Here is a 576,716-nt window from a genome sequence, read left to right as displayed (position 1 = left end):
ATGGGCCTTAGAGTAATGTGCTCTTTCTGTTCAGGCAATCTTGTGGGTCACAGTAGGTGAGAAGGGGCTCAAATATCATAACCTCTTCTACCACTCACTGCATATTTAAATTCTCTCTTAGCTTAAACTTTTGTGTCTATAGTTGAGAGATGTGCAATAAGGGCTATGTTAATATTAGTATTTTGATTGTCATGTTTCTCTGTAAGTATTTAATGCACTATGCTTTACTCAAAAATATAATTGGTTCCAAGACATTACTAATTCATTTGGCTCAATAGTGACATTTAGCTACTGCCAGTAGTACCACACCTTCTGTTTTTGATTCTAGAGGGACATCTAGGGCCAGATGTAGCATTTTCCGATTTTGCGAATCGGAAATTGCGAGTCGGTGCGACTCGCAATTTCCGATTCGCAAAATCGGATGCAGAACGGTGTCTCAGACACCGTCTGGGGTCGCAAAGACCCACCTCATTAATATTAATGAGGTGGGTCGCAAGTCCCTGCACTCACAGGGATGGTGGCCTGCTGAAGACAGCAGACCTCCATGTCTGTGACTGGTTTTTAAATAAAGCATTTTTTTTTTTTTTTGCAGCCCGTTTTCCTTAAAGGAAAACGAGTTGCAAAATAAAAAAAATAACGCAACCATTTGGTTTCGGTTTTTCAGAGTAGGCAGTGGTCCATTGGACCACTGCCTGCTCTGAAAACCCCTTTTTGGCAACATTCACAAAGGGGAAGGGATCCCATGGGACCCCTTCCCTTTTGCGGATGGGTTACCACCAGTGTGACACTGGTGGTAACTGTGAATTGCTTTGCGACCGCATTCACGGTCACAAAGCAGTTTGGCATATCGATGCGAGTCGCAAATAGGAAGGGGATACCCCTTCCTATTTGCGAGTCGCATTCACAATTTGCGAGTCGGTACTGACTCGCAAATTGTGAATGAGCATCGCAATCGGCATTTTGCATGGCGCAAACTGCGATTTTTCGCAGTTTGCACCATGCAAAATGCTTGCTACATCTGGCCGCAAGTCACTGCCAGTAGTACTGCACCATCTGCTATTGACTCTACAGGGACATCTAGTAATGATCTGCGGCACTGCACCCTTGCGCCACTGACTGCACAGTTAAATGATATTTAAAAGGCCTGCTATGCCTGAAAATGTGTAAAACACTATGCACTCAAGGGGCTTATTATATGATCACACTGCAATAATCTTTATTATTATTTTTTATGTGATTATGCCCTCTAGGGGCTGAATATATGTTTATATGACCATGTTTCCTCAAAATGCTATTTTTACTGTGGTGCTCTGTAGGGGTTGTTCAGACCATTACAGTCTAATGACAATTCTATGAAGGAATACACAAGTGCAGTTATTTCTGTGCTGCATGGCTAAATATTTATAAATATTTATAAGGTCCCAAATGCGAGGTTGTAATTGTCATTTACAATGCCAACAGCTCTAACTCTCGCAAATGAGAGACCTTTTGCATTGCAAATGTTTCTTTTTATTCCCCATCAAACAGGGAAAAGGAGAAACTGTTGGTGATACCCATTGTCATGAAAAATGGGCACGGACCTTGTTATGTGCCTAACTGGGCTCTAATGCCACTTCCATACAGTCATTGCCAGTGCCAGTGTGCGCAGCGCAGAGCCCCTAGAAAGAGAAAGACCTCCTGTCTCGTGATGTATGCAGGCATCCCAGCCACATGGACCGAACTCCCTAATATTTCCCCAGAGCGGCAGCAAAAACAGAGTGAAAAACAGATTATGCATTGTCCATGCCACTCTCTCCTAAATGGACAGGATTCCAAATTACAACATGTGAAGTATAAATTGTGGCCATACCACTCACCCCAAACAAGGAACACGGGGAATTATAATCACATGAAGCGAGGTGAGGGGGACATTTCACATTTGCTAGCACTACAACTTGTTGGCAAATGGGGGACAGGGGAGTAAACTCAATCACACATGTACGGTGTACAAGGCAGTGAGCTGCCCTAAACGCTCAGGCAGTGCAAGCCGATGTTGTACATTTAAATAAATATTTGCCCCCTTTATTTTCACGGTTTAAAATACTTTTTATACAACTTACTTTAATGTCAGTACGCCTGAGGCCTTTGCAGAGTGCTGCTGCCTGATGCAGCGCGTGACACGCTGCTTCTCGTTCTCCTGTCAGTCTCTGCTGTACACTAAGGTGGGGCGGACGAACACGTGGAGGTGAGACCCAGATTTGTCTGACTCAGGACACGTGAGGCTTCTGGATGGCTAAGGAGGGCCTTGCATGCATTTACTTGCACTGTCGTTGGTAGCGCTTAGCTGCCACCTTTACGCTGAGGCGGGGACCCACCCGGACTGTTTTTGGTGCCAAGTAATGTTTTGCACTTTCTAAATCCACCAACCACTGACCCCGCAGCTGCCAGTGTTGCTTTTTCTGCACAACTGAGAAAATTGTAGCTCATTTGTGCAGTAAATCTCCCAATCTGAATACACCGTGTGATATCAGCTCTTCATAGGGAGACCATGTGAACTAAATCGATATACTGTGACACACGGTGCCACTACATGAGTTAACAGGTCTGACTGTACCCAAAAAGTTGAGGCACTCGAAGATGTACTTCAATCAGATCTCCCACATTTCACTGGATTAGAAACAATATTGACCCTCACTTTCATGAGGCAATGCACCCCCCACTTTAAGGCACCTCCCAAAACATCAAAACCAATAAAATATAATGTAATCAAATAATTACGATTTAGGCATTATTTGGGCCCACTCGATAACTGAGTTCTAGAACATGGAAGAGTTGAAGGGTTTGTTTAAAATATTCAAAATTAAGCAATACAGGAAAAGGGCCTGGTTTATGAAAATTTATCACCACCTTTGCTTAATTGTTTTGACGCAAAAGGGGGCAAACTTACAAAATCTATATTTTGTAAGTTTGCCCCGCTTTTTCATCAGAAAATGACGCAAAAGCGCTAATTTTTCATAAATCAGGCCCTAAGGGCCATATTTATACTCTGTTTGCGCTGGATTTGCGTCGTTTTTTTACGCAAATTTGACGCAAAACGAACTCCATATTTATACTTTGGCGTTAGACTCATCTAGTGCCAAAGTTCATGGAGTTTGCGTCATTTTTTAGCGTGGACACCTTCCTTGCGTTAATGATATGCAAGGTAGGCGTTCCCGTCTAAAAAATGACTCCGAGGCATGTGCGCCGTATTTATACTCCCGGGCAAAAATGACGCCCGGGAGTGGGCAAGTCCAAAAAAATGACGTCCAGCCGCTTTTGCGTCATTTTTTATCGCCTGGTCAGGGCAGGCGTTAAGGGACCTGTTGGCTCGGAAGGAGCCCAGAGGTGCCCTCCCATGCCCCCAGGGACACCCCCTGCCACCCTTGCCCACCCCAGGAGGACGCCCAAAGATGGAGGGACCCACCCCAGGGACATTAAGGTAAGTGCTGGTAAGAATTATTTTTTTTTTTTGTGGCATAGGGGGGCCTGATTTGTGCCCCCCTACATGCCACTATGCCCAATGACCATGCCCAGGAGACATAAGTCCCCTGGGCATGGCCATTGGGCTTGGGGGCATGACTCCTGTCTTTGCTAAGACAGGAGTCATTTCAATGGGGGTTGGGAGTAAAAAAAAATGGCGCAAATCGGGTTGAGGTGAAAATTTTGCCTCAGCCTGACTTGCCCCATTTTTTGATGCCCAAGCTCCATTTTCCCCTACGCCGGCGCTGCCTGGTGTAAGTCATTTTTTTTTACGCACACCAGGCAGCTCCGCCGGCTAACGTCATTGAATAAATACGGCGCCCGCATGGCGCTTCAGAATGGCGTTAGCCGGCGTTACATTTTTTGAGGCACAACTGCGTTGGCGCAGTTGTGCGTCGAAAAGCATAAATATGGGCCTAAATGTCTTGAAGGCTTTTAAATGCAGAGTTATACAGAGTATATACAAATCAGAACATTTTTCTAAGTCTCAAAGGGCAGCAAAATCAGAAAAGAATCAGACAGCATCTGTAGTAGAATAGAAAAGTCTTCTGGCTCACCCCCAAAATCGAGGGGTTTTAAACACAATGTACAATTTCTTCAGCTAATCAGAGCACAAGAAAAATAAAAGTCACAATACCTTAAAACCCAATCACTTGTCCACTACCTGAATACATATTTAGGAACCCTCTATGTTAATCGCATGGTTAGTTGCTCGAACAAACAAGTTACAGTGTCACACTGTTTGAATGAATAGTTCTCAGTGAAGGAACGGAAACATAAAAATATGCTGCCACTCACATCAAAGCTACAGTAAATTCACCATGAGCAGATCAACAAACAAAGGAACTTTCCTAATATCTTTCAGCTTGGCTGTGTCGCAGAGCTGGTGGGGCGTGGATGAGCGCAGGGGGGAGCAGAGAGTGTGTGACAAAAATTAATTCTATTTTGGTTAAAATGTATTTTTACACACAAATGTGGCCTAGTTAACATATACTGATACACAATTCTATACATCATATGAAACCTGTTTCAAAAGTAATCACGTTCAATCAGTCTGTACATGTGAAATCATGTGTATAACTGCATAGCACACATTGTAAATCGTGCATAAAAATATAAAGCCTCAAAATTCTTCACCAGGGCAAGGGTGCCTAAGACAATCCAAAGGTGACTACTCCTTCCACAGATCGTAGTAATGGTTTTTCACAGTCTCGTGTTTTCAGAATTGAAAAAGTCTTATTAGTCACAGCAGAATAATTGTTGGCATTCGTTTACCTGATACAGCTATCAAGTATTGACAGCAAATCCAATATTTCCATCTTTTTTTGGTACCATGAAGAGGCACACGTACTGGTCTGGTGGCACTCCATATGAAGCACAGTATTGTACTGTACATCTTTTAGGCTACGCAATGAATTACATCGTCTCCGGCACTTTGAAAGGATTCCCAGTTATGCATCTTTGGCCACACCCCTTTTAGAGATCTCCACCTTTTTCATCCCCCTTACAGAGCTGCCTACATGTTAATTTAAAGGACCCTTTTTCAACTGCACTGCTTTGCCGAATCAATCAGGGTTAGCAATCCCATAGTGAAGGAATATTGAATTCTTCATTGAATAGAAGGCAAGGAACCCTTGGGGTTTAAGAACTGCTGCTGTAGTCACCTGCATCCCTCCTGGGGCAGCACATACTGCACTTGCTCAAGGCTGAGCACATCACGTTGGTGTTACAGGCATTCAGCCTCGAGATGTAGGATGAGGATGAGCCGAGATGAGGGCTGCCAGGACATTGATTTTCTTTTCTCATTGTTGCTTAGGACAAGTTCAGCTGCTGCTGCACGGATTGTTCTGATAAATAACATCTAATTTGCATGTGTTTGTTTTTCCAAGAGGTGTTATTGTGATCCTGTTAGCATTGAGATTTTTTTTTACATAGAGAAGGTTACCCCTGCTCACCCACTGTGCTCTTTAATGATTGATTGTCTATTGTGGGAGCAGAAAGGCAGGAACTACATTTAATTTTGCATATCACAAGTATGCCAAGTGGCTGATGATACCATCAGCCATCGAAGGCTTTAATTTCAACAGCATGTTGCATTGTGGGGCGTGTAGTTTTGCTTTTGACATTATCATGCCGTGTTCAGAACCTAGAATGCAAAATGATTGTGGCTAAAATGCGAGAATGGGCTGAAGGTGTTATACATGACATGGAAACATGTGGCAGATATTTTGCAAACATTTATTTAGTTATGTAATCAATTTCAAAAACGTATTCTTTCACATTTAATCTCTCTCTGTTCACATACTTTGTGAGTGTTCACTTTTTCATTCAAACCATGCTTTAAAAAAAGCATTGGCAAGACAAATAGCTTTATCTTTCTTGTACTGGAAGGCTTTACACAGAGTTTCACAAAATGACATAGACAGAAGCAGTGCAACCTTCCGTAAAACAAAGAATAAGTAAAGGACAGGTGGCAGTAGTTGGAGGAACGTGATTGTCTCATGCATGCAGGTCAGGTACAACACAGGTAACTAACACACTAAAGAGAGAATGAGAGGATCTAAAGGATTGTTGCATGCTCACCATATACTGACGTAAACATACAGCACAAACGGGAAAAGCCATTGATCTGTCTGAGTGTCTTTTACATTCAGCTTTTATCCATGACAGCTTACTGCAAATGGCAATGGTTCAGTCCACATCAGTCAGGCCTCTCTTGCCTCCTGGTGAATGACATTTTCTGATCATCTATGTACATCCACCTGAAAATTAGTGTACTTCAGTTCCATGGCTTCTTGGGCAGTCCTTTAGTTTTCAATTTTCTCTTTTTAAAATTCCCCTTTATTGCTTAGATTCTCCTCTATCTATTTTAAAGTTTTTAAGAGGATAACACAGTTCTACAGGCAATGCTAATGGGTTGCTTGCTTGGCACTCATTTCACCTGCAGTATGCCGTGTCCCACGTGGTCACTTGCTCTAAACCCAGAACATAGTGTATCATTATTTTACTACTAGAGAATGGCAAACACATTGGTTTTAAATATGGCGGCCATGGAGGAACCTTCAAAAGAACAATGAACTATTTACAATACGTCTGCAAGATGGACACCTGCTGCTATGTTTAGTTTCATTACTGCAAGCATATGCCTATGATGTTTAGATGGCAGCATGTTTTCTTTTTCTCTACTTGTATTCTTTGATTGATCTTGCATATGTTGAGTTTGTGTGTGTTTTACTGTGATTGGGTCAGAGGGTGAATGCAAAAATGAGTCAAATGTTGATTGAGAGATTGCATGAGTGCAAAGATGAGTGACAGAGTACGTGTATGATGACTTACTGAGTGCCCAAACTCATCAATGACACAAAAGGCATTTTTATTCAGCTAGTCCTATTGGTATTGTCAATGCCTCTTTTAAATTGTGTGGGGGAGCTAAACATGTTTTTAACTTCTGTCTCCCTACCACAAGATTAAAAACAATAGGATTGAGATGTAGACCCTGCTTAAATAGGCTGTCAACATGTTTCAGCTCTCAAATATTGCTTCTACAGGGTCAGGCGCCCTCCTCAAGACTCTAAGTATCTTTCATCAAATATTGTCTTTGCAAGGGCATTCAATATTGCTTTGCTTTTTGTCATTATATGTAGTAACAGCAGTTGAAACCCTTCTTCTTTATAGAGCATAAAACCCCAACTTCCCCTCATTCAGAGGACATGAACACTTAAAAGAACGGCAGTGCAAGCTTTACCCATAACAAGACACATACAAATTGGGCAGCAGCAGTGCAAGCTTTGCGTCTACACAGACCAGGCACAGCATGGCAGCAGCAAGTCATGTTTTCCTTTCCCACTGAAAGCAGAAAGTGCAATCTTCCATTTCTTGCAGAACAAATTCAGCAGGACATATCAGTGTTGGCTTTCAGAACATATACAGCTAAGGCATGAGTGACATGTGAGGTTTAGACAGATCTATGGAGCAGGTGTGTACCTCATTGAGAGGAATAAATAGGTGAATGAGTGAGCCAATATGCAAGTCTTTACACCATTCTTACTCAGGTTGTTTTCCATGTAAGCATCCTGGCAATCCTGCTGATGTCAGTCGGAGACATGCTGTTTGTGGTAATTCGTTGATTTGCATTAAGAAGTAACCATTATAGCCCTATAGCCAGCTGTAGCGGGTTATACCTCGCTTTAAAGGCCTGCTTCATTGTTAAAGGTCCGAGCTGAATGCCTTTAAAAAGGGAGATGGACTTTAATTTCGGTATAGCCCAGCTATGGGGGGCTAAAAGGCTATTAGAACATTCTGCTACTAGAGGACAGAATGTTCTAATAATTAAAACAAAGGCCTCACAGAGCCCGAGGGGATTTAAATCCCCTCGGGCTTCGTGAGGCCTTTGTTCACTGCAACAGCTGTGACCGACAACATTGGCCTGTTGGAGCTCCAGGCCTCCTCTAGTCATTAGAAGCCTGGATCATTCCATTGTTTTCAATAACGCTCCCAACATTCCAATGTTCTAATGCTTATTAGAACATTGGAACGTTGGCAGCTCCATTGAAAACAATGAAGTGCTCCGGTATTTTACTGGCCGGTAAAAGCCCGCAGCACCAACATTCCAATGTTCTCTTTGTTCACAGCAAGAGCTGTGAACAAAGCCTCACAGAGCCAGAGGGGATTTTAATCCCCTCAGGCTTCGTGAGGAATTTGTTTTATTTAATAGAACATTCTGCCCTGAGTGTGCAGAATGTTCTAATAGCCTTAGAACCTGCCGTAGCGGCCTCTACCGGCTATTAAAGGCCCTCTCCCTTGTTAAAGACCCTCGCCTGCGGCTCGGGCCTTTAACACAGGAGCGGGCCTTTAACAGTGGTAGAGCCCGCTACGGCGGGTTCTAAGGCTATAGTATGTCATTGCTTTTTGGAGCAGTTCAGACTTAGCCTAAGTAACAATGCTCTAGATAGGCATATAGGTGCCAACCTCTTTGAAAAGTTAATAAATGCACATATGCCAGGCGCTACGCAAACCCAGGGTCAGTGCACCTGTTTAAAATCTTGCGGGATGCTACTGGTGTAGTCACTGTAGAAGTAATAAATATATTAGAATGATTGTTGTGGCCACAATGTGCTTCAGATTATTAGGACGGAGAGAAGCAAAGTGCTATCAGGTTGCATTCTGCAGCACCATCCTATACAGTAATTACCACTGAAAATACTTTGCTTTTTTTAAACAACAGATTTTCTGCGCAGTCTTAATGTTTAAATATACAGTTTATTCAAAAACCTCTAAAACACGAAATGAAAGGAGAGATGCATTTCTTTCTAGGCAAATATGAGCAGGATCAGGCAAAATGTTGTGCAAGAGAGCCCGTAGTAGAAGTGTGCTGACCCATTGCCCCATGTTATATGATGTGAAGGGTTGAAGCAAAATGTGAATATCAGTTTAGAAGACAAATGGAAGAAGAGGGCTGATGAAAAGGCCCTCCCCCATGCGTGTATAAGAATGTGTTTTTCAATTCATGATTTTTTTATAGATTAAGCTGGTGAGGCACATTAAGATCTCTCTATGCCAGACCTATGAAGATTTTTATGCTATCGATATGTATTGATCAGAAGGAAGAAACAAGCCTACTTTGTAAATAGTATTACTCTTGCCATGCCACCAAAAAAAGAAATTTGGGATGCAGTTTTGGAACTGAGTTAAGAAGTCTGTGGAAACAAGAGATTGTCAGTGCGGTGAGATTGCTGGGCATTTCATCAATAACATACACTATTTGTAGGGAGATACAGAGCTAGGATGGAAATAAATTAAACTATAAGGTAGGGTCTACCGGCCTTCATGAGCAAGAACCTAAAAGTAAACAGACTCATTTTGTAGCATTTGAACATCTGTCAGACAAGCGGTTTGTTGAAATTTCTTCATCAAATAGGATCTCTAGGGCTCACTCCAACTTTCTGATGCAAGAGGATGGCACAAATGAGGGGCCTTTTGAATAGGCCTGAGTGATGAACTCCGCTCCGCCGGAGGAGCTGGCGGAGCTTTAGCGACTCCGCGTTATGCACGCAACACGGAGTTCTGCCCAAATTCTGCCGACCACTGGCTGATTTTTTTCTCATGCATGGCTTGTCAATGATAAGTTGTCAGGCGAGACCGAGAAATGGTGTCCTAAAGCGTGATTTTGGGGTGCTAGGAGCACACCTGGCAGGATTTTCCCAATACGGGTATCTGTGGACGGTTGCAGCCGTTCACATTGTATAAAATGCCACTCGAGCAGCAAAACCAGCTTAATTGGCAGAGCCCTCTGGCATGCCACATGGTGCCATTTGCCCTGATTTCCTGGTCCAGAACGAACTCTTGGCTCCAAAAATCAGTGCAGCCACATCAACGTGCCGATTTCCTCCTGCTGGCAGAACTCTGCGGGATCTTGCAGAGTTTTTATGTAACTCTGCGTAATTCCACAGAGTAAAACTCCACGAGCTACACCCAGGGCTACTTTTGAAGTTACGCCTAAATAAGTACATCATTTTAAGATACCAGAAGACAGAATACATTATTCACTTACTTAAAAAAGAATCCTGACAGATGATAGGGGCCTATTACATTTTTACCCAGTCTCTGTTTTACCTTACACAACGTAAATTGCACAAGAGGCACTGGCCCAGTTTATCCTCTCATACATGATCCTGGTGTAATAGATAAGGTGGTGGCATTGTTTAGGCCAGATCACACCACAGAGATAGACATCACCTCTTTCACGGATTAGGTGAGAATGGAGTTAAATGGTGGCGGGGCTCGGTCCTTGCTGGGGCTCCCAGGCCATTGAAGCTAGCACTTGACTGTTTTAGGTCATTACTTGCTGAAAAATCTAACAGCCTCCTTACTAGTGAGTCCCTGTATTCCGAACTGTGTGTAAATCCCTGTTTGCGCATGGGTCAGAATTACGAGTTGGGAGTAGTTTTTCACATCTGATAATTACCAGATGCTTTAAATAACTCAACCTTCGTGAAATTTCAGCAGGTCAAGCATACTGAAATGTAACGGGGAAAATATGTAAAGCATTTACCAGACCATATGGATTTTGATGAATTAAACACCAAAATTTATGAGGTGCAAAATATAGAACCGCCACCAGGGATGGTTCCTTTTTAAGGGCATTGGGGCATTGCCCTCCTTTATTTGTGCCACTCTGACCTCTATTTGTGCCCCCCCATTCCCAGTATTAAAAATTAAAGGGCAGTTAAATTCTTTTTTTTTCCTGGGCGCGGCGGTCTGCTTGTTTGAGTAAGGTGGGAAGGGGTTTAAAATAATGGACAGCCCTTGAGTGGACTCCACATTCACCTACCTTCTACCTTGGGTAGTCACTCACTGGCTTTTGAAAGTGTCAGTCAGTGCGCATGTTGGGTTGGACTGAAGCGTTTCTGTGGCCTGCGCAACATGCACACTAGAAGCCTTTCTCACATGCTCAATTAGTGACGGGGGAATCACAGTTGCAAATCACTAGTCTTCTAATGAGAACTAAATTTGTCTGCCCAAGACAATCCTCGCACTGCTCTCATGCTGTGTTGATAACATAAAAGCAAGACAGCAGTGTCTGGATTGGCCCGGAGAGGAGCAGTTACAAGGCCCATAGTGTGCACTGAGGCAGTACACGGTTTGAGGTTCTGTTCAGGTCTACAGAGCTATTGTCCAATCACTGCATGGCTTTATTATAAAGCCATGCAGTGATTGGCCCGTAGTTTCTGCCACTGGGACGTGATTTAGCCTCTTCGCCCAGTTTGTCAGAGAAAAGACTCTTGGCCCCATATTTATACTTTTTGACGCAAACCTGCGTTAGTGCAGGATTGCGTCAAAAACTATAGCGCCGGATTGCGCCATTCCAATACACCAGCCGGGTGCCATATTTATGGAATGGAGCTAGCCGGCGCTAAGGCCCTGTTAGCGTCCTTGGAAAGGACGCTAACAGGGCTGGGGAGGCTTAGGGGAACCGGGGCATGTACGCCAAATTATGAAGCTACACTGATTTGAGGTAAAAAAATTGCCTCTGAGCAGTGTAGCGCCGTTTTCTGGCACACAACCCCCATAGACATGGCTCCTGTCTTCGTAAAGACAGGAGCCATGCCCACCACCCCAATGCGCCGTGCAGAGGGCCCCAAGTCAGGGCCCGAGAGCGGTGTTGTGTAAAAAAATTTAAATACTCACCCGCACTTACCTGGGATGGGTCCCACATCCTTAGGTATCCTCCTGGTGGGGGTGGGTGGGGATGTCCCTGGGGCCAGGGAAGAGCACCTGTGGGCAATTTCCATGGTCTCCGACCATGGAAATCTGCCTACAGGTCCCCTTACACCTGCCCAGGCCTGAGTGTCAAATAATGGCGCTGAGCAAGCTTAGCGCCATTATTTAAGGCCCCCATCCCCCCGTGCTTGGGGGATAAATATGGTGCAAAGGCCATATCGTCGTTATCTGGACGGGAATGCCTACCTTGCATCTCATTGATGCAAGGTAGGTTTTCCCCTCCAGAAAACGACATCAACTCCATAACTTTAGCGCCAAGGTATAAATATGGATTTAGGTTAGCACTGAATTAGCGTTAAAAAAAAAAAGATCCAAATTCAGCGCAAACTGAGTATAAATATGGGCCTTAGTGACCTGTGCACATTTGCCAGTACCAGCACCACTACGGCAATCATTGCTGTAGCTTGCTGCACGGCACACAGCGAGGTAGCGATTCGCAAAGGGAGAGGGTGGAGTTGCAGAGGTATTTATTTTTCTGACCTGATTCCTCGACCTCACCGCTCGAGGGAGTGTCTCGCTCAGTCTCGCAAGTCCGGGGCCAGTCCGGGCCTCAAGTAATGCAGCAGCACTTGGAGGCAAGAGTCTCAGTCCTTGACACAGTGTAAGAAAGTAATATAATCGCAAATAATGTAAATTACGATCATTGATTGACACCAGTTGAGTTTACTGTACTATTATCAGTACTATTTTACTGTTTTTCGTTCTGTGGTCACTCACTCGTTGAGTGCAGTTGGTATTGCCAAGCAATCTCTTTATGGCTTTGTGTAACTACCTATATTATAAAGCAAAGCCAGGCAGTGTGATTGGCTCTTAAGCACTAGTGATGACTGTTGGTCTTTAGTATCAGTTAATTCTGAGACTACTTCGGGAGCTTTCGTTCTGCCGACATCACGCAGACTGCTGAAGGGGCCCCTGGGTCACTGGCCGTGCTCTTTAGTCTCTTAGAAGTTTGCCGAAGTCTCGAAGAGAGATACCGAAGTGACTGGGCGTCACATGAGTCAGTGTGCTGTTGTCCGGGCCTGGCCTCAGTCAAGGAAGTCATTCCTTATTCCTAGCAATAACGGTGTACGTCGTTTGACAGCACTAGATCACAATATTTTTTTTTTAATTGGGAGCTATTTTAATTTTCTGTTTGCAACTTACATCTTTATTGTTAATTAACAAGCAGCTTAAATCATGGCCCCTGCTGAACTGTCTCTGTTTTCTTATTTTGAGCGCGGCAAAACCGTTTTCAAAAGGTTAGCCACTAGTTGTGCACGTATAGCTCACACATGACCGTTTCATGTGAGGTTTGTTTGGTGGTGAGCTTCAAGGGCTTGAGCTGTATTTATTTTGTTATACAGTGGCAAAGTATACATACGACTTTTCATGTCACGTAGGCTGTTGTGCCATACATTTAATCTATGCATGCTAGCAGGACTTGAACTACGTTGCTTAGCTGCATGCCATGTCATTAGCTACTTTTAACAATGTGCACAATGGGCACAGTCTTGTACATAAAAGTGTGTGTGCTTAGTAAGAAAAAATAATTTCATTTTATTTTCAACCATGGGCAACAGAAATCCTTAACTTGCATAGTGCCTCTCAAGTTGCGAACTGTTGACCAACAGAACTTGTGTGACGTAGTATTACGGGTTTTCTGGTCAGACGTGTGGTACTACATTGATATATGGAGGTTTGTGGGGAGGGGAACAGTGCTTAAAATGGGCCGGTACTGCACGGTACTGAGTACCGGCACTTTATTTTTAGAAGGAGAGTACCTGCACTTCCCCAGAAAAACGTACTACTTTCACTTGGAGAGTACCGGCACTTACCAGAAACAAGCAGGTACTCTGGTACAGAGTATCTGCACTTTTATTTTTCCATTTCAGGCACTGGAGGGGAACACAGATTACTGCAACACTAGGCACCGCACAAGAACTCAGTTCACATAGAACAGAGACTTAACCAGCAAGTGTTTTATTCATGAACAATGCAAGTACATGGCTGTCCAGATCCATAGACCCGGCGCAATCTCCACAACACCCTCAGACCCAGAATGGAAGAGCAGCTGCACATCAAAGGCAAGGCTGGGGTTTCTTCCTCTAAGTTTACAGCCCTGCGCCGTATGTCATGACATTTTACAGTCCAGGTCCACGTGTCTTGATTCGCGCGCAGAAAAACGGACATTACAGAACTACGTTTTGCGACCACCTTTAACCCAGTTAGAAGTGTTTAGGGGACATAATGCAGACAAAGCGAACTAGGTATTTGCGCCTTGCATGACAAATTAGGAAACACTGCTGCGAGGTGACATTACAGAATACAAAATGTGGCTGCACAACACCATGCAGGCGGCTCGCAGGCTCTCCTCACGGCTGCAGGCTTCAGCCCATTTCCTGGCTGTTTACGGATTACCATTCCAGTCATGAAACTGTCACCAAATTCCACCCATCACCCAGTTTTAATCTCTTTAAATGTTTCAAAAATACACATTCATAATTGTTTTATAACCCTTCTTGCTTTCTCAAATGTGCTTTAGACTGTACCATTTGCAACAAATAATGTGCAATTGTTTCCCTTTTTCTCTGGTGGAGAACGCCCCGAGCTCATTTATGCTTCTAGATGCAGGAGGTTGCTTGCTGAATTATTTAGCCGTGACGCGCGCTTACGAGCCCCGACCTGTGAGGAAAAAGGGTGTCTTTACGGCATGGCTTTGGCAAGTATTATTTAAAAGCACGCCCGCCGGTTGTTGTTGGGAATTCATGAACTGAATGAACTATTAGGCAAGGTCTCCATGTGGAAATGAGTTTGGTGCCTGTCAATAGATTGTTTTGCAAGACTTTTCAATACAGCCAGGGTTTGCAGGGGTATTTACCACGTTACCAAGGGATAAAGTTGAATTATGACGCAGGTGGTCCTTTAGGTAGAGGAACATTTAGCTATGGCAGTGTTGATACCTAGGATTTTCGTAATTCATTTCCCTGCCGAACATGAAATTGACTTCTTTAAGGCGAGACAAGGGAATAGATGTTTACGTAATGACTGTGAAGTATGAAAGCTTTGTGGAGAATCAAAGTGGAACAAAGAATACACGCACTTCCAACACAACGTGGTCTTATAAATATATTGAAAAATAGAAATTTTGTGCAGTTGAACCACTTGTGAAATGCCATTTGTGCAATACGATTGGATCTACTTAGATCAAAGTAATGAGCTTGAATGTTGCAAATGCAATCGAGTTATATGTTTAACTGTTTCACTAGTTGAGTGGCATGATTATCACGTTGGTCAGTCATGTGTTTAATGTAAAGTCTTTCTTCACTGCTTTTGAGAGTTTGAAGAAAGAGCAACTGACCATTCTGTATTTTCATATGATTAAGACCCGGATGGTGGTCGAATCGAGTCATTATGGAAGGAATTTCTGCTGCTGTCATCTGATGAATAGGCTCTGTGGCACTAAAAGCAATTGTTATCTGCAAATTGGATGTACGGGTCGTTTATGGTTCTGAATGCAGGAGCACATTGTTGAAAATATATATATATATATTCTCACTGAAAAAATCAAAGGTTAAAAGGACATTATAGTTAGGTTCAGATATTACACACACAAATCCATAGAAATTCAGCAGTTAGAGTTACCTGAGCTAACTGTAACTTACGCCTCCACAATACACTGCTTATGACCTCATATATTACATTACTCATGACTTGGCCAGTGACATCAATGATGGCATAACTGATGGCATATTACCTGACATAACTGATGACATCACTGATGACATTAGCCAGTGATTGTGAGTGTTTTATTAAGGTTTCTGAGTGTTAAACATATATAGTAAGCTACTGCATAAGATAACTTTGTATACTTTGTCCACTACTAATCAGTAATGCTATTTCTAAAATATCTTATATGAGTAGCTGTGTGAATGTCTGTATTTGTGGGTGAATGACTGTATAGGTGCGTGAGTGGATGAGTGAGTTGCTATATGGGTTAATATGTGGATGTGTGAGTAGTTGTATGGGTGATTTTGTGCCTGTGTGAGTGACTGTATTGGTAAAAAGTGGGTGTGTGATTGGCTATATGGGTGAGTGAGTGGCTGAGTGAATGGATGAATGGGTGGGTGGGTGAGAGAGTGGGTGTGCAAGTGGTTGTTTAGGTGACTGAGTGGCTGTATGGGTGAATACCTGGGAGTGTAAGTGTCTGTATAGGTGGGTGAGTGGCTGTTTGAGTGGGTGTATGGGCATGTGAGTGGGTGTGTGAGTGAGTAGGTGCATTGGAGAGTGTCCGGCTGTGTAAGTGGGTGTATAGGTGAATTAGTAGGTGTGTGAGTGGTTGTATGGGTGAGTGGGTGGCTGTGTGAGTAGGTGTGAGCATAAATGAGTAGCTGTGTGGGTGGCTGTATGGGTGAGTGTGTTGGTGTGTGAGTGGCTACATGGGTGAGTGAGTGGGTGTGTGAGTGGTTGTATGAGTGTGAGTGGGTGTATAAATGGCTGTGTGTGTGAGTGGGTGTCTGAGTGGCTCTATGGATAATGTCCTCAGTTACGTCATTTAAGATGTCATTAGTGATGTCATCAATGATGTCCGTGACTATGTCATGAGTGATGTAATATGTGAGGTCACACGCAGTGCTTTGCAGGGGCGTGCGTTAAATTAGTTCAGGTAACTAACTGCTGAATATCTATGGTTTTGTGTGTGTAAAACCTGAACCTAACTATAATGTCCTTTTAACCTTTGTTTTTTCAGTGAATTTCAAAGGTTTTTTAAATGCTATTTCCTAACTACAATGTCCCTGTAACCTTTGTTTTTTTAGTAAATTGCTAAAGGTTTTCAAAATTTTAACATTTGACAGTGGATGTGTGAGTGGCTGAATGGGTCAGTGAGTGGCTCAATGGGTTTGGTGTGTCAGTGACTGTATGGGTCTATGAGTGCATGTGTGAGTGGTAGGTCTGTAAGTGGGTTTGTGAGTGGCTGTGTGTGTGTGGTTGTGTGGGACAGTGAGTGAGTGTGTGAGTGGTTGTGTAGGTCTGTGAGTGGGTGTGAGTGGTTATGTGGGTCTGTCAGTGGGTGTGTGAGTGGTTGCATGGGTCTGTCAGTGGGTGTGTGAGTGGTTGCATGGGTCTGTCAGTGGGTGTATGAGTGGCTGTAAGGGTCTCAGAGTTGGTATGGGCATGTGAGTGGGTTTGTGAGTGGCTGTATGGGTCTGTGAGTGGGCATGTGAGTGGCTCTATGGGTCTGTGAGTGAATGTGTGAGCAGCTGAATGAGCGTATGAAAGGGTTGTGAGTGACTGTATGAGTCTGTGAGTGACTGAGAGTGGCTGTATGAGTGTGTGGGTGTGTGAGCAGTTGAATGGGCTGTGTGAGTGGGTTTGGGAGTGGATCTGTGAGTGGCTGTGTGAGAGGCTGTATGAGTCTATGAGTGGGTGTGTGAGAAGCTGAATAGGTGTGAGAGTGGGTTTGGGAGAGGCTGTTTGGGTCTGTGAGTGGCTGTATGGGTCTGTGAGTGGGTATGTGAGAAGCTGAATAGGTGTAAGAGTGGGTTTGTGAGAGGCTGTGTCGGTCTGTGCGTGGATGTGTGGGTCTGTGAGTGGGTGTGCGAGTTGCTTATGGACCTGTGAGTGGGTGTGTGAATAGCTGTACGGGTCGCTGACTGGGTGTGCAAATGGATGTATGGGTCTGTGAGTGGCTGTATGAGTGGCTGCATGGGTCTGTAAGAGGGTGTGTGAGTGGCTGTATGGATCGGTGGGTAGGTGAGTGGTTTCATGGGTGTGTGAGTGGGCATGTGAGTCATCAGTGCAATTTTCAAACACATTGCCTAAATAACTTCTTTCTACAGCATCCAACGGATGAGATCTGTAGGCTACATAATGGTCCTCTTCTCAGTACATAACCAAAAAAGGGCCAGATATACGCAGCTCTTCAACTAACCCAACCTCATGTTGGTGATTTTTGGTCAGTCCCAGTTTTTCATTAAACACCACTATTAGTAATCCTAATTTAAATTTATCTTTTATCAGTATGTACTGCAAGTCCCATTATCCTTGCCATTCTTAGTTGAAAAATAGCACTAGCTGAAACTCTGTTACAGCTTGGAGTCAGATGACTGCCGTGGTTATAAATGGCAGGGCACTATAGAACTACTTTGTGCAAGCCTACAGTACATAAAACAAATACCAGAACAGCACTAACACCAAAATGCGTCAGAAGTGTGTTTCCAGATTCCAGGCTGGATTTTACAATGGCATGAATACTAAAAGAATTCTGAGCGGTTTGCAAACGTTTGCAAGGATCCTCGCATAAGAAAGACATTTGAGTTCTCTCTGACCAGAGCATGCAGAGTTCGTCCCTCTCTTGCTGATGGGAAGCCTGGGAGGACCTGATGTATGCCAGTTCCGCCCTGGAGACTGCCTAGACAAAGGCGCGTGCACAGCATATAATTACACAATTACAGGCACATACATTTGTGCACTTGAATTTAATTTCGCGCATAAGACATCAGTGGCTCAGTGGCCCTTGCACCCTTCCGCTCCTTCGCATTCTGGGACTTGTAGTCAGGAAAAACAACAAATGCCTGTATGAAAAGATAAACATAGGCATAGATAAACCGCGTGCTTGATTGCCGAGAAAAAGGCCTCAGTTTGTGAATCTACTTTCTGCATTACCTGATTTTTGAAACACTACTTAGCAGAAGGAATTGATACACACTGCACTGTTAGGTGGCAGTCCAGTCAGTGTAAATACTTTCAGGAAAACGTTAAATTGTGGTTGCAATACGTTTTGTGGGTAGAGCTAAATTACTACTATGTGTATTAAATTAAAACGGTTATGCCCGTGAACTAGTATATCAGGTGTTATTTCTGGGAAGTATACAGGGAGTGCAGAATTATTAGGCAAATGAGTATTTTGACCACATCATCCTCTTTATGCATGTTGTCTTACTCCAAGCTGTATAGGCTCGAAAGCCTACTACCAATTAAGCATATTAGGTGATGTGCATCTCTATAATGAGAAGGGGTGTGGTCTAATGACATCAACACCCTATATCAGGTGTGCATAATTATTAGGCAACTTCCTTTCCTTTGGCAAAATGGGTCAAAAGAAGGACTTGACAGGCTCAGAAAAGTCAAAAATAGTGAGATATCTTGCAGAGGGATGCAGCACTCTTAAAATTGCAAAGCTTCTGAAGCGTGATCATCGAACAATCAAGCGTTTCATTCAAAATAGTCAACAGGGTCGCAAGAAGCATGTGGAAAAACCAAGGCGCAAAATAACTGCCCATGAACTGAGAAAAGTAAAGCGTGCAGCTGCCACGATGCCACTTGCCACCAGTTTGGCCATATTTCAGAGCTGCAACATCACTGGAGTGCCCAAAAGCACAAGGTGTGCAATACTCAGAGACATGGCCAAGGTAAGAAAGGCTGAAAGACGACCACCACTGAACAAGACACACAAGCTGAAACGTCAAGACTGGGCCAAGAAATATCTCAAGACTGATTTTTCTAAGGTTTTATGGACTGATGAAATGAGAGTGATTCTTGATGGGCCAGATGGATGGGCCCGTGGCTGGATTGGTAAAGGGCAGAGAGCTCCAGTCCGACTCAGACGCCAGCAAGGTGGAGGTGGAGTACTGGTTTGGGCTGGTATCATCAAAGATGAGCTTGTGGGGCCTTTTCGGGTTGAGGATGGAGTCAAGCTCAACTCCCAGTCCTACTGCCAGTTCCTGGAAGACACCTTCTTCAAGCAGTGGTACAGGAAGAAGTCTGCATCCTTCAAGAAAAACATGGTTTTCATGCAGGACAATGCTCCATCACACGCATCCAAGTACTCCACAGCGTGGCTGGCAAGAAAGGGTATAAAAGAAGGAAATCTAATGAAATGGCCTCCTTGTTCACCTGATCTGAACCCCATTGAGAACCTGTGGTCCATCATCAAATGTGAGATTTACAAGGAGGGAAAACAGTACACCTCTCTGAACAGTGTCTGGGAGGCTGTGGTTGCTGCTGCACGCAATGTTGATGGTGAACAGATCAAAACACTGACAGAATCCATGGATGGCAGGCTTTTGAGTGTCCTTGCAAAGAAAGGTGGCTATATTGGTCACTGATTTGTTTTTGTTTTGTTTTTGAATGTCAGAAATGTATATTTGTGAATGTTGAGATGTTATATTGGTTTCACTGGTAATAATAAATAATTGAAATGGGTATATATTTGTTTTTTGTTAAGTTGCCTAATAATTATGCACAGTAATAGTCACCTGCACACACAGATATCCCCTTAACATAGCTAAAACTAAAAACAAACTAAAAACTACTTCCAAAAATATTCAGCTTTGATATTAATGAGTTTTTTGGGTTCATTGATAACATGGTTGTTGTTCAATAATAAAATTAATCCTCAAAAATACAACTTGCCTAATAATTCTGCACTCCCTGTATGTAATACGGTTAGGTTACCTGACCCCTCGATGTAGCGGAGGTAACTTGACTAGGACCTTGTTGGGTTCCATTCTAGTGCTCACACTTGCCGTCCACGGTGCGACACCCTGCCTCTGTACGTGAGTGGAAAGAGAGCGAATATAAATCACGAAAAGAGCTCTGTACTTTGAATGCGTATGGGAAGTCTGATTTCTTTCATATTTCAAGGCCATGTTTCTTTAAGGGATACTAAAGTACTGTTTGAACCGCTTCAAACGTACATTTCATAGGGGCCACGACTGGTCTTTTTATAGTCAGAACAGAAGAGTAAGTTCTTCCTAGGCAATGTTTGCTTTCCCTGAGGTAAGATGCTCTACACATGTTTATCTTCCCAATGGTTGTAGGAAGCACTTACACATTTTAAGAGCGCTTTTCCTGGTTGTTACATCGCCTGATCATAGCTCAGCTAAACCACCGAGTTTATCACAGTACAGAAATAACCTATTTGAGAATAGGTTGATCGCCATCTTTTTAAACTTATATTCAGATCCTCCTACAGAAAAAGCCTCCCTCAGTTAGCAATCTTCCACAGAATAGTATCAATTATTTTTCCATTTTTCTTGACAGTCCCATTCTAACATAACATTTCTCCCATAGTGCAGTATTTGTTTTCCCTGCTTTTCGCTCCTTTCCACCAGCTCTACTTATTGCACTGAACAGACGTCACTTGTCTATCACTAAAGTCTTCTGACGCCATCAGTTGGTGGTTGTAATTTACGAAAGCTCCAAATAAATAAATTACTGAACGCAGCCTGTGGTCTTTACATTTTTTAGGCCTCGGCTAGATAGCGCATGCTGTTTCTTCGAGACGTTTTATTTTCTAAAGCGAGCTTAGAGAACGTCCGTTGATTACCATTGGTTGACTTAATTTTCATTATCACTTTCTTGCTTCTTATTGGTCAGCTGCTGTAGGCCCTCTTCTTCTTTGTGTCTATGCCACTTCCCTAGACCATAGATACATTACTTGTGTCTTTCCGCTGTTTTTTGTGCTCTACTTTCTCTTCACGTTTAAGCACTGTACAGGAATACGTCTTTTTCTGCTGACTCCCTCTTGTACTTCTTCCCCATCTGTGACACCTCCACCCACCTTCCTTCCTTCTGTTGTCTGTTGTGCCTTGCCCCTACCCTCCCACCTGTTGTCTGTGTTGCCCTGCAAATTGTCTGTGTTCCCTTGCCCCCTCACTCCCATTGTTAGTGTTGCCCTTGCCCCATACCTTCCTTATACTATTGTAGGAGGCTGGCCTGGCTTATAGTGGGTACCTTGTGGTACTTACACCCTGTGCCAGGTCCATTTATCCCTTATTAGTGTAGAAGAGGTGTTTCTAGCAGCTTAGACTGATAGAAGGTAGCTATGGCAAAGCAGCTTAGGCTGAACTAGGAGACATGCAAAGCTCCTACCATACCACTTATATCATATTGCACAATATCATAAGAAAACACAATACTCAGAGTTACTAAAAATAAAGGTACTTTATTTTAGTGACAATATGCCAAAAGTATCTCAGAGGATACCCTCACTTAGGAGGTAAGTAATATACACAAATTATATGTACACAAACCCAAAACAGGTAAGTAACAGTAAGAAAAGTAGTGCAAACAATGTAGGATCACAATAGGATACAATAGGTAAACATAGCGCTAGGGGCAACACACACCATATACTCCAAAAGTGGAATGCGAATCACGAATGGACCCCAGACCTATGGGAGATTGTGCCCATCAAAGCATTTCCAGAGGCTGGGGGAGGCTACTCCTCCCCAGCCCTTCACGCCTATTTCCAAAGGGAGAGGGTGTAACACCCTCTCTCAGAGGTAATCCTTTGTTCTGCCTTCCTGGGACTGGGCTGCCCAGACCCCAGGAGGGCAGAATCCTGTCTGAGGGGTTGGCAGCAGCAGCAGCTGCAGTGGAAACCCCGGAAAGGCAGTTTGGCAGTACCTGGGTTCTGTGCCAGAGACCCGGGGGATCATGGAATTGTCACCCCCAATACCAGAATGATATTGGGGTGACAATTCCATGATCTTAGACATGTTACATGGCCATGTTCGGAGTTACCATTGTGATGCTACACATAGGTAGTGACCTATGTGCAGTGCACGCATGTAATGGTGTCCCCGCACTCACAAAGTTCGGGGCATTTGCCCTGAACAATGTGGGGGCACCTTGGCTAGTGCCAGGGTGCCCACACACTAAGTAACTTGGCACCTAACCTTCACCAAGTGAGGTTTAGACATATAGGTGACTTATAAGTTACTTATGTGCAGTGAAAAATGGCTGTGAAATAACGTGGACGTTATTTCACTCAGGCTGAAGTGGCAGTCCTGTGTCAGAATTGTCTGAGCTCCCTATGGGTGGCAAAATAAATGCTGTAGCCCATAGGTATCTCCTGGAACCCCAATACCCTGCTACCTAAGTACCATATACAAAGGAATTATATGGGTGTACCAGTGTGCCAATGAGAATTGGTAAAATTAGTCACTAGCCTGCAGTGACAATTTTAGAAAGCAGAGAGAGCATAAACACTGAGGTTCTGGTTAGCAGAGTGTAGCCGGGAGTTGGACTCCCCGGCTACATCGCATATCAAACCGGGAGCGGAATGCCGCTCCACCGACCCCTGCGGACACGACAATAAGGATATCGGGAATTCGGATGGCCGGATTCCCGAACACATACCTGAGGGACGTAGAGACGGGGAAACGATCGCCATAACTGGGAACCCGGATATCCGGGTTCCCGACATTGTAGAAAGAGATGATGGACTACGCCCGCGGTGCGCGTTTACAACAAAGGACGCCGAGGAAGGAGACGCGGAAGAAGGCGGAAGAAAGGATATATCCGCCGAACGAATGCCGGTCCAGGAGATACTATTACGGGACAGGACGGTCCCGAAGAGCTCGAATGCCGCCACGTCCCCGGAGGGACGTGGCTCAGTCAGGTACGGTCCTGTTTAAAAGGACAGCCTTCGCTTTATGGTGGGGAGAGAGGGGGCTGCGGGAGACGAGAGGAGGAGAGGAGGTGGCGGAGGAAGGGGACAAAATGGGGGAAGAGGGAAGGGGTTGAGAAGGGCACTTGAACTCCCTCAATGAGCACAGAAATAAAGAAAATTATTAAACAAATTACCACTCACAGAGGGGACTTCACTGGACTCCTGAGCTTACTGTCACCACGATATTCTATCTGTGGGGAGGGGACCCTTACATACCACAATCTCTCTCTCTCTCTCTCTCTCCCTCTCTCTCTCTCTCTCTCTCTTTCTCTTTTTTTCTTCTTCATGAAAGCACACAACAGTACCAAAGCCCCTAGACTTACCGATCTTTCAGTTCCTCTTGTTTTCCCGGTCCCCCTGGAAACACCGTCAGGGAAGATCCTCTCCAGTCACAAAGAACCCTGAGGGAGAAGAGGACAACAGAGAATTACTAACCAACAGACCTCAAAACATTGGACATTGCAAAGTTAAAACTTTATACAATAAAACCACATTTATTCACCCTTCCGATTGAGTACCTTCGTCCTTCTTATCGCTACACCCACTGCCACACAGAGCCTCAGTGATACAGTTAGGCACCACACAGGGAACACATACAGGGCATACACTATGAGCACTGGGGTCCTGCCTAGCAGGATCCCAGTGACACAAGGGCAAAAACAAACATACATACAGTGAAAATGGTGGTAACATGCCAGGCAAGATGGTACTTTCCTACACCCCCCCCCCCAAATGAAGGACAATAAGGCTAATCTTGTCCAGATGAGTCTTCATTGTCTAAGTGGAAATATCTGGAGAGTCCACCTGCATTGGAGTGGGAACTCCCAGGCCTATGTTCCACTGTATAGTCCATTCCCTGTAGGGATATGGACCACCTCAACAATTTAGGGTTTTCACCTTTCATTTGTTTTAGCCAAAGTAGAGGTTTGTGGTCTGTCTGAACAATAAATTGAGTACCAAACAGGTATGGTCTCAACTTTTTCAGTGCCAAGACCACAGCAAAGGCCTCCCTCTCTATGGCAGACATACGCTTTTCTCTAGGGGTAAACCTTCTGCTGATAAATGCAACTGGTTGATCCTGGCCCTCAGAATTCAGTTGTGATAGTACTGCCCCTACCCCTAATTCAGATGCATCAGTTTGAACAATGAATTTTTTGGAGTAACAAGGGCTTTTTAGGACAGGTGCAGAGCACATGGCCTGTTTGAGCTCCTCAAAAGCTTTCTGACAGCTGGCTGTCTACAATACCATCTTAGGCATTTTCTTGCTAGTGAGATCATTAAGAGGGGCTGCTATGGGGTCATAATTCTTTATGAATCTCCTATAGTACCCTGTGAGGCCTAAAAAGGCTCTCACCTGGGTTTGAGTTGTAGGGGGAACCCAATCCATGATAGTTTGGATTTTCTCCTGTAGTGGTGCAATCTGTTCTCCACCAACCAGGTGGCCCAGATAAACCACTTTCCCCTGCTCTACCTTGCACTTTGAGGCCTTGATAGTGAGGCCTGCCTTTTGCAGGGCCTCCAAAACTTTCCATAGGTGGACCAGGTGATCATCCCAGGTTGAGCTAAAGACAGCAATATCATCTAGATATGCTGCACTGAAAGCCTCCAACCCATGCAGGACGGTGTTCACCAACCTTTGAAAAGGGGCAGGTGCATTTTTCAAACCAAAGGGCATTACTGTGAATTGGTAGTGCCCTCCAATAGTAGAAAATGCAGTCTTGGGTTTAGCATCTTCTGATAATCTAATCTGCCAATACCCTGCAGTTAGATCAAAAGTGCTAAAATACTTGGCAGAAGCCGGTGTATCAATGAGCTCATCTGCCCTGGGTATAGGGTGAGCATCAGTTTTGGTTACTTGATTGAGCCCTCTGTAATCTACACAAAACCTCATCTCCCTCTTTCCATCTTTGGTGTGAGGTTTTGGTACAAGCACAACTGGGCTAGCCCAGGGGCTTTCAGAAGGTTCAATCACCCCTAAGTCCAACATTTTCTGCACCTCTTGTTTAATGCAGTCCCTGACATGGTCAGGCTGCCTATACATTTTGCTTTTGACAGGCAGGCTGTCTCCAGTGTCAATTGTATGTTCACAACAGGATGTTGTACCTTGTACAAGTGAAAAGAGGTCTGAAAACTGACTTAGGAGATTGATGCAGTTGTCTTTCTGTTCTGCAGTCAGCCAATCTGCTAAGACTACTCCCTCCACTAAGGCATCTGCTTCAGTGGTGGAGAAGAGGTCAGGGAGAGGGTCACTCTCTTCCTCCTGTCCCTCATCTGTTGCCATGAGCAGGGTGAGATTAGCCCTGTCATAGTAGGGTTTTAGGCGGTTGACATGAATCACCCTAAGGGGACTCCTGGCAGTGCCAAGGTCTACCAAATAGGTAACCTCACCCTTCTTTTCAACAATGAGATGGGGTCTACTCCATTTGTCCTGGAGTGCTCTTGGGGCCATAGGCTCCAATACCCACACCTTCTGTCCTGGGTGGTACTGGGTCAGGACAGCCTTCTGATCATGCCATTGCTTTTGCAGCCCCTGGCTGGCCTGAAGGTTTTTACTGGCCTTTTTCATATACTCACCCATTCTGGATCTTAGGCCAAGTACATAGTCCACTATGTCATGTTTAGGAGCTTTTAAAGGTTGTTCCCAACCCTCCTTTACAAGAGCAAGTGGACCTCTCACAGGGTGCCCAAAGAGGAGTTCAAATGGCATGAAGCCCACTCCTTTCTGGGGTACCTCCCTGTAAGCAAAAAGGAGGCAAGGTAACAGGACATCCCATCTCCTTCTGAGTTTTTCAGGGAGTCCCATTATCATACCTTTGAGAGTTTTATTAAGCCTCTCAACCAGACCATTTGTTTGTGGATGATAAGGGGTGGTGAACTTGTAGGTTACACCACACTCCTTCCACATTGCTTTTAGGTATGCAGACATAAAGTTGCTACCTCTGTCTGACACCACTTCCTTAGGAGAACCCACCCTGAAAAAGATTCCCAGGAAGGCCTTTGTCTCTGCAGGAGCTGTGGTGGTCCTTAAGGGGATGGCTTCAGGATATCTTGTGGCATGGTCCACTACCACCAAGATAAATCTATTGCCTGAAGCTGTTGGAGAGTAAAGGGGGGCAAGGTGGGTCAAGAGGGTCAAGGGGGTGCCCTTTTCAAAGGGCACCCCAACCACTGGAAGTGGAATTAGAGGGGCCTTTGGAGTGCCACCAGTCTTGCCACTGGCTTGACAGGTCACACAAGATTTACAAAAGTCTTTTGTGTCCTCTGACATATGAGGCCAGTGAAACAAGGGGACAAGTCTTTCCCAAGTTTTCATCTGGCCCAAATGCCCAGCCAAAGGAATGTCATGAGCCAGGGTGAGAAGAAACTCTCTGTACTGGAAGGGAATGACCAATCTCCTGGCAGCTTCAGATTTAGGGTCCCTTGACTCTGTGTACAAGACGTTGTCTTCCCAGTACACCCTATGGCTATCACTGACATCCCCATTCTGCTGTTTGACAGCTTGCTGTCTTAAACCCTCTAATGTGGGACAGATTTGCTGTGCCACACTCAGCTCTTCCCTGGCAGGCCCCTCTGCACCCAAAAGCTCAGTAGTGTCTGCTGCCAGCTCCTCTGGTGTAGGTTATGCACAGGGAGAGGATTCCTCTTCCTCAAAAGGGGAATCATCTGTAGAGGGAGGGAAAGTGGGCAGGGATTTACCCTTTCTACCCCTAGTTTTTGGAAGCACTTGGTCCATTGTTCCAGGATCCAAGATTCCCTGTCCTTTTTGCGTCTTGGCCTGAGCCCTTGTGAAAGATAAAATATGCCCAGGAATGCCCAGCATTGCTGCATGGGCCACCAACTCCACTTCTGCCCAAGCTGATGTTTCCAACTCGTTCCCTAGTAGGCAATCTACAGGTAATTCAGTGGCTACCACAACTTTCTTTGGACCAGTAACCCCCCCCCCAGTTGAGATTCACAACAACCATGGGGTGGCTAAGAGTGTTGTTATGAGCATCAGTCACTTGGTACTGCTGACCAAATAGGTTTTGATCAGGGTGGACCAGTTTTTCTATCACCATAGTTACACTGGCTCCTGTGTCCCTGCAGGCCTCAACCTCAACATCATTAATTAGGGGTAGTTGCTTGTACTTACCCATATTAAGGGGACAAGCAACCAAGGTGGCAAAGTCAATGCCACAGTCAGAGACTAAAACAGCCTCTGTGGTCTCCCTAACAAGACCAACCCCAACTACATTGCGAATAGTGAGCCCAGCTACACCCTTGGATTGGCTATTTGTAGTAGATTTCCCACCACCACTGCTATTACTAGGGGCACTAAAGGTTTCAGCAAGGGTTGTGGTGGTGGGAGGTTTGATGTTTTTCTTTGGACAAGTGGAATCACTTGCCCAATGGCCTCTGACTTTACACAAATAACACCAAGGCTTTTTCTGATTGTTTGAAGAGGATTTGGACCCACCACCCCCAGAGGATTTTTGTGGGCCTGATGAAGACTCAGAATGTTTACTTTTGTCCCCACCCTTCTCAGAAGACTTACCATCCTTCTTCTTGCCATCCTTGTCACCCCCTGTATGAACTTTTCTGTTCACCCTTGTTCTGACCCATTTGTCTGCCTTCTTTCCCAATTCTTGGGGAGAGGTCAGATCAGAGTCTACTAGGTATTGGTACAACAAGTCAGACACACAATTGTTAAGAATATGCTGTCTCAGAATAAGATTATACATGCTTTCATAGTCAGAAACTTTACTGCCATGCAACCAACCTTCCAAGGCCTTCACTGAACAGTCCACAAAATCTGTCCAGTCTTGAGAAGACTATTTTCTGGTGTCTCTGATCTTAATCCTGTATTGTTCAGTGGTGAAGCCAAATCTATCCAAGAGTGCATCTTTCAAAACTTTGTAATTATTGGCATCTCTTTCTCTGACAGTAAGGAGCCTATCCCTCCCCTTTCCAGTGAAAGATAGCCACAAGATAGCAGCCCACTGCCTTTGAGGGGCCAACTGTACCGTACAGGCCCTGTCAAGTGCAGCAAACCACTTGTTAATGTCCTCCCCCTCCTTGTAAGGGGGGACTATCTTATGCAGGTTTCTGGAATCTTGCTCCCTAACAGGATTACTATCTGAAACACTGCTGAAGCCACCGTGGGGAACTAACCCCAATCTCTGTCTTTCCCTCTCTATGTCTAGGGATTCCCTGTCTATGGCCAGCTGTTGCTGTTTAAGCTTCAGTCTGGTCTCTTCCATCCTCAGCTTTCTGAGTTCCCTTTCTATTAAGTTATCCTCAGGATGGGAGGCTTGGGAATGTTTGGTCACAGAGATAATGTGGGAATTTTCAGAGAGAGACGTGTCCCTAACTGGCGGGACCCTAGTAACCTGGCCTCTAGGAGTGAAAGATGTCCTACTAATGTGTGACCCTCTACCATTACCAGTGTCACTAGGTGGCCTGCGAACGGGCAGGACTTTGTAAGAACCCTCCCCAGCATCTTCAGGGAACTCCTCTGAGTCTGACTGGGAAGCCTCCCCTTTTTCTACCCTCTCCTGAGATGGGCCAGACTGGTTCTGGGCATCCTGTAAGAGCATATTAAAGAGAAACTCTTTTGTTGGATTCTTACCTATACTCAAACCTCTATCCAGGCAGAGACCCCTCAAACTCTTGTAGTTTAAACTTTCATAAGTTGCCTGAACAACCTTTGAAGTAGCCTCTACTGCAGACATGATAGAAAAAGGTTTAAGGATAGTGAGAGAAAAAGTTTTAGAACTTTAGAAAGCACAGAGAAAAAAACGTATTCAAACTTTGGGAAAACTTTTAGAAGTTTTCAAAACTTTTCAGAAACTTTGTTTAAAGTTTTAGAGTAGAAAAGTAAACTGTTTTGGTTAAGTGTACATATACTGAACTATTTGGTAGAAGATTTACTCATGAAAAGCACCAAATGACAAAGTGGTAAAGCAGTTAAAAGTACGTATCCCACTGCTGCACCACCAATATAGGAGGCCTGGCTTATAATGGGTACCTTGTGGTACTTACACCCTGTGCCAGGTCCAGTTATCCCTTATTAGTAGAATAGAGGTATTTCTAGCAGCTTAGACTGATAGAAGGTAGCTATGGCAAAGCAGCTTAGGCTGAACTAGGAGACATGCAAAGCTCCTACTACACCACTTATATCATATACCACAATTTCATAAGAAAACACAATACTCAAAGTTACTAAAAATAAAGGTACTTTATTTTTGTGACAATATGCCAAAAGTATCTCAGAGGAGACCCTCACTTAGGAGGTAAGTAATATACACAAATTATATGTACACAAACCCAAAACAGGTAAGTAACAGTAAGAAAAGTAGTGCAAACAATGTAGGATCACAATAGGATACAATAGGTAAACATAGCGCTAGGGGCAACACACACCATATACTCCAAAAGTGGAATGCGAATCACGAATGGACCCCAGACCTATGGGAGATTGTGACCATCAAAGCATTTCCAGAGGCTGGGGGAGGCTACTCCTCCCCAGCCCTTCACGCCTATTTCCAAAGGGAGAGGGTGTAACACCCTCTCTCAGAGGAAATCCTTTGTTCTGCCTTCCTGGGACTGGGCTGCCCAGAACCCAGGAGGGCAGAATCCTGTCTGAGGGGTTGGCAGCAGCAGCAGCTGCAGTGGAAACCCTGGAAAGGCAGTTTGGCAGTACCTGGGTTCTGTGCTAGAGACCCGGGGGATCATGGAATTGTCACCCCCAATACCAGAATGGTATTGGGGGTGACAATTCCATGATCTTAGACATGTTACATGGCCATGTTTGGAGTTACCATTGTGACGCTACACATAGGTAGTGACCTATGTGCAGTGCACAAGTGTAATGGTGTCCCTGCACTCACAAAGTTCGGGGAATTTGCCCTGAACAATGTGGGGGCACCTTGGCTAGTGCCAGGGTGCCCACACACAAAGTAACTTGGCACCTAACCTTCACCAAGTGAGGGTTAGACATATAGGTGACTTATAAGTTACTTATGTGCAGTGAAAAATGGCTGAGAAATAACATGAACGTTATTTCATTCAGGCTGCAGTGGCAGTCCTGTGTCAGAATTGTCTGAGCTTCCTATGGGTGGCAAAAGAAATGCTGCAGCCCATAGGGATCTCCTGGAACCCCAATACCCTGGGTACCAAAGTACCATATACAAGGGAATTATATGGGTGTACTAGTGTGCCAATGAGAATTGGTAAAATTAGTCACTAGCCTGCAGTGACAATTTTAGAAAGCAGAGGGAGCATAAACACTGAGTTTCTGGTTAGCAGAGCCTCAGTGATACAGTTAGGCACCACTCAGGGAACACATACAGGGCATACACTATGAGCGCTGGGGTCCTGCCTAGCAGGATTCCAGTGACACAAGGGCCAAAACAAACATACATACAGTGAAAATGGGGGTAACATGCCAGACAAGATGGTACTTTCCTACAACTATCCATGCTGACCTCATAATAGTGCTTTTTTTCAACTTTCAGCTTTTTTGCACAAGGTTGGGCAGTTTAGAAACGACATCCTGCAGCACCCTTCAGCAACCATGGAATGCTTTAATGCATATTAAAAGCACATCCATATCACAGCAGTGGTCTAATGCACAAAGTGTATTTGCAATCTGGCCACAAATTTCCTTTTTCCACCCCCATTTAGTTTAGTAAGGGCATACTTAATTAAAAAATACAATGAGATGATCATATTCACCTAGCCAAACAGGGGCAAATCTTGAGCCTTGCAGGGTGTAGGGTTATATAAAGCTTCTCTTGTGGTGAATCTGGGGTTCAAGAAAGGGGTAAGTAGGTAGCAGAGTTTGCCTAGCAGTCTTTTTGTTCTTAATTAATTTTACTGTTTTATATTGGAATGGGCACAAAGGTAGAAAATGTATATTTAATGTAAAATTCACATGACTCATGTCAGTGGAAAGTGCAAGAGGATCTGTGCCCTTCGGTGATGTGACAGTTGGCAGCTCTAAGACTGCCTTGGGTGTGAGTTTTGAGCTAATTATGAGACTGAAAAATTGCAAAAGTGGATATTGCTCAAGTGTGAGTCACTTCTCTGTGATGTTTGAAGTTACTGGCAGTACACTGTCAGCATGTTGAGGAGTTTCAGCAGCTCTCATTACCTCCTTTGGACTCGTCAAAGGTGGGCGTATTCACCTACCACTGTTTGTGAAGTGGTTGGCGCCAGCATAGAAATTACACCCTTAAGGCCCGATTACAACTTTGGCGGTCGGCTGGCTTATTACACATCACACAACACAATGCTTATTTGAAATGCGCAGAGTACAGGACTCTACAATCCACAACCTGTGCATCCTATGTGTGGACCACAGATTTTTACAACAGGCACCCAAATGACTCACTGGGATTCAGAGGCACATTGTAGCCTCTGAGGAAGGAAAGGATGGTTTGAACATATTCAGAAATGCCAATGAGGTAGTTATCTTCTCTTCTGGTGAGCCCATATAGGTCCTCTTCCACAAGCCTCTCCAGCTCCTCTGGAGAGAAGGCAGCATCTCTTTCACCTGCTTGATCTGGCATGTTTGCTCACAGAGGCAGCACACAGCAGCTGAAGTGATGGAGGTGTTGATGGCAGCAGTGTTGAGAGGCAAATGAGTTATTTTCCAAACCGCTGTGTACGCGGTCATCATCATTGATGGGAACAGCGATTGGACCGCGACCATCACAGTGAACAACATCAGCCTATTGCTGTGTCTGCTGTGGTTGAAACAGCCCACTGAGCAGTCGATTTCCACCTGCGGAGGGAGGATCCTAAAGTCCAATGAACGAGGTCAGGCATCCACCATTTTGGCAGTTGACCTACAGTTCTGGTGACTGTTAAATGCGTCACAACATCTATAAATGTGAAGTAACGTATCAACATAAGTGGAGCTCTCTTGATATGTAGATTCTCCTACACAATCATCTTTGTAGTGCATTGCTAGTCACAGATGCCATATAACTGCGGTGCACTGTACCCCACCGGTGACGGTAACTTTGGCAGTCGGAAAATATTTTACAATATCAAGGGACACCAGAGGAGTTGATATGTGTGTTATGTGCACATATATGTTGTAGACACATGTCTAGACAACCATGGGGATCATAGCTAGATCTTGAGTAGTAGACAGTTCAGATGTGTAATGGGTGTATGTATTTCCAGGCAGTAATGTTTTGTCACATGATTTTGTTCTTAATCACACAATATGTTGGTTTGGACACAGTGACTAATGCTCCAACTCATTTCACTCCACAAATAGGTACCCTGGGATAGACAGGATGTAACAACCTCCAGTCTACTGTCCATTTCCAGACCTCCAGACCATGGAAGAACATAATGTAATAAAGCAGTTCTGTATGAAAATGCAAACAATCTAAGATCAATGTCGTCAGTTGGAGCCAGATCTCATGCCTCAAAACAATAATTTGACATGCGTACTACCCATTGTGAGACTCGTGGCAGTATTTCACTTCTTGGCCACAGGGTCATTTCAATATACAAAGGCTAAATCTGGTGGTACGTCACAACCTATGTTCAGTGGTGTTTTAAAAGACATGCTATCAGCAATGATGAAACACATTGGCAGCTCTATCAGGTTCTCCAGGTGTGAGGATTTAGCCAATGCGAAAGTTGAGTTCTATGGATTTGGTCGCCTCCCACATGTTGTGGTAGCCATAGATGGCACACATATTGCATTGGTGCCACTGCATGGGTCTATCGCAACAGTAAACACTTCAATGCTATACATGTGCAAGTTGTCTGCTTGTCATAGCCATACATTTCAAACGTCTGTGCTTAGTTCCCAGGTTCAGCCCATGATTCATTTTTCATGCAGAACAGCACCATACCCCATCTGATGTCACAAATGCAACCAGAGAAGGCCTGGCTTGTTGGTAAGTTACATCTGTTGTGATTTTGTGTGCGCAATGTCAGGTGCTACAATCAGGAAGTGTGTGACTCATTGTGGCGCTTATGTCCCATTATAAACAGGAGGCTAAGCATATCCCAGATTGAGCGGGCTTTTGGGCTCCTGAAGGCCAGTTTTCGCTGTCAGGACAAGACTGTATATGCCCTCCTCTACTCGCCTGGGAAGCTGTGTCAAATCGCCGTGGCGTGCTGCATGCTCTATAACATCGCCCTGCAAAAGAACATCCCTTACATCCCAGAGGAGGGAGAGCCTGTGGTGCCACTGGGTGAGAATCCAGAAATGCCAAATGAAGATGATAGTGGTGAAGAGGAAGGAGCTGACTTGTGACAAGATCTCATCATCAGCTTCTTCTCATGAGTGTAAGTATGCCATGAGATGTCATGACTTTGACTGTACAATGAACTCTTGTTGTGATGATGTGAGGTGTATATTTGTTGGGAAAGTTTGTAAGCTGAACTGCTGGCAAATACTGGCAAAGTGTGTCTGATGAGGAACCTCTAGACACAATCACATTTTGGAGATGTTGCTTTGTGAGACTTATAACAAGAACTGCATTCTCCAGATGCAATGTGAATTGTGTCATATGTATAGTTATGTGACTATACTAATTGTTTTTGCATTTGTTCAGGCGCCTTCACCATGACATCTTCATTGGGACATTCCCGAGTTGTAACATTGGCAGGTATATGATGCTGTTCGGACATACGAAGTGGACATGGATTGTTCCTCTGAACGTATGTCACAGACTTTGAATGTACAAAACCTGTGCCAAGACAGCTTGCAGTATTAGGATGGAAGTTTGGACTTGTTCCTTGTCATTTGGTGGCCCTGATGCATCATGTGTGTCATCATGTAATGAAAAAATATGTAGACCTAGGCTGATTTTAACTTAGTTTCCTTTCACACTGGCTGAACATTCTTTTTATAAGAACTATATGTAGCTGTTGATGTATTTCATCATTGTAGCCAAAGTGCCCATGACACATCACTGAAATTTGTTTGTGTCAATTCACCAGATGCAGAACCACGGGATTGTAATGATCCTGTGATCAGAAAGTGTTGCACTGCCATCTGTCTGAGCCTTGCATTATATGATATTGGATTCCTTTTGCGAGGTAGGCAATATGGCTCGAGCTGATGACAATCAATTTCATGTTTGCCTATTTTACAGGACAGTGTCTGATATGTCCCTTCCTTCCATGCTCTATAGGTCTGTACCTGTAAATTTGATAATTTACCCAGTACGATTCAATCTGGCATGATTTGCTATGTTTCAGACATATTGACAGCCTATGAGCTGAACAATGTAATAACATTTCTTCCTTGACAAGATACTTGTATGTATGTGCTTGTGCAGAATGGTTGTAATCCTGAACTGGACACTGTGTACATTGCAATGTATCTGTGCTTCCACAAGTAGCTTGTTTTTTCATTTTATGGATCAAATGTTCTTACATATCTACATTGCTAAATGTGAAATTTAAGACACCAGAAAATGAGTTTTTGACTGGTGAATGTATTGCAGTGCTTGGGATGGAAACAAACTTGTGGCAAAAAGTAACATAAATGAAAAGTGAAGGGGTCAGTCATCATGAATGAAATCATAGTAGATGCTATACCAGCTGAAGTCCAAAGTCCAGAGTACTCCCCTCAATGGGGTTCAGGATCAGTCCACAGAGTGAATGTGTGACACACAAAGAAGGACATTAAGGATAAGGTTTTTTGCTGGCAGTAGTGGGTGTCTTGCCATCCGCACCTCCTGGATTTTTACACAGACATCCTCGCCTGCAAGTGTGGGGGGGTAGGGTGTTCAGCTGCTACAGAGGTAGGGGTGGTGGGGATGACTGGTACTTTGGCAGGGCCTCCCTTCCTGTGTTTGCTGTAGATGTACTTGGCATTGATGTAGTTGGCCTACAAGAATGGGTAGATGTTGGGGAAAAAGCCTTGCTAAGGGTTGTATGGATGTCCCTCAGCACCCCTGTTAAGGTGGCCATGTTAATATTATGGTCCTCCATTTGTTGGGTCATGTCCCTTTGAAGCTTTTTGATTTTCTGGAGTTCAGTTAGCACACGGCCCATCACCCCTTGGGACTCCTGATAGACCCCTAAGATTTGGCAGATGGTATCCTGGTCATGAGTGGCCCAAGTGGCCTCATTTGCCCACAGCATCCCTCCCACTGGCCCTAACCCGACGAGCCTGTGCCCTTGGCAAAGGGTGCTCTAATTGGGTCCTGGACCCTCAGTGTCAGGATTGTTGATTTGCACCTCAGGATCCAGGATGGGGGGCACAAGATGGTAGCAACTATGCTAGGTACACAGGTTTGGGAGCACGTTGTAGCCTGTGATATATAAGCAACTGGGGTGGGAGGTAGTGTTGAGACTCACTGTTGCTGCCTGACCAGGCTGCCCAGATGATCCAGGATCGTCATCTACATCCACATGTCCAGAACTGTCGTCATCACTGAGGGCTTCATCCAGAGGTGGGTTGGGAGTCTGGTCGGGGAATAATGTCTGGCCAGGTTGACCTGTTGAGAAATAGAGTACATTGTTATTGGTTGAAGTGTGGAATCTACATCCAAAGGTTTTGTATGACGGTAAGTAGAGACCTTGGGCAATCATAAGTGGTACATTTGCTGATTGTGCCATGTTACCATGGTATTGAAGTTGTTGACATGACATGTGTGAAGCTTCGCAGAAATTATTAGACTCAAGCAGCTCATTAGGTGTGGTGATCTTTTGCGCTTTAGATGAGGGAATGTACATGACATCTTCAAACAGGTAAGCCAACACAGTGGTGAGGAAGCATGTTTATTTGACCAATCCAAGCCTAGTTTTGTGAAATACAGGCAGACACACAACCTTTTGGTGTATGTAGCTGTAGCCATCATATGATCAGCGCTGAGTCAATGTGCTAGCTGCCACTACCTATCTGATGAAGCTGCTTAAAGCTTTAGGAATACTTGATGTACACACTTGGCAATGTGTCATTCCTGTCCTCAATGGTTCATTTTGGGATACCTGGATAAGAGCAAGCTAGTTAGACAGGCATGCCTCTGAGTTGAGCATGTTATGTAGATTGCTCACTCCCACATGAGTAAACATCAGTTGTGAGTTGACAAACAGGTGTATTTGGGCAAGAGCAAAAAGGTCTGTTGGTTTGAGTTACAGAAACAGGTCCTCCTGATAGCTGTAGTCCTGTCACTTACCGACTCCCCACACTACACAAATGCTAAACTCCCAGGGAAGGTACCATCATTTGATAGATGGCACACTTGTGTATTTGGGCAAGTGGAGAGTGGCCTGTTGGTTTGAGTTACAGACACAGGGCCTCCTGGTAGTTGTAGCAATGTCACTTGCAGACCCCCCACACTTCACAAATGCTAAGCTCCTAGGTGCATGAACACTAGTTAGTAGATGGCAAACATGTGCATTTGGGCAAGAACACAAAGGCTTGGTGGTATGAGTTTCAGAAACAGGACCTCCTGGTAGTTGTAGTCATGTAACTTGCTGAATCCCAACCCGACACAAATGCTAAACTCCCAGTAGAGGGTATATCATTTGAGAGATGGCACACTGGTGTATTTGGACAAATGCAGAATGGCCTGTTGGTTTGAGTTACAGAAACAGTGCCTCCTGGTAGTTGTAGGCATGTTACTTGCTGACTCCCCACACTAAAGTCCTAGGTGCATGAACATCAGTTTTGAGTTAGCAAACAGGTGTATTTGTGCAGGAGAACAAAGGCCTGTTGGTTTGAGTTACAGAAACAGGGCCTCCTGGTAGCTGTAGTCATGTCACTCTCTCTACATCCCAACTCTTGACAAATGTTTAGTCTTTCAGATCTGTTGCTAAACTGCAGTTAGGCTGGCCCATACATTTACATTTTGACACATATTATGGGCCCTGGGATGATATTGATACACATACAGACCCCATTCCAACATGACGTGTAATGGGGATTGATACATGTGATGTTATGTATTACAGTACACATTGACAAGCTTACATCTCTGCTACTCTGGGTATTGCATGTTGGGAAAGTAGATGAACAACATAGTGGCAAAAGGTGAGATGTGAGCATGCAGGACATTGAAGAATTGTGACGGTTTTTGTGTTGTGACTTACCAGACTCTACTCCTCCAGGCCTTCCTGTCTGGCCCTCTGGATGCAGGATGGCCACGACCTTCTCCTCCCAGGGAAAGATTTGTAATGGGGAACTGGGAGGACCACCACCAGTCTTCAGGGACTCCATGTGTTGCCTGGAGGCGAAGGAATCCACCTTTCCCCTACAGGTCGTTCCACCTCTTCCTAACGTCCTCATTTGTGCGCAGAGTGGTGCCTCCAGCATTCACTCTGTCAATTATCCTTTGCCACATTTCCATTTTCTTACTGAGAGGAGTATGCTCGGCTTGGGCTCCAAACAATTGTGCTCTACTATTGTGACTTCATCCACCATGATTTTCAACACATCTTCAGAAAAACGTGGATTTGGGGCCAAGATGGATCTTAAATAAAAGTGGGTGACAGGGACTTACTTAACAAGAGAAGTAATATAGGAAGTAATAGACAAAAGTGTACAAAAGGTATTAATTAAATGGTATGGTGACAAAAAGGGGTGCTTTATCTATCAATAAAAAACAGTGGTCTCTGGTCTCTTTCTTTCAGTGCTGTAGTGGAGAGGCAAAGGATCATGGTCTGAGAATGGGTGTGTTTTATTGTGTGATTTGCAGGTATGTCAGCTGGGCCAATTGATGCCTGCTGTGTTGTTTTTTAATCTATCCAATGGGCACTTGTTTGTTGCTTTGCTGAATGCGTACCACTGTGGCCGATCGCCATCAGCTAACCGCTGTAAGAAGACCACCATGTCAATGTGTTTTTGTAAATGGCTTGGCCTTAGTGATCAATGGTTCCACCCACTTGCTCTTGGTATTTCTCCATCTTTACCAGTTTGACGCTGTTAACTTTCCTTGTTTGCCAGGGTCTTTCATGTTGGACCCTAGTTTAATAGGCTTGTGTTGGTAATTTGCTGTTCAGTACTTATTACTCCAAGTTGAATATATGTTCTAGTTTTTGATGTAAATAGAATGTTCAAACTAAGTTACACATTTTCAAATTTTCAAACGCGACAAACTAGTAACCACTTACATTTTTAGTACGACTTTCTACTTCTGACACTTGCCAGCTCTGTTAATAACAAACATATGTTTCTTTTGCCCAGCACACTGTATATTATTGACATTTAAAACAACAAACGCTGAGACATCCCTACTAGATTCAATCCAGTGACCTGCTGTTTTTGCTCTTATTTCTGCAGAAAATGCTGAACTACTTCAGCTCCGATCTTCCCTTTTTGTGTCACGAGTTAAGATTTCACAACACTTATGTATTCAAACAACCAAACAACACAATAGACATTAATGGGTTCAGTCTCCAGCTTTGCTTTAGCCAGATATATTTAACTTTAGAGCTATTGATTTAATAGATAGATGTTCTCTTTGCTTTCCGCGGATTCATAACTGTACTTAGCAGCAGTCTTCATCTCACATGTCCCCTCTGGCAGCATAAGACTGCTGGGAACACTGAATAGTTACGGAATATTTTGCTGTTTTTCCTGCTGCACCTCCTGGTAATGTTTGAGAAGATAATGGCGCAAAATTGAAAAGATGTCCTCCGATCCGATTGCTAGCATTGTTTGTGTGCCTATACCCAGTGCTTAATCTGTCAAAGAACGAGTGCCGGTAGCCTAAGTTCTGGTCGGGGCCCATGGCCGGTGCAATTAAACATCGGAGCGCCAAATACCACCTCATGTCTCTTTAATCTAATACCAGACATTACCGCTCCTTTGTCTCACTTGCAGGTTCATGGTTTCTTCTTTAGAGACGGTTATTCCATCTCTCTCTTCTTCAGTCTTAGGAAAATATGTGAAGGTCCCCAAAAGTAAGCTTTGGTGGCCCCCACTCCTACTCCAAGTGCACATTTAGGGCCATATTTATACTTTTCGACGCACAACTGCGCCAACGCAGTTGTGCGTCAAAAAATCTAACGCCGGCTAACGCCATTCTGAAGCGCCATGCGGGCGCCGTATTTATTCAATGACGTTAGCCGGCGTTAGCCGGTGGCGCTGCCTGGTGTGTGTAAAAAAAAATGACGTACACCAGGCAGCGCCGGCGTAGGGGAATATGGAGCTTGGGCGCCAAAAAATGGGGCAAGTCAGGCTGAGGCAAAATTATCGCCTCAACCCGATTTGCGCCATTTTTTTCGACTCCCAACCCCCATTGAAATGACTCCTGTCTCAGCAAAGACAGGAGTCATGCCCCCTTGCCCAATGGCCATGCCCAGGGGACTTCTGTCCCCTGGGCATGGTCATTGGGCATAGTGGCATGAAGGGGGGCACAAATCAGGCCCCCCTGTGCCACAAAAAAAAATAAAAAAATACTTACCTGAACTTACCTTATGTTCCCTGGGATGGGTCCCTCCATCCTTAGGCGTCCTCCTGGGGTGGGCAAGGGTGACAGGGGGGGGTCCCTGGGGGCCTGGGAGGGCACCTCCCGGCTCCTTCCGAGCCCACAGGTCCCTTAACGCCTGCCCTGACCAGGCGCTAAAAAACGACGCAAAAGCGGCTGGACGTCATTTTTTTTGACCCACCCACTCCCGGGCGTCATTTTTGCCCGGGAGTGTAAATACGGCGCACATGCCTCGGAGTCACTTTTTTAGACGGGAACGCCTATCTTGCATATCATTAACGCAAAGTAGGTGTCCACGCTAAAAAATGACGCAAACTCCATGGACTTTAGCGCTAGACGCGTCTAACGCCAAAGTATAAATATGGAGTTAGTTTTGCGTCGGAATTGCGTAAAAAAAAACGACGCAATTCCGGCACAAACAGAGTATAAATATGCCCCTTACTGTTTGCTGACCGCTGCTTGCACTCACTATTCATGTTGTGTTCCATTTAACACACTCTCTCTCTGTCTCTCTCTCTCTCTCTCTCTCTCTCTCTATATATATATATATATATATATATATATATGCATAATTGTAGAATTTTGGGGTAGTTCCACATGATTACGGTACACAGAATTGCGCCTCATGCACAACTCTAAATATAATAAGCTACCTCAATAGCCTTTCTTTTTCCTGTTTTCAGACATGCACAGTGCCAGGGATGCTGTGCATCATGGCTAAAACTATTGGCAAAGCCAATAGGTTCAAAAGGTGAGACCTATTGGCTTTGCTACTCCTTGCTTTGTTATGATTTGGTAATTCGGCATTCTGCTAATGTCCCTTGAAAGAGCCTGTTGCATCCAATTTATTTTATATCTCAGCCAATGAGTTATCTATATCCAAATTTAGTAAAGGAGCTCTATAGATATTTAGGCCCTCAATACAAGTTTTGCAGCCCGAGGACCACCACAGTGGTGGTCGCGCTGCTGCTGCGGGGAAGGCCACCATATTATGACCATGGTGATGTTCCCAACGGAACATAGCCAATACACCGCTAGTACCACCAGTCCCGATGGACCGCCGCGGCCAGCAGCAGGCATCTCCAGTCCGGGGGGGAACATGTTACTGCTGAGTATATTATGAGGAGGTTGCACACTGCCAGGATTTCTGGGGCGGTCGTACCGCCACCAAAACCGTGGCGGAAACAAACATTATAAAAGGAGACACTCACCTTCAGGAACACAGACACGTCCGGAGTCGCCATGGAACCTGAACCTGAAGTCATCCCACTGCTCCTGATGGCACTACAACTGTAGAACCAGTGAAACGACAAAGACAACAACCGTAAGTACAACCACCTAGCACACACTGGAAGGAAAGGCATTAGCACACACCTACACACAAAATACACATTCGGGATGGCTAGTGACAACCACACAAACACAAACAAACACCTATACCAACACACTCATACACACACCAACATACATACACACACACACAAACTACACACACCATGGTCAACATACATGTGCCATCCACCCACCACCCTGCACACACACATCACTGCCGTTGTCTAACACAAACATACACAACACCACAGATTCACACAACAACCTCACTACCGCAAACACACAAAGGCATTGGCAAGGAAGAACACTGCACACCTCCACATGAAAACACATACTGACAGCAACACGTAACAACCCCACACAACTAATCAATACCAAAACACTGCCATACAATGTGTCAGATGTCATACCATGTCACACAACATGCAACACACATGACAAATCCATCACCACACACACACGCACACACAACAACCACACAATGTCACACAACACCATCACACCACATCACATCAAGTATGATGCACAAGTAAACCACACAACACATGCTGCAACCCAATCACATCACATACATGTAACACACACAAACCAAATCGCACAAATACAACACATCACTCACAAAGGAAAGGCAGGACAAGTATGTCTCCATAAAGCCAAACAGGTGGTTGGCCCATATATATTAGGCATTAATAGATAATATAAAAACATATGTACAAAATGGGCCAACTGGCCAGTCCAAAAAGTCCAAGTGCCCCAGGCACACATGGCACTTGCAATTGCCCCAACTTGACTCCTGACTGCAAAGTGGCCTAGGCATGGGAGGGACATCAAGGGGGTAGGCAGGAACCTCAGGAGTGACGGGGTGCTTGTCGGGGAGGGGTCTGGAAGGGGGTCCTTTGGTTTGCATTTGGGTTGGGATGGCTCGGGGTTTGGGTTTGGGTTTTGGTGAAGGGTCTTTAGCTTTGTCCTTGGGAGGAGGGAGATTGAGTTTGAGGCAGGGGTTCATTTTTTGAGTGGGGGGCATGGGCAACACCAGGGGGGAAGGGAGGACTGGAAGGTGGAAGGGCTGGGCTCGGGGACGAACACAGTGTGCTTTGGGGAATCACGGGGTGGGAGAGTGGTAGGGAACAGGGAAAACTCATAAAGGAATCTTTTCATAGGGACACACTGCAGTCATAGGAAAAGCATTTGAGAGTGGAGGGAGAGGGAGTGGTTGTGCGGTGTGTTCATTTAGGTGTCGGGTGCAGGTGCGTGGGTGGAAGGCTTGTGTGTGCTGGGTGTCTGTTGGGTGTGTGAGTGTAGGCGTGTAAGTGTTTTGGGAGGAGGGGGGAAGGAGGCGCAGGAAGATGCCATGGTGGATGGGTGACTGTCTGTTGGGGTGGTGCCTGCAGGTAAGGTGGATGTGCTGCACGTGGGGGTGTTGGTAGTTGTACTGAGTGCGCATGTGGTGAATGGGGTGGAGGTATGCGGGTCTGGAATTGTGGTGACTGTGGGTATGATGAGACTTGTGGCTGGATCTGGGAGTGTTGGTGTCATGCCAGAATGTGTGAGTGGTGTAGTGTCTGTGAAGGAGAGGGTTGTGTGGGTGTCAGTGTAGGTAGTGGATGTTGTAGTGTGTGCAGGCGGGTGTTGTCTGTGTGCATGCCGGTGGTGGGTGTTGTGGTGGCTGTGTTTGTCACTGCCAACCGTGTCTGTTGAGGTGGATGACTGTTGCTCTGGATGGGTGTGAGAGAAGGGGTATGGGATTGGGCAGAGGTAGCTGAAGGGGGGATTGAAGACAAAGGGACACTGGCTGCCATCAGCGAGGATACCAGAGCCTGAAAGGATCTCTGCAGGCCAGGCATGGCACTGTGAATACCTTCCAGGAATGCATTGCTCTGCCGTACCTGAGCTGCCAGGCCCTCGATGGCATTCACGATGGTTGACTGTCCCACAGAGATGGACCTCAGGAGGTCAATAGTCTCCTCACTGAGGGTAGCAAGGCTAACTGGGGCAGGAGCAGAGATGCCTGTGGTGAAGGAGACGCCCACCCTCCTGGGTGAGTGGGCACGGGCAACTGGGTGGGGAGCTACAGGGAGGGCGGTGCTGGTAAGGGGGTGGCAGAGAAGGATGGTGCTGGGCTGGTCCCAGATGGGTCCGCCACCGCAAGGGAGCGTCTACCAGAGGAGGAATCCAAAGATGATGCAGATGACCCAGTCTCCCCTGTGACACTCCCCTTATCCTCCGTCCCACTGGTCCCCTCGGCTCCGTTGGTGTAAGCCTCCTGGGTCCTGTGGACGGCTGCTTTCCCACTCGCTGGTGCCCCTTCTCCTTTGCCTGATGATGCTGATGCACACAAAGACAGGGGAGGAGAGGGAGGTAAGGAGAGAGAGAAAGATAGGGTGGAAAAGGATCAATACCTACCTACCATTAACACAGATCAACATGTACATCTCTCCAATTATATTATGGCATACCATGACATTCAATGACACTGCATTTCAGAAATTCACATTGTTAAATGCAAGATGCAATGCTCAAAAATCTGCTATTGTGGGAACATTTTGACTTAGTGAATTGGTCAAGGGGTAAACACTGCATAGCAGCATTGTGATTGCCAGGGCGATGTCATGCATGACAATAGAGTTAGACTCCAGGGACCTCCCAGGGGACTTCCCACATCTACCACCATACCATAGTTGGAAAGGCTAGACCAAGAATATGATAGCTTCTACAACAGATTTTGCTGTGCTGATTGCCCACATAGAGTAACATGTAGCAAAATGCCATGATTGTTTCACTACACATATCCTACACTCTTAAGTCAACATGTGTCAGCATGGTAAGGTATCATGTCCAAAATACTGTCCTAAAGAGGCCATCCATGTAGAGGACCCCTGATGTCACCCCCACAATAAGTCCATGGCAGCTACTGTGCAAGATAAAGATAGCCTCGGTCATAGTGGGAGACACATACTGATGGGATAGCACTTACACCTCAGGTACATTGATGCAGATGGAAGAAGCTGGTTGAACACAATGCGTAGGGTGTCCACACTCACCCAACCATTGAATATGTCTATTGGATATACACTGACAGCATTGTATTGCCACGCATAATCGATTCAGAGCCTGCCAGGGAATCACTACAAACTACATTTGCAGGAGTTTTCCTTCCAATGTTCCCAGGACTCTGCTTCCCATTGGAAAATCTAGTGTCATATTGGAAGGAGACTAGAACATGGTTCTCAACCCACCAATAAAAGGATCTGAATTACAACATGATATAAATAGATGCTTGCTACAAGACATTATCACTGAATAGAGTCTCTAGATGAGCCATGGCACTTGTTAAACAGAGTAAGTGTAACTTTACATGTACCTCAAGTTCCTACAGGACATGTTCCTTATTGACTGCTTTGTGTTGACAGGGTGACTACTAAATAGAGACATAGACATGACAATCATTCTGAAAGGCATGCTGGGTCATGACTTATGAGCTGATTTATATTTTGGCATTCAGCCCGTCCTCCACCAGGGAGACATGGTAAATTACTCCATCACCATGATGGAGGTGCCAAAGGCCCAGCGGACATTTCTAGCAATGGTAGGAATCACCATCACAACGGTTCCTGTCAATGCATTCTAATTTTTCCGTACAGCTCCGTCAACATGATAGATCTACATGTCTACGTTTTTACTTTTGAAAAGATAATCCCAAAGCAGGATTTTCTTTTTGAAAATAAAAAAAAAGACTGCTCCCCTGGTGAGGAGGGCATTGAGTACTTTTCAGTATTTACTGCCAGGTTTTTCCTGGTTGAGGTGGGCATTGAAAAACAGCTATATATCTTTCCATCTATGTTAGGGGGTTGGACATAAAGCCAAACTTCAGAAGGCCCTTACTCCATTGGGCTTTGGAAAACTTTGATCACGGTGGAGACAAAGTAGCTTTTGCCATCATTAAACTATGGTCGGCCCACATTTAAATCGAGTGGGCAGACCATAGTCTTGGCATTGAGAGAACTCCGTCACCGTTGTGACGGAGTTCCCTATCTGCCAAAATATAAATTGGTCCCTAATCTACGATTAGATAGTGGTCTCATACCCCTACTGCGAGCTCCTGGCAGTTGAATATGCACAGATGTAAACCGATCCATGCGGAAATTCATGATCAAATTTCTAACAGTTTTAAAACATCTTTCTCCCTATCTATTCATGCTAGGCCCACATGTTTTGAATCCTCCTTTGGAGATATCCAATAACATATGAATTTGGTAGATCTTCTTTTGGCAGTAGCAGTCAGAGGTATTCTGCTGGAATGGAGAGTGTTGAATAATGTTTCATTTCATACGTGGTGGTCATGGGTTATCTAACTTAGCAGCATGCATAAAAGTGTGCCATTCTCCTCAAGAACACCTGTCCCGTCACAATCGTTCTGGCACACACTATGGCCCTCATTCCGACCCTGGCGGTTTCAAACCGCCAGGGTGGAGGGCAGAGGAAGCACCGCCAACAGGCTGGCGATGCTTCCCGGGCCATTCTCGCGGTCAGAAAAGGGGAACCGCCGGTTTTCCCCTGGCCCAGGGAATCCTCCATGGCGGCGCTGCTTGCTTGGGGATTCCGACCCCCTTACACCGCCAGGAAGAGGCTGGCGGGAATGGGTGTCGTGGGGCCCCTGGGGGCCCCTGCACTGCCCATGCCACTGGCATGGGCAGTGCAGGGGCCCCCTAACAGGGCCCCACAAAGATTTTCACTGTCTGCTTAGCAGACAGTGAAAATCGCGACGGGTGCCACTGCACCCGTCGCACCCCTGCAAATCCGCCGGCTCCATTCGGAGCCGGCTTCCTCTTTGCAGGGGCTTTCCCACTGGGCCGGCGGGCGATCATTTGACCGTGGTGCGGTCTTTGGGCGGTTTCCGCCCGGCGGGCGGCGCCCGCCGCCCGCCGGGGTCGGAATGACCCCCTATATGCCTTTATGGCCGCAAGATAAGAAATTCCTTACTAATATTATCTCGTATTTTGTAGGAGTATTTTATTTTATTCTGTGTAAAATAAACCTATGATGCTTCCCTTCTTCATTTTTTTCTTCTTTTTTTTTTCGTCTCCCTTCCTTTTCTTTTACTTTCTTTTCACCCCTTTCTATAGAATATACTCTAGAGACCCATGAAAATTGTATTCATTTATCACACTGTTGCTTTACTGGACTCGATGACAGTATTTCTAGATCTGATTAGTATTTTTATAGCCATTTGTATACTTGGTTAATTTTGTCCAGTTATTATATATTGTCGATCTTACGTGTTCATTTGGTGCTTATGACACTAAGATATATACTGTGTACCTCTTTATATATATTTGACTGTGTTTTTTTTGTTTTGATGTCTTTTATTTTGTTCAACATGTGTACATGTTTGGGTCTCGTGTCATCTATTCTATATGTTATTTTTAATTGCTTCTGTGATTTCTTCTGTTTTCTTAAACTTAATAAAATATTTAGAACAAAAAAACGAAACAACAGATTCTTCCTTGTGGCATTCCTGAATGTTAATAAGGATATGGTGGTTTCTGCCTAGATATTATGGGCAGTGGGTAAGCCTATGCGGGGGTGAGGGGGGGGGGGGGGGGAAGAGAAATAATGAAGGACTTAACCACAATCAGATAGCGAGAGAAACTTGAGCAAGGCTAGAAAAAGACATTCTCAAATTTATGTCCGATTATATCACACCGAATGAAAGGAAATTAAACCACATTACGATAACTGATCAGAGGAAAATATGACGTCAACACAGTATGCACACCCAGGCGTAATATGCACTTGTGCACATAAAACAAAACCAATAGGAACACAATGAGAAGTGTGCCGGCTGTTAGCTCTACGATATAAAACCATCGATTTCAAATATTAGAATTCTGGCCATACAAGACACATGTGTTTCCCTAATAGCCAACCTAGTTGAATAACTAGTTCCTTCACCACATCCTATTGCACCATGACTACACAGACACCGATGGCTTTAAGGAGGGATTTCTATCAAATCTGAAGCTTCCGGTACTCGCAATGGAACATAAGCTAACCTTAGAGAGTGTCTTATCCAACTATACGATAGTAAAAGCAATACATTAGATGTCAGCCAGGAAAGTTCAGGGAGAACACAGTCTTCCAATCGAATTTTATAAAATCAACAAGGACTAAATAATGCCTCTACTATGTAAGATTTTCAAAGAGATGTGTGAGAAAGGTGGAATAGCAACAGAATAAAATAGGCAACATTTCTCTAATACTCCGGGGTGCAACTATAGACCTATATATATAACTAGAAAGGCAATGGTCAAAGTACTGCCACAAGTGGGGTTTGTCGTAACTCTTCCTCTACTATACATCTTTGGATGGTGTCACACATACTGTGAAAAGTAAGAAATAATGGGCACGACAATGTAGTTATCTCCCTTGATACAGAGAAAGCTAGGAAGTTGTTCCATATACTGGTGAAAATGTGCCTGAGGAGGACTTCATGCAGAAAGTAAACGTTTATATTTAACAATCGCAGTGGTGAGCTGTGTATTATTTACTTTACAACTCAGTAAAGCATTGGTTCCCAACCTTTTGACTTCTGTGGACCCCCACTTCATCATTACTGAAACCCGGGGACCCCCACTGAATCACTGGAATCCGGGGTCCCCGAGCTGAGTCATTATTGAAAGCTGGGGACCTAATCTGTTTATATTTTTAAATTTTCAAAGCAGGTGCCGACCCCCTGAGAAGGCTTTGCAGACCCCAAGGGGTCCCCGGACGACAGGTTGGGAATCAGAGTATTGAGGGATACCAGAAAGGGCTGCGCGTTCTTATCCATTATTATTTTACATGCCTTGGAGCCACTGGGAGCCTAAATCAGATAATCCAAGGCTATCAAGGGGATTAACACTGTAACATTTGATGCCTTATATGGATATTATGGTGTACTATTAACCCAGCAACTTCGATACCAACATTCGTTGCACAATTGCGTCCTTCTCAAGATTCTCAAGCTATGCTAAAGAAAAAACAGGTGAAAATGTGCGTCGTTGCCATTAGCTAAATTCACTTTGAATGAGTCATTCGGGAATGCCAACTTTTGATGGAAAAAAATCCATTTTGAGAAATCTGGGCACATTAATTGGTAGAGGTTTAGAAAACATGGGAATAAACAACTTATAGCCCCTACTAGACGCACTCCTGCAGACCCTGGTGTATGGTAAAGGATGCCCATACTCAAATGTGGGGAGAAGGGCAGATAGTGAAAATGAATGGTACATCCATGTTTGATCACATCTTTGCAGTTGCCACTGAGACAACTGGTGAATCTGTCACAAACTTTACAAAGAATGAAAATATCCTCCGTGTGGAGGGATTCAACCCCCAGAATAAAAGCGTCCATGCTTCCCCTGAATCAGGAGGGCTCCAAGTACCTTAGTGGAATGCTATTGGCCCGTGCACCCGTTGTTGCAGAAAAAATACATGTTGCCTACTTGTAGGGAGGTGCAGGCATGGCTATACATGGAAAACCCACTCTTCATTCGAAATGAGAATTAAATCAGTTGTGCAAGAACGTTATGCATGAAATGATTAGTGAACATGTAAACCCTATTATACATGCTTTATTGTATGCCTGGCACAGAATACACAAGGGCTTGGGGGTCAGTGTAGGTCTGCATGGCAATGCATCTGTATGGCAGCATGGATACATTGTTATTATTAAATCTTCGCTATTGTGGAATCTGTGGAAGTATAGAGGGATAACAATTAATCAAGATTTGTTGAAATTCTTTACTGTACTGTTTTGTGTAAAGAATTCAGTTTGCCATAGACCCAATGGTGGAAGCATAGACAACTGATCTCCTGTCTCACACATTCATAAGGGCCACCTTTGATAGAACTACCAAACTTGGCCATACGTAAATGCTTCCAAATAAGGGACATACATAGTTGTGGTGTAGGGCCTGTGGGGAACCATTAGTAATCACCAATTCTCACACCACACATCCAGGTGTCTAAGACATTAGTGCAAGCAGCAACTATCCATTAAGCAGTTAGACGAAACGTGGGGCGATTTAATCAAGCTTCATGATAAAGGCTGAAGGGAAAGCAGGTTAAAACTGAGTTACTTTAAGGTACTATACAGATACTTTTCACTTATACTATAGGGCTCTCACCTTTCTTTCCCGGACTTACATATATTCGGCACAATAAGCTATACCCTTCCCTTCTACTCCCCTTTTTGCTCATCATTCCATTTAATAACCTTCTTTCCGCATTACCTTCCTTATGGCCGCCTCCTAAATATTTCTCCATATGTTCTCCTTCCACCCCTCACTTTCTCATCCCTGAAAGTTTTCTCACCCTTCCTTACTGGTTCATTCATGTTCCTTCTTCCCTCTAACCATTGTACGTCTTTCCTTCCCCCACCTTTGTTTGGCCAGCAACCAGGAGGACCAACATATAGGGCCTGATTTATACAATGTTCAATTATATTTTGTAAGTTTGTGCCACTTTTGCATCAAAAAATGACACAAATGCAGCACTAAAAAAGTATAAATCAGGCCCATAGTGTCTACAGCTTTGGAATTGGTGGATGCTACCTCCATTTTTCAGTTTTGGGTTAGATTGCATATTAACATACACAACATGTATCTGTATATAAAGTGTGATTTTTACGTTAACTTTGACCAGAGTTAGTGATTCTCACATTCTAGATGGTCATAGTTAAAGTGCGTGCATAGTTAGCCATAGTTAATGTATGCCTCAAATTAAATGGCTCACAGAAACATTCTGAATGCATTTTGGCTGCTGTGATTCTGTCTCCTTTTCTTGTTTCAGAAGCCAAACTACAATAGTAAGATATATTTAAACAGTTTAAAATGTTTTGGTTTTCATGAGAAATGTTATCACTACGTTTTCTGTAGAAAGTGAGTGGTGAATTTCCACAACATGTGCCTGGGACAAGCTGACTGCAATCCTAGTATCAGATATCTTTTGAAGGCCACAGTGCTGAAATCTTCCATTGTGCAATACATGGGAAGAAGAGTATGAATACATTTGCATGCAATTTTAGTTTCTGATTGGTTCTCTTTATGGGAATTGTGAAGAGCTGTCCTTCACTCTAGGGAATTGTATGTTTCAATTGCGTATTTTTGAGTTAGTTAGATTCAAAGCTGTTTTCCCACTTTCTGGAGAGCAGATGCCTCTTCCTACTCTCCTGAAACCACATGCCTTGTTCTGCTTCTGCTCATGGAATTAAACTCTTGAGCAAATCATTTCTCATTTACCTGACTACTTCTCCATTTGATTCTGCATTTAGAGGCTTTACTTGCGGACACCTGCTACTTAAATTCCCTAACCTCATTTGAATCCTCAGTTTAGCATTAGGGGATTTTTATTCAGCGGAAACTGACTCTTAAACAATTTTCATATGACAATATTTAACCAGAATGCATTTTTGCTATATTTGACCCTCTTGGAATAGTAATGAACTATGCTTTTATAAGATGATTATTGATTTATGAATAATTTGAATGATTGAGTTTGTAACTTTGCTAATCTGCTAATACACCTTGATGGTTTGCAGTTCTACTACTCTTTGTTGTCTTTGCAGGCTAAAACATGCTTCACTGTTAATGATAAATTGCTGATTTGTTGCTGTTAGACCTCAAATCGAGACAAAGGTCCATCTACTCCAGTGCAGCTTCTACTTGAGTTTGTAAGAAGGACTTGCACAATGTAAACCCCATGCCATGCTGCTTCAATTCCAAGAGCATGATATAGGTGAAGGTCAGGCAATTCTACCTTCTGTTGTGTCATCAGAGTCAAAATGAATGGAACAGCTACTGTAAAAGGTTGAGAGGTATGCCTATGTCTCAGTCTCCAAACTTTGCTCTCTGTAAAAGTACTCATATACCATGGTGGTAAATCAGTGCTTAAACTTAAAACAAAATAAATAAAATGCATCCCTAGGTATATCCGAGGATGCATTTTATTGCCTGGTGTATTGAGACACTGTAAGGAAATGCTTCCTTGGCATGGTTACCCCCTGACATTTTGCCTTTTGCTGATGCCAAGTTATGATTGAAAGTGTACTGGGACCCTGCTAACCAGGCCCCAGGACCAGTGTTCTTTCCCTAAACTGTGCCTTTGCTTCCACAATTGGCACAGACCTGGCACTCAGATAAGTCCCTTGTATATGGTAACCCTGGTACCAAGGGCCCTGATGCCAGGGAAGGTCTCTAAGGGCTGCAGCATGTCTTCTGCCACCCTGGGGACCCCTCACTCAGCACATGCACACTGCCTCATAGCTTGTGTGTGCTGGTGGGGAGAAAAATGACTAAGTCGACATGGCACTCCCCTCAGAGTGCCATGCCAACCTCACACTGCCTGTGGCATAGGTAAGTCACCCCTCTAGTAGGCCTCACAGCCCTAAGGCAGGGTGCAATATACCACAGGTGAGGGCATAAGTGCATGAGCACTATGCCCCTACAGTGTCTAAGCAAAATCTTAGACATTGTAAGTGCAGGGTAGCTATAAGATTATATGGTCTGGGAGTCTGTCAAACACAAACTCCACAGTTCCATAATGGCTACACTGAAATCTAGGAAGTTTGATATCAAACTTCTCAGCACAATAAATGCACACTGATGCCAGTATGGAATTTATTGTAAAATGCACCCAGAGGGCATCTTAGAGATGCCCCCTGAATACCAACCCGACTTCTAGTGTGGGGCCGACCAGTTTTTGCCAGCCTGCCACAACCAGACGAGTTGCTGGCCACATGGGGAGAGTGCCTTTGTCACTCTGTGGCCAGGAACAAAGCCTGTTCTGGGTGGAGGTGCTTCTCACCTCCCCCTGCAGGAACTGTAACACCTGGCGCTGATCCTCAAAGTCTCACCACCTTTGTTACAGCGCCACAGGGCATCCCAGCTAGTGGAGATGCCTCCCCTCGGGCCACTGCCCCCACTTTTGGCGGCAAGGCTGGAGGAGATAATTAGAAAAACAAGGAGGATTCACCCACCAGTCAGGACAGCCTCTAAGGTGTCCTGAGCTGAGGTGACCTCTGCCTTTAGAAATCCTCCATCTTAAGTTTGGAGGATTCCCCCAATAGGATTAGAGAAGTGCCCCCCTCCCCTCAGGGAGGAGGCACAAAGAGGGTGTAGCCACCGTCCAGGACTGTAGCCATTGGTTACTGCCCTCCTGACCTAAACACCCCCCTAAATCTAGTATTTAGGGGCACCCCAGAACCTAGGAAATCAGATTCCTGCAACCTGAACCAAGAAGAAGGACTGCTGACCTACAAGCCTGCAGAGACAACGGAAGACGACAACTGCTTTGGCCCCAGCCCTACCGGCCTGTCTCCTGACTCGAAAAACTGCAATCAGCGACGCATCCAACAGGGACCAGCGACCTCTGAAGCCTCAGAGGACTGCCCTGCACCTAAGGACCAAGAAACTCCAGTGAGCAGCGGCTCTTCTCAACAACCAGCAACATTATTGCAACTTTAAAGACTTCACTCTTCCTTCCGGAAGCGTGAGACTTCACCCTCTGCACCCAACGCCCCCGTCTCGAGATCCAGAGAACCAACACCACAGAGAGGACTCCCCAGCGACTTTGACCCCGTGAGTAGCCCGAGGCGACCCCCCTGGACTCCCACAGCGATGACTGCAGAGAGAATCCAGAGGATCACCCTGACCGCGACTGCCTGTAACAAGGGACCCGACGCCTGGACCAAGCACTGCACCCGCAGACCCCAGGACCAGAAGGAACCGAACTTCAGTGCAGGAGTGATCCTCAGGTGACCCTCTGCCTAGCCCAGGTGGTGGCTGACCCGAGTAGCCCCCCTGTGTCCTGCCTGCACCGCTAGAGTGACCCCTGGGTCCATCCATTGAAGCCAATACAAAACCCAACGCCTGCTTTTCACACTGCACTCGGCCGCCCCTGTGCCGCTGAGGGTGTGTTTTGTGTGCCTACTTGTGTCCCCCCCAGTGCTCTACAAAACCCCCCTGGTCTGCCCTCCGAGGACACAGGTACTTACCTGCTGGCAGACTGGAACCGGATCACCCCTGTTCTCCATAGGCGCCTATGCTTTGGGCACCTCTTAACCCCTCTGCACCTGACCGGCCCTGAGCTGCTGGTGTGGTAACTTTGGGGTTGCCTTGAACCCCCAAAGGTGGGCTGCCTATGCCCAGGAACTGAGACTTGTAAGTGTCTTACTTACCTCACAATCTAACCAATACTTACCTGCCCCAGTAACTGTTGATTTTTGCACTGTCTACTTTTAAAATAGCTTATTGCACTTTAAACAAAAACTGTATATGTTATTGCTCTAATTCAAAGTTCCTAACTTACCTGTGTGGAGTCCCTTGCATTTTATGTATTTACTTCAAATCTTGAACTTGTGGTTCTAAAAATAAATTAAGAAAATATATTTTTCTATATAAAAACTATTGGCCTGGAGTTAAGTCTTTGAGTGTGTGTTCCTCATTTATTGCCTGTGTTTGTACAACAAATGCTTAACACTACCCTCTGATAAACCTACTGCTCGACCACACTACCACAAAATAGAGCATTAGAATTATCTAATTTTGCCACTATCTTACCTCTAAGGGAAACCCTTGGACTCTGTGCACACTATCTCTTACTTTGATATGGTATACACAGAGCCAACGTCCTACAGACTCTGAGCGTGGAGGAGGGAGCATTGCCTTTGCCAGAACTGGAGTCAAGCACAGCACACTGCAAACGGTATGCTGCAGCCGAAGAGCTGGGGGATCCAGGAAGGCGTCCTCTACTGCAGCTGCTGCCATCTGCCCCACCAGCTCCTGGCAGGCTCATCCGTGGCTGCTCACTGTCTGCCGACGGGCCCCGCAGGCTCCTGCTCAGCCCTTTCCAGCTCCTGGTCAGCACAGTCAGCTGCAGCTGGAGCAGCTGGGCAAGTTGAACTCTGAGCGATGCAACGCAAACTAGGAGCAGCCACGCACAACATGCATGATGAGCTCACAAAATCACAATCAGCGGTTAGGTGGATGTGGTTAGGTGAGGGAAGCAGCTGGAGGAGTAGGCAGGTAAGGTTCATGCTGCTGTACCTCTTCGCAGATGCCGCAGACACCGAGGGCTGACAGTGGCTAAATTTGACTAACCTGGGGTAAAACTTGCCTAAACTCAGGTTCTCTCGCTTGCCCCACCCACCAGCCTATCAACGGTTTATGACCTCCCTCACCGACAGCCAGACTTGATGCTGATTGCACAGAGCATCAGGCCCCGGGCCAGAAGAATGGTCTGCAGGAATCCAAAATTCTCTAGCTTACGCAACAAATATTTTCAATTCTATTAAGGACACAGAGGCAAGGATTATGCTTCTCTTTCTGTACTGACAAAAAATAGCAGCCAATGAAAATTAAAACTACAATACCCATGAGGTCACAGCCCCGACATCACCCCCAATCAGGGTCTACCCCTTCCTATATATAACATATCCATCAAAGTCTGTCCTCTTTATTTGCTCTATAACAACCTCAATAAAGAATAAAGTCCAACCAAGAACTTCTTCAACTTTAGGAACAACACAACCGGTGCGGAACGTCCAACTTCAAGGCCTAGTCCATGCAGATCTTTCAGGAAGTCTTCTCATCTGAAAACAGAAATATTGTGCAATAATCTCTATCATGAAGAACAATATAATCATACATAACAAGTCTGGGAGGGATAGTCAACAATAATACAATATCTTATAATAACCCTAATCAATGAAAAAACACGGGTGGGATAATCCTTGCCTCCGTGTCCTTAATAGAATTGAAAATTCTTGTCACGTAAGCTAGAAAATTTTGGATTCTATATCAGGACCGGGGGCTTCTGATTATGCTTGTTTAAAGCTGAGCTACGATTACCAAAGCCACATCCACAATAGGTTTATGATAGAAAAGCTTAAATGTGGAATCGGACGACCAGTCTGTGGCCTTCTAACATCTTCCAACCTAAAACTCACATTAAAAGATTTGGAAGCCATAGCCCCTCTAACAGAATAGGCTCCAAAGACTGTAGTGTCAATGCCCGCTTCTTGAAGCAACCATCTGATCCACCTGGCCAGTGTCGCAGTCAAAACAGGCCCAAAGGGTTTTGAAGCGAAATCAACAATCGTCCACTCGAATCTCTGCGAAATTCAGGAGTGACTTCTTCATATACTTTTAAACATTTAACTACACAGAGCTTAGCATTATCTCTAAAACTAGGATAAGAAATGCACGTAGAATGAGATTTGGTAAGTTTAGAGATTCTAAAAGCGTCCCCCGAAGGGGTAAATACTCTACCTGCAATATCCAGTGCTTTAACATATGATACCCTCCTGCAGGAAATAAGACAGAGCAACATAGCTAGTTTCTCCGACAATTGTTTTCTGGTTAAACCTTCATTGGCTGGCCAAGCCACTAGAAATTTCAAGACAATATTAACATCCCATAAAACCGAATACTTAGGCTGAGGGGGCCGAACTAATCTGATGCCACGCAAAAGTTTACAAATCAGAGGATGTTCCCCAATTGGTTTACCATCTATTCTGGGATGTTTAGCTGAGATGGCTGATCTGAAATTATTAGTAGTCCTATAAGCCAGGCCTTGAGAGGCTAGATGAGATAAAAAATCTGCTCTCAAATGCCCAGGAGCCCCCATGGGATCCACGTTCCCTTGTCTGCCCCATTCCAACCATCGCTTCCAGGCCGAAGCGTATCTTTTGTGTGTACTAGGTGCCAAGGATTGGGAGAGAAAGAATTTAGGCCCTCATTACAACCCTAGCGGTCGGTGTTAAAGCGGGGGTAATACCGCCAACAGGCCAGCTGTAACAAAAATGGAATCACGACCACGGCGGAAACCGCCAACACATACAGCCACTTTAACACTCTGAACGCCACAGCGGTAGCAACAAACACCGCAGAGATAACCGTCAACAGCCAGGCGGAAGACAATGTACCGCCCACCCGATTACAACACGCACATCCGCCAGCTTTTCCGGGGCGGTACCAACACCATCAAAAGCACGGCAGAAACAGAACAAAGAAGGGAAACCACTCACCTCTCGACACTCAAGGAAGAACCAGGACGCCATGGAGGCCGAGATGCACGTCCTGCCCATGCTGGTGTATCTTCTCATATATCAGGAGTACCAACGGCGGCGACGACGACCACAGTGAGTACAGCACCTAGTAGACAGGGGAGGGGGGAGGAAAAAGAGAGTGACACACACACGCAACATGCAACACCCCCCCCCCCCCCCCCCTCACCCCCAACATCATACACACAAACACATGCAACAACATTACATATACACCCCGTAACCCTCTGGAATAACGCAAGGACAAAAGGAATGGAGTGAAATTAGTGTTATATTAGAAATACTCAGAAATAAGTTAATATGTCAAAAACTGAATTTACAAAATATACAATATGTACAAAAGGCGGGACAATGTCCACCCAAAATGTCCATGGCCCACTGGGCCAAAACACATAGGCCAAGCCCACACTTGACTCCTGCCTCAATACGAAGAGAACACTGCAGGGGCATCAGGTCGAAAACGCACAGGCACCTAGGGGGACAGGGAAGGGGGGGCACCTCAGCCAGAAGATAGGACAACGCCACTGCTCCTGGAGGGGGCTCCATGCCCACACCGATGTCCTGGGGAGTGCAAAGCCACAGTCTCTCAAGTGGGTGGTTTGCCCACTGCTTGGTCCTGGGGAATGCAAGGCCACAGTCTTTCAAGTGGGTGGTTTGCCCACTGCTTGGTCCTGGGGAGTGCAAAGCCAGAGTCTCTCAAGTGGGTGGTTTTCCCACTGCTTGGTCCTGGGGAGTGCAAGGCCACAGTCTCTCAAGTGGTTGGTTTGCCCACTGCTTGGTCCTGAGGAGTGAAAAGCCACAGTCTCTCAAGTGGGTGGTTTGCCCACTGCTTGCTCCTGGGGAGTGCAAAGCCACAGTCTCTCAAGTGGTTGGCTTCTCCACTGCTTGGTCCTGGGGAGTGCAAAGCCACAGTCTTTCAAGTGGGTGGCTTCTCCACTGCTTGGTCCTGGGGAGTGCAAAGCCACAGTCTCTCTAGTGGATGGCTTCTCCACTGCTTGGTCCCTGGGAGTGCAAAGCCACTGTCTCTCAAGTGGGTGGTTTGCTCACTGCTTGGTCCTGGGAAGTGCAAAGCCACAGTCTCTCTAGTGGATGACTTCTCCACTAGTTCTGGAGGGGGCATAGTGCCCAGTGCACTTCTTCCTGTGAAGGATGGGGTGAGTGGATGCCTTGCTCCACTGGTTATGGAGGGGGCTTTGTGCCCAGTCTGCTTCATCCTGCCAAGGATAGGGTGAGTGGATGCCTTACTCAACTGGTTCTGGAGGGGGCTTTGTGCCCAGTGATGAAGCACTTGGGTGGTGCCAGGTCACAGTCCCTCACCTGGGTATCTGAGCCACGAGATTTGCAGTGGGCAGGATGCATGATAGTCCATGGAGGCAGGGCTACAGTCCAACCGCCGGCGGCTACGGCTGCAAATTGGTGGTAGTGCCGGTGGTGGTAGGGGTGCTGCCAGTGGTGGGGGTGGCTTCAGCCCTTCTCCTGCAGGTCGGGCACCTGCCCACTGGGCTGCTTCTGCTGGCAGTGGTGCTAGTGTCAGCGGTGCAGGTGGCGGTCCAGGTGGCAGTGGTTGCAGCGGTGCTTGCGGCGGTGCAGGTGGCAGTGCTGGCGGTTGTGCTGGTAGCCACCAGGCCTTCACCTGCAGGCTCGGACGGCTGAAGTGCCTTGGCTGGCGTTTTGTGCCCCTTCCTGCCCTTGGCAGATGGTGGTGTCACCTTGGGTCTGGCAGCTGGAGTCTTTGAGGTGGCCTTGCTGGGTGGTTGTGGCTCCTTCCCCTTGCTGGATGCTGGCCTCCTCTTCACCTTGGCAGGTGGCAGAATGTTCTTTGCCTTGACAGAGGTTGGTGGCACACTGGCTGAGCTGACGGGTGCCCCATTTGAGCCTCTGACAGCCGCAGGAACCACAGCGGACGTGGTCTTGGTGGCTGAGGTGCTGGGCTGGATTTTGGCCACCCTGGCCCGAGGGGACGGACGGGGGGAGGGTTAGAGAACAGGTCAATGTGGGCTAACAAAAGCTTCTAAGGGACATTGGGGTGGGTAGAGGGTGAAGGTTTGGGAGTGGAGGAAGAGGGAGTGCTTGTAGGAGGTGTCAGTCTTTTGTGTTTGGGTGCAGGTGCATGTATGCTTGTGTATACATATGTATACATGTTGGGTGGGTGTATGCTTGCGTTTGTGTACTTTGGGAGGAGGGGTCACAGACACAGTGGGAGAGGACACAAGGGATGTATGCATAGATGTGGGGGTGGTGACTGCCAGTGAGGGGCGTGTAGTGATAGGCGTGCTGGTGATGGAGGTAGTGGATGAGGATGTAGTGCATGCAGGTGTGAGTGGAGACGCTACTCGGAGGGAGGTGGACGAGGAGGAGGAGGGGGACGCAGTGGAGGCAGTGGATGTTAGTGTGTCTGCATGGGGATGGTGCTTGTGTGAGTGCCTGTGAGATGAAGTGTGGTGCTTGTGTTTGCCTGCGCCACTTCTGTGTATTGATTTGGATGAATGCTGGTCTGAAGGTGTGCTTGGGATAGGCTGGAGTTGAGGGGATTGGGACTGGGTAGAGGAAGTTGGAGGGGGGAGGCTAGAGACAGGGACAATAGCTGCCATCAATGTGGAGGCCAGAGCCTGAAATGCTCTCTGTTGGGCCGCCACGACAGAGTGAATGCCCTCCAGGTATGCATTTGTTTGTTTCAAATGCCTCTCGACACCCTGGATGGCATTCAGCGTGAGTGACTGCCCAACAGAGAGGGATCTCAGGAGGTCAATAGCCTCCTCACTGAGGGAAGCAGGGCTGACTGGGGCAGGGCCTGAGGTGCCTGGGGCAAAGGAGATGCCCACCCTCCTAGGTGAGCGGGCACGGGAAACACACTGAGGGGCTGCTGGGAGGGCGGTGCTGGTAGGCGGGGTAGCGGCTGTACCTGTTGTTGGGGCGGGCACAGAGGTGTCCGCCAGGGAGCTTTAATCGGAGGAGGAGTCGCTGTCTATAGTGTCCCCTCCTGTCTCTGTCATGGTGCTCCCCTCGCCCTCCGTCTCACTGGTGCTCTCACTGTCAGTGGATTCGGCCTCCAGGCCCATGTGGGATGCAGCTCCCTCCGTTGCCAGTGTCTCTGCCCCTCCGCCAGATGATGCTAATGCACACAAGGACAGGGTGACAAAAAAAGGGGGGGAGAGACAGAAGATACACTTGGTCAATGCCAGCAACAACACTACCGTTGGCGTACCCAACACACAGGGAGCTGCCCTATGCACTAGGCCATGCACTACTAGTTATAATGCTAGTCACCAGCCCATGGGGGACATGGCATAACGCCATCAGCTGCACACCTGAAACCCACAGGACCATGCCCAGTAGTAGATGTCCACTAACACCATTGGGTTTGGAGTGCTTCAGAGCCTGCCCAACAAGGGACCTACCCTGCCATGTTCGCCCTGGCCTAGGGGCACCCACAGCCCACATCCCCCACCCAGGTAAAACCTTAACGCGACTCAACTCATGAATCTGAATTTGTACTCACCCCCCTTGTGGCTACTGTGATGCCCTCAAGCGCCCATCCAACTCCGGATAGGCCACCGCCAAGATGCGGAACATCGGGGGGGTCAGGGTATGAAGGGCACCCCTTCCTCATTGGGAGGCCAGCCCCAGCTGGGCCTCCGCCGTCTTCCTTGCCCCGCGGCGCAGGTCCTTCCACAGTTTGCGGCAGTAGGTGCTCAGCCTGTCAAAGACCCCCAGGGTCTACACCTCCTTGGCGATGGCACGCCAAATACCCTTTTTCTGATGGGCGTTGACCTGCAGGAAAAATAACAGCAGAAAAGGGATTAGTAATACTGTCCGGACCATCACACTCATGACTCACCATATCCCTCCCATCCACTAACGCATATACATTGACCACCATCCATGCAGCACTCTGCCCAGGACACCTCAGCCGGGGGGCCATGATGTAGGGGGCTACATGTGGCTTACACACACAGCACTCCATACATTCATGGCCCACACATCATGCTCACAGTGTACTCACCTGTTTGTCTGGAGGACCATAGAGTAAAGTGTACTGGGTTAGGACCCCATCCACCAGTCTCTCCAACTCCTCCGCAGTGAAGGCAGGGGCCCTTTCATCAGACACATGAGCCATTGTCGCTTCAAGACACAGGTCACAGCAGCACTTGTAGTGTAGGTCCACTCCTGTTTAAGGTCAGGTAGCAAGTGAGTGAACAGATAGAAAATGACGCTCACGTCCACAGCGTTGCGTACCATCACCGCCAGCGTACATCGCCATTGGCTCCTGGAACCCATAGGGCCCAATGATAACCAATGCAAAGTTGTGCGGCGGTCATCAACTGCCTACCGCCAGCGGAATTACCTAATTTCCACCTGTCCCTCCTCACAGGTCAGGCAGCCGCCATGTCAGGGGGGCACAGGCCATGGCACCTAACTGCGTCACAGCATACATTGGCACATCAACTGACACTCGGATTCACATACTGGTTCTGTAAATAAAGAGATGCATCATTAAAGCTTTAGATGTGTGAATATGACCTTCTGCTCCCCGTTTTCCTCCCTAGGCTTCAACTGCTGAGGATGATTATGAGATGGAGACATCCTCCAGTTTACAGACCCCTGGTGGACCTTGCGACAATGGAGTACAGACACATTATCCTAACATACAGACTTGATCGGGCTACAATCCAAGAACTGTGTGCCCAATTGGAGCCAGACCTAATGTCAGCTATCCGCCAGCCCACAGGTATCCCCCCTCTAGTGCAGGTCCTGTCAGTGCTCCATTTCCTGGCAAGTGATTCCTTCCAAACAACAGCGGCCATGGCAACAATGTTCTCCAACGTGCTGACCAGAGTATTGTCTGCCCTGCTGAAACACATGCGCAGCTACATCGTATTCCCCCAGGTGGAGGACTTGGCCACAGTGAAAGCTGACTTTTATGCCCTGGGACATATCCCCAACATCATTGGTGCCATTGATGGCACACATGTAGCATTTGTCCCTCCCCCCCCCCCCCGGAGAAATGAAAAAGTGTTCAGGAATAGGAAAAGCTATCACTCTATGAATGTGCAGATGGTGTGTTTGGCTGACCAGTACATCTCCCATGTGAATGCCAAGTATCCTGGCTCTGTGCATGATGCCTTTATCTTGAGGAATAGCAGCATCTCATATGTGATGGCTCAACTCCAGAGGCACCGGGTGTGCCTAATAGGTGAGCCCAAGATCCCCACCCAGTATATGTTGGTGTCTGGGTATGGGGTTGTCCCTAAGGGTTAGTGCGTGTCTAACAGCTGTCCCTCGATATTTGCAGGTGACTCTGGTTACCCATACCTCTCATGGCTACTGACCCCAGTAAGGAATGCCAGGACAAGGGCAGAGGAACGTTACAATGAGGCACATGGGCGAACAAGGAGGATAATTGAAAGAACCTATGGCCTCCTGAAGGCCAGGTTCCGGTGCCTCCATCTGACAGGTGGATCCCTGTACTACTCACTAAAGAAGGTGTGCTAGATCATCGTTGCACGTTGCATGTTGCCCAACCTAGCCTTGAGACGCCAGGTGCCTTTTCTACAGGAGGATGAGCCTGGGGATGGTCTTGTGGCAGCGGTGGAGCCTGTGGACAGTGAGGAAGAGGAGGCAGAGGAAGAAGATGTGGACAACAGAAGTAATATATTATATCAGTATTTCCAGTGACACACTGTAACTTCACTTTACTTTTCAGTTTTGAGTTGGACATTGAACATGGCAGCATGATTTCCCTATGTCTATGGCCACTTACTGTACCCTTTGGCATCTCTATTTTCAGATCTCTGTGCCCCACTCTGGCTCCTGGTGTGTTCCCTGCAGCCCACTACAGGTCATACCTACGTATACATGACTGTACATTTGAATTGCAATGTTTACAGCTTGTTAAACAAATACATATTTGAATAAATTGACAGACCCCATACTTGTATTAGTTCCAAGGGTGTTTATTTATGTGCAAATAAGTGGATGGGGTATTGCAATGGGCTGGGTTGATGATGGAGGAAAGTCCAGGGTAGAGTCCAGTCTCTTGGTATCACAGGTGCATTGTCCAAAGTGGCATAGGAAGGGGAGCAATAGTAGTTCATGGTGGACAGGGTAACAGAGTGGGACACAAGGGTGCAATCAGGAGAGTCTTATTTCCTGACGGAGGGCTTGGCAATGTTCTCTGGCTTGTGCTTGGATCGCAGGGCCAGTTTGTGGGGTGGTTCTCCTTCTGCAGGGGGTGGGGTGCTGGTGGCCAGTGGCGGGCCTCCTGTCCACTAGCGCCGGCTGAGGTGGAGGGCTGTTCTTCGGTGTGGCTAGTGTCAGGGGCCCGTTGGTGTGCCACTGCCTTCCTCGTGGAGTTGGCCATGTCAGCCAGCACCCCTGCAATGGTGACCAGTATGATGTAGATGTGTTTGAGGTCCTCCCTGATCCCCAGGTGCTGTCCCTTCTGCAGCCACTGGGTCTCCTGCAACTTGGCCAGTATCTGGCCCATGGTCTCCTGGGAATGGTGGTATGCTCCCAGGATCCCTGCAAGTGCCTCGTGGAGAGTGGGTTCCCAGGGCCTGTCCTCCCCCTGTTGCACAGCAGTCCTCTCAGCTTCCCTGTTGTCCTGTGCCTCTGTCCCCTGAACCGTGTGCCCACTGCCACTGACCCCAGGTCCCTGGTTGTCTTGGGTTTGTGGGGTTGCCTTGGGGCCCTGTAGTGGTGGACACACTGCTGATTGATGTGTCCTGGGGACAGAGGGATTGGCCCGCTTGGTGGGTGCTGTGCTGGTGTTTCCTGAGGGGGGCGGCTCTGTGGTGGTTTGGGACTGTGGCAGGGTAACCGACTGTCCGGAGGTCCCTGATGGGCAAGGTTGGTCTTCGTGATCCAGGCGTGCAGAGCTGCTGTCATCACTGTGGGCCTCTTCTGTGGGGGGACTGGATGTTGGTGGCACCTCCTCTCCGGTGACGTTGAATGGGGGTCCTGTGGGGATGAAAATGCAGTGTTATTGTATCTGCGTGTGCCATCTTGTGTATGGGTGTGTTTCCCTGTATGGTTGTGATTGCCCTGTCAGCTTTGCCTTATATGCGTGGTGATTTTGTGGGCTAGGTGATTATCTCTAATGGGCTTGCTGTGGTGATGGGTGTCCATGCAGGTCTGTGATGGGGGTCCATGGATTGGTGTGGCATGCAGGGCTTGGTATTGGGATGGGTGGGTTGTGTTAGTGCGGTATGTGTGAAGTGGTGGAGTGATGGGGGTGAGGGTAGGGGTAGGAGTTTGTGATGGCATGCAGGTAGGGTGGGGGATATAGTAGTAAAGATTTGACTTACCAGAGTTCAGTCCTCCTGCTACTCCTGCGAGGCCCTCAGGATGCATGATCACCAAGACTCTCTCCTCCCATGTTGTTAGTTGTGGGGGAGGAGGTGGGGGTCCACCGCCAGTCCTTTGTACAGCTATCTGGTGTCTGGATACCACAGAATGCACCTTACCCCGTAGGTCATTCCACCTCTTTCTGATGTCATCCCTTGTTCTTGGGTGCTTTCCCACGGCGTTGACCCTGTCCACGACTCTCCGCCATAGCTCCATCTTCTTAGTGATGGAAGTCTGCTGCACCTGTGATCCGAATAGCTGCGGCTCTACCCGGATGATTTCCTCCACCATGATCCTTAGCTCCTCCTCTAAAAACCTGGGGTGTCTTTGGGGTGCCACGGATGGGGTGTGAGTGGTATTTGTGAGGATGTGTGGGGTGATGTGTTGTGGTGTGTGCTGTGAGGTGCGTGAATGGTGTATGGGTGATGGTGTTCTGTGGCTCAGATTGTGTGGCTGCTCCTGGCTTGTCTCTCTCTCTTCGCAATCTTTTTTTTCGTTGAAAGGGTTGTGGGTAATGTGGGTGTGTGTTTTATATTTGATTGGGGGTAGTTTTTTTAGTGTGTGTGTGTATCTTGAGTGCGGCGGTGTGTACCTCCAATGGTTTACCCCGGTTGAAAGACTGTGGCGGTGATTCGTGGGTCCTGATACTGTGGGCGTATTTCTGTTGGCGTAACCGTGTGGGTTTTGGTACTGCCAGTTTATCACTGACCTTTGGTCTGGTGGACTTGTGTGGGTGTCCGTATAGTGGCAGATTTCTTTGTGTGGGTCATATTACCCGTAGCGTTATACAGCCGCGGTCACGGTATGTTGGCGGCCGTCAGCACGGCGGTAGGTGGCATTTTACCGCCAGGGGTGTAATGAGGGCCTTAGTGTTTTCCAAAATTTGAGAGACTTGTTGCGATCCCCTGAAATCCTCCAAGCCATGAGGGATAATTGTCCCTCCAGAATGAGAGGATGTGGAGGCCCATCGGGTCCAGCAATAGATCCTCTGATGTCTGGATCTGCACAGGGGATTAGCAACAAAGATCTAGAACCACTGGGAACCAAGATTGAGCTTTCCAACAAGGTGTCACCAGAACCATCTCTACCTTCCGACGAAGGACCTGGGAAAGGACTCGATGAATCATCGAGAATGGAGTAAAGGCATAAGTCAGATCCTCCGACCATATCTGAAGAAAGGCGTCTGAGTTGAGAGCTTGAGGATTTGGTCTCCAGCTGTAAAATCTCGGCAGATGTGCGTTCAATCGAGACGCAAACAGATCTATTGAAAGAGGACCCCACAGCTGCTTAAGGAAGCGAAATATTCTGGGATGCAACCTCCAGTCACTGACATCCCGAAGATACCGGGAATTCCAATCTGCCACTACATTCACTGAGCCCAGAATATATTCCGCTGTGACAGATATCTGACGGGCTAGACAAAAGTGCCAGAAATCCTTCGCAATCTCCGCTAGCATTCTGGATCGTGTTCCCCCAAGTTTGTTTATATACTTGACAGCGGAAATGTTGTCCATCTTCAAGAGAATACAACATTGAGTCTTGACAGGGGGCAACGTCTTCACTGCAAAAGAGCCCGCCAGAAGCTCTAGACAATTGATGTGCATTTGGAGTTCTTCCGGGGACCAACGTCCTCCTGTCTCCATTTGTCAACATCTGGCTCCCCAGCCCCATCTGCTGGCGTCTGACTCTATAATTATCTCCGGAATCAATGCAAAGATTGCTCTGCCATTCCAGGCATCCATATGAGTCAACCACCATTGGATTTCCATTCAGGCTTCCTGGGACAGTCTCACTTGCTCCGAGTAAGAAAGACCCTTTTGAAGATGTAAGATCTTCATTCTCTGCAGGGCTCGATAATGTAGAGGGCCCGGAAAAATAGCTTGAATATACGACACTAGGTGGCCCACCAATCGGGCAAGAACCCTCAAGGAAATCGAAGGAGCAGATAATGATCTCCTCAACTACTTCTTGATGGCCAGTCTCTTTGTCAAAGGAAGCTTCAATTGGGCTGAAATTGAATCCATCTTGAATCCCAAAAAGTCTATCTGCTGGGCTGGAATCAGTTGGGATTTCTCTACGTTTATAATAAACCCCAGGTCTTGGAGCATCTGGATGGTCCAGGAGAGATGGATAAGTACTAGGCTCTTTTGTTGAGCCATGATTAGAATGCCATCCAGATAAATGATAAGTCAAACGCCTTTTTCTCAAAGCCATTGAACCACTGGGCGCATTACTTTGGTGAAACACCAGGGAGCTGAAGACAGCCCGAAGGGAAGAGCTGCAAACTCATAACAATTTGTTCGCCAAAAGAACTGAAGGAAGTGTTGATGAGGAGGAAATATGGGGATGGTTAGATAAGCATCCTTGAGGTTCAGCCGGACCATCCAGTCCCCTTGTAACAAGAGATCTCGAAGGAGATGAATACCCTCCATCTTGAAATGTCGATAGACAATCTAAGAATTGAAGTGTCGAAGATTGAGAACTAACCGAGAACCCCCCTTTCTTTTGGACCAAAAAGAATGTGCTGACAAAGCCTCTGGGATGGGGAAGAGAAAGAACATCCGCCCCTTTCTGAAGTAAGGTTTCGACCTCAATATCTATGAAAGAACTCTATTGTTGGGAAAAAAGGAGAGGAGGAGGGATGGAACTTTGTTCTGGCCTTGAGTAAAACTCTAGGTGATAACCTTGAATGGTTTCCAATACCCAAGCATCTTGAGTGATGCAAGACCAATTGTGTACAAATAGACCCACTCTGCACACCAGAACCACTTCCCGATAAGGAAGAAGAATTACCTCTTTGGGAAGAATTCTGACCATATTGTCCTCTATGTGGTCCTCTGGGGTTACATCCTCTGTAACCACGACTTCTCGCGGGGTAGAAGTTGGTGTTGGTCTGGTAACCTGAGGAACCTCTGCCTCTGTAGTAGGGTCTGGAAGTCTGTGGACTGAAAAGGCCTGACGTTCGACCTCCAAAACGCCAGGCCCTGCGAAAAAGGCCACTATTGAAGACCTTCTTGATTGAGGTCTGGTCTTTATCTAGTGCTGAGAAGGTAGCCACACATTTGGCCTTGACAAACCTGTCACCAAATAGGAGTCCATTAGCTGAAGGACCTGCATCAGCCGGAGCCAATTTGGTCAGTTTGGGATCAATGCGCAAAAGGAGGGAGTTCCTGCGCTCCGTAGAAATGGCGCAGTTGGCCTTCCCTAATAGGCACATGGCTCATTGGGCCCATTCCAGTAGCACTTCCAGATCAATGGTCTCCTGTGACTCTTTGACGTGGACCACCAAATCCAAGATTTTTGTAAGAGGGCCAGAGATATCTAACAGTTTGTCTTGGCACCCTCGCCAGGCCCTGTCAATACCCTTCTTGGGGTCTTTTGCGTACTTTTTTAGGAAAGTCACCATGTGTGGATCTAGTTCAGGCGTCTCTACGACCTTCCCTTATAGTGTCGGACGGGGACATTCAGAGCGGAGGGTGTTCCTGGCATCCTTCTCAAAACTCTTTTGCAATCTAGCTTGCACATACTCCGCCACCTCTTGACATGGAACCCATTCAGTGGAACGAGGATAAATGATGGAATCAGGATCAAATTGTAAGTTCTTTCCCATAACTGGTGTCTCGGGGTCATCGGCATGATGTGCTTTGCATTTGCCCTGAATTTTTTCTTGAACAGGGGATTTGTCTGGAGTGGAAGAATCTGAGTCAGAATGCTGGCTAGGTTGGCCAGAGGGTGTAGAGAGACACTGAAAAGCCCCATATTCATGATTATTTAAGATCGAATTAACGGTCTGGTCAAGTAGGTCATCAGATGACTGGCCAGGCTCAGTAATATCGACCTCGACAGGGTGCGGTTCCCCGCGCCAAAGCGCCTGAATCCAAAGTTAAAAATAGGTTGCGCAAAAGCACGTAAGGCTTTGACCAACGCCCTGTTAACAGAGTCCTGCACATGGAAGTGAAGCGCCACAACAAGGCGCTCTTCCATGTGCTGATCATGATGACCAGCATCATATTCCCCAGGTTGGTCATCATTAAACGGTGCCATATTTCTGTGCTATAATAATATATGTTGAGGTCGCAATGCACAGAAGTAGAGTGGGGGGAAAAAAAACAAGTGCCTTGTAATTGGAGTGTGCCGGTTAACTGAGGAGGAAAGCACTGTTGTAGGCAAAGCTTTTCCCTAGAGCCAGGCTCTCTAGTATTATTTCAGCCCCTCCGGGCGTAGCTGAAGCGATACAGGCAATAAACTTATTCCGTTGGGAGAAGACGCGTTCTCTCGCTGGGAAACACCAGCTCTCACAGAGGATCTTGAGCGCATGCGTGCGTTCCCGCGAGAGAAGGCGATTAAAGGAAAGGCCCTAAACGCTTCAGGCCTCCTCTCCGGAAAGTTTATGGAAAGAAACGTGCGCGCAAGCGCGTGTGAGATGAATAAAAACAGCAATAAAAACAGAAATAAACTGCCGGTAACAGTGCAAAGATAACGTGCGTGCGGACGCTCAAGCCCGACACACACTTTGCCGACTGTGAAACTGTCGGAAGTTTTTTAGCAAATAACGCGCGTGCAGGCGTGAAAGCCAGACACACACTATACAGATCGTAGTGAAAATGTCACATTGAAAGTGTAATTAAATAAAGAAATAAGGCGCTTGCAGGCACTAGGCTGCGCTCAAGTCAATTATACACATTAACAGAAAGAAAGGTTGAAATTACTTAACTTTATGCTGCAGCAGCAAAGAAAGAGGACGGACTTTGATGGATATGTTATATATGGGGAGGGGTAGACCCTGATTGGTGGAGATGTTGGGGCTGTGACCTCATGGGTATTGTAGTTTTAATTTTCATTGGCTGCTATTTTTTGTCAGTAAAGAAAGAGAACATAATCAGAAGCCTCCGTACCTGACATCGAATTTTGAGATGAGCATGTGGCTCTGACACCAGGCGGGAGTCCCCCATTTTCGGGAGCCTCACCAGGGGGAAGAGTGCAAAACAGCTGAAGCAGCAGAGTTGGGGACACAGTGCGCTTCCTACCTCTCACTCCACTTGTCCGGCTCTCTTTCCTCCTATGTCTAGCAGTTTTTAGCTAACAAATCCAAAGCAAAAGCAAGGACAGCATCCTATTCGGCATTCCTCATCAAGTCACAACCATGTGGGGGTACTTATCCATAAAGCTTGAACTGGTTTTCGACTATCCCCCCTATTTGGAATCTCATAGAGGCTGGGCAAATATTTTTTATATATTATAAGAAGAGTGACTCTAATGGTATTCGTGGTACCAGTGGAGTAAAACTATAATGACTGCAAGAAAATTGAGATCTAGACGCCTGATCATGGGGAGGGAGTGTACTAAAATGAAATCAAATCCGCTGCAAAATAGAGCTCCTCTAATCAACGCACTAAAAGGCAAGAATTAAATCTTTTCTCTCTGGGGTAAAGAGAAGACGATCCAAGAAGAACTGAAGCATAGTAAGAATCTCCCTCTGGAGCAAAACGAGGCCACCCCACCTGAAAGTTCCTGTGCGGTAAGCCCATATGTGGTTGTGCCTTGAGTAATGCCTTGTGCAAAGGATAAGTTAACCGCAACACCCCATGAAGATCCATCTCAAAGAGAAGTACCCCGCCCATCAAGCATGGACTTCACTCTCTCCCCTCAGCATTCTTCCTCATTGTGCTTAGTCTTGGAAACACCAATTATAAATCCACATGCAGAGGATAAGTCAAAAGCAATGGCTCATGAGGGCCCATCTCAAAGAGAAGCATCTTGTATATTGAATGAAGATTTTACACTCCCAGATATAGACCTGGATCTATGCGGGAAGTGTTGGCCACAAGATAAGACATGTAAATCATAGCCTCTGGACTCTCCTCCTCCGATATAGCCCACTAGCCTGCAACGTTTTAGCAATATGCCATTGAACCATCCTTCATTACTATCTCATCTATCAGCAATGCCAGCTTTGGAAGTATGAAAATAATCAGTTATGTTATTTCCTGGATCAGGAGGAAAAGGTCTCAACACCATTGCTCTGCCTAGAGACCCTAATCTTCACATTTATCTCTTCTAGAAACATTTACTAGGAGGGATCAGATGCTATCAATGATACAGTGACTACCATATTGAAGGAATTGATCAATGGAAAAAGATAAGGGAGAGGCAATACAGAATGGCCTACACAGGTTTGGTGAATTGGCTGCGACTGAGGTGATTTCAGTGACAAATTTAGAGGGTGTCCACAAAGAGGCAAGCCAAAATCTGATTTTAGTTTACAATTAGGGACATCACAGTGTAAAGCTATCCCCAAAGAAACCCTCATTGTTGAAAGCCCTGCACGTTCTATAAGATATATCTTTGACTCTGACCAGGTTGATCCTGCAGTAATGAGAACCTCAGAGAACATTTTGCAGATAGAACAGGAAGTGTTCCACATTTTTAAATCTAACCCTAGGTAGGCTCCAAGTGTGAGTGCATCATGTCCCCTCCCAGTCTAGATCTAAAAGTGAGACAAAAAAACAGAGAGGGAAGAAAAGACCTAATCATCGTATTGCAAAAAGGGGCCAAAGAAAAGTTCCCTTCAGAGCTTCAGAGGTGGGACAGAGCCACCTCAAAGGTCAAAAGGGTTGACGCAAAATCTTCATTCAGACCCTCGGGTGGTGGGCCATCCACATGCAACTTCAAGCTTGTTGAGTGAGAGGAATGCAGTGGAGCCAGTGGAAGTGTTCTCCGCTGGTCAGCCATGTCCTATTCCTTCCTCTCTAAATTCAGCAGTCGCTCCATTTGTGGACTCAAGCAAGAAGAAGGGTTGCCCTGTATCGCATAATCCAGAAGATAAACATTTCCCTTTTGTGATGTTGATGTCCGTATATTAGATTTTATTCCCCTTTTTGATGCTGATTTAATTTTGAACCAGTCCTCTCTACTTGCTTGTTTTACGGACATCAAGACTTGGAATCTAATCCAAAGTAGGAATATTTCTCTGGTTACTTTATTATACACAGGGTTAGAGACCAAATCAAGGTTAATCTTTCACCCAACTCTAATTGTGAACATGATATTACAAAATTGCGAAAGCTTGCAACGTAGAGATATTGATGTTTTCCCTATATCTGAAGAAGGGGGTGGGCAGGATGTTGGACCGGTTTCATACCAGAGTAGTGAGAGGAGTGGGAGGTTAATCTCATCCTTTTTTCCTAACCGTGTACAGCTGGTAGAGCCCCACTTTGGAAAGAATGGTCAAAGTGTGTCACTTAGAGAACCAAACAAAGTTGATAATGAATGAATAAATGATGTAGTTCAAAAGTAGGATTGGTTGTCTGGTGTTCTAAACAGCGCATGCATGTCTAGTCGTCCTCTGCTGCACCGGTATTAGCAATGAGCTAAAAGTCGTCTGCTTGAATGCAGCAGGAATAAAGAATAGCAGCGAGAAGCTGCAGTTCTTAGGCTCACTAAAGGTGGATGTGATTTGTCTCCAGGGGGCTTGACTTGTCAAGGAGTTTCAGTGTGATGACTACTTTGTTTTGGATTGTAAAGCTAGGCCGTCTAGGAGGGGACACACAAAAGAGATGGGGTAGTGTTTTTCTGTCCAACAACCTTAAGTGGGAGTATGTATGTCATAGAGACCCCTCTATTCTCTTTATGGCGGTAACTGTGCTATTTCGATGGGGACCTTGGCGCTCCCCCCTCCTATTGGTAAATGCTTACATTCCACCTGATGCCTCCTATTATAAAATCTTGCATAGGGTTTTTCCTTTTATCAAAAACTCTCTGGATAAGGAACAGGCCCTACACGTAACACTGGCTGGTGATTTAAATAGCAAAATATCCAATCATGCTTCGAATCAATTATGTGAATATGGAAAAGAGGAGGCCCTGCGCATACCCTCTCTTTTCTTTCTGGGGAAAATAAGATCAGACAAGCGAGAGATGCTTTTGTTTGATCACTTGAGAAGCAATGATTGTATAATTGCAAATGGGAGATTACCGTCAGATTCCCCTGCATGATACATGCAGAAATCTTTGAGGGTAAGGGTGATCTTGGAATATGTGGTGGTTGCTCCTCATTTCAGTTGCAGTACAACCTAAATGTAGCTGATACTTCCCTCAGTGATGATTGCTTGTTTGTCTTTTTTCCCTGGCATTTAATATATCTCCCATTTGCTCGTACAGGTTTGATGGGGCCTCCTCTAAATTTTATAAGAAAATAGGGAGGACCCAGTGGGACTGCAGGATGATTACTGGCCTAAAGAGTAAATTAGAAAGTGTATTCAAGAATCCAGATGCCTGGGTGGGTGATGTGCTGGATGGTTTCAGTATATTTATAAGGCAGAATATTGTAAGGACCAATCGAAAAATCTCACAAGGGCAACTTCAAGCCTATCCCCTCCTCGATCGGCCCACTCAATAGAGAAGTAAATGCTCCAGTCAGGAAACAATATGTGCTGTTCTTCTGAGAGGAATTCCAGGGGATCATTGTTAAAGGGGAGTAGAAGCTGGATAAAGGCTTGCCTAAAAAATGAGGCGAGTGACCGGTTATGGGTTGTTTTAAGAGAGGCAGCTGCTAAGGGCCAGGTGAGGTATTTTGGGGCCTTCATAGCAGAGGGTTGTTGGTCAAGAGTTAGAAGTCTCTCCTCAGTAATGGAGAAAGGTTGTTAGGTTGGCTTCATTTCCAACCTTTATGTGGCAAATGGAGAAGTGGTGAGTTTTGCCAAGCTTGAAGTGAGCATACTTACTCATAACTGTCCATCACTGAAGGTAAATTAGCACTCTATGTGAGGAATGCGTGCCTCAGCTGTGATAGGTCGTAATTAAATCCCTATCTCAGTTATAAAACAGGAAGCAACCCTTTGGAGCAAAATATTGTTCCCGGTCTTAAAAGCTGCTACAAAAATAGGGGAGTTCCCCCCTCTTGGACTGGATGCATCATAGTGCCGCTATTTAAAAAGGAAGATCGTAAACTGTCAGGGAATTACTGCAAGGTTGCCCTCCTGGATGCGGTGGGCAAAGTTTTCTCAAAATGTTTATTGTCCCAGATTAGTGAGTGGGCTGAAGTTAATAAAATTATCCCACCTGAACAAACAGGGTATAGGAGAAATCATGGAACTATCTATAATATAAATGCTCTGCAGTTGCTCAATGAGAAATACGTAGTGGTTAGAGGGGGAGTGAATTATGCAGCCTGTATAGGCTTCTCCACAGCATTTAACAAAGTAGATCAACCTCTGCTGTGGAGAAAGCTCTTCTAGATCTAGTAATTGCACTCCATTCCTCTACCTGGTGTAGAGTATTATTAGGCGGTGATCAGGGACTCTCTAAGGAGATAGCAACCCAAAATGGTTTAAAACAAGGATGCCTATCAGCCCTGTTACACTTCTCTTCATACATATTGGACCTTCCTGCCCACTTATTACAGAGTAAGGGTATTGCCCTGTAACAGGGTCGTGGGGATCCTGTTTCAAGATACCGGCCCAGACCATCGGACCGGTACCCCGGGAGCATCAGTGAGAGCCAAGGATCGGAAACGGCTCCATCGAATCCGGATATCCGGATAAAGTCCAAAGCCGAAAGGGGCCTGGGGAAGTTGTTACTGGTGCGGTCAGAGGAGAGAGAAGACGCGGAAGTCGAGTTGGGAGAGAAACGACAGAGAAGAGAGCCAGATCCACTAACTGAGCGAAGGATTCAGCGAAACGGATAGCCGACAACCACACGGGACGCGGATACACCTGCAGCTGGCCGGATTGTGGACGAGAGTTCCCGCCATGTCCATGGAGGGACGTGGCTAGTGCAGGTAAGTGCCTGCTTTCTGAATCCAGGAGAATATTTTAGCTGCAGGAGGGGAAGGCCGTGGTTTGGGGCCAACACCGGGAGGGAGTACGTAAATAAGGTCACTACCATAGACGTGTTACTATTCAATTTTTTTTTATTTTTAGAAATTATTTTATTTATTTTTCTTCTTCCCCATCCCATGTTACTAAACCCCACAAAACGGACATTTAGTAAAACGGGCACTGTGGAGATAACAGGCTCGTGAAAGATACTGCATCAAATCTTTTCTGTTTTCCTCACGAACACCAGAACACAGTGGGGAGAATCTAGGCACAAATATATTTTTTTTCTTGTGTTGTCACCCACCATTCCGCACCCTCACTACCTAACCTATCCCTATAGGAGCCAGAATAAGCCACTTACCATTTTCTTCATCTTTTATTTTCCCGCTGGCTGACAGGTTTCTGCTGACATCCTGACGTCGACGAGGTATTCCCCGGGAAACAAAGCCACACTAAGGCGGTCATTCTGACCCTGGCGGTCAAAGACCGCCAGGGCGGAGGACCGCGGGAGCACCGCCGACAGGCCGGCGGTGCTCCAATGGGGATTCCGACCGCGGCGGTAAAGCTGCGGTCGGACCGGCAACACTGGCGGTCTCCCGCCAGTGTCCCGCCGCCCCATTGAATCCTCCAAGGCGGCGCAGCTTGCTGCGCCGCCGAGGGGATTCCGACCCCCCCTACCGCCATCCAGATCCCGGCGGTCCGACCGCCGGGAACCGGATGGCGGTACGGGGGGTCGCGGGGCCCCTGGGGGCCCCTGCAGTGCCCATGCCACTGGCATGGGCACTGCAGGGGCCCCCGTAAGAGGGCCCCTACAAGTATTTCACTGTCTGCTGCGCAGACAGTGAAATACGCGACGGGTGCAACTGCACCCGTCGCACAGCTTTCACTCCGCCGGCTCGATTCCGAGCCGGCTTCATCATGGAAGCCTCTTTCCCGCTGGGCTGGCGGGCGGCCTGAAGGCGGCCGCCCGCCAGCCCAGCGGGAATGTCAGAATTACCGCCGCGGTCTTTCGACCGCGGAACGGTAACCTGACGGCGGGACTTTGGCGGGCGGCCTCCGCCGCCCGCCAAGGTCAGAATGAGGGCCTAAAAGAAGAAAAAGAAAAGAGTAAAACACGGAAGGACTAACAAAGAACAGTAAAAAGAAGAGAAGGAACAAAAAGAATAAGAAGAAGGAAATAAAAAGGGAAGAGAATAAGGATTGATAAGGACATCTAAGACAGTCAAACAATCCCACACTCTAATAAAAGCACGTTACTGCAAAGTATTGTGACTCCGACATAGTTCTTTACATCTCCCTTCTGGTAGCGCTATCCCACAGCCTCTACAGTGGTGTCAGAAGTGGGATCCGTATAACGGGAGACGATAGACATAGGAGAGATTGTACCCTATTTCACGAGAATGGAAACTAAACCCACGATTGAAGATATGATCCAACACTTGGCTGAAAGCCAACGCCACCTTCAGGTCGTGTGGGAGGAACAGCAAAAGGAAGCCTGCACGGATAGAGAAACCCTCCAAATCCCTTTGAAGAGCCAGGCTACAATTATAGCTAAGAACCAGCTTGTTCATGAGACTGCCTTGCAGAAACTAACGGATACAATCGCTACAACACGGGTCGACCCCAACGTGCCTAGCTCTGTCCTCCAGAAATATCAAGAAGGTGAAGACCCAGACGCATTCTTTACCAACTGTGAGAGGGTAGCAATGTTGGCCGAATGACCCGAGGATAGGTGGGGACAGTACGTGACCCCTCTGCTGACAGGAAACCTGCAAGCCGCGTATCAGGCGGTTAACCCTGGGGGTACCACGCCTTATGTGGATATAAAGAAAAGTATATTGGAACGGGTTGGCTTTGACACCGAGCATTACAGATTGAAATTCCCAAAAACAAAGTGGTCCCCAACGGAGCACCCCCGGGCTCTTTATTTCAGAGTAAAAGACTTGGGATTGAAATGGTTGGGACCTATCAGCACCGACAGAGAAGACGTTATTCAGGCCATCTTACTGCAGCAATACCTAGTGGCCTTACCTTCTACCAAACGAAACTGGATAACGCAGCACCCCAATGTTGATACCACCGCAGCAATAGATCTGGCGTGCGCATATCATCGGTCTTCCGATTTTAAAGCCGGTCCGTCAAAAGGGCTCAAACCGGTCAATCGACCCCTAGGACCGTCCTCTCGTCCTAACTTTCGGAAGGGTCACGTGGAAGTATATATTCCCAGATTTATCGAGAAAAGCCCTAACCAACAACCCCAGTGCTATGGTTGTGGTGAGAGAGCCATATTACCCGGAACTGTCCCCACAAAGAGGAAAAGCCAGAACCAATGGAGATTGGGGTTACCCGAGGAAGAGTATTCTATACTGGGAAGGAGAATTCCACATATATGAAAGAGATGACAATTAACGGACGAATCACTACCGTCCTGATTGACTCAGGTTGCAGTCAATCTGTTATTAGGGCCAGTCTGGTAGACCTCAAAGCCCGAACGCCCAGAACTATGGTATCTATTTGTTGCATCCATGGAGACATGAAAGAGTATCCCTTGGTTTCTTTCTCCATTAAATGGGAAGACCGGAGGGATATGATGGAGATTGGGGTTATGGAGCATTTAGTGGAGGGAGTGATTATAGGCACTGATTACGTACATTTTTTTGGACCTACTAAACCATGTGCAAACCAAGACCCAGATGGACCTATGGTGGGAGGATGCTCCCTTTTCCAAAATGAAAATCAGTCCTGGGGAGGATCGGTATAAGCCTAGCAGAAAGGAGAAACGGGAGGGGAAAAGACTATGGGGGTCATTACAACATTGGCGGTAAAAGGCGCTTACCGCCGTGCAGAAGACCGCCAATACACCGCCGCTGCGGCGGTATTCCGCCACAGCTATTATGACACACATCCCGGAATCCGCCGAAATTCAGACACCCACACAACACCGCCACACCAAAGGTCAGTGATAAACTGGCAGAAACAAATCCTCCACCTCCACGCCAACAGAAACACGCCCATGCTATTACGACCCACAAATCCACGCGGCGGTCTTTCAACCGCGGTATTCCATTGGCGGTACACACCGCCGCGCTCAAAATACACACACATCTCCAAAACACCGCCACATTGGACAATTACAAATACACACACCTGATACACATACACACACCACTCCCACACACCCAACACAATATAAAACACACACACCCACATCACCCACAAACCCCTACGACCAAAAAATCACGAACGAAGGCCAGAGAGAGAGCACAGAATAGACAACCCCATCACACAGAGGCACACAACACCATCACCCACACAACATCCACGCACAAAACACCACACACCACTACACCCACTACACTCATCACCACATACACCACCCCACACATCACACACACCACCCCATGTCACGCCAAAGACACCCCCGCTTCTCCGAGGAGGAGCTCAGGATCATGGTGGAGGAAATCGTCCGGGTAGAGCCACAGCTATTTGGCTCACAGGTACAGCACACATCAATAGCCAGGAAGATGGAGTTATGGCGCAGAATAGTGGACAGGGTGAATGCCGTGGGACAGCACCCAAGAAATAGGGAGGACATCAGGAAGAGGTGGAACGACCTACGGGGGAAGGTGCGTTCAACGGTCTCCAGGCACAACATCGCAGTTCAGCGGACTGGCGGCGGACCCCCACCTCCTCCCCAACAACTAACAACATGGGAGGAGCAAGTCTTGACCATCATGCATCCAGAGGGCTTCGGAGGAGTCGGTGGAGGATGGGACACTGGTAAGTCAAATCTTAACTATCATATCCCCCACCCTACTGCATGATATCACACACCCCCACCCTCACACCCTCTCCTATCACTCCAAATCCTCACTAATCTACCCATAACACAAACCACCCATCCCAACACCAAGCCCTGCAAGACACAACTAAGTATGGACACCCCTCACTAAAGCATGCCCACTGCACATACCCAGAACACACCTTCAACCATCATCACACAAACCCACACACAGGAATGCTTGCACTGGGGTACACGCTCACCCACCCATTGCACACCATTACACACACACATGCAATAATCATGCTTTTACGCCCCTGCAGGAACTCGAAGGACCGTTACCACACCAGAGGGTCCAGACAACACCACTCCACCCCCAGAAGAGTCCCACAGTGACGAGAGCAGCTCTGCCCTACTGGATCCTGATGACCAGCCCGGACCATCGTGGGCCTCGGGACAGTCGGTTCCCCTTGCACAGGCACAGCCCAACACCGACCTTCCACCCTCTGGTAACACCAGCACAGCACCCACCCAGCGGGCCCAAACCTCCCTACCCAGGACAGGTCAATCAGCGGTGTGTCCACCACTACAGGGAACCCAGGATAACCCGCCACCCCAACAACAACAGGGACCTGGGGGCAGTGGTAGTGGGCACACGGTCCAGGGGACGGAGGCACTGGAACACAGGGGAACTGGGAGGGCTGCTGTGCGACAGGGGGTGGACAGGCCAAGGGAACCCACTCTCCTCGAGGCCCTATCCTCCATCATGGGAGCATACCACCACTCCCGGGAGACGATGGCCATGGTCCTGGACAAGTTGCAGGAGACCCTGCGCCTGCAGGACGAACTGTATTTGGGGTTCAGGGAGGAGCTCAGGACCATCAGCTCTGCCTTGGGCACCATCGTAGGGGTGCTGAAGGACATACAGCAGACCTTGAGGGACACCGTGGCACTCCAAGGGGCCCCTGACACTAGCCAGGACGATGAACTGCCCACCACCTCCGCCGGCGCTAGTGGACAGGACGCCCCGCCACAGGACCAACACACCAGCACCCCACCCCCTGCAGACGGACAACCACCACGCAAGCGGGCCCTGAGATCCAGGAACAGGACAGAGCAAGATGGCAAGACCCCACCAGGAAATGAGACCACCCTGATTGTCACACCACTGTCCCACTTTGTTACCCTGTCCATACTTAAACTGCACCAGCTCCACTTCCTATGCCCAGATGGGCAGTGCACCTGTGAGACTAATAGACTGGACTCTGCCATGGACATTCCTCCGCCATCACCCATCCTCATTTTACAAACCCCTCACATTTCAGAGCACTTCAATAAACACCCTTGAAACACAAAACAATCTGGAGTCAGTCTGTGATTTACTAAATATGTATTATCAATGACAGTGTCATAATGGGTTTACCATTGTAAGGCTAACATACCTATGTCACACATCACAAGCACTTGAAGGATGCAAGCAGTTGACACGTAGGTAACCACACCTGTGAAACCGTAATGGAAAGGTACAACTCAGTTTCCAAATAGTGATTGAAATCGAGAAACAGGATAGAGGTAGACGTGTGAAAGTTAATGTAATGGTAAAAATTAATATGTTCTCACCTGTGTCTCACTGGAAATATTGCTGTATGACTGACTCCCTGTTATCGTTGTCTTCTTCCTCAGCATCATCCTCATCACTGTCCACAGGCTCCACAGACTCCACAGCTGCTACAACACCGTCATCTGGATCATCCTCCTGCAGAAAAGGCACCTGGCGTCGCAATGCCAAATTATGGAGCATGGAGCAGGCGATGATGATGTCGCACACCTTCTTCGGTGAGTAGAATAGGGAACCACCTGTCATATGGAGGCACCTGAACCTGGCCTTCAGGAGGCCGAAGGTGCGTTCGATCACCCTCCTAGTCCGCCCATGGGCCTCATTGTACTGTTCCTCTGCCCTGGTCCTGGGATTCCTCACTGGGGTCAATAGCCAGGACAGGTTGGGGTAACCAGAGTCCCCCAATAGCCATACACGGTGCCTGTGGAGTTGACCCATCATATCAGGGATGCTGCTATTCCGCAGGATGTAGGCGTCATGCACTGAGCCAGGGAACATAGCATTTACCTGCGAGATGTACTGGTCTGCCAAACAGACCATCTGGACATTCATTGAATGATAACTCTTCCTGTTCCTGTACACCTGTTCACTCCTGTGGGGGGGGACCAGAGCTACATGGGTCCCATCAATGGCACCGATGACGTTGGGGATATGTCCAAGGGCATAGAAGTCACCTTTCACTGTAGGCAAATCCTCCACCTGAGGGAAAATGATGTATCTCCTTACGTGTTTCAGCAGGGCAGACAACACTCTGGACAACACGTTGGAAAACATAGGCTGGGACATCCCTGATGCCATGGCCACTGTTGTCTGAAAAGAGCCACTTGCAAGGAAATGGAGCACTGACAGCACCTGCACGTCAGGGGGGATTCCAGTCGGATGGCGGATTGGTGACATCAGGTCCGGCTCCAACTGGGTACATAGGGGGTCATTCCGACCCTGGCTGTCATAGACCGCGCCGGGGACCACGGATGCACGGCCAACAGGCTGGCGGTGCATCCAGGCCAATTCTGACCGCGGCGGTAAAGCCGTGGTCAGAAAAGGGAAACCGGCGGTTTCCCACCGGTTTTCCCCTGGCCTGAGGAATCCTCCATGGCGGCGCTGCAGGCAGGGCCGCCATGGGGATTCCGACCCCCTTCCCGCCAGCCTGGTTCTGGCGGTTTTGACCGCCAGAACCTTGCTGGCGGGAACGGGTGTCGTGGGGCCCCTGGGGGCCCCTGCAGTGCCCATGCCAATGGCATGGGCACTGCAGGGGCCCCCTAACAGGGCCCCACAAAGATTTTCAGTGTCTGCATAGCAGACACTGAAAATCGCGACGGGTGCAACTGCACCCGTCGCACCCTTTCCACTCCGCCGGCTCCATTCGGAGCCGGCATCCTCGTGGAAGGGGGTTTCCCGCTGGGCGGGCGGGCGGCCTTCTGGCGGTCGCCCGCCAGCCCAGCAGGAAACTCAGAATGACCGCCGCGGTCATTTGACCGCGGTGCGGTCATTCGGCGGCTCCCGCCAGGCGTGCGGTTACTGCCTCCGGCGGGAGTCAGAATGACCCCCATAGTTCCTGGATTGTGGCACGGTCAAACCGGTAGGTGACGATGACATGTCTCTCTTCCATTTTCAACAGGTCCACTAGCGGTCGGTACACCAGAGGATTCCACCATCTTCTCATATGTCCCAGCTGACGGTGCCTATGAAGGACAACAGCGACGAACCAGTCATTATTCCTCCAGGTGTGTATCCACAGTTACACACAAGACTACACCACTCACAAAACCCTTCCTGTATGTGTGTTGAGTGTAGGCCTAGCTATGTGTGACGCACAGGTAAATGAAGCCATGTGGGCCCCTGAAATGGCGGCTGCCTGACCTCTAAACTGGGACAATTGGATTGTGGGGTAACAGCGCTGGCGTTGCACACCGTCACGGTAGGCGGTCGTAGACCGCGGCACAATGCTGCATTGGTTAACATTGGACCCTATGGGTCCCAGGAGCCAATGAACAGGTGCGCCGGCGGTGATGATGCGCCCCGCCGCGGACGTCACCGCCATTTTCTATCTGTTCAATCACTAGATACCTGACCTTCGACAGGAGAGGACCTACACTGCAAGTGCTGCTGTCACCTCGGTCTGGAAGCGACGATGACTGCTGCGTCTGGGGAAAGGGCCCCTGCCTTCACTGCACAGGAGTTGGAGAAACTGGTAGACGGGGTCCTCCCCCAGTACACGCTACTCTACGGTCCTCCAGACCCACAGGTTAGTACACAGGGAGCACGTTGTATGGGCTAGGCCTGGGTGGAGATGGCTGGTTGGAAGAGGGAAGGGGGCAGAGTTCAGGGAACATTAATGCATGTGCCAAATGGCAAGGGTAGGGAGGGGGGACACTTACATCTACGGTGCAGTTGGTAATGACTTCTCTTCTTCCCTTGTGCATGTCATGTAGGTCAGCACCCACCAGAAGAGGGACATTTGGCGTGCCATCTCCAAGGAGGTCCGGACCCTGGGGGCCCACCAGAGACGGGGCACCCACTGCCGTAAGAGATGGGAGGACATTCGCCGCTGCAGCAAGAAGACGGCAGAGGCTCAGCTGGGGATGGCCTCCCAACGTGGGAGGGGTGCCCGTCGCACCATGACCCCCATGATGTTCTGGATCCTGGCGGTGGCCTACCCGGAGTTGGATGGGCACTTGAGGGCATCACAGCAGACACAAGGGGGTGAGTACAACCTCATTCTGCTGACTTTGCGCGTAGTGGAGGGGTCTGGATGGGGGAGGTGGGCTGTGGGTGTCCCTAGGCCAGGGCGAGTTAGGTAGGCAAGGCCCCTCCGTAATGTAGGCCATGTGGCACTCTACCCCACCTCAGCAGAGTGCCAAGTCGAGGTACAGTTGTCCCTGTGGCATACGTGTGCGCAGATGTCCACCATTGCCATGTAGGCCATATCCCAGAAATTGCATGTGCAGAGGGCAGGAGCACGGCGTAATGCAGGGGGCTGCTGCGTCTGTCTTGTCCGCCAACGGTAGCGGTAATCCATGCACTAAAACTCTCTTTCTTCTGTCTCCCCCTCTTTTTCTGCTCTCCCTGTCCTTTTGTAAATCAGCATCAACAGGCGGAGGTACAGTGGCACTGGAGCACGAGGGTAGCTGCATCCCACATGGCCATGGAGGGCCACACCACAAACTCTGAATGCACCAGTGGGATGGAGGGCGAGGGGAGCTTCACATCGGCCACCGGATCACCAAGCAGCAACACGGACTCGTCTGCCGATGGGGGCTCCCTTGTGGTGGCGGCACCATCTGTGCCCCACACCTCTACAGGTACAGCCGCCACCTCCCCTACCAGCCCCGCCCTCCCAGCAGCCCCTCAGCGTTCGCCCCGTGCCCGCTCACCCAGGAGGGTGGGCATCACCTTCGCCCCAGGCACCTCAGGCCCTGCCCCAGTCACCCCTGCTGCCCTCAGTGAGGAGGCCATTGACCTCCTCAGGTCACTCACTGTTGGGCAGTCTACCATTGTGAATGCCATCCAGGGTGTAGAACGAGAGTTGCAACATGGTAATGCATTCCTGGAGGGCATTCATTCTGGTCAGGCTGTCCTTCAGCGAACCCTGCAATCTCTGGCCTCAGCACTGATGGCAGCCATTGTCCCTGTCTCTAGCCTCCCCCCTCCAACTTCCTCCACCCAGACCCAATCTCCTGTACCCCAGCCCATCCCAAGCACACCTACAGACCATGCACACAAGTCAACACACCCAAGTAGGTCAAGCAAACATAGGCACCACACACACCACAGGCACTCACGCAAGCCTCACCCACGTACAGACACAGCAACATCCACTGCCTCCACTGTGTCCCCCTCCTCCTCTTCTCCCTCCTCCCTCCCAGTCTCGTCTACACACACACCTGCATGCACCACATCTACAGGCACCATGAATCGCACAAGGACACCCAGCACCACAAGCCGCTCACCTGCACTCACCACCTCCACTGCCATTTACACGTCCCCTGTGTCCTCTCCCAGTGTGTCTGTGACGCCCCCTCCCAAAGTACACAAACGCCAGCAATCACTCACCCAACATCCATCCACCTTACGACAGCCTCCAGTACCTGCACCCAAAACACCTAAAGTGACACCTCTGACAACCACCTCCTCTTCCTCCACTCCCAGACCCCCTCCAACTACCCATCCCACTGTTCGTCAGAAACTGTCCCTCTGTAAAGTTGACCTTTTTGCCCCCACCCCACCCCCTCCAATTCATCAGTCCCGTCGTAGCGCCTCAGCCAAAATGCCTCCAATACCAGTGGTGCCTGTTCAAGGTTTGTGGAGTGCACCGGCCACCAGGGCAGGCAGTAGGACCCGGAGCCAAGGCACTGGCAGCCCACCCCCTGTAAAGGCTCTAAAATTGGAGAGTGGACGACGGGACAGTGTTAAGACTCCTGGTGGGAAAACAACTGACATGGGTTCCAAGGGGATTGGAGAGTCAGCTGTGACTCCACCAAAGGTGGGGAAGGGCCAGAGGAAGTCTGCCGAGCCTGTTGTGAGTGTCACGGCGGAGAAGTGCGCCATCATTTCCGGCGGTCGACACACAACCGCCAGCACCGTCGTCACTGGTCAGGAGACCACCACCAGAGTCCCAGCCCAGGAGGGCCCAAGTATCGTCACTGGTCAGGAGACCACCGCCGGAGTCACAGCCCAGGAGGGCACAAGTATCGTCACTGGTCCAGAGACCACCCCAGAGTCACAGCCCAGGAGGGCCCAAGTATCGTCACTGGTCAGGAGACCACCGCCGGAGTCACAGCCCAGGAGGGCCCAAGTATCGTCACGGGTCAGGAGACCACCGCCGGAGTCACAGCCCAGGAGGGTACAAGTATCATCACTGGTCCAGAGACCACCGCCAGAGTCACAGCCCAGGAGGGCACAAGTATCGTCACTGGTCAGGAGACCACCGCCGGAGTCACAGCCCAGGGCACAAGTATCGTCACTGGTCGTCGGACCAGGAGGGCCCAAGTATTTTCACTGGTCAGGAGACCACCGCCGGAGTCACAGCCCAGGAGGGCCCAAGTATCGTCACTGGTCAGGAGACCACAGCCGGAGTCACAGCCCAGGAGGGTACAAGTATCATCACTGGTCCAGAGACCACCGCCAGAGTCACAGCCCAGGAGGGCACAAGTATCGTCACTGGTCAGGAGACCACCGCCGGAGTCACAGCCCAGGGCACAAGTATCGTCACTGGTCCAGAGACCACCGCCGGAGTCAGTGCCCAGGAGGGCACAAGTATCGTCACTGGTCAGGAGACCACCGCCAGAGTCACAGCCCAGGAGGGCACAAGTATCGTCACTGGTCAGGAGACCACCGCCGGAGTCAGTGCTCAGGAGGGCCCAAGTATCGTCACTGGTCAGGAGACCACTGCCACAGTCCCGCTGGGCAATGATGGAACGTCATGCCACACACCAATGCCCAGTGTAGAGAACGTCATGCCACACACCAATGTCCGTAGCAGAACCGCCATGTCAAAGCACCGCTGAACAGGGCAAAGACCGCCATGGCAAAGCACCGCTGAACAGGGCAAAGACCGCCATGTCAAAGCACCGCTGAACAGGGATAAGACCGCCATGTCAAAGCACCGCTGAACAGGGCAAAGACCACCATGTCAAAGCACCGCTGAACAGGGTAAAGACCGCCATGTCAAAGCACCGCTGAACAGGGCAAAGACCGCCATGGCAAAGCACCGCTGAACAGGGCAAAGACCGCCATGTCAAAGCACCGCTGAACAGGGCAAAGACCGCCATGTCAAAGCACCGCTGAACAGGGCAAAGACCGCCATGGCAAAGCACCGCTGAACAGGGCAAAGACCGCCATGTCAAAGCACCGCTGAACAGGGCAAAGACCGCCATGTCAAAGCACCGCTGAACAGGGCAAAGACCACCATGTCAAAGCACCGCTGAACAGGGCAAAGACCGCCATGTCAAAGCACCGTTGGACAGGGCAAGCAGCGGGTAGGAATGAATGGGCCGCCACATCAGGCATCCTTATCCCATGTGCAGCTGGGACAGTGACAGCACAGGAACTTTCACGGGGAGACTCATCCAGTCTGGGCACCAGTCCCCCCCAGTACCACTAGAGACCTGCATCTACTTGAGTGACTGTGGCTTTGCACTCCCCAGGATGGCACAGTGGGCACCCCACCCACTGTAGAGACTTGAGAGACTGTGGCTTTGCACTCCCCAGGATGGCACAGTGGGCACCCCACCCACTGTAGAGACTTGAGAGACTGTGGCTTTGTACTCCCCAGGATGGCTCAGTGGGCACCCCACTCACTGTAGAGACTTGAGTGACTGTGGCTTTGCACTCCCCAGGATGGCATAGTGGGCACCCCACCCACTTGTGAGACTTGAGAGACTGTGGCTTGGCACTCCCCAGGATACATCAATGGGCATGGAGCCCCGTCGTGGATCTGGCTTTGCAGTCATCCGGCTGAGGTGCCCCCCTTCCCTTCCCCGTGAGGTTCCTGTAGTATTTCTATCTGATGCCCCGGCAGTGTTCTCTCCGATTGTGGTCAGGTATCCTTTGTGGGCCTCGCCCATGCATTTTTGGACTGTTGGTGCACGGACATTGTTGTGTACATCTCTGCACTACTTCTCGTATTGTATATAATTATGACTGATTTTCAAATACATATCTGTATATTTTTGTATGACATGTATATTGCCACATTACAATGTTTTACCGAATTTTGCATTGTCTTTTCATTCTTCCGGGGGGATTGTGGGTTGTTACTGTGATTTTTGTGAATGCATTGGTGTGCATGTTTTAATATGCGAGGGTGGGGGTGTTTGGTGGGTGTCCCCCTAACTTTTGCCTCCCCCCTCCCCTATGTCGTAGGTGCAGTACTCACCGTTGTCTTCGGCGCCTATGCAGCTGTTGGTCGTAGAGGAGCAGAAACACAGGGGCAGGTAGTATTTGTAGTTCCGGCTCCATGGAGTCCTCGTTCCTCGTGGGATGTGTTCAGGTGAGCGTTTTCCCATAGCAAAAGTTGTTTCCGCCGTGTTTTTATCCACGGAGAATCCGCCCCGGAAAAGGTGGCGGATTGGCGGGTTGTAATACTGTGGGCGGTACATTGTCTCCCGCCTGTCTGTTGGCGGTGACCGCCGCGCTGCTTGTTTGCACCGCCGTGGCGGGCGGCGTGTTAAAGTGGCTGTCTTTGTTGCCGGTTTCCGCCAGGGTCATAATTCCCTTTTTTGGTCCGCCGGCCTGTTTGCGGTATTTCCGCAGCTTTAACACCGTCCGCCATGGTTGTAATGACCACCTATATCAGTTAAAAGAAGAAGTCACCAAGAGTGGGCACACTAGAAGGATAGCATTGACATCCCTTCCTCCTTTTCGCAGAAGCCAAAGAGACGATCCTACCCTACAACATGCATGGAAGTCAGCTTCTTCAAAGATAACAGGAGAGGTGGGTCCCTACTTCCTTATTATTCAGAAAGGACTACTGTATAGGATAACAAAACATAATAACAGGGAAAAGAGGCAATTAGTGATTCCTGAACCCTACCTCACCCAAGCCTTACATCTAGCCCATAGTCACATCGGGGCAGACATTTTGGGAGGGAAAAGACAGAGGAATATCTTTTACGACGTTTTTACTGGCCTGGGGTGTTTTCACAGATTCAACGGTTCTGTCAGCAGTGCCCGAAGTGCCAACTGGTAAACCCCGGTCCACAAAAGAAGCCACCCTTGTTTCCATTACCTATTATTGACATCCCATTCTCAAGGGTAGGGACGGACTTAGTAGGCCCTCTCATCCCATCCTCAAAAGGGTATCCATATATCCTCATTTTAGTTGACAATGCAACACCGTACCCGGAAGCTATACCTCTATCTAGTATGACCACCAAAAGTGTGGCCTATGCAATGGTAGGGTTCTTCTCACGGGTAGGGTTTCCGCAGGAGATTTTAACAGATCAGGGTACCCTGTTTATGCCTCAACTGATGATGCAAAGATGTCAGATATTAGGTGTAAAACAAATACGGACCTCCGTGTATCACCCACAGACGGATGGTCTCGTGGAGAGGTATAATCGTACTCTAAAAACCCTCTTGAAGAAGACTATTTTTGAATAGGGAAAAGACTGGCATAAAAAATTGCCACTAGTCCTTTATGCTATAAGGATCCATGTACAATCCTCTACGGGTCATAGTCCTTTTGAACTGGTCTTTGGCCGTCAGCCCCAAACCCTCTTAGATATGGCCGCTGAAATGTGGGAAGAGGAAGAGGGCGGCAACAAAGCCCTCCTTGAATACACTCAACAGCAAACAACCCAAATCCAGACAGCATGGGAAGATGTACGTGTACATCTCGAAAGAGCTCAAGAGAAGCAAAAACAATACTATGACAAAAACACCAATCTCAGGCGACTACAATCCGGGGACAAGGTCCTCATTCTACTACCTAGTTCCAACAACAAACAATTGGTGAAATGGCAGGGCCCCTACAAAGTTCTAAATGCTGTGACCCCTGTAACATACACCATTGAATTATCGGAAAACCCCAAGAAAACACAGATATACCATATAAATCTCCTAAAGAAATGGGAGGAACCCGAGGACACTCCGAATCCTTTACAAACCGGGTTTCTTGTCAACAAGGTAAAAGAGTTCGAAATTAGGTTATATCCAACAGACAATGACCCAATTTCCAAAAGGCCCACTATAAATACCTCTTTTCATCAGACCAACAACAACAGTTGAGTTCTCTCCTCTATAAACATAAACCTTTGTTTTCCTCAATACCAGGTAAAACAGCTCTTATTTAGCACCATGTTAAAACACAACCTGGGAAGGTCGTTCATCTCCGACCAAATAGAATACCAGAAGCTCGAAAGGTATTGGTAGAACAGGAAGTGGAAAAAATGTTACAGATGGGCATTATAGAACAGTCTGTGAGATCGTAGTGCTCCCCAGTCGTCCTCCTACCTAAACCGGATGGGTCAATTCGGTTTTGTATCGACTTCAGACAACTGAACAATATATCACAGTTTGACACATACCCTATTCCACATGTTGACGAACTCCTAGAACGACTAGGCAAAGCCCAATATATGTCCACTTTGGATCTTACTAAGGGGTACTGGAGGAGTCCCCTATTTACCTTGGACAGAGAAAAAACAGCTCTCTGTACCTCGTTAGGCCTCTACCAGTTCACTGCCCTCCCTTTTGGATTACAAGGGGCCCCAGCAACATTCCAAAGACTCATGGATAGGTTGTTACGCCATCACAGTGCATACGCGGCCGCCTATCTTGATGATATAGTGATCTATAGCGAGTCATGGGACGAACACATAAATCATTTACATAGAGTATTCCACCTATTGCAAAAAGCAGGGCTCACGGCCAATCCAGCCAAATGTAAACTAGCCTGTAATGAGATCGCTTACCTTGGCTATTACATAGGGAATGTCGAGATGAAACCTCAATTGAATAAAGTTGAAGCCATTCTCAGGGTACCACCTCCATCTACAAAGAAGGAAGTACGTTCCTTCCTAGGCTTAGTAGGATACTATAGAAGGTTTATTCCACACTATTCCACCATGGCGACCCCTTTAAATGATCTCTTAAAAAAAGGACAACCCAAGAAGACTCCCACCCAACAAAGTAGTTATTCACCTCTGCAAGGAAGCCTGACCACAGAACCAATATTGCGTTGCCCAGACTTTACCAATGAGTTCTATTTACAGACGGATGCTTCCGATGTGGGAATAGGGGCTGTATTATTTCAAAAAGATGAAAATGACAATAACCATCCTATCATCTTTATAAGTAGGAAGCTCCTGCCCAGGGAACAGCGTTATCCCATTATCAAAAGAGAATGCTTATCAATCAAGTGGCCCATCGAGACCCTACAATATTACCTTCTGGGGCTTTCATTTATACTACATACCAATCATACACTCCTCACATGGTTGTCCCCGAAATAAGGATACTAACACATGAATAATACGTTGGTTTATGGAACTGCAACCATTTACCTTTCAGGTACAACACATACCGGGAAATCAATTATGTACTGCAGATTATTTGTCAAGATATCCCATCAGTGAGGATCTCAAGCAGTCCTCTTCTAGGGGAGGGTTGTGTAACAGGGTCGCGGGGACTCTGTTTCAAAATACCAGCCCCAGACCGTTGGACCGGTACCCCGGGGGCATCAGTGAGAGCCAAGGATCGGAAACGGCTTCATCGAATCCGGATGTCCGGATAAAGTCCAAAGCCAAAAGGGGACTAGGGAAGTTGTTGCTGGAGTGGTCGGAGGAGAGAGAAGACGAGGAAGTCAAGCCGGGAGAGAAACGACAGAGAAGAGAGCCAGATCCACTAACTGAGCGAAGGACTCCGCGAAACGGAGAGCCGACAACCACACGGGACGCGGATACACCTGCAGCCGGCCGGATTGTGGACGAGAGTTCCCGCCACGTCCCTGAAGTTACGTGGCTAGCGCAGGTACATGCCTGCTTTCTGAATCCAGCAGAATATTTTAGCAGCAGGAGGGGAAGGCGGGTGGTTTGGGACCAACACCGGGAGGGAGGACGTAAATAAGGTCACTACCATAGAAGTGTTACTATTCAATTTTTTTTAATTTTTAGAATTATTATTTTTTTTTCTTCTTCCCTATCCCATATTACTAACCCCCACGAAATGGACATTTAGTAAAATGGGGACTGTGGAGACAACAGGCTCGTGAAAGATACTGCATAAAGTCTTTTCTGTTTTCCTCACGAACACCAGAACACAGTGGTGAGAATCTGGGCACAAATAATTTTTTTTCTTGTGTTGTCACTGTAGGAGGCTGGACTGGCTTGTAGTGAGTACCAAGGGGTACTTGCACCTTGCACCAGGCCCAGTTATCCCTTATTAGTGTATAGGGTGTCTAGCAGCTTAGGCTGATAGATAATGGTAGCTTAGCAGAGCAGCTTAGGCTGAACTAGGAGACGTGTGAAGCTACTACAGTACCACTTAGTGTCATATGCACAATATCATTAGAAAACACAATACACAGTTATACTAAAAATAAAGGTACTTTATTTTTATGACAATATGCCAAAGTATCTTAGAGTGTACCCTCAGTGAGAGGATAGGAAATATACACAAGATATATATACACAATAGCAAAAATATGCAGTATAGTCTTAGAAAACAGTGCAAACAATGTATAGTTACAATAGGATGCAATGGGGAAACATAGGGATAGGGGCAACACAAACCATATACTCCAAAAGTGGAATGCGAACCACGAATGGACCCCAAACCTATGTGACCTTGTAGAGGGTCGCTGGGACTATTAGAAAATAGTGAGAGTTAGAAAAATAACCCTCCCCAAGACCCTGAAAAGTGAGTGCAAAGTGCACTAAAGTTCCCCTAAGGACAAAGTAGTCGTGTTAGAGGAATAATGCAGGAAAGACACAAACCAGCAATGCAACAACTGTGGATTTCCAATCTAGGGTACCTGTGGAACAAGGGGACCAAGTCCAAAAGTCACAAGCAAGTCGGAGATGGGCAGATGCCCAGGAAATGCCAGCTGCGGGTGCAAAGAAGCTTCAACTGGACAGAAGAAGCTGAGGTTTCTGCAGGAACGAAAAGGGCTAGAGACTTCCCCTTTGGTGGACGGATCCCTCTCGCCTTGGAGAGTCGTGCAGAAGTGTTTTCCCGCCGGAAGGACGCCAACAAGCCTTGCTAGGTGCAAATCGTGCGTTTGGCGTTTTTGGACGCTGCTGGGGCCCAGGAGGGACCAGGAGGTCGCAAATTGGACCTGAAGAGAGAGGGGACGTCGAGCAAGACAAAGAGCCCTCACTGAAGCAGGTAGCACCCGGAGAAGTGCCAGAAACAGGCACTACAAGGATGCGTGAAACGGTGCTCGCCGAAGTTGCACAAAGGAGTCCCACGTCGCCGGAGACCAACTTAGAAAGTCGTGCAATGCAGGTTAGAGTGCCGTGGACCCAGGCTTGGCTGTGCACAAAGGATTTCCGCCGGAAGTGCACAGGGGCCGGAGTAGCTGCAAAGTCGCGGTTCCCAGCAATGCAGCCCAGCGAGGTGAGGCAAGGACTTACCTCCACCAAACTTGGGCTGAAGAGTCACTGGACTGTGGGGGTCACTTGGACAGAGTCGCTGGATTCGAGGGACCTCGCTCGTCGTGCTGAGAGGAGACCCAAGGGACCGGTGATGCAGCTTTTTGGTGCCTGCGGTTGCAGGGGGAAGATTCCGTCGACCCACGGGAGATTTCTTCGGAGCTTCTGGTGCAGAGAGGAGGCAGGCTACCCCCACAGCATGCACAAGCAGGAAAACAGTCGAGAAGGCGGCAGGATCAGCGTTACAGAGTTGCAGTAGTCGTCTTTGCTACTATGTTGCAGGTTTGCAGGCTTCCAGCACGGTCAGCAGTCGATTCCTTATCAGAAGGTGAAGAGGGAGATGCAGAGGAACTCGGATGAGCTCTTGCATTCGTTATCTGAAGTTTCCCCAGAGACAGAGACCCTAAATAGCCAGAAAAGAGGGTTTGGCTACCTAGGAGAGAGGATAGGCTACTAACACCTGAAGGAGCCTATCAGCAGGAGTCTCTGACGTCACCTGGTGGCACTGGCCACTCAGAGCAGTCCAGTGTGCCAGCAGCACCTCTGTTTCCAAGATGGCAGAGGTCTGGAGCACACTGGAGGAGCTCTGGACACCTCCCAGGGGAGGTGCAGGTCAGGGGAGTGGTCACTCCCCTTTCCTTTGTCCAGTTTCGCGCCAGAGCAGGGGCTAAGGGGTCCCTGAACCGGTGTAGACTGGCTTATGCAGAATTGGGCACATCTGTGCCCAAGAAAGCATTTCCAGAGGCTGGGGGAGGCTACTCCTCCCCTGCCTTCACACCATTTTCCAAAGGGAGAGGGTGTCACACCCTCTCTCAGAGGAAGTTCTTTGTTCTGCCATCCTGGGCCAGGCCTGGCTGGACCCCAGGAGGGCAGATGCCTGTCTGAGGGGTTGGCAGCAGCAGCAGCTGCAGTGAAACCCCAGGAAGGGCAGTTTGGCAGTACCAGGGTCTGTGCTACAGACCACTGGGATCATGGGATTGTGCCAACTATGCCAGGATGGCATAGTGGGGGCAATTCCATGATCATAGACATGTTACATGGCCATATTCGGAGTTACCATTGTGAAGCTACATATAGGTAGTGACCTATATGTAGTGCACGCGTGTAATGGTGTCCCCGCACTCACAAAGTTCAGGGAATTGGCTCTGAACAATGTGGGGGCACCTTGGCTAGTGCCAGGGTGCCCTCACACTAAGTAACTTTGCACCTAACCTTTACCAGGTAAAGGTTAGACATATAGGTGACTTATAAGTTACTTAAGTGCAGTGTAAAATGGCTGTGAAATAACGTGGACGTTATTTCACTCAGGCTGCAGTGGCAGGCCTGTGTAAGAATTGTCAGAGCTCCCTATGGGTGGCAAAAGAAATGCTGCAGCCCATAGGGATCTCCTGGAACCCCAATACCCTGGGTACCTCAGTACCATATACTAGGGAATTATAAGGGTGTTCCAGTAAGCCAATGTAAATTGGTAAAATTGGTCACTAGCCTGTTAGTGACAATTTGAAAGTAATGAGAGAGCATAACCACTGAGGTTCTGGTTAGCAGAGCCTCAGTGAGACAGTTAGGCACCACACAGGGAACATATACATGCACACCTATGAGCACTGGGGCCCTGTGTGACAGGGTCCCAGTGACACATACATATAGGCCACAAACCTATGAGCACTGGGGTCCTGACCAGCAGGATCCCAGTGACACATAACAACCATACTGAAAACATAGTGTTTTCACTATGAGCACTGAGGCCTGGCTATCAGGATCCCAGTGAGACAGTGAAAACAGTGACAAACACCCTGACATACACTCACAAACAGGCCAAAAGTGGGGGTAACAAGGCTAGAAAGAGGCTACCTTCTCACACAACCCCCCCCCAAACGAAGGACAATAAGGCTAACCTTGGCCAGTTGAGACTTTATTGTCTAAGTGGTGATAAGTAGAGAGTAGCTCTGCAATAGACTGGTTACTCCCTTTATCATCCACTATATGGTTACTTCCCTGTGGGGATGTAAACCACCCTGTTTGAAGTTTTTTAGCTAAGCAACAATGTGAAGATGTATTTTCAGAGTTTCTATCAGTAAGTTTTAGTTTAGAGCAGTGGGAATTGTCCACTGAACCTATTTGTAGTGATGGAAATGCCAGACAGGGATGCTGTCTCAGAAAAGCCATAGCTGGGCAAAAACTTTGTCCATCTGGCTGGAAGAGAGAACAGGGATGCTGTTTCTCTTGAGTTGGAGCAGGGCAGGGATGCTGTCCTATGAGCTCCACACTAGGGCAGGGATGCTGTCCTAAGTGTTGTGAGGTAGTGCAGGGTTTCTGCACTAAAGTTTCTCTGGGAGGGTTGGAGGGATGCTCCATGTTAACTAAAATGGTGCTGTTTTTCTCACCAATGTTAGTTATCCCACAGAGAGGTACTTCCACCTCAGGGAGTCCAGCTTTGCCAGCTGATGATTCCCTTGGAACAGGTGCCACCCCAGGAGAGGTTTCTCCCACCACAGGAATAGTATCCTGAATGGTAGGGTGGTTAGGGGATACTGTGATACCCTTTTTACCTGTTGATGGAGAGGGATTCTGAGTTTTCAGGCCTTCTCTCCTTTGCTTTTTCATTTCACTTGAAATGATAGGGAACAATTCCTCAGGGATGCCCAGCATGGCTGCATGGGCATAAAACTCTACATCAGCCCAACCTGAGGCCTCTAGGTCATTACTGACTAAGAGACAGTCTACAGGTAAGCTAGGTGATACCACCACCTGCTTAGGGCCAGTAACTCCACCCCAACTAAACTGAATTATAGCTAAGGGAAGAAACTTAGTGGAGTTATGGACATCAATAATCTTATACTGTTGTCCAATGATGTGTTGTTCAGGAGGCACTAGGTTTTCAGTCACCAAAGTGAAACTGGCCCCTGTGTCCCTGTAGGCCAAGGCCTCAACACCATTTATTGAAACTGTCTGCCTGTACTTATCCATTGTAAGGGGACAAGCAGCCAGTGTGGCAAGGCCAATGCCACTAGGTGTGACAGAAACTGTCTTGGGACTGATTACATCAGTTTCCACTATGGACCCATAAGTGAACCCAACTACACCCTTTGCTTGACTGTTGCCAGCAGTCCCACCACTAGTACCACTACTGCTAGGGGCACTAGAGCTTGATGTATTAGTGGTGGTAGGCTCAGGGGGTTTACCTGGACAGGACTTATCCCCTGGCCTATGGCCTCTGTTTTTACACACAAAGCACCAAGGCTTTTTAATGTGTGCAGGTTGAGAAGAAGAGGAAGAATTAGTTTTATCCCCACCCTCTGAAGAGTGTTTAAGATTTGAAGTGGGATCTTTGGTTTTACCCTTATCCCCATGCTTATCTTGAGATTTTTCACCATCTTTCTTCTTATTGCCATCTTTGTCACCCCCTGTATGAACTTTTCTGTTCACCCTTGTTCTGACCCATTTGTCTGCCTTCTTTCCCAATTCTTGGGGAGAGGTCAGATCAGAGTCTACCAGGTACTGGTGCAACAAATCAGACACACAATTATTAAGTATATGCTCTCTCAGGATTAAGTTATACAGGCTGTCATAATCAGTAACTTTACTGCCATGTAACCACCCCTCCAAGGCCTTCACTGCCTGGTCAATGAAATCAACCCAGTCTTGTGAAGACTCCTTTTTGGTCTCTCTGAACTTTATCCTGTACTGTTCAGTGGTTAAGCCATAACCATCCAGGAGTGCATTCTTAAGAACTTGGAAATTATTAGCATCATTTTCTTTCACAGTAAGGAGCCTATCCCTACCTTTTCCACTAAATGATAGCCATAGGATAGCAGCCCACTGCCTTTGAGGGACATCCTGTACAACACAGGCCATCTCAAGTGCAGCAAACCACTTGTTAATGTCATCCCCCTCCTTATAAGGGGGAACTATCTTGTGCAGATTCCTGGAATCATGCTCTTTTGCAGGATGACTATGGGGAATACTGCTGCTGCCACCATGGGTATCTAAACCCAACTTCTGTCTTTCCTTCTCTAATTCAAAAGACTGTCTATCCAAATCCAGCTGTTGCTTTTTAAGCTTCAGTCTGGTTTGTTCCACCCTCAACTTATTGAATTCCCTCTCTAACATTCTGTCATCAGGGTTGGTGGGAGGGACATTTCTAGAAACAGAGCTATGATGGGAATGAACAGAAGGAGACCTGTCCCTTACAGAAGGAACCCTAACAGCTTGGTTTACAGAAACATTACTACCAGTATGGTGAGAATAAATGCTTTTGCTATGATGTGAGACAACACTATTTATTTGGTGTGGCTCATCATCATTACCATCTATGCTAGATTGTCTAGTAATGGGCAGGCTAGGAAGTTTCTTTCCTGAATCTTTTCCTGGGGGAGTCCCTGAATCAGATTGAGAACTATTAGGTACTTTTTCAACAGATGGGGCACCTATGGCCTTATCCTGTTCTCTAAGCATGTTAAGTAACAGTTCCAAGGAAGGATTCTTCCCTACACTCAAACCTCTCTCTATACAGAGACTCCTTGCTCTTTTCCAGCTAAGGTTGTCATATGCAAGTTTGGACAGATCAACACTTTGGCCTGTGCCAGACATTTTTAGAGAGAGTTAAAGTGATAGAAAAAGAAAAAAAGTTTTCAGAACTTTTTGGAAAGACAGAAAAAAAACTTTTTACACTTTTAAGAACTTTTTGAAAGTTTAGAAGTACTTTTCAGCACTTAGAAAAGAGTGAAAAGAGGAAATGCAAAACTTTTTGGCTATGTGTATATACACTGACCTTGTTTTGTATATTTTTCTCTTATGAAAAGTACAATGACAAGAGTGGTAAGTAGTCTCAAGCACTTATCCCACCACTGCACAACCAATGTAGGAGGCTGGACTGGCTTGTAGTGAGTACCAAGGGGTACTTGCACCTTGCACCAGGCCCAGTTATCCCTTATTAGTGTATAGGGTGTCTAGCAGCTTAGGCTGATAGATAATGGTAGCTTAGCAGAGCAGCTTAGGCTGAACTAGGAGACGTGTGAAGCTACTACAGTACCACTTAGTGTCATATGCACAATATCATAAGAAAACACAATACACAGTTATACTAAAAATAAAGGTACTTTATTTTTATGACAATATGCCAAAGTATCTTAGAGTGTACCCTCAGTGAGAGGATAGGAAATATACACAAGATATATATACACAATAGCAAAAATATGCAGTATAGTCTTAGAAAACAGTGCAAACAATGTATAGTTACAATAGGATGCAATGGGGAAACATAGGGATAGGGGCAACACAAACCATATACTCCAAAAGTGGAATGCGAACCACGAATGGACCCCAAACCTATGTGACCTTGTAGAGGGTCGCTGGGACTATTAGAAAATAGTGAGAGTTAGAAAAATAACCCTCCCCAAGACCCTGAAAAGTGAGTGCAAAGTGCACTAAAGTTCCCCTAAGGACAAAGTAGTCGTGTTAGAGGAATAATGCAGGAAAGACACAAACCAGCAATGCAACAACTGTGGATTTCCAATCTAGGGTACCTGTGGAACAAGGGGACCAAGTCCAAAAGTCACAAGCAAGTCGGAGATGGGCAGATGCCCAGGAAATGCCAGCTGCGGGTGCAAAGAAGCTTCGACTGGACAGAAGAAGCTGAGGTTTCTGCAGGAACGAAAAGGGCTAGAGACTTCCCCTTTGGCGGACGGATCCCTCTTGCCTTGGAGAGTTGTGCAGAAGTGTTTTCCCGCTGGAAGGACGCCAACAAGCCTTGCTAGGCGCAAATCGTGCGTTTGGCGTTTTTGGACGCTGCTGGGGCCCAGGAGGGACCAGGAGGTCGCAAATTGGACCTGAAGAGAGAGGGGACATCGAGCAAGACAAAGAGCCCTCACTGAAGCAGGTAGCACCCGGAGAAGTGCCAGAAACAGGCACTACGAGGATGCGTGAAACGGTGCTTGCCGAAGTTGCACAAAGGAGTCCCACGTCGCCGGAGACCAACTTAGAAAGTCGTGCAATGCAGGTTAGAGTGCCGTGGACCCAGGCTTGGCTGTGCACAAAGGATTTCCGCCGGAAGTGCACAGGGGCCGGAGTAGCTGCAAAGTCGCGGTTCCCAGCAATGCAGCCCAGCGAGGTGAGGCAAGGACTTACCTCCACCAAACTTGGGCTGAAGAGTCACTGGACTGTGGGGGTCACTTGGACAGAGTCGCTGGATTCGAGGGACCTCGCTCGTCGTGCTGAGAGGAGACCCAAGGGACCGGTGATGCAGCTTTTTGGTGCCTGCGGTTGCAGGGGGAAGATTCCGTCGACCCACGGGAGATTTCTTCGGAGCTTCTGGTGCAGAGAGGAGGCAGGCTACCCCCACAGCATGCACAAGCAGGAAAACAGTCGAGAAGGCGGCAGGATCAGCGTTACAGAGTTGCAGTAGTCGTCTTTGCTACTATGTTGCAGGTTTGCAGGCTTCCAGCACGGTCAGCAGTCGATTCCTTATCAGAAGGTGAAGAGGGAGATGCAGAGGAACTCGGATGAGCTCTTGCATTCGTTATCTGAAGTTTCCCCAGAGACAGAGACCCTAAATAGCCAGAAAAGAGGGTTTGGCTACCTAGGAGAGAGGATAGGCTACTAACACCTGAAGGAGCCTATCAGCAGGAGTCTCTGACGTCACCTGGTGGCACTGGCCACTCAGAGCAGTCCAGTGTGCCAGCAGCACCTCTGTTTCCAAGATGGCAGAGGTCTGGAGCACACTGGAGGAGCTCTGGACACCTCCCAGGGGAGGTGCAGGTCAGGGGAGTGGTCACTCCCCTTTCCTTTGTCCAGTTTCGCACCAGAGCAGGGGCTAAGGGGTCCCTGAACCGGTGTAGACTGGCTTATGCAGAATTGGGCACATCTGTGCCCAAGAAAGCATTTCCAGAGGCTGGGGGAGGCTACTCCTCCCCTGCCTTCACACCATTTTCCAAAGGGAGAGGGTGTCACACCCTCTCTCAGAGGAAGTTCTTTGTTCTGCCATCCTGGGCCAGGCCTGGCTGGACCCCAGGAGGGCAGATGCCTGTCTGAGGGGTTGGCAGCAGCAGCAGCTGCAGTGAAACCCCAGGAAGGGCAGTTTGGCAGTACCAGGGTCTGTGCTACAGACCACTGGGATCATGGGATTGTGCCAACTATGCCAGGATGGCATAGAGGGGGCAATTCCATGATCATAGACATGTTACATGGCCATATTCGGAGTTACCATTGTGAAGCTACATATAGGTAGTGACCTATATGTAGTGGACGCGTGTAATGGTGTCCCCGCACTCACAAAGTTCAGGGAATTGGCTCTGAACAATGTGGGGGCACCTTGGCTAGTGCCAGGGTGCCCTCACACTAAGTAACTTTGCACCTAACCTTTACCAGGTAAAGGTTAGACATATAGGTGACTTATAAGTTACTTAAGTGCAGTGTAAAATGGCTGTGAAATAACGTGGACGTTATTTCACTCAGGCTGCAGTGGCAGGCCTGTGTAAGAATTGTCAGAGCTCCCTATGGGTGGCAAAAGAAATGCTGCAGCCCATAGGGATCTCCTGGTACCCCAATACCCTGGGTACCTCAGTACCATATACTAGGGAATTATAAGGGTGTTCCAGTAAGCCAATGTAAATTGGTAAAATTGGTCACTAGCCTGTTAGTGACAATTTGAAAGTAATGAGAGAGCATAACCACTGAGGTTCTGGTTAGCAGAGCCTCAGTGAGACAGTTAGGCACCACACAGGGAACATATACATGCACACCTATGAGCACTGGGGCCCTGTGTGACAGGGTCCCAGTGACACATACATATAGGCCACAAACCTATGAGCACTGGGGTCCTGACCAGCAGGATCCCAGTGACACATAACAACCATACTGAAAACATAGTGTTTTCACTATGAGCACTGAGGCCTGGCTATCAGGATCCCAGTGAGACAGTGAAAACAGTGACAAACACCCTGACATACACTCACAAACAGGCCAAAAGTGGGGGTAACAAGGCTAGAAAGAGGCTACCTTCTCACAGTCACCCACCATTCCGCACCCTCACTACCTAACCTACTGTTTTCTTCATCTTTTATTTTCCAGCTGGCTGACTTTCCGCTTTCATCCTGACGTCGACGAGGTATTCCCTGGGAAATGAAGCCACACTAAAAGAAGAAAAAGAAAAGAGTAAAACAAGGAAGGACTAACAAAGAACAGTAAAAAGAAGAGAAGGAACAGAAAGAAGTAGGAAATAAAAAGGGAAGAGAATAAGGATTGATAAGGACATCTAAGACAGTCAAACAATCTCACACTCTAATAAATGCACATTACTGCAAAGTATTGTGACTCCGACATAGTTCTTTACATCTCCCTTCTGGTAACCCTATCCCACAGCCTCTACATGCCCGACTGTTGGCGGAAAAGCAATAGCTTGTCTATTAATATGCGGATGATATGATCATTGTGGACCTTACTCCTAAAGGCCTAAATATCCGTCTGCAGGCATTGAACCAATTCACTAAGGCACATCATTTGAAGATCAACATTTCTAAAAGTAAAATTATTTGCTTTCATGGTAAGAAGAAACCCAAACACACTAAATTCTCTTGGTTTCTGGGTTCCCAGAAGTTAGAAGTTGTAAAGTCCCAATCGTTTTTGTGAAAGATAATGTGTGAAAACGTAGTGATAAGGCCCACATCGAGAATAATATGAGCAAAGCACTGTCTCAGGCCAAAGGTTTCAGTGCTCTTTACAGGGCGACTGCCAGAAGACATTTCTCCTATCAGGAGAGGCCTGTCGAGCGAAAATACCCGTCTTGTTGCGTTATGCTTTGGAGTCTATTGTCAAAGCTAAATGAGGCCGCATAAATACAATAGGAGGGTGAGTGTTAAACAATATTGCATCTGTTTACTCCATGATTTCAGTGGCAGCTCTAAGGTTGGAAATGGGCTTAAGAAGTGCATTTGCCCAGGGTTTGGCAGGGGTGGCCTGTTGGGTGACTTGTCTAGAGGGGAGAGAAGAAGACACTTTTAGATTTCTTATGAGGAATGAAATTCTGGTAGACAAAAAAGAAAAGTCATTAGTTTTCAGAAATTTCTTATATGCTGTTGATCAGCTTCCATTAGATTCCAATTTGGTTCTTACATTCCCAATCCATAATTAAAGGCCCGCTTGAAACAAGCAATGTGGGCTTTAAGGTCCTACCTAGATAGGGAGGTGTGCCTCAAAAAAATGGAATTCCAAAACATAATAGATTCAATTTTAGTGAACAGACTACAGCCTTATATAAATTGGAATTTATCTCATGGAGTGAGACGATTTTGGATTCTGCTGTGGTTGGGTATGCTTCCTTTAAACCCCCTCATAGCTAATTGGTATTAAACATCTGCAGAACGCAATTTCTGCCAGAATGGGACTCAAGATATGAATCATTTCCTCTTTGTCTGTCTGGTGCGCTCATTATGGGGGTTATTACAACTTTGGAGGAGGTGTTAATCTGTCCTAAAAGTGACGGTAAAGTGACGGATATACCACCAGCCGTATTACGAGTCCATTATATCCTATGGAACTCGTAATACGGCTGGTGGTATATCCGTCACATTTGGGAAGGATTAACACCTCCTCCAAAGTTGTAATAACCCCCTATATCATTGAAAATGGCTGAGGCCTCTATGGCCCTGATTCTGACCTTGGCGGGCGGCGGAGGCCGCCCGCCAAAGTCCCGCCGTCAGGTTACCGTTCCGCGGTCGAAAGACCGCGGCGGTAATTCTGACTTTCCCGCTGGGCTGGCGGGCGGTCGCCTTCAGACCGCCCGCCAGCCCAGCGGGAAAGAGGCTTCCACGATGAAGCCGGCTCGGAATCGAGCCGGCGGAGTGGAAGCTGTGCGACGGGTGCAGTTGCACCCGTCGCGTATTTCACTGTCTGCGCAGCAGACAGTGAAATACATGTAGGGGCCCTCTTACGGGGGCCCCTGCAATGCCCATGCCAGTGGCATGGGCACTGCAGGGGCCCCCAGGGGCCCCGCGACCCCCCCTACCGCCATCCGGATCCCGGCGGTCGGACCGCCGGGATCTGGATGGCGGTAGGGGGGGGTCGGAATCCCCTCGGCGGCGCAGCAAGCTGCGCCGCCTTGGAGGATTCAATGGGGCGGCGGTACACTGGCGGGAGCCCGCCAGTGGTGCCGGTCCGACCGCGGCTTTACCGCTGCGGTCGGAATCCCCATTGGAGCACCGCCGGCCTGTCGGCGGTGCTCCCGCGGTCCTCCGCCCTGGCGGTCTTTGACCGCCAGGGTCAGAATGACCGCCTATGTGTCTTGGATGCACTGCAATCACTTTATGACCCTCCCCGCAATTAACTGTTTTGCATTAGAATTTTTCACTTTTTTAAGTGTTTTTAAATGTATATTGATTTTATTGTATATGCAGGATTAATGTTTTAACATTGTATTATAAGGAATTTATTAGAAATTGAATTTTTAGAGAATTTGTGTTTCATTTGATTAATAGTAAGATTGTGTGTGTTTTATGTGGATCTCTTCAGAGTTCTGTAACATAAATGAATAAAACTTGCAAAGCAGGAATGCGGCAAGCAGCACGGAGAGGATGCTGGAAATAAACAGGTAAGACAGGCAGGACGAAGCTGCAGCCGATAGACTAGAATGGCAAGCAGCTTCCGGGGGTGGGGCATGTTCCTTTATACCCAGCACAATCCAAGCCCCACGCATAGCTAGGACCCATTGATTGCATGCATGCCCAACACTATTATTGTATTGCATTGTATTGTATTGTAATAGTATTTATATATAGCGCTTACTACCCCTTATGAGGCATCAAAGCGCTTTTCGGCGAGTAGCACGCTACTCCGGAACCCTTTAGTTAACACTTTTTTACCACTATGAGGTCGTCTAAAAAGGTCTCTCTTTGGTATAATCCTAAATTAAAAATTAACAAACATATTTATGTTTGGAATTCATGGATTACTGAAGGCATTTTACATCAGCAATATTTGCCAACAAAATATGTTTTACTCCTTTAGAAAGTTGCACGGTAAATTCCATCAACCCCAATCTGAATACTGTAAATATGAACTTCTACGAAACTCTATTTTTAATGCTAATTGTAAATCAATACCTTCAGCTAAAGTGTCTGGTATGTAATTATGCGTAAACATTTTAGTCCTTCAGACACATGGGGGAATATTTGCAAACTTTTGACACAGGGCAGTGCCCAAAGCCTTCTTGTGGTGCTGTCTTGCATCAAAAGAAAAGGGAAGGAATGCGCTGTATCTAAAAGATACGGCACATTCCTGTTCTTTTGCCCTGCGTTGGTGCACAATGGGCACACAGGGACACCTTCCTGCACAAAAACAATCAGGACAGGTGTTTCCTCTTTCTGCAGCACACATAGAAAAATTGAAAAACAAGGAGAAATAAAGGTGTTTCTCTTCGTTGGACCTCCCGTACACCTTCTTGTAAATCTGGGAATGTGACAAAATCCATGGGTGTTGCATGGAAACACCAATGGGTGGTTAAAAGCCCAGATACATACCAACACGTCGGAAAAGCAGCGCTTGTGTGCTGCTATGCTGAACCTAAAAACGCTAAAAGGATCTAATCTTTTATGACTCAAATGGTCAAATGGAATGGATTTAGAGGCTATTCTCTCATCACATCAATGGAAGTCAGTTTGGCTGCGAAACACTGCTAGATTTCTCCCAGCTTCTGTTTTACAAATGAATGTCTTTCTTTTATACAATTGTTTCTGGTCTCCGGCAAAAAAATCTTTCAAGCCAAATTACTTGAAACACCAAATTGTTGGTACTGCAAACACTCACTGGGCTCTATGAAACACATTACCCATTTCTAGATGGAAGTTTGGCTAATCATTCAAAAGATTTTTTATTTTTAACTCAACTTCTCATTCACTACCATTATTATTCACTACCATTATTTGTAAATCTTCCATATCCACTTTCATCTGATAATTGTAAATTATGTGGCTTTCTTTTTTCTGCAGCTTTTAAAGCAGTCACTTACAGGATCAAAGCAAAGACAACACACTTCCAACCACACAACCTGCAAAGCGTAGCGTGCTACCCATCTAGGTAAGTGCTTCAGTGGGCTACATAGGGGCAGTAAGTGATATATAAATATTGCAATACAATACAATACTAAAAGCATTCCCATATCACAACAGCGATTTGTAATTTGGCCCAAGTGTATTTGCAATCCGGCCCAAATCTGCCTTTTTCCACCTCCAATTAGGACAGTAGGAGCATACTCCAATGAAAATACTAATGAACCATGTTTAGTAGAAAAAGTATTTTTAATTTTAATGTAATTTTCACGTGCCTCATATAAGTATAGTGGGTGGAAAATGCAAGGCTCAAAAAAAAGGGAAAAAAAAGAAAATGGTGCTTTAAGGCACAGACACTGCTGGCCTCATCGTAGTCCTTTTTCCTCTCTTTCCTCCCTCCTTCTGATGCCTGTGTTGCCCCTCTCACCGGTCCACCTTCCCACCATGATCAGTGTTGCTCCCCACGCCATAACAAAAACAGCAGAATGACGTGGACAATGCTTACTGCGTCAATTCGCTTGTTGGATCTTGACCAGCCCTGCGTATTGTCTTGACTCTCTGTGTTGACTTCCCTTTTATTCTGTTATCCTTCCCATCACGCCTCACCTCCCACAAGCAATTTAATAAAGAATGATATGACGTGGCCAGCACTGATCCCTTCAGGTGCTTTGTTTTCTTTTTTTAGGTTGAGCTCACAAGCGCTTTGACCTGTTATAAGTATTGTGGGCTTTTAACCATGCCCACCACTTTAATTCGTTCATGGGCTTGCCTTTCAAAAATCACTTGATGTCATTGGTAACTGCTTTACGTTTGTCCCATCTTGAGGCTGTTTTTGTCACGCCTTGCAGACTGCCCCTCTCACATGGATTATTGCACGACTGCCAATATACTTCAGTGTGGGAGAACTTGCCGCATTCCTGGAAGCCGTAATCCAGTTGCGTTTCTGAGGATATTTCTTTTGCTGCAGACCAGCTTAAAAAAATTTAAAAGAAAGAAGAAAAAGCAGAACTGAATCTGATGGAGGTGATACGCTCACGCGCTAACCTGTGGGAAAAAAATACGCTATATACTTTATGTTCTTTATCTTGCTGTTACTTAATATTTCCAGAGGAGTGGTCGAAAAGACATCTTGCAAAACGCCTAATGACATTATGAAAACAGAATTGCCCCATTGTGTATGATGTAATGGATACAGTTTATTTGTGTTATGCGTTGTTTCTTTGCCCCTGTTGTTGTTTTTTATAGTTTTGTTTCACCTCTGCAAACCTGTCATGAATTTCCATGAGAAGCACCCTCTGCAGCAAGGACAACCTAGACGTCTTTTGTTTTCTCTTCCCTTCCCCTCTTCCCTGTCTGTCGGGATTGGCTTTGACCTTGTTGGGCCTTCCAGGCAGATTTGGAAGTTTGGATCTGTTATTGTGACCTTGTCTCGCTCCCGCAGGAAGCTTTAGGTGAGAGCCATTACAAACAGAGCAAGCTCATTTGCATTAAGGATGGGGGAAATTTGCCAATTTTGGTGTTAGCCATAGTTAAAAAGCAGGTAGAGGGAAGGGATATAGTTGAGAATGTTCTATCAATAACCATGTAGGAAACTGAATAGGATAATTAGGTTGAAACCATTACGAACTTTGAGCAATGGTAAATGACCTATGGTATTTCTTAAACTCAAGCAAGCCAATATCCCCATTTCTTTTTTGGGAACTAGCAAGGTGTTAAGGCTAATAGGTGCAGGCTTATTGCTCCAAAGAAATTGATTGATTAACTTACATACATTTTTGTGAAAAACTGGTTGGGAAGCAGATCGATAACAAAGATAAAGCATATTGTGTTGGGGGGGGTGGTATAATCCACAACTAAAATGTGTTTTTAGATAAAGGTGTAGTCCCATAGATAAAATTGTATATAGTTGGTTCAAGTACAATGTTAAAATAAAAGTTTTAGAAATAGACAATTCAATACAGTAGGAATAGGAATTGGTATCTTACGTGGTTCCTTAGAATGTGAAAGAATTGGTATACCCGGGAGCTTACCATAGAATGTTGGATTGTGTGTTGACAGATGAGAGAAGGACGGAATTCGGGGAGCGTTACAATAAACTGCTGAGCCAGTCAATTCATGATCTGCGTATTATTTCAACTATATTATAACAGAAAATTGTGGCAACGAGTCAAGAACTGCGCAGGGGACAGAAAGCGCTCCCTGCCCCTGATGGTGTTACTCCTCCTTCGAAAGACCGGAAAATAGAAAGTGTCTACCAAAAGTGCACCCAGAAGCGGGTGTTGGCAGAGACAAGTTCGGTGAACTGTTATTGTCATTTTCAAGCATGTGCATCAAGTTGAAAGCTGACACGATCAGAGAGAAGATTTCCTGGAAAACTAAAGTGCACGCAGTGAAACGAAGGCGGCAACGAATGAGGATAACAGGAACGGTGGTAAGAACTCAGCACTCGTTCCTGAAGATCCCGTTCACTCTAAAACACTTACGGCAGCAATTGCGGCGGTACACAGCAGCTGAGGAGGTGTGGAGCGCGAGCGCATTCCTGGAGGAAGAGCTCTTGAACATCGTGAGGCGGCAGTAGGCAGCTACTGACGAGGGAAATAAGGAAGTAAGCGCTCCTGAGGTACGCGCTCCTTTTACATTAAACAGACAAGGAAACGACGAGGGAAATAAGGAAGTAAGCGCTCCTGAGGTACGCGCTCTTTTTACATTAAACAGACAAGGAAATAAAATAAAATCTCTTCACGTAATGTAATTGTGGCACAGGTTCTCATCTGTTGGTGGGTTTCTTTTGAGGCGGCTGATCAATCGGGGAGCACGACAGAAAGACTGTAATCCAGGAACAACTGCATGCAATACACGTGACAAACAAGGCGGAGTCACGTTCAATTAACTGAATTTTAAACAACTAGACAGCAAAACTACATTGAACTGAGGGCAGTATTCAGAACCATTTTATTTGCAATACAGAATCTGATATGAGGGCATAGTATAGTGAAGGTCTTCTACTAAGAAAAAAAAAAGAAAAAAAGTTAATTTATCATAAAAAGGATTTAAGTTACAAACAAAATAGACATCCACGCGGCACACAATGGCAGCAGCAAGTATGTTACAGCCACCTCCTTTCCTGAGTGAGTTGGATGAACCGAATCTTCCATGGAAAGAATGGATACAATTATTTGATTCATATTTAATAGCTATAGGAGTGGAAAGATTCACAGCATTGAGAAGACAACACATATTGCTTCATAATTTAGGTATTTAAGGACGGAAAGTGTATGAGAGCCTCACAGATCAGGATGAAGAGGAGGATAATGGGGGAGAAGTGTTATATGACTATGAAAAAACGATAAGGAAATTAGAAAAACATTTTGGGCATAAAGTTAATGTAGTGTTGGAGAGACACAAGTTTTTCAGTAGAATCCAAGGCAAAGATGAAAAAGTTGCTAGTTACGTTGCATGTCTTAGAGGTCTGGCCAACACATGTGAATTTGGTAATTTAGAAGACTCTTTAATAAGAGATCAGTTAGTGAGGTGTACTAACAACCTTAAAATTCAGGAGAAGTTACTAGTTCACAATCCAGCTTTAAAAGAAGCAATTGATATAGCCAAGGGCATAGAACACACTGTTGAATGCATGAAAATAATTAAGCAAACTCCAATTATGGAAGAAGTAAAAGAGGTCAAGACATGTTCTAAACTAGAAGACAAAGAATCAGATCCAGAAAAGGGGAGTAGAATACATGCAATCGCAGTAAAAAGGAATATCACTAATAATATAGAGGTAGGGAAAGGTAAATGTTTCAGATGCGGCAATAATAGACACCTAGCTAACAACCCTATGTGCCCTGCTAGAAATTGTGTATGTAGAAAATGTGGTGTAAGAGGACATTTTGCACGAGTTTGTAAAAATAAAAAAAAAGTGAATTTAATGAAAAAAAAATAATACACAAAATCGAAGATCCCCAAGAAGTTAAAAACAAGTATGTACTGCAATTAAAAGAAACAGGTGATGGAAAACAGTGTGACAACTCATATCCTACTTGTGATATTGACCTTGAAGGGGTAAAAGTAAAGGCATATGCTGATTCATGTTCCCCGTTTACATTCATTGAGTATAGAATATACGAGAAATATTTCCAAGGAAAAGGGTACAAGTTACAGCCAGCTGACATCTCTCTGGGAGGGTACAATGATGATCCTATACCCTTAAAGGGTAAGCTAGAGCTACAAATAACATTAAAAGATCGACAGACTAAGGGTAATGTATACTTTACTAACAGAGGATCAAACTTATTGGGATGGAAACATCAAAAAGAATTGGGTATTAAATTGGATCCAAATAGTGAAGCGCAAGTTTTAGCGGTGATCAAATCCAAGGAAGAGAAAAAGGTGTGTGAAGAGTTTCCCATATTGTTTAGTGACAAATTGGGATTGCTAAAGGATTACCAACATTTGATAAAGGTTAAAGAGGGTGCCATACCAGTTGTTCACAAAGTTAGACCTATTCCATATCTAATGAGAGAACCTTTGAAAATGGAGTTGGAGAAACTGGAAAAATTAGGAGTCATAGAACCCATAGAAAGTTCATTATGGTTGGCTCCCATAGTCATTACTAAGAAACCGGAGGGCAGAGGAATTAGGGTTTATGTGGATTTGAGAGATCTTAACTCCAATATATGGGTGGACAGGTTTCCCCTGCCCAGAATAAGCAAAATGTTGAGCACCATGGGACCAGCCAAGTTCTTTAGTGTGATAGACCTATCATCAGCGTATCATCAAGTAGAGCTCCATCCCTCATCTCGGTCACTTACTTCTTTCATCACTCCGTATGGAGCCTTTAGATACTGCAGAATGCCATTCGGTTTGGTTTCTGCAGCTGCAGTTTTTCAGCGTATTATGCAAAGAGTATTACAGGGCGTAGACCGAGCGTTGTGTTTCCAGGATGATATTCTGATATATGGGGTTACAAGAGAAGAACACAACTCCACTTTGAGAGAAGTTTTTAAAGTGCTAGAGTGTTCAGGAATGACCATTCGAAGGGATAAATGCCAGATAGGAGTGCAATCAGTCGAATACCTGGGGCACAAAATAACAAAAGATGGAGTAGAACCAAAATATGATCTAGTTGTGGCAGTGACAGAAGCCCAAGCTCCTACTAACAAGCAAGAACTCAAGTCGTTTTTAGGATTGGCTGAGTACATGGCTAAATTTGTACACAACTTTGCTGAGGTGACAACCCCCATGAGAACACTACTAAAAAAAAATGTTATCTTTGAGTGGGATCGGAATTGTCAGGAAGCATTTGAAAAAATAAAAGAAGCTATAGCCAAATCTCCCAATTTAAAAAAATTTGATTTCAGGAAAAAAACCATAGTGACCACAGATGCTAGTGGAAAAGGGTTAGGAGCTACCTTATCTCAGAGCGCAAATGGACAAGAGGATATCATAGCTTTTGCCTCAAGGTCCCTTTCAGTTGCGGAAGCAAATTATTCTACCATAGAAAGAGAAACATTAGCATGTTATTGGGCTGTTAAACACTTTAAGTTTTTCCTATGGGGTTTGCCCTTCATTATCAGAACGGATCATAAACCCCTTACAGGAATGTTCACTACCAAAGGAAGAGAGCGAGCTACTCCTCGTATTGCGAAATGGATCCAAGCTTTAGAAAATTTCAATTTTAAAGTAGAATATGTTCAAGGGAAAAGGAACATAATTGCAGATTTCTTGTCCAGATCACCTAGGAAGGTAGAAAGTGAGGAAGATATTCACATATTGGAGCCAGTATTGTATGTAGATCTGGCTGGTTTAACAAAGAGTGAATGGAATGAAGGAGTCAGGAATGATCCCGTGTTGACAAAATTGAAAAAAAAGATTGTCAATGGTTGGCCAGAAAGATCAAAAGAATTAGAGGAAGAGCTGAAGGGGTATTGGGAAGTAAGAACAGAACTTAACATTCAAGATGACATGGTGATGAGGGATGAGAGAATAGTACCTCCCTGAGGATTGTGGGACAAGCTGGTTACATTGGCACATGAGGGGCCTCTAGGAAGAAGCCTCACTAAAAATAAATTAAGAGCCACCTACTGGTTCCCAACAATGGATAAACTGGTAGAAATCAATGTAAAAGAATGTATTAAATGTGCCACCAGTGACAAGATCAATGTCATAAGAAAATCCCCACTGTCACCAATAGAAGTCCCAAGTAAACCATGGGACAAATTAGGCTTGGATATCTTAGGCCCCTTAGATCAGGTGGGAGTAGGTGGTAAATTTTTACTAGTGTTAGTAGACTACCATTCACACTGGATAATGACTAAACCTGTAAACCAAGTAATCACAAAAGAAGTAATAGTTTTTCTGACAGAGGCATTCATGGTTGAGGGAATTCCCAGTACTTTGATAACCGACAATGGGGTACAGTTCACTTCGGATGCCATGAAAGAATTTCTAAAGAAAGTTGGGGTCAGTCATTTTAGAACGGCCTTGTATCATCCTCAAGCAAATGGTTTAGTCGAGAGAACCAACAGAATGATCAAAGAATGCCTACAAATGGCAAGGGTGGCTTGAGAGCCAGGTGAGATAGCTCTAAAACAACTGTTGTGGTCATATCACACCACACCCAATTTAGTAACAGGTATCTCACCTTTTACGTCACTCAGAGGTAGGTTGCCAAGCACTAAGTTAAACCCCAACTGGTTGGATGGAGGAAAACCCCGAAGTGTGCAACAAGAAGAAGCCAAGGCCCTTATCCAGCAAAACCAAAGCAAATATAAAAAATGGTATGACAATAAATTTGGTACCAAATATAGGCATTGGAAAGTGGGGCAGTGGGTAAAGGTCAAACTACAGGAGAACACCAAGAGAGAAGGTAGTAAATTTTCAAGCCCCAAAAGAATTATTGAAGTACAAAGGAATGTGGTCAAGCTGGAGGATGGCAGAGTGTGGAGTATGGGCAAAATATCCTGCAGTGGAAAACCAAGAATTGGTCATGAAAACTCACAAGAGGAAGTGCAAGAAAAAGAAACCGATGATCAAACAAAACAAGGTGGAGAGATGAGGAGCAGAAGACACCCATTGTGGCACAAGGACTACATGTTCAAATATTAAGGAAGGGAGATATGTTATAATCCACAACTAAAATGTGTTTGTAGATAAAGGTGTAGTCCCATTGATAAAATTGTATATAGTTGGTTCAAGTACAATGTTAAAATAAAAGTTTTAGAAATAGACAATTCAATACAGTAGGAATAGGAATTGGTATCTTCTGTGGTTCCTTAGAATGTGAAATAATTGGTATACCCGGGAGCTGACCATAGAATGTTGGGGTTGTGTGTTGACAGATGAGAGAAGGACGGAGTTCGGGAGCGTTACAATAAACTGCTGAGCCAGTCAATTCATGATCTGCATATTATTTCAACTATATTATAAGAGGGGGCTATAACCATTTCAAGGGCATCCAGTAGGCCCCACCATTTCAAGTGAAGGGCTGACCATTTATTAAGTTTGTCTTTAGTTTTACTGGTTACATCAGTACAATTCATTTCAACCGTAGTTTTAATGGAGTTTGAAAAAATAAGACCTAAGTCACAAGAATTCGAGTTCCATAAAATGTGTGTCTGCTAACATATTTTATATATTATTATATATATATATATATGAAGTCATTGTTCTGTCCAGGCGGTCTGTATATAAGGTGGAAGATGATGGTCTGAGTTGCAGAGTCTGAAAAGTGGAACGTGAGGAGCTCTTTAGAGTGAAGTGATGCCACCATGCAAATGGTGCAGGACCAGGAGGACGTGGCGTTATGGCCAGAGCTGCCAACTTGGGAACTGGTAAACTAATTTCGAATTTCTGCCTTGGCTCAACATCCTGTTATTCTGGGAACATCACTTAATCTCCCAGGGCCTAACAAAATTGAACGTGACCTTGTGTAATGTAACTGGTGCTCATGTAAAGCACTTCAATACCTTTGGGTTGAGTTTGCGTTGTATAAAACTGCAAAAAAAGAAGGTCTTATGAATAATGGCAAGGCCTCCTCCCTTTTTATGAACATGGGCCACATGCTGGATATTGTGACATGGGCGAAGAACATCTAGGATGAGTGAGGATGCAGTGATGGGCCATGTGACAGTGATCAAGAATGCATCACAGTTGTGATAGATGACAAGTAATGATATCTGGAGCACAAGGAACTGCAGAGTGTGCAATGATGAGCATAATATATGTTTGGTAGTGTGATGGTCTGTGGTGGCTAATGGCAAGATTATAAGATTGACTGTATGTGTTTTAAGGATAATGTATGAGTGTTTTTGGAGTCAGGTGAGACTGTGACGATAGACAGTGTGTGGGTGCTGGGTGAGGCACATAATGAGATTTTTTTTTTATAAGACATTTTATTAGATTTTGGCAAATAATCAAGGTCACATTAGACAAGAATCATACACCGGATATTGAAATCAGTATACCCAGTAACATAAACAGGTAACCTGCACAGTCTATCCCACCCATCCCACCCCAGCCCTACACTGCAATCCACAATTCTCACAATACATTTGACATCAATCCAGTGAACCATTGCCCTGCCTTTCGGTTCCACATCCCTAGATTTCCTCATCCAGACTATGGATGATGGGGCGGACAGGTTTCAGCACAATATCCCTATATTCTGCCCACCTTTACCAAATTGTAGTGTGTTTTTGGGGACACCCTCTGGCTAGAAATACCGCTACTTCCATCCCCATGCAATGATCAATGCCCCTCTTCCACACTGCTAAGGAAGGAGGGGCTTCCACCTTCCATGCCCTGGCAATGTCTCTTAGCAAGCATTAGGCCCAAAAGAGTAATTGTTTGTATCTATTCCCACCAATACCTTCCTTTCAGTGAAGGAGGACTAGCTTTGGGTCCATTGGCATTGTCCATGAGAGGACCTCCCTCAGGCAGGAAGTCATGCCGCGCCAGAACCAATCCAGTGTTGTGCAACCCCATATAGTATGCATGAATGTAATCTCTCCTTCCTTGCAACGGAGCCATGTCAGGGAGGCGATAGTGCCTATACGCCACAGTTGGTGTCTCGTGTATAAAGCCCTGTGTAAATATTTAAGTTTTATCAAATGGAGGCGGGCTGAAATGGCTGCCTCACGGGGTGCACCCAAGGCCTCCGCCCAGTCATCTTTGTCAAGTGATCCGAGGTCTGCCTCCCATGCCGCTTGAAGAGCAGGTAGCGTAGTAGAGCTGTTAGTGACCCGTGTCTGGTAGATGTTCATTATTTTAGGGCACCCAGGTCCCCCAAAGGAGTTTGCCATCCAGGGGGCTAAATTCTGGGAGATCCGTGAAGTTCCTAATGTATAGGGTGAAGGCGTGGCAAAGTTGAAGATTGCGATGGAATTGGTTATGATACAGCACATACTCTGTTTGCACCTCCTGGAATGATTTTAATACTGTTCCCTGCATCATGTCCCCCAGGGCAAAGATCCCAATGGTGTCCCATGCCCGAAATCCCTCCAGTTGTGCCACCCGATGTAGCACCCTGCCCTGCCATAATGGCGTCTGCTCCGTCAGCCTCCCCCACCATCCCATCCACCTCAAGGAGCACGACCTCCATCTGTGAAGCTCCTAACCTTAATTTGCTCACAAATGCATCCCAGTTGGCAGACAGTTCCACCATGGCCAACAAAGTGATGTGGCCCATTTCACTCCTTGGGTCTGACTTCTGTCCCAAACCCAGGGAAAACTCTGTCCACAAGGACAGCAACCAACAGAGGCCACTGACGGTTGTCAATGTCAAGAGCCAGGCCCCAGGCCATACACTGCTAACTGGAGGCCCTAAGCGGGGCCATTGGGTAAGCTTCTCCTACAGTCTTGGGGCTGGCAGGGAGTTCCCTATGGGCTCCTGAGCTTTCCCTGGCCTCTGAGGTGTCTCAGAGTGGGGGGCAGTACCCCCAGGTGTTTAGCACCCTACTTCCAATCTACCTCCCTCCACTTCTGGGGTGGTATCCTGACACTGGTCAATCCACCCAGAGTCTGTACCATGAGGCTGAACAGGGTACAGGGTGAGTCCTTCCTCACCTTGCCCCTACACCTGGGCTCCTGTACCCTTGTCTGGGGAGTGGTACTTCCAGATAACTGAACTGTCAGGGTGCCCTGAGGGGCCACCCTTCCCATTTCTCCAGCCACCAGGCATAACTCATTCCCCAGAATGCAGTCTATGGGCATCTGGGGAATAACAATGACCCTTCTCTGGGTCATCTCCCTAGTCCAGGGATACCAGGGTCATAGGGTGGAGAAAATCCTCCCCATGGGCTGGAGTCACCCTACACACCTGTCCGGTGTACTGCTCTGGGGCAACTAGTCTCTCCATCATCATGGTATAACTAGCCCCAGTGTTTTTCAGATCAATGACTGAGACCTCATTCACTACCACCTGGTAAAAGTGACGGCTCCTGCCCTCAGGGATCACCACCTCACCCTCTGAGTCTATCTCCCAACTGAGCGAGAATATGGCATGGTCTTTAACCTGCATCTGGGTGCTACTTCCCCTAACCCTGCTTCTATCCTAGCTCAGAGCACTCAAAGCAGCAGGGTTGGAAATAGGGTGCCCTGGGCCGCCGCCCACCAGAACCACCACCCTGTTTCTCAGATGGAAAATGGCAATCGTTTCTTCCCCCCTTCTCTGGGACTTGTTTGGTTCATCTTTAACCTCCCCCTCACTCTGCTAGGGGGAACCTGAACCACCCTTCTTGGGATCACCTTCAGGTTCCTTTTTAGACACTGGTGCTGGCCCAGAGGTCTGCCTCCTCAGTAAACTTCCTGGGATCAGTCAGCTTACTGTCAACTAGGTGCTGGCATAACTCTGTAAAACAGATACTGAGCAGGTGCTCTCCTATGATTAAATTGTGTAACCCACCATAATCATTAACTTTGCTGCCCCGCACCCAGCCATTCAGTGCCTTACTGGAGTAATCAATTAAGTCTACCCAGGATTGGATGGGGAGCTTGTGAATGCCCCTGAATCTTTGGCGATATTTCTCAGGGGTCAGTCCAAATTTGGCAGTCAAAATGGCTTTCATGGGAATGTACTTGGTCTGGTCCCCAACCTCTAATGTCAGAAGTGTCCCTCCCAAGTGTTGCCATGTTTTTTCCACAGACCCACCTCCCTGTGATCTTCAGGAACCCCATGTGTGTTCAGTACAACTTCATAACCAGAAAACCACTTGTAAGTGTCATCTCCCACTACATGACTGGGCACCAAATCCTTGGGTATAACATCCTTCTTATCTCCAGCAGACCCTGCATGTATGCTGCCACTGCTGGACTCAGATCGCCTAGCCTTACCATCCAGCTCTTTTAGTCTCAGTTCATGAGCCAGAAGTAACTTCTTTTCTGCCAAGGCTCTCTCAGCTTTTCTCTCAACATTTCTTCTCCTCTGCCTCCATTTTTATTCTTGCCAACTGCAGCTTGAATTCTCTCTATCCCTCTGTGTTCAGGCCGTGACGGGAGACACTGCTCCCTGGTCTCGCAGAGGGCACAAACCCAGGGGGGTCATCCCCCACTGCTTTTTTGCAGCTCCTCTGGAGAGTCATTCTCTTGCTCCCCCAACTCATCATTCTCTTGGGTGTGGGACTCTTCCCAGGCCCTCAGCGCCTTTAGAAACTTCCCCCCCCCCCTTAGAAGCTTCACTGGCAGGTGCACCCATATCTTTGCAAAAGCCTTTCAGCTGGGAGACTGTGTAATCCTCCAGTTTAGCCAGGTCAAACTCCTCAGCTCCACTTTTGGTCCCAGCCAAAGACATGATGTATAGTATTGATTAAAAATGTAAAGCAGGGAAAGCTTGCAGAAGAAACAAATCAAAATTACCTTTAACCGTGGATAGGTAGTGTACACATAGCTATTGTATGGCACTGCACAAACACAAGCCCTATCCTCACCGCTGATCACCAATGTTAGAAATTGGGTCTCTTGTTGGCAGAGGTGTACACCCTTATCCAAGTAGGGACCACAATCCTAGTCAGGATAAGTACCAACACAATCCAATTTATCCTGTGCTCACACTCTGGTAGCTTGGCGGCTTGCCGGCAGGCTTAACTCAGAAGGCAATCTGTAAAGTATTTGTGCAATAACTCATACACTAACACAGTGAAAAGATCACAAAAAGTACTCTGCACCACAGTATAAAAATGGATAATATTTATCTGAATAAATTAAGATCAAAACAACAAAAATCCAATATGCACAAGTCGAGATTTCACTTTTTAAAGGTTCAAATGAGTCTCAATCCTTAGGAATCAGTGGTTATGTCCTTGTAACACACAGTACCTGGGATGTGTCTAAAATAACGATGCACGGGGGCTGCAGAAGAGGAGATTGGCTGAAAAATAAGGCACTGTGTCGGATTTTCCGGAGCAGCACAGACAATGCGCTGTTTCATTCCACGCTGTAAGGTGATTCGTTAATTTCCAGGAGCACAGCTTTGGTTCCTATAGGAAAGTACCATCTTGCCTGGCATGTTACCCCCATATTTCACTGTATATATGTTGTTTTAGTGTATGTGTCACTGGGACCCTGCCAGCCAGGGCCCCAGTGCTCATAAGTGTGCCCTGAATGTGTTCCTTGTGTGATGACTAACTGTCTCACTGAGGCTCTGCTAACCAGAACCTCAGTGGTTATGCTCTCTCTGCTTTCCAAATTGTCACTAACAGGCTAGTGACCAATTTCACCAATTCACATTGGCATACTGGAACACCCTTATAATTCCCTAGTATATGGTACTAAGGTACCCAGGGTATTGGGGTTACAGGAGATCCCTATGGGCTGCAGCATTTCTTTTGCCACCCATAGGGAGATCTGACAATTCTTACACAGGCCTGCCAGTGCAGCCTGAGTGAAATAACGTCCACGTTATTTCACAGCCATTTACCACTGCACTTAAGTAACTTATAAGTCACCTATATGTCTAACCTTCACCTGGTGAAGGTTGGGTGCTAAGTTACTTAGTGTGTGGGCACCCTGGCACTAGCCAAGGTGCCCCCACATTGTTCAGGGCAAATTCCCCGGACTTTGTGAGTGCTGGGGACACCATTTCACGTGTGCTCTATACATAGGTCACTACCTATGTATAGCGTCACAATGGTAACTCCGAACATGGCCATGTAACATGTCTAAGATCATGGAATTGTCACCCCAATGCCATTCTGGCATTGGGGAGACAATTCCATGATCCCCCTGGTCTCTAGCACAGAACCCGGGTACTGCCAAACTGCCTTTCCGGGGGTTTCACTGTAGCTGCTGCTGCTGCCAACCCCTCAGACAGGTTTCTGCCCTCCTGGGGTCCAGTCAGGCCTGGTCCAGGAAGGCAGAACAAAGGACTTCCTCAGAGAGAGGGTGTTACACCCTCTCCCTTTGGAAATAGGTGTCAGGGCTGGGGAGGAGTAGCCTCCCCCAGCCTCTGGAAATGCTTTGATGGGCAGAGATGGTGCCCATCTCTGCATAAGCCAGTCTACACCGGTTCAGGGATCCCCCAGCCCTGCTCTGGCGCGAAACTGGACAAAGGAAAGGGGAGTGACCACTCTTCTGACCTGCACCTCCCAGGGGAGGTGCCCAGAGCTCCTCCAGCGTGCCCCAGACCTCTGCCATCTTGGATTCAGAGGTGTGCTGGCACTCTGGACTGCTCTGAGTGGCCAGGGCCAGCAGGTGACGTCAGAGACTCCTTCTGATAGGCTCTCACCTTTCTTACTAGCCTATCCTCCTTCCTAGGTAGCCAAACCTCCTTTTCTGGCTATTTAGGTCTCTGCTTTGGGGAATTCTTCAGATACCGAATGCAAGAGCTCACCAGAGTTCCTCTGCCTCTCCCTCTTCACCTTCTGCCAAAGGATCGACTGCTGACTGCTCAGGACGCCTGCAAAACCGCAACAAAGTAGCAAAGACGACTACTGCAACCTTGTATCGCTTCATCCTGCCGGCTTTCTCACCTGTTTCCTGGTGGTGCATGCTCTGGGGGTAGCCTGCCTCCTTCTTGCACCAGGAGCTCTGAAGAAATCTCCTGTGGGTCGAGGGAATCTTCCCCCTGCAACCGCAGGCAACAAAAGACTGCATCACCAGTCCTCTGGGTCCCCTCTCAGCACGATGAGCGTGGTCCCTGGAACTCAGCAACTCTGTCCAAGTGACTCCCACAGTCCAGTGACTCTTCAGTCCAAGTTTGGTGGAGGTAAGTCCTTGCCTCCCCACGCTAGACTGCATTGCTTGGTACTGTGTGATTTGCAGCTGCTCCGGCTCCTGTGCACTCTTCCAGGATTTCCTTTGTGCACAGCCAAGCCTGGGTCCCCGGCACTCTAACCTGCAGTGCACAACCTTCTGAGTTGTCCTCCGGCGTAGTGGGACTCCCTTTTCTGACTTCGGGTGGACTCCGGTAACTCCTCTCCTAAGTGCCTGTTCCGGTACTTCTGCGGGTGCTGCCTGCTTCTGTGAGGGCTCCCTGACTTGCTGGGCACCCCCTCTGTCTCCTCATCCAAGTGGCGACATCCTGGTTCATCCTGGGCCACAGCAGCATCCAAAAACCCTAACCGCGACCCTTGCAGCTAGCAAGGCTTGTTTGCGGTCTTTCTGCGTGGGAACACCTCTGCAAGATTCTTCACAAGGTGGGACATCTATCCTCCAAAGGGGAAGTTCCTAGTCCTCTTTTTTCTTGCAAAACGCCAAGCTTCTTCCAACCGGTGGCAGCTCCTTTGCACCCTCAGCTGGCATTTCCTGGGCATCTGCCCACTCTCGACACTGTCGCGACTCTTGGACTTGGTCCCCTTGTTTCACAGGTACTCAGGTCCGGAAATCCACTGTTGTTGCTTTGCTGGTGTTGGATTTCCTTGCAGAATCCCCCTATCACGACTTCTGTGCTCTCTGGGGGTTGTAGGTGCACTTTACACCTACCTTTCAGGGTCTTGGGGTGGGCTATTTTTCTAACCCTCACTGTTTTCTTACAGTCCCAGCGACCCTCTACAAGCTCACATAGGTTTGGGGTCCATGCGTGGTTCGCATTCCACTTTTGGAGTATATGGTTTGTGTTGCCCCTATACCTATGTGCTCCTATTGCAATCTATTGTAACTTTACACTGCTTGCATTACTTCCTTCTGCTATTACTGCATATTTTTGGTATTGTGTACATATATCTTGTGTATATATCTTATCCTCATACTGAGGGTACTCACTGAGATACTTTTGGCATATTGTCATAAAAATAAAGTACCTTTATTTTTAGTATATCTGTGTATTGTGTTTTCTTATGATATTGTGCATATGACACCAGTGGTATAGTAGGAGCTTTGCATGTCTCCTAGTTCAGCCTAAGCTTCTCTGCTATAGCTACCTTCTATCAGCCTAAGCTGCTAGAAACACCTCTTCTACACTGATAAGAGATAACTGGACCTGGTACAGAGTGTAAGTACCCCTTGGTACCCACTACAAGCCAGGCCAGCCTCCTACAGTTCCTCACTGTGATGCTGAGATGTTTTGACGCCCAGGGATGATGCATTGAAAATCTTTGACCCCCTGGTAAGAAGGAGCAGATGCTGTGTCGATCTGGTATGCAATGCAGGGAATTTTCAGCTGCGAGGCAGGCACAGCGTCGATTTCTGCAGGCGTTGCACCGATTTTCTGACGCATGGGGATTTTTTTCTTTTTGGTGAAGTCTTTGTGGCCCTGAGACTTCAGAACACGAGGCAAGCTCAATCCAGGCCCCAGGAGAGCACTTGTGGGGAAGGCAGAGTCCTTCTAGCAGAGTCAGAGGCCAGTAGCCAGCAGGGCAGCAGTCCTTCTCAGCAAAGAAGTTCAGGTGAGTCCTTTAGGCAGCCAAGCAGTCCCTTCTGACAGAGTCTAGGTGTAGATCCAGAAGTGTCTGATTTGGTGGGGCTAGTGAACCAGTATATACACCCAAAAGTCCCTTTGAAGTGGGGGAAACTTCAAAGAGTGGCTTTGAAGTGCACAAGTTTCCCTTTCAGCCCAGTCCTGTCTGCCAGGATTCATGTGTGGGGGGGTGTTATTTGTTCTTTGTGTGAGGGCAGAACCCCTCCACCTATCCTGCCCAGGGACACCCATTCAGTATGCTGATGAATGCAGATGTGTCTGAGTGTCCTGTGTTTATGGCTGTTTGGGTGGAATGCACAAGGGAAGCTGTCAACTAGCAGAGCCCAGACGTGGTTTGGAGACAGGGTGTAAGGCACAGATGGCAGTAAGTATAGAGAAATGCCTACTTTCTAAAAGTGGGGTTTCTAAAATAGTAATATTAAATCCAACTTCACCAGTAAGTAGAATTTTCTGTTACCATTCTGGCCATACTAAACAGGACAGGGCTACTCCTTTGAGATCAGAATCCACCACTTAAAAGTATATGAGGGCAGTTCTAATGATGGCCTATGAGAGGAACAGGCCTCACAATAGTGGGAACCGAATTTTAGTTTTTGGCTACCAGGACATGTAAAACACATGAGTACATGTCCTGCCTTTTACTTACATAGCACCCTGCCCTCTGGGCTACCTAGGGCCTACATTAGGAGATTTTAAGGCCTGGCAAGTAGTTCTAAATGCCAAGTCGAAGTAGCAGTGACAAGTCGAAGTGGCAGTGAAACTGCACACCCGGGCCTTGCAATGACAGGCCTGAGACATGGTTAAGGGGCTACTTATCTGGATGACACAACCAGTGCTGCAGGCCCACTAGTAACATTTAATTTACGGTCCTGGGCACAGGTAGTGCACTTTACTAGGGGCTTACAGGTAAATTAAATATGCCAATTGGGTACGAGCCAATGTTACCATGTTTTTAGGGAAAGAGCATGTGCACTTTAGCACTGGTTAGCAGTGGTAAAGTGCCCAGAGTCCTGAAGCCAACAGACACAAGGTCAGAAAGAGAGGAGGAAGAAGGCAAAAGGTTTGGGGTGACCCTTCAGAGAGGGCCATTTTCCAACACTCAACTTAGGAATAGATACCAGAGCAATACACACCAAAGTGATGGGACTGTGGGATGGTTCAGATCAAAAAGTCCTGCAAGACCGAAAGGGTAAAATGCCCCTCCCATTGAACCTGTATGTCAAGGTAGTAGTCCTTTGTGAACATGTGCACTGATACCCATGTCGCAGCCTAGCAGGTATCAAGAATACATGCTCCATGTGCCAACCAAGTGGTTGCGGTCTTGGCCCTGATAAAATGGACCGTCAGCCTTTCTGGAAGCTGTTTCATGACCAATACATAGCAGATATTAAGGCAGAGAACTACCCACCTTGGGAGGGATTTTGTCTGCACTGCCTTGCCTTTCTTCGCCCATAGAGAACCTCACAATCAATTCACTGTCTACCTCATGGTCTTTGTTGTGATCGTTGTAAAAGGCTCTCTTGGGGTCCAGCTGATCGAGTCTGTCCTCTGCTTTTTGAGCAGTGAGGCAGAGCAAAGACCCATGGAAGACTGATGGATTACCCAATGTGAAAAGCAGTCATTATATTTGACAAGAAGGGTGCCCTGGTCCTCCACATCATTTAATCTAGGAAAAGGTGCTGTAAGGTGGCTGCACCAAGAGAGCTTGGAGTTCACTTACTAGACAAGCCGCAGTTATCACAACCAGGAATACACTTTTCAGAGTCAGGTTACGTAGTGAACAGCTGTGCATTGGTTCAAATTGCTGAAGGTACTGTCTTGCAGGAGTAGAATGGCCTAAGGAATGCATTGTGGCCTACTCTCTTTGAAGCGCTGCAGGGCCGAATCAACCTTCTCACCAAACAGGTGAGATCTGTGGAATTGCATATTCGTCAGTGAGGCCTGCACACCACCAGAACAGACAGTAGATCTCATCCAAGGGTCATGCCGAAGCACCACACTAGTCCCGACTGCACTGCCCAAGTCAGTAGTGTCCAGTCTAGAGAGTATAATGTATTTGACTGCATCCTAAACATCCTGGATGGTTTAATCCAGATTGGCCAGAAATTTGTTGGGGACTGCTTGCATGATCTCGCTAATCATGTCCCAAAAAGCATGTTAATATTTTATGAGCAAACAGTTGGCACTTGCTGACCAGAAGGATAGGCTGGACGATAAAAACTTTTGTTTCCCAAAAGCTTCAGTTCCTTTGACTCTGTGTTTGAAGAATTCTTATGGAATGGATTGAGGTTCACCCTTCTGGAGGAAGCTTGAACCCCCAGACTTTCAGAAGTTGGATTCTGTGTCAAGAAGTCGGGGTCACCCAGCGCCAGCCTGTGGCACCAGGATACCTGCCTGTTCACCAGTTTATAGGAACATGGCTTAGAATGGGGGACCTGTAAGGTGTCAGTCAGGGCTTCATTGCATGGCAAAAAGACTCAGAGGAACACTGTCTTGGTTGCAAAACTTCCATTAACATGTTAGTCTTAACTTCCATACAAGTCAGCTGCAAGTCTAATATATCCGCTGTGCAACTTATCACCACAGCAAAGGAAACACTTGTCCAGGCCTCACTCACCTGAAAAGCAGGCATCACTGCACTCTATGTTGCTGAATGTAAAATTTCCTAGCTAACGTGAAGGAAAGTTTCAATTCTATTAAGGACACGGAGGCGAGGATTATGCAGATCTTTCTTCACTTTTTACTATACAGCAAGTTCAAAGTACAGTACCAAAAAACATTAAACTACAAGTACCATTAATCCGTAGTCATGGCAACCATAAGCCAATGAACAACCATAGTGTCGACAGTATAAATGCCTCCAAGTAACGTCATCCTCCCTCGACTTCACTGCGAAGGGACATCAGAACATCAAGTAGCTGCTGTCTCAGAACCTAAGGGGGAATGTAAAACAGCGTCAGCCAACCCGATAGTTACTTACAATAATACAGCTAAAACCGGAAGAAGCATCAGGTATACGATGTAACAAAGCATAGAAAAAAACGTCCAACTGATATTCATACCCAAGTTACACATCTCCCTTAAGCAATGACCAACATGTAAACAGAATCCATTAGAACGGAGACAGCCCTCCGAATTAAAACAAATATACCACCTTGCACTTGATCCAACTGTCCATTCCGGGCGGGAAGGAACTTAACATGTGACGGGTGGGATAATCCTCGCCTCCGTGTCCTTAATAGAATTGAAACTTTCCTTCACGTTAGATAGGAAATTTTACATTCTATAGCAGGACCGGAGGCGAGGATTATGCAAGTTCAAAGCTTACTCACCACTAACATGGCCGCCTCATGGATCGGTTTAAAATAAAATCTCTTGAAAACCGACTCCGAGGACCAATCAGCCGCATTCATGTTGTCCTCCAGCCTACCGCCAACTTGGACTGCTTTAGAGGCCATGGCACATCTAGTCGAGTGAGCGCCGAAAACCTGAATGTTCACCCCCGCTTCGGATAAGATCCACCTGATCCACCCAGCAATAGTAGGTGAAGGAATCTCCTTGAACGGTTTCTTCAAGGAAATCAATAGCTGGTTCTCCCCGGGAGGGCGAAGGGTGGCAGTTACTTCTTCGTACGCTTTCAGACAGCGAACCACACATAATTTCGGGGCAAAAGGAAACACCAGATAAGACACTGATCTAGTATGACATTTCGTCCTACGGGTGATCAAGCAGGTAACCCCCTCGGGGGAAAAAACCCGAGACAACACGTCAAGAGCTCGCACATCCGAGACTCTCTTGCAAGATATAAGGCACAGCAACATCGTCAATTTTGCCGATAACTCTTTCCTCGTGAGGGAAGTATTATCCTGCCAAGAGGATAGTAAACGCAAAACCAGGTTAACATCCCACAGCTCAGTGTATCTGGGCTGATGAGGGCGAGACAGGCGAACCCGCTTGAGAAGCCTACACACCCACGGATGGTTCCTCACTGGGTAGCCCTCCAGAGGAGGATGTCCGGCCGAAATAGCAGACCGAAAGGAATTTATCGTGCAATAAGATAAACCTGACAAAGCCAATTCCGCCAGGAAATTTAGCACATCTGTAATGTGGGCCCCCAAGGGATCTGTATGTCTGTCCAGACACCAGCGAGACCATCGAGACCAAGCTGACGTGTATCTTTTGCCAGTCCCTGGAGCCCAGGCGTGAGAAATGAAGGTTTGAGCCTCTTGTGAAAGTCGGCAATCGTGCCAGCGGCTCCGGAAATCCTCCAGGTTACCAGTTGCAGGTGACCCTGGAGCACTAACGGATGGCACTGGCCCGAGGAGTCCCGAAGGATTGATGGGTAAGATGGGAGGAGGAGAGGGAAGTCGCACAACAGTTCCAAGAGGGTTGGAAACCACGCCTGAGAGCGCCACAGAGGAGTCACCAGGATAATCGTGGCTTGTTGACGACGGACTAGAGACAGAACCCTCGGAATCATCAAAAATGGGGGGAAGGCATATCCCAGAAATGGACTCCAGGTCTGTTGGAACGCATCCACCGCCTCCGCTCTCGGGTCGGGACGCCAACTGAAATAGCGGGGAAGATGCGCATTCCACCGTGAGGCAAACAGGTCCACAGAGCAAGGTCCCCAATGGGCCATGATCGCCCGAAAAATCGCCGGATCCAGCTGCCAATCGCAGGAATCCGTCAGAAACCTGGAGTTCCAATCCGTGGCGTTCTGGCTGCCCGGTAGATATTCCGCTGTGACCGATATCCGGTGCGCCAGACAGAAATGCCAAAAATCCTTCGCCAATTCGGCTAAAGTTCTGGACCGGGTGCCCCCCAGGCGGTTGATATACTGAACCGCCGATATATTGTCCATCCGAAGAAGGAACACACAAGAGACCCTGTCCCGGGTTATAGACTTGATCGCGAACGAACCCGCCAGGAGTTCTAGACAATTGATATGAAGGTCGAGCTCCTGGGTCATCCAACGACCCCCGAAGGAGAGGTCCCCGCAATGGGCTCCCCAACCGTGTCGGCTGGCATCCGACTCTATGATCAGATCGGGAGAGGAACCGAAAATGGCCCTCCCGTTCCATGCCTCCATGTGGTTCAACCACCACAACAACTCCATCCTGGCCTCCGAATTGAGAGAAATCCGTTCGGAGTAAGTTAGCCCCCGGCGTAAGTGATGTGCCTTGAGGCGCTGGAGAGCCCTGTAATGAAGAGGGCCTGGAAAAATAGCCTGAATCGATGAGGATAGTAAGCCCACCACTCTGGCTAACTGGCGAAGCGAGATCTTGTCCCGTCTCAGTACGATCCTCAGCTCCTGATTTTCGCAATCTTCTGGAGCGGAAGACTCAGAGAAGCCGATTGTGAGTCTATCAGGAAACCCAAAAAAGTCATCGATTGCGATGGGGTCAGATCGGACTTCTGGAAGTTGATCACAAACCCCAGGTCCTGCAACAGCACAATAGTCGTGGTCACATGGGAAAGAAGAAGGGTTCTGGACTGATCCATCAAGAGAATATCGTCCAGGTAAATAATGAGACAAATTCCCCTCGAACGGAGCAATTCCACTACCGGTTTGAGGAGCTTGGTGAAGCACCAAGGGGCTGACGAAAGGCCGAAGGGGAGAGAGGTGAACTCGAACACCTGTTGCCGCCACCGAAATTGCAGAAACCTGCGATGTGGAGGGAAAATGGGGACCGTGAGGTACGCGTCTTTGAGGTCTAGACAGACCATCCAATCCCCTTGGAGTAAGATGTCCCTCAGGAGGTGGATCCCCTCCATCTTGAAGTGTCGATAAACCACCCAATTGTTGAAGGTCCGCAAGTTGATTACCGGACGAAAACCCTTGTCCTTCTTCTCGACAAGGAAAAGGTTGCTGACAAAACCTCTTGGATGAAGCGACGTGGGGCAAATAGCGCCTTTGCGCAGTAACTCCTGCACCTCCGCATCTATGAGGCGGGAGTCCGCGTCCGAAAAAATCATGGGTTTGGGGATCGAATCCTGAAATGGGGTCCCCCAGAACTCTATATGAAAGCCTGACACTGTCTGCAGAACCCATGCGTCTGAAGTGAGGAGTTCCCAGTTGTGTCTGAACAAACGGAGTCGCCCTACCAAATTTTGAGGGAAAGAAGGGGTAATCCTTACCCGAGGGTCCTCCTGGGGCATTGGCTGCACCACGGGCTCCTCTACCCACCCTTCTTTGTCCTTTCCCCCTGTTGGGGAAGAACGTTCCCTGGCGACCGTCTTGCCAGCCGAACTGTCGGGAAACACCAGGGCCTTGCTGGAATTGGCGGCCGGAAGAGCGACTCCTTCCTTGTCCGGCCCCTCCAAAAACCTTCCCAGGAAAAATCTTCTTTATGGAAGACTGTGCCTTATCCAAGGCCAAAAAAGTGGCCACGAACTTCCCAAGTTCTTTGACGAAGGGGTCACCAAACAGGTTCCCCTGCGCCACCGCCCCTGCTTCCGAAGCTCACAATTCTCCCAGCTTGGGATCAATCTTGATTAGCAAGGAACGGCGCCTCTCCGCTGAAATAGCGAAGTTGGCCTTCCCAAGAAGGCATAAAGCCCTCTGGGCCCAACCCGCAACGACTTCAGTCTGAAGCGGTGTACCTGACAATTTGGCCGGTTCGGCCAATTGGATAATTTGCGTGAGGGGTCCAACCACATCCAGGAGCTTATCCTGGCACGCTCGCCAAGACCTATCGATCCCCTTTTTTGGATCCTTAGCATACTTCCCGAAGAAAGTACAAAGTTTCGGGTCCAGCTCTGGGGTGGCGGCCACTCTATCCGGGAGAGTGGGACGGGGGCAATCGGCCCTGAGCCACGCTCGCACGTCCTTATCTAAAGGCTGGTGAAGTTTACCCGCCACGTAGTCCGCCACCTTAGGATCCGGGTGCCACTCAGAGGAGCGGGGGTGGTATATGCCCTCCGGCTCAAACATGTTGGAATCCGACTCCCCCGGATCCTGGGCTTCCGGGAGAGAGGCTCCCGGACGCCACGGGCGACCCGTTTCCACCTCCTCCACCGAGGAGGAATCCCCCTCAGAGTCGCCAACCATGCCCAATGAAGATCCCAAGAAGAGATCTGATTTGGGGTGACCCTTGTCACCAATAACCCCGGGCGCAGAACCCTCCCGGGAGGGTAAACGCTGTTGCGTGTGCGCACTCTTATCGGAGAGAGAAGGAAAAACCTCTGTCTCCCCGAGGTGCCCCGCATCACGCTTGCGTGGTTTCCTGGGAGAAGCCCCATGGGCAACCCCGTCACCCCCGTCACGCCTGGTCCCCTAGATACCTGCGCGGCCAATTGCACCATACTCTCCTTAAAGGGAGCGAGAGCCTGCGCAATGGCCGGCGACAAAACCACCTCCACCCCAGAGGGAAGGGCGCGGAGGGAAGGGGCCTCAGGGGACGTGAGGGGAAAAGAATCCTGATCCTGGGCAGGTTGCATAGCGCTCAAGGGGAAAACAAGACAGGAGATAAAGTAAAATTGCGCCCCAAAACTTTGTGGGTAACCCCCTCCTACTCCTGTCCAACCAAAAAAATTTGCTGGAAAAACAATTAGCAGCCGAGCACCACGCTCGAGGAACAGCCAAATGGTGTCACAGGAGGGGGTACAGCACAGGGCTGAAAACCAGCCCTAACGCGTTAATAAAAGCAACACTGAGCGTTAAGAAAGGTGCGTGTTGCAACGCGAGTACTGAAATCGTGACACGTGCCCTCTAGAGGGCCCGATGCATCACCACAGTAAGAACGCGCTCGGGCTCAAACGCCTACCGCGCGGGTGTAGCAACAGCGTTGCTACAACAAAGAAAACCTGAAAAGGAAAGGGAAAAATGCTCTGCTTGACGCGCGCGAGCCAAATTTATCAATACACGCCTAGACCAGTCAAAAAAACTAGCATAGAGGCAGAAAAGGCATTTATCTGTCACCGCGAGCAGTGAAGAAAGAGGGAGGATGACGTTACTTGGAGGCATTTATACTGGCGACACTATGGCTGTTCATTGGCTTATGGTTGCCATGACTACGGATTCATGGGACTTGTAGTTTAATGTTTTTTGTTACTGTACTTTGAACTTGCTGTATAATAAAAAGTGAAGGAAGATCTGCATAATCCTCGCCTCCGGTCCTGCTATAGAATTATGTTGCAGGGTATCATTTCTAAACCTCATACAAAAAAAGCTGAAAGTAAACAAAAAAAGGACTATGATGCAGTCAGCGCTGGCTGAAGCATAGCACTTTTTTATGGCCCGTAAGGAGACAGCATGGAGGGCGGGGGGGCACTATGACATGGCGAGCAGTGTCCGAGTCATAGTGCTTTTTTTGTTAAGGCTGGTGGGAAGGCAACACCTACAATGGAGGGAGGCAACACAGACAACGAAGTGGGTAGTAGGGTGATTGGGAAGGGCTAACCGAACAACGGGGAGGGTAAAAGCAATGACAACACAGACTATTTGCAATGTAACACGGACGACAAAAGGGAGTGTAGGGGGAAGGCAACATGGATAATGGAAGGAGAGAGGGTAAGTGGGGGCAACATGTAGGGGGGAGCACATAGCTGCCAACAGCCCTGACAAGTGTCACGCATCTTGTGTTAGAATGATGCATTTCAGGTCATTTTCCCGCTTTATCGCAATGCCCAAGATTGTCACGCAATTCCTGAAGTGCAGTAAAAACCTTCTTGTGCCAGTTTCTCACTTTGCTAGGTACGCTCCGAGTCGTGTTTATCAAAGGGCACAAGGAGGCACTGGTGTACAACGGGAGGTATAGGATTCTCAATGTAGTACGATATTTATGGTTCCCTCGTCTTCATCGCTTGATTTTGTGCAAGAAAGTGTCACTCAGAGTTGTTGAAATGTCACTCATAATTGCACTGAAATTTTGAAAATGTCACACATAGCAATATGAAACCTTGGCAACTATGTGCCAAGAGTCTCATGCATGGGTAATCCAGATTTTTTTCGTAGAATTCTGGGAGTTGTAGTCCTGTTTTATAATGGAATAAACAAGACTACAAGACCCAGAATTCTAAGTAAAAAACGGGGTGCACCTAATTGCACATGGACCTTCCTGGGAAACTTGACAGGACTAGGGGAAGTGTCTGGGAGAGTGAACAGAAAACTACGAACTCGGGAGAGTGCTTAAACATGAAAATTGTAATGCCTAGGAACAAACACATTTTAAAAAAAGTAGAGGAAGGACGCAAGAAATGCACCGATGCTCCAGGGGAGGGACAATCATAGAAGAAGCAATCCTACATCAACTTATACATCAAGTTATAATAATAAGCAAACAAACGAGAGTGACAATAAAGTCAACCAGTGGTAATTATTCGTTTTCTACGCCCAATAATAGTAAACAAAACGTCTCAAAGAGAGAGCGCTGCCCAGCAGATGCTCATAAAGGACTGTGTTACGCGTACCTTATTACTAAAGAGGCAACTTGTGCTGTCATTACAGCATGGCTGCCAAATTAGCCTTTACGTCTTGAGAGTAAAAATATTCTTCCGTCGTCTGTGTCGATGGGTGCGCTTGGCTGCACCAGTCCTTTCTCTGTGTTGGTGGCGCGCGGGAAGCTCAGTCTAGTGGCTGTGTTCGGAGAGGGGTAGCTGTCACCATGTCCGCGAGCGCTGTCAGTAGGAAAAGCTTGGAGCTGGAACTTGAGACTTTCGGGGTGGAATATAACGAAGATGATGCTGTTCCCGAAAGGAGTGAGTTATGGTCGGGAGTTGGCGGGTTAAGAGCTTGGATAGACATTCATGAAAATGGAGATCGAGAGTATTGAAGCTCCTCATCTTCAACGAATTAAAAGCTGTGAGGGTAGATTGTGCGTCAATGCATCTGATAATTAGATAGCAGCAATATTTTGCAGTTTAGAAACACCCACGTTATAAAAAAAATGCCCAGTGTCTAAAAATATAAATGCTTTGTGACTGATGAATTGTGGGGAGAGAGCGTATTGCTGATGTTGGGATCCATTCGTGACTTGCGAAGGAAAAGTTTACTTGAAAGGAGAAAGCTAATGAGTGAGGGAATTGCTGATGAGAGCTAGTGATATGCCTGGGGAAGAGAGACGGGAATAAATAACGAAAAGTTGAGAAAGTGTTCATTATGTTAGAGTGGCGGAAGAGGTAGTGAATTAGAGACGGACTAGGGAATTGCGGTTAGGTCTGGAGAGTGAGGGACGGTAGTTACGGACCGTGAGGTGAGTGAATAGTGGTTTATGGAGGGAGCTGTAAGCAAGCTATGTTTAATGGATCATATACGAGGTCTGACGGCATAACTATTGGCAGTAAGTCAAAAGATGCTCAACTTGCTAGAAACCTTCTACTCGGAATCATGCTTTAACAGACTCGTGAAACCACCACTACGGGTAAAGTTGCCTTTGCGCAGAAATAATGAAAGCTGGCAACTGAAGCGATTAGTTCAATAAGTAGTAGGAAGGAATTCTGAGCTTTGGTTACCAGAGTTCTTAATAACTTAAACACTGCACTTGACTGAGTAATTTCGAAATATCTATGTGGAAAGCTTATCAATACTTTTTATACTGTGGATATCTGTTCTCGTATTGACAATTCTGTGTATTTTAAGTTACCTTTACTGTGCTAGCGCGCCTGGTCCTTAGTAAGTAAACTTACAAGGGGACGCGTATAGGTCGATGAACCTTTTGATTCGCGTGGAGTATCCTAGCTATGTAATAATCGATGACCATCAATAATCAAATACACAGATCAATAGCCATTAAGCAAAACATTAATCAGCAGTTAATAGCATCAACAATTCATGAATAAACACAGCTCAATATACGTTTTAGCAATTTTATTTCCCTATTAGTTACAATACTAATTCATGAGGTTAATTCAACTTTATCCAATCAACTCAAGATTAATTCATTAGTGACCACCAATAACCTAATCTAATCAGAACTTGAGAAAACATGCATTCTAATGCTTCGGCATAAGCCAACAAAGATGAATATGTCAACATAGGTAGCAGGGTTCAGCAAATCAGTCCGTCAATCAATTGTCTCTGTATATGTCAACGTCTTTAGCATAGGACCCTCACCTAACCAAGATTAGCATGTGGGACTTCATGTGAAAACAGTTTAGAACATGAATTTGGAAAAAAAAACATCTAGCTAAGAGAAAACTATTTAGACAGTGCAGTTGGTACCTAGAAAGAAAAGGCATAAAAGTTATTCAGTCACATTGTCATAGCTACCTATCCATGGAATGGATCAGCAACAAAGTCAGTCTTCGGCTTCAGGTCATCAATCGATCAGCGACGGATCAGGCTCTCAAGAGCATGAGCCCAATGACAGAATCTCGAATCTCTTCTCCCCCGATATTGCATTGATTTCCGAATAAAGTCTCTCCCCTGACATCTGCCCCTAACATCTCTCCATCTGCATCAGTTCTGAAGTTTTCTCCTTTGTCATGACATTATATCAAAGTCGCTCAGGCCATCCCCAAATTCCTAATTGGTCAGTTAATCACCAGTTATTACCCTAGCCAATAACTTTAATTTTCCAAATCTATGAATTCTAATATTATGCGGTTCTCAGAGTGCTGATTGGTTCACTGTACGATGTTCTCATCATCTGGCTCATCAGGTATCGAAAATGTTGCATCTTCTCCAGTCAGTGTCTTTATTGTTCGAGTTCTGGGAAAGTACATCTTGTCTGCTTTACACTGATTTTGATAATACTCTAGTTCCATCATCTCCTTTCCGTCGGTTCATCGCAGAAAATTCTAGCTAAGCAGACTTTATTAACAACGAGCAGTTCAGGGTCAGTTCAGCACATTAGCTTCTCTACATTGCATGATTATTCAGCTTCTGCATGAGGCCTGGCAAAACTAGGCCACAACTTCGGCTAAGTTAGCTCTACAATATAATGTAAAACATACGTTATATTGCTCAATATGACATATTACTACATCATTATTACTAATTTTCAACATTTCACATAGTTTTTTAGTCATTTTTTAATATAATTCATGAATTTTGGTGACCACACTCCATGGGCACATTTTCAAAGATGCACATTAATTTTCTATGGTATGTATTTCTATCATTTTCTTATCATTCAAAATGCATAAACACTCATTAATATTTCTAATTAAGATATCTGCTTCAGCAACTGTATTGTATAAGAGGGCAAAGGCTAATACTTTAGCATATCACCTAAATGTTGACTTTAGTATTTAGAGAGGCAGCTCATGGGGGCTGAGTGCCCCCGCCATTAATGTGACAGTTGCAATTTAACATGTCCATTTTGATGGCTAACAATTCTATGTCGCTGTGCAGCAAAAATATATTTATAGAAGATAATGTACATAGGATTTGATTTGAAAAGGACACCCTTAACCTTTTCCTCCTTGCCTTCTTGTAGCTGATTCTGCTTAACTGACTTTTGAAAAGTATTTTGAGACCTACATTACAGAAACATAATGTTGACAGCATACAGCGAGGCTATGGTTTTTTCTGCGTAGGTCTATTGAGTAAATGCTCGGTCACCTTGGCAGTCTTTCGTAAGCTGGCTGTGTGAAGCTTAGATCATATTGATGAGTAACAATTTTAAACAAAGTTAACTTCTATTTCATGTATCTCATGTGAATGAGATCTGGTTGATTAACAATCGTTTTCTTTTTCGAGTACAATCTTGAACTATTACTTTTAAATTTAAGCAACAGATAACTTACTGTCGAATTATATTTGTCACAGTGTTATATTTTGGGTTAATGTCATTCATTTATATGTGCCGAAATAAAATGATTTTTGTTTTAATGTATATATTCATTTTACGTGAAATATAATTTTTACATAAACATTGTATTGATAGTATTACTGTCACTCCTGTGTGTGCTATAAAATAGGCAAATTTCTACAAAGCATATAGGCTGAGGGATGGGAACTTTAAGGACGAGAGTCGTGTCGTGGGCTTTGGGAAAGCATGTATCAATGTCTGTTTCTAAAGTGCCTACCAGTATGTGAGGCAACAAGGGCTGAACTGAGGGTGAGAGCATGGGAGTACAGTTGAGAATTGTTTACCGTGAAGTAAGTTACTGCTCGAGTTTCTAACTTGATGGGCGGTAAAGTTTTTTTAAATTTAATGTGTGTGTGTGTGTGTATATATAAATAAATATGTATGTATATATCACACACAAAAAAGAACAAGTTAAAGGGACGTTATTGTCAGGTGAAAACATTAGTTAAAACATTACATTTTAAATTAACAAAACCACTGAAATTCACTAGTTATAGTTATCCCAAGTTACTGTAACTCAAACTACCACCAGCCATGCGTTGGGCATAAGGACTGGGCTGTAACTAAGCCCTGTGCTAGGCCGGGACCTGCTGCCAACCCCGCCGCAGGCACCCCGCTGTCTGCTTTTTTTTTTTTTTTTGGGTAGTGCTGTGTATGCACAGATACACCGCTATTCTGTAAGGGCCACAGTGGTCGTTGCCGTGGTTCTGCAGATTCCTGAAATCACCCAAAAATGTATTTTTAATTTTGACCCCATGAGAGGTCCCTCCCACCAAGAGGCCCGGGGGGTCAGGGTTCCCCTACCTTGCACCCTTATTTTATATTTGATTTTATTTCCTAGGGCTCAGGACCAAGTCCCAGAGCCCTAGGATGGCAGCCGCACTTTTCCTTCAGGTTTCAGCCAGCCAGTCACTATGCACGGTTGACCTAATGGATTCATTGCTGTTAGCCATGGCCAACCAATCACGGCGCGACAGGATCCGCGGATCCTCTGCGTCTCTATACGTATATACATTTTGAACCTTAAAGTCTCAAACTACTTAAAGGATTTCCACCATATCACAAAAAGTATGATTTCTTTACCGAGATCTAGCTTTTTGCCAAATTTGGTGTAATTTCACTCAGATATTATTTCTTTTCAATGTTCCTATGGAAAATTTGAACTGGAAAACGTTTTTTGAGACATCCCTTTTCTCTGCCCCCGCTTGACAGATCACCCTGAAACTTTCCAGGAAGCAACTGAGATGGATGAGACTTAACTTTGTAGTTGTTTTATCAGCAAAATAAAAAAATGCTTTTACTATGGTACAGAGTCCTAAGTATAACTACCCAGTGGCAACTGCCTCTGGGAGATATATATCTGAAACACTAAGCATGGTTTCTTGGAAGATGTAACACGAGGCTTCAGTCTGTTTTGGAATTGTCAAAGGGCACATCAGTTCTGATGTCCATGGGGATGAAGTTCCAGATTCTGGGTACATAGATGAAAGGTCTGCCATCCTTTTTCTGATTAATGCATATCTTTATCGTTAGTCTGGGGATATTCCTGCTTCTAGTGTATTGCTGTCCACCCAAAATGGATAGTTTTGTTTGCAGTTATGTAGGTATTGTGTTTTTAGAGCTCTCTAGGTGATAAAGCTGGAAGATATGGGCATTGGCGGGGAAAGGTGGCAGACTTGTTCCTTAAGTGCTTTAGTGATGTTGTTGAACTTCTTCAGGTGATTAATGTCGTCAGGAATACCTTTGAGTAGAGCATTTCCCTGGTCCTGCCCTGTGGGAGAATACAAATGATTACAATGGTGTTCTGAAGTCAGCTTCTGGGAGAATGGGTTTCACCTTATTTAGGAGGGAGAGCTGAAGCCATGCTGTCTTGGTATTTTTTTTGGTGTTGTGTGCTGTGTAGAAGTGAAGCAGTCCAGAGGACGTATCATTGTGGGCTTCTCTGGTGCTGTGCAGTGCTGAAAACCTGTTTTATGTGCCTGTAGGCCATAAAGTGAGTACATGTAACCCAGTATTTCTCTTAGTTATTTTCAGAGAGCACAGTTCGGAGACAGAAAGAGACAAACCTTGCTTACTGTCTAATTCAGTGGTTCCCAACCTTTTGACTTATGTGGACCTCCACTTTATCTTAACTGGAACCTGGGGACCCCCACTAAATCGTTATTGGAATCTAGGGACCCCCCCACTGAGTCATTAATGGAAGCCAGGGACCCTGGCCTAAACATTGTTTATGATTTGAAACGCAAACCAATACAGAAAAAATACAGAAACAAGCACTTATCAAGCACATACATAAATGATAACACATTTTAATTAATTTGCAACAAAATACAAATGAAAAAAAAATAATAGGAAGGTTGGAACGTTTCTAAATTCAATTGAAGGCACACATCTTCCATACTATATTCTGTTTGCACCTGTACTGCTCCCACAAAGCAATCTGAGGATACTAATTTGATTTTTAGCCTCCAATTTCAAATTCCTTGGCATTTTCAGTTTGTTTTAAAATGTTCACTTGTACATTTAGCCACTTTATTTATATACACTTTACTAATCTTTTACTAATTCCTGGACCACAGGTTGGGAACCACTGGTCTAATTGTTAATAATGAAAATCAAGTGGGAAAATAATGAATGACCCAATTACGCAGAAGTGGGAGGTGTAGAGTATAAATGATGGGCATCGCTGGTGGATTATTAAAGTGATGGAGAAAATAGGAGCAAGAGATGTACTAGGCAATATATTATACATTGATAAAAGTAAAATGGTTATTCTAATGCATGTCTAGTTTTGTGCTGCAGTTAAGGATTAGTCTGTGTTTGGGAATCCAGGAGAACTTGAATATTTCGCTGGAACGGAATATTAACCTGGATGTAAAGCCTCTATAACTCTTCATGGCATCCTGATTGAATTGTGGTAGCTTCTTAATACAAAACCATAGGGGATCGAAATGCATTGAGAATGAAGTTAAAAAAGTACATTTGATGCTGATAATTCAGTTTAATTTTTAAAGAACATTTGCAACTTCTTGGAAAAAATATTGATAACATGATGAGTGACTTCTAAGCATTTGAAATTAAGTTTAACAAGGTGATGAATTTTGCTTAACTAAATCTGAAATATAAGCGAGAAAGGAATATTGGGCTGTGCACTACGTCATTTTATGTGGATGGCTGAGTGCAAAGTGTTTTGGATTTTCTAGCCCTCACTGACCAAATGGCTCTCAACTGAGGCAAATGTTTGAAATGATGAACTACAAGAACATTCAAAGTAGAAGCTGGCGTGTGCTTTAACAGAAATGGATCATGTTACCTATCAAACACCCTTCAAGCCATTTCATTGTTGCAGTCATGGGTATTGTGTTTTTATTTAGTCAGATTTTGTTTTATCGAGCACAAAATGGTGTGTTTACTTTAGAGCAGGGTTCCCATGTTTATTGTCTTGTTACGTTATCAGTTTGTACTTTGTGTTCCAATTTACCTTTTGTTCATCTCATGTGCATATCTGTTTTTAAGATGATTATTATTATTAAAGGTCTGTGCATCTACAAAAACGCACATCTATTTTGGACATTGCCCTAGAGAGTCAAGGATATTTATAATAATAATGTGAACCTTTGGAAGTGATTAAAGAAAATCCCTAAACCAGGCTAGGTGCTTGCATAGTTGTGACCCTCTCCACTAAAACATATTTGAATCAATAACAGCATTGAAACTTCTGTGCTATTTCAAACCTACACAGTCTGGTCAAGTTCTATAAGAGAACTGAAACAATTGCTGGGGAAAGCAAATACCCCCACATTAGTGCCAAATAGTATTTAGGCTGGGACATGCAACTAAACTTGTGGTCCACATCCAGTTTGTATAACCTGTACAGCAGAGTCTTACTGTCATCTTGTAGGTCCTCTTGGTGGAACTCAACACTGTTTGCTATATGATTGTGCTTTGTCTGACTTGATGACTGCAGGCCTGTCCTGGAATAAATGATCTCCTGCCTGGCATAACACAACTGCCTGTACCCTTATTTTTCAAATGGTAATATGAAGTTCCTGATGCCTTTTCACTTAACCACACACTATTCAGTGTTTGCCGACGTTTGCCAGCTCTGGGCTACAATTCTTCAATTGATCTTACAATAAACAGATATTCCCGTAGTTAGCTATCACCTTTACTGCTGCCCAAGCCATGCCTACATCTTGCCTCAAAGCAGAATTGTGTTGAATGCATCAAAACCTTTTGGTGTTTATAGTGGACTAGGTGAAATTTCAAATTTATGATGAAAAGAAACTTTGGATCAGGATTTCGGTCTCCCGCTTCCAACTATGCATGGAGGGATCTGCCCTCTTAGGAATTAAATGGATTTCACCCTAGCAGATTCATTTTGGCAATTTTCCTCAGCACTCTTAGATATTATGGGAAGTCTTTAGAGAGGTTCCCAAATGCTTTGGTCCTGCAAGTCCTTCTTCAACAACTATGAGCAATTCCCCAGAATTGAAGCCTAATTTCATCTCCAGTTCTGTTTGAGGCCGCCACCAAAGGATATCTGTGGTCCACTGCTCAGCATTCGCCTTCCTGCAGTTAAACTAGATATCCATCTCCCTATCACTTCATAGTTTTGTGAAAGGGCTACCACACTCTTCAGTGCTTCTATCCTGGACTCGCAGTTCTTTACTGTTACAATGTAGAACTACTACAAAACGGTCTCTATCACTTAAGGCATTCAAATTTGGTGAATCATCAAGGACAGTCACAGGCTCCATCAATAAATCAGTGAGATTTCTGCACCTTACCATCCCCTTTCTTCATGCAGTTGCATACGTCTTCAGGTTCGTCCTTCTGCTTTTCTGTACATGCCCTACTTCTCACGAACTAGACAGAACATAGTCATTTGCCCCTGAAGTAGTGTAGAAATTGTATTCTATATACCAATAGCAAAAATAATTAACTATTCCATTATCCTCTAATTATTTAATTTCTTCCTGTCCTCGCTTAAAGCATGACTGCATCACTGGTATGATTTAATCTTCATCAACATCACATCTTGCCCCAAGCCTTGGCAAGTAGTGCCAAATTCATTTGTTCAACACTGCGCGTAGAAAGCTTCACTCCATGGCTTGTTTCTGTTCAGGATTATTTGCTGATTATTTTTGTTTTACTTATTAATTGCCGGTGCAAGATCCCCCAAGCTTAAATAGGAAAAGGTAAGATCTCCAAAGTTAAACTTAACTTATTAAATACATTTCTCAAAAATCTTGTTTACTTTTTTTCATCAATTCACAATGACATATTTACAGATAGATACAAATATATTTTACTGAACCAACTTTAACATATATTTATAAATAAAGAATATTTAGGTAGGGAAGCATAGCCCCACTCTTTGTTTTTGCAAACATTGGGGGCACATTCTTTTCTTCTAACTAGGAAATTGATAGCCTGAGTGATTTCTAAAACCTTCTGCCACCTTTCTCCTGTTTGAGATGCTATGCTGGTGATTCATAATTTTATTATGTTGTGTCAGACAGCAATTGTTACATTTGATCCTAAGGCAGGAAAACTACAGTTGACCGTGGTTTGATCTGGTTCTATTCTGGGCACTTTGCCCACAGGCACAACTGGGGCAACGCTTTTATCAGCACAAGTGGGATAACGCTGGGTGACACTCCTGGTTGTCTGTTTTTTCTAAAATGTGTGAGTTTGCGAGGTTTCCCTAGGTGCCGGCTGAGCTAGGACCCTACCACCTGCAACTACCCACTTTGCAAAAAAGGGTCCCTTTTCTGTGCAAAAAATTTGATGTCTGTTTCATTTGGCGCCTTTTCCTGTTGCAGGCACTAGGCCTACCCGCATGAGTGAGATTGCCATTTTATCGGGAGACTTGGGGGAATACTGGTTGGCAGGAATTTGTGGCTCTCCAAAGATTCCAGAACTTTCTGTCACAAATGTGATAAAATGTTGTGTTTTAGACAAACTTTGTAGTTTGCAACGGCTTCTCTTCCTGGTGAGAACCATACAGGTCACACACCCCTGGACTCATCTGGGTGTATAGTTTTAGGAAATGTGCAGATTTGGTAGGTTTCCCTAGGTGGTGGCACAGACAAGGCCCAAAATCTATGTCTACCCAGATTGCGAAAACAGCGTGGATTCAGTGGAAAAATATGATGTGTCCATGTTGTGTTTTTAGCGTTTTCCACTCATGGATACTAGGGCCACCCACCTCATTTTTTGCGGACAGAGAAGTCTCCATCAGCCTGGTGGGGGACTTAATGTCCGCCATGATGAGACTACCCGCCCGTTAAAAGTTAGAAATGACTGTCAAGCTGGCAGTCATTTAAAAAACATTGGCAGGAGCCAACTTCACAGTGGTTCCAGTCAATGCTTTCTTACTCTCGAAGCATGGCTCCATCAACATGACAGAGCCGTCCATCAATTTTTGTTTTAATTGTGAAAAACAAAATCCCAAAGCTGGATTTTTTTTTTTGTTGAAAAAAATAAATGAATAAAAAGCCTCTCTCGCCAAACGTCCGTTCGTTTATAAATCGAGGAGGCAGACCAAAGGATACTCTGTCACTGTTGAGATGGAGTATCCTTACCACTATAGTTATAAACCTGGCACTAATTTTTAAAAGTTAATCCACCACTTACACTGGCTGGTTTTGGCACCTCAAGAAATGCTAGCTTCCGAGATCAAATACTTATCACGGTATCTGAATATTGAACTCAAGACTCCTGGAGGTGAGCCATAATAAAGCCACGTAAAGTCACTAACCGCTTTATGGTCCCGTCACACAGCAGTCACTCGCCACACGCAAAACTTTCATCCCGCCGGGAGACTTGGGGGCAATGCTGGTTGATAGGACTTTTGTGGCATTCCACAGATTCCAGAACTCTCTGTCACAAATATGAGAAAAAATTGTGTTTTAGACAAACTTAGTAGTTTGCAAGGGCTTCTCTTCCAAGTGAGAACCATGCAGATCACGCACCCCTGGACTCACCTGGGTGTCTAGTTTTAGGAAATGTGCCGATTTGGTAGGTTTCCCTAGGTGGCGGCACAAACAAGCCCCAAACTCCTGGATACCCAGATTGCGAAAACTGAGTGGATTAAGTGGAAATATTTGATGGGTCCATGTTGTGTTTTTAGCATTTTCCACTTGTGGATACTAGGGCCACCCACCTACATTTTTGCGGACAGAGAAGTCTCCATCAGCCTGGTGGAGGACTTAGGGGGTCATTCAGACCCCGGCGGGCACCGCCCGCCGGGCGGAGACCGCCATAAGACCGTACCGCGGTCAAATGACCGCGGCGGTCATTTTGACTTTCCCGCTGGGCAGGCGGGCGACCGCCAAAAGGCCGCCCGCCCGCCCAGCGGGAAAGCCCCAGCAACGATGAAGCCGGCTCCGAATGGAGCCGGCGGAGTTGCTGGTGTGCGACGGGTGCAGTGGCACCCGTCGCGATTTTCAGTGTCTGCTTTGCAGACACTGAAAATCTTAATGGGGCCCTGTAAGGGGGCCCCCGCAGTGCCCATGCCAGCGGCATGGGCACTGCAGGGGCCCCCAGGGGCCCCACGACACCCGTTCCCACCAGCCTGTTCCTGGCGGTGTAAACCGCCAGGAACAGGCTGGCGGGAAGGGGGTCAAGCAGCGCCGCCATGGAGGATTCCCTGGGGCAGGGGAAAACCGGCGGGAAACCGCCGGTTTCCCTTTTCTGGCCGCGGCTTTACCGCCGCAGTCAGAATTGCCCCTGAAGCACCGCCAGCCTGTTGGCGGTGCTTCCTCCGTCCCCGGCCCTGGCGGTCCATGACCGTCAGGGTCGGAATGACCCCCTTAATGTCTGCCATGCTGAGACTAATTCGCCCGTTAAAATTTAGGAATGACCCCCAAGTTGGCAGTCATTTAAAAAACATTGGCTGGAGCCAACATCACAGTGGGTGCGGTCAATGCTTTCTTACCTTCGATGCACAGCTCCATCAACAAGACAGAACCGTCCATCAATTTTTGTTTCAATTTTGAAAAACGAAATCCCAAAGCTGGATTTTCTTTGAAATACTTTTTATTTATTTATCTCTTGCTAATGGTCAGTTTGTTTATAAATCAAGCAGGCAGACCATTATCTTCACCGTAAGGATACTCTTTCGCTGTTGAGATGGTGTATCCTTACCACCATAGATACAAACCTGGCACTCATTTTAAAAGTTAATCCACCACTTACACTGGTTTTTTTTGGCTCCTCAAGAAATGCTAGCTTCTAAGATCAAATACTTATCACAATATCTGAATATTGAACTCCAGACTCCTGGAGGTGGGCCACAAATCCACATAAAGACACCAACTGCTTTATGGTCCAGTCACACGCCAGTCACTCAACACACACAAGACTTTCATTCCTCCAGCCACAGGCCCAATCCAACAGATCAGCACTCGCATCAACATACTGCTGCCATTCAAGGGCCCATCACCTTCATACACCACATAATGGAATCTCCATGCAAAATGACCACTCAACCAGACATCAGCCAACCTGCATACGAACACACCACATTCAAACCTCAAAAACACATAATTCTATACATATTGACAGTTAGTGCCACCTCACCTTCATTAATGAATGAAAAGTTTGACTGTTTTTACTCCTTTTCAAGTATCTGCCTCCATCAACATTCTGAACATTACAGAGTGCGTACCGAGTGACCCTTTACTAACGGCTTGCAAAAGAGCCACATGAGGCTCAGGAAGACATGTCTTTCATGCTCCTTCAGCACACTCACTTTGCTGAATTCACTCCTTCCGTTTTGTGGATGCGAGTTGGTAGTGTCCAAGACTGCTTTGCAAGGCACACAGTGCTCAAACTGAGTGAGTATATCTACCTATGAAACCAAGGCAAATGTGCTGGGGAAGACTGCCTAAGTTCCCTAAAGAGAATTTCAAAAACTAGTCAAGACTTAACCTTTTTGCCACCCAGGGTATGCCGTGACAACGTAGCTTATATTCCGTCCACCACTAAGTGCAGTGTGGTGACTGTAATGCACTTGTCATCCTGCAAACAGAACACCTACCATGTTATGATGGTGGACAAAGGTGTTGCGCAGGCCATAATCAAGTCCATGATTTCCTCAAGTAAAGGAAAACGTTTTCTATGGCTGCTTGTCTAGTAAACTACTGGCCCATGGATTGTAGTTATCCATGCACAGTCATTGAAAGGAAAATGTTTCGGCAGTTGCACCTCAGTCAATTTCGCAAGATTTCACTTTTGTATGCCACAACATAAAGAGAGTTGGAAAACACAGGGCTGGTTGAGATGGGAACAGTAACAACTCTCTTGCCTCTTTCCTTGTTTAGAGCAGATTCTGCAGCCACAACATTGTCGAGTCGTATTTGCTCTTTTAGGAATGCTGTTGTCAAAGTGTCAATCCTGCAGCCTTGCTACATCCTCCAGAGCATATGAAGTGCAGGCTTCAGCTTTTATATTAGTAATATGAACAACTGAAAGTAAAGGAAAGGCACGAGTCTTCCCGTAGTGGTCTGACCATTTACAACTTACACACTGTATATTGCATCTGGATCGGGAGGGTAAACAACTTCTTATACAAAGTGCAAGTTTTACAACTCGCATTGTATGGCTGAAGTACCTGTTCGTTCTTATCCACTCCACCCATATAACTGTTCTAATCAAGTATACAGTTGGGCTTGTGAATTTATAGCCATCTAACACCAAACCATGACTGTGGAAGGGCTCTCATCTTGAATTGTAGTGAGCATGTACACATCCCAGAAATGGACCGTGAGCAATTAGTTGAAATGCAGCGCAGTGCTCTGAGGTTTTTGGAGCTTCTACAAACAAACTCCTGCAGGAATCCTTTGTGACAACAACGAATTGTACCGCATGCAACTGTGCTAGCTTTATACAGCTCACTTGAATAGCTCTACTCCCATATAGAAGTTGTCCACATAAAGGTTATTACTTTGTGAAGGAGTGTATGGACAAGCTCCCATACAATCTTTCCTGTAACTTCTAGATTGGGAGGGCAACCTATAAGGTTTAGAGTGGAGTACTTCCCTTTATGCACTCTGGATGGTTGCAGGGAAATGCAGCAGAATTATCATTGAAATGCAGCATACGCTGCAATAGCAAAAGCTGACCTCTGCTGAAGTACGCTGCAAATATGGCTACCCAAACCGTGTGCGTAGACAGAGGGATTGCAAGCTTGGTTTGTGCACTATCCCCGTTTTGAGTAAGGCACAGAAATGTCTTCAACTCCTAAAGTGAAGCTGGAGTCCATCGGTGTGACCTACACTGCCTTCATGCTCCCCTCAGAAATTGTTCTGGACTCAAATTTGTTTGCTGCACAATATCCTCGAAGAAGCCAATATTCAAAAAGAGATAGACATAGCCAATTGTCAAAAAGATTGCTGTATCGACTTTACATCTAGCGTCACCAGTGACTGCACTAAATTGGGGGGCTACCAAGGAAAAGTTTATGCTTGCCGCTATCCCTGCCTGCTCTCTGGGTTGGTCAACCCTGTTAGAACGCTCCACTTCGCAGACAGTGCTTGCGAAGGCACATCACAAATGCCATCATCATGTCAAATCAATGGAAGACAATTCGTCAGATGGAACTCTTGTTGACAGAAAAATCACTTCCAGATTCTGCTCCATGTTCTTCTCCCTTGGGTGCTATCTTAGTATCTGATCCTGCCTCAGAGCTGTCCTCCATAGCTCTACTTAGTGCCTGGGCTTCAGTCATCCACTGAGACACCATCTCTGCTGGCTGGCTAAAACAGTCTATCAAAAACACTGTCCTACATAAAAGGCAGAAATATTTTTTTAAATCAGCTGTTGGGTATGTGTGTCTGTGCGATGTGTGTGACAGTAAATTAACTAAAAAGATAGTATTTTTGTGTTTAAGTTTCAGGTTCTCCAAAGACACTAGAAAAAAGACAAAAGAGCCACATTGTTATTTCACCTTGCCACAAACCCAAAACCACAGCAAACTATTGTCATAGCTTATGCAAAACTTTATTGTTGGGGGAGCTGTTGTGCCTTTGCTAGTATAATACTAATATCGTAAAACCAAAATCTGTCTTTGATCTCGAGAAGCACACGTTCACATAATCCAAATTTGTGTGCAGGCGTACTCCTAATGAAATCTAATAGTTCTATCACCAGGGTTACTGGAATTATGCAGCAGGAGAGCGCTAATTTATGCGACAGAGTTGACTAAATTAAGCTGCAAGTAAAGACAAGTTATGGGGCACAGTGTGGTACTTTTTTGACAATATTACTACATTATTTTGTGATTTGAAAACATAATAATGCCTGGGCAAAGATGTCACGTGATTAGCATCAGTATAGCAACCAAATAGAGAAATGAGCAACTGAAAGATGACCAGTCAACCTTTGCGCAGGACTTTCAAGCAGGAGCCAACATATATGTTGTTACATTTTTAGTCACTTTTGATCCGTTTGAGATACAAATATTTTTATATAAATCCGCAGATTATTCAGGGACCAAAGATTATGAGGATTTTTTTTATGAATTGCACCCCTAGGGGGAAAAACACATTAAAAGAAAAAGCCATATATAATCTATAATTGATGCATAGTCTGTGTGGGTGTGTGATATATATATAAAATATATATTATTATATATATATATATATATATATATATATATATATATATATAGCTCAAATGGGTCTAAAGTTACTAATTGGGGTTGACCCATGTCGGGATGGCTGACTCCCCCCCCCCCCCCCCGCCCCCCCCATTCTCCCCCCCTTTCTCAATACCCCCCTTTACATTTATTTTATTTTTGTTTTTGGAATTGTATTTTCCCCTAGGAGCCGCGATTGCACCTCCCCCAGGATAAACAAACCTTTCCAAATAATATATTGGGGTCCATAGGGGATTGGCCAGTATGCCAGGAGGGCAGACCCCCCTGACAATTTGCAAATTTTTTATTTGCACATTTTTTACTTTCAACCTCCTCTGGGGGCACAACTGCTCCCCCATGGGGAAAAAATACTTTAAGAAAAAAATGTTCCCCATGGGCAAGGGGGTCAGCCCATTACCACAAGAGCTGATGCCCTAAAAACAGGTCTTTAATTGCCTAGTGCGTTTCCAGACTAAGGATTGTGGCAAGACCGCTATCCACAGCCAGGAAACAATTTCAGGAGGACCTCATTGGAAATGGGAGATTCTCCCCTTTCCATCAAGGCCCTCCCAAAAACCTGGGGAGACAGTTTTTGAAAACTTATTCTCCACTGGAGTGGGAGAGAGCACTCACCTGCTTGCTGCTCTGGTGGGGACTTGGTGACATCAGTGAGCCAGATCAGTGAAAGGGGGAGCAGAGGCTGATGCGAAAGCGATTCCACATCTTGCCTGCCCTTTGTACTGGCACTGGGGCCTTGTTGGCAGGTCCCATTACACTTCCAGAATTTAAAAATCTCCACCATTAGTCTAAAGGTTTGGGGGTGATATTGGAAAAAAGGCATTTCCTTAACATGGGAGATATTTGGATTACAATGAAACTTCTTAAGTAAGAAATTCTCATATCGTTAACGTGCAACTGTACTTTTTTGATGGCGAGAAGATGGCAGACAGAAGAGTTTGGAATTTGCATAGATTAATACTGGTGAATAATAAAGTGAAGGAAGCGTAGGAAATGAGGAAGATGGTAGCAACAGAGAAAGGATGTTTTAGTTGCAAATATAGAATCTTGAAAAGTTAAAGGGGATTTGGTTGTTTTGTTAACTGTTAAACTGTGGATTTTCTTGGCTTTTGCTGGTTTATTGTGCTGCCAATGCTCAATAGTTGGGCATTGCGCATGTCAATGGGTGATTTTGTATCAACGCGTGAACATGTGTGACTGCGAGGGAATGCAGTTGAAGGTGTGTAATATCTTGCAAGTTATTCAGTGGTGACGTGGATGGTAGAAAGTGAGTATGGGGCAGATAAAAGTGACTTAAGAGGGCATGGTGCTGTTTGCTCTTGTGCCTTGAAGGTCTGTACAGCTTTTCAAATATATCCATGCTAGTTGCATGTAACAAGTTTCTCTAAAGTATAGTGTGTGTTTTATCCAGTATGGTAGTTTTACAAAAAGGTTCAGCAGCCTTTCTGACATGTCTACCAACATAGGCTTTTCATTTTGCTCATGTAGTCTCCGAAAGTCTGTTTTTTGCACCCTTTGGTTGAGGTCAAACTGGTGTAGTCCAGTCATTCCCATAATTGATGTTGCACGCTCATTCTGAGACTTGGTGTAAGTGATTACTGCTGGCAATATATTGAATTCAGAAATAGGCAAGTTACTTCAAAGTGTTACTTCAAAGTGTTCAGCTGAAAAGAATTTCTCATCTAGGTGCCTCATGCAGGATGTAAAATCAACTGAAGACCATTATATAAATGTAATGGAGTGTACTTATGTTTCATACAATTTTGTGTTTATATTTGAGATACCTTATAGACCAGGACAGAAACCAGGCCATATTAGCAGGACATTCTTGTGAGATGAATTCGTATACATTTATTCCAAACGGGAATTTTTTTCGACAGCTTTCCATCAAATGTAGTGCTGAATCGGACCTCTCTGACTAATATTTGACACTCCTGCCAGAGTGTTTGCATTTAAAATAAATCTTAGAGAGAGGCTGACGTGTTCTGTTTTCTCCAAATGAATGTTGTATTGTAGAGACCGTACTGACCCGGTTACATTCAACAACAATTCTTGTCGTACATTCTCGGGAAACTGTTTGACTTTACTCCTCGATGCTTCCAATGCTGAATAATCTTGCAGTTTGCTTGTGTGACTGTCCCCCAAAAACCAACAGTTGCTTAATCCAACTTTGGCTCCCATCTTCAAAAAGCTACAGCTGTCTGTAAGATTTCAAGTGATTTAAGCAAAACCCATAGATTCACATCTGTGAGCCCTTTCCCCTTAACCAGTAGAGGCACTTAAGGCCAATATTGTCTGCAAATTTGAGAAACTTGTGAAGGAGGATTGTCATGTCCTAGGCAAGGGCACATTTGAGCAATAATCATATTTGCCAGAGTATAAAATGTAACATTGAAGTTTCCAGCGCTCAACATATGTCATGTCCCAAAGTTTGAGTGCTGATACTGTGTAAACTGGGGCAACCTAATCTGTTTGCAAAAGGCATTGAGAGCAGAAAGTTATGAACTCTTCAAACCTAAATCTGACCTTTTGCAGTACATTTTAATGGATGAGAAGTACACGCATGATATTCATGCACCTCTTTCTTGCATGATGCTTCAGTGGCTTTTGGAGAGAATCTTGGTATTTGTGTAGGGATGTCCTTGATTGCAGCAGTAAGCACTAAACCTTGAATGGAAAGATATTCAACACTAATATTTTGGACTCTGCACTAATGTTGGAATGTTCAATGCCATTTGATCCAACATCTCTGTCTAATGGAGAGCGCCTTTAATTCATTTGGGCAGATCATGATTGCTTTTGCCATTAACTCATCCGTTAAAGAAATGTTATCTAGGGGTCAGCAGGAGTAGATCTCGTTTGCCTTTGTGACGTCAGTCGTACAGTTAAATGCTTATCGTGAAAACTTACAGAGCTTTGAGAAACTATGGGGTTCAAGGTTAAATTTATTTCTTAAGTGATTTGACATTGTTCTTTCAGCAAGGATAGCTATAATAGATTTAGTAGTTAAAACGGATGGATAGATTTGTTTTTTAAAGTTCAGAAAGCAAAGCCATGCATGCAAAAGTCAGTTGGTAGCTAGATATGTCAAAGAAAGAATCGCTTGATTTTGCTGTGCACCCAAACATTACAAAAAATTGAGCAACTATGAAATATGTTTGGCAGTGTGGGAAGCAAAATTTGTAGCTTCAGTTTTACTCCTAGACATTGAGTCAAAGGACGTAAAAGTTTCCACAAAAGCCAAATGCTATTAATCTGAATGCAAGCACCTGTTGGTAAATTTGTATCACAGGCATCCAATGAAGGAGCAAGAGGGCTGGAAACATCCCAAATTTTCAGGATAGCCACAAAAGATATAATACATGCAATGACATGTAGTCCAGCATTTTTATGTAGTCACTGACTAGCATGGTAATCTAAGATGATGATAACAGGGTGATCTAGTGTAAAGAGGGACCTAGATAGGTCAATAAAATTGCAAGACAGTGGTTCCACACAATTAATCATTTTTATTATCTTGTTTCTATATCCCAAACTACCTTTGTATATCTGCATAATAGATGACAACTTAATTGAATAAACTGAACTCAGAGCACAGATGTATTATTTTAAAATATAGTTATAATAATTTAAAATATGAATGTCTTGTAGTCCATGAGGCTGTGGTGCTAACAATGCAGTATTCTGTGCAAAAGTTGTGAAATAATAGTTGTGCAAAGAAAAGTCTTTGAAGAGTGTCCCATTATACCCAATGGAATGAGTAAATGGCAAAATCCGTTTTATTGGAGGAAGGCCAAAATCTCAAATGATATTATTGTTTATGAGAAAAAATGCACCTGTGGCATTTAAATACAGTCAACATTTTGACCCATCAAGATTAATCAAGGGTCATCACCAGACCAGGATATTATCTGGAAGGCATCTGACAAGGGTATATGGGCTTTCAGGGACAATCCTACAGTGCCATTACGCCTAGATTGGGCAATGTGGTTGCCAAAAAATATCTGCTGAACAATAATTTGCATGGGAGTCAACCAGTAAATCAAAGTTGGACTATTTATCTACTGACTAGATGCATAAATGGTGCGCACGCCTGATGTAATATTGCTGCCTGTGTTTGCAGTGCAGCGATACTGAACTTCTGGCCTGAATCTGCTCCTGCTGATCCTATTTTTAACATTGTTTGCTTAAATGGTCATTTAAAACTGATTACCCACTTCACACATTAGGTTCACTACAGTTGACTATTATTTAACTCAGATGTGTTGTTAAATATTTTGAGTTCTTTCCTACCTGTTGTCAAATGCACATATTTGCAGATACTTACAAATGCATTTACAAAGGAGTTTTTGACACGGAGAGCCGGAGTGAAAAATCAATGACCAAAGGTCTGTTTATTTTTGCTGCAGCAAAGAAAACATGTTTACCACTGGCATCCCAGGCCCGAAGTAAAGTGTGCTAGCATAAAGCGTTTAACAGTGATATTTATACTCATACATCAAAGGATACATAAAATGTGTAAATAATGATATACGTCATACAGATATTTTAAGGAGTTAATCAGTTTCCACACACCTGGTTCCATTCCCAGCTTTGTCCTCGCCTCCCTTCTGCAGCTGCCTGACTCCCCACATTCTTGAGACCCTTCAAAGGATTACGTGGTTCAAAGGTATAGATATCAGCCTTTCCCTCCCCAAAATACCACAGCCGAGGTCAGTTAGTTATTTGAACACACAATTATAATGAGTACAGTGCCCCAGTTAGGGAAAGAAACCAGCTGCAAGCCTATGGCGTGGAACCAGGCTTATTTTACTTAAACAAATATACATAAGATAACATATGTGATAGACAGTGCGTTCAGAGACAACAAAAGCTCAAACTTACACGTGTAAAAGAAACGAAGCAATTCAAAATGGATTCTAACAATCGACCCTTTTTGAGTTTTTTTTCTTCTGAACATAATCAACGTTTGAATAATTCTAAATTTCCTCATATATGTTGAATTTTACTCCTACTTCCTTGAAATTTGCATTCATGGGGACATAAACAACCGATGGGTATGAGCAACCAGTATCTGTAGTGAGGATAGTGGGGTCAATAGCCATTAGGGAATTTATCTCTTCTCTCTGCATCATAGCTCGATTTGTTTCTAGTATTTTCACTGGCGGAAGTTTACACAATTTTAAACAGGAACAGAGAGCAGGTAAACACTGTACTAATAAACAACTTAATACAATAGCTATTATTATAAAAAGTATGTCTTTAAACAACCAGCCCCACCCCCCAAACCAAGACCATAACCATGATAAACTCAAATCGCCTCCTTCATATTGGCCCCCCTTTTCAAATACCTGTACTGCTTCTTTTATTTTCCCAATATCCAATTCTATCTCTGATGACTTGTTGACAAAATAACAGCACTTTTGCTGGTACTGATGTTGGATTAAAACACATACTCCTCCTTGTTGTACTGTAATCAAGTCTAGGGCAAGCCGATTTTGTATCGCCAATTGGGCTGCAGAGTTTATCTCTATCTGTATACTTCCTATGGCCTCCCTGGTGGCATTAAATGCAATGGCTAATTCAGCTGACATATTCATCATTGCCAGTTGTAAATCGAAAATTCCAAATCCTGGAATAAGAACATGTAATACTTGAAATACCCAGTTCTTTCGCTCCTCCAGTATGGGTGTCCCTCGTTTGTACCTATGTGCAAAACTCCCCATGTTAAGGGGCTGGGAAGATGATATATTTGATATCACAGTAATGTTGGGTGCCAAATATGCCAGTGAACATATCCCTTCCCAGTTTAGAGGTAGTACTTTATATGCAGTTCTTCCACATACGAAGTACATGCCTCCCTGGATTTGTGAATTTATAATGCTGTATTTTATTCGGGGCAATCCTACACCCTCTGGGGTGTCATGCTCAGAATTATTGCAATACTTGTAATCCTCCCAGATTGTATTTAGCAATGATACATTTGCCCAGGGTGCAACATATGAACATCTAGCCGTCCAGAGGGGGCCAAGGAAAACCCGGGATAATATTACAGGTGAATTTTTCCCATTTCTATCTTGTTCTCTGGAGGGATCATATAACAATCCTTCTGGATCTACCAGAATCTCATTTTCTCCCACAGTCAGGTTCCAATAATTTACAGTGTAATTTTGATGAGTCCCATTAATTAACGCTGTCCAATTTCTGCCTATTTTCTCCTCTCCTTCAAGATCCCAATTCCCTGTTTTTATATCAAATAACAAAGTGTAAACACACTGTTCAGGAGGGATCTTTCCCATGTATTTTGCCTCTGGGTTTTGCCCATAAAAATAGGTACCAAAACATATGGGAAACATTTTAAGTGTGGCATTCTCTCCAGGCATCGGGGAGAGCTTGTATTCTGCCTGAGTATTAGGGAGCACCGCACACCTAGGGTACCATTGATATTCTTGTTGGTCACATCTCCAAGTGGTATTTGGTACAAGACACACTTCCCCTCTTTCATATTCGCTTGATGATACTGGTACTTCATAAAGGCCTATAGGATCCTCAGGGTGTCTAGACAAGTGCCGGCAAATCCAGCAGTCAGTGAGACTTAATGTCTCCGCTAATTTTCCATGAACCTTTATCAATGGATGTAAGGTAGGATTTTGCAACAATGATGCAACACCACTGGACATTATACATATTAACATAAGGGTCACTAGGTACTTCATTGTTGTTTTGTAGAAATAGTTATAAGGCCACTCTTCCCTATTCTCTAGAGGGATATTTGTCCTGCCAAATGGATATATTTTCATAATTTTATTGTGCTCTCCTCCTTGGTCCTACAACCTTTCTATGATACCGTTTTACTCGTCTCAACCGCCTACGCGTGTTTAAAAATATACCCACACAATTACCAAATATGTAAATGCAAAATATTGATATCACTATACTAATAATCATATACGTATAGATACAGATAAGTAAATTTTCCTTCAATGTTCACACCCACTAGGGTTCAGCACCGCCGTGCTTTCCACTCTAGCAGTTAGGCTGCACTGGTTGGTCCATGAACAAGTTTTTTTTTCAAATACAGGACAATAGATGTTGGCTTGATCCTAGGTCCCTTATCTTCTCCTTTTCGAGTTTTAACTCCTGGTGAGTCTCAACTCCCAGTGAGTAAGTCGCGATACTTCAAAGTTCGTCTTCAGTATAGTTTGTCAGTTTCGTTCAGTGTCTCAGCAAAAATGAGGGCGGAGGCCAGCAATTTTCAACCAGATCAGTGATGTGCTTGGGTATTAAACAGAAAAGGGCACCTTTTTTTTTTTTACCGCTGGGACTACAAACCGCACCAACCCTAATGGCTGGCCGCTTCCGTAGAACTGGTACTTGGTTTTTCTCGCCAGTCACAGAACTGTTAACTCCATTTACCCACTGCTTTTAACACAGATAATAGCGTTGCACAAGGTGCATCCCACTATGCTTGTTTTCTCGTTGAGACAATTGTTCTAACCAATATTCTGGTGTTGTTGCACAGGCTAGTCACCCGTGTTCCTGTTCATGCTGAAAATTTAGTCATCACAGTCATTTACAACCTCGTCGCCCAAAGTGTGCGTAACAACAGTGAGGATAGCTCGTTTTAATGCTGGTACATCAATGGCATCGGAAATGCCGGTGGCGGTGAAAGCGGGGAACTGTATTTCATGAAGGCAGGCGTGCCGTATTCTGCTGAGCAAAGGATTCCTTGGCCATTCAGAAGAGACCTCAGTTTGCAATTCCAAGCTAGGAGCTATCAGGGTGATGTAAATGCAGCTTTTCGTAGGGGTCACCACCTTACGCACCTTCAAAATTCTGTTCATTTAGATGGGCGAGGACGCAGGTTGTATCGATGAGTTTGTTGATCTTCAAACAGTAACTCTTCGTCACTGGGCTGCTGTGTCACCTCAGGAGCAGAAGTAGCACTTGAAACCTGTGGAGGTGTTTCCTGTCTCCCTACTTTTCTGTAATCAGGAGACAATGGTAATTCTGCTGTTAGAGTACTTTGTAGTGGAATTGGTGCACGCTTACAGTGGCTAGCATGTATCCAGTTTTTCCTTCCTTCCACTTTCACCGCTGTCTGTGTTGCAAGCAGTACCTGGGCTGGCCCCCGCCACCTGGGCTGAAGACTGTTGGTTCTTTGAAAATTCTTTGTCATAAGCCAATCCCCGGGCTTAAAAGGGTGACCAGGGCCTTCAAGAGGAGTCGGTAGGCTGGCCTTGACCTGTTGGTGGATCAAACGCAAATCTTTAGTCAATTGTTTACAGTAATCTACAAACAAAGGATATTGCACTTCAGAAAGCTTCTTTGGTCGTGGTACCCCCCAGATATTGGCTGGCCTCCCCATGACAACTTCATATGGGGATAATCGTGACTTGCTACTGGCAGACATCCTGATGGACATTAATGCTAGGGGCAAAGCATCTGGCCATTTTAAGTTGGTCTCAGCACAAATCTTAGCTATTTTGCTCTTCAAGGTGTAATTATACCTTTCTACAAGGCCCGCTGATTGTGGGTGATTTGCAGCATGAAATCGATGTTTGATGTTAAGGGCGGTACAGACCTTCTCCATTACCTCATTAGAAAAATGACTGCCATTGTCACTCCAGACTAATCGTGGCAATGCGTATCTAGGAAAATATTCTTTTAGTAATATTTTGGCGGTAGAGAGGGCACCATTGTCTTTTAATGGGTAGGCCTCTATCCATTTTGAAAACATGCATACTACCACTAACACGTATTTCAGTTTGTTACACGGTTCCATGTGGATAAAATCCATCTGTATAGCTTCAAAGGGGAGATCAGGAGGGGCAAAGTGGCCAGGGGGCGTAGGGGTCCCTTTTCCTGCATTGTGCACTGCACACACCATACAACTTTTAACCAGGTTATTAGCAGCTTTGGATATCAGAGGATTACTCCAAACATGGTCCAAAGTTGTCTTGATGCCTTGGGCACTGATGTGTGCAGGACTGTGGGCCATAGTAACCATAGCGTGTACATAACAATTAGGTAACATCCATCTTCTTCTGTCTGTGTCATCTGTGTAACAACCCTCACTGTCTAGTCTACCGTTCTTCTCCCACTGTTCCCTTTCCTCTGCTGTTGCTTCTGCTTGAATATCTCTCACACACTGCATGGTATTTTCTAGTACTTCGTTCTGGGGCTCTCCCTTGATGCTACTCTCAACATATGCATTGTCAACTGGTGCTCGTGCTGTTGCTTTCGCTGTAGCATCTGCAAAAGCATTTCCTCGTCCTATATCATCAGTAATTTTTTTGTGGGCACTACACTTAATGATTGCGACCTGACGGGGCAGGCTGAGAGCATTCAAAAGTGTCACAATCAAGTTGCCATGCTGAATGGTAGTGCCATGTGACGTGATAAAGCCTCTATTCGCCCAGAGTCGCCCAAAATTATGAGCTACTCCAAACGCATATTGGCTATCAGTGTAGATGTTAACACTAAGATGTTCACTTATTTCACAAGCTCTGGTGAGGGCAATTAATTCTGCAGCCTGTGCCGAATTTTGCGGGATTCTATGAGATTCAACCACTGTTTTGACTGTGGTGACGGCATAGGCTGCAGTGGTCGTACCATCTGGTAACTTGAAGCAAGACCCATCTACAAACAGCTCTCCCTGTGGGTCAGATAGGGGAGTGTCTGTTAAGTCTACCCGTCCCTTGGTTTCTTCCTCAGTGGCAAAAATGCAATTATGATCAAATTCCACATTGTCCTGAGGGAGGGGTAGTAACGTAGCTGGGTTCAAGACATTGCACCGCTTTAAAGTAATATTTGGACTGAACAATGTTAATTCGTAACCCGTTAGACGAGCACTGGTGAGGTGCTGCGTCTGTGTCTTGTTTAACAAAATATCAACGGCATGAGGAACCATCACAGTGAGCGGATTGCCACCAACAAACCCTTCACTTTGTTTCACCGCAGCTGCTGCAGAAGCCACTCCTCTAAGACAAGTAGGCAAAGCTTGCGCCACAGTGTCCAAGGTGGAAGAGAAGTATGCACAAGGGCGTTGTCTCCCACCTTGATCCTGTGTCAAAACAGACAATGTACAGCCATGCTTTTCATGCACAAATAAAACAAATGGTTTGCTGTAATCCGGATTACCCAATACAGGAGCAGAGCACATCGCCTTTTTTAAATCTTGAAAAGCCTCCTCACATTTGTCAGTCCAAGGTACAGGAGAGGGCACATCTGAAAGTGTCAGAGCAGTCAATGGTTTTGCTATAAGTGAAAAATTTGGAATCCACTGTCTGCAAAAGGATGTAAATCCCAAAAATGCTCGGACTTCAGAAGGGGTGCGTGGTGCAGTCATTGTATGAACCAGTTTAATTCTGTCTGGATGTAATCTCCTTCCCTCCTTAGAGAGGAGGTGTCCTAGATAGGTGACCTCCTCTCTACAATACTGCAATTTTGGAAGGGACACCTTATGGCCCAGAGGTGCTAAATGATGTAATAATGCAACAGTATCAGTCTTACATTGTGTCATGGAATCTGAGGCAATTAAAATATCATCAATGTACTGCAACAATGCAGAGCCTGAAGGTGGATTGAATTGGTCTAATTGACGTTTAAGACATTGACTATATATGCTCGGGGACTCAACAAATCCCTGAGGAATTCTTGTCATCGCGAATGATCTACCAAAAATCGCGAAGCTAAACAAATATTGAGATTCTTCGGCAATTGGAATGCTGAAGAACGCATTCTTCAAATCGATTACGGTGAAAAAACACGCAGAGGGTGGAATCATGGTGAAAAGACTATTCATGTCTGGGACCACGGGAAACTGGGGAATTACTATTTTATTAATTTCTCGGAGATCAATAACTAATCGATATACTGTGTTATCAGTACATGATTGCTCACCATCTAATCTATTAGCATCATTTCGTTTCTTTACAACAGGAAGGATTGGACTGTTACATGGGCTGCTCACTATTTCCTTTATGACACCTGCATGCACAAGATCAGATATGACTGCCTTGAGCCCTTTTTCGCTTGATTTAGGTAATTTGTATTGAGGAACACGAGGTAACCGGGCACCTGGTTTGATTTTTATTACAATAGGGTCGATATCCATAATGCCTACATCATTCTTGCCTTTGGCCCATAAACGAAGGTCTATTTCCTTTAGCTCTGGGGGTAAGTCGTATTCCTGTGAGAACATGCACCGAGTTGGGGAAACACTATCCATAGTTACATAGACACCATCCATTGAACAGTGAATAACTGCATTTAATTTCTTTAACAAATCTAATGCAAACAAGTTTTCATTGCAACCTGATGTTAAAGAGAGTGGCGTGTGTACTGTAAATGGGCCTACAGTTACTCTCATAGGTGTTGAGATGGGGCTCACCACGGGGATTCCAGAAATCCCAATTGATGTGGTATGAAGCCCAGACAGGGGAGCCCCGGGGACTGCAGAATGTGCAATAGATGTTCTGGTGGCACCAGTATCTAGAAGAAACTTATGGCCCTCTCCTTCGATTTTTACATCAATGTAGGGACCATTCTGATCTACAGGAATACTTACTCGCCCCTGGCCCTGTCTGTGGCTGTCCTAATAATTGTAGGATTCAGAAAAGAAATCATCAGCATAATATTGTCGTTCAAATGCATTGTCAAAAATATTAGTGTTACGCGGGACCTGATGCTCATTCTGCGAATTCTGATCAGTTCTACCTCTTCCTCGTCCTCGTGCATTACCTGCCGCGTTCCCTCTATGAAGTGACATACTTTGTCTTCCTTCCAGTAATGGGCAAGTATCACGCCAATGTCCATCCTGCTTACAGTAGGCACATTGGTTGATATTTAATCGGCGGTCTTGGGGTGGTGCAGATGCACCTCGGCCTCGACCCCTTCCCCGTCCCCTTGGTGGGCCACCCCTTTGCTGAGGGGTTGTATCCCGCTGGGGGTATGCCTGCTGTAATAATACCTTTTTCTTCAATTCTTTTACTGACTTCTCATTCTTTTCTAATTCTTCCTTGTACCTGCTCTCATAGTATTGTGCCATCTGTAAAATCTCTGCCTGTCCCTTCGTCATCCACGAACTCTCTGTTGCTTTTAATTTTTGTGATATTTCAGGTAGAAGACCATTAACAAAGCGTTCTACAAATAGTGTGACACCTGTTACGGTGGCAAGGTCTTGACCGCTAAAATCTATGAAAGCTTGTTCAAATCTAGTAAAATAATCTGGGACATCTTCACCTATTTTCTGTTTATAAGTGGCAAGTTTTCCCCAATCCACAGTCTGAAGAGGTATAACAGTTTTTAACTTAGTCAATATCCGGTTAGGTAAACCTAAAATATCCTGATGCGGCAGGGTTCCTGGTGCCCTTTGTGCTTCCCGTGCTTCTAAACCCCCCCATGTATTTCCCAAAGTAGGTGCATCATCTACTCTTCTAATTTTATGCCAAACTTCAGGACCCAATAAAACACCAAAAAAATAGTCAATGTCTTTGAGTGTCATAGTTGTGGTGGAAATGGCAGTTCTAAGGTCCCGATAGAATCCAGCTGGATTCTTTCGAGGATCTGGCAAGTCTTTCTTTATAGCCATTACCTCCTCCCTTTTCCATGGTATATGAACAAATTGGGCCACCGGCACGGGAGCTGGTCGTCCGGCGGCAGCTGCTGCTGCAACTGCAGCTGCAGTGGGCATATCAGGGTGCACTTCCCTCATTGGGTACCCCTTGTCATATCTATTTAGAACATCTTCCCTGGCTATGACACAAATGCGTACTCCCTCATTTATGCTGTTACTATCAAGAATACAAGCCACACTGTCCCGCCATAATTGGTATAATTCTTGTTCATAAGGGAGAGGGGTAGAATCTGTAATACAAGACTTCCAATCCCTCTCCAATTTTTCAATCATATACAGTAGTGCTAATTGCTGTCCAAAATGTGACATCTGTTGTATTGTGTCCATAATATCGGTGTGGGTGTAAATAGGATGTGACATCCAGTTCTCTGACTGATTCTTGATAACCCGTTTTTCCCCATCCCCAATAGTGGAGCGAGTACTAGGGGGCGAAATCGCCTTAATAGGTGTGCTCCATATGGGTGAAAGTGAGTGTGTGTGTCTGCACTGTCGGCGTTGTCCATTTGGGGTGTTAGGGGCAGGGGACATTATTGGTAACCTTGCAGTGCTGGCTGGTAGTGGTGGGGCAGGTGGCGGAGGGATTAGGACTTGGGCTATTGGGGTAGCTTGGGCTAGAGGCTGTGGTGGTTGTGGCACATGCTGCTGTAGTGGTGCGCCTGGATTTCCCAAATTGTGCCCTTGCCCTTGCTGCTGTTGCTGTGCCCCCATGATAGGTTGGGCTACTGCAGGGGGTGTGTAAGGTGGAGGTGCAGTAGGGCTATTATCTAATAGCTGTAGCATTACCTCATCTTCCTCTAATGCATGTTTGGTTTCTGTTGGCTTTGATACATAACTTCCCTCCACCTGAGCCCTATGGACTCTATCTTCAGATTCAATCCCTTTCTGGGTTTGGGACTGGTGATAAAGGGCGGCCTTCTGCATGATGGTTCTCCTATTTTCCCTCTCTATCAGTTTATCTGATTTAATTTTTCTTTTATTGGCCTCCATTTCCCATTTTCTGTATACCTCAAACATATGTTGTCTAGCCTTTTTATGAAACAAACATTCCTGTAGGTAGGTTAGTTTCTTTAAATCAAAAGACCCATCCTCTGGCCACTGGAGGTCAGGACAATGTCTAGTATACCTGCGCCATATACTATTATACAAATTATTCTCTAAACCATAATCCTTTAACATGTCCCACCCTGGTGTTCCCTCTTTTGGGATCGGTTGCTTTTTATCTAAACGTGGCACATGATTTCGGCGAAAACAAAGACATAACCCTTGCCAACATTTCTTATTTCCCATATCTAACCTTTTACATTTTCAAAAGACAACACACACCAAATTTCAAAATGTAACATGCACCAAAGAAACCCTTTTTCAAATGTGCACCAAAGAAAACCTTTTTCAAATGTGCACCAAAGAAGAAAAAAAACCCTTTTTTCAAATATTTACCAACTTACAAATTGCTCCAGGCCTGGGCAAATTACTCGAACAAGAAAAACACGTGTAATACAAATTGTCAAATGGTACCTTGTACAAATGCAAATTTACCAAGAACTAATCATTCCCAAAAATGATAAGTTATCCAAAAACAATTATTCTCTCAAATGCAAGTTAAAGCAGACAAGTAGCCAGCGAGGAACAGTCTTACCTGACTATCTGCTTTTTCCTGGATTTCTCTCCGGCCGCCCGTGTCAGACTAATCAGTCAAGATAAAAACCGATGTTTTCAGGGACTTCGCTGGGACATCATGAGAAAGCGGGGAGAGGCCTGCCCGGTGGATAAGATGCAGCTGCTTTTGAAACTAAGTCTTTGTGCAGGGGCCCCTGAAATCTACACCTCCGGAACGGCGTCCCCCCACTGGCAGCACGTCTCTTGACAGAGCTACTGAAGATATCCACTGGAAGGTCCCTGTTCGGGCGCCAAATTGTCAAATGCACATATTTGCAGATACTTACAAATGCATTTACAAAGGAGTTTTTGACACGGAGAGCCGGAGTGAAAAATCAATGACCAAAGGTCTGTTTATTTTTGCTGCAGCAAAGAGGACAGGTTTACCACTGGCATCCCAGGCCCGAAGTAAAGTGTGCTAGCATAAAGCGTTTAACAGTGATATTTATACTCATACATCAAAGGATACATAAAATGTGTAAATAATGATATACGTCATACAGATATTTTAAGGAGTTAATCAGTTTCCACACACCGGTTCCATTCCCAGCTTTGTCCTCGCCTCCCTTCTGCAGCTGCCTGACTCCCCACATTCTTGAGACCCTTCAAAGGATTACGTGGCTCAAAGGTATAGATATCAGCCTTTCCCTCCCCAAAATACCACAGCCGAGGTCAGTTAGTTATTTGAACACACAATTATAATGAGTACAGTGCCCCAGTTAGGGAAAGAAACCAGCTGCAAGCCTATGGCGTGGAACCAGGCTTATTTTACTTAAACAAATATACATAAGATAACATATGTGATAGACAGTGCGTTCAGAGACAACAAAAGCTCAAACTTACACGTGTAAAAGAAACGAAGCAATTCAAAATGGATTCTAACACTGTTAATAGTGATTACTATGTACGGCTGACCACTGAGCTGGCCTACAAGTGTAACATAACCCTGAGTGGGTTCAGCAATTCTGAGTTGCCTTGAGCACTCATGGTGGCAGCAACAATGCTTGTGTTTATCAATGAGCGCCTGAGTGATCAGGCAGGTTTTTTTTTTTAATCATTTCTGCAACTTTAGTAAAAATCACAACATAGATATCGTAGCATCAAATCTCACACTATTGTATCTCTATTGATTTATCATGTTATCATATGTTTATAATTCATATCTTTCAGTTATGATTATATAATTACAAACTCAGATGCATGTTTCCACATAATGATACACAGGCCACATTATTTGATTCATTTATTCCAAACGGTGCATCTATTTATTAGACCAAAGATTCCATGATGATTCGGTCGCTGCTGTCCCCCAGTATCCCATTTAAGTGATCATTTAGCTACATTTTCCACTACTTTCTTGTTCTTTCTGACAGTTCTCGTACATGTTTCTTCAGTCATGGCTTATTCTAGCATATCTTTATCAAAGGCATTCAGTCGACCCTATAGGATAAAGCAAGTAAATGGCTGTCTGACGTTTCACCAGTAACAGTCCTGGTTTCTCTGACGTATGGATTGTACTTAATAGATATTGTTTGTGTGAGAGCTCGAGATGTGTGGCTGCTACAGGTCACAACTTCGCCACAACTTTCTCCCAACATTTAATCAACGTTCTGTATGACCATGTCTTATATACAACTGAAGCTTCTGTCTCTCCACATGTAGGGCAGGAGGAGGACCTCTGTATTTTTTTTCCTGATCTTTAAGGGGGTTAGATATGGAAAGTACAGGAAATTGAAGTGTACTAATTAAAATATTACATTGCTCAATGCCTCGCTTACCTGCAGATGTGCCCTTTTCGTTTCTCATAGTGCCTCTGTTAGGGGTTCCCAAAACTAATACTCCCATTGATGTCTCACTTTAGGGTTCCCTTTATCTTTTTCCTGTTAACTTCTAAGACTCGCGAGGGCGTGGCCACGGGCGTCAAGATGGCGGTCGCACTCTAAGAGTGCTCCGGACCCCTCCGTCATCCGCCCAAATCCACTGCCACATTCGATCCTGCTTCTGTCCCAACTGGGTCTCGAGGGGTGCCTCGGTGCCCCCTGACTCCGGGAGCTTGAAATCCAGAGCTCGGGAGTGTCTGCAGCCGACGAGGGGTGGCGCCGATCCGAGAACCGGACCGCGCCCGGGGCGGGGGCCGTCCTGCGGCCGATGCCATCGAACGAACAAAATAGAAATCCCGGAGCCATCCAGCGCGCCCAGGAGGAGGCCCGGCAAGCGACCGCACGCTTGGTCGGCGGCGCTGTGAGTGAGCGGCTCCTGAGCTGACGCGCTCCAGAATTGATCGGGGACCCGGGATTCGGCGGACCGGACACCGGGTGCACGGATGCCTGTGCCCTGACAGGAAGCAGCGCGACCTCGGAGGGTAAGAGGCACAGAGGGACGCGCATTGGTGATCCTCGCCCTCTAAAACCCCTGGAGACAGCGCAGCGCACCGCTGTGTGGTGGGCGAGCGGGCCTGAAGCCCGGACCCTGGGGCCTGCTGGACCTTAACCGCGAACCGGGGGCGGCCCCCGGCTCGGAAGACCATCCACCGGCTCCGCCCTCGGACTGTGAGGCGCCGAACTTGCACCGGCTCCTACGCAGGGAACGAGAGCAGAGGAACGACTAGAAGAAGCGGGGGTGGCAAACAAGTACGACGAGGGCCCTGGCCCACGTGGACCCACATACCGAAGTCCCGAAACCTGCACCTGTAGGGGGAAATCAGCCCACTGAGGGGGACACTGAATTGGCACAACATCTCCGTTGGGATGACCGTAGGGGCCAGAGACTCCCCCTCGCCCAGGGACCGCAGAGACTCAGGCCCCTAGAAGAGATTGGCCTTGGAGCGGCCCCGGTCGCCGCTGTCCCGCGCCAGGGGGGCAGCGAATACCATGGGCACGCCATGGGGACGCCAAGACAACAATTGATTTGCCGATGGAGGATCGCCGCCCCGGAGGATTCCAGCAGTTAGACGCTTCCATGGCTCCGGACCTATAGAGGGGTGAGTCCCTTTCCCTCTTGACCTAATCCTAAGGCGCACCGCGAAGGAGACAGGTGATCCCACTCCCCCCTAAGGATCCAATGAAAGACCTGGTGCCCTCGCCTCTGGGCGTTGCCCATCCTCCGGTTGGGCCCTGGCTGGAGCCCCCTCCCTGAGGTGGCTACCCCGAATCGGACCCACCCGGACAGGAGACACAGGACCCTTGTCATAGATATGCACTGTTTCCACTAGACCATATCTGCGCCTACTTGACCCATCGGACAACATGGGTAAAGACAGAGCCGCCAGACAGGCGCAGCCATCCCAGCAGAGGATTGACCAATTTACCATGCCAACGGCCCCCCGAACCGGAGGTGACGCTCCGCCTAACGAACAGAATGCAGACAGGGTCAGTACTATCCTTCTCGCAATTCAAACCTCGCAACAGGCAGTCGAAACCAAGATTGGAGAGGTGAGAGAGGAGATGGGCCTCGTAAGACAAGATCTCAGAAATGCAGTGGGCCGTATTACGGAGGTGGAGAACCGTGTCTTGCAGACAGAGGACGACTTGGCCGACCTTAGAACCAAGATGGCTCAGCTACAAACTTGGACCAGCGAACTCCACCGCAGGGCGGAAGACGCAGAGAACCGCTCCAGACGCAACAACCTACGCTTCGTGGGCGTCCCGGAGGGAGCAGAAGATGGCAAAGCTACCGAGTTTCTAGAGAACTGGATTCAATCCTGGATGCCGGAGAACTCTCTTTCACCATGGTTCGCGATAGAAAGAGCGCATAGAGCCCTGGCCCCACGCCCCCCCCCCCCCCCGGGCGGGGCCCGAAGACCCATGATAGCACGCTTTTTCAACTTTAAAGACCGTGATGTGATCCTCAGAGAAGCCAGGCGCTCCCCTGACCTCCTCTGGGACAATCCGAAAACGTTGGTGTTCCCAGACTACACTCGAGAAGTCCAAACCAAGCGCCGATCGTATGAACAGGTGAAACAAAAACTGAGTGTGATGCAACTTTCCTACATGCTCCTCTTCCCAGCTCGCCTGAAAGTAATCCTCGCCGGCAATGCGCACTTCTTTGAATCACCCGAAGAGGCGTGGGACTGGCTGACGGAGGAAGGTATCGGAAACTGAAGTGGTCCAGCTGACTCGTCTGGGGGACCCCGGGACACCCACCCAGGCACGCAAGCAGCCATGCGGAGAGATCGAAAACGCACCAGATCCAGGAAAAGAGGGCTGAAGAACTCCAATGCCCGAACAGACGAGGATGCCCATCCGATCCTGGTCCCCCCGCTGGGGGAGGTGTAGGAGGCTGGACTGGCTTGTAGTGAGTACCAAGGGGTACTTACACCTTGCACCAGGCCCAGGTATCCCTTATTAGTGTATAGGGTGTCTAGCAGCTTAGGCTGATAGATAATGGTAGCTTAGCAGAGCAGCTTAGACTGAACTAGGAGACGAGTGAAGCTCCTACAGTACCACTAGTGTCATATGCACAATATCATAAGAAAACACAATACACAGATATACTAAAAATAAAGGTACTTTATTTTTATGACAAGATGCCAAAAGTATCTCAGTGAGTTCCCTCAGTATGAGGATAGCAAATATACCCATGATATATGTACACAATACCAAAATATGCAGTAATAGCAATAGAAAACAGTGCAAACAATGTATAGTCACAATAGAATGCAATGGGGGCACATAGGGATAGGGGCAACACAAACCATATACTCCAAAAGTGGAATGCGAACCACGAATGGACCCCAAACCTATGTGACCTTGTAGAGGGTCACTGGGACTGTAAGAAAACAGTTAGGGTTAGAAAAATAGCCCACCCCAAGACCCTGAAAAGTGAGTGCAAAGTGCACTAAAGTTCCCCAAAGGACATAGAAGTCGTGATAGGGGAATTCTGCAGGAAAGACACAAACCAGCAATGCAACAACAATGGATTTCCAGTCGAGGGTACCTGTGGAACAAGGGGACCAAGTCCAAAAGTCACAAGCAAGTCGGAGAGGGGCAGATGCCCAGGAAATGCCAGCTGTGGGTGCAAAGAAGCTGCTACTGGACAGTAGAAGCTGAGGATTCTGCAGGAACGACAAGGGCTAGAGACTACCCCTTTGGAGGATGGATCCCCCACGCTGTGGAGAGTCGTGCAGAAGTGTTTTCCTGAAGAAAGACCGCCAACAAGCCTTGCTAGATGCAAGTCGTGCGGTTAGTGTTTTTGGATGCTACTGTGGCCCAGGAGGGACCAGGATGTCTCCAATTGCGTCAAGGGACAGAGGGGGCGCCCAGCAGGACGAGGAGCCCTCTCAGAAGCAGGCAGCACCCGCAGAAGTGCCGGAACAGGCACTACGAAGAGGAGTGAAACGGTGCTCACCCGAAGTTGCACAAAGGAGTCCCACGCAGCCAGAGGACAACTTAGAAAGTCGTGCAATGCAGGTTAGAGTGCCGTGGACCCAGGCTTGGCTGTGCACAAAGGATTTCCGCCGGAAGTGCACAGAGGCCAGAGTAGCTGCAAAAGTCGGGGTTCCCAGCAATGCAGTCTGGCGTGGGGAGGCAGGGACTTACCTCCACCAAACTTGGACTGAAGAGTCACTGGACTGTGGGAGTCACTTGGACAGAGTTGCTGGATTCAAGGGACCTCTCTCGTCGTGCTGAGTGGAGACCCAGGGTACCGGTGATGCAGTTCTTTGGTGCCTGCGGTAGCAGGGGGAAGATTCCGTCGACCCACGGGAGATTTCTTCGGAGCTTCTAGTGCAGAGAGGAGGCAGACTACCCCCACAGCATGCACCACCAGGAAAACAGTCGAGAAGGCGGCAGGATCAGCGTTCCAGAGTTGCAGTAGTCGTCTTCGCTACTTTGTTGCAGTTTTGCAGGCTTCCAGCGCGGTCAGCAGTCGATTCCTTGGCAGAAGGTGACGAGAGAGATGCAGAGGAACTCTGATGAGCTCTTGCATTCGTTATCTAAGGAAATCCCCAAAGCAGAGACCCTAAATAGCCAGAAAAGAGGGTTTGGCTACTTAGGAGAGAAGATAGGCTAGCAACACCTGAAGGAGCCTATCAGAAGGAGTCTCTGACGTCACCTGCTGGCCCTGGCCACTCAGAGCAGTCCAGTGTGCCAGCAGCACCTCTGTTTCCAAGATGGCAGAGGTCTGGAGCACACTGGAGGATCTCTGGGCACCTCCCAGGGGAGGTGCAGGTCAGGGGAGTGGTCACTCCCCTTTCCTTTGTCCAGTTTCGCGCCAGAGCAGGGCTGAGGGGTCCCTGAACCGGTGTAGACTGGCTTATGCAGAAATGGGCACCATCTGTGCCCATGAAAGCATTTCCAGAGGCTGGGGGAGGCTACTCCTCCCCAGCCCTGACACCTTTTTCCAAAGGGAGAGGGTGTAACACCCTCTCTCTGAGGAAGTCCTTTGTTCTGCCATCCTGGGCCAAGCCAGGAGGGGTTGGCAGCAGCAGCAGCTGCAGTGAAACCCCGGGAAAGGTAGTTTGGCAGTACTCAGGTCTGAGCTACAGACCTGTGGGATCATGGGATTGTGCCAACAATGCCAGGATGGCATAGAGGGGGCAATTCCATGATCATAGACATGTTACATGGCCATATTCGGAGTTACCATTGTGAAGCTACACATAGGTATTGACCTATGTGTAGTGCACGCGTGTAATGGTGTCCCCGCACTCACAAAGTCCGGGGAATTTGCCCTGAACAATGTGGGGGCACCTTGCCTAGTGCCAGGGTGCCCACACACTAAGTAACTTTGCACCTAACCTTTACCAGGTAAAGGTTAGACATATAGGTGACTTATAAGTTACTTAAGTGCAGTGGTAAATGGCTGTGAAATAACGTGGACGTTATTTCACTCAGGCTGCAGTGGCAGGCCTGTGTAAGAATTGTCAGAGCTCCGTATGGGTGGCAAAATAAATGCTGCAGCCCATAGGGATCTCCTGGAACCCCAATACCCTGGGTACCTCAGTACCATATACTAGGGAATTATAAGGGTGTTCCAGTATGCCAATGTAAATTGGTGAAATTGGTCACTAGCCTGTTAGTGACAATTTGAAAGAAATGAGAGAGCATAACCACTGAGGTTCTGGATAGCAGAGCCTCAGTGAGACAGTTAGTCATAACACAGGTAACACATTCAGGGCACACTTATGAGCACTGGGGCCCTGGCTGGCAGGGTCTCAGTGACACATACAACTAAAACAACATATATACAGTGAAAAATGGGGGTAACATGCCAGGCAAGATGGTACTTTCCTACACAACCCGACCCCCCCAAACGAAGGACAATAAGACTAGTCATTACCTGATGGGTCTTCATTGTCTAAGTGGAAATATCTGGAGAGTCCATCTGCATTGGAGTGGGTACTCCCAGGTCTATGTTCCACTGTATAGTCCATTCCCTGTAGGGATATGGACCACCTCACCAATTTAGGATTTTCACCTTTCATTTGTTTTAGCCAAAGTAGAGGTTTGTGGTCTGTCTGAACAATGAAGTGAGTGCCAAACAGGTATGGCCTCCACTTCTTCAGTGCCCAGACCACAGCAAAGGCCTCCCTCTCTATGGCAGACCAACGCTTTTCTCTAGGGGTCAACCTCCTGCTGATAAAAGCAACAGGTTGATCCTGGCCCTCAGAATTAAGTTGTGATAGGACTGCCCCTACTCCTAATTCAGATGCATCAGTTTGGACATAGAATTTTTTAGAGTAACAAGGGCTTTTCAGGACAGGTGCAGAGCACATGGCCTGCTTCAGCTCCTTAAAAGCTTTCTGACAGTTTGCTGTCCATAAAACCTTCTTAGGCATTTTCTTTGAAGTGAGGTCATTAAGAGGGGCTGCAATGGAGCCATAATTCTTTATGAACCTCCTATAGTACCCAGTGAGGCCTAAAAAGGCTCTCACCTGAGTCTGAGTAGTAGGGGGAACCCAATCTAAAATAGTTTGGATTTTCCCCTGCAGTGGTGCAATCTGTTCTCCACCAACCAGGTGTCCCAGATAAACCACCTTCCCCTGCCCTATCTGGCACTTTGAAGCCTTGATAGTGAGGCCTGCCTTTTGCAGGGCCTCTAAAACTTTCCATAGGTAGACCAGGTGATCATCCCAGCTGGAGCTAAAGAAAGCTATATCGTCAAGATATGCTGCCCTAAAAGCTTCCAGCCCTTGTAGGACTGTGTTCCCCAACCTTTGAAAAGTGGCAGGTGCATTTTTCAATCCAAAAGGCATTACTGTGAATTGGTAATGGCCTCCAATGGTTGAAAATGCAGTTTTTGCTTTTGCATCTTCTGATAATTTGATCTGCCAATACCCTGCAGTCAAGTCAAAAGTGCTTAGATACTTGGCAGATGCCAGTGTATCTATGAGCTCATCTGCCCTGGGTATAGGGTGAGCATCAGTTTTGGTTACCTAGTTGAGACCTCTGTAGTCTACACAAAACCGCATTTCCTTCTTTCCATCTTTGGAATGAGGTTTTGGTACAAGTACCACAGGAGAAGCCCATGGACTTTCAGAGTGCTCAACCACTCCTAGTTCAAGCATTTTCTGCACCCCTTGCTTTATGCAGTCTCTGACATGGTCAGGCTGCCTATAGATCTTACTTTTGACAGGCAAGCTGTCTCCAGTATCTATAGTGTGCTCACACCAAGAAGTGGTACCTGGCACAGTAGAGAAGAGTTCAGAAAACTGACCCAGGAGATTTATGCAGTGGTCTTTCTGCTCAGCAGTAAGACAATCTGCCAGTACAACACCTTCCACTAGAGCATCTTGTTCTGTGGAAGAGAAGAGATCAGGGAGAGGGTCACTCTCTTCTTCCTGTCCCTCATCAGTTGCCATGAGCAGGATGAGATCAGCCCTGTCATAGTAGGGTTTCAGGCGATTGACATGGAGCACCCTAAGGGGACTCCTGGCAGTGCCTAAGTCAACTAAGTAGGTGACTTCACCCTTCTTTTCAACTATTGTGTGGGGTCCACTCCATTTATCTTGGAGTGCTCTTGGGGCCACAGGCTCCAAGACCCACACTTTCTGCCCTGGTTGGTACTGAACCAAAACAGCCTTCTGGTCATGCCATTGCTTTTGGAGCTCTTGGCTGGCCTGAAGGTTTTTACTGGCCTTTTTAATGTACTCAGCCATCCTTGATCTGAGGCCAAGTACATAGTCCACTATGTCTTGCTTTGGAGCTTTTAAAGGTTGTTCCCAACCCTCCTTAACAAGTGTTAGAGGACCTCTCACAGGGTGACCAAATAGGAGTTCAAAGGGGCTGAAGCCCACTCCTTTCTGGGGTACCTCCCTGTAAGCAAAAAGGAGGCATGGTAAAAGGATATCCCATCTCCTGCGGAGTTTTTCAGGGAGTCCCATAATCATGCCTTTGAGAGTTTTGTTAAATCTCTCCACCAGTCCATTTGTTTGTGGATGATAGGGTGTGGTGAACTTGTATGTCACCCCACACTCCTTCCACATGGCCTTTAAGTAAGCAGACATGAAATTGCTTCCCCTGTCTGATACCACCTCTTTTGGGAAGCCCACTCTGGAAAAGATTCCCAGGAGGGCCTTTGCCACTGCAGGAGCTGTAGTGGTCCTTAGAGGAATTGCTTCAGGATATCTGGTGGCATGGTCCACTACCACCAAGATAAACCTATTGCCTGAAGCAGTAGGAGGGTCAAGGGGACCAACTATGGCAACCCCTACCCTTTCAAAGGGAACCCCAACCACAGGCAGTGGAATAAGGGGTGCCTTTGGAGTGCCACCTGTCTTGCCACTGGCTTGACAAGTTTCACAGGACTTACAAAATTCCTTTGTGTCCTCTGACATTCTAGGCCAATGAAACAGGGGAACAAGCCTGTCCCAAGTTTTCATTTGCCCCAAATATCCAGCTAAGGGAATGTCGTGAGCAAGAGTTAGGAGGAACTTTCTGTACTCCTGAGGAATCACCAATCTCCTGGCAGCTCCAGGTTTTGGATCCCTTGCTTCAGTGTACAAGAGGTTGTCCTCCCAGTAAACTCTGTGAGAGTCACTGACATCCCCATTTGCTTGTTTGACAGCTTGCTGCCTTAGACCCTCTAGTGTGGGACAGTTATGCTGTGCCACACTCAGCTCCTCCCTGGCAGGCCCCCCTTCACCCAAAAGCTCAGCAGTGTCTGCTTCCAGCTCCTCTGGTGTAGGTTCTGCACAGGGTGGAAATTCTTCTTCCTCAGAAGTAGAATCCACTGTAGAGGGAGGGATAGTAGGTAGTGCTTTACTTCTACTAGCCCTAGCTTTAGGGAGCACTTGGTCCATTCTTCCAGGATCCAAGTCACCCTGTCCTTTTTGCTTTTTGGCCTGAGCCCTGGTCAAAGCAAAAATATGCCCTGGAATGCCCAGCATTGCTGCATGAGCCTCCAACTCCACTTCTGCCCAAGCTGATGTCTCTAAATCATTCCCTAATAGACAGTCTACAGGTAAATCTGAGGCAACCACAACTTTCTTTGGGCCAGTAACCCCCCCCCCAGTTGAGATTCACAACAGCCATGGGGTGGCTAAGGGTGTTGTTATGAGCATTGGTTACTTGGTACTGGTGACCAAGTAGGTGTTGTTCAGGGTGTACTAGTTTCTCTATTACCATTGTAACACTGGCACCAGTGTCCCTGTAGGCCTGAACCTCAACACCATTTATTAGGGGTAGTTGCTTGTACTTATCCATGTTAAGGGGACAAGCAACTAAGGTGGCTAAATCAATAGCCCCTCAGAGACTAACACAGCCTCTGTGGTCTCCCTAACAAGACCAACCCCAACTAAGTTACCAAAAGTGAGCCCAGCTACTCCCTTGGATTGGCTATATTAGTAGGTTTGCTCCCACCACCACTGCTATTACTAGGGGCACTAGGTGTAGCAGCAGGGGTTGAAGTGGTAGGAGGCTTGGTGCTTTTCTTTGGACAACTGGGATCTGTTGTCCAATGGCCTTTTATTTTACATAAATAGCACCATGGTTTCTTTTCTTTGTTTTGATTTGAAGAGGATTTGGACCCACCACCCCCACCAGAGTGTTTTTGTGGTCCTGATGAAGACTCATTTTTAGATTTGTCCCCACCCTTGTCAGAAGACTTACCATCCTTCTTCTTATTGCCATCTTTGTCACCCCCCTGTATGAACTTTTCTGTTCACCCTTGTTCTGACCCATTTGTCTGCCTTCTTTCCCAATTCTTGGGGAGTGAAGTACTGGGTTTTTCAGAACCCAGTGGTGCCAGGGAACACACCCTAAGACTTCGAGTCCTTCCTGTTTCAGACTACAGAAACACAGAGTCTTCTTGGTGAAGTCAAAGATCTTGTTTATTGGCTGCAGCCAGTAACAGGTATCCTAGAAGTACAACACGGTGTATATTCTCAGGAGACTGCTGCTCTTGCAAAGCTAACCTTCTCTTTTATACAAAATATTATGCTTTGGGCAAACATTCCTTATTTTACAGTTGACCATTCACATATTTTCACTACAAAGAAATAGCAGGGTTATGATGACAAGCCCATATTTCAGTTTGTCCAGACCTCAATCAATTACCCAGCAAGGCTCAGTACTTTCATCAGATATCAACGGACCCCCAATATAAACAGGCACCTCCTCCTTCTAAAGCAAGTCATAAAGAAAGAAACAGAGACAGGTGCGTGTAAGATTAGGCATGGTTTGTGTGTGATGAAAGGTTTTATGCTGTGTTGTGCCTTGATACTAATCTCATTCGGCCACTGGGAAAGAAACTGGCCGAACAGGTTTGGCTTCAGGCATTGGAGTCAGCTTCCCCAGGTCACAGAGGAGTCAGCAAAGATGTACGTGTCCTTCAGACTCGTTTTCAGCATTAGACATTGGCCTATGTGAGGGCAATCACAAAATGGCTGTCGTTTAAATGGAACACGAGGGTTCAGGACGGAAACTCTGATATTCGGGTGATTTCGTTACCCAAATATGAATACAATGCTTGTGCATACTATTCTAATCATTCTCGGTCTGCTGATACCAAAATCGTTGTGATACGACGATGTTTATAACACGGGTCCAGAATTTTCAGTACCACAGGAGAGGTCAGACCAAAGTCCACCAGGTACTGGTGCAACAAATCAGACACACAGTTATTAAGTATATGCTCTCTCAGGATTAAGTTATACAGGCTTTCATAATCAGTAACTTTACTGCCATGTGTAGGAAAGTACCATCTTGCCTGGCATGTTACCCCCATTTTTCACTGTATATATGTTGTTTTAGTTGTATGTGTCACTGGGACCCTGGTAACCCAGGGCCCCAGTGCTCATAAGTGTGCCTGTATGTGTTACCTGTGTAGTGACTAACTGTCTCACTGAGGCTCTGCTAATCAGAACCTCAGTGGTTATGCTCTCTCATTTCTTTCCAAATTGTCACTGACAGGCTAGTGACCATTTTTACCAATTTACATTGGCTTACTGGAACACCCTTATAATCCCCTAGTATATGGTACTGAGGTACCCAAGGTATTGGGGTTCCAGGAGATCCCTATGGGCTGCAGCATTTCTTTTGCCACCCATAGGGAGCTCTGACAATTCTTACACAGGCCTGCCACTGCAGCCTGAGTGAAATAACGTCCACGTTATTTCACAGCCATTTTACACTGCACTTAAGTAACTTATAAGTCACCTATATGTCTAACCTTTACCTGGTAAAGGTTAGGTGCAAAGTTACTTAGTGTGAGGGCACCCTGGCACTAGCCAAGGTGCCCCCACATTGTTCAGAGCCAATTCACTGAACTTTGTGAGTGCGGGGACACCATTACACGCGTGCACTACATATAGGTCACTACCTATATGTAGCTTCACCATGGTAACTCCGAATATGGCCATGTAACATGTCTATGATCATGGAATTGCCCCCTCTATGCCATCCTGGCATTGTTGGTACAATTCCATGATCCCAGTGGTCTGTAGCACAGACCCTGGTACTGCCAGACTGCCCTTCCTGGGGTTTCTCTGCAGCTGCTGCTGCTGCCAACCCCTCAGACAGGCATCTGCCCTCCTGGGGTCCAGCCAGGCCTGGCCCAGGATGGCAGAACAAAGAACTTCCTCTGAGAGAGGGTGTGACACCCTCTCCCTTTGGAAAATGGTGTGAAGGCAGGGGAGGAGTAGCCTCCCCCAGCCTCTGGAAATGCTTTGTTGGGCACAGAGGTGCCCAATTCTGCATAAGCCAGTCTACACCGGTTCAGGGACCCCTTAGCCCCTGCTCTGGCGCGAAACTGGACAAAGGAAAGGGGAGTGACCACTCCCCTGACCTGCACCTCCCCTGGGAGGTGTCCAGAGCTCCTCCAGTGTGCTCCAGACCTCTGCCATCTTGGAAACAGAGGTGCTGCTGGCACACTGGACTGCTCTGAGTGGCCAGTGCCACCAGGTGACGTCAGAGACTCCTTGTGATAGGCTCCTTCAGGTGTTAGTAGCCTTTCCTCTCTCCTAGGTAGCCAAACCCTCTTTTCTGGCTATTTAGGGTCTCTGTCTCTGGGGAAACTTTAGATAACGAATGCATGAGCTCAGCCGAGTTCCTCTGCATCTCCCTCTTCACCTTCTGATAAGGAATCGACCGCTGACCGCGCTGGAAGCCTGCAAACCTGCAACATAGTAGCAAAGACGACTACTGCAACTCTGTAACGCTGATCCTGCCGCCTTCTCGACTGTTTTCCTGCTTGTGCATGCTGTGGGGGTAGTCTGCCTCCTCTCTGCACCAGAAGCTCCGAAGAAATCTCCCGTGGGTCGACGGAATCTTCCCCCTGCAACCGCAGGCACCAAAAAGCTGCATCTCCGGTCCCTTGGGTCTCCTCTCAGCACGACGAGCGAGGTCCCTCGAATCCAGCGACACCGTCCAAGTGACCCCCACAGTCCAGTGACTCTTCAGCCCAAGTTTGGTGGAGGTAAGTCCTTGCCTCACCTCGCTGGGAACCGCGACTTTGCAAGCTTCTCCGGCCCCTGTGCACTTCCGGCGGAAATCCTGTGTGCACAGCCAAGCCTGGGTCCACGGCACTCTAACCTGCATTGCACGACTTTCTAAGTTGGTCTCCGGCGACGTGGGACTCCTTTGTGCAACTTCGGCGAGCACCGTTTCACGCATCCTCGTAGTGCCTGTTTCTGGCACTTCTCCGGGTGCTACCTGCTTCAGTGAGGGCTCTTTGTCTTGCTCGACGTCCCCTCTCTCTGCAGGTCCAATTTGCGACCTCCTGGTCCCTCCTGGGCCCCAGCAACGTCCAAAAACGCCAAACGCACGATTTGCGTGTAGCAAGGCTTGTTGGCGTCCATCCGGCGGGAAGACACTTCTGCACGACTCTCCAAGGCGTGGGGGATCCATCCTCCAAAGGGGAAGTCTCTAGCCCTTGTCGTTCCTGCAGTATTCACAGTTCTTCAGCCTAGTAAGAGCTTCTTTGCACCAACCGCTGGCATTTCTTGGGCATCTGCCCATCTCCGAGCTGCTTGTGACTTTTGGACTTGGTCCCCTTGTTCCACAGGTACCTTCAGACAGGAATCCATCGTTGTTGCATTGCTGATTTGTGTTTTCCTTGCATTCTCCCTCTAACACGACTATTTTGTCCTTAGGGGAACTTTAGTGCACTTTGCACTCACTTTTCAGGGTCTTGGGGAGGGTTATTTTTCTAACTCTCACTATTTTCTAATAGTCCCAGCGACCCTCTACAAGGTCACATAGGTTTGGGGTCCATTCGTGGTTCGCATTCCACTTCTGGAGTATATGGTTTGTGTTGCCCCTATCCCTATGTTTCCCCATTGCATCCTATTGTAACTATACATTGTTTGCACTGTTTTCTAAGACTATACTGCATATTTTTGCTATTGTGTATATATATCTTGTGTATATTTCCTATCCTCTCACTGAGGGTACACTCTAAGATACTTTGGCATATTGTCATAAAAATAAAGTACCTTTATTTTTAGTATAACTGTGTATTGTGTTTTCTTATGATATTGTGCATATGACACTAAGTGGTACTGTAGTAGCTTCACATGTCTCCTAGTTCAGCCTGAGCTGCTTTGCTAAGCTACCATTATCTATCAGCCTAAGCTGCTAGACACCCTATACACTAATAAGGGATAACTGGGCCTGGTGCAAGGTGCAAGTACCCCTTGGTACTCACTACAAGCCAGTCCAGCCTCCTACATTGGTTGTGCAGTGGTGGGATAAGTGCTTGAGACTACTTACCACTCTTGTCATTGTACTTTTCATAAGAGAAAAATATACAAAACAAGGTCAGTGTATATACACATAGCCAAAAAGTTTTGCATTTCCTCTTTTCACTCTTTTCTAAGTGCTGAAAAGTACTTCTAAACTTTCAAAAAGTTCTTAAAAGTTTAAAAAGTTTTTTTCTGTCTTTCCAAAAAGTTCTGAAAACTTTTTTCTCTTTGTCTATCACTTTAACTCTCTCTAAAAAATGTCTGGCACAGGCCAAAAAGTTGAACTGTCCAAACTTGCATATGATCACCTTAGCTGGAAAGGAGCAAGGAGTCTCTGCATAGAGAGAGGTTTGAGTGTAGGGAAGAATCCTTCCTTAGAACTGTTAATTAATATGCTTAGAGTACAGGATAAGGCCATAAGTGCCCAATCTGTGGAAAAAGTAGCTAATGGTTCTCAATCTGATCCAGGGACTCCCCCAGGAAAAGGTTCAGGAAAGAAACTTCTTAGCCTGCCCATTACTAGACAGTCTAGCATAGTTGGTACAGAGGTTGAATCACATCATACTGATGATGTGCTCTCACATTATACTGGTAGCCAAGCTGTTAGGGTGCCCTCTGTAAGGGACAGGTCTCCTTCTGTTCATTCCCATCATACCTCTGTATCTAGAAATGTCCCTCCCACCCACCCTGATGACAGATTGTTAGAAAGGGAGCTCAATAGATTGAGAGTGGAGCAAACCAGACTGAAGCTCAAGAAGCAACAGCTGGATTTGGATAGACAGTCTTTAGAAATAGAGAGGGAAAGACAGAAAATGGGTTTAGATACCCATGGTGGCAGCAGCAGTATTCCCCATAGTCATCCTGCAAAAGAGCATGATTCCAGGAATCTGCATAAGATAGTTCCCCCTTACAAGGAGGGGGATGACATTAACAAGTGGTTTGCTGCACTTGAGAGGGCCTGTGCTGTACAGGATGTCCCTCAAAAGCAGTGGGCTGCTATCCTATGGCTATCATTTACTGGAAAAGGTAGGGATAGGCTCCTTACTGTAAAAGAAAATGATGCTAACAATTTCCAAGTTCTTAAGAATGCACTCCTGGATGGTTATGGCTTAACCACTGAACAGTACAGGATAAAGTTCAGAGATACCAAAAAGGAGTCTTCACAAGACTGGGTTGATTTCATTGACCAGGCAGTGAAGGCCTTGGAGGGGTGGTTACATGGCAGTAAAGTTACTGATTATGACAGCCTGTATAACTTAATCCTGAGAGAGCATATTCTTAATAATTGTGTGTCTGATTTGTTGCACCAGTACTTGGTGGACTCAGATCTGACCTCTCCCCAAGAATTGGGAAAGAAGGCAGACAAATGGGTCAGAACAAGAGTGAACAGAAAAGTTCATACAGGGGGTGACAAAGATGGCAACAAAAAGAAGGATGGTAAGTCTTCTGACAAGGGTGGGGACAAATCTAAAAATGAGTCTTCATCAGGCCCACAAAAACACTCTGGTGGGGGTGGTGGGCCCAAATCCTCCTTTAATCAGAACAAGGAAAAGAAACCATGGTGCTATTTATGTAAGATAAAAGGCCATTGGACAACAGATCCCAGTTGTCCAAAGAAAGGCACCACAGCTCCTACCACTACAACCCCTACTGCTACACCTAGTGTCCCTACTAATAGCAGTGGTGGTGGGAGCAAACCTACTAATAGCCAATCCAAGGGAGTAGCTGGGCTCACTTTTGGTAATTTAGTTGGGGTTGGTCTGATTAGGGAGACCACAGAGGCTACTTTAGTCTCTGAAGGGGCTATTGACTTAGCCACTTTGGTTGCTTGCCCCCATAACTTGGAGAAGTACAAGCAACTAACCCTAATAAATGGTGTTGAGGTCCAGGCCTACAGGGACACAGGTGCCAGTGTCACAATGGTGATTGAGAAACTGGTGCACCCTGAACAACACATACTTGGACACCAGTACCAAGTAACCGATGCTCACAACATAACACAAAGCCACCCCATGGCTGTTGTAAATCTCAACTGGGGGGGGGTATCTGGTCCAAAGAAAGTTGTGGTAGCTTCAGATTTACCTGTAGACTGTCTATTAGGGAACGATTTGGAGACATCAGCTTGGTCAGATGTGGAGTTGGAGGCCCATGCAGCAATGCTGGGCATCCCAGGGCATATTTTTGCTTTGACAAGGGCTCAAGCCAAAAAGCAAAAAGGACAGGGAAGCTTGGATCCTGGAACAATGGACCAAGTGCTCCCTAAAGCTAGGGCTAGTAGAAGCAAACCACTTCCTACTATCCCTCCCTCTACAGTGGATTCTACTTCTGAGGAAGAAGAATTCCCTCCCTGTGCAGAACCTACACCAGAGGAGCTGGAAGCAGACACTGCTGAGCTTTTGGGTGAAGGGGGGCCTGCCAGAGAGGAGCTGAGTGTGGCACAGCAAACCTGTCCCACATTAGAGGGTCTCAGACAGCAAGCTGTCAAACAGGCTAATGGGGATGTCAGTGACTCACACAGAGTTTACTGGGAGGACAACCTCTTGTACACTGAGCAAAGGGATCCTAAACCTGGAGCTGCCAGGAGATTAGTGATTCCTCAGGAGTACTGAAAGTTCCTCCTAACACTGGCACATGACATTCCCTTAGCTGGGCACCTGGGTCAAATGAAAACTTGGGACAGATTGGTACCACTGTTTCATTGGCCTAGGATGTCTGAGGACACAAAAGATTTTTGTAAGTCCTGTGAAACCTGTCAAGCCAGTGGCAAGACAGGTGGCACTCCAAAGGCACCCCTTATCCCACTGCCTGTGGTTGGGGTTCCCTTTGAAAGGGTAGGGGTTGACATAGTTGGCCCCCTTGACCCTCCTACTGCTTCAGGCAATAGGTTTATCTTGGTGGTAGTGGACCATGCCACAAGATATCCTGAAGCTATTCCTTTAAGGACCACTACAGCTCCTGCAGTGGCAAAGGCCCTCCTGGGAATATTTTCCAGGGTGGGCTTCCCAAAGGAAGTAGTATCAGACAGAGGAAGCAATTTCATGTCTGCATACTTAAAGGCCATGTGGAAGGAGTGTGGTGTAACTTACAAGTTCACAACACCCTATCATCCACAAACAAATGGACTGGTGGAGAGATTTAATAAAACTCTCAAAGGCATGATTATGGGACTCCCTGAAAAACTCCGCAGGAGATGGGATATCCTTCTACCATGCCTCCTTTTTGCCTACAGGGAGGTACCCCAGAAAGGAGTGGGCTTCAGCCCCTTTGAACTTCTTTTTGGACACCCTGTTAGGGGTCCACTCACACTTGTAAAGGAGGGTTGGGAACAACCTTTAAAAACTCCTAAGCAGGATATTGTGGATTATGTACTTGGCCTCAGATCAAGGATGGCTGAGTACATGAAAAAGGCCAGTAAAAACCTTCAGGCCAGCCAAGAGCTCCAGAAGCAATGGCATGATCAGAAGGCTGTTTTGGTTCAGTACCAACCAGGGCAGAAAGTGTGGGTCTTGGAGCCTGTGGCCCCAAGAGCACTCCAAGATAAATGGAGTGGTCCACACACAATTGTTGAAAAGAAGGGTGAAGTCACCTACTTGGTGGACTTAGGCACTGCCAGGAGTCCCCTTAGGGTGCTCCATGTCAACCGCCTGAAACCCTACTATGACAGGGCTGATCTCACCCTGCTCATGGCAACAGATGAGGGACAGGAAGAAGACAGTGATCCTCTACCTGATCTCTTCTCTTCCACAGAACAAGATGCTCTTGTGGAAGGGGTAGTTTTGGCTGATTGTCTTACTGCTGAGCAGAAAGATAATTGCATAAATCTCCTAGGACAATTTTCAGAACTCTTCTCCATTGTGCCAGGCACCACTTCTTGGTGTGAGCACACTATAGATACTGGAGACAGTTTACCTGTCAAAAGTAAGATCTATAGGCAGCCTGACCATGTCAGGGACTGCATAAAGCAAGAAGTTCAGAAGATGTTGGAACTAGGAGTGGTTGAGCACTCTGACAGTCCATGGGCTTCTCCTGTGGTACTGGTACCAAAACCCAATTCTAAAGATGGAAAGAAGGAAATGAGGTTTTGTGTAGACTATAGAGGTCTCAACTTGGTAACCAAAACAGATGCTCACCCTATACCCAGGGCAGATGAGCTAATAGATACACTGGCATCTGCCAAGTATCTAAGCACTTTTGATTTGACTGCAGGGTATTGGCAGATCAAAATGTCAGAAGATGCTAAACCTAAGACTGCATTTTCTACCATTGGAGGACATTACCAGTTTACTGTAATGCCTTTTGGTTTGAAAAATGCACCTGCCACTTTTCAGAGGTTGGTGAACACAGTCCTGCAAGGGCTGGAAGCTTTCAGTGCAGCATATTTGGATGATATAGCTGTCTTTAGCTCCAGCTGGGATGATCACCTGGTCCACCTTTGGAAAGTTTTGGAGGCCCTGCAAAAGGCAGGCCTCACTATCAAGGCTTCAAAGTGCCAGATAGGGCAGGGTAAGGTGGTTTATCTGGGACACCTTGTTGGTGGGGAACAGATTGCACCACTTCAGGGGAAAATCCAAACTATTATTGATTGGATTCCCCCTACCACTCAGACTCAGGTGAGAGCCTTCCTAGGCCTCACTGGGTATTACAGGAGGTTCATTAAGAACTATGGCTCCATTGCAGCCCCTCTTAATGACCTCACATCCAAGAAAATGCCTAAAAAGGTATTATGGACAGCAAACTGTCAGAAAGCTTTTGAGGAGCTGAAGCAGGCCATGTGCTCTGCACCTGTCCTGAAAAGCCCTTGTTACTCTAAAAAATTCTATGTCCAAACTGATGCATCTGAATTAGGAGTAGGGGCAGTCCTATCACAACTTAATTCTGAGGGCCAGGATCAACCTGTTGCTTTTATTAGTAGAAGGTTGACCCCTAGAGAAAAGCGTTGGTCTGCCATTGAGAGGGAGGCCTTTGCTGTGGTCTGGGCTCTGAAGAAGTTGAGGCCATACCTGTTTGGCACTCACTTCATTGTTCAGACAGACCACAAACCTCTACTTTGGCTAAAACAAATGAAAGGTGAAAATCCTAAATTGTTGAGGTGGTCCATATCCCTACAGGGAATGGACTATACAGTGGAACATAGACCTGGGAGTAGCCACTCCAATGCAGATGGACTCTCCAGATATTTCCACTTAGACAATGAAGACTCATCAGGTAATGGCTAGTCTTATTGTCCTTCGTTTGGGGGGGGGTTGTGTAGGAAAGTACCATCTTGCCTGGCATGTTACCCCCATTTTTCACTGTATATATGTTGTTTTAGTTGTATGTGTCACTGGGACCCTGGTAACCCAGGGCCCCAGTGCTCATAAGTGTGCCTGTATGTGTTACCTGTGTAGTGACTAACTGTCTCACTGAGGCTCTGCTAATCAGAACCTCAGTGGTTATGCTCTCTCATTTCTTTCCAAATTGTCACTGACAGGCTAGTGACCATTTTTACCAATTTACATTGGCTTACTGGAACACCCTTATAATCCCCTAGTATATGGTACTGAGGTACCCAAGGTATTGGGGTTCCAGGAGATCCCTATGGGCTGCAGCATTTCTTTTGCCACCCATAGGGAGCTCTGACAATTCTTACACAGGCCTGCCACTGCAGCCTGAGTGAAATAACGTCCACGTTATTTCACAGCCATTTTACACTGCACTTAAGTAACTTATAAGTCACCTATATGTCTAACCTTTACCTGGTAAAGGTTAGGTGCAAAGTTACTTAGTGTGAGGGCACCCTGGCACTAGCCAAGGTGCCCCCACATTGTTCAGAGCCAATTCACTGAACTTTGTGAGTGCGGGGACACCATTACACGCGTGCACTACATATAGGTCACTACCTATATGTAGCTTCACCATGGTAACTCCGAATATGGCCATGTAACATGTCTATGATCATGGAATTGCCCCCTCTATGCCATCCTGGCATTGTTGGTACAATTCCATGATCCCAGTGGTCTGTAGCACAGACCCTGGTACTGCCAGACTGCCCTTCCTGGGGTTTCTCTGCAGCTGCTGCTGCTGCCAACCCCTCAGACAGGCATCTGCCCTCCTGGGGTCCAGCCAGGCCTGGCCCAGGATGGCAGAACAAAGAACTTCCTCTGAGAGAGGGTGTGACACCCTCTCCCTTTGGAAAATGGTGTGAAGGCAGGGGAGGAGTAGCCTCCCCCAGCCTCTGGAAATGCTTTGTTGGGCACAGAGGTGCCCAATTCTGCATAAGCCAGTCTACACCGGTTCAGGGACCCCTTAGCCCCTGCTCTGGCGCGAAACTGGACAAAGGAAAGGGGAGTGACCACTCCCCTGACCTGCACCTCCCCTGGGAGGTGTCCAGAGCTCCTCCAGTGTGCTCCAGACCTCTGCCATCTTGGAAACAGAGGTGCTGCTGGCACACTGGACTGCTCTGAGTGGCCAGTGCCACCAGGTGACGTCAGAGACTCCTTGTGATAGGCTCCTTCAGGTGTTAGAAGCCTTTCCTCTCTCCTAGGTAGCCAAACCCTCTTTTCTGGCTATTTAGGGTCTCTGTCTCTGGGGAAACTTTAGATAACGAATGCATGAGCTCAGCCGAGTTCCTCTGCATCTCCCTCTTCACCTTCTGATAAGGAATCGACCGCTGACCGCGCTGGAAGCCTGCAAACCTGCAACATAGTAGCAAAGACGACTACTGCAACTCTGTAACGCTGATCCTGCCGCCTTCTCGACTGTTTTCCTGCTTGTGCATGCTGTGGGGGTAGTCTGCCTCCTCTCTGCACCAGAAGCTCCGAAGAAATCTCCCGTGGGTCGACGGAATCTTCCCCCTGCAACCGCAGGCACCAAAAAGCTGCATCTCCGGTCCCTTGGGTCTCCTCTCAGCACGACGAGCGAGGTCCCTCGAATCCAGCGACACCGTCCAAGTGACCCCCACAGTCCAGTGACTCTTCAGCCCAAGTTTGGTGGAGGTAAGTCCTTGCCTCACCTCGCTGGGCTGCATTGCTGGGAACCGCGACTTTGCAAGCTTCTCCGGCCCCTGTGCACTTCCGGCGGAAATCCTGTGTGCACAGCCAAGCCTGGGTCCACGGCACTCTAACCTGCATTGCACGACTTTCTAAGTTGGTCTCCGGCGACGTGGGACTCCTTTGTGCAACTTCGGCGAGCACCGTTTCACGCATCCTCGTAGTGCCTGTTTCTGGCACTTCTCCGGGTGCTACCTGCTTCAGTGAGGGCTCTTTGTCTTGCTCGACGTCCCCTCTCTCTGCAGGTCCAATTTGCGACCTCCTGGTCCCTCCTGGGCCCCAGCAACGTCCAAAAACGCCAAACGCACGATTTGCGTGTAGCAAGGCTTGTTGGCGTCCATCCGGCGGGAAGACACTTCTGCACGACTCTCCAAGGCGTGGGGGATCCATCCTCCAAAGGGGAAGTCTCTAGCCCTTGTCGTTCCTGCAGTATTCACAGTTCTTCAGCCTAGTAAGAGCTTCTTTGCACCAACCGCTGGCATTTCTTGGGCATCTGCCCATCTCCGAGCTGCTTGTGACTTTTGGACTTGGTCCCCTTGTTCCACAGGTACCTTCAGACAGGAATCCATCGTTGTTGCATTGCTGATTTGTGTTTTCCTTGCATTCTCCCTCTAACACGACTATTTTGTCCTTAGGGGAACTTTAGTGCACTTTGCACTCACTTTTCAGGGTCTTGGGGAGGGTTATTTTTCTAACTCTCACTATTTTCTAATAGTCCCAGCGACCCTCTACAAGCTCACATAGGTTTGGGGTCCATTCGTGGTTCGCATTCCACTTCTGGAGTATATGGTTTGTGTTGCCCCTATCCCTATGTTTCCCCATTGCATCCTATTGTAACTATACATTGTTTGCACTGTTTTCTAAGACTATACTGCATATTTTTGCTATTGTGTATATATATCTTGTGTATATTTCCTATCCTCTCACTGAGGGTACACTCTAAGATACTTTGGCATATTGTCATAAAAATAAAGTACCTTTATTTTTAGTATAACTGTGTATTGTGTTTTCTTATGATATTGTGCATATGACACTAAGTGGTACTGTAGTAGCTTCACATGTCTCCTAGTTCAGCCTGAGCTGCTTTGCTAAGCTACCATTATCTATCAGCCTAAGCTGCTAGACACCCTATACACTAATAAGGGATAACTGGGCCTGGTGCAAGGTGCAAGTACCCCTTGGTACTCACTACAAGCCAGTCCAGCCTCCTACACCATGTAACCACCCCTCCAAGGCCTTCACTGAATGGTCAACATAGTCTACCCAGTCTTGTGAAGACTCCTTTTTGGTCTCTCTGAACTTCATCCTGTACTGTTCAGTGGTTAAGCCATAACCATCTAGGAGTGCATTCTTAAGAACTGCAAAATTATTGGCATCACTTTCTTTCACAGTAAGGAGCCTATCCCTACCCTTTCCACTAAATGATAGCCATAGGATAGCAGCCCACTGCCTTTGAGGGACATCCTGTACAACACAGGCCCTCTCAAGTGCAGCAAACCACTTGTTAATGTCATCCCCCTCCTTATAAGGGGGAACTATCTTGTGCAGATTCCTAGAATCATGCTCTTTTGCAGGATGACTATTGGGAATACTGCTGCTGCCACCATGGGTTTCTAAACCCAATTTCTGTCTTTCTCTTTCCACTTCTAAGGACTGCTTATCCAAATCCAGCTGTTGCTTCTTGAGCTTCAGTCTGGTTTGTTCCACTCTCAATCTATTGAGCTCCCTTTCCAACACTCTGTCATCAGGGTGGGTGGGTGAGGCATGTTTAGAGACAGAAGTATGCTGAGATTGAACAGAAGGAGACCTGGCCCTAACAGATGGCACCCTAATAGCTTGACTAACAGAAACAGCACTTCTACTATGATGAGAAGGGATACTCTTACTGTGATGTGAGACAACACTATCAGTATGGTGTGACTCTACATCAGTACCAGCTATGCTAGGTGGCTTGCTAGGGGGCAGGCTTGGAAGTTTCCCTCCCACCTCTTTTGATAGGGGTGCCCCAGAATCAGAGTGGGAACCATCAGCTAACTTTTCAACAGTAGTGCAAGCTCTGGCCTTATCCTGTTCAACAAGCATATTCAATAACAGTTCTCTAGGGGGATTCTTCCCTATACTTAAACCTCTTTCTATGCAGAGACTCCTTGCTCCTTTCCAGCTAAGGTGATCATAAGCAAGTTTGGACAGATCAACAGTTTGGCCTGTGCCAGACATTTTAGAAAGTGTTTAAGTGATAGAAAAAGTGAGAAAAAAGTTTGTCAGAACTTTTGGAAAGACAGAAAAAAAACTTTTTAAACTTTTAAAGAACTTTTTAGAAAGTTAGAGGTACTTTTCAGCACTTTAGAAAAGAAGTGAGAAAAGAAATGCAAAACTTTTTGGTTAGGTGTACATACACTGAACTTGTTTTGTCTATTTTTCTCTTATGAAAAGTACAATGACAAAAGTGGTAAGTAGTTACAGAGCACTTATCCCACCACTGCACAACCAATGTAGGAGGCTGGACTGGCTTATAGTGAGTACCAAGGGGTACTTACACCTTGCACCAGGCCCAGGTATCCCTTATTAGTGTATAGGGTGTCTAGCAGCTTAGGCTGATAGATAATGGTAGCTTAGCAGAGCAGCTTAGGCTGAACTAGGAGACGAGTGAAGCTCCTACAGTACCACTAGTGTCATGTGCACAATATCATAAGAAAACACAATACACAGATATACTAAAAATAAAGGTACTTTATTTTTATGATAATATGCCAAAAGTATCTCAGTGAGTACCCTCAGTATGAGGATAGCAAATATACACAAGATATATGTACACAATACCAGAAATATGCAGTATAGTATTAGAAAACAGTGCAAACAATGTATAGTTACAATAGGATGCAATGGGAACCCATAGGGATAGGGGCAACACAAACCATATACTCCAAAAGTGGAATGCGAACCACGAATGGACCCCAAACCTATGTGACCTTGTAGAGGGTCGCTGGGACTGTAAGAAAACAGTTAGGGTTAGAAAAATAGCCCACCCCAAGACCCTGCAAAGTGAGTGCAAAGTGCACTAAAGTTCCCCAAAGGACATAGAAGTTGTGATAGGGGAATTCTGCAGGAAAGACACAAACCAGCAATGCAACAACGATGGATTTCCAGTCGAGGGTACCTGTGGAACAAGGGGACCAAGTCCAAAAGTCACAAGCAAGTCGGAGATGGGCAGATGCCCAGGAAATGCCAGCTGTGGGTGCAAAGAAGCTGCTACTGGACAGTAGAAGCTGAGGATTCTGCAGGAACGACAAGGGCTAGAGACTTCCCCTTTGGAGGATGAATCCCCCACGCCGTGGAGAGTCGTGCAGAAGTGTTTTCCTGAAGAAAGACCGCCAACAAGCCTTGCTAGCTGCAAGTCGTGCGGGTAGTGTTTTTGGATGCTGCTGTGGCCAAGGAGGGACCAGGATGTCACCAATTGCGTCAGGGGACAGAGGAGCCCTCTCAGAAGCAGGCAGCACCCGCAGAAGTGCCGGAACAGGCACTACGAAGAGGAGTGAAACGGTGCTCACCCGAAGTTGCACAAAGGAGTCCCACGCCGCCGGAGGACAACTTAGAAAGTCGTGCAGTGCAGGTTAGAGTGCCGTGGACCCAGGCTTGGCTGTGCACAAAGGATTTCCGCCGGAAGTGCACAGAGGCCGGAGTAGCTGCAAAAGTCGCGGTTCCCAGCAATGCAGTCTGGCGTGTGGAGGCAGGGACTTACCTCCACCAAACTTGGACTGAAGAGTCACTGGACTGTGGGAGTCACTTGGACAGAGTTGCTGGATTCAAGGGACCTCGCTCGTCGTGCTGAGAGGAGACCCAGGGTACTGGTGATGCAGTTCTTTGGTGCCTGCGGTAGCAGGGGGAAGATTCCGTCGACCCACGGGAGATTTCTTCAGAGCTTCTAGCGCAGAGAGGAGGCAGACTACCCCCACAGCATGCACCACCAGGAAAACAGTAGAGAAGGCGGCAGGATCAGCGTTCCAGAGTTGCAGTAGTCGTCTTCGCTACTTTGTTGCAGTTTTGCAGGCTTCCAGCGCGGTCAGCAGTCGATTCCTTGGCAGAAGGTGAAGAGAGAGATGCAGAGGAACTCTGATGAGCTCTTGCATTCGTTATCTAAGGAAATCCCCAAAGCAGAGACCCTAAATAGCCAGAAAAGAGGGTTTGGCTACTTAGGAGAGAAGATAGGCTAGCAACACCTGAAGGAGCCTATCAGAAGGAGTCTCTGACGTCACCTGCTGGCCCTGGCCACTCAGAGCAGTCCAGTGTGCCAGCAGCACCTCTGTTTCCAAGATGGCAGAGGTCTGGAGCACACTGGAGGAGCTCTGGGCACTTTCCAGGGGAGGTGCAGGTCAGGGGAGTGGTCACTCCCCTTTCCTTTGTCCAGTTTCGCGCCAGAGCAGGGCTGAGGGATCCCTGAACCGGTGTAGACTGGCTTATGCAGAAATGGGCACCATCTGTGCCCATGAAAGCATTTCCAGAGGCTGGGGGAGGCTACTCCTCCCCAGCCCTGACACCTTTTTCCAAAGGGAGAGGGTGTAACACCCGCTCTCTGAGGAAGTCCTTTGTTCTGCCATCCTGGGCCAAGCCTGGCTGGACCCCAGGAGTGCAGAAACCTGTCTGAGGGGTTGGCAGCAGCAGCAGCTGCAGTGAAACCCCAGGAAAGGTAGTTTGGCAGTACTGAGGTCTGAGCTACAGACCTGTGGGATCATGGGATTGTGCCAACAATGCCAGGATGGCATAGAGGGGGCAATTCCATGATCATAGACATGTTACATGTCCATATTCGGAGTTACCATTGTGAAGCTACACATAGGTATTGACCTATGTGTAGTGCACGCGTGTAATGGTGTCCCCGCACTCACAAAGTCCGGGGAATTTGCCCTGAACAATGTGGGGGCACCTTGGCTAGTGCCAGGGTGCCCACACACTAAGTAACTTTGCACCTAACCTTTACCAGGTAAAGGTTAGACATTTAGGTGACTTATAAGTTACTTAAGTGCAGTGGTAAATGGCTGTGAAATAACGTGGACGTTATTTCACTCAGGCTGCAGTGGCAGGCCTGTGTAAGAATTGTCAGAGCTCCCTATGGGTGGCAAAAGAAATGCTGCAGCCCATAGGGATCTCCTGGAACCCCAATACCCTGGGTACCTCAGTACCATATACTAGGGAATTATAAGGGTGTTCCAGTATGCCAATGTAAATTGGTGAAATTGGTCACTAGCCTGTTAGTGACAATTTGAAAGAAATGAGAGAGCATAACCACTGAGGTTCTGGATAGCAGAGCCTCAGTGAGACAGTTAGTCATAACACAGGTAACACATTCAGGGCACACTTATGAGCACTGGGGCCCTGGCTGGCAGGGTCTCAGTGACACATACAACTAAAACAACATATATACAGTGAAAAATGGGGGTAACATGCCAGGCAAGATGGTACTTTCCTACAGGAGGGACCGGTGGTTCACCCCGGAGACCAAACCTCGAAAGAAGAGCAAGGAGTAGACCGTTTAAGCCAGTCTCCCGAACTTGGTTGACACTGGCCTTACATGTACTGAGCTCCTTCTGCACTGGGCCGCACCGGCGGAGCTAGACGGCATTTCATGTGATTGGTGCAAAAGCACACCCACGACGGCAACACGCCGAGCACCCCAACGACTTTATTATGGGTAGGGGTTTTTTGTTAATTAACTGCAACTGATCCGACACACAGGAGGGGTCCACCACTCCACTCGATGGCAGTCTACACGGCTGTGTTGCCCCTGTTGGGCGCTAGGGCGACAGATGCTTCAAAGGTAGAAGTATGGGGTGGGGGGAAGTTGGGGAGTTCAAAGCTCTCATTAGGGCTTAGTGAAGTGGTTGTGATAAGTTACCATAGCAATACCTACACCTGCTGCATAAATCCCTTCCAATCAAGATGCCTGTCTCTGGACCCCTGGTTAGGTCCCCGAATTCCTGTAACGCAACCATGGCACATACAACCCTCGCACTGACACAGATTCTCTCATGGAACGTTAATGGCCTCCTAGATAAAATTAAAAGATCTGCAGTGTTTAACACCCTGCGCAGATATGCCCCCTCAGTGGTCCTCCTACAGGAGACCCATCTACTGGGAACCAATTGCCCTATCCTAGCACGGGGAGGTTTTGACAGAGCTTTCCACGCCGGTTTCTCGAGAGGTTCCAGGGGGGTGGCCATCTTATTCCATCGCTCACTACCTATAGTGGTTACAGCCACACAGTCAGACCCACAGGGTAGATTTGTAGCAGTGACAGGCATACTACACGGGTCACCGATAAATTTCGTATGTGTGTACGCTCCCCCAGCTGGCTTTGATACCTTCTTATCAACTCTCCGCCGGATGATTATAGGCCTCCCGCAGGGACTCCCACTTATTGGAGGGGACTTTAACTCGGTCCTAGACCCTAAAATAGATGTATCCGGACCTATTTCATCCACCCGAGTTGGGAGAGCAACCAAATTAAATGGTTGGACAGCAAGCTTAGGCCTGTGTGAGGTATGGAGGACATAGCACCCCAAAACGCGGCAGTACACACACACTTCAGCGGCTCACCACACCCAGGCAAGAATTGATCTTGTGCTCATGCCCGCCCTAGACATCCCTAGAGTCACTGGTGCCAAGATATTACCTCGAGGAGTCTCGGACCATTCCTCAGTACGAATCTGGGTAGGAGACACAGCTCCAAATCAACGTCCCATGTGGCACATGAATGCATGGTACCTACAAGATAACGATTTCACTCTTGAAATAAGGGACCACCTCACCCAGTACTTTGATCAAAATCTGGGATCCGTACAATCCCCGGGCACAGTTTGGGCGGCATGTAAAGCCACACTTAGAGGCTATGCCAAGTACCGTGTGCGCGCCCGCGAACGGGCACGAGACTTACAGGTGACAACCCTCGAAGCCAGAGCCCTAGCCCTGGAGCAGTCTGGAACTACCGTGACATCAGCATCTGCTTTGAGGCGCCTAACAGTGATTAGAGAGGAAATAAGACAGTTGGTGTTCGAGGCCGCAAAGCACACATGGAGGGCGTCGGCGGCTCGCGTGTATGGATGGGGTGATAAAAATGGCAAACTCTTGCATTGGTTGGCCTCGTGCCCGCTAGCCGACAGAGTTATCCCGGAGGTCGCGGACGAGGCAGGCTCAATCGCGAAGAACCCCAGGGAAATTGCTATGAGCTTCGCATCATACTACGCCCAACTATACGCTGTGTGCCCCGCCCACGAATTGAAAGGGAATCCCCCCTTCTAGATGACATAACCCTTCCTAAAATCCCACAGGCGACCAAGGAGATCCTGGAGGAAGCCATAACCCTGGCCGAAATAACAACGGCCATGTCCGGACTAGCGTCAGGCAAAACACCTGGACCGGATGGATTCCCATCCGAGCTCTACAGCAGATGCGGGGACATTCTAAGTCCCCATCTGCTCAACATGTTTAACGAAGCAGTGAAGATAGGCCGTTTCCCCACCGCGATAGACCAAGCCACAATAGTGGTGATTCCGAAGACCCACCCACCATCACGTGACCGCTCGGCCTACAGACCCATCTCCCTGTTGAACGCTGAGATTAAAGTGCTCTCAACATTACTTGCTACCAGGCTGAGGGTAGTGCTTCCCTCGCTGATACACCCAGACCAGTGCGGCTTCGTGCCCACACGTAGCACCAGACACTGCATTAGGAGATTGCATAATGCTCTGGCTCGCCGCGGCTCCTTCTCCAGATCCCCTCTTGCCCTCCTCCTAATAGACTTTGAAAAAGCCTTTGACACTGTGGATTGGTCGTACTTAGAACACGTTCTAAAGAAAAATGGATTTGGACCCAAATTCCGAAACCTAGTAAAACTGCTTTACTCCAATCCGACAGCTCGCATTCAAGTAAATGGGGTGACATCCGATCCATTCCCCATCCGTCGCGGGACCCGCCAGGGATGCCCACTATCACCGTTACTCTTTGCCCTGGCAATTGAGCCATTGGCAAAATTACTGAGCGAAGACCCATTAGTAACAGGCTGGGCATGGCCCGTGGGACCAGAGGACTGGGTAGCACTGTACGCTGATAACCTCCTCCTTTACCTCTCTAACCCGGCAATGAGTGGTCCACGAGTCCTAGAACTCCTGGAGCTCTTCTCACAAGCCTCGGGGCTTACCCTGAACTCTAGCAAATCCCTACTGATCCCACTACACCCCTCGAGAGACTGTGTAAGCTGGCAGAAAAACATCCCAATCCGCCGCAATAGTTTTAAATATCTGGGCGTTCACATAACTCTGCTCCCTGAGCTCGCTTGGGAACTAAATATTATACCGCTCCTTAAGAACTCCAGAAAAGACATTCAACGCTGGCGGAGCTTACCACTCAACACGCTGGGGAGAATAGCTCTATACAAAATGATGGTGCTCCCCAGATTCCTATACCAATTACAAAACTTCCCACACCTAATCCCTCGGAAATGGTTCAACGAAGTTGAGACTATGGCACGCCAATTTCTGTGGCACGGCTCCCGCCCCAAGCTAGCTCTAGTCACATGTCAAAGAAACATCTATGAAGGGGGACTGGGAATGTCCAACATTCACTTTTACTACCTAGCCATGCGCCTACTTGTGATTAACGACTGGCTATCGGGGGTGGACCGACCCCGCGTACAGACTGGAACTTCAGGAGATGGGCTACAACAGGGTTTTCAATGCCCTGTATGGAGGTGTGATTCCGCAATCCACCCCAGAGGTGACCAAACTGGTTTTTACGGGATGGCGTGCAGCACAGAGGGCCATGGGGTGGTGGGCTCGTGTAACTCTTCAGACACCTCTCTGGCAGGGGAAATGGCTAAAGGAAGTCTCCACGCTAGAGGGCTTTCGGAAGTGGGACAATATTGGGATAACTACGCTCGGCGACATCTGGGGCGACTCACACATTTGGCCCTTTGTGGAGCTTCAGAAAACATACTCTTTAAATAACATCCAGTTTCACAAATATCTACAGCTCAGACATGCTTTACTGGTACATGTACGGCCAGGAGACAACATCCCAGAGTATAGCCCGCTGGAAGCAAAGATTATGATGGGACACCTAAATAAAGGTGGAACTTCCCAAATATACCGCTCCATCCTCACTAACACATCCCCTCCCCTCGAGGAACTTCGCCTGAAATGGGAGGGCTGGGTGGGTCCCATGGAAGACTTAGACTGGAGAGAGGCACTAATGGCTCCCCGAACATTGGCCATATCCACACGGTTTCAGTTGCTACAGACCCTCTACCTACACGCAGCCTACCTTACCCCTAAGAGGCTCCACCGGGCGAATCTTCCGCCCACGGACGAATGCCCCCGGTGCTCTCATCCAGGAGCAGACTTCTTTCACATGGTTTGGGCCTGCCCAGTTATAGAGTCATATTGGAGGTCAGTTATAGGGGAGGTTTCCGAAATAGTACTGCAGTCTACGGTGGAGATATCCCCGACACCACTTCTACTGGGGGCAATGGGCGAGATAGGACTAAATAGATTGAGTCGCACATTCCTGGGAGTGGCCTGCTTGGTGGCAAAAAGGGACATTATGTCGGAATGGAAGGCCGTAAAAGCGCCGACCCTTAACAAATGGAGACGAGGAGTGGATTGGTGCGCAGGATGCGAGAAATTGGTGTACGAGGCGAGAGGTTGCCCTGAAAAATATAATAGAGTATGGGGGAGTTGGGTGGGTCAACTGACTGATTGATTAACCTAAGATAGCAGAAATCTCCATACAGCTCCCCTGAAGCAAAAGTCACCCAGGGTCTATGGGGCAGTAATGGCGGCAATCCTTGCTCTGTGTGTCGGAGGGACCGATCCTTGGCCACACGAGGTGGAGAGCAAACCGAGCCCCCTCGGGAGTGGTATCAACAGGGGTCGGCAGTCTATTCTAATGTTATAATGACGGGACCAAAATCTCCAAAATCCCTTACGAACTAAACCTTACTCCAGACTTCACGGATACCATGAACCTATCAGGACCCCGGGACGCACAGGTCGAGTAAGACGGAAGTGACAGATGCTACATTGTGAGGAGGGTGCGATGGTATTGCTATATGTATATTTATTTATTTTTTAATTATTTTTTTTACTTATTGCTATAATGTATTTTTGTTGTGTTTTTCTCTTTTGTTCTTCAAAATAAAAAATAAAATCTTTATTTAAAAAAACTTCTAAGACTCGCTGATATAATAATATTAACCCATGCCCCTGTCCTAGGATCAGAAGTGCCTCTGGTTTCTGGGACACCTCTGGTATATGGTGGAAGTCTGTCAATATTTTTCTAGCAATTCAGCCAACTTTGCATATTGGCGAAACTGGCCAGGGCGCACCCTGAATGTCTCTTGTGCCTCATTAAAGGAGATGAAGGTCTGCCCCTGGATATAAATCTCCCATCATACTGCAGCCACCTTCTCTCATTCAGTCTAAAGACACATCACAGCTTATACTCCTGAAGTTTTAAAACCACGAGTGCTACAGATACGAGTCAGGAGGTTGACAAAGTACCCTCCTAACCATTGTCTTCTAGGCAATTACTTTTTGACGTATCACAAATAGATAGTGGGATGGTATATCCCCTCGCATGAGGAGAACTGTAAGAGGTTTATTCACTAAAGGTCTGATTGGTAATTGTTTCTCCCTGCTGTCCTCTACCATACGCCATTTGGCTGCATGATGGAACTGGCTCGCTGTGTAATATAGGCCTGGATCTGAAATCCCAAAACTCCTTTCAACCATGTCTCTCTTCAGATCAGGCATAGTTCTTTGATGTTCAGGGAAACCTACAGAATGACGTGGATGGGTGAGTTAAAAGAAATATAAATATATTCATATTATATTCACACTAGATCTCCTAGGTTTGATTAAATACCCTCGGGGAGAAGATTGTGAGGTAGCAATTATTCAGCTACATGGCAGCACCACGGCATCTAGAATATGTTATAGTGTGAATCATTGTTTGTTCTGGAAAGCATTGGGTCAGGCCCCCCTTGGGAACTCTATTTTGGAGACTGCATCATCGCTACCTGTGGGAGAGTCTGTTCTTTCAACAAAGACTGTCTACTACAGAAGGAGGTTTTCAGAATACCAACAGTGGTTTCAAAATCCCCTCTCTGAAAAAGGACTAAAAGAATGGAACCCAAACTGTCCCACTTAGTTCCGGTTCCAGTGTTTTCCTGACCAAAGGAGGGACTGCTTTGCAGAGTATTTGAAGAACTACTGACATCTAGATTGGTGTCCTTGACAGCTTGTCTTTCAGAGGTACAGGGACATCAGCTGAAGTGGTATCTTGCTGGAAGAGCTGTGGGTCTGCCTGAAAACCTGCCTAGCCCATTGAGAGAGGAGAAGTTCATGAGTTTAACCAGTGCTGACCTGAGTCTAGGCATGGGTCTCTGGTTTTGCGCAGAAGTGCCCTGACCAAGCTTGGTATGCCTGCACAGTCAGCAGTCTGGGAGAGTGACCATTGTTACAACTGCTTTGCTGCAACCCCCCAGCAGAAGCGGACTGACTTGTACTGACTGTGCCTCAAGCTGAGACCAGGAACAGCGGGGGTCAGGGGGGCTCCTTGTTATTCCGGTGGTGGAACCACTGGGTTTGTACTGCTGCTCTGCTGGATCCCCTGCATTATTTGTCCGACAGTAGGAAAAAGAGTACCTACCACTGCTGCTGACCACTGCTACTCCTGTCAAGGACTGCTTGTGCTACTCTTGGCTGAGGCCCTGTGCTGAACTTTTCTGACCACCTATACTTCCAGTAAACCAACCAAGTGAACCCGAACCAAATTGAATGTTTTGTGCACTGAAGTCCAGCGAAAACCTTGTAGCAGGGGGACAAACTTTAACTGACCTTTTGGGGTGCAGAACAAAGAAGGCTGCTCACACTACAGCATTTGTGGCATACTCACACCTTTGCCTCAGTCTGACCTAGTTATATTTTTTATGGGTGTAATCATGTAGCATCCATATTAGAACCATGTGCCTGTTTGACCTTACTTTATGTAGTTTTGCATTTTGATGTAATGAAAGTACTTTTCTTTTTCTGTAAAGAAAATCATTGAGCGTTTGTCTCTATTGCATAGGTGTTTAAATTCTTTGTCTCTGCCCTCCTCAATATCTTCCTGAGAAACCTTTGACTGCTCTCCCTTGCTGCCCTAGAGCCAAGTGCTGAAAGGGTCTACCTGGCTTCCAGGATGCATTGTCGTAGTAAGTCGACCCCAGGACATTAGTAGTACACCCCTAATCACAACTGTTAAGGACCAGTAAACCTTGCCTGCTTGCTTTATTTTCAGGCAAATTAGCTAATCACTTCTCTGTTGTGTGTCAGTTTCTGATTTTAAAGTAGTTAGGTTTGATATTTCCAAGAAGACCAAAACATAATAGAGTTACTTGTTTTGCCAGTTTGATATCTGCAGTTGGTGCAGTAATGGGGAGAAAAGTTGTCAAGTCAGTGTGTCCTTGTTCCCCACTCTGTCTCCTTAATTTAATTATGCAGTACCCCACAGATGCCTACATATTGTACTGTAAATGGGTCACTCACTCCTAAACTTTTGTCTAATTTATTTGATTAATTTATGATGTCATTTCTACAAATCAGATTATTTCAAAGTTCAGAGCAGAAATTTAAGGTTAGCTTACTGAATGGCATAAATAATGGTTAATCAGTTTTGTGTAAGGTAGATTTAGGTTATGCCATTAAAATATGAGTGTACAAGGCACATGATCTTAAAATCAAGATTTTCTTATCCCCAGTTCAATGTATTTACAGCAGATTTATTCTGTCCTTTAAGATCTGCTGATTTTATTTCTTCGCCAATCTTGCGTAGTGACATTCAGCTTTATGCTGATGGAGCAGCTGATTTGGCATTGACCTCCAAGACCCCCTTTTCAGATCTTGAAGAAAGATAAGTGTTTAAACTTCATAATAGGATCTTGAAAGTATGTATGTTACCGTCTTTTATTCTTAAGAAAAGAAGATACTTTCATGTACAAGGGCTGCAGAAACACTTAAATCCTTTCTGTGTGGAGAGTTGCTTCTTATTTGCATTGACCCTCATTCTTTGGTATGCCTCCTAAGTATGAGGGGGCACAAGAAATGTGACAAGGAGGCATATGAAGTTGGCTACAAAATGATTCTGTCATCATTTCAAAGTTGAGGACGTACTGGGTGGATTCCTTGATAGACCAGGCTAACTCTCAACAGAATTTATACTGTCACTGGACCATGGTTTGCATGTGAAAACAAAAATAACAGAAGCATTTCTCACTGCCACACTGGATGTGGGTGCATATTATGTTGGGTATATCTGAGGATAAATTAATGAGAGTGGTTGAAGTGAACCCTTAGCAACCTAAGCTCACAGGAGGAATACCCTTTTCCTGCCATATTGGGTGAGGTAATTTGCCACTGATGCCCATGGCCCATTGATCTAGAGCTCTGCAAACTTGGATAAGTACAACCCGTTCCACAGTGGGCTCTGAAGATAGCTAGGGTGGGCAGTCAGTCTTTTTGAGGAAGTGGTGTGGGGGTTAAGAACTCGGAACTCAACAGCCAACCGATAGACACAATAATATCCAGACCACCAGAGCTTATCTCGTGGTGTGGGGGATGTTGAGGAATGTCTCAAGGGAACACTGCAAAGCAAATTTGACAAATCTGAGGACACACTTCAGGGGTGGAAGATGCTGTCTCAGGATAACTTGCACTAAGGAACTAAAACAGCCCTAAGACCACAGCATTCTCTCCATGACTTCTAACATGGTACACTGCCCAGAGTCCATCACAGTTACTGTAGCATTTCATTAACAAAACTTAAAATCCTATCCTGATTCCTGGAAGCCATCCATCCTGCCACCAAACACAGATCCCTTAACTGATGTAAAGGCAGGGTGCCAAGGTCTACTCCAAACATGTGGCTGCCATTGTACTGGGCATGTAAAGCTGTGTTCATGTTTAAATTATTGTTCTGTTCATGACATTTGGAACTGGAAATTGCAGCTCTCATGTGGCTTACTCTCAAATATCAGACCCCCTTCGGGTGTTGAGAGGAGCACAGGTCAAATTGGAGCTACTGGGCCAAAACTGTGCTGGTTAAACTTGTCTAACACTCTTGTCCTGGGTACTATCCTTTTATGGCTCTGCAAAGTGGGTCAGTTACAAACCTTTCCACCCTTGAATCCCATGGTAGCGAGGATAAGCAGTCAGAGGCATCTCAGGGAGGTGGAGGGTGAACAAGAGCTCAGAAATTAGCAGTCAAACAACAAACACAATAATATAATGTCCACTCCAAGTACTTATCTTTTAGAAAAAGAAAGTACTTTTAATCTTACTGTAAAGTGAAATTCTGTACAGTTAAATCAATCCACTATACAGGATTGCATATATTGTGCTAAATCACAAGAAAGCACACTATCCTCTCTTCAGCACTAACCGCCTTCCCTCCCTCTATGGTCATTAACCTGCTTTTACTGTCCCATATGCTAGGGTGTAGGCAAGGATTAGGCTTAGGTGCATATTTCTCAGTATTCTCATGAATTGCGTTCAAAGTCTTAGGATGGTTTTTGTACCACATAGTCTCAAGCGAGCTCAGCAGTTTTACTCGCGCACATCTCAGCCTTCTGATTTGTGAGCATGGTGTGTTCCTGACCTTATGGAGCATAGTGCCCCCGGGTTTTTTCAATGCGGCAGTGGCTCCGTGCTGAACCTTCTCAGTTGCACTTGGCCTCTGCAAGCTTGTGGGGAAGCATCAGTTCTCACCGGAGTGGCTAGCTTGGGGTCTGCTGCAAATTGGGGCTTCAGCTGCTGATTGTAAGAAAAGCGCCTCTTTTTGTATAATAACTCCCCAAATTTGTGGACTTATGCTGCTGGTTTTTCAACTCAGAAGTGCACTGGGCCTTGATGACCAGGTGCCAGTGCCTGTACCCTAACCCTGAAAATGTATATGCGATTGGCTAATCCCTGATTGGCATCTTTAACTCACTTATAAGTCCCTAGTACATGGTACAAAGTGTGGCCAGGGCTAGTAAGTTAAAAATCACTAGTGGACTGCAGAACTTTCTTGCGTCATCACTGCAATGACAAAGTAAAAGCATGGCTCTAGGTCTGCTACTGCAGCCTAGCCGTACAGCTTTTAAACCTCCAATCCAGCATTGCAAAATTAACCTTCTTGCCAAGTCCAAACCTTCCTTTTTAATATTTATAAGACACCCTCAGGAAGGGCCTTGTAGCACATATGGCAAGGTGTTAAAAAAAAGGACCTGTTTCCTTAATGCCTTACATGTCCTGACAGTAAAAGCTCTCAATTGCTGTTTTCACTGCAGTGAGCTGGTAGCCCTATTAGCTAACATGGAGTTACACTAGCCCAACCACTAAGTGCTAACTAATTGTTGCATTAAACCTGACTTGCTGCTGAATTCATATTTAACGTAACTTTTAATATTAAGGTGACTTTAGAAAGTCACTACGTTTTTGCACAAAGCTTCGAGTAGCTGTTTCTGCTTAAATACATCAGTTATCACCTGAAACATCCTGCTGCCTTCCAGCCAGGAAATGTGAAGTGCGCCAAGGCGGAGGGGGGTGGGAAGGGGGGGTAAGGAACCTGTTTGGTGGGAGGAAGTGTGACCTCCTTCCACAGGATGGCTAGAGAACTGTGTTCACAGAATGCCCAGCTTGAAAGTGGCTACCACCACTGATCAGCAAATGAGAAGCACAGTGTAGCCTCCCCTGCTCCTTTGTGTATGTAGACGGGCTGGCATCTCTTCCAGAGGGTAGAAAATCCATTGCAGAACTGGTTTTCCAGGAGGTGTAGCTCATTCATCTGTACACATCAGAGGTGTGCGCATACCGCTGACCCAGAGAAGAAGGGTCCTGACATTTTAGATTTTGACGGAGAAGCAGTGAGGAATTGTTTAGTGCCAACCCATCAAAAATAATGCAAGAGTGAGTAGGGTTATTCCGTGGCAATTGCAGCCCGATTAGCTTCAGAGTCCTCCTCAACCCACAATCTCGAAATTGGCATAAAAGTGGCACCCTTGACTTCCAGCCTGAGTACACTGCTGGACTCTGAAAGAACAAAAGAGGACTGAACCTGTGGTCTACAGAAATAAAGACTGTGCCAAGAAGGACTGCACCTGCTGAACCAAGACAGGACTTCAGAAAAAGAAGGAATGTTCCTGCTCTTGAACCTGTGTTGAGAGACTCCCAAGGGCTGAACCTGCCTCCACTTATGCCAAGGACCAGTGAGTGGAATCCAAGGGGTAGTTAGCTATTCTCCTGTTAAGCTTCAGATACACAAAGGCTAAAGAAAACATACATCTACACAGTGCCCTGCTGTCCAGTTGCAACCGGATTTGCCCTTGACTGTACTGGTGTAGCCTGTAAGTCCTAGCCCCAGAGAGGTGCCTCCTAGGTCCTGGACTCTTGGCTGGTGTTAAAGTGTACGTCGCCTCCCCATGGAATTGCAACTTGTGAGCCTAACACAAAAGAAAACATTTTGTGGGCACATTGTCCAAGGCACATAGAATACTAATACTTGATGGTTTTTATGCAGGCTTGAATTCCATGGGAACTAAGGTTTTTCACTGGACTGCTGGACTTTGCCTTTCCATTGACATAAAATTCAATACAAGAATCGATCTTATGAGGACTTTGCCTTCCTGACCGTCAATGAGGGAAAAAAAAACCTAGAAGTTTCCCTAAGTGTGAAGGTAAAATTTTGACTGGGACCAACCGGGTGCCTGCATCCAACTCAGAGTTCCGTCGCTGTCGGCCTGAAACTTTGACTTTGCCCTGCATCCTCATGTTCAAGGCTCATAGGCTACTGCTGGGGTGAAAAGCAATGATTTGTCAAACTTTTCAAAACCTTTTGAAGCGAATTTCAGTTATTTATGAGAACCAAACAAAATCATAACTCCAGTTCCATTCATCAGAATTATATCGTTTTGCTATTTATAGATAAAAATATATGCTATTTATAGAAATTGGAGTAGGGTTTTTATTGTCTTATTTCTTACTTCATGTCTGTTTTGGTATTGTTTTCCTTCGAGTTCAGCATAACCTCTCTGTGCCAAAGCTACCAGGAATGAGCTAAGGTGTAAATTAAAGTAACCTATCTGGCCCTGATACAGAAAAGTGAAATTATTACGTGGTGAGATCTTAAAACCACCCCAACTAATAATCCACTTTTCTCACACTGATGATTGCAGCCTCCAATCCAAGTCTTCTATGTGCATCAATGCAGTTGCAGCTCTTAAGTCGGGCGTGCCTTCCCAATTCAGAAACACTTAGATTCTCTGGTCAGTGAGGTTGACTGAAGTAGTCACTCAGCAAGCAATAAGGGCGACTCAAAATGACATTCTGTGGTACAGTCTTAGTTGTAGCTATTCAAATACTGTGCAGAGAAATCTGGAAGCTCCATCTCAGCAAGGGCACTCCTAGATTGCTCTTTCAAATTTGTCTGCTTTCCCCTCGTGCTGGGCCATGCTGAGCCCCTCCTTCCTGGACAGCCTCTTGTCCTGCAGAGCCAGGTGCACTCCTTTCCTCTCAGCAGGCAGGCTACTAGGTTTCTTCAGGCAAATCCTCTGCTCCTCAGCAGGGGTAATGTGCCGTCACAGCAGGGAATCTGGCTGTTATGCAGCCACCAACCATGCTTACACAGCTGCACTTCAAATACTCTGCAAAGTACTCCCTTCCTTGGTAAAGAAAAACATGACTCTGGAACAAAGTAGGGTGGTTTGGATCCCCCTTTTGTAAGTTTTTTCAGACAGGGGAAGTACGGCCACTGTCTCAAACTTCAGAACTCATTTTGGGTGGTTCTTTTTAAAGTGTCCTTGGGCTGCCGTCCAGGCATAGCCTTTGCGTAAACTAATACTTTCACTAAAGGTAACAATAGGGGAGCATCTACAACATGGGCACAGTCAAGCAAGAGCTTTATGCATCCGACTTTTGTCAATCTTTCTGAAGCAGTACTCGGGGGCACACAAAGTGTCAGGCCTGACTTTGTAACTTACTCACCTTCTGCAACAGAAACTGAAGTCCAACCTTCAGCCTTACCATCTATAAAATGGCACTGCTCAGGAAGAGCTATTCAGCAGCCCTTTTTTAACAAAGTCTTCATGCTGTTTCTAAAGGTAGCCATGTATTTAAGTGTCTGTGTTTCCAATCTTTAGTCAAAGAAATGCAGAAAATAAGCTTCCCCTCTCTGGGAAGTGTGTCTCCTCCCATCTTGTGCCTTGCTAAAACAAGGGTATCAAAACTGGACTTCAGTGCCTTTAGTACTCAGACTTGCCCACAAACAAACAGTGTCCTATCACACATGCATCACAGGTTCAATGTGTCCCCACACAGACTAGACATATGCATAGCATGTCAGCTCAAAGTGCTGGGTCTCCTCTAACAGGAGACTTTACATACGACAATAAACAGAGGCCACACATATTGATACAGGTAAAAGGTTTGGTCATACTACACCTCATTAACATGGAATACACCTGCAACAGTATTACATGATGAACCCAGAAGAGGAACAGTAGTTCACTGTTAACTTTGAGGGCACACTTTGTGTGCTCCTCCAGGTAATAGGACATGTCTTGGATCTCACGTTATCAGGGACAGGCCTGGGGCTCTGCACACGGATATTTCAGTCGGGTTCCAGGGCCAAAAGGAAAAGTCAGGATACCAGTTTCACCTTTAGTCGGGCACTCTAGACAGGAACAATCCTGTACACTATGCTGGGGACATTCTTACCTCAACACATACACAAAGGGTTTCCAAGAGCGCACAGAAAATGACCTTCTCAGAAGAGGTGGTATGCTTGTGTCCTTGGTGTGGGTGTGTGGAAAGCTAGGGGGCCTAGTCCATGATGACCATTAAGGAATTACCTTTACAAAGAGGCCCAGTAGGAAAAGGTATTTTTGGATTGCTGTGGATGCTGAGGAATGTATCAAGCATAGTATAGTAATGAGGATATGTTGATGGACCAACACAACTTCTTACACTTGCTCTTGAGAAACCATCGGAGTTGTTTTCCAGCGATTTATAGGTTATTTATTCATTGCCCCTTTAATGTAAGTTTTTGTTTACCATTGTTTATCCCTCTAGGTTCGCCTAAATGAGATTTTTATGGATCCCATAATGCATAGCCTTGTCAAATTGTATTTTCTTGGAAAAGCTTACCAGGAGAAGTATTTTTATGCTATTTTTGTTGTCAGTGAGGGAGGACTCAGGCCAGTGCAGAACCGTGCAGCATAGGTTTGCTCTAGCATGATTGTAGGCAAACAGTCTTATAGAACAGATTTGTGAATGCATGTAGCTGACCATTGCAGCAGTATCCCCAAAGTGCTAGCAGTTACACTCCACATTTGTTGTATTCACGTTGATCTGTGAGTCGAAGGCGTGTAGGTTCTAGCTTGTGTTCACCTTAAAGAGGCACGGTTACCATAAGCTACACATTTGGGCACTGGGTCTTCGAGTGTGGACGACGACGATGATGATGATGACCCATTGGTTACCTCCCAAACTCCGTTTAATCTGTGTGTTGGCCTTTGTTCATTTGCAGTGCTGGAGCTGTGTTATCTCTTCACTTTCCTACACTGATGGAGTTTTGTTGCAATTGTTTGTGTACTTTATTACAATTGTGTTTATCCCTTTGTGTCTTATATTTTGCTACATTAGAGCTTATGGTATCCCCTTGATTAAATTTCACTACATTGTGATCACTTGGCTTACAGTTGGGTAGCATGGGAACAGTACAGCAACAATCTAATTCTTTTTTTCTGTTTTGTTTCGACTATCTAGTTCACTAGAGGCTTGTTCGGTAATGCCTTGAATCTTTTTTTTTTTTTTTTTTTTTTTTTTTTTTTTTCAGTAATCAAGCTGAACTGTGGCATTTATCTCTGCTTGCAGTTACAAACCGCCATAACTAGCTTTCTTCTTTCTCTCAGCGGTAAACATTGTGCCCATCTAAAAAATATGTTCTGCAGTGTTTGGGCTGTGCTGTCTCGTAGATCATTTTATTGCTGCCCTGGGGTTGCGATTTCTCCATTTGTTAACCGTTTAACTGTGTTGACTACTTGTCTCTTAACTCGCGTTTTGCTGCTAACATATTATTTTTGTGACACATTCTTTCTTCTTTCAGTGCTTGAACTTTGCGTGGCGCACAGACTTAAAGAAGAAGACATTGCCAACGAATGGGTTGCGTTCAGCTCCAGAAAACATCTGCCACTCACTGTGGACAGCTTGAACATTCTTGAACATGAAGTAAGGATGCCAGTTTTCACCATAGAAAAGTCAGTCCTGCTCGATGGCTTCACTGTAACAAGTAATTGTGTGGATCCATAGGAATGGAGTCACCATTTAAGGGAGAGACCGGGGCATCTACCTTACATCTATGTCAGTATGAGTTGGAGCTGCCAGGGTAACATGGCGTCTGTTATAACTTTACAACAAGACATCTGTTATAACTATGCAACGACTGGTCTGTAAAGCAGTACAACAAAGAACTTTGCACATGTGGCCCCATATGACCCGTGCCAGTGGTGGATATTCATGGCAGATTTTTGTGATCATCTTTTTCAGATTGGTATTGCCCATTGCCAGTGCTCTATCTGCATGACATTTCATTAGGATTGATGGAGACTCTATATGTGTGATGGTTTTACAGTCAAGATAATTTCTGTGTTGATGATGTATTTAAAGTCTAGATTAAATATTACTATTTGAGATGCATTGAAAGTTAGGCTGAATCATGTGATGTGTGTTGGCAGCTGGTTGGATCCAGTATCTAGAAGTTTGGAATTGCCTCAATATCTGCCTGTATCAGTCCTGTGCTGAAGTGTCTAGTGGTTTGGCCTTAGTTTAAAAAGCTTTTCTTTGAAAGTAAAATGTTTTTTTTCCTGATCTGTCCCATGCGTCAGAGTTGTGTTTCTGTTGGATAATGGGAGCAGGATTGGTGGACTTACGGGTGGCTTGAAGGGTGAATGGTTAGGTGCTGTAGTGTAATTCATTAACCGTTGCTGCCATAGTTTCCTCTGTAATGGGAGAAGCAAAATCCTGAATGACCAGGGCGCGAGCGACCACAAGGCCTCAGGCCAGCAGATAGCTTTGTAAGATGAATTTGAGGCCATATTCTAAGTCACTCTGTTATGAGTTTGTATGTTTTGTTAACATTTTGAGGACGCAGGCAGCATCTGGGGAGCTTCACTTCCAGCTAAGTCACTTATCCATAATTTTGTGCGCGGTTTATGATTGGACCCATTAACTTGGCCATTATGTGCTGCTGGGTTAAGACAGTTAAAAAGAAAAAAGGTCTGGGTGGGCTAGAATCCGACTTTGAAATTGGTTCCAAGTCTCTAATTAATTCTGGCTCCTGACTGACTGACTAAAAATCTGGTGTTTTCAGCTTGGACAAGATGAAGAGTTAGGAACCTTTTCAATGTTTGAAAATATGATTTCATTTGTAGGAAGCAGTGTTCAATCTAGAAATACATTTAGAGTGAGAAGTCCACTTAGTGCATGGAACATTGCAATACGCAGGACAGTGGGGGAGGCTCACATCCACAGACGGTTGACAGACTGGCTTTGACCTGGGAAGGAGAAGCTGTAGGTTCACTTTGTATCTGAAGCGGGGATTATATGTAGTGTAAATATAAAAATGATAGTGTTTTTCTGAGGTTTCCAGTTTTTTTTATTTCATGAATACAAAAGAAGGGATGGAATCTGGATTGAGCAAGTGGTGCTTACCTTCCATGTCCATCTGAGTATGTCGGGAGTATAAACTGTTAGGAGTTTCTATTCCAAGCTTGGAACTGGTGTGCTGGTGATGAAGAGAACATTTCAATTTCTTTTTCATTTTTCCGAAAATTTAAAACGGAAGTAAAATGATCTGTTTTTAATGTGGAATTGCTACATGAAAAACTGTTGTTAAACCCATGTCACTTTGGATGTCATGATCAGCTTTGCAACAATATAATTTAATTATGTAGAAAACATTGAAACTCGAAGCCTACCCCCAGTCATCCCAAAGATCGTATTAGTAATATCTGAGGCAAAGTTTAGGACTTTGTTCTTATGTTGCTCTCCTGCCTTTGTGGTGACGAATACAGAACTAGTAGATAATTTTAAATGTAGCTTGTACGTTTGCATTCATTTGTGAACTCTTGTGTGTTAAATACGTCTAGACATTGGCGCTCCATTGATGCCTAAAGCGGGATTTGACATAATCTCCTATTATGCAAAAAACAATGTGAGTCCCGTACCCACTGTGCCACTGGATACAAGCTAGCCTTGATGATGAGGGGTGATACCCCGAAACCGATCGCAGGATTCTTGTTTCTGGTCAAGGAAAAGCCTGGCAGTTTGGGCTAGATTGTTCCCATGGGAGTAGGGTCAAGATTGATTTGCATATTGCTGGGTCCAAACTGGGGTGGCGTGGTGAGCAAAAAATGATGGACTAAACCCAGATCTGTGACTGGGGGTGAATGTTTGATTTGTTCAGCATTCCATCCATCATCTTTTCTTTTGTCGCCCTAGGTGGGAAGGGTATGCCAAGACATGGGTCCCATACTCACTGTGCCACTGGATTCAAGCTAGCGTGGCTGATGAGGGGTGATACCCCAAAACCTGTCCCAGGATGCTTGTTTCTAGTCCGGGGAGGTCCTGGCAGTTCGGGCTAGACTGTTCCCATGGGGACCAGGGTCAAGACTGATTTGCATATGGCTGGGTCCAAACTGGGGTGGCATGGTGAGGAAAAAAAACAATGGATTAAACACAAATCTGTGGCTGGGGTGAATATTTGATTTGTTCAGCATTCCGTCCATCCTCTGCTCTTTTTGCTATAATCTCCTGCTATAGCCGTTTAAGAGGAGTTCAGAGAAAATCATTTAATGAAAAAACAAGTTATTGGAATTTTCCCAGTTCTACAGAAATTTGATCTTGGGAAAACCTCCGAAGAAATGGATGCACTCATAAGATAAAGTAGCTTGGTGTAACTAATTTTGTGTTGTATGTTATAGGGAAAGAGCACATGCCCTGTGGCACTGAGTGGCAGTATGACATCGCTTATAGTCCGAATATCAGCTAAATCAATCCACATAAATGTGAAACTACTAGGAACCTCATACAGATAATGCAATTTTGCTAAACACAACAATCCTACCACACATACCAAACACCACTACTACAATTACCACAACTGCAATACTGTAGCAATAGTACCACAATACCAATACCACCACCACCAGTATAAAATGCCTCCACTAATAGGACACTCCTCTAGTACTACCACAGTGCCACAAGTACCACCATTGATACAGCCACCACTACCGGTACTGTCACAACTGATACCAGAGCACAAAGTCCACTGCCAAGCATTGGCAAAGTCAATTAGTCTCACTATAATGCACCTTTTCATGAAAACATAATTTCTGCATGTGTATGTTTGCATGCATTGTCACATTAAACTAGTTGTCTTTGCCAGTGTTTGTTCCTGTATGCCACTACGCTTCTTTTTAGAAGGCAGTATGCTCTAGTGGCTTACTTGGAACACAGATGTGACCTACTGTCTAATCCAAGTTACTTCCTTTAACCTGTGTGATCCTAGGAAAATAATTTCAATCTTGTTCGTATTTACTTAATTTAAAAGAGATTATAACTGGGTTCAATTTCAGGATACAGGTATAATGATGACTAATCGAACTAGTAAAAACAACAAGTGATGGACGGAATGCTGAACATTGTCAAACATTCACCCCAGTACAGTGATCTGGGCCTAAATCCATCGTTTTTTTGCTGCACATGCCATTCCAGTTTGGACCCAGACATATGCAAATCAGTCTTGACCCTGTTCCCCATGGGAACAGTCCAACCCGAACTGCTAGGCCAGGTCTTCCCTGGACTGGAAACAAGCATCCTGGGACCGGTTTCGGGGTTTCACCCCTCATCAGCCAGGCTAGCTTGAATCCAAAATTATGCAGATAATAGCAAAAGGAAGTAATGCAAGCAATGTAAAGTTACAGTAGATTGCAATAGGTGCACATAGGTATAGGGACAACACAAACCATATACTCCAAAAGTGGAATGCGAACCACAAATGGACCCCAAACTTATGTGAGCTTGTAGAGGGTCGCTGGGACTGTAAGAAAACGGTGAGGGTTAGAAAAATAGCCCACCCCAAGACCCTGTAAGGTAGGTGTTAAGTGCACCTACAAACCCCAGAGAGCACAGAAGTCGTGATAGGGGGATTCTGCAGGAAAAACAAACACCAGCAGTGCAACAACAGTGGATTTCCGGACCGGAGTACCTGTAAGACAAGGGGACCAAGTCCAATAGTCGCGACAGTGTCGAGAGTGGGCAGGAGCCCAGGAAATGCCAGCTGAGGGTGCAAGGAAGCTGCCACCGGATGGAAGAAGCTTGGAGTTCTGCAAGAAAGAAGAGAGCTAGGGACTTCTCCTTTGGAAGACGGATGTCCCACGTCATGATGAAGCTTGCAGAGGTGTTCCCACGCAGGAAGACCGCAAACAAGCCTTGCTATCTGCAAGGGTTGCGGTTAGGGTTTTTGGATGCTGCTGTGGCCCAGGAAGGACCAGGATGTCGTCACTTGGAGGAGGAGACAGAGGGGGCGCCCAGCAAGTCGGGGAGCCCCCACAGAAGCAGGCAGCACCCGCAGAAGTACCTGAACAGGCACTTGGAAGAAGAGTAAACCGGAGTCCATGCGAAGTCACAAAAGGGAGTTCCACGACGCTGGAGGACAACTCAGAAGGTTGTGCACTGCAGGTTAGAGTGTCGGGACCCAGGCTTGGCTGTGCACAAAGGAAATCCTGGAAGAGTGCACAGGAGCCGGAGCAGCTGCAAATCACGCGGTACCAAGCAATGCAGTCTAGCGTGGGGAGGCAAGGACTTACCTCCACCAAACTTGGACTGAAGAGTCACTCGACTGTGGGAGTCACTTGGACAGAGTTGCTGAGTTCCAGGGATCACGCTCGTTGTGCTGAGAGGGGACCCAGAGGACCAGTGATGCAGTCTTTTGTTGCCTGCGGTTGCAGGGGGAAGATTCCGTCGACCCACTGGAGATTTATTCGGAGCTCCTGGTGCAAGAAGGAAGCAGGCTACCCCCAGAGCATGCACCACCAGGAAACAGGCGAGAAAGCCGGCAGGATGAAGCGATACAAGGTTGCAGTAGTCGTCTTTGCTACTTTGTTGCTGTTTTGCAGGCGTCCTGAGCAGTCAGCGGTCAATCCTTTGGCAGAAGGTGAAGAGGGAGATGCAGAGGGTTACACCCTCTCTCAGAGGAAATCCTTTGTTCTGCGCTCCTGGGCCAGGGCTGCCTGGACCGCAGGAGGGCAGAAACCTGTCTGAGGGGTTGGCAGCAGCCGCAACTGCAGTGGAGACCCTGGAAAGGCAGATTGGCAGTACCCGGGTTCTGTGCTAGAGACCATGGAATTGGCATTGGGGTGACAATTCCATGATCTTAGACATGTTACATGGCCATGTTCGGAGTTACCATTGTGACGCAGTACATAGGTAGTGACCTATGTACAGTGTGTGCGTGTCATGGTGTCCCGCACTCACAAAGTCTGGGGAATTTGCCCTGAACGATGTGGGGGCACCTTGGCTAGTGCCAGGGTGCCTACACACTAAATAACTTTGCACCCAACCTTCACCAGGTGAAGGTTAGACATATAGGTGACTTATAAGTTACTTAAGGTAGTGGTAAATGGCTGTGAAATAACGTGGACGTTATTTCACTCAGGCTGCATTGGCAGGCCTGTGCAAGAATTGGCAGAGCAATTTTGGGTGGCAACATAAATGCTGCAGCCCAAAGGGATCTCCTGGAACCCCAATACCCTGGGTACCTCAGTACCATATACTAGGGAATTATATGGGTGTACCAGTATGCCAATGTGAATTGGTAAATTTAGTCACTAGCCTGTTAGTGACAAATTTGGAAGCAAAGAGAGAGCACAACCACTGAGGTTCTGGTTAGCAGAGCCTCAGTGAGACAGTTAGGCATCACACAGGGAACACATATAGGCCACATACTTATGAGGACTAGGGTCCTGGCTAGCAAGGTCCCAGTGACACATAACAAACATACTGACAACATAGGGTATTCAATATGAGCACTGGGACCTGGCTAGCAGGATCCCAGTGATACAGTGGAAACGCCCTGACATATACTCACAAACAGGCCAAAAGTGGGGGTAACAAGGCTAGAAAGAGGCCTCTTTCTCACACCTACTATGACAGGGCTGATCTCACCCTGCTTATGGCAACAGATGAGGGACAGGAATAAGAGAGTGACCCTCTCCCTGATCTCTTCTCCACCACTGAAGCTGATGGCTTAGTGGAGGGAGTGACTTAGCAGATTGATACAGTTGTCTTTCTATTCAGCAGTAAGACAATCTCTTAAGCCAGTTTTCTGAACTCTTTTCACTTATACCAGGTACCGCTTCTTGGTGTGAACATACAATTAATACTGGAGACAGCTTGCCTGTCAAATGTAAAATGTATAGGCAGCCTGACCATGTCAGGGAATGCATTAAACAAGAGGTACAGAAAATGTTGGACTTAGGGGTGATTGAGCCTTCAGGAAGCCCCTGGTCTAGCCCAGTTGTGCTTGTCCCAAAACCTCACACCAAAGATGGAAAGAGAGAGATGAGGTTTTGTGTTGATTATAGAGGGCTCAACCAAGTAACCAAGACAGATGCTCACCCTATACCCAGGGCAGATGAGCTCATAGATACACTGGCTTCTGCCAAGTATCTAAGCACTTTTGATCTAACTGCAGGAAATTGGCAGATTAGGTTATCAGAGAATGCTAAACCCAAGACTCCATTTTCAACCATTGGAGGGCACTACCAATTCACAGTGATGCCCTTTGGTTTGAAAAATGCACCTGCCACTTTTCAAAGGTTGGTGAATACAGTCCTGCAAGGGTTAGAAGCTTTTAGAGCAGCATATCTAGATGATATTGCGGTCTTTAGCTCAACCTGGGATGATCACCTGGTCCACCTATGGAAAGTTTTGGAGGCCCTGCAAAAGGCAGGCCTCAATATCAAGGCCTCAAAGTGCCAGATAGGGCAGGGGGAAGTGGTTTACCTAGGCCGCCTGGTAGGTGGGGAACAGATTGCACCACTACAGGGGAAGATCCAGACTATCATGGACTGGGCTCCCCCTACAACTCAAACCCAGGTGAGAGCCTTTTTAGGCATCACAGGGTACTATAGAATATTCATCAAGAATCATGGCTCCATAGCAGCCCATCTTAATGATCTCACTAGCAAGAAGATGCCTAATAAGGTATTGTGGACAGCTAGCTGCCAAAAAGCTTTCTAGGAGCTCAAACAGGCCATGTGCTCTGCACCTGTTTTAAAAAGTCCTTGCTACTCCAAGAAATTCATAGTCCAGACTGATGCTTCTGAATTAGAGGTTGGGGCAGTGCCATCACAGCTGAATACTGAGGGCCAGGATCAACCTGCTGCTTTTATCAGCAGGAGGTTGACCCCTAGAGAAAAGCGTTGGTCTGCCATAGAGAGGGAGGCCTTTGCTGTGGTCTGGGCACTGAAAAAGTTGAGACCATATCTGTTTGGTACTCACTTTATGGTTCAGACAGACCACAAACCTCTACTTTGGCTAAAACAAATGAAAGGTGAAAACCCTAAATTGTTGAGGTGGTCCATATCCCTACAGGGAATGGACTATATACAGTGGAACATAGACCTGGGAGTAGCCACTCCAATTCAGATGGACTCTCCAGATATTTCCACTTAGACAATGAAGACTCATCTGGGCAAGGTTAGCCTTATTGTCCTTCGTTGGGGGTTGGGGGGTTGTGGGAAAGTACCATCTTGCCTGGCATGTTACCCACATTTTCACTGTATGTATGTTTGTTTTTGCCCACGTATCACTGGGATCCTGCTAGGCAGGACCCCATTGCTCATAATGTATGCCCTGTATGTGTTCACTCTGTGGTGCCTAACTGTATCACTGAGGCTCTGCTAACCAGAACCTCAGTGTTAATGCTCTCTCTGCTTTTTAAAATTGTCACTGCAGGCTAGTGACTAATTTTACCAATTCTCATTGACACACTGGAACACCCTTATAATTCCCTTGCATATGGGGTTCCAGGAGATCCCTATGGGCTGCAGCATTTCTTTTGCCACCCATAGGAAGCTCAGGCAATTCTTACACAGGACTGCCACTGCACCCTGAGTGAAATAACGTCCACGTTATTTCACAGCCATTTTCACTGCACATAAGTAACTTATAAGTCACCTATATGTCTAACCCTCACTTGTTGAAGGTTAGGTGCCAAGTTACTTAGTGTGTGGGCACCGTGGCACTAGCCAAGGTGCACCCACATTGTTCAGGGCAAATTCCCTGGACTTTGTGACTGCGGGGACACCATTACATGCGTGCACTACACATATGTCACTACCTGTATGTAGCGTCACAATGGTAACTCCGAACATGGCCATGTAACATGTCTAGGATCATGGAATTGTCACCCCAATACCCTCCTGGTATTGGGGGGACAATTCCATGCATCCCCGGGTCTCTAGCACAGAACCCGGGTACTGCCAAACTGCCTTTCCGTGGTCTCCACTGCAGCTGCTGCCAACCCCTCAGACAGGTTTCTGCCCCCCTGGGGCCTGGGCAGCCTGGTCCCAGGAAGGCAGAACAAGGGATTTCCTCTGAGAGATGGTGTTACACCCTCTCCCTTTGGAAATCGGTGTGAAGGGCTGGAGAGGAGTAGCCTCCCCCAGCCTCTGGAAATGCTTTGATGGGCACAGATGGTGCCCATCTCTTCATAAGCCAGTCTATACCGGTTCAGGGATCCCCCAGCCCTGCTCTGGCGCAAAACTGGACAAAGGAAAGGGGAGTGGCCACTCCCCTGACCAGCATCTCCCAGGGGAGGTGCCCAGAGCTCCTCCAGTGTGTCCCAGACCTCTGGCATCTTGGATTCAGAGGGACTGGGGCACAATGGACAGCTCTAAGTGGCCAGTGCCAGCAGGTGTCATCAGAGACCCCTCCTGATAGGTGCTTTCCTCTTTCAGTAGCCAAGCCTCCTTTCTCAGTAGCCAAACCTCCTTTTCTGGCTATTTAGGGTCTCTCCTCTGAGGTATTCCTCAGATAACGAATGAAAGAGCTCACCAGAATTCCTCTGCACTTCCCTCTTCGACTTCTGCCAAAGATCGACCGATGACTGCTCCAGGACGCCTGCAAATCTGCAACAAAGTAGCAAGACGACTACCAGCAACATTGTAGCGCCTCATCCTGACGGCTTTCTCAACTGTTTCCTGGTGGTGCATTCTCTGAGCGCTGTCTGCCTTCACCCTGCACTGGAAGCCAAGAAGAAATCTCCTGTGGGTCGACGGAATCTTCCCCCTGCCAATGCAGGCACCAAACTTCTGCATCACCGGTCCGCTGGGTCCCCTCACATCCTGATGAGCATGGTCCCTGGAACACAGGAGCTGGGTCCAAGTGTTCCCCACAGTCCAGTGGCCCTTCTGTCCAAATTTGGTGGAGGTAAGTCCTTGCATCCCCACACCAGTCTGAAAACCTGTTTACTGCATGAATTGCAGCTGCTTCGGCTTTTGTGCTTGTTTCCAGGACTTCCTTGGTGCACAGCCTAGCCTAGGTTCCCATCACTCCGTCCTGCATTGCCCAACTTGCTGAGTTGGACTCCGACGTCGTGGGACCCTCCTTTGTGACTCTGAGTCGACCGCTGTCCTCAGGTCTTCTAAGTGCCTGTTCTGGTACTTCTGCGGGTGCTGCCTGATTTTTTGGGGGCTCTCTTATTTGCTGAGCACCCCCTCTGTCTCCTCCTCTAAGGGGCGATATCCTGGTCCTTGGACTGAAGAGTCACTGGACTGTGGGAGTCACTTGGACAGAGTTGCTGAGTTCCAGGGACCACGCTCGTCGTGCTGAGAGGGGACCCAGAGGACCGGTGATGCAGTCTTTTGTTGCCTGCGGTTGGGGGTGCAGAGAGGAGGCAGGCTACCCCCAGAGCATGCACCACCTGGAAACAGTCGAGAAAGCCGGCAGGATGAAGCGATAGAAGGTTGCTAGTAGTCGTCTTGCTACTTTGTTGCGGTTTTGCAGGCGTCCTGATCAGTCAGCGGTCGATCCTTTGGCAGAAGGTGAAGAGGGAGATGCAGAGGAACTCGGATGAGCTCTTGCATTCGTTATCTCGTGAGATCCTCAAAGCAGAGACCCTAAATAGCCAGAAAAGGAGGTTTGGCTACCTAGGAAGGAGGATTGGCTACCAAGAGAGGTAAGAGCCTATCAGAAGGAGCCTCTGACGTCACCTGCTGGCACTGGCCACTCAGAGCAGTCCAGTGTGCCACAAACACCTCTGTTTCCAAGATGGCAGAGGTCTGGGACACACTGGAGGAGCTCTGGGCACATTCCCTGGGAGGTGCAGGTCAGGGGAGTGGTCACTCCCCTTTCCTTTGTCCAGTTTCGCGCCAGAGCAGGGCTGGGGAATCCCTGAACCGGTGTAGACTGGCTTATGCAGAGATGGGCACCATCTGTGCCCATCAATGCATTTCCAGAGGCTGGGGGAGGCTACTCCTCCCCAGCCCTCACACCTATTTCCAAAGGGAGAGGGTGTTACACCCTCTCTCAGAGGAAGTCCTTTGTTCTGCCTTCCTGGGCCAGGGCTGCCTGGACCCCAGGAGGGCAGAAACCTGTCTGAGGGGTTGGCAGCAGCAGCTGCAGTGGAGACCCCGGAAAGGCAGTTTGGCAGTACCCGGGTTCTGTGCTAGAAACCCGGGGGATCATAGAATTGTCCCTCCAATGCCAGAATTGCATTGGGGTGACAATTCCATGATCTTAGACATGTTACATGGCCATGTTCGGAGTTACCATTGTGACGATGTACATATGTAGTGACCTATGTACAGTGCACGCGTGTAATGGTGTCCCCGCACTCACAAAAGTCCGGGGAATTTCCCCTGAACGATGTGGGGGCACCTTGGCTAGTGCCAGGGTGCCCACACACTAAGTAACTTTGCACCCAACCTTCACTAGGTGAAGGTTAGACATATAGGTGACTTATAAGTTACTTAAGTGCAGTGGTAAATGGCTGTGAAATAACGTGGACGTTATTTCACTCAGGCTGCACTGGCAGGCCTGTGTAAGAATTGTCAGATCTCCCTATGGGTGGCAAAAGAAATGCTGCAGCCCATAGAGATCTCCTGGAACCCCAATACCCTGGGTACCTCAGTACCATATACTAGGGAATTATATGGGTGTACCAGTATGCCAATGTGAATTGGTAAAATTAGTTACTAGCCTGTTAGTGACAAATTTGGAAAGCAGAGAGAGCATAACCACTGAGGTTCTGGTTAGCAGAGCCTCAGTGAGACAGTTAGGCATCACCCAGGGAACACATACAGGGCACATACTTATGAGCACTGGGGCCCTGCCTGGCAGGGTCCCAGTGACACATAGACTAAAACAACATATATACAGTGAAATATGGGGGTAACATGCCAGGCAAGATGGTACTTTCCTACAGATATGGGCACAGGAGCGGTAGAAGAACACTGGGATGCTCCAGCACTTTTCTTGGATAATAATAACTGTTGGCACAATTACTAACACTGCATTACCGAAAACCCAAACTGAGTACCATAACAATAAGTACTGCAACACTAGGGCTGGCTTCACAGAGATTCACTGTTGCATACTACAGTTAGAACTGTGGTTGCACTTATCATGCACAAGAAAGACAAACAAGGGCATTAATTATATCACATATAACTTTCCTGCATGCATAGGGTTAAACTAAAAGGAACAAAAACAATCCAGGAAATACAAATGTCCACACAGGATTCAAACAGTTAGGGTGGCACAGTTTGGTTTGGTTCCACTCTGTGTGTGAAAACCCCTTCAAAAAGCAAATTCCTCAAACCTGAAGCGCAGGCATGAAGGACACAATTTAAATCCAAGAGTTATGCTATTAGAGAAAGAAAAGTCAGGTAAATGCTCTTTTAAAATTGCACTGTCACTTTTTGTATTACTTGAGCTCAAACAGATTTCCTGAAGCGCATTTAGGTAAGTAACTACAATAATAATGTTAAATGTTCAGAAATGCATTTGTCTCTTCAAGATAAGCACTCTGCCAAAATACGAGGTCTGAAATACACCAGATGTTCTAGGAAAGCGCAGCGCTCAAAGAACAAACTCCCTGGAGAATACTAGTCACTTAGCTACAGCCTTTTCCGTAGTGCTGGAGGAATGCCTGGTGCCAGCTGGTACAGGAACGAAGAAAGAATTGCCTCAAAGGTCCTGAATACGAGGATGACAGCAGGGCTGGACTGCCAAATCAGATGCTGAGATCAGGAAGCAAAACTAAGCCAAGCAGGGAGGCATGCTTCACTCTGCTATTTATAGCCAATCAGGAAAGCAGTTGAGTTTCCACATGTGGACAAGTCACCACACCCAATTAGATGCACATGTCTACACCACATCCAATTAGAAGCACATGTCTACACCTGCTCACATTAGCAAACAAGCATTGGTAAAAAAACAAGCATTGATAAAACCAATTGTGTAACACAGCACATTGTTTACTTAGAAACATGAAGGTTTAACCAAGAGCAGAGATATGATTTAACTCTAATCCCTGGGGATGCCAACAGATAACGCAGGAGGCACTTTGGCGATTCCTGACACTAAATAAGGACTACCACTACTAAATGAGAGGAGGTAAGGAAGGGTTAAGGAGGGACTTAAGAAGGGATAAAGAGGGGTTTAAGGAGGGACATGCAAATATAAACACCCACCCAAAAGAGTCGGCCCATTGCTATTCGCAAACTGCACCTTTAAAACAGTAGTAAGGTATTCCAATACACTCCCATAGAAAACGATGAAGGCAGGAAATTAAAATAACACTCCATAAGAAATAATGTAAATACATTAAATTATTTTGAATTTAAAATGATGTGTATATATGAATATCGATCTCTTTGGCTCTCTTCCACACGCACCCCCTGTAATGCTATCTGTATTTAACCACTGACTCTATTTTGTGTTTAGCTTCGCTTCAAACGCCGTCACATTGGTGGTGCAGGTATTTTTCAGCGCACTGCTTGTTAACGTGTGTTGGCTTTTTCTCACCAAGGACGGGAACATAACATGGGGGAGTAAAAGAGATAAAGATGTACCAGGCTCAGAATGTTTGTTGTAGAGCAGGGTACAGCTCGGTCTTGGAAGTACACCTTGGGATCTGGCCAATCTCTATCGTGTTGTATCAACACTAACCTGGTACGGCCAGAGTTTGAACAACAACTTACTTGATGGGAGAGGGGTTTCTAGAACCTTCCTCTTACATTTGTTTAACGTATATAAGATGGGGAAGCTTGACAACTGGGAGAAGATGGAACTCCTCTGGTAATGGACACATTGCCAAGAAAATAAATCCCATTGCAGTCGGTCTTCCTCTTGTTTCAGTTGTCCAGGGTTTCACAATGTGGAATTTGCTGACATGGAATGATGTCGGAGTCAAGCCCTATGATGATGTATTTTTAATTCTTATTTTTAGCTTTGCAGTGTACTTGCATGAATACGTAGTCACCATATGTATATTATGTTTCATTGTTGAAGTAGTACCTTTTCTTTGTTTTTGTCTCTTATCCTGCTGCTGTGAATATTTTGAGAACTGAACGTGTGTTGCTGCATTTGAAATAAAAGTTCCCGTTATTCTTTTCATTTATGAAACCTGAGAAGTGCCTTAATAAATTCATTATTCAGACTAAGAGTGCTGCGTTCCTTTGATTTAATTTCCTTTCAGTCTGAAGTAAAGCAAAACACCCCGCAAACCATACCATTTCAAGCTTAGAGTGCTGCATTAATGCCTCACTTTAGGCCAGAAGTGGGCTATTTGGACTTACACTGGGTGCTCCTTTGTGTCCGGACAGTAGCTCAGTGTGGATAACACTGTTGTAATCATCTGCTTAAAAACTTTGCTAGAAGAACAGATATTTGAGGTTGAGTAGATTTAGAGTGCCAGTGGTTGTTGTAGTGTCCTCCATATAAAGGAGTGGCTTTCCACCTAAAATTTAGTAACTGCCCAGGGTTTGCTGCTTCTATTGTTTGATAATTTATGCAGCATTCTAAGTCCAAAATGGCATTTTTTAGACTTACACTAGGCATTCTTCAGAAATTGTGCTTCTCCAATGAGCTCTAGTGAGAGCGAAGCCCTTGTCAGGAGATGCTTTCATTTATTGCGGGTTGGTTTGGATTAAATTTTGCTGTCTAAAGCTGTACTATTGTGCCTTGAATGGTAAAGGGTGTTTGTCATTTTTCAGCTCTAGGTGAATACCACTAGCTGATCCCATGCTTTGGGACTTTGCAGGGACCCAATTCATTGTGCTACAGTATAGTTTTGAGCCCAGTTTCCACTAGGTTATAAGGCAGTCTCCACCATATATGATATACTTTTGCTAACTTTGAGCTTACAGTTGCCAATTGCTGTCTCTGTTGTTTGGCTCCACACCCCAACTGGAAATTGCCACAAAACGTCAGTTTGCGGTGGTGTACTGTGAACGAGCAGTGGATGATAAATTCCGCTCAGCTGGTGGAGCTGGAGGAACTTTGGCACCTCCTCGTTACACTTGTAATGCAGAGTTCTGGCCAAATTCCACCAACCACCATGTGAAGGAGTTTGTTCTCATGGGCGCCTCGCCAACAGTAAGTTGGCGAGCTAGAATTGCCATCCCCTAGATCTATTTTCAGCTGCCATAAGGGCACCAAGCAAGATTTTCTCACCGCAAACGGTGCCTGCTGTCACAACCATTCACCTTGAGAAAGCTGCCTCTCGAGTAGAAAATCACCCTGAGCAGCAGTAAAATCAACTCACGCAGCAGCACCCTCAGGTGCACTGAGTGGTGCCATCGATGCTGTTTTTTACGGCGCATAACTAGCTCCCAGTGCTAATAATCGGCAAGGGCAGCATGATATGCTGATTTCCACCTGTTTGTGGAACTCTGCGGAATCTCGTGGAGGTTTTGTGTAATTCTGCGGAATTCGGCAAAGTGAAACTATGCATTTCACCCACCCCTACTGTAAACTAGGGAGAGAGAGAGAAGTTTAAAGATGAGTTGCTCTGTTTACAAGGAATGCCGCCTCCACAGTTTGTGTTGGATGTTTTCTTTTCTTCTGGATAAGATGGCCATTTCACTTTATGTATGAAAGCATGCTGCTCCAGGGAAGTAACCCTTCTCACTAGCAATACGTAATCCCTACCTCTTTTGCTGACATGAGGGGACAGCAAGAAGGATTCTGTCTGTAGCATTTGTCTCCTTATGTAATTACGCTTGCTAGTAGCACGTGCCTCGGAGAGATACAGGGACTGTTGAGATATGTTGCTCCTTGCTGAGAGGCTACTGATAAACCTGTTTTTTCGACTCCACAGGTGCTCAACAAGAAAGCAGCCAAGGCCCGCCAGAAGATGGTGAAGCGAGAACAGCATTCTGGGACCCGAGACGTCCACTCTATCCAGGAACTGTATCCTCCTCAAACTGTTGCCATGTTTTCAGTTGACAAACTCCATGTTGGTTGTGTATTTGTTGGAGCGCTGCTGTGTGCTGAAAAGCTGCACTCTATCAGCATTTCCTTTCTTTATTTAGAAATGGCACCCTCGTGTTTCATGCCCATTTAGCATTTTCCCCAAAACTCTAGTTTTGTTATAAATTCAGATATGGTTATGACTGAGTGCACTCTGTGATGTTCTGTTTAGTGGTGTTCGATATCAGAACAGCAACGACCAGGCCCCTATAAATTTCTGTTTCTGATATCATGAGTAACTGTGCCACGTGTTGTCCGCAGCAGAAACCAACCCTCAACTGTTTAAGTGCTGCACTGTTAGTTGTTCCTCCTGCGTGTGCTTTGGGAAGTTTTATCTGTATTAAGAAATCTTGCTTTTGTGTCGTAGTTGTGAGGAAATGTAAAGGAATGCAAGAGACCAGAGAAAAGGCTGGGCGTTGCTTATCACAGTCCCTTGGGGCCTGATTACGAGTCTGCCAGTTTCATGACTGCCAGGTGCGCGGTGGTGGTCGAAGCGGCGTTCCGAGCCCCACATTACAACTTCGGCGGTTGCACTGCAGTCGGACCACCAGGATTAGTCGTCCTGGTGATCCTAATCTGATAGGGCAGTGCTGCCCTGGGGATTATGACTTCGTTCTCAGCCACTGATTTCATGGCAGTAGCACCACCATGAAAAGGCTGGTAGAGAACGGGTGCAAGGGGCCCGGGGGGCCCATGCACTTCACATGGGCAGTGCAGGGACGCCCCTGGCCAGCACCCTTGCAATGTTCACTCTCTGCTCTGCAGAGAGTGAACACTGCGAGGGTACTGATGCACCCTGCAGCCTACAGCATTGCAGTCAGCTCGATTATGAGCCGGAGACAATTCTGTAGGCCGTTTCCCGCTGGGCTGTCAGGCAGAAACTGAGGTTTCCACCCGCTGACCCAGCGGGAAGCATGTGATGGACCTAGCAGGGAGGCAGCCACAATGGCGGCAACCACCCTGTCGGGATTTCTGAGAACGGGCTTTTCCGTCTGTCGAAATCTTAATAAGGCCCTTAATGTGTTTCCCCACTGTTGCTTTCTAAGAAAATATTCTGATTTATTCGCTGTTCCTTCTTGAAAAGGGCACAAAAACAAATTGAAATGTGCTGCAGTTTTTATATAAATTTTCAGTCTTGTGGACATCCGGGCAGATGCAGCCTTCAGCTTCAATCTGTGTCAAGAATAAATGTCCACCTTGTAACTAACTGTATTCTACAGTTAAGGTGTTATGTTATAGGAAAACTTTAAAACGATGTGCTCTGATGTTTGTTTTCCTTAAATTACACCTTTAGCATAGAAGTAGAAGTGGCTGAAGAGGATCTACTGGATTCTTACGGGACCCCAGCAAAAGTGAGCATGGCATTTGTTTGAGAGCTTTCTTTGTACCGCAGTTTAAATAATTAGGAAATATTCAAAGGAACTTCTATACTGTTTTTTATTGTTTAAGATGTATCCTACCTATTAGTGCTCTAAATGTGTTTCTCTTCTGCAGTTCATTTATAATCGAATATAAATGTCAAGTGATACCCTATTAGCCCTAGCTAGTCCTAAAAGTTGATTGCCCTGATTTATAATTGAAGCACATTATATGAAGCGCACAGAATGTGAACTGCAAACGTGTATTCAGACAAAGACTTGGTACTGCAAGTTACTTCATGTTTAAAAGGAGTTTAGGTTTGGTTACTCACACAACGCAGTAGAATTGAAGCAGATATAAACGCCTGCTCCAAAAGTCTGTGTAGACAGTTTCAGTTGCTGTTGGTTGAATGACATCTCATTTTACAATAACAATTATTAATGCAAACGTACAAATCGAACAAGTTTCGTTTTATCTAATGTACCCTTCAGAGCAGAAAGCTTAGCCATAGTGAAAACCAAATTCTATCGAAGCCTCCTCAAGGGTGGAATATACAACACAATGACCACAAACGGCCAATAGTGAAAGTAAAAGTCTGCTTTTTCCATTAAGCTGGATTTTGATTATTTTTTTCCATACTCCTTCACGCAAAGCACATTGACTGCTCATTGCACATTGACTTTACCAGTTAAGATTGCCTGCACTGCTTAAGATCTGACATGAGGTTACACTCACTTCCATTCTAGGCCTCGAACGCAACCTGATTTGCAACACACAACGCTCTGGCCTTGAGTGAGAGCACTGTCCCCATGATTACTGCAAATGTGAAATAACCTGTTTCTTTGGGTAGTAAATTTGAGCATTCCCATCCATGGTGTGTCGTATTCTGGATCGTCGCTTGCAGTTCACCTTAAAGAGTTGTGTAGATTTGCTCAACTGTTGTATAACACGTGTCCTTGGAGGAGCAAGGACACAGAGATCCTTGTCTAACTGCACAGAGCTTTCCCACCATAGTGCTTCACTGGTCTTTCGTTGAAAGCATTCCAACTTTTAGCTATGTGATGGGTAATATCCCAAACTATACTCTTGCTCACGTAACAGAGGCAAGGCAAATCTCCAGCTTCACTATGTCCTTCCATCCCTGCTATTGTGGATGCTCTATTATAAGTGTTCCACACAAAGTAAGTGTGTCATGTTTATTTAACTTAATTGTTTCAGCTTCATGCCTTACAATATGTATAAAGGAAAATATACATTCAACAATAAAACTTAATTACATAAAAGCATTGTTCATTCCTGAAAAAGCTTAACGTAAGAACAGGGATCAGCATCATCCAAACAAATCTAATCACCATAAAAAAACCACATACTCACATACGAGTGAATAATTTACAGTTACGACCTCCCTTATATATCTGGGGGATGGGACATTTCTTGACAGTAGCGGCCTATACAAAAGGGCCTCGAGAAGGGCGTGCAAGTGCTCACAGTGATTAGTATTAGCAGCTGTATTTTTATTACGTTGTGGTGTTAAATATGTTATACATTAGGAAGGTAATGAATGTACCTCATCGATGAGGCGAAGGGCCATTTATCCCACAACAACAGCTATGACCTTAAAGATCTTATGGATCTGTTGGTCCAGTCAGCCCTAGTTTGGTTGGTAGTTCCCTCAATCGGGGCCAAGCGTCCCATATATATATGAAGCTATCAAGTTATGTTCATTAATATTAGCCAGTTTTGTACAAAGTGCTAATGCAATTTTAGTGCAATTTGCTCCATTAGACTTAAAGAGAGGATGGTGCCACCTACGTTTTGCTACAACAAACTTCTTACAGAACAGGGTAATATGGACCACATTATCTACCTCTCCAGAAGAGCAATCACAATATTCGAGTCCTGCTGCCAGCCTACGCGTGCGTACAAAGTAACCTCTTAAGGGCAGCACACCCAGTCTAAATTTAATATAAAGAGACCACTTCAATTCAGGGTACAACAGATCCAGGTACTCTGCAGGAACCGGCTCGTAGACATTAGTAAAGTAATAACTTGTGATCGAATCAGGCCTAATTCCCTGAAATGTCCTTCTCTTATTAAATTCCTGATATCGTTCTTTTACCTTATGCGCAGTATCTTGATTAACTCCACCCGGGTCCTCCCAGAGAGCCTCTAGCCGGAGGTTACCTAGGGTGCCTTTGACATGAGTTCACCATGAGTGCCCTCCTGGTCCACCACTCACAGTGACCTCTTCAAGGGTTTCCCAGCTCCAAAGTCAGCAGCTCTGCCCTTTACACCACATCCTCTCCCCTAGGATTCTTTGTCTGGTGTGTGTTAGTGGTGTGGGCAGTCTGGTTTTGGGTTGCAAGTATCACTGTCTTTTTGTCTCAGAACAGGACGAGGCAGGACAATAAACAACTCGTATAGAATGATAAAGCTCACTTAAGGTTAAGAGCTGCAATTGTGATGGAGAGATTGATTGACTATTGAATACAAGGTGGCTTGCTTGTTTTATACTTGTATTTTTTACTAAGAGATGTCTTTAGTTTATTATTCCCTTCTGGCTTCTTGCTGTTTCAGAGACAGAGCTCACAAACTTGTTCCACCACTGCAACTACAACCGGACATGAAGGGCTGTATGCCTTTGTACCAAGACAGTTCCGCTCCTTTAATGATCTCCTTTTTTTATTTTTTATTATTCCCACTTTTTGTACTGGGCTCGTATTGGCTGCTTTTCCTGTGCTCAATTTGGACTTCATTGCGAGTTTTCTTTATTCGCAGTGATTAGACTGGTGATCTTTCTGTCATGCCAAGATACCATTTTAGTCAGTTGTCATTGTAGATGTGATGTGCAGCAACAAAATTTATCTTCCAGGGGATCCTCATCAATAGTCATAAACACTGAATATTCCCGCCCACGTGCGGGGTCCCGGAGCATATATCGACACACATGTATATGTATTAAATGTATATAAAATAATAATTCCAGTAGAGAATTTTAATACAGATATATTATTATATATATATGTGTAAGCAATAATGAAGTTTATGTTGTGAAACAGGCATAAAATGCTTTATTTTTTGTGGAGGTTTTTTTTTATTTTATTTTATTAATAAAACTCTTCACTTAAAGGTAAAACCTTTCTGTAACCAAAGAAGAAAGCATAGAAAGTATAAACAACTCACTGTAAAAGAAAAAACGACATTGAAGATAAAGGAGCATTATTAGCCAGTAGGCTGCATGCAAGTTAACACAGCAGAACCAAACAAAAACTGGCCTTTAAGGCCCTGAGCACCTCCAGTATCCCACCATGCCTCAGAGGTGAGAGTGAGGTGACAGTTGGTTCACAGTTAGGTCAATTCTTTTTTCCGACTCCTTCTGTTAGGACCCTGGAGCATTGAGCTCTAATTTTTCTGAGTTTTTTTACCAGAAAAACCTTCTAAAAACATCTTTTATTTACTTTACTCAACGTCTTTCCTTATTTTCTGAGTAAAGTAAGAGTTTTTCTCTTAGAAATGTCTTCCCTTTTTGTGAAATGCCCTGCTTGTGACAAAAAGAAGGGCCAGTCAGACCCACACTCAGTTTGCATAGTCTGTTTGCCACAGAGTCACTGTCCTGAGACCTGCAAGCCAGTGTCAGAATCTGTCTAAAAGAACTTTGAAAGACAGAGAAAGAATTTGTCTTCATGGCTTACATGAGGGAGAGAAAACATCATCTTAATCTCTTCATAAGAAGGTCTCCAGAGAAAAAGATTCTTCTGACAAGCGGCAAGAAAGATCAACCTCAGCAGGTAGGAAGATTCCTGTTTGTTCGCCGTCGACGTCATCACTCCCGTCGTCACCTCAACATCGTCAACCGATGTCAAGAAGTACACCAATGGCGACACAGGCGACGTTAAGGGACATGACGTAGAAGAAACAACCTCCTCCACAAGTTAGATCTCCGTCGCGGCCACCCACCGATCGACATCGAGTAAGCACAGGTGTGCTGATACGCCGTCAAGGGCTCGCCAAGACCCTTTGACGAAACAACCAACGACGAAGATGACCTCAAGAACAAGATTGAGGTCTCCGATGACGGCGACAGGGCGCTGTTCGACGTCAAGACATTCGCCACCGTTGGGCCATCGCTAGATGTCGAGGGGGTCAACATCGAGTCATACTCCTCCGTTGGGCAATCATTCGCTGTCTGAGCGTACAACGTTGAGACTACAGAAGTCAAGACGGTCACATTCGACGTCAAGGTTCGAAAAATCTCCGGCGACGACATTACATCGTAGTTCGACGCCGAGACACTCCTCACCTTTGCCGGTAACGTCAAAAAGAGCTTCTCACCGTCCCAGTTCTCCTCAAAAGACGGCAACAGGACAAACTTCGCCTGCGGAGACGGCACTATACCGAGTAGGTCATCAGTAGCATCCTCAAGGGCGTAATCACATGGACAGCTCTCTCCCATAAATCTGTCGCCGAGGTGGTTAGAAAGCCTTAATAAGACTCCGGCTCATCAGTCTACGGATTTGCAATAATGTCGACTATATTCCCCCCTTGGCTTCTTTTCCAAGAACACCATCCCCAACACCTTTGGCCAAGCGGGCGACAGTACCACCTTCAGACCGACCTGATCCACGACGATGGCGCAGTCCTTCTCGGTCGCTTACAAGGAGTGGATCACCACAATCCAGTCAAAGATCAAGATCCCGGGCCTCTGGATCCCGTCACCAGAGGCGCAGATCTCCTTCATGGTCCACGGCTTCTGCGTCTTAAATCAGAGACCATTCGCCCACTCTGACAAATACTCCTCCAGCAAGAGTGTCTCCAGTGGACGACATAACCACTTTTAATGAGTTGTTGGTGAGAGGAGCTCAAAAACTCAACATAGTCCTTCCGGAACCTACAACGTCATCGTCTGTAATTTTCTAAACACTGCATCATCGCTCCTCTTCGAGACAGCTTTTACCGTTAGTTCCTGGTCTTCGGCAGCCAGCCCTGGATACCTTCCTGACTCCAGCAAGCCTGCGCTCAGCTCCTGCTCGAATTTTAAAGAAATATAATGACCCACACCAGGATCCTTTATTTCTCAGAGCTGATCCTCCACTGGATTCTGTCATTTTAGCTGCCGCCAGAAAGACCCATTCGGTGGCCTCCTCCTCGACGGTCCCTCCAGATAAGGAAAGCAAGCATCTGGATTCCTTGGGTAGGAAGATGTGTGGTACCTCGGCATCCTTTAGGAAAGCATCTAATGCCTCTGCACTTTTAGGAAGGTACGACCGTTAGTTGTGGGACTCTAAACAGGTTTGTGGACAAAATGCAAATGGAAGACAGACGGGATTTACAAGAGATCCTTCAGGAAGGAAGCCTGGTAGCCAATCAGGTGATCAGTGCGCTGCGGATGGTTCAGTCCTAGCGGCTCATGGATATGCACACAGCATATGTGCCAGAAGGTCATCTTTGCTGCGTCTCACAGGTCTAAAGCAGGAGGCTCAACATCGCATTCTGAACCTCCCATTCACGGAACTCTTTGTTTGGCACCCACACAGATGATGAGATGGCCAAAATGAAGTCTGAATTGGACACTCTGAAAGCCGTAGGACTAGACAAACGCAGAGAATACCGGAGAAGGTATAGGCCATATGATAGGCGTCCATATCAACAGAGGGTTCAAATGCCTCATTGGCCCCAAAGGCAACAGCAAAGTCAAGGACGACCGTTCTACCAGTCCCGAAAGGCAACAAGAGAACGTGGATCAAGTAGATAGAATCAGTCTACCTCCAAAACATCGGGTAAACAATGAGGATTCGCTTCCCCTAATCCTGTCAACCACTCCAGTGGGGGGAAGTATTGCAAACTATGTAAACGAGTGGCACTCTGCAACAAAGGACAAATGGGTGCTAAATATTGTCGAGAATGTGTATTCTCTACGTTTCAAGTCACCTCCTCCGCCGGTGCCAGCAACAAAAACAAATTGTCATCACCAATCTCTCCTGCAGAAAGAGGTTCTTGTTCTGCTGCAAAAACAAGCTATCGAAAAAGTTCCACCTTCACAAAGAGAAGGAGTGTACTCCAGTTATTTCCTAGTAAAAAAGAAAGGTCCAGACAGGGGTTTCAGACCCATTTTGGATCTGAGACGTCTTAACAAGTACATTCGAAAAGAAAAATTCAGAATGCTGGCCCTTCATCAGATTTTTCCTTAGCTCCATCAAGGGTACTGGATGTGTTCCATAGATCTAAAGGATGCATATTTTCACATCCCGGTCATAGTGAAACACCGCAAATTCCTTCGCTTCGTAGTTGCATCCCAACATTGCCAATTCAGGGTACTACCCTTCGGGCTAAAATCAGCTCCTCAAACATTTTCCAAATGTGTAGCAACAATAGCAGCACACTTGAGGAAGAAAAAGATCTTTATTTATCTGTACCTCGACGATTGGTTACTGAAAGGCAGCACTTCAGACCAAACCTTGCACCACCTCAAAATCGTTTTGGACACCTTCAACACCCTAGGTCTACAGGTCAATCTACAAAAGTCTATACTAACTCCAACCCAGAGGCTTCACTACTTTGGAGCAATGCTGGATACAAATCTAGGTGGAGTGTATCCTTCGGAGGAGAGACTTTTATCAATAGCGCCGAAGTGTCACAGCATTCTTCGCACTCTACGACCTACAGTCAGGCAAGTAGCTTCGCTACTGGGTTCCCTGGCCTCCTGCATTTTCATTGTTCCGAATGCCAGGTTATGCATGAGCCCTCTTCAGGAGAACCTGGAAGATCAGTGGAGCCAACTCACAGCCAGATGGGAAGACAGAATAAACCTCTCACCTGTGGCAAGAACCTCGCTACAGTGCTAGACTCGCCGACTGTTGGCAGGGGTTCCTTTTCCTACCGAGACCATTGTAATGGATGCATCACTACAGGGTTGGGGAGCTCACATGGGCTCTCTCCAAGCCCAAGGTCTCTGGTCAAAAAAAGAGCTGCAATACCATATCAATCTGCTGGAACTGAGGACAGTTCATCTGGCTCTCAAGTCTTTCTACCCATCCATCAAGGGCAACTCCATTTTAGTACAAACAGACAACATGACCACTATGTACTATTTTAACAGACGGGGGAACTCGATCTCGCCCTCTATCTCGAGAGTCACAAGCCATCTGGCATTGGCTACTAGCGAGAAGGCTGTCAATCACAGTGGTTTACTTTCCGGGGGATCAAAACATAAAAGCGGATTCCCTAAGCCGAAATCTCTCAGACTCGCACGACTGCGTGCTTCACGACGACGTCGTAGCAGAAATTTTTCGGCTATGGGGGTATCCTCAATTAGACTTGTTTGCCTATGAAACCAACAAAAAATGCCCAGACTTTGCATCTAGGTTTTACCGACCAGGAACGAAGGGGAATGCCCTGTTGATAGATTGGTCAGAGACATTTCTCTACGCTTTTCCACCCATTCCCCTAATTCCATCGGTGATCAACAAACTCTACAGGTCCAAAACCAAGATGATACTAATAGCCCCGGAATGGCCCCACCAATGATGGTACACGGATCTCCTCCAGTTGTCAGAAAAGCCTCACAAGAGGCTGCCGTGCAGACCGGATCTTCTCCACAGGTTAGAGGGTAAGGTTCTACATCCCAGCCTTCCCTCGCTGAGCTTGACAGCATGGCTCCTGAATTCCTGCAGTATGGACATCTAGGTCTCTCACAGGAATGCATGGATATTTTGAAGGAGTCCAAAAGACCCTCCACATGACGCTCTTATGCGTTCAAATGGAAACAATTCTACATATGCTCTCTTATGCGTTCAAATGGAAACAATTCTACATGTAGTGTATACAGAATAATTCCAATCCTATCCTTGCTCAAGAGGAGGTTATCCTACCCTACCTCCTTCACCTTGCAAAGTCAGGACTGCAGTTTTCCTCCATTAAGGTACATTTGTCTGCCATTACGGCTTATCGTTAATCGCCCTGACAAAAGACATTCTTTACTATGCCAGTGGTTAAGGATTTTCTAGAGGGTTTGAAAAAAGTTTTCCCACCAGTTTGTGCACCTTCACCTCCATGGGAGTTGAATGTGGTCTTGTATAGACTTGGAAGATAGCTTTTCTTTTGGCCATTACTTCAGCTAGATGGGTCAGCGAAATTCAGGCTCTGTTCAAAAGACCCCTATACAGTCTTTCACAATAACAGAGTAGTTCTTCGGACTCATTCTGGGTTTTTACCTAAGGTGGTTTCTCACTTCCATATAAATCAAACCATATCGCTTCCAACATTTTTTTCCCAAACCCTTTACTCCGGCAGAGAGAATTTTGCACTCCCTGGAATTGAACAGGGTGCTTACATTGTACTTCTATAATACTAAGGGCATCAGACAATCTGATCGCTTATTTGTAAACTACTGCCATATGAGAACAGGCAAGGCGGCCTCAAAACAGACTATTTCTAGGTAGATAGTTTAATGTATTATGATTGCATATCAATTGGCTAACAAACAATTGGCAGCCAAGCCTAAAGCTCATACTACAAGAGGCAAGGCGGCAACAATAGCCCTTCTTAAGAATGTACCCATCTCCGAAATTTGCAAGGCTGCAACATGGAGATCGGTGCATACTTTTACAAGGCATTACTGTCTCGATTCAGATACTAGGAAAGACACTCAAGTGGGTCAGGCTCCATTAATTTTTTTTATTTAATTAAGACAAATAGACTGCTTGTTCTCCTTCCTTTCCGTCTGCAGGGGTACAGGATGGGCTTTCTAATCTTTTCAGTGTTTATGACTATTGATGAGGATCCCCTGGAAGAGAAGGATAAGCTACTTACCTGTAAATCTTGGTTCTCTTCCAGGGGTATCCTCATCAAAGTCATAAACAACCCACCCTTCTCCCCGGACGTGATTTTAGGGTTGCAGCAGTACTTATTTGTCTACTCTATTTCTTCTTAGCACCATATAAAAGTACTGACCTAGCTGTGAACCAGCTGTGACCTTACTCTCACCTCTGAGGCATGGTTGGATACTGGAGGTGCTCTGTTCCTTAAAGGCACGTGCCTGTTTTTTTGGGTTCTGCTGTGTTAACTTGCATGCAGCCTATTGGCTAATAATGCTCCTTTATTTTCAATGTCGTTTTTTCTTTTACAGTGAGTTGTTTATACTTTCTATGCTCTCTTCTTTGAATACAGAAAGGGTTTTACCTTTTAATTAAAGAGTTTTATTAATTTAAAAAAAAAAAAAAAAAACTTCACAAAAAATAAAGCATTTCTAGCCTGTTTCACAACATAGACTGCATTCTTGCTTACACATGTATATAATATATCTGTATTAAAATTCACTACTGGAATTATTATTTTTTATATACATTTGATACATATACATGTGTGTTGGTATATGCTCTGGGGTCCCCGCACGTGGGTGGAATATTCAGTGTTTAGTACTTTGATGAGGATATCCTTGGAAGAGAACCAGGATTTACAGGTAAGTAACTTATCCATATCATGTATACACTATAAAACATTACAGCTCCTAGACCACCAATAAATCTGTGTAATATACTGCCTTCAGTATGGTCATGCATTGTAAGTTTAAGTGGTCCTCATGCATATGCTGACTTTCCTATTGTGTTTTTTTTTTTTTAAACATTTTTTAATACTTGTCTATATCAACAAAAAGGAATCAAAATGATTGTGTTTCAGTAATTTCTAGGTTCATTTGTGGTCTTTAAAGTTTAGACCGATCTTTTTTATGAACTCCGTATTTTGCAATGCGTGCTGCAATACAACCCCCTGCTATCCATATCTGTGTATCACAAAGAAATGAACACACATTTGTTGGCGCTCATGCTTACCCCGTGTTCGGTCTTTATTTTTCAGTTTCACTAAAGTATTACCTGCTAGCAGCAGTATTATTCTTTTTCTCAAAGTGCCCTTAAGCATTTCCACCCATTCCTTATTAATGGTCCTTCAGTCATGGCTTCTCTGTATAAAATGTAATCTAGCTGTCAGAGATGGCAATATAATAACAATACTTCTTTAACTGCACCATTTGAGTCCTTACAGTCTGTAGGGGGAAAAGATGATAGAACAAATGCATTCTACAGCAATTTTTCATAGACTCACTCCATTCTCTCTCTCTTTTTTTTTAATGCTTTCTCAAGAAATGTGAATGATTATTTCGGGGCATCCAGGAGATTTTAGGGTCATGCTATACTTTCTATGCACTAAAATACCAAGAATGCCATGCTTCTCCACTGCACTTCAGTGAACCATGCCGCCGTTGAAAGTGGTCACTAGAAGATCCTGCTCGTGTTCATGCTTTTCAAGAGTTATTCTAACTCTACTTTGAATAACTCTAATTGCACCGTCTCAAAAACAACCCTTCTGACTTCGTTAGGATGTTTGCCTGTTTAGTAAAGTAAACTTCTGACATGTCCTTGTTTGATTTAAATTTCTTCTCAGAGCGTATTGCATTTTTAGGTATGATTATAGACAGCTGTAAGTGTGTTTAAACTCCTTGTTGCAATTACAACCATGATTCAAGCCAACTTAATATCCTTATTACAATATGACTGTTTGAACCCTCTTGATATGTTTGGGTGACCCTTCTAGTTTATTTCTCTCCTTACTCTTACAACGTGGCTGTCTTGTGTCTTTTTTGGGGAATTTTGTTAGCCAATCAGAAACTCTGTTGGTGGGGAATTAGCCTGGCAGATATAAATTAGGATGCTAAATGACAACATTTTCATTTTTGGCTGCAGATAGAGGAAGAAAGTAAATGGAAGTGCTTTAACTATATGCTGGGCCACTGGAATTGTGTGGCAGGAAGGACCAAATTATGAGGCAGGTTTGACTAATTTATGTGGCACAAAAAATCCAATTACGCATTTACAATACCATTAGCTCTAACTCAAGCAAATGGTGAGACCTATTGCAATGCAAATGCGTGTTTTAGTGTTGATTTTAGGTTAGAAATACATTTGTTTTCCAGTCAATGCCAGACAAACCAAGGCTTGAATCTTCCAAACTTCGTCAGTGCCCTCAATTGCAGTATGTAGCAATCCATACATAAACATAGTGGGTTCAGCAACCAAGCACCCGCCAAAAAAAAAAAAAAAAAAGCATTTGCAAAGCCAGCAGCTGTCGCCTACAAGAGCTATTTATTCTCAGTGTGTTTAGCTATGTTGCACAGCAGCGTGGCTACTGTGTATCATGCCTAAAAGTTAAGGAAGAAAGAGCTATGCTGCGGAAAGCGCTGGCTGCTGGGGTCTGAGGGGAGACAAGGGAAAGGGAGTTGTAAAGAAGACGCAGCAATCTGTAGTGCTTTGGTGTGTGTTTCGAATTTAAGAGTGTGAAACCCGTATTCTCCAAAGATGTCTGTAGGGAGACCCACAAAATAAAACCAGTTGCTGCTAGCCAATAAAAAGAAGACAAATGAGAGTGACGACGAAGTCATCTAAAACAAATTATTGGGTGGGCTCAACCCCCTTTTTAGGTTGAGCGTGCAAGCGCTCTTTGACCTGTTATTTGTTTGTCGTCTTGCCTTTCAACAATCCCTTGATGTCATTTGTGAATGCTTTACGTTTCTCCCGCCTTAGTGAGCTTTTGTTACTGCCTTGCAGACTGACCCTGTTGCGTGGATTATCGCACAATCGGCCATATACCTTCTTGAACCTCATGCTTTTCAGTATCTAATTGTGCCCCTTCGCTGATCCAATATGAAGTTTTGACTTTTCTCCAATATGGTATGCAAATTATATTGTTTGTCTTCTTCATGATGCAGTCTTTGAGGACCTCCAAGTTTCCATGCCAGACTTTCTGCTTTTGGCCATCAGGTTGAAGGCCAGTGTACTCGGGTTAAACTGCTGTAAAACAGAGGTGTCACTTTTCAATGGCTCTCCTTCTCTCTGGTCTCCTCTTTTGTAGCTTAGAATTATGTCCTTTGCCCTCCAGTTTTAAAGAAAAAGCAATAGTCATTATTTTTTACAACATTTTCGTTTGTAAAGCAATTTAAATCTTTGAAGTCATTATGCTTTTTATGTTTCCAGATGCTTCACAAACTCGTCTTTTCCTACACACAGAATGTAGCAAATCTGAGGTTCAGGATATCATTTTGTCTCCCATTGACTAAGGCAATTCACTACATATTGAGCTTCCACAATATCTTCCACAATGAAGTCGGCTTATTCTGAATCTGGGAGATTGGCTTCTTCTGGGACTCCTTTCTAGTTACCCCATTTCTAAACACCCTAGAGCTCTTCATTGGCTGCTGATGGCGAAAAGGTCTATTTTAAAATTCCTGTGCATACGCCCCCAAGCACTTATAAATGTTGGACTTGCTTTTGTATGCCCTAGAGCAGAGGTCTTCAAACGTTTTGATACCGAGACCCCCGTCAAAAGTTGGTTTAGGCATAAGGACCCCTTCCTGACAAAAATTCCTAGAACCGGGTACTCTTTCTGAAAATCATTTTTATGGTAGGAAAATATTATTTAACAATGTTTATCACACCAAACGTTAGTGGGTGACTGTGGTGCAGTGTGAGGCCTACCACACAGTTCAAACAAAGTCTCCAAAATGAATTACCCAGAAAGGCACAATAGTACTTTATTTTTCACAAACAAAATATAATTTGACAAAACCTATTTGGTTGATAACACTTTCCTGAACTAATGTGATTGAAATGCCTGTTTTTCTCCAGAGAAATAGTCTGTCTGTGATTGCACTTTATCAGTACTAGTTTAACACCCAAATATAGCAATTAACAAAAAGGTGACCAGTCCAGCTTTACAATGGGTCTTCTGCTGCGCACTAACACGTGTTGCTACTTTTTTAGTAACTGTTGAACCGTTTGAGCTATAAACATTTTTTTTTAAATCACCAGATTATACGGCATATGATGGATTATGTGGCAATTGCAGCAAATCTATAATTATGTATAAGTCGCTGCAGCTGCAAAATCGCATAATTCCAGTGGCCCTGGGTATAATGTCTGTGATGCATGGGTGGCAGCTTTAGTGCATCTAGGGAGAACCATACTATATTTCATGGGGTTCTGATAGCTTGGCTTTTACAGCTGCATGGAACTGGAGGTTGCTAAACATCATTCATCATAATTCAAACATACCATTTACAATCATTAATGACTTACTGTAAGGTCCAAGTAGGATGTGTTTTTTAATTCTAGGGGAGGAAGAGGTTCCTTAATCTCCTTTAACATTGTTTTTCTAAAAAGGTTTTTATTTTTAACATTATGAAAACAGAAGCTTCTATTTGAGCAAAAACTGACTCCTGGTTATATTATTTCCGTGCTCTTGTTGACCTAAGTTTTTAGGGCTTTCTCAGTCGTGTTTAAATTATTGGCAGCTTTAAATGAAAAATAAATTTTAAAAAGTTGTTGCTCAGTGGGAAATGCACTATAGTTCATTATGAAACCTCTATTAGATAATGCACTCTAGAGATATATTTGTAACCAGAGAGCCACAGAATAACATTTTGGTTGGTGCAGTGGAGAATAGTGACTTTGTATCTTTAGTGCTACGAGGTCACACACAGCCTGTGACAGAAAGCACTGTGAATATGTAAGTCATTATTTTATACTTGCATCACACACAGTATAAATGTGTAAAATGTTTTATGATAAAATGGTGCTTCCAAAATATAGATTTTAGTAATACCCAGACCATATGTCGTACCTTTTAAAAAAAACTTTTTATTTTTTATTTTTTACATAACCTTCCCTTCAAAACCTTCACAGGACTAGTACACGCTTTATAAATACAATTAAAAGCATGCATGTCACAGCTTGGGTCAGTTAAGTCTTTGCCCTCCCACTCATAAAGTATACATTTTTGTCATCCAGTGATTTGATCAATTAAAGCCAGGACATGCTCCCAAGCATCTTTTACATTTGCAGATTACCCTTTACGTTGGCAGATTAACTCGTAGTTTACATTTACTATTCTTTCAGGCAGGCAGGCAACCTGTTTCACTTGGGTTTCATAGCACAGAACAGTCCCTGAATGTAACTTTACATGAAACTTTGTAACTATAATCGCCCTGGGATGGTTGTCTTTCCCTAAACGAAGAGCAAAAGTTTTGGATTTCAGGAAGTAGTGAGGCTGGGGAATGTGCCTGTTCCCATGACTCCACAGCCTCCCCTGGGGGTCACGCCCCACAGATTGAAGACTTCTCCAGTATTGGGGTATCTTTCATAGATTCACATGCTTGAATCATTCCCCGTCATCGAAGTGGGAATCCCACGGTACATAGAAAGCAATAGATAGATAAAAAGAAACTTTTCTCTCTTTTTTTTTAATTTTATTTTTATTGTAGTCAATAGGAAAAAACACATTCAGTTTTGTAACTATCAGCCTCATTAGAAAAATCCCAAACTTCAACCAAACAGGCGAGACCACCCCTTTAGAATCCTCAGCACAGAGGCTCAGTCTCTCAGATTTTCTACCGCACGTCGTGTGTAAGGGAGTCTCCCTGAGCTCTGCTCAGTTTACTTTCTCTTCAAGAGATATTCTTCAGCTTTCACTTTTGTTTTTGCTGTAGTACTTCTTCCATCATGTCTACAGCAAGAAAAGGTTTGTTTAGACGTTGTGGTACCTGTGGAAAGTTAAGGCTTCATTGTGAGGACCCTCACAAGGAATGCATATACTGTCTCCATCCAGAGCATAAGGTCAAGGACTGTAAAATCTGCAGGACTTTTCCTAACAAGACTCTCAGAGACAGAGAAGCCAGGCTCCTACTTTGGCTTCAGAAAAGAAAAGCCAGAGAAGCCTTTTCTGAGGAGGAGGACAGCGACACATCAGTGGCCTCAAAGAAGAGGAAAAAGTCTGTGGAGAGCCTCTCCGCCAAGAGCAGTAAGTCAGCCAAGAAGCTGCATGCATTTAAGGACAGACCTGAGGAACAGGCTTCAACATCCAGGGAACTTGGTGGTAAGGTTCGTTCAGAACCATCTACGCCTGCTACCACCTCAAAGAAACTCAAAAGATCTTCAAGTTCCCTACCACCGTCGACGTCCAGGATGTCCACACCGTCAACGGCACCGTCGACGAGCGCATCGTTGACGGCAGGTCTTCCTTCATCGACGACAACAGCTACGGCCACGTTTACGGCTCCGTCGTCGCCACTGATTGTTACCTCATCTCCGCTGTCATCTACGACTATAACGTCGGTGAGCTTAAAATACGGTCCCTCACCTGCTCACACCTTGAAGATCGCAAAGAAACCGTTGACGGGTAAGAAGATGAAGTCTCTATCGTTGACGCATTCATCGATGGGTAAGCTCCGGAGCGTTTCGTCGACGATCCCACCAACGGAAGCAGCGACGGCGCGGCAATCGATTTTGCCCTCAGAGACGACTACTCCATCGACGACACACCCGTCGACGGCAACTTCATCGACATTGCCACCGTCGACGGCAACTCCGTCGACGCTCGCATTGCCGATGACGGCTCCGCTATCGACGGCTCCGTCGACGCCTACACCGTCGACGAGAACACCATCGATGAACGTACCGTCGACGGCGACTCCGTAGACGGCTCAATTTCCTGATCCTATACCCAAGCATTTTGGAGCATCTCCTTACCTACCTCAGAGGATTCTGCCAATAAAAAGCAAGTCTTCTCTCCTACTACCATCCCATACATCACCTAGTAAAGTCACACCAGTACCTCCGCAGCATCTCTTTGCTGACGAGGAGGAGGAAGATGATGTATATTCGGATGACGGTTTTTTCCCGGTGGCACGTAGCCCCTCAGAACTACGTATTAAATGTCAGGAGGAGGATGAAGAGGAAAGTGACCAGCTTTATTTAGATCAGCAGACGCAGAGTCACCTGCAACCTCAAGAGCAGCAGGAGCAGACGGTTCAGATGCCTGTTTCTTTGATAGCTAATCTACAGCAAATGATGCAGGATTATTATTCTAGATTTCCTCCACCTGGCTCCTCTACCCCGATACAACCTCCGCATATGCCAATATCCACCCCTGTTCGGCCATCGGTTTCTACGGAACCTATCCCAGGTCCTTCATCTGGACAGGATGTTGATCCACCTTCGTCAGAGGATGAGCAGGAAGAAGGTGAAATTCAGGACACTGACTCAATCATTCCTGAATGGGATGAATATCAGATTCAAACACCATCTCCTTCTACGCCTCCACCAGTGGACTTTCCACCGCAGGACATTGGTGGTTTTCATAGTGTGATGGAAAGAGCTGCAAAAAGATTTCAACTGCCAATAATATCAAAGCAGTCAGACTGTTTCCTATATGACTTCAAAGAGGATACTAGGAAGTCAGTAAGAGCTATACCCATTGTTGACTTCATTTGGGAAGTGGGGCTTAAGGTCATGCAGACTCCATCTTCCATACCAGCAGTATTACCGAGACTTGAAAAGAAATATAAAGCACCGGACAATTCTCCAGCATGTTTGGCTAGTCACCCTAAGCCAGATACGGTCATATCACAGGCAGCTCAGAGAAGATCCAGAAATCCATCTTCATCTTTGACTGCCCTCCCAGATAAAGAGGGACGACGGTTGGATTTGATTGGGAAAAAGTGGCGGCCACTACAGTCAGAGCAGCAAATTCCCTAGCAATCCTGGGAAGGTACGACCGTCAGATGTGGTCCGATATGTCGCAGTTTATATATCTATTACCAGAAGATAGTAGAGCGGAAGCGTGCAAGATTTTACAAGAGGGTGAGAAGATCTCGGCTGAGATTATAGACTGCGCCATAGACGTCTCGTCTACAGGTTTCCGCCAGTTAGCTGGAGCAGCCGTACTCAGGCGTCAGGGGTGGCTGAAAGCAACATCGTTTAGACCAGAGGTACAATTGAAGATACTAGACATGCCATATGATGGTGAGCTCTTGTTCGGCAAGCATGTAGATGATGCTTTGCAATCTATTAAAACAGACACCGAGACAGCCAGATCTCTGGGAGCATTACAATACAAAAGACAGCCCTTTCGGGGAGCGAGAGGGAGAGGAAGCTTTTCTTATAGAGGCGGCGCACATCAATACCGTCAATACTCTTCTTACCAGGGACAGTTTCGTTCCACCTTTGGCCAGCAACAGCCACATACCTTTCGACAGCAGTCATCCACAAATTTCAGACAGCAAGTGAGAGGAAAGTTGACTTATAAAGCCAAAGAGGCAGCAAGGAAACATTGACCTTCATCAGTTGCCTGCATCCAACCCCTATACCAACACTAATAGGGGGCAGAATTTCCAAGTTCCTCCACCAGTGGTCACAGATTACTTCAGACAAATGGGTGCTCGATATTGTCAACCGAGGACATACACTAGAATTCAATCAGCCTCCCCCTCATGTACCACCAAGAGATCCCCCGCCGGCCCATCTCAACGAACTTCTAGCGCAGATTGCTATCTTAATGGAGAAGGGAGCAATAGAGATCGTACCGAAGTACCAGAGGGGAACAGGTTTTTACTCCCGCTTCTTCTTTATACGGAAAAAGACAGGAGACTGGAGACCTATTTTAGATCTTCGTTCTCTCAACAAATACCTGAAGAAGCAATCCTTTCGCATGATCTCCCTTCAAGACGTCCTACGCCTACTAAACCGGGGGGATTTTATGACATCCTTAGATCTCCAGGATGCATATTTCCACATTCCCATTCACCCCAGTCATCGGAAATTCTTACGATTCAGGGTTGCAGGCACTCATTACCAGTTCACAGTGTTACCCTTTTGCCTCAGATCGGCCCCAAGAGTGTTCACCAAGGTTTTGGCACCAGTTGCAGCCTACCTCAGGCAACTAGGGATTCAGGTGTTCCCGTACTTAGACGACTGGCTAATAAAAGCTCGAACAATGACAAAAGCTGCCACGGACACAAGGACATGTTTATCTCTCTTCGGGACACTAGGCTTAATAGTCAATTCCCCCAAGTCTCATCTAGATCCTTCCCAGAACATTACCTTTTTAGGAGCCGTCTTGGACACACTCCAAGCAAGAGCCTTTGCTTCGCACGACAGACGGAAGAGACTTCAAGATCTAGCAACACGTCTCAGCAGAAGAAGGTCCGCTTCTGTTCGGACTTACAAGTCTTTTCTGGGGATGCTTTCGTCTTGCATTCCATTGATAGAAAACTGTCGTCTGCACATGAGAACACTTCAGCAGCAATTAGACAATCAATGGAAGCAAATAGAAGGTTCTTTCGACGATGTAGTTCGAATAACCCCTTCAGCAACACAAGCTCTCAAATGGTGTAAGGATACCCCCCTCACCTCGGAAGGTCTCTCATTCCTAAAGGACAAGCCAGTGCATGTTATAACAACAGATGCATCCTTAGAGGGTTGGGGCGCACATTTTCAAGATCTATCAGTGAGAGGGAAATGGTCCACTCAGGAGTCGACTCTTCACATAAACGTATTGGAGTTAAGAGCAGTTTCCTTGGCGCTCAAGTCCTTCCTCACCAACATCAGGGGTTCCTCAGTCTTGAAAAGAACAGACAACACCACAGTCATGCATTACCTCAACAAACAAGGGGGTACAAGATCGCAGGCATTGTCGCTAGAAGCACAGAAACTGTGGCATTGGGTGATTCAGCATCAGATATCCATCAGAGCAGAACATCTCCCGGGGATCTCCAACACCTGGGCAGATGCCTTAAGCAGGACTCGAACCAGCTGCCACAAATGGGAACTCAATCAGACAGTTCTCGACCGCCTCTTTCGTCGTTGGGGCAAGCCCAGTCTGGATCTGTTTGCGACCAAAGACAACAAAAAATGCCAACACTTCGCAAGCTGGCGACCGCAAAAAGGATCAAAGGGGAATGCGTTTTTAATCAAATGGTCAGGGATTTATGCATACGCTTTTCCCCCGCTTCCACTCATCCCAAGACTTCTGCAGAAAATGAAGAGGGAACCATGCCGGCTTCTATTGATTGCTCCAAAAATGGCCACGCCAGTTTTGGTTCACAGAACTTCTCTTACTCTCGGAGCAGCCTCACATACGGCTGAGAACCATACCGGACTTGTTAACAACGAATCAGGGGCAGGTCCGTCATCCCAACCCGACATCTCTTCGATTATCAGCCTGGCTCCTGAATTCTATGAGTTTGACTGCCTAGACATCCCTTCAGACTGCAGGGAGTACTTGCCTGTGCCAGAGCTCAATCTACAAACAGGACGTATAAGTTCAAATGGAAAAGGTTCTGCATATGGTGTTCAACTTCCAACGTTCATCCTCTGAAATCCTCTCCTGAACAGATCCTCCCATATCTGTTGCATTTAGCGAAATCAGGCCTTTCCCATTCGTCTATCAAGGTCCACCTCGCTGCTATATCCTGTTTCCGACGAACATCACACTCACCATCTTTATGGTCGTCCAATGGTGGACTGAGAAAGCCCTAAAAAGGGCTTGTTCAGGATGTTCCCGCCGATTCACCGTCCTCCACCTCCATGGCATTTAAATATTGTGCTCTCCCAATTAATGAAGCATCCGTTTGAGCCCATTCATAAGGCAGACCTGAAATATATTTCTTTGAAAACAGCCCTCCTTCTGGCCCTCACTTCCGCGAAGAGGGTTAGTGATATCCAGGCTTTCACAGTCTCACCACCTTTTTCTTCAATTCAAATCAGAGGTGGTCATTCTAAGAACTAATCCAAAATTTATCCCCAAGGTTCCATCGACTTTTCATTTAAATGAGCCGGTGGTTTTGAGAAAAAAAATTCCAAATCTGCGAACTCCAGCGGAGCGGGCATTACATTCTCTAGACATTAAACGATGTTTAAAATTCTATATACAAAGGACTAGCAGTTTCCGTAAATCTGAGCAACTGTTTATTAGTTATGGGCGGATCAATAAAGGCAAGGCCGTTACCAAGCAGACCATAGCACGCTGGATCTCTTCTACCATACAACTCTGCCACCAGTTAGCAGGGAAGCCGTTATCGTCCAATGTCAGAGCACACTCCACTAGAGCGGTATCCACTTCGGCAGCTCCATTCGCAGGAGTCCCTCTGAACCAGATCTGCAGAGCGGCAACGTGGACACGTGCCCACACCTTCACCCAGCACTACTGCCTGGAAGCTACTGACAGGATGGATGCCGTGGTAGGACAAGCAGTGTTACGTAATTTATTTGCATAAGGTGAGCCTATAATCTCTTTACCCTCCATCCTATATGTATTACCAGACTAATATTTTTTCATGTAGATATATCTATGTGTATATGTATATATTTGTGTATATAATCTTTTAGAAGGTTGATTAGTACATTTTAACTACCTATATGAGTCCATATAGGAAGAATTGTGAGCAGGCATGCTTCTGGTGTTCAGAACTCAACCATCTTTCTTACTGCTGACTACTCTGTTTCAAGCATGTGAATCTATGAAAGATACCCCAATACTGGAGAAGAAAATAAGTTACTTACCTGTAACTTTGGTTCTCCAGTATTGGTATCTTTCATAGATTCACATGCGACCCACCCTCCTCCCCATAGGGGCTCATCTCTTTTATTTTCTTGTAATCACTAGTGCGGAGAAATCTGAGGGACTGAGCCTCTGTGCTGAGGATTCTAAGGGGGTGGTCTCGCCTGACTGGGTGAAGTTTTGGCTTTTTCTAATGAGGCTGATAGTTACAAAACTGAATGTGTTTTTTCCTATTGACTACAATAAAAAAAGAAAAAAAAGAGAAAAGGTTTCTTTTTATCTATCTATTGCTTTCTATGTACCGTGGGACTCCCACTTCGACGACGGGGAATGATTCAAGCATGTGAATCTATGAAAGATACCAATACTGGAGAACCACAGTTACAGGTAAGTAACTTATTTTCTTCTGCCCTAGAGTGACCTGCCATGCTCCTAGCATAATTTTTGCTCAGCTAATATCCCTCAAAGTCACCAAGCTATCAGGGACGGTGTGCTGTCTCTAATCTAGCTCCTAAATACTGGAATGCACCTCTAGGCCCAGAGCCAAGACCCCAAATTTGGGCCATTGGCACCACTCGGTAGGGATGGGTTCTAACTTGATTCTTTTTTTTGCAAGGTATGGATGTCTAGAGAAGGAAAATATGTAATAGCAAGTTATCACTCTTTGCGTTTTGTCTGGTATTATTGGATTAGCAACCATAGCCAAAAACAATATGTTTTTCATATTTTTGATAAATAGCATTCAGATTCATCATATTTGGGAGAAAAAAATCTAATTCCACCAGATTAGTTACATTCAATATAACTTGAAATTTACTATGATTATTAATTTTAATTATAACAATATTCTTCTTAAAATAATAACAATAAAACGTAATAGTATTCCTCATGTATTGATATAGATTATATGAATAATTTTCACTTACAATTTCAAATAATAGTTGTCACATCTTACATAGGCAATGTATTTCATGGGTGAACACAAGCACAATTTTATCATTCACATTCATCCTCCTCTTCTCTGAATCTGTTTGATTTTCACAGGCGGGAAGTCTGCACATGTCAGTGTACTTGAGATCATTTAGACAGCTGACACATGTTGACGGTGTTAGTTCCTAATGCAGCTGCAAGCTAATAGATCTAACAGCCTGGTGTGCTGGCTGCCCCTCCATACAGTCCACTACCAGTTGCTCTGCTCCCTGTTTTTCCAACTTCCACCCCCTTCCAATTGAACTAGGTGTCTGTGGATCATTCAGAAGACATCTCTCGCTTATAGCGGCTTGATAATTTGAACGTTCGGTATGTTTCTTTAGGGAGTCCCTGCAAGGTGGAAGTTGATGACTGTCTATCTCACCCTTCTTTGCTCCGAATAGATGATATCTCGTCATTCACATGATGAACTGAAGACTATGGTGCATACAGCAATCACAAGAGTTGCTCCAATTTGTTCTTCAGAGAGATCCTATTGGTCGCCGAGCTGCGAAAATGTCTCCTGTGTATGTCTCTGTATGTATGTCTGTTGTATGTATGTCTGTTGTATGTATGTCAGTTGTATGTACATGTATGTATGTATGTGTAAATGTATGTCTGTCTGTTGGCAGACAGGGTTTTGAATTCACGTACTTTTCGTTTTCCCACAAACGCGCCTATTTGTTAGGAATAGTCGCAATTCTAATGTAATGAAATAGTTCATCATATGCTTCATCTCGCATATTTTTGTAGTGATCATTGGTTTGAATGCGAGATGCATGATCTTCCTCCTTTGCTTTAACCCTGTGTAGTTCCTTAAACAAGATGAATGGTAATGGGCTTCTGCAGCCACTACGTCCCTACTACAAACTGCTAAGATTTTTAAATCACAATTAATGGTTGCACACTCACGAAGCCTTTTATCAATTCTAAGGGATGTGGCCTTGATTAATCTCTCACGCGTTGATGTTCCTTTGTAGCATTTTAACATTCCACAAATTTACATTCTTCAGCACACAAGTTGGACTTTAATAATATTCTTCTGTTTAACAAGTAACTCGTTCACTCATTCCAGTATCATCACTGACACTTGCTACAGCATTTAATTTAATATTCTGTAAATCTCTCTTCATAGAAATCAGGTTCCTGCGCTTCCTGTGCTAAAATACTCGGGGAACCGTTTTGCTTTCCACATTTCTCGCAATGTCTAACAGTGAAATGTGATTCCTTACATGAGCTGCCTCTAACAACGTTTTCCATGATAAGTAGTCCTGCGGGCTTGTCAGCATAGCTCCATGTTGCACATTTGACCATAAGTTAATTATACACTGGAGATCAGAGGGACAGGATGTGCTTGTTTCAGTCTTCTTCATGAAGCTGCACGGTTATTCACCACCAGCTCTGGGAAAATAAATGTATTTAAAAAATGTATAAATTGTCTACTTAGTATAATCATAATTACTATTCTAATTATCAATGTTTGTAAACACATTTGCTGTAATTGTAATTTTAAATAATAAAATTCACAATAATAATTATTTTTAAAAAATCCATCTACATCACAGTATCTTGGGAGCGGATTGGTAACTCACAAAAGGCAAAAAGTTATGACTTGCTATCACATATTTTCCATCTCTAGATGTCCATACCTTGCCAATAAATCATACTAGAACCTTTCCACTCAAGTGGTACAGATACCATGGTTGGCTCAAGGTCTGCTCCTTTCAACTGCTTCTTGAAACTATCTCTTTTTTAAATGTCTTGAAACGGGGATATTTAGTTGAAATGCACTCTATTTAACTTGTATGCCTTTCTAGCAAGTCTCTCCACTCTCCAGAACACCCAGTCTTGAGTAGCTGTTGCTCTGGGGAAACAAATAGAATTTCATCCATACGACAAACGTAATTTAATATTTTGCAGCATAAGATTTCAGAGAGCTTTAGGTTGCTAGGCCTCATGCTTTGGTGCTATTCAACATGCTTATCTCATAATTTGGTCTATACATCTTAATCATGCAGAGCAGCCGGATCAAATGATAAGCAATCAGGCCAGGTTTCTTTAGGTGTGTCAGTATTCTACCAATCAAGCACCTTCACACAGGTTTATTACAAAGTTGCCCTTTAACTCTATAGTATTGATTGATCACAAAAATATATTAAAGTTTGATTATATTGTGTAGAGTTCAGATGTAGAGGAAAATAATTGTATGTATGTTTGAGAGGGTAGCTCTCTTTGTGAAGGGGATCTCATCAGGCGTGGATGTGCAGCATGCACTTGCACATACCACTTCATGAAGCGAGGCCCACGAGACAGAGCTATCAACACTTTGCGTGATTTATGGGACAGGCTCACAATTCCATAAGTGATGTCCTGATAGATGAGCTGGAATGAGTTGTTGCCCTCAATTACATTAATCCCTAACTGCTTTCAGAAATTCATGGAGTGAAATATTTGGCCACAGTGAATGGTTGTAATAAGAGCGCAACCTCTCATGCGCTCATAAGTGTCATATCCTTGGCCTCCTCTGCTTTGTGTTCAGGGATTTTCTGTCTGGGACAAAGATACTTTGGGATGGATGGTGTTCCATGTTCTTAATCTGGTTTTGGTAGTCATATGAGGCTGGTGCTAGTATATTACCGGATTCTTGTGTTGTTAAAGATCATGGCTTGCATGACTGAAGCATTTAAATAATGCTCTTTGAGGGCTGGTGGGATTTATATTTTTTGGGAGACTGCTTGTGATTATCTCGATGCTCTGGGGGCCTCCAGTGGTACTAGTGATGCTCTATGCGGTGCAAATGATACTACTGACGGCCTTGGGAATGCTGTTGGTAGTGGGTAAAAAGCTGTGTGGTACTGCTGGTGGAATTATTGGAAGTGTCTGTTAGACTGGTGGTGGTGTTGAAGGCAAGTCTTTGGGGAAATGTTAATGGTGATGGCTTGCATGCTCTCACACTTGCATGCAACGACAGTAGCTCAGTTCCTGAATCGCACAAATTGGAAGGTTTCGACAACGATGTGAATGCTCACTGGTTTAAAGGAAGGTAATGATACTCGGAGCATTCGTTGATCTGATGATGGGTTCTCAGTACTTTGGGATTTTGACTTACCTTGTAGGGTTCCCAGAAACGGACTCTCAGCACGCCTGAGAACCCCCAGTCTAAGAGGATCACTGCTATTGCCCGTAGTCCACACCTGCTGTTCTCGCCATCCAGCTTTTCACCCAGGTATGTAGAATGTTGAAAATAAGACTACATGTATGTTTCTAAGCAGTTTCATGTCTTGTTTGTTCATGATTGAGTTTTGTAAAGCATTGCAGTAAGGCCATTCTTCCTATTTAATGTGTCCCATGATATTTCCTGTGCACTAACCATGCTAATGTTAGTTTTCCATGATTTTATTCCAGGAAACACAATGCTGTATGATATGCCTATGATGTAACCGGTTGCCTTAGTAGTTGACATATGGAGTCTCACGAGCTCCAGAGCCATAAACTGTGTGTTAGTTCTATAAAAACATTTTGGGGAGGCATATTTTTCTTCCAAAGTACAAGTCGGTTGCCTTAAAATGCTGCCTCTTTCTTGAAAACATGATTCATTCTTATACGATCAAGCATATAAAATAAATTAGGTCCAAAAAAGATGGTTTCTCCAATCAAAAGGTCCTAACCTCGCCAGACAATAGTTTCATGGTGTCCATCTTTTGACTGTGATCAGCACATATTTGATGGATGAAACAATCAACAGTTGGGAGATCAGAAGCCAACCTCTACAGCAGACACGTATTTTACCCTGAAGAAAGAACTGTTCTGCATCTTTCTTAATTATGCCTTTATTTCAGTTGTGCCCAACAAAGATCATTTCCCTTTATCTCAAATACTCCAAAGCCAAGGGTATGGTACGTTTAAATGTTATTTTACTCAAATTGTCATTTGCAAGAAAGTGGATTGCAGTGCACGTATTCCCAAACATACCCGCTCTAGCGGTATGTCAAACTTGAAGTGTTGAGCCGCTACTCGCATTGAGTGGTTTTACAGTGCGGAAAGACGTATCAGTGATTCAGAGGTGGTGGCTGTATTAAGGACAGGCACTGCGAGTTGGATGCCAGTTCAATTAGAATAACACTTAAACGTTTCATACCCTAGGCCTCACTATTACTGGAGACTTTGCATATTTTATTGTCATTACATTTATAGAGCACTTACTACCCCATGACGAGGCATGAAGTGCTTTACAGCAGACAGCACACTACTTTGGATCCTAGTGTAAATGGTTAATCCAATGGTTATGATTGTTGGTAATTGTTTGGTATTGGGATTTGTTTTATGCTCTCAAGCAAACCATTCCATGCATTCACCCCTGTTTGAGTTACTAGTGGAGTCGGGTGGTATGTGAGTTCATGCAGATGGTTGGAACGGTTGGTAAATGAGCCAGAAGAGACTAGATATTGTGAGGTTGCAGGGGTAAACTCAGAGAGGTTGAAATCTTTTAAATAAGTTATGGGCTAATTACAGAAATATGTTACTAGGTTAAGGCAAAGATGCACGTGACTTAGAGTAGGCTGTGTCCAGAAATGAGGTGTACAGAATTTGAAAAGTGAGGGGGGCAACAGTCAGTTTACAATAAAAGTCCTCTAACATATTGTGCCCAGCTGCACTAAACATATGAGTGGGAAGCATCATTATGAAAAACTGGTTTTGATAGTAAAACATGTCACATTAGACATTAACTGCTGAATTTGTTTCTGTTGAATGCTCTTAATCACAGTAAAATAAAATTGAACATTGCATTATTGGTGACTGTAAATGCTTTACCTTTTTTCAAAAGTAAGTCTAATCACTTTTTTGGAATATTTTAACAAAGTCCTTGATGTAAGAGTGTTTCACACAGTTTATCTACTAAGGTGCATAGCAAAGTTTCCAGCCCAGAAGATCATACTTAGCTACAGCACTTCCTGTTGCAGTCGATAGTTTGGTAATCTCCTGAGAATAAAGATCTGGCACAAAGATGACTATTTTTTATCAGGTAGTCAGTGAACCCAGCACGATAAAGTCAGTCTTCTTCCGAAAACGTAGGCTCCTTTCTCACCCTAATTCACGTTTTTATTCTCTGGCAGTGCTACTCCCTCTCAGAAGTATGGCACACGTGGAAGTCGAGGTGAGGTGGTCACCTCGTTTGGAGCAGTACATGGTACCTCATGGAGTGGGAGTGTTGGCCAAAGTGCCAGAGTGAAGCTCTTCAGTCCTGACGAAGAAGCACTCACAAAAAGCTACAAATTCATGTTCCAGAAGCTCCTAGACATCCGGGAAGGTAATTGGTAGTAGTAGAAATTTTTTTGAATTGGCTAAAGAACCAGAAATAAACCTTTATGCAATTAACAATATTGGGACTTATTTGGTATTGCATTTCATAACATAAACCATCTTTTCTCCAAGTTTTCAGAGTCCTAGAAGGATAAAAGTCTTAGACAGTTGGTACATTTAAGATGGCCTACGCCCCAGCTTTAGAGCTGACCATTTGTCATGGACTGACCTGGCTTGAATAGTGTTCTTTCTCTTATCACAGGACCTTCTTTACTGAATAGTACAGGGCATGAACAGTAGAGTGAACCTCACTTGACTCTTGAGGCCAAGCAAACTGCTCGACTAGAGAATACATGGGATTTGCATGGGTCTTTGGACCCCTCCATTGATGCGGAGTGAGTGAAGTATCTGTTCACCATTCTTACAGACTTAAGCTCACAAACTCTGGTAGTTCCATTTCTTCTTGATTTGTTCAAGTGTTAATGTGGCTTTTCCATCGTGGAATTTTCATGGATGTTCTAAAACATAGACTATCCCAGCATGCTTAAGGGATCCCAAAGTACTTTTATCAAAGAGAAATTTAATTCCAATATATATTTTAAGCAGATTGCTATCCCAAGGCAACATTTTCTATATTCTTTATAATCTCTAAATATAATTAAAAAGAAAGCTTTAAAATAGCAGGTGAGCTGAAGAGCACTTTTTTGATCTCTATTTTAAAAGGAGAAAAACAGGGAGTGTGAATCTTTTTAATATTCATAAATATTAGCCAACCCAGCTCACATGTTCTGTTTTTCAGGGACGGGTAGGTGCTTCCCTGTACTCAATGTTTTGTTAAGTGTACAATACCCCTTTGTACCTATAGTCTGCTCTCTGCAACCGAGCTGGACATATACGCCCAAGATGGGTGATTTTTAACATATAGACAGATATGAGAGCCTTCAGCCTCTACGTCCCTTTGCATCCATGACACTGTTCAGAAGCATATAGACATGGAATCTACAAGTCCTGAAGAACACCATAGATCCTTATGGGCTTTGTAACTTGGCTGAAACATGTAGGTAAGAACTATCAGTAAATGGGATATATGCACCATTAAGTGTCATAACGCATTCTCACAACATATTATAACCATGGCATAGACACCCCAGAAATAAAGAGATATTTTTGGGTCATGCCCATAACCATTTTTAAACAAACTGAAATCATGCATTTATCTATATGACAATTTATATAGAACTCCCAAACAATGGTTGAGCCTAATCAGGTGGTACCGACCCACCTCAATGAAGGGAAGGCACATATGCTGAAGCATAGCACCATTAATTGTGGTTGAGGTGTCTTCCCTTAATATCTGTATAAATCTGCTAAGCAGTAGATGAGTCCACAGACCCAGCATTCCTCTGGATAAGTGGTGCATGCACTTTTTTCTGTTTTGGTATAATGACTAGGGAGTATGTATGTCAGTCCTTGCGTTTCTCTCTAATTAAATGTATAGAAGGAAAAGGAAGAAAACCACGTCTTTATCATCGTACTGGGGATCTCAGGCAGTGTCCTCGACCAACCACTGTCTCTCCAAGAGGACAAATTGAACTGCTACAATTGCAGCTGACAGTGATGACCCTCACCCATAACTGTTCTAAACCACAGCAGTGCCCCCACCACTTTGAAGACCTTTGGCAAAGGTCCCTATTTCAGACGGAAAAAAATCTTTGAAGGGATGAGTCTTGGATCAGGTACACCTCTCTCCTGTGGTGCAGACTGCATTTGAGATTGTGTGAGGAGATTCTATAATCAAGTAACACCATAGAAAGGTGCTTACAGAACAATGTCAGACTGAAGCGTACTGTCCTCAACTTCTTTAGTTGATATTGTGATTAGAACTTTAAACATTGACACCTCTGTTCTACAAGTTTGGCTCTCCATACGTCATGCAATCTTGAAGTTTAAGGCGATAGAAAAAAAAAAAAACAACAGCGTTTCTGCTATAAGGAAGCAATGATTTGATTGTTTCTTACACTAGCAAAAAATGTTATTCTCACAATTCAAGGCAACAGAAAAGAGCCATATATTTCTGAGTGAAAACCTTTGTACAGACTCTAGTTCCTTCTGTTCTTTAGGCATTTTACTATTCATAGCTATCACCGGTCTATTCAGGTAAGAACGCAGACATATGTATATTCTTGGAAAGAGTGTATGTCAAACAACACATGCAACCCTCTGACTATCCAGTTTCTAGATCAGTATGAGCATGTCTTATGACAGTTTGTAGATCAATGTTAAGACCCCGTAATTTGGTCCGGGAGAAATTTGAAGAACAAATGAGTACTTAAGATGAAGTGGCCAACTCTGCAAAGTTTTCAGTGAGTTCTAGGTCCAAAGTGTGTCAATTATGGGGTTCGTGCTGGTGCCTTCTGACAGCAGCAATTTCAAGACCTAATTGTTTCTGTTGCAGTAGTCTTAAGTTCATGTGTGGGTGAGGAAATTCATATTATTAAGACCAGGGCTTAGACTGTGAGATGAATAAGGATAAAGAAAATGCAAGTTTTACTCAGTATTTGCTCAGAATATATATAGGATTGTTAATAGGGATGAGAGCAAAAAGCCCTCTTTTGCCAAGGAAGATGGTGGTAATCCACCAGAGGATACCCCAGGCTATTGGCAATACATGAAGAAAGTCAATAGAGCTAGAAAGTAATGATTGTTATTCCTCCTCAAGTCATCACTTCACGGGGAGCATATTGAACCATTTTCCGGCATGAAAAACAATCTGGCATGTCCCTTTTCAATATTCCACCAAACCTAATCGAGGTGTTGTCAACATCATTAGTTGGTGCAGGAAGTACATCTGTTGTACATAGAGACTCAAAAAATACAGACCCTCAATCAATCTAAAAAGCTGGTGCATGCTAAATTTGTCTTGTGTTACCAAAGTCAAACGATTTAGTAACTCTTGAAAGGTTGCCCATAATTCCGAAATGCTTAGTGTTATGCTGCAGAGAAAGATGGTGTGAAACTGAGAATCGGCTTGTTTATCATTCTTCTTTTGATTCCCCTGGTTTGAGTGACAAATTGCAAAGCTGTGCAGGTTCTCCTACTGTTTTGGATGGTATTCTCCAAGTAATGAATGGAGTTGTATGTTCTATGGATTTGAGACTGATGGCTGGGCTAACTTGTCAGATTAGAGTGACACTGTGCTGTCTTCCATCGCAGGCGCTTATATTTCTGTATTTTTTCTGCCTCTGAAATGTCAATGGACACAGAGTCAGACTGAATAAACCCATAGAAAGAATCCTCATCAATTTCACATTAGACTGCACTGGCAGGGGTTGCTTTTATTCATTTGGAGCTTGCCTGCATAGAGGAAGAGATGTGCTGTGCGTATAAGAATGTAGACTGCACTGATATTGTACTGGACTGCACTGATATTGTACTGGACTGCACTGATATTGTACTGGACTGCACTGGTATGGGCAAGACTGCATCAAAACGGGGCTACACTACACAGAGACCTACTCAGATACGGAGTTTGAATACTCTGATGTGGACATGCAGGTTGGGCATAGCCACCCTGGTTGCTGTATACAAATATGAAATTGGACACTATCACTGCATGATGCAACATTCTATCGTCTGATGTCAGAACAACATGCTGTACATTGTTGAATGATCATTATATCAGGGTATAATAACTTTTCAAACTGAGCCTTTCCTTTGTCTTATGTCCGTGTACTTCTTCTGAAATTCTTGATTTGTCAAGGATTCACGGCATCTGAGATCTGTTTCCACCAGGAACGAAACAGATAAAAAACACATGCTTAGCTGGCTCTTTAAGTTTTAGGACAGGAAACATTTTGTAGGATATGCATTAATCTGGTTTCCCAATTTACCAATTGTAAGCTTTGTGCCTTGCCTTCTGTACTTGAAGAGAGAGACTCCGAATTCCCTTTTGTACCTCCGTGTGGTTTAGGAGCCCTAAAGTTGGCTTGAAAAGTTGAAGCCTAGATATTCAGTTTGCTTATTCAGTTTTAGGTTAGTTTGCATACTGAATAATTAGTTACACATGGTGTTTGTTAGAAATGAAGTCTCTAGTTGGCAGAGGTATACACCTTGTCCAATTAGGGACCACAATCCTAGTTTGGGTAAGTCACACACAGTCCAAATTATCCTGTGCTCTCCCTCTGGTAACTTGGCACTGAGCAGTCAGGCTTAATTTAAAAAGCAATGTGTGAAGTATTTGTGCAATAAATCATACAGTACCACAGTGAAAACATCACAAAAATACACCACACACGAAAAGAAAAATAGTTAAAATAGATAGTTTCAATAAGCACAAGTTGAAATATCACTTTTGCAAGTTTAAATCTTAGAAATCAACAATTGTCTCTGGATTACACAAAGTACCTGGTTTGCGTAAAAAATAACACGCACGGAGACCGCAGAGGAGGAGATGCGTGGAAAAATATGGTGTGCATCGGATTTTCCGATGTGGCACAGACACATGGTTTCTTTCCCTGCTGCAAGGGGCTTGCGTTGTTTTTCGGTGCACAGTCTTGGTTCCTCACTGCGATGTGGGGATCTTTTTGATGGCCAGGGACGATGTGGGGAAATCCTGGGTGTGCTGAAAGAAGTCACAGGTGTTGCGTCTATCCGGGAGGGCGATGTGTCGAACGTTCTGTCGCTAGGCAGGTGCTGTGTCAAATTAACACTAGGGAAGTTGTGTCGATTTTCCACTCAGCTGCATAGGTCCGGTTTGGCTGTGCTTCGATCCGGTAGGGCGGTGCATCGAACGTTCTGTCGCTAGGCAGGTGCTGTGTCAAATTAACACTAGGGAAGTTGGGCTGTGTCATTCCGGTTCGGCTGTGCCGCGATTTCTCGGCCGCAAGGCAGGCTGTGCATCGTTTCCAGCAGGCTGTGCATCGATTATCGGCGCACAAGGAATTTCCCAAAGAGGTGAAGTATTTTTGGCCCTGAAACTTCAGAAAACAGGAGGCAAGCTCAATCCAGTCCCTTGGAGAGCACTTCTCAGCAAAGTCAGAGGTCAGCAGGGCAGCAGTCCTTCTCAGCAAAGCAGTCTAGATGAGTCCTTCTTTGGCAGCCAGGCAGTTCTTCTTGACAGGTTGCAAGTTTAAGTCAGAAGTGCCTTGTGTCTGTGGTTGTCTGGGCTAGGCTGGTTGACAGCTTCCTTGAGCATTTCCCCCAGACGCTGATTGGAAAAAGGCTGTAAGGCACAGATTGATTTTAACTGCAGAGAAATGCCCACTTTCTAAAAGTGGCATATCTAAAATAGTAATATAATATCCAACCTCACCAATAAGCAGGATTCTTTATTACCATTCTGGACATACTAAATATGACCCAATTATCCCTTTCTGATCAGAATCTACCACTCAAACAGTATATGAGGGCTTTCCTAATTCTAGCCTATGAAAGGAGCAGGCCTCACAGTATTGGAAAGTGAATTAGGAGTTTCTACTACCAGGACATATAAAACACACATGTACATGTCCTGCCTTTTACCTACATATCACCTTGCCCTAAGGGTTACCTAGGGCCTACCTTAGGGGTGACATGTGTAGAAAAAGGGGAGTTTAAGGCTTGGCAAGTACTCTTAAATGTCTAGTCGAAGTGGCAGTGAAACTGCACATACAGGCCTTGCAATTGCAGGCCTGAGACATGGTTAAGGGGCTACTTATGTGGGTGGCACAATCAGTGCTGCAGTCCCACTAGTAACCCTTAATTTACAGGAACTAGGCACATGTATTGCACTTTACTAGGGACTTACAAGTAAATCAAATATGCCAATTGGGAATGAACCAATGTTACCATGTTTAAGGGAGAGAGCACGTGCACTTCAGCACTGGTAATGTGTGCAGAGTCCTTAAACCAGCTAAACAGTGTCAGAAAAGTGCAGGGAGGCAGGCAAAAAAGTTGGGGGATGACCACCCTAAGGCAGTGAGGTCTAACGGTGTTGCTGAGCTTTTCTCTGTGTGCTTTAGCTACCTGATTCACGCAACATCTAGTCATGTCTTACCCAATCCTTTAAAACATGGGGACAGTTGTCTTTAGGGGGATCCAGATTGTCAATGGAAGCGAATCTTGTTCAAGGGTGAGCACACTTACACTGGTGACTTTATACCACTAAGAATATATTTTTCTATTGCACCACAAAAGTATTTTGTTCCCACTTTCATCAGACGTCAGAGCTATAGTTATAAAATAATGATTCTTAAGTATTTTGCATCAATGCTGCTGTCGTTAAAACATATCAGACTCATTCCTTAAAAGAGTTTTATGATAGATTTGACATGTTTTCACAGTTCGTCAATTTTTTTATCAAAATTTTCACGATGTATAGGTTTGCATTTTTGGTTTCGTTTGTAGCTTGTCTTGACTGTAGTCAACAAAACACTGCATGTGTGGATTAAAAAAAATGTAAACTGACCGAATTGGGTGAAAACATTGAGAGTTGATAAATAATACCAGTAAAACTCGGGTGATAGAAGAAAATGCTGACAATGTTTTAATAATGTTCACCTCAGCTGTAAGATTCGTTTACAAGGTATGCACCCATGTCAGGCAAGTAACCTGGTACCCTTCTAGGGATAGTATGGAGCGTAGCACCGTTAAGTCAAAATTCTATAATTCTCCTGCACATTTTTAAAATCAATTCTGAAGAGAACAACTGAACATCAATGCAAAATCACTAGCTATTGTAGGTGTTTTAAGCATAGAAAAAGGGAGTAGATTGTGAAATCATTAGGGTATTCACAGAAAACAACAATTCACATAGAAATCAAAGTACTACTGGTTAGTACCAATGGTTCTCCGTAACCCCGGGCCAGTATTGTGATTGCTGTTGTTTAGCCAAATATTTTCTGTACTTTGTCTCATCAATAGGTATTGTGGTCCAGAAGTAAAGGCTTTACTCTGAGATGGTTATGGGTTTGAGTCCAGGTGCAGCATCTTAACGGACATAAAACACACCCAATTAGTGGGATGCATTTTTTAAAGAATAGAACGATATATACTCAAATGGGGCTCTAAAGCAGTTTAGGTAGATGTTGTCAAACATACCCGAGGTGTCTAATATATTCAGGAGCTGAGACCACAGAAGGACTACTTTCCTCTGGGCTGGCTATCACAATCAGTGAAGTCCCGAGTCAGAGACTTAGTAACTTTCACCTCTGAGCAGAATGTTACCATGTTTCCCTTTGTGCCAGTCATACTTGGCAACATCATTTGATGACTGTTCAGTCAGGAGAGCTATACCCTGCTTTGTCCTCATCACTGAGTTGTGGTGGAGCAGCTGGGAGTACGCTTATGTCCCCCTGTATGATGCAGCCAATGTGGGTGGGACGGCTAGAGGTTTGTCACAGGTTTCCACACTTGTTCTTCATTGGATCTCAATACCATAGAATCTTACCAGCCTCGTAAACAAAGTAGGGGAAAGATAGCAAACACTTAGGAGACAGTATATTCAAAACATACCAACATGGTAGTGTTTTTCTAATGCCCCGAGGTACTGTCTCTTAATGAGCTAGTTCTGGCTGCCTGCTTCGGTGCTGTGGCTAACGGTCCCTATTGGTCAGAAGTAATTGGTAAGGCCCACTGGGCAAACTTTAACCCAGTAGCTCATCGACCCCTAGAAGCGATTGAAAGAAGTCACTTACAGGCTTTTAGCACCCTTTGTTAAGGAGCACAAGGCACCAGGTGCAACAGAACAGGAAACCAAGAAAAGGTCCGCACCTGTGCCACAGAATCAAAAACGTTGGGAATCGAGGAGCAGTTATGTCCTTCCAGGCACTATCACAGTTCACTAGTACAGTGATGGATCCCGACCCACCATCCGTTGAATCATGCTACTGATAAGGCAGGATGGACGTAGGAGTGAGGCACTCCCCTTGATGGAAAAGGTGGTTATTTTAAAAGTGCAAGTTTAACAGCACCACCAGGCAAATTGACTCCTTTTGCTGGCTTATCTTGGTGGCCTTTCTTCACTCTGGACAGCTTCTCTGTCTTTTTCCCAACAATTCTCTGCAGTGATTTCTTGGCAGCCTCACAATTCCTGCATGGGCAAATCATCTGCTGGCCTCGTGTCTTTTTTTGAAGGGGATACTTATGGTTGTATGTTATGCTCTGGCGCTGCGAATCAAGACTTCTTCTTTATCACCTACAGGCATGGCCACAGCTTCAGGTGGTTGGGAACACCGAGCAAGTTTGGAAATAGCCTTTTCTCCTGTGTCTGGCTAGCAGATTCAGATTCTTGAACTTATAAATAAAAGGATTGCTTTGCGTATACAGTGCATGAATGACACAAACATGTAAATGTATGTTAACAGAGTGTACATCGTAAAGCTGTCCCTGGTGCATTCCGTTGGAAGTGAATGGATGCATCCAAACACTGAATAGAAATAAAGTGAGGTTAAAATATCAATGCACTCAGAAATTCAACTGACAGTGTCTGAAACAAATGGCCTAAGACTGAGCCAAAGAAGCCCAATGGTTGAAGAGGACTGAATCAAAACCCCTTAGGTTATCTATTGAATACAATGTGTTCATGATTAATGGTGCCAGATCCTTTACAAATCAAACATTACAATTTGAGAGAGAAGAAACAATTTGCAGGGTCTACATTTACTATTAAGGGAAGGTAGAATGTCTATCGTAATGCAGCCAGAACGGATTATGGCACGTGATGTTTCTCCTGTTATTGTGATGTAAGTCACAACCCATCAATGATACAGAATGTAAAGAACCGGAGAGTAAACTTCGAAACACCCCCTTTTCCCTAAACATAAGCGCAGTAGTGAAATGTTTCAACTCTTCTTGCTCAGAAATATCTATTTACTACTTCAATCACGAAGCGGAGCTGATTACTGCAATATGATGTAAATGTTTCATTGTCTCCACTTGCTGCTATGAGGGCAAATCCAGTCAACCATATATAGATGAAACACAAAAAACAGACTTACAAATTGTCTTGAATTGCATTATAAGTTCTCTGCACATCCAGTATACTTTCTGGAACTTGGGCCCAGGATCTCTCGAAGGTGCCCCCTTACATACAGGTGTAATACCATATGTTGGCTAACATGCACACAATCAGGCAAACAAAGTTCATACTGGGGAAAAAGCAAGGGTAAACTGATTAGAAGGGTATTTTGCATGCATGGCTATATTGACCTTTGAACCATGCCGTTTAGTTCGATTCCTTCCTGTAGTAGCCACTCACCTCCATCTTCCTACCTAGTATCACGTGAATTCATAATGTCTTGACAAATTCGATGTTATTTAACTTTTTTGTCAAAGTATTCCCACTTAATGAGAATACTTTTGAATACAGTGATTGAAGACGTTTTAGCGGGCCCGAAATGTGTATACAGTCATTTTACTTGCCTAAAATTAAAGCAAACATGTCTGGCACTGTACAAAATATCTGACAGATAAATTGTATTTTATATTGACTACTTGTATAGTTAGAATCCTGTATCACACTAAACAGTCAAATATTTGTGTGTGTCTTCACTTAAGCCATTTTATGACTCTATCTCTTTGACCTCCCTTTTTCATGAAACCACTGACCTTTCCACTACATAAGTTCTTTTTCTGAAATCCCACATCTTTAATGAACATAAACAGTAATACGAAACCCCTTTATTAAATCTAAAATTTAATGAAGACTTAGCTGCCTCCTATAGAGACTAATGTAACTAGTAAAGTAGTGGTAAATTGAATTGACAAATTATGTGTTGCTTTGCCTCTAGTTTTGTCTGCTAAAATTGAGGACCTCGGCTATTCCTTGAAGGAGCATTTCCACATTGAAGAGTTCTCGCCAGTCTCCATGCCTGCCCAGGTGAGAGTGCTCATCATTTTCTTGTGTCTAGTGTTTGCTTCTCTCTTTCCCCAATGTTTGCAGAAACAATCATTCCCAGCGACATATGTGAATATAACTAAATTGCTCATAGAAAGTGCCATCAAACTAGTCACACATGCAGAGTCTCAATTGGCTGCCTAGTCCAATGATTCAGGGTGGATCTTAAGAGTGAGAATTACTTCCTGTCTCCAAACGCATTCAGTTCTCTTTGTTTTAGACAGAGGGGGGAGTGCAAATGTTTCTAATACTAGAAGGTGACCTCTGCTTATTCAGTGCCTGGATAGTTTGTCAGATGTCCTTCCTCTCTGTAGCATTCAGTCCTTGGTCTTTTTCCTTGCCTCACCCTCCCACTCCACATGCAAAATGTTTTTTTTTTAGAGGCATGTTTGCAAAAAAAATTAATGCAAATGTGTTGTGCATCCCATACATGGGTACATGTATGAAGTTGTGGGAAGTAACCTTGTAAAGGTTTGCAATTATAATAAAATGAATTTCCTTCAAGCTGGTGTCAGTTTTGTGTCAGTTATAGTAGTGGTTTTGTGAGTGTTAGCAGTTGAAAAGTACCCAGTTTGTTCCAGCAGATTAACAAAGTTGCTTATTTTTTCGATTTGCTGTGTATGATTGTCATCTATCACTTTCAAGTCACAAGCCTTAGAAGGATACTTTTGTCTTCAGACATGCAGCCTGATTTGGACTCATCCCAGCAAGATATGCTTGTGAAGTGGACTGCCACTTCAAGCGGTGCCTCTATACTGTATGATATTGTACAAGCCACAAGTATACATCAGTTCAGGATGGTGTATTTGCTCCATGACTATTTCTGAGATGTGTTTGTGAAGAGCTGTGTGATTAGACTTTGGGGATCACATCAGAAAACCACTTGCAGAAAATAAGTTACCTGTAACTCCAGTTCTCCAGCAGTAGCATCTTTGATTGAGTTACATGCTTGAGCCCTTTCCTGTCGTCGGGCTGGGAATCCCTGGCATTTGTTTACAGTAGTAAGCAGTATTAAAATGACCATAGGTCCAACAACAGTTCTTATTGACTAGCCCATCACCTCATCTGAAACAATCCAACCTCCATTCAATAAGGTAGATATTTCAAGCTCTCAACGTTCTCTACAGGTCGCCATAGCTTACACTTTATAGTAAATGTGAAGGATATGGAGATTTAGGTAATGGGCTTCTGAAAATTGAGGCGGGAAGACTGTGTGCAAATCTATGAAGAACAGGAGCTATATGTAACTAATTTGTTTCCAGTACTGGTGTTTTCATAGATTCACATACTTGAAACAGAATAGTGAGCAGTAACATAACTAATGAATAAGCAAGGCACAACCTTACCTAGATTTTTTTGCATTGTACTGCTTGACCTACTGAAGAATCCGGCAGTGTGTTCTTGTCCAAGCATTAGCGTTTGTTGAAAGAGTGTCTGCATTTCCACATATCTGCTCAATGTATATCCAGAGGAGGTGCTCCACCCACCATGCATAAAATGCAGCTGTTCTTGACAGGCTTCTAGTGGAATAATCAGTCACTCTTTCTCTTTAGGGGTTTTTGGCTTTCTGGTGACACTAAGTAATACAGACCAAAAGCTAGCAGGCAGCGCCCTTCCGATATAGGGGATGGTGCCTGCCTGGCCAGCTGAAAGAAACACGTAGCTGGTCTGGGATTCTTATATACTTATGTACATGTAAAATATAAGCTACCTACATATGTCCGAACAAGCGTAGTGTTGTCAGCTGAAGATGGAGAATTGGAAAAAAGGAACGGAGTATTACCAGTTCACTCAGACAAAAATCCGAAGGTACCTTGGGCACAAACCCTGAATTGGTGTGTAAATTAACGCTGTCTTTTGTTAATTGTAAGCACGTTTATTTTATTCTGTCAGCTTTAAGCACATTCACCCATCTTGCCAGAAGCAGGGCTGGTTTCCATGACACGTGTTTGAGATCTGCCTTTCGGGGTTGAACAGGGATAGCGTATAATATTAATTGGTTTAGCACAATATTCAGTTCTAGTGGCAAGGAGGTTACCATACAGGGGACCAGGCTCTTAACAGCTTTTTCATGAATTGTTTAGCAATCCTTTATGAGAAAAGGGGTCATCACTTGACCTTCTGAAATTAAGAATTGCAGCCAAGAATACCCTCACTGATGAGTACCTAATGCTATCCTTAGACACTTGAAAGGGATATCATAGGATCTGATGCAATTGTATGGAGAGAAAGTTACAACCCTTTACTCTCACCCCATATACAGAAATAACTCCAATAAGCATTGTATGTCTACTTTGGCGGACATGATTATGCCAGCATTGCTGCGTAATTTCCGATCATGTCCAATTTCCTAATCTTGAGTGGTCAGGACCAGGCTGTTGGACTCTGCGAATTTAAGACTTGGTCTAGGATTTCGTTGTTGTATCTACTGAGAAGCACTGAATGAATATTCAGTGGTAATGGCTAGTACTGGTGATTTTCTAATCCGATTGGTATACCAGAATTGGTGTGGTCACAAGAGTCAATGAACATTGTTCCGTCTAGGTTTTCATCAGCACCCAGTAAATGAGGGGAAGCAGTAAAAACACATAGGTAAAGATGTTTTACCGTGTACTTGGGAAGGCATTGTCTCTGGAGCCCTCCTGTGACTATCTGTTTGCAAAGTACAGGAATCTATTGTTCTGTTTGGTGGCATACAGGTCCAGGGTGGGATTGCCCCACTTCTTGAATATTTTTGTAGCTGCTAGATTAAACTTTCCTTCATAGCTATCCAGTAGAACAGTGGGGAGCTCCTACCTGCTCATTCAATACCCGTGGCAGTAACCCAGTCCCATGCACTTTGGGCCTCCTCCAATAGAATGTGAGACTTGTGCCTCCCTGATTTGATATGTAGTACATGGAGGTTGTATTGTCAGTTCAGATTAGCATGGCTTGGTTTACCCGTCGTGTTAGGAACACCTACAGGCCCGACCTGATGACCTATAATGCTGAGATTTTGATGTGAACAGATTTCTTTTCTTTTCAGTACAGACCTTTTGTTGATAGTCCTTGCATGTGAGCGCCTGCTCTCATAATAATCTTGTTTGCCCCACTTGCAGAGACCTGCTTGGTGTTTGTCCAGAAACTTCCACCACAGCAGATCCTTCTTGAGGTGGCAAGAGGCTTTCACCATACTTTCCATGAACCAGTTGACTGCTGCCACTGAATATCTAGCATTGCTGGATTGGCCGCATCAGTAGTCCACAAAAGGTAATGAGGCCTAAGGAAGACTACTTCAGACCCATTAGCAACTTGTTTGCGGCTAATTTACTAAGCTCTGACCTCTGTTGTTGGGTGTTTTGAAGACTTTTGAACTCTGAGTTTCAGTACCAGCCAACAAAAAAAAAACAACAAAGCAAGGAAGTGGGCAGTGTCTTCTGGCCGAATCTGGCTGCTGAGCCGCTTTCTCCCCTCCTTGAGTGGAACATAACCCCTTAACTCTCTAACCTGGTCCTCACCCTCCTCCTCTGGGTGCTATTCTGAAACTTCAGCTTCTTCAGTGTCCTGCTGGACATCCTGGCCCATATCCAGTGAAATGGGACATACATTGTGTTGCGTTGTAGCTTATGCAGATGGTTCCTGAGGGTGTGTCATCGGTGATTGAGTCAGCTGTGGTTTAAGAGGAGGGTCCTGAAACGGCGACTGTCGAACTTTAGAAATGCCGTGGCTGAGGGATTAGCTTCTGGAAAGTCGCCATTATTTAGTACAGAATTCATTCATTCATTTGTTAATTAAATGTTTCAAAAAGAGCAACAAAATGTGTGCAGCTGCAAATAGTGCCTGCCACTATATCATTTATTAACCATACACGGACAAAAATGAATGTAGGCAATCTCAAAGTTGGGTAACGTAGCTAGTGCATTCTCAATAATAAAGTACATGTGTATCCCCTTTAGTCTCCAAGCATTGCTCTCTGCTGAACAGAAATACAAGTTCATTTATAATCCATGCAGTCTTTTAGCATTAATCTAGTTCTATCTCAGTGCAGGACTAGTCTATACGTTAGAATTATTCACCACCCTTACTAATGCATTGCAAATATTCATATGCTAAACCATGCAGAGCCAACTGGTAAAAACAACAAAAGCTCAGTCAGATTCTAAAAATCCCTTAGCCATCTTAATATAGTTGAACTATCCAGGCCATGCCAATCCTCTGTGCTTTGTAGCCTCTGTCAGTGTTCCTCGGAGTTTCAGTGAGTTTGCCAAGTGCATGCAATTTAATCCTAGGAGTTCCTAGAGGACACTAAAGAAGGCCAAAGAACCTTAGCGTGAAGTAGTTTGTTGACCAGAGTATGTCTGAGTTTCATCCTGCATAAGTTCAGCTAAGATGCCTCTCCCTTTTTGTTCCACAGGAACCTGTCACGCTGCTGGGACAGATCGGTTGTGACAGCAATGGAAAGCTGAATGCCAAGTCAGTAGTATTGGAGGGGGACCAGGAACACTCTTCAGGCATGCAGGTGCCAGTAGACCTGTCGGAGCTGAAGGAGTTCTCCCTATTCCCGGGCCAGGTGAGACACTCTTTGTGTATGGAACACTGAACTGTTTCTGAATTATCCGTAGTTAAATGCAGGGATGATTCTGCACTCTTAGGTTTGAATTGCTACTTCCCTGAGAAACGTCTAAAGAGAACTTTGGAATGTTAAGTTTGGCAGCCATGACCAGCCTTGAAAATATATTCCAATCTTTAGTTTGACAGTGGTGGCTTTATACAGAGTCATCAATCACACAAATAGGACGTGGCTTGGGCGTTCATGCTGGACTGTTTCTATTGGATCAGGACCAAGATTGATTTGCATATGGCTGGGTCTAATCTGAGGTGATAAGGTGGACAAAAGACCAGTGAGTTGGAATGCTAACCCGAGCGATTGCCATTGGTTAGCATTCTTCCCATCATGTTTTGTGTGTTTACTGAGTAAGTAAAGCTAGAAAAGATAATGTAGTGTTTTTCCTGTTTTTTGCGAGGCCATAGATGTTGGAGCTACTCCAAACAAAAAAACAACTGTTTCTATATTTTAATTGGAAATCGTTTTCTGCGGAGCGTTTCTTTCACATAGACTGTCTGGAAAGATAGTGATTTTTCTGGTTGGGGAAAAAGTTTTCCTTCAAATTACTCTGCCGGTCTAATGTTGCTTATGTCCGAGGGTGTTGCTCCTTCTATAGATCTAATTCTAGTGGAATAAGGAAACAAACTGTCATTTTTGTAAGAGGGCAAGCAATCTTCAGCAGCAATAATTGAGTCCGCAAAGGATATTTCCTCATCATGGTTTCACCAGTTCCGTAGTGCATCTGTCAGTTGCCTCTAGGAATGGTTAATGAATACTTTTTTCAGACCGGAGTTCCAAGCTTAAGTCATTGATCTGCCTAAACATGTTGACAAACCTTTGGAGAATGTCACATCAAAAACGAAGATGTCCCATCCTTACCCTAATTACAGAACAAAATAGGATACTCTTTTTATGGTTCAAGAGAAGACTGCAGTCAATCTTTCGTAACAGCTACCTCATTTGCCTGCAGTAAAACATGCAATAGACTTCTTATTGTTAGGGATACACAAATATAATATACACCAATGAATTTAAACCTGTTCATGCTCCAGGAGAGAACCCTGCTAGTTCAAATTGCCAGGCATTGTGAAAAGACACTTCGTTTTTATCCATACTCCCATTTTTACCACTTCACTGGTGGCGTGGTTTTTCCCTCTACCTTCAAGACTGGAAAGCTTACCCGCACGGAACAATATGTGATCGATATAGGTCAATCAGGATAAACCTTAGATTTTTGTAAAAGAAGAAAACCTGCTCAAGCAGCAAACTGCTCCCACCCCAATGCAGAAACTCAGCACGTACAGCGCCAAAAAGGAACTCAAAATCTTGTCATGCTCAAACGAGCAATAGAAAGCCGAAAAAAACAGATTTGGTCATGCTTAACCCAGCCATAGTACAGAAAGTACAAAAGACTTTGCGTTAATGGCAACAGTACCAGATCAGAGAGCTACCATTTGGTCTGAAATCTGCACAGACAGTATTTATCAAGTGCATCACACCAGTGACTTTCCATCTGTAAATGAATGTTCCATACAGCAAGGTTTCCACAGAGACTTCTTAACCTTTGTTATTACTCGTCTAGGCTATGCAAACGGACTCTACTTGAGGGCTTTGTTGTGTCTGCTACAAAAAATCTGGAATGTTACAGCCAAGCAACTCTTTCACAATTTTGTCTATATTACACCAGCCCTCCAGGCACTTCACAGGCTACCTATGGCCTGGTGTCCCACCTTTAAGGCTCTTTACAATGCACCTAGCACAATACATAGCACTAGCTGAACTTTTATTGACGGAAAGCTGCAAAGATAATTAAACCATAATCCTTAAACCTTGACTGGAAGCACCGTTTTCAGTCCCTGCATGCAAAAAAAGCCACTCATCAGTGGGTCGTCTTCCCCATACATTCATCAAAATTATGAAACTCCCAGAGAAGGCAAACATCCAAGGCCACAGGAATCAACACTGCAACTTATAGACCTAGCTCTTCCCAACAAATTATGAATTACACTTGCAGAGAGAGGGAACAATTCACCATCACAAGTGGGTTATAGATGGCACTAGACTTGGAACCAAATTTATCAGAAGGAAGGTAGGCAGGCCTGCACAATATCTGACCTTCCTGGCTTGGAGTAAGGAGTGGGATAATAGTAACAGAAAAGTGGAAGCTTTATCCATCACACAACTAAATATCAAAACTTTATAATTCAAGCAGGTTTGTTCAGTCAGATCACTTCTGGAGTCCTCTTTTCTTGCCTTCTGTTCATCTTTCTGCAGCCTGCAAGTGAGACTGATTTAAGACTTGGCTTGCCAGTTGACACTGACAGGTGAGCACTGGGATAAGAGTTTGTTACTCCAGCTCTCTCATGAGTGCTACTTTAGAAGTACCCTCCTGAGGATGTGGCAGTAGGCCTTTTTTTTTTTGTTTCTTTTTGTTTTTGTTTTAGAAACCAAGCCATTCCTCATGGAAAAATATTTTTGGTGTTTGTAGCATCACCAATGTGAAAATTCATTCCCAATGTAAACAGAAAAACATATTCTGCATGTGTTGAAAGCGTTCCTTTTGTGTTGCATTTAAATGTGTCTGTGTGCATTTGGCTTCCGATTCAACATAAAGAAGATGCCTGCATCAAGCATCTTTGAACAATTATGAGAAGGGTATTCAGACGTTTCCTGCCTCCAGCAAACAAACACGAAACTGATACTGTGCTTCCTTATTTTTATTCCCCTCTTTGCAAATGTTAATACAAATATTTATGTCCAGTTTATCTTCTTTCCATCACCTCTAGAATAGAGGAAAAATGAGGATTTCTCATGCATTGGATCTCTCATAGGTTCCCATGTGTGAATCATTCGTACTCTAAATCGCTGTAAATGTAATCAAAATGGCCATAAGTACAACAACATTGTCTGTTTAGTAGAACATCCACTCATTTGAAACCATCTGAATATCAGCCAATCAGATTGAAGTATTGAACTGCCTACTCCCCGTAGAAGCCATCATAGCTCAGATTTTTACTGCATGTCACTTGTGTGGTAGTCCTCATGAAGAGCTCTGCTATAACCTGTGCTTGACCGGCTCTGGTTATATCTATGCAGCAGGAATGAAAGATGATGAGAAAACAGAGGTGTTGTGATATCATCACTGGTATAAACGTGTAGCTGCAAAAGCAAACTTTTGTTTCTGAAGAACAAACAAATGAGATGAAACTTGGAGGAGGCTAAGTGGAGGTAGACTGAGCAAAACAACTGCAAAGTCTGTAATATGTCAGCCAAACAGTTAGGCTGGAAAGAAAAGAAGTAAACTTGTGAAAGTTACTGGAAGAATCAGAAGTTGACTCTTGCACCTGAGCAGTGGTCCATTTCATTTACCTGCAAGAAACGAAGCATGAGGGTGAATCAAGATCTCCAGGAAAAAACAAAATGTTAGTATTTATTTATAATATAGATTTCCCAGGAAGACATACATTATGAGTATTCATTTTACAGGCCACTAGACCCAGTTTGGGCTCGACGGTGGGAGGGATATTATATTTGCCTATTTGTTTTAAAGAAAATCTTCGATTTCCACTTAACTATAGCTAGGTACAATACCCAAGTTTAAAACCTAGAAAGGACTCTGGGTCATATGTTGGGTTGGCTCGGCTCAAGGTAAACATTTCTGACAATCTCTGCATAAGACAAGGCCTTTAAAGTCTTGGCTTGAAGAGTGTAATGAGCACTAAAAATTGAAGTACCAGTCACAGTGGCTACCATTATAGTCTTCAACGATCGGGCCATTGTGGACTGGCTTGGAGACTCTTAAAAAAGAGTTCTAACGGATCTGAAGAACAAAAAGAAAAAGTACGAAGATTGTACTCTTGAAGACAGGTGACAACACAAAGAGGTGGAGAGGGCTGGAATGAAGGATAGAGGATGAATCAGGAGTCCATTTTGGCACTAGCTGAAATGTAAAATGTAACACAAAAAGATGAAAAGTGCAGCAAAGGTCTCTAATGTCTTAGACCCTTCTACCAGAAACAAGGCTCAACAAGGATATAAGTTTAAATGACAGAACTCCCCCTATCCCCGTATGGACAGAATCTGACGTTAACACGTGTTACACTCATATGGACCTGTCTGGTATCTGAGTTAACCAAAAGCTCTAGGCCTCTATGATGAGCAGCCATATGGCATTCTGAATAAGATTTGGTATCTGAGGAGATGTGATTTGAACAGGAATGGCCCTGTTAAAGATGGAAAGTCTTTCAGCATTTAAGAGCCTGACAATGAAAAAGAGCTAGAAATATGGCTTGAACAGAGTGTAGGGATATTTGTGTTTTGACCACTGACTCCATGTTGCACTTATCCTGGCAGCACACCGTCACATTAGTGTCCACCAGATTCATTTTGCCTATTGACTTTATTATAGCGTTAGCCAATGCCACGTTAGAGGTGCACATGGTAGAAATTCAGAGGCTGCAAGTATTTTTCCGTGCCCATGTTCTGCAATGTTCTGTTTGCTCATGTTATTTTTTTATGTGTCTGCGTGTTCCTAATCACCAAGGGCTTAGGAAGATAAGAATGTGCTAGGAGTATGTTTATGGTACGGCAGGGAACGGTTTTGTTTTGAAAGAAGCACCTTTGGGATCTTGGCCAATTCCAATGTGTTCCTTTCAAAACTGACCTGAAGTAGCCAGCATTTTAAAATAACAAATTGTGGAGCGAGGCAGGGTTTTACAGAAATCCTCTCTGTGGCTTGTTTAAGGTATATAGGAGATCCAGCATTGCTGGTGGGGAGATTCAGAGACCTCAGTCAGGATAGAGAAGTCAATGCCTGACATCTCCTGTGAGGGTAGATCTCTCTTTCTCTTCAACAGTCGATCTAGGGGTCTATGACTTGAAGCTACTGAGGGGACAGATGAAGGAGCAGCTGTGCCCCCACAGTGATGCATTTTTACTAATTATCTGCTTTGCATTGTGCATGTATGTTTTTGCATATATTTTTGCTGTTTATAGATTGAAGATTCTTTATACATGTTTTCATTTTATTATTGCGCACATTTTGAGTGTGCAGTTTCAGTTGTATTGACCTTCCTTTACGAGCCTCGCAAAGTGATTTATTAAATGTATTTCCTAGACTGAGTTGCATTCCAGAGATTCTTTTCAGTGTGTGTGTAGTTCAGCTTGGCCAGCAGTGAACCAAAACACAGAGGCAGCCAAAAGACCAATGAGACAGGAATTCTTATGGAAAGCATGTGGGCTAAGAGTGTGGATTTTAACTCCCAGTTCATAGGAGATTCTGCTTAGTGCTCCCTCAGATTCCCAGCTAAGAAGCTGTTTTGGTGGACACCAGCAAGTCTGTCAGCTGGGAAGGAGTGCAGTACGACTTCTCAAGTTGGCAAGTGTTTGGAAGGGAATTTCCCCTTCCTGATCTATGGGGAATGTACAGAAGCCTGGATTGAACCAGTTGTGAAATTGGCATTGTGACTTTTTTTTAGCCATGCCAACATGCAAATCTTGAAAGTGTGCTTTGTCCTAGGCTTCTTGATAATACTGCCAAGTTCCAGTTTTGTGACCTAGAGTGGCACACTAAGCGTGCCCCCAGAACTGAAATGGAACTACTGTCCATGTCCTGGATTGATCACATAAAGCGATGGTGATGGTGTACTGAGTTAAGGTTTGACTGGAACCTTTTCCTATGCCAGAGTGGAGTGCATACTAATGAACCCACTTGTATTCCACTTTTGTGTTATCCCTAAACCTTTGTGCTGACATTTCAGGTGCGTACAGAGTTGGATGAGTGTGAGGTGAATGTCTAGCACATGCAGTGTCACCAGATGCTATGGTGCGAGTCTGCATGCTGGAATCAGTGAGATCAATTTTGTATGGCCTCTGGTTTAACTTGCACAAAGTGAAGGATGGCTGATACATCTTCTCCACACAGTGGAAGTGTACTTCTTGCATTCCTCTAGCTGGACGGTGGGACCCAAGCACTTAAATGAGTGAGGAAGGAGACAGGGTTATCCTTATAAATTCAGTGAGTTCCTGTTATCAAAGGGTTGCTTATTAGCTCTTCGTAAGCACTGCCATTTTGTGGATGCTAGGCGAGGGAGTTGGGCCAGCTAGTTTCTGTGGTTCACAGGGAGGATGTTTCTAGGCAGGACTTTCTATTTGTCATTCCCTGATTGCATCTACAGGAAGGCTCATGACAGCCTGGCAGAGAGATCCCACAATTCATTGTGTCCTTGTTTTGCATACTCCTGCTTGCATCCCACCTCATTACTATCTACTGTGAAGGCCACTTAGTACACAGGCTGCAAGTACTACAGCCAGAAAATTACATTTGATGAGAAACAAGCCTAAATGTTTCTAGGACCAGAGACATTGGATCCACGTGCCTATCAATCTACAGTACTCGCAGTCACCTATACGTAACCAAAGCAGAAATAAGGCCTTTCATTTACAGCGGCACCGCCTTTCGTCTATATCTCCTTCAACGCACCACTGAGAATTCTACCAAGGGACGATATCTCTATTTTTCATGTCATAATGGACAGATGTTCAGCAAAGCTAAAATCTTCCTGTTGTCTTTCCAGGTCAGATGTGAGTAATCCCTTTATACACCCTCATCAACATTACCTTGTTTATCTTTGGTCTGTGGTTAATCAAGTTGCTGTCAAACTGTTCCTAGCTTCAGCTGTTTTCAATTTCACTCCGTCATGCCTTGAAAATAAATTGTTCCAGATTTCAACCCTTCTGCTCACTGGTACTTATTCTGATTGTGTAATAGTGCGCTCAGGAGGGAGGCACTCATTTCTTCCCCCTTCAGTGCCTCTGCCAGAAAGTTGGAGTGAACGTCTTGGTCCTGAGGTTTGCATAGTCTGTGAAATACCAACGATATTGGTGGAAACAGCAAGCTCAATGGCCCTTCTTGGGTGTTATCACATGGTACTTTGGGAATTGATGTATAACTTCTGACATAACTTGTCTAGGGACAACCAGATCCTGCAGGGCCACAGCTCTTGCATGATTGACACTTTGGGAATATATCTTGCAGGCCAGGAATAGTCTGTACCAAGTCTCAAGACTGCTTCTGTGTGGTTCCTCGTGCGGGGAACCCAAACATCTGGTAAGATCTGTGTGTATGTCGAGCGCTTTAACATCATTGCATTGCTGGGGTAAGGAATTGAAAACGCCAATGTAGCCTTAAAAAAAAAAAAAAAGAAGGAAAATGACAGTGGCCTATGTTTAGACACCATCTTCTTATCAGTTTTTGCCACTAAATAGAAGTGTTTCACGGGTGCTTCTGTCCGTTTCTCTACCAAACACATGGCAGAACTTTTAGGAAACTGATCGCAGATTGTGACCGTTTTGTTCTTTCCTTTGTCCTAGAGGTCTGAGACTTTCAATCTGCGCCACAGCTAAAAAAACATGTAAAGCTCTCCTAACATGTATTAAAATTAGTGTAAAAATATTTGGTCCTGGTATCAGTTCTTACGAATTTGAAAACAAATAATTGTTTTTTTGTTTCTAGGTGGTAGTGATGGAGGGTACAAACAGCACAGGTCGGAAACTGGTGGCCTCCAAATTATATGAGGTAAGATAACAGAAAATGCTGTAATTAGTTCAGCTGCATGATATCTTATTGAGCATTCTGTAAGTGCATACCCTTAAATCTTACCCTAACCATATAACTTACTCCATCCCTAGTCCTTCCTGGAATTCAATCCCTACTCCATTAAATATTTAACATGTCCAAAATAAAAATTGTACAATAAACAGTAGGATTTTATATTTGTAACTCAGCCTTTATGTACATAACTTTATTACCACTACATTTTAATAGCAAACTGATCATTAGTGCAGCTAACGACATCCCTGCCCCATCCCACCTTTTGATTATTGATACTTTCAGGATTTCCATGAGCTTCTGCGCCTTCTCCAGATTCCAGCTTGATGTACATTAATGGGCACTAGAATTGCCTCTTTCGAAAATAAAAAATAAAAATTGGTTGCACTTGTTGATGATATACAGAAGATGGGAATGTAAGCTAACACTCTGAAGTTAGTCAGTACAGGGGAAAAAAAAAAAAAGAGTTCCCATCCCTCATAGTCTTCAGACGGGTTACACTCAAGCTTGTTTAAAGCCCCAACTGGCATAAACCTCTTCAAGAGTGGTGAAGCCTAACAAACAAACACCTCATTCCAGATGCTGTGGATGGAATCCAGTGCTTGGCATTCCTTGAGAAGCCTTCAGATAATAACTCAAAACACTGTTCCTTCCACTTCCCTTCGTTAACCAGAGCACCAATTGAAGTAGACACCATACACTATTGTTTGTCACTGAAGACCACAACCTAACCAACGCAAATGGGTGGTCAGAATTTCACAGAACGGACAAAAGTCTAGGTTTATTTAGAAAGGTCCTATAAAGTTTTCAACCTGTGAGAGTAATCAGTCCTCTAAAAAGGACCAGCTGGTTCAGGAGGAGGGCACTGCTAATAAGGTGAAATGTAGAATACGTTTGAAGCACATTAATTCTTCTACTCTATTCGGAGAAGCATTTGCCCATTCATTCCCATTTGAGGCATGAAAACAGCAAGCAAATTGGTGAAAAGGCAATATTGAGCGTGTCTCTTCAGCAACAAGGACTGGATATTAGCAGTACACCTATAAAATACATATTTCTATCTAGCCAGCTATGGGGAAATGCACAGGTAAATCTAGTTGATCGTGAAACCTACAAATAGAGAATTTTAGGGCTAACCTCAGGAGAAGGAAGATAATAGGCTCCTTTTATTAGTACAGCTGGCTCCTAACGGAAGAATCGCAGCATCAGGGTTGGAAAGACTTTTGTGGAACTGACCTTAGACCTCAGATAAATGCCAACACCCCACCATGATAGAGAGTCCAGTACTTGGTTGCTGTTTTAGGTACAAGGATCCACAATTGTTATTCAAAGTACACTCTTATCTTTTACCAGAATGGCCTTAACTCTACACAGATCTTTATGAAACTGAAATTACTATCAGATGTCTACTGGTGTTAGAAATGGGGTCTCTGTTTGGCAGTCATTTTGCACTCTGTAAACTGTAAACTTTGCACTTGTATAGCGCACTACTCACCCGTTAGGGTCTCAAGGCGCTGTACTCATACCGCTATGGAACCCCTCCTGGCTTTTCCCTGTGAGGTGCCCACACCTGGGCACCCCCAGGGTGAAGCCAGGCATCCAAGCGCTGTTGGGGCCGTTGTGGAGATTAAGCAAGCTATTGGCCAGAGTTGCAGAGTGGGACCCATTAGTTAGATTAGGCACCGAGGCGAGAATTATCTGGTCCAAGGGAATTGAGCCCAAGACCTGCCAAAGTGGGACTTGAACCCTGGTCTTGAGCCAGATCTCTGCTTCAGGGTCTGCCTCTCTAACCATTGTGCCACACTTGTCCATGCAGCAACCTTCACTCTAGTCAAGGCAATGGAGATACACACATAAGATAACCCCTGCTCACCCCTTGGTAGCTTGGCACAAGCAGTCAGGCTTATCTCAAAGACTGAGTAAAGTATTTGTACCAACACACACAGTAATAGAGGAAGAATACTACAAAACAGACACAGCACCGGTTTGAAAAAGTAGCCATTATGTATCTAAATCAAACAAGACCAAAAACACAAAAATCTGGCATATGCAAGTAAAGTTATGAATTTTCAAAGATTAAACTAAAATATAGTGCTTAGAAGCACAAATGCTGCAATTTAGTATTATCACGGCATCGTGACAGTCATTTCCAACAATGCAATGCCAATGGTGCCTGTCACTGGGTCACATGGACCCCCAGGTACAATACCTTCTGAAAAGTGAGGAAACAAGCCGGAGTCGGGGAGCGAAGCATGGCTGGATCTGAGGTGGCGTTGGTTCCGATGCTGCGGAGCAGAAGTCAGTGAGAGGCGTCTTGCCCTTGCTGCGGAGCGGTGGAGGTGAGGTGTGTCAATGCGAGGTGCCTGTGCCTTACACTTCCCGCGGGGTCAGTGTCTGGCTGGTCAAGATGCTGTGGGGCGACCTCACGGGGTAGCGATCATGCCACAGGGCTGCAATCGCCGCAGCGGAGTCTGGTGTCATTAACGTCTGTGATACAACACTCCGAGATCACAGGACGTCAGCGGCTGCTGCGACATTGGGCCTGCGATGTCAGTGCCCATACTATGTTGTCCGAGGTCAGTGCACTTGGTTTTTCACCAGCTTTCAATTCCAGGGGCCCAGAAACCAGAATAGGCACCACCTGACAAGTTAGAGTCTGCAACATGTGAACTCAGTGGCTGGTTGGTGAAGTCTTTGCTGTCCCTTAGACTTCTTAACAGGAGGCAAGCTCAGTCCAAGCCCTTGGAGAATCTTCTTAAGCACAATACACAGCAAAGTCCAGTATTTGGCCTCTCTACGGCAGACTGCAGGCCAACCCAGCAAAGCACACACAGCAAAGGGGCAGTACTCCTCCTCCAGCTCTTCTCCTTAGCAGAGGTTTCTCTTGATCCAGAAGTGTTGTGAAAAGCTGGGGTTTTGGGTCCGCTACTTGTACCCCTTTCTGCCTTTGAAGTTGGCAGACTTCAAAGGAAAGCCTCTGTTGTTCACAAAATCTTGCCTTGCTCAGGCCTAGCCCCAGACTCACACCAGGGGGATGGAAACTTAATTGTGTGGGGGCAGGCATAGCCCTTTAATGTCTAAGGGTCCACTCCTCCCTTCAATCTAGCCCAGATGGCCCATCCGGATATGCAGGCTACACCCCAGCTCACTTTGTGTCACCGTCTAGTGGAGATTCAAAAACAGCCCAACTGCCAGTCTGACCTAAACACCGAATACACAACCAGGCAGAGTATAAGCAGGAAAATGGCCACTTTCTTAAAGTGGCATTTTCAAACTGACAATCTAAAAAACAACTTTTCCAAAAGATGTATTTTTAAATTGTGAGTTCAGAGACCCCAAACTTCACATCTCTATCTGCTCCCAATGGGAAGCTGCACTTAAGATATTTAAAGGCAGCCCCCATGTTAACCTATGAGAGAGAGAGGCCTATTTACAGTGACAACCAAATTTGGCAATATTTCACTGCTAGGACACTTAACAACACACTAGTACATGTCCTACCTTTAACATACACTGCACCCTGCCCATGGGGCTAACTAGGGCGTACCTTAGGGGGTGCCTTACATGTATAAAGAGGGAAGATTTGGGCGGATCAAATTGGCAGCTTAAAACTGCAGACACTGAAGTGGTAGGTCTGAGCCATGTTTATAGGGCTACTCCTGTGGGTGACAGAACCAATGATGCAGGCCCACTAGTAGCATTTGATTTACAGGTTCTGGGCACTTCTAGTGTACTTTGCTAGGTACCTACTAGTAAATCAAATATGCCAATCATAGAAAAGCCAATTACACATACAATTTACACAGGGAGCACTTGCACTTTAGCACTGGTCAGCAGGATGGGAGAACAGAAAGAGAAGCCTGGGGTGAGGACTAGGGAGGATGGCGGGTAAAACTCACCGCAGAGACCCCACCCACCAACCCCCTTTCCCCCCACTCCCGTGCTGCGGCTTGACAGCTAGCTGGACTACCAGCAGTGTGGATTCTCTGTGCTTGCTGCTCACCTGAGATAAGATTTCTGGTTTCATTAGACTGCTTTCTCTCGGACAGCTTTGGTGTTTGGCGGCCCGGGTGCATGTGGCAGATTTTGAACTGGGGCACATGCGCCTTGTTTGCGGCCGCGTTCTTGATCCAAAGCTCTCAGGGCTATACGCGCAGCAAGCTGAAATCAAATGCAATCAAATGGCTGGATGATGGCTCCCTGCTGCACGAACGCTAGTAGGGGTGGCTGTGGTGCTCATAAACTAAGCAAATCTGCTGCCAACAGTAGAAACAGTAAGCAGAAAGTCCCCAGAGGAGTGACACGTAATGACTATCTTGGAATTAAATCAATCATCTGTTGGACACCCGATCCTCGAGCTCCTGCGGTCCAGCGCTGCCTCTCCCATTATACAGGCATTTGCAGCGGAGTCTCCTGATGCTTCAAACCAGCCTTTGCTCTTCAATATGCTAATATGCTAATGATGGCTGCCTCAGATGGTTACATTGTCGCGTGGGCTCTCATTATCCTAAATGAGACTACTGGATTTCGGTGTGGGGGACTGAGTCTGACCCACGTGTAAAGAACTCTGTCACCCTAAATCCGGTTCTTGCTCCGGCTAACTAGCAGTGCCTCATTTCTCCCAAGGGGAAGAGACGATTGGGCAGCGAGCGCATGACATCTTTGGAACTTCTCATGGAAGTCGTGGTCACTCAGATCCAAACCAACTCTCTCATTTACAGTATGATCTCATATACAAATGACAAAGACAGTATAAGTTTTATAAAATGTTTTAATAAAACGACTGTATTTTAGATAATAAGGCGTGAGCCGCAATAACCAGAACCATACAACACAGTAGGATTAAAATAGTCACCAGGAGAGTAAAACATAAAAACAAAGCTATCATTGTGTCTAATAGTTTCTACTCTCCCTCTGCTTGTTCTATTTAGAGCACAGCATGTTAAGCTTCTAGCTTGCCTTTCTGAATCACTGGGGAGACATCAGCCCTCATACCTGAGCAAAGGCCTGTGATCTTGGTTCAGCATCTGCAACGAGGCAGTCAGCGTCTAGTTGTGGTTCCCTGGTCGGAATCTCCCTCTTGCGTGTATTGGGACAAGGAAGTGATTTTATAACTAACATGTCAGCGTGATCACAAAATGTCCCTACGCAGGAATGCCAAACACTAAACTCCTACCACATCTATCGGCAATGTACCAGACTGTATCCTTGACTGAAGCACAGAGTGAACAGGAATGTGTTATGGAGAACTCCAGTGCTGAAGTAGGATAAACAGTGTGATATGAATAAAAAACAAGACCGTAGAACTGGCTATTTGAAAAATAACAGTACGAAGCCTAATAAAAAGCATTTAGAGCAAAGTGCACAGAGGCTCTAAGCTGCAAGCAAATAATAAAATACATCCAGGGCAAAGTGCACAAAGGCCTAAAGCCTGAAGCTAATGCGCAAAGGATACGTAAAACTAACCACACTACAACATTAAAACATCAGAAACCGTAGTAAGGTGTAACTGAGGGTGCGCCTGGTGGTTTCTGATCTGGTGATACTTAGCTGCAGCTCGCCTTCTGTCTTGGAAGGCTCTGAGACACGGGCTGAGACTGTTAATGCTGCTGGGTGGAGCTGCGTGTCTGATATACTGGCTAAAGATGAAGGAGAAGGAGGGGTCATTATTTAGATGAGTCATGCTTTAGGGGTCAGAAAAGTGACATTGTGGAGGGGCAGAGACGTAACTGTTTAGATACCCATTTGGCACTAACTGAACAGACACAGTCCATACTAACTGTCGATCCAGCTGCTGCCCCACCGCTGTCACAGTTGCTACCTGGCTGCCCTCATCAGAGCAGCCCGCTCTCTGGCCCCAGTACCCTCGGATGCAGGCAATAAGGGGAGTCCAACATCTGAGGCGACATTAGTTGGTTTGGGACAAGGCATTGCTGTTTTTAGTTGTCAATTTTAACAGCCACTCAGTTAGCCGAGGCCGCTTCAGGAATCCCCCAGGAAAACTTCTTAGCGTGAAGAGCACAGGGTGGTCTCTTGCTCAGTGGAGAAGCCAGACTCCGAGCAACTCGTGTACGAGTAGCGCCCTACGAGACTAGGTAAATTCTAAGGGGGAGGGGAAAGCACTAATCTCATGACTATCGTCCGGCCTCCTAGTCTATAAATCTACTGAAATGAGCCATAGACGGTCGGGTGGATCGTCTCCCTCTACCTTCAGCATCTCCAGTACCCCGAAGATTCTTGATACACCAAAGTCCGGTGCCCATTCTCCCAGTGATATCCTTCCCCCCTTAGCCTTTCTCCTGGGGCTTCTTCAGGGGCTCCCTCTGACCCTATTCCATCAGTCAATGAGCAGGAGCCATTGATTCTCATTATTGCAGACACTGCTTGCCCAGTAGCGGATAGGTTTTGCATTCCCTGATGGAGGCCACCAGTAAAGTTGCCTCGCTTGCTACTGATATGACTGAGCTCCAGCTGCGTGTGTCCAATTTGGAGGGCACGGGAGTGGCAGCAGGAAAGTCACTTGAGGGCAATGGGCATGCCCTTGATTCTCTGCAACTTAAGCTTGAGGATCTTGAGAATCTACAGAGTAGAAATTAACCTCTGAATATTCGGTATACTGGAGGTGGAAAAAGGTGACGATACCCGTCAGTATATGGTCAGCTACTTGGAAAGGCCTTCCCCAAGCTGTCCGATTGGGACTGGGATTCGCAAATCCAGAGGGCGCATCAGCTTCTTATCAATCAATGCGACAAACCGGATGCCATGGGTACTAATATCAGCTCATTTTACCTTCGCCTTGTACTGATTTTTATTGTAAACTTCTTGCTGAGACAGGCCATTTACATTAAAGCCCACCCTGTGACTCCCATTACAGTTGACTCTCTCAATCTCTGCTCGTTCGGATCTCTGTAAAGCCACCAGGGACAGGCGCTGGAAGCTGCACCAGTTTATAGATCCATTAAAGGCCTTCATCAAGGTCATCAAGAATGGCCATAAGAATTTTGGCTCACAGAACAGGACGCTTCTCAGATCTTGTATTTTTGCAAGGTTTTAAGTGATTTAGGGCTGCAAATTTGTTAGCTGATAGCTCTTTCTACCTACAAGGGCTGGGGCTTGCTGATCCTTTTAGATTCAGATGAGTTACTAGTTTTGGGACAGATTTATTTTCAAGGCAGATTGTTTTGTTTGGTTTTGGCCTGCTTATGGGTTGGAATGTGTACGGGTTGAACTCGCCTACTAAACATAAGTTTGTTTGTGAGTAGATTCAAATGTATAAGCCTCATCTCTTATTTTTGACTGAGACACACTTAGCCTATAAGGTTATATCGTTATTTTGCCAGCTTGGATATAACCTAATTGTCTGCACTTCTCCATCTGTTTCTTTTAGGGGCGTAGCCGTGAAGGGAGATAATTTGTTGGATTATAAATTATTAAAAACCACTGCTGACACTAGGGGCCATTGGGTAATTGCACAGCTCTTGCTCCACAGGGTAAAATACGTATTTTGTACGATATATGGCCCTAATGTGGATGATCCTGAGGTTATAAAAGGGTTACCTCTCGAGATACTGGAGTGGTCAGGTGAGCTTATTGTCCTGGGGGACTTTAATTGTGTTAGGAACTATGTCTTGGATACTACTGATCGCAGGGCTCACGAATGTGTAAAACTAGGGCCTCTATAAATGGAAATGGCCCGGCTTCATTGTCTATGGGAGGTTTGGAGGGCTCTCCATCCATCGGTTCCAGGGTACATGTATTATTCAGTCCCACATAAACATTATTCTAGAATCAATTTGTTTTTTGCGCGCAGTGGTTTCTTGCAGTATGTTTCCATGGATGTATGCCCAAGAGTTACCTCTGATCACAGCCCATTCATTATTGGTATCTTGCCGGCTTCCGACTGGAGCAAGTCGGAGATGCTGGTTATCTTTCCTGCGTTACCCATTTATGGATCCAGGATTTGTCTCATTTATTACCAAACAGCTGAGGCAGTTTGTCCAAACCAACCGGGGTACGGCTTCTCCTTTTGTGGTGTGGGACTGGATGAAAGCTTTTCTGCGTGGATCACGCAGCAGTTTGTTTTGTTAGAATATAGACAAATCCAATATCTTACAGTCAGTTTGCCAGTTGGTGACACAGTTGGAACTATTTCTTGCCAATTAAATCCCTAAGTGGAATGCTGATCAGCAGAAATTATATCTGTCTCTGACCGAGAATCGAGCTATGTTAGTCAGGGAATTTAAGAAAAAGGCCGCTGCTAGGTATTGTAGGTATCTCGCCCTTCAATATGAGTATAGCAAGCAGGTGGGGTGAGTGTTGGCACATCAGATTGCAGACAAGCAGTCTAAGTCTTGTATTCACTCTGTGAAATGGGATGATGGGTACGGTTCATACTAGCCTGGAGGCGATCCTGGAACAATTTTCTCCTTTTTACCAGGGCTTGTAGGGGCCAGGCGGGGCATATGATGAGCCTGAGTTTAAGCTTTATCTCTGGGCCTCTAATATTGTTCTTCCTGGTGGATTGTCTTTTTCTCCCCTTCAAGAGGACATTACTGTCTGTGAGATCAATCAGGCTATAACAGCTTTACGTTCTGGTAAAGCAAATAGGGAGGATGCCATTCCACTGGAATTCTATAAGGTCTTTATGAAAATTATCCTACCTCTTTGTCCAAGTTACCCAGCATATGGGGATTAGTGGCGTGGTTCCTTCATCCTGGACTATAATTTGGATAGTTGTCTTCCTGAAGAAGGGCAAGCCTCCGGAAGAACTTTGGTCATACCGCCCTATATCATTTTATCAACACAGATACCAAAATAGTTGCCAAGATCTTGGCTGCACGGCTTGCTCCCCTTATATCTGGTGGAGAAGTGTGGCACAATGGTTAGAGCGGCAGACCCTGATGCAGAGATCGGGCCCAGGACCAGGGTTCAATTCCCACCTCGGTGGGTCTTGGGCTCAATTCCCTTGGACCAGATAATTCTCGCCTCAGTGCCTCATCCAATTAATGGGTCCCACTCTGTAACTCTGGGCAATAGCTTGCTTAATCTCCACAACGGCCCTCACAGTGCTTGGATGCCTGGATTCACCCTGGGGCTGTCCAGGAGTGGGTGCCTCACAAGGAAAAGCCAGGTGGGATTCCACAGCGGTATGCGTACAGCGCCTTGAGACCCTAACGGGTGAGTAGTGCGCTATACAAGTGCAAAGTTTACATGTCTGGCTTGGGGTTGTATTACCAGCATAGCTTTATCCTGGGGTGTGATACTTCAGCACATGTTAACACTGGAATTGTAGCTTTCGGTATTGCTGAGAAAGCTGGCTTCAACATGGGGATGGTACTTTTGGACGCAGAGAAGGTGTTTGATCGTGTTGTGTGGGAGAGCCTATGGGACAAGATAGCCGCTTTCGGTTTTAGCAGCCGCTTTCTTAAATGGGTGCTGGCCTTCTATAAAAGTCCTTGTGCCCAACTGGCTTCTGCTGGGGCCTTATCAGCTCCTTTTAGGATCTATCTGGGCACTAGACATGGATGCCCACTATCCCCCCTTTTATTTGTGATATATTTGGAACCTTATTTGCTCTCCCTCCATCACAACAATTATATCCAGCTTTTTGTCTCTCAGAAAAACAAACTTAAAATCACAGCCTTATGCGGATTACTTTGCAATATATTCCTCTAACCCGGTGGCTGCCGTAGACTGTATTAAAGAGGAAGCCAGTAAATTTGGTACCTTTTCGGGCTACAAAATAAATTTTGCTAAAACCCAGGTGCTTGCCAATTTCTAATCTGAAAACCTATTACCTGGGGCTACACCTTTGGCCACTTACCTTGGGGTTCAACTTACCTCACGGGCGGGACAAATTTTTAAGCTCAACCACGAGCCTCGCTTCCGAACGGTTATAATGAGGCTAAAAGGATGGCACCGGTTGCCAATAGGTATCGCTGGAAGTGGTAACATGATACACTTCAATATTTTACCTACATTTTTAGGGTCGAGCCTGCGTCGCATGCACTTGCGCATGCGTATCGCTACGAAGACGCTTTAGTTATTAGAAAAGGGCTCGGAGCCCCGTCGACGTCACGTCAGTGTCTTTCATTGGCAAGTTGGCTTGCCTGTTAGAATCCGCTTCTTTTGATTAGTGGAAGGCACGCATATGTCATGCCTTTTCCGGTGGTTAGCCCTCCTCAAGCGCAGCGACCAAGTACAGAAAACATGCGAGGCTCGCTGGGTTTGTGGACTACTTTTTCTCTATTTTCGCAGCGCGATCTCGCTGGGCAGAAGTCGAGCGCTTCGCATACTATCGACCTTGTTACACAGTTAATTGCACTTTTGCCGGTTACGTTCATAATTGCGCTTTTGCTGATAGGTATTATTACGTGTGAACTGTAGCAGCGCGATCGCGCTGGTTTTTTCTTTTAATACAAGAAAAATCCGATTGGGAGTTTACAACTGTGAACAGCTGTAACTCCGACAAATGCAAGACCCTCGTGCATTGCAAATGCTTGTTATTCGTGCAGTTCCTCTTCGTGTCCCAAATTCCTTTTTCAAACAATTGAATGGTGTCATGATCAGTTTCATCCGGGCAGATTGGCGGTCATGGCGGGCAGTTCGCTGATTAAGCTCCCTTATAGCCAATGGGGATTTCGGCTCCCTGACTTTTAGCTGTATTGTTGGGCAGCGTTTGCAGGGCGACGCCGCGTCTCATTCACAACTGACAATCAGGACCCCTTGGCTTTTCCTTATCGCTTGGCACTCAGACAGGGGCTTAAACTGTTTCTATCCAGATAGGGACCCTAATTATTTCAAGCTGGCTAGATGAGTCACAATTTACATATAGCAGGGGATACCTGCTAAATACTCTCTATCGCTTATAAGCTTGGACATCCCTTTGCGGCATGATTCTACGTTACAGGCAATCTTCCATGATTATACGTGGAAGGCCTGGTTTAACTATGGGGTGTCGCATCTGGGGCAGCTCTGTGACTTGAATGGCTTTTGCACTGTTGAATGCTTGCAAAGTCTTTATGAGCTTCCTCAATGTTTTTTCTTTAAGTATCTCCAGATCAGGGATTATTAAGGATATTTTTTTATCAGGTGCAGGCTTACAGCCTTACCCCCAACGTTCTGACTTACTCTCTGGCTTTCTAAACGCACCAAGGAAGTCTTTAATAAGCGCAGTGTATCAATCCCTGTGCCAGCAATGGGCTAACCATAGCGCTCTGCTCGCTGAGAAATGGAGCAAGGTCCTCATCCAGAACATAGCTCCTTCAGAAATCCTGGTTGCATTAGGAGCTCTGGAAGGCTCAGCGCACTCACCTAATCTAAAAGTGCCGCAATTCACACCTATGTGTAGGTTGTATTATACGCCAGAGAGGATAACGCAGTGGGCCAGGAATCGGAGTTTGGATAAGGCCAAGTGTCCATCAAGCGGCTTTGTGGTGGCAGATGTCTTACATATGTTTGCGTACTGCCCTAAGCTCGGGGTTTTGGGCTGATGTGTGCTGGCCCACTGGCTTATGTACTAACACAGGCCTCCACTTCTCATGTAAGGAAATGATGTTGGGCGACAGACCGTGCACCAACTCAGGGCTTGTACGACTGCTTTCCATTGTCTTTGGAACCGCACAGCTCTGTATTGTCAGAGCCTGGGTCTCTGCATTACCCCCTAAGGTGGATGAGTGGGGGGCTACTTCGAAGCAGATCCACAACCAAGAACATGTCCTGGCTAAGTCTGGGGGCATACGCTTGATTATAACATTTGTCCATATTTGCTCTAGGTTTTAGTGGGGGGCTTAACTTGCTTTAGCATGTTTTAGTGGGCCTATTGGAACACATGTCGCATGGGCATGCCTTTGTCTTTTCCTCTTTTCACTCTTTTATCTCTCCGAGTGTTGTTTTCTTTACTTTTTGTGTATGGCAATGATAAATTAATTACATTAAAAAAATAAACAATAAAAATGTCAGGCCCTGGAAAAGCCAATGACAGAATCATAAAATTGTGAGATATTGAAGTTCCCATTTGTGAATAGTAATAAAGATTGTGTGATGTGAAGATACTTTTAATTTTAGTTATCCGCCGGGGATATCGTCCGTAAAGTCATAAATAACCCTCCAGCTGCACCTCTAAACTCAGGGGAATGGATAGACAATAGCAATTAAGATCCTTTTTCTCTCTTTCCCATGAAAATGTACTGATAACCTGAACTGCAGTCTGCAGATGGAGCATCCCCTCTTTCCTACAGCAACCCTGCAGAATGGCTCTGAAAGAAGGCTGCTGCCTCTCTCATGTTTTTCCTCTGAAAAGTTAGAAATAAAAAGGGTTGTGATGCCCAAATGCTTGCTTATGTTTAGTTTTAAATTACAATCGAAGTTACCTGCAAACAACAGAAATACACGGTTGCTTTTAGAAAGGCACCTCTTTTACAAAAGAATATAGTTAGAAGAGATGTCTGATAAAAGTGTTCCTGGATCCAGAAATTAGATGTAGATATTCTGTGAACACATTTATTTATAATATATATAGAAATCAGTGAGTGAGGTCTGGGATTGCAAATAGGTAACCTTACAATATTCACCTTAGTCTCAGTAATTTGGACAGTTTCAGTGAGGGAAACGAGCTTCTAAACAAAAACAATTCCTTTGCCCATGGGCATTTTGATGCTGTTTCTTGTCACAGTGAAGTAGTGGGGGATCTCGGCCGGGGACGTGGAATGCTTCAAGCATGTGATTGTTTGAGATACACTAGATAGAGCTTGGGAAGTAGAGGTTCAGGTAAGTGTTTTATTTCTTCTCCGAAGACCATAACGTGCAGTTGCAGGCAGGGGCTCATCCAGGTTGTATGATGCAGTTGTAAACGATAGGAAGACACGTCTCTGCAGCTCTGTCTCCTGTGAAACGAAGGCACCATGTTTAGGCGGAAACCCTTTCAGAAACCCATTGAGATTCACTGAGTTGTCAGCCGTGTCCACTGATGCTCCATGCTGGGCCTTTAACTTCACCTTCATCGGCCCTGTCAGCCTTCTAAGGGCCACGGCCTGTCGCAAGATTGTCTCATTTCATCCTGTCTGCCTTAGACGCTGAGGTACCCCACCTGGCATGGCTGACAGTTCCATCTCACTCGAGCCCGAAGTACACAGTGTACATGCGTGCATGATTTTTAAATGACACCTTTTTCAGTTAATTAAACTGCTCGTGTTTTCTTTCCCACCAGGGTGTGCCGCTTCCTTTCCACGAGCCAACGGAACCCTTCCAAGGCAAGTATTAAACACTTAGGTCTGCCCAGGCGCAGCTCAGAGTATTTAATGCTAATGGCATGTGTCTTGCTTGCAAGTTCCAGTGACCGGAAATCCTTCCGTCCTTTCCTGTGCTTTCCTAATTCCAGTTTGGCCGGAAGCAGGGTGTTCTGACGTTTGTGCCTCAGAAGAGTACTGTAATACATAAAGATTCTGCAACCTCTGCATAAACTCCTCTCTAAAATATTTGTAATGGGTGACCTGTGACGCACCCAGAAGCCGATTATATAAAAAAAATACGTCAGAACTCAACTGTAATAAGATGGTGCAGTCGAGTTCTGACGTCACAGTACCGAAAGGCAGGTCAGGTCACAGAGAAGCTCTTTGAAGCAAAGTCAATGGACATTGTTTTTCTTTCTTCAGCTCTGTTTTTTTTAGTTTACAGTGACTTGCAGAAAGAACATGTTTATTTTTGGCATTCCTTTGATAATTGTAGAAAAGTTCGAATATTTCTGAATGCTTCTGCACATTCCGTACTACTGCAGCTTTTTTTTCCAGCTAAGGTGCTGAACTGTGTCTCACATCAATTTTTCAACAAATATCTAACAGGTGTTTGATGTGTTTAGTGTTGCACTAGGGGTTCAGTTTTTATTCTTAGTTTGCAAACATGCTATGCACCAAGGTTTTAAGTGGTTTGTGGGAATGATGATGGCATGGCCATGTATTATATTGGATTAACTACTCCCTGCGATACACGATAAGGATATTGCAAGTCACCTTGGCGTTCTTTAACCGTGGAAAATAACTCATCCTTCGGCCTTGTTCCTCTATATGGTTATGGAACTCTTCGTGACTTTATCTTCATAGAGTACGGCGTGGGGTACTTTATTCCTTATATCACTTAGCCTATAGTGATTCTAGGAATTTCTCTGAAATCTAAATGTTCTTTTTGCTTTATTGCTATAATTTAAAAAATGTTACTCACGGTGTTTTTAAAAAAAAATTTGGTGTTAAAAGCTATTTTATTTTTGATGGATAGGTGCACCGTTAAATGTTTGCTGTTTTGCTATGAACTTGCTGCTGCAATTGAACTTTGTGACTGAGTTTTCTTGGATGAGTACAAAACACTAGGGCGACCCAGTAAACCCCCAGGAGACTGGGTATGAACATGAACACAAAAGAGTTCCCTGAAGGAAAAAATAAACTTTTGTACATTATTTTTGCTTGCAGAGTCGAGGTAAACAATATCTGATACCCTTGTTACATGCAATTAACAGCAAGTCACGAATCGTATGTATCAAATGTGAAGCATATTTCTGTGTATTATAAAGTGCAACTTATTAATTGCCCAAGGATAGTGATCACACAAATATTTACGAGAAAAGAGTTAAAACAAATATATCGATAAGTAGCACTTTCCTGTAGTAACACTCAGATCATCAGTACTTAAAGGTCCCAAAATGGTGATCGAAGGTGCGACGCGGATTACTCAATCCTGTAGTCCTCCTTTTTATACAAATAAAATTACTTTGAGGCCAGGTCTTTGCACCTCCTTAATTGTGGTGATCGCTGCATTGACGTATCTGTCCCCGAGCGTCTGATAAGTACATAGGACCATCCTCGGTACGAAGTGTTGAGCTTTTTATAAATATGTAGACTTGTCCAATATAGTAAGACCGTGAATGTCCAAAAGGGGAATGGTAAGTTTAAGGCAAGTCACTTGACTTCAACAGTGTGACTCAAAATATATGAACTGGTCTTTAGTCATTTAGTAATAAGGAATTCCTTACTTAGCCGTGTGACACCTGCACCTCTCCTCACATCCTTCTGCAGATACAGATGAGTTGCATAATGATTTACTCAGATGTTGGTTTATTGGTTTCTTTTTATGCTAAATGAGTGACAATCGTCCAGAGTCCTTGGTAAGCTCATCACGCACAGAAATATTGATGCCCTCTTGGGTCGCTTCTCCATCTCCTCCACTATTTCAGTGTACTGCAGAAGGCTACAGAATTGCACCTCAACAACTGTCTAACAAAACTGGACTTGTATTTTGAATAAACGCAGTCTTACAATGGGCTGTATCACTGAGTAGAAATCACCCCTCGTGCATATTAGAGTTGTTAACAAGTATTAAGCTATGCACATCTGTTTCAGATCTTACCCATGGAGGTTTGGGTAAGCAGCTGGAGAAGACTACATGGGGTCCACCCAGAAGTGACAAAGGCACAGGCCATTGAGGCATGATTGAGCCACTAGTGAGTAATATATGGCACCCACGCAGGTCCTTTGAGGGCACTGAATGGTAACAGGCTATGCCACCATTTAAAAAACCTACCTGCTAGACACAGCACTTTAACCACGATCGTCCCCATTTGCCAGACTGTCTTAAACCTTGGTAACCATCATCACATTACCTATGATCTGCCATCCTCTAGGCCACAACAGTTCTGAGTCCCCTTCTCCTCTGATCTTATCTCCTCTGCCACTGTGTGGTACACTGGTCCATACTTTGGTGACTTCAGTTTCCGTGGAGATGACGCATCTAAAGCCTTTAGAGACCTCATGATGTGACAGCTTGCCTCATACATCACTAACTACTTGCTACAAAGACAACAAGTGGGCCCTTGTTATCTGTTCTGTTCTATTCCTGACCATCTTAAACCCAGAATACCACCACATTGGTCAGACCATTTCTCAGGTTCTACGTTTATCTCGAAGTACAACCTTGTCCCTTGCTCCTCCCCTCCAAGGTGCACCCAAAAGCAATAGCAATGCCAACAAACTTCAAGAACGTTTCCATGGATGTTTTAAGTATAGCTTGACAAGCAATTCTTTCCCCTTTTATCGTACTTTCACTCGCTCATCACCTAACTTCACACTACCATCTTCACTTTCCTTCCATCCGTTGATAGTCCAGTCACTGCCCATTACCGTAAACTACTTGAAACAATGAGTCGTAATGAAGACTTTCCATTTACTTGTTATCAAATCATTACCATATGTAACCTTCTTTCACATTACCAATATCGCTATCCCCTTTTACATTATTTGTTCCTCTGAAAGCAAGCCAAACCCTCACCCCTCAAACACTAACCTCCATCTGATGATCTTTACAATTGCTGCCCTATCACCTGCCTTCAATTACTGTAGAAGCCTCTAGAGGGAGTAGTTGACAACTAGATTCAAGACCAAAATAATGCCCAAAAATGAATCCAGTCCTAGAAGTCTAGGTTTTACCTCCTTGTGGCACTGTGTACTTATGTATGTTGTCAGAACCCTTTTCAGAGGGCCATGGGGTACACAGGGGTTAATGGGCCCAACCGTTGGGTTTGAGGCCTTTTGCTCCTGATGTCCCGGGGCCCAACCTACTATGGATCCTGAGCCATTGGGCCAAGTACCCCTTCAGCACTTGACTGTCATGAAAAGTGTGGTCCGAGGAGGATGAGGGAGTGAATAATTGTCCAGCTGAGTACTCACTTTCATTAAAAAAGTAAGGTATTATATTTTCTACTGCTACTAATATAAAGGAAAAATGTGGCATTTACAAACAGTTACACAGTCCCCCATAAGGTAGGGCTCTAGTGTTTCTTTGGTGGGTTCCTGTTTAACTTCCTCCTTTCTTTAGCTAAAGTTATTCCCCATTCAATATTTGTAACGTCCAGGATATGCCCCTCTAGCAGTCTGAGTTTCAAGAGTCTCCTTTTACTCTAATTTAAAGTCAATAGGGTTACGGCGCTCACTAGCAGCAAGTTTCCATGGGGTCGACAGGCATGAAATCAGTCTTATCCTCGCTGGCAGGCATGAAGCGTCTGGAGTTCCAGAGCGCACCTTGTCTACTGCCACTTGAAGCGGCTGCAGCTGAGTTCAGATGAGTGGGGCACGGAGCCGGGATGGATGCACTAAGCGGGTGCAGAGTCCGTCAGTTGCTGTTGTGCTCTTGAAGCGACTGGAGGTTCTCTGTGGTTCCTCCTAAGGAGTAAGTGTCATGTTCATCTCCTGTTGGAGGTGTTTGCGATGATCCTGTAGTGGATTCCTTGCTTGGATGATGGTGCGTAGGTGCTCCCCCAGAGTCCTCACTTCTCTGGTGGAGGATTGCAGATCAGGTCGCAGTTCTTGATGCTCCTGGTTGACTCCCTCTGGCATACTGGGTCACAGTACATGGGCTCCCACCTGATCAACAGGGTGAAGTCTTTAGCGGAGGCCCCTCCTAACATACAGGGTCGCAAGCTGCTACCACACAAGGCTATGGCCCTTACTGCACACAACTCTTTTTCAAGGACGCAACTCCTGGCTTACTGGGTTGCTGACTCTGCACTACACAGGTGCTCCGGCCCGATCTGCACTGCGCTGCATATGGCTTATTTCATGGCAGCCCTCCCCTGGCCTACAGGGGTCCGTGACTCTGTCCTGCACTGACCTATTTCGTGGAGTGTCCATTTCCTCAAACCTCTCAGAGGGAGTCCACACTACAGGGCTCCACATTGGACCTTGCTACCTCCAAAGCTGTCCCCTTCCTCACAGGCACACTAGTCTTGGAAAGCAGGAAGGTGCTGGTGCTCCAGGGCAGATGGTCTTAGATTCCCTGTGTGATGTCCCCTCACCCAGCAGGGGGACTAGCAGACCTTGGCTCCTAGTCCTAGTCACAGGCAGAAGTCCTGCGGAGCTTCCCCTCCTCATAAAGTCCATCTAGCTACTTGGCAGACTACCCTTTTTGAGGGTCTCAAACTCCCCTTCTTATAGTCCATTTCAAGACACCAAATGTTATTTAGGGTCGGAGTCATTGAAGTTTCATTTTGAGGGGGGGTCTGCTTCTTTTAAAGTGTCCCCTCTTCTGCTATCTCTCTTGCTCTTGGAAAACAGGCTGTCACAGCATGAATGACTCCAAAGCTGATAGTCTCACAACACACGCCACTAGAATGACTTGAGTTATTCCTAGATGTCAGCACAGTGATCTGTGCATAAAATGTTTAGCCCAGGCCCTCAGTCCTATTCTTTGCAATTCTCTTATCAGCCCCTCCTTCTTCCTTGAACATAGGGTCCTCCATGCATTGTACCATTCACAGGCACACATACACCCAGTGCATATATGTAGCATGCACACACTGCACAGTTTTGTATCCTTTAAGTATTGTGCCCCTCATAGTCACACCTACACCCAATACATACATTTAACATGCACAGTGCTCAGCACTGTATCCTTTGTGAATTGTACCACACACATTAGCCATAGACCCAGCACATGCACACACATGCCCACATTGGTCAGCACTGTATTATACCCAGCCACACATACAATCAGCGCAGATTCACCACTTCTGCGCTGCGCAGTATTTCACTACCAACCGATGTAGGCCAAGGGCGAGTTAAGTACACAGCAGCAGCACTTTCAAAGTGAGTGAGCCTGTAGGCATCACGCTAGTGCCACAGGGTAAAAAGGACCTGTTCACTTCTACTGATCACTCCGTGGTACGCTGCCACCGCCGCGCTCATGCTGCTTAACGCCCGGTGAAGGCAGTAGACTTCCAGCACTATGAGGGTAGCACTTTTGGCACTCCTGTTGGTCCAACACGACCGCAAGCCATGAGGCAGACCTATGTCATGGCAAACACATCTGTGTTTGACTTAGCAAAAGTCGGCATTGGAGATCCAGATATCAGGGCAGGTGTGCACGTCCATTACAATGCAGAGGACTTTTCCATCCCAATGTAAGGACTATGCGTTTGCAGCAAATTTGTTGGAGCTAAATAATACCCTATGGATCAGAAAGAGTGGGCTGTACGTTTTGGTGCTCTCCGCCCGCTTGACTGTCGTAACTATTTGACACTACTGTAGATCCTCGTCTCGTTTGTAGACTTTTCAAACTATTCTAAGCTGGTTAACATCCTGGCAGAAAACATCTAATTCAAACGGACTTGTCATGTTATTTACAGTGTCAGTTCTCATAGCATGGTGTTCAAGCTCTGTGTAGATCCTCTGAGTAGTGATTCTTGCCTGTCAGAAATGACTTTTCGTCATTACTGGCAATGCAAACTCAGAAACAAAGGGCACAAGGAGCTGTTCGAGTTGTGCTGCCCTCTAAATACTCCTGCGCGCTCCAACCTGCCCTCCCGATGTCTCTCCCCCAAGCGTTTCTCCCCAAAGCAGCCGTTGGTCGTGCGCAAATCATTTTCACTGGGGGATGTGTCGCTTTACTTATCTCAGTCAGATTTTTCAAATAAATTTGAATCAAGACTGAGCACCGCTTTCAAATCTGGCTTTACAATAGAAAGGTTTCCCCTTTTGGCGCTTTCCCATGTCTGTTAAGTTGTTCGTTAATTCAGTTGAAACACAAGTAGTTAATATTTAATTGGAGAATGGGCACCGTTTTTGTTGTTCTTGTGATCGTGTTACAGCACCAATCTATTTGTGTACAAGGGTCTGAGACAATAGACTTATTATTCTCAATCGGAGGATGTCCGTTTATGCCGCAGCAAGAATCCATTTTAACATTATATATGATAACATTGTATTTTGAGTATTTGCACAGACCGCTTCTGCAAGAGCACTACTGGGCACGAGGCTGGCACCACCAGATCTCTTTTTCTCCAGTTCATATTGTAATACGCTTGCCAACCACCTGGGAGCACTGTAGTACCACGTATACCCTATGAATAAACCGTCCAGTCGGTTTCTTACATTTGTGAATGCTCGCCAGCCCATCATTGCCGTTGGGGGTTCCCTCTTGTTTTTACAACAGTAGTGTTAATTTTGTGCCCGATATTCACTTAATCAGTGGCCAACACTGCAGTCGAGGAGTGCTGAAACACCCGCAGGGTATACTCGAACCTGGCTTCTCACTCGCTACCAGTGTCATATTCATTTTGCGGATTTAAATGTTTATTCGTTCTGCCCATGTGAACCGTCGAAGAGACTGCAAGATACGCGTGATGCCTAAGAATGTTTTGAGTCTACCCTGGTTGATGCTTGAGGCGTGCCTGCGAACACAGCAATGCTAGAGCGATGTCGCAAATGACAGCCTTAGGTGCTGAATTTCGTTGATTTTGAGGTAGTAAATATTTGGATTTATCTAGAGAGTGAAGCAAATTAGCTGATTTGGGTAGTTTATTTACGCGCCTGCCAGAGATCTTGTATGATCCAGTGTGAAGCTCAGCGAGTTAAATTTAGGTAATGGGGCAGGGCAGAGACCACCTAGCTTCCGCTCCGACAGTAAAGTTGGGTCAGATCGGCATTGATGTTTAGGGGTGACATGAAGAAATTCATTTTTTTAAGGGTTCAACATAAATAGATTTTCTGACATCTAATGTTTTGTTATGAGACAAGCCGTAGACTAGGAATGTCTTCCACTGATGACGTCTTTATGTCGAAGTGTGTCGCATCCATGAACCGTTGTATAGTAACCAGCGGTCCAAGTGCATTAAAAACGAGCACTGGCAAAGCCAATAGGTCTCGCCTTTGCGAGATCTGTCTACTAGATTTGTCAGCTTTTGTTTGCTTGTTTCCAGCCATGTATGGCTTGTCATTATATGGTACGGTCATTCATTGTATAGTATGGTATGCTATGTCATTGTTAGGTACGACCTGTCAATGTATGGCTTGTCATTGTACTGCATAGTATGGCCTACCATTGTATAGGATGGTACGGTATGGTCTGTTATTGTATAGTATGATATGGGCTGACCTGTCATTGTGTAGTACGATATGATATGTCATTGTTTGATATGGTATGTCCTGTCATTGTGTAGTATGATATTCTCTGGTATGTCATGATATGGTATGGCTTGTCATTGTGTAGTATGATATGCTCTGTTATGTCATGATATGGCTTGTCATTGTGTAGTATCATATGCTCTGGTATGTCATTATATGGTATGGCCTCTCATTGTGTAGTATAATATGCTCTGGTATGTCATGATATGGTATGGCTTGTCATTGTGTAGTATGATATTCTCTGGTATGTCATGACATGGTATGGCTTGTCATTGTGTAGTATCGTATGCTCAGGTGTGTCATGATATGGCTTGTCATTGTGTAGTATGATATGCTCTGGTATGTCATTATATGGTATGGCCTCTCATTATGTAGTATCATATGCTCTGGTATGTCATTATATGGTATGGCCTCTCATTGTGTAGTATGATATGCTCTGGTATGTCATGATATGGTATGGCTTGTCATTGTGTAGTATGATATGCTCTGGTTTGTCATGATATTGTATTGCCTGTCATTGTATAGTTTGGCCTGTCATTGTATGATATGTTTGGTGCTTTACTGTTGACTTTAATGAGTTATAATTGTGTGGCTTTTGCAGAGACAATAAAGGGCATTTAAATAACTGAAATACCAGAAATAAATATTAGACGTATAATTTATTGAATATTAAAAGTAGTTTACAAACAGATTGCAAATTTCGCGTTACGTACTTTTCTGTAGCAGTCCTATACGGAGGGTTGACAGTGTGGAAAGAGGAATAACCGTATTTGAATGAGCTGCTGACTGAGCTACAGCTCACACCGTATTATTAATTGCCTCTTGGCACATGCATAGTAGAAGCAATGACCACCCTCATTTTTCTTTTTGAAAGATGAAACACTGAGGCAGCATGGATATAGACAGAGTTCAACAAACTGAGCTACCACCCTCCTTATCTATGTCTGTCATATCCTGTCGTCAGTGCACACACTTTGTCCTACAAAAATGGCGAGGCACTAGACACCCACAGCACCATCATAGGAAGTGACTGCATCACTGCGCGGAATCATACGGGCTCAGTCAAGCCCTTGCCTTACACAGTTTGCTCCATACCCAAGACAGATCAGTCAACTACCAGAAAGGCGCCGCCACGCTCCCAGTGCAGGCTCTACTGCTTGTAAGACAGCTCATCGGGTTAACAGGCACACTGCCAGGAGACGAGTATCACATAAATAAACGTCATTTTTTGTACACATTTTCTGAATTGTTTTTTCTGAACTCAATTATTTGAGCTACACTGTGATGCTGTTTTTAAATAGCATATATATATTTTAAAACTATTTTTGATCTGAACAGTGTATGCACGTCTGCACAGCTTGTGTGTTCGTAAAACAGCAAAGATTACCGATCCGTCTTTTTAGCCATGAGGTAACAGGCAGCCTTTAAGCTTCTTTGGATATTACGGACTCCAGGGGCAAATTGTATGACTGGACATGTATTTAGTTTTGATTTTCATGGATCAACAACAGATCCCTTGGGGTGGACTTTCTAGTATTTACAATTGGGGTGAGGATTATACATATTTCATGTATGTAAATTACTTTGTCCTCCAGTAAGCCTTCTGAGCATAGGCACTGAATGTGACTGCTGGTATACTGACAAATAATTAACCAGGCCCGTTGCAGTATAACTAGTGCAATCAACCCAGGCTCTCTGCCCACTCGGTTTGTAAAGTGGTATAGCCCGCCTCCCTGGAGTCCCTGCAAATGGTTCAACCAGTGGTGTATACTGGATTCCTCAGCCATGCAGCATGAGAGATTCCTGTTTTTTTTCCAGGCTGTTCTAAGCTGTGCTTTTAGAGCCACTGCTCACACATGAGCCTGCTGATGCAGTGGCTGGTCCTGGACATGTGCCGTGAGACATCAGCAGCAAAGTCAACAAGACTAAATAAACCAGATAATGCAGAAGAGTGATTTGCCCAGGACCTTGTGTTCTAATATAGCAGGAAAGCCATTAAAAGAATCGTGAGACAAATCTGCATTCCTCTTTCCTATAAACACTTTCACTTTACAATCAGCCGAAAGCAAAGTGAACACCAGGCACCCTTGAAGACACAGCTTGACATTTGACCTCTGTCTTTGAATGCACAGCAGATGTGACAAGATAAGAGCAAGATTTACAGGGCTGTATACAGAAAGGGAGCTCTCAGATGGATACTCACATATAAGGTTTTGGCATCAAAAGGGGCAAAGTGAACCTAGAGAACCTAAGCAAACAAATGGAAAGCAAGAAAATGTGAGTTACAAACCACAAAGCGAATTCAAGCAATGGGCAGAATGCATTCCCAGGTAAATGTTCTGAAACTCCCCAAGATGTCTTTCGCATACCAGACATCTGTGCCGTCTTTTAGGTTGCGTCTTAAAAAAGCTTAGCATGAGAACTGTCATCCCGAGTCCAATGAAGGTGGAGCCCGTCATTGTGGGGGGTGAAATCCAAAGAGCGGCTGAAAACAACAAATATTCTCTAACTATATTGTTGGTATTTCAGCTTCAAATAACTGCATATAAATTAACAGGCCTTAAATAAAAAATAAATAAGTCAAACTAATCAGTAAGAGATGCACCTATTTTGGTTAATGAAATCACTGCTAATATCTCTGTGTACCCAGAGAGCCACAGAAGTGAATTCTGGTTGGTGCAGTGGGGAAAAGTGACGTGTCTTTTAGTGTTAGTAAGTCCCAGCCTGTTACAGAATGAACTATAAATATGCACGGTATTATACACAGTATAAGATAGGCTGTCCCTAAGTGCACCTAAAGATTTAGGTTTAAGATAAAAACGTGCTTCCAAAATATAGATCCTAGTAATATGCAGAGTATAGCTAGGTCAATAATTTTTTATAAGTTCCCATTAAAAGCATGTACGCCATAGCTCATCAGGTCACCTCCCAATACCTCTCAAAAATATTTATCTTTTTGCGCACATTTACCTTTGCTTCAGCAGCTGACACAGTGGCACAAAGGCCCATTTCTTGCCCAGCAGTCTGTCTCTCCCTCAGCTTCTCTGCACAGGAGTTTCTCTCCCCTCAACTTCAGCTGATGCATCACAAATGTTAGACTTAGCTGTCTAGGGATGGTTGCCTTTTAACATAAAGTAGGGAAACTGTTTCTGTCAAATTAAAAAAGCAAGGGCACACTGTGCCCCTAAGATTCTGCCCACTTTGACCTCTGATAGTAACTTTGGAATCTGCTCGGCCTAGGCTGAGTGGCTTCATGTAAGGGCTAGTGTTAGTAAAATATCAAAGAATACCAAACTGTCTTTTCAGCCATGAGGTAATAGGCAGCCTTTACAGCTTCTTTGGATATTAAGAACTCCAGGGGCAAATTGCATCACCGACCATCTATTTATTTTTGTTTGGGCAAACATGGATCCTTAGCGAACACCTCATATCATGTGGGATGTTCTGGAGGTGTGTAAAGGAAAATGGTGTAATGTAAAATACTGACTTTCAACACAAATGTATTCGAGGTTGTACTGGCACAAAATCCTAATTATTATTATTTATTTTTTTCATTTCTTGAGGTTTTTTTTTTTTTTAGAATCCTTTGAAAGGCAGTCCAAGTCCCCATGCAAGAAGCCGTAAATATTAGCAGTTACATTCTGATACACGCTGACAATAAGAATCAACATCACACTTTATTATACTCTGCCCTCCAGCAGTTAAGGACCAGTGGCCTGATTTTGCATGCAAGAAAATGTGAGTTCATTAGATAATGCCTTGAATTATTTGTATCCATATTTTGACGGTTAGGGATACTGAACATCGCCATGGCATATTTGTCTGCACCAGAAGAGCTATGTGTCTCAGTCCATGCTTATTCTGAGCACTAAGGACTCACAAAGAATAACAAGTCAGTCTTTGGGCTATATAAGTATGGTCAGTACATCAAGCATACTGAGATCATGAATTTGAAGCACAGTTATCCCACAGACTTTCTCCACATTCCCAGGTGAGGCTTGAAAAAAAGACGTCTGGAGACATGGGGTATCTCTTCATTGTAATAATCCATCAAGCACGAACAATCGAACAGAATGCTTGCCAGGACCTACAAGTCTGGTGTTAGACCTAGCGTCCTTGGTCTTACCCAAGACATTTGGCCTTTCCCTCCTGTTTTGTTGCTGTATCGTTTTGTTGGCCTTTGGACTCTGAGCACTTTACCACTGCTAACCAGTGCTAAAGTCCCTTGTAGAGTGGTAAATCATACACGGAGGGCCTGTAAATCAAATGCTACTAGTGGGCCCACCACACTTATTGTGCCACCCACCTAAGTAGCCCCATAAACCTGTCTCAGGCTTGCCACTGCAGAGCCTGCGCATGCAGTCTCACTGCCATCCCGACATGGGACTTAAAACCCCTTGCCAAGTCTTACACTCCCCTTTTGCTTACATCTAAGTCACCCCTAAAGTAGGCCCTAGGGAGCCCATGGGACAGGGTGCTATGTAAGTAGAAAGGCAGGACATGTATGTCGCTATTTCCATGTCCCTGTAGTGAAAAACCCCTCAAGTGCTTTTTCATTATTGTAAAGCCTACCCTCTCATAGACCAGCATTAGGAATGCCTTATAAAAACCTTAAGTTGTAATTCCTGATCTGAGAGGAGTGGCTGGGTCATGGTTAATACCATTGGAATGGTAATAATAAATCCCCTTTACTGACAGGGCTGGATTTATTACCACTAGTCTATAAATGCTCCTTATAGAAAGTGGACATTTGTCTGCACTTACTGCCCTGTGTGCCTACAGCTTCCCTCCAATACACGTCTGGCTTGGTTGGGGTCTGAGTTCCACTTTTGCATACCCGCCAGGCACCAGCAAAACAGGACACTGAGGCATGTCTGCCTACTGATGAGTCTTCCTGGGAAATGGGTGGGGAGAATTTCACACTTAAATTTCAAATGGTAAGGGCTGGGGTACACACAAGAGGGCTGACTAACTCCCATCGGCTGGCTGCACCCGAGACCGATTTGAAAGGGGGACCTGTGCACTTCACAAGGTTTCTTTGTGATCATTCCCCACATCTAAGGCACTTTTCTTTATAAGTAGTGGGCCCCTTGACCCACTCTGTAGTACACATCTGGACCCCAAAAGAACGCACTGGAGTAAAGACTGTGTGCCAGGAACACCATCTTTCCAGACCTGACTGTGCCCAGGAACTGTTGCCTCTGAGCTGCTGTGCTGCCCTGCTACTCTCTGCCAAACGCGTCCCCCCCCCCCCCCCCCAACTTCCTCCCCTCACCCGAAGCGGTTGCAACCATGCAACACCAGAGTGACTCCAGGGCTTGCTTGGTGTGCCCTGTCCTCCCCTACGGACTGTGCCAAACGCAGCTGGGAGCAGCCCCAACCGACCATTGCCAGGAAGCAGCCGTGGGCTGCTCCCGTCATCGACAATGCCTAACAATCGCCACTTGATGCCCTCTGCATGGTAGGGTCATCGGGGAGAGTAGGGGCCCATCACGGTGACCGCGGCTGACTAGGATCGGATCCCTCTTATCGCAGCAGTTTTCCCGGCCGCTCCAAGGAGGAGAGTGGGACCCAGAGAAGTGCCATAGTCCTCTGAAGTGAAGCGCCTCCAACTTTGCCTGGCACTTTGTCCCGAGTGGGACTCCAGTGGGATGTCCGTGCCCAGCCCTAAGGTCCAACACTCAAGGCGAGGCACCTCCATCTGCACCGCTGCCGCACCCTGGATCAAAAACCCTCAGCCAAAGCATTTATTTTCTCTGGCCGCTCTGGCTGCAAGAGCGTGACCATAGAATACCATAACACATCCGAGGCAAATCGGCTCCAACTTCCCCGGCTTAGGCGGAACTCCTGCGGGGGCGCACCCGTGCCTGGCTGTGTAGTGTCGCGCCAGTGATGACGCTGTGCGCCGAACACTACCGTGTGGTGCTGAAGGGGTGTGCCCACTCCTCATCACCTCGTGGGGTTCTCCCCTACCACGGGGCTGGTTTATGGTTTGAACCCGAGGTCATGTGACCCGGGTAATAAAAGAGTGAACGGCCGGGGCGGGTTCAGAGTTCGCTGCGGCAGACACGGGAAGTATACATGACTGGGTGCGGAGTCTGTGAACGCGCCGTGGGCCGAGCACATTGTTATAACTAACGTGCTCCGTGTCCGAAGCATTTATTTATGAGGTAGTACCGGCCGTCGCCGACACTACAAATTGGCAACGAGGGTCCAGAACCCTCACTGCGGGTGTTGCCAGCGGCGGGCGCAGTGCTCGTGCCGCGGGGGACTCTGAATTGACAAGCGGGAACGCGTTGCCCAGCAACAGCGTCACTGCCGTGGCCTCGCTCTGTGGTTTAAAGGAGCGTATAGGCCTGCCGGTAGTCAGCTGGTCGCACGTGACGTGCCTGCAGTGCGTCTGGAGTTTGGAAAAGACTCTCTGTGCAACACAACGTTTTCAAGTGAGTGAAGAGGGACCCACCCCCTGTGGTGTAGATCGTGTGACGCCCAGTGTGTCAGCCCTGAGGCCACACCCATAACTTAACAAGCCCCACAGGCCACTGAGGCTGGTAATCTGAGCTGCCTAGAGCCCAAGTCACCAAAGTACAGCACATTCTGCCCGTGCCTGGAGAGGGGGACCCAGATGACTGAGCGCTGAGCCAACTGGACATAAGCCTCTAGCCACAGATAAAGTACTTAAAGGATACTGCGCTGCCAGAAACTTGGCCCTGAGACATTCCCCAGATCTACTTCGGCCAGACAACCACGCCCCCCCCTGTGATCCATCATGTCTGTTATACCACCCATAGAACCGTTCGTGGAGGAAGGAGCTCCGTCAGCACAAGCTCCAAAGTGGAGAGACTGGGTGGCAAGAGTCATGTTGTTTTTTGAAGCAACGAAGGTAGAGGACGATCAGAAGAGGGCAATGATCATTCACTTAGGGGAAAAGGACATTTACAATATATCCAAGAACCTTCAAGAAGACGCCCCCAAAACGGATCACACCCTGATGGCTGCTCTCAACAGACATTTTGAGCCGATGGCGAACACGGACTATGAGCGTTTCGTTTTTAGACAAGCAAGACAACAACCGGAGGAATCAATTGACTCGTTCCACTTGCGACTGTGTGGCCTGGCTAGTACCTGTCGGTTTGCAGATGAAGCGAAAGAAATACGAGGGCAGGTAATACAGGGGTGTGCGGCAATAAAACTGCGTGAACGAATTCTCGAGGAATCAGGGAGGTCGTTAGCGGACATCCTCATGATTCGACGCACCAAGGAACTGTCAAAGGCGCGGGCGTCTCACATGGAAGCGGCACTGCAGAGACCCATCAAAGAAGAAGCAGTAAATATGGCGTCTGCACCCACAGCAAACGCAAAGCCGCGTATCCCAATGCAACAGCAGAGTCAATGTGGGTACTGTGGTGGCCCACCACACCGACCGACGGAATGCCCGGCGAGAGAAAAGAAGTGCGCAGAGTGCAGGAAGTTGAATCACTTCGCGAGAGTGTGTCGGTCAGGAAAATCACGCACCAGCACAGCAGTAGTCAACATCACAACCGGTAAATCAGAACAGGGGAGTGACATGGATGACGATGAAGCAGAAGAGCATGTCATTAATTCGTTGTTTAGTATTGGGAACACGGGCCAGTCGTCAAAGCGGCTTCCTAGATGCCAGGTAACGGTGAACATTCAGGACATTATCGCTGTCGTAGATATAGGGGCGTCTATAAATATTCTCGCTGCCAGCGAATATCGGAAAATGAGCCCGCTACCGGCACTCGTGAACACCAAAGTCGGAGTGTATGCCTATGGACAGGACACCCCATTGGCCTTAAAAGGTATGTTCTGTGCCACAGTAGCACATGAGTCGAGTGTAGTTAGTGCTAAAAGTTATGTAGCTGAAGACGGACATGGAATGCTGTTAGGCTGCCAGACGGCGGAGGACCTGGGGGTTGTCACTTTTGCGTTTTGCATACACCAGGAGGCGGTGGCAGAACTTGTAGCCCAATATCAGGAGGTTTTTGAAGGAATTGGGTGCCTCAAGGACAAGGAGGTGAAGCTGCATATTGATGAGACCGTTCAACCTGTGGCACTCAGGCAGAGAAGAATAGCATTCCACCTCAGACTCCAAGTAGAAAAGGAACTCGAACAGCTAGAGAAGGCTGGCATAATTGAGAGGGTGACAGGACCGACTCCGTGGGTGTCACCCATAGTGGTCGCACGCAAGCCAGAGCAACCCGGAGAAGTCCGCATCTGTGTGGACATGCGCCTTTCCAATACGGCGATCAAACGGGAGAGACATCTGACACCCACCATAGATGACCTCATAGCGGAGCTCAGTCGGTCATATTGGTTCTCCAAACTGGATTTGTGTTCTGGATACCACCAGTTGGTGTTATCTAAAGAGTCAAGGTATATAACGACTTTCTCCACCCATGTTGGTTTGAGGAGGTACAGACGATTGTGTTTTGGAGTATAAAGTGCGGCAGAGGTGTTCCAAAACACCATCCAGGAACTGTTGAGGGATCTACCTGGCACGATCAATGTAAGTGACAATATTTTGATTCATGCCCCACCGTTGCTGAGCATCACTCTCAGCTCCGTCAAGTATTACAAAGGATTCAAGAATCAGGTCTCACCCTCCATCGTCAAAAGTGTGAATTCTTAACGGATCACATACAATTTTTTGGCTATGTTTTCTCCGCTGTTGGGGTAGCTCCTGACCCTGCGAAGGTGAGAGATGTCAAGGATGCTCCTCCCCCGACCTGTGTGACGGAAGTTCGCAGTTTTTTAGGGATGGTTAATTATTGTGGCTGGTTCATACAAGACTTGGCTTCGCTCACACAACCGCTTAGAGCTTTGACGAAGTCATCGGAACCATGGGTTTGGGGTGTGGTCCAGCAAGAGGCGTTTGAGGCAGTAAAAAAGGCTCTGTCAAGTGACGCCACATTAAGGTATTTCGACCCAAAGAAAGACACAAAGGTCGCCGTGGATGCGGGTCCAAAGGGATTAGGTGCGGTACTGTTTCAAAAACAGAGCTGTGAAGACTTGTCCCCGGTGGCGTTCGCAAGCAGGTCTCTGACTGAAACGGAGCAGAGGTACTTCCAGATAGAGAAGGAGGCCATTGCAGTACACTGGGGCTGCAAACACTTCCACACGTATGTATATGGTCGCCCGTTCTTGGTTACCGCGACCATAAGCCGCTCATACCTCTGTTTAACGGCACGGCTTCAAAGCCTCCACCAAGGATTGAAAAGTGGATGCTCCAGCTGCAAGGCTGTCGCTGCCAGCTTGGAGTATCGTCTGGGGGCAGACAATCCGGCGGATTACCTTTCCAGGCACCCCAGAGCTGCTTCAGACAACGAGATCAACAACGCTGAGGAGACCGAAGAATACGTCAGGTTGATTTCTGACCGATCCCGGCCGAAACATATATCCATAAGTGAAATTGTTCAAGCTGCGGCCTGCGACGAGTGCTTCCAAAAAGTGTTCAGATCCATCCGTGATAATCAATGGTTTGTGGTGAAGAAACAAATTCTCACATTGGTTTCCTCGTCACAAAGAATCCTAGGGAGCTTATACCAGGTGAGAGCTGAATTGACAGTGGATGCGGAGGGGTGCCTCCTCCGAGGATGCCGATTGGTGATCCCTTCGTCGCTCACATCCCGAGTGGTACAATTAGCTCACAATGGACACCAGGGCATGGTGAAGACAAAGGGCGGGTTACGGTCCGATGTATGGCTCCCACTCATGGATGAATAGGTGGAAGAAGTGATAAAAAACTGTGAGTGGTATCAAGCGTCGGGAGAGCCGAATCGCCCCACTCCAGTGGAAACTGAACCTGGACCAACCTCTCCTTGGGTGTCCGCAAGTCTGGATTTTGGGAGCCTTCCTGATGGGCGACACACTCTGGTTCTTGTGGATGATTTTTCCAAGTATCCAGAAGTTGAAGTGATCTCCTCTCTTGCTGCGTAGGTGGTGATTCCGCGTCTGGAAAAAATAATGGCGACTCATGGCCTGATATCTGAGATTAAGACTGACAATGGGCCTCAGTTTCAGAGCAAGGAACTGTCTGAGTACTTTGAAAGGACTGGTGTTCGCCACCGCCACATCACCCCAAGGTGGCCTCAGGCGAATGGTGAGGTTGAACGCTTTATGCGCACATTGAACAAGGTGTTACGCATTGCTAATGCAAGTGGCCAGCAGAGCGAGTATGCTGAATACTCTTTCTTGAGAAATTATAGTCAGACTCCCCATTCCACAACCGGTAAAGCTCCGGGGCATGTCGTGTTTGGACGACCGGTGTTGGACTCAATACCCCATCACAGGACATGGACTCCCAGTCCCATTGATCCCGTTCAGGTGCAGAACCGCAGGTCCGCCACCAACGGGCTTGCTAGCCGTCGTCGGAGAGCAAGGCTGTCCGATCTGAGAGTGGGAGATCAGGTGTTGCTCAAGATCACCACTCCTGGCAGCAAGTTCCGTATGCCATTCGATCCTTCCCCATGGGTGATTGTGAAGCGACGTGGCTCGCTGGTGGTGGCTCAAAGAGGGAAGGACGTGGTGCCAAGAAATGTGTCTTTGTTCAAAAGGTTTAACTGTCCCGGAGGATCTCAGGTGGATGCTGAAGTCCATGCATCAAATGATGACCTATCTTCAGTGAATAGTGGCGAGTACTGTGATGAAGCCGATACTGAAACTCAAGTTGGTGTCCCGCCAGTGCCTGTGTCAGCCGATGTGTCTTCCCCTGCCTTAAATCCATCTGTGAGCACAGGGCGATCAGAAAATACTCTGTATCATTTGCGCCATAATCCTGCCCCTTATATATGACTTTGTGACCATTTCATGGATGTTTAATGTATGTTAATCTGCATAGTGTGTGATTGTTGTTTTTCAATTTTTAGGAGGAATGTAGTGTTGCGCCAGTGATGACGCTGTGCGCCGAACACTACCGTGTGGTGCTGAAGGGGTGTGCCCACTCCTCAGCACCTCGTGGCATTCTCCCCTACCAAAGGGGCTGGTTTATGGTTTGAACCCGCGGTCATGTGACCCGGGTAATAAGAGTGAACTGCCGGGGCGGGTTCAGAGTTCGCCGCGGCAGACACGGGAAGTATACGTTTCTGGGTGCGGAGTCTGTGAACGCGCCGTGGGCCGAGCACATTGTTATAACTAACGTGCTCCGTGTCCGAAGCATTTATTTATGAGGTAGTGGTGGCTGTCGTCGACACTACAGGCTGCACCACCCGGGAGGGCGTGCCCGACCCGGGGACAACCACCGGAGGTGAGGTGGCTCCACCTTCACCAACACCCCGCCTGGCAAAAAGCACTCTTCCCAAGCCCCTCTGGGAGAAACGAGCGCGACCGGGAGAAGGATACCATGTTCCTCCTGGACAAAGCACCTCCACAAATCCGCCCGGAGGCCTGTGAGGGTATCCGACAACTTGCTAAAAAAAAAAAGCTTTGATCACACAACCGATTCTAAAATACTCCTTAAACACAGTATTCTCATTCTTTCTATATATAACAAAGCAAATATATATACATTTTGTAATTGATTTTCATGAGCTTGAGGATAACTGAGAGCATCGAGGATTAAGCCTGACTCATACTTGAGGATGTAGCAGCCACAGCCCTACAACTACAATTAATTGTACAGCCCACAACTGCTGTTTTCACTAAATTTATTGAGTTTTCTTTCCAACAACAAATCATAATTACAGTTTTGAACAGGCGTAACAAATCAGTAAGTGCAATAATCATGTTTGGATGCTGTAAATGGTAGGCATAAATTGTGAAAAGATTGGGAACACCAGTATTGCAATACACAATTCGACAGCATCATTTGAATCCCATCTCAGTATCATTAGTCCTAAGCCACATTTGAACAGCAACAAGGTTCCTATGTCCAACTGATGATCTCACACGTTGCTGGGCTCAGATCGTGTCAGTGTTGCAGGCCTTTAGTTGCCCCAGGAAGCAATAGCTGGAGAGTTCTAATGGCCTCATTTATGTTCCTATTTAATAAATACTCCCAGAAAGAAACCCATATGACTTTGGGGCTCGATGCGTCCGGCAGATATGAGAGATATGTGACAAACATGTTGTTACAATAAATAGCATTCCGTATGAATACTTCTGATAGGAGATTCTTCATGCTTTGACAGTCCTCACCTTTTGAGTGTCTCCCACTTTCTAGACTGGATCTGGAAACCTTCAAGCACTGCCCCAGCGCACTGACTGGTGGCATCATGCTGCTCTGTGATGGCTTTGCTGTTCCCCTGAAATGACAGACAGGAGCCGCATATGAGCGCCACCCTTCCGTGCTCACGTCAGTTCCTTTTGTTTTCACACTTGATGTGGATTCTTAGCTCTGCTCCCAACTTCTGTCTTTGTTCTGATGACCCTCAAATATTTATACAGTATGCTAGGAAATCCTGTCCCTTCCACAATCTACAGACTTCAATCAATGTATATCTTGATTTGGCTGAACCAGCAACAATAAAAGCATATAGAATACAATGTACACAAAAAACATTTGTAAAAATGATATAAAAAGAGACAATTTCATTTAAGAGCAGTATTATATACACAATAATCTAAAAAAGAACGGGTCCTCGATAAAGCAATAGAGTTAATCAGGTCTAGAAGGCCTTGATCTCAGGGCTGCACGTAAAAACCAAGAGACAGCAAATAATACCTGTACATTTAGTAAGAGCTGCAGTAACACAAGGGATGGGGGTGCTTGGACAAAATTCAGGGGTTTTAAAAGTAGAATGATGAACATTTTCCTGGGATTTCAAAAATATTTGTATAACAGCACTAAATGCAGTGTATCCTGCGGAGACATATTGTTGCAGCCACAGGGCCCCAGTGATCCAGGATAAAACCAACCACCAGGGGATGCCAAAAGGTGGTGTAACATGTTGAACCTAAAATGGGCATAGATGTGCTTCCTGTGCTTTGGAATGAAGGGTCTTATATTATTCATTCCCTTCACAGTCTTTGTAGTCGTTCATCTCAGTATAGCTCGCTGTGGAAATTAAAGTCGCTGGTGGCAAATTTTCAAGTAGCTAATTTGAATGGTCAAGGACAGTTAAAAGATAAAGGGAAGAATGAGAACGTCCAGGATGATTTAGTGTTGGAGGAAAAAACTTTGTCTTGGCTACCCAATGCGCTTAATTGTACATGATCTTCCTAGTACGCTATGGAAGTGATATAGCTGGAATGGTGCTGGGCTACAAGGTCTCCTTACTTTGGAAAACTTTGGTGCTTACTTTGATGATGCATTAATTATTTGTTTACAAGAAACTTGGTTAAGAGAAAATTGAGATTTAGATATTATTTTTGGTTTATTGTTGTCCTCTACCCCAGCTATAGGTCATCCAGTTTGGGACCCTCGTTAGCGATGTTTACTGTAGTCCCACTATTAATTTTGTACTTTCGCTGTATAACCTGCAAGCGGTTCTTATACAATTATTAGAACAGTTCCTAAAATCTGTATTAATTGTTGCAGGAGATTTTAATTTGAGACTCACATCCCTAGCTCATAGGAAAGCAGGATTTTGTGAACTAGATGTCAAAATAGGGTCTTACTCCACCGTCACTTCCTACTAAGTCTTGTGTGTGTTCTGTGCACCTGTTACTGCGGGCTTCGGAGTTAAGTGTGGCCCTAATTATAACAGTAGGTTCGTTAAATTGACCTTTAGTAATTTTACTTGGCAAAGAAGCTCACAACGATCTAAGATTATGTTTTTTGCCCAATATTTTGTGGCTGATTTGGTTTCAGACTTTGAAGTTTGTCCTAATTTGTGGAGTGACCATTCTCAGCTCTGTCACCTTTAACCTTCGGTTATCAAGCTATGTGGCATAATAGTATCTCCCTTTGAATTACGCTGCCCATCCGATGACATTTGTTTGGAAGGATGTCGGGAGTGATAAATGAAGTGTAAATTAGTTGACTGAAAAAGGCCAGTGATGTTATTCCAGGTAAAGAACTGGAACCCTCAGAATGCCTTCCTACAGAAGGACAAATTCAAGGTGCTGTTGTTGGGTCAGATTATGTCTGCTATGGACCCAGGAGATAGGATTGTGTCCTTGTACTTGCAGGCCGCATTTTATTTTTTCCTCTGCAGCCCCTCAAGCTCAACAATACGTACTTCCCCCATTGTGACAATTCTGCCATCAGTAAATACCAGCGCAAGACATGCCTAGCGTGCAGCTGTTAAGGTTGGTGTCATTTTATCTTCTTTCTCTATGCACTTCCTTGTCCTCTATGGGCTCTGGACATTTCCCAACTTTCTCTTGTAGCCCCTCCAAATCCTGGTGTTTGTGAACCAATGCAGATATTATACCTTTCATAAGCTGGGTCAATTCAACCTTCTTGGAATTACGGCCTTGATACTAAGAGCAATTGCTACTTTTACCTATTTGGAGCAGTACTGGACAAGGATATGATACAAATGTTTCAGGATCTGATCTTGATCTCAATGAGGATTGCTCTGAGACTTCTTTGTCTCCTGGCCTTATTCATCATCGTTCTCCATATTCCAAATAGCACATGAGGGCCAGCATCAGGGCCAGCTCTCCTACACCATACTCATCTGGCAAGAGACTCCAAGGAATCTTCACTACTGGCTGCCAGACAACCACTTGACAGGTGGCCGATAGCTTTCCATCCCCCACTCAAAGCTCACCTGGTAGGATGTGGTGATCAAAGGCTTTTGGTAGCATGACAGATGCCGACTCCACATCAAACTCCTGCAGCATTAGATGGTCTGTTTAGCCTTAAAGCCTTCCTGCTATTAATCAAGGGGAGGCTGATACAGGTTTGCACGGAAAACATCACCATGTGGTACTGTAACAAGCAGGGGGTGGACTAGAGTCCTGGGCCTTGTACCTTGAGGCTGTATGTCTCCGGAAGTGACTGGAACAACACATCTTTTTTCCTGGCTGCCAAACATCTGGCAAGATTCTTGAATGACTTGACAGACTAGTTGGCCAAACTTCAACAGGAGGCTCATGAGTAGTGTCTCTTCATCATGGTGGTGTAGGGTATCTTTGTCAGTAGGGAGAGCCTTGGTTAGATCTTTATGCAATCACCAAGAAACAAGAGCAGTGTTTTGCGTTGTGGAAATTTCTCCAACGCTTTCACTAGGGGGTGCATTCGGTTTAATTGGAATACAGGACTCTACGTGTTCCAACCAATGCTTGTCAAGATGACCAGTCATCTGTATCAAAATCTTCTACACCCTAGCCAAGAAGCAACCCCCTAGAGGATGTGTGGACTCATTCCAACTGAGCAAAGGCTGCTCCAACAGTACTGCCACAAGGATTACTTTTTCATGACATCTGCCAGGCTGCAATGTGGAAATTGGAACATATGTTCACAGAGCACAATTGTCCAACAGCTACGCCTGGCAGGAGGATCACTTCATCTGCACGGTATTTCTGGACCCACTCAACAGACCCTCCCTGTTGAGGAGGTACTGCTTTGGTACCTATTCAAAAGGTGAGGAATCACTTTTTGGTGATTCCTTACCTAGAGTGATTACTCACCTAGAAGTATCAACTCTGAGAAGAAGCTACTTACCTTCGGTACCCCTCTATTTGGTGGATACACTATTTCACCAGAGATTCCTAACTGTTCTTTCTCCTCCCCTTTCAGTGAAGTGGTCTTTTTATTGTCCACCAAGATCCTAATTTGGAGATCATCACACTTCACCAGCAATTGATCTACCCTCCATGCCTGAAGGTGTGCACACGAACTTTTACACACACACTCTCCAACTCATGAATTGAATACACGTAGCTGATGGGAAGTGCAATAACCATTAGAAGTGTATCATATTGTTCGAGACAAAGATGTTCCTTTCATTCTGATCACAGCTCTTCGGGAGCAATATTATTCCTTCAGCTTCATCATCCATTTGTCATGTGTAGATTTGTGATCTCTCCTGGGGTTTGTGGTTAAGATTGAGCAGTCAAATTTTACAAGGACAGCTTGGCGACTTCTTCAGCCTCATAATTCCATGTATTATCTTGGTTCTCTTTCAAAGGAGTAATTGCCATTGTGGCACCCCAGTATATCTGCAGTAAAGCTCCATTTGAGACATGGTAGCATTGTTGTATTGTGGACTGGCTTTATGTGTGAGCGGAAGGAACAAATGATCCAGAAAACATTGAATTAGCACCGGTTGGTAGGTTTGTGCTTTGCCAAGGTCACAGGCCATATTTTTTTCTTCACAGTAGGTCTCCACACGTGCCACATTTAATCCATTGTACACATCTCTCCTCTGGATCGGATCCCAGTGAGCTTTTGTCTATTTGGCTTCTATGTTCTTCGGCTGAGAAGTTGTCATTGTCTGACTTTGTTTTACATTCAGTTTGTTATAAACTAATTTTGCAGGGGAAACTGATGAGTGTTATTCTAGCATTTTCACAGCCTAGAATTATCAGGCAGATAATTCTACAGGGCGTCTGATTTCTTTAGTCACTCAAACATCAAACTTTCATTTCACTGGTAAAGAGAACTTGCATGGGGTTGCCTCATATACAAATGTAGTTCACTAGTCATATATATCGCCTGGTACCAAGTATGTTAAGTGCACTGTACATCTGTACCTGACCGTAGCCTCTTACTTCAGTCAGCATGAGGTCAAAGACATTGCACACTTCCACATAACTGAATCAGACTCTGGTCTGCAATGGAAGCCTGTGTTATTTCTGACCAGAGCAGTTTCAGGTCATTTTTAATTTAGAACTATAAATTGCATGCTTTAATGGGATTAGAAAAACATGATTTGCCATCTTAAGTTATGAAGTTGCTACTTTATTTTGATCATGTTGATAATAACTTTTGTTTGTCCAAATTTGAGGCTTGACATGGACACCTTGTGCGTTATGATGATGCTCAAACAAGTACTAAGGTTTGTTTGGGCAGACTGGTTGGACAGATGCAATGGAAGCAGAAAGTCTATCAGTGCTTTAAATGAGAATGCAGTTCAATAGTGAGGGTAAGCAGAAATTGAAAATAAAAGTTAACTATGGAATAGAATCCTTTCAGTGATATCACAGGAGAAGAATCTGGGGTGTAGAAGGGGAAATGTTGATTGGAATGTTGTCAATCATGAGAGTGAGAAGACATAACTGAAGGCGTAAGTGCCACAGAATAGAGAATGTTCCCCTATCAACAGTATAATGTAGGTTGTCATAATTATTTTATAGGAAAGACTCAATACAATGTATTGGCCTAAAGACATGATTGTGAATGAGAATATGGAGCTGAGTGGCCTATTGGTCAATTATTAATGGTTTTGCTTGGTTTTAGCAAGTATATGTAGCTTGGCAATGGACAAGAATTGTTGGGGGTCACACTGGCCAAGAGTAATTGGTTGCAAGATGGCATGTTATTAAGATATGTACGATGTCAATGTCAGACCTATTTCTGGTGCTGTGAATGAAGGAGTAAGATGTAATGTCTTTGAATTCCTTGGCATTGTCTTTAAAACAAATTCAATGAGTTACATAGCGTAATAACTCCTGATATCTATAGCTCATAAAAAAGTCAAACTAGGATGAAGGATTGTATAAAGACAGATTCTTAATGTTATTTCCTAATAAGGAATAGGATCAAGACTTAAAATAAGAAACTTACTACAAGATTGACAGATTGAAGCTCATGGCTCTACATTGTTTTATGAAATTACTCAGTCAACCAGTGCCAAATGTACAAAGTCAAAGAGTGACAAACTCACCTGCTGCTATACAGTGCAACCCTCAAAGCTTAGGGATTAGTATTAGCTTTAAAGGTGCTTTGGACATTATTACATGAGAGCCTAAGACAAGTGCAATGGGGGCAGCCACTCGTTAGTAGTATATTAGATATTTCCAGAAGTGAAAAGCTATTGATGGCATCAGTGAAGAGCTTCCATACAAAGGTTTATAGCACCATGTCAGATGAAACTGCTTTTGAAAACTGTCTGACGTCCATTTTAGAGATTGTTAAAGCAGTGGAACCAGCCGTTCATGTATTAGAAAGGAGTACTGGCCAGCTCAAGACATTTGGACACAAATTAAGATAGACTTTTGACTTATTCACTAATTTTCAGCAGTGACTAACCACCATCATTGATACTGTCTTTGGCCAGTTTGGGAAACTCAAGAGACTCAAAAAGGAGGGTACATCAAACTCTGCGTCTGATATGAAATTGGTAGTGGACTCAACTTCTGAGACATTATTGAAGCCTTTCTGCAGAGCTAACTTGGACTTTCTGATGAACCTTATTTTATTATATTGAGGCGGGGAGGTGTGACTACCCACAGGAGGTATGCATAGTAGTGGAGATGATCATGGAACTGTGATACTAACTGTAGGAGGAAATCCACCCATTCCTGACCTTGAGAGGGCAATGAAACAGCAAGGTGATGCACTCAGTCAGAGTTGGACATCATCCTTGACACAGCCTTTAAAAGGAGGAACTGTCTAAATCTCAGTAAGACCTTCATTGGTTCACCGGCCAAAGCCAATGGTCTTTGCAGGGAAAAACCTCTCTTTGAGCAAGTGTGTCATCATCCTCTTTCAAATCTATCTGGGCCGGAGAAGGATACTACCATATAAAGCTGTTCTGTAAATGTACCTCTTTCTCTCACCTGTTTTTTTTTTTTTTTTTTTTACCTTTTTGCTGCTTTACACAGCATTGTCCAAGTAGTAAACTGGTGTCCCTGTCCTCTGGGCATCCTACCATTGCACCAGCCATCTGCTAAATCAAGGAGAAATGTTCTATTGTAGACTCTACTATGACATCTTATATATTCAATGCCCCATTATTCTACACCTCCTGAGGAATTTCACTCTTGTGTTCTGATATCACATTTTTACAGTGGGCTGATTCCATGCTCGTTTGCAACCAGTATATGCAAACCGCTTTGGTTCATGCATTTGTTCTGTAGTTATTGGTATAACATGATAGCATATTTGAAACATTGAAAAGGCGGCATGTTCAGACTAATTGATTCAAACTAATTGCACTTTAAGGGAAAGAGGCCTTTATACATATACGTATAATTTGAATTATTAACCTAGAATCATGGTTTTGGGACATTGATAAGGATGATATTGGTCCTAAAATTTATCTGAGATAAAATATTTGTCTTTTACTGCAGGAGATTTTTTTTTATCATTATCCAGTCAGGATGTGGATTTTGAGATGGGTGGAAAGTGGTGCTATTACTTTCCAAACTATGTAAGCACTGGAATGTTCCCTTTCACTCGTATATTAGTCATAAGATTGTGGGGTTTGCTGGACAGTTTACTCCAGTTGACACAGGAGCAAGTTGAATTTAATCACTGTGGGAATATGGCTATGATCTTGGTTAGCAGCAGTCTCTTCTGTGTATTTTATGAAGTATGAATGATCTGAACGTAATGAAAAATTGATCATTGTTTGGGGTTTCTTAGGTTGGCATCTCAAATTGGATACTCTATGGTGCAATCTCATGGGTCGGTATCCTTCCTTTGGTTTACAGCAGAACTCTTAGTTGGAGCTACCATAAGGCAATTTGAGTGGATGGCATGGTCTCATGTGTTTGGGAAGTCATACCCTGAGACTAACATTTATGGGTCTCAGAAGGACTTTCTAGATCATTATTAGAGGGACCCAATGGAGCATTTGCTGTGTAGGTCTGGGTTGAGCTTGGCAGAATGAGGATTGATGCAATTAACAAAAAGGGCACACCCAATCTGACGTGCCAGCCTTGCTCCAAGTTTACTTATTAGAACAATTGGGCAAAGGTTACACAAGTACTCCATGTAAAATACATGGACTGTGTATATCACAATATTTAAAATCCAGGGGAGCTTCCTTATGGGATTTTGTGATATAAACTACTGTGGAACATGGGTGCACAATTTGTATTTATTCCTGTTGATATTGGATCCTGACTTATTCTTCTAATTTTATTTTTTAACTTCAAGTGGATGAATGAGCTAGGCATCTGGCATATGGTAGTATGACGTCTGCAGACTGAATTTTTTTACTGTGCCGTTGCAGATCCCAAGCATTTAAGCAGGACAAAAATTTATTCAGACTACCTTCCTCCTTATTGCCGCAGGTTTTATCAGACTGAGTCCTCTACAGTCTGGATGTCTCAATGTATTAGTCATCCAGAAGCTGTCCAGTCAACTGTGTTTTTGTCATTTATCACCCACCAATCAGGACCCTAAATCGTCTATTGCTTGCTCAGGTGTTCCTTGCACATTAGATGGCTACAATTATATTGTCCCCTGGGTAATATGCATTCTTCTCTATTATTAAGCAATGGAAGTTAACTCAAGGTCTGACACATCTTGCAGAAGAAAGCTGCTTGCCGATATACTGAATGATTAGCAGCAGCCAGCCCTTATGCTTCAAAATGAAGAGTTATCAGTTACGGGAGTAAGTGCAAGTAAATCATTATGTTGACTGTTAAACCTCAAGAACAGAGTTCATACCGTCAGGGTGGGATATTACAGTGGTAGGATATTACTGTGGTAGGATAGTGTTAACCTCTGTGTTGTTAATAAAATCCCGATTTTCTGCCCACCAGTCTGTGGAAAATATACATTTTCTTTTGGGACACGAAGGCTAACATCATGCAGATTTAAAGTGCAGTTAAAACTTAGTCAATTGCATTTGCAACAGGTTTAAAGTAGCAACCTCTGAACATGTTCTCATTCCACCAATTTGGATCTCTTAAAACATCTTGCAGTCCACCACCCAGTACAAATGCCTTTGATGCTGATGCACCCAAACACAAATGTGCTCCAGATCTACTGTCATCCGCCCCTGCCTCACTTATCACCTCTTTCACCCACATTGCCAGAGTTGGTGATGAAACCGCCCTATGAGGCCACTTGTAGAAAAGTAATAACTGAGCAACATTATTCATTAAAATCCCAGTCCTTCTTTCATATTCTTTTAAAACACATAACCATGCAGCGTCTTTCATTTGAATCAAAATATGGGTATAATATAGTCTTTGATAAGGTTTTTGTTCTCTTCTGAATGTAAAAACAAACTGCTTCTGGATGATAAGCCCTATTTGTAACATCCAGAGCCCTTTTTCCTGAAGTCTGTGTTAGTTGCACCTGCACTGTTTTATCCTGGCTGCAGATAATGAAATTCGTAGTATGCTAAATTATGAAAGAAGCAAGATAATATTGTCAAAGAAGTAACCACATATTGCTGCATAATTTGCCTTTTGTTGACATAATTTAGTCTGCAGTGAGGCATAATTTGGTCCTCCTTGGCAGTGTCATTTCAGTGCCCTAGTCTAGATGCCAAGCGCTGAATGTCTAAAAAAAAAAAAAAAAAAACTGAAAGGCATAAAAGATACATTTTTAACTTGTCCGAATTTATTGATGGTTTTTACATGGATAAGAGCAGACATGCAGCCAATTACTGCCTTGCCACTTATCTAATATGTATTTTCTGTGGTTGAGATACTCTTACGAAAATTAAGATTCTGAAATAAACAGAGGTGAAAAGTGTGGTAGAGCTGAAAGAATATGATGGTGTCTCTTCTAGATAGATAGATTGGTTGAAAAGTCAGAGGTGATTTTGTCTGGTACAGAAGGGGGAAACAGTGAATAAGGTGGTTGTTGTGAGGGGTGGTGGATGCAGGTGCTTTGGGTAGGAAACAAATGTTTGTTTGAACTTCAGTTGTGCACTGAAATTTCCCTACCTGTCTCTGGTTGAGAATGATCTTTCCTAGTACTTCTTGCTTCCATCCAAGTGAAGCCAGTCTGGTGGCTAGTCCTAACATACTTTTCGCTGATACTTTGCCTCTCCTGTAAACACAGGATGTCATTTGTGGGTTAGAAACTTGGAGGTGAGCTTGACTCTAGTTTCACCACCACCATTGTTGCTGAGCATCATCTTTGGTGTGTGTCCTTGCTTTGGTATAAATGTTGCAGTTGAAGCACTTAATATAGACCCGTGCCTAGAAATGGCTTGGTTGGTTCACATCCTACTCTTCCACATCTCGTAAACGCAAGAGCTGTAAATACTGTTCTAAATGCTTAAATATTTTTTTCTGTTTATTGGCACCCTTATACTCTTCCAAATCTGTCTATAGTGCCTCTGATCTGAGGAAAGGTCAGAGAATGTGAACTGTGACTGCTCCCGTGCAGCCTGGTTTTGCTTGCTTTTTTGATTCACAGTAGCAGTTGAAGTAACATCATGGATTTGATAGTTGTGTGATGAAGACCAGGGTGGCATTGAGTGCATTCAGCCAAGTAAACAAATTGTTCCTGTTTTAGATTGTGAGCAGCAGATGGTCCTGGTCGCCTGTGGACCCTACACAACTTCAGACAGCATCACTTTCGACCCCATGATGGATCTTATCGATATTGTGAACCGAGACAAGCCGGATGTTTGTTTTCTGGTGGGTAAAATAGCCCAGTAGTTTTTGCCTTGTCATTCCAAAGTATTCCTTTACAAAACCTAGTCCTTTTGCCTTAGTTCCTGTCCTCTGGTTGACCCACTTGGAATAGTTTTTATAGAGAAAGTAAATCACTATAATAATGGTTCTTCCATTAGAGGAATGCCTTGTAATAGTGAGTATGTTCTGCAGTTTGCCTTCTCAAAGAACCATGTTTCAATCATTTTACTTTGGATGGGGTGTGTGGGTTGGGCAGGGGGTTTGTTACTGTTTTCCTGAAGACAGTGGATGTTGTGGAAATGCTCCACCCAGGTAACATGGGCTCACTTTATATCTGAGCTTAGAAGAATTTTGCCTTATCTTAGTTTTCTGGAAAAGCATCTCCCTACATTTAATGTTTGGTAGCGTACTCATGACTACTTACTTCGTTCCTTTCAGCATTGCAGTTCTGCATTTTTAATTTCCTAAATTCATAAGCTTGAACCAGTCCTCTGTCATAAGAATGTTTCACCACGATACGGTTTTGAAATTAACATGCATATATTCAAAACCGTATTTTAGTTGCCCATCTACCTGCCCCAGGCCAAAATACTAACTATTTCTGTCACACATTGTCTGCTAGGCGATCTCTGAACAGAGCTCTTCTGTTACTTGCAGATTAGTTGTTTACCTTTGAACAGGAAAATCCACCTCCTTCCTCTGCCTGCTATTCATGCTCACAGATAAGAAGCATATTCGTTCATTTTCTACCCTGGTCAATTTCCCTTATCGAGCAGCATATCTTGAGATTGTTGGTGAACTTAATACCCACAACTAAGGCACCTGCCAAGAACAAAAAATCACGGTACAACCGTGTGCTTCATAGTGTTTAAAAGTATTTGCCGATGTTCCACTCTTTGAGTGCATGTATTGTCTTTATGCCAAACGTATGCCTCAGGACTGCATTATATGTCCACTTTTTTTACTCAAAACCCTTGAGGATATGGATAGGAGACTTGTCTGCCCTTCGCCATTCCATCCTCAAATGAGAAGTTAGTGAGACGTGCTTTCCTCCTCCTTCTATCAAGAGAACACACAAATGCAAGCCTGAGGCATAAGTTAGTTCAAGGGGGAATAAAGCATATTTTCTGGGCTGGAATATTGCTCCTCAGAGTGGAAGTCAAAATCCTACAGTAGGGCAAGGCAGCAGGCTGTGTACAAGGAGGGCTCCGTGACATAAGATAGCCGCTGGATGCGGTCCCAATGAAGTTGTTGGTTTGGGCAGGAAAATTCTAATTTTGTACCCAGAGAAATCCTCTTACCGGTGAGACACTTTTGGTGTTTGTGCCCAGTAAAGATTTCTATGTTCAGACTTGGTCTCTTTTTCATAGTTTGGAATCCTTCAGCAAGGCACAGCAGCAGGCTGTATCTCATGAGAGCTCCGCAAGGCTGACTTCCTTCTTGTCGAGATCCCACTGAATCCTTTTTCTGCTGTGGAGAGCTCCAAACGAGAGCAAGCTGTTTCTTCGGCCCGCAGCAACACACCTTGGGTGGATTGGTTTGGAAGTTTGGTTCCAGTTGTCTGGCAGTCTTCAAATCTAGAAATCTTCTAAGTCCCAGGCTTTCAGGGGTGGTAGGAAAAGTCTAGCAAGACACACCTAAGGCTTCCAGGACCTGAGGGACAGGACTTAAGGGTCAGGGCTTCCTCCAGCAGAGGCCACTAGCTCGGTCCAGGTCAGTTCCAGTTGGTACTAGTCAGCTTGGAGTTGCAGGAAAATTAATTTTGTAGCCAAACAGGACTCAGCCACCTGACCATTGGAGTCCACATCTATGTCCTGGGTACAAGAAGGAGCAGAGCCAGTCCTCAAGGCTTCTCCCAGGTCACAGGCAGCAGGGCCAGTCCTTTCCGGTTCTTCCTCAGGTTCAGCAGTGTCCTGAGTGTCCACAACAGTGTGCTATGGGTGCCATATTCTGTGTTTTGGCACTTCCTTGTCGATGGGGGTGACTTGTGGTAAGCAATGGGGTATAAACTCCCTGGGGAAACCCCACCCACTTTTGCAGAAGGTCCTGACTGCCCTACTGCATATAATCGCACAGTGCCCTTCACTCCAACATCCTAAAATGGCCACACCCTTGACCCGTTCTGCAAATCCTGTGTACCTGCCAGGGTAATGAGCAGCTCCTACTCTGTGGTCACTACAAACTCATTCTGGGGGCAGCTTCTCTACCCCCAACCTCGGTTTGGTACCTGGCTGCGTGCGAGGACAAAAGAAGGGCCTGTCTAGCTGTTATTCAAAATCTGCTTGTGACTAGGGAGCCCTCGTTGAAGTAAATTAAGTTCCTGGGCACAGCTCAACTAATCCCCTACCAGAGAACAAAAACACATCCCCACAACCAGGCCTTTGCTCTTCAACCAGTTTTCACAGTTCATTTAGGTCCATTCACCAGCTGGGTGACAGTTGGAAAGCTCATGTGAATTAACATTCAGGAGTTTTCTACAGGGGAAAAGGGTAACTCCCCAAAAGTTTATTTTCCTTAATATTTTTTTCAAACTTGACTTTGCCCTTAATTTGGGCTTTTCATAAATATTAAAAGTAATGGTTTATCGTTTCTCTAGCTTGTCCCTACCCAGGCGTAGCATAATTAATATTGCTTTCCAGTGTTCATTTATGGGCCAGCCAACAATCATACATTTAAAGTAGATGTTGAGTGCTAGTCACTCGGGTGTGGAATTTATTAAAATATCTACTTGTCCAGTGGACAGGTTGCTTCTCAAATCTACTTGTCCTGTAAAAAGATCTACTTGTCCCTTTGGTGCCATGTAGTGTGGCGACAAATTATGGCAGCAATCTCATTTTGTAAGTGCTCTGATAATAGCCTCTCTGATTATGTCAGGGCTACTACCATAGTAGGGCTTAAATACTTGCAGTTTCAATCCCTACTGTAACAATTTCCTTATTTTGCCACCTTTCTGCAGATCTGCATACTGGGGCTGGAGGAAGCAGTAAGCAATAGTTCTAGGGCTGGAATGCCTTTGAGTCTGCAAACCTACTAACCTGCATGTTTTAAAGATTTTTACCAGCTTCTCTCTAATATTTTCCCATAATAAGAAAGGTTGGACATTTACTCCTGACAATGGCAGAATTAGAACTTCTTCCAGGGTTGGGAAGAAAGTGGCTGGAGGGAAAATGAACTTGCAAATGCTCAATAGATTTTTACATGAGCAAATCTACACATCGTATTTACCCATGCTAAAATACAGTTCACAAATATTTTATAGGGTACAACATATACCATGGGTGCACTTTTGTGACTTTCTTTAAGAATTTGGGGCCACATGTAGGTAGGTTCAGATTTGCGACCTGCAAATTGCGAGTCGCAAATCCGAATGTAGGATGGTGTCCCTGACACCATCTGTGATTCGCAAGGGCTTCACAAATGCCCACCTCATGAATAATCATGAGGTGGGTCGCAATTTGCGACCCCCTCGCGAATGGCGGCCCTCACAGGGATGGTGGCCTGCTGGAGACAGCAGACCACCATGTCTGTGACTGCTTTTCAATAAAGCAGTTTTTTTTTTTGTAATGCAGCCCGTTTTCCTTAAAGGAAAACGAGATGCATAACAAAAATGAAAAATGAAACGTTTTCGTTTCATTTTTTCAGAGCAGGCAGTGGTCCACAGGACCACTGCCTGCTCTGAAAAAATGTTTACAGTGACATTCACAATGGGGAAGGGGTCCCATGTGGATCCCTTCCCTTTTGCGAAAGTGTTAGCACCCATTTGAAATGGGTGCAAACTGCGATTGGTTTGCACCCGCGTTCGCGGTCACAAAACAATCCTACATTGCACTGCGAGTCGCAATTAGGAAGGGAACACCCCTTACTAATTGCGAGTCGCAAACCCGTTTTGCGATTCGGTAACCAGGTTACCGAATCGCAAAACTGGGTTTGTGCATCGCAGTGTGCTTTTTTCATGTCGCAAACAGCGAAAGTCGCTGTTTGCGACATGCAAAAAGCTACCTACATGTGGGTCTTGGTCCCTAATTAGGTCTGGTGTTAACAAAGACATTTTGTTTTTATTAAACTTCTATTTCTCTCTCTTTCGGCCGGCTTTACTGTGAGTGATCGCATTCTGCTCTTCCACAAGGAGCATATTGCCACACAAAGTAGTTTTGTTCAGTGTCAGGAACTACAGTGGCAATCAGTGACGTAACTAAACTGGAGGGTGCCCCTTTGTAAAGAACATGGAGGAGCCCCCTCTCCAGACTCACTCAGGGCAGGTGCTGTGCTGAAGGGGCCCCCTGGAGGGCGGCTGCGGGGCCTTTGTTATGCCACTGGTGTGCTTTTAGAGAGTTCAAAAACTTTTTTGGGGGGGTTTGCCAGTGTTTGTTACAATGTTGAGGGCCTGGTAGCTCCCACAACAATAAAGTGTTACAAAAGCCATGTCAAAACAAGACACGCATTGATGAAACTAAAAGACTTATAAAAATATGTCAGATCAGTTGGCTTTGTCAGTGTTTGTTTATTTTCATGCTTCCCATAATCGTGTTGAAAATGGTTACACTGATTTTCCATTAGAAATATTTTTGGGAAATACTAGCATGCATCAACACATTTTACTAAATGACACTTCATTTGCATATAATCAGAGAGCATTCTGGGAGCATTAAACTTAGCCTCATAGCCTAAACTTTTCAAACATGTGTATACACGTTTTTTTTTTTGTACTGGAACCAACGTCAGTAGTGAAGTGTGACCTTAAAACATTTATTTACAGCACTCACCCTAATAATGAAGACTTTCAAATAATGAACCATAAATACAAGTTCGAACAGCATTAACTTTTGGAAACACATTAACTCAACTGCAGAGAGTTCCACTCTCTGTAATCAGGCAGCCAAAGGGTTTGTGCTGCAGGGGGTTGGGCCTACTTGTCCCAAGGACAAAGTAAACATAAAAACTTGTAGCCCTTGACCCCAAACAAGATGTCCCGGGCGTCGGGCGATAGGAATTCCACATCCCTGGTCACTGTAAAGACATGGCAACTTTAAGTTTCTTCAGGCCCTAATTTTAAAGTCAATGATTTCTACCTTATGGGCTACAGGGCTTACATGGGGTGAAGGGGCTTATTAGAATTTAAGTGGAAGGCTATTATCTGTCAAAATGGTTTACTTTGGTTGCATTGCATGTTTTGCAAGGTTACAGGCAGGCTACAGTGGTGTAGGCCTCAAGCTATATCTGTACTGCCACTGTAGTGGATGGCACAATAGGTGCTGCAGTCCACTAGTGGCAGTTAACTTTCAAGCCCTTGGTACATTCTGTACCATAAACTAGGGACAAATAGGCAATTTAAATATGTCAATTTGACCACTTTTAAAGGGGGGGGAGGAGGGGGCGCACAGGCACTTTACTGCTGGGTAGCAGGAGTTAGGTGCATAGAATTCTAAATCCAACAAACAGCAAAAATCTGGAGATGACCATTTCCTACACCAGAAAATTCCTAGAACCCCATGCTTAGTGCTATAAAGATGGCCAGATCACTATACTGTGTTCAGAACCCCAGGATCATCTATCTCTCCTGTAGTGATTTTGGCAATCAGCGATGAATACTGCGTGGGTAAAATGGTAAATAATACATTACAAACAGAACTTGCACTTGTATAATTATGATGCCGGTTTTCACACCACTTCCTTACCTTTGAGATGTTTTCTGGATGCCCGCTGAAACTGGCACCATTAAATTACACCCCGTGAATTTATGATCAGTAAGATAATGGGGGCATTAGGCAGCAAACAATAGATGTGCTATCGAAAAGCCTCATGCAATAAACACTGGAAATAATTTCTGACTCTGGCTCTAGGTGACACCTCTTTGTAAAATGTTTGAATGCCATAACTAGATGCCACAGAACACAACCCCAATTTGGCTAATCAAGTAGACAAGGGAACCCAAGGATACTTGGAGACCGAGGGTAGTCCTAAAGCTGGAAGGAAAAAGGTCAATAAGCGTACATATAACAGAGGTATGCCCTAAGTGCAAAATAATAATGCACAGGGAATATTCAAAACCATCAATAATGTATTTGTATGAAAAAAGTTAAAATCAGTTCTTTTAGGGGTATGTATCCCTATGGGGCGCACCAAAGCAGGCATTACACACACGGGCAAAAGAATAGGGTTGTGACATCAAGAATTACATAGAATCAAAAGGTCACATTTCTCATTAAAAGAAAACACCACTTCACCCAAAAGAACACTTTTATAAATTCATGCAGGTCAAAGTGATTTGGTCGATGACATTTCAATCCCCTAAGCATATGGGATCATCATCAGGGCAATATAATATTTGCCTGGCTACATAATGTATATACAATTAGAAAAACTGAATACATGTGGCGACCTAATAAGAGGTGATCTGCAGCCACGTTCACACAGCCGAGAGAAGATATTCAACTAGGGCGTCAGGCAGACAGTTCCCCAGAATTAGACGTTCTCGGTAGAAGGGCTTCAGGGTCAAAATTCCAATCAATGGAGGGAAGTTCAGAGCATCAATATCTAGTACTGTAATTGACCAGTCGATTATTATATAACCTGGATAATATGAATTGCAGGGAACTTGTAGCCAACTAAATGCAGACTGTAATAAAGGATACCCAGAGTGTCAAACATAGTGGAAATTATAGGAGCCCGGAGCTAGTCTCACCCCTATTGCCTGTTTGATGAGGTCCCTTAATGTGCACCAAGGAAAGCCCTCTTTTTGCTGCCCGCCATGCTCCCCACAAAGCACTCACTCCGGGCAGGACCCACTATGATTTCCATCATCTTCTCTGTTGACAACAGTGTCATACCACCCTCTATCAAAATAAGCCTTGCTCACAATGTTTCTCTTCCTCACCAAGCTCTAATAGTCTTTTTAGTGTGTTTTTGGTATGTTGACTTCTAACTAAACAAAGGTCTTTCATTTAAACAACCTTTGATGTTCTGCAGTGCTAAGATGCACAGGCCCAAAATGTCAAAATATTCCTATTAAATATCTTCGGACTTGGTTATTATTAACCCAGAGGATTCAAGGACCCATAATGGAAAACAAAATCTAGGATGTGTGAGGTGTGGCAAATCACCCGTAAGGGTCTCAAAGCGCTGAATTGTAGGCAAGGGGAGATTAAGTGATTTTCCCTGAATCCGGGTTGGTGAGCCAACACCAAGACTCAAACCTGGTTCCCCCAGCTTCGAAGTCGGCAGCTAAGGCTGTTACACCACACCCTCTCCTCCTAAGAATATTCTAAAAAAAATAAAAGTAGCTGACTGAAGAGGGAAACCCTCCATTTACAGCATAGTGGAGGAAACCGGAGACCATCAAAAGTATAGTCACTCTAAACAGCTTTATCGTTCGCTTTACCCTTTACAACCACCAGATCAACTTTTTATGGTTTAAATCTTTTGTATTGGTTTACAGTAGCTAAAAAGGGACCAAAACAGTCAAACAATACTGTAGGAAAGTGCCACTTGTTGCAGTTACCCTCCCATTCCCCCCCCCACACTTTTTGCCTTATATTGATACTGACTTGACTTGAGAGTGTGCTGGGATCCGGCTAACCAGGCACCAGCACCAGTGTTTTTTCCCTAAAAATGTACCATTGTTTCCACAATTGGCACACCTCTTGCATGCAGATAAGTCCCTTGTAAAAGGTACCGGAGGTACCAAGGGCAGTGTGGCCAGGGAAGGTCCCTAAGGGCTGCAGCATGTGTTATGCCACCCTAAGGGACCACTCACCTAACACATGCACACTGCCAGTGCAGATTGTGTGTGTTGGTGGGGAGCAAAATGCAAAGTCGACATTGCAGCCCCCTCTAGTGCCATGCACACAAAACACTGCCTCTGGCGTAGGTAAGTCACCCCTCTAGCAGGCCTTGCACCCCTAAGGCAGAGTACACTATACCTCAGGTGAGGGCATAGCTGCATGAGTAATATGCCCCTACAGTCCATTCTTGGATAGAGGGATAATTAGGAAAAACAAGGAGGAGTCACCACCTCAGCCAGGACCACCCTTAAGGTGTCCAGAGCTGAAGTGACCCCCTCCTTACAGAATCCTCCTTCTTGGTTTGGAGGATCAGGGCCAATAGGGATAGAAATGTGCTCCCCTCCCCAAAGGGAGTGAGCACAAGGAGGGTGTAGACACCCTCAGGGACAGTAGTCATTAGCTTCTGCCCTCTGACTCCTAAAACACCCATAAATCTTGTATTCAAGGGCCCCCTGAACCCAGAGAGTCCGATTCCTGACAACCTCACAAGAAGGAGGGACTGCTTAGCTTGAAACCCCAGCAGAGAAGGAAAGGAAACGACAGCTGACTTGGCCCAGCCCTACTGGTCTGTCTCCTGCTTCAAAGAACCTGCAGAAGAAAGGTGACTCGCCCTGCAGGTCCATCGACCTCTGAAAAACCTCCAGAGGACTGCCTCCATCACAGAGGATCAAGAACCCTCGTGGACAGCGGCCCGTCCAAAGAAGAAACCTCTTCTAAAGGGCTCCCACCTCACTCCAGAAGTGTGAGTCCTAACCACTCTGCACCCAACGCCCACGGCCCGAGTCCAGGTGGCCCAACCGACCAGAGAGGACCCCCAGGCGACGACGACCAAGTGCCCACCCCGGGTTGACCTCTCCACGACGACGCCTGCAGAGGGAATCCAGAGGACCCCCCTGACTGCGACGAAGATAACAGACGCCAAAGGACCCGCAGCCTCCAGGCCTTGGAGAAATCGACACCTGGTGCAACGACGATCAACAGGCAGCTCTCTTCCCTGCCCAAATGGTGCTGTGGCCGAGGCATCCCCCTGGACCTCGCCTGCTGCGTCTGAGTGACCCCCGGGGTCCCATCATAAAGTTTTTTGGGAAACCCGACGCCCTGTTTGCACCCGGCCGCCCCAGTGCCACTGAGGGTGTGGGATTCGTGTCTACTTGGGGCCCCTCCAGTGCTCCTCTAATCCCCTCTAGCCTGCCCTCTGAGCTGCGGGTACTTACCTGCTGGCAGACCGAATTTCGAGTACCTCCAGGCTCCATAGGAGCCCACGTTAAAATTGCTCCACTTTGACCTCTGCACCTGGTTGGCCCCGTGTTGCTGGTGGTGGGTGTTTGGGGTTGACTTGAGCCCTCAACGGTGGACTACCTATAACCCAGAGACTGGAACTCTAAGTTGTGTGCTTACCTCTAAAACTGTACTTTATTTTCTTCTCCCAGGAACTATTCTGAAATTGCAGTATCCACTTTTAAAGTAGATATTCTCTGTTTTCTTAAACACTGTTTACTTGACTACAGTGAAACAAAGTTACATTGATGTCTATGCTACGTACTTACCTGCAACAGTATTTACTTTTGAGCTGAGTCTTGTGGTTCTAGTAATAAAGGGCCAGATGTAGCAAAGGGTTTTTCCCATTCTGTGTCAATGGGAAAATGAGTTCGTACATATGGTTCAAAGTAACAAAAATATATTTTTCTATATAAAATCTTATTGGTCTGGAGTTAAGTCATTGAGTGTGTGTTTCTTCTGTTGCTTGGGTCTCTGATTGATTGTTTCGTGCTAGTACCTCAGAACCCCTTCTAACTAGCAACGTTATTCCATGCAGAGGACCAATAATTAAACCACTTTATGTATAGAATACCTACATTTCATTTCTAGTCCATCATGACCAGACAAAACTATTGTGATGATCCATTTTAAGATCTCTTCCTCTTTGTTATATACTTTGATAAAAAGATTTAATTATTCTTTAAAAAAAAAAAAAAAAAAAAAAGAAACCCCCTGAACATGACTGCAATTTTTTTTCCCCCCTCCAGCTCGGACCATTCTTGGATGTAAGGCATGAGCAAGTAGAGGTGAGGACCAGCATATGTCTATTAACTGTGATCCAGGTATTGGTGGGGATGGAGTTTGAAGTGTGGAAATCAAAGCAGATATAAGACAGTATGAGAGTAGGTTCTAGAGGTGAGTTTACAAGATATGGGCTCCTCCGTGCTTAGGAGCAGTGCATCTTCATCCAGCTGCTGTGTGTGAGCAGGAGGAGAAAGGAGTTGGCTGGCAAGCATCTTATAGCGCTTCCTTGGCTCCCCCTCCCCCATCTCATTAAAGAATGGGTGATGTGGCAAGCCAAGCGGCAAAACAAGAGATCATACCCATCGGTAACAGGTTGCAGCACAGTTATCTGAAGAGAAGATAGCATGGATCCCTCCATCAGGGATTTTCCTTAGGCGGTTAAGCAGTTCATCTGAGTGGAGCAAACAAGAGGAAATGTTTCCTTTAATTTATTTGCCAGCCTTATGCCCAATCTGACGTTGCCATTTTCTTTCATTTACAAGCATAATATATCCAGTGTGCTTGTGCATTAGACCATTTTGGTGGACACTAGTAGGGGGTCAAGATGTCCAAGATGGTTGAGCCTCATACCGTTTGTCTAGTGCTCCCTGTTCAGCTTCACCACAGTCAAACATCCATTGTTTTCATGATCAGTGTGACTGCCCTTCCCTGATTTGAACAGTTGCACAATAGGACATCTGATAGCCCGGTGCACCAAGGTTTTCCTATGAAGTATGCAGGCAACCCTACCAAGAGATGGGAGTGTTTCATAAAGGTGTGAAGGAAGGAGAGGAGTCATGGAATAAGGTTGAGATGGATTTAAAAGCAACCAATCTTAGAAATATATCTAACCTTATTCAGAGGAGCTCCTTCCCAGTGAAGGAAAGGCTGGCTGGTAACATACTTTGTTCTTCTGCTTCTCTCTAGCCAAGTAGTTGGTGAATGTTGGCTCGTCCACATTTTTCCCTTTTGGTTGTGTTGATGCTTTTGGTAAAAAAAATATATATATATATATATATATATATATATATATATATATATATATATATATATATATATATATACACACACACACACACACACTTTGTTTACTTAAACTGTCTAATGTTTCTCTATTTTGTAGAACTGTCTGCTCACAGTGCCATTTGAGGCGGTTTTTAATAGGTGCCTCAAGACGATTATTGAAGCGACAAGGAGGTAGGCATGAACACCATGATGCCTATGTTAATCAAGGAAGAAATGTAATGTCTCTGTCCTTTTTTTAGGCCATCTTTCTATAGATGTGTTTGGTAACTTAACAAGGCTTTTATATTCTTAGAGAGCAGAGTTTACACTGATCTGAAGACTGTGGTTTGTTTTCTCACGACTATTCTGTCTGTGCAGGTTATGTGTTTTTTTTTTCAGAAATAGTGGGCTACATGTATGAAAGTTATGAATAGCGATTTCATAATAGCGATTCCCTTTGAATCTCAATTAGGAATCGCTGTTTCTGAAGTATGAAACTTTAAGTTTCATTAGCAACTCCTAGTAGGTTGCAAATAGATACACCTCGTGAATATTAATGAGGTAGGTTGCAATTTGCAACTCATTAGGAATCGCAGCCATCACAGGGATGGTGGTCTGTTTAAGTCCGCAGACCACCATGTCTGTGATTACTTTTCAGTAAAGCCATATTTTTCTAATAAACAGAGCCCGTTTTACCTAAAGGAAAACAGGATACGTTTAAAAAGAAAAAAAAGAAACTTGGAAGTTTCATTTTTTTAAGAGTAGGCAGTGATCCATGGGACCACTATCTTCTCTTAAAAATATTTCCCCACCCATTCTCAAAGGGAAAAGGGTCCTCTGGGGACACCATCACATTTGTGAATGAGTTACCGCCAGTTACGTTTGGCAGCAAATTGCAAATGTTTTGCGACTGTATTTCGGTCACAAAACATTTGTGCGTACCTTTCCGATTTAGTAGTAGGAAGGGACGCCCTAAACATGCCCCTTCCAAATACCGAATCTAAAACCCGAATTGTGATTCAGTAGAAAGTTGCTGAATCACAATTTGGGCTTTGAATATACCCAAAGCATGTTTGTGTTCAATAACGCCCCATTTCTGCAAATCGGGCATTTGCGACCTCAAGAATGCTTCCTACATGTAGCCCATTGTTCTGCAAGGTAAGCGTTCCCAGCTGTTTTAATGCATTGTCTTCAAGTCTGTTCAGTAGGGTATTCTTGCCATTAAACACTCGATCTTCCCTGAAACTACTATCAATCTGAAGAGGATATCTCTCTACACTTGCCTATCACTGTTCACATAATTTCCGAACTGGTAAGCTCATCACACATTTAAGGCGGGATGGTGTTCCAACTTTGTCCCATATCTAGGGTAGAAAACTCTTCTTTTTCCAGTTTTATGTGCATGCCAATTTTAACAGTATGAAAACTGACAACTCAGTGGTAATTTTTGCTGGCAGATCCCTGAACCACAGGACACCTACTGTACCCTTTGCCATGCTACCTCAGGGTTGCAGCGGTCTTGCTGTGATGTATTGGTAAACTGTGAGTTCTGTTCAGTAATATGGGTGTGGCCTTGCTCTTTCCCCTGTCTTTTCCAGCGCTGGTTCTCAGTTGGTGTTTGTTCCTTCGCTTAGAGATGTACACCACGAGTTTGTGTATCCACAGCCTCCTTTCAGCTGCTATGATGTCGCCAAAGAGGATAAACAGGTACCTCCCTTAGCAGTGTGTTGCATGGCTGTGTTGTATCTTTAGAAATGCATTTATTCTTACATTAATATTCACTTTCTTCACATTAGTTTTTTTCTAAAAATGCACCTGGAATGTCATCGATATAGAATGCTTCTTTACTGGCTGCCACTTGAATCATTTAGTATTGGATAACAGCCCTGTGCTCCCTATTTGCCATTGGTTTAGTTGGTTTTGACAAAAACTATCTATTTTAGGAATATTCCACCTTCCTCCGGGATCCCTCTCATTTCCAACCACTGGCTAAAATGCCACTTAGTTGTAGGCAAGAAAGTGATACTCAGAACTATTCAGCAAAGCCTGTTGCTCTGCATGCATATGGTAGAGGTCCCTACCCTCCATGCATATTTGCACAATAACCTATTCTCTTTTCAAGTCATGTGGCTTAAACTGCATACTGCCTTCCTCATACTAAGCATTGCTATCCTTAAAGGCTTCTCATCCTTTTCTTTTTCTGGTTTACATTGGTTTTGTATTTTCCTCTTTCCATGGCCTGTCAACAGTTCTGCCATGGTGGTGGCTTGTCAACATAGAAACATGAGTCCATCCAAGAACGGAAGACAATAGTCTTTCTGGCACTTTATGTTGGGGGAGAGGATATAAGAATTGCTCCCTGGAGCAGGCCTTTGCTGAAAGGTCTCCCATGAGGCATGAATGTTCAATGCTCCGGATAGAATACAAAAAACGTATAAAGAGGTTGCAGCCCTGTTGCAACATGATGTTCCAAACAGATTCAGTGTGAGGGCCTCAAAATGCAGCCTTCCCTACCCCTAAACATTAATTTTCAACTAACATAAGGTGGACCCTACAATGAATGTACTGAGGACCTAAACTTCCAGATTTTATATCATTAAGGTCAAATAATTTGTAGGAAAGTGCCCTCTTTCTTGGCATGGTTACCCCATTTTCTCCATGTTATCATTGTGTTTGACTGTGTTCACTGGGATCCTGCTAACCAGGACCCCAGTGATTATGCTCTCTCACTTTAAACTTGGTTACTTGAACCACATACACCCCACATTTGGCATACTGGTGCCCCCATGCAAGTCCCTAATATTTGGTCCCCAGGGCTTTGGGGTGCAAGGGGAACCCCATGGGCTGCAGCTTGTATTATGCCACTCCTGGGGAGCCCATGCAAGGTGTGTCTCTAGGCCTGCCATTGCAGCCTGCGTGAAAGGGTGCATGCACCCTTTTCACTACAGGCCTCTGCACCAGGTCACTGTAAGTCACCCCTGTGGTAGGCCGTCTTAGCCCAGAGGGCAGGGTGCAAGTACCTGTGTGTGTGGGCACCCCTGCAGGAGCAGAGGTGCCCCCACGAACTCCGGCCTTTTCGTCCGTGGGCTCTCTACCTTGCTGTGGGACTCCCCAGCACTCCATCCTGCGACACTCAGTCCTCTAGGTGCTTCTCCTGTGGCATGGGACCCTTCTCCAGTTGTTCTGCGTGGGCTCCTCTGCGACTCCTGGTTCAGTGTCCAGTGGGTCTCCTGTGGGAGCTGCCTTTTCTTCTGTGAGCTCTCTACCTTGTTTTGGATCTCCCGAGGACTCCTCTTAGCCCCCCCTCCCCCCTTCTGTGGGTTGAGTCCTCCTGGACGTTGCTGGTCCCAAGCAGCTCCACTTTTGCTTCACCCGACTTCTGCCTTTTACTAAAGCTTGTTAGTGGCCTTTCCACGCCACCGACCAACTGCAATCTTCTGTCCAGCATGGGACATTGACTGCAACCTCCCAGAACTCTTCTCCGGCTCCAGGGCTGCATTGCTAACCGTCTTCGTCCTACCGTCAACCAACTCCTGCAGCCATAGGTGGGTGGGTAGTGGCTTCTGCCACCACCGGACACTCCTGCGACTTCTGGACTTGTTCCCCTTCTTCCATAGGTCTTCCTTTTCAGGAATCCTCCGCTGGTTTCTTGCAGTCTTGTCTGGTTGTTGCATTATCTTCTTTTTCTTCCTTTTGGGTGGTTTTGGGGAAAAAACTGTGACTGGGGCACTGTGGTACTTAACTTTGGGGTTTCCTAGTTCCTCCAGCTCCTCTCTACACATTCCACTTACCTAGGTGGGGGTCGTGCATTCGCATTCCATGTTTTTAGTATGTGGTTTGGGCTCCCCCTAGGGTCACTATTGCTATTTGCTCTGTTTTCTATTGCTTTCTATGCCTATTTCTGATTACTAGTGTACATATCTAGCGTGTTTCTTACCTCCTATTGGAGGGTTGCCTCTCTAGTACGCTTTGGTAATTGTGTCACTAAAATAAAGAACCTTTACTGAGTGTTTTCTTTCATGTGTGTGAGTGCTGTGTGACTACAGTGGTATTGCATGAGCTTTGCATGTCTCCTAGATAAGTCTTGGTTGTTCATCCACAGCTACCTCTGGAGAGCCTGGCTTCTAGACACTGCCTACACTACTCTAGTAAGGGATACCTGGACTTGGTATAAGGTGTAAGTACCTTAGGTACCCACCATAACCAGGCCAGCTTCATACATAATTGCAGTGTGAGCTGATCCTGTGCCACAAGGATATTCCGTGGTGGAGAAGGTGAATTGCTTGCTGGACAGGTACAACCACCACCTCTTACTTCAAAACTCCTAATTGGCCATGAGAACTTAGCATCTTAATGACAGCACCCATGTTTCATTTTGTTTCACCTGGAGGTGGGGCCTTTTGGAGAGGGTGTTTAATTTGGTGCCAGGACCTTGGATTTCCTCTTCTTAGTAGTGAAAGCCTGAAATATAATTAGGCTCTTCCAGTTCAAATTCTTAAATTGATTCTAGGTGCCAGAGGTGCAATGAAATGGGCAGCTTGCCTTGTGTTCTTCACGCTGTTCCAAAGAAGGAAATCCATTGTTTGACCTACTCCTCTTTTTTGCGGTTTGCGTATGTGTTCTCAGCTGTTTTGAGTGTAGATGGAATACAGGGATATTCGTTGGTTGTCTTTCTTTTCATAAGGATTCCTGAAAGGGGTTTTTACTTGATAGGGCTCTCATATACATTTTATAATGATAGTTGAGTAGATCATTATAACAACAAGCTTGTTAGGACAATGTGAATCCTACTACTTTATCTGGGACAAAAGTCCAGGATCATTCTTCTTTTCCCCTCCAAAGCAAAGAGGCCTAATACATTTCCCTAATTGGGAATGTAGATCAGAGAGCTGCGTTCCGCTTGAGGCAAGTCAGTGGTTGTATAGAACAGTTATGGAAGAATGTAACCATAGAATGTAACCATTTCAGGAAGTACTGTGTACATCAATGCAGTGGGAGGAATGGCACAAGCTAAGCCAGTAGCTTTCTGCCAGTCTGTGATGATGTGGCCATGACGGCCAGTGGAATGCTTCTGGCATTACGTGCACAAACCGTTTTGGGCAGGATATATGAAGCTCTGGGGAAGATGTTAATCATTCTCATATATTCCTTGTCCATCATTAATGATGGTATACATCAATGAAGATAGGGGCAGTGATGATAAAGTCTGCTATATTGACCAAGTCTCCAATAAGGCTTCTCTGGTTTCTTTGAATTTTTATAGATCAAGGCAGAGTAGAATGTTGTATGGTTTTCACTATTTCTTCAGAATTGGATCTTACATAGATTTATATGCTTGAATCATTCCCTTTCATCGAAGTGGGAGTTCCACGGTACAATCAAACAGCAGTATTGCAACCCCCCATTAGTCAATCTTACAGGACATTCACTTTCACAGCTGATTCACATAATTGGAAAAGACCCAAAGACCAGTCAATCTATGATAGCATCCATTAGCACACTCATCACAGATGCCCTACTCTCAGATTTTGTACCACACGTCGTGTGAAGGGAGTCTCCCTGAGCTGTGCTCAGTTTCTTCAGTTAATTTTCTAAAAATTAATATTTCTGCTTCTACAATGTCTGAAACATCTAAAAAAAAAAAAACTCTTCAGACCCTGCAAGACATGTAGAAAGAAAATACTTAATGTGGATGATCTGCATAAGGACTGTCTCTATGCCTCTGCCCTCAGCATAAGGTAAAGGACTGTAAAGTCTGCTGTACTTTTTCATCCAAACCTTTGAAGGACAGGGAGGGGTGGCTTATTTTGTGTCTTTAGAAAGCCAAGACAGTTAGATCTCAATCTTCTCCAGATTTCATAAAAGACAAAGGTCCCATGACCAGGGGACTGAGGAGGAAGAAAGAAAGGCCCTTAAACCATCCCACTATGGGTCAGCTGATGAAAGCTTAAAATAAGAAGAAAAGTCTCCTCAGAGACTGTCTCATCAGAGCCCATTACCACATCTGTTAAGACTGGAGCTCGCCCCCTCACGTCCTCCTCAATTGTTTACGGTGAGGCACAAGACTCCTCTTAGAGCCCCATCAACGGTAACCTCACCATCAACAGCACAATCATCGACAACTATTACCACGGTCTTGTCGATGAGGGTGTCGTCAGCATCTTCAGTGACTAGACTATCCTTCTATGAGGAACCGATTCAGTCAAAGAAGATTTCATGGTCAACGAACGCTCCGTTGACCTCATCAACGGCGGGTTCAACGATGACATCGCTGACAAGGACTTCAATGATGATGATGAATGACACACTGCAACCTCATATTTAACTGCCCACTACAATCAGCTCAACGACGTTGTTGACTGTAAATGTTGCAAAGACTTTCTTACGACTTGAACATACTTTTCCCAGCAAGATCTCTCCTCTTCCCCTAGGCCATCTTCTGAACCTGGAGGATTCTGAAGATGAAGACCCTTTTGGAACAGCCCATCCGAGCTTCACGTGAAATACCAGGAGTAGGAGGATGACAAAGAGGATCATTATCATGGATATTATTATAATCCACAAGCAAAGTTTAGGCATTTTGGAGGACAGTAACAATATTATACTGAATCGCCTTCCAGAGAGGGTGACAGTCAAGTGACCATGTTGCTTTTCCAAGATCTAGAGGCGATGTTGAAAGACTACTGCAAAGGTCTCCTGATCCTCCACAAGAACAGCCTGCGGCTCCACCTCTGCCTACGTCACCCAGAAGTCCAGGGCCTATCCGTCTAGCTATAACGCCCAGGATAACTCCTGCATCAACCATAGCAGCGCCCGCAAGAAAGGGCCTATCGTCATCAGATGACGACAGAGGAGGGAGAAATTCTGGACACTCAGCCCACCCATGACAAATGGGATGATTACCTGATCCCCACTCATTCCATCACCTCCTACACTAGAGACTGTGGACTATCATCTGGAGGACAAAGGAAGATTTCACAATTTAATGGAGTAGGATGCAGCAAGATTCCAACTACCAATCTCTGTCAAGCAGTCCAATTGCTTCCTCTGTGACTTTAAAGAACAGACAAGGAAATCAGTGCGAGTCATTCCCATTATAGACTACATATGGGAAGAAGGCACCAATATTATGAATGACCCAGCAACTGTGGCAGCAATTTTGCTGCTAATAAAAATAAAATAAAATACAAGGCCCCAGTGGATTCTCCTGCTTGCTTCACAGGGCATCCCAAATCAGATTGTCATTTCACAAGCGACACAACACCGCTCTTAAGCATCCCTCTGCTTCTATCTCTGCCACACCAGACGAGAACGGCAGGCGCTTGGACAACATAGGGAAGCGATTCTGCACCATGTCTGCCATCACAATACATGCAACCATTTCCCTGACTAACCTAGGTCACTACAATAGGCAGACTTGGTCTGACATTAGCACTCTAGGTGACCTGGTCCCTGTAGACAGAAAATCACAGGCAAGAAAGACCTTGCAGAAAAGTGAGCGCTTGTCATCAGAAATCATAGACTGTGCAATGAACATAGCCTCAATTGGCATTCAGCAGTTAGCGGGAGCTGCAGTGTAAAGAAGGCTCGGTTGACTCAAAGCCACAACTTTCCACCAACGGTGCAATCCAAAATCTTGGATATGGCCTACAATGGGGAAACCCTGTTTAGTAAGCACGTAGATGATGCTCTGTTAGCCATCAAGACAGACACGGATATGGCTAAATCTCTGGCACTTTGCAATTCGGAAAGCTACCCTTTCAAGGGGAACATGGGTGAGGTTTTTCAACTTATATAGGAAGATTCCAGCAGTACTATCCAATCACAGTACAGGTCTGCTTACCAGCAACAGCCCTATCATCAGCCACCCCCTGCGGCATACACCAAAAAAGGGCCTTGACAGAAGTTAACACCCCAGGGCCGAGACACCAGCTGCAGTGACCTCAAACAGGTGACGGCTGCCCCCAACTCACTCCAACCTTTGGGTGCAAAGATTAACAACTACCTCCAGCAATGGCAGCAAATAACATCAGACAGATGGGTATTAGATCTTGTCACCTATGGTCATACCCTTGAGTTTACCTAGAGGCTGCCAACCACTCCACCAAAGTGAGCGCCCCACCTCGTCTTCACTTACTCAGAAAAGAAGCCCTCATCATGCTTACCAAAGAAGTAGTAGAAACAGTTCCCTTTCCCCAGAAGGGCATAGGTTTTTTCATCATCAAAAGGAAAACAGGGGAATGGAGACACAACCTAGTCCTCAGGAAGTAAAGCAAGTATCTGCATAAACAGTCCTTTTGCATGGTCACCCTCTCCAACATCCTGAACCTCCCTAAACCATGGAGACTACATGACAACTTTGGACTTATAGGATGCATACTTCCACATCCCCATACATCCCAAACATCGTAAATACATCTGCTTCACTGTAGCCGGCACCCATTTTGAATTCAGAGACCTCCCATTCGGCCTCAAGTCAGCTCCCACATTTTCAACAAATGCCTAGCCCTGGTAGCAGCCTCTCTTAGAAAGGACAGTCATCAGATGGTCACTTACCTGGACGACATGGTTAATAGAAGCAGGCATCCAAGGCCACAGAGGCTAGTCTAAAATTGTTTCACAAACTAGGTCTCACCCTGAATTACCAGAAATCGACTACTCCATCCCAGAGGATAATGTTTCTGGGCACTGGCCTCGATACAGTACAAGACAAAGCGTATCTCTCTCAAGACAGGTGACGAAGAATAATCAAACTGACTCTGAAAGCCTCCAGCAAAAGGTGGGTTTCAGTGCGTCTGTTCAAGTCGCTTCTGGACATGATGTCCTCAGAGATCAAGCTAGTCTCTCTTGCATGCCTGAAAATGAGACCCTTACAACAAGAGCTACATAAACAATGGATTCAAACAGTAGCATTGTTTGAGGACTTTGTGAACATCACCCCAAGGATGGTGGAAGCAGTAGCATGGTGGTCCCAGGCCTGTTATCTTTCAAGAGGTCTCACGTTTTTACCTCAAATCCCCGACTTTATCATAAATACGGATGCCTTCTGGGAGGGTTGGGGTGGTCATCTGCAGGATCTGCAAATTCAAGGAAAGTGGTCTACACTACAAAAGAGCATGCATATCAGTGGAACTCAAAGCCATCTTTCTTACCCTCCAAGCTTTCCTACCAAGGCTAGCAGGTTTTCAATGTTGGTGCAGCCTGCCAACATCACAAATGTTTTTTAACGATGAGTCAAGGCCAGGTTCTCCATCCGGACCTGACTTCTTTACACTTATACGCATGCCTTCTGAATTCCATGAGTTCAGATATCTGAATATTCTTCAGGACTGCAGGAATATTCTCTAGAAAGCAAGAGAAGACACAATCAAAACATACAAGTTGAAATGGATATGTTTCTGATTATGGTGGCAGAGATCAAACCTTCAACCTTTACAGGCATCACCTGCAAGGAACATCTTGCTGCAATAGCAAGATACAGACACACTTCACACACTCTTTCTGTGCTCCACCAGAATCATCAAACAATTCATGAAAGTATTAAGAGTTTTTCCTCCGGTTAAGGCTCCTCCCCCGGAATGGCACCTGAATAGAGCTCTATCTCAACTTATCAAAGCACCATGCAAAACTATCCACAGAGAAGACCTCCAGTTTCTCACATGGAAGGTAGCCATGTTGTTAACACTCACTTTGGCCAGAAGAGTAAGTAAGATACAGGCTTTCACTCGAAAGCTGGCAAGCCACTCCCAGCTAAATCAACATCACATTCAACTAGGGGAGTTTCCACTTCAGCTGCTTTGTTTGCAGGTGTGCTGCTGGGGAAATATGTTGTGCTGCAACTTGGAAGAGCACGCATCATTACTGCCTGGAATCAGCGCAGTGATGCAGCCATTGGACTAGCAGTACTATGCCATCTGTTTCAATAAGGTGAGCTTCTGTTAGTTTCATATATTTGCTTATGTACATTTATATAGTTTACGTATAGAGCATGTTTATTTAATCACATATGGGTATTTTCTATATAACTTTTGTTACCCACCTTCCGCAACTGGTAATTATGCTATGAAATATGTGACTACCATAACTGCTTTCTATTCTGGTTCAGACTTGTGAATCTATGAAAGATCCATTACTGGAAAATAAAATGAGTTACTTACCCATAGCTGCAGTTCTCCAGTATTGGTGTCTTTCATAGATTCAAATGCGACCCACCCTCCACCCCATAGAGGCTCTCCTTATGTCTCCTCGGTATTATATCACAATTGTACTGGGAAATCTGAGAGACTGGAACCTCTGTGATGAGGATTCTAATGGGTGCTGTTGTCTGATTGGCTGGACTTTGGTCTTTTCCAATGATGTGAATAAGCTGTGAAATTGAATGTACTTGAACATTGACCTCTATGTAGGTTGTCAATACTGGTATTTGATTGTACTGTGGGACTCCCACTTTGACGACGGGGAAAGCGGTCATGGAACAGGAAGCCAAACTAGATTGCTCAACAAAAGAAATGAGTCACTTCACACACCAGGTCATAGGATAAGGCTTCTCGGAAGAACCACAAAATACATAAGTTAACTGGTTAGGTCCCATAGTGTGCATTCACTTAACCAGACTCTAGCTTTGTTTTCTTTCTTGGAGCCTGTCCTGTTACTGGAAACTATGTTCTCCCTCTTTCTCCAGGCCATATCTTGGAGCAGACTGTGAGCTTCAAAGAAGCCTTTTTGCAAATATTCAACATCACTCTGTCTTCCTCCATTGTTACTCAAGGATCTCAGCATACCCTTTACTCAGACTAGTCATGAAGGACGGGAAGTGTCCAAGCTAATCTTGCGTTCTGGTTTGGATACTACAGATTTGGATGCCTTGGGAATGGGAACCAGTTTTGTCCTCCACAGACATGCCTTGTTGTACTCTACCAAATTTTTAGGGGGCGTCGAGGCTTCCCTGATGGACATGTTTTTCTTGTGATAATTCTTTTGATTAGAAGGCACTGCCTGAAGAAGCTTAAAACAAGTAGTATGGCAGCTTGTTCTCCGAGATTGGCTTCCAACACATCAGTACCACCAGTAGAAAGTTTCAAGGTTATTCAAGGAGCATTATCTCAGCTTCTGCTATTGTAGCCAAATCAATAGCCCACACAGAACTTTCCGGTATTAAGGGGCAGAGAAGATGCAAATGGGAGAGGACAACATAAGTCTTCATCCACACCTGGAGCCAAAACTTTACTAATTTTGTGTCCCATTGAGCAAACACGAGCATCCAGTGGAATGCCAAATTTCTCACTTTCTGACCCACTGACATTCAATAACTTTAGACCAGTATTGTCTTGGACGGGTGATGGATAGTACTTTTATGTCAAAGGTGATGTATCAGGAAGCCAAAATCTGTCTAAGAGATTAACCCAACCAGGCGATAACAATTGGATTGTCAGAGCTCAAACACAGAGTAATTTGGACAGATATGTCACCTAATAACTCACAACTAAAGGCAGTAAGCAAATACCTGGGGTAAAAATATTATCTCCTTTTATTGTAATAAAAACAAATAAGCAGGTACTATATCCCCCAAGTGAAAATAACACGTTCAGACACGTGAGGGCTCACACTGTGATGCTGCACTTTTGACAACATGAGCACTTGTTTATGACCAGTCTCAAGCTCCTGCTTCTTTGAGGGAACTTTGTAATCCAAAAAACGTTGGATTTCTGTACCAAGACACATCTCAGTCTTGCTTAACTGCAGATTCATATCATGACTTCTTAATGATACAGTTAACCCTTCAGTACTGTGCTCGTGATGAATTACACCACTTGTGTTATGGAAAATTAACTAATCCTGCACTTTCTTACGGCTACGTCTAACCGCAGATTCTTCACCTTGTGGATATTCTCCAGACTTCAGACTGAATCTGTAAAACTCAAAAGCAGTATTCCTTTGCATTGAGGATCCTCGTCGACGTTGTTACACTCTGGAAAGACAACAAATCTGGACATAGGCGCAACTCATGTGCACTGACATTAGTTTCCTTATTTCTTTCTTTCCATGCTTTCAGACGCACTCTGTAGCTGTACCCTTTTGTCTATGACAAGATTTTCTTATTTCCCTTTTCGGAATTTTTTCCAGTGTGCAAGGGAAATGTCGCTACCTAAAACAGAGTTTAAACCTTGTAGGAACTGTCAGAAACACATGTCTGTGACAGATACCCATCAGGTACATCTTTGGTGCTTGATGGTCAGAGCATGACTCCAGGACCTGCGACTGCTCACAGATGAACCCTTAGGCTTATGGCATTGTGTAGCGGCACTGTACATGGCTAATTTGATAAACGTTTCCTTACCACAGATTCCTTACCTTAGAATATTCACCAAGCGTCAAACTGAATCTGGAGGATTTTTATCAGTATCCCTATCACTGGTTGATGGCATTGTTCCTCTCTGTTTCAGTTTTGTCCACATCGTCCGCACTGGAAATGATGTGTGCGGAACCTATATAGGCTCCTTCCGGTGTGCTGATGTCAGATCTTTCCTTTCTGCTCGAGGTAGTGCTCTGTTGTTTTTTGGCTGACTCTCTTCTCGACTTTTGTCAAACCCTTTTTTGATAGATTTTCTCTCCTCGTGTGACTGGATGTCTTGGTGTCTGTGACATATGCACACTTGGTTTATTTGTGATGCTTGGAGAGGAACCATGGTTCAAAGACCTGCGAGGGCTGCTGTGCCGTGCGTCGGAAGGTGTTGAGGAAGAGCTCCCTCATGCTGCACGCTGCCTGATGTAAGAAGACCCCTGGAAAACTCAGGGTCCCAATCACGTGCAAGGTCCTGGTACAGTTCGCAGACCCACACCTGGCGGTTGTCATCTCGTTCATACTCATCGAGTAAATCCCACCGTAAAAAGTCCTCTAAGATGTCGAAGAGGTCTTCACCATGCCCGTCGAAGTGTTCTGATGAAGCGCAGGAGTGTGAGCAATCCGAGCCTCGCGCTTAGGCAGAGCCTGAGTGGGGGTCTGCTCCGTACTTCCCTCACTTTCCCTGAGCCAGTGTGCCCCCCACCCAGCTGAAAGAATTTAATGAGGTCATGCACCTCTTGGGTGGCCCGGGCCCTAACAAGCACCTTCAAGCCCCTTGGGCTCAGAAGGGCCCCTACTAGATCTTCCTGGCGGGTTTACCCTTGGCACGATTTGTGCCCTATGGATCTGGTTCTGGAGCAGAGTGCCCGTGAAACAGAGTTTTCTAAGCACCCGTTCCAGTGCTGACAACCGTAGCAGTGCCATCCCCATAGTTATTCCCGAATCTGACACTGAGCCGGATGGGCAATATCCAACGCAGGTTCTAGCACAGACCATAACCATGCCCTCCGGGCCCAGTACCATTTTCCTTCGAGAAGCCTGGAGAGGTAGACGAATGGGAGGAGTCTGAGGACCCTTTTGGAAACCATCATCTCCTAGATGATAATGAAGAAAATTGGTATGAGGATCTGTCAGAGACCAATGGGTTACACACCTCACCGAACACTAGCTTAGTCTCTCCTCCTAGTGCAGCTATGGAGGAGGGAGTCTTATTTGCTAAGGCAGTGCGTAAGGCAGCTGAAGCCCTGGAACCTTCAGTTGCCATCGGTGGCAGTGAAGTGCTTCAGCCGTGAGTCGCCCCTTCCAAACCCATACTGTCTAATGAAGCCCTTACCAACATCCTATTCGGGACCTGGTCCAAGCCCAGCACGGGGGCTCTTGTGCATAGGACAAGAACCCACTACCATTGCCTAAACCAGACCCTAAACCTTACCCAGAATCCCACCCTAGTGTGCTTGGCAGTCCAGGCTTCCACCTCTCGAGTCAACCCTGGTGCATTTCCTGCCACTCCACTGGATATGGAATCCAAGAGGCTTGGATATCTTTAAGAGGATGTTCTTTTGTGCCAGACTTGCACTGTGGTTGATGAACACTGCATGCCTTTTGGGCTGATATTCCCATAAGATCTGGGATTTGGTTGTGCAAGTGCTGCCTATGATCTCTGAGGTGGCCTGAGCCGTACTCTCCCAAGTTATTACTGACGAGAGAGACGCAGCAAAGTTCAGTATACAATGTGGATTGGACAGGACTGACTTTTTCATCATCGGATCCCTTCTGTGCCACATCTGGCTGAGAACCACTGGCTTTACAGCAGATGTTCAACCTTTTTTATGCAAAAAAAAAACACATGATGGACAGAATGCTGAACCCATCAAACATTCACTTTCAGTCCCAGATCTGGATTTAATCCATCCATTCTTTCACTCATCACGCCACCCCAGTTTGGACTCGGGCATATGCAAATCAATCCTGACCCTGTTTCCCATGGGAACTGTCCAGCCTGAGCTGCCATGTCAGGTCCTAACTGGACCGGAAACAAGCATCCTGGGACCGGTTTCGGGGTATCACCCTTCATCTGCCAGGCTAGCTTGAATCCAGTGGCATAGTGAGCCCGGGACCCATGTCTGGGCATACCCAGCGCACTTAGGGCAACAAAAGCAAACACAAATGACGACTGGAATGTGTAACCAATCAAGCATTCACCCCCAGTCACAGTTTTGTGTTTAATCCATCAATTATTTTGCTCACCATGCCACCCCAGTTTGGACCCAGCCGTATGCAAATCAGCCTTGACACTTTTCCCCATTGGAACAGTCCAGCTTGAACTGCCAGGCCGTCTGGACCAACCAGACCAACCTTCTTTGTTCAAATCACCTGTTGTGGCTAGTTTCCTCAAGGGGTTGTGGCATGTTTCTCCCAGGCCATTCATCATGCCCCAGTAGGATTTTAAAGTTGTTTTGACTCTTAATGTGTGCACGTTTTGAGCCTCTGCACAATTGCCCTCTTACATTATTGACCATCAAGACTGCCTTTCTGGTGGCCATACCATTGGGCAGAAGGGTCAGCGAATTGCAGGCACATTTGGCATACGCTCCCTAAACCGCCTTTTATGCAGACAATCTGGTACTCTGGGCACGTGCCTCCTTCCTTCCGATGGGTGTCCTTTCCATGAAGACCAGACTATCATTCTGCCTACCTTCTTTGCTCTACTTCAACCCTCCAAAGAGGAGGAGCAACTTCATGAGGGACCCAAAAAGAGCATTGTCATTCTCCCTTGATCGCACGAAAATTTCCAGATGGACAATCGACTCTTCGTGGGTTACATAGGTGCCAAGAAAGGAAAGGCTATGCAAAAACTTTTCTGCATCAAGATCTGCTACGTATTAGCCAAAAAGCAACCCACTGGGGACCTGTGTCGCAAAGCTGCGACCACTGCGTTGGCCCGCAGAGTCCCTATCCTGGATGCCTGTCAGGCAGCAGTGTAGCCATCTCTGGACACGTTTACCAAGCACTGCCACTTGGACAGCCAGACATGTCGTGACGGGCACGTCACTCATTTGATCCTACAGCGTTTTCTGGTTTGCTTCGCAGACCCATCTCCAGAAAGGTATTGCTTGGATATCTATTATAAGGTAAAGAATATGTGGCTAGAACTGTATCAGATGAACAAGTTATTATCCTTTAACGCCTTATCTAGTGGAGACTCTATCTAGCCACAGATTCCTTCACAGCCTGCCCACCCTCCCTGATCTGAAAGCTGTTTACAGTGTAAAGTTAATCTTTCTACGGGCCTTAGAATTTCACACTAGTTGTCAGTCTTCGTGTCTCCGCACTCCAGGTGTAGAAAATTGCATAAGTATCTGACAGCGCATCGAGGTGGTGCCTATATAAGTACAGTGCATTTCACTACAGGCGCTTCTTTTGCGGAGCTGAATGACGTCACCTACAGGTGTGTGCTGGGTACTCCTAAAAAAAACCTCCGGATCTAGTCTGATGCCTTTGGAATATCCTGGGATAAGGAATCTGTGGCTAGGTAGTCTCTACCAGTTAAGGCGTTCCCGAAGGTAAGTAACTTGCTCAACACAGCAAGGCTCCAGACCATGACCAGTCGAAAGGAAGGTCCTGGTCCCAAAGTTGTTCCCACAGCAGATTTTTGTCGCAGTTGAAGTCTTTGTTGTAAGTTCAAGAAAAAGCATAAGAAATCCAAACTTGAATTGGCCCTTCCCACCAGTTTTTGTCTCCAGGGAAGGTACAAGGATGTCAACATGCTACCCTGTCTTGCTCCCAAGCTCCTGAGGGGCTGATTCTGAGCCTTCTTCCTATGCACCCTGAATTCTCTGGTGCTTTGGTGACATTGCAGCAGATTGGGACCTTCAGGAAGGCCATTCTGAATATTTCTGCACGCTGCCTCTTCCCACTGTCACACCTTTGGCCCTCAAGGATCTGCATGGGCTTCCATTTGGACTTCTGCTGGTGGGTTCTCCCTCTACGCCATCTGTGACCCTCTAATCCGCTTTAGCTTTGATGCCTACTTTGGCCCTGGTGTCAATCCTTGAGTCAGTTCCTTCGATATTGATGCTGACATCGGAGGAGGAGGAGGCACACCCTATAGTGGTCTCTGATCGAAGCAATTCTTGGCCTCGGTCTTATTCTGAACCCACTGGGGGTCATCCTCTTGGAATCCTTGTGATTCTGACTCTACATTTATCAGTAGAATACATGTTGCATCAAGGTTCCAAATAAAATTTTGATGATGACTATTAAAATGATGGAGTCAAATCTGTCCCACAGTATGATGAGGACAGATGTTATAAAGAATTAGAGGATGCTAGTGGGATGAAAACCTCACCAGACTCCTCCCTACTTAAACCTCACCAGACTCCTCCCTACTTCGGTTCTGCCACAGAGGAGAATACATCTTTTGAAGGTGTGATCAGGCAAGCGGTAGAGGTTCTTTGACCTGTAGCTCCCACAAAATGGAGGTGAAAACTAGTATCCTCACAGAGGTCATTTAGCCTGCCACTTAATAAGGCTCTTACGTACATGCTTTTGGTCACCTGGGCAAAACCATGTTCTGGCTTCCCAGTCAACATACAGATTTCTCATGTCCACAGAGCAGCTCCAGGAGTCTTTGACTTTCTCACACAGCATTCTATGCTGAAGATTTTGGGGGTTCAGGCATCCACCAGTAGGGATAAAACAAGCATCCTGGGACCTTACCTAAGGCCCATCTGACTGTGAATCAAAACAGATGGAAATGTTTGTCAAACATGTTTTCTTCTGCCAGACTTGCCCCACTATCAGGTAATGCCTGCTGCCTTCTTGGTCGCTACTGCCATGCTTTATGTGACATGGGCAAGAAAGGATTGAACTTCCTGCTAGAGGAAAATGAAGGGGTATTTGATTTTGTCTGTTTTCCAGACATTAAGGTACTGTAAATATTAAACTGCTCTGAACAATGGGAACTAGACTTATACACATGTGAACACTGTCCTCCACCCCCTTTCTGTTCCATTATCAAGCAAATATTTCATTTGTTTAGGTAATAAATGCATCTCTTTTTCAAAACACCTGTGAGGCCTTATTGTGCTGCTTTGGATAGGCCTGGCACCAAACTTGGGCAGGGCGTTCATCCTGGGCGTAATATCCTTTTCTTCATGACCCTTAAGTTCGTCTGTGTAGGGTTCCCACTATAATGGACTGAGCATTAGGACAGCAGAACTTCGGAATGTTGGAGACTGAATCCATCCACACCCCCAGAATCTGTTGGCCCATTTCCTGACTACCTCACAGTGCCTCACCTAAACCCATAAACCAACCGGGTGAAAGGTGATTGTGGCAACCTAAAAATGCTGCTCTGACTCCCCACTGAGGTTGTGGAAACAGATTTTACTCTTTTGTGGTATTACTCATGCCTGCCCAGGCGAGACACAAAAGAGATGCAAGATACGCTTTCAATACATTTATTGAAACAATTGCAATCTAGCGTAAAGCAAAAGAGCTGCGATAATTACAGGAAATGAAACAAAGCAAAGCAATCTGCATTATAAACATGGTAAAGAAAGTAATCCAACCATGGTAAGTGTGATTCTATATGTTCTAGCAGTTCCAGAAGTTCCTACCTAACCCTAAGACTATGCTCGAGAGCATAGCGGGTGTACCCATTTGCCAGGCCCAGTCTAAGAGATTAGACCCAGCCCCGTATCTGAAGTCAGTTTCAGGGGTCGACTTGCGGTGTATATGGCAATCCTCTCGGGTGTTGGTAGATTAGCGCCAGCAGAACAACATGTCAGACTGCATTTGTCCCAGGTCAGTGGTGGCTGAAATTCCCTCTGCCCCGTCTGGGTTAGTACATTGCTTATATAATCACCCATACTGTGTTGGAAGCACTATCGTGATACAATGCTGTGCCTAGATGTTAGAAGCTGTCTCCTGAAAGGGCACCACAAACTAGCAAAACTTGTATGGTGTTCTTAGCGGTGGACAGAAAGTACTGATTATATGTCGTGCAAAGACTAGCTAAACAAGCAGCTTGTTCTTTATGTTCCTAGAATAAAAGCAAGCTGATAAAATATGAAACGAACATTGCTAAAAACAGCTAACTAAAACAAATAAAATATGAAATATAGATTGTAGCTAAAAACAGGGGGAACCAACACAGGTCCAAGAGTCCTCACAACATCCTCCCCTTTCCAGTCAGGAAAGACAGATTCTTAAAGAAATGTTACTTACAATACTAACTAGCATTAAAATGTTCACACCTATAGGCAGAGCAAACAATTAAAAATGTGCCAATTAAACCAACAATTTGCTTAAAACAAAGGTCAAAATTTAAAATTATCGGAGACAGCCATGATGCCATCCACAAAATAGCTGGGGATGGAATCCAAGAGGAATCCTGCATCCAAATCCTTGGTGAGTAAGTCAAAGGAACTGACATGCTTGCTAGTCTCTGCTGAGGAAGTAGCATCATGTGCAAAGCCTGCAATAGCTGAGGCAGAAGAAAGTACTCTTGGCGTTGTAGCATCCATATCCATGTAAGGTGTTTCATAAAAGGCATCTTGAAGCAACCATAGCCTCATGGGACAACGCCAGAATTGTTCCCTCAATGAGAACATTATCAGCTTTATGTCCGTAGATAGTACCAATTGTGTCGCAAGACCCATCCAGTGCACACTTGAAAGGGCACTCAAGTCTGTGAAACACAGGCTGCACTCAATATAACCACACTGGTTGGAAAGACAAAAAACAGTTGTCATTTAGTTTCTCTAACAAAGGTACTCCAAAGTACAGTATCATGCGGTCACAACACAGCTAGACAGGTGGCAGTTCCATCATCATTGGGCTTTGTAATGGAACGTTGAAAGTGGAGCAGAAAAAGCAGTAAAAGTACCACCAAGAACAACACAAGTGGTATGCCTCCAAATACACTCGAAAACAGAGTATGTGTAAAAGATGGAATTACACCAGTGGCAGTCTTGAAAGTGCTGACAAAACCAGACCCAGTTGCTTTAAAAAAGTGTACTACACCCACAGTGTTAGAAGCATTAAAATGTGGCTCACAAGTTCACCGAAGTGCCTTGAAAAGTTGGTATTTTGAAGCTACTCTATTTCAGTGGATGACCTCGCCACTTGCAATTTAAATGTTTCACAGGCAAATGTAAGCGCCACATGTTTTTGAAACAATAGTGCCTTTTAGGCTTCTCAGCTTGCCGAAGTTAACATTTTCTGTAGGGATTGAAGACCACAAACCTGCTACCCTAATCTCATGTTTTTGGGGGAAATAGTATGTTACTACCGCAGGTCACTATTTGAGGAACAGGAAACGCATACATGACACCAGCTCTCATCCCATAACAGCCTTGATCACTCAGAATCAAGTAACTTCCATTTCAAAGTAACTCGAACACTGGGTGAATCATGGAGAAGGAAACAACCTTCAGTTAACATACCAGATTGGTCACATGTGTGTTGCACACGCCATGCAACGTCACCTGTTTACAGATCATTGAGTGGCTTATAGAATTTTCACAATCACTTCCACTGAGAGAGACTTTCTTTTCCCCACTCATATTTGATATTGGAAGGTAATTTCCACACCTCATGTACAAACATCTCCACTAAACTTTCAAATCTGCCTTCTGGAAAATGTTTCAGACACGCTGTGGATTGAAAGATTGAACTAGGCATAGATATTGCCCTAATGTATTAACCACACTGCTGATGGTGTTTCAGCCACAGTGAAAGGCAACTTTTCTAAGTTTTCAATGTTACACATTGTGTATGCAGCATCTTTGCATTATCTTCTGTTTAGTATTTCAAATCAACGAGCAAGAAACATTCTTGAGTTGATGTGCTTCCAAGGCACGCAGTTCGATTTTAGAGCCCGTAATGTCCAACTCAACTGCATTATGGATCGAAGCTGACTCTGTCCGTGCAGTAAAAAAGACGTAATTTTGTGTGATGTCACTTGCAGAATACATAGTGTTTAGTATGTAAATGCGGGTGGACAATGTATTGATTCCATTATCAACAACAGCCAATTCCTTCTCCAAATTAGCCTGTCTATTTGCCTTAAATGAGTAGCAGCTTCCAATGTAAGAAAGCTTCCATATTTCACTGTAAATTACATAAAAGAATCTTTTTGGAGCGTGGTGATCTAGGACCTAACAAGAAATCTTGTAAATCCATGTCATCAGAGTAGAGCGAGAGGTGCTCTTTTACCACTGTCAAAGTGGAATGTTGCAACCATTGCTTGCATAACTTCCCTTTGCTGTTTGTAGTAACAAACCCTGCATGTTGTGCCTCGATATAATGAGGGTCCGGTATGCTTACTTTAATACCATGTGGAGAGATTATAAAACGTGCATGAAAACCACTTGTGCCCACTGGCCACAATAACCACCTGTTGGGACCTGAACGTGTTGAATTAAGTGTACCATCCTTAACTATGCCATTGAGCTGCTGTTCTGTGCAATTTACTTAACTTTGTCAATTGTTACATTTTGCTATTGAGAGTGTACTGGGCACATTCAGTTCTTTACGTTTTGCTAGACCTAGGCACATTGTCCGTTGAACAGTGTTATTCAGGAAAGTCATCTGTAATGGTATTAAACATGATTTAAACAAGGCATCCTTGCCTTGCACTTGCCAATCTTTTGTTCATCAAACAGGCTTTAAATCATTTGTTTCTTTCCAATATGCATAGCCTTCTGTGGCTAGTTGGGAAACAAATGTATTTAAATGAATTAATTTAGTATCTGTTGGCATATTTCTTCTTCCTTTTAGTGGACAGCGATTTGTAATAATAGGACACAGGATCTGAAGTATCATGCTTAGAAAAATGTGAGTTTGTCTGGATGTGTTTTAGAACTCCCCATTGGCAATGTTCCCATTGTGTATGATTAAAAAGTGTATGTGGGGTGCTAGCTCTATGTATGTAATGGTACACATAGTGATATAACACAGCATTTCACCATGATTTTCAGAATTCAAGTACATGTCCTCACTTTCAAATACAGTATAGTATTCAAGCTGCGTTTTCACATCCCACTCATCTAACACACTCCAGGTGTGATTACATCATCCATCAAAATTTTAAAGACATATGGAATTTGACGTGTCTCTGCAGGACCATAAATATCATATGCAACCCTATCTAAAACAATCCCATCATGAACTGGAACAGCAGAAATGTTCACAAGGGACAAGTCTCTTCTCACTATATGTGAAGACAAATGAGACTTCAGTACCTTGTCTACCAGTTCAACAGCAGGGCGTTCAGGAAGATAATGCCCATTTATAAGCAAAAGGAAAACAATCACAAATCCAATCCACAGGAAAGGGGCAAACATGGCAAGTAAAATCCATAAATAGGACCATGGGCGGATCACATAAGTATGTTTAAGCCAGTGAAAAATCTTACATATGCCATGAAGGGAAGTTTCAGTAGAATCTGAAGAGAAGTCATCAGTGTTGACAAAATACCCAGAAGCAGTGTCTGAAAACAGGAGCTTTAGCAGGTGAAAAAAAACTGGTAGAAGCCTCTAAAGGTGGTTCATCATAAACAACTCCTTCGCTTTGAGAAGTAGTAAGGAACTGTAGACTTGCGTCCATTGCATTTCTTGTGCTTGTAGCTGTAACTGGAAACAGTAGAAGTTAATTTTCCGCCCTCCCCAACCTAAAGAAAACAATATTGGTGTTCCTTAATGCTTGAAGAGGTACTTCCTGTATGGTAGTCAGAGAGGAAAAGGCACTACCCAGGTGTCCTCAAGGCCTACTGTGTAGGATTGGCCACATGATACCATTTGACTTGATCAATGGAGACATCGTTTTTCTTTACAACCAGCAAGCGGTGGCAAGATCACAGTTCAGTCCTTGAATTTTAAGGGCAGGCACCATTGCACGATATGATGGAACAAATTCTATCTTCACTGCAATCTTTTTTCAGACTAGGTCCCCACTTTTTGGAATCCAATCTGTGGATGCCGGTGTATCCCTCATTCCCTCAGCAGCGTAATGTGTAGAACACATCTCCGAAATCTTGGAGTTCCTGTAAGAAAGTGAGACATTAATTTATGTGAAAAGGTGTTTCTGCTGCCACTGCACCAAAACCATCAAGATCTGGGACATACATCTGGATGCCAAACAAGACTTCATAGGGTGTGCATCCTCCCAAAGATCTTCTAGGCAGGTTATTTAATGCTCTCTGGACTTCATAGAAGTGGTGGATCCGACTGTGACCTGAACCTAATACTCTAGCTGTTAAGGATTGCTTTAAGACTCAGTTTTCCCTCTCCGCTGTCAAATTTCCCTCCGAATGATAGAGAAGAATAATGCACAGCTACACCCAAGGTTGCCATGTTATCCCTGTATACTTTGAAGGCAAAGGCTTGGCCCTGGTCCGAGTGTAATGCAGCTACTGCATATGTCCTGATAAAGACTTGCACATTTTTTATAACACAAGCATCAACCAATCATTTTGGCCACACCCCAAAAAATATGGAGCACAAATCTACAGCAAGTAGGATATACTTGAATGCACCATCTGAATTTAAAGGGCTGCAGTGACCTAGGTAAACACACTGTAGGGGCTTGTCGGAAAGTAAGAGGGGTGTCTGGAGTGGGCGCTTACCAGTGGAACCTTTAATTTGTTGGCAGATGTCACATCTATGGGACTACTGCTTTATCCGTTTGTACAGCCCATGCCACTAATAATGTTTTTGTAGAGAAGAAACTGCAGCCACCACACCAGCATGGGCAAATGCAACCCCCTCAATTGCTGCTTTAGTTAATTCTAGCCTGCAAACTTGGTTGGGGATCACCCAATCATCCACCCTTGGAATAATTCATCCACTCTCATATGGGAACAAGTAGTTGCAGCTACAGTTGCAATAATGACAACAGATTTGGGGCTTCTTCAGCCAATGAATTCCCCATGTGTATTCCAACACGTTGATGACTCAATGTTTGTATTACATTATCCTGTGACAGACTATCTTTAAGTTCTGCCTCGTTCCCTCAAAGCACTTTATGCTTGATAGTATTTCCCTTAGAGTCGATTTAGGTGCCAGTCGTGCAAATTTTCATTAAAAGTGTGGACATAATTATTCGAATTCCACAGTTTAATTTTGGGGAGTTCAGGATCAGTGTGTTCCAGTGTTGGAATCAAGGCTTTTAATTCAGCTATCTCAAGGACTGAGTGAAGGTTTAAGGGTGGAATCCTCCATCCATCATTACTCCATAAACAGCTGTGCAAGCTGTGAAGTATTAATGTTTGGTGCCCATAGCTGGTTGAGTTGAGCTGTCAGTGTAAATAATATAGTTATATTGATCAAGAGACAAAATGTTGATGGACATAGGGCGTTCAGGTTCGTAGTGGAGAAATTCTTGAGTCTGTAATCTAGGGTCAAACACATACTCTGCATCAGTGGCCATCAAGGAAGTGGCCTATTGTATCCATCTAGGATGTAAGGCTTTTGCATTTGGAACACTAGCCTTTGTGACCACCTTTAAGGCCTGGACTGGGGTGACGACAATAATGGAATTTTTCTCTCTTGGCCAGTGGTCTTTCCTTAATAACGACTATCTGAACTATAATGAGTAATTTTTCAATGGACCTAAAACGCAGTTCAGCACAGGAATATAAATGCGATTTATATGCAGTTGTCACTGTGTCACCTTTATTGAATGCGACATAAGTAAAGCCTAAGGAACCCGGAATTTATTCGGATGACCAAATTTGTTTTGTTTATAAGTGTGTATAGGTGTTTTGCTTCAAGCATGTAATGTTCTGAGTGTTTGTACATGTTCTTTTGTCCAAATCTGGATGAATTAAATCCTATAGTGGTTTTATGCATTGTGCATAGCCTGGTTTGTAGGGTCTGCCAAAATTGAAAAATCCTAATAGGGATTGTAGTTTTTTTGTTAGTGTTTGGCGGTTGCAATTGTCCACACTTCTCAAGGAAGCATGGTGCCAGGCTCTTCGCTTCATTTGATACCTTGTATCTTAAGAACACGACACTGAGGAATATCATTTCTGTTTTCTTAAAATTGAATCTTTAGCCATGTTCATCAATCCCAAAACAATGCGATCCACTCTGGCTAAGTGAGTGTTTAAGACAACATCCATCAAGCATATGTCATCGACAGAGGACAATGCTTCTGTATCAATATTATGTAATATTGATGTTACTCCGGCAGACAACAGCTCTGGACTGTTCTTATACCCTTGGGGGAGCCAGCAAAAACGACGCTGAGATCCCTGCTTTCAGGTGCTATGTTTTGTCAATCAATCGGGAATTTGTGAAGCACACTACTCACCCATGAGGGTCTCAAGGCATGGGGGGGAGGGTTTGCTGCTACTGCTCGAACAGCCAGGTCTTGAGAAGTTTCCTGAAGGTAAGGATGTCTTTGATCTGGCCCAGGTGTCCCAGGTTTTGGCAGCGAGGTGTGAGAATTATCTACTGCCGGTCTGCGGACGCGTGTGACAGTTGCGAGGGCGAGGTTGGTGGAGCGGAGATGCCTGGTCGGGGTGTCGAAGGAGAGCCGTCTGTTGAGGTATTCTGGTCCGGAATTGTGCAGTGCTTTGTGAGCATGGGTGAGGAGTTTGAAAGTGATTCTCTTCATGACTGGGAGCCAGTGCAGCTTTCTCAGGTGGTCTGTGATATAGCGGGGGATGTCCAGGATGAGGTGTGTGGAGGCGTTCTGGATGCGTTCCAGCCTCTTCTGGAGTTTGGCTGTGGTTCCTGCATAGAGGGCAATGCTGTAGTCCAGTGTGGCATAAAAACCCATTGGAAATATTCAGGGTTGTTTTGTATTTATTACATGCAACACAAAAAGATGATGGACGGAATGCTGAACAATGTAAAACATTCACCCCAGTCATAGATCTTGGTTTAATCCATCATTATTTTGCTTGCCACGTCATTCCAGTTTGGACCCAGCCATATGCAAATCGGCCTTGACCCTGCACCTAATGGGAACAATCCAGCCCGAACTGCCTGGCCAGGTCCTCTCCGGACAAGAAAACAAGCATCCTGGGACCGGTTTCAGTGTATCACCGCTCATCAGCCAGGCTGCCTTCAAACCGGTGGCATAGTGAGCACAAGGCCCAGGTCTGGGCACTCCTTTCCACTTTGGGAGAAAAATGCAACACAAATTATTTTGTGATGTTGCTCTGTGCACCCTTAGTGACTAGTGTATGCCCAGACCTGAGTCCCTTGGTTGCTGCGCTACTGAATTCAAGTTAGCCTGGCTGATGCGGTCCAGGGAGGACCTGGCCTGGCAGTTTGGGCTGGACTGTTCCCATGGGGAGCAGGGTCAAGACTGACTTGCATATTGCTGGGTCCAAACTGGGGTAACATGGCAAGCAAAAGAAGCAATGGATTAAACCCATATCTGTTACTGGGGGTGAATGTTTAAAAGTTTCAACGCTCTGTCCATCATTTTATTTTGTGATGCTGTATTTTTTTTTTACAGACAGTATTGTTCATTAATGATGTACTGTGTGAAGTTTTGTATTGCAAGTGTGTGTGTGTGGCTATTTAAATGTCTGTAATGTAAGACTATTCTGTAGCAATGATCTGGCTTAGCTACTGGGAACAAGGGGTTGTTCACTGGGGATACACAGGGTTCTAATACTACCTAGCACTCAAACTGTGAGAAAATCTCCCTCAAAGGGACTTATGCTTCAGGTTTTATGGGGTATTGTGGTTGCACTTGCAGGCTGGACCTTATGGGTATTACATGATAAGGAGAGTCCAAATCTCAGCCCATATTGTTGCTGTATAGTACTGGCCTTGTGTCAGAACCCAGACTGCAGCATAAGCTGCTTTACTTGCTCAGGAACAAAGACTGAGAAAGACTGTATAATTGCATCTTTCCCTCGTGGGAGCGTTCTGACAAACTCCAGTCTTTTAGCCAAGAGAAAGTCATCGCAGAGTATTAATGCTTCCCAGAAAATGATCTTGATTGTGCAAATTATGTCCCCTCAATCTGTTTTTTTAATGTATCCTCACGGTCTGGAGGGGAAACTCGCCTGTCTGGGGGTTTCAACTTCTATGCAGTCGTTAGTTGCTCTCATGTCCAGAAACACTTGAAGATTCTAGTGAACTATTGTGACCTCCACCGCGCTGTCTAGCAGAGTCTCTGGCCACATCCTGTTCCACAGTAACATTCTCAATATGTGTTGCATTTTTTGCTAAAATATCTGCAACCCTCTTTTTTAATTGGGGTTTTTGTTGAGGAAGTTTCTCATCCTTTTTTATTATGATGTCAGACGAGCGTTTTGAGCCCTTTTTCGGTTTCACATACTCTTCTTGTCTGCATTCTGACCACGACTCACTCTCCTACCTCTTGTCAGATAAGTCCTGAAAGGAACAGCAAGGGCAGTATCATTGTACTGACACCTGCCAGGCTGTTTCAAATTATCACGGTTACGTAAATTATAACGTATTTCAGTGCTCTCCGGTTACGGACATTCTCCCCATGATTTCAGATTGGTTTTATATCATTTTTGATTGACCCAGCGTTTTAGTTGGAATTTTGTGCTTGTTTTGTATTATCCTTTTCAGGATTGACTTTAAGCTGTGCCTTATTTGGCCTGGATTTCAAGTTATTGCGACTTGTAATGTATAGGTCTCTGCTGTAACTTTTGGTAACTCGCTCACCTGCTCAATTAAGGGAACTTGTGCAAGATGTTGGTAAACTGCCAATGCTGCTGCTTTCCCTTTTATGTTTCCTGAAATAATTGAAGATACTGTGATAAAATTGCCAATTAACTTCATCTTCAAATCCAGGACAGGGGCAGCCCCGTGTTTTGCTTTCCTTATATTATCTTATGACCGAGCTGACAAAACTTCTCTGGAATGCACTTCTTAGTTTAAAGAAGACATTTATTATCATTATTACTTCACCACGATGTTCCTGAAAGACGAGATTAGTAGGTTGGAAGCACACGTTTAAAAGTAGTCGCAGCAATGAAAGCAAAATATATCAAAGTACTTCTCAGTTGCAATGTACACAGCAAATACATGTGATTATATTATAGCATAACTTCAAAGCAAAGAATAAAAGTCAAAATTTCATCACCGTAGGGCCTATCACTGCTCGTCATCCTTCTCATGCCTGCAAGTTGATGACTCCTGTTCAACTGTGAGAAGAAGATTTTTCACCCAAACGGGAGTCCAGACAGCTGGCGTCCGCTCCTGACTGAAGTCCTGTCGAATCTCCCTTCGCTGCTGCCCAAGGCCACCGTAAAAAGCCTGGCCCCTTCCTCTCAGACCTGGGAAATAAAACAAGCTATTGGAGATTGGCCAGATCTCCTAAGCCTCTCCTCTTCCCAAGGCTGAGCAGAAAGGAAAACACCAAATATACGCTCTCTTCTCACGTTAGGGTTCGTGTGAATTCAATTTGAGAAACACAGCTCGGTCTACCATGTGGAAAAAAACAGCTCATCTGCAATGTCTCAACTGCAATGTCTAACTCCACGTTAAAGCCAATAGGCTGCTAACCTAAATACCAAATGTAATATCTAATGCCATGTTAAAGCCAATAGGCAGCTAAACTGAATACAGAATGTAATGTCTAATGCCACGTTAAAGCCAATAGGCAGCTAAACTGAATACAGAATGTAATGTGCTCCTGATGAACATTGAACAACTAATATGCGCAGTGGTGAAACACAAAGTCATTGGTCAAACACAATTAATGGCATAACACCCCGTATTCGTTTATCTGATTCACATCAGGTAAAACAGCATGAGATTGTGTACCATGTGTTTTTAGTATGTATTGCAGCAAAAACTGTGCCCCTAGTGGCACAGACATCAATAGAGGGTAGCATCCCAAGTGACAGGCATATTGTGATAAATCTATGTTTATCTTGGAGTCCCATATGGGGAAACACTGCTTCAAGCTGATTTCTTTTTTGAGCAATCCAGAACAGATTTTCCTCCTGTTTGGTGGGTACTATAACCATAATATCATTAATAATCACTAGGTTAATCCCAGGTGTAGCCAATTGTGGCTGAAGAGCTTGAGCAGCCCTCCCTGGAGAAGTGTTCAATTTTCGCATAACAAATTGTGTTAAAACTGTATATAATCTAACTAAATTATTTTATAATAGGTGAAGATCAACTGAGTTAGGGCACAAAGGAAACAGTTTTGATGTTCCTGAAATGTTAATATTTCTAAATAGTTGTATGCTCTGTAATGTTTTGGGACATTTGCTACTGTGTATGTATGAAATGTATTTGTATTGGCATCGGGAAATGTGAGCCATGAGTAAAATGTTTTAGTTTTGTATGCATTGTGTGCTTCTATCACAAACATAACATCTCCACCCCTGTTAGGTAATCCATTTTGAAGTTAATGTTGTGTCAGGTGTACAATTTAGTGGAATAACCACTGGATTCGCCAGTCTAAAAAAAAAAAAAAAAAAAAAAGAAAATGCAATTCATAGAAGGAAATACTAAATTGGCCATCCTTTTAAACGTTCAAGCTTGAACAACCTACAGACAAATATAGGTGCTCCCTATATTGTAGAGGAGGATATTTCCCTAATACCATGGACGTCTCCGTATTATTGTGAAGAGGGCACCCAGGGTCGCACGAGACACCAGTTAAATAAGTGCCTGACCTTAGTACGATGGTGGTGCCATGTTGTACGGTTCCTACTACGATAATAGGACTACGTAATAGGACAACAGAACTTCTAAATGTGAGAGTCTGAGTCCATCCACACCGTCAGAATCTGTTGGCCAAAATCTTGACCAGCTCACAATGCCTTGGCGGAACCCCTAAACCAACCAGGGTGGAAGGTGATTGTGGCAACCTAAACATTTCCCATGGAAGTCGTGAAAACAGATCTTACCCTTTTGTGGTATTACTCATGCATGCCCAGGTGAGACACAAAAGAAATGCAAAATAAGCTTTCAGTACCTTTATTGAAACAATCGCAATCTAGCGCAAAGCAAATGACCTACAATCATTAGAGCAGATGTAACAATGCAAAGTAACCAGCATTATAAACATGATAGAGAAGACAAACAAAATAAATCAACCATGGTGAATGTGATTCTAGATGTTCTAGTGGTTCTAGAAGTTCCTATGTCACTCTAAAACCGTACTCGAGAGCATAATGGGTGTACCTTTCTGCCTGGCCCAATCTCAGGGATTAGCCCATATCTCCATAACTGAAGGACAGTGTTAGGAGTCGGCCTGCGGCGTAGATGGCAGTTCTTTTGGGGGCTGGTAGATTAGCACCAGCAGAACAGTTGGTCAAACAGCATCTCGAATGCCCTCTGCTGCTTCCAGGTTAGTGCATTGCTTACGTAATAACCCGTACTGTGTTGAAGGCATGGTCTGTATGCAATGCTGTGTCTAGATGTTAGAGGCTGTTTCCTGAACAGGCAGCACAAGCTGGCATATTGTGTACTAGGTTCTTAGCCTTGGGCAGCAAGTCGTGCAAAGGCTAACTAAACAAACAGCCGGTTTCTTATATTCCTAGAATAAAAGCATGCTGATAAAAATATGTAAAGATCAATGCTAAAACAGCCTTCCTAAAAAACAAATAAAATATGAAATGTAAAATGGAGCTAAGTGGAGATAAAAATTGAGGGAACCAACACAGGTACAAGAGCTCCTCCTAACCGGTCAGCCTTGAGAAACAGTAGTTCTCAAGAACAATTTGCAGCTCTCATTTTCGCATCCGAAACTGAAGGGGATGATTAAATTACACTTTGCTCCAATTTCTATTCTCCAGTCGCTGAAGTATCTGCCACAGGTTTGCTTTTCAGAATCCCTACACTCCTAAAATATGCACGTTGCATCTGTCTTTCCAAGAGCACTAAAAAAACAGGAGTACAAGGTTAGTTGTTCATAGCAGAACCTTTTAGAGGGGAGGCTCAAAATGCCATCTGACCTCACTCTTCTGGCAGCTTCAAAGAAAAATCCACTCAAAGGGAAATTATTTCTTCCTTTTTGCAGGCACGTTCCCTCAGTTGACAGGGAAGATTATTTATTTATAAATTGATGTTTTGGATGTTGAGTTTTTTGAGTCTCAAAGTGGCCTCTCTAATGCAACATGTGATGGAGACGTGTGATGAATCTGTGATATCTAGTGTGTGATCCTGTCAGAGCCCTGTAGATATTAAAACTTTAAATGCAATCAAGTGTTTTATTTGATATAACAATCAACCAAATTTAAAGCAAGCCTTATGGGTTGATAAGGGTCTCCTCTTTTGCTCCGCTGACTATCTTATTTGTATTTTATTTTAACACAGTAAGTGCAGACAGCTACCTCGAGGGGTATCCTGGCACTGAGCAAGACTACTCTTACAGGAAGTAAAATCAGACATAAAACACGACAAAAAGCAGGAAACTAAAAAAATAAATTGATGATTACAGAAGAGCTACTTTTTAAGAAGTTTCCAAAACGTGAGATGATTAGAAATGTCTTAATCATGACATTAAAAAAAGAACCCCTCTTCCCCTCTCTTACACGCCCGTTCAGAGGCTAAAACATTCCCCAAATGTCTACGTGATATTTTTGAGGTTTTAATAGTCAAATAAGAAACGTTCTAAATCCAGATTTCCTTTAAATCACTTAAACGGGACATGACTACGCAAGACAGGTATTTGGGAGTGACATCTATTTGCTTTGTTGCCCCTTTGACTAGGCACAGGAGCAAGGCCTTGACCCCCTTGTCAGTCTTATTGCATCATTGGCAGACATTTTGTAGATCATTTTGATATGGTTAAGTAAAGTTTTAAGTGTTAGTCCAATCAATAATTTCTCTCTTGTTTTGCTCCCCAGAGAGTGCATTTTGTGTCTGACCCCTGCACCTTAGATGTCAATGGTGTGGTGTTTGGTGTGACGTCAACGGACCTTCTCTTTCACATGGGTGCCGAGGAGATCAGTAGGTAAGTAATTCCCTTCCATCATCCTAAATTCAAAAGTTAGATCAGACTAACCCGGCGAGCTATTGAATTAAGGAATTTGTGAATATTGAAACAGAAGCAATACAGCATGACAGTCTGTATGAAGATTTTACACAACACAACTGAAGGCAAACCCTTTCATTTTATGTTATGTGCATTTGTATAATGCATTTTCCCATTTATACGGTTACAAACCACTTCTGGAATCTGGGTGTCCTTTACAGGAGTCATTCGTCTTTTGATGTTGTATTATGTGGGGGTAGGTTTGTGTCTGTCTGTCTCCAGGAGAATCCCTCAAGCGTAAGAGGTTAACGCCCCCTCTCTCTCTGGGTATGTCTGCACTCAGACCACAACCAGCTGCTTCTCCCAGATAGATGCATCTGCATGCGGAGCTTGCAAGCAGAAGTGGGAGATGTTGGGAGTTAGAGCTGCAGTTGCTAGTTTACTCCTTCATTTACCAATGTGACCAGATCTCTGGGAGAGCAGAGTTGTCAGTGTTTTGAACTGAGTGATCTTCAGGATGCTGAAGGCCCTGCATTAGCCCTCACCTGGCTTAATATGGCTTGTGTTAGGCTAACTGGTGTGTAAAGCCTCACCTTGGATGCCTAGTTGCTGCTTTAGTTGAGCCACTGTCTTTGGTCCTCTGAGGTGAAAGTGCTCGACAAGCATATGGGTTTGTTCAGGATTTGTGAAATGCCGCACAGGGGTCCACCTGTTTTGCTCTGATCTCAGGATTTTGAGCTGGTAGTGGGATTTGGTTAGAGAGTAGAGCGCACGGCAGAGTATCTTTCTAGTGCCGCCTAGAGGATGATTGACAGAAGAGGAGGAGGTTAACTTCTCTCCTTTACATTTTCATCTGTTCCAGGTTAGAACTGATGCATTCTGACGCTTTAATAATGAAATATTTTTCATATGAAGATCCTTTGTGCAACAGCAATTAGATGAATCGGCAGAAAATCTAACTACCGTTGATTATTTGCATTCTACTCCTAGGTCAGCACGTCAATTTATCTGTATGGACTTGGTCCTCTTTCTTCTTTATATTTTGCTGCAGAACGTGATATTTCTGGTTATTTACTGTTCTGTCGGTTGAGTAAGACAAGAATTGTGGTGTGGACCACAACGATTGGAGTAACCCTAAATAAGTGTCTTCCAGTCAGGCTTTGCTAGAAATAAATTGAATGTCCAATCTCTGTGTAGAATCTAAACGTTTTACATGGAAGAACTGAATCATTTTAAATTGGCTTTTGGGGAGTAGTGGCCACTGGGCCTGTGGATGGTGGTAGTACATTTCATATTTTCATAGTTTGTGTAGCACCCAGAAAGGGAACACGGTTCTAGCTCCTCTCCATTTTTCCATATTTGGAGATTATGTGACACTTCATAGAGGCAGGAGGTAAATTGTGAAGAGCTAGTTCTCTAGAGATCTGTAGAATGCATTACCCACACAATTGAGTGCATGCAAGGAGCTATTTGACTGCAGCTGGAGCAGTATCTAGCAAAATACAAGGCAAACCATATGATAGGTGTCCTTGGAGAAAGCTGGCATTGTGTCTTCTCCAGAAAGGAAGGATAATGCAAATGGTGGTGATTTAACTGAGTCCAGGGTGGTTGATGGGTACTGCTGTCAACTGACTTAATTGTTTCTTTCCATACCAAAGTTAATGAGTGAGTGAAACGTTTCAATATTTAATGCCTTGGCAAGTTGCTGTTGGAGGATGCAGGAGCTGAAAAGTGCTTCACACATGACTTCGGCCATGCCAAGCCCAGCAAAAGTGGCAGAGGACAGACCTCAACCTTAGTTAGAGGGAGTCTAGATGCCTCACTACCTCTATTCAGGAGAATGGTCAGTCTCCAGTGGACTGGATGGCCAAGCATTATGCCTTATTGAGCAACTGGGAGCATTATACCAAGGCTGTTTTCAGGTTGGATTCCTGTCCTTCAAAGGTGCAGAGTTCAGAAATAAGTTGCTATACCTGAACGCAGCGACTCTTCACCAAAGTCTCCAACACTGTGGGTGAGATCAGAGCACTGGGTGTGAATCCTCATTTATCACCGCAGAAAGGTGTGACTTTTGCTCATAGCCCTTCACACACACCTTACTCTGTTATGACGGAAGCATCCGATATAGCCCAATACTTGGGTGTAGCAAAGAGGACATGGATGGGAAAGACCCCACACCTATTTGCAAAATATAGATGCACACAAAAGGTGATGGGAAAAATGCTTGCAATTTGTCTAACCACTGGCATTCCAACCTACCGTCCTTTTGTCCACAATTCCACCCATATGCAAATCAGTACTGACCCTATTCCAATAGAAAAAGTCCAGCCCAAACTGCCTGTCCAGGTCCTCCCTGAACCAGAACACCAGCAACTCAAGACCAGTTTCACCCTGATTGGGGCTTGTCAGTTGGTTGCAGCTTTGTTCTAGCAGCACAGTGAGCAAGGGACCCACGACTAGGCATACCCCTAAGGGTGTAAGGTCTAACACAGAAAAGATAATGGGGAATGTTGGGAGGGAAAGGTCCGCTGTATTGTAATAGACGTGCACCCCTGCCCTTAGTTCCCAACTGTACTAATGTCTGGATCCCTACAGCTGTCTTTTTTTGCCATAGGCAAATAGACCGTGTGTGTACGCCATGACATAGGCTTGTGTCAGGAACTGCAATCTTGTTGGACCGAGAGCAGCACCCAAATAGCTACCCACATAGTGGTGCAAGGTTACTGTGCAAGAACGAGCGTGGTGGTAGTAGCATACCATATAGCGATCAGTAGGAGTGAACCAGTACTTTTTAATCTGAGCCACTAAAGCGAGGCCTGCAGTCTCACTTATTTTGAATTTTCATTGTTTGTGTTTAACTCGTTCTTGGCCACATCAGTTTGCTGTGGAGTGTTGCACAGTGCAGGAGTGGTGTATCTGCCCTAGGTGTATGTGTGCGTGAGAAGGGTACAATGCAGGATAATGCAATACTGCGCAGTGCGCACTCAGTGAGTGCATGTGCTGGGTTAATGTGTGCCTGGGAAGGGTTCAATAAAGGGTTAATGCAGTACTGATCAGTTATTTCATAGAGAATGTTTGCGCTGAATGTATGTGTGCATATTAATGGTAGAATACATGGAGAATATAGTGCTATACAGTGCATGCATGATATATTTTGGTCTGGGTGTATGTGTGCCTATGAGTGGTACTGTACATGATGTATACAGTGTTGTGCACTGTCTGTAGGTTGTTTACATGCACTTGGTGTATGTGTGCTCTGGATGGTACAATACACGGAAGGCCGTAGGTTCCATTTTGGGAGACCCTTGCCTGCATGCTGAAACATGGAGAAGCAGTAGTTAGATCGCCCCCAGCTGCCCATACTCCCATCCCTCCCAAGAAACATTGTTGTATTGCTGCATTCCTGTAAGCTGGGTGGGGCACAATGGTAAAGGGAGAGTCAGACTTCCCATGTACACTTCAAATGGTGCCCTTTGGTTCAGTGAGTGGTCACATGGAATGGACCTGGGTAAATCTTAGGAAGGTGATGGGGCAGATAAGACAATCATAAAAGGTAGAGCTGGGGTCCTTGGGCTAACCTTTTGATGAACATATAATTGTAGCTGACGTCCAGGTGTGAACTCAAGTCGTTCCCAAGGCCTGTGTTGTGGGAGTATCAGCTTTGGAGTTGCTCCTGCTGTGACAGGCAGTTTTTCAAGAGGACGAGGAAGAGAAAGTGATAGGAGTGAACATGTCAGAAGAAGCAGGCCCCTAACATACAATGTCCAAGACTCAGCCCCTAAATCATATTTGGTGTCTGGAAATAGACTATAAAAAAAAGTGTTTGAGACCTCATAATTGTCATCTGCCAAGTAGCTAGACAGGCTTTGTGAGGAGAAGCTGTGCAAGGCTATTGCTTGGACAAGAACTGGGGGCCAAGGCCTCCTTGTCTATCTGCCTGCTGGGTGAAGGGACATCAGGTAGGGTATCCAAGACCACCTGCTGTGAGCCGGGAACACTGCAGCCAGCCTGTTTGCCAAGATCAGTGAGCCCTGTGATGAATAGGAGAGCATTGGAGGGAGGGAAGCCTGTCCGTTAGACTTCCTCTTTGAGGTGTGAGGAAACAGCTGCTGCACAGTGCGCATGATAATTGGCAACCCATGTATGCCAGGGAGGACTGCCAGGAAATGAGCTGTGTGCCCTAGAAAGTGCTGAGTCAGTGATCCAGTATGCCAGGAGGGGCACCATTAAAAAAATAAAAAAACTGCTGTGCATTAAGGACCATAGCCTTGTACAGTAGCGGGCAGTGACCCTGTATTTCAGGGTGGCCTGCCACCCAAGAGGCAGGTGCCCATGTTCTGTGAGATACGGTGACCTCATATGCCAGTGGGGGTCATTGGGAGCATCAATAAATGTGATCTGAACTGCTTCCCCTTCCACCCCTGACCTTATCTCTCCCCCCCCTCCCCCCACCCCCTTTTGGCCCCATGACCTCATCAGAGGCCACCTCCCATCTCCAACGCGATCGGAAGAGAAATTAATTTGCATTTCTCTTCCGATCATGTGATGGGGCCTGAGAGGCTTCAAAGGAAGGAAAGGAATTTCATTCCCTTTGATGTGTCTCTGAGCATTTCAGCAGCTGGTTCATGAAGTGATCTGGCTGCTGAAATGCCCAGTAGACACCAGGGATTATTTTTAATTGTAAAAGTGGCATAAGGGGAGCGACCCCTTGGGCAAGGGTCGCTCCCCAGGGGGGCAATTATTTTCAAGGGCTTTTCTGGCAGAAACCCCTAGAAACCGTTTTTTTTTTTTTAATATGTGGGGAGCAAATTGTCTTTAGGCCATATCTGCCCCCCTCCCCTGGCTGCAGATCTGCCTATTTTTATTAGGCTGATCTGTCCCCAAGGAGGCAGAAACCCCTAGGCCCTGGGGATTTTTTTTTTGCCCCAATTTCATGCAAGGGGAGCACCCCTTAGGCAAGGTCCCCTCCCCTGGGGGGGATGGGGTTTATTTTAGGCCATTTCTGAAACCACTTAATCACCAGGGATTGGTGTGTGTGTATGTGTGTTTTGTTTGGGGGGGGGGGGGCAGCCCCTTGGCCAAGGGTCGCTCCCCAAGGGGGCACATTACTGTTGGCCATATCTTCAGCCTATTTTTGCAAGGCCCATCTGCCCCCAAAGAGGGGGGGGGGGGGCAGAAAGCCCACCAGAGACCAGGAAAGATTACTTTTTCAAAATAATGGGGTGGGGGTATGGCCATACACCCACCCCAAATAAATGGGGCCGAAGTTGTTCTGCCCACCAGTGGGCAGAAGAGCCAATTACCCCTGATCCACACCCCAGCTGAAGGGGGTAACAGTCTTTCAGCTCTCCCCCGCACAATAAAACATCTTATCCCATGGCAAGCAAGAGGGCATCTGGTGTGGGCTGCACTTTTTGGACTTTGGGACGTTGCCATGTAGAAAAATCCACAAGACCTAGACACATCTGAAAACGAAACATCTGGGTGATTCCAGTGTGGTGTGCTTCACATGCACCCGCACCATTTTCTTACCCACAATGCCCTGCAAACCTCCAACTTTGCTGGAAATCACAAATTTTTCCCCTCATTTTTGTGATGGAACCTTCCGGAATCTGCAGGAATCCACAAAATTCCTACCACCCAGCATTGTCTTATCTATACCGATAAAAATTCTGCCCCACTTGTCAGCCTAAAAATGTTTTTTTGGACCCGCTTTGGTTCCACCTTAATTTCAACATGTTTTTGGCTCTTCCCTGTCACAGGCACTTGGCCAACCTACACAATTGAGGTATCACTTTTACCGGGAGACTTAAGGGAAAGTTGGGTGGTAGGAGATTTGTCCCGGTGCGGTGATCCCACACAGACATTTTGGAAAAATATTTTTTTTTGCTAAATTTGAGGTTTGCTGAGGATTCTGGGTAAGAAAACACTGGGGGATCTACGCAACTCACACCTCCCTGGACTCCCTCGGGTGTCTTGTTTTCAGAAATGTCGGGGCTTGGTAGATTTTCCTGTATGGCTGCTGAGCCCAGGACCCCCACAAGGGAGGTACCATTTTTATCGGGAGACTTGGGGGAACGCTGGGTGGAAGGAAATTTGTGGCTCCTCACAGATTCCAGAACTTTCTGTCAACGAAATGTGAGGAAAAAGTGTTTTTTTGGCCAAATTTTGGGGTTTGCAAAGGATTCTGGGTAACAGAACCTGGTGTGAGAGCCCTACAAGTCACCCCATCTTGGATTCCCCTAGGTGTCTTGTTTTAAAAAATGCACAGGTTTGGTAGGTTTCCTTAGGTGCCGGCTGAACTAGAGGCCAAAATCCACACCTAGGCACTTTGCAAAAAGCAGCTGTTTTCTTTGGGAAAATGTGATGTGTCCATGTTGCGTTTTCCTGTCGCAGGCATTAGGCCTACCCATACAAGTGAGGTACCATTTTTATCAGGAGACTTGGGGAAACACAGAATACCAGAACAAGTGTTATTACCCTTGTATTCCTTGTATTTTCAGACAGTGTGTAAAAAAAGACGACTATTTGAGAAATGCCCTGTAATTCACATGCTATTATGGGCACCCCGGAATTCAGAGATGTGTAAATAACGACTGCTTCTGAACACCTTATCTTGTGCCCATTTTGGAAATACAGAGGTTTTCTTGATACCTATTTTTCACTCTTTATATTTCAGCAAATGAATTGCTGTATACCTGGTATAGGATGAAAACCCATTGCAAGATGCAGCTAGTTTATTGGCTCTGGGTACCTAGGGTTCTTGATGAACCTACAAGCCCTATATATCCCAGCAACCAGACGAGTCGAGCAGACGTAACAGTATATTGCTTTAAAAAATCTGACATTGCAGGAAAAAGTTAGAGTAAAACGTGGAGTAAAATGGCTGTTTTTTTTTTCCCCTCAGTTTCAATATTTTTTTTATTTCAGCTGTTATTTTCTGTAGGAAACCCTTGTAGGATCTTCACAAATGACCCCTGGCTGAATTCAGAATTATGTCTATTTTTCAGAAATGTTTAGCTTTCCGGTATCCAGCATTGGTTTCACACCCATTTCTGTCACTAACTGGAAAGAGCCTGAAAGCACCAAAAATAGTAAAAATGGGGTATGTCCCAGTAAAATGCCAAAATTGTGTTGAAAAATGTGGTTTTCTGATTCAGGTTTGCCTGTTCCTGAAAGCTGGGAAGATGGTGATTTTTAGCACCACAGACTCTTTGTTGATGCCATTTTGAGGGAAAAAACACAAACCTTCTGCAGCCCTTTTTTCCCATTTTTGTGGAAAAAAAACAAAATGCTGTATTTTGGCTAATTTCTTGGTCTCCTCCGGAGGAACCCACAAACTCTGGGTACCTCTAGAATCCCTAGGATGTTGGGAAAAAAGGACGCAAATTTGACATGGATAGCTTATGTGGACAAAAACTTATGAGGGCCTAAGCGCAAACTGCCCCAAATAGCCAAAAAAAAGGTTCGGCACAGGAGGGGAAAAGGCCTGGCAGCGGATGGGTTAAACACAAACCAAAGATTAGGCCCAAATAAAACTGTAACATACAGGGTTTTTTTCAATTAAAAGCTATTCTAAAAATATATAAAAAGATATATTCTGTTCAGGATAAAAGCATAAAAACACAACAATAGAGCAGTAATAAAATGGTTAATATCTCCCAACAGGTCACATACGGCTATAGATATAGAATATACTTCTCAGTCACTAGTAAAATGTATTAATTTCCAGTGCCTAAGAATAGCCCATAAAAATGTAGACATGATGTTACAGATGTATATGGGTGGTAAAGACTGTAAGAACACATAAGCTGGTCGACGTATCAAGTCCATGGATCTCAACAATGGCAGCAGAAATATCTTTCTTGGCGAATTATACAATGAACAAAATAGAAGGTTATTGAAAGTACTTTGCTCAGTAACCATGTCACACGGCCATTTGGCTTTGGGCCTCGACCAGTCATTTATGGTTGGAAAAATCACCAAATGATGGAAAACATCTAGCCTAAACCTGGTTAAAACAAATCTATGCTGTTCATCGCTCACCTCCTTTAGGTATAGTTGCATGCCAGGTGGGGTTAAAATCAACTGGTTTCTAAGAACCATTGATTTAAGCAGTTCAACAGATAGACTTAGTTCTTCTAAATGTGTCAAGCAGTCTTTTTTCAGGTTTTTTTCTTGTGACAACTGGTAGTGTTTCTGGCTTATAGTAGTAATCTGGGTGCCCTAGTCACTCATAAAGTTTTTGTACGTTATCCCAACCATTGAACTCTTCCTACGTGAGAGGACCTAAGACAGATCCCTGTAATCTCTTGGTTCAGCTTGTTGTACTCAGAAGTCCCATTTCTCTTCCAGGGGATCCTCATCAAAGTCATAAACATTGAATATTCCCACCCTTGTGCGGGGACCCCGGAGCATATATAATATACACATATAAAGTATGAAATATGCACAAAAAATATATATATCGCATTTTTAGTAGACATATCTTTCATACTAAACTCATATATACATGTGTAAAACAGCAATGCAGGCTATAATCATAAACAAGCTAAAATGCTTTATTTCTATGAAGTTTTTTTTTTTTTATTTTTTTTTTATCCATTATAAAATTACAATAGAGAATAAATATATACCCAAGCCCCCAAAAATGGGCTTAGGGAAATAAGCAGTAGTAATCAGAGAAAAAAGAGAAAAAACTACATTGAAAAACAATGGAGCATTCTTAGCCAATAGGCTGCATGCAGGTTAACACAGGAGAACCATAAAAACTTTGGCACCGTGCCTTTAAGACCCTGAGCACCTCCAGTATCCCACCATGCCTCAGGGGTGAAGGAAAGGTGACAGTTGGTTCACAGTTAGGTCAGTTCTTTTTTCCGGCTTCTTCAGAGAGGATCCTGGAGCATTGAGCTCTGTTTTTCTGAGTTTTTCTCAGAAAAATACTTGAAACAGCGTTTTTTCCTGTTTCACTCGACATCTAACATCTTTGTCTGAGTTTGGCAGTTTTTTCCTGACAGAAAAATGCCTTCTCTTTTTGTCAAATGCCCTTCTTGTGGAAAGAAGAAGGCCCAGTCAGACCCACACTCCCTTTGTATTGTGTGCCTGCCTCAGAGTCACTGCCCTGACACTTGCAAGCACTGCAAGAATATGTCAGAGGACTCTGAAGGACAGAGAAAAGATCAGGCTTCATGGGCTTCAGGAGAGGCAGAAAACATCATCCTCTTCGCTTCCCAGGCAACCAACAGGCCACTCTCAGGAGAGAATGGCTAGGTCGACGTCAGCAGGTAGGATAGTACCTGTTTGTTCCCCGTCGACGTCGTCGCTGCCACCATCTCACCGCCATAGATCGCCGTCGACGGCGACCCGACCGACGTCGAAGGACACGGCGTCGAGGGAACATGGTCATCGCAGGAGCATATCTCCGTCGACGGCAGCCCGCTGATCGACGTCGAGCCATCACCGGCGTGCCCGTTCGCCGCCGAAGACCTTATGCCCCCCGACGTCAAGAGACACGACGTCGAAATCGCCACGCCGGCAAGAGCGGCATCCGCCGTCGGCCACCCACCGCTCCATGTCGAGGCACACGACGGCGAGTAGGTCAAGGTCCAGAGATCGCCGTTCGACGTCAAGACACTCAACGTCGAGGCAAGAACAACCGGCGTGCCCTTCGACGTCGGCACAGCAGTCGACGTTGACATAGGTTTTACCTGTCTCGCAGGGAGTAGAGCATCGTCCTCCAGCAGATAAGGCCGCACCATCTCCAGTGGTCTCCATACGGAGCGATTCATCTCGTTCGAGAGCGGCATCATCGGGGCATGTTTCACCCATCAACTTATCACCAAGATGGTTGGAGAGCCTTAATAGACCAGCGGCCTCCCCAGATTCACAGTACTCACGAATGTACTCTCCTACTGCCTCTCTCCCGAGAACACCATCACCGACAGCGCGGGCAGAACGGGCTTGTTCTGCTCCTCGCCAACCGACCACGAGGCCTGGGCGCTCTGTTACAGCGTCTCACAGCAGGTCACGTTCTCAACGGCGATCTAGGTCACGATCACGACACAGAAGATCATCCTCTTGGTCGTCGTCAGGATCATCTGTCGGACGTTACTCCCCCACCCTAACAGATTCTCCACCAGCTAGGGTCTCACCGGTGGATGACATTACCACTTTTAATGAGGTGCTGTTAAGGGGAGCGCAGAAGTTAATATAGAGGTTCCAGAGCCATCTACCTCCTCGTCAGTCATCTTTGAGACTCTGCAGCATAGATCAGTGCCGAAAAAGCTACTGCCGCTAGTGCCTGGTTTGTTGCAGCCAACCATGGACACTTTTCTGGCGCCAGCCACCCTCAAATCTGCCCCGGCTAGGATTCTGAAAAAATATAAAGCGCCTGAACAGGACCCTTTATTCCTAAGAAAGGACCCGCCACCGGACTCTGTAATATTGGCCGCAGCCCGAAAAACCCACTCGGTAGCATCATCCTCCACGGTCCCACCGGATAAAGAGAGCAGGCATCTAGACTCTCTGGGGAGAAAAATGTGCGGCACAGCGGCATCTGTAATGAAAGTCTCCAGAGCTTCTGCACTCCTGGGCAGGTATGACCGTTCTCTGTGGGACTCCCTCAACAGATTCACAGAAAAGTTGCCCAGGGAAGACAGACAGGATTTTCAAGAGATCCTGCAAGAGGGATGCCTGGTATCCAACCAGGTCATCAGCGCAGCGGCAGATGGGGCAGACTTAGCTGCACATGGGTACGCACATGGAATCTGTGCAAGAAGGTTTTCCTGGCTGAGACTGACTGGTTTAAAACAGGAAGCACAACAGCGCATCCTAAATCTCCCATTCAACGGGAACTCGCTGTTCGGTACCCATGCGGATGAGGAAATGGCCCGCATGAAGACCGAGGTGGACACCATGAGGGCAGTAGGCCTGAAAAGGAAGAAAGACTTCAGGCGGAGGTATAGGCCTTATGACAGGCGCCCTTTCCAGCAGAGGGTTCAAACCCCTCACTGGTCCCAGAGGCCACAGCAAAGGCAGGGACGCCCTCTTTTTCAGGCTCGTAAGGCCACAAGGGAACGAGGGTCAAGTAGACCTCAGCAGTCCACACCGAAAGCGCCGGCCAAACAATGAGATCTCGCTTCCTTCGACACTGTACACCACTCCGGTGGGGGGAAGTATCACAGGTTATCTTCACGAGTGGCACTCTATCACAAAAGACAAATGGGTGCTCAACATTGTCGAAAATGGCTACTCTCTTCTTTTCAGACAGCCTCCACCACACTTGCCACCAGCCAAATACAATCCATCTCATCTCAGCCTGCTGCGCAAAGAGGCTCTCGCCCTCTTACAAAAGAAGGCAATAGAAAAGGTTCCACTTGCGCACAGAGGAAAGGGGGTTTACTCCCGTTATTTTCTGGTGGCGAAAAAGGGCCGAGAGGGCGTTTTCAGACCAATTCTGGACTTACGGCTGCTGAACAAGTACATAAGAAAACAGAAGTTCAGGATGCTGGCTCTTCACCAGATTTTCCCTCAACTACATCAGGGAGACTGGATGTGCTCCATCGACCTACAGGATGCATATTTTCACATCCCAATAGCTCCCAAGCATCGTAAATTCTTGCGCTTCCAAATAGCTTCACAGCACTATCAGTTCAGAGTACTACCATTCGGCCTGAAATCTGCCCCCGCGTCTTCTCGAAATGTGTGGCAGTGGTAGCGGCACATCTTCGAAAACAAAAGATCTTCATCTACCCATACCTAGACGACTGGTTACTGAAAGCTTCCTCTCCGGATCAGGCGAGAAGCCATCGGGACATTGTGCTTAAGGTTTTTGAGTCTCTAGGTCTTCAAGTCAACTACCAAAAGTCAACCTTGATTCCAACACAGAACCTTCACTACCTGGGAGCTATACTAAACACAGAGCTCCAAAGAGTGTATCCTTCGGAGGAACGACTATTATCAATAAACAGGAAGTGTCAAGACCTGTTAAAATCCGACGCACCTACGGCCCGTCAGGTGACATCGCTGCTGGGCTCCATGGCATCATGCATTTTCATTGTCCCAAATGCCAGGCTGCACATGAGGCCCCTCCAAGAGGCGTTGGAGATCAACTGGTGCCAAAGGACAGGTCGCTGGGAGGACAGAGTGCAGCTACCTTCAGCGGCACTTCAGTCATTGCAATGGTGGATGCACAGACCTCACCTGTCAGTAGGTGCTCCGTTTCACCAGTTAATTCCATCCGACATTCTGGTAACGGATGCGTCTCTTCAGGGATGGGGGGCTCATCTGGGTCTCCTTCAAGCTCAGGGCCTGTGGTCCGACAAGGAAAAGAAGTACCACATCAATCTGCTGGAACTCCGAGCGGTCCATCTGGCTCTCAAGTCTTTTGCTCCATTGATTCAGGGGAAATCTCTCCTAATACAAACGGACAATACAACCACAATGTATTATTTGAACAGACAGGGGGGAACGAGATCCCTCCCCCTATCTCGAGAGTCCCAAACGATATGGCATTGGCTCCTGGCCAGAGGAATGTCACTTACAGTGGTTCACCTGCCAGGTCAACAAAACGTGGAAGCAGATTTCCTGAGCAGACACCTAGAGGACGCACACGATTGGGTCCTACACGGCGAAGTCGTCGAGGACATCTTCGCTCAATGGGGTCGACCTCAATTGGATCTCTTCGCAGACGAAGTAAACAAGAAATGCCCAGACTTCACATCCAGGTTCTACCGTCCGGGATCTCGAGGGAATGCCCTGTTGATCGACTGGTCAGGGATATTTCTCTACGCCTTTCCACCGATTCCCCTCATACCGGCAGTGATCAACAAACTTTACAGATCCAGCACCAGAATGATTCTCATAGCGCCACAATGGCCCCGTCAATTCTGGTACACAGATCTCCTCAACCTATCGGAAAAACCTCACAGGAGGCTTCCGTGCAGACCGGATCTTCTGAGCAGGATGGAGGGCAGGATTCTACATCCCAACCTACCCTCTCTGAGCTTAACAGCATGGCTCCTGAATTCCTGCAGTATGGACACCTAGGGCTCTCGCTCTCGCATCTTGAAAGAGTCCAAACGGCCTTCCACGCGGCGTTCTTACGCTTTTAAGTGGAAGAGGTTCTACATATGGTGCTGTCAACAAGGTCAGAATCCCATACGGGCTCAGGAGGATGTCATACTGTCTTACTTACTTCATCTGGCAAAGTCCGGTCTGCAGGTATCATCTATTAAGGTACATTTGTCTGCCATTACAGCCTATCGTAAGTCACCTTCTCAGGAATCCTTCTTTACGAAACCAGTAGTCAAGGATTTCTTAGAAGGTTTGAAAAAAGTTTTTCCGCCCATTCGGAGACCCTCTCCTCCATGGGAACTGAACATAGTATTGTCAAAACTTATGGGCCCTCCTTTCGAACCTATACACAAAGCCTCTTTGCAACACCTTACGTGGAAGACGGCTTTTTTGGTGGCCATTACTTCCGCGAGGAGGGTCAGTGAAATTCAGGCTTTGTCTTCCAAAGAACCGTACACAGTCTTTCACGACAATAGAGTGGTTCTGCGAACTCACCCATCTTTCCTACCGAAGGTGGTGTCAGAATTCCACATCAATCATACTATCTCTTTACCGACTTTCTTTCCCAATCCGGAGACTCCGGCGGAGAAAGCATTGCACTCCTTAGATTTGAAAAGAGTGCTGAAATTTTATTTGGATAAAACAAAATCGATTAGACATTCCAACCACTTGTTTGTAAATTATGGTCATTTGAGGACAGGAGAGGCAGCATCTAAACGAACGATATCAAGATGGATAGTTTCTTGTATTGTTAATGCTTACCAGCTGGCTAACAAACAATTACTAGCTAGGCCTAGAGCGCATTCCACAATGGGAAAAGCGGCTACTGCTGCCCTCCTTAACAATGTTCCGAGATTTGTAAGGCTGCTACATGGAAGTCTGTACATACATTTACTAGACATTACTGTTTGGACTCAGATGCAAGAGCAGATTCCCAAGTGGGGCAGGCCTCTCTGAGAAATGTATTTGCATGATACATATATATATTCCTGCACTCCTATTAGACAGTCCGCAGAGTTTAGGGATGGGCTTGCTAATCTATTCAATGTTTATGACTATTGATGAGGATCCCCTGGAAGAGAAGGATAAGTTACTTACCTGTAAATCTTAGTTCTCTTCCAGGGGTATCCTCATCAAAGTCATAAACAACCCACCCTCCTCCCCGGACGCACGTCTCCTAGAAGTGCAGGACAGACTGTCTTTCGAATCAGTTTCACAGATTGTCACCGTAAAAAAGTACTGACCTAACTGTGAACCAACTGTCACCTTTCCTTCACCCCTGAGGCATGGTTGGATACTGGAGGTGCTCAGGGTCTTAAAGGCACGGTGCCAAAGTTTTTATGGTTCTCCTGTGTTAACCTGCATGCAGCCTATTGGCTAAGAATGCTCCATTGTTTTTCAATGTAGTTTTTTCTCTTTTTTCTCTGATTACTACTGCTTATTTCCCTAAGCCCAGTTTTGGGGGCTTGGGTATATATTTATTCTCTATTGTAATTTTATAATGGTTAAAAAAATAAAATAAAATAAAAAACTTCATAGAAATAAAGCATTTTAGCTTGTTTATGATTATAGCCTGCATTGCTGTTTTACACATGTATATATGAGTTTAGTATGAAAGATATGTCTACTAAAAATGCTATATATATATTTTTCGTGCATATTTCATACTTTATATGTGTATATTTTATATATGCTCCGGGGTCCCCGCACAAGGGCGGGAATATTCAATGTTTATGACTTTGATGAGGATACCCCTGGAAGAGAACTAGGATTTACAGGTAAGTAACTTATCCATCTTGTGTCATAGCAAAATCGGTTGAGTTTTAACTAGGTTTGAAATGAGCGGGACCCCTAATTCCGAGTGGCATACATGTGATGGACTACTCTGTGGGAGAGAAAGAAGATAATTCAGGAAGGCATTCTCTGTCAGCTGCAGGGAGTCATGGTTCACTTGCCCCCAGAGGCCTGCCCCATACATGGCTGTTGACATACATTTGGCCTTATACACTGTTAGTATCTCCCTAGGGGGTTTATTACCAACCTTGCAAGCAGAGTTCCGCAAGGCTGCAACAGTTTTCTGAAAGTGTAACCCTCTGGGTCTAACTGCCATCCGCCATGTCCCTTTTATGTCTAACGTGATCCCCAGGTAGGAAAAGGACGTAACGTAATCAATTCTAGAATCTTTTATCATGAGGCTGGGGGGTTTCCATAACACTTTTCCACACCTCATAGCAAATGTCTTGCTTTTATTAACTAGTAACCCCAGTTCCTCCATATAGGACACGAAGCATGTTAGTAGCTGTTGCAGTACGAGGGGGTTTGCGCCATAAGAACAGCATCATCAGCATATAAAAGAGCGGGAACGGGCTGGGACCCTATTAGGGGTAGGTTGTTACAATTAGCAGATAATGCATTATCCAGACTATTAATGTATAAGGAAAAGAGAAAGGGTTCCAGGACACAACCCTGCCTTACACCCCTCTCTATACTAAAAGGCTGGTTACATTAGCCCTTTACTCCATATCGCACTCTGGCGCTACACCCATGATATGTTTCCCTAAGAAATTGTATGATCGGTAGGTCCATCCCCATGATTGACTGCGTAATCCATAGTAAATTATGGGCAAAGGCAGCAGTTAAGTCAACAAAGACCAGGAACAATCTCCCTTGTTTGATAGTGCTGTATTTATCGATCAGCATGCTTAGGTTCAGACTCTGTTCCACGGTTCCTACTCCCTCCCCGAACCCGTACTGGAAATCTGATAACACATTCTTGTCCTGGGCCCATTCCTGCAGTCTGTTCAAGATAACGCGACCTGCCACTTTCAGCATCAAATCTAGGAGAGAGCTAGGACGGTAACAAGTGGGGCTGTGTCGATTTCTGTTTTTGAAAATTGGGACAATGATTGATTCCCTCCATGACTTCACTAGACCAGCTTGGCAACATGCGTGCAGGACTTGAGTGAGCAGTGGCCCCCAAAGTGTCGTGTTGGCTTTAAACAGATCTACAGGGATAAAGTCTGGACCCAGCGCCTTACCGGCTTTACTTACGTTTAGGGCAACAATAATCTCATCCGAGGTAAATGCAAGCTTGATAGGGAAAATAACTGGGGCAAAAGAGTAGCTGTCAGTCGCACCGTGTACTGTCAGCCTTAACCTGTTAATAGGATTAGAATAAAAAGTTGAGAAGTGAATAATCCAGTCTCACTCACTAATAGCCAATTCAAGGAGTGGTCCGGTGTCAGGCTGGAGATATGGTGAGTTAATTACCCACCAAAAAGCTGCAGGCTCCTTACTAGTGCTTGCTTCATGCAATTTGTCCCATAGTTTTATTACTACCTTTCTCTGCATTAACACGAACTTAAAGTTTTTTGTTGGCAGCCCTGACTTCATTTATGCTGCGTGGTCATTTGTGTAGGGCTACTTTTAGCATTCTGTGGGCCTTGGTGCAGGGTTCATCAAACCACCCCCTCATCCTGTTGTTACTACTGTCCTTGCCTGTAATCACTAGTCCCTCCTTAACATCCCCAGCAATCTTTTGAAAACTCTCAATGATATCCTCGGGGTCAGAACCCTGGTCTAGACAATTTTCAAAAGCCTGTGTGCAACCACAAATCAGCCTTTTTAGAAACTCTTGGGGATCAATTTTCAACCAGCGCAGGGTATACCCGTTTTGCCTGTTAATATCCATGGCTTCCACCGTGCAGTAGTTGGGGAGTGACGCTTGAGCTAAAATCAATTGATGCCATATCCAAGGCTTGCTCAGGGGGTACAGCATGCAATTGTGTGGGTAATAAAATTTCCAGCCCTCGCGACGTGTCTGTTTGTGACCAATATGTAATCTATCACTGAGTTTTTCCCTTGGCCATTGAATGTAGTAGCAAATGGGACTGGAGGGCAGCAAATTCTGTTACAGAATGCAAGGTCAGTGCTAAATATGAGATCATTCAGTTGTTCCCCACAGATGGAGTGAGTAAAATGTGAGTGTCCAGCATTCCCCTTTCACTTAATCTGCAGATCTTTTCTGAAGCCCTAGTGCAAACTTCAGTACTGAAATCTCCCCCCCCCCCCCCATAGAAATACCAAATCCTGGAGTTTTCTATTCCTGAGAGCTTTGATATCCCTTTTTAGTAGTGTTAGGGCGGTGTTCATCTCAGCTTTCGGGATGTTGTTATAGAAGTTGATTAAAGCAGGCACCCATTTAGCTGATGTTTCAACAACGATCTGATGGTAGGGTTGCGGAGCCAGCATAGTTATACTAGCTGCCCTCAGGGTTTTTGAAATGTAGGTACGGCTCCCCCCTTTACTCTCCCCGAGTTAGATGATTCTGCTGGGGTATGATAGGTCCTAAAACCATTTAGGTGAATTGGGTTTACTGCCCATGTTCCTTGTACACAGACTACAGTAAAGCTATTAACAAAATCACACCAGTCTTCTTTTCCCACCTTACATAGTAAACCTGCCACGTTCCAGAATGGCATCCTTGTCTTCCCCTCAGGAATAGTATTTTCACAGTTAACCAGGTGGTCCTGAGTTGGTAGATGGATCTGTCCTGAAGGGTTTAAGGTCAGCAGTAGGAGAAGCAGTCAAACCAGGGGTAGTTATGTTGCTTAGAAGGGATGGTAAGTAAGTAGGGATATCAGGTGGTACACCGAGTCAGTCATTTACATCTAGAGTAGAAAAATGCCTGCTGAATGGTTGGTTAACCCGGCCCTGTCACACAGGGGTCTCGGATACTGAAACTGAATTTGTGAGTTCCCTGGTGCGCTTCTCCTTGCATCTAAGGCCACCAGATTATCAACCAATCTCCTATCGCTAACTGTCAGCTCAGTTGTGTCAAGACAGATGTCCGGATCTGGCCTTCTAACTTCATCGATTATGTCCTTGCGTATTTATAGAGTAACAGACCCTCACATGGCGAATCAAATGGATCGCCTTGTTTCTAACAAACTCTCCCCCTTTCCTGTTGGCTGATAGGTGTAATTTGGGGGCAATAACCATTAGGACAGTGTTGTTAGAATTACACAAGTTAGCAACCGGTTGCCCAACATGATTTGGAACATTACCTTTCATTGGTCTAGGCAATTGATGGTGAAATCTTGGTTTGTCACCCATATTTAGATTATTGTATGTGGGAGCCTGGCAAGAGTTCTTGGTCTCACCGCCTGTCATAGGTTGACCAGCACGGGGCACCAGACTGGCAGCAGCGGGGGAGGGTCGCAATTGCAGAACTTGTTACCGATGTTCGAGGTCAATTTGGTTGAAGATGTTGAGAGACCTGTGGGATTAAGCGTGGGGCTACCGATGTGATCCCTGGACGACGGCACATCTACAAATATTAACTGTTTGACCATTGTAATTAAAGATTTAACCATGGATTTAAGCTCCGATACCTCATCCTTTAGATCTTTTATGCATGAGATGTGCTGAGCATTAGGCAGTTCTGGGCTTGTATCTATTGCTGCTGAGTCTGCTATCCCACCCATCAATACACTTAGGTCAGGATCGTCATGTGATGTGTCATTTAGGGGACTGAAGCGATTGGTGTAATGAAGGGCCTCGCTTCCAGTAGGTGGAGGCGCATTCGCTGGTGACAATGGCAATTGGGTAGTAGCATTTCTCGCTTCGCCCTGCCATGTAGGAGTTAAACCCTGTGCCCCACATTTTTTTAACATCTCTTGGATATTCCTTTGGCCCTCCCTTGACCTTAGAACGTCAAAATATCCTCACAATCAACCAGGATTATCTGTCCTATCCATTACGCAGTTACTTGCTGTATGCTTTTGCCGTTTGTGTTTTTTCCCGTGTGCCACCCCAGCCCCACCCTCAATCGCTTTCCTTTTACTCATCGCAATTGCTTTTACCAAAGTGTGAACCCTTAGGGATGATGGGAGACAATCTAACCGTCTCCAGAGGCTATAAAAATACAGAAACTCTTCCAAAAGCCTACTTAATAGTAGATGTTAGTGAGGTGGCCCAGCCCGGCCGCCTTCGGGCTCTGGCGGGCCCGCCCTTGGCCCGGGCTTCGCCCGCGCAGCGCAAAGTGCCCCCACGTGCTTTATAGTGCTCGTTGGTCTGGTCGAGTGGGAGCAGGTGCTAGTGAAAATGGCCGCCTCCTGGGGCCACAGCGCAGTCTGGGATATGGAGTCCCTCTTTAAAGTTGCTAGCACATTTGAAAATTCGTATGAATAGCTTGTTTTTTGGGCTTGTTTCATGGTTCACAGTCATCCATTCTGATGGTGATATTGTAAGGGAAGACTGTCCCTGGTAAGGATAGGAGGGTTCTTCATAGGGAAATTTAGCATGCTTTCCACTGGGATGAAGGAGTATTGCGTCAGACGCGCCATACAACTATTTCAATAGTCTATTTTGCTGAGGATTAGTCCGCAGTAATTTTCTAAGTTTGCAGAAGAGAATCTTTGGATTCATTTGTGTATTTCTTTTGTAGTTGGTACCTTGCAGCATTACCAGTTAATAAAGATTCCATGTTGATACTGAAGTTAAAATATACAGCAAGGTTTCGGACTACAACAGTGAAGTCAAGGTGTTGAAAGGGGTTGTGGTGTGGGATTGGTTAGAGGTGGGTGCCACCAAAGTAAATTATTTACATTTTGGAAGAGTTCGGCGTAAATGATAAGACACCAAAGCAGGAAATGACTTACCAACTCAGATCTCCTATAAAGCACCAAACAGTAGACTGGGACTTTTTAACACTGGTCTAAAAAACTGCTCAGTCAGACAGACTAGTTTAGAACTTTTGCTTGAAGATGATCCGAGATTGAAACTTTTGTTTCTAAAGGCGTCCCAAAAGGTTGAGCCTCTGGTCTGCAGAGAGACAACTGCCTTTGGTTTTAAGTTTCAAACTAGGAACCTTAATTCATGCTTTGCTCTTGCAGTTACAAGTAGGAACCTATTTTATCAGCCAGATAGTGTGGACGGACTGTTGCAAAGATCTGAGGGCTGGACAGGCACCTATATGAGTATATTGGCAGCACAAAGGAGCAGTTGTGATGAACTGCATTCTTTAGAGACAGGGTCACTTCTGCCGCCGAATCCCCTTACTGTTCTTATGGTGACATTTGGAGCACTTTGCTTTTTTTCCAGTAGCTACTTGCAGTAAAGGGTATTAAATTTGGTTCAAACAAGTAATTACCCAAATTCCTATCATAAAAGAACAATAGAAGGTTGTACATGGAGAAAAGCATTATGGGGGCTCCTACCAACATGGATGTTGAATTGGAAGGTCACGAGCCTAATGAAATTGAAAAATAACTAGCAAAGCACCCTAGTGCAGTTTGTCATGCCAGGGTTTTGTATGCTCAAGAAGTATGCAGAGGGATGAGAGATGATTGTTGTGGGCAGAGGTAATGAAGTTGGTTACATCAGATGTCAGTTTCCGTAGAACAAAAAGCTTGCACGCTCGACTGAAAAGCAGATACTGTCAGACAACAGTGTTCGAGTCACGGTCATTTAGAAGAGTAAAGTCACTGCACTCAAGTACTTCTCTTCCCAATTTTATAGAACCGGTAGTTATCTTGAGTAATCCTTCCGTGCTAGAGCAGGAGATTGTTTCTTTACCTGACTGGATCCCAGTTCTTGGAATTAGTTTCCTGTTCCTATTAGTTCCACCGGATGTCTCACAGACATTAGAATGAACCGTAAAACCTAGTTGTTCTAACTTAGTTTCAACCTCCAGGCAATAACTTTCTGTCCTGCGCCAGTGTACCCTTATGGTTGTGATGTGCATGTTACACATAACATAACTCTTGCCAGTCCCACACAATTTCGTGCCCCCCAAGTATCCGTTTGCAGGGAGCCTTAGAAAACATGTTAATGGCCATGCATCACGTTTGCTCTAAAATCTGAGCGACAATGACCCCCGGGAGTAGTGTCTTTCATGTCCCTTCAATTACACTGGCTGAAGTTCAACTCTTTTCAAGTGAGGTTGAATGGCTAGTAAACATGCAGTTTTCTGTGCATGTTTATTAGCCATTTCTGTGGGCAATTGTTTACTTTACTGCTTGGTATATACTTTTTTCTCCCACTTCGACGACAGGGAAGGCTCATTTTCTTGTCCTTACCCTAGTTCATCAGTGGCCAATAGAATGTTATTGAAGAGATAATGATGTGCGGAGGGGTGCAACCTACCATCTAAAATCCTCCTAGTGAGTAATTATGGGCAGGGCAATGTGTTGGGATTTCATTTCTTCTTCGGGACGAATCATCGAGTCTCATGGCAAAGTCTGCCCGGGAAAACGGGGGTTTGAATCTTTTGCAGAGGCCTCCCTGCAGATAGCCTTCCTGGGCTGTAAGAAGATATACACATGAAAACCACACGCATGAGCTTAATCTTAGCGACAAGACAGCTGTGTTTGTGTCAAGGTAATAAAATATTTCTAAACAGTTTAGAAATGTGAGACAAACTTACAAATAGATTTTCAGTGTGTTTTCTGCTCTATTCCAGACCGAGGCACACAAAAGACAGTCTTTGGATTCGTGTGTGCGAGACAGTTTGAGTTCATTCTCCTTTGTATGTGCATGCTTTTCCAAATCAGAAAAGCTGTATTTACAATAGCCCTTACAGTAATGTTGTCAAGGATTGTTTTGCTTAGATGAACTACTCTCGTGAATAAGAACCCAAGAGAAGCGCACAGACCTGGATGGTGGCCTGTTATAGTAAGAAACATCGTCGCATTTAGTGGCTACCCGCATGCAAGGCTATTTCATTAAAGAGACATGGGGCAGGGCGTAGTGGACACCAGGTTAGCTCATGGTAGTGTTTTTGTGTAGTTTTGTCATCTATCTTCCTCCAGAGGAAAAGAACGTGCATTTGAAAAGTAATGGCAAACACTGCAAAGTGGATACTGTGGAAGAGTAAATCTCGCAAGTACACAACATGAACATCAACGTCCTTGCTCCTGGTGTGAATGTAAACTCAACACCTTACTTGTAGAATTTAGACAAATGTTTTTTAATAAGTCTTTATTGTTTGTTTTAATTCAAAAGAAAAAAGTAGGTGGCACATATTGTTTAGCATATCAGATGCTTTCCGCTTAAGCAGCATAATAAGAAACAGTTGTTGTACCACTTCTGAAGGTCGGAAAGAGCTAAAAGCTACAACAAACAAATCAACTGTAAGCCATCACATGAACACATTGGTATAAAAAGTATAAAGAGACAGCCTTATTCTGTTTGCATTGGGGCTTCCACTATAACATAAAGAAACATCTGAGGGATTGGTGGCAGAAAATACATGACACACCTTCGCTGATCCAAATGTACGATGCTGCAGTCTTTTTTCTAAATAACGCATTTTCTACCACTCAGGCTGCTACACCTAGTATCTTGTATTTTGGGTACATTTCTCTAACTTTGTAGCTGGTAAGATTGCTAGGTAAGTTGAATGTTAATTGCCAAATCCTCTTTAGAGCATCCAAACTCCAAAAATAATACCAAAGCCACCTCCAATAGCACCACCAATACTATCGTTTGCATCAATATCGCACCATCCAGTACTACCATTGCTGTCAGTTTCACCATTGGCACTACAAATACCCCCACTACTTCAGATAATAGCACCATTAATGCCCCCTCCAATATCACTACTAATACTGCTACCATATCACTACAAATACTAACACCAATATCACTACGAAAGCTAACATCAACACCATTATTATCTTCTTAGTCAATACCACCACCATTATACCATCACACCAATACCAACACCACCACTGCCATAACTAAAGCTGACAATACAACCGCCTGGAAAACAATCCCACCACCAGGAAAACAATCCCATCTCCAAAATTACCAACACCAGTACCAATTCTACCCATACCACCTCACAATACCACATCACCACCACCAAGCATTGGTAAAGTCATTAGGTCTGACAATAACGTGCTAACAGATGCAAACATTTCTGTTTGTCTGTGTTGTTACATTGCATGATTGACCTTTGTGAAGGATGGGAGAGTTTTCTTGAGGAGACAAAGCATGTGGGAAGGATACTAGCTAGCACAGTGCAGACATGTGATTTAAAGGTTGTCTATTGAACTAACTACACCTCGATGGCTTAACTTTTGGATCAGATGTTAGAGATGCACCACAGGCAATGTCCTCTCCTTAAGACAAGCAGCTCGGTTTTGCTAGCACTAACTTCCAGAAGTTATGATCTCTCTATCCGTGGATGGCCACAAAACCTTTAATCACTCTCAGTAATAAAATGGGAGCTGTTTGTGAGGCCTGATGATAAACTTTATATAGTTAGGGTAGGACATGGGGCCTACATCTGAAGCACATCATCAGTTCAGATATACATCTGACATAAATGTAACAAAGTGTAGCTAGAAGGGAGTAATGATATGACATATACACACCCCTTGGTATGGTCATTTCATCTGATTGTCAGGAGGGGAGTGAAAGGGTCTGCAGCTGCCCAGACAGAGACTAATTCAGCTCTCTGTGTTTGATCCCAATTTTTTAATCGATCAGTACCCCGTGGTCCACTGTGGCGAATAGCTCAGAGAGATCCACATCTCCATCATCAAGCATGGACCTGATCTTATCCAGGGCAATCAGCTGTGCTGACACCTACCGTAACTTGGGCATAAAACCCCATCTATGTGGGCTTGAAGATGCTCAATTCTTTTTATTTTTTATTTTTTTATTTTAGATGCATTGATGGTCCTCTATAAACCAGTTTCTCCAGCAGCTCATTGTCTAAGAATCTTAGGGGCCTTTGGAAAGACATATTTTTGGGGTCACTGTTCTGATCAACCTTGACTTATATTAATTATTTTCTGCTAATTCAAGGCTCATGATGCCAAACAATATTGGATTATACATTAAACGTTGAGAGAAGTACAGCAAAGTGTGATAGATAGAAAATTCACTTTCCCCGAAGCCTCCTGGAAGCTTGGTGCCCAGGGGCGATGCCCATTTTGCCAATTCCTTAAAGTGTCTCTTCTGCAGCTTTCCTAGCATCAGCAGAAGAATAATGGGTCGATAGTTGTTAGTCGCTGTTGTTATTGTTGGCCTTTTCAGGATGGGAGAGACCACTCGAGTTTTCAATCTTGCTGGCACTACCCTGAAAATCATACGTTAATGATTGAGTAGTACAAACTTGTTGGTGTAATCAGAAGCCAATCACGGAAGAGCAGACACTTAGCAGTATCTTCACTGTAGATAGATAGAGAGGCAGATATGTAAGCTTGAGTTACCTCTTCAAAGTAAGGCCATAGTCTTACCCAAAATGGGTGTTTGCTGGGGGTCGACATCAGCACTTGTTTCTCAGCATAGCCACTTGTTTCTTAGCTTCGCCACTTTATATTTCACCACATGGTTGTGCTGCCTGTTACTTTTTAAACAGAGCACATAAGTAGGGTTTTTGACAGTTACACATACATTAAACAAATAATACCGTTGTGCTCAGGCTATTCTTACAGTTTTGGGTGACCTGGAATAGTCCAAATTATCACATTTGTATGAGTGTGATGGTTAGGTTGGCTTAGTCCTGGAATTTGGCAGCAGCGCCACAGACAATGGCTGGAGCAAGCTGCATTGGCCACCTGAAAAAACATCTTGGGCCCTGGCATTTATTTTATTTCTTATTAAACACCCGGCATGGCGTTGGGGCAGTGTTAAAGTAGCAGGTCTTCAGAAGTTGAAATGGACTTAATATCCATGCAGCTCTCTCTCTCACTTCTTCGACGTAGTCAGTAGGAGGCAATTTCGTTGCAAACGACTTGAGATCGTGATATCACGCTGTATAGGCACAATGAATTATCTTAAGTTGGAAAAAGGTTATTTGGAGTTTTGGCCCATAACTGCTTTTGGCCTGCTTACGAGATTTTTGGTAGGTTTTAGGTTGGCTCTTGTATACCTTTTCGTTGGGCTCAGAATAAGGTTCCTCAAAGTACGATGATTTCTGAGTGTCGGAGAACCAAGCATTGTGTGGCGTAGCTCATATGGTGGAAAGTTGTTGATTCTTTTTAATTAGAGACCTCACATTGGGCGGAAGATAGTTCGTCCAGCACTATTTAGGCTGGTGTTAGCCATTTCAGTGCATGTGAAGTTTCCGTTCCCCCGTTAAGTGCAACATGGGCACAGCTGGTGCAAGTGTCCTTCATTTAGATGAATGCCTCTCCCAAATATATTCCAAACATTTCCGGATAAGGCACCAATCGGATGTGAGGCCAGTCAAGGCTTTGTTTCTTTCACATTACAACTGTTCTATGGGTACGGAAGGTTTAGCATAGAGGGTATCATCCATACGTACTTTCATGTTTGTCCTCTAATGGTGTTTACCCTGAGAGCGGGCGATCTCAGTCATTGTGCCCTTTCAGTCCGTTTCTCTCAAGTGGTGTTACTGTTAGTAATACAAGCATTTGCAGTGCAGTGGGTCTCGCATTTGCTTGAGTTAGAGCTATTGACGTAAATTCATAAGTGGACTTTTCTTGCCACATAAATTGGTCAACCCTGCCTCATAATTTGGTCTTTTCCTGACACATAATTCCAGTGGCCTTCATACAACTAAAGCACTTCCATGTACCTCCTTTCTCTATCTGCAGAGAAAATGTTGCCATTTAGCATTCTGTTTAAATCTGCCATGCTAATTCCAACGGAGAACAACTTTCACCATCCCACCATCAGAGTTGCTGGCTGGCTGACACAATTCCCAAAACAAGGCAATCGTGGAGGAGTAATGAGAGAAATAACTAGAATGGTCACCCATATATACCAAGAGTGTTCAAACGGTCAGTGCAATAAGGATGTTAAATTGGCCTGAATCATGGTCATAATTACAATAAGGAGAGATTATTAAAGCATGTGCAATTACCATATAAACACAATAAAAACCTTTATCATAAATAAACGTTTGGCATTAGACTGTAATGCTCAGAACAGCCCCTAGAGGACAATGAAAATAGCATTTGAAAGAAACGTGGTCATTTTGCCATATAGTTAGCTCCTAGAGGGCATACCCTCATGAAAAGAAAATGACAAAGTATTGCAGTATAACCATATATTTAGCCCCTAGAGGGTGTGTGGATTACCCATTTTCAGTCAGATGTAGAAACAAAAGTTCCAGCCATAAGAGAGCTTAAAAAGGGACTGAATGGTGGCAGAGTTTATTACTTTGAGGTTCCCACTAACCTAGTGTGGGGACCCAGAGATGACCTAAAGAGACAGTGTGTCAAGCTGAACATTTTGGTGGTGGCCCTATTGTCCTAGGACCACCACAGGCTGAGTTATGGGCAAAAATGTTTTGAAAAAGAATGCAAGCATTATGGGGTGACTTTTTCTGAGTGCAGTGAATATTGTAGTATCGTCTCTTCCGCTGTGCCGGGAGAACCGCCTTGTGGATTTCTGTGTTTTTTAGTAAGGAATTTTTCAATTATAAGTGTTTTTGTGAAAGCTATGGAGCATGAAGGGTAAAGCCAAAAGAAATTGCTCTGATTAGGTAACAATGTGAACAATGTGATCAGCACTCCAATACCACCAACGGAGTTTGAACTCTGAGGACCATGGCTGCCTTGGAGCACAAAGGGGGGGGGCGACAAGAGAAAGAAATAGTTCACCCACGTTGAATTATATCAGCCATCGTACAATTATCTGTGTAACTGGGTCAGTTTGGTGGGAGAATTACCACTGACATCAAGGAATTTTTGAAAGGCAAGCCCATAAACGAGTGAAAGTGATTGGGGTGGTTGAAAGCCCACAGTTCTTACAACAGGTCAAAGTGCTTGCACGCTCGACCTAAAAATGGCCTACGTTTTTTTGCCCAGTGACTCCTTGGTCTCGCTTGCTGTATCACCGCTAGGCTAGTTAGCCGGAATTACACCTGTTTTTGTTAAGTAGGCCACTGCCTACGTGAATTAAACTGAGGCCAACCACTTCCAAAGCAGAGCACCTAACAAGTAATCCTCCTCCCTCTGGGACTGGGCTATGAGCCAAACCGAAAAGATGAGTAACAGGCCCAAGCCGGTGCCAAACCGCTGTTCCATGCAGTGACCGCTTGGCGTTCTTCTCCAGGTCGGCTGAGAAATTAGTGCGGTTACAGATCCTTTGCTCGGTACAGAACGTCTTTTCTTACCTTTCCAGGGAGGCCTCCACACCTTCCCCGGAATTCACAATAGAGGATTTGTGAGGTTTACGTTTTGCTGTTCCATTTGTAGACCGGTTCTCAGGTAATCTAGCTGCGCATCTGAAAACGGGACTCGTGTATTCTGAAAAAAAAAATCAGGCTGATGTAAGACAATGACCTGGTTAAGCGCCATCGGGATACAGTGACCATGGGAACTGGATTTCGTATGCCTGAAGGCGAGGGTGTAGGAAGTGGTTGGGCGAGTCGCCATTAATTATTTTAGAGGAAAGATTAACTTTGACTTACCGTAGGCACCCGTAGCGTTCATTTTTTGCCACGATACATCCATTTTAGTTTGTTTTCAAAGGCGGTTATTTTTTAACCTCAGAATTCACATTCCGGTATATAGGTTTTCATCATACAACTGTAACAGTATACATATTTCATTCTTAAGTGAACCATTTCAAAAAGCATTTTAAAGTTAAAAAAAGAAAAAATAAATACCGTCACCCTCGTACACTAAAACCATCGTTAATGGTTCTGGCTGTTTCCGTAAGGGAAGCACTTGGGGAGGAGAGTCGAGGAGCACATCATGATAACAATACACCAGAGAGGTTGGTACACTCATAGGAGGTTCCCTGCAGTGAACAGTTGTGTTCCTTAAGAGACAGTTAAACTGTTTATTTTATTTTGCGTTTTTTATTCTTTGCCTGCCAATGTCAATAAACCCGTTATCCAGAGTTGTTGCCCCACATTTAATTCCCTCGTTTACACCTTCTCTGTTTCTTCGTACTGGCACGGGGTCACGAGTGAGCCCGAGCTGGGGAATCTGGAGACCCCATGTCAGACCCTGTTCAGTGGGAGGATTAGGCCCCAACCCTGGTGGTTGAGGACATTTGCCGCTGTTACTTTCGGGTTTACCCTGCTTTGCACCAGGGGCCAAGAACAACCCTTCCCAGGCTTGTCACATCTGCGAGGGAGAGCAGTCAGAGACTTCTTAGGGTTGATAGTGTGTGCTGATGCAAGAGCTCATGACTGAATAGTCAACCAATAATATGTTGTCCATCCCTGCGTTTGTCTTTTAGTTAAAAGAAAATACGCCTATCTTGCAGCAAAATGACATCCACAATAGGACTTGCAACTACATGATTGTAATCGTGTTCACGATCTTCAGTAAGGCACTGCACCTCCTTTTCTTCCTACTCGAAGTGATTTCTAATGGCGTAAATCCTTGGTATATTAGGTCACACGCATTAATTGGGCACAAGTGCAGATTATTTCAAGTTGCCCTACTGCTCAGAGCCTGTGTTCACTCCGGCACAAAAGACCATGTGCAAATACTTCAGCATGGAAACCAGTGCCAGAGTCCATGCAGCAGTCTCTGCTGTGTATTCCAGTCGCAGGCTAAGCCCCGCTTTTACCATCTGGACGGTGTTTCAGTTCTAGCAGCGCAGGGGGTGCACTTCACATCTTCGCAGCACCAGTTTCACCTACGTAGGGGCCGCAGTGACCACCTCTCATTGTTAGGGGTCGCTGGATAGAGTTGGCGCAGCAGCAGTTACGGCCTGAGTGCACTCAGATGCTCGGGTACGGCAATTGCTGCCTCTCTGCTCAGCAGGGCGTTTGCTGCAACGTGTCTCCTTGTCCCAATGTGTATGCAGCAGCCCCACCAGACTCACAGCAGATTGCCTTTCTCAAAGTCCTGGTGCAGTTCACAGAGAGAACAACATAGAAAACAGCACATTTTTCTCCTCCCTCCACGTGCCAGCTCTCAGCTCTCTATGGGAGTTCCTCACACCAGACTTCTCGTTCTAGTTTTTCCTCCAAGAGGGCTGCGTGTCCCCCCTCTCATCAGGCAGACAGAAAGGCTTCTAGACACTAGACAGCCCCTCACCTCCTCTAGCAGAATATGCAGTCATCTAGCTATGTCCCTTCTTCTCAAAGAGACACCAACCCTGGCCACGCAGCAGTTCTTTGAGAAGTGTGCAGAGCTCTCCTGTTCTTGATCAAGAAGAACTTGGAACTGAAAGAAAAAGGGGTGTTTTAGGTTCCTTTTTGATAGACTTTCAGATGAGACGCAGATCCTCTGCCTACGTTATCAGAACCAGTTTTGGTTGGTTCTCTTCCAGACATCTTTTTCTGACTGTTCCTCAGGCTCCGGCTGTGTGCAGGGTAATTAATTTTACAGCATGTTGCAGTGGGGCTGGTTCCAAGCAGCAGTATCTAAAATAAGGGCACAATGAAGTGTGAGATCTCTGCAGCTGGCTACTATCACCTTTGCTGAAGCAGTAATCGGGGACAGACAAAAGGGCATGCCTTTCCTAGAAACTTCCTCCTTTTGAACAACAATGTTCAGTCCCACCTGTCACCACTCCATCTATAAAATATCAGTGCTCAGGAAGCTTTAATCAGCAGCCTTTAGCTAGTAATATCCTCATTGAATTTTTAAGGGAATCTCCTGTCTCTTCTCCCTTACTTCAGTGTCCGTAATGTAGCTACACGAATGCTGACGGTGCACTCACACTGTCTGGGGATGATGTCCTTATCTTCCGTCTTATGGCATGCTGAACCAGGGGCATCTAAAATGGATCCCGCTGCTCCCAGTATACAGACTCCCGCCCAGACAGTCGCACAACCATATATGTGCTACACATTCTCTGCATACACAGTCAGCACAGGATTCTGGTGTTCTCAGGGCAGCACAAAGGTATACAGGTGGGGTTAGTAAACTGCCCTGAGGAAAAAAAGGTCTGATCACACTGAAGATTTACAAAATATGGTACTTTGCTGCCAACCCACCCTATGTGATTTATCATTGGCTTGTCTTTCTCCACAACAAATCAGTCCCATTATGAACTCCAGCTCAAAGGAGGTAATTGAAGTAACCTATGCCCACCTATATATCAAGCCAGCCTGTATGAAAGGAAAACAGGCGACCAGCTTCCTCAGCTGGGTTCAGCCAGGAAGACATAATGAAGCCATTGGTACCAATGTCTTGATGACACACTTGAGTAAATGACAATAGTTTGGTCCTGAGGCATCAGGTTTACTCAGAACGGCATCATTCAGAACGGGAAAGACTTTGTTACAAATCATTTCACTCAAACAACCATAACCTACGTTTAAGAAAATGAAAACTATTCTTGAGTATTCCATACGTCTCCATTTCAACCAGAGCCACCCTCACCTTCCAGAATCCTACAACCCATTCATCTGGAAACCACCAAGGGGTATCAAAAGAAAGCACTAAAAGAGACAATCACCGCTATGCGTGAATCACTACCCCTGCATCGCAGCAGACACATGTTACACAACTGAACTGAAAAGAAACATGGGAAGCTTATGGGACAAGACCCTGGAAGAGGAAAGCAGGCGAGGTATGGTCTAGTTGTCTGAATTGCAAATTCTGAAAATGGTCTACAGCAGGCTTTTGACAAGTGGCTCACGAGCTACTGGTAGCTCTCCAGCTGCCTGTGATTAGCTCTCCTGTGTGCAGCGCAGAGTTCAAAAGTAGAAGCTTTGTTCTTGGCTGAATACATGAATACCAAAATAGACAAATGCGTAATCTTAGCACAAATGTGTGTATTTACAGAACTTATGAGCTTCTGTTTGGAGACAAATGGTTGAAATTTCAAAATATATTTAAATTTGATATTTGCGTGGTAAATCATGTGCTGTTGAGATTTATTACTAATATTATATCTTGGTGCCAGGAGCATTGCAGCTAAGGCTCTATATTACCCTGGGAAAGGAATTCTAAATTGGTGAAGCCTTTTCCACAACACTGCAGGCAACCCTGCCTGATGCACTGAGGTGATCACTGCTGGTAATTATGTACAGGGAGGCAAATGATGTAATCTTGTCTGGAATTATACTATTAGAATACTAATAATATTGGTAACTCGATATGATTATATTTGAGGATACGTAGGTCTTGTTACAGAAAAGGTTGGAGACCCTGGTCTTTAGAGACCAATGGAGTCCAGCAAGTGGCCGAGTTCTGATCGACTGAAGGACTGGCAACATACCTGAAGTTCTGCGAAGAGATATCAAATTAGCAAGAACACCATAAGCTATATTATTGTTGACTAGGAATGCCTTTTTTCATTTTACGATTGAAATTTGCGTTTCTCCTCCCCTTTCCTGGATAGTAATCTACCATTGCGAAAATAAATTGTAACATGTTTTAAAAACCCCAAGCAAGCAATAAAATATTTATTTACACCTAGACAACGTTTGTACGGGAATGTGTAATCCTAGGAAGGCACCATACTTTTTGGGCAGGACTGTACCCATATCTCATCAAAATGGTTTGAGCGTCCTCTAGTTGGTCTAATTTTTGACAGCTGTTACGCTTTTAAAAATCCGCACAAAAGTGCACAGTTGATGTAAATTCCAGCAAATATTGTGTGCACTATTTGCACTCGATCCAAGTTGCAGACCTTGCATTAACAAATAATGCGCTACTTGTGTTTGGGTCCTTTGTTCAAGAGCGCGCAAATTGGGCTGCAAACACCAGCATCGGGCACAATTCCTGCCAACAGGGCAGATTGAAGTCTAGGCCTGGGGGGGGGGGGTTAATCCTGGTGTGATAATGTCACACCCAGAATTACTCATTCTTCAGGTATCACTAATTTTAAATGTGTGAGTACTAACGTGTTATGAGGTATCCCGAATGTAATCGGGAAATCCATGTGTGTTACCGTATCCGCAGATAACTACCCAGAACTTTTATCCAAGACATCATCGGGGAGGGTTGACATTGAGAATGTCTCACTGGAGAAACTGAAGCGATTACCTTGCAGAGTTACTGCACATTAAATTAGTGCCGAATCTGCATATCGCTCAGTATCTTCGTTTCGACCCGTTATCGGAGTGATGGGCGATCCGGAAAAACACTCATCTCAAAAGTGCCTCCAGACGTGTCAAGTGTTGTTGTTTTTTTTTTTTTTTTTAAACCAAAGTTTCACCTTAAGTCAGTTGCAAGTTTAGTGCCGCTGCAAACTCACCCAGCAATTTCTCTTGTTGAGTAAACATTTTTCTAGCTGACGCGACAAGAATTTTCAATTCTATTAAGGACACGGAGGCGAGGATTATGCTTTCTCTTTCTTTTACTAACTTTCACAGCAGCCAATTACAAAGCGTTTAGAGAAAAAACTACATTTCCCAACATTGGAAACCATCAGTCACATGTACCAATCACTATACGTGACCTCCACACATAAGAGGCCTGAACCCCACGTCACTTCCTCTTTCTTTGAACCACAGATAAACCTCAGACCATATGAACACGAAGCCTTTTCGAAACTGAATAAAAACTGGAACTTCTTCTCTTGAAAAAATGATACTGCAGATTCAAACCGAACTGGCAACCGTCTCCCAGCAAATTCTGCGCAGAAGTAGAAACTTAACGATATCCACATCAACAGTGATCTTCAACCGAATTTCACGTATTCTTCTGATCAGAACCTGGAAAATAAGGGTACATAATAATACCTTTCCCAAGAATGATAAAAATAGAACTCAAATCAGTATCTCATTAACAATTCAAGGGTGGGTATATATCTCTAAATACAATTATACAATTGAATACATTTCCCAAAAACCATATCGGGAAGGATAATCCTCGCCTCCGTGTCCTTAATAGAATTGAAAATTCTTGTCGCGTCAGCTAGAATTTTTTTAATTCTATGTCAGCACCGGAGGCTCGGATTATGCTCTTTTAAAGCTGATCCATTACAATAGATGCAACATCAACAACAGGTTTAAAGTAAAATTTACGAAATGTATTCTCAGAAGACCAGTCAGCTGTCTTCATGATATCTTGCAAACTAGAACCAAGACCAAAAGATTTGGAAGCCCTAGCTCCTCTCACTGAATGAGCACCAAAATGTTCGGTATTAATACCTGCCTCACTCATTAGCCATTTATTCCACCTTGCCAAAGTAGCAGATGCTACAGGTTTAAACGGTTTCTGAATAGAAATTAACAATTGACCGTTCATATCCTGTCTGAATTCTTCAGTGGCTGACTCATAATCTTTTAAACATTGTACCACACATAATTTTGAATTATTTGGATACCAAGGATAAGATACTGACCTGCAATTGGTTTTAGTCCTCCTGGAAATTGAAAAGGAAACCCCCTCAGGAGAATATAACCTGCCAGATAAATCTAAGGCTCTCACATCAGAAACTCTCTTACAAGAGACCAAGCAAAGTAACATAGTTAATTTTGCTGACAGTTGTTTTCGAGATAGAAATTTATTACTAGGCCAGGATTCAAGAAATTTTAAAACCACATTTACATCCCATAGGGTATTATACTTAGACTGGGGAGGTTTGGAAAACCTAATACCTCTCAACAATTTGCAAACCAGAGGGTGTTCCCCCACTGGCTTACCCTCAATAGGCTTATGACCAGCCGAGATGGCTGACCTGAAATTGTTAATAGTTCTACTATAAGCTAGTCCCGTGGATGCTAAATTTGCTAAGAAATTGACCACTAAATCAATACTTGATTCCACGGGATTGATATTTCTTCCCACACACCAACTATTCCATCGGCGCCAAGCAGAAGCATATCTCTTGTGGGTGCTAGACACCCAGGCCTGCTTGATAAAGTCCTTAGCTTGTTGCGAAATGCCTGGGGTTTCCCAATTTTTCCTGAAACCCTCCATGCCATTAACGTCAAAGTCCCCGCGGAAATCAGAGGATGTTGAAGGCCTTCCGGACTCAACAATAAGTTCTGCTGAGGGGGAATGAGTAACGGTAGAGTTCAAGCTAACTGGAGCGCAATAGGGAACCAAGGCTGAGATCTCCAAACAGGAGTCACTAGTACCAGGTCTGCTTTCTGTCTCCGGATATGAGATAGTACTCTGGGAATCAACAGGAATGGGGGGAATGCATACCCCCGAAAGTTGGACCAATCCTGAAGGAACCCATCCGTTGCCAAGGCTAGCGGATCCGGCCTCCAGCTGAAGAATTTGGGAATCTGGGTGTTGAGACGAGAGGCAAAAAGGTCTACCTCGCAAGGGCCCCATATCTGGATTATTTGTTGAAAAATAAACTGATTCAGTCTCCAATCGCTGGCATACCTCAGGTACCTGGAGTTCCAATCTGCTACCGTGTTCTGGGCCCCCGGCAGATATTCTGCTACAATCACTAATCTGTGATCCAGACAATAATGCCAAAAGCTCTTGGCTATCTCCGCTAAAATTCTGGACCTCGTGCCCCCCAATTTGTTGACATACCGAACTGCCGACACATTGTCCATCCTTAACAGAATGCAACAATCTGTCTTGAGGGGGGATAAACTCTTTATTGCAAAAGATCCAGCTAGTAGTTCCAAGCAGTTTATGTGAAGGGATTGTTCCGACGGCGACCAACGCCCCCCTGTCACTACCGATCTGCAGCGGGCTCCCCATCCCAACTGACTGGCATCGGACTCTATCACCACCTCCGGGTGAGATCCGAAGATGGCTCTGCCATTCCAGGCTTCCATGTGGTGTAACCACCATTGAATCTCTTCTCTGACTTCCTTGGACAGAGGGATTAAGGTCGAGTAACTCCAACCCTGGCTCACATATTTGATCTTTAACCTCTGTAACGCACAATAATGCAGCGGGGCTGGGAAGATTGCTTGAATAGATTAAGCCAGCAGGCCCACTAGACGGGCAATGCTCCTCAAGGAAATACTCAGGCTCGCTAAAGCCGCTCTCATCTCCCTCTTTATGTTTTGAATCTTTAGAGATGGAAGAACTAGCTGGGCTTGAATAGAATCTATCTTGAAGCCCAAGAACTCTATTACTTGAGTCGGGATCAACAATGACTTCTGCGCATTGATAAGAAACCCCAAGTCCTGCAATAGATTGACTGTCCAGTTCAAATGTTTTAGAACTGTCGATGGGTCCTGGGCCATCAAAAGTATGTCGTCCAGGTAAATTATCAACCGAACCCCCTTGGTTCTCAAATACTCCACCACTGGTCTCAACAACTTCGTGAAGCACCATGGTGCTGAGGACAGACCGAAGGGAAGGGCTGTGAACTCCAAACATCGACCCTTCCAATGGAATTGAAGGAATTTTCTGTGAGGAGGAAAAATCGGAATCGAGAGATATGCGTCTTTCAGATCTAACCTTACCATCCAGTCTCCCTCTATTAAAATGTCTCTTAACATATGGATTCCTTCCATTTTGAAGTGTCTGTAAACTAGCCAGGAATTGAAATCTTTCAAATTCAAGACTAGACGATGACCTCCCCCTTTCTTGTCGACGACAAAAATAGGGTTGCAAAACCCTGTCGGGTGTGGAGTTGAAAAAACGACAGCTCCTTTGTTTAACAGTGCTTGAACTTCTGTATCTATAAACGTCTGATTTTCTAGGGAAAAATACATTTGGGCCAGAGGAGTAACTTGGATGGGAGTGCTGAGGAATTCCAAACGAAAACCTGAAACTGTCTGAAGCACCCAAGGATCTCCTGAAATCTTTCTCCAACTGCGAGTGCATAAACCCACTCTTCCCCCAAGAATAACCTGAGATGGTTGAATGAGGCTTACCAGAATAGGAGGCGTCCTGGATTGCACCTTGCTGTCCCCTGCGATGTCCTCTGCGGAACCTGGGTCTGCCACCTCTGTTTCTGGTGGGGTAGAAGGTGTTATCTGACTGATCCCCGGACCAGTTACCCCTTCCTCTCGGGTAATAGTTTTGGGGACTGTTATAGGAACCTCGACCGGACATTCGTCCACCATAACGCCCGGCCCTGACAAAAAGGCCTCGTCTGAAAACCTTTTTGAGAGATAACTGGGCTTTATCCAGTGTAGAAAAGGTGGAGCAAAATTTTGCGAGTTCCTTGATAAAGGAAGATCCGAAAAGGAGACCTTCAGCAGAAGGCCCAGCCTCAGAAACCGCGAGGTCTACTAATTTAGGGTCCATGCGCATAAGTATTGATTTTCTGCGCTCCGCTGATATGGCACAATTAGTGTTGCCCAGTTGGCAAATTGCGCGTTGAGCCCAACCTAGTAATACGTCGGTATCTACAGGAATGCCCGACTCCTTGGAGTTCGCAGCCAACTCCAGAATCTTAGTAAGCGGTCCTGACATATCTAAGAGTTTGTCCTGACAAGAGCGCCATGATCTGTCCAAACCTTTCTTTGGATCTTTAGAGAACTTTTTTAAAAAGGTAACCATTGTTGGGTCAACTTCTGGGGTCTCGGCCACGTTGTTATCTAAGTCTGGCCTGGGACATTCGGTTTTGAGGCGAGTGCGCACCTCTTTGTCGTAAGACTTTCTCAGGTTGTCATGAACATATTGCGCCACTTCTGAGGATGGAAGCCAGTTAGAGGATCTGGGATGTACTATATCAGAGGGGTCGAAGTCTAAAAGTTGCGACGCGGGACGCTTCTTAGCTTTTTTACCAGAGGTTGGCGTGGATTGGTCATCAGAGTCCTGATCTGAAGAATCATCAGAAGCAGAAGAATTTTCCAGATTGCTATAGTTATGTTCCTCAATACGCCTTTTGCGAAGCTTAGCAAAAGCGGCCGCATGAATATCCTCCGGTTCCCCTTCAATAACAATATTTTTTGTTTTCGCCTTAGATTTGGAGGCGTTTATAGGGATGACTTTTTCAGGATTATAAGAGGACTGACCTGGCACCCAGCCTTGAGAGTGAGCGTATTCTAGAAGTTGCCCGGAGAAGGGGCCTAATGCTCTCACCAAGGCATCATTCACCGATTGCTGCACTCTAGAGTCAAGTGCCTCCACTAAATTAACTTCCAACTGTTCTACAGAATCATCAGGGAAGTATTCTGTCTCATCCTCATTCCATTGTGCGATGGTGAAACAGACACCGTTTAATTTTCAGGGGGAGTGAAAAACCCCTTAACAGGCAAAATAACTAAGTAATAAACTGAATTAATGTATTAAAATGGAGCCGCCTGTAACACATTCTAGGCTGAGCCTATATTGATTTTACAACCCAGCAGAACACTGACTGGGCGTGAGGGATGCACCTTTTCAGCCTGCCCTGCCAATAAAATAATTGTCTTTATGAGCGCTGCAGTTTACGAGCCGATCCGCGTGAAAAACCCCAAGGGAATGGATCGGCTCGTAAAAAGACGCGCGCTTGCCAAAATCGATATTAACAGGGAAAACAGACTGCACGCAGCGCGTGCGGTGCTCCCGCTCCGTTTTTCAACATAAACACAATTCCTAACAGTGTTTAAAACTTTGAAAAAACCAGCACACGGAATCGCGACGCTAAATATAAAGAACTAATATACACAACGAAATGTAGAGAATAATAAAAAGTCACTTATCTGCTGCGAAGCAGCAAAGAAAGAGGAAGTGACGTTGGGGTTCAGGCCTCTTATGTGTGGAGGTCACGTATAGTGATTGGTACATGTGACTGATGGTTTCCAATGTTGGGAAATTTAGTTTTTTCTCTAAACGCTTTGTAATTGGCTGCTGTGAAAGTTAGTAAAAGAAAGAGAAAGCATAATCCGAGCCTCCGGTCCTGACATAGAATTCCTTTTTAGTCCATCGGGATTTCCTTTCTGACCGAATCACGACGCTTGTCAGGGCAATAGCTGTTGTTAGTGCAGCAGGTGCCCTGGCACCTGAGGGGTCTAGTACACCACTGTTATGATGGTTTTTTACTACCACGTGCAGGGCGCAGCATTTTACTCGTTTACAACCAGGCCTTTTGCACGGTCGCCACGCCATGAGCACTGTTCCATTAGCGGTCCGGAGGAACGGAACTGGAATTTTCCATTATAATGTTTGGGTTGCGCAGTTCTTATTTCAGCGCCTTATTTAAGACGTTTCGCATTTTTTTCCAAACTCGATCCTAGGAAGATGTTATCTTTCAAGGATTTTAAGAGGAGCATTCACCTTCATAAAGAAGCTGGAGGGATAGATGGAATGGTTTCTTACCTGTAACTCCAGTTCTCTCGTAGGGGTATTTCCATGATAGTCATAAGCACTGAATAGTTCGGCGCGCCTGCGGGGACCCCGGAGCACTGTTGTGTAGTATATTCTTAAGTGCAATCATCAGCTCCTTGACAAAAAAGGTCTGTGAAAAACACTTAAGAATAACAATGTGCAGCCTATGTGAACAACTACACAGACCAAATTGTTAGAAGAAAAAACAGTTGTAGTGTAAATTCACGTTTAAACCTCTATTTATTCTATAAATACATAAATAAATACATTCTCATATTTTATTTACACCTCTCATGAGAATAAAACAATGTAGGGCAGTGTAGCCCATAGGCTGCCATTATACAGAATGAAAATAGAGCTGTGCCTTTAAGAAAGTAAAGTCTTCCTGTTTCCCATCATGCACAGCAAAAGGCAGTTGCCTCAGTTCTTTTTTGGAGGCTATTAACCTGACATGAAGAAAAACAAAACATTTGTTGGAGTACCAACCTCCATAATATTCATGTTCTATGTCAACTCCACCGGGGAGGAGGGAGGGTTGCTTATGACTATCATGGAAATACCCCTACGAGAGAACTGGAGTTACAGGTAAGAAACCATTCCTTCTCTCGTAGGGGATTTCCATGTATAGTCATAAGCACTGAATAGAGTAGCAAGCCCATCCCCATAACCTCGGTGGAGTAGATATAAGAATACTGAGAAAAACATGAATCATGCAAACAAATTCTTGAGCAAAGCCTGCCCAACCTGAGCATCTGCCCTAGCGTCTGTATCAAGGCAGTAATGCTTAGTAAAGGTATGGACCGACCTCCAAGTGGCAGCCTTGCATATTTCTGCCAAAGGGACATTTCTCATCAAGGCTACAGTAGCTGCTTTCCCTCTGGTAGAGTGGGCTTTTGGCCTACCACCAAGGGATTTGTTTGCTAACTGATAACATAACATTATACATGAAACAATCCACCTGGATAACGATTGTTTAGATGTGCCCAAACCTGTTCTGATTGGGCCATAGTTAATAAAAAGCTGTTGTGATTTTCGAAAGCTTTTTGTCCTGTCCAGGTAAAATTTCAAGACTCTCTTTACATCCAGAGAGTGCAGAGTTCTCTCAGCAGGGGTAGCTGGATTCTGAAAGAAAGTCGGTAATGAAATTGTTTGGTTCACATGGAAGTCGGAGACTACCTTAGGTAAAAATTTTGGATGAGTTCTCATTACCACTTTCGCAGAATGAAAAACCGTGTAGGGTTCCTGAGCGCAAAGGGCCTGGATTTCGCTGACCCTACGCGCTGAAGTGATTGCCACCAGAAAAGCAGCTTTCCATGTGAGATGCTGCAGCGATGCCTTATGTATCGGCTCGAATGGCGGCAGCATCAGACGTGATAAGACAACGTTCAGTTCCCATGGAGGAGAAGGCTTTCTAATGGGAGGAAAAACCTTCTTTAAACCTTCTAGGAAATCCTTAATAATCGGAATCCGAAAAAAGGAAGTTTGTGAAGGACTCTTTCTGTATGCCGTTATCGCCGCCAAGTGAACTTTTATTGACGACAGTTGTAAGCCCGATTTTGCCAAACTTAACAAGTATGGCAGGATGGATTGTTCCCCACAGGAAACCGGGTCAATGTTGTTGTGTAAACACCAAATGCAGAATCTCTTCCACTTGCTTGCATAGGCTGATCGTGTGGAAGGGCGCTTTGCTTCCTTCAGAATTTCCATACAGTCCTGAGGTAGGTTCAAGTGTCCATATTGCAGTAGCTCAGGAGCCATGCTGCCAAACTCAACGATGAGGGGTTGGGATGAGATATCTGCCCTCTGAACTTTGTGAGAAGGTCCGGACGATATGGTAGCCTGATGTGTGGTTTGAGTGACCGGTGAAGAAGGTCTGGGAACCACCACTGGCGTGGCCACTCCGGAGCAATTAGGATCATTTTGGTCTGAACATTGGACAGCTTCTGGAGGACCGCCGGAATCAGGGGAAGCGGTGGAAAGGCGTAAAGAAATGCTCCTGACCAGCTTATCCACAGGGCATTCCCCAGTGTCCCTGGATGGTAATATCTGGAGGCGAAGTTTTGGCATTTTTTGTTTTCTGGGGTTGCGAATAGGTCTGTAGAGGGGGTACCCCAGAGTGCGAAAATGGAATGAACGACGTCGTCGTGTAGTACCCATTCGTGGTTCTCGTCCATTACCCGACTGAGGGCATCCGCTTGAACATTCTGGATGCCGGGCAGGTGAGTTGCCACTAGTGACAGGTTCCTGGCTAGAAGCCAATGCCAGATTGTCTGAGCCTCTCTGGATAAAATTCTGGACCTGGTGCCTCCTTGTTTGTTCACGTAGTACATAGTGGCCACGTTGTCTGTCTGGAGAAGGAGAGTTTCCGTTCTCAGAGAGGGAAGGAAGGCTTTGAGCGCAAGGTGGACTGCGCGAAGTTCCAGCAGGTTGATGTGATAGAGACTCTCTCTCTGTGACCACTCGCCTTGGACTCGAAGATGTTCCATGTGCGCCCCCCATCCGATCAGTGACGCATCTGTTACGATGGTTTGAGATGGAGGCCGTTGTTGGAACGGAATCCCCACCAAGAGATTGCTGGGTAAACACCACCACTTGAGGGATTGTAGGGTGTGAGGAGAAAGAAGGACTTTGTTCTCCCAATCGTCCCTCAGTTGACACCACTGATCCTCCAGATTTTCCTGCAATGGTCTCATATGGAGGCGAGCATTGGGAACCAGATGGATACAAGATGCCATCGAGCCCAGTAGAGAAGCTATTATTCTTGCAGTGGCTTGAGGTCTTTCCTGCAGTTGTTTGCACTTCTGGAGAATCGATAACCGTCGTTCCTCCGAAGGAAACACCTTTCCTAGCCTGGTATCTACAATGGCCCCTAAGTAATGCAACCTCTGAACAGGTGTTGCTGTAGATTTCAGGAGATTGACTTGAAGACCAAGTTTTTGCAGCAGTTGTAGAGTCCATTCGAAATGTTGCTGTGTCTCGAGACAACTGGAGGCCTTTATGAGCCAATCGTCTAGATAGGGGTAGACGAATATTCGCTGTTTCCTCAAGTGGGCGGCTACTACCGCCATGCATTTGGAAAAAGTTCTTGGCGCTGATTTTAGGCCGAAAGGTAGAACTGCAAATTGGTAATGGCGTTTTCCGACGGTGAACCTTAGGAATTTTCGATGTTTCTTGGTTACTGGGATATGAAAGTAAGCGTCGCAAAGATCTATCGCACATAGCCAGTCGCCCTGACGTAGATGTGGATAAATTTGGTGTAAGGCTAACATCCTGAATTTTTCTTTGCGAATCCATTTGTTTGCTGTCCTCAGATCTAAGATGGGACGAAACTCTTGTTTGTCTTTTTTCGGTACAAGGAAATATCTCGAATAAATCCCCTTCCCTTGTTGGCTGATGGGAACGGGTTCTATGGCTCTTTTTTGCAATAGGATATTGACCTCTAACTGTAGAGCTTCGAGATGGCGGTTGGCTGTTTTGGGTGAAACAGATGGTGGAGAACTGGTGAATCTGAGAGCGTAACCATGTCTCACAATATTCAATACCCAGGCGTCTGTTGTGATGCGTAGCCACTCGTCCAGATGATTTGAGATACTTCCCCCTACCGGAGTGGATAACGGAGGAGGGGGAAGCAAAGATTCAGGGCTTAGACGTGGGAGCCTGTCGAGTTGCCTGAGTTTGAGGTGTTGAACGACCCCTTGTCGACCTTCGCTGAGTAGAGAAACCCCTTTGATACTGCTGTTGTTGCTGCTGCTGGGGGCGCGAAGACATCCAGTGTGGTGACTGATACCGGTGGGTGAAAAGTCGTCGTTGATATGGCCGGAAAACCTTTCTTTGTTCTTTCGGTCTTTCCATGCCTACCGCTTTCAAGGTATCTAGTTCAGCTTTCATTCTAGCCATCTCGTCATCGGCATGAGAACCGAACAAGGTGGAGCCCGAGAAAGGCAGGTTTTGTATTCTCTGCTGCGCTTCAGGTTTGAGTGATGTAAGTCTCAACCATGCATGCCTTCTGAGCGCTATCCCGTGTGCATAATTGTGTGCGGATAGCACCGAAGAGTCAGCTGCAGCACTTATAATTTGGTTAGACACCATGGCTCCCTCGCCCACGACCTCCAGGAAATGTTCCCTTTTATCCTTAGGAAGATGTTCCGCAAACTGCATTAAAGAGTCCCAGAGGGCACGGTCGTACCGCCCTAATAACGCAGTAGCGCTGGCTGCCTTCATCGTGACGGCTGCAGTAGAGCATACTTTTCGTCCTGCAGCATCTATCTTTCTGCTCTCTTTATCTGGAGGCGAAGAAGAAGATGGTGAGGTTGAATGCAGTTTCTTTGCCGCTACTATGACCACCGAATCAGGAACTGGGTCCGACCTCAAGAATAGAGGATCTTGTTCTGGTGGACGATATTTTTTAATAAGTCTGGAAGGAGCAGACTTTGTTGCGGCCGGTGCAAGGAAAATATCCATTGCTGGTTCAAGGAGACCTGGAACCAGTGGAAGCAAAGGTCTGGAAGATGTCCTGTGATGCAAGGTCTCGAAGATCACTGACGTCGATGGGGCAGGTACCGCCAGCGGGATGTTCAGCTTGGTTGCCCCTCGTACTAAGACCTCCTGGAACGTATTCACATCATCTATGGGGGACACTCTCGGGGACGGTGAGTCCGATAGGGTTGGAGAGTAGTCCCGTGTAGACGAAGAAGAACGCCTGTGATGTGAATGCTGAGATCTCTGTGAGTCATGACGGTGCCGAGAGGAAGAAGAGCGTCTAGAGGAATGTCCCGAACGTCTTACAGACCGCGTTGGAGTCCTCAAAACAGACTCTGAAGGCGGAGCCGGAAGAGGCGCCGTAGGTGTTACCGGCGTCTGTGGCAATGGTGATTGTCGAGGAGAGAGTTGTGGAGACGCTGGAAGGAGGATGAGTGAAGCCGAGGATTCTGAGGTTGTATAAACCCTCCTAGGTCTTTTTGATTGTCTCGACGTCAACACACTCCTCGACGTCGAAGTACGGTGACGGCGAGTGCCCTTCGCCGTCGATTCTTCTCGCCGTTGAGAATCTCTCGACGACGACCCTCGACGTCGCCGTGATGACGGTGAACGTCTACGACGTCGATCACCCCTCGACGTTGATCGATCTCGGCGTTTCGACGGCGAACCGGATTCAGATCTCCTCGACGTGGAACGTCCTCGCCGTGTCGACGGTGACCCAGATCTCGACGGCGAAAGTCCACGCCGTCTCGACGGCGAGCGATGTCTCTTTCTCGCCGGCGAACCACTCCTCGACGGCGAGCATGTTGGCGCCGTTCCTTGCCTCGACGTCGACGCCCTCGACGTCGTCGGAGACCTGTGCCGTTTTTGAGCCGGTCTGGTCGGAGTTATAGAGGAACCAGTGTGAGCCCTGGTAGAAGACTGACCTTCTCCTCGCTCTGTGGTAGAATGACCACTTTTCCTCCTGTCCTCTTTCGCCTGGAGTCGGATCTTCTCCCTGTCACGAAGGGTCCTTCTGGAGAAGGTTTTGCAGATGTCACACGACTCCGGTTTGTGGCTGGATGGAAGGCAAATTATGCAGACCCGATGTGGATCTGTTTTGGCCTTTTTTCTGCCACAAGAAGGACATTTGTCAAACAGTGAAGGCATTTCTGAAGTAGAAAAACCTCAAAATTCTGTCAGAATCTAACAGAAAAAAGCAGAAAATTATCACTCAATGTTAAAAACGTCGAGTGAAAATGAAATTCAAAAGATTTTAAATGAATTTCTGTCACAAAAGGATTTTGTGAGGTAGAGCTCAATGCTTCAGGGTCCTGTCAGAAAGGAGCCGGAAAAAAGAACTGAGGCAACTGCCTTTTGCTGTGCATGATGGGAAACAGGAAGACTTTACTTTCTTAAAGGCACAGCTCTATTTTCATTCTGTATAATGGCAGCCTATGGGCTACACTGCCCTACATTGTTTTATTCTCATGAGAGGTGTAAATAAAATATGAGAATGTATTTATTTATGTATTTATAGAATAAATAGAGGTTTAAACGTGAATTTACACTACAACTGTTTTTTCTTCTAACAATTTGGTCTGTGTAGTTGTTCACATAGGCTGCACATTGTTATTCTTAAGTGTTTTTCACAGACCTTTTTTGTCAAGGAGCTGATGATTGCACTTAAGAATATACTACACAACAGTGCTCCGGGGTCCCCGCAGGCGCGCGGAACTATTCAGTGCTTATGACTATACATGGAAATCCCCTACGAGAGAAATTTTGTTTCATAACATTGCACACTCAGCGTTGTTTGCACCACATCAGTTCTCAGTGTTCCTATGAGAGCTGTCCATGTAATTTGTGTATTAAACATTGTACCTAAATAACAGTACTGTGTGTCTCTAGTTATCTTAGATTAACTCGTATTTTACTGCACTTCTATATCTAGCATCTATGCCATTCTTTATTTCTGAATCCTTTTATAAAGGTGGCGGAGCTCCATCTTACAGGTTGCACACGGACACCACCTGTGGTGTCCGCTGAACAGTAAAGGTTCATCAGTCTTTGCAGGGCCGGACTGGAAACCAAATTAAGCCCAGGGGGAAATGTTCAAGCCAGCAGCACTCTCCCCAAGGGCACGGTTAGATTTGGGTCAATTGGGCATGTTTTTGCCATTGGCGGAGAGAACTTTGCTTAGAAAGCAGCCCTTAGAGTGTAGACTGTTCGGAGCATGCCAGAGTGGTAAAATGGCTGGGCTGGCCCTTAGTGTTTGGGCCCTAAAAGAATCTTAAAAGTTCTGAAGTAGTCACTCACTCGGAGTAAATGTGGATCTTCCTAGTCTAAAAGACATCTTTACCATTATCTTGCTTCAACCTCAGCCATTGAACTTATTCTAAAGTTGTGGGCGTACCACCTTTATAACTTTGAACCTAAGTTAATCAACAATGGGATATAGATCCATGTCTCTCGCTGAGAAGACTGCTTCATCTAGGCAGATGGAACACATTTCTCTCGCCAAATCTAGAATTGTTATCCGCTTTCAGAAGCGGAGAGAACAACCCCTCACTTTTAATCATTTTCCCTGTTAAATGAACCTTGAGTACCCAGTTATAAGACTTAAATAGAGAGGTATAGGTTCTGCCCTGAGTATGCTGCTCTTAATAGCTGTGGAGTTCCTACTTTCAATGTACTCATTCACTTGTCTGCAAATAATGTAATGTAGTAAGAAAGGGTTATGGAGAGACCGAGTCTGATGGGTACCAGAGTGAACATGTCCACTTGGAGCTCCAGAGATTGCTTTACTTTAAGGACCCTTCAGATGTTGGAGGGGCTCACTGCTGCCTCTTTCATGATGCAAGTCAGAAATTGCCATTGATGCTATCTGTAAAGGATCAAGGTGCACACCTTAAGGCAAGTACTATAAAAGGAGATTGTGTCTGTTTTACAGTTGAAAAGAGTCAAAATGGCGGTAGAGGCGCAGAGACATACAGCATGGTATCTGAGGCTGGTTTACTTCTGTGTGGATGAAGGGGTGTGGTGAGCTGGACAGAGAGTTTGGATATGTCTGGTGCTGTACTGAAACCTATGGCCAATTCAACGTGATGATCTCACTGTGGGGCTGTGACAAAGGACTCTTACGGGGAAAGAAAGGAGCAGTGGCAGCAGGCCAGTGAGCAGGGGTGCTGTCCATGGAGGACCATGAATGTATGTAGTTGGAGTAAGGGAACTGCAGGAGGCAAGACCTCAGGATCAAAGTAGGAGAATAAGACTTGGAGTAGTGAGCTCTGCTCATTCAAGACGAAGGCTAGATCCCTTACGTGGTGCAGCCGGGCAGGTCAAAGCATAACGATGTGGGAGAATCCTCCACCCTTTTTCTAACCACACTCGACCTTGCTTGAAAAGAGACCAAATGTGAAGGGAGACACAAGCCTGGACTGTTTATATGTATTCCCTGTTGTAGAGATAATTATTTAGGAACATATGGAGAGGCTACATCATAAACCGGACTTTATAAGGAGTAAGCTGACGGCAGTCGAGAATAAGGAAAGAAATCCAGATGTGAAGATAACTTAACATGAGGTAATTCCTGCAGCATTGGGGTGTAGACTGATGGTATTCGAAATTAAAAGCACATACAACCGACCAGGCCCAGGATGCAAATACAAGATTAAGTTAGTGTACTCATTCAGTCAGTGAAATGCCTTGGTGATGTGTAGATTAAAGAGAAAGGTAAAGGCCCTTGATAACAGAAAAAGAGCAGCAGACCAGTCTTGGTGTTCATATGAATGACATCGAAAGCAACTTAATTCATATAGAGATCGTCACAAAGTTTGCTGATGTTGAACCATTGTCTTATACAGTGATAACAAAGATCCAACGAATACCCACTAAATGTCTTACAGGAAAGGATCAGCACCTGGATGTAACAATATTGTCCCTTGAAATCCAAGACGTTATGCACAATTTATTGAGAACTGCTAAGAAGATTACCTGGGACTTATTGAGCACTAGAAAGGAACGCAGTGCATCAGATATCCAAGCTTTACTCTAAACCCGTCCAATTAAAAAGTAACCATGGTAGAAGCCATTTATGTTCATTCAAAAATAAAATGTATTTTTTTGGATAAGGCCATGTGTGGTACTTGCTGAAAGGGGTATCTATATTTGGTGAAGAATTTTCTTTTAATAAGGCAACAGTATTTCTGTGAAAGCATCTCAACTACCTGATGCACCGGTCTTTTACTCTGAAGCATGAGTAGGGTGTGTGTTAGTTTTAGATGTTTTTTAAGAAGTTTACAGGTAAGAGGGCGTTGCATTTCACTATTCGCAACCTCTCTCCTCCGTCCCCCAGTTGTAACCTTATAGGGATAGGAGAGGGGTTCCTTTTGTGTATAGCTAATGGAATTTATCTTCTGAGTGACCTCGCTGGCTTTTTGATGTAGTGAACAATACTTTCTGTAAAGTGGTACTAACCACCCTTCAGTGGCTTCAGAACACTTTTCCAGAAAGGAAAAGTCAGGAGTATGGCAGTGGGATCGACCGCTTCAAAAACTGCTGAGAGAGCAAGACAGATAAGTTTAAAGGAGAGGTTATGCGAGAAGTGAGGAGGTAGGAGTTGTGATAGAGGGTTTTCTGTGTTGGAATCAGATTGTTGTGAACCAGATTGTAGTTGATACAGAAGATTGCAAGACGGAAGACCTTTGTTCTCTTTTTTAGAGCAAAATGTGACTTCTTTTGTAATGGCAACGCACCTGTATATTGACAGTAATAGTAATACATAGCAGAAGGAGCGGTTGGTGCCTTTGGTGAGGTGGGCGTAATATCCAGATGAGACTGCAAGTGTGTTGGCTGTTTGAAAGAGCAAGGGCCAGTGGAGATGCATGAATGTTTGGCGCATTGGAGAAGGGGGACTCGTTTTGCTGTGGCTATTGAGAATAAAGGAGTGCAGTTGATAGGTGAGAGTGAAGGATATTTTTGAGTAGTGTGACAAGTATGTCTTTTATGGTAGAGAATATGTTACATAAAAGAAAGTTAAATTCTCAAGATTGGGCAAAGTCATTTGTGTATCAAAGAGGAGATAATCAGTTGTAAGAGACAGTTTGTATGGTAACGATTAGAAAAAGAAGAGGGTGATGATGTGTTTAGATTTTACATCAACAATTGCATTCGTCCATATGGTAATGCTGGGGCATTATGAACACCTCTAACTCCTGCATACAAGAGCCCCCACCCCTTCAGGTGGCTCTCATTGAGACCAAGCACAATGAATAACTGAGCGATATGGTAGACTCAGGCCCCTCATCACAATCTGCAGGGGGTCCCCAACATTTTGTTATGCCACTTTGAAATGGTTAGTTAGTAGGAATCAAGATTTTGTTGGGTGCTGGATTCCTACCATCTTTGTATCTTGGTGTGCATTTGTGTCTGAGAATGTAACTGTCTGGCAAGATAAAGGGGTGAGGGTGAGCAGACCTGCTGTGAAAATGTCCTGATGATAGAGAGAGTTTACAGAAAAGTGTAAAGTATTGTTGATGTGGTCTTAGGAGATGTAGTTTGCTTGAGGGACCAGTGACTGTATTACAGATAGAGCTGCAGGGTTGCAACAGGTGTGTGCACCCGCTTTTTGTATTACAGAAGGGGCCGCAGACGCTTGTGTCACCCCTTCTGTAATATGATAACGCTGGCGCCCATATAGCACAAGCGCTATCTTCAGAGGGAGAGGGAGGCATGGCCACATGCAAATGAGGGAATCACTTTGACCCTGCGCCGTATTATTGATGCAGGAGCAGAAGCAAACGCCCTTAGGAGGTGTGCGGACAGTCCCTTGCAAAAAGGAGGCACATGGTTGGCACGTACTCTGGAGGGGAAAAAAGGTCCTGTGGAGACCCTCCTCTGCAGGCGGGAGCAGTCATTCACTGAACCCGTGTGCATGGGGATCTCTTTCCCCTCTTCAAAGTGTAGGCGGGTTGCCACTTTCACTGTGAAACACGGAGTGCCTTTGAAGCAGCTGCTAGCATGTCACTGAATGCGGGGCGAGTTTCTGACTGCCATGGGGCAGCATATTCATTGTAGTAGGCAGGGCCACTAGAAATATGTGATTGTAAGACTGTAGTGTTTTTGCTTGCTTATGGAATTGCTGCATTTGCCATACAATCCCTACTTTGCTGCATAATCTGCAGATAAAAAAAAAGGTTGTTTCTGCCTCAAACGGTTGGAAAGATACTAAAAACACAGCAACATGTGTGGCCTCGCAGTTGAAGGCCCTTTGCAAAGGCTGACTGGTCACCTGCCTGTTCCTTATTGATAATTTTGAGTATTAAATTGCTACAAGTGCGGCCCAGCCTATGCTGGGATAGTGTTAACAAGTGTAAAAATTGCAAAATAGTGAAGTAATACTATCTCAAAACTTTCTGCATTATGCCGCATCATTTGCCTTTTTGTGCCACATCATTTAGTCAATCCTGCCTCATAATTTGGACCTCCCCTGACGCATAATTCCAGTGACCCTGGTAATAGGGCGCGCTGTCCCTGTTTGTACCCTGCACATCTGTTTAAAAATGCACCACGGCGCAAAGACTGTGGCAATCACTATTACTGGCTCAGGTAGTCATTCCTTTGTGGAGGCGGTCAAGAACATTGTCCTTATTTGTTTTAAATTTTAATAGGTGGTATATTGGCTTTAGTGCGGAATAGTGGTGGTGCTTGGACTGACATGTAAATTAGGAGGTAGTCGGAGAGGGAGAGTGGGTTCACTCAGTGGTGAAGAGCATCCGATCCGGTACATTACTTTCCATATGTGTGAGTATGGCTTTGGGGGTGTTAGTGAGTTGACAGACAGAAATCCTTTGGGCCTATTTAGGGAATGAAATTGTCAGTGTACAGTTTGGAGGTCAGTTGAGGCTTTCTCTCCACACCTCGAAACCTCATTTGTTGTTTGCGATTCTGACTCAAAACATTTAGAGCCAGTTTACTGTACTGTCCAACATAATAGGAAAGGTAGTCGTCTCTCTGAAGTCTAAAATTATTTGAGTAATCAAAACGTTTTCACGTGAGACGAGTCTGTTCTAGGAATGTAACCCTTTTAAGGTTGGCACAGTCTGAAACTGTGGCACATCACTGTTTATTTTGACTGCTTAAAAGAGTTTATTCAGTCTTCAAACTAGCTGTAGCATGGCCACCAACGTAGTGAATGCTTGCATTTCTTTGATCTCTTGCAATAGAATTATCTATTATTTCCCCTCTGAAGTGGTTTAATCTTTCGGTATTTGCCTAATCGATTTGCAAGGATGTCTCGGTTAATGTCTTCACCAGCACTTCACCTCGGCTGCTTACAAACTTCAGCCGTCCTGACATTATTTCTGGGAACTGATGCTCTACAAAATGTATCTGTGCGAAATAAATTACAGGCAGATTGCATGCTGGGCACCATATTTGTATTTATTCAGATATTTAAATTTCTGATTGTGGCAAATGGGCAGTGCATCACTTTACAAGGAACAGACTTGCATTACATTGATAACGATTGAACAAATAAGTCACAAATAAACCGGAGACCCTGCAAGTTAAATGGGAGAGGGGAGAAAGCCAGAATAGCACGAAATTATGCCTTGAGTGGAAACGTTTTTGAGGTCCTTACACAGTTCAAGTTAATTAGCAGCCTTCTTGATTTTTTTTTTTTCTTGGACAGCTTTGACGTAGAGAAGGAGCAGGCCGACTTGATTTTTTTTCTTTCTGGCCCCAGAAATGTCTAGCTTCTGCTTTGCTATGTATCCAGTACTTTAAGAACCTGTGGAGGTGATCTGTTTGTTGAAAATATATATTTTATTTTATGGCAATTTGATCACACTGGGAAGTAATACGGGTTTGTTGAGATTTGATGTAATGTGGTCATATGCCCTTTCTCCAATCACCAGATATGCTCTGGCAAGATGGATGGATTTGATTGGGTCATGTTCAATCAATCCATCAATAATATTTATAAAGCGCGTTACTCACCCGTGAGGGTCTCAAGGCGCTTTGGAGGGGGTTACTGCTGCTCGAAGAGCCAGGTTTTGAGCTGCCTCCGGAATGTGAGGTGGTCCTGAGTGGTCCTGAGGTTGGCGGGGGGGGAGTTCCAAGTCTTGGCCGCCAGGTAGGAGAAGGATTTCCCACCTGCCGTTGTGCAGCGGATGCGAGGGACGGCGGCGAGTGCGAAGCTGGCGGAGCGAAGTTGACGGGTCGGCGTGTAGAAACTGAGGCGACGGTTGAGGTATTCGGGTCCCTTGTTGTGGAGGGCTTTGTGTGCGTGGGTGAGGAGCCTGAAGGTGATCCTTTTGTTGACGGGTAGCCAGTGCAGGTGTCTCAGGTGAGCGGAGATGTGGCTGTTGCGGGGTATGTCGAGGATGAAGCGAGCTGAGGCGTTTTGTATTCGCTGAAGGCGTTTCTGGAGTTTTGCAGTGGTTCCTGCGTATAGGGTGTTTCTGTAGTCCAGGCGGCTTGTGACGAGGGCGTGGGTCACAGTTTTTCTGGTGTCGGCGGGGATCCAGCGGAAGATCTTTCGGAGCATGCGGAGAGTGAGGAAGCAGGAAGACGAGACGGCGTTGACTTGTTTGGTCATGGTGAGAAGCGGGTCCAGGATGAATCCGAGGTTGCGTGCGTGGTCTGAGGGGGTTGGAGCGGTGCCCAGGGCCGTGGGCCACCAAGAGTTGTCCCAGGCGGACGGGGTGTTTCCTAGGATGAGGACTTCCGTTTTGTCGGAGTTCAGTTTCAGACGGCTGAGTTTCATCCATTCTGCAGGTTGGTCTTGGCGATGGTAGGGTCCTTGGTGAGGGAAAGTATCAGCTAGGTGTCGTCGGCGTAGGAGATGATGTTGATGTTGTTGTGATTGCGTGCGATGTCGGCGAGGGGGCTCATGTAGACATTGAAGAGAGTCGGGCTGAGCGAGGAGCCCTGTGGGACGCCGCAGATGATCTCGGTGGGGTCCGAGTGGAACGGCGGGAGGTAGACTCTTTGGGAGCGGTTAGAGAGGAAAGAGGTGATCCAGTCCAGGGCCTGTCCTTGGATACCGGTGGAGCGGAGGCGGGATATTAGGGTTCGGTGGCAGACGGTGTCAAAGGTAGCCGAGAGGTCGAGGAGGATGAGGGCGGCTGTTTCTCCGTTGTCCAGCAGAGTTCTGATATCATCGGTGACTGCAATGAGGGCGATTTCTGTGCTGTGGTTGGCTCAGAATCCGGACTGGGAGGGGTCGAGAAGGTTGTTGTCTTCAAGGAATTTGGTCAGTTGCTTGTTGACGGTCTTCTCGATGACTTTGGCAGGGAAGGGGAGGAGCGAGATGGGGCAGAAGTTCTTCAGGTCGCTGGGGTCCGCCGTAGGTTTCTTCAAGAGAGCGTTGACTTCCGCGTGTTTCCAGCTCTCGGGAAGGTGGCGGATGCGAACGAGCTGTTGATGATGGTCTGGAGATGGGGGGCGATGATGTTGTCAGCTTTGTTGAAGATGAAGTGGGGGCAGGGGTCCGAGGGGGCACCGGAGTGTACGGTGTTCATGGTAGTTTTGGTCTCCTCCACGCTGATGGGTGTCCAGGCGTTGAGGGTGACGGCTGGGGCTGTGGGTTCCCTGGTGGTCGGCGGGGTCTGAGGGCCGAAGCTGTCGTGTAGGTCGGTGATCTTTCAATGGAAGAAGGTAGCGAGGGAGTTGCAGAGATCTTGTGAGGGCGTGATGGAGTTGGAGTTGGCGGTAGGATTGGAGAGCTCTTTGACGATGTTGAAGAGTTCTTTGCTGTTGTGAGTGTTCTTGTCCAGTCTGTCTTTGAAGGATGTTCTTTTGGTGGTGCGGATCAGCTGATGGTGTTCGCGGGTGGTGCTTTTGAGGGCAGACATGTTTTCTACCGTGTGGTCTTTGCGCCAGGCTTTCTCGAGGGTACGGCAGTTTTTTTTGGATTCCTTGAGGGTGTCTGTGAGCCATTGAGGTTTCCTGGTGTTGGTCTGTCTTGGGAGGCGTCTGAGGGGTGCGAGGTTGTCCGCGCAGTTGGTGATCCATTGTGTGAGGCTGAGGGCTGCGTTGTTGGCGTCGGTGGAGATGGTAGGTTGGTTGTGGCTGAGAGTGGAGAGTAGCTGTTCCGTGGAGATTTTGTTCCAATGTCTGCGTGGGATGGGTTGTGTGCGGAGGTGAAGTGTATTACGGAGGAGTGGCTGAAGGATACGTGGTTGCTGGCGGAGAAGATGGGGTCGAGCGTGTGTCCGGCGATGTGGGTGGGGGTGTTCACCAGTTGCTTGAGACCAAGGTTGTCGAGCAAGGTGGTGGTGTTGGTGTCGTTGTTCTGCTCCAGGTGGAAGTTGAGGTCTCCGAGGAGGATGTTTCACTTGGGTAGAGCAGCAGAGACATCATTACCACCTTTGATAGGTGATAAAAGTAATAATGTATGCACACATTTTCTTGGGTGGTAATGGCAAACTAACTAAGGTGGTGAACTGGTATAGAAATGTTTTTTGTAATGTGCATTTTGATCTTGAGTTGAGTCCAGCAGAAGCCAAATGGCTTTGCAGTACCGACAATTTTAGGTGATTTGCCACAAAACCTAACGGAGCCACGCCCGTACTTTTACTTGAGTGAATGGTCACTGGAATGCAGGAGTTTTATTTTCAGAGGTTGATGCCAAAGAGAGAAAATTCGTCCTGTCTTCCAGGTTGTCCAAAAAAGCACCCAGAATCGAGTTGTATGTTGCTAACTTTGGGTACAGCTGCATGTCATCAGCTTATTGATGAATACTGATATTCTCTTTGAGCAAAGATAACCTGGTTGTTCTTCTGAATGTTAAATACATAGGTGAGAGAATAGGGACCTAAGCGCTAACCCCAGGAACCGGGGACAGAAGGGGTCATTGGTCAGTATTTAGATCTCCCTCTAGGGTTTAACACAGGATGAGGGCCTGTGGGCTCAACTGGAACTTGTTGGTACTTTCCCTGAGAACGGCTGTAGGGATGCAGAAATCGGATCAGGAGGATCCTGAATGTTTTCTGCATTTAATGTAGTAATGTTATACTTTTGGAGTTCAGCATCAAATCCTTCAGTGGTGGAACGTTCATCCACGAAGAGATCCTTGTTGTTGATGTTCAGAGAAACCTCAATGGCAAAAGATGCTGTCAAGTGTAGCAGTAATGGCGCATTCTGGGATTTTATGATTTAGCCCTTTTTATATTGATGTTAGGATACACAAAACCTTGCTTACAGCCATTTGGCCGGTGAGTGGCAATGTAAATACAATGTAACCTAGATTTACAGGAAAGAGGGCAAAATAGCAGAGATAAAAAGAGAGCAGAGAATTTTCATCGTCTCCCTAGAACTCCTGCCCCTTTCTATCCCCATTCCATCAGACAATAGTGATTTAGACAATTTGTTATGTCTAGGCACTATTTTTATGTAAAGGCTAGAAGGATAAGCTGCCTTGAGAGGGCAGAGAATGTTGACATCATGAATCTGTCTATCTGTCTGTTGGTTGATGGAGAGTCCCGGGAAAAACATGACGGACTCTGAGAAATTGTGATTAAGCTCATTCTCCAAATTCTTGAGAAAGAATCATGATGAATTAAGCCCTGTCAGTCCCATATGCATTGAGTCTATGTGCCAATAGCAGAGTTATTTTCTCCATGGTAAGCATTTTCCTCATCTTGTGCAACCAGTCTGTGTGCCACAGCTGTTTTCCTCCCTCATTGTAACAGGTTGCCTGTAGGGTAGTAGTAAGGACTACAGGTTGTTTTCCCGTCAGTGATCTTCTGGTTCTGCCTTCTACAAACGGCTGATCGGAGAATACTTCTCTGTGGTTCCTTGGAATCTGTACCTCGAAGGCCAAGTCTTATTCTTTGAGAACCTCCTCCCAGTATCCATTCAACATGGGACAATTCCTTGATATGTGTCAGGGTATAGCGGCTCCACTACCCTTCCAGCCTGTCTGATTTTGAGTTGTCCTGTTTAGCTATTTACTTTGAGGTGTGACAACAGTACGTGGGGATTTTATAGAGTGTTTCTCTAAGTTTAACACACTGAGCAGAGATCTGGATTTTGCCATGTAAAGCATTATCAGCTTTTAAGGTATATGTCTTAGTCAAATTCCCTGTCAGCATCGCTGTCCAGCTGCCGTCTCCATTGAAGCGAGACCGAAGAGGATTTATGTGGGTTTGAGATCATGGCCCCTGTCCTTCAGCTATTTTTCAAAGGTCATGAGTGGGCGGAGAGAGACTTTTTTTCATTGTGGGGTGGAGAGCCCAGTGTTTCACCTGTAAATATGCAAACATTTCTGTTTTTAGTAAGCTGTATTGTTTCCTAATGTTATCAAGTGATATTGTGCCCATTTTGAAACAAAGAGCCCACCATGACAAACCTTCACTCCCACCATCGCTGATAACTTTGCCCCCCCATTCCCCACCTCCCCACCACCAGAATGAATCTGCTGTTGCACAATTCTCAGCGCCCTCCTTCCCCTCTGAATTGATATTTGTTTTTACCAGGCCTCATTAACATTCTGCTCTTCGCTGAGAAGCAAGGTGCTTGCCAGCGTTGCTGCTGGCAGAATTACATTTTTGTGAAAGGGAGTATTCTGGTTTGTCCAAGCCGAGAGCTTGCACTTGGAACCATATTTTTGTCCCATATCTTATTTGAGGCTCAGTGCTAATAATCTTACTCTAGGTGGGAAAGCTGCTGTTCCAGTGCCACCCTTGACTCCATTTTGACCTTTTTCAATTGTGATGCCCCGGCAATAAATATGCTTTTAATTACAGCCTTAAGGGAGCCCCTCGCCATCTTGAATCTGCTGGTGTGTCATTTTCGGTCACAGTGTCAGGTATGACCTTTCCGACCGCCTCCCTCGTGATAGTCATGCCGTAAGAACTTGTTGAGCTAACGTTCCCTTTTATGTTGAGTCCTCCAGGCATCTGCCCGTCCCATCTCACTCAGCAAGTCTCCGGTCTGCACTGGCCTAGCACACCACCGGCCATGCCTCCCCATATCCATGCTTCAAATGGTCTTTGTGCCTAGTCATGTCCATATTAATGTCTCTGCCACTAACACTTCCCCCTCAGCAAATTCAAAGATCATGGAGATGGTGGATTTGTGCATGCTATCGTGTCTGCTTTTGGGAGCATAAAGGGTAGCTCTGGTATCAGCTATCTGAGCGATTGTTCCTAGCATTCTTCCTCCCTTTTTTTTTTTTTAGATTGTCTCCTGAATAGCTCTGTTAATAGAATTACTGCATAATATGGCCACTGCTGCGGATTTTGTATTGAGAGGAGAAAAGGTGGATGGGGTAAAATTTTGAATTAATCCTGGGCCAATCCGCTCTTTATAAGTGACTCTTTTGTAAGGGAAATATATCCCCTTTGGTTTCCCTCAGGAGATTAATTACTGCCTATCTTTTCATTGGTGAATTAAGTCCCTTGAAGTTCAGACTAACAACTTTTACGATATGTTATGTTGTTGCTATTGTAATTAGTGATTCCCTGTACATAAGACTGACTACTTTGTGAGTCAACATTGCTCTATTACAGTGCACCTCCCCTTTCCCCGAGCATCTGCACTGTGAGTTCTGTTTGTGAAGTCTGATAATTTATTTTTATTTATTTATTCACCTATTTTATTTGAGGTGTTTTATATAACATGAATATGACCCGTAAGAGTATCAGAGGGCTATACATAAGGCAGACAGGTCATACATAAGCTGGCAAAACGTGAGCTACATATCAAGCAAAGAAATCAGACATAAAAGTGAACAATGCAAACGAGAATAAATGGCAACTATACGGAGTTATGTATCAAGCTGCCTGGCCGATTCAACCTCCAGAGTTGGTTACAGGGAATAGTTAGGATGAAGTGACTTCAAACCAACTATTGCTGGAGTCTGTTCAACAGCAGCATTTTTACCTCTTTCAAAGGAGGTAGTCGAGGGGTTTGATCTATTTTCCAGAGGCAGTGCGTTCCATATTCTCAGGGCTAGAACGGAGAAGGAGCGGTTGCAAGTTTTCTTTTTGTTGAACTTCTGTGCTTTCAACAATAGGGAGTTAGCTCTTCTTAGGGGACATCAGTCACCAGACAGAGTTTCTTGGCCAAGCAGAAGGGCATGTTATGGTGAAAGGCCTGGTGAGTCAGGCAGGCTTTCTTCAACTGGATCCTTGCATCCAGCAGTTGCCATTTTAAAAGATTTAGATCTGGTGTAATGCAGTTGGATCTTTTGGATCCCATGATGAGCATAGCAGCTGAGTTCATTGCGGACCTAAGTGGCGCCAGTCTTGCTTTAGGTAATCCTGCGAGAGAAGCACTCTTGTAATATAATCTGGAGATGCTTAGGGATTGGGCTGCTACCTGAAAGTCAACAGGTGGCAAGATGGGGTTGATTTTCCTGTGTGTGCTCAGATGGTAATTAGCTTCCTTGGTGGTTGCACCAATCTGATCTGGCATAATCTAATTGCCTTCCTTTCTCCCTGACTTGTTTCCTCTTATAACCTGTCCCCTCCTTGTCATCCAATCCAGGTTCTCCCTCCTTCCCCCCAATTCAAACTCAAGCTCATGCCTGCACCCCCCCACCCCAATAACTTAGGTTGGAAGACTGCCATCCATTCTCCGAAGTCACACTCGTGGTTATCCTCAAACCAAATGTGGTTCCACGGGGCCTGCTACCCCCTGCAGCACCTGGATCTCTCAGCACACCCCCAGCTGGCAGTGGGCTCACGTCACACAGCGTCAAGCACTATCCTCTTAATTGCTCCTGTTTTTGAGAGGAAGTGTTATTGACTAACCAGTGCCCATGGTGTGCAATTTTCCAACCTTTCATAGTGAATTAAGTTAAGTCTTGTGAATTTCCTTGACCATGCAAATGGTACCTCTCCTATTCCTATTCACTGTGCCATTGTCTGAGTAGTCAGCAATGGGCTGGAAGTTCTATTGCCATTACACGCCGTGTCTATGGTGATGCCCATGATGCGCTTAGCTACCACCAATGTTTTAACACGGTGTTTGATATTTTCTCAAGTGTAGGTAAGACGGAAGGGGTGAACCTATTGGTATTGCTTGTCAAATTTGTTTAGGAAATCTGTGACTTGGTAAGAGTCTCCTTCACAGTAACATTGTCTGGCAAAGTCTTGGTAGAACCAAAGTCTATGTCCCTAATATAACACATGGACGGGGTGAAGGCCATGATTGTTTTTTTTCTCTTCGAAGAAGTGGAGTCTGATAATTATGACTTGTGGGATTTCCCATCGAGAGCACATTGTTGTCATTCTTTTTCATTTGATCCATGCAGTTGGTGAATATTCAGGGCAATTTCGAATGTGATGGAGTGGGTTCTGCCCATATCCCTGAATGTCGGACCCCTTCGCTTTTTTAGGGAAGTCTTTAATCTGACTATTATTGCACCTCAGTCAGTTTTCAAAGTCTTGTTTAAAGAGTTATTCAGGGTAGTTATCTTCCAATTCCAAGAATCCATTTCAAATCTGGTGTATTTCTTCCGACCTCCTGTCCGATTGTTCCACGTCATTGACCGTCATGTCAAGCTCATTGACTTTGTGCTGGATCTCTTTGAAATATTCTGTCAAGTCCCCTCATATTGTGTTAAACTCTTCTTCGATTTCTTTGAGGAAGTGTTGCAGATAGTCTTAGGAGATAATCGTCAACAGGCTCTGGTTATCTTCCTTGTCTGGTATATGGAGCCTGTGGGTCACAGTGATTTATCTTCTTTGTTCCCCTTAGCAAACAAATTTCTTTAATGGTGTGTTCCCGACACCCTCTCTTACTCAACGTGGTTGGGGGTGCTAGGGGTCACTGAGCACACCAGAATTAATGTGGCATTGGACACATGGCCCTCCTGCAATGGAGAGAGGGACTCAATGTCTGTTTTTTGCACTCCACTTGCCAGACTCTACTGGGGTTTGGCAGGGAGCTAGTGTGTTTTTACAAGTTCAGTTTGAGGCCCAAGGGTCCTGGTTAACCCTGTACGAGAAGGCTAAGAATATCTCCTCTAAGGTGGGAGCCCTCTTTGCACCAGTCTTGTGCGGGACTCTCAAATTCTGGAATTTTAGAGTAGGTGCATTATATTTTGAGTAGGAAAGAAACCTCAGAAAGCATCAGATGTTGCTCTTATCTTGAGAGAGCGGGATACAATTCTTTGACAAATATCTAGAGCAGTGGTTCTTATCCTGTGGTACGGGGCCCACCTACACCAAGGGGTCCGCAAAGCCTACTCAGGGGGGTCCGTGACTGCTTAGAAAATGAAATTATATTAAGAGATTAGTTAAGTGTATATAAATGATAGAATTAAAAATGGTCCTCGTGCCAGCCCCCCGTGTCTGTCTCCTGTCTGCCTGATGTCTGCCACCCTCTGCTGCCTGGTTTCTGCTCGTTGTCTGTTTTTTTTGTTTTTTTTCCCTCTGCTCTGCTAAATGTTTGCTCTGTTTTTCACTCTTTTTCTGCTTATTTTGTGCACCTTTTTTCCTTCTTTTCTGCTCGTTTTCTGCACCTTCCCCCTCTTTTCTGCTCATTTTTGCCCTGCTTCTCCTTTCCTCCATATTCAAGTCCACCCACCCCCAAGGACCTACTTACTGGAGGCCGCAGAGATGGCGCGCCGTGGGCGTGCTGTTGGCATGCCCACAGGCAGGCCCATCTGCACCCATCCAGGAACCCTGGCCCACCGCTACCCAGTAGAGTAGCTCAGAGCCATAAATCCTGCGTGCCACAACAACTGCTGCGACACAACTCATGCAACCAAAGGACCCTTCACTTGCCAAGACTGCCATTTCTCCTGCGGTACCAACCCGCCAGCCCACACAAGATGTCACGTCACGCCACACCCACCCGGAAGGCCAGGGTCAACCTGGAACTTCTCTGATGTATCCTGCTCAACGCCGGATCCCTCTGCATACATGCCACCAAAATCTGGAACACCATCCCCTCCCTCTCACCAGAAGTTGCCTTCATCACAGAAACCTGGTAAAACCCTTCCTTGAATCCTAACAGAGCAGGGACATCACCATCATATTCAAGAACACCATTCGATACATTGCCACCAAAGACGACACTGCACTCTTCGTGGAATGTCTCAATTTCCAACTACAAACCAACACCAAAACTACCCTAAGAGGCACCCTCTTATACAGATCCCCTGGTCCCTGACCAGCCTTCTGCGAAGCCATCCCGAACATCATCACACCACTAGCTATCAACTTCAGCCATTGCTTAGTACTCAGCAAACCTCAGTTTCCACATCAACCCCAACAACACTAACGCCACCACCCTCCTCGAGAACTTGAGCAACATAGGCCTCACCCAACTAGTCAACATACCCACACACAAGGCCAGACACACTCTCGACCCCCTCCCTTTTCACCTCCAATGACCGTCAGATTCAGCCACAACACAGAACTCACCTGGTCCGACCATAGCATCATCCACTTCACCATCGCCCTGCACACCACCACCAGGACCCACAGAGCCAACTACTGCAACTAGAGCAGAAAAACTGAATCACAGTGGACGCAGACCCTCAGCTCTTTCAAACCCAAGGCCTCTTCCAGCCACAACCAGGTCACCCTGAACTTCCCCACCTGGATCACCAAATGCGCCAACTCTGTTGTCCTGCTAAAACCAGCCAGAACCAACAAAACCTCTACAAACGCCAGATGGTACACTCTGGCTACTAACTTGAGAAACAATGTCTATCCACCTGGAATCCCTCCAATAGAACAGCCCACAAAGTAGCCCTTAGCCACTCTGACCGACAACTCAAGGAGGCCAAAAGAGTGGCCATCATGACCCGCATCGACTCAGTATCCAATCTCACAAAATAACTTTTCAAAATAGTCAAAGAATACCTCAACTCAACAGCCACAGAGAACACCAGCCACCCCTCCCAAGAACTTTGCAACACCCTCTCAGACTACTTCCAGAGCAAAATCTCCACCATCTGCAACAACTTCGACCCCTAAACCACGATCTCAAACCTCCACCCCCAGCGCACACCTGCAGCACGATCTCCTTGTGGGCATTGCTCACCACTCAATCCACCTCAGCCATCATGTCATCCATTCACTCTATTTCACCCAGCGACCACCTGTTCGACCTCGGAACCAACCTCATCAGCACAGAACTCACCAGCATCCTCAACACCTCCATCACCTCAGCAGTTTTTCCAAACAAATGGAAGCATGCAGATATCAAAACCCTCCTGAAAAAACCCTTTGCCGACCTCAACAAGCTCAAGAATTATCGACCTGTCTCTCTACTCCCGTACCCGGCCAAAGTACTCAAGAAGGCCATCAATCAGCAGCTCCTCAGCTACCTGCATGAAAACAATCTACTTCAGCAAAAAACTCCTACGTATGGGACCATTGCTGGTGGCCAGCCGAACCCACTCCTACAGACCACGCTCGCAACCTCGACATCATCCTCTGCAGTGAGCTGACCATGAAGTTACAGATCAACACAGTTGATTCCTTCTGCTTCCACACCCTCTGCATGCTCCACACAGCCTTCAGCTGTATCCCAGCCAACAGCTGGAAAACTGTCACCCAGGCCCTCTTCACCAGCCGCCTCAACTATGGCAACGCTGTCTAGGCTGGCATATCTTCCCAGTTCCAAAAGAGCTTTCAGACAACACAGAACACTGCTCCTGACTCATTCCAGACCTTCCAGGTGCACCCACATCAACAGAAACCTCCACTGGCACCCCGTCCAGAAGAGATGTCACTTCAAGCTTCTCACATACGCCTACAAAGTCCTACATGATCAAGGACCGGACTACATCAACCACCTTCTACACTTCCATCAACCCACCAGACACCTGCGCTCTTCCTCTCTGGCCCTCACACACACGGAATCCGGTGCAGCAGAGGCCATTCTTTTTGCACATCGCCACCAAGGCCTGGATTAACCTACCCCTGCCCCTTCGAACTGCACCCTCACTGGCAGACTTCAGGAAAAGACTCAAGACCGGGCTCTTCAAAAGAGACAGTGACACACTCTACAACTGATTAATTGATAGTGTTCTGTAAACGTGAAGGAATCTGAAATTAAATTTGTATCCTCAGACTGATTTCTGGGAGCAGTGCAGGTGCATCAATCGGCAAGAAAAGCCAAATTATGCAGCATAATGTGGCACACACATTTTATAGTATTATTAATTATTTTATCAAACTTGTTAACGTTGCTTGGGCATTGTTGCTCAGCATTAGTAGCAGTTTAACACCCAAATATAGTAATAGAGTAACAAAAATGTAACTAGTAAGCCTTTGTAAAGGGCCTTCCACTGCTCAGCAACGCTTGTTGCTACATTTTTAGTAACTTTTGAATTGTTTGGGCTAGAAACATTTTTTTGTTAAAATCTGCAGATTATGCATCAGATGAAGGATTATGTGGCAAATGCAGCAAATCTACAATTCTGAAAATCGGGCACACAATCCCATAATTCCAGTGGCCCTTAATATAGTATAGATCAGGGTTCTGCAAAGTCGGTCCTGGAGAGCTGGGTCCATGCCAAGGAACAGACTTGCATTACATTGATAACGATTGAACAAATAAGTCACAAACAAACCGGAGACCCTGCAAGTTAAATGGGAGAGGGGAGAAAGCCAGAATAGCACGAAATTATGCCTTGAGTGGAAACGTTTTTGAGGTCCTTACACAGTTCAAGTTAATTAGCAGCCTTCTTGATTTTTTTTTTTTCTTGGACAGCTTTGACGTAGAGAAGGAGCAGGCCGACTTGATTTTTTTTCTTTCTGGCCCCAGAAATGTCTAGCTTCTGCTTTGCTATGTATCCAGTACTTTAAGAACCTGTGGAGGTGATCTGTTTGTTGAAAAGATATATTTTATTTTATGGCAATTTGATCACACTGGGAAGTAATACGGGTTTGTTGAGATTTGATGTAATGTGGTCATATGCCCTTTCTCCAATCACCAGATATGCTCTGGCAAGATGGATGGATTTGATTGGGTCATGTTCAATCAATCCATCAATAATATTTATAAAGCGCGCTACTCACCCGTGAGGGTCTCAAAGCGCATGGGGAGGGGGTTACTGCTGCTCGAAGAGCCAGGTTTTGAGCTGCCTCCGGAATGTGAGGTGGCCCTGAGTGGTCCTGAGGTTGGGGGGGGGGGGGGGGGGGAGGGGGAGGGAGTTCCAAGTCTTGGCCGCCAGGTAGGAGAAGGATTTCCCACCTGCCGTTGTGCGGTGGATGCGAGGGACGGCGGCGAGTGCAAGGCTGGCGGAGCGAAGTTGACGGGTCGGCGTGTAGAAACTGAGGCGACGGTTGAGGTATTCGGGTCCCTTGTTGTGGAGGGCTTTGTGTGCGTGGGTGAGGAGCCTGAAGGTGATCCTTTTGTTGACGGGTAGCCAGTGCAGGTGTCTCAGGTGAGCGGAGATGTGGCTGTTGCGGGGTATGTCGAGGATGAAGCGAGCGGAGGCGTTTTGTATTCGCTGAAGGCGTTTCTGGAGTTTTGCAGTGGTTCCTGCGTATAGGGTGTTTCTGTAGTCCAGGCGGCTTGTGACGAGGGCGTGGGTCACAGTTTTTCTGGTGTCGGCGGGGATCCAGCGGAAGATCTTTCGGAGCATACGGAGAGTGAGGAAGCAGGAAGACGAGACGGCGTTGACTTGTTTGGTCATGGTGAGAAGCGGGTCCAGGATGAATCCGAGGTTGCATGCGTGGTCTGAGGGGGTTGGAGCGGTGCCCAGGGCCGTGGGCCACCAAGAGTTGTCCCAGGCAGACGGGGTGTTTCCTAGGATGAGGACTTCCGTTTTGTCGGAGTTCAGTTTCAGACGGCTGAGTTTCATCCATTCTGCAGGTTGGTCTTGGCGATGGTAGGGTCCTTGGTGAGGGAAAGTATCAGCTAGGTGTCGTCGGCGTAGGAGATGATGTTGATGTTGTTGTGATTGCGTGCGATGTCGGCGAGGGGGCTCATGCAGACATTGAAGAGAGTCGGGCTGAGCGAGGAGCACTGTGGGACGCCGCAGATGATCTCGGTGGGGTCCGAGTGGAACGGCGGGAGGTAGACTCTTTGGGAGCGGTTAGAGAGGAAAGAGGTGATCCAGTCCAGGGCCTGTCCTTGGATACCGGTGGAGCGGAGGCGGGATATTAGGGTTCGGTGGCAGACGGTGTCAAAGGCAGCCGAGAGGTCGAGGAGGATGAGGGCGGCTGTTTCTCCGTTGTCCAGCAGAGTTCTGATGTCATCGGTGACTGCAATGAGGGCGGTTTCTGTGCTGTGGTTGGCTCAGAATCCGGACTGGGAGGGGTCGAGAAGGTTGTTGTCTTCAAGGAATTTGGTCAGTTGCTTGTTGACGGTCTTCTCAATGACTTTGGCAGGGAAGGGGAGGAGCGAGATGGGGCAGAAGTTCTTCAGGTCGCTGGGGTCCGCCCTAGGTTTCTTCAAGAGAGCGTTGACTTCCGCGTGTTTCCAGCTCTCGGGAAGGTGGCGGATGCGAACGAGCTGTTGATGATGGTCTGGAGATGGGGGGCGATGATGTTGTCAGCTTTGTTGAAGATGAAGTGGGGGCAGGGGTCCGAGGGGGCACCGGAGTGTACGGTGTTCATGGTAGTTTTGGTCTCCTCCACGCTGATGGGTGTCCAGGCGTTGAGGGTGACGGCTGGGGCTGTGGGTTCCCTGGTGGTCGGCGGGGTCTGAGGGCCGAAGCTGTCGTGTAGGTCGGTGATCTTTCGATGGAAGAAGGTAGCGAGGGAGTTGCAGAGATCTTGTGAGGGCGTGATGGAGTTGGAGTTGGCGTTGGGATTGGAGAGCTCTTTGACGATGTTGAAGAGTTCTTTGCTGTTGTGAGTGTTCTTGTCCAGTCTGTCTTTGAAGGATGTTCTTTTGGTGGTGCGGATCAGCTGATGGTGTTCGCAGGTGGTTCTTTTGAGGGCAGACATGTTTTCTACAGTGTGGTCTTTGCGCCAGGCTTTCTCGAGGGTACAGCAGTTTTTTTTGGATTCCTTGAGGGTGTCTGTGAGCCATTGAGGTTTCCTGGTGTTGGTCTGTCTTGGGAGGCGTCTGAGGGGTGCGAGGTTGTCCGTGCAGTTGGTGATCCATTGTGTGAGGCTCAGGGCTGCGTTGTTGGCGTCGGTGGAGATGGTAGGTTGGTTGTGGCTGAGAGTGGAGAGTAGCTGTTCCGTGGAGATTTTGTTCCAATGTCTGCGTGGGATGGGTTGTGTGCGGAGGTGGAGTGTATTACGAAGGAGTGGCTGAAGGATACGTGGTTGCTGGCGGAGAAGATGGGGTCGAGCGTGTGTCCGGCGATGTGGGTGGGGGTGTTCACCAGTTGCTTGAGACCAAGGTTGTCGAGCAGGGTGGTGGTGTTGGTGTCGTTGTTCTGCTCCAGGTGGAAGTTGAGGTCTCCGAGGAGGATGTTTCACTTGGGTAGAGCAGCAGAGACATCATTACCACCTTTGATAGGTGATAAAAGTAATAATGTATGCACACATTTTCTTGGGTGGTAATGGCAAACTAACTAAGGTGGTGAACTGGTATAGAAATGTTTTTTGTAATGTGCATTTTGATCTTGAGTTGAGTCCAGCAGAAGCCAAATGGCTTTGCAGTACCGACAATTTTAGGTGATTTGCCACAAAACCTAACGGAGCCACGCCCGTACTTTTACTTGAGTGAATGGTCACTGGAATGCAGGAGTTTTATTTTCAGAGGTTGATGCCAAAGAGAGAAAATTCGTCCTGTCTTCCAGGTTGTCCAAAAAAGCACCCAGAATCGAGTTGTATGTTGCTAACTTTGGGTACAGCTGCATGTCATCAGCTTATTGATGAATACTGATATTCTCTTTGAGCAAAGATAACCTGGTTGTTCTTCTGAATGTTAAATACATAGGTGAGGGAATAGGGACCTAAGCGCTAACCCCAGGAACCGGGGACAGAAGGGGTCATTGGTCAGTATTTAGATCTCCCTCTAGGGTTTAACACAGGATGAGGGCCTGTGGGCTCAACTGGAACTTGTTGGTTCTTTCCCTGAGAACGGCTGTAGGGATGCAGAAATCGGATCAGGAGGATCCTGAATGTTTTCTGCATTTAATGTAGTAATGTTATACTTTTGGAGTTCAGCATCAAATCCTTCAGTGGTGGAACGTTCATCCACGAAGAGATCCTTGTTGTTGATGTTCAGAGAAACCTCAATGGCAAAAGATGCTGTCAAGTGTAGCAGTAATGGCGCATTCTGGGATTTTATGATTTAGCCCTTTTTATATTGATGTTAGGATACACAAAACCTTGCTTACAGCCATTTGGCCGGTGAGTGGCAATGTAAATACAATGTAACCTAGATTTACAGGAAAGAGGGTAAAATAGCAGAGATAAAAAGAGAGCAGAGAATTTTAATCGTCTCCCTAGAACTCCTGCCCCTTTCTATCCCCATTCCATCAGACAATAGTGATTTAGACAATTTGTTATGTCTAGGCACTATTTTTATGTAAAGGGTAGAAGGATAAGCTGCCTTTAGAGGGCAGAGAATGTTGACATCCTGAATCTGTCTGTTGGTTGATGGAGAGTCCCGGGAAAAACATGACGGACTCTGAGAAATTGTGATTAAGCTCATTCTCCAAATTCTTGAGAAAGAATCTTGATGAATTAAGCCCTGTCAGTCCCATTTTCATTGAGTCTATGTGCCAATAGCAGAGTTATTTTCTCCATGGTAAGCATTTTCCTCATCTTGTGCAACCAGTCTGTGTGCCACAGCTGTTTTCCTCCCTCATTGTAACAGGTTGCCTGTAGGGTAGTAGTAAGGACTACAGGTTGTTTTCCCGTCAGTGATCTTCTGGTTCTGCCTTCTACAAACGGCTGATCGAAGAGTACTTCTCTGTGGTTCCTTGGAATCTGTACCTCGAAGGCCAAGTCTTATTCTTTGAGAACCTCCTCCCAGTATCCATTCAACATGGGACAATTCCTTGATATGTGTCAGGGTATAGCGGCTCCACTACCCTTCCAGCCTGTCTGATTTTGAGTTGTCCTGTTTAGCTATTTACTTTGAGGTGTGACAACAGTACGTGGGGATTTTATAGAGTGTTTCTCTAAGTTTAACACACTGAGCAGAGATCTGGATTTTGCCATGTAAAGCATTATCAGCTTTTAAGGTATATGTCTTAGTCAAATTCCCTGTCAGCATCGCTGTCCAGCTGCCGTCTCCATTGAAGCGAGACCGAAGAGCATTTATGTGGGTTTGAGATCATGGCCCCTGTCCTTCAGCTATTTTTCAAAGGTAATGAGTGGGCGGAGAGAGACTTTTTTTCATTGTGGGGTGGAGAGCCCAGTGTTTCACCTGTAAATATGCAAACATTTCTGTTTTTAGTAAGCTGTATTGTTTCCTAATGTTATCAAGTGATATTGTGCCCATTTTGAAACAAAGAGCCCACCATGACAAACCTTCACTCCCACCATCACTGATAACTTAGCCCCCCCCATTTCCCACCTCCCCACCACCAGAATGAATCTGCTGTTGCACAATTCTCAGCGCCCTCCTTCCCCTCTGAATTGATATTTGTTTTTACCAGGCCTCATTAACATTCTGCTCTTAGCTGAGAAGCAAGGTGCTTGCCAGCGTTGCTGCTGGCAGAATTAAATTTTTGTGAAAGGGAGTATTCTGGTTTGTCCAAGCCGAGAGCTTGCACTTGGAACCATATTTTTGTCCCATATCTTATTTGAGGCTCAGTGCTAATAATCTTACTCTAGGTGGGAAAGCTGCTGTTCCAGTGCCACCGTTGACTCCATTTTGACCTTTTTCAATTGTGATGCCCCGGCAATAAATATGCTTTTAATTACAGCCTTAAGGGAGCCCCTCGCCGTTATCTTGAATCTGCTGGTGTGTCATTTTCGGTCACAGTGTCAGATATGACCTTTCCGGCCGCCTCCCTCGTGATAGTCATGCCGTAAGAACTTGTTGAGCTAACGTTCCCTTTTATGTTGAGTCCTCCAGGCATCTGCCCGTCCCATCTCACTCAGCAAGTCTCCGGTCTGCACTGGCCTAGCACACCACCGGCCATGCCTCCCCATATCCATTCTTCAAATGGTCTTTGTGCCTAGTCATGTCCATATTAATGTCTCTGCCACTAACACTTCCCCCTCAGCAAATTCAAAGATCATGGAGATGGTGGATTTGTGCATGCTATCGTGTCTGCTTTTGGGAGCATAAAGGGTAGCTCTGGTATCAGCTATCTGAGCGATTGTTCCTAGCATTCTTCCTCCCTTTTTTTTTTTTTAGATTGTCTCCTGAATAGCTCTGTTAATAGAATTACTGCATAATATGGCCACTGCTGCGGATTTTGTATTGAGAGGAGAAAAGGTGGATGGGGTAAAATTTTGAATTAATCCTGGGCCAATCCGCTCTTTATAAGTGACTCTTTTGTAAGGGAAATATATCCCCTTTGGTTTCCCTCAGGAGATTATTACTGCCTATCTTTTCATTGGTGAATTAAGTCCCTTGAAGTTCAGACTAACAACTTTTACGATAATTTATGTTGTTGCTATTGTAATTAGTGATTCCCTGTACATAAGACTGACTACTTTGGGAGTCAACATTGCTCTATTACAGTGCAACTCCCCTTTCCCTGAGCATCTGCTCTGGCCTGCACTGTGAGTTCTGTTTGTGAAGTCTGATAATTTATTTTTATTTATTTATTCACCTATTTTATTTGAGGTGTTTTATATAACATGAATATGACCCGTAAGAGTATCAGAGGGCTATACATATGGCAGACAGGTCATACATAAGCTGGCAAAACGTGAGCTACATATCAAGCAAAGAAATCAGACATAAAAGTTAACAATGCAAACGAGAATAAATGGCAACTATACGGAGTTATGTATCAAGCTGCCTGGCCGATTCAAGCTCCAGAGTTGGTTACAGGGAATAGTTAGGATGAAGTGACTTCAAACCAACTATTGCTGGAGTCTGTTCAACAGCAGCATTTTTACCTCTTTCAAAGGAGGTAGTCGAGGGGTTTGATCTATTTTCCAGAGGCAGTGCGTTCCATATTCTCAGGGCTAGAACGGAGAAGGAGCGGTTGTAAGTTTTCTTTTTGTTGAACGTCTGTGCTTTCAACAATAGGGAGTTAGCTCTTCTTAGGGGACATCAGTCATCAGACAGAGTTTCTTGGCCAAGCAGAAGGGCATGTTATGGTGAAAGGCCTGGTGAGTCAGGCAGGCTTTCTTCAACTGGATCCTTGCATCCAGCAGTTGCCATTTTAAAAGATTTAGATCTGGTGTAATGCAGTTGGATCTTTTGGATCCCATGATGAGCATAGCAGCTGAGTTCATTGCGGACCTAAGTGGCGCCAATCTTGCTTTAGGTAATCCTGCGAGAGAAGCACTCTTGTAATATAATCTGGAGATGCTTAGGGATTGGGCTGCTACCTGAAAGTCAACAGGTGGCAAGATGGGGTTGATTTTCCTGTGTGTGCTCAGATGGTAATTAGCTTCCTTGGTGGTTGCACCAATCTGATCTGGCATAATCTAATTGCCTTCCTTTCTCCCTGACTTGTTTCCTCTTCTAACCTGTCCCCTCCTTGTCATCCAATCCAGGTTCTCCCTCCTTCCCCCCAATTCAAACTCAAGCTCATGCCTGCACCCCCCCACCCCAATAACTTAGGTTGGAAGACTGCCATCCATTCTCCGAAGTCACACTCGTGGTTATCCTCAAACCAAATGTGGTTCCACGGGGCCTGCTACCCCCTGCAGCACCTGGATCTCTCAGCACACCCCCAGCTGGCAGTGGGCTCACGTCACACAGCGTCAAGCACTATCCTCTTAATTGCTCCTGTTTTTGAGAGGAAGTGTTATTGACTAACCAGTGCCCATGGTGTGCAATTTTCCAACCTTTCATAGTGAATTAAGTTAAGTCTTGTGAATTTCCTTGACCATGCAAATGGTACCTCTCCTATTCCTATTCACTGTGCCATTGTCTGAGTAGTCAGCAATGGGCTGGAAGTTCTATTGCCATTACACGCCGTGTCTATGGTGATGCCCATGATGCGCTTAGCTACCACCAATGTTTTAACACAGTGTTTGATATTTTCTCAAGTGTAGGTAAGACGGAAGGGGTGAACCTATTGGTATTGCTTGTCAAATTTGTTTAGGAAATCTGTGACTTGGTAAGAGTCTCCTTCACAGTAACATTGTCTGGCAAAGTCTTGGTAGAACCAAAGTCTATGTCCCTAATATAACACATGGACGGGGTGAAGGCCATGATTGGTTTTTTTCTCTTCGAAGAAGTGGAGTCTGATAATTATGACTTGTGGGATTTCCCATCGAGAGCACATTGTTGTCATTCTTTTTCATTTGATCCATGCAGTTGGTGAATATTCAGGGCAATTTCGAATGTGATGGAGTGGGTTCTGCCCGTATCCCTGAATGTCGGACCCCCTCGCTTTTTTAGGGAAGTCTTTAATCTGACTATTATTGCACCTCAGTCAGTTTTCAAAGTCTTGTTTAAAGAGTTATTCAGGGTAGTTATCTTCCAATTCCAAGAATCCATTTCAAATCTGGTGTATTTCTTCCGACCTCCTGTCCGATTGTTCCACGTCATTGACCGTCATGTCAAGCTCATTGACTTTGTGCTGGATCTCTTTGAAATATTCTGTCAAGTCCCCTCATATTGTGTTAAACTCTTCTTCGATTTCTTTGAGGAAGTGTTGCAGATAGTCTTAGGAGATAATCGTCAACAGGCTCTGGTTATCTTCCTTGTCTGGTATATGGAGCCTGTGGGTCACAGTGATTTATCTCCTTTGTTCCCCTTAGCAAACAAATTTCTTTAATGGTGTGTTCCCGACACCCTCTCTTCCTCAACGTGGTTGGAGGTGTTAGGGGTCACTGAGCACACCAGAATTAATGTGGCATTGGACACATGACCCTCCTGCAATGGAGAGAGGGACTCCATGTCTGTTTTTTGCACTCCACTTGCCAGACTCTACTGGGGTTTGGCAGGGAGCTAGTGTGTTTTTACAAGTTCAGTTTGAGGCCCAAGGGTCCTGGTTAACCCTGTATGAGAAGGCTAAGAATATCTCCTCTAAGGTGGGAGCCCTCTTTGCACCAGTCTTGTGCGGGACTCTCAAATTCTGGGATTTTAGAGTAGGTGCATTATATTTTGACTAGGAAAGAAACCTCAGAAAGCATCAGATGTTGCTCTTATCTTGAGAGAGCGGGATACAATTCTTTGACAAATATCTAGAGCAGTGGTTCTTATCCTGTGGTACGGGGCCCACCTACACCAAGGGGTCCGCAAAGCATACTCAGGGGGGTCCGTGACTGCTTAGAAAATGAAATTATATTAAGAGATTAGTTAAGTGTATATAAATGATAGAATTAAAAATGGTCCTCGTGCCAGCCCCCGTGTCTGTCTCCTGTCTGCCTGATGTCTGCCACCCTCTGCTGCCTGGTTTCTGCTCGTTGTCTGTTTTTTTTGTTTTTTTTCCCTCTGCTCTGCTAAATGTTTGCTCTGTTTTTCACTCTTTTTCTGCTTATTTTGTGCACCTTTTTTCCTTCTTTTCTGCTCGTTTTCTGCACCTTCCCCCTCTTTTCTGCTCATTTTTGCCCTGCTTCTCCTTTCCTCCATATTCAAGTCCGCCCACCCCCAAGGACCTACTTACTGGAGGCCGCAGTGATGGCGCGCCGTGGGCGTGCTGTTGGCATGCCCACAGGCAGGCCCATCTGCACCCATCCAGGAACCCTGGCCCACCGCTACCCAATAGAGGAGCTCAGAGCCATAAATCCTGCGTGCCACAACAACTGCTGCGACACAACTCATGCAACCAAAGGACCCTTCACTTGCCAAGACTGCCATTTCTCCTGCGGTACCAACCCGCCAGCCCACACAAGATGTCACGTCACGCCACACCCACCCGGAAGGCCAGGGTCAACCTGGAACTTCTCTGATGTATCCTGCTCAACGCCCGATCCCTCTGCATACATGCCACCAAAATCTGGAACACCATCACCTCCCTCTCACCAGAAGTTGCCTTCATCACAGAAACCTGGTAAAACCCTTCCTTGAATCCTAACAGAGCAGGGACATCACCATCATATTCAAGAACACCATTCGATACATTGCCACCAAAGACGACACTGCACTCTTCGTGGAATGTCTCAATTTCCAACTACAAACCAACACCAAAACTACCCTAAGAGGCACCCTCTTATACAGATCCCCTGGTCCCAAACCAGCCTTCTGCGAAGCCATCCCGAACATCATCACACCACTAGCTATCAACTTCAGCCATTGCTTAGTACTCCGCAAACCTCAGTTTCCACATCGACCCCAACAACACTAACGCCACCACCCTCCTCGAGAACTTGAGCAACATAGGCCTCACCCAACTAGTCAACATACCCACACACAAGGCCAGACACACTCTCGACCCCCTCCCTTTTCACCTCCAATGACCGTCAGATTCAGCCACAACACAGAACTCTCCTGGTCCGACCATAGCATCATCCACTTCACCATCGCCCTGCACACCACCACCAGGACCCACAGAGCCAACTACTGCAACTAGAGCAGAAAAACTGAATCACAGTGGACGCAGACCCTCAGCTCTTTCAAACCCAAGGCCTCTTCCAGCCACAACCAGGTCACCCTGAACTTCCCCACCTTGATCACCATATGCGCCAACTCTGTTGTCCTGCTAAAACCAGCCAGAACCAACAAAACCTCTACAAACGCCAGATGGTACACTCTGGCTACTAACTTGAGAAACAATGTCTATCCACCAGGAATCCCTCCAATAGAACAGCCCACAAAGTAGCCCTTAGCCACTCTGACGACAACTCAAGGAGGCCAAAAGAGTGGCCATCATGACCCGCATCGACTCAGTATCCAATCTCACAAAATAACTTTTCAAAATAGTCAAAGAATACCTCAACTCAACAGCCACAGAGAACACAAGCCACCCCTCCCAAGAACTTTGCAACACCCTCTCAGACTACTTCCAGAGCAAAATCTCCACCATCTGCAACAACTTCGACCCCTAAACCACGATCTCAAACCTCCACCCCCAGCGCACACCAGCAGCACGATCTCCTTGTGGGCATTGCTCACCACTCCATCCACCTCAGCCATCATGTCATCCATTCACTCTATGGCACCCAGCGACCACCTGTTCGACCTCGGAACCAACCTCATCAGCACAGAACTCACCAGCATCCTCAACACCTCCATCACCTCAGCAGTTTTTCCAAACAAATGGAAGCATGCAGATATCAAAACCCTCCTGAAAAAACCCTTTGCCGACCTCAACAAGCTCAAGAATTATCGACCTGTCTCTCTACTCCCGTACCCGGCCAAAGTACTCAAGAAGGCCATCAATCAGCAGCTCCTCAGCTACCTGCATGAAAACAATCTACTTCAGCAAAAAACTCCTACGTATGGGTCCATTGCTGTTGGCCAGCCGAACCCACTCCTACAGACCACGCTCGCAACCTCGACATCATCCTCTGCAGTGAGCTGACCATGAAGTTACAGATCAACACAGTCGATTCCTCCTGCTTCCACACCCTCTGCATGCTCCACACAGCCTTCAGCTGTATCCCAGCCAACAGCTGGAAAACTGTCACCCAGGCCCTCTTCACCAGCCGCCTCAACTATGGCAACGCTGTCTAGGCTGGCATATCTTCCCAGTTCCAAAAGAGCTTTCAGACAACACAGAACACTGCTCCTGACTCATTCCAGACCTTCCAGGTGCACCCACATCAACAGAAACCTCCACTGGCACCCCGTCCAGAAGAGATGTCACTTCAAGCTTCTCACATACGCCTACAAAGTCCTACATGATCAAGGACCGGACTACATCAACCACCTTCTACACTTCCATCAACCCACCAGACACCTGCGCTCTTCCTCTCTGGCCCTCACACACACGGAATCCGGTGCAGCAGAGGCCATTCTTTTTGCACATCGCCACCAAGGCCTGGATTAACCTACCCCTGCCCCTTCGAACTGCACTCTCACTGGCAGACTTCAGGAAAAGACTCAAGACCGGGCTCTTCAAAAGAGACAGTGACACACTCTACAACTGATTAATTGATAGTGTTCTGTAAACGTGAAGGAATCTGAAATTAAATTTGTATCCTCAGACTGATTTCTGGGAGCAGTGCAGGTGCATCAATCGGCAAGAAAAGCCAAATTATGCAGCATAATGTGGCACACACATTTTATAGTATTATTCATTATTTTATCAAACTTGTTAACGTTGCTTGGGCATTGTTGCTCAGCATTAGTAGCAGTTTAACACCCAAATATAGTAATAGAGTAACAAAAATGTAACTAGTCAGCCTTTGTAAAGGGCCTTCCACTGCTCAGCAACGCTTGTTGCTACATTTTTAGTAACTTTTGAATCGTTTGGGCTAGAAACATTTTTTTGTTAAAATCTGCAGATTATGCATCAGATGAAGGATTATGTGGCAAATGCAGCAAATCTACAATTCTGAAAATCGGGCACACAATCCCATAATTCCAGTGGCCCTTAATATAGTATAGATCAGGGTTCTGCAAAGTCAGTCCTAGAGAGCTGGGTCCATGCCAAGGAACAGACTTGCATTACATTGATAACGATTGAACAAATAAGTCACAAATAAACCAGAGACCCTGCAAGTTAAATGGGAGAGGGGAGAAAGCCAGAATAGCACGAAATTATGCCTTGAGTGGAAACGTTTTTGAGGTCCTTACACAGTTCAAGTTAATTAGCAGCCTTCTTGATTTTTTTTTTTTTCTTGGACAGCTTTGACGTAGAGAAGGAGCAGGCCGACTTGATTTTTTTTCTTTCTGGCCCCAGAAATGTCTAGCTTCTGCTTTGCTATGTATCCAGTACTTTAAGAACCTGTGGAGGTGATCTGTTTGTTGAAAAGATATATTTTATTTTATGGCAATTTGATCACACTGGGAAGTAATACGGGTTTGTTGAGATTTGATGTAATGTGGTCATATGCCCTTTCTCCAATCACCAGATATGCTCTGGCAAGATGGATGGATTTGATTGGGTCATGTTCAATCAATCCATCAATAATATTTATAAAGCGCGCTACTCACCCGTGAGGGTCTCAAGGCGCTAGGGGAGGGGGTTACTGCTGCTCGAAGAGCAAGGTTTTGAGCTGCCTCCGGAATGTGAGGTGGTCCTGAGGTTGGTGGGGGGGGGGGGAGTTCCAAGTCTTGGCCGCCAGGTAGGAGAAGGATTTCCCACCTGCCGTTGTGCGGCGGATGCGAGGGACGGCGGCGAGTGCGAGGCTGGCGGAGCGAAGTTGACGGGTCGGCGTGTAGAAACTGAGGCGACGGTTGAGGTATTCGGGTCCCTTGTTGTGGAGGGCTTTGTGTGCGTGGGTGAGGAGCCTGAAGGTGATCCTTTTGTTGACGGGTAGCCAGTGCAGGTGTCTCAGGTGAGCGGAGATGTGGCTGTTGCGGGGTATGTCGAGGATGAAGCGAGCGGAGGCGTTTTGTATTCGCTGAAGGCGTTTCTGGAGTTTTGCAGTGGTTCCTGCGTATAGGGTGTTTCTGTAGTCCAGGCGGCTTGTGACGAGGGCGTGGGTCACAGTTTTTCTGGTGTCGGCGGGGATCCAGCGGAAGATCTTTCGGAGCATGCGGAGAGTGAGGAAGCAGGAAGACGAGACGGTGTTGACTTGTTTGGTCATGGTGAGAAGCGGGTCCAGGATGAATCCGAGGTTGCGTGCGTGGTCTGAGGGGGTTGGAGCGGTGCCCAGGGCCGTGGGCCACCAAGAGTTGTCCCAGGCGGACGGGGTGTTTCCTAGGATGAGGACTTCCGTTTTGTCGGAGTTCAGTTTCAGACGGCTGAGTTTCATCCATTCTGCAGGTTGGTCTTGGCGATGGTAGGGTCCTTGGTGAGGGAAAGTATCAGCTAGGTGTCGTCGGCTTAGGAGATGATGTTGATGTTGTTGTGATTGCGTGCGATGTCGGCGAGGGGGCCCTGTGGGACGCCGCAGATGATCTCGGTGGGGTCCGAGTGGAACGGCGGGAGGTAGACTCTTTGGGAGCGGTTAGAGAGGAAAGAGGTGATCCAGTCCAGGGCCTGTCCTTGGATACCGGTGGAGCGGAGGCGGGATATTAGGGTTCGGTGGCAGACGGTGTCAAAGGCAGCCGAGAGGTCGAGGAGGATGAGGGCGGCTGTTTCTCCGTTGTCCAGCAGAGTTCTGATGTCATCGGTGACTGCAATGAGGGCGGTTTCTGTGCTGTGGTTGGCTCAGAATCCGGACTGGGAGGGGTCGAGAAGGTTGTTGTCTTCAAGGAATTTGGTCAGTTGCTTGTTGACGGTCTTCTCGATGACTTTGGCAGGGAAGGGGAGGAGCGAGATGGGGCAGAAGTTCTTCAGGTCGCTGGGGTCCCCCGTAGGTTTCTTCAAGAGAGTGTTGACTTCCGCGTGTTTCCAGCTCTCGGGAAGGTGGCGGATGCGAACGAGCTGTTGATGATGGTCTGGAGATGGGGGGCGATGATGTTGTCAGCTTTGTTGAAGATGAAGTTGGGGCAGGGGTCCGAGGGGGCACCGGAGTGTACGGTGTTCATGGTAGATTTGGTCTCCTCCACGCTGATGGGTGTCCAGGCGTTGAGGGTGACGGCTGGGGCTGTGGGTTCCCTGGTGGTCGGCGGGGTCTGAGGGCCGAAGCTGTCGTGTAGGTCGGTGATCTTTCGATGGAAGAAGGTAGCGACGGAGTTGCAGAGATCTTGTGAGGGCGTGATGGAGTTGGAGTTGGCATTAGGATTGGAGAGCTCTGACGATGTTGAAGAGTTCTTTGCTGTTGTGAGTGTTCTTGTCCAGTCTGTCTTTGAAGGATGTTCTTTTGGTGGTGCGGATCAGCTGATGGTGTTCGCGGGTGGTGCTTTTGAGGGCAGACATGTTTTCTACGGTGTGGTCTTTGCGCCAGGCTTTCTCGAGGGTACAGCAGTTTTTTTTGGATTCCTTGAGGGTGTCTGTGAGCCATTGAGGTTTCCTGGTGTTGGTCTGTCTTGGGAGGCGTCTGAGGGGTGCGAGGTTGTCCGTGCAGTTGGTGATCCATTGTGTGAGGCTGAGGGCTGCGTTGTTGGCGTCGGTGGAGATGGTAGGTTGGTTGTGGCTGAGAGTGGAGAGTAGCTGTTCCGTGGAGATTTTGTTCCAATGTCTGCGTGGGATGGGTTGTGTGCGGAGGTGGAGTGTATTACGGAGGAGTGGCTGAAGGATACGTGGTTGCTGGCGGAGAAGATGGGGTCGAGCGTGTGTCCGGCGATGTGGGTGGGGGTGTTCACCAGTTGCTTGAGACCAAGGTTGTCGAGCAGGGTGGTGGTGTTGGTGTCGTTGTTCTGCTCCAGGTGGAAGTTGAGGTCTCCGAGGAGGATGTTTCACTTGGGTAGAGCAGCAGAGACATCATTACCACCTTTGATAGGTGATAAAAGTAATAATGTATGCACACATTTTCTTGGGTGGTAATGGCAAACTAACTAAGGTGGTGAACTGGTATAGAAATGTTTTTTGTAATGTGCATTTTGATCTTGAGTTGAGTCCAGCAGAAGCCAAATGGCTTTGCAGTACCGACAATTTTAGGTGATTTGCCACAAAACCTAACGGAGCCACGCCCGTACTTTTACTTGAGTGAATGGTCACTGGAATGCAGGAGTTTTATTTTCAGAGGTTGATGCCAAAGAGAGAAAATTCGTCCTGTCTTCCAGGTTGTCCAAAAAAGCACCCAGAATCGAGTTGTATGTTGCTAACTTTGGGTACAGCTGCATGTCATCAGCTTATTGATGAATACTGATATTCTCTTTGAGCAAAGATAACCTGGTTGTTCTTCTGAATGTTAAATACATAGGTGAGAGAATAGGGACCTAAGCGCTAACCCCAGGAACCGGGGACAGAAGGGGTCATTGGTCAGTATTTAGATCTCCCTCTAGGGTTTAACACAGGATGAGGGCCTGTGGGCTCAACTGGAACTTGTTGGTTCTTTCCCTGAGAACGGCTGTAGGGATGCAGAAATCGGATCAGGAGGATCCTGAATGTTTTCTGCATTTAATGTAGTAATTTTATACTTTTGGAGTTCAGCATCAAATCCTTCAGTGGTGGAACGTTCATCCACGAAGAGATCCTTGTTGTTGATGTTCAGAGAAACCTCAATGGCAAAAGATGCTGTCAAGTGTAGCAGTAATGGCGCATTCTGGGATTTTATGATTTAGCCCTTTTTATATTGATGTTAGGATACACAAAACCTTGCTTACAGCCATTTGGCCGGTGAGTGGCAATGTAAATACAATGTAACCTAGATTTACAGGAAAGAGGGTAAAATAGCAGAGATAAAAAAGAGAGCAGAGAATTTTAATCGTCTCCCTAGAACTCCTGCCCCTTTCTATCCCCATTCCATCAGACAATAGTGATTTAGACAATTTGTTATGTCTAGGCACTATTTTTATGTAAAGGGTAGAAGGATAAGCTGCCTTTAGAGGGCAGAGAATGTTGACATCATGAATCTGTCTGTTGGTTGATGGAGAGTCCCGGGAAAAACATGACGGACTCTGAGAAATTGTGATTAAGCTCATTCTCCAAATTCTTGAGAAAGAATCTTGATGAATTAAGCCCTGTCAGTCCCATATGCATTGAGTCTATGTGCCAATAGCAGAGTTATTTTCTCCATGGTAAGCATTTTCCTCATCTTGTGCAACCAGTCTGTGTGCCACAGCTGTTTTCCTCCCTCATTGTAACAGGTTGCCTGTAGGGTAGTAGTAAGGACTACAGGTTGTTTTCCCGTCAGTGATCTTCTGGTTCTGCCTTCTACAAACGGCTGATCGAAGAGTACTTCTCTGTGGTTCCTTGGAATCTGTACCTCGTGGCCAAGTCTTATTCTTTGAGAACCTCCTCCCAGTATCCATTCAACATGGGACAATTCCTTGATATGTGTCAGGGTATAGCGGCTCCACTACCCTTCCAGCCTGTCTGATTTTCAGTTGTCCTGTTTAGCTATTTACTTTGAGGTGTGACAACAGTACGTGGGGATTTTATAGAGTGTTTCTCTAAGTTTAACACACTGAGCAGAGATCTGGATTTTGCCATGTAAAGCATTATCAGCTTTTAAGGTATATGTCTTAGTCAAATTCCCTGTCAGCATCGCTGTCCAGCTGCCGTCTCCATTGAAGCGAGACCGAAGAGGATTTATGTGGGTTTGAGATCATGGCCCCTGTCCTTCAGCTATTTTTCAAAGGTCATGAGTGGGCGGAGAGAGACTTTTTTTCATTGTGGGGTGGAGAGCCCAGTGTTTCACCTGTAAATATGCAAACATTTCTGTTTTTAGTAAGCTGTATTGTTTCCTAATGTTATCAAGTGATATTGTGCCCATTTTGAAACAAAGAGCCCACCATGACAAACCTTCACTCCCACCATCGCTGATAACTTTGCCCCCCCCCCATTCCCCACCTCCCCACCACCAGAATGAATCTGCTGTTGCACAATTCTCAGCGCCCTCCTTCCCCTCTGAATTGATATTTGTTTTTACCAGGCCTCATTAACATTCTGCTCTTAGCTGAGAAGCAAGGCGCTTGCCAGCGTTGCTGCTGGCAGAATTAAATTTTTGTGAAAGGGAGTATTCTGGTTTGTCCAAGCCGAGAGCTTGCACTTGGAACCATATTTTTGTCCCATATCTTATTTGAGGCTCAGTGCTAATAATCTTACTCTAGGTGGGAAAGCTGCTGTTCCAGTGCCACCGTTGACTCCATTTTGACCTTTTTCAATTGTGATGCCCCGGCAATAAATATGCTTTTAATTACAGCCTTAAGGGAGCCCCTCGCCGTTATCTTGAATCTGCTGGTGTGTCATTTTCGGTCACAGTGTCAGATATGACCTTTCCGGCCGCCTCCCTCGTGATAGTCATGCCGTAAGAACTTGTTGAGCTAACGTTCCCTTTTATGTTGAGTCCTCCAGGCATCTGCCCTTCCCATCTCACTCAGCAAGTCTCCGGTCTGCACTGGCCTAGCACACCACCGGCCATGCCTCCCCATATCCATGCTTCAAATGGTCTTTGTGCCTAGTCATGTCCATATTAATGTCTCTGCCACTAACACTTCCCCCTCAGCAAATTCAAAGATTATGGAGATGGTGGATTTGTGCATGCTATCGTGTCTGCTTTTGGGAGCATAAAGGGTAGCTCTGGTATCAGCTACCTGAGCGATTGTTCCTAGCATTCTTCCTCCTTTTTTTTTTTTAGATTGTCTCCTGAATAGCTCTGTTAATAGAATTACTGCATAATATGGCCACTGCTGCGGATTTTGTATTGAGAGGAGAAAAGGTGGATGGGGTAAAATTTTGACTTAATCCTGGGCCAATCCGCTCTTTATAAGTGACTCTTTTGTAAGGGAAATATATCCCCTTTGGTTTCCCTCAGGAGATTAATTACTGCCTATCTTTTCATTGGTGAATTAAGTCCCTTGAATTTTAGACTAACAATTTTTACGATATGTTATGTTGTTGCTATTGTAATTAGTGATTCCCTGTACATAAGACTGACTACTTTGTGAGTCAACATTGCTCTATTACAGTGCACCGCCCCTTTCCCCGAGCATCTGCTCTGGCCTGCACTGTGAGTTCTGTTTGTGAAGTCTGATAATTTATTTTTATTTATTTATTTATCTATTTTATTTGAGGTGTTTTATATAACATGAATATGACCCGTAAGAGTATCAGAGGGCTATACATAAGGCAGACAGGTCATACATAAGCTGGAAAAACGTGAGCTACATATCAAGCAAAGAAATCAGACATAAAAGTGAACAATGCAAACGAGAATAAATGGCAACTATACGGAGTTATGTATCAAGCTGCCTGGCCGATTCAAGCTCCAGAGTTGGTTACAGGGAATAGTTAGGATGAAGTGACTTCAAACCAACTATTGCTGGAGTCTGTTCAACAGCAGCATTTTTACCTCTTTCAAAGGAGGTAGTCGAGGGGTTTGATCTATTTTCCAGAGGCAGTGCGTTCCATATTCTCAGGGCTAGAACGGAGAAGGAGCGGTTGCAAGTTTTCTTTTTGTTTAACTTCTGTGCTTTCAACAATAGGGAGTTAGCTCTTCTTAGGGGACATCAGTCACCAGACAGAGTTTCTTGGCCAAGCAGAAGGGCATGTTATGGTGAAAGGCCTGGTGAGTCAGGCAGGCTTTCTTCAACTGGATCCTTGCATCCAGCAGTTGACATTTTAAAAGATTTAGATCTGGTGTAATGCAGTTGGATCTTTTGGATCCCATGATGAGCATAGCAGCTGAGTTCATTGCGGACCTAAGTGGCGCCAATCTTGCTTTAGGTAATCCTGCGAGGGAAGCACTCTTGTAATATAATCTGGAGATGCTTAGGGATTGGGCTGCTACCTGAAAGTCAACAGGTGGCAAGATGGGGTTGATTTTCCTGTGTGTGCTCAGATGGTAATTAGCTTCCTTGGTGGTTGCACCAATCTGATCTGGCATAATCTAATTGCCTTCCTTTCTCCCTGACTTGTTTCCTCTTATAACCTGTCCCCTCCTTGTCATCCAATCCAGGTTCTCCCTCCTTCCCCCCAATTCAAACTCAAGCTCATGCCTGCACCCCCCCACCCCAATAACTTAGGTTGGAAGACTGCCATCCATTCTCCGAAGTCACACTCGTGGTTATCCTCAAACCAAAGGTGGTTCCACGGGGCCTGCTACCCCCTGCAGCACCTGGATCTCTCAGCACACCCCCAGCTGGCAGTGGGCTCACGTCACACAGCGTCAAGCACTATCCTCTTAATTGCTCCTGTTTTTGAGAGGAAGTGTTATTGACTAACCAGTGCCCATGGTGTGCAATTTTCCAACCTTTCATAGTGAATTAAGTTAAGTCTTGTGAATTTCCTTGACCATGCAAATGGTACCTCTCCTATTCCTATTCACTGTGCCATTGTCTGAGTAGTCAGCAATGGGCTGGAAGTTCTATTGCCATTACACGCCGTGTCTATGGTGATGCCCATGATGCGCTTAGCTACCACCAATGTTTTAACACAGTGTTTGATATTTTCTCAAGTGTAGGTAAGACGGAAGGGGTGAACCTATTGGTATTGCTTGTCAAATTTGTTTAGGAAATCTGTGACTTGGTAAGAGTCTCCTTCACAGTAACATTGTCTGGCAAAGTCATGGTAGAACCAAAGCCTATGTCCCTAATATAACACATGGACGGGGTGAAGGCCATGATTGGTTTTTTTCTCTTCGAAGAAGTGGAGTCTGATAATTATGACTTGTGGGATTTCCCATTGAGAGCACATTGTTGTCATTCTTTTTCATTTGATCCATGCAGTTGGTGAATATTCAGGGCAATTTCGAATGTGATGGAGTGGGTTCTGCCCATATCCCTGAATGTCGGACCCCTTCGCTTCTTTAGGGAAGTCTTTAATCTGACTATTATTGCACCTCAGTCAGTTTTCAAAGTCTTGTTTAAAGAGTTATTCAGGGTAGTTATCTTCCAATTCCAAGAATCCATTTCAAATCTGGTGTATTTCTTCCGACCTCGTGTCCGATTGTTCCACGTCATTGACAGTCATGTCAAGCTCATTGACTTTGTGCTGGATCTCTTTGAAATATTCTGTCAAGTCCCCTCATATTGTGTTAAACTCTTCTTCGATTTCTTTGAGGAAGTGTTGCAGATAGTCTTAGGAGATAATCGTCAACAGGATCTGGTTATCTTCCTTGTCTGGTATATGGAGCCTGTGGGTCACAGTGATTTATCTCCTTTGTTCCCCTTAGCAAACACATTTCTTTAATGGTGTGTTCCCGACACCCTCTCTTACTCAACGTGGTTGGGGGTGTTAGGGGTCACTGAGCACACCAGAATTAATGTGGCATTGGACACATGACCCTCCTGCAATGGAGAGAGGGACTCAATGTCTGTTTTTTGCACTCCACTTGCCAGACTCTACTGGGGTTTGGCAGGGAGCTAGTGTGTTTTTACAAGTTCAGTTTGAGGCCCAAGGGACCTGGTTAACCCTGTATGAGAAGGCTAAGAATATCTCCTCTAAGGTGGGAGCCCTCTTTGCACCAGTCTTGTGCGGGACTCTCAAATTCTGGGATTTTTGAGTAGGTGCATTATATTTTGACTAGGAAAGAAACCTCAGAAAGCATCAGATGTTGCTCTTATCTTGAGAGAGAGGGATACAATTCTTTGACAAATATCTAGAGCAGTGGTTCTTATCCTGTGGTACGGGGGCCCACCTACACCAAGGGGTCCGCAAAGCCTACTCAGGGGGGTCCGTGACTGCTTAGAAAATGAAATTATATTAACAGATTAGTTAAGTGTATATAAATGATAGAATTAAAAATGGTCCTCGTGCCAGCCCCCCGTGTCTGTCTCCTGTCTGCCTGATGTCTGCCACCCTCTGCTGCCTGGTTTCTGCTCGTTGTCTGTTTTTTTTGTTTTTTTTCCCTCTGCTCTGCTAAATGTTTGCTCTGTTTTTCACTCTTTTTCTGCTTATTTTGTGCACCTTTTTTCCTTCTTTTCTGCTCGTTTTCTGCACCTTCCCCCTCTTTTCTGCTCATTTTGACCTGCTTCTCCTTTCCTCCATATTCAAGTCCTCCCACCCCCAAGGACCTACTTACTGGAGGCCGCAGTGATGGCGCGCCGTAAGCTTGCTGTTGGCATGCCCACAGGCAGGCCCATCTGCACCCATCCAGGAACCCTGGCCCACCGCTACCCAATAGAGGAGCTCAGAGCCATAAATCCTGCGTGCCACAACAACTGCTGCGACACAACTCATGCAACCAAATGACCCTTCACTTGCCAAGACTGCCATTTCTCCTGCGGTACCAACCCGCCAGCCCACACAAGACGTCACGTCACGCCACACCCACCCGGAAGGCCAGGGTCAACCTGGAACTGCTCTGATGTATCCTGCTCAACGCCCGATCCCTCTGCATACATGCCACCAAAATCTGGAACACCATCACCTCCCTCTCACCAGAAGTTGCCTTCATCACAAAAACCTGGTAAAACCCTTCCTTGAATCCTAACACAGCAGAGACATCACCATCATATTCAAGAACACCATTCGATACATTGCCACCAAAGACGACACTGCACTCTTCGTGGAATATCTCAATTTCCAACTACAAACCAACACCAAAACTACCCTAAGAGGAACCCTCTTATACAGATCCCCTGGTCCCTGACCAGCCTTCTGCGAAGCCATCCCGAACATCATCACACCACTAGATATCAACTTCAGCCATTGCATAGAACTCCGCAAACCTCAGTTTTCACATCGACCCCAACAACACTAACGCCACCACCCTCCTCGAGAACTTGAGCAACATAGGCCTCACCCAACTAGTCAACATACCCACACACAAGGCCAGACACACTCTCAACCCCCCACCCCCTCCCTTTTCACCTCCAATGACCGTCAGATTCAGCCACAACACAGACCTCTCCTGGTCCGACCATAGCATCATCCACTTCACCATCGCCCTACACACCACCACCAGGACCCACAGAGCCAACTATTGCAACTAGAGCAGAAAAACTGAATCACAGTGGACGCAGACCCTCAGCTCTTCCAAACCCAAGGCCTCTTCCAGCCACAACCAGGTCACCCTGAACTTCCCCACCTGGATCACCAAATGCGCCAACTCTGTTGTCCTGCTGAAACCAGCCAGAACCAACAAAACCTCTACAAACGTCAGATGGTACACTCTGGCTACTAACTTGAGAAACAATGTCTATCCACCAGGAATCCCTCCAATAGAACAGCCCACAAAGTAGCCCTTAGCCACTATGACCGACAACCTAAGGAGGCCAAAAGAGTGGCCATCATGACCCGCATCGACTCAGTATCCAATCTCACAAAATAACTTTTCAAAATAGTCAAAGAATACCTCAACTCAACAGCCACAGAGAACACCAGCCACCCCTCCCAAGAACTTTGCAACACCCTCTCAGACTACTTCCAGAGCAAAATCTCCACCATCTGCAACAACTTCGACCCCTAAACCACGATCTCAAACCTCCACCCCCAGCGCACACCAGCAGCAGATCTCCTTGTGGGCATTGCTCACCACTCAATCCACCTCAGCCATCATGTCATCCATTCACTCTATGGCACCCAGCGACCACCTGTTCGACCTCGGAACCAACCTCATCAGCACAGAACTCACCAGCATCCTCAACACCTCCATCACCTCAGCAGTTTTTCCAAACAAATGGAAGCATGCAGATATCAAAACCCTCCTGAAAAAACCCTTTGCCGACCTCAACAAGCTCAAGAATTATCGACCTGTCTCTCTACTCCCGTACCCGGCCAAAGTACTCAAGAAGGCCATCAATCAGCAGCTCCTCAGCTACCTGCATGAAAACAATCTACTTCAGCAAAAAACTCCTACGTATGGGACCATTGCTGGTGGCCAGCCGAACCCACTCCTACAGACCACGCTCGCAACCTCGACATCATCCTCGGCAGTGAGCTGACCATGAAGTTACAGATCAACACAGTCGATTCCTCCTGCTTCCACACCCTCTGCATGCTCCACACAGCCTTCAGCTGTATCCCAGCCAACAGCTGGAAAACTGTCACCGAGGCCCTCTTCACCAGCCGCCTCAACTATGGCAACGCTGTCTAGGCTGGCATATCTTCCCAATTCCAAAAGAGCTTTCAGACAACACAGAACACTGCTCCTGACTCATTCCGGACCTTCCAGGTGCACCCACATCAACAGAACCCTCCACTGGCACCCCGTCCAGAAGAGATGTCACTTCAAGCTTCTCACATACGCCTACAAAGTCCTACATGATCAAGGACCGGACTACATCAACCACCTTCTACACTTCCATCAACCCACCAGACACCTGCGCTCTTCCTCTCTGGCCCTCACACACACGGAATCCGGTGCAGCAGAGGCCATTCTTTTTGCACATCGCCACCAAGGCCTGGATTAACCTACCCCTGCCCCTTCGAACTGCACCCTCACTGGCAGACTTCAGGAAAAGACTCAAGACCGGGCTCTTCAAAAGAGACAGTGACACACTCTACAACTGATTAATTGATAGTGTTCTGTAAACGTGAAGGAATCTGAAATTAAATTTGTATCCTCAGACTGATTTGTGGGAGCAGTGCAGGTGCATCAATCGGCAAGAAAAGCCAAATTATGCAGCATAATGTGGCGCACACATTTTATAGTATTATTAATTATTTTATCAAACTTGTTAACGTTGCTTGGGCATTGTTGCTCAGCATTAGTAGCAGTTTAACACCCAAATATAGTAATAGAGTAACAAAAATGTAACTAGTAAGCCTTTGTAAAGGGCCTTCCACTGCTCAGCAACGCTTGTTGCTACATTTTTAGTAACTTTTGAATCGTTTGGGCTAGAATTTTTTTTTTGTTAAAATCTGCAGATTATGCATCAGATGAAGGATTATGTGGCAAATGCAGCAAATATACAATTGTGAAAATCGTGCACACAATCCCATAATTCCAGTGGCCCTTAATATAGTATAGATCAGGGTTCTGCAAAGTCGTCCTGGAGAGCTGGGTCCATGCCAGGTTTTTAGCTTATTCACATTTAGAGAAATGTAGGTTTCTGAAACATCTTTTTTCCAAATGTGGATATGCTAAAAACCTGGCATGGGCCTAGCTCTCCAGGACTGACTTTGCAGAACCCTGGTATAGATGATGAGTGGCGTCAAGTGAATTTAGAAAATCTCCAACCTTCTTATTAAAATTCAGATTTCGAATTGTTTAGATTTGTTTGAGAATTAAATATAATGTTTCAACATTTGTGTATTTGTTTGATGAATGCCTGTTTGTGTGTTTGCTGTATATTGTTTTGCGGTTCAAATCATGAACATTGCGTAGCCCGGAGTCCCTGGCTTCCAGTAATGACTTGGGGCCTGATTTAGAGTTTGGCAGAGGGGTTACTCAATCACAAACATGACAGATATCCTTTCTGCCGTATTACGATCCCATTATAGCCTATGGAGATCGGGATATCTGTTACGTTTGTGATGGAGTTACCCTTCCGCCAAACTCTAAATCAGGCCCTCAGTGTGGGACCCTGGATTCCTATGATTCATTGAGGGTTCCCATGTTCCACTAATGATTACGTGGGGGTCCACAGCAGTCAATAGGTTAAGAACAACTGGCCTAGAGTGCCTCCTCAGAACCCCTAACTTGGCTTGTGGACAAATTCCCTGACTGCACTTCACCCTCATATGTGAGTGACTCTCCTGACATGAGAATGCATGGCAAGTGTAGCTCAGAGGGAAGTAAATGAGGACGGTTGAGAAAAATAATCTTTGCTCGTGTAAAAAACATTTAATTAAAAGCTAATAACTCAAGGTATGGAATGCATACATTCTTCCTAAAAATAAAAAAAATTCTGAAGGGGGGCGTGGCCATGCCGGCATCCAAGATGGTCGCTCGGATATGAAGCTCCGGCTCCTGAATGCCCCTAAACTGATGATTTCGGCCACAAACCTCTATCCACAGTCTCGGGACCAGCCTCCTCCCACCATAAAGAGGGAGGCAAGCATAGGTTGAAAATTGAGACAGGAGAGCACGGTGAGGTGGTGATGCACATCATGGGGAGAGATAACCCAGCCGAGCCTCGGGCCGGGGGGGACAGGGACCGCAGGTGAGTCTGAGGCAGGGGTTATCGATCTTTCGCTGGCGTTCTCACCAACTCCTCAGCGTTTAGCCCCTGCTCTCCCCTGCACTTGACATTCAGCAAAGGACGGACGGGCCCAGCCAGAAACATTCCGACTGCAGGTGGGATCAGAGGCTGCTCTGGGCCACTGGGGGCACCGTTACCACTATCACCCTAGCTTGCTGCATTACTGGCCCCCACCACTAAACCCAGCACTAGCATCAGCAGTGATTTCTAGACTTCACCCCCTGGGAGCCACTGTCCAGCTCATTGTTTCTGCCTTCGCTACCCCTTGCGGCCTGCCTTCTCTAAAGGACGGTAGCTGTTCTGTGGTGTCGTCCTGGACCGGCTGTGATTGACCGAGGAGGACTGCAGTGGTACCGGTGCCCCACCTACTGCCTACACCTCACAACTGTTTGCAACCCTGCTCCCTCCTATATGAGACACCTCAGTGCACTTCACTGTTGTGCCCAGCAGCCCACCTGATTTCTAGCTCTGCGACCTGCGCCACCGGTACAGCGTCTTTCCAGATTGCTGTACCTGCCAGGGCAACAGCCCCGCAGCATTACCCTGCTACTCCGTGCCTACATTTAGGTCTGGATGCAAAAACAGGGCGCAGGACCCGATCAAGAAAACGTTCCAGTTTGAACGCCCCAGAGACCCGAATCGATCCACGACTGCGACAGGTAGGGCCGATGTGATGGCAGAGGCCCCTGACTCTGTGGGAACAAGTGGCATCGATGCCATTATGGCAGAGATCCATTCCATATTTCCTGTCATTGATGTGAACTTCGACTCTCTCACTAGCAGGTTGGATGGCATGGACGAACATCTGGATCGTCACCAGGCCTGGTTAAATGGCACTGAAGAACACCTCTCAACACTAGAGGACAGATAAAAAATGATAAAGCAGCTTGACAAATTTGAGCACCTCCTAAATACCGTAGCTATCAAAAACACTAATCTGTAAATCCTATATACCGACATTACAGGCTACATTTTCAGTTTCTTTCTCAATGCACCGATGTCGCGTGGCACCACTAACCCAGCGGTCGAATTGCCCATCATTTCTTGCAACATCAGAGGCATTAACGACCCTCGTAAAGGTAGGCTAGTGTTGCAACATCTTATCCATTATGGTATTAAGATAGTATATTTGTTTTACAAGAAACCCATCTCCCCCGGCACGTCACACGTTTTTGCATCATCATGGAGCCAACATAGTTTTTTTTCTATCTATAGCACAAATTTACATGGGGTCTACATTTTGATACACTGTTTGGTCCCCTTCATCTCTAGAACACAGTTTGTGGATGTTGGAGGCCGTTATGTGGCTGTGACTGGTCTGCTAGCATGCTCAATGGGTACGCCCCTAATGTTGATACTCCGGAATATTTTCATGAGTTGCAATCCCTCCTAGACTGAGCTGAAGCTGACCCATTTTATACCGGGGGTGGGGGCGACCTTAATATGTTCCTAGACTCTACTAGATTCCACTGCCACGGCACCCAGCGGTAAACCAGAATTCCTCAGTGAGGTGTGCAACACTTACTCCAGGATGCACAATGCTTCAAACATGCTGTATTCCCTGGATTCACATTTTATTCAATACCCCATAACAGATGGTCCCGCATAGCTTATTGGCTACTGTCTTCCACAATGCTTCCCTGGCTAAACTGTATCACTCACCTCCCACGCACTCACTCCGATCACTCTCTAGTTCGTATTGTAGTGGTTGTGCCCTTTGGCTGTTGCAGAGAACTCGGCTGGTGTTTTCCTTGCAATGCCCTCCATGATGTTTCCGGTAAAGAACTCTGCACTGCTGTAATTGACTACTTTGACCTGAATGGGATAAGTTACAAAACGATCACCCTCTGGGAGGCTTTCAAAGCTTACATTGGTGGGATTTGTATCTCTAAACATGCAGATATACTGCGAGATATCTGAAATGCCCTGTTGCGAATCGAGACTGCCCTTTAAGACTTGGATGAAGCTGTGTTGCCGCCGCCTGACGACCCGCAATTGCTCCGCCGTGTATGGACAAGTTTTGGGACCTGGCTGATTGGGAGGTGGCACAGATGGTGAGACATGTTCGGACATGGCGTTACACTGAGGGCGAATGTCCGGATCGCACGCTTGCACAATTGCTCCGTCCACTGCGAGTTGTGGGATATATGCCGGAACTCCTGCTTGAAGATGCATGACAAATAGCACGGTGTTCGGGGAGCTTCTTCTGTATTACACACATTTGTACACTTCCCGCTACAGAGATGATGGGAATGACATTGCCGAATATTTCTCGGAGATCGCTATGGTCTGGCTTACAAATGCTTAGCAGCAGTTTCTCACCGAACCCATTTCTGCAGAGGAAATCATTACCACCATTGACTCCCTGGCCCTATGGAAGTTTTTTTTAAGACCTTTAAACACCTACTTGCATCTCATTTACTCGCAAAATACACAGAATTGCTAGATGCCGGGGTTTTATCCCCGACCCTGTGAGAAGCTGTGATCACGCTCCTTTTGAAAGCGGGCAAAGACTCACTTAACTGCACATTCTACAGGCCATTTTCACTCCTCAGTTTCTGTTAGACCTGGCAGTTCTTGGCGTGGTTCCCCTGTCCTTTTTGCTTCCAGCCTCCTGTTTTTGGACCCTGTGATGTAATTAGTTTTGGCTGGTTTTGATACTCTGGGCTTTTTACCACTGCTAACCAGTGCTGAATTGCAAGTGCTCTCTATCTAAATTATATTGGTGAGGGGTTATCCATGATTGGCATATCTGATTTCCTGGTAAATCCCTAGGAAAGTGCACTACAGTTGCCTAGGGCCTGAAGTCAAATACTGCTAATGGGCCTGCAGCACTGATTGTGCCACCCTCATGAGTAGTCCTGTAAACATGTCTCAGATCTGCCCCTGCAGTGTCTATGTGTGCAGTCTTGCACTGCCAATTCAACCTGGCAAGTGTACCCACCTGCCAGCCTAAACCTTCTGTTTTATTGCATGTAAGTCACCCCAAAGATATGCCCTAGATAGCCCCATTGGCAGGCCACAGTATATGTAAAAGGTGGGACATGTTCTGATGTGTTTTACATGTCGTGATAGTGAAATACTGCCAAATTCGTTTTTTGCTACTGCTAGGCCTATCCCTCTCTCAGGTAAACATGGAAACTGCCTTTAAATATCTCTAAGTGCAGTTTCCCATTGGTAGCAGATAAAGATGTGGAGTATGGGGTCTCTGAACTCAATTTAAAAAATACATTTTTGGGTAGAGTTGGTTTTTAGATTGTCTGTTTGAAAATACCACTTTTAGAAAGTGGGCATTTTCTTGCTTAACAATTCTGTGCCTCTGCCTGCTTTTGTATTCCACATCTGGGTCAGATTGACAGTTGGGCTGTTGTGAATTTCCTCTAGACAGTGACACAAAGGGAACTGGTGTGTAGCCTGCATGTCCTGATGAGTCTCCTGGGCTAGAGCAGGGAGGGAGACGCTGACACTTACACCTGAAAGAGCTGTGCCTGTCCTCACACAATGCAGTCTACAACCCCCTAGGGTGTGTCCGGGGCCAAACCTGGGCAAGGCATGATCTTGTGAACAACAGCGAGTTTTCTTTGAAGTTTGCCTACTTCAAAGGCAGAGCTGGGTATACGTTGAGGACCTAAAACCCCAGATTTTCGGATTACTTCTGGATCATGAGGAACCTCTGCTTGAGGAGGACCTGCTACTCTGCCTGTTGATTTGCTATGCTGGCCTGCTGCTGCTGCTTTTGCCTGAAAAGTGAAAGAACTGGACTTTGCTTTCTGAAATCCTGCTTGTGAATTTTCTCCAAGGGCTTGGACTGAGCTTGCCCCCTGTTCTGAAGTCTCAGGGACATCAAAGACTTCATCTGCCAGCGCTGGGCTCTTCTGCTGGTAGTCCTGACTTGCTGAGTGGTGCCAAATCCAGTCCCTGGGCCCTCAGAAGTGGAAGCTGGTAACCTGCAGAGGAAAATCCATGCACAGCTGTGTGGCCTTAGAAAAATCGAGGCATGGCCTGCCCTGAAAATTGCGGGCTGGAGAAACGAACCAGCGCCTATTCTCACCACAGACTCCGCACAGCGTGTTAGAAATTTCCACGCATGGATCTTAAGCATCAAAGTCTTCAACATCCCCGCACTGACCCGCAGCTGTGCACCCGGAATCTACACACAGCCTCCCTTGCGATAGAAGAATCGATGCACGGCCTCCAGTGCAGTAAAGAATTGATGCACTGCCTCACTTGCGAGTAAGGAATCGAGGCACCGCTTGCCTTTCTGACGCACCATCTCCTGCGCGGCTTTATTTGTGACGCTTACCAGGTACTTTGTGCTAAAATAATGCATCCATTGATTTCTATGGATTGAGACTCGTATTATTTTATACATTTATATCTTAGCATGTGTATGTTGGATTGTTGTTGTTTTGGTCTTGTTTGATATAAATACATATCAGCTATTTTTCTAAACTGGTGTGGAGTCCTTTTTTGTTTTTTTCACTGTGCTACTGTGTGTTTTGTACATATACTTAACACATTGCCTCTGAGATAAGCCTGACTGCTTGTGCCATGCTACCAACGGGGTGAGCAGAGGTTATCTGAGCTTTGTATCTCCCTCACCCTGACTAGAGTGGTGTTCCCTTCTTGGACAAAGTGCAAACTGCCAACCAGAGACCCTATTTCTAACAATTTTGATAACAAAATACTGACCAAAATTATCGTGACTAGTCTGTCACTCCTGCTTGAGACCATTTTCTCGCCCTTACAATCAGGCTTTGTTCCTTATCGTTTCACCTCTCTGAACTTGTGTTCCCTTTTTTCGGTGTTGAATAGAATCTCATCCGATGTTCCAGCCGCAGTGGCACTTCTTGACGCAGCGAAGGCCTTCAACTCCCAGGAGTGTTTTTTTTGCTTGCTACACTACAAAAATTGGGGCAACCCTGTGGATTTAAATCCCGAATCAAACTTCTCTTTACCGAACCGCAGGTCCACATACATGCCAGTGGCTCCCTAACGGCCCCATTCGCAGTTGCCAGGTAGATGAGACCGGGCTGTCCTTTAATCCAATTGCTATTAAAAATTGCAATGGACCTGCTGGGCCACAGGCAAAACATCTCCACCGTGGCCTGCAACTTAGATCTGGTCGACTTCTCATGTCTCTATGTGCTGACTATATCCTATTTTTCTTTGCCATCCAGCAGATAATTTAATTCTAATTTTCTGTGAGATTCTGCGATATGGCCAACTCAAGGGCCTCCAAATCAACTGGGAGAAATCTGAGTTACTCCTCACAGATGCTACGATGCATTTACTGTGTGAATATCCTCTGAAGTGTTGCACTGATTCGGTCAAGTACTGGGGCATCCACATCCATCCGGATAAGGAGCATGTTTTCTGCTTGAATCATGGCCCAGCAGTCAAAAAAATTGATGCAGATTGAGGGGTGGATACGACTCATGCTGACACTGGCAGTTTTTTTTCCTCAATATAACTATCCCTCTCATCAGTGCCTTCTTTGCCACATTAGGGAGTCTGATCCTCTGATTGATTTGGGCTGGCTGAAGGCCCAGAGTCGGTGGGACACCCTGGTACTCCCCTGTGAGCAGGAGGGTTCAGTATGTCACATCTGCAGCTCGATCTAGTGGCACAGTGCTAGTATGCCCATCATTGGTAGCACAGGGATCTCTGGCTCCCTTATGATCGGCCTTAGCGTAACCAGGCAGATGGGACACCGCTGAGCACAATCTTCCTTTGCAGGATCCCTCTAGACCCCACAGATATCCAGACACTGTCTACCACTTGCTGGGCATGGTGCAAGCTACTCAGAGTCTTAGGTGGAGACCTTTTATACTCTCCCTCCCTCCCCAATGCAGATAACCCATGGTTGCCCCCTGCAGTGGAGGCTCTTGTGAAGAATACCTTAGCGTGCCATGAGCTGCGCACATTTGGGGATCTCTTCCCTGACAGTAGAGTTCTTTCCGATGCAGATGATATGCGTTTTGCAGAGGCGACCAGTATATACCATTTTGTATTGCTATGCATGCATAGTGGTCTACGTGCTGATCCCCTCATATCCACTCAACCCTGCTGAATTTGCTCCCTTGACTGCCATGATCGATGACACTTGCAGAGAGCACTTGGTTGCCAAGCTCTACCATACTAGTCTTGCCCTCCTTCCAACCCGAGATGGGTGTCTTTGGGAACACTGGGAGCTCGAATCGCCACACCCACTGTGAGATCGGATCTGGTATTATTGCTGTCAGCAAACAAAATTTATTTTTCCTTATCACAGGCATAAGCTTATACATTTGAAGCTCCCCAGGTGCTCGAACACTACAACTAGCTTCCTTGCAAAAATTGACCCCACAAGTTGTTCTTGCTGCCCTAAATGCCATGTGGATGATGCTGATTGTGAGAGGACAGTTCTGACTATCTGGTCTGCTTTGATTTTTCACTTTTGGATCACCTGTTTTTTTATATTTTACTGTTGGGGAGCTTCATAGTTTTGGACTTCCCCACAGTACAGTCCTGGTAAAATGGACTGCACGTGTTTACCACCATTGCCGCCTTGTTAAGCAAAGGCTGCTGTGAGGCAGCAAAGGTCGGAGGTTCAGGGCTGGCTACACGTGATCATGTGTGCACGCGTTTTAGGGCAGCACAGGGAGGATTCTTGGCGTGTGCAGCCCAAGAACTACACTTAGGTAGCCTGGTGCAGAAGGGACCATGCAGAGTGGGTGGAGATCTGGAGTAGGCCTTATGTGATAGGTGTACATATATGAGGGATTGTCAGTGTGCTTTACTGTTTTCACTGTAGTGAGACATCATTATATGCCAATGGCAAAGGCTGGCCTAGGGTGCAACTCCAGTTCCCTAGGGTCCACAAACTCCAGGGACGAACCAATGTACACTGTAACCTGTATGAAAAGAATTATGCAGTAGGTTACAAAAGCTTATTTGGACAGTTTATGGGTCATCCAGGAATATCATCTTTCTCTGACTCAACTCTGGATCAGGGCAAAATTACTCTCTGTCCAGCTGCCAGAGTAGTGCCTTGTATCAATCAACCAGCTGTCATTCCATGCGAGGAACCAGGCCTGAGAAGCCCTGGAAGGAATGCCGGGGAGGAGGACCTGAGACTCTCAAAGTACATGTGGCAGCTAACTCCTGAAGATGCCATTTTGAGCTATCCCAGAAGACTGTGCAGGAATGTTGGGACAGGGGCAGAGAAGTGATGTGACACATCTTGATAGGCCAGAGGTGTTTCCTCACCACTTAAAAAGTCTTGCACAGGGGAGGGATCTCTCACTCCTGTCTGTGTTTCTCTGCAGGACGATGGGACATGTCATGGACAACTGGAAGGAAGAACCCCCTGACTGCCCACTGGGGCAAGGACTTTAAGCCTGAATGACTGCAGACCCAGTGGGGCACACTGCAGGGCCAGGTGTGCTGGTCCGCTTAGATCCCCTGAGGACCAGGTTGCGGGGGGGGGGTGGGGGGGGGGGGGGGGGGGGGGGGGGGGCAGACTGGGCCCAGACGAAGGAGAGCGCGCTGCCCAGAAGAAAGGAAGGCACTTAGAGGAAAGGCTGGTGCAGGGAGTCAGTGGGACTGGCTCCCTACCAATTTGGGAACCTTCCTAGGACAGGAGGCCTAAGCAAAGTGCTCTTAGTGGCAAGTGCTCGCTACCAGGAGCGAAAAGACACCAACATCAAAATTGGACTACAAGGGCCGAGATATCCCCGGGGGAAGGTATGTGACCTTTGACCCCCAGGGAGGTCCGGCGGCGAAGAGCGTGGGGCTTTGTCGCCGATTCCAGTGTTGCCCCCCCCCCCCCCCCCCAAAAAAGTGGAGCGGGGAGCGCCTTCACGTGTCCGTGGCAAAGCATGTGGCCATAAGCGAGCGTGTTGCTCCCTCGAAGCTGAGGCGAGAAGGACTGCAGACCCCACCCGGGGTCCAGCAAAGACGGGGAGCACAGTTGTGCTCCCCACCAATATGTGGGTGGGGCCGCAGGCCCGAAGCATAGTCAGGGGACGTAGTCGGTCCCACTCCCCCATAAAAATGGTAGGAAGGGTCCCCAGACCCCACCCTTGGGCTCCGCAGAGAAGTAAAGTCAGGGATACAGTCACGTCCCCTGTGAAGGTGCTGAAAGGGGCTCTGGACTCCACCCTGGGCCCCCACAGAGAAGGCAAGCGGGGGACACCATCATGCCCCTGTGATGTTGGCCACCAGATGAGGGTGGGGGTGACAGCCAAAGAGGAATACAGAGGGTGCAGTTGTGCTCCCCTTGTAGGAGGGGAGGGGTCCCAGACCCCATCCCGGGGCCCTTAAAGGCAGAAAGGAGGGGGGGTAGTGCCACTACGCTCACCCAGGCAGGCAGCCTGGCTGCAGCTCTACATGTCTGCCCACATCAATGGGCATACACCAATTTAAGGGCCAGCTCCCGTGGCAGCACGTGGAGGTGCCGGCTGGGGGGGTGCCAGCAGAAGTGGCTAGAGGTGGGTTCCCTGGGCCACTTCCCCAACGATGCCCTTACCTTGTGTGGGGGGTGTCCAGGTGGGACTGGAAACCCCGGAGGTGGTGAAGGACCATCCAGGAACAAAACAGCTATCCCCAGCACAGCGGATAGCCACTAATGAAATCTGCAAGCTCTAGAGGGAGCACCCCATAATGTATTGCGAGGCACACCCATTTTGCCCAACAAAAGTGCTTTTCTCATCTTATGGTGGCCCCAGGAAGATATAGTCACCACCAAACTGGAGCAAATGGGCAGGGGGAGCTGTAGGAGCAGCGCAGCCTCCCCCAACAGGAAGTCTTTGGTCCCCACCCTAGATTGGGTACCTTGACAGTGATAACCCCTCAACGGTTCCAATGTGGTTTCTAAGTCAGACCCCAGCTTTAACTTTTGTCTCAGGGTGGTAGAACTACATTCTCTAGGGATGAAAATCATGGTTGCAGGCCTAGTGGCCTGAATGGTGCTAGCAATTAGATTGTTGTAATGTGAACAACCTCTAGGGGTGAAGGGCTGTAATTGCAAATGTTTTTACTTTAATCCAGTCCCTTGAAGACTGTAGCTAAAATGATACCATGGTATGCTAAATGTGTTTTAAAATGTAAAGACACCGTCTAGGGTTGAAAGATGGTAATACATCATGATTAGCAACCAGGTGATGTCCTTTAAGTACTGGGTCGACTGTGCATCACTTTTATGTTGAATAATTCAATGTGGATTATGATAAACCTTGGCCACACCCTTCAGGGGTGTGAGTAGACTGTGTAGATCATGCCGAGAGTAATGCTAGCAACCCCAACCACTCCAGCCTGCTTAGGCAGGTTTCTTGTTGATGCTTATTTGAGTAATGAGCCTGACAGCCAACAGTTATCAAAGTAGATGTACTTTATTGCCAGTATCAGGTTCTCTGACTCCCAAGTCATAGTCAAATATTGCGTTGGTCTACAAATGAATGTTCTTCCTTGTAGGTTGTTTGTTTATATCTCCCCTTGGGAGAGACAAGAATGATTACTATGTCATCCAAAAGTAATTCCATCAGCTTGTGTATATTTGTAAATTGTTGCATAGTATTGAGTAGAGTGTGTGTGTGTGTGTGTATGTGTAATAAGTGTGTTTTCACTTTATCAAAAGAAAAGGCACAGACTGGACAATCATTTGAGTGTCAGTCTTGTGTGCTCATGAATGGGGATTACTAACCCACACCACAGTCCTTGAGTAAGCCTTGGACTGCTCTGCAACGCAAAACTATGAGAGTCAAGTGCTACAATGGGGTGTTTGGTTCCCATTGGTGTTGGAATATGGACCCATTACTTGTGCAGGCCACACAACTAACAGTGATTTTGTGCATCTTGCTGGGACATGCACCCATGGGGGGAGGTATTAGACAGTGGGTTTTTACACAACTCTGATGGTGGGATACAATCTACCACCTGACCCACTTAGGATATGTTTGTGATGTGCATGAGGGAGTTCACCGCTTTACTGCAGTGGCGTTTGTTAGCGAAGCAAGAAATTGCCCTGTATTGGGGCAGAAGGTATTATCCAACAGTCCATGTTTGGATACACAAGTCTTTCCTTTTGTGACACCATTCGTGAAATCTATTCTTCATTACAGCCGCCGTCAGCCAGGCCCCCAAAACAAAATGATGGCAACCAGGACGTGACTCCAGCATAACCAATAAGGCTCTGGAGGAGAACTTACTGTAAATGTCCGTTCAGTGGAATGTACAGTATTTGCAAGCTTGTGACACTGATATGCCTATTGTGATGATTATATAGTCCCCAAATGGTGTTGTTTTCTTATTTCTTTTTTTCATGTCCTTCTATCGTGCCGCAAATACTTTGTAACGTGTGATACTTTTCACAATCCGGAATGGATCGACTTTCCAATAATGTCGCCTTTAAATTCGTACATGCCTATTTTCCCACAAATGTGGGTTGTTGTATGTAAGTTTTGTGTAACTTTAGAAAATGATTTAAAAAATGTTTCTGAATAACATACCATTAAACGCAGAGGCCATTGATGAATCCCTGCTCCACAATGCAGGAAAATGAACTGAATTCTTACTGCCACTGTACTGCATTATGTGGCTTAACAGCAGCCTATCTCAAAGTGCTTGTCGAGTTTCTCTCTATTAGGCATTTGTTTGTCTCATTTTGTTTCAGAGAGAAATAACGACCGTTAAAATCATCGCCTGTTTGCTTTATATGACACTATGGTCATTGCATTAAAACAAAAAAACGTTTCTGATGGGCATTTAAAAGGTAATCTGCTAAGAGAGAAAGTTTTCTTAGCGATCACACAAGTCGAGCCTTTTTACGATTTATTGATACTAATGAAGTTTCCACAATGAAGTGTTGTACGAAGATGGCGTTCTTAGTCCTGCGACCATACGACCAAACGACCAACTCCCATAAACCCTCCATACACTCGCCCTCGTTCACCTGTCCTCGCCAAAGTGTGAATTCTACGCTCAGACAAAAAACAAACTCAATTAAGAGATAAGGTGGGAGCCTGGGAGGGGAAAGAGGCGCCTACTTTCACCCATGGGCTAGGTTCTTGAGCGCTTTTTTTATTGCCTTATCAGATCTCTTGACCTGCAAAATAAGGGGGTGGGGGAGATGGAGAGATTGAGATTGTTTGTGGCTGAAGGCTGAAGAAATAAGAATACCAGATAAAATCAGTCTCTGTAGTTCGGGGTCCTAGAGGCACCAGCTAGGGTGAAGGTCTCCCATGAGTTTGCAGTACACTGAAGACCAGGGCTGGAGTAATTGTCTCCTCAGCCACGGTTACCTCCTGGTTTTGCTGTGTTCGTTATGGTGTATTGTGCACTTCTGCCTCTTCCGAGCCCTGGTAGTGGTGTGCTTTTCCTGAGTGATTAGTCTCATTTCATTGTGTAGAATAGTGCAAGTATTTTCTGTGAACTGTGCACCTTTTTGTGGGAGTCTTCAATCAGTGGGCTGGTTGCGACATAGCAGTGACCCTAACCCCAGCACCATACCAACAAAGAAGATGAATTACCATGCTGCATTATAAGCCATGTCGTCGGGGTCAATTGATATTTTTGGCCAGGCTCACACTTTGCCACCAGGACCTTGACAGGGATTCCATCTCCCCAGCTTGCTTCCTTTGCCTTACCCTGTTGGTTGAGACAAATGAAATGAGTTGGACTTTTTATGCGGGTGGCATTTGTTTGCCAACACATTGAATAAGACTTCGTTTCCCACATTGTTAAAATGACTGTACATCCTGATGTGCATGGGTAATGGATGTCCTGCTTAGCGCTTGTTGGCTGGTTCCTCCCAGTTGCACTCACTTCATTCATTTTTATATTGCAGCTCTTCAGGTGCCTCCGACCGTTTTAGCAGAATCCTGAAGCATGTTTTGACCCAAAGAAGGTGAGCATACGAAAAGCATGGTTCTCACCAACCCAACTCTCACCATAAATCCTGTGCATATACAAGGGGAGCATGCCTTGTGCTACAACTTAACTTGTGATGTAGAAAAATTGAATGTGATGTCAGGCTGGATCCATGTAGACTTTCCATCCTCTAGGCAATGCCAACTCTGTGGAGCTTTCCTTATCCCAGCACATTCTCTTTGCTGTACAGTAAAATTAATGCCCTGTGACAGTGCCAGATATTTCTTAATTCATTTACGCATTTTGTTCAGACGTTACTTACTGGAAGTTAAGTATTCACTTTATTTGCAGGAAGAATTATCTTATTTACTTGCCCCTTTTAACTTCATTTTGATTGCCTGATTTTTAATTTTGAGTGCAGTAACTGAGAAAGCTGTCTTTTATAAAGTGTATTCAAATAGAATCACTCTGATCTCCTCCTTTCTTTTTTGTATGCTTCGCATAGCTGGGTCCTCATACAGCTAGTGTTCCAAACTATGCAGCACTTGGAAAACCAGTCTTCTCTTTGTTTGTAGTCTTCATTTAGATGTTGTGCCATGGGTGAGGTGTGTTGATGAGCAATCTTTCAGTGCACGTCGCTATGTGTAGTGTTAACATTTGTTAACATTTTTTTATATCCCCGGCTGATGCACAATTTTTGTGATTGGCTACAACTCATTTTTGATACTTGCTGCAACCTCTTTGTTGACCACCTTTCTCAGAGTGATCGACGCACCATGGCATAACTTGTACAGTGGCCTGCTACGGTTTTGGTTTGGCATTCATCACCAGTGCTAAAAACCTTTTGAATATAACTGTACCTCTACAGTTTCCATGGCTTAGCTCTTGCTGATCTTTGTCAAAGTATCCTGATTTCAACACACCGCGTCGATCTGCTGTAAATTGTCCCTTTACTCCACCATAGTTGCAAGATGTTCTTGAGACAATACAACTTTCACACCCACTGTCATTAGAACATGCTTCTCACCTATCATGGTGTCTCCTGAGGTGAGCAGAGGTCTGCAGAGGATGTCTTCTTACAAGAATGGGATGATGATGGGGGGGGGGCTGTTATGCCTGACCTCACTCAAGAAGGTTCTAGTCATGGACACCTCTTTGAAGGTTGTGGCATGCATCTGGAGAAACTCTTAATCAGTTGGACATCATCCTAGCTCGAAGAATGGTGGGGCAGAAGCATGTTGGATTACAGAGAAATTTCACTAGCTCTTACGGTAATCCTCTTGCCCATGAGCAAAACTGAAGTTTCCATTCAGACAGGAATTTCAGACACCAGGCTACAAGATGTTAAGTGTACACATTTGTATAGCCCTAGTTTTGCTGAGGAGAAGCTGTCATGACTACCTCCTGGATCTCAGCCTCTGATTTATGTTCCATGAAGGGGGGGGCCTACTGTCCCAAGAGCCTGTAGTCCTACAGCAGGGTATGTCACACCTTCTACCTATGGTTCTTGTGCCTTCAGGCCTGGAGACCCGGAAGTTTCTACTGTCTGAATGGGTGCATCTACATAAAGTCAAAGAAGTTGCCTTGGTCTCTCGAAAGTCATCCACAAAAGCTGCCTACCCCTCTAGATAGATGGAAGTTATTGTAGGGTCAGTTTTCTGGCTCACTCATGGAAGTGTTAGTGGAGTAAAATCGGTATTGTAAGAGGTTATGCTGCAGCCATTTTGTCTTTTGTTTGTCCACCACAGAAGGGGTCCTTGTTTAAGGTCTGCATAGTTTAATCAGTTTTGAAGGATTGGTTAACTCGCTCCATCTGATCCATTTCACATATAATCAGCCCTGCCAAGTACCACACATCAGGGGTTTGACTAGAGCACCTTGTTAATTACCCCGATCCTTCCCAGGAGCACTGTCACACAGTTGTTGGTGCTCCGTTGAGCTCAGCAGCAGTCCTTCGCTGTAGTTGACCATGTATCAAACAACATTGTTCGTCAGGATGCTCAGGAAAGCAGACAGTTAGCTTTTAACTGCTGCCAGCCATGCATGGAACTTGTCTGAAATGTCAGTGGTCTAGGATAGATTTTTTTCATGCATACATAGCTGATTGGCACAAGAGGCTGGAGTAGATCCTCTGCTTTACAAAGCTGAAAGACAAAGTCTATTGAGTGTTCTGTAAACTAATGTGAGCAAACTTGAGAAAATGGCCTTAGTCCCTGAGATTGGTTTAAAATACCCGCTTAACATCATACCGCCACAGTGGTTTTCCGATACTATCATGTTATGTGAAGTAGACTAGGGACCGCCCTTAAGCACTTTTGGGGTATTGCAGTAGTTTCAATGTTATGATATCAGAGTTTCTAGGAGCTCGAATGTGGTATTGTAACATACCATTTAATGGGTTTTACTGCTAGTTTTTACTTGAGACAGAGTCAAAGTGCAATGGAATGTTAAACAAATGCACACTAAAACCTTGCAAATGCCAGTCATAAACTAAATGAAAACTTGGCAGCTATGCATACTGTAATTTAAAAGTTACTCAGCGTTTTGGTGAGTACTCCTTTTGAGCCATTACTTTTGTGCTCCCTCCAGTTGGTGACATTCAAGACTTTTTGTTTAGATAGCTGCAACTGAGAGTTACATACTCCTGGCTTATAACCTTTCTGGCTTTACACAATTATATGCTCATTTGTCATCTTCTCTAACTTAGTGACTATTTTTGGTCGAGAGCACAAAATCCAATTTCCTAGCTTATTTCCTCATTTGCAACTCTCCTAAGCAGGTTAGAGACTCGGTAGAGCTCTGTGTTTCAGAGTGTAGAACAGTTGTTTGTTGGCTATAGGTCTAGACTGCCCAAGAGCTCTTTGTTTTGGGAATGTTTTGTTCAGCCGTGTTGTACAGCATCACGGCTTCTGTGCAGCATGGCTGAAAGTAAAAAAAAAAAAAAAGAAAAGAGCCCTGTGATGTGGTCAGCACTGACCACATCATAGCACTTTCCCCCTTTATCTTAGACTTGCACACAAATCTACACTGCTGTACAACATGGCTAAAACACCGACAAAATCAAAGCTCCCGCAAATGCAAGGCCTGTTGGCTATGCCAATGCTCGTGTGAGATGCGAGTACCGAAGCTGAGGAGATTGGTGTTGTAGAAACATATTTATTAGTACAATGTGTTTTTAGATTAGGTTCCTTGCGGGAAGAGGTTGCCATTAGAAAAACATATTAGTTACCTTTGGTGGTGATTTCTTTGCTAACTACTTTGTCTTCCTACAGGTTACTGATCACCCTTCAAATGCCAAGGGTTTCATTCATTTTCCATGTTTTATGCTAATGTTTCTTTGGATTGCTGCATTTCTTTCCTGCCTGTCTTTTGTGAGGACTTTAGGCAGAACTGAAGTAGCCATGGCCGTTATGTGTATACGCTAGGTGTGACACACTCCTGACAACACCCTTCCAAGTACGGTTTTAGCATTCTTCTGGCTCTGCAGAGCACCCAGACAGACAAACCGATTCATGATCTAGCATGTGGCCTGGAGATTTTTAGATAAATTATCTGAGAGAAAACAAAAGTGCCTGTCAAAAAAATACCAAGTTAATTTTATACCAATTAAACAAAATGCCCTGCATTTGAATTCTGGTTGGTTCAGGTGTCCTTAGTTGGTTAGCCAGCATAATATTAACCTTATTTGTGCTGTTTTAACATTCTTTCCTGTACCTGTTTTCTTTCCTGTACTGCCCTGCCCACTCCTTTTTCGCCCAATTCACAGCTCCCGCCACCCAGGACTGCACCCCCTTCCCAGGACCTAATTAATAGATGCCGCAGCCACGTAACCGATGCGCAAAGTCACGTCAAAGATAGGTCTGCGCCTGTTCACCCCTGGACCACACCCAGCGCCAGGAACCCTGGTCCTCTTTCCACCCACTGATACTCTGCCGAAGACCCCCGACTCTGACACCGTAACAACAACAACTGCTGCCACACCTCTCTGTGCTCAACAGTGGGACCTTTTGCATGCCACCACTGCCTCTTCTGTAACACCAGAGCGCCCATGCACGCAACCACAGCACCAACCACAACTGCCTCCATTTCAACACCCGATCGCTTTACAAACATGCCACCGCGATCTGGGACGTCATGACCTCCCTCACTCAGCATCCACACTGACATTGCCTCGTCCAGTGGCTGCAAGATAGCACACCAGGACCGCATTAACAAATATGGAGGTGGGCTTGCCATCATCCACAAAGAATCCACCCACTGCACCATCGCCATGGACAACACCACCCTGATCATGGAACACCTCAGCTTCCAGAGTCAGAACAGACTGCAAAGCCACCATCAGAGGCACCCTCGCCTACAAACCTCCAGGATCACACTCTGCTCCTGCGATACTATCCCTGAATTCATCGCACCCAAGCCATCGACTTTGAATACTACATCTTCCTCAGAGACCTCAACTTTCACCTCAACGACGTCAACACAGTCAATCTCCTCAAAAGCATGAACATCAGCCTCACCCAAGTCACCGACCCCACACACATTGCAGGAAACACTCTGAACCCTATCTTCACAACCAGCAACAGAGTCAAGTACACCCATGCTGCCGAGCTCACCTAGACGGACCTTGCAATCATCCACCTCACCATCACAGCAGCCCCCAGAGCTCCTGACAGACTGCTCAGCACCTCACACTGCAGCTGGAACAAAGTATTAGAAAGCCAATGGACCGGTGTCCTCAACACCGCCCACTCAGACACCTCAACCAGGCTGTAAAGAACTTCACTGCCTGGCTCTCTGACTGCGCCGATAGTCGCCTCTATCAAACCCACCAAACCCAAGAGATCCACCAAACATGAAAAACCCTGGAACTGAGAACCATGAAATGCAACTGCAAGTAACTGGAAAGGGAGTGGCGCACCAGCAAGAATCCCATTGACTGGAAAACCAACAAGATATCACTCAAACAGTACCACCAACTCCTGAAAGAGATGAGAAGGAACACCTTAACCAACCGCATCGAAGCCAGGTCCAACCACAGCAAGAACTATTCAGCATTGTCAAGGAGTTCACTAACCCCACAGCAACTGAAATCATCATAATCACCCGCCTCAAGAACTCTGAGATACCCTGGCTGACTTCTTCCGTGATAAGATCTCTACCATCTACAAAAACTTCAAACCCCAACCCATCACTGTCGACAGCTTCCCCGCCCCCCAAGCTCGCAACCTCTGACCAATGTTTCACCGCCAGGGACCAGCTCACCCCACAGAGAACCATTGACATCATGCACTCAGTCCACTTAAGATACCCATGGACCCTTGTCCCCAACAAATGTTCAGCCATGGCAGCAAAGACCATCAGCAACCAGCTCACAGCCATCTGCAACACATTAATCACCTCTGCCACCTTTCCATATGAGTGGAAACATGCTGAAGTCAAACCCCTCCTCAAGAAACAGTCTGCTGATCCCAACAAGCTCAAAAACCACTGGCCCATCTCCCTGCTCCCCTTTTCCTCCAAAGTCCTTAAAAAGGCCATCAACCACCAACTCATTGTATACCTCAAGAACAACAATCTTCTGGATGCATCCCAATCCGGATTCCGCACGTACCACAGTACTGAAACTGCCCTGATTACAGCCACTGATGACATCAGAACCCTCCTAGATCTGGGAGAAGCGGCTGCCCTGGTCCTCCTCGACCTCTCTGCGGCCTTCATTACTATGTCCCACCACACCCTGATCAATTGGCTTCATCAGATCAGAATCCAAGAGGATGCCCTCAAATAGATTGCATCCTCTACCCTGTTCAACATCTACAGAAACTCCTTCTCCTTCCTTACTGCAAAGTCCTAGAACAGCCCCCTCCCCTCTCAATTTCCAAACTTCACCTTCTTCATGAGTTCAGAAGAGACCTCAAAACCTGGCTATTGGGGAGGAATCGAGGCGACGGTTGGAGGTTCGGGGTGCGGATTTCCGGCAGGTGTCCCTTGTCGAGGCTCGACAGCATAGGCCGGCCCGACCCAAAGAGTCTATGAGCTGGGCGATAAGACCGGAAAACTGTTTTATTGGCTGATGACCCGCGATTTCTCGGCCCGAGTGGTGCTCCCTATAGGAAAGGCGCAGCACAGGAGGACCTGTTGGCAATTGCACGCACTTTTGCCTCCCATTACAAGAACCTTTACGCCCGAGTCCCCAAGCCTGTGGCGGAACAAGAAAACCCTATTCTGTGTGACCCTCCACTACCCTCTCTTACATCATCTTTGGTGGCAGAACTGGACCTACCTCTGTCAGAAAATCCAGGAAAACGGCAGGTCCTGACGGGTACCTGGTCGAATATTACAAGCCATTTCGATCGCACCTGGTATCCCCCCCCCCCCCCCCCCCCCCCCCCCCCCCCCTAATCAACACCTATGAGGAGGTGCTTCAACGCGGCTCCTTCGCTTCAGGTCTGAACTGCGCCACAAATGTGGTCATACCTAAGGACGACCAGCCACGGGATCAATGCTCGTCCTACCAGCCAATCTCACTAATCAATGCAGACATTTAGATATTCGCAAAGGTTCTGGTGGGGCCGGCTGTTACGTACACTGCCTTACCTGGTGCATCCCGACCAGTGCGGCTTCATGCCAGGAAGAAGCATGTGTCATTGTCTCGGCTGAGGGACGAGCTGGCACTCCTCCTGGTGGACTTCCACAAGTCCTTTGACACCCTAGCTTGGAACTTCCTGGAAGGGGGGTCCTAGTGCGAATGGGCTTCAGCCTCGAAATTCAGCAGCATGATCCATTTTTTCTACCGCAGCCCTTCAGCGTTGGTGCGGGTTAATGGCATTATATCAGATCCCTTTCCGATCAGGCAGGAGACATGTCAGGGATGTTCCCTCTTCCCCTTACTGTTCTCCCTAGCCATTGAGCCGCTGGCCTGCCTCCTCCATGGTGACCCATTGATCGACGGTTGGAGGTGGGGGGACTAGCCATGAAGACAGGGTGTCCTTATATGCGGATGATGTCTTGGTGTTTCTGGGGAGGCCCAGTGTTCAGACCCTTGTTGCCTTGAGCTCCTGAAGCTGTATGGTGAGGACTCTTCGCTATGTCCAAACCCCAGGAAGTCACTGCTGGTGGAGGTGCGGGGTGCCGCGGGTGAATGGACTGGTGCCCAGACATCCCGGTAAGGCGCAGTGCCTTCAAATACTTGGGTGTTCATCTCTTCTTGCTCCCAGATTTGGCATGGCAGTTGAACTTCCAGCCCCTATCACATGCGCTATGAGGGTAGACTTGGCCCGCTGAAGTCTGTTGCCTCTGAACCCATTGGGACGCAACACCCTTTTCAAAATGATTTGCCTTGCCGGCTATTTGTATGTCCTGACAAACTACCCCTACTTGGTTCCCCGTGCCTGGTTCCGATCCCCCACCTCCATACTCGCCTCCTTTATATGGTGGGGAGGGCGCAACCGAGTGGCCTTTTGCTCTGCACGGAAATCTCCTTATGAGGGTGGATTCAGCGTGCCAGACCTCTACTTTTACTACTTGGCAGCTCAGTTGGTTCGATTAACAAGTGGTTTACTGGGGGATGGGATGACCTGTCCTACCGCTTGGAGTTCTGTTATTTTGGATCCAAGGGCCTGCAGGGATTGTTGTATGGTGGTCCAGTCCCCCAGGCGGCCCCGGACTCCATGCAGTGGTGGTGCGGTGTTGGCGGGCAACCCTTCAGTTGACAGGTTGGGACTGACGCCCCACCAAGCTGACACCCCTGTGGGATGGTACATGGCTGCAGCAGGTGTCCCAATTGGAGAGTTTTAGGCAATAGGATGCCATTGGAATTACCTACCTGGGTGATGTCTGCACTGGTGATACTCTGATCTCCTTTCAGCAGCTGAGAGAGCCGTATGCCTTATCCTACTGTGTTTTTTCACTTTCTTCAGATACGCCATGCCTTACTGACCCACCTGTCGTCTAGTCTCTCTCTGCCTGATTGCAGCCCGCTTGAGGCGAAACTGTTATCGGGGCATGGGAACAGGGTCAAGACTGATTTGCGTATGCCTGGGTCCAAACTGGGGTGACGTAGCAAGCAAAATAACGATGGATTAAACCCACACCTGTGACTGGGGGTGAGTGCTTGAAAACTTTCAACACTCTGTCCATCATTTTATTTTGTTTTGTGATTTTGCCTTATTCAGCTGATGCCCCGAGCAGTTTGCACCTCAGTGCCTGGATACCCTTGCGGCTGATTAGCTGTGCTTTCCTAAATCCTGTTTGATTGAAGTACATGGAAATTCTCATGTTATTAAACTGAGCGTGTATCCTCCAGGTAAAATGTATTTAGTGCTGCCTTGTGATGGACTACTTCAAGTATTACTCAGTTACATCTCATAAACTAGAGTACAGCTTTTTTTTTAATTGAACTGCTTTGTTCTTTTAGCTACTATCCATTATACCCACCTTCAGAGGAGATCAACATAGACTACGAGAGTTTCTACAACCACGCGCAGATGCACGTCACACCTGATGTGTTCATTGTGCCGTCGGAATTGCGCTATTTCATTAAGGTAAGGGAAGCCTTCTGTGAAGTGCCAGTATGAAGTTAAAGCAGCGTGAACTCACTGCCAGCTATCCTGGGTGTAGAATATAGTGTGATTGGAAGACATTACGTCGTAATTAACCTTTCCCAAAGTTTTGAGTTTTAATGTTTTTTTTTTTTGAAACATTTAAAAGATGTTCATATGAAATAATAGAAAGTCTTGTAACATTCGTTTCTAATGAATACCTCTCCCTATAGGTTCCTTATCCAGAACTTGGAGACCAGTTCCCTGCATACAAATCTTATAATTTGCAAAGTCGCGGGTATGGCAACCCCAAAATCACTGGTCCCTATATTCAGTAGCCATTTTGTGAGTCATAGGATTCTGTACAACTTGACAACATGTCTGTTGCAACCGATTCCAGCTTACAAATACCGGGTTGCTTTATTCACTGTTTGTGAGTCGCAGTGCTCTGCATCGAAGAATTGGACCACAGTTGCAAACCATTCAAAGGTTACAGACACCCACTTGCAATGGTAACTAATGTCCAGGGTAGAAACTGTCCTTGTGGTACAGATTCCACTCTGTGAATGCTGGCAAGTGCCCTTGGAAGGGAGCAGATAGTGGTCCAGTGGATCAGTGCCTGTTCTTGCTCCAATATTATTCCTTGAAAGTAAAGTTTTGTTTAGTTTTAATAAAAACCCTGCACCTATAAAATACAAGGCTACTTTAAAAATGTCACGTGTAAGGAATGATGTCAGTCGTATGTAGCCCTCCAGCCATTGTTCACGTGGATTTGTAAAATGTCTCCTGCCTCAGCAATGTTATTGGAGCAGGAGATTTTTTTATCTGTTGTGAATGTATGTTTAGTTATGTATCTATTTAGTACTCCAGTTACATCGCGAAAGGAAGCCCAGAGAGCAGATCATTCAGTGTGAAGGAAATGGTTCAGAAACTTTTCTTAGGCCTTCGGTCTAGCATCCCTTGACTCTGTCAAGTGTTGCTCAGTTCACCCACCATGTGCTAGTTGACGTAATATTTTCATGCCTTCTCCGGAAAAATTGGGCTTTTAGGTATGTTCTGACTGAGGGAGGCAGATGTCGGAAACACGTGTTAATCTGGCTATTTACTATATCCCAAGAGTATACATTACATCAAGCTTAAGAGTCTTTACTGACTGCCAGTTGAATCTAGCATTGACTTTAAGGCGTTCGCTCTTTCCCACAAGGTATGTTATAGCGGTGATCTTTCTTTGCTTAAAAATGGTTTCAGCATGGATACCATTTGCCTGCTCTGATTCAATTACTGCCTCGTTGTGCACTCCAAGATTGTGAAATCAAGACTATATGGTAAGGGCTTTTCGCTATATACCGTCACTAAAAGAGTTTTGCCTAACAGAAATGTGTTATTTAAGAAGCAATTCAAAGTCTAATTTTTATAATAACTCTTGGCAATCTTTATAATCAAACTACCAAGGAGCCACCGATGAAGGAGTGCTCTAAAAAATAAATGTGTATAGCAGATCATTTGGAAGCTGTGAAGGGGCCTTAATTCTGTGTTTTCGATTGTACTGCAGAATGTATATTGTACTATTAACCCTATTTGCGGCACTGAAGTGCTTGCCCACCTTGGTAGCATGCTACACTGTGTAGGGTGTATGATTGAAAGTGTGCTGTCCTTATTTTGATCCTATGTGGGAAGTGTTTACATGTGATTTCCACCAATGTGCGGTTATTGTGTTATTGGGCAAAGGGCTTAGCCAAGTGCAAGATGAAGTGTGAGAGAAAGACTCAGTTTGTTTTTCAGTAAGCAGGCAGCTTTGAACAGCTTGTGGCTCCCTTTATGGTATTTCATGTGATCACAGTCCAGTTAGAATGTTAGTGCACTAGGTCCATTCTGAGAGATGTTGTTTAAAGTTTAAGATTCTGAGCAGACATAGCTTTAATGGAGAAACAGTGGAGAGCTCTGCTGGGATGTTGTTCAATGCCTGTTCAAGTGGTAATGGGTGGATTATTGCTGTTGACCGGTACAGTATTGGGTGATAACTTCATCCGTAGCACTTTTATCGTATGTGAGTGCAGGCGTTTCAGTCAGTATAAGGGAATTATGCATCCTCTATGAAATACGATTGAATGCCTGACCTCTCAGTGTTAAGGTATTATTAGCGTAGGCCACAGGGGTTTATAGTATTATTTTGTAATTGCATTTACATAGTACCTTCTACCACTGACGAGGCATAGAAGTGATTTGCGTTGGGCAGCATGCTGCTTCGGATCCCAAGGTTAGTGTTTTTTTTTCCTAGGTTATTGTTGATTGAGTTCAGTGTTGTGCTCTTAAGGGAATCTTTCCATGCTTTTACTCCAGTTTCAATGTGGTAGATTCATATATGGGAGTTAGGTATGATCTTTAGTGAGAAGGTATACGCAAATGTATGCAGTAGTTGGAGGTGGTAATAGATTAGCTATTTATAGAAGATTAGGTATTGTTACATTTCAGGAGGTAGGGCTTTTAAAAGGAGGTTGTTTTCTTTGAAAATTAGGTTGGGCACTTTTTAAAAATATGTGACTTGGAGTAGTCTATGCTCAGAAAGAGGATGCATGCAGAAGGTAAATGGTGAGATCATATCCATTTGAAATCTAAGTAGAGGCAACAGTTCAAATTTTAAGTGAAGGTCAATTTTCATGAGAATACAGAAGAAGCTTTTTTGAGGTTGCATGCAACAACAAACTGTGAAAGGAGCAATATATTTGATGGAGAAATCTAGTTGCTAATTCCTTGCCTTAGAATTTCCCCCAGGTGTCAGTCTCAAGCAGTAACCCTGCGCTGTGATAGGTGGCATTGATCGGCTCTGTGTCTGTCGTCAGTGTCGTGCGAGGCTGATATGACATTGCGAGTCCTATTTAGGCAGCACCCCAGCACCCTGATATCAGTTATTTTCTTTCCACTCTTGCTAGCGCTGACCCAAAGAAGAGCTATCCCTCATACATTTTTTGATAGGTCTTTTTTAGATTTTTTTTGTCAAAGATTTTTGAGTGTTTACACTCCTGGTGTGTCAAGGATGTCTTCGCATGAGGCCAGGTTCAAGCCCTGCGGATCCTGTCATGGCGAGTGCCGGGCCATAAATCCAAAAGCTTTGTGGGAGCAGTTCCTAGTGGGCCCCCGCCCGGCTCTGCGTCGGTCCTGCTCTCGGTTGAGGCAAAGGTCACACCCACCCACCCTCATAGTCATCCCACTCCAAGTCCTTGGGATGATCAGGTAAGCCAGGTGTCCCTCCACCTCAACGGTGTATGGTGGTTGTTGGAAGAAATTTGTGGCCTAGTGCACAGACAAGTCTGTTGACCCCCGTCTGCCCCTCGCTCTGGGGTTCTATCGTTTATACTTTCGTTGGCACAACAGGGCTCTGCATTGGGTACTCTCAAAAGCTATTTGTCTACAATCTTATGGCTGCCTGTTCAGCCTTCTTTGTTTAAATCTCCTATTGTAAATAGGTTCCTTTAAGGCCTTACTCATAAGTTCCTCGTTCACCATGCCCCAATGGGAGTTTTATTTGGTTCTGACATTCTTGAAGAGCGCTCCTTTCGAACCTCTACACAATTGTCCTCTCAAGCTTCTCACTTGAAAACCGCCTTCCTTGTGGCCCTTACATCTGTCCGTAGGGTGAGTGAGCTGCAGGTATTGTCGTCTAAGCCACCCCACCTTTTCATCTATCCTGACAAAGTGGTGCTTCGCACATGGGCCTCCTTTCTTCTGAAAGTCGTCACACCCTTCCATGTAGGCCAATCCATCACCTTGTCTACTTTTTACGCACCCCCACATCCTTCTAAGGAAGAGTTCCAAGTGGGTGATCAACTCTTTGTTGGTTATGTGGGTGCAAAGAAAGGTCAGGCAGCGCAGAAGAGAACCATCTCCAGATGGGTCATACACTGCATTAAAATGTGGTATGCGTTGGCTAATAAGCAACCCCTTAAGGGCTTGTGTGCTCATTCTACCAGAGTTAAAGCTGCAACCACTACGTTAGCATGCAGAGTTCAGTCCTGGACATCTGGCAGGCGGCAACGTGGACATCTCTGCACACGTTTACCAAACACTACTGCCTGTACAGTCAGGTCGATAGGAACGGGCATTTTGCCCATTCTGTCCTGCAGGACTTTCTGGTGTGGTCTTGGTCCGCAGACGCTCCTTCGGGGATGGTATTCTTTGGGTATCTATTCTGAGGTAAGGAATCTACAACAAGAATTCTCTATCAGAATAACAAGTTAATTACCTTCAGTAACGCCTTATCTGATAGAGACAATATCTAGTTACAAATTCCTTACCAATCCACTCATCCTCCCGCTCTGTGATCTGATTTCTAGGGACAGGGACTCCCCTTTCAGGGCCTTAGTTTTGACACACCAGTTTTCAGTGTTCTTCTTGGCTCTGTGCTTTTGGCATGGAAAGTCGTGAAAAGAAACTGACATCAGCGCACCGGGGTGGTACTTAAATAGGACCTGCAGCGTCATATCTGGCTTGCACGACGCCAGCGACGGACGCAAAGCCGATAAACACCACCTAACGGTGGGCAGGGGTACTGCTTGAGGAAAAATCTCCCAATCTAGAGTGACGTGGGGGAAAATTTAAGGTAAAGAATCTGCAACTAAATATTGTCTCTACCAGTTAGGCTTTACTGAAGGGTATGTAACTTGTCCTATTAGCTTGAGAGATAGAACTATATCACGTACTTTGATATGCATTAGAATAAAGTAAAAATGTTATCCATTGAAGATGGTACCACTTGAATAACTGCTTTAGCAAGAACAGCCAATCAGCTCAGTGTCTGGGCTTGTAAGACGACAGTGGGATGCATAAATAAGGAAATATTGTAAGGTTAATTTTGTGCTCAAAGGCAGCAGTACCTTCATGATCATAGCAATGTGAGAGAGTATATGGGGTAAATAGTGCAAACATTAGTAATGATATATTCTGCTGATGTTGAAGCAGATGTCTTCTGGTGTTCATCCTTTGTGTAGATCACAGTATCAGTTACAAAGTGAAATGGTAATCATTTTGGTTGAGCCTGGTTGTGGTATGGTACAAGATGGAAGTGAGGATAGCTCATTCAGCTGGTGAAAGTGTATTGCCAGTATTCCTCTGACTGGAAGATGGAGACCCAGACAGTGAAGGAGGGATGGTGTAGACAGAGCTATTGTTAGCAATTCAATGAGCCTTATTAGCAATGGACTGCTGATTAGTTCTTACTGAACACTGCTGTTTGGTAGATCGTAGAGTTCAAGGGTAGAACTGTAGTTTCTGTTCTTGGTAAGGATGTTGGCTTCAATGCCCATACCTTTCACTCTGCCATAACTTCTGCTGCTGGCCTATACGTAGCTGAGGGGGCTGCAGAATGTGGTTTCGTACGTGGTGAGTTCTAAACCAACATAGGCAGCGACGATTCATGTGCCAGGTCTGCTTCAGACACAGAGCAAGGCTTTCACGGTGTCATTAAGAGGACATTCACCGATATGGTTTCTTCAGGCTATAAAATCCAAGGTTAAGATTGGTGATTCTGGCACAGATCCTGCAAGCCTTGGAGACGCAGAACAAGTTAATCTATTTACACCTTCAGCATATATTTTCACATGCTCATTCACCATTGCATTGTAGGGCTTTGAGATCTGTAGATGGAGGGGAGTGATTGGCTTATGAAATACAGCGCCCCTCCTTTGCTACAGATAGTCTTCAGTTTGCTTGCAATCTTGTCAACAATATGCGTTTCTGTCTGAAATTCAAAAAATATTTTCTGATTTCCTGTTACAGATAGCAGTTTATTAGTACACTTTTGATTACAACTAAGGGGAAATGTTTACTCCTCAAGAAAGAGAATGCAATGTGTGCCTCAGGCCTTGTCACTTATGCCCCCTCCCATTTTGGATGCTTATCTGGCAGCCTTTTCGTCAGAGGTGTTTAGAAAGAGGGCTAGACCTGATAGCATTTCTTTTATGATAGCGTTTCTTTTCCAGTGTTGGCATCGTTCATAGATTCACAGGCTTTTCTTTCTCCAGTATCACAATGACTCATTGGTAAAATATCAGTAGCTCTTTTAAAGATCTTTATGATTAGCCTGTGTGGCCTCATTTGTTGTGATCGCAAGTCAACCAGTGAGAGGAAGAGCAAATCTGAAGCCCTGACGGCCTTTCTCCGATTTTATACTTGCACGAAAATTGTTAATCACAACAGGCCTTACTATTGAAGAAGGGGGTGTGGCATGTAACTTTTTCAAAGATGCAGAAAGCAGAAACCTAATTGGTGTACCTTCTCAATTGGGATCTTTAATAGCTTAGCTTAAATGGGACTTTTTCGATGTGAATTTTTTGTGAATCTGATGGTGTTTCTCCAGTGTTAATGACTTTCAGAATTCGGTGTTTGTCCAAATCATAAAGTTTGCTGCTCCGAAAAATGCATATGTGTTTTTTCCGTATTTGTGAAACTTCTTCGTTTTTTTTTGCTGTGCCTGTAGCATACTTCATTAAATTTGGTGGTTTTGCAGGATTCATTCACGCCATTGTGTCATCTGTCAGTGTGTGCAAATGGGCTTCTATCGTTGACTGTACTCACCCCAGTCTCCGTTTTGCACTGGATTATGTGTTCTGCTCAGTGCTGTGGCTGATCTGCCACTCAATTTCATAACCATGGCCTCATGAATGTTCTCTCCTCCCTTGCTCCCTCTCACAAACCAACTCTGGGCTCCGACTTGTTTAAAGAACAATCATTGGCTCACAAATGTATCTCCAAATGTCGCTAAGAACGATGCGCACAGTTCTTTCATCTAATGACCCCTAAATATCGTGGAATGTTTAGCTTTGTGAATGCTGCCCACAAGATGATACCTTCTGGAACTAAAGTCATGAAATTAGAAGGGAAGGAGATTGGCGTTCTGACTGCCACCAATTCCCTTAAATCCACAGAGGATTTGATAACTCCCAGGGAGGTAGCGAACATGGTAAAAACCATCCGCACTTCCAGGGCCCACGAACCGGATGACATTCTGGACGCCCTATTCAGGCACGCTACTGCTAGGTTACCCACGCCATACCAGACAGCTGGAGGGGCTCCTTGTTAGTATCCATACGTAACAAGAATAGGCAAAGCCAATAGGTTTCACCCATGAACCATTTTCATCTTTATTATTGTACTATGACGTGCGGTGTGCCACTTCAGCTGTCTGCTTCAAAGGATTGGAATGAAGATCAGTTAACTCCCGTCCTGGCGATCTAACTATTAATATATTTCAGAGGTCAGCAAATATAGTACAGTTTAATTGGTTAATAATCAAATGTTATTTGCAGTGCTTACAAAGTGCATAGATGTAGCATGAAGAATGTTATAGGACGTTATTACTCTTCACCCGCGCAGGTATGGTTGGAATTTGGGCTTCCGGATTTGGTGGCAGTTGGTGCTGGTGCTTTTTCGAAGCTTTACTATAAATTGCGTCAGGCCACGGACGGTCACCTGGAGGCAGTTTTGTGGCAAGAAATTAGTGAGTCGAAATTGAAGTGTACTTATTCTCATTTCTTTGTTGGATGTAAATGGCGACTAGATGCTGGTGATCTTTGAGCAAGTAACCCCCCCTACTCTCTGTTTAAACTACGTAAATGCAGAAGAGGCACAGATGCTGTAGGAAGGTGGCCTGGTGTGTGGTGAGCACCTATAGTTTTATCACCTTATACCAGGTCCAGGTATCTCCTATTAGTGAGGTTTAGGCAGTGTCTAGGAAGCCAGGGCTCTCTAGTGGTAGCTGTGGATGAGCAGCCAAGGCTTCACTAGGAGACATGCACAGCTTATGCAATACCACTATAGTCACACAGCACTCACACACATGAAAGAACCACACAGCGTTAGAAAAATAAAGGTACTTTATTATAGTAACACAATTACTAGAATACTAAATAGGCAATCCGCAACTGGAGAAGTAAACACACTATTATATACACATTAGCAATCAGTATATAGCATAGAAACCAATATGCATTGGTGAAAGGAATGGCAAATAGTGAGGGTCCTAGGGGAGGGCCAAACCATATACTAAAAACGTGGAATGTGAAAGGCAGTTCCCCACCCAAGGAAGTGGAATCAGTAGAAGGGAGTTGAAGGAACAAGGAACCCCAAGAGGTGAGTACTAGAGTGACCCCCAGCAACAGGAGGACTTTAGAAAAGAATTGTGCAAGACCCAGCCAAGATTGGAAGAACCCAAGGGTGTGGATCCTGACAGAAGAGGACCTGCAAAGAAAGGGAACCAAGTCTAGTTCAAGTTGGAGTGTTCGGTTGTGGCAGGAGCCACTACCCACCCTTCTTTGGATGCAGAACAAGGTCGACGAAGAAGGTCAGCAATGCAGCACAGGAGATGAAAAGAAGTCTCAGAAGTTACTAGGGCTTATATCCCCGGAGGAGGGTCTGCAAATCAAGATCATACTAGGAAGTCCTACAGGACCGAACAGGCAAAGTACCAGTCCCTTCAGACCTGACTGACCAGGCAGTAGTGTTTAGTAGACATGTGCAGGAAACACCCACGTTGCTGCCTTGCAGATGTCCAGGACTGATACTCCGCATGCTAAAGCAGTGGTTACAACAGTTACTCTGGCAGAATAAGCGAGCAAGCCCTCTGGGGGTTGCTTTTTAGCCAATGCGTAGCACATTTTAATGCAGAGGACCAGCCACTCACTGTTTACCCATACTTTTTGCCAATGCTTTCTATGCTCTTTACTGATTGCTAATGTGTATATAATTATGTGTTTACTTACCTCTAGTTGGGGCATTACATATTCAGTATTCTAGTATTTGTGTTACTATAACAAAGTACCTTTATTTTGTAACACTGTGTGGTTCTTTCATGTGTGAAAGTGCTATGTGACCATAGTGGTATTGCATAAGCTTTCCAGGTCTGTCTACTCATAAACAGCTACATCTAGAGAGCCTTGGCTTCCTAGACACTGCTTACACTTCACTAATAGGGGATAACTGGACATGGTATAAGGTGATAACTTCATAGGTGCTCACCACCCACCAGGCCACCTTCCTACACATCACATCTTAAGTGCCTCAGTGTGGCCTTGCAAGGGAAACTTTTTTCTAGAGAGTATGAATTCCTTTATTGAGGTGTCACTTTGATTCCAAAGGTGGTTGGGGACAGTGTCTATGTATGTGGATACTGAGATTTTCTAATTCTGTGTTTTGTTTTAATTTAATTTGGCCCCTTCCATCAACAATAGACCAATTGTTCCCCTGCTAGGTGTCCTGCACATAGGAGGTCCATATAATAGAAAATGCCACCCTGTTTTAATGTATGTCTGTGGGGTGTGGGCATACAAGGAAGTTAAACCACTGCAATTGGACGAGAACAGGGTGTTTAGACGATTCCTATGTCTACCTGCAAGTTACCCAACCTTTGCTTCTCACGAGGAATTCTTTGTGTGGAGGACTCAATTAATGTGGATCCATTATTCCCGTGGTGTTCAATTTGGGGGAATCTGCAAGCGACTTTAAACAGGGTCATCTTAGAAGATTGTCTGTCCGGTGCCTATGAGTAGGGGTGGACAGAGAATTCTGCTCCACCTGCAGAGTTTGCTGAGTTGCAAACAACTCAGCAAAGTGACAAGGAGCTGAGTTTTTTTTTACTCTTACACGGCTCGCCATCATTAACTTGCAGAGTGAGAGAAATCTCTAAGTTAGTGAGCGAGATTTCTGTACTCAGGTAGTCATGACAGGTCATTTTCTGCTAGCATTGAGAAAGCTGCCCACTCACTTTGAAAATCTGCTGAGTGGCAGAAAGAAGTTAGCGACCTCTGGCCCTCCGTGTGATGCAGTTTGTGCTAATTTTACAGTGCGTGAGAAACTCCTGGCACCGAAACTCAGCGTCACTTGACCCAACTCCACGTAACGAGGCAGAGTTTTTTTCGGCACTTCGCAGAGTTCAGCGTAGCATAACTCTGGGAACTCCACCCAGGCCTATTGATGGGCTCCGAATTCTCTGCCTTTCTTATATTCAGTCAGTAGCCAATAAATTGGAGACACTCTCACATTTCTCAAATCTCTAAAAAGGAAATTTCCAACAGCTGGTCTAACAGCTCATCAGGATTATTTTTAAATAATGTTTGTTAAAAGATTTAAAGTTTAGTACATTAAATCACACACTCTAGAGTTTGCCAAGGACACAAATTTAATGGTCAAACTGTATAACGATTTTAGAAAATGTTCCAACGTGTGTTTTAAATGAGTACTGAGTATTTATTTGTGATCAGCTGACTTTATAAATTCACATTTATATGGCCTTTTATTGACAAAGATTAGAAGTGGCTTTGTATTTATTGCAAGTTGTTTTAGTTATGTGCTTTTATTAGTTTAAAAAAAAAAATTCAAATAAAGCTTATTGATCGAGTTAAAGAGTTGAGAAAACAAGAGTTCAATGTTTGAACTTTTAGAGCTGTTTTCCTTTCAGTATATTTTTACCGAAGTCTGTGGTTCTAACATACCAAGCATGCATAAAATTACCGGTATTTTGGGTTCGGTCCCAGTCGGGACTCCTTCCTCTATTACAAATCGAAGCAGTGGTGCTTGGTGAATATATGGAATGTCCACTCCTTACCCAGGTTCTAGGTTTTAAAAAAAGACATTCACACACAGTTTCTGCAGTTGCCACCAACTCTTGTCAAGTGGACTATGTTATGTTATGTCTTACTATTTATAGAGCGCATGGCTACCCTGGGGTTTCCCAGCGCTAAAGGACCAAGACCGAAAATAAAACTGCAGAGCAAGGTCTAAAATAGCCACGTTTTTAGGGCCTTCTGAAAATTGTATTCTTGGTTCATCAGCCGTAGGCTGGGAGGAAGGGAATTCCACAACTTAGCTCCCAAAAAGGCCAAGGTGGCTCCACCCCATTTGTTTTTTTTTATTTTGGGTAGGGTAGCCAAAGCAAGGGTGGCAGATCTCAAAGCTCTATTCGGTTTATAGAAAGTAGCAATATTCTTCAGAAGAGGGGCACCCTTATCATGAAGGGACCTGTGTATATAGCATAGGGCCTTAAATTTTATCTGCTGTTCGACGGGTAACCAATGTAAAGAAACTAGACCTGTCTTTACAGATGGCCATCTTAGAATGTCCAAAAGCAGCCGGGCAGCACCATTTTGGACCCTTTGCAATTTCTTGTTAACGTAAGATGGGGAGCCACGGAAAAGTCTGTTCCCATAATCAAGTCTTGAAAGGATAGTGGCTTGAACAATAAGTCTCTTAGCCAAGGCTGGTAAGATGGAGACCTTCCTCAGAAGTCTGAGGAGGCTAAAGCAAGTACAGGATATATGCTTAGTGTGGATATCCAATGTCAAAAGAGGGTCAAGGCAGATCCCCAAACTCTTGAACGATTTCTTAGGGGGCGGAAGATCCCTCAACGCTGTGGGAAACCTTCGCTGAGTGCCTAATCTAGGTTCTGGGCCCAGAATCATTAGTTCTGTCTTTTCTTTGTTTAATTGCAATTTACTATCAGCTATCCAATCTGAGACAGCTTGTAGGCAGGTGGATAATATAGCCCCTTTCAAATCCACATTGGAAGAGAAAGAGACGACCAATTGAGTGTTGTCAGCATAGGACACCAGTGTTAACCCAAAAGACTCTACCAGTGTAGCTAGCAGGGCCACATATATTTTAAATAAAGTAGGGCACAAGGAAGAGCCCTGTGGAACACCGCACTTACACTGTAATTTGTCGGACAGATAGGAACGGTCCAAAACCTGGAACGATCTACCTTCTAAGAAGGACGTCAGCCACGCCAGTGCTTGATCCCTAATACTGATGTTACTCATCCTTCGGATTAACACTTGATGGTCAACCGTATCGAATGCTGCACTCAGGTCCAGCAAAATAACTAGGGTGGTGTGTCCCTGATCTACACACTTCCTAGCTTGAAGCGCTGTTTCCGTACTATGCCCTGGTCTAACACCCATCTGAGTGGGATGAAGAAGGCTATTGGCTTTGAGAAAAGTGGAGGGCTGTGAGTTGATGTGTTTATCTAAAATCTTAGCGGGAGTAGGTAAAAGGGAGATGGGCCTGTAATTCTTCAACACTGCTGGATCCAAGTTGGGTTTTTTCAGCAATGGTTTGACTATTGCTTGCTTCCATAGACTGTCCACCAATCCTTTAGTAATGGAAGTGTTGAGCAATTCTGTGAGGACTGGGCCTATGACCTCGGATCCTTGAGCAAGGATGGCGGGAGGTAAGGAAACCTATGACCTGTGCCTGAGAGAGGGGGGTGAATTGGGAAATGGATGATAAACTAAATTGCATAAGATTCTCCCCCTCTTCATCTATGGGATTAGTGCTACCAAAATTTGAATAGATATCCACATTTTTGTTGTTGAAAGAAATAGGCCAGGACTAACGTTTTATAAGATACTTCTCTTGTCGTCTTTACTATGATAGCTCTCACTATATGCTAAAATCCATCTAGCGATTCTTTGTTCCCAAATAGCCCTTTCTGTGTTTTTTGAGCCAGACCAAAAACAAAACCTGTGCTTTTTTTTTCCAAAACCTTGGTTCCAAGCAGGTTGTATAGAAAACACTACCAATAATTTGCTTTTAGAAAATGCAAATATACTTCTGCCGGAGAAGAAGGGTCCTTAGAAATGTGAGTCAAACCATACGATGTGTTTATCTTTTTTTTTTTTTTGTACCTAAAATGAACTCTGAATTCCATCTGTCAGAAAAGATACCATTCATGTCTGCATTTACCCATCTACATCCATCAGAAATGGAGGAGGGTCTACATAGGTTGAACCTGAGGATAGATCTTAAGTTGCATATTGATCGCTGCACACAACTCTGGATACATAATGAAATTAAATGTAGATTTATATAGCGCAGCTTATCACCCGTGAGGGTCTCAAGGCGCTGTCCAGGGGCTCAGGGAGATTAAGATATCTGAACAGAATCACTGGATGTTGTTCTGACGCTGAGGCTCGAACCCAGGTCTTCAGCCCCTGAGGCGGTCGTTCTGACTCTTGCGCAACATCCTCGCCGCTATATAATCTGCTGATTGTTCACTTCGCAATGACTGAGAAGGGTTAAGTGGTGACAGATGATTTCTGCACACAAGGGGAACCCAATTATTAATATTTGTCAGACAGCTACATGGTCGTCCGTCCATGTTTTTATTAAGTGCCGTGGACTGTGATGCAAGGAGTAAGATGCCTTTTACTTGCGCTTTCTTGTATCATTTTTTTGTCAATGCTTCATCAGTTCATATAATATGGGCCTTCCTTCTTTCATGCAACAAAAAGCAGTGATATTCATTTAATTTCAGCCATTGGCAATCACTCAGGCAACAACTCAGCCCATCATTTTTGATCAATGTGCTGCTCTAGACATAGACCAGCCATATCCAAACCAATTCTTAGTTCTGTCACTAAACAGTCTATGCCAAACTGCTTGACCAGCTTATTGCCAGACAGGAACACAAGCAAACCCTGTGTTCATCTAGTTCAACAAACAACAAGGTAATGAGGGTATGTGCCTGAGTGATCACCAGTGGCAGATATCAGTGCAGTAGAATCCTGAAGTCTGATGGGCATGCCCAGATGTGGGTTTTATTCCGACTGTGCTGTGAAGCTTAAGTTGCACCTCACTGATGACAGCCAAGTAGACCAAAAAGGGCTGTGGTGCCTCTGATGGAAGCAACAGTACAACCATCCCATTTTTGGCCTGTACTTGCATGCATCTCTGTTCTCTTTTAATGCTGCTGTGATCAGAATGCCCGAGAACTGACAAGAAAATCTTTTCGCGTATGTACTTTCATACGTTTACTCAAAGACTTTAGGGATAGGAGTTTATGTATATAGACTCTGTCCCCCTAGTTTGAACACCATGGAAGAATGTCATATTTTCAGAAAATACCACACAGTATATGGAAAGTCTGAAGGACTTGTCTCAGTGGTGGGCAGTATGAAGCCAGGGAGTATAAGGTGGCAGGGAGGACTGGTCTCAGGGGTCTGGGAAAGAGGCGTCTTCCTCCAACATTCACTGAGCTACCTTTGAGGACCACTATAGAGGGATATCCAAAACAAATAGGAACGTTATAACTTTCTGCAGCCGGAAAAGCCTTGGAAACAGTGCAGCCTGTTACTTTTTTGTAGCTCAGGCTTCAGTATGAAAGATTACATAGATAGACCTTGTTCCCAATTTATTTTTTTCCAATTTAATTTAGTCATTAGTTTGCCTCGTTAAATTCCGATTAGGTCGCTTTTTGGGTTTACTCATGGACGTCACATCTATTTCTCAACAAATGGCAAGAATGCCGAAACGTTAAACATAGGATGGTGCCATTTCTGTGATAAAACGCTTATTTTTTGTACAGCTCTATTTAAGGGTACAAAAGGTCGGCTTTGACCAGCATATTGTGGGAAAAACTGCATGAACTATCAGAAGTATCTAAAAAGAAACCCGACACTGAGAATTTGAAGTGAAGAAAAAGAAAGCTAGTACACCCCTGTTGTTTTAACCCACGTTCAATTCCAATTGAATGTAAAATGAGGGAAAAATTGAAATGCTTCAGGTTTTTTATTTTTTTATTTTTTACAGAAGTGTTTTTGAAAGAGTGTTTTTTTTCGTGGTAAAAATGTTACAGGTGCAACTAAACTATGATGTTTCGTTTTTATGAGTATTAATGACTACATGATCTTTCTGGGCTCCGGAGATGATTGCATGACAGAGTAGGAGTTGCTCTGGCCATGTTTTAATGACATGTACTGGTTGGGTGAGCGGTAGAAAATGCCACAAATTACTCCAGGTTTGTTTAATCCACGATCCAGACTTAGACTTTTGGCGCTTCTCTTTTAAATGCATTGACAATTGCGTGTTTACTCTTGAGAATGAAATTCAACATGTTTAAAGAATAACTTTCCAACTAATGAAGGCCAGCTGTAAATGACTCACTATCCCATGCCTCCGTGCACTCCGTCACTAACACTCTCTTTTTCCTCGCAGGATGTCATGGGCTGTGTGTGCGTGAATCCAGGACGCCTGACAAAAGGTCAAGTTGGTGGAACATATGGGCGACTTTTTATTAAGAAGGAAGACCCTGGGACGGAGAAGCGGAAGAGCGCCTGTATTTCAGCCCAAGTAGTGAAAATCTGACACGATTTCCAATTTCGATTGAGCAGGACTTCCTTACTCAATCTGTTCAGGGAATGTCTTAACCATTCGTTGTAACTGGAAAGGAAGTCTTTGTCAGGCCATCTAGGAGTTTTCTGAAAATAGATCTCAGTTACTCAGAACACATGCAAACTTGCAAGAGGATATTTTGCTTTTCACTTTCAGGCTCAGGAATTCATCAGCAAGCCATTACATTCTACAGACTCCATGGCTTTTTTTAAAGGGCTCTCAACAGCGCTGTCCATATTCAAAATTGCACGATGACCGTGATACAGTTGAACTTTTCATAGCTCCTGCTACATCCTGATCGCCATTTGGTTGTACCTTTGTATCAAAGAAAAAGTAAATCTAGCACGGCGTCTTGTAGTGGATGTTTCCATTGACATTGGAGCAGTGTTGCATACTTTCCACCATTATTACCAGAGAAGGTCTTGGGAGCTCCTCTTTCATGTTGTTCCCAGTGGATCCATCGTGGCACTACTAGGGTTACCTGTTGGTAAAGTTTCAGGTTTCACATCACTTTATATCCTGTAATCGGGGAAATATATCTCTCCACATTCCAGTCAACCACAAGGACATTTTATCCATCAGGCAATTTGTGGGATTTCCATTTATCTCACCAAAAGTGAGTTCGTGTGGAATACTGGTCCTGGCACCAAACACAAATCAGCTATCCAATAACCAATGCCCATGATTTTCACTTTTACTACCACAATTCACAACCGCGTAATTGAGGGAATGATGCTGCAAATCCCACAGTTTAGAATTGGGCAAGTTAGGATGCTACCTGGGAAATCTGTCCAAAGTAGTGGTCCATTTGCAAAGGTCTGACTTTTAGACTTGTGAATTGACGTTTTTGTGAATAAAACTATTTTGATATGTAAGGCATGTTTATTGTATTTCTGGTCAGAATGGTGAGATCCGTACCACCTAGTATGTGCAAGATGTGGCACAGCCGGTTAGATTTGCTTTAGTAGTTAAATTAACATTTAAATGCACTGGGAGACACTGTAGAGTGGTTTGCTGGCCACTATTCGAGAACAAAAATGTTATGTTGATGCTTAACCAAATATTTCTCAATTACTTGGAATGTGTTGTGCTGCATTTTCATTTTAAGCTTGTTTGTGCATTTCAGACTTCTGCAAGTCAATCTCAATTTAGCCAGAAGGGGAGATGGCCTGATAGTTTGAACTAGCGTGTCAGTTCCAGGGTGATTTTAATGTTGTGATCTAGGTGGGGATAAGCGTATCCGGTGCAAAAGAGATGCTACAAGACTCACAGAGCACTACATCTCCAGCAATCACCATCCTGATGATATGCAGTGGGTGGTACTGGATCAACTTAAATCTATAGCAACCAATGCCAAACACAAGCTCCTAATGTATGAACAGAGATGGATTTGGAGGCTGCGTACGGACACCTTAGGACTAAATGACAATATTCAATGGTCAGCTCTAGGCTGATGACTTTAAATACCAAAATGACACCTTCATTCTATGACCGCCCAGCTAGGATCTTAAGTAGTATTAGATAACTTGTCTGACAAGCCCTCCTATTCCCCACTGTGGGACTTATTATCTTCCATACTTGTGTATCAGAACCCTACCTTACCTACCAGAGTAGCTCCCCCGACCCATAGTATACCTGTCATTGTTGTTCCTTCTACCTCTTCCCCCCCCCTCCCTTTCTTCTTTTTTTCCCTTTTCTTCCACCCCTTCTTTTCTTCCTTTTCAATCTTCTAAACATCTGCTGGATTCCCTCTACTCCCCGCCTCTGGGGCTGTTTTCCCTCTTTCCTTTTCATAATTTTCGTCCTCTTCTTTCCCCCCCTCGTCTTATCCTTCCTTCCCTCCCCATCTATAACCTCTTCTCCCCTTCCCTGCTTTCAAACCCCCCTACCCTTAGATATTTTCTTTCCCTCTCTCTTCCCCTCTTTTTATCATCACATCTCCCCCGGTCTTTTCCTTCCCTTTCTCTTCCCATGCTTTCCTTTCCACCTCCCTCCCCCTGTTTTTCTTTCCCCCCCCCATCCGTTTTCCTTCCCTTCCCCCCCCCCCTCCCCCACCTTCTCTTCTCCTTCGTTCTTGTCACCTTCCTTTTATTACTGTGCCCCCTCTCTTTAGTGTTCCCCCTCTCTCTCCCCCCCCCCCCTCGCCCTCTTTCTTTCCCCGCTTGCACTACCTATTCCTGGTTGCCCTCTTTGGACTACCGGGTCTTTCCCCGTGGGACTCACTCCCCCAGAGTCCCACGGTACAATTGACGCGCCGCGCTGCGCGACGCGTCACTACGGGGCGCGGCGCGTCACTGCAGGACGCTCGCCCGTGCGCGTTAGCCGCGCCGCGGGCGGGGCGTCTTGCCTCTGCTCACCGTCGCCGGACGCGACCTTCCCCGCGGGGCCCCGTACCCGGGTACCCCCGCGGGGCGGTGCGTTCCGCGTGGACCTATCAGGGCCCCTGAGGCTCCGTGCCCCGCACGGCCCCCGAGGGGGCGGGGCTTTTACGACACAATGGTGGTTGTGCTTTGGTGCTCCGACAACCGGTACACCTGAGCGTAATTACCGGGCACCGCCCCCGACCTCTGCAGCTCCGCATTAATTGGCTGGACCTCCTCATAAAGACCTGGCCTAACGGTCAGTCAGTACCAGAGCGGCCTGGCTCCGGCACGTAGGTAACCCCCATGGTATTCCCTTTGGCGTGGTAAGTGTGGGCTAATTTTGGCCCGTGAAATCTTCCTTTCCTTTAACTGCTACCGGCCATTCCCCTGGTAGCCTTCTCTACCTGTACTTCCTGTGCTTCCTTCTTTTTTCTTGTTTCATTTCCCTCTATCCTCTTTTTCTCTTTCGTTTCACTGTTTCCGTCTCTCTCTCACGCTACCTAGATCTTTTTCTTTACCTTCCCTTCTCCTGCCATTTCCTTGCTTCACTAACTTGCCCTTCCGGCCTCCCCCTGTCTGCAGCGCACCCTGCGCAGTTTCCTCCTTTCTGCACTTAGTGTCCTCAGCTCCCCTCTTTCTCCTGTCCCCCCTTGCTAAACACCTAATCTCCTCAGAGTGTGACTACAAGGGAAACCCCCCCCCCCCCCCGGTTCTAGCCAGACCAGAGGCAATACGCCCCCAGCTCCGGGGTAAGTCACAATTGCATGCATGTTTGAGTGCATTCTTTTCAATTTTTCACTGATTGCTGTGTCGTGTGCTGTGGTTTGCCACCCTTCTGTCACTCTGAATTAATTGTGATCTATTTATTATTTACTATAGGCCTACCCCACCGTGAACTACCTGTTCAGGTAGGACACACACGTTTACTTTGAGCACCGTACTTATTACACGTGCTCCGACCCTGACGAATGCCCCTGACCTACCAGCACTTAGTGAGGGCAGAAACATGTTGGTCATGTACAACCCCTTTTAGACTCCAAGAGACATTATCCTCTAACGAGCCTTTCCCCTTAGTTTTAGTCTTACCAACATGCACCACTATTAAAACTAACAAGAGCCACCGGTGACATGTTAGGTAATTTTATTATTCACCCCCTCTGGATCACTGTAATTATCCAGTCAATTTAGTTTCAGCACTCCCTCTGGTTCTTTTAACCAGAGGTCGAGTCCGCCTGAGTAGTATCATCTTACTTAGGTGGGGCTAGGTGGTCATATGATGAAGCATGACACTACTATGTGTGTGAGACCACCTAGTCCGTAAAGGAAAATCCCCCGCCATTCCTGTAGGTCAACACAGCACCCCATATCAAGCAACCTAAAATAACCAGACACTGGTTAAAAGACTAACCCAGTCTTACCCCCTGTTCCCACTACCCCACACCTTTTGTGATTATATAGTTTCTTTTGGGAAGCGGTGTGGGTTAGCCTTGCTTCCCTTGCTCTCTTTCTGTGTATTTGGATTTCCATTTATCTCACCAAAAGTGAGTTCGTGTGGAATACTGGTCCTGGCACCAAACACAAATCAGCTATCCAATAACCAATGCCCATGATTTTCACTTTTACTACCACAATTCACAACCGCGTAATTGAGGGAATGATGCTGCAAATCCCACAGTTTAGAATTGGGCAAGTTAGGATGCTACCTGGGAAATCTGTCCAAAGTAGTGGTCCCTTTGCAAAGGTCTGACTTTTAGACTTGTGAATTGACGTTTTTGTGAATAAAACTATTTTGATATGTAAGGCATGTTTATTGTATTTCTGGTCAGAATGGTGAGATCCGTACCACCTAGTATGTGCAAGATGTGGCACAGCCGGTTAGATTTGCTTTAGTAGTTAAATTAACATTTAAATGCACTGGGAGACACTGTAGAGTGGTTTGCTGGCCACTATTCGAGAACAAAAATGTTATGTTGATGCTTAACCAAATATTTCTCAATTACTTGGAATGTGTTGTGCTGCATTTTCATTTTAAGCTTGTTTGTGCATTTCAGACTTCTGCAAGTCAATCTCAATTTAGCCAGAAGGGGAGATGGCCTGATAGTTTGAACTAGCGTGCCAGTTCCAGGGTGATTTTAATGTTGTGATCTAGGTGGGGATAAGCGTATTTATTAAGCATATAATATCAGCAGATTTTTACCTTTGAATACCCCAAGGTGTCATGCTGGATGTTGAAGCTTTGTAATAACTCTGTTGCACCAGTAGATGGTGGTCAGCATCCTGGACATGGCAGCTCCCTAGCCTTATTTCTCTGTCCTGACTCCCTTAAGTCAAAGTTCTTGTGCATTTCTACGTAAATTCGAAGCAGCTGACTGGGGAAAATTTTCATGAAACTTCCAATTCACGGCATATGCATGCTATCAGAGGCTGACTCTCCTCAGTTTGTGCTCCGTGGTCAAACCCCAAGTTGAGTTTGTCCCCCTCCTCCAAGTCATCAAACAGAGTACAAGAAGAGGCACAGATGAGTGCATTCCATGTCTAGGTCTGTTCTTGCTCCAGAGATTCGTCTCAGCAATGCTCACCCCTTCTTCCCACCATGTGGCCCCATTAATGACTGAGTGTTTGGCTCAGCTAGCGTTAGTCAACCTCACTCCCCATTAGGACTGGCTGAGACGCTGGTTCCTGTCACAACGCCAAGCTTTTCTCCAGCAAGTCCGGAATATCTGGCACCAATGTAGGTCTTGCTTTCAGGAGGGCCATACTGGCCTCTTCTGGGGCGCCTCTGTTCACTCTGATACAGCTTCAGGCCCTATGGAACAAGTGCGGTCTCTAACCTGGATACTGCTGGTAGGTCATTCCTTGGCACAAATCAACCGCTGAAGTCCTCATCAGAAGCAAAAAGGACAGATGATGGTGGAATGCAGAACAATGCAGCCTAGCTAATTTGAATCCTGTGGCACACTGAGTACCGGAAACACGTCTGGGCATACCCTTCCCACTTAGGGCAAAAAAAGCAAAAAGAATAGATTATCTCTTGTCCTTTATTCCTCAAGTGTTGAGGAGGTTGCGTCAGGACCAGACACAAGTGATTCTAAGTGCCCCAGACTAGCTTCAGAGAGTTTTTTTGACCTTCTGCACTATCTCTGTATCCACTACTTCCTCTCCCTCTCAAGGCATCCTTCAGTCTCCACCTTAATGGCTGGAAATTGAGAAGGCATATGACATGGTTTCCTATGCCACTATAGGGGGTCGACATGATCCTTTTGGCACATTGCCCATCTATGAAGTCAGATAACGTCAACTATGGAACCATATTGTTTCGTGGTGCACAAGGGGGAGCACCGACCTCCCAAAAGTGTCTTTCTCATGTATTATGCTTTCCACTTTCATTGACCCAGCCAGATTGTGCAGTGGGCACAGTTAAGGGCTATATTACAGATTTATCAGCTTTTCTTTGTTTACCAGACCAAACATTGTTTGATGGCTTTCCTTGTGCCAGCTTTCCCATTCTGTGATCTGCCTCCCCCTGGTGCCTAGCTTTTTTACCATCTCTCTGATTGACTGACTTCTGTTCTTCCACAGCTCCGTTTTAGGGAACAGCTTCTTTTTTTTCTTTCCTAAGCCCTCCATGAGAGTGCTTTTGTTTTCCATCTATCTCCCCCGCCATGAGCTTCCCCAAATGGCCATCCCGCACTTTATGTTCCTCTGTTTTGTACTTACCCCTCCTTCTCCCACTGTTTATCACACCCATATGCTTCTTCTCTGCTCCCTGTGCTGCTGTCACTATTTTGTGTGGGCCGCGCTCTCTCGTGTGCTTCTCCCCTGTACCCTGCAATCAGTGCTTTTCTATCCCATGTTCCCTCGCCCTGTGTTCCTCTCCCCATGTGTGCTTCTCCTATTGTTGATCTCTCTTTCATCTTATCATTTGCTAATCCGTTACCCCCACGCCAGCCCAGCGTTCCTTTTTTTGGTTTATTTATTTATTTTATTTAAAATATTCACTTTGGTGCTAAGAAATTATCGATCGAGGTATCATCTGCCATCGTGAATTGGTAATAAAAAATGTAAGCTAATGGCAGCCATGTCGTTCCACTCTTGCATGCTTGCATTCTGAAGCATACATATACATACGTCACCTGCGAATGGAATGACGTGACCACCAGCAGCATTTGCGCCACCACACCTTTTTCTATTTATTTATTTTAGTTTTTAACTATCCTGCACAACGTCTGGACCCAGCCTGTCACTTTAGAGGATGGGCAAGACGAATTGGCAAAGTCATTGGGTCCCATTGGCAGGCTATATTGTTTCTGCCAGGGCTTGTTGATCCAATAGGTCGCACTCTGTTTAGTTGCTCCCTTTCAGTACCTCTTCAACTCCTGTACTTCAGGGCGTCCTTAAGGGCTCCTCTTTCAGCCCAACCTTGTTTAGTATTTACATTGCTCCCCTGGTCCACCTTAGCACGGTAATTTGATTTTTAACATCAGTTCCCAAGCTGATGACAACAAACGGATAGTATCTATGTCTGACAAGCCTTTATTCACCCAACTGCATGCTTGCTGCGGCCATATGAATGAATGTCATCTGTCTCAGATTAGACAGTGACAAAACTAACATTTTCCTATTTAGCAAGCAACCCTCCTTCTAGTCACAACTTTGGTGGCCTTTGAAACCAGGTCAGTCCCTCAAACCTTCCTGCACCATCAAGAACTTGGGCATCTGGTTTGATCAACCTTTATAGTGTGCTACCCAGGTATCTACAGTTTCAGCTACTTGCTTCGTCCTACTTAGAACTCTCAGGAATGTTTTTCTGCTACTCGTGGTTTGTACCCGTAAGACAGCAGTCCATGCCCTGATCGAACATCATTTAAACTAAGGCAACTATTATAACCGGACTTACCAGGTTACCTACTTCATTGCCTTCTGTAAGTATAAAACTGTTGTGGCTCATCCTGCATCTACCTTGTCATTGTATATCATCCAATTGAGTTATCTACATTGGCTCCCAATAGTAATCTTTCCTTCTTTTAAGCACTTTTATTATACTCAAAAAATAATCTGTTTCTACTAACTTGCTCCTTGGGATCTGTGACTACAAACTTGACTTTCATTCCAGCTATCAAACGTATCCAAATTGTAAGATGGTCTCATTTTTTTATTTGACCTCTAAACATGGGACCACCTGCCTCATTTTCAGCTCACATTCTCTGAGCCCATATTCAAGAGGAAACTTAAAACCCAGCTCTTCAAACTGAAGTAAATACCCCTGCCTACAGTCTTTCTCCTAGTGCTAAGGCACCCTTTTAGGTAACCGGAGTGCTTTACAAATTAACAAATAAAAAATAAGTATCAAGATCTGTTATCACTTCCAAAAGGGGAACCCCTGAGAAGGTATAAGGGCACACTCTCTCAAAGCAAATGCAATATATTTGGCTTTGCCCAAAGGAGTACATATCTCCGAAATATGCCATGTGGTAACATGGGCTTATATTCATTTGTTCACCAAGCATTCTAGCATGAATTTGGAAGTGCGAAAAGATGGACATGTAGCTTGTTCTGTTGCTTCTGACCCACCTCCTGATCGAGCAATCTTTATGGAATCTATTCAAAAGGTGTGAAGCTGCAAATTCCAGTATCCATGACAAGAACAAGTTACATACCGTCAATCTTTCTGGTGGATACTCTTTCTTCCTGCAAATTCCTTACCGATCTACCCGGCTTGAAGAATGGTCTTAGAAGTAACATTAATAAGGTTTCAAGTTAGATTGCCAACACTGCACATAATGTTACGTTACTCTTGGCCTCATGCGTGCCTCTGAGAGCTCAGAAAAAATGGATGATAACCTGATATCAGTACGCTGAGGTGGTGATATACGGAACCAATGATGTCATTCCACAAAGCAGAGCGGACTATTTACTAGCACAAGAACGCAGTTTCCAGATCCAGCCTGGTGCTTGGGGATATTCAAAAGGTGAGGAATTTGCAGGTCCAGTATACATCAGGAGGATGGTTAGCAAACGTAAGTCAATTGTTATTCTAGCATTGCTGTGTTCCACAGCGAGTTGAGGACTGCACTAAATGACGGATTTTTACAGAAAGCTTACTACTATATGCAAATCCCTTTTCTGTCAGGCTGATAGGGTGGGCTCCCGAGTAAAGTCTAGGGTTGGATCAGTGTGACAGGAGAAAAATAAAAGCTTTGGAAGCCCACCCACATGAACCAATTCACCCACGTCCCACCATCATGTAGGCTCCTTCAACTTCTTAAAAGAATAGTTTTGTTTCCTCTATTGAAGAACAGAAGGAATGAGACTTCTGCGCAGTTCCTTCTGTAAGATCAAGAGTGAAACTTTTAGTTTCTCACTACGATTTATTCAGCAAGGAAGGTTTCCTCCACACTTTTTGCTTTTTCGCTCACCTTTCTTAATTCATGTTCTGGCAGATCATCTTTCAAAAGCCCTTTACCTGTTTTTGCTGTGATTGCATCTTAACTTACTTTTCCTTGCTGATTACCAGTACATGCAACACAACCTTGTGTAAGACAATAAGGAATCTGTAACACAACTGTTGAAACACTTTCAGAGACTGCTCCTTATCAAATTCAGAACTTTACGTAAAGTAAGCAGTGAGTGAATAGCTGTTTTGTTTCCGCAGGCTTCAGTGATTGAGTCACCAGGACAAAGCATCATGGCCTTGGGAGATTTAATAGAATCATAGCTTCATCAGTAATGGTTCTTTTATAGATTCACATGCTTGAATAATTAACCATTGTCGAAGTGTGAGTCCCACAGTACCATAGAAAAGTAGTAAAGAAAAAACTGTGTTGAAGTTAATGCCAAGGACATTTACTTTAATAGCTTTTCTGGGTTATTAAAAATGACCGAAAGTCCAGCCAATCGGGTGACAGCACGCTTTAGAACCTTCACCAGAGGCTGCAGTCTTTCAGGTTTTCTACTGCACATTGTGCTGATGGGAGACTCCCTGAGTTCTGCTCAGCTATCTGCTTTTTTTTCTCAAGTTTTGAGGGGATTCCTTTTCAGGTCCACCTTTGTTCTTTACATTTCCAATTATCCTGACTAAACCAATATGTCTGCACCTACTGAAAAAGGATTATTTAGACCCTGCTGCACTTTTGGGAAAATAAGGCTCCTCTCAGATGACCCACAGAAGGACTGCATCTACTTCCTTCACCGTGAACACCAGGTGAGAGCCTGCAAGATTTGTTGCACCTTTTCCCAAACAACTTTGAGATAGAGAGGCTAGTCTTTTGCTTTAGGTCCAGAAGCTACAATCTAAGCAATGCCATCTATCTGAGGAGGACAGTGATGGGTCCTCAAAGACGAACTTCACGGAAATGGGAAAAGTCTGCTTTAAAAAATAGTCTCCAGGTTTGCCACATAACGCAATGAAGAAATACCTTCATGAGCATTCTAAGAAAGAGGAATGTCCTACCTCCAAAAAGGCGAAAGTTTCCTCAGAAAAGTTTCATTGTAAACAGTCCTCTCGTTCCACCAAAAATGCTCATGTAAAAAAATATATATATATTAAAATCATTGCCATTGTCAACAAAATCAATTTTGGCAGTCTTAACTTCTAATTCATTTTCTCGTCGACCAGCATCAGGGCCCCGGCTCGAGGGCGGTGCAACCGGTGCCACTGCATAGGTTATTGACTTTGGGAGTGTATACAAGTGTTGTATTGTTTAAAAAAAAAAAAAAAAACCCTACTGCAGCATTCCTTGCCTCCAGTAATTTTCAGGCAGCAATAAAAATGGCTCCCGGGAGAGAGTTTGGAGTTTTTTCTCTAGTGGAAGTTTTAAGGTAGCGCAGGGGGTTAATATGCCTCCTGCAAAGAACACGTAGCATGCAGATCACAAAGGGCATATAATGCAAATAGGTCAGCGGGTTACTGCTTTTGTCAGAGGTAGTTTTGTTACTGTCATCAAAGAACTGCATGCATTGTGCAAGGTATTGATTAGAGTGTTTATTATTTTTCCCCACTCTTTCATTATCCTAATGTTGCAAAAAAAGGGTTCAATTGGGTATAAATCAATTCTTATTATTTAAGAGAACCACCAACCATGGTGTTAGGTTTTACATTCTGCGTTTGTGCTTTTTCAGACTAAGCTCACTTAAACTATACAGCATACCAACATGAATGACGTGACTCCTGCATCTTGCAGTTCTGTCTTATGTAACATTTCTTATACACTGATTTACGCACTTATGATTGATTGTCTCTGTGTAATGTGTGTGCGATGTAAAGTGCCCTGACACCCTACACTGGAAGGAATGGCGCTACAAAACTAATTAAATGCATCTTAGAGGGAGTGATTATGGAGACTTGAGGGGCACTGTTAAAGAGTGGCAGTGAGGAAATCTGTAGCAGAGGTGATCACTGGAGGGCGCCAACAAACATTGTCGCAAAGGGCGCTGCCAGCGCTGAAGCCGGCCCTGAGAAGCGCTTTGTCAGCAACAGCTTCTACTATTACAGCGATGACGACATTTACTCCTGCGGCCTTGCCCATGATTATCTCGTTGTTGTCTTTCATCTACAACAGCCATAAAAACCAGGATACTTCCAAAACAGAAGACTTCATTGACAGAATCATCACCGTCCACAGCAGCCCTGTCTTAAAAAAAAAAACACGAAGACGTCGACGGGAGGCTTGTCGACAAAAGACGCCCCATTGACGCAACCCCATCTGGCGACTGAATCACTGACAAGGATGCAGGCGACATCAACAATGGCACCGTTGACAAAACCGGCATCCAGAACTCTCAAGGTTGACAACGGAATTATCAGAGAGAGAACCGTCGCCGACACCATTGGAACATATCTCCTCAGCAAAATTTCATTTATACCGTTATCGTTAACAGTTAAATACAAATCCCCAACAGAGACCATTATACCATCTCATTCTTAACCCAGCATGGATTTGGCTGTTCTTCCTGCTCATCTTATACGATGATGATGATGATGATGATTCTGAGGAGGAAGAGTCCATTTGGTGTGGCTTGCATGTGAAGTGCCACGATGATGACAAGGAAGAGCAACTAAACTATGAGGAGCATCACACTGCAGAGCATTCTGGTCACGCCCTGGAGAAGTACTCTACTTATGGTGAATGGGAACAACATGAACCTGCTATTCAGATGCCTATGTCGCTTGTAAACAACCTGCAACACATATAACAAGACTACTACCGCAGATTCCCACAACCAGGCACAGCATCTTCTTTGTTATAACCAAACAAAACCATTCGAAGACCATCTCCTCCAACCCGCTCACATGTAGCGTGTTTTTCACCACTCTTTACTGCACCTGCAACACCACTGCCAACACCAGCTGCTACCCTAGCTGATCTTCGATAGACACCCACCGATGAAGACGGGGTGGAAGGCGAGATTAGAAATGCCTCTTCAGTTCTCAACAAATGGGAGGACTATCTCATTCAAACACCATCCCCTGCCACACCACCACCAGTTGATTCACCGCTAGAGGACATCCGTGGCTTTCATAACCTTATGGAACAAGCTGCCAAGAGGTTTAAACTGCTCATAGTCACTAAACAATCAGACTGTTTTCTTTACAGCTTTAAAGAATCCACCAAAAATTCTGTCCGCGCAATCCCTATCATGGACTTTATATTAGAGGAAGGCCTCAAAGTTATAAAGAATCCAGCAACGGTCTCAGTAATACTCCCTAGGCTGGACCAAAAATATAAGGTGCCTGACTCCACTCACCTCCCCGAAATGTTTGATAGGAGAGCCTAAGCCAGATTCTATTATTTCACAAGCGTCCCAGCGTCACTTTAATAATCTGTCTACTCCTCTTTCCTTTCCACCAGACAGAGATGGCCGTCGGCTGGAGAACACCGGGAAGCAATTTTCTTCCATGGCAGCCACGACAGTCAGAGCGGCAAACTCCCTGGTGATTCTCGGCCATTACGACCATCAAATGTGGTCAGACATCACAACCTATATTGACCTTTTGCCAGCAGAGGTGAAAATTAAGGTGCAGAAAATTCCTTAGGAAGGGGAAAGGATTTCGGCAGAAATCATTGAATGTGCTATAGATGTGAGATGTCCAGGATTTAGACAACTGGCGGGCGCAGCTGTCCTCAGCAGACTGAGATGGCTGAAGGCCAACTTTGTCTGTCTGGAGATTCAATCAAAGATACTGAACATGCCCTAATGCGGTGAGTCATTATTTGGAAAGCATGTGGATGATGTGCTTCAGTCCATCAAGACTGACACTGAAGAGGGCAAATCCCTTGTACTCTGCTGTTTCGGAAACAGAACTTTCGTGGAGGCAGAGGCAATACCAGTCCAGGCAACAATATCAGCCTTACAAGGGCCAATATCGTGAAAAATACTCACAACACCACCAGCAACCATACAGACAACCACCATCAGTGGCACACAAACATTCAACCCAGGTGAAACTACCTTCCTGAGGCAGAGACGCTTCCAGAAAGCACTGACGTCCATGTGGTGCCAGCTACCCCCACACACCATCAACTCAAATTGGGGGCCAAATTTACAATTACCTCCACCAATGGTTCCACGAACATCTGACAGGTGGGTGTTTGATGTCATTGCCCAGGGACATACCCTAGAGTTTCTCAAAACTCCAAATGGCCCACCCCCACCTAAAGGAATTACTAATGCAGGTCTCAACGATGATGCAGGAGCAATAGAGATAGATAAGAATCAGAGGGGAATCGGTTTCTACTCTTGCTTCTTCCTTAACCAGACAAAGACAGGAGATTGGCGCCTTATCTTAGATCTTCGAAAGCTCAACAAATTCTTTAAAAAACTGGCCTTTTGCATGGTGACCCTTCAGTGTGTACTGCATCTTCTCAACCTAGGAGATCATATGACAGCCTTAGACCTCGAGTATGTATACTTCCATGTATTCAATCTACCCGAAACACCAAAAGTTTCTTTCTGCTATTCAGGGTATCCAGCACCCACTACCAATTCAAGGTGCTACCCTTCAGACTGAAGTTAGCACCTTAAATTTTAACAAAGATGCTAGCTCCAGTGGTAGCCTATCTCAGACAGGAAGGAGTGCACGTATTCCCTTACCTGGACGAATGGCTGATAAAGAAACGCACAAATCAACAGGCAGCAAACTGTTTATCTCTATTACACAGTCTACGTCTCACAGTGAATGACCAAAAATCACACCTAATGCCTACACCCATTATAACCTTTTTGGGAGCATTGCTGGATACAATCCAAACCAAAGCCTTCGCCTCACAGGAGAGGCAAACAAAAATCCAGTGACTAGCACAGAGGTTAACCACAAAAAAGTCAGTTTCTGTCCAACTGACTTTACAAATCATTCATAGGGATGCTTTTCTCCTGCATTCCCATCATACCAAATTGCTGCCTTCACAAGAGGCCACTTCCGGAGGAGCTAGACAAGCAGTGGCAACAGGCTCATGGATCATTCAAACACATCATTCAAATTACGCCAGCTATGATCCAAGCCATGCAATGGTGGTCCCGCAGCTCGAACCTGTCCAACTCTAGATCATTTCTGGCACAAATTCCTAATATGTAATAACAGATACTGTATGGGTCTCGAGATCTGGGCACTCATCTCCAAGACCCAACAATCAAAGGAAAATGGAATGTCCAGCAATCAGCGCTGTACATAAACTGCTGGAGCTGAAAGCAATCACATTGGCGCTGAATTCTTTCCTAATCAAGCTATTTAAATCGTTGGTGCTCATCTGCACCGTCAATATACCACAGGCATGCACTACCTAAACAAGCAAGTTGGAACACGCTCACAGGCGCTATCTCAGCACAGGAAATATGGAACTGGGCCTTCTGACATGGATTAATTCTCAGAGCGCAACATGTGCCAGGGATAGACAATGTCCTCGCAGACTCATTGAGAAGAACTGCCATCACCTGCCATGGATCAGAGCTCAACCCTCAAACTCTGGACACCCTTTTCCATTGTTGGGGCAAACTAAAGTTAGACCTATTGGTGACAAGCGAGAACTGGAAAGGCCAATTCTTCGCAAGCTGACAACCACAGGAGGGATAGTGAGGGAATGCTTTTTCAATCAGATGGTCAGTGATCTATGCTTATGCTTCCCCCCCCAATCCCATTGATCCCAAAGATTCTCAAGAAACTAAAGAGAGCCTTGCCAAGTTCTCCCATTGCTCCCAGGTGGCCAATGTAGTTTTGGTTCACAGAGCTTCTGCTTCTCTCGGGACAACCTCAAGTTTAGCTGAAACTAAAACCAACGCTGCTGATGACGAACCAAGGCCAGGTCCGTCATCCCAACCATATATCATAGTCATTTGGCAGCCTGACCCCTGAGTTCAATGAGTTTGCCTTGCTAGATATTCCATCCAACTGTAGAGAAATTCTTGCAAACCCCTTGACAGAGACCACTAGCAAGACATGCAAACTTAAATGGAAACGCTTTTGTCTCTGAAACATGGACTCCAAAATACATTCTTTCACATCTCCACCAGAACAGATTGTTCCGTATCTACTTCAACTAGCTAAGTCTGGCCTCTCTCATTCTTCCGTCAGAGTTCATCTGGCAACAATTTCCAGATTCAGACGCTTCATTAACAGGCTTTCTCTATAGTCTTCCTGGATCATAAAACAAATTCATAAAAGGTTATTCAGGACATTCCCTCCCGTGAAACTACCTCCTCCTTCTTGGCACTTTGATATTGTGCTTTCACAACTCATGAGGCATCCGTTTAAACCCATTCACAGATCAGAGTTAAAATATCTCACTTGGAAGACAGCGCTTCTGATAGCGCTCACCTCAGCCAAAAGTATGAGCGATATCCAAGCATTCACAATCAAGCAACCTTTCCTCCACTTCAAGTCAGACAGTGTGATACTTAAGAACAATCCTAAGTTTATACCTAAGGTCCCTACAGACGTTCACCTAAATTAACCAGTAATACTGAGAATATTCTACCCAAATCCTCAAACAGTGGCGGACATTAAGCATCAAACAATGTCTAAAATTCTACCTGCACAGAACCCACCACCTATGCCGAGTGGACCCATTATTCATAGCCCACGAGGCCCTAAAAAAGAGTTTTCAGGTTTATAAACAGACCATAGCCAGATGGATTGCATAAGCCATACAATTTTGTCATTTGCAAGCAGGAAAACCGTTGACCAACAAAGTCAAGGCCCACTCCACCAGAGGTGTCTCCGCCTCCACAGCTGTCTTTGCTGGTGTGCCTATTCAAAGAGTATGCAGAGCATCAACATGGTCCAGCAAGCACACCTTTAGTCAACGTTACTGCCTGGACTCCACAGACAAAAGTGATGCAGCAGTAGAACAAGCAGTTCAATGACATCTATTTCAATAAGGTGAGCCACTGCTATTCCCACCTTCCTCTATATTATTATTATTATTATTATTATTATTATTATTGTAATGTATATAGTTTCAATGTTTGCTGCTGGCTATTCTGATTCAAGCCTGTGAATCTATAAAAGATCCAATACTGGAGAAGTTAATAAGTAACCTGTAACTGTAGCTCTCCAATATTGGTATCTTCTATAGATTGACCTGTGACCCACCCTCCTTGTTGGGGAAAAATATATATCCATATATATGCACTACATAGATACCATACTTAGATATAGTTCTCCCCCAAACTATCTCACTTCTGATTGCCTGGAGCTGCAGAGGCTTCCAAATCTGACCTTGCCTGGACAAGCTTCAACATCTGTTCAAAGCCCACGTAGGGTCATTTTGCTTTTCCTGACTTCCACATTAATTTTGCTCATCAGCTTGTTCATTTATGCCTACACTACATATCTGTATATTTGGCACTGTGCCTATGTTGCATATCTGATAGACTTCTAGTTGCAGAATTCTTACCTTTGAGTTTCCTCAGGCGTCAGACTAGATCCGGAGATTTTTTCTTCGAGCAGTACCCCTGCGTGCCGTCGGTCGACTCCACAGGCGTCATTGGCTTCGTGGTGGCATTGATGACGTTGCAGTCATATATAGGCGCTACCCCAGCGCGCTGATGTCGGTTCTTTTCTTTCCGCACCAGCCTGTGCGCATATCCGGAGAAGAGCTACCCCAGTCATTTTTTGACTAAGTGCAACATTTTGACAAAGTCGTTTTTTATGAGTTTTGATGCATCCGAGGGATGTCCTGTTAGACCGGATTCAAGCCCTGTGACTTCTGTCACCGCATGATGTCGGTGACGGATCTGCACCTCGTGTGCCTCTGGTGTTTGGAGCACGACCACAATCCGAAGTCTTGCTCCGAGTTTCAGACCATGAACCCGAAAGCTTTGAGGGAGCGGTCCCTAAAGCTCATGGCGGCTTGACACTCGACTCCGCATCGTTCCCGTTCGAGAGGAAGGTCAGGAGACCGGACACAGAGTCACCACTGTTCTTCTTTGTCCAAGTCATCTGGATATTCGGGTAAGAAGAAGAAGGTGAAACGTTCGTCGACTTCCCCCATCACTCGCACGACGCGACGCATGAAGAGCTTCGACGCTCTAGGCCTCCATCCTCGGATCTTCAGTCTGGTTCCGCTCCATGCCTCCCTGAATTTCTAGGAGCTGGGGCTCCCCTGCACAACTAAAGGAGTTCTATGAGGCCATGCGCCTCCTATTTGGGCAGCTTGACCCATCCTTGGTACCTTTAGGCCCAGGAGAGTCGGTGAGGGCCCCCTCGGGTTCAAAGTCAGCGACTTCTGTCCTGACTCCGGAGGGCACCTCAAGATCTGCTTCTGGATCCGTCCCGACACTGGTCGTGCCAATGTGACCTTCCCCGGCACCAGGTCAGACATTGACGCTCCCGGCGCCGATTGGGCCCACAATCAACGTTGATCCTATACTCATGCCTGGCCACCCGGAGCCGGAACAATGTCTCTCGACGCCAATACCATTTTCCATGGGCTCTGCTGTGCCCAGGGTTGATCCTGAACCCTATTACTATGGGTATGGATATGGGGAGAGTGTAGAGGGGTCGCTGGACCCTTTAAAAGGCCAGCTTGAACCTGAACTGGACTGGATGCAGGATTTGGGTGATAACAGTGGGTTGGACACCTTCCCGGACGCTGGAATGTTCTCTCCCCGTACCGTGGCTACAGAGGCGGAAGCGCCATACTCCGTGGTGGTGAGAAGGGCGGCTGAGGTTTTGAACCTCGAGCTTCCTTCTGTGGAGGTCAGGTCTAACCTCCTGACTGAAGTACTTCAGCCTGGGGCCTCCAACTCAGAACCCCTTCTACCCTTCAATAAAGCCCTTACTGACGCCCTACTGGGGACCTGGTCCAAACCCAGCACATGGGCTCCTGTGAATAGGATGATTGCCTGCTACCATCGGCCTGCGCCGAATGACCCAAATTTCCTCACCCTACGCCTGAGAGCCTTGTCATCCAGGCTGCTTCATCCTCTGGCGCATTCCCTACCGCACCCCCGGACAGGGAATCAAAAAGACTGGACAACTTAGGGAAGATGATGTTTGCTTCTGCCAATCTAGCACTGCTTTCCGTGAACTCCGCATGCCTTTTGGGCCGCTATTCCCATACTTTCTGAGATAAGGTCGCGCAAGTGCTGCCCCAAGTTCCGGAAGATGCCCGGAATGATCTCTTTCAAGCAATGACAGATGGGAGAGACACAGCCAAGTTCATGATCCGTTGTGGACTGGATGCGACTGAGTCACTGGGCAGATCGGTTGCATCGATGGTGGCACTGAGACGCGATGCCTGGTTGAGGACGTCTGGCTTTTTGGGGGATGTCCAGCAATCCTTGATGGACATGCCCTTAGATGGCACTCATCTCTTTGGAGACAAGGCGGACTCAGCTCTTTAAGGATTCCTGGGCTACGGCTCGGTCCCCTGGCCTCGCAGCCGCTCCTCATCCCCCCTTCAGTCCGCCTCTCGCTTCTTTTGTGGCTACGGAAGGGGCACCTAACTGCGTGATTTTCCACTGAGCTACCAACCTGCGCATGCTGCACAGCCCCTGGGTGGATGCAGACGTGGGCTGCCGAGTCCGCCCCCTCCTCTGCCTCAAAACCTACCTAGTCCATTGGGACATCCGGGACCAGTTGGCGGCAGAATTCGCCATCATCTGCCCCACTGGGAATCCATTACCACGGACAGGTGGGTTCTACAGATGATCCGAAGGGGCTGCTCCCTCCCCTTCAAGACTTCTCCTCGAGCCATGCCACCATCATTCGATCACCTGTTGGAGGATCATTTGGCACCTGGTGCCCAAAAAGAACAAGGGTTTTCTTCCTATCCTAGACCTCCGGTCCCTCAATCTCTTCCTCAAGAAGGAGAAGTTCAAGATGTTAACCCTGGCTCAGGTCCTTTCTACCCTGGAGACTGGATGGTTGCATTGGACTTGCATGACGCCTATTTCCATATTCCCGTCCTGCCCGCCCAGACATTACATAAGGTTTGTGGTAGGTCACAAGCACTTTCAGCTCACCGTGCTCCCCTTTGGCCTTACCAGTGCCCCTGGGGTGTTCACAAAAGTGATGGTAGTGGTTGCAGCTCATCTGCAAAGGTTAGGGGTCCCAATCCTCCCCTACCTTGACAACTGGCTGTTGAAGGCAGACACGCCCCAGAAAGTCATCTTCCACCTCCATACTATGGCGAACCTCCTGCATTCGTTGGGGTTCACTATCAAAGTTCCGAAGTCACACCTGACTCCCTCTCAGACGCTCTTTTTTGGACACAGTGCAGTTTCGGGCTTATCCTCCCGAAAAGCGAGTCCAGGATACTCGGGCTACGATACCGATGTTTCAGCCTCTATCCTGGATTTTGGTGAGAATGATTCTGAGGCTGCTGTGCCTCATGGCCTCCTGCATCCTGCCATATGGCATATGCGGGCTCTGCAGTGAGACCTGAAGGTCCAGTGAGTGCAGCATCAGGGAATCTCTCCAGCATGATTCAGATCTCAGAGGGAACTGCGAAAGACCTGCAGTGGTGGTTGTCGAATCCAGATTGGGTCATGGGCAGATCCCTCTCCCTTCCCCAACCAGATCTCACAGTAGTGACAGATGCATCACTCCTGGGATGGGGCGGCCACATGGGAGAGGTGGAGAACAGAGGCCTCTGGTCTCCGGCGGAGTACGGGCTCCACATCTTTTGGAGCTCCGGGCGATCCAACTTGCACTGAAAGCATTCCTTACCTCTCTCAAAGGGAAAGTGGTGCACATGTTCACACACAACACCACCGCCATGTGGTATTCCAACAAACCAGGCAGAGTGGGGTCGTGACCCTTTGTCAAGAGGCTCTTCGCTTCTGGACATGGCGGGAACGCCAGGGCATTTTCCAGGTGGTTCAACATCTGGCGGGTTCTCTGAACACCAGAGCAGACAAACTCAGCTGTCGATGCATAGTTGATCACGAAAGGCATTTCCATCCGGAGGTGGTGCACGGTCTCTTTCAGCAGTGGGGAGAGCCATGGTTAGATCTATTCGCCTCAGCGAAGAATGCGCAATGTTGCACGTTGGAGTTTCCGAGGCGGCACTCGCTCGGCGACGCTTTTCGTCATGAGTGGAAACTCAGGCCTCCTGTACACCTTCCCTTCAATACCACTTCTGCCCAGAGTTCTGAAGAAGATCCGGCAAGACCGAGCCCAAGTAATCTTGGTAGCTCCGGACTGGGCACGAAAAGTCTGGTATCCTGAGCTCTTGAGCATGGCCATCGATCCTCCGATCAGACTGCCCCTTCGGGAAGATCTTCTGTCACAGCAGCAGGGGACGGTTATCCACCTGAACCTGTCCAGTCTCCGCCTCCTTGCGTGGAGATTGAGCAGTGACAGTTGATGGCTTTTGACCTTCCACCCGAAGTCTGTAATGTCATCTTGGCAGCCAGGCGTCCCTTCACCAAAACGGTATACGCCTGTCATTGGAAGAAGTTTGTGGCATGGTGTATCAACAAATCTGTTGATCCCCCTCTCTTCACCTCTCTCAGAGGTTCTCTTCTTTATTCTTTCTCTTGCCAGCAGGGCTCTTCTCTGGGCACCCTCAAGGGATATTTGTCTGCCACCTCTGCCTTCTTAAGGCTTCCAGACCAACCTTCTCGTCTCAAATCTCCCATTGTTGAGAGGTTTCTTAAAGGCCTCATTCATATGTTCCTTCCTGCTCCATTCATCATGCCCCAGTGGGATTTAAATTTGGTCCTCACATACCTCATGTGTGCCCCGTTCGAGCAGCTCCACAATTGTCCTTTACGGCTCTTAACACTTAAAACAGCTTTCTTGGTTGCCATCACCTCTGCTCGCAGATTAAGTAATCTTCAGGTTCTTTCTTCAAAGCCAGCATTCCTAGCAGTGCATCCTGCTCCATACCAGACCTTCCTTTCTTCCCAAAGTGGTAAAGCCTTTTCACATAGGCCAATCTAACACCTTGCCTACTTTTTACGCACCCCCACATTCCTGACATGAGGAGGAGAAACTCCACCGTCTGGATCCAAAAAGAGCGTTGGCGTTCTATCTAGATCATACAAAAGAATTCCGGGTGGACGATCAACTCTTTGTGGGATATGTGGGTGCGAAGAAAGGGAAGGCAGTGCAGAAGAGGACCATCTCACGATGGGTAGTCCCCTGCATCAAGACGTGCTACGCTTTGGTGAAAAAGCAACCCCCAGAGGGTTTGCGATCTCATTCAACCAGAGCAACTGCTGCTACCACAGCGTTAGCATGCGGAGTTCCAGTCCTGGATATCCTTCAGGCTGCAACATGGGTGTCCTTACATACGTTCACCAAGCACTACTGCCTGGACAGTCAGGTCCGCAGGGATGGCTATTTTGGCAGTTCGGTCCTGCAGGACTTTTTGGTGTGATCTTAGTTCGCAGCCCACCACTGGGGATGGTATTACTCGGATATCTATTCAAAGGTAAGGTATCTGCAACTAGAAGTCTCTATCAGATGTACAAGTTACTTACCTTCAGTAACAATATATCTGGTAGAGACATATTCTAGTTGCAGATTTCTTACCGACCCGCCCATCCTCCCCCTAGGGACAGGTACTTCCCTCTAAGGGCCCTAGTTCTGGCACATCATTCTCAGTGTTCTTCATGGCTCCGTGCTACTGGCGTGGAAAGTCGTGAAAAGAAACTGACGTCAGCCCGCCGGGGTGGCGCCTATATACGTCTGCGACGTCATTACGGCGACAACGACACCCGCGGAGTCGACCAACGCCACCTAACTGCGTGCAGGGGTACTGCTCGAAGAAAAAAATCTCCTGATCCAGTCTGACGCCTGGGGAAATTCAAAGGTGAGGAATCTGCAACTAGAATATGTCTCTACCAGATATATCCTTACAGAAGGTAAGTAACTTGTACTTCAAGGCTTGCCCATGTTTGGTATTGTGTCGTTTTGGGTGTACTTATGTTGCATTTCAGTATTGTATATAAGGCCCAAAAACCAGTCATTCAGGAAAGAAGATGCCTGCTTGTATTGCACACAGTTTTCATGTTTGCTGTTCTTCCTTGCTGGCCAGCAAGCATGCTATGATACCTACAAATAAGTTTCATTTTGTTCCTGGGCAAACTGTTATGTATTGTGTGTTTCTTTCATTTCTCCTGGGAGTGTGCAAAAGTATTTCCCTATCCGATCGTGCCATGACTGATAGGGTGAAATGTCACACAGGTAAGTAAAAGTGCCTTGCTGCCGAGGCCTTCAGTGCTTAGAATATAGCAGGCAATTGAACAGGGGACGGAGGAGTAACTAAATTCTCTTTATCAATAAGTTGGATGATAGTGGCTGATCCCTATGGATGTTTGTAAGCCACACAGAAGAGTTGTTTTTTAGAAGGCCCCAGGAGAAAAAAAACAACCTCCCCAGAGTATAGTGAGGGGAACATCTGATTGGCAGGTTGCACAGGGACAGAGGGAAATGATTTTGAAATATGCACAAATGTAGCAAGTTATTGATGAACATTGATTTCTTTCTCCCTCTCTCAATCCACTGCCTAATATCTTTCCTTGCAGGAAACCTTTTGTTGTGCTTATCTTTCAGGGTGTAAGAGTACATTGTGAGGAAAACAAAAACACATTTCACGGGAGTCTATCTCTGAGGAAATAATGGTAAGCCCACTAGAAAGTTGTTTAAACAGCTGGCAGGAGAGAGGTTTTCACCAGATAGCCCTGAAGATCAAGATAAGGAGGACACGGAGTGTCTAAAATATGTAAAATAGTTTGCGCTCTAGTATTGTCAGAGAGAGGGAAGGCACAAAGTGTAGCTGTAACAAAGCCTAGATGTGTATTAAAGACAGGCTTCATGCACACAGAACTGTAAGAGCAAAGAAATGCCTATTAGTTACGTAGCGCCTACCTCAGGGGTGACTTTTATGTAGGAAAAAGTGAGTTCAAGGATTGGCAAGTAGTTTTAAATGTAAGTCAAAGTAGCAGTAAACTGCACATACAGGCTGCAATGGCAAGCCTGAGACGGCTTTAAAAGGCTACATCTGTGGGTACCATAAGCAGGGCTGCAGGCCCACTAGTAGCATTTAATTTACAGGTCCCGGGTACATTTTATACTACTTTAGAAAAAGACCTAGCGAGTAAGCTCAATATGTCAATTGTGTATAGACTATGTAAATTTATTACTAAAAATAGGAAAAGGGAACAAGAGGTGGCGTCTATTTGCTTCGCCTTAGGTTGATGATATTAAATATTCATGGGAGTCACACAATATGAGGAATTGTTTGCTGTAGTGGGTTTCAGTGCACCACCCAGCAAACAGGGCTTGCTAAAATTAACATAAGTCATTGCTCTTGGCAAGGAATTAAAAACGACACGCCTAAAAGCCACTTACAAACAGCAGAAAGTAGCTTCCTCTGTATTAACGTACACACTTGCATTAAAGGCGACAAGTCTTGAAAGATTAGAAATATTGTTGTATTAAGGATAAAAACAAGATTCTTGGTAGGACTTTCTTATGTTTTATTTTTAGACGTTATTTCACTATAACTTCCCGTCAGAGCGCATTTGTAGTTTGATGGTAAATAATTTCTTAGTTTCAAAGGGTAAAATAAACATGTCTATGTTTCAGTAAAGGATCATATTTGCAGCTATAAAGATATCAACATAAAATGTAAATTCTGAATAAAGACATACTACAGTGTAAACCTACAGCTTAAAGACTATAAAAAAAAAATGTACGTAGACATATTTGGCTTAAAAATAATGGTTCTCCTTACGTAGGCATGACTTATTTTTGTGCTCAGGTTCAAAAGACGTCTTTTATGAGTGTTATGAATAAATGTATTTAAAGGCAATTGTTAAGTTTGCATGAAATAAACCCCACATTAGAATTAAACTTAATGAAATAAATTAAAGATTTCATAGAAAGAAACAACAATAAAATTGTCAGTGATTATTAATAAATGACCAAAGCTAAATATGGCCTACTACCACATTTTCTCTACATACATGTAAATTATTCTTAAAAAATAAATTTATTAAAATTATTTTTACATTTTTATGATGTTTATAATGTCTAATATCACTACTGTAAATATCATCCATGTAACTATTTCCTATACATTTTTACACCATTTTCTTTTCATGCTGCACTACAGTGTAACGTAATAGAAAGGCTAGGTCACATCATTAGAATTGTATTATTCTGTCAATAAAAACTTTTTTAATTATCTTTTTTATAAGTATTCTGTCATACCATCTTATTAATAAGAAGTAAATATTTTGCCTTTAATTTTCTCTCTTTCTACGGTTTCAAGCACAATTTTACGATGCTGTTACTTTTTCTATGACATTTTTCTCAACATGTGAAAAGTGCACATTCAAGTTTCTGTGTCTAAATAGATAAATAGGTTGTGTACAAAATAAGATGATTTTTAGCTCTAGCAAAGCTACTAGTCCTGCATGTTTGTGACAAAATTAAACTGCAAGTTTTAGCTTCAGTGCAGCCTAATGGCTCCAGTGTGTCTCAAGTACCCTGGCTCGTTGCCTACCTTTTTGCACAGGATTTCTATGTGCATAATGACATTCTAAATGTTCTTGAACCAGTTCTTTAGCAGGTTCCCTTTAACTACCGGTGCTAATAGATGCTAAAGAGCGCACTCACAGAAATACAAAAACGGCAAAGTTTAGATCCTAACTTTCCACAGACTGAAAAATTTGGCGCAAAGTCAGTAATGCTTCTGGCCGGGCGAGCGCTGATGGGATTTTGAAATAGGTCAAACACTAAACGGCATCTATAACTGTGCTAAGACAGGGGACGTGAATTTACGACTGCAGGTTTCAGTGTCAGATGTGTAGTTCTGTATTTAGCACTTAAAAAAAGACGCTGTCAGAGGTTTTTTAAACATGTTCTCATCCAAAGTTATGCAAATAAGTAATGGCAACTGTGAAAGTCCTTATTTTAAACCAGGTTGTTAGCAGTACACTGATTAAATTGTCTTTATGTAAATGATTTGAGAGGGTCACACTCACAAGCTTGTTAGTGCAAGCTAAAAGCAGTGAAGAACAAAAAGGTGCAATTTGTGCATTTAGTATATGCCACTTGTAATAATACAGAAAATAAAAGGGGTGAGCTGGTTTGGATGGGAGATTATTTTTTTACAGGAGTTATACTTCTATTTTTATGGTCTCCAGCAGATGCTTAGTGTAGGGAAGCTTGCAGCCGTGGCCTCATTTGAGACGGCTCTCTCTGCCACATATGTGCAAACAGTCTACTGTTGTGTTAGCCCTCACCACACTGTATGAGGGCAATTTCCTTAAAGTTAGGAAAAAGCACACGAGTGCAACTCGTTCTAAATAGGCACTATGAGCCAAAGAGAGAAATATATAATGTATGCTTGTAATTTTGAAGAGTAGTTTAACAATAACTTAATTCCTTTGTATTATATTTCCTAAATATTCCATGGTGGGAGAACACACTACAAGTAATGTACAAACCAGAGCGTAGTAGTTCAAAAGTGCTAATATATAAAAATGTCAAATAAAACTTGGCTCTGATAATGTCTTGGGGCTGTCTTGTGCCTAGTTAAAAGAGGGTCAAATTGATGCTAAATAAATATAAAACGTTTTAGGATATTGTCATTAGTAATTTAACTACATCTAATAAATGGGTGATTTTACATAGTGTCGCAATGAAATTCTGGCCTTTATTCAGCCCTCCTGGAACTACATTGGTCACAACAGGTCCGTTCTAGGTCTGAGAAAGAAAACAATTGACCCCTTTTATGGTGCATCTTTTAATGTCAACAAACACGTAACAAAAAGAAGGAGCCGATGTCTCACTGGATTGTTACTTGCTTCACGGACCTTCTTTATGCAACTAACAAGACTGGATAAAGGAAGAATTGCAAATTATGTTAGAGATAGGGCGGACTTTGCTGTTTCTTGAGAAACAGTAGCCTTGTAGGAGATATGCAAGTTAGGGCTTACATTACTGAGTAACATTACCAAAGAGTGCAGCATAGATACGATGGAGGACAAGGATACCAGCGTGGAGACGAGTAGGGATCAGTGCAGTTCTTGCCCATGCCAACAGACTTACAGGAGAAACAGCGCTACACGAGGAACGCTTTCCAGAGAAAACAAGGATGAGCATAGGACGACATGGAGAGAGACGATCAACCTATTTACCGAACACCCAGCACAGTGTTTAAGATAAAGGCATCACACATTCCCAAGGAGAATACCATGTTTCCAACTAAGGTAGGAGATAAAATTATTGATTTCTTAATTTTAGTATGGAAGCGCTCCACCAATTTGCTGGGGAGGTACCTCCTCTGCAAACTTTTTGCAACAGTATATGTTTCAATAAATGGGATTTACACACAAGTACCTGAGCGCAGGTTAGAACTGGCTAACAGAGTTCTAACTGCAGGATTGAGCTTTGAACTAGGACCACAGGAAGAGATTATTTTATGGCCAGCTTCAGAACAACACGTGTCTATAGCTGAAGCACCACGTTTTACACTAAAGCTTTGGGCCCCATAGTTAAATGCCTTCAGGACTAACAAAGAACTAAAGAGATTACATTTCCATTGGGACTCATTTCTGTGTTGAGGGATGATAAATGATGGTGTTGGACTGTAGTTTTGAAAATAATATGGCTTTGCAGATGACTAAAAGCAAAGTTATACAACTAGTGAACTGAAAGGTTTGGAAAACAAAATGAGGCAGGATAGTTGAAAAAACAAATGCCCTCCCCATAAAGTGATACTTGAAAAAGGAGAGGATTGATGGAGTTGCCTTATGCACATCAGTAACTGTTACCTCAGCAAAGGAGGAAATAAAAGAATTGATTTAGTCTCTTACACCAGGTCGTCATGAAAACAAACACTTTCCCCTGTATAATCCTATTATTTTACTGCACAAAAGGCAATACAAGGAGTACAAGAGTTAAGCCAGATAAACAAACAAATGGTTCCCTTATCGCCTGTTGTGTCTGACAACAAAATCTCCTATACCTGTAGAGGCGGAGTATTCTTCTCTCCTCAGTGATTTATTAAGCATTAATGTCTAGTCACAGAGTCAGGCCATCTTTGCCTTCACCCTAAATGATACCCAGTACACTTCACTGAGAGTCCCACAGTCTATGCGCAGGCAGTAAATAGACACTTCAACAGCCTACACCTGGAAGGTGGCAGGGCCATCCTGCAGTACACTGATGAGCTCCTTGTGGCATCTCCATTACTTGCGGCCTGTGAAAAAGACACTATAGCTTTCCTGAACAACCTCCGGGAGAGAAGACTCATTGCCAAAATTGCAGTGCTGCCAAAAAGAAGTGACTTACCTGGGTAAATTGGTAGCCAAAGGTACATGCCACATATCACCTGATAGAATAAAATTGATTCAGGGCATGCAACCCTTATCCACCAAGAAAGAATTGATGGCCTTCCTGGGGATGATGAATTACTGCCACCAGTAGATCAATGAGTACCGATCCTATGATGCCATCTTGAGACCATGTATGCCAAAAGATGTACCAATTAATATTGTATGGATTAATGAACTTGCATACTATTTCAAGAAACTGAAAGAGACATTGGGGGTCATTACAACAATGGCGGGCGGCAACTGCCGCCCGCCAAGTTGTAGCCGCCAATGCGGCCGCACTCCCTCTGTGCCCATTATGACATCCCCGCTGGGCCGGTGGGCGGAAACAGAGTTTCCGCCCGCCGTCCCAGCGGGGATGTGGGCTGCAACATGGGAGCCGGCTCCAAATGGAGCCGGCGGGGATGTGGGCCGCAACATGGGAGCCGGCTCCAAATGGAGCCGGCGGTGTTGCGGCCGTGCGACGGGTGCAGTTGCACCCGTCGCGCTTTTCACTGTCTGCAGAGCAGACAGTGAAAAGCCACATGGGGCCCTGTCAGGGGGCCCCTGCACTGCCCATGCCAGTGGCATGGGCAGTGCAAGGGGCACCAGGGGCCCCGCGACTCCCCGTACCGCCAGCCTTTTCCTGGCGGTTCAAACCGCCAGGAAAAGGGTGGCGGTAGGGGGACTCATAATCCCCTGGGCAGCGCTGCGAATTACTACCGCCGGGGCCATTGTGACAGGAAACCGCCGGCCCCGGCGGTGCGACCACGGCGCTTCCGCCGCGGTCGTAATGACCAGGGGAGCACCACCAGCCTGTTGGCGGTGCTTCTGTCATTTCAGCCCTGGCGGTCCTGTACCGCCAGGGTCGTAATGACCCCCATTGTGTACGGCGCCAGCATAGGGGCTGCCTGACTACAAACTGCCCCTCTATCTCTGTGTCAGAGCAAAATGGCATTGCAAATGGTGTGCTGTTGCAAATGTAGTACTGACACAGATGGAAAGGACCTGATGCATACTACTGTGTGTCTTTGCCTTCAATAGTGACTGGGTGTCAGCAGCTGTGATGGTAGAGGATGGCTCCCATTGTGTTGGGCTATACTTGTATTGTTTAGGTGCCACATTCTGTACAGTTGTTGTTCTCATGTGCAACAACATTTTTCGGCTGTCAGGAACAGGTTATGAGGTCACCTTGTTGTCTAACTGTAATATCATAATTAAAAGATGCCCAACTATTAATTTGGCAATACTATTACCTGTGATAGGTTATTATGATGAGACCCTAAGCATGACACTGTTGACACTGTAGGAAATTGCACCACATTAAGACCAGATTTACAGCAGACACCATTAGAAAAGGCAGGTTATGAGTCATATACTGATGATTCCCCCAGCAGACTGATAGACACTTGCTATTATAGGAGTTGACACTGTAGTTGAAAGTAAAGCTCTGCCACGTCTGCCCAGCAAGCTGAGCTGTATGCTGTACCAAGAACATGCGTACTAGTTGAGGGGAAAACTATGAAAGTTCAGGCCATGTGGAGAGGATGAACTCTAAAATATGAAAAATAGATTCGTAAAGACAACTGATGCAATGGGCCTGAAATGGCCTATTACTATGCCTTTACTGCTGCACGCCATAAGTGCAACGCCATCTAGAACAACTGTTTTGTACCCCGTGAGTTGCTGATGGGGCTGCCTATGTCAGTGGGGGTGAGGTTGTCTCTCACAGTGTCCCAAGCAGCACTAACATTTCTGACTATGCTGTACTGTTGCCAGCGGTCTTGAGGCCTCATTGTCTCCACGTGAAGAAAGCTTTGCCCCATCTGTCCTCAAAGCCCACACACCTACTTTAAAACTAGCGACATGGTCATGGTGAGAAAAATAACACGTTGCTTTTACTTCTATGTGGACTGGACCACATTGTGCTCCTAGTGGCGTGGACAGTGGTCAAAAGACGACCTCAGTGGATTCATGGGACAAGATGCAGAGCTTCACCACCAACACCTGAGACGGAGGTACCAGAAATTGATAAGCATCTGTCACCAGAGGAGCTGTGCAACACGCCAGATAAGGAGAGGCCAGACCAGGCCATTCCTAAGGGCCATGCGGAGGACCCATCATCAGGTGTCACAGTGACGGAGATACTAACTGAAAGGAATGGCAGAAAAATAGACTGAAGAGGACAAGGCAGGGCAGGTCCGTGAAACTGCCGCTGAACAAGACTACCACAAACCAGGAGGAGATGCAGAGAACGGCACACTGTGTGCCTTTACATTACTGACATTTACAGAAAGTGCCCTGGGACTGAGTGACTAAGGGACACTGTAATAACAGCATTGCACTGTGCAAACAATATTTGCTAGGCACTTAATTATGTGTATGCTGCCTGTATTATGACGAGTGACTGATATTGTAATGCAACAGGAAGTAGTAAGCATTGAATAATAGTATATCATTTTTGTTTGTTTCAATAATGATTAGTTCATCAATGTATCTATGTGACAAAATATGCATTTCATCTAAGCAAGGTGTAATGCCATCCAAAGATATGTAACTGTTTTTTTCATATATATATATATATATATATATATATATATATATGTTTTTACACTAATATAGGATAAAAAATATCTTAAAGAGAGGATTGTTGGGGAAATAAATACGGGGGCTCAGCGGTTCTGAGCCCCCTTAGAGGTCAATTTGCTTTTCCTGACTTCCATGTTAACTTTGCTCATCAGCTTGTTTGTTTATGACTACACTACATTTCTGTATATTTGCCACTGTGCCTATGTGCATTTCTATACTTGCCCATGTTTGGCACAGTTGATCTTTTGGGTGTGCTTATGTTGCATTTCTGTACTGCATATAAGGCCCAAAAAACAGTCTATTAGGGAAGAAGAAGCCTGTTTGTATTGCGCACATGGTTTTTCTGTTTGCTCGTCTTTGTTGCTGGCCAGCAAGCATTCTATAGTACCTACAAATACAAATCCTTTTGTTCCTACTGCTTGGTATTGTGTTTCTTTTGTTACTCCTGGGAGGGTACAAAAGTATTTCCCTAGCACTCCCCATAGAGGCTAACCTTCTTTCCTTGATATATATATTGATATTTCTTGTGGTCGAACATCTGAGAGACTGCAGCCTCAATGGTGAAAGTTGTAAAGGGTGCTGTTGCCTGATTGGCTGGACTTTGGGTCATTGGTAATATCAAACAAAATAACATTCATGATTAGAATAGTGTACTCTGCCCTAAAAGGTCAAACTCACCAAAATGCCATAACCAATTTGTACTCACTAATGTCCGCTAGCAGTGCAGGCTTGGATGTGTTTGTGGACCTGTTGTAACTGTCAAAACCTGCGGACCATTGCTTAATATAGCCAACAATAATCTGGCTGCCCTGAATAACATATCCTTTTGGTAATGGTACAGTATCTCTGGCATGATTTACTTCAATAATAGTTCAAAAGCTACCGCAGTACTTCCTTACAGTATCGGAAAACTACTGAGTCCTGCTAAACATACTAACCCAAGGCCAAAGAGGATAATCAGCTAAGATGAAAAGTGACCTAGCACATAGTGTGCCCATACCAGAAGTCTCTATTTTAGACAATCCTACCAAAAATGTGAAAATATTCCACTGCATATAGCTGGTATTTTAGTACACCGTGAATATCGGCCATCTCCGTCGGTCTCAACTTTGAATAATCTAAGTTAGTTAAAAACTGACACATGCCAGACATGACAGGGAGTACAGCCCTTCCAGGTTGAGAGAGAGAGATTATATATATATATATCCCATTCTCTCTCTCTCTCCCCCTCCCTCCCTCTCCTCTTCCTCTTATCACCAGTCTCCTGTCCTTACCATACCGACAAGGTAGTTTGACTGTGGCTTTTCCATACAGGTCTTAACGTGGATTGAGAAAAATAAAATACAGAAGGGCTTTCTGGAATCTGTGCAAACGTAATGTGGGATCCGCTAAATAAACTTCTATATTGTTAGCTAAAGTATTGTCCTAGGCTTAGTTTGGCTCTCTGTCACACTTCCTCCTCCGTCACATTACTAGGAGCTATGAACAGAGGACAGTAAACTCCTTCCTGATTGGCAGAGGAGGTTTTCTTGCTTTCCGCCTTTGTACCTTAAAGTGGCCGCATGTATTTTACTACATTTTGTGGAAGGTTTAATGGCTGACAGCCTGACACATTTGTCTTTGCTTCTACGTTGGGGAGTAAAAGTGACGTATTCATATTTTGTTTTTAATAGAATCTAGGCCCACAATTTCGTTACTTGGGGAAACTCTAAGGGCCGGATTGATGAGTGGTTAGCTCCATGCTTGCACCACGCTTTGTGGTACATGCATGGTGCAACCACAGTCACATTTTTGAAGCCACAGTAAGCCGCTTTGAATTGTTTCAATAATATGTAGTAGGGCAGGGCAAATCGCTGCATGTTCCAAAAGTTCCATGGGTGCTGCATAGGTCTTTCTATACAACTCCAGTGGTTTCTGACGCATTTCCAGATTTACCAATCAAATGTCATGACATATATGAAAAAATACTAAATGGTGTTCGTTTTGCTCACCACCCTTTTTGGCATGTGGTAAAGGATCCGAAAGAAAACCGCACTCTAACAAACGGTGTTGATTACCAATGAAGCCTGGGACTGAATGGGAATGGAGCTCGAACTGAAAGGCCAAGAGTTGAGTGATTGTCACACGGAATGGTCCTCTGTCTCTCTTGGAGGTCATCTAGCCAGAGAAGACAAGAACTGGAAAGTCATAGAGACTGAATGACACTAATATCTAGAGGTGACCTTTCCAGGGAGACTGGGAATGTGTGTGGTGCATGCTATTAAGGAGATGCTTAGTCACTTTTGATAAGAAATTGAAGCTACGAGCAGCGGTTAAGGATGTGCCAGTAGCCTTAAGTGTTGATCCCTGAAGAAGTTTAGGAAATGTAGGAAACGCACAGCCAAATCAGCATGACAATGAACTTATGACTGCTAAGTTGAGTCTGTTTTTCTAAAGCTCACTGAATTGCTTTAGTTTCTTTTCTTTACCTTTCGTTTTTCTAAGTTTCATTTCTTGCCTCTCTGCATTGGATTAAGCTGGACTTTATATTTTACTGATCCAATATGTAATATCTTATGTGCTCATGAAAGGTTATTTGGACAAAAGAGTAAATAAATTAAAGAAAAGATGCATTCTAAGCTCTGTTTAGGCCCAGCCTGGATATACCTTTGGGTGTTTTGCTAGCCTTGTGTAATAAAAATAAAACCTTTATAAATCCCTCTCTCTCTCTCTCTCCTCCTCCCCCCCCCCCCTTGGGTGTTTTGCCAGCCTTACCTAATAAAAATAAAACCTTTATAAATCACACACACAAACCTAGCTGTCGGAACGCAGATTGTGCTTTTTGTTAATTGGTGTAAATCAGTTTAGTAATTTTTTAGAAATTTAGGGAAATTCTAATTTGTATATCCCTTGCTGCAAAGTTATTCACAAAGATGTGCTTGTGCAGGGAAATGCACAGCTCTGATTGGCTGCCAACACGTCAAACCAGGACGCGTTGGCAGCCATCTTGGGGCTCTGCCTCAGCCGAGTCCCAGTAAAAATCTAAATAAAAGTGGCCAAGGTAGAGACAACCTGATCTCTTAGCACTGGTGGGGAGGTCCCAGATGGACCCCTGCCAAAGCAAAAAAGCATTTTTTTAAAACTTTTTTTTTTCCCCCGAAAATTTGTGAGACACAAATTTAAAAAAACAACAAGCGCAGGCTCCCAGTCTTGTGTTTTCTATAGGCCCTCAGGAGGGCCAGGATCCGGGGGCATTAATAATTTTGTGTGGGGGCTTCCCTGCCCCTCCACAGGACCATGGACCACCACCATCCCGAAGCTTTCATTTTTTTTATATGCAGGAGGGTTACCTGGTGACTGCCACTTCCCCAGGGCTTCATGTTAAATATTTGAAGGGGCGCCTGCGCTCCCGGGGGACCACTGCCCCTGGGGCTTTGCGCTAAATATATGTGGGAGGCCGATGGCCCCCTGCACCTTTGGGACCACCACCACTGGTACAAAGCTTTAAAAAAAAGTGAAAGGGCTCCCATTGGGGCCCCTGTGACCAAGGGACCATCACCTCTATATGCTTTAAATATAGAGACCACCACCCCAGGGGCAAAGCTAGGAAAAATGAAGGGGGCTTTGCTTTCAATATATGTGGGGGACCCGCAGACCCCCCCACTCACAGTCCCATTGACACCCTGATGCACCCACTCAGACCCGCGCACATACTGACGCACCCAATAAAACACTGATGTACGTGCTCTCACATCCAGAAAGACACTGACAGATACTCTTACCTTCAGATACAGCCTTCTTGCATCCAGAGAGGCAGCGGGCAACTTCTGCCGTGCATGCGCAAGGGGCCTTGCACAGCATCGGGTTGGGTGGTTAGGGGTGTTGGCCTCAGGGACTGGATGCAGGGTAGCACTTGCGGGCAACCCCGACTGTGTACGGGAGAAAGACATGCATGGTGCAAGGTTTTGGGTATTATGGTCTCATGGCCAACCGCTGCTGTGCATGGCCAAAGGCCGTGCGCGGCGGTGGTTGGATGCACGTATAGCAATGAAAATTACTATATGTTAAAAAAAACATAGAAATTCACTGAAAAGAATGTTACATGGACATTATAGTTACGTTCTGAATTTACTCGTACAAAACCACATAAATTCAGCAATTGTAGTTAGAGTTCTTTCATGTAACTAAAACTCATGCCCTAAGGTAACTTTAACTTGCACCTTCACCATGCACAGCTAATTACTCTACGTATGTGAGAAGCTGGCCTTGTTTGTAGTGGGTACCAGAGGTACTTACACCTTATACCAGATCCAGTGATCCACCTTAGTGAAATGTAGGCAGTGTCTAGCAGCCAGGCTGTCTAGGTAGCTGTAGCAGAGCAGCCAAGACTGAACTAGGAGACATGCAAAGCTCTTACAATACCACCATAGCGGCACAGTACTGATACACAAGAAAGACAATACTCAGTGTTACCAAAAATAAAGGTACTTTATTTTAGTGACACAAGGCCAAAAATATATTAGAGGCTATACTCCTACTGGAGGTAAGTATTATACACAATATATATATATATATATACACTAGGAACGAAAATCAGGTAAGTAAACAGTCATAGAATAGTGCAAACAGTGAAAAACACAAAAGGTTGAAATGGGCCTAGGGGCAACACAAACCATATACTAAAATAGTGGAATGTGAATGTTGGTTCCCCCCCCTAGCCAAGTGTAGTGTGTAGAGGGGCACTGGGAGTGTAAGAAAGCACCAAAGGTAAGTATATTACACCACCCCAGAGCACAGGAAAACAGGAGTAAAGTACGGCAAGTTTCCTCAGAACACACTAGAAGTCGTGGTAAAGGATTATGCAAAAACCAAGCAAGACTGAAATAAACCAACAATGGATTCCTGGATCTGAAGACCTGTGGAGGGAGGAGACCAAGTCCAGAAGTCAATGAAGAGTCTAGGAAGAACAGGAGCCCCTACTAACCCAGATGAAGGTGCAAAAGTGGATTCTTCAGTTGGATGAAGAAGTTAGAAATGCACCAAAGAAGACAGCTACGGGTTCCTGCTTAGTGCAAGAGATGTCCTAAGTAGCCCTGAGAAGGGGATTGGCTACCTAACCAGGTATGCGCCTATCGGGAGGGGTCTCTGATGTCATCTGCTGGCACCGGCCACTCAGATGCTCCCAGAGGGTCCCCACACCTTGGAATTCAAGATGGTTAATCCCAGGGACACTCTGGATAAGCTCTGGGCACCACCCCTGGGGTGGTGATGGACAGGGGAGTGGTCACTCCCCTTTGTCCAGTTTCACGCCAGAGCGGGACTGGGGGTCCCTGAACCGGTGTAGACTGGATTATGCAAGAAGGCCACTGTTTGTGTCCTTCAAAGCATTCCAAGAGGCTTTGGGAGGATACCCCTCCCATGCCTGTAACACCCATTTCCAATGGGAGAGAGTGTAACACCCCTCTCCTAACAGAGATGCATTGTTCTGCCATCCTGGGATTGAGCTGCTCAATCCCCAGGAGGGCAGAAACCTGTCTGTGAGGTGGCAGCAGCTGGTGCTGCAGTGGAAACCTCAGAGAGCTGGTTTGGCATTACTGGGGGTCCATGATGGACCCCCAGAGTGCATGGATTTTGCCCCCCAATATCAGTATTAGATTGGGGGTACAATTTCTCAATCTTAGACACCTCACATGGCCTTATTCGGAGTTACCATTGCGAAGCTCCATATATGTATTGACATATATGTAGTGCATGCTTATAATGGTGTCCCCGCACTCACGAAGTCCTGGAAATTGGTCCTGGATAACGTGGGAGTACCTTTGATAGTGCAAGGGTGCCCTCACACACAGTAAGTTTGCACCTAGCCTTCAGTAACTGAAGGTTAGACATATAGGTGACTTATAAGTTACCTGGTGCAGTAAAAATGGCTGTGAAATAGTGTGTTCACTATTTCACTCAGGCTGCAGTGGCAGTCCTGAAGGAGTGTTTGTATGAGCTCCTTATGGGTGGCAAAAGAAATGCTGCAGCCCATAAGGATATCCTGGAACCCCAATTCCCTGGGTACCTAGGTCCATATACTAGGGACTTATAAGGGGAGTCCAGTATGCCAATCTGGATAGGAATATAGAGTCAGTAGACTATAGTGACACATTTGGAAAACAGAGTGAGCATAAGCACTGGAGTTCTGGTTAGCAGAAGCATACTGACAACACAGTACAACACACTGACATATAGGCCACAAACTATGATCACTGGGGTTCAGACTAGCAGGATCCCAGTGAGACAGTAAAAACACACTGACAAACATGTAGAAATTGGGGGTAACATGCCAAGAAGGATGGTACTTTCCTACACAACATCTCTCCCCCTCCCCTACCCCCCGCAAGGGACAATAAGGCTAACCTTGCCCAGATATGAGTCTTCATTGTCTAAGTGGAAATATCTGGAGAGTTCATCTGCATTGGGGTGGTTACTCCCAGATCTGTGCTCCACTATAAAGTCCATCACCTGTAGGGAAATGGACCACCTCAACAATTTAGGGTTTTCTCCTTTCACCTGCTTTACCCATAAAAGAGGTTTGTGGTCTGTCTGAACTATGAAGTGAGCCCCAAATAAGTATGGTCTTAACTTCTCCAGGTCCCAAACCATAGCAAAGGCCTCCCTCTCTATGGCTGACAAACGCTTTTCTCCAGGGGTCAACCTCCTACTGATAAAAGCAGCAGGTTGATCCTGACCCTCTCAGTTTAGTTGTGAAAGCACTGCTCCAACACCCAGTTCAGATGCATCTGTCTGGACAATTAATATTTTAGAGTAGTGTGGGCTTTTTAGGACAGGTACAGTACACATAACCTGCTTAAGCCCCTCAAAAGATCTTTGACAGCTGGCTGTCCTTAGTACCTTTTTGGGCATTTTCTTAGAGGTGAGGTCATTAAGAGGAGAGGGGCAACAATGGAGCCATAGTTCTTAATGAACCTCCTGTAATACCCAGTGAGACCAAGAAAGGCTCTGACCTGGGTCTGAATAGGAGGAGGAGGTGTGCAGTCTAAAATTGTCTGTATCTTCCCCTGTAGTGGTTCAAGCTGATCCTCACCAACTAGGTGTCCCAGATAAACCACTTTCCCATGCCCAATCCGGCATTTTGAAGCCTTGATAGTGAGGCCTGCCTTTTGCAGGGCCTCCAAAACTTTCCACAGGTGGTCATCCAGGTGGAGCTAAATACAGCAATATCTTCCAGGGATGCTGCACTGAATGCTTCCAGGCCTTGGAGGGCTGTCTTCACCAGCCTTTGGAAAGTGTCAGGTGCATTTTCAGACCAAAGGGCATAACTGTGAATTGATAATGCCCTCCAATAGTTGAAAATGCCCTCCAATAGTTGAAAATGCCGTTTTTGGTTTAGCATCCTCTGATAATTTTATCTGCAAATACCCTGCAGCCAAATCAAAGGTGCTTAGATACTTGACAGGTGCTGGTGTATCTGTTAGCTCATCTGCCTTGGGTATAGGATGAGCATCTGTTTTTGTAACTGTATTGAGCCCTCTGTAGTCTAGACAAAACCTAATTTCCCTTTTTCCATTTTGATTACGAGATTTGGGGACAAGCACAACTGGGCTGGCCCAGGGGCTGTTTGAGTGCCCAGTAACTCCTAGGTCCAACATCTTCTGAACCTCAGATTTAATACAGTCTTTGTCATGGTCAGGCTGCCTATAAATCTTACTTTTGACAGGCACACTGTCTCCAGTATCAATACTATGTTCACACCAAATAGTCTGACCAGGTGTGAGTGAAGCAAATTCAGAGAATTGGCCTAGGAGGTTTTTGCAGTCCTCCTTTTGCTCTGCAGTAAGGCAGTCTGCAAGGCCAACCCCCTCCACTGAGCCATCAGCTGCATGGTTGAAGAGTAGGTCAGGGAGAGGGTTAACCTATTCTTCCTGCCCCTCATCTGTGGCCAGGGGTAGGGTCTAATATGACCTATCATAATAGGGTTTAAGGTGGTTGACATGAAGTACCCTGAGGGGACTTCTGGGCGTGCTGAGGTCTACCAGATAGGTGACCTCACCCTTTTGTGTTCACAATTAGATGTGATCCACTCCATTTTTCTTGGAGTGCTCTTGGTGCCAGAGGCTCCAATACTCACACCTTCTGTCCTGGGTGATACTCAGTCAGGACAGCCTTCTGGTCATGCCATTGCTTTTGAAGTGCTTGGCTGGCCTGAAGGTTCTTAGTGCCCTTTTTCATGTACTCAGCCATTCTTGATCTTAGGCCAAGCACATATTCCACAATGTCTTGTTTAGGGGGCTTCATGGGTTGCTCCCACCCCTCTTTGACAAGTGCAAGTGGACCCCTAACAGGGTGGCCAAAAAGGGGTTCAAAGGAGCTGTAGCCCACTCCTTTCTGGGGTACCTCCCTGTAGGCAAAAATGAGGCATAGCTGGAGGACATCCCATCTCCTTCTGAGTTTTTCAGAGAGTCCCATGATCATGCCTTTGAGAGTTGTATTAAATCTCGCAACCAGTCCATTTGTTTGTGGATGATAGGGTGTGGTGAATTTATAGGTTACACCACATTCCTTCCACATTGCTTTTAAGTATGCAGGCATGAAGTTACTACCCCTGTCTGATACTACCTCTTTAGGAAAGCCCACCCTGGAAAATATTCCCAGGAGGGCCTTTACCACTGCAGGTGCTGTAGTGGTCCTTAAGGGGATTGCTTCTGGGTATCTAGTGGCATGGTCCACTACCACTAAGATGAATCTGTTTCCAGAAGCAGTTTGAGGGTCAAGGGGGCCAACAATATCAACCCCTACCCTTTCAAAGGGCTCCCCAACCACAGGCAGTGGGATTAAGGGGGCCTTTGGGGTGCCACCAGTTTTGCCACTGCCTTGGCAAGTGACACAAGAGCAACAGAACTCTTTTGTGTCCTCTGACATGTGAGGCCAGTGAAAGTGAGGGACAAGTCTGTCCCAGGTTTTGCTTTGCCCCAGATGTCCATCCAAGGGAATATCATGTGCCAGAGTTAGGAGGAATTTCCTGTGCTGCAAGGGAATGACCAACCTCCTGGTAGCACCATGTTTTGGGTCCCTTGCCTCAGTATACAGGAGATTATTCTCCCAATAAACTCTGTGAGTTACTGATATCCCCAGCTTGCTGTCTTAGACCCTCTAGTGTGGGACAGGTCTGCTTTGCCACACTCAGTTCCTCCCTGGCAGGCCCCCCTGCACCCAAAAGTTCAGCTGTGTCAGCCTGAAGCTCCTCTTGTGTAGGTTCTGCACAAGGAGTTGCCTCCTCATCAAAAGGGGAATCTTCTGGAGAGGGAAGGATAGTGGACAAGGGCTTGCCGTTTCTACCCCTGGTTTTTGGGAGCACTTGGTCCATTGTTCCAGTATCCAAGTTTCCCTGTCCTCTTCTTGTCTTGGCCTGAGCCCTGGTAAGAACAAAGATGTGCCCTGGAATGCCCAGCATGGCGGCATGGGCCTCCAGCTCCACTTCAGTCCAAGCTGAAGTTTCCAAATCATTGCCCAATAGACACTCTACAGGTCAGTCAGTAGATACCACAATCTTTTAAGGACCAGAAACGCCCCCCCACTGTTGAGATTCACAGCAGCCCATGGGGTGGCTAACAATGTTGTTATGGGCTTCAGTAACTTGGTACTGATGACCAAGTAGGTGTTGCTCAGGGGCAACCAGTTTCTCTATCACCATTGTGACAGTGGCACCCGTGTCCCTAGGCCTCAACCTGAACACAATTTATTAGGGGTAGTTGATTATACTTATCCATATTAAGGGGACAAGCAACTAAGGTGGAAAGGTCAATGCCACCATCGGAGACTAAAACAGCCTCAGTGGTCTCCCTAACTAGACCAACCCCCACTACATTACCAAATGTGAGCCCAGCTACACCATTTGTTTGGCTATTTGTAGAGGTTTTCCCACCACCACTGCTATTACTAGGGGCACTAGAGGAAGCAGTGGGGGTGGGAGGTTTGGGGTTTCTCTCTGGACAAGTGGGATCACTTTCCCAATGGCCTTTGATTTTAAACAAATAACACCAAGGCTTTTTCTGATGATTATAAGAGGATTTGGGGCCACCACCCTAGAGGATTTTTGTGGGCCTGATGAAGACTCTGTCTTTTTATCTTTGTCCCCACCCTTGTCATGTGACTGACCATTCTTCTTCTCGTTGTCCTTGTCACCCCCTGTATGAGCTTTTCTGCTCACCCTTGTTCTAACCCTTTTGTCTGCCTTCTTTCCCAATTCTTGGAGAGAGGTCAGATCTGAGTCCACAAGGTACTGGTGTAACAAATCAGACACACAATTGTTAAGAATATGCTCTCTCAATATTAGATTACATAAGCTTTCATAATCAGACACCTTGCTGCCCTGCAACCAACCCTCTAAGGCCTTCACTGAACAGTCCACAAAGTCTATCCAATCTTGTGAAGACTCTTTTCTGTTTTCTCTGAACTTAATCCTATATTGTTCAGTGGTTAAGCCAAATCCATCAAAGAGTGTAGTTCAGAACATTGTAATTGTCAGAATCATCTTCTCTGACAGTAAGAAGCCCATCTCTCCCCTTGCCAGAGAAGGACAACCACAGAATAGCAGCCCACTGTACCTGAGGGACCCTCTGAACTTTACAGGCCCTCTCAAGTGCAGCAAACCACTTGCAGATGTTACCCCCCTCCTTGTAAGAGGGATCAATTTTATGCAGGTTTATATAATCAAATCTATGTTCTTTGACACTGTAACTTCTAAAACTGCTTTTGCTACTTCCATCCTGGGGAACTAACCCCAACCTCCGTCTTTCCCTTTCCACAGCTAGGATTTCCCTACCTAAGGCCAACTGTTTCTGCTGTAGCCTCAGTCTGGCCTATTCCAACCTCAGCTTTCTGAGTTCCCTATCTAGGGACTAGTCCTCAGGGTTAGATGTGTGTGACACCTCTGAGACAGAAGTGACATGGGAATTGGCATAGGCAGATCTTTCCCTAACTTGTGTAACCCTAGTGACCTGGCCTCTAGGTGTGAAGGGTACCCTACTTGTGTGTAACCCCTTCCCACTAGCAGCTACACTAGGTGGTTTGTTAAGAGAAAGATCTGTGGAAGGACCCTCCCCTGCATCTTCAGGACCCTCTCCTGAATCTACCTGGTTGTACATGAACTTCAGGAGGTTCCTGGTCATCTTGCAAGAGGAGATTCAAGAGGAAATCCTTATTGGGGTTCTTCCCAATGCCAAAGCTTCTTTCTAAGCAGAGCCCCCTCTGACTTTAGAAATTAAGATTCTCATAGGTTCTTTTGACAACCCTGCCGTAGCCTCAATAGAAGTCATAGTGATAGAAAAGTTAGGAAAAGGAGTAAGAAGTGAGCACAACTATTTCACCTAACTTTTTATAAAGAAAGAAACGATTTTTGGAAATCAATTTATTTTAGAGTCAAAATGAGACTGTTGGGTATAATTGTGTATAACTCTAAGTATTAGAGTACACTTTTCTTGGGAAAGCATCAGTGACAAAGTGATAAGGCAATTGAAGTACTTATCCCACCGCTGCACCACCAAGGTGAGAAGCTGGCCTGGTTTATAGTGGGTACCAGAGGTCCTTACACCTTCTCTCCTAGGCGATTTCCACCTGCGGGGACCCCGGAGCACTTTTTCCAATATAACTTCCTAAGTGTTCATGTTTTCCTTACTTCAGGAAGGCCTGCAAAGTCACTTAAGAATGTCCATACGCAGCCTTGATGAAAAATCTTCATCCAGTTTGCTTTAAAAAGCACAAAGTTAAGGCACATGCATTCAAATGAATGAATGAATTGCAAATTCAGGAGGAAAAAATCCTTAACAAACCTTTTTGTACTGCAAAACAATGATGGAGTGCAGGGCAGTACAGCCCATAGGCTGCCATTATCAATGAAGAAAAAAGGAAACTGTGGCTTTAAGAACAGCCAGTATCCCATCATGCCTAGAGTTAGGCAGTTACCTCAGTTTTTTTTCCGGCTCCTGCTGACAGGACCCTAGAGCATTGAGCTCGACCTTTTTAGGTTTTTTTCTCCCAAAAATCAGTGACAACTTTTGACGTCTTTTGACTTTCTTTCTTCAATTTGGTATTTTTCTGACTGGAATAAGGCTTTTTTTCCCAGAAAAAATGCCTTCTCTATTCAACAAATGCCCAAGATGTGGCAAGAAAAAAGCCAAAACAGACTCTCATGTTGTCTGTATCATCTGCCTACCATCTACACACCTTCCTGCCTCATGTAATATCTGCAGGTCATTTCCCAGACATATCCTGCGCGACAGGGAGAAGATTCGCCTTCAAGGAAAAGCAAAAAGGCAATGCCAGCAAAAAGCCAGTGAGGACTCTGAGCGAGGTGAAAGTCAGTCTTCCACCAGAGCTTTTCCCTCAGCCTCCAGTGGACGTGGAAAGTGTGAGAGGCGTTTTTCTGGCAGAAAATGCTTTCGGTCCCCATCGACTCTGAGAAGATCGACGTCGAGAGCAGGTACGGCGCCCACAAGTTTGCTGTCGAAGTCTGGCTTGATGTCGCACTACGTCGACGTCAAGACTAGAAAGATGGAAGGGTAATGGTCTGCCCTATATGAAAAGGAGTGACAACTTTTGGCAGGAAAGCCGCCCTGGTTTTCAACACTACTTTATCTGGCAAAAACAAGGTAAAGGGGGGTTTAACAGAAAGAGCTTGGAGCTCACTAACCTGCCCAGCTGAGGTTATGGCAACAAGAAAAACTGTCTTAAGCACTAAAAACCTTAACGGGTAGGAGTGCATGGGCTCAAAAGGTAACCCCATTAAAAAGGGTAAAACAAGATTTAGGTCCCAGTGAGTCACATGAAAAGGAGTGGGAGGAAACGTATTAAGTAAACCCTTAAGAAACCTAACTACAATAGGTGATTTAAACAATAAGGGCTGATCCGGGAGGCAAAGAAAGGCTGACAGAGCAGCTAAATAACCCTTAACCGTAGCTATTGCACAACCCTTCTTTGCTAAGTCCAAAGCAAATAATAAAATATCAGAAAGGTGGGCCTTCAAAGGGTCAATTTGCCTTTCTCCACACCAAGTCAAGAACTTTGCCCACTTACCGGCATAAATGGTTTTAGTGGAGTGTTGCCTTGCCGATAAAATAACATCCACTACATCTGGTGGGAGAGAAAAGGAACTCAGGTTGCCCCATTCAATCTCCAGGCATGAAGGTGCAGGCTCTGGAGGTGGGGGTGTAGAACCTGCCCCTGCGACTGAGAGAGGAAGTCTGCCCTGAGAGGCAGATGGAGCGGAGGGCACAGCGATAGTTGGAGAAGGTCCGTGTACCACACCCTTCTTGGCTAATCCGGGGCTATTAAAATAACCTGAGCCCGATCTTGGTGAATTTTCCTCAGAACCCGAGGAATCAAGGGTATGGGGGGAAACGTGTAAAGCAACTGGTTGCCCCTAAAGATCTGAAACGCGTCCCCCAAAGCTCCTTGCACCGGATACTGGAGGCTACAGAATGATGGGCGGTGCACGTTCTCCTGAGTGGCAAACAGATCTATCTCCGGAGAACCCCACATCTGAAAGATGTGCAGGACCAGATCTGGATGGAGACGCCACTCGTGATCGGCCGAAAGGAGCCGAATGAGAGAGTCCACATGCACGTTGAGCACCCCGGCCATATGACTTGCTATCAAGCAAATCCGATGATCCTGAAGCCAGGACCAGAGACGCAGAGCTTCATTGTAGAGAAGATACGACCCTAGTCCTCCCTGCTTGTTTATATACCACATCGCTGTAGTGTTGTCTGTCAGGACCTGAACTGACTGATCACAAAGGGACGGGAGGATGGCCTTGAAAGCCAAGCGTATCGCCCGCAATTCCAACAGATTGATATGAAAAGTCTATTCCACTGGAGACCAACAACCCTTGATCTCCAGGTCCCTCAGATGAGCTCCCCACCCTTGTCAGGAATAAGACCATGCACTGTCCAGGTCCCGCCTGAAACTCCGCTGAGTGGCTCTGCAGCACTTTCTGCACACCACTTGTCATCCCCTCTTGCTCCAAAGGTGGCCATCAGCGTCGTCTGCCCTGTGGCAAAGCTCATATAGCTGCAGCTTCAGGACATTGGTGGACAAGATGCACTTATCAGTGCTATTCCATGAAGGGACTACAATTCCCATGTTTTAGAGGCAGCAGTCATCTTGGGGTGTGGCAGGCCTATAAAGCCCAGCCACACCCAAGCACTATGCTCCCTATTTTGAAGACTTCGATGCAGTCAGACCTCGTGGGGGATTCTCTGAAGAAGAGCAGAGTTCCTGCATGGCAGAGTGGCATCAGAGCGAAGTATCCGTGTTTCCATGGTGAATTCAAAAACAAGTAGGTCGTACTCGTAGCGGTAAGGCCTTGATGATTTAAATTTTGGAGGAAGTCATTACTTTCAGAAGTAAAGCGCCCCTTAGCACAACGAGCAAAGCGTTTTCAGTTTCCAGGTTACAGCAGCCTAGGTGCGATGATCAAAGGCACTTCAGTCCACAGATGTAAAGTGCTCTTGGCACAGCAGTTCAGGCGCTTCAGTCCACAGGTGTAAAGCACTCTTGGCACGACAATTCAGGCGCTTCAGTCCACAGATGTAAAGCACTCTCGGCACAGAAATTCAAGCACTTCAGTTCACAGATGTAAAGCGCTCTTGGCACGACAATTCAGACGCTTCAGTCCACAGATGTAAAGCGCTCTTGGCACGGCAGTTCAAGCGTTTCAGTCCATAGATGTAAAGCGCACTTGGCACAGCAATTCAAGCGCTTCAGTTCACAGATGTAAAGCGCTCTTGGCACGGCAATTCAAGCGCTTCAGTCCACAGATGTAAAGCGCTCTTGGCACGGCAATTCAAGCGCTTCAGTCCATAGGTGTAAAGCATTCTTGGCACAGCAATTCAAGCGCTTCCGTTCACAGATGAAAAGCACTCTTGGCACGGCAATCAAAGCGCTTCAATCCACAGGAGTAAAAGGCTCTTGGTACAACAATCAAAGTGATTCAGGCCACATAAGTAAAGCGCTTCAAGTTCAATGAGTAAAAACTTTTCGGCCTTTATAGTTGTGAATGTGAAAGTATTTCTGGAGATAAGCAAATCATAGTTTTCATTGTTTTTTGGAAAGCATAATATGTGAAAAGCATATTTAATTCTTTGAGATTTTCTAGGTCATGATCAAAGGTTTATATTATGAATGCATAGATGTTACAGGATTGATATTCTGAGTATAATCATAGTCCAAAGCTCTTGCCATCTCTTGTTTCTGAGGTCGTAGTTTATTCTTGTTCCATGATGATCATAGTCTAAAGCTCTTGCCATCTCTTGGTTCTGAGGTCGTAGTTTATTCTTGTTCCATGATTCAAACAAGGGGCCTTTCCCCCATTTCAAAAGGGGTCTCCATCAGATATCAGAGACGCATTTGAGTCAAGAGTCTATTGATGAGTTATGTTTCTATGAATGAGTAAATGCATATTTGTTCTAGCCATTTCTTTTCAGATCTCTCCCTGCTGTTCCCTACCCTAATTCCCTTCCCCCCGACTGGCTTAATCATAACTCTGTGCTATAATAGCTTTCTGAGTTGGTGACGCCGGAAGGTGGGCCTTTTGTTTAGCAACGTGCAGATCCCAAGGAAAGGACACTGTGACACCGTAGAGCGGAAGCATCCGTCATGACTGTGGCCGCCGGCGGCAGCAGTGAAAACGGCCTTCCTTGTGAAAGATTGCTGTTCACATCCCACCATCGCAAATCTGCTTCAGCGTCTCTGGAGATCGTTATCGACTCCTCGAGATCCCCTTTGTGTTGAAACCACTGCCTGCGGAGGCACCATTGGAGAGCCATCATGTGCCAACATGCATGAGTGAACAACAGAATGCAAGAAGCAAACAGACCGAGCAGGCGTAAGACCTTGAGGAGTGGAACAACCGTTCCATTTCGAAACATTGGAATTAACGCCTGAATATCCTGGATCCGCTGAGGCGCAGGATAGGCCCGATTCAAGGTTGTGGCCAGTACTGCCCCTATGAACAGGAGGCGTTGACAGGGCTCCAGGTGAGATTTGGGTACATTGATCAAAAAACCCAGCCTGAACAACTGAGTTGTCATCCGCAAGTGACGCAACACAAGCTCTGGAGACTTGGCTTTGATCAACCAATCGTCCAGGTAACGGAATACAGATATCCCTTCCCTTCTGAGACTTACTGCCATCACCTTTGTGAAGACTCGAGGTGCTGAAGTAAGACCAAACGGAAGGACCGCAAACTGGTAGTGTTGCCACCACACCACAAACCGGAGTTACTTCCTGTGCGACTTGAGTATAGGGATATGAAAATACGCATCCTGCAAGTCGACAGACACCATCCAATCCTCTTTGTTAAATGCCAGAAGTACCTGCACTAGAGTCAGCATTTTGAATTTCTCCTGTTTGAGGAACCAATTCAAAATCCTCAGGTCTAGGATCGGTCTCAAACGATCGTCCTTCTTGGGGATCAGGAAGTATCTTGAATAACAACCCTGACCCCTTTCCTGCTCGGGAACCAACTCCACCGCACCTTTTGACAATAGGGTCTGAACTTCCTGCTGTAACAACAGGAGATGGTCTTCTGAACAAAACGAGGGACGGGGAGGGATGGGAGGAGGAAACTCCTGAAAAGGGAGAGCATATCCTTTTCTCACAATATTTAGAGCCCATGAGTCGGATGTAACTAACTCCCACTTGTGGAGAAAAAGATGTAATCTTCCCCCTACAGGAGAAGTATAGTCGATAAAAGGGAGAAAACTAGGGCTGCTTCCCTTGCTGTTGTCCTCCAGAGGAAGAGGATGACGTAGGGTGCTGCTGGGTGGCCCCTCTTGTTCTAACCCTCCCCCGCCCTCTAAATGACCGATATGGGAGGCTGGTAGGCTGCTGGACCGAGGACCGGGGTCTTCCTCGATAAACTGTCCCACGTCCAAACCCCCGAACCTACAAAAGAACCTAAAAGGGGTAGCAGTGGAGGCTTGCAATCCTAAAGACTTCGCCGTGGCCCGGCTATCTTTAAAGCGCTCTGGGGCAGAGTCTGCTTTATCTCCAAACAGTTTTTTCCCCATCAAATGGCAAATCCAACAAGGTGGTCTGTACATATGAAGAAAACCCAGAGGACCTCAACCAAGTGTGCCTCCTGGTAGCAATAGATGTACCCATTGCACTGGCCACTGAGTTCGTAGAGTCCAGGCCAGACTGAATTATTTGTTTCGCCGCAGTCTGCGCATCAGAAAGGAGTTCCACAAATGGTCTCTGTACATCTTGCGGCAAATTAGAAACCATGGCCTTCGCGGAGTCCATGAGGGCGTGGACATATCTACCCAGCACACAGGGTGCATTTGCAGCATTGAGAGCCATGCTGCAAGACGAAAAAGTCTTCTTTGTGGATTGCTCCATCCGCGTGGATTCCCTGTCAGATGGAATCACAGGGAAGGAGCCCTGAGCAGACCGTATAGAGCAAGGGGCCTGGACCACCAAACTCTCCGGGGTAGGATGTCGTGATAAAAACCCCAGATCACCAGGCGCCACTCTATATCTCCTTGCCACAGCTCTCTTCACCGCAGGCGACATACAGGCTTCCTCGAAAGTTCTAATATAGGTTACGTAAGAGCCTCTTTGAAAGGAAGCAAAGGGTCTACAGAAGGCGAAGAAGGATGCAGCACCTCCGTCAAAATGTTTGTTTGAACTTCTGCAGCAGGCAATGGAAGTTCTAAAAAGGCTGCTGCTTCCTGATCACCGTGTGAAAAGAAGCTGCCTCTTCCGTAAAATCCCCCGGTGAAGACAAGTCCCATTCCGGGGAAGTATCCAGCCCACTGGCCGACTCCAGGCCCTGATACTCTCTCAAAGGCTCGACAATCTCTCCTTCCTCCAACAACTGCCTTTGATATTCTTCCTCCTCCAAGAGACGCAAGGCCTTCCTGCGTGACCTCAAACGAGCCTCCAACCTTGACGTCGATATGGAATTTGCCAACGTCGAAGACACCGGCTTCAACACCTGACGAGGAACAGGAGAGGAGGGTTGACTCCATTTGAATCCATCACTTGGATCCGGCGCCGGCCCGGATCCTAATGGCCACGATGATGCATGTGGCTCCACCATCGGCGCCGGCTGACGGGGTGATGATATCGGCGCCATAGATCTAGAAGGCGACGTCATGGGATTCACAGGACCTCGAGGTGATGTCATCGGAGCAGGGAGGCCCAACGAAAATGCCAATGGACCCGTGGGACCAGCCGGTGCACCAGCAGGGGCCATGGCATTGAACATAGAAAACATGGCATTAAAAAATGCCGCCGGATCAGCTCCCGGAGCCGGGAAGGCAGGATACTGCTGGTCTCCCTGTTGCACCTGTGCTTGCTGACCATCGGACTCCTGAGCAGCAGGTGAAAATCGAGGACTGTCCTGAGGTGCCACAACCTCAAAGACGGACGGTGCCGGAGAAGCCTCAGGACTCTGGGGTTGAGGAGTCACCGTCGGACTCACCTCCCACGTCGCACGGTGCCGATGAGATGGAGACCTCGATCTTGATCGGCTCCGAGCCGAATGGCGCCGAGAGTCATGATGGCGCCGTTTCTTATGCTTCTTCGAAGAAGCATGGGAAGAGGATCTTCTATGGCTCCTGTGACCCTTCTTCGCCTTGGCCAAAAAGAGCTTGGCCTCCCTTTCCTTTAAAGCCTTAGGATTCATGCTCTGGCAAGACGCACACTCCTCAACGTAATACTCAGAGCTAAGGCACCAAAGACAATCGTCATGAGGGTCAGTAACTGACATGCAACCCCCACACTCTCTGCAAGGCTTGAAACCGGACTTCCTAGGGGGAGACATTGTAACTACAAAGACCAACAAGATGAAACCTCCAACAGAAGCGAGAGCTGGGAGAAAACCGTTAGCGTCGAAGGCATGGAAAAAAGGGAACTGACGCCAGCATGCCGGCGAGGACCTCTTATTGGCACAGTGACGTCAGACAGAGTCACAGGGAGCCGTGCAATTGTGATGTCCTGATCGACGTGGAGAGCTGGGAAGAAGATTTCCCATTGGATGCTGGCGCAAGGGTGAATTCATAAGGTGAGGAATCCACAGGTAGTTTGTATCCATCAGAAGGTTGCCAACCATTTGATCAAAAAGAAAAGGTTCAGGATGCTGGCCCTACACCAAATATAGCCCCAAATTCACCAAGGGGACCGGCTTTGCTGAGTCGACCTACACGACGCCTACTGTCAAATCCCCATTGCGAAAAAACATCAAAAGTTCCTGCGATTTGTGGTGGGGAAACAACACTACCAATACACTGTCCTTCCATTTGGTCTCAAGTCGGCACCTAGAACTTTCTCCAAATGCATGGCTGTCGTAGCAGCACATCTTCGAAAGCACCGAATATTTGTCCACCCATATCTGGATGACTGGCTTATCAAGGCAGCCACATTTCCAGAAGCCCAGCAGCACTTCAGTTTGACATGCAAGGTCTTTATGTCAGTTTTCTCAAGTCTACAACAAAACCTGTCCAAAGACTGCATTACTTAGGAGCTACCATAGACAGGCTGCAGGGAAAAGTGTATCCTTCGAAGGAACGATGCTTATCAATACTACATGGCCTCTTGCATTTTCCTAACTGCTAACGCTCGCCTCCACATGCGACCTCTCCAGGAGTGCCTGGAGGACCAATGGAATCAATGGATGGGAAACTGTGAAGACAGAATCAGTCTATCCACCCATGTAACCAAATCCCTCAGTTGGTGGTGCTCTCCAACAAGGAATGCCTTTTCGTCCACATGCTCCGTCTAAGACCGTTGTGACGGATGCTTCTCTCCTTGGGTGGGGAGCTCATATGGATCACCTACAAATACAAGGTCTCTGGTCTCCGAGGGAAAAGTCTTACCACATCATTCTCCTCGAGCTACGTGTGGTTAACCTCGCTCTCAAGGCATTTCTCCTTTCTTTCAACACTGACACCCTGCTTGTCCGGATGGACTATACAACCACCATGTATTACCTTAACAAGCAGGAAGGAACCAAATCCAGAGTCTTGCCTCAAGAGGCCAAGACAATATGGAACTGGCTCCTGGCCAGGAATATAAAGATAATAGCAACTCAACTTCTAGGTGTTCAGAACGTACAAGCGGATGCCCTCTGCAGGGTTCTAGATGAGAACCACGAGTGGGTTCTGAACATAGACGTTGTTCAAGATATATTCTGCTTGTGGGGGCACACCTTCTATCGACCTTTTCTCCACAGCGGAAAACAGAAAATGCTGAGACTTCGCCGCCAGATTTTACCATCCTAAATCCCTGGGGAATGCTCTGTGGATAGACTGGTCTAACACATTTCTGTATGCCTTTCCACCAATTCCCCTGATCCCAGCAGTCCTAATCAAACACTCAATGACCTCAGCCAGAATGATCCTCATTGCTTCGGAATGGCCGAAACACTGGTGGTTCCCGGACCTCCTTCACCGGTCGCTCCAACCACATCCCAGGCTTCCATGCAGACCTGACCTCCTGATGAAATTCGGAGGTCAGATGAGACACCCCAGTCTCTCCTCCTTGATTTTGGCAGCATGGCTCTTGAGCTAGTACAGTATGGGCACTTACATCTTCCACATGACTGTATGGAAATTCTGAAAGAGGCAAAAAGGCCTTCCAACCGAGCTGCTTATGCCTCCAAATGAAAGAGATTTTGCACCTGGTGTTCCTCCAAGAAGACAGATCCTGCATCTTGCCAGGAGGAGGTCATCCTGCCATATTTGTTACACTTAGCAAAATCTGGTCTACAGTTCTCTTCTATTAAAGTGCATCTGCCAGCTTTAACTGCATACAGAAAATGTCCTTCACAAACCTCTTTCTTTCAGTTGCCAGTCATAAGAGATTTTCTAGAGGGACTAAAGAAAGTTTTCCCACCACTCAGGCATCCTTCTCCACCATGGGAGCTGAATGTGGTTCTTTCGCGTCTCATGCATCATCCATTCGAGCCCATACACAAATCATCTCTCCAACACCTCACTTGGAAAACGGCTTTCCTTGGGCAGTGACATCAACACGCAGAGTTAGTGAGATTCAGGCTCTCTGTGCTCATGAGCTTTACACAGTGTTCCACTCCTCCAAAGTAGTGATGTGTACACATCCTAAATTCTTACCCAAGGTTATCTCTGACTTTCATGTCAACCAGACGATTTCCTTACCAACTTTCTTTCAAAACCCTTCCACTCCAGCTGAGAGGGCACTACACTCTCTAGACGTAAAGAGGATTTTAAAATTCTATTTAGACAAAACCAAATCTATTAAAATATCACAAAACTTATATGTCAATTATGGGCCGGTTCGTACCGGGCTGGCCACCTTTAAACAGTCAATCTCTGAGTGGATTGTCTCTTGTACTCTTTACTGCTACCATCTAGCCAACAAATCTCTAGCTGGCAGACCAAGAGCGTATTCTACCAGAGGCAAGTCTGCCACGACTGCCTTGTTGAAGAATGTTCCTCTGGCAGATATGTGCAGGGCTGCGACCTGGAAGTCTGTCCACACTTTCAGTAAACATTACTCTCTTGACTCTGATGTCAGGACAGATGCTCAAGTAGGACAAGCTTCTCTCAGGAACCTCTTTGCAGGATAGCGCATTCCAATATTGTTTGGTCTACTCCCCTGCTGTTTCTGGGATGGGCTTGCTATTCTATTCAACTATACATGGAAATCCCCTACAAGAGAAGGAATAGTTTCTTACCTGTAATTCCAGTTCTCTCGTAGGGGTATTTCCATAATAGTCATAAGAAACCCTCCCTCCTCCCCGGTGGAGTAGACAGAATAATATCTCAGGTATACCAGGACTCTCAGTGATGACTGCCTACAAAAAGAACTGAGGTAACTGCCTCACTCTAGGCATGATGGGATACTGGAGGACTGGCTGTTCTTAAAGCCACAGTCTCCTACTTTTTCACTGACAATGGGAGCCTATGGGCTACACTTCCCTGCACTCCATCATTGTTTAGCAATATAAAAAGCTTTGTGAAGGAATTTTTCTCCTGAATTTGGAACTCATTCATGCATTTGAAAGCATGTGCATTAACTTTGTCCTTTTTAAAGCAAACTGGATGAAGATATTTGGACACAGTAGCCTTTCCTCTAAGCTGCATATGGACATTCTTAAGTGTCTTTGCAGGCCTTCCTGAAGTAAGGCCAATATGAACACTTAAGAAGTTACATTGGAAAAGGTGCTCCAGGGTCCGGCAGGTGGGCGGAACTATTCAACGAATATAACTATCATGGAAATACCCCTACGAGAGAACTGGAGTTAAAGGTAAGAAACTATTCCTTATACCAGGTCCAGTGATCCACCTTAGTGAAATGTAGGCAGTGTCTAGCAGCTTAGGCTGTCTAGGGGGACCTGTAGCAGAGCAGCCAAGGCTGAACTAGGAGACATGTAAAGCTCTTGTAATACCACTATAGTTACACAGTACTGATACACAAGAAAGACAATACTCAGTGTTACAAAAATAAAGGTACTTTATTTTAGTGACACAAGGCCAAAAACATCTTAGAGGCCATACTCCTGCCGGAGGTAAGTATTATACACAATATATATACTAGGAACCAAAATCAGGTAAGTAAACAGTCATAAAATAGTGCAAACAGTGAAAAGCACAATAGGTTGCAATGAGCCTAGGGGCAACACAAACCATATACTAAAATAATGGAATGTGAATGTCGGTTTGCCCCCTAGGCAAGTGTAGTGTGTAGGGGGGCACTGGGAGTGTAAGAAAGCACCAAAGGTAAGTAAATTACCCCACCCCAGAGCCCAGGAAAACAGGAGTAAAGTACAGCAAGTTTCCTCAGAACACACTAGGAGTCGTGGTAAAGGATTATGCAAAAACCAAGCAAGACTGCAAGAAAACCAACAATGGATTCCTGGACCTGAAGAACTGTGGAGAGAGGAGACTAAGGGGGTCATTCTGACCCTGGCGGTAGACTACCGCCAGGCCAACGACCGCGGATGCACCGCCAACAGGCTGGCAGTGCATCCATGGGCATTCTGACCGCGGCGGTACCGCCGCGGTCAGAAACGGAAAACCGGCGGTGTCCCGCCGGTTTCCCGCTGCCCTGGGGAATCCTCCATGGCGGCGCTGCAGGCAGCGCCGCCATGGGGATTCCGACCCCCTTACCGCCAGCCTGGCTCTGGCGGTTTTGACCGCCAGAACCTGGCTGGCGGTAACGGGTGTCGCGGGGGCCCATGGGGGCCCCTGCAGTGCCCATGCCACTGGCATGGGCACTGCAGGGGCCCCCTAACAGGGCCCCACCAAGATTTTCAGTGTCTGCCAAGCAGACACTGAAAATCGCGACGGGTGCAACTGCACCCGTCGCACCCCTTCCACTCCGCCGGCTCCATTCGGAGCCGGCATCCTCATGGAAGGGGGTTTCCCGCTGGGCTGGCGGGCGGCCTTCTGGCGGTCGCCCGCCAGCCCAGCGGGAAACTCAGAATTACCGCGGCGGTCTTTTGACCGCGCAGCGGTATTCTGACGGCGGTACTTTGGCGGGCGGCCTCCGCCGCCCGCCAAAGTCAGAATGAGGTCCTAAGTCCATAAGTCGATGAAGAGTCCAGGAAGAATAGGAGCCCCTGCTAACCCAGATGAAGGTGCAAAAGTGGATTCTCTGGTTGGATGAAGAAGTCAGAAATGCACCAAAGAAGACAGCTGTGGGTTCCTACTTGGTGCAAGAGAAGTCCCACGTCGAGTCGTTGGATGCAGGCTGGTTTTCGTAGTTGGATTCCGCCAGCAAGCCTTGGCTCACGCAAATGTTGCTGTTCGCAGGAAAAGGCGCTACCAGGGCCCAGGAGGGACCTGGGTGCCTCAACTTGGACTGAGGAGACAGAGGGGGCTCTCAGCACTTTAGAGAGCCCTCAGAAGACCAGGCAGCACCCATAGGAGTCCCAGAACACCAGGTCAAAGGAGTTGCAGAATGCGGTAATTGCAGCACTATAAAGGATTCCATGCTGCTGGAGAACAAGTCCGGGAGCTGAGCATCACAGGATAGAGTGCTGGAGACCTGGGCTACGCTGTGCACGAAGGACTTTTAGAAGAAGTGCACAGAAGCCCAAGGAGCTGCAGAGCACGAGGTGCACAGGGGCTCTGTCTGGCACGGGGAGGCAAGCCCTTACCTACACCAAATTTGGACAGCTGGACCTTTGGACAGTCAGGATCACTTCGGTCCATCACCTGTGTTCCAGGGATCACGCTCATCAATAGGAGAGGAGTCCCAGAGTACTAGTTGTCGTTGCAGAGTGGTGCCTGCTGAAACAGGGAAGTGACTCCATCACTCCACAGGAGATCCCTTCGGTCCTTCTGGTGCAGAATGAAGACAGGCAGTCCTCAGAGCATGCACAACCTGGAAACTGTTGCAGTTGCTGGCTGGAGCTGAAGTTGCAGGGTCACAGTAGCCTTCTTGGATACTTTGCTGCAGTTACAGCGGTCCTGGAGCAGTCTGCGGTTGATCCAACGGTCAGAAGCTGAAGCAAAGGATGCAGAGGAGTCCTGGTTGAGTCTTGCAAACCAACTCTGAGGAAACACCCAGAGGAGAGACCCTAAATAGCCCTGAGAGGGGGATTGGCTACCTAACCAGGTATGCACCTATCAGAAGGGGTCTGTGACGTCACCTGCTGGCACCGGCCACTCAGATGCTCCCAGAGGGTCCCCACACCTTGGAATCCAAGATGGCTAACTCCAGGGACACTCTGGAGGAGCTCTGGGCACCACCCCTGGGGTGCTGATGGACAGGGGAGTGGTCACTCCCCTTTCCTTTTCCAGTTTTGTGCCAGAGCATGGACTGGGGGTCCCTGAACTGGTGTAGACTGGATTATGCAAGGAGGGCACCGTTGGTGCCCTTTAAAGCATTTCCAGAGGCTATGGGACGATACCCCTCCCTTGCCTGTAACACCTATATCCAGTAGGAGAGGGTGTAACACCCCTCTCCTAAAGGAGATGCATTGTTCTGCCTTCCTGGGATTGAGCCTTCAGTAACTGAAGGTTAGACATAGTGACTTATACGTTACCTGGTGCAGTGAAAATGGCTGTGAAATCATGTGTGCACTATTTCACTCAGGCTGCAGTGGCAGTCTTGAAGGAGTGTTTGTTTGAGCTCCTTATGGGTGGCAAAAGAAATTCTGCAGCCCATGAGGATCTCCTGGAACCCCGTTGCCCTGGGTACCTAGGTACCACATACTAGGGACTTATAAGGGGGGTCCAGTATGCCAATTTGGAGTGAAATACTGGGTTACCAGGACAAATTTGGAACCAGAGAGAGCATAAGCACTGCAGTTCTGGTTAGCAGGACTCCAGTGACACAGTCATACTGACAACACAGTAAAACACACTGGCATATAGGCCACAAACTAGGAGCACTGGGGTCCTGACTAGCAGGATCCCAGTGAGACAGTAAAAACACACTGACAAACAGGTAGAATTTGGGGATAACATGCGAAGAAGGATGGAACTTTCCTACACAATATTATATCATTGGTGATATATTCTATGCCATCTTTCATAGTCTCACTGCAACATTTGCAATAAAATTATTGATGAGACAACTGCATGGCAAAGGCATGAGTTATAGTCACCTTAAGGTGCAAGTTTTAGTTACTAACTATAACTGCTGAAGTTATATGGCTTTCTACGAGTAAATTCAGAACCTAAAAATAACGTCCCTGTAACCTTTGTTTTTTATATATCATTGTAATTGTATTTTTTTTTGTGCTCACTACCCCTGACAAAGCGTCAGAGCATTTATAGGCGAGTAGCACACTACTCCGAATCCCAAAAGGATTAGTGGTGGATTAGTATAGGGAAATATAAGTACAGTATTAGTATTGGTATAGGGAGGTATGGGTGAATTTGAGTGTGGGACATGTGAGTCTGTTGGGTTGAATAGAGTAATGACGTGACAGAGGAGGGGAGAATCCCAAAGTGTTAATTAGGAGATTAAAATAGTAAGAAGAGGTTTGGGATGAGTAAAGGAGAGATAAATGAGGGAGTATTTAGTATGGTTGTTATGGGGATTATAGTAGTAAACTGAGGTTTGGGGTAAGCCAGGAGGGGTAAAGGAAGGGAAGAGTTTAGGAAGGATTATTTTGGAGATCATAGTAGTAGAGTGGGTTTGGGATGAGTCAGACAGTGGACATAGAGGATAAATTGATAGCAGTATAGGTAAGGTGATGGTGAGTTAAGCTTTCGCAACAGTATTTTTTTTCTCTTGTACAGAGGCCTAAAGTAATATATATATATATATATATATATATATATATATATATATATATATATACATGATTACGTAGTAAGGGAATATATATGTAAGAAATATAATAACTAATTAATATTTTGACATTTAAAGTTGTATCTGATAAACAGACCTCCACGATTTGCCATATTTGAAGTTAATTTATGTGTGTCTACTTTTATAATGTTATTTTATCTTTCCTCAATATTTCAATACTGAAATGTTTGTAGATAAGATAAAATGTACCCATTGTGATACATAAAAATGAAAACAGACTCATAAGTATCTAATCAAACAACCTATATAGAACCTATGCAATGACTTATGACCATGTTAAGCATAGAATAATATTCACATATTTATATATATATATATACACACACGCAGACCTACATATATACATTATATATATATTTTATTATTATATATATATATATATATACACACACCTAAACACACATAAGCTTACATACATGTATGCATACATATATACATGTAACCATAAGTGAAGTCTATTTTTGTTAAACATGCCTAAGAGTATGTATATATTTTATTATTATAAAATAGTTATTATATCTATTTGGACAAAGAAACACATATTTAAATATATACATTTAATAAAATTATAAATGTTTACATACACAGGTAAATGCTACACGTTACTCTTTAAGTATGGTGATTATGTAAGAAAGGGACAACTTTTAAGTAGTCTTCTGAAGGTAAGATTATCTGTGGATCTCATATTTGGGGTAAGGAATTCCATAGTTTGGCCACTTGAAAAGAGGAGGATGTACCACCTATTGTCTTTTTCTTGTATGGTGGTGTTTGAAGCAGGGTGCCAATCTTGAGGAGAGGTTTCTTTGTTGAATGTATTTGGTGATTTTATTCCTGATGAAGAGTGGTCCTGTTCCATGTATTGCTTTGTGGGTGATACAAAGTAGCTTGAAGGTGGATCTTCTGGCAACCGGTAACCAATGTAGTGTCGTCAAGTCAGGGGAGATGTGGGTTTGTGCCTTTACATGTAGGAGTAGTCTGACAGCCGAGTTCTGAATGCGTTGTAGTTTTTGCATAGTAGATAGAGATGATCCGTGCCAGAGGCCATTGGCGTAATCCAGTTTAGATAGAAAAAGAGAGATGTTAGCCGACACCTTGTGGAAATCCAAGGTGTTGGAAGATGCGTCGCAGAGTTTTCAAGGTGATGAAGCTTGATCTTGCGCATTTTCCATTTGGGTATTCATTGTTAACTAGGAGTCTGTGGTAATTCCAAGGTTTTTAACTTCCTTAGATACTTGAGGAGGAGGTCCCAGGTCTTCAGGCGCAGAGTGTGTCATAATTTTTCCAATCGCCACATAACTGTTTCCGTTTTGGAGGCATTCAGTTTGAGATAGCTCCATGTCATCCACTGATCAACATCTCTGAGGCAACTGAAGATTTGTGCTTTTCTAATGTCTTTTGGGCAGTCTAGTTTAAGGAGTATTTGTGTGTCATCTGCCTAGCTGTAGCACATGAGTTGAAATTCACTGATCAATTCTGGTAATGACATAATGTAGATGTTGAAAAGCTTGGGTGAGATGATTGAGACTTGAGGGACCCCTGCTTTTGTGAATGAGGTTTGGATGAGAAAAAGGGACAATGGATGACATTTGTTCTGTTTTGAAGGTAGAATGTGATACAGTCGAGAGCAGTCCCCTCTATGCTGGCTTCGTAGAGTCTTTGTATTAGGGTGTCATGGTCAACAGTGCCAAAGGCAGCTGTGAGGTCCAAGAGAAGTAGTACAGCAACTCCATTGCAGTCTACTGTTTTTTTAAGATCATCCCAGGTGGTAATGAGGGCAGATTCAGTGTTTCTTCCTGGGCGGAATCCAGTTTGGTAGTCTGAAAGCATGGAGTTATCTTCACTGAATTGTGACATCTGGGCGAATGCTGCTCGATGTATCAGTTTTCCCAGGAAAGGTCCATTTCTAATTGGTCTGTAGTTGTTGGGGTCATGCGGGTCCAGGATTGTTTTGTTTTATAATGGGTGTATGTAGCCCTTTTAAGGTCTTTAGGAAAGGTTCCTGTAGTTAAAGAATTATTGATGATTCTTCTTACCGGTGTGGCAGCAGAGGTAGATAAAAGAATGTTCTTGAAGATGTATGGTGGACAAGGGTCAGAAGGGCAACCGGAAGGCCTCATTGCTTTGATCAAATCCATAAATTCACTTTGCGATATTTGAAGGAGTGCAGAGGTTGGGTTGGCTTACTCTTGGGGGTGATTTTAGGAAACATGTTGTCGTTCCAAGAACTGCCCTGAAGTGATACTGCGTATTTTTTGTGTAAGATAGACATTGTACTCTTTGGACCAGGTGAGTGTAAATGTATTCATTAAAAAACAACAAAGGTTACATGGACATTATAGTTAGGCTCACATTTTAAACATACAAAACCATAGAAATTCACCTGTTATTGTTCGAGTTGTCTCAAGTAACTATAACGCGTGCCACACCATGCAGTTTATTTGTGAAAAAATGTACTGCTAATATTACTTTGATATTATCAATGATGTTATCAAAGATGTTATGAGTGCTGTAATTTGTGGCATAATCAGCAGTGCATGACGAGGGTGCAAGTTATAGTTACCTTAGGGACCCCCTCCCAGGCCGATCTTGGTCCCGGGGACCCCATTAACAGTGGCACGGCCAAATTATTTAATTTTTTTGAAGGGAGGGGTTCTGCCTGGTCCCCCTCTTCAGGGCTGACCTTGGCACTAGGGACCCCATTCCCCCGGGGCCCTGTCATGTACCTGGGTGCCCCTCAGGGCACCCAGTCCCAATGTAGGAGACCACAGGGGGATCTGAAGGCCCCCGGGATCCCAGCCGGGTCCCACCTCCTGTGGAAGCCAGCATTGCTGTCACAGAGAGGGAGTTGCTAAAGCAGCTCCCTCCCTGTGAGAGCAATGTTTCCTTTGTCTCACTGCCTGCCTCTCCACGGGCAGAGAGACAGAGTACAGCTCTGCTCACAGCAAGGGAGAGCTGTTTGACAGCCCTCCCTTGCTGCGATCAGTGTTTGCTCTGACTGGGTGGGGTGGGCACACAGGGACATAGTAGGAGCCGGCCCTGGGGAGTGGCGGACCCCAGGGCCATCTTTGTCTCCTTCGGCGTGGGGCCATCCTCCAACGAATAGCTCCAGGGAGGTGGTAGTAGTCCCGAAAGGACCCCCTATCTGTTTTTTAAATTAGCCCCGGTTAGGTGTCAATCCCCGGGGCTTTGGGGGGCGGGGGGATTGGTGGCCTCCTGCATTCAATTTATATATGTGCCCTGGGGAGGTTGCGATCCCTGGCGCTGCGAGGGGGTTGTTTGCCCCCCCCGATATTCAATTTACATATGTACTCTGGGGAGATGGTGTTACTGGGGCTGGGCGACCCCCTGAATTCCTTTTACATACATGCCCCGGGAAGGTGTTGGTTCCAGGGCTACCCCCCCATTCAATTATTAATTAGCTCTGGGGAGATGGTGGTCCCTAGTTCTGCGGGGTGTAAGCAGTCCCCCACATTCATTTTACCCAGAAACACGTGTCTAGAGATGCTTGAAAATATAAGGCCTGAAATAATGAAAATGCCAAAGAATTCTCTGTAAGTTGCTGACTTTCTTACATTCCATAATGACATGTTGTGAGTGCGCTTTCCTTCAGGACAACTCTTTTTGGTGTGTGTGTATATATATATATATATATATATATATATTTGTGTTCTTTTTATTTTTGTGGCATATACTTGAAACAAAAGAAGAAAAGCTGTTGAACTAGACTTAATTGACTTTGCTAATGCTTGTTCATAGCTGTTGGTGAAAGAGCCTCTCTTCTCCTTTCCGTGCCTTGAGGCAGGCAAGGTATTTAATGGGCACAAGAAACTAAACTTTTTCAGGGTTGATCACTTTGGTTGAAGATGGGAAAAATAACTCTGGTTTCCGTGATATTAATAAACTGGAAATTCTGCAGAAGTGGATAAAGCACTGTAATTTCTGTATCCGGGAAATGGCAGAATTCTGCGACCCTTGGGTCAAATTGCTTTGCGTTATAAAAAAATAAATAAGAATAACTGGCGAACTGTTGTCTCTCTGCTGAAGAAAGGAATCATTTCGACACAGATCTGCCTTTTTTAACGTACAGTGGTGGCCTTCATTTCCTTGAGATGAATCTGAGCTAAATAACCTGAGGGCTCATGGTTCTGTGTAATTTGATCAAAGTTTAACTTGTTTTGTCTGACGTGCATGTCTTTCTTACATTCACAGGCTGAAAAATATCCCCTGCTCGCAGAATCTTTGCCCCTGCAGGTGTGACATTGTAAGGTTGGGAACATGAGAGTATAGATGCTTTATCTCTGTTGTAATAGAGGATCAACTCTGTCCGATGCTCATGTTTGTATACTGTTACCAGAACCCAGTTTCCATCCATTTCCTATGAATTAAGTGCTGCTGAAAGATGACCAATGTGTCTCCCAAAAATCCAATCTCTTTAATAGTGCCACATTGTGGATTCCGGTATTCAGTACACTGATTCACTAATTATCACATAACTAACCCTCTTTGACTCCTTGCCGCTGTAGTACCAGCCTTGGCTTGGTGGTACCCACCGAAATCTGTACATTATTATCAAGTTTTGTACGGTATTGCTTTCGAGCATTGTTTGTTTTTTCTTGATATGTATATTGAAGGCAACTGTGATAGCTAATGGGGACTTGTAGTCGCAGATTCCTTAACTTAGAGTATTTCCCAGGAGTCAGACTGGATCTGGAAAATCTTGAGAAGTACCCCTGCACATAGGTGGTGGCATCCGTTGGCTCCGCGTTGGCAGTGACGTCCAAACTAGAAGTGTAGCGCAGGTGCCCAAATAGGTAGCACCTCAGTGCACTGGCATCTGTTCTTTTTCGTTCTGCGTCATCAGCACAGATCGGTAGAGAGCTTCCTCTCTCCTTTTTTGGGCTATTTTTTTTTTGTCAAAACTCTTTATGAGCTAAGTCTCAGTGTAAACCCCACAAGTTTTATAGGGGGACATGCCTAACACACACTATGTTGATCCTGTCACAGGCAGATGTGTGTGGCAGCCCCCCACCTGGTTTGCTTGTGGTACCTGTTACCAGGCTACAATTTCAAGGCCTGCTCAGCCAGATAATCAATGAACCCGCAAGCCAGTCCTGGAGCATACACCAAAGCTCTTGGTGTCCCGTCCCTGGACGACTCTGTACTGCTTCATGTCCCGGTTGTGAGGAAAGTCCAGGGCTGGCTCTCCGAGTTGTTCCCACTGGTTGTCTTTGAGTTTTGAATTGTCTTTATGTAAGTACCACAAGAAAAAGAAATCTAAGAAGTCGAAGTACTCTTCAACTTCGCCACGTCAGTCCAAGACATCGGATGAAGCACACAAACGATGCCACAAATCTAGGCCCTGCTCCCACGTCAGGCGCAGAGCCTGAGTCTTGGTCTGCTTTTCGCCTTTCAGAGCTTCCCGGAGCGACCTCAACCCAGCTAAAATAATTTTATGAGGCCATGCACCCTATATGTAGGCAGGCCAATCCCGTTGGAGCTCAAAGAAAATAAAGGTACACTGTTCCAATAAATAGGACAAAGGGGAGACATAATTCAACAAGAGCGAGAACCCTCAAGCATCACACTGGATGACTGGCTTCATCATTGGGACAGCTCCTCGTTAGGCCGGTGCTGCAATGCCTAACGGGCTCCCCGAGGGGGGCTCTTAACCATATTGCTCTAATAGTAGCGGATGGAATCAAATCATACAGAAGGAATACCAAATTTCTAGTATCCGAGCAACAAAGGAGAGAGTGAAAATATTAAAATTGGTTATCCATCAAAGTATATTAATCATAAGTTTAATCAGAGTTAGTAAGGTGGAGACCAAGATTAAAAACGGGGTGAGAGTCAAAAGGTGAGTTATAATGCTCACGTACTCCCAACAATTACACAAGAGGATTAAACCCGTTATGGTGCCTCTAGTCATCAGGTCTACATGTTTCGCGTCTGATGGTCCAGCTGGATCCAATGACGCTTCATCAGGACCAACAAGAATTTTTAACTTCTCCCAAAAAATATTTTTATATATAAGCCCTACTAGGGAAAGGAATACGAAAAACAGTCACTTACTTTTATATGTTTATGCTATGTCAAAAAAGGTCGCCCATCCCCGGTAACAGGATAAGGCTCCTAGGAATCGCATATCAGGAACTGGAACTGACATTATCAATTAAGTCGTTCGTAGGCTATTTTACCTACCCACCGACAGCGTCCCTATCCCCGTTGGAGCGCCTTCGGGTCCCCTGAGTTTGGCAGGTGCCCCAACTGGATTTCCAGTAGTGGGTTCGCTCTCTGGACAATTCTGGCCCTTTGGATCCGTTCCTGGAATTGAACTGGCTCCATTTGCGAGTCTGTTGCCTTCCCCAGAGTCCATTCCAGGGGTGCCGCTCCCAGCACCTCCAACCCCATTGCTATACTGACTCGATCATGGGGCCAGGCCAGTTTCATTAGACGTCGACTCCCTCCCCTAACGGACCCATAACATTTGGGTTGGCGGCAGCACCTCCCTTTACTGACCGGCCAGGTGGAAGTAAAATTGGAGCGACCCCCTGGAAGAGCCCTTGGCAGAGCCTACCTGGTAGGGAGAACTGGCAGATGCCAGTAGTCTGGACAGCTGCCTTACACTGGCCTAGTCCCTCCTTCTCATGGCTAAGGAGGAAGAGGATTAATTTGCCTTGGTGGTGACGAGGGGCTGAGGTCCTGGACCTTACGCTGCACTCAGTGGCAGTCATGACTAATGTCTTGACAGGTGCTTCAACCCGGAGTAGTCCCCATGGAACCTCTTCTCCAGTTTAATGAAGCCCTTACTGTTGTCTTGCTTGGGGAATGGGCCAAGCCCTGCACAGGTACCCCTGTACATGACCATTGCCGCCACCATCGCCCTTCTCCTCAGGAACTAGCTTTCTTCATGCAGCACCCCACCCCAGAGAGCTTGGTCACCCATGCCTCGTCCCCAACGTTTAATCCTAACTTGTTCCCTACCACACCATCGTATAGGGAGTTGGACACCTTTGGCGAGGGGGTTTTCTCTTCCACCAGCCTTGCACTGTGGCCCCTGAACACTGCATGCCTCTTGGGCTGGTGTTTCCACGCAGTTTGGGACTCAATCAATCAGGAATTTGTAAAGCGCACTGCTCATCCGTAAGGGTCTCAAGGCGCTGACTCATTTGTGTATGTGTTGCTCATGGTCTCCGAGGCAGCCCAAACCATCTTGTCCCAGGCTATTGCTGATGGAAGGGACACAGCAAAGTTCACAATATGCTGCGGACTGGGTACAACAGACTTGCTAAGTAGTGATTGTTTGTTGGTAGTTTAATTTGCACTTTCTCCATCAAGGGCAGCCGGTCGGCACCAGCATTCAGCACCACTGCCCCATACTATCACCTCAGATAACTGACTGCTCCAAATTGTTCAGTACGGTTACACCCTTCCATTCACAGAAACCCTGCCACCCGTGCCACCATCTTCAGATCTGCTGAAGGAGGACCACCTCTTCCTGTTGCATCAGGAAATAAAGCCTCTTCTAGCTAAAGGAGCTAAGAGAGTTGCCAACATCAGAAGTAGGTTGTGGTTGCTATTCAAGCTACTTTCTGTGTCAAAGAAAGGCAGAGGCCTCTGCCCTATACTAGACTTACACCCTCTCAACAACTTCATGAAAAAGGAGGAATTGAAAATGCTTACATTAGCTCAGGTCTGCCCTGGAGACTGGATGGTAGAGGAGGATTTGCAGAATGCATATTTGGCCCACAGGCATTACTTGATGATTACAGTGGACCAATAGCAGTTTCAGATTGCTGTGCTCCCTTTCAGGCTTACCAGTGCCCTTTGGGTGTTCACGAAGGTGATGCCGGTGATGGCAGCCCATCTGTGGCCATCAGGGATTCCAGTCTCCCATACATCGATGACTGGCTGTTGATAGTAGGCTCGTCCCAAGTAGTTGTCACCCATCTGCAGTCTAAGATGGATCTCCGGCATTCACTGGGGTTCACTTTAAACATGCTTAAGTCCCATCTGACTGCCTCTGACAGGCTCCCATTCATCTGAGCCCTTAGGGACACAGTGCAGCTCGCTGTCTACCCTCTGGAGAGGATAGGATACTCCAGCCATGATTCTGATGTTTTAGCCTCTATCCTGGATTTCAAAGAGACTGGCTCTGAGGCTTCTGGGTCTCATGCCTTCCTCCATCCTGCTGGTAAAGCACTCCTACTGGCATTTGCAGGCTCTGCTGTGGGATCTGAAATCTCAGTGGGTGCATCAGGGAAATCTTTCCGACCTGGACCGTATATCGGAGGTGTCAGAAATTGGGTTGTTGGTTGAGGTGGGGTGACAGCCATTTTCAAGCAAAAGCCACAATCCTTGTCAGGGTGAACCACAAAAGTAACTAAATTAACATGTTCTTAACCCTCTGGTAGCTTGCCTGAAAAACAGTCAGGCTTATCTTATAGGCAATGTATGAAGTATTTATGGAGCACACAAACAGTAATAATTAGACAACACAAGACAAATTCCACACCAATTTAGAAAAATAAAGTAAATTGTATTAACTTATTTGACACAAAAATCAAATTAGTAAAACCTGATATATGCAAACGATTTAAGGAATATATAGTGCCTAAAAGCACAAAGTACCACCATGGCTATCTGGTCGTGCAAGACAGGATGAAAGTCACAAGTTGAGGCTGCCAGATACAGGGACCAGGTTTAGTCCCACTGAAAAAGTTACCTTCCAAAAGTCTAGAGCGAAGAGTTCAGTTCACGGTGGAGGAGGCCATGAGGAGCATTAAGAGCATTATGGATGGTCATTGCTGCAGTGCGAAGAACAGGACAGAGTCAAGGACATTTGTCAGTTTAGCACGAACTTCCTGTATGGTGGTTGTGGACAGTTGTTGCTGGAGGTTTGTGTTGGCAGTCGCTGTGGGTTCTATAGCGTGGAGTGACGATTTCTCATTGCCAGTCATCGCTGGCGGTTGCTGTAGTGTAAAGAGTTTGGTTCACCAGAACTTTGCATTGGCGTCAGTGTGGGGGAGGCAAGATCTTGGAACGAACAGGCCTTTACGTGTCGCAAAAAGCCCTAAACGTCAAGGTTTCTTCAATTCTTCAAGGAGAAGCTCAACTGATGCCACACCAAAGGTCGGTCCAGGTCCTAGGAGAGACCTCTTGCGGATCAGGAACTCACTCCAGAAGAGACCAGCAGAGCTCAGGCAGGTCCAGTTGAAGGTCCAGGCAGCAGGACCCCTGGGCAGTTGCAGGGAGGTTATGTTCCTGTAGCTCTGAGCAAGAGGTCAGTCTGATGACCCTTGCAGTCACCTCAGCCTGAGATGAAGGGATACAGGTCCAGACTTCCTTCTTAGCAAGCAGTGCATGCCTCAGGCAGCTGGGCGTCCTTCTTCTGTACTAACCACTGGTCCAACAGTTTACAGAAGAGTGGATCAGATGGTCCCCTTTTATGCCTGTTGCCCACACTGAAGTGGAAAACGTTTCTGGAGTCTTTCCCTTGCAGAAGTGTCTGGAATTTCCTGCCTCCCTACCCTGATCCCAGTCTGCCTTGGGGCACAATAGGCTAATGTGAAGTCCTATGTATATGAGTTGAGACAGTGCCCTTGAAGTGCTAGTGTGGTACGTGACAGCACCGTCCCTCATCCTGCTAGAGATGGCCAATCCTGCCAACACCTAGACCCCCTAATGGGTGTAATACACAAAAGCCAACTGTGAACCATACCTAGTCATGTGTCCCAGGATACAGGTTGCAGGCACCAAAGGGTTAAGACAAGAAAATGCCAACTTTCTAAAAGTGCAAAAACAACAAGGTGATGGATGGAATACCTGAATTAATCTCAGACACTGGCAGTCACTGGGGGGCTGCATCCCAATCTATAGATTTTTGCCCTCCATGCCACCCAGTTTGGACCTAGGCATATACAAATCAGTCTTGACCCTGCTCTAGATGGCTGGGTCCAAACTGGGGTGGCAAAAAAATGATTGCATGGGATGCGGCCCGAGCGATTGCCAGTGGCTGAGATTAATTCAAGCATTCCATCCAACACCTTGTTGTTTTAGCATTTGCCACCCTATGTGCACTGGTTATGCCCAGATTTGGGAACCTGTGCTCACTGTGCCACTGGATTCAAGCTAGCCTGGCTGATAAGGGGTGATACCCGGAAACCAATCCAAGGATGCTTGTTTTTGGTCCAGGGAGGATGACCTAGCCTGGCAGTTTGGGCTGGACTGTTCCCATGAGGAGCAGGGTTGAGTCTGATTTGCAAATGGCTGGGTCCAAACTGGGTTGGCATGGTGGCCAAAATAATGATGGATTGGGATGTCATCCCAAGCAATTGCCAGTGGCTGAGATCAATTCAAGCATTTCATCCATCACCTTGTTGTTTTTCATTTGCTGCCTTAAGTGCGCAGGGTATGCCCCAACGTGGGTTCTGGGCTCACTGGGACACTGGATTCAAGCAATCCTGGCTGATGAGGGGTGATACCTCGAAACTGGTCCCAGAATGCTTATTTTCGGTCCAGGGAAGTCTTGGCCTGGCAGTTCGGGCTGGACTGTTCCCACTGGGAGCAGGATCGAGACTGATTTGCATATGACCAGATCCAAACTGGGGTACATGGTGGGCAAAAAAATGATAAATTGTGATGCGGCCCGAGCGATGCTAGTGGCTGATATTAATTTAAGCATTCCATCTATCACCTTGTTCTTTTTTAACTTTCTAAAAATGGCATTTTCAGAATTGTGGCCTACAATCCAACTTTACCAAAAAAATTGAGTTTAAGTTTCTTGTCCACCTGCTTCCACACCCTACGCGTGCTCCGTGAGATCTTCAGGTTGCTCCCAATCAAGTAGAAAGACCGTCACTCAAGTCCTTGTCACCAGCAGACTAGACTGTGGTTACACTCTTTATGTAGGAATCAGTGCACACTTCCTGAAGATGCTAAAGACAATACAAAACTAAGCCGCAAGACTCATCCTTGACCTCCCCAAACGGACACACGTCACCCCGCACCTCAAGAAGCTACACTGGCTCCTGATCCAGAAGAGATGCCAATTCAAGATGCTGCCCCACACATACAAAGCCCTACACAACAATGGACCAGCATACACCAACAAACGAATGACCTTCCACCAACCGACCAGACACCTGCAATCCACCTCCCTCTTCCTCGCAGACACCGCGCCGGATCCACCAATCCAACAGCGAAGGGCTCTCCTTCTCTCACCTGGTAGCCAAAGCCCGGAATGGCCTTCCCCTGCACCTCGAACACCGCATCGCTCCAGGGATTCAGGAAAGAACACAAGAAATGGGTGTTCGAATTCAAATTCACAGAGCACTGCAAAACAGCTAACAACTTCAGTGCCTTGAGTCCCTCTCGGGTGATTTGCCATGCTTTATAAATCCTGATTGATTGTAGTTACAGTTCCTCAGGCATCAAACATGACTTTTCTACCTGCTGTCAATCAAAAGTAATTATTGAATGTAATAAAGTAACATAATGTTATCCTGTGGGAGAGGTCGGTCTTCCAATTGTGAAAAACTAATTTGAGAGTTTTTCACTACCAGGACATGTACAACTTAAAAGTACATGTCCAACTTGTTAAATACAACACAGCCTGCCCTACAGGCAGTTTAAGGCCGACATTAGGAGTGACGTGTATTAAAAAAGGAAAGTTCTGCTTGGCAAAAGGTTTATTTTGCCAGATTGAAATAGCAGTTTAAAACTGCACATACAAGCTGCAGTTGCAGGCCTGAGGCAGGCATGTTTTAAAAGACTCTGTTTGGGGAGAGCATAATCAGTAGTGCAGACCCACTAGTAACATTTCATTTACAGGCCCTGGGTACCTGCAGTACCACTTTACTAGCGACTTACAAGTAAATTATATATGTCAATTGGCTGTAAGCAATTTCACGATGTTGAGGTGGGAGAACACAAACACTTTAGCACTAGTTAGTAGTGAAGGTGTACAGAGCCCTTAGACCAAAAAACAACTCGGCAACACTGGAGGAGTGAAGGGAAACATTTGGGGGGAAGACCACCCTAAGGTTGACAGGTCTAACAGGAGGGAATTGCAGAAGACCTGCAGTGGTGACTGACGAACTGCGAATGGGTCAGTGGCAGACTCCTTATCCTTCATCACCCAGACCTCAAAGTGGTGACGGATACGTCCCTTCTTGGTTGGGGCAGCCATCTGGCAGAAGTGGGGATCAGAGGACTCTGATCTTCAGTGGAGTCTCAGCTTTACATCATCTTGTTGGAGGTGAGAGATCCACCTGGCACTGAAAGCCTTTCTTCCCTCCATCCATCCAGGGGAACATTGTTCAGGTGCTCACAGACAACACCACCGCCATGTGGTATTGCTACAAGCAGGGTGGGGTGGGCTTGTGTACCCTGTGCCAAGAGGCCATGTGTCTCTGGATATGGCTGGAATGTCAGAAAAGTTTTCTTGTCATACAATACCTGATTCTTAGTATTTGCACACTGGTCAATCAGCCTTCTGATGTATCTCTGTGCTTGTGGTGCGGAAATGTCACGAAAAGAAACCCATTTCAGTGCACTGGGCTGATGCCCATATAGGCACAGCTCACATCCCTCCAGCGCAGCTGATGTGGAGCTGATCGATGTTACTGGTGTGCAGAAGTACAGCTGAAGGTTTTCCTGATCTATTCTGACTCCTGGGGAATATTCAAAGGTAAGGAACCTGCGGCTAGATAGAGTCTCTACCAGATAAGGTGTTACTCATAGGTGAGTAACTTGTAATTGTATAAAGTATACAAAATATTTCTGTTGAAATATTTCTTTTATTAAACTAGTAAATATGCATAGCTTGCGCAGATCATCATTTGGATGTCAACTTAAATGCATTGCCCATTTATACTCTCCAGTGGCGTAACAAAACTTGGGGGGGGCCTCCTGCACAGTACATTGAGGGCCCCCTGGAGTCACAGAGGAGCTCTCAGACTGACTGAGGGGGCCCCTGGAGCTCGGGACACCCGCACTGCAGGGGCTGTGGGGGCCTTTGTTACGTCACTGAGACTCTCTTGCACTTTTTCACATTAGTCTTACCCTTGAACACAGGGGTTTAAGAAAAAGCTACTGACTTTGCCCCTAGAGGGCTAGTAGGCTTATGAGTTACCATATTGCAACACTTTTTGTATTCAAGAAAGTGGGTGGGGGGGTCAGTCAGCATCTTAGCAGAGGAGGGGGAGGGTCAAGATATTTCAGGCCTGAAAGTGTGGGCATATGAGCGATTTGAAGGTTTGCCATCTCCAATATATTAATACAATGTACATTTCATCCAAGTGCTGCAGTCAGAGTATTCTGGCCCTCGGCACATATTTTGGTAAGTACGTCAGCCACAGGGTTACGATACCTCACTGTTTATTGTTGTTCTTTAGATACCTAATTAAGTCTTTTAAAGTTGTCCTCATTACTGGGAGGCAGATCGCATTGGATTTTCATTGTGTTCATTGGAGAAACTTAAGTCTGCGCAACTTTTATTTTTTAAATCTATATTTGTGACAATATTAGCTGTTTTGCTCCCACGTTGAATTAAAAAAAAAATACAAATCCTTATGCTAGCCTATTTCAGCCACTGGCTTTCTTGCACTGTGTGACCACAAGTACACTTCCACCTAAAAAGAATGCAAGATGTAGAATTTTTTTCTCTTTTTTAAGTGTAGCTATATGAGATTGATATGTCCTGATTTGTATGTGTATTTTTTATGTGTGTTTTTTAATGTATGGGTCATTTAGTGGTCGGCTGAAGTCGTAGCTGTGGCCCCTGGCTTGCCCCTTGCCATCCCTGGCACTGCCTTTGCGACCCCTGGCCTCAGAGGCGGCAAAATCAGTGCCTGGAAAACAGGGGTAGCTGGGACGTCAGTTGGGGGACCACTTTCCTGTTTTTGACATTTTTTTTATGACACAAATAGTAAATAATATTATTCACTATTTTTGTAATAAAAATGGATTACAGTTCGCTAGGAGTTGACCGTATCTGGCAGCCAGTGCAGGCTTTAGCGTTGGTGGTGCCCTGTGCGACTGTTTTGGCACCTGTGGTAGATGTCTTATGTGTTCTCAGCAGAAGCGTAATGCTCACAATGCTTTGCCTCAGGCTGAGGTCACATATGACCTCATGATAGAATGTGGAATGTTGGTGGTGCTGGAGGAGAGAAGAGAGGAGAGCTGGTTGTACAGGGCTGCTGGTGGATGCAATGCTTCAATAAAGAACCTACAATATTCTTGATAAATTTGGAGATCTCTTTTTCATACTGGCAACAAGGGTCTTTGGAGCATCGCAACACAAACAGTTATCTCAAAGAATTTATTTTCGGACTCTGGCATTCAAGACCTCTTGGCAAGTCATTGTTGGATCTTTTAATAAGGAATCCTTTTTCTTTTACTCCTGCGCCCTTTTTCTGCTCAGTTCATCGGATCGGTGACCTACAAGGTACTTTCATTTTCACTTTTACTTTTATTGCTATTCCATTTAAATCTCCTGCTCTTACCTGCATCAACGGTTGTTTGTTCTCATGCTCTCCGTGCCGGTACGGCTTGCGCTGCACTCGCGCAGAAGCCGTTCCTCTACTCGCGCTCAGGAGCGCATGAGTTCTCTCGTGCTGGTACGGCTTGCGCTGCACTCGCGCTGAAGCCGTTCCTCTACTCGCGCTCAGGAGTGCACGAGTTATCTCGTGCTGGTACGGCTTGCGCTGCACTCGCGCTGAAGCCTTTCTTCTACTCTCGCTCAGGAGCGCTCAAGTAACATTAAAAGGTCTCGCTTTGTAGCTTTGGAGCACCGTTTTTCTCTTCGGCTCTCATTTTCAACTGCGTTGCTCTGTCTTCCTCTCTCATTGATGTAATGTACTGAATAGCCGGTCCTCGAGTCTTCGGGAAAAAAAAGAAAACAAGGGCTATTTTCTTTAAAAAACCCGATGGCAGCATTTGACATAAAGACATAGGTTGTTTCGCATGAGAAGTTTAGTGTACATATCAACAACGAGTATTTAAGCCCATTTTAAGCTTTTAGTATTTAAGGACTTTTGTTTCCAACTTCTGCAGCTTTACATTATTGAAGAAAGTATAGGTGGAAAATATCAAAAGACAAAAAGAAAAAAAAAGAGGTTTGGATAAAATGTTTTTTTTTTCTGAGTTAATAAAAACCACATGTAATGCAGAACATTCCACCACCTCCTTTCTTTTTGACCATGCCGGGCGAACCACCGATAAAATGGTCCAAATGGAAAAAAAGTTCCTCCATTATTCCAGGGTCTGTGGATCAAATTTGTCCAATGAGAGAAAAACAGCGCTTCTTATGCATTGTTTGGATTGTGAGGGACAGGAAATATTCGAGAACCTGCCGGATCCTGGTGAAGAGGCTACAGATCTTAATGAGTTCGAGATGTGCTTGAAGAAACTTGATCTACACTACTTACCTAAGATTAGTACTATCCTGGAACGTTATCATTTTGGTATGAGGGAGCAAAGAGCAGGTGAAAGCGTTGAAGAGTACATTACTGCCCTTAGGAAACTAGCAGCTACGTGTAAATTTGGGAGCACTATTGATGAAAGGATCTGTGATCAGTTTATGTTAAGGTGTGCTAGTGACAAAGTCAGACAAGAGTTATGGAGCAAGGATGATCCAACGTTACATGAGGTTATCATCCTTGCCAAGAGTGTAGAGCACACCTTAGCTTGTGTTGAAGAACTTCAAAAGGGAAAAAATATAGGAGTGAACAAAATCACTACGAAAAAGGAACTATCTGGTGCGAAAGGCAACAGCATTGACCGAGAGGATGACAAAGTTGATCAAGGAGAGGTAAACAGGTTCAAGGATGCAAATTGTTTTTGCTGTGGGAACATTGGACACTATGCATTGTACAGGAAATGTCCAGCTATAAACTCAATCTGTAGGTTATGCAATAAGAAAGGACATTTTGGTAAATGCTGTAAATCGCAAAGGAGCCAGACGTCGGTGAAAGTAGTCGAGGACTGCATATTATCAGTCTCCATGGACATGGAAAAGAAGAAACATCCCAAAGATTTTGTCACCATTTTAGGAGTAACAAGTGAAATGTTATTAGACTCTGGAGCATGGTTGACTTTGATCTCCAATTAAGTTTTTGATGAACAACTGAGTCACAAAGTAAAGTTAAAAGACCCTGATGTTGTTCCAGGGGGTTATGGAGGTCAAGTCATTGATCTAAGAGCATATTTTGAAGCTGAGATTGCTTTCAAGTCAAACACTATCTGTGGGAAGGTTTATGTTCCTGCTAAAGGAGACAGCGTCCTGAGTTGGCCACATCAGAAAGGTTTGAGAGTTATTCTGGATCCAAAGTCTCCTACCCCTGTCCTGTTCAAACATGACTATGTTAACACTTTGCATGGCGTGTGTGAATTAGATGTGCAGAAGGAGGAGACTTTACTGGATTTTGTTGAGGAGTTCGAGGAAGTTTTTAGCGAGAAATTAGGTTGTCTGAAGAAATATACTCATCAGATAAGGTTAAAAGAAGGCTCAGTTCCGGTGGGTGCTAAGGTGCGTCCTGTCCCTATTTCTTTAAAAGATGATGTGGAGAGAGAAATTAAGAGGTTGTGTGAAGAGGGCATTATTGAGCCGGTAGAGTCCTCTGAATGGATTTCACTGATTGTTGTGGCAAGGAAACAATCTGGAGAGTTGAGGCTATGCATTGACTTGAGGAACCTCAACAGATGTGTGGTCAGCGATCAGTTTCCTTTGCCAAACATGAGCTACTCGAATACATATGAAGATATATATATCTTCTGAGGTGAGAGCTCGCAGCACTGCAAGGGACCTTGAAGAGGACACCGAGAGCACCAGCACCTTATAGAAACAGCCCCGTGCGGCAAGTTGCACTATCCAGATTTCAATCCGCACATAAGAAAACCTAGCAAGAGCTGAGCTCACGACCCGGAGAAACGTCATTGAGAGCTCGAAGTGTCGTACATGGACACCGACAGAGGACTGGAGCGCACTGACAAAGCCTTCTACATGCAAATAAATATATCTTGGACTCACCCTTTATATCGTTACAATCTTAAGGATTTACCAAAACCTAATACAAGGACCTAACTTCAACAACTGCTACCAGCAGGTGTACAGCTAATCTCCTGGTCTACCAATTAATATCTGCCCTATAAAGAGATAGAGACAGCCGGGACAACATTTGCCATGCAAAATAGCTAGAAGAGATCTTTCAAACTCTGTGACTATATTATCAAGGAACATACTACACATCTAAAATCAAATATATCAGAAGATTTGGCTTCTAAGACTAGATCGCTATTGAACAGTACCACTGGGAACGGCCCTGAAGAAGGTGACCTATAACATCACGAAACACCGAAACGCGCGTAGGCCTTTTGGTCCCTACGGTACCACTCAGATAGAGCCACGTTAGCATTATCTTTTCCTTTTATGTATTAGACTATCAATAATGTATTAGAAGAATTTATGTCAATATATCTTCATTATTAAAAATTGTTTTAGCTTCACTATGATATTAGGATTAGCCTCATTGATATTATGTTTCATTAGTTTATAAGACTTTTTTCTTACCTATTGTGTTTAGTGTATGTGAGTGGTATGTCTGATTTAGATATTTTTGTTTTCTTTATTAAATGACGTATATAATTAAAAATAATTATTTTATAATTGTATTATTATTGAATGACAAATAACAAAAATAAAAAATATATATAAAATCATATAATGGGATTACTTTATCTGTAACTAATAATAAGTATATAGCAGTCCGATATCATATGTGTATCATTGGCTTATTATACTTAGGTCGTATTATCCTTAACTTTATTGTTGTTTTTATGAAGATCATGGTATCTTCATATGTATTCGAGTAGCTCATATAGTAGTTTTCTCTACATTGGTTCATTCCCTGCTTGAGCTACACTCATTGGTACAGGGAATCCCCTTATAACTATTTTCCTTTGCCAAACATCTCAGAAATGGTTGAGATGCTATCCGGATCCAAGTACTTTAGCAAATTCGATCTGACTTCTATGTACCATCAGATTAAATTGCATGTGGATTCGCATGACTACACTACTTTCATTACTCCATTTGGCACTTTTAGATTCATAAGGATGCCTTTTGGCTTCGTGTCAGCAGCTGCAGTATTCCAACGACTGATGTACAATCTGTTTGGCTTCGAACCTGGAGTGAAGTGTTTCCAGGACGATATTTTGATACATTGGATGAACATAATTTGAGAGTTAGGAAAGTTCTGGGCATTCTCAAAGATCATGGTTTGAATCTCAAGTTAAAGAAGTGTTTTTTTGGGAAAACTAAAGTTGAATATCTTGGACATAAGATCACAGCAGAAGGGTTATGTCCTAAGGAGGAATTGTTTGGAAATATTTTGAACCTGCATGTCCCTGAGAAAAAGGAGGAATTGTTATCTTTTCTTGGGATGATAGAATTCCATGCTAAATTTTTACCTAATTTAGCATCTAAAACGGTCTGCATGCGTAAACTTTTGAAGAATAATGCTGAGTTCTTGTGGGACGATGAGTGTCTGAGAGAGTTTGAGAATATCAAGAAAGAGTTATCAACAATTGGGACTTTAAAATCGTTAGATCCTGACAAGAAGTGTGTGATAATGACTGATGCATGTGAGAGAGGACTGGGGGCTATATTGTTACAGGAAATGGATGATCGTGATCTTAAGCCCATAGTATTTTGTTCCAGGACGCTGCGGGGACCAGAAGTCAACTACTCCACCATAGAAAAAGAGGCTATGAGTGTTTATTGGGCGATTAATAAACTCAGGAACTTTGTGTGGGGAAGAGAGTTTCACATTTTTACAGATCACAAACCTTTGGTGGAAGTGTTTATGAGGAAGGGTCTGGACATGATTTCTGGAAGAATTAGTAGATGGGTTATTAGTCTACAAGATTACAATTATACTGTGCATTATGTCTCAGGGTTTTACAACAAAATTGCGGATTGCCTATCCAGATTAAGTTGAGAAGTAGAAGAGTTTCCTGAGAAGGAGGGAAAAAAAGGTATAAATGTGTGCAGTGTAACTGGAAGTGTGGTGGAACAAAATGAGTGGGAGAAGGCTGTAGCTGAGGATAGGGTACTGCAACAAGTGTGTGAGGAACTCAGATTAGGATGGAGAAATAATGCAAAACAGGATAAGGATTTGGGTGGTTTCTGGAAAGTGAAGGATGAGTTGTCAGTGGAGGATGGCATCCTTCTACGTGGGTTAAGGTTAGTAGTTCCAGTAGTGTTGAGAAGGAAAATTATAGAGCTAGGGCATGAAGGACACCAGGGTATGAGTAGAACGAAGGCAAGGATTTGTCTTATTGGTGGCCTGGAATGGATTTGATGGTTGAGAGGATGGTAAGGGAGTGCGCAGACTCTTGCAACAGTGATAAGGTTTACAAGACTAGGGTGCCTCCTATGTGTGCAAGGGACATGCCTCACAAACCATGGGAAATAGTGGCTGCAGATATTGTGGGACCTGTGTATGGAAGAGGTGGTTCTAACTATCTAATAGTTTTGATTGATCAATTTTCTAGGTGGGCAGAAATAGGTATTTGCAGTTCCACTGAGACCGGAAGGATAATTGAATTTTTCAAGGATATTTTTGGTCGTGAGGGTTTGCCCAATACTATAGTGATGGACAATGGACCACAGTTTGTTTCGGGTGAAATGGAGGAATTTCTTCAGAAGTTTGGCATTAAGCATAAGAGTTGTTCACCCTATCATCCGGAAGGGAATGGTACGGTGGAGAGATTTAACAGGTGTGTGAAGGAATGTATACAGTTAGAGGTTGCGTCTAATAGGAACTGGAAAGACGGTCTGAAAAGATTTCTTCATGCTTACAGGGTTACACCACATTCTACTACTGGTAAGGTTCTGTTTGATCTTTTCAGTGGTCACAAAGCTAACACTCTTCTTTCACCTGCGTGGGTGTGTTGGGGTAAAGATAATAGTGCACCTAAGGGTGATGTGGGTGAGGAGAATGAGTATGAGAAGCTATGCATACAAAAAAGAAAGGAATACTATGATGACAAGAAAAGTACACATTACATTGATGTGAAAGTTGGGGATCAAATTCTGGTTAGAAAACCAACTATGTGTAAAAGTGGGAGTAAATTTTTAGGACCTTTTGAAGTTATCAAACTTTTTAGGAATGCTGTCAAAATTAAGGATGGAAGAGTGTGGAATATTAATAGAGTTGTCATATCTAAAAGGAGTAAGATAATGTTGTGAAGACATGTAAGAGTTTTTTTTTCTTGTTCTTTTGGAATCGTATTTATCTCTATGTATATATGTTATTAGTTTCTATACGGGGTTTAATGTAAAGAGGGAAGGTGTGTGGTAGATGGCTTATGTGATCTCAGCAGGAGCGGAATGCTCACTATGCTTTGCCTCAGGCTGAGGTCACATATGACCTCATGATAGAATGTGGAATGTTGGTTGTGCTGGAGGAGAGCTGGTTGTACAGGGCTGCTGGTGGATGGGATGCTTCAATAAAGAACCTACAATATTCTTGAAGAATTTGGAGATCTCTTTTTCACAGCACCCTCATCCCATGACTACCTCATTGGATTCCTTCACTACCATCTGGCAAATGTGCCCCTCATCCCTCCAGAGCACCCTTTCACATTGCCCTAATTTGTTTTAAAGCACTCCTAAAGGCTGGCTTTCCTAATCCACTCAGCTATCCACATGAAATATACTTCTGTTCTTTGCAGCAGGCATATTAATCCTCTATGCTACTTTATGGCGAGTCAAACCTGCCACTAGACAAAACTCCCATCTCTCACCCTTGTAGGAACATATTCACAAAAGTTACCTTGACATTTTAATTGCTGCCTGAAGGCTGGATGCACAAGGAACTTTTCAGCAGGTGCTTTTAAATCGCACGTTTCGTAAGTTATTGCTAAACAAAGTGCCCCCCTGAGTTCAGCGCCCCCCAATCCAGGTCAGTACCCGGTGCGGCCAAACCACCCTAAAGCAGGCCCTACTGGCAGCTAAGGTAAGTAAAAAATGCTTTCAAATATATGTGGTATGCATGCGGGTGAGACTGTGTGTGTGTGTTTGTGTGTGTTAGAGAGAATATGTGTATGTGTGAGCGTGTGTGTGAGTCACAGTAAAGTGCAAGTGGCATGTGATGTCACTTCTGCTACTCCTGCCATTTTGGTGTATTGACACCCATGTTTAAATGTGTGTTTTTATGCTTGCTTACTTGACCGACTAAAGATGTATTGACTGACAATGCAAGTCAGTGCTCGGGCTGGAGAGTTAATAATTTATTATTGTTTTTGTTTTAATTCTCTGATGTTTTTTCTTTTGCATTTTTTAGTCATCCTTGTGTGTTTAAGTTATGTTTAAAGTTACAGTATTTCAAATCCAGTAGCAGCTTTTTCCTATGATGTGCATTAAAATTTAAAAAGGGTTTCTATAGCTTTCCTAAGTACACCTAGCTGCTAGGAAGCACCTTTGCACCAGCTTGCATAGGCCAGATTTATTGGCTTTGCAAATACTTGCTTTTTTTGGTAACATTTTTGTTGCCAGGGTTGCAACCTTTATCAAACTCAGTATTGAAGGCTGTTGCAGAAAATTTGACACCCATCCGTAAATTACGTTCCATGTTTTGTTTAAAATGAGTGTTTTTCAGGACAACTGCAAAAGTACTGTTTAGTTTTTAGGACGAGCGCGCAAGCAGGCCTACGTGTTGTAATATCTGTGGGCTTTTAACAACACCCACCGCAAGCCCATCGCTATCACTCTTACTGGGATTGCCTTTCAAAAATCCATTGTTATCTTTGGTAAATGCTTTCTTTGTCCCTCCTTGGGGCAGTTTGGTTACTGCAATGGCCATCGACCCTGTTACATGGATAATTACACAATAACTAATACCTTTGACTGCGAGCAAACTTCTTTTTCCATTTGTGTCTCTGCTTCGCGTTCATGCTCGTGGCGGCCGTGGCACTTTGAGTGGCCTCGCTTATGTAAACTGTTTTACGTTTCATTTTCAATTTACGTGGCAAGAAAAGTCCAATTAGGATTTTACCACGCTAATAGCTCTAACTCGAACAAACGCGAGACCCATTGCTTGAAATGCTTGTTTATCTTTAAAATTGTATCGGTCTCTTACAGGGAAGACTGGTAGCAGCTTGTCTGAAGTGGGGTGCAGCAATTCCTCCAACTTTTGTTGTAATTACAGGATGAGAGCTGACCAGTGTGTGGCAAAAAATGTATTTGCCTTCACGACAAGTGTAATTTTTGCAGAACAGCCGCTGCGACGGCTTCTACGTTGCTTCATTTTTGTAGGGTCCTTCATATTTGCAAAATGGAAGAAGCTGAGGTGTGCGGTGTGCGACGAAAGTAAACACGAAGGGGGGATTGGGAAATGACTGGCGATCCTGTGGCCTTATTGTCGATGCCGGGCGAGACATGGCCTCGGCGCACAGCCATTGTCTATGCTTCAGGTGACGGCAAGCGGGGGCATGTCATGCATGTGAGAGAACTCATGCTCGACATTCTCCCGTCAATCATTCTGTCAATCACCCCGAGTTTCAGCCCAGCCTTCTTAGCTATACTTGCACCCAACGTGTTTCAAGGTGGCAGCTGTGGGTGCTGGAAGTACCGGGCCGAGTTGGTTGTGCATGATGACCAACTCGGGGGTTAAGTGGCGCGAGTTATGTGTTTTTGTTTTTTGTCAGAGGTGCAGAAAGGATCTGTAGGTTCTTGGAGGTTTGGAATCAGTCAGGATGATGGGTTCAATTTAGCCGTGGGTCACGTGTGCTTCTCACCCCCTGACCACTCCTAGGTGAACTGCTTGTGCTAGTCTTGCTTATCCCACGGCCGCCTTCTCGGTCCGCTCCATACAGAGAGTTATCCAAGTTAGGAGGCTGTTTTCTATCACAACATTGGGATGCTCCCTAGTCATTTTACACATGCAGCCATTGTCCAAGTTCCTAATAGCTTCCCTGTTAACTCTTCTTCTTCCGTTAATTGCCACATTTCCCCCGGTGTCATAATATGACCACGTGATATAGATTTCTTCTAGTCCACTAACATAAAAACAGAATTGGCATTGGGTGGGGAAGTGCCATTTCCCACGCTGTGGTGGGAGAAAGCAAAATGTGAATTACACTTAAACAGAATGGACGGAGACAGCTGGCCGAAAGCCCCTCAATGTATTGTATATATTTTTATTGTGTTTTTTTTTTTTTTTCAATGAAGGTGACTATTCCACCATGAAGGTGGTGAGACAGTTTAAGACGACTTCAGGCGAGACCTAGAGATAAATAAAAAGGGGGCCAAGTCGTTAGTGAGATATTGGAAATGGGTTGCATTTGTAATATGTTCACATCAAGGTTGCAAATTGAAAAGTGTTTTTATGTCGGACGCCTAGAAAATAACTCTGAACATGTATGTGCAGCCTTACCTCTTTAAAAATCAATCTCATAAAGACATAAAACTTTTTTTTTTAATTTGCTAACGTGATATTTTATTCAAGAACCTTAAAACGTACTTATTATTAAAAGTTTCATGCACAATCTTTAATAACAGATATAACCATGGGTGATACCAGTGCTTTAAATGGGCCGGTACTCTCCGGTACTGAGTACCGGCACTTTTTTATTTTGAGAGGGAGAGTACCGGCATATCTCAAGAAAAACGTAATACTTTTAATTGGAGAGTACCGGCACTTCTCAGAAACAAGCAGGTACTCTGATAGAGAGTACCTGCACTTCTATTTTTCCATTTAAAGCACTGGGTGATACACTGACCTTTTAAGGCATTTTAAACGTACATCCCATTTTGATGACGTTTGTGTTTTGTTTTAAAAACAAAATGCCAAATGTTTTGCATTGGCTAACCTGGTACATTTAGATTTTTTTGTCAGCAATAGCGTGGAAGCACCCCATCAAACAGCAGCAATCGCAATCAGATGCATTTCATAGCTTAGTAGCAATTTCTCTCATTCTGTTACTGCATTGCATTGTGGACCCCATATTCGTGTATGGTACAGTCTATTTTTCACTTCATCTTGCAGAATCAAGGCTATTATTGAACAGGTACTGAAACACTTTGGGCCTGATTACAACTTTGGAGGAGGTGTTAATCCGTCCCAAAAGTGACGGTAAAGTGATGGATATACCACCAGCTGTATTACGAGTTCCATAGGATATAATGGACTCGTAATACGGCTGGTGGTATATCCGTCACTTTACCGTCACTTTTGGGACGGATTAACACCTCCTCCAAAGTTGTAATCAGGCCCTTTGTGTGTAATGTTTTAACTGAATTAAAACGAGTATAGATACACACAACCGATGAGCTCTAAATAGAGCGAAAGTTGACCTTATCAAGATTTGCATTACAATATAGTCCAATGGATACTAATGCAGTGACTGAAATGCATTGGCGTGGGCTACTGAGCCAGGGTCCATCTACAAAGATAAAGTGGAGGATCAACTAAATCATATAAAACCACGCAGTCCTCAATCCAATGCAAGAACAGAAAGAAAGCAAATGACCAGCACCTGCATGATTGTGCTGCTAGTTTTGAGAGCTTCCATATTATGTGTTTTTAGTAGCTAGCTTATGTCAGTGATTCGGGAATCTGTTCAAACTTTAAGTTTACCTAGACCACTGGTTTTTAACCTGTGGCCCGGGTTCCGAGAAGCCTACTTAGGGGAATTGCGATTGCTTAGAAAATTATCCTAAAAGTGTAATAAAGTGTATATAAATAAAGAAGCAACATGTAAAATAGAAGTTTTAAAGCGTGCTGTAAATTTGAAGGAATTTGAAAATAAAGGCTAAACATTAAAGTTAGTGTCCTCAGATTGATTCATGGGGGCAGTGCAGGTGCACCAAACAGAATACAGTGTGAACGATGAGTGACCCCCAACTGAATTTAGAAAAGCTCCAACCTTCCCATTAAAATTTTGAATTTGCTTATATATGTGAATTAAATAGAATATTTAATCATTTGTTATTTGTTTGATGAATACTTGTTACTCAGTTTTTGTGTGTATTGTTTTGCGGTTCAAATCATCGAAAAAACTGAGGTCATAGCTCTCATTTTCCAATAAAGACACAGGAGATTCAAAAAATGATTCAGTGGTGGTGTTTGGGTTCCACTATTGATTAAGTTGAGCACTTCACAGAAGTCAAAAGGGTAAGAACCACGCCCTAGACTGCACATGTATGTGGCTAATTCAGGTTGTTTGGCGTTCAATTGGAGGCTGTAAAAGAGACCTAATCAAAGGTTTACATAATCTGTACTGCACTTCTCTGGCTCTCCTGCAGTATAGACCTACCCAAAAGGATGTAGGAAATGCAAGAGACTTTTATCAACTCTTGAATTTTGATCCGCTGTAGAGAGGTGAAGGGATCTGGATGGTAGCACATTCATCCCCAAGAAATTCAAGTATATCCACCACGTATCCAATATTCATGTGCGATTTGTGGGACTAAATATTGCTTTGCGATGTAGTGGGGGTTTCGTGGTCCAGAAAAATGAGTCCCAGGAGTACAAATGAATAACTTCTCCAGCATTGGTGCAAAGGGATGTGCAACATCCAGGTGATAGGTGCACTTGCTCTTAATATCTCTTGACATCAGGCTCACCTGCCTTTGTGGAATTCTTATACCAGTTAAATGACAGATATCAATGCTGGTAAAGACTACAACAGTTAAGTAACGTTTACCTTATCTGCATTTCTTGACTCTTGCTCCCTTTTTTCCTCACTCCAATTAGGGTTTCCTGCTTCTATCCACAAAGCAGTACAATTTATTTTATCTGATATTCTCCCATCGGTCTAATTACTCCTTCACTCCCCTTGACGTTTCAGCAGCTCTGACATTGCAGACCACCTTATTCTTCTCTGAATACTGATCTGGAGCTCTACTCTCCACCTAAAACAACAGGGTTCAAACCACCCAAAGACTGTTGGAAACTGATGTCACTAACAGATCCGCATGATGTGTGCCCTTGTTGTTTGGGTTCAGGCATGACTCCAAGCCGTGTGAAGAATGCGCCCTCATGAACCCAAAGGCACAAAGCTGTACATTGCAGAGCATCAGAAAAAGCCATGTAAGCTCCACTCAAAGGCACAGATCCGTTCTCACTCTCAGTGCATTTCTTGCGAAGGATCCTCTTTGGGGTCAAGGTTGTCTGGTAAGTCGGAGTCCAAATCAAAGCAGAAACCCACGAAGGCAAGTGGGACTTGTCCCCATCCTGCCTCTCTCGATCATGAAGGAAGTTGCAAAGGCTTAAAAGTGCCACTCCGTCTCATCTCGCTTATGATAGAGGAGCTGATTCAACAATTGTTCCCAATGCACCCTGAGTTGCCTGGGTCATCTGTAACATTGCAGCATATTGAGGCCTTTAGGGAGACCATGTTGTTCATTTCTGGCACTCTTCCTGTTCCCTCTCGGATGACTTCTTGCCCCAAGGATCCGCTTGTGCCTCCATTTGGGTTACCTCATGGGGATCAGACTTCTTTGCCATCTGTGCCTCTTGAACCCCCTCAAGTTCTGCATGTACTTCAGTACTGACTTCCATTCTAACTCCACAAACTGAGCCAGTCTCTTCAAAGGCAATCCAGAGGGAAACCTTTTGCTGTCTGACTTGAAGCCAAATGCATCTCAGCCCGACCAAAGTTGCATCCTAGTTTCATTCTAATGCACCCACTTACCATACAGTCACGTTAAGATCAAATACTGCCTCTATCACAAAGCTGCCCTCAGAGTTTGCTGCTATTGGGAGTTTGCTGCTATTGGAAGATAACAATGGAGATGCGGGGGTAATTTTCTCCCACATTATGATAATGACAATTTGTACATGGACTTGCAGGATGTCATGCACTCACCTGGTACCAACCGTGGAGACGACACTGGAGCCAATGCTGGACCTTCAATCCCTTTCAGGATGATGCAGATCCAGGAAAGGAACATCTAGATCCCGCACCATCTGGAGGGGAAAGGGAGTAAAGGACAACATTGAAAAAAAAGAAACTTGCAGTACTGGATATGCTCAGCGACGGTACAACACTGGTTAACAGGATGTGTCACTCCTGAGACCTTCTGTGTTTGCAAAGGTGGACGTTTACAGGACCATCACCTCTGGGTTCGTGAAGGCACAATACACTGGGAACGACAAAAAGAGTCAATTACCATCATTATACTAGCAAGCCTCTGCGTTCATTCACAATGTATTAACTTCGATAACAAACACAGATTTCTTCAAAATCAGGACAGTAGAGGAGGAAAACCAAGTTTTTGGATAAGACTCTCAGAGACTCTTGAGGAAAAACTTAAAATACTAATTGTAGCTTCTGACACTCCAGGGGTAAACCTGGAACATAGTTTGTTGTTGCTGACCCTCCAAAGGTTAAACTAAGAACAAGGGTTGGAGTTACTGACACTCCCAAGGTTACGCTCAGAAAATAGATTGGAGATACTGTCTCTCCCAAGGTTACACTCGGAAGATGGGTTGGAGTTACTGGTGCTCCCAAGGTTACACTAAGGACATAGATTAGAGTTACTGGCACCCCCAAGGTTACACTCGGAACATATGTTGGACTTACTGGCACTGCCAAGTTTACACTCCGAACATGGGTTGGAGTTACTGGCACTCTTAAGGTTACATTCGGAACATAGGTTGGAGTTACTGGCACTCACAAGGTTACACCCGCAACATAGGTTGTCATTACTGGCACTCCAAAGGTTACACTCTGAACATGGATTGGAGTTACTGGCCCTCCCAAAGTTACACACGAAACATGGTTGGAGTTCCTGGCACTGCAAGGTTACACCTGGAACATGGGTTGGAGTTAGGGACACTCCCAAGGTATACTAGAAACACAGATTGAAGTTTACAAGGTTCATGCAATATCAATAGCGCTAAAAGAACAATCTTATTGACACTTCTGTTCATCAGGGAAACGCAGAAGTAAGTGCCTGATTTAGAGTTCGGTGGATGGGTTACTCCATCACAACGGTGATGGATATCCCGACCTCCAAAATATAAATACTATTATTTCCTATGGGATTTATATGTCGGTGGATGGGATATCCATCACTGTTGTGATGTAGTAGCCTTTCCACCGAAATCTAAATCAAGCCCAAAGTCTCTAATCCTTGTGTAATAGCAGTTCAGGCGCCAAGGTTGTAGGGAGCGTCCGGGGTATGAACAAGCAAGGAAAGCTAGAGAAAAATCACAGTGAAGGGACTAGAGACAAGTATATAGTCTTGAAGATGCTGATACTCAGTCCTGCTTACTACTACAAAAGGATTAGTGCACACTAACCTGATACCAAGTACTTTGCCAAGGTCTTAAGCTTGCCTAGTGTTCAAAGAAGGCCTTGAGGATGCTTGAAGGCACTGGGGAACAGGAGGAGCTGCATGGGAGGCAGAGAAGAAGGAGGCATCAAGGGAGATGGAGCCCAGGGAACCACGGAGGACCTAGAACTGTAGAAAGCTAGAGCACAGGAAGTTCTGGGCTACTCAGGAGATGTGTGCAGGGGCGGTGCTTGCGCAGGAATGGAACAAGGCCAAGCGCTGATGCAGGTTCAAAGGGGGTATTTATACTGGAAGGAAAGAGTGGTATCCCACGTGGAAGCCTGAAATATTCCAGTGAACCTGGGGAAGATCCCGTGTTACGTACAACGGATGTGAAATCTTGCAGATGGCAGGTGAAAACAGTAACTGGCAACAGTTAACAAGTATAACAGAACCCAAGTGCATGATGGTACAATTTAATAGGTCACAGTGGATAACGTAACTTGTCCTAAAAGACGTGATAATCTGCAGGTGCAAAACAAATTAAGCTTGCATGGCAACAGAATAGGAGGGTCAATGGTTCAAGCTTACTAGGAGGAGGGCCATGGAATTATTGAGACAGGAAGACACCACAAGGGAAGGGTGACATGAGCTCCGTAAGTAAAACCCACAGCACATGACACACAATATAGAGTTGTGAAAGTCTCCTCACTTAACCTGTTGAAAGTGTTGTAACACCTCTTGTTGTGAGTCAGAGAGTTGTCTTTCAAAGGCTTGTATTGCAGGTACATTTTTTTGAATTCATAACAAAGTTTTTGGGTACCAAACATGGATGTATGCCAGTTACACAATAGAAGGGGGGGGACCCCAGTGCCTGCATGTGGTTTGTTATTGTAGGCAAACTTAGCGAACACGAGCAAGTACTCCCAGCAATCGGGAGTATAGGTCACAAGACATCGCAGTTCATGCTCTAAAACCTGATTTACCCACTCCACCTGTCCATCAGTGTATGGGGGACAGGTAGACAAGAGTCGAGCTTCAATGTCCAATGATGTGCAAAGACTGCCCCAAAATCATGAAATGAACTGCGAGCCCCTATCAGACACAATGACCAAAGGGAGGCTGTGCATCCACCTGATGTGTTGAACAAACAGCATGGCAAGCTTTTTGGAAGTAGGTATTTCTTTAAGGGCAAATAAATCTGTCATCTTGGAGGAAAGCTGAATTACTACCAAAACAGTAGTATAGCCATTGGAGTTGAGAAGGTCCGTAATGAGTTCCATGCTGATGCCATGCCAGGGATAAGGAGGTATGGATGAGGCTCTTGAATAGCCTGGAGGGACAGAGTGGAATGCCATGTCTTCAAAACGAATTGGGCAAGTCTGATCACAGTCATGCACATCCTTAGACAATGTGGACCACTCAAACCATAATTGACAATATATTAAGATCTCTTGGATTCTTACAAGTTCTACAAATAGAATGTCAGGACACCTGTTTAAGGCTTCTTGTCTTGATTCTGTTGTAGGGGTAGATAAGGCGGTACCATGAAAAGGAAACTGATTGTGTATATGATGATCTTTTTCAGTTATGGAAGAATCAATTTCTTCCCTACTCACTTTGTGCCTATCTCTACGTAAAAACAATTTTTGGTCACAGAGGCTTACAATGTGTTCGAAGGCGACCATGTTCTAGGGAGTTGGTTCCTGAGTGTCCTGACTATTGTGACTCTGTTCCGCAGGCGGTATCTTTTTTTCGAAAACAGGGAATCTGGGGGCACATATCCTGTCGTACTGCTGTGTTGAGTGGGAACACTTCCCACAGCTATCTGTGAGGCACTCGCTTCCACAAGATAAGGCTGTGTGGAGCCTAAATATCTAAATACCCAGGTTAAGAAGCTGGGTCTGTATATACTATACCAAAATGAGGTATAGTGTGCACAGAGTCCTGTGGATACCCAGAGGCTTAACAGAGGCTAAAATAGAGAATACTAATGCTCTCTTTTGTGGTAGTGTGGTTGAGTAGTTAGGCTTATCAGAGGGTAGGGCAAAGCATTTGTTGTACACACACAGTCAAGAAAAGAGGCACACTCTCAATAACTAAATCCAGGCCATTGTTTTTATATAGCAAAAATATCTTTTGTTACTTTATTATTAGAACCAGAAAGTCTTTGTTGCAGCTAATTACAGTTGTAAGTAGGTATCAAGCATATGTATCAAATGTACTTTGTTTGGATTTTGCCAGTAAAACAGTTAACAAGTAACACTTTTCGGTTTTAAAATTGACACTTGGTGCAATATCTCATAGGAACCAAGGCAGTCCTAGGGTAAGAAAAGTGTTAGCACATTTAACAGGTAAGTACAAGACTTACAATCCCAGTCCTCAGGGGTTAGGATGTCCACAGATCAAAGTTCAAGTTGACCCTAAGAGTGCACCACCAGCAACACAAAGCCCGGCCGGGTGCAGAGGTCAAAGTTGGCATCAGGTTTTAAATGGAATCCTATGAGGACTGGGGGCACTCAGAAGAAAACAGATTGCAGGTAAGTACCCAGGGTTGCAGGACACAGGCCTGGGGGTGTTTAGGTCAGCATTGGGAGGGCTCACAGATCAGCAGCAAACACACACCCTCAGTGGCACAGGGGCGACCAGGTGCAGGGTGCAAATGCAACGTCGGGCACCCAATGTTTTTAGATGTGGGAACCCCAGGGGTCACAACGTTGCTGCAGGCTGGGTCCAGGGGGTGAGTTCTGGAAAACCACAGGCTGGACAAAGAGGAGAGACACCCACTGGATGTTTTTGGACCATCGGTCGGGTTCTCCAAGGCCAGGGGGCTGCGGGTGCAGGGGTACCTTTGGGTGTTGGGAATCTTTGTCGTATCCGGTCACGGTCAGTGGGGTCCTCTTGATTTAGGCTGCAGGTGTCATCGTGTTGGCCAGGAGGGGTCAAGCCAGGGTGGACTTGAGGTTGGAATCACCTGGGGACCTCCTTTGGTCTTGTGGGCCACCTGGACTCTGGCCATGGGCGTTGGGTGCAGAGTGGGCAGGGCTTGCCAATCAGGAGCAGTTCTGGGGTCCTTTTGGAGGGTTTCTTCTGGACAGGGCGTCTGTCCCCTGGAGTTCTTGGTCCTCTGCTGGGCAGGCAGTCCTTGAGGGGTTTGCAGAGGTCGCCTCTTTGTAGCAGGAGTCTTTGAAGCTGCAGACAGGCCAGTAGGGCTTGGGCCAAGTCCATTGTCATCTGGAGTCTTCACTGCTGGGGTTGACTCTTCAGTCCTTCTTTCTTCTTTCTTGAGGTCACCAGTAATCTGGTGAGTAAGGTTCCAGGGTTCCCCTAAATACTAGATTTAGGGGTATTACAAGGGCCAGAAGACAGTAGTTAATGGCTACTGTCCCTGAGGGTGGCTACACCTTTCCTGTGTCCACTCCCTTTGAGGGAGGGTACACATTCCTATTGCTATTGGTCCTTCTCCTCCAAAACAAGATGGAGGACTTTGCATGGAGGGGGTCACTTCAGCTCTGGACACCTTAGGGTGGTCTTAGCTGCAGTGGTCACTCCTCCTGGTTTTACCTAATTTTCCAGCCAGACCTGCAGCCAAAAGTGGGGCCTCGTCAGGGGGGCGTACATCTCTACTAGCTGGAGTGCCCTGGGGCACTGTAACAGGAGGCCTGAGCCTTTGAGGCTTACCGCCAAGTGTTTCAGTTCCAGCAGGGGGGAGGTGTGAAGCACCTCCACCCAGAACAGGCTTTGTTCCAGACCCAAATGTATTGCTCTCACTTAAACTAAGAGGACACAATGCCAAAAGATTTCAGCACTCTTAGTCTAAATAATGAATGCATTAAGGCAGTTCCCAAATATCAAATAAAAGTCATACAAATATATGAGAATAGGCATTTAACTAAAATGCAGCAGAACATGTGTACATACAAAGATAAATTAATATATCACGTGGTCAAGACTGAAAAAGAAATGTGCAATGTGTTAACAGAGCATGTATATATAAGCTAAACAATGAAGATTTAAAACACATCACCGTGGGATTGACATCATCCTCGCCAGCAAGGCAGGAGACCCCCGATTGGGATTGTAAATTAGATCCTCGGCTGCGCATCCGCTCCACAGGCGGGTTCCTGTCTTAGCGCCAAGACTCCCTCTCTTTTATACCTGAAACCACCTTAAGAAGAAGGTTCTAGCAACGCCCCTCCCCTCTGTTATGAAATTGAACGCTGGCTTTACTTTGTCTGCGTCGAAAACACCCAAAGAAACTGGCCAGGCTCCCAATGTACATTCCTCTGATAAAAACAGTCTCACCCTTGTGAGCTTGTATGTAGTGTGCACCCCACATAATATGTTCCAGCACTGTCTAGCTCTTCGCAGGTGAAGAGAAAAACATGTTTTGTAAGGAAACATACTTACTCTGCCCTGCAACTTCAGCAGGGCACAAAATGAAGTCACTCACACAAAATGGAGTTGCTGGTCAAATAATGGTTAAATCTAAATAGCATCACACCCAGAGAGCACAAAGGCTCTCACCCAGTGGGGTCAGAAGCTTGTCTGTTAGGGGCAGGCTGGCACAGACTGGTCAGCCCTACACCAGAGGGCTGGGAAAAATACAGGGGGGGCATCCCTAGGATGCCCTCTATGTGCATTTTACAATAAATCTAACACTGGTATCAGTGTGGGTTTATTGTGCTGAGAAGTTTGATACCAAACTTTCTAGTCTTCAGTGAAGCCATCATGGAGCTGTGGAGTTCGTAATGACAAATTCCCAGCTAATGTACTTAATATGGCCACAGTGCACTTATAATGTCTAAGAATAGACTTAAACACTGTAGGGCATATTGCTCATGCATCTTTGCCCTCACTTGTGGTATAGTGCACCCTGGCATAGGGCTGTTAGGCCTACTAGGGGTGCAGCTTACCTAGGCCACAGTCAATGGTTTGTGGGCATGGCACCCTGAGAGGGGTTCCATGTCGACTTTACCTTTTTTTCCCCACCAGCACACACATTATGCATTGGCAGTGCAAATGTTTGGTGAGGGGTCCCTTAGGGTGGCACAATACATGCTGCAGCCCTTAGGGACCCTCACTGGCAACGGAGCCCTTGGTACCACTGGTACCTTTCACACAGGACTTAGCTGTGTGTCAGGGGCATGCCAATTGTGGAAACAATGATACAGTTTAGGGAAAGAACACCAGTGCTTGGGCTGGTTAGCAGGATCCCAGCACACACTCAGCCAAGTTAGCATCAATACCAGGCAAAAAGTGGGGGCAATCATTCCAAAAGGGGCACGTTATTACACTGGGGTGTCGTCTTTATCCCAGGTCACACCCTCGGGCAACAAGGTATTCAGCAGATTGTCCATGAAATGTGCTTTTACCCAATTTGGCAGAAAGAGAACATTCTGTCTCAGGCCCTGAAGGAGCGCAAGCTTGACTATAGGGAAGTGTTGCACCCAGTGTGAAGTCTGTGCAGCAACCATATTCCTTACGAGGAGGTAGTAGTATAATTTGTTGTTACAAAATTGTCTTGAATGTGCCGGTTATCCCATGAGGTCTAGGTCAAAAGAACAAGTTACTTACCTTCTGTAATGCTTTTTCTGGTGGATACAGTAGCTACCTGTGAATTCCTCACCTTATGAATTCATCCTTGCGCTAGCATCCGACAGAAGGTCTTCCTAGCTCTCCACATCGACGAGGACGTCACAATTGCACGGCTCCACACGACTCCATCTGACGTCACCGTGCCAATAAGAGGTCCTCGCTGGCGTGCTGACGTCAGTTTCACCCATTTTTTACGTGCCTTTGAGGCGAACTGGTGAGAACCAACTTCCACAATAACCCCAATACATACATATAAACATAAAACCTTCATGATGCAACATAATAAAAAAAAACATCATTATATATATAGAAACAAAATATCAATATACACTTATATCTATACAACCACAAATCCTAGTGCAATCAGACAGGCAACGGGGAGGCGGGTGGGACTGTGAGGAATCCACAGGTAGCTATTGTATCCATCAGAAAAAGCGTTACTGAAGGTGAGTAACTTGTTCTTCTGATGGACACAAACTACCTGTGGATTCCTCACCTTATGAATAGAGTCCCAAAGCAGTACTGCACTCGGAGGTGGGTGCCCGTCTGATTACACCAAGAAATCCTGTAAAACAGATCGTGCAAAATGGCCGTCCGTCCGAACCTCAGCATCCAAGCAGTAATGGCTCCACGCGACATTTTTTATGAGCCTTTTTAGGCGAACTGGTGAGAACCAACTTCCACAATAACCCCAATACATACATATAAACATAAAACTTTCATGATGCAACATAATACAAAAAACATCATTATATATGTAGAAACAAAATATCAATATACACTTATATCTATACAACCACAAATCCTAGTGCAATCCGACAGGCAATGGGGAGGCGGGTGGGACTGTGGGGAATCCACAGGTAGCTATTGTATCCACCAGAAAAAGCGTTACTGAAGGTAAGTAACTTGTTCTTCTGATGGATACAAACTACCTGTGGATTCCTCACCTTATGAATAGAGTCCCAAAGCAGTACTGTACTCGGAGGTGGGTGCCCGTCTGATTACACCAAGAAATCCTGTAAAACAGATCGCGCAAAATGGCCGTCCGTACGAACCTCAGCATCCAAGCAGTAATGCTTTGCAAAGGTATGGAGGGACGCCCAAGTTGCCGCCTTGCAAATGTCTACCACCGGGACTCTCCTTGCCAGGGCCGAAGTGGCCGATTTAGCCCTAGTGGACTGGGCCCTGATACCCTCAGGAGGAACTTTCTTTGCCAGTGAGTAGCAAACTTTTTTACAAAGATTGACCCACCTGGAGATTGTTCTTTTATGTCCATATAAAAACTTAGAGCACTTCTAGGGTCCAATCGATGGAGTCTCTCTTCTTCTTTAGGAGGGTGGGGACTAGGGTAGAAAGAAGGAAGGGAAATAGTTTTCCCTATATAAAAAGGAGTGACAACTTTTGGCAGGAAAGCCGCCCTGGTTTTCAGTACCACTTTATCAGGGAAAAACAAGGTAAAGGGGGGCTTTACAGAAAGGGCTTGAAGCTCACCAACCCTCCTAGCAGAGGTTATAGCAATAAGGAAGACAGTCTTAAGGACCCAAATACCTTAAAGGACATGAATGCATGGACTCGAACGGTGAACCCATCAGAAATTTTAAAACAAGATTTAAATCCCACTGAGGCATGTGAAAGGGTGTGGGAGGAAACTTATTAAGCAAGCCCTTAATAAACCTATTTACAATCTGAGATTTAAATAAAGAGGGCTGGTCCGGGTGGCAAAGAAAAGCCGATAGAGCAGCCAAATAACCTTTAACTGTAGCCACTGAACAGCCTTTCTTTGCTAAATCAAGAGCAAATAAAAAAACATGGGAAAGGTGGGCTTTTAAGGGATCTTTCTGTTTCTCTCCACACCAAATAACAAATTTAGCCCACCTACCGCCTTAAATGGATTTAGTGGAGTGTCGCCTGGACGATAGAATAACATCCACTACATCCAGTGGGAGAGAAAAGGAACTCAGTTTGCCCGTTCAATCTCCAGGCATGAAGGTGCAGGCTCTGGAGGTGGGGGTGTAGAACCTGCCCCTGCGACTGCGAGAGGAGGTCTGCCCTGAGCGGGAGACAGAGCGGAGGGCACATTGAGAGTTGTAGAAGGTCTGTGTACCACATCCTTCTTGGCCAATCCGGTGCCACCACGATTACTTGGGCCCTGTCTGGGCGAATCTTCCTCAGGACCGGAGGAATCAAGGGTATGGGGGAAACGCATAAAGCAACTGGCTGTCCCAGGATATTTGAAACGCATCCACCAATGCTCCTGGCAACGGATACTAGAGACTGCAGAACGACGGGCAGTGCGCATGCTCCAGAGTGGCGAATAGATCTACCTGCGGAGACCCCCACATTCCGAAGATGTACCGGACTAGGTCTGGTTGAAGACGCCACTCGTGATCGGCCAAGAAGTGCCGACTGAGACTGTCCGCACGTACGTTCAGAACCCCTGCCAAATGATTTGCTGCCAAGCAAATCTGATGGTCCTAAACCCAGGACCAGAGCTGCAGAGCTTCTCTGCAGAGAAGGTACGACCCTACTCCTCCCTGCTTGTTTACATACCACATTGTGGTAGTGTTGTCCATGAGGACTTGAACCGACTGACCGCAAAGGGAAGAGAGGAAGGCCTTGAGAGCCAGACGTATCGCCCGCAGTTCCAACAGATTGATATGAAACATCTATTTCACCGGAGACCAATGACCCTTGATCTCCAGATCCCCCAGATGAGCACTCCACCCTGGAGTCGAGGCATCTATAACAACTGTGGCCACTGGAGGTGGTAGTGAGAACGGCCTTCCATGGGAAAGGTTGCCGTCCACTGCCCACCATTGGAGATCCACTGCAGTGTCCTTGGAGATCCTTATCAAATCCTCGAGATCCCCTTTGTGCTGAAACCACTGCCTGCGGAGGCACCACTGAAGAGCCCTCATATGCCAGCACGCATGAGTGACCAACAGAATGCAAGAAGCAAACAGACCAAGCAGGCGTAAGACCTTGAGGACCGGCAAACAGCTCCATTTCGAAATATTGGAATCAGCGCCTGAATGTCCCGAATCCGCTGAGGCGGAGGGTAGGCCCGATACAATGTTGTATCCAGTACTGCCCCTATGAACAGGAGGCGTTGAGAGGGCTCCAGGTGAGACTTGGGCACGTTTACCAAAAACCCCAGATCGAACAACGTCACCTGCAGGTGATGCAGCGCCAGCTCTGGAGACTTGGCTTTGACCAACCAATCATCCAGGTAAGGGAATACCGCTATTCCCTTCTGCCTGAGATGTGCTGCAACCACCGCCACCACCTTTGTGATGACTCAAGGTGCTGAAGTAATCCCAAACGGAAGAAACGCAAACTGGTAGTGTTGCGACCCCACCACAAACCGGAGATACTTCCTGTGCGACTTGAGTATAGGGATATGAAAGTACGCATCCTTCAAGTCGACAGACACCATCCAATCCTCTTTGTTCAGTGCCATAAGTACCTGCGCTAGAGTCAGCATTTTGAATTTCTCCTGCTTGAGGAACAAATTCAAAATCCTCAGGTCTAGGATCGGTCTCAGGCGACCATCCTTCTTGGGGATCAGGAAATATCTTGAATAACAACCCTGACCCCTTTCCTGCTCTGGAACCAACTCTACCGCACCCTTTGATAACATGGCCAGAACCTCCTGTTGCAACAACAGGAGATGGTCTTCTGAACAAAACGAAGGACGGGGGGGGGAGGGAGGAGGGAACTCCTGAAAGGGGAGAGCCTATCCTTTTCCCACAATATTCAACACCCAGGAGTCTGCTGTTATCAACTCCCACTCGCGGAGAAAAAGACGAAGCCTTCCCCCTACAGGAGAGGCATGTTCGATAAAGTGGGGAAAACTAGGGCAGCTTCCACTGCTGTTGTCCACCAGAGGAAGAGGACGATGAAGAAGGGTTCTGCTGGGCTGCCCCTCTAGCTCTAGCCCTCCCACACCCTCTAAAGGGTCGATAAGATGGATTGGCAGGCTGTTGGGCCGAGTACTGGGGCCTCCGAAAAACCACCCCGCGACCAAACCCTCTAAACCTGCGAAAAGACCTATAAGGGGCAGCAGGGATAGCCTGTAAGCCTAAGGGCTTTACTGTAGCCCAGCTCTCCTTAAAACGTTCAAGGGCAGAGTCTGCTTTCTCCCCAAACAGCCTTTCACCATCGAAGGGCAAGTCTAGTAAGGTGGTCTGTACATCCGAGGAGAATCCGGTGGACCTCAGCCAAGCGTGCCTCCTTGTAGCAACAGATGCCTCCATCACCCTAGCAACTGAGTCTGTTGTATCAAGGCCAGATTGTATAATCTGCTGCGCCGCAGCCTGTGCGTCCGAAAAGAGTGTTCTAAAAGGCCTCTGTGCATCCTGTGGCAGATCCCCGACCATAGCCTTGGCTGAGTCCATAAGGGCATGGACATACCTGCCCAGCACACGGTAGCGTTTGCAGCCTTGGGAGCCATGCTGCAAGACGAAAAGATTTTTTTTAAAGACTGCTCCATTCGTTTGGACTCTCTATCAGACGGGGCTACAGGGAACAAACCAGGAGTAGACTTTGTGGAGCAAGACGCTTGAACCACTAAACTATCCTGGGTTGGATGACATAATAGGAACCCAGGATCCCCGGGTGCTCCCCTATGCCTCCTTGCTACAGCTCTATTCACAGCCGGAGACGAAACTGGTTTCCTCCACAAGTCCATACATAATAGGCTCCAACAATGCCTCGTTGAAGGGCAGCAAAGGATCAGCCGAGGATGTAGAGGGATGCAGTACCTCAGTTAGCAGATTTGTCTTTCCCTCTGCTGCAGATAAAGGCAGGTCTAAATAGTCTGCTGCCTTTCTAATGACCGAATGGCATGACGCTGCCTTCCCCGTAAACTCCCCTGGAGATGAAATGTCCCATTCCGGGGAAGTATCCAGCCCACTGGCTGACCCCAATCCTTGGTATTCATCCAAAGCCTCTACAAGCTCACCCTCTTCCAACTGCCGGTATTCTTCTTCTTCAAGGAGACGCAAGGCCTTCCTTCGAGATCTCAAGCGGGATTCTAGCCTCGGCGTCGACATCGAATCCACCGAAGCCACCGCTTCCGAATCAAGACCGGGCACAGAAGAAGATGGATGGATCCGAGAATCACTCGGACCCTGCGCCGACACGGACTCCAAAGGCGCCTTCTTCGGAGTCAGCTGGCACGCAGGTAATGCCGTCGGCTGACGAGGAGATTGCAACAGCGCCATTGATCTAGATGGTGATGCCATACCTCGAGGAGACATCATTGGCGTCGACCCAGCACCCTCAACCGGGCAAAACGGCATAAACAGCCTCATCTTATATGGAGCCAGGGAGCCCAGTGAAAATGCTAATGGCCCCGTGGTACTGGCTTAGTATAAATCTAAGAAATTCCTAGTGACTCCAGAAACAACAACCATAGATAACCTCTGCCTCTGTTGGTGTGAAATGATAAGGGTAATTGGTATCATTATAGGTTGTGAAATCTTAGGTGAGGTAGCCATCTAAGGATGGTTCAGTTCAAGAAGGAGGACCTTAATCCCCACCCCTTCCACCTAACAGGCCCCTCCTTGCGGGAATTTATCAACTCAATATCAATGATCTGCACAGAGATATGCATATTCATGAGACAGAGAGCTGCCTCTTTAAGCTTTCCAGGATCATGTAAAGCTGGGGCATTGCTTTCAAGAGTTAGAACAGCCCAATTAACTGCAGCATCTGTGAGATAGGACAAGATTAAGATCATTCTCACAACTTCGGAGGGACAAACTCCAGTTTTGCTAAGACACCTCAACTGGCATTGATTACAGAGTGCATCAACTTTGTGACAATCCTCAAAAATAATTTGAGCGGGTCCAAAGGTATTGGGACCGAGGTGGTAACTGTGAAATGAACAAGATTAACGCTTCCATTAGCAAAAATGTTTACTTTGTTTCTCAAATCACCACAGTGAACTACAGGCTGTACACCCACTAAAGCCCTGACTAGATCTAAACTACTTTAGATGACCTTGGACGGGGTCTAGGCCAGGTCCTGGACTTACATCTGGTCATCCATGTCATCTGAGTGGTGGAAATATGCAAGGCTTGGCCTTCTGTCACCCACTCACCTGGTCTTAACCTCGGAGACGGCACTGGAGCTGATGCTCGACCTCCAATCCCTCTCAAGATGATGCAAGATTCAGGGACTGGTTAATATTTTTCGCAAGATATGCAGGCTGTACAATCCAAAAGGGCCATAGAGAGGAAATCAGGCTCAGAAATAGGGACTGGTTGTTACTCCCGCTATTTCTTCATTCCAAAGAAGGTCAGAGGCCTTCATCCTGTTTTAGATCTTCTCGCTCTGAACACCTCTCAAGCAAGGACTAATTCAAGCTGTTCCCACTAGCACAGGTTCTTCAGACTTAAACATAAATGCTGCATACTTTCATGTGCTCATTATGGAGACCCACCAATGTTACGTGCAGTTCAAGGTAGGCTATGAGCATTTTCAATTTACTTTGCTCGCCATCGGCCTCTCCAGTGCCATTCGGGTGTTCATGAAAATGATTGCGGTGGTCACAGAGCAACTTCGCCATTTGCGGATACTATAATTTCCCTACCTCGTCGACTGGCTATTGAAGACGGCTCACCTCAGTCAGTTGTAGACCACTTCCAGACAACAGTGAACCTCCTGACATTGTTGGGGTTCATGATCAACAGGCACAAGTCGCACCTAACACCTTTGAATAGTCTCCCTTCATAGGTGCCATGGACAGAACAGTTCTAGGCCTTCCATCCATCACACCTACTCCAGGACCTTTGGGCTATGATCTTGATGTTTTCACCTCAGTCCTAGGTCTCTGTTAAAGTAGTTCTGAGGCTTCTTGGCCAATTGGCCTCCTGCATCCTGCTCACTTACTATGCCAAGTAGCATATACAGGCTCTGCAATGGAGCCTGGAGTCTCTGTGGGCGCAGCACCAAGTTAACCTGTCACATTCCATCAAGGTTTTGGAGGAGACTACAAAAGATTTGCAATGGGGGCTGCTCAACAGCTATTGGACCAGCTGCAGACCCCTGTCCCTTCCTAACCCAGAGCTGAAGGTTTTGACTAGTGCATTGGGGGGGGGGGGGGGCTTGGTCAGCTGGGAGAGGCGGAGATCAGAGGGCTTCATTCTCAGCTGAAATCTGATTCCATATAAATCTGTTCAAATTGCTGGCCATTCGCATGGCTTTGAAGCCCTTCCTACCGTTGGTCATGAAAAGGCTGATAAAGGTCATCCTCGACAACCATCATGAGGTATTGTTACAAACCAGGGTAGAGTGGGGTCATGGGTCTTTATCAAGATGCTCTATACCTCTGGAGTTGGTTGGGACATTTGGGCATATCCCTGACTGTAAGCCACCTGGCAGGATTCTTGAACTCCAGGATGGAAGAGCTCAGCCGGAAGCACCCAGTGGATCACAAATGGCAGTTACACCCAGAGGAGGTGCAGGGCTTTTTCTAAAAATGGAAGAACCATGGCTAGATCTTGTCACCACCATAGAGTTTCCAAGACTGTTCTCTCTGGGAGATAGCTTTTGGCTAGAGTGGAGCAAGAGACTCCGCTGATGCACCTCCTGCTCCAAGTTCTGAAGAAGATCAAGAATGACCTGGCCCAAATCATCCTAGTGGGACCGGATTGTGTGAGGAGATTGTGGCAACCAGAACTTCATAGTATGAGTATTTGTCCTCCCATAGAGCTACTGCTTCAGCATGATCTCCTGACGCAACAGCAAGGCAAGGTCCTGCTCCCGAGCCTAGGCAATCTGCACCTCCTTGTGCAGAGACTGATTGATGGCAGTTGACTGCATACAGTCTTCCTTCCAAGGTTGTGGATGTCATCCTTGCTGCGCGGTGCCCCTCTACAAAGTCTATCTTAGCCAGGCACCTGGAAAGTTTATAGACTAGCTACCCGCAATACTGACCCATTGCAGGCCAACCTTTCTGTTGTTCTGTTATTTGTTTTATCTCTGGCCCAGCAATGACAGGCTGTGGGTATCATTAAATGTTATTTATTGGCCATTCCAGCCTATTTACGTTTAGCAGACCAGCAATTCTTGTTCAAATCACCGGCTGTGATGAGGTTTCTAAAAGATTTGGCTAGTTTGTTTCCTCCCAAACCGTTTATCATGCCACAGTGGGATCTTAGTTTTGTTCTCACTTTCCTCATGTGAAGCCATTCAAACAAACTCACAGCTGCCCTCTACGTCTCCTGACACTGAAGACTGTATTTCTGGTCATGGTGACTTCGGCTAGTTCAGTGAGGGAACTCCAAGCTCGCTCAGTAGAGCCACCAAACCCCACCTTTTTTCATACAAGGTAGTGGAAAGGACTAAGGAAAACATTTTGCCTGCATTGGTAGCAGCTTGTCACATTGTACAATTCATTAATCTTCCAACATTCTTTGCCACCCCTCATAATTGACACAATTGTTTCGTGCTAAAGAATAAAGCAGACGTCGGCATGCAGAGGTGGTCTTTGTATGCAGCAGCAGCTTCACTCCGTCACTTCCAGAGTGGAATAAAATCAACACAGAGCCACAAGGCTCCACCTATGTCACATGTAGTAGCACTACTTTGAAAGCTTCTGGATTCAGTATTGAGCATGGGGATATTCTAGATTTGAGGAACTCCAAGCTCTCACAGTAGAGCCACCTAACACCACCCTTTCTCATACAAGGTGGTGCTGAGGACTACGGCACACATTTTGCCTAAGTTGGTAACTCTGGTTAGAGAGAGTGTCTACCAGAATGAGCATTAATGAATGTAAGTAACTTGTTCACCTGCCTTACAACGCATGCACTACAGTGCCCACTTTGTAAGACAAGTGTCGTGAAATATGTGTGCACATCCTCAGCCTCATCATCTTTAATAGAAACCATTGCAATGATCATCTTGTCTGCACTTATCCTGACACATGCTCACGAATGAAATGGAAAAAAAGCATTGGTAAAGCCAATAGCTCAGCTTTTTTTGAGCTGACACCTATTGATTTAACCAATGCCACTTTAAATATGCCACAGACATTAGAAATCCAGAGCTGCCAATACCTTCCTGGGATTTTTCATAGTTTCAACGTGTTTTTGTTTTGTTAACTTTCTTCAAAACCACATCACCGACCACATCGCAGTTTGAACTCTGCAGTGAATGCAGGCCCAAATGTCAGGGTCATTCTCTAGCAAGCACAGTAACCAGGGAGCTGATACCAAGCCCCGTCATTTTTAGACAAAAGATAAACAAAAATCCCCACAGAGGGGGCCGTGTACTATACAGAGGCCTGGGCCGCCTCAAGTTTTGTTACGCCACTACCCTGTCCCCACCTGTCAGGGTGTAGCCCAGGTCTGTTTCTCACCGTTCGTGCTACACCAAAATGGGGGAACATAGACCACCCCCACAGTTCCCTGTACAGTCCCGAAACTGTTACTGCAGAGGAGCTGACAGATGCGGGGTATCTGTGGCCCCGCTCCCCTTCTCCCCCAAATCCTATGTATCGCTGCAGTCGGCGTGCTATAGAGTCGAAAAACGGTTCCTTTCACTTCCACGACAAATCTGATTCAAACTTTGTCTTATTTTGCTTGTTTTTTAATATTAACTCTAAATATCAGATCTTTATTTTGTATGCACTTCGGGTGCCCAGTTAACTGGTGATTTATTTTTGTCTCCTTTTTAAAGTTGTTCGTACAAAGTGTTTGTTACATTGTAATGTTCTCGCTGCCTGCTATTTAAGTGCTTCATTAGGTGGTGATTTATTCTTTCTCCTTCACGAAATAAAATACCAAGTGAATAAACAGCACTAGCAACAGTGATTTTTTGTTTTGTTTTTGCAAGCAGTCACATTTAGATGGCTATCTATTTTTCTAATATATATATATATATATATTTGGGGTATGGGCTTTCTATAAAATTTAAATTCACCATCGCACAACCTATTGGCCTTGCCCGTGCTTGCATAGGTGTGGCTCGACAGCGCAGCGGTTTGCTTGATCTGTTGTTCGGAAGACACAAACATCTAGAAATAGTGAATTTGGCTCTTCGTCCCTCAACCATATGCTATTAAGTTTTTGGTGTATTGTTGCACCTACTCTGGAGTTCATACATTGAAATGTTCGAGGGACCTTTTACATCTAAAAGTACATTCAGAAAGCAACCATCGAGATTCTTTTTCATCGCGTCAAAAAAACCACACTTTTACAAGAAAAAACTGTTCTGTACATTGCTCAACAAACATTTTGTGTGCACTTGAAAAATGAGGGTTTCTATTCGGCGGAGATGCAAAACGTGTATGAGAACACGAACAGCAAAATAAACATAAACGTACACCTAGCGTGGGCAATGCCAAATAAAATATTTACAGAAATGAAGATGCTGTTGTCTAACTGTTGCGTCTCCTTGTCAACCACATGTGCACATCACACATCCTTTCGCATGTTAGGTGTATTTCAGTTGCGGAATTCTCCACCCGATATCAGTTTCTTACAAGACGCTGCACTTCCCAAAGTTTCTTTTAAAACTGCAGCCGTTGCGAGTTTCATGCCAGGATGAACGGGTAAAGAGGTACAGCTCCTATTGAAGGCAGATCTGATAGCACCAGACTTTGTGGGAATCAGGGATGGAATTTTAAATAATTTACTGCAGGAACCTATACATTGGAGCTCCAGGTGTGGCATCAGAAAGGGGATGAGGTGGAGACACGAGGGGCCGGTTAATGCAAATCGGGGTCTGATAGTCAATGTATTCATTTATTTAGTAAAACCCCTGGCACAAAGAAAGTGGTAACAAGGACAAAGGTGACAGTAGATCTGTTCTGCTTGCTAAATTAATCCCAGAGGCTGCATTTAAAAAAGTCTCATTGGATTAAGATACTTGTTGCTTCGGCGCCCCCTGAGACACATGTAGAGGGCAGTGAGAGGCCCGGAGTACCACCAGAGGTGGCGAGCCCATCGAGGCCCCCAGATGGTCAGACGCCAGCGGTGGGGGCAGCAACGGTCGGGCGTGATGGAGGTAGGGTGACCACCGGGCATTGATGCAAATTCTGGACAGGACTGTAAAAAATTCAGGACAAAGGGTCAAAATTCAGGACAAAAATTCAGGACAAAGGGTCAAAATTCAGGACAAAAATTCAAGAACAAACGTCAGTTTTACGGACACACACACGAGAGGCCATGCCTCACTACGTTGTCAGTGCATTTATTTACTCTTTTTTTAACATAGCACTATTTTTGTGATTGCCTCCTGGTATGCTACATTCAGGTGTCACATTACGTCCTTGTTCAGTAGTAAATTAATGCCCTTCTGTACTGCGGCAAGGCCATCCCCCACTACCCAAATCTACCCAATCTTTCTTGAAGAGAAAGTAACAGCAAATGTTTGATTATGTTTCTGAACATTTTAAAACCCATGGCAAACAGTTTGGGAAAGATTAAGGTAACTAATCTTATGCTAGTTTTAACAAATTGAACAAAAACATCTGGCTTACCCCAACCGCCCAGGGACTTTCAACCTAATTTTTTTTTTTAAAGAGGCAGGGCAGATGGTGTGGGTGACAGTCTCACACCTAATGTCAGGATGTGAGGTACCCACAATTTGTCTGTAGTCTCACAGCACTAGAGTGTATGTCTGGGACTCTACATTTATCTCACATGAGTCTACTCTGACACTGCACCACTCTGCATTACTGCACTCTCTGCCACTCTATTGTATGCCACTCTATGCTACTCTACCCCATGCCACTCTATGCCACTGCACTCTGCGCCAATGCACTCTAAAAAAACTGCACTGTACACCACTGCCCTCTACTCTGTGCCACTGCTCTCTGTGCCACTCTGCTCCACTCTACATCACTGCACTGACACTCTACTCTGCAACATTGCACTCGCCGCCACTGTACTGTACACCAATCTATTATGTACTACTGCATTCTACGCCACTGCACACTATGCCACTGCACTCTATGCCACTGCACTCTATGCCACTCTACTCTGCATCACTCCACTCTATGCGACTGCACTCTACAGCACTATACTCTACTCTGCACTGCACCACTCTACACTACGCCACTGCACTCTGGCACATGAGTCTACTCTGCCCTCTATGCCACTGCACCACTCTACACTACTGCACTCTCTGCCACTCTATTGTGTGCCACTCTACTCCACTGCACTATGCCACTCTACTCTGTCCCACGCCACTTATGACTGCACTCTAGACCACTACACTCTATGCCAGTGCACTCTAAACAACTGCACTGTACCCTGCACCACTAGGTTCTACGAGACTGCTACTATGCCACTCTACTCCACACCACACCACACCACTATTCCACAAATTTTTAGCCATGAACATCAGCCACTCTGGTGTATAACATGGCTAAAACACATTGGCAAAGCCAATAACTCTTGCGTAGACTAGACATATTGGCTTTGCCAATGTTTGTTAGTTCTATGAGGTACCGAGGCCCCTGAAAGATCTGTGAATGTGTAAGTCCTTATTTTAAACATGCATTCGACGCCTCCTCAGGGATAGTAAACGCTATATAAATACAATTACATCATATATGAGCTGCTATAAAATGTGCATATACATTTTGGTTAAATGAAAAAAAGTGCTTCTCAAATACAGATTTGAATAATATACAGTTTATACCTAGTACAAACATTTTTTTTATAACACTCCATTAAAACCACACACTCCACAACTCACCTTGGAACATCATTGAAGTACCTCTCTAAAAGAAAATGTATTTGCCATCAGAAAGGTTCAAGTGACTCCTTTGGTTAAAGTGGATGCAGGTTTTCAAGCCCCTTTACATTTGCAGATTTACCAGTTGTCCACATTTGGATTTCTTTAGGGAAGGAGATACCCTGGCAAGAAGGTCTCTTTCTTATTTGTCTGCCCCTCCCTCCCTCCGAGCACAGGAGACCTCCTGCCTTCCACTCCAGCTGGGGAAACTAATCTGCCCGTAATTTCGCCCTGCCCTCCTTTGTCCTTTTGGTGAAAGGCTAAAATTACAGACAAATGGTGTTCGTTAAGCCTTTCATCATGGACAACGGATGGCAGGGCAAAATTACGGGCAGTCCGTTAAATTTACAGACGGGTGGTCACCCTAGATGGAGGACCAATGAAGCCGAAGTAAGGAGGCCCTGGGACGGTGCGAGGGAGACCTCACATACATGCCTAAGGCATGACCTGGTGAGGACTCGGCGTTGGAGAGGTGAAGGGGGTCCCTGTGGGTCTCTCTATCTCCTGTGGAATCCTTCAGAGTGTGACCAGGGAGGGGAAGAATTCTCTCATTCTCTCTCTCCCTCTCATCTCCCTCTCTCCCTCCCTCCCTCCAAGCAGGGTGGGCCCCTACAGCATTAAGGGTTTGGGGCCACCCTAAGGACTGCACCTGCATTTCAGAAGGTGATCTGATGCTGGGGAGCTGCCACCCCCAGACATTTTGAGCTGCAGCGGATCAAAG

General features: G+C 45.4%; 1 protein-coding gene across 1 annotated transcript; it reads left to right on the top strand.

Moving 5' to 3' along the window:
- The first annotated feature begins 128,121 nt into the window (after window positions 1-128,121).
- POLA2 (DNA polymerase alpha 2, accessory subunit) lies at window positions 128,122-474,204 on the top strand. Its single transcript, XM_069208070.1, has 18 exons — window positions 128,122-128,302; window positions 199,641-199,762; window positions 214,926-215,017; window positions 216,372-216,429; window positions 240,904-241,013; window positions 242,902-243,095; window positions 252,856-252,944; window positions 257,356-257,511; window positions 265,061-265,123; window positions 278,364-278,406; window positions 308,378-308,502; window positions 318,308-318,346; window positions 319,447-319,520; window positions 320,927-321,035; window positions 350,489-350,595; window positions 449,611-449,670; window positions 458,050-458,176; window positions 473,153-474,204. The coding sequence occupies exons 1-18, from the start codon at window positions 128,209-128,211 to the stop codon at window positions 473,300-473,302; spliced, it is 1,812 nt and encodes a 603-aa protein (XP_069064171.1). The 5' UTR covers window positions 128,122-128,208; the 3' UTR covers window positions 473,303-474,204.
- Window positions 474,205-576,716: the final 102,512 nt, after the last annotated feature.

Source organism: Pleurodeles waltl, chromosome 9 (genome assembly GCF_031143425.1).
Source record: "Pleurodeles waltl isolate 20211129_DDA chromosome 9, aPleWal1.hap1.20221129, whole genome shotgun sequence".
NCBI lineage: Eukaryota > Metazoa > Chordata > Amphibia > Caudata > Salamandridae > Pleurodeles > Pleurodeles waltl.
The sequence above is the reverse complement of the archived record's forward strand: the minus strand, read 5'-3'. Positions and strand labels throughout refer to the sequence as shown.

What these genes read in the sequence shown, in the direction of transcription:
- POLA2 (XM_069208070.1), top strand. Translation starts at nt 128,209, where the DNA reads ATGTCCGCGAGCGCTGTCAGTAGGAAAAGCTTGGAGCTGGAACTTGAG. An exon ending in ATTATTGAAGCGACAAGGAG is followed by an intron (nt 319,521 to 320,926) that starts GTAGGCATGAAC and finishes TGTCTTTTCCAG; the next exon opens with CGCTGGTTCTCAGTTGGTGT. An exon ending in TCGCCAAAGAGGATAAACAG is followed by an intron (nt 321,036 to 350,488) that starts GTACCTCCCTTA and finishes TTTGCTCCCCAG; the next exon opens with AGAGTGCATTTTGTGTCTGA.